The 576,716-nt window shown below is 45.4% G+C and overlaps 2 protein-coding genes across 3 annotated transcripts; both read left to right on the top strand.

The window, feature by feature from the left end:
• Positions 1-127,809: 127,809 nt before the first annotated feature.
• Positions 127,810-433,422, top strand: LOC309563189 (vomeronasal type-2 receptor 26-like; the record flags this gene model as incomplete). 2 transcript variants are annotated; one of them, XM_082267547.1, is made up of 3 exons in its annotated part: positions 371,600-371,657; positions 414,766-414,889; positions 432,530-433,422. In XM_082267547.1, exons 1-3 carry the CDS (start codon positions 371,613-371,615, stop codon positions 433,420-433,422), a joined length of 1,062 nt encoding a protein of 353 aa, XP_082123673.1. In that variant the 5' UTR covers positions 371,600-371,612. The 2 variants fall into 2 exon arrangements, with proteins under 2 accessions (XP_082123674.1, XP_082123673.1); XM_082267548.1 differs by lacking the exons at positions 371,600-371,657; positions 414,766-414,889 and adding an exon at positions 127,810-128,180.
• Positions 318,599-338,246, top strand: LOC309569179 (zinc finger protein with KRAB and SCAN domains 4-like; the record flags this gene model as incomplete). The annotated part of the gene is made up of 2 exons (XM_082274939.1): positions 318,599-319,238; positions 338,203-338,246. 2 exons carry the CDS (start codon positions 318,599-318,601, stop codon positions 338,244-338,246), a joined length of 684 nt encoding a protein of 227 aa, XP_082131065.1.
• Positions 433,423-576,716: the final 143,294 nt, after the last annotated feature.

The following is a 576,716-nucleotide window of genomic DNA, read 5'->3' as shown; positions in this document are numbered from 1 at the left end:
CCCCAGCATCAGAATACGTCTCGTGGAGGGGATTTCTTCATCCCCCTCTTGTGTGGATGGATGAATCTGTAAGTGTTTTTTTTCAATTCAGCCCACTGGCTAAACCAAAAAAAAAACCTATGCATGTGTGCCAGTTTAAGTGCCGAATCACACTATTGCAATGCCAGACATCGCATGTGATTTGCACCACATTGTGGTGCAGATCACATGCGATGTCTGTGCAATGTGATTTCAGCCATACAAACTTTTTGGCTGAAATTGCATCCTATTTGCACAAGAATGGAGCAGGGCCCTTTTTTTGGTTCGCACTGGAATCGGATTGCATGGGTGTTCACACCTATGCGATCCAATTCCTGCACCATTTCACAGTTTGAACTGCGATCTGCGAACCAATCTGAAAGTGTCATCATTACCTTTACATTGACACCCCCCAGAGATTTGCAGGTCTCAGTGTAAACCACTGTGCGATTCTGGTACAATGCGGGAACCGGCACTGAATAGCAGGGTTTCCCGCATCACACCAGTGTGAACCGGGACTAAGTGGTTTTACCCTAATCCTCTGCTCCTAGAATAAAAAAGTCCCATACACACAATGAGAATATTAAACCATTTTTTTTTTTTACATTCTAGTCTTAGGAATATACTGGGACTTTTCAGGCCCCATTGTAAGGGTTGATTTTTTGTTTTTTTCCTGAAGTTGGGATTTAAACGTTTATTATGAAAAAAATTCAGGGAATACATTTGGGTTAGACAGGTACATTAGTTGGTGGTTTAATGTATATATTGAGTGTTTGCATGTATGTATTCATGCATATATGAAATGCCTCATAGGGGTAAATTATTCAGTCCTGACCTTAGCACTCTATACATAGGTGTAATTATCAAGTGTGGTTATCAGGCATGGGTAAAATGATTGGTCATGCAGAACCCAGGGGGGGGGGGGGGCGCAGTTTTGCACGTTCGCCCTGGGCACTGGATGACCTTGTCCCAGCACTGATACCTGGACCCTATAAAGGTTGCACAGGCAGTCCAACTCCTCCAGGAAGGCACAATACCTGCCTTTGCCAGAAGGTTTGCTGTGTCTCCCAGAGCATGGAGGAGATTCCAGGAGACCGGCAGTTACTCTAGGAGAGCTGGACAGGACCGTAGAAGGTCCTTAACCCATCAGCAGGACCGGTATCTGCTCCTTTGTAAAGCACATATCCACTACTGCTCAAAAATAGAGGAATTCTGAAAAGCCCAAGCGCTTTTAGGAGATAACGAACCTAATAGTATGCTGCTACTTAAATAGATAACTGAAAAAAGGGGGGATCCTCTGCCAAAATAGCAAAAAATCCAGTAGCGCAATAATGGTGGCACCCTCCTGCCACTCTGCAGACACAGTGCTTATACCCTAATAGGTAGCAGCAGTGTGAAAATAGGATCACAGGATATAACCCTAATAATCCCTATAGAGAACATACCATATCACATATAACATATAACATAAATAACCTGTTAAAATGTTAAAACATTAAAATCCATATGACAAGCACAGAGTATCCATAAATTGTCCATATACTGTAGTAGGCAAAAAAGGATATTCCAAGAAAAGTTCTTAGTACTGTGTGTGATATTATGGGTCACCCATCTCCACCACCACCGTGTCCAGGGACAGCTGAAAGACACACTCACCAAATGCTGTGGTTTAATTACTCTCGTAATCAAGCAGGAAAGCAAGACTCTCAGGTAGACACTTGTCAAATCCCATAAACAATGGTGAATCAAATATTCCAGATATGTGGAGAGAAAAAACACAGCCCCACTAGTGCAATAACGTTTTAGATTGCATTTATTAATAATCACAAGTACACTGCACTCACTTGGTTTCAGATAAAAACAGGCTTGTCATGTCATAAGAATACAGGAGGTGGCATCCATCCAAAGCGCTGTCTCCAGGCTCCACGCCATGGAGAACCGACCTGCCGGATTTCCAAACACTCCTCAATCAGATTCTGCTGAGTGTCATCTGGTCACGCCCCGACGTACGTTTCGTCTCTTCCGACTTCGTCACTGGTGTGATATGGTATGTTCTCTATAGGGATTATTAGGGTTATATCCTGTGATCCTATTTTCACACTGCTGCTACCTTTTAGGGTATAAGCACTGTGTGTCTGTAGAGTGGCAGGAGGGTGCCACCATTATTGCGCTACTGGATTTTTTGCTATTTTGGCAGAGGATCCCCCCTTTTTTAAATCTGCTCCTTTGTGCAAGAAGGAATAACATGAGCACCACCAGAGACCTACAAAATGACCTCAAGCAGGCTGCCGGTGTGAATATCTCTAACCAAACAATCGGAAACATGAGGCTGGCCTAAGGGTCCGACGTCCTCTAGTGGGCTCTGTGCTCACTGCCCAGCACCATGATGCTCGATTGGCATTTGCCATTGAACACCAGAATTGGCAGGTCCACCGCTGGCTCCTTTAATTTTAATTTTAATATATATATATATATATATATATATATATATATATATATATATATATATATATATTTTTTTTTTTTGTTATTGTTGTGTATAGAGAAAGAAAAAGGCATCAGGATTGAATCTCCCCAGCTGTGAAACAGACAGCGATAGAAGCTTCATTCAAAGCCAAAATTAAACATCTTGCCTTTACATACACGTTAACTATTAAAATTTATCATTTTAGCCTTTTTATTGTCACATAAAAAAGGATGCAAAATTGAAAAAAAATCCTTTATTTTATCTGTAAAATCTTTGGACCAGAATCATAATTTTCATGCCATTATAAGCAGGGCAACTTTCAGAATACAATATATATATATTTTTATCTTTAGTACCATTGCTAACCAACAGTGATCACATTAGAAAATGTATATGGATAGTATAAAAAAATAAATTTTTCAAGACAATATCACCTTGTTTGTCTAGAAATAAAGAAAAAACAAGTTTTTCTTTATTACCTTAAGTATACTTAGGGTATACTTGAACAAAAGTTCTCTTGAGCATAAGATGTATATCATGTAGGTGTGGCAGCAAGAGTGGTTAAAAAAATGAATTAATAAAAGTAAATTGTAAAGGGTTTAAGTATCCCCCAAAAAACGGAATTTTTGTAAAATCTTACCATAAAATTCCTTCCTCCGACAGTCACCGCCACCTCTAAGTCATCACTATTGGGTATTGACTTCCGCTCCGCAGGAGTAGCTAGGCATAAGACTTAGTCAAAAGAACAAAGCATTTAGCATAGACACACCCATGGGGGCTGTCCCACTGGTCAATACCCCCCTGCAGTGATCCCTCCCAACTCAGTTTGGTAGAATAGCAGAAGGTGTACAAGAAAAAACCCCAAAAGAGGGGCGGGGGCGGCGACTGTCGGAGGACTCAGAGAAAGGAATTTTACGGTAAGATAAGATTTTACAAAAATTCAATTTTCTCTTACGTCCTCCGACAGTCGCCACTATTGGGATGTCCCAAAGCAGCGTAGACATGAGGGGTGGGATACGCAACCGCAGAAAAGGCAATGCAGTACCCACATCAGAGAAAGGAACCTTACACGCACAGTAAGAGAACCTCCTGGGCAATAGAAAAGGCTCAATAGGAACAACAACCCAGGAAAACAAATACCCAGGGGATAAACACCCCAACAGCCAGGGACCCACAAAAAACAAGGGTCCCCTATGGCACTGCCGCACTGAGAACTTTGCGGCCAAAGGAGGCATCAGCTGATGCCAGAACATCCACCTTATAGAATTTGGAAAAGGTGTGCACCAACGACCAAGTTGCAGCCTTGCACACCTGGGCCACCGAGACCTGATGCTGGTAAGCCCAGGACATACTCAATGATCTGGTAGAGTGTGCCTTAACAGGGAAGGGTTGAACCCGTTCCTTCAAAGCATAGGCCTGTTCAATGGTCTGTCTGATCCATTTGGCAATGGCGGCCATGCCCTTCCGAGGTCCCTCAGGAAGGACAAAGAGAGAATTCGATTTCCGAAAGGACTCAGTGGACGACAGGTATACCCTAATCGCCCTGACAACATCCAAGGAATGCAATGCAACCTCCTTAGGATGCTTGGGCTTTGCACAGAGCGAAGGCAAAACAATGTCCTCATTAAGGTGAAAATCAGAGACCACCTTAGGGAGAAAAGACGAATGAGGACGCAAGACCAACTTATCCTTGTGAACCACCAAATAAGGAGAGCGGCAAGACAACGCCGCCAATTCTGACACTCTGCGAGCCGAAGTGATCGCCACTAGAAAGGCAACCTTTTTAGACAGCAGAGGTAACAATATCTCCCGGATGTTTTCAAAGGGAGAACACCGTAACACGGACAGAACCAAGTTCAAGTCCCATGGAGGCAAGGGCTTCCTCCGGGGAGGAGACAAATGTCGCACACCTTGAACAAAGGTGCGAATTAAGGAATGAGACGCCACAGGGCGTTGAAAAAGAACAGCCAGTGCAGAAACCTGGCCCTTAATCGTGGCCAGCGCCAAGCGCTGGTCCACGCCAGTCTGAAGGAAAGCCAACACTCTCGACACCGAGTATGAGCGAGGGGAGAACCCCCTGGACTCACACCAGGCGAAATAAGCTTTCCAGGTACGGTAATAGATTTTACCAGATGAGGCTTTCCTAGCCTTGATAATAGTAGGAATGACCTCTGAGGAGAGACCCCTGTCTCCCAGGACCTGGCTTTCAACAGCCAGGCCGTTAAAGCAAGCGACTGTAAAGCAGGATGGAAGATCGGTCCCTGAGACAGCAGATCTTCCCGCATTGGCAGCCGCCAAGGAGGCTCGTCCACCAGGTGAACAACGTCGGCGTACCAGGACTGGCGTGGCCAGTCCGGCGCCACTAGAATCACCAATTTCGGTTCCAAGGCTAGCCTGCGAAGGAACCTGGACAACAACTGAATCGGAGGAAAGGCATACACCAGACGATACTGATGCCAAGGGGCCACCAACGCATCCGAGGCGTCCGCCCACGGATCGCGCGTTCTTGCCACGAATCTTTCCATCTTGTGATTTAGCCGAGACGCGAACAGATCCACGTCCGGGGATCCCCACTTTGCACACTGCATTTGGAAGACCTCTGGGTGTAGGGACCATTCCCCCTGGTCCAGGGTCTGGCAGCTTAGATAGTCGGCCTGCCAATTCTCCACACCCGGAATATGAACTGCTGAAATTGCCGGGACATGAGTCTCGGCCCAAGACAGGATGTTGGTCACCTCCCGGGCCGCCCGGGCACTCCTGGTGCCCCCCTGGTGGTTGATGTAAGCCACCGCAGTAGCATTGTCTGTCTGTACCCGAACAGAATGGCCCCAAAGTCGATCCGACCACTGGAAGAGAGAGAGTTTGGAGAGTTTGATCGCTCTCAATTCCAATATGTTGATCAGAAGGGAGGATTCCTCCCCCGACCAAGCGCCCTGGGCAGACAGGTTGCCCAGGACTCCACCCCAGCCCGACAGGCTGGCATCCGTGGTAATCACCGTCCACAGCAACGGACGGAACGATTTTCCTTCTGACACAGCCGGGGACTGAAGCCACCACACAAGATCCATTCTGGTCCGGCGACTCAATGAGACACTCAGATCCAAGGACTGAGGTAGTCTGTCCCACCTGGCCAGGATCTCCACTTGAAGAGCCCGTGTGTGAAACTGAGCAAAGGGTATCGCCTCGAAAGCCGATACCATCAACCCTAGGGACCGCATGCAGGTCCTGAGTGACGAGGATGGCTTGTCCCTGAGGGACCTGATCTCATCCTGTAAGGTCCGGAGCTTGTCCTCCGGCAAGAACACCTTTGCTTGAGCAGAGTCCAGAACCATTCCCAGATAGGGAAGACGAACCGAAGGAGACAAGGTCCACTTCTGTACGTTGACGCTCCTGGAGCGTCTGTACCGTAGTGGACAGATCGCGCAGCAGGTCCTGGCTGGCAATCGATCTTAAGAGGAGATCGTCCAGATAACCCAAGACCGCAATGCCCTGAGCTTTTAGCAGGCCCAGAACAGGCGCCAACACTTTGGTAAAGACCCTTGGAGCCGAAGCGAGACCGAAAGGTAACGCCACAAACTGATAGTGGTCCTCCGCTATTGCAAACCGAAGGTACCTCTGGTGACCCTCGAAAATGGGGATATGTAGGTACGCATCCTTCAGGTCTATAGAGGCCAGGAATTCCCCTGGACTCAGGGAGGCCACCACCGAGCGGAGGGATTCCATACGGAACTTTCGAACGCGCACAAAGTGGTTCAGCGCTTTCAGGTCCAGAATAGGATGCACCTTGCCCTCCTTTCTGGGCACAGTGAAAAGATTGGAATAAAACCCCCGAAACCTGTCCCGATGAGGCACCGGGACAATCACCCCCTGGGCAAGGAGGTCCTGCACTGCTTGACGCAGGTCCTGCAGACGCCCTGGGGTCAAATGAAGATTTGAGGGAAAGAATCTTTCCGCTGGCCGGGAAAGGAATTCAATCTTGTACCCTGATCGAATGATTTCCTGAACCCATCTGTCCAGAATTCGGAGCAGCCAAGGTTGGAGGAAACCATGCAAACGTCCCCCCACCCCTGAAATGGGTGAGGGCGCCCCTTCAGGCAGAGGCGGATTGACCCACCGCACCGGCATTGCCGGACTTCTGCTTGCCCGCCCAGGGCTTCTTCTGGCTACCTTGGCCCTTGAAGGGCTTGCCCTTGGTTTGATTCCTAAAGGCACGAAAGGACCCATGATTGGGTCGAGAGGCGGCACCCCGCTTGCCACAAAAGGACTTGTTCTTCGGGTTCTGGGGCAGCATGGTGCTCTTGCCCCCCGTGACGCCTTTTACCAAGGTATCCAATGCCTCGCCAAAAAGGCGAGAACCAGCATAGGGAAAATCAGCAACTGTTTTCCGTGATGTCTGGTCAGCCGACCAGCTCTTCAGCCAGATCAGTCGACGGTTAAGCACCGCAACACTAGATAGGCGTGCTACCAAAGGGGCCTCATTTAAGGCCGCATCGCACAAATACATGACTCCTTGGTGAATTTGGTCCACCATAGCCAGCGTGGCAGGCGGGGCAGAATCAGACACGAGGTTGCGTCTAAGCACCTTAGTCCAATCAGCCACCGCCTGAGCCACCAGAACGGACGCAAAAACAGGTTTGAGCAAGGAACCCGCCACCGTGTAAGAATGGCGGGCTAGAGACTCCAACCTTCTGTCCGTGGGATCCCAAAAAACTGGGGTCTCCTCAGTAGGAATCAAGGTTGCCTTGTTTAACATGGCCACAGTGTGATCCACCTGTGGAGGCACACACCATCACAATTCCGTAGCCGGCGCAAATGGATAAAGCAATTTAAACCGACTAGGTACTGTGAATGGACGTTTTAAAGTGCGCAACAGTTCATTCACAGTGTAACTCAGCGGGGCAGGGAAAAACCTGCACCGACTTGCGGGTCCTGTGTGTACCAAAAGAGGACACAATGCCCGGAGGACTGGGCTCATCCTCCAAGTGAAGTGTTTCTTTCACAGAAGAAATCAACTCATCCATGGTCGCGCATTCTTCAGGCGACCCCGGGGGAGAATCATCAACCCCCTCCACCTCCGCCTCCCCCTCAGACCCAAGCGGGTCCAGGGATGAGCGAGACCCTGAAAAGGGCACGCCCGCTGCAGCAGCCACATCACCATCTGAATCAGAGGAGATAGATAATCTGGGCCTTTTCCTAGCAGCACGTTCAGCCATCAGCACCTCCATCTTGGACACAAAAGACGCCACTATGGCAGCCAAATCAGGTATAACAGGGGCCACGGCAGGACTGGGGTCCCCCACCAGGGCTGGAGGGAATTTGCTGTCCTGAGATTCCATTGCCCAAGTTAGAAAACAACAGTGCAATAAAAGGTACTGGCCCTTTAAAAACGCAGCGGAGTGCGCAGCCCACCGCTATATGTACAGTGACCAAAGACCCCCAAAAGGAGAAGAAACTGAGCCAGGAAGGACAAAACAGAGTTATGGAAGAGACAGTCTGCAGAGCCCCCACAGAGTGTTACCACATTGATCGCTGCTTCAGAGGAAAATCAAGTGAGGTCATCAGAGGCTGAACAATGAGCTGCAAGACCCAGGGAATATGGCTGCCCATAGAACTGAATGGGAGGCTTCGGGAAGATGGCCGCTGAACATGTACTCGGAAAATCGTTTTGCCACACATAAGATGGCGCCAGATGGCGCCAAAACAGCATGCAGAGAAGCCCATAGTGAAGCCAGACATGCTTGCCCATACTAAAAATGGCGGACCGCGCGGTTTTCACCCGCTGCGGCCGCCGCACACGCAGTCTACATCCCTAAAAACACCGAAGTGTCACAGGGGAAGGGGCCCCCAAAAACACACAGCACCGCAGCGCATGTACAAAGGACCCCCACAGGGATCCCATCAGGGAGCCCCACACAGGCACAGACATGGGGAACACACAGCAACACAAGACTGCCACCCCAGACAGAAGTATTTACCTGTACCATATGGCGTGGGGTGCCTCTACGAACGGAAAGCCACTGTCCTCATCTGACAGGGAATGCCGTTAGCCAAGGACAGGACACTACAGCACCGCAGATGTGTCCAGTGAGGTAGCCACCTCACAGGCTGCATCCCTGCTGCGAGCATGGATGGGTCGTTCATAATGCCAGGACAAAGACATTGGCCGAACACTCGATGGCGGGCTGGGGATCGCTCTGACCCTCTTCCCTGGAGAGCCAGGGCGGCCAGTCCGATTCCCAGCTCCGCAGAATCCATCTTCATCCGAAGATCTGACTAAACTAAGCTGACAAAATAAACAGCTAGTAAATCAAAGAAAAAAACTGACAGTTTTAAAAATAAAATCAAAAGAAAAAATTAGAAGGCTGAGACTGAAAGCCCCAGCACAGGGAGCCTGACAACTCCTGACGCTAGGCAGAGACAAACTGAGTTGGGAGGGATCACTGCAGGGGGGTATTGACCAGTGGGACAGCCCCCATGGGTGTGTCTATGCTAAATGCTTTGTTCTTTTGACTAAGTCCTATGCCTAGCTACTCCTGCGGAGCGGAAGTCAATACCCAATAGTGATGACTTAGAGGTGGCGGCGACTGTCGGAGGAGGTAAGAGAAAATTGTACTGCTTATTGATTTATGGAAAATGAGAATTCATGTTGCTTTTAACAAGGCAACTCACTTTTCCTCCAATAAAGTTCATAAATTGTCAAGCCGTCTTCCAGTTTCCTTCCACTGTCCTTCCTCGTCAGAAAAATCTAAAGGGGTATCCTTATCTTCTGAATTCTCTGCTGGCAACAAGATCCTGGACAAAGCTGGTAGTATACTTATTGGAAGGGTACAGTTTTTGACACATACTGTAAGTGACATTTGTCAGCATGTAAGTTGTAAAAGGCTAGCGCTGAGGATTAAAATTATTAGAAGAATAAAATAGGGTGAGCTGCTGCTCGGTATAAGGAAGGGATGTGCCTTAAAAAGTGTAAAATATAAAACTACCTGCGCTGCTCCCCGAACCAAATAAGTATATATATATATATATATGTATAAATAAATATTGTGCTTAAGGTGCTAGTGCTTAACTCAATATGCGTAATACCTATATCAAAATTACCAATCCATATGTATAACAAACGTGAATAAATAAATATGACACAATAAATGTGAACGGTTGTCTTCTTCTTGTGCTCAAAAGATTAAAAACAGTGACAGTCTTTGTGCATAAACATAAGTCCAAAGTGCTGCGTGCTCATATATAAAAAGTGCTGGTGCTCTTTGTACACGAGTAGGTGCTCCCCTCTTGGTCCCCTACTCACCAGAAGCCAAATAATAAAGCGCTTTCAAAATATCCTTTGAAGATAAATGCCTTATTGGACCACCAATTCAACAGCTTTGAAGGTATACTGTAGATCACAACATCCAGGTGATGCTCAAAAAAGAAAGAGATGCTGGCATCGTGAAGTATGTAAAAACTTTATTCGATGCACACAATACAGGTTACACTTACAATTTAGCAGAGGTTCACACGCCTGAAAACCATCCCACGGGTCGCCACTCAGAAGGCTGTCCTCACTCCCCGTGTCTCCGTAATCCGGAAGCTGGATGCAGTCAGGCGTAGTATATATTCGGACGAATAGCTTGACGCGTTTCGCTCCTCGCACAGAGCGTTATCAAAAGCGAATTCGTCTTGAATGCATACTATATTTATATGGTACACTAATTCCATAATTGCAGACACCTAGAGGAACCGGAAGTAGAATGTCGCCATCTTGGAACTCCCATTATGACATACTTCCTGTTCATTACCATCTAACTATATCCTTAACTTTCTCTATAATGACCACAGATATGTTCCTCCTTAATCTGATCTAAACCCCCTTCTTTGTATTAAAATCCTGATTGGATATTATATACTCCTTAAGTTCGAGTTTTAATGTATTATGAATTTCATGGCGAGACAGGAAGTAAGGAGACCACCATCTTGGGACTCCTATTATGACTCACTTCCTGTACAACGCCATCTTGCTATACCCTTCTTCTTACATACATAAGCTGCGGATATGTACTGTGTGTTATGCGCCTTCCTCACACTCCTCATAAATCAATGCCACGTTATTAGGGTGCTTTTATATTGTGGGCTGGACTATTATATGTAAAATGTCGGTAATGTCATTGCGGCGAAACCGGAAGTAAGGAAGCCGCCATCTTGGGACACCTTACCTACCTCACTTCCTGTCCAGCGCCATCTTTCTATACCCCTCTTCTTACATACATAAGCTGTGGACATGTACTGTGTGTTATGCACCTTCCTCACACTCCTCATAAATCAATGCCACGTTATTAGGGTGCTTTTATATTGTGGGCTGGACTGTTATGTGTAAATTGTCGGTAATGTCATAACGGCGAAACCGGAAGTATGGAAGCCGCCATCTTGGGACACCTCACATACCTCACTTCCTGTCCAGCTCCATCTTTATATACCCTTCTCTTTATATGTACTGGCTGCAGTAAATAAATTGTCAAGCCGTCTTCCAGTTTCCTTCCACTGTCCTTCCTCGTCAGAAAAATCTAAAGGGGTATCCTTATCTTCTGAATTCTCTGCTGGCAACAAGATCCTGGACAAATCTGGTAGTATACTTATTGGAAGGGTACAGTTTTTGACACATACTGTAAGTGACATTGGTCAGCATGTACTTTGCAGGCTTTACAGGCTGGCTTTCCTGGACATACATTGACGAGAGGGATATTCATTGTGCTTCTACATCCTGGTACCTGGGAATCTTGGGCGTTGAGATTTATGATTTGCCCTGCTAAGACTGTACGAGTTGCAGATATATACACCTAGATATGATCCTCAACAGTTACCATACTCCCATATCTTTATGTGGAATATAGACTTTGTGACTCTGGGAGGGTATTGTAGAGCTTGAGCAGGTGCCCTGCTATCTCGATACCTATAACTTCCAGCACGACGGAGGTCGTTAGGTCTCTTGTTGTCTCCAAAGTTGTGGATATAATCTTAGTATGATACAACTGCCCCTGTCATATAGGGTCCCAACGCCTGCCCAGGGATATTCGCTTTAACCTACCTTTGACCTCATTGGGTTAGTAAAAGAATGTCAGTCCTTCTGGTCTCTTGGGCCCTGAGGAAGCCTGCGAAACGCGTCATCTTACCGGGGACCGTCAGACTGCGTCCATACAGAAACCACAGTCACCAACGTCGTATTCATGTATCGGTTCTCCTACATGGAGTAATTCTTTATCATTGTTTTTATTTTCATGTATATGTAAGATTTTACTACTTTGAACCAATAAAGATGTCTTTTTTATGATAATTGTGCTTTATTTGTTACTACCCCTTACATTTTGGCCTTTATAAAGTCCCGCTCTTTCTTTACCTGTATTTTTCATTATGCACTGGGATGACGGCCAGCCAATCACGGTATTTTTTATCTTTCTATAACAGCCTCTGCTTACTTCACATTGTAAAACCAATTTATTTACTAATTGTTAAACTGCGAGAGCTTTGACTTCTTATTACTCACATACATCATACACAGTGATTCTCACTCTCACTTCTTTAGACTGGTGTTACTACAGTATATCTATGGATATGCCATGTAAATGCTGCAACAAATTGTACCTCATTGTTTTTGTTCATTTTTCTACTCTGTAATAACAAAATATAATATTTATGGTTAAAAAAATGAATCAAGAAGGCACCCTGATTTTAAGTAAAGACATTATCCCCTCTTTAGACCCACTCCAGCATACATCCAGAGGCGCCTCTCAAAAATCCTGCTCCAAAACCTGCAGAGACCAAAAGCCCCCCAAAATCTGAGCCTAATAACACATGGAAAATGCTCCATCCAAATGACAGAGACTTCAAATACTCTTCCCCAGTGCATCAATCCTGATCTTGTATTCGACTTTTGTATATCCAACAATCCAACCTCCTCTCTCCCTTCAGCATTCCATAAGGATTATCTATCTGACAATTCCTCTACCTCATGTACCACAAGATTTAGTGACCCCACACAACTCCTTCTCAATCCCTAATTACTGACCCCCTACTATATCAACTCTTTGTTTCTAATGATTAGGAAGAACTAGGCTTCTGATTCTGTTGGAAACTCAGAAGTAAGTTTCACATGTATTCACTTGATTTCCAAATGTAAAAAAATGCCAATGTAGCCCAAATAAATGCCTTACTGGCTACAGGCAATACCTGGACCCTATAGAGGTTGCACAGGCAGTCCAACTCCCCCAGGATGGCACATCAATATGTGCCATTGCCAGAATGTTTGCTGTGTCTCCCAGCACAATCTCAAGAGCACAGAAGAGATTCCAGGAGACAGGCAGTTACTCTAGGAGAGCTGGACAGGGCCGTACAAGGTCCTTAACCCATCAGCAGGACCGGTATCTGCTCCTTTGTGTAAGGAGGAACAGGATGAGCACTGCCAGAGCCCTATAAAGTGCTTTGCACAGATGACAGCAGGTTCACCCTGAGCACATGTGACAGATGTGAAAGGATCTGGAGAAGCCGTGGAGAATGTTATGCTGCCTGTAACATTGTTTAGCATGACCGGTTTGGTAGTGGGTCAGTGATGGTCTGGTAAGGCATATCCATGGAGGGTTACACAGACTCCTATAGGCTAGACAATGGCACCCTGACTGCCATTAGGTATTGAGATGAAATCCTCTGACCCATTGCCATACCCAACACTGGTGTAGTGGGTCATGGGTTCCTCCTGGTGCACGACATTGCTCAGCCTCATGTGGCGAGAGTATGCAGACAGTTCCTGAGGATGAAGTAGCTGATACCATTGAATGGCCCCGACATTCATCTGACCTTAATCCCATAGAACACCTCAGGGACATTATGTTTTGGCCCATCCGATGCCACCAGGTTGCACCTCAATCTGTTTAGCAGCTCAGTGATGGCCTGGTCCAGATATGGGAGGAAATACCCAAGGACACCATCTGAATTCTCATTAGAAGCATGCCCTGACATTGTCAGGCATGCATACAAGCACATGGGGGCAATGCAAACTACTGAGGACCATTTTGAGTTGCTGCAATGAAATTTAGCAAAATGGACTAGCCTGCTGTATCATTTTTTCACTTTGATTTTCGGGGTGTTCTTTAATTCAGCCCTATATAGGGTGATACGTTTCATTTCTATCAAACAATGTGCCTTTCATTCCTAACACATTACCCAGTCCATATCATTATAGATATCCAGCATGATCATTTTCCTCATTGAGATCTGATGTGTTTTCAAAGTGTTCCTTAATTTTTTTGAGCAGTGCTTATATACTATACAGTATATATATATATATACACAGTATCTCACAAAAGTGAGTACACCTCTCCCACTTTTGTAAATATTTTATTCTATCTTTTCATGTGACAATACTGAAGAAATGACACTTTGCTACAATGTAAAGTAGTGAGTGTACAGCTTGTATAACAGTGTAAATTTGTTGTCCCCTCAAAATAACTCAACACACAGCCATTAATGTCTAAACTGCTGGCAACGAAAGTAAGTACACTCCTACGTGAAAATGTCCAAATTGAGCCCAATTAGCCATTTTCCTGTCCCGGTGTAATGTGACTCGTTAGTGTTACAAGGTCTCAGGTGTGAATGGGGAGCAGGAGTGTTTAAATTTGGTGTTATTGCTCTCACTCTCTCATACTGGTCACTGGAAGTTCAACATGGCACCTCATGGCAAAGAACTCTCTGAGGATCAGAAAAAAATAATTGTTGCTCTACATAAGGATGGCCTAGACCAGGGGTGTCAAACTCAATTTAATTGCGGGCCGCATTAGCAATATGGTTGCCTTCAAAGGGCCGCTTGTATCTGGGTCACGATACATACAGAGTGCAAGGTTCAGGAGTGTGTTACTTACAGAGTGCAGAGTTCAGGGGTGCGCTATGTACAGAATGCAGAGTTCAGGGGTGCGCTACGTAGACAGTGAAGGGTTCAGGGGATGTGCTACGTACAGAGTGCAGAGTTTAGGAGTGCGCTACAAACAGAGTGCAGACTTCAGGGGTGCGCTATGTACAGAGTGCAGAGTTTAGGAGTGTGCTACGTGTAGAGTTCAGGGGTGCGCTATGTACAAAATGCAGAGTTTAGGGGTGCCCTATGTCACACAAATTATGAATTTGGAATAAATATCTAACACACATGTACAATTCACTGCACAGAAGGCCAGTCACATTATTTTTTTTTATTTATTTTTTTCTTTGAATTCATGTGAAGTAATGTGTGTTGATCTGTATTATGTATTGCACCTTATGGGGGTAAAAGAAATAAAAGCAGCAATAGCTGGATGTTCAACACCAATAGCAATCTAGGGCTGTAATGTACACATTGACCATCACTGTACAATCCTATCAATTATTTATATAATGCAATTTATAAAAAATATGTATAACTAAATATTATTTTTTTTTTTACTAAATTTTCTATTTATTTAACATTTTTTTCATACAGAACACAACCAAGAAAAGAGAATAAAGAAAAAAAAAAAAAGAAAAAGAAAAAAAAAACATATACATAAATAAATATTGCACTTGAAAATACACTTTCATATCTTATTTATACTATAGTAAGAACCCAGTAGGAACATATATTCATAAATTCAATACATTTTTCTCTCTTGGGTATAAATAGAGGTATCCGGTATGTAGTTTAATAGAAAAAAAAAAAACCTCCAGGGTTCCCCAGAGCTCTAATCTATTCATGGTCCTGCTGATTATTGTACGATTGAAGAAAGGAAAAAAAAAAGAAGAAAGTTAGGTTAGAAAGAGAGATAATATTGTAAATATTATTATTAGTAACTGGCTTTACTATTCTGCTGCAATGTGTGAGAGATTGTCATCATATGTAGGGTTGAGCGGACACCTAGATGTCCGTGTTCGACGGGTTCGGCCGAACTTTAAAAAAAAGTCCGGGTCCGTGTCCCGGACTTTTACCAAACTTTTCCCGGACACCGAACCCCATTGAAGTCAATGGGGACCCGAACTTTCAGGCACTAAAATGGCTCTAAAACACCAAAGGAAAGGGCTAGAGTGCAGCAAATGGCAGCAAAACGTAATTAAGAGCATGGCAAGTGCTCTGCAAACAAATGTGGATAGGGAAATAACTTAAAACAACAAAAAAAACAGAAAAATAAAACAATGTTCTTCTTCATCTCTGAAGGACGAGGCCCATATGGAGTAGGAGGGAGGTTGAGGTGGTGGTGGATGTGGCGGTGACATAGGCGTGCGCACAGGGTGTGCCGGGTGTGCCTGGGCACACCCTAATCACCTAGGGCACATAGCATTGCCAGTGAGGAGATGGGAAAGATCTCCCTCGGACCTGCTCTGCTCTATTTCTCTTTGCCAGCAGGGAGAGTAATGTATCGGGGCCATGTACCTGTAGGCAAACACATGCATGTGTATTTCAACTTTGGGGTGCACACCTTAATGCAATAGGCTGCGCACACCTATGGGCGGTGTAGGTGGAAGCGGCGGTGGAGGAGGACCAGGGCCGGATTAAGAGCATCATGGGCTTGGTGCTGAGGATTTTGAAGGGCCTTAAGGGCCGTGCCTTGGCATGCACCCAGAGGAGGAAGGGTGCAGCCATGCATGCCTAATTCAACATGGGATGCTGTCTCTGAAGCCCATAAACACATCCATGCATCGGCAACTGTCCCTCCTTGTCCGGCCTTCGCGCTGTGTGGGGAGGTTCTGGGGGTGCTGCCTGGGGAAGCGAGCATAGAAGCCAGACTTCTGTGTTTACAAGTGACAGAAGAGCGGTAACAGTGAATATGGCCCACCCGGGGCCTATATAAAAGGTAGGGGCCTGGAGCTGCAGCTCCAATAGCCCCTACGTTAATCTGGCCCTGAGGAGGAGGACGAGGTAGCCAACACTGCTTCTTTTCACAAATTTTAAATGAGGGTACACCCCAAAAGAGTGAGAAAGAGCAAAAATGGAACAATGGGTGGGTAAGGTCGGTATCCATTGCTATTCTGCATAAGGTACGGAAAAGTCCCGTGGGATCCATGCCTGGTTCATTTTAATGAACGTGAGCTTGTCCACATTGTCTCTGGACAGGCGGCTGCGCTTGTCTGTTATAACGCCCCCAGCCGTGCTAAATACCCCTTTCAGATAATACACTGGCTGCAGGGCACGCCAGCACCTCCAAGGCGTAAAGGGCAAGCTCAGGCCATGTGCCCAATTTGGAGACCCAGAAGTTGAAGGGGGCAGACCCGTCATTCACTACATGTAGGCGTGTGCACACATACTGCTCCACCATGTTGGTAAAATGCTGCCTCCTGCTAAGACGTTCCATCTGAGCTGCTGGTGCTGCTGTTTGTTGTGGCGTGCTGACAAAGCTTTTCCACATTTCGGCCATGCTAACCCTGCCTTCTGAGGTGCTGGCGGTGCCCTGGTTGCGTTGGCGACCTCCTCCTCCTCCTCCTCTGCCTTGTGCTTCCACTGTGGCCCCGCTGTCAGATGGGAATGCCAGCAGCATGGCGTCTACCAGCGTGCGCTTGTACTCGCGCATCTTGCGATCGCGCTCCAGTGAGTGAATTAAGGACGGTACGTTGTCCTTGTAACGGGGATCCAGCAGTGTGGCCACCCAGTAATCAGCACAAGTTAGAATGTGGGCAACTCGGCGGTCGTTGTGGAGACACTGCAGCATGTAATCGCTCATGTGTGCCAGGCTGCCCAGAGGCAACAAAAGGCTGTCCTCTGTGGGAGGTGTATCGTCCGTGTCCTCTGTATCCCCCCAGCCATGCACCAGTGATGGCCATGAGCTGGCCTGGGTGCCACCCTGCTGTGAACATGGTTCCATATCCTCCTCCAGCTCCTCCTCATCCTCCAGAACTGTGCCCCTGCTGGACAATTGTGTCCCTGGCGTTTGTGTGTGCAGGAACCCACCCTCGGAGCCCCTTGCGAATGACTGCCCTGAAAGCCTTGAAAATGTTACCTCTTCATCCTCCTCCTCCTCCTCATCCTGTGCCACATCCTCTTCCATCATCGCCCAAATTGTTTTTTCAAGGAGGCATAGAAGTGGGATAGTTAAGCTGAGAATGGCGTCATCGCCACTGGCCATGTTGGTGGAGTACTCAAAACAGCGCAACAAGGCACACAGGTCTCGCATGGAGGCCCAGTTATTGGTGGTGAAGTGGTGCTGTTCCGCAGAGCGACTCACGCGTGCGTGCTGCAGCTGAAACTCCACTATGGCCTGCTGCTGCTCGCACAGTCTTTCCAGCATGTGCAAGGTGGAGTTCCACCTTGTGGGCACGTCACATATGAGGCGGTGAGCGGGAAGGCCGCAGTTACGCTGCAGCGCTGCCAGGCGAGCAGCAGCAGGGTGAGAACGCCGAAAGTGCGCACAAACGGCCCGCACTTTCTGCAGCAGCTCTGACATATCGGGGTAGTTTTTAAGGAACCTCTGCACCACCAAATTCAGCACATGCACCAGGCAAGGGATGTGCGTCAAACCGGCTAGGCCCAGAGCTGCTATGAGATTTCGCCCGTTATCGCACACCACCAGGCCGGGCTTGAGGCTCGCTAGCAGCAACCACTCATTTGTCTGCTGTTCCATGCTCCTCCACAACTCCTGCGCGGTGTGTGGTTTGTCCCCCAAACAGGCAAGTTGTAAAACTGCCTGCTGTCGTTTACCCCTGGCCGTGCTGAAGTTGGTGGTGAAGGTGTTACGCTGTCCGGATGAGGAGGCGGTAGACGATGAGGAAGCGGAGTAGGAGGAGTTAGGAACAGGAGGCAAACTGAAGCGCCCTGCAATCCTCGGTGGTGGAAGGACATGCGCCAAATTGCTATCCGCCTCAGGCCCATCCGCCACTGCATTTACCCAGTGTGCCGTTAGGGAGATATAACGCCCCTGACCGTGCTTACTGGTCCACGTATCGGTAGTTAGGTGGACCTTGGCACAGATGGCGTTGCGCAGTGCACACCTGATTTTTTCCCCCTCTTGGTTGTGCAGGGAAGGGATGGCTTGCCTGGAAAAGTAGTGGCGGCTGGGCACGACGTACTGTGGGACAGCCACCGACATAAGGTTTTTAAAACTGTGCGTCTCCACCAGACGGAATGACAGCATTTCAAAGGCCAATAATTTTGAAATGCTGGCATTCAGGGCCAGGGATCGCGGGTGGGTAGGGGGGTACTTCCTCTTCCTCTCAAGTGTTTGGGAGATGGAAAGCTGAACGCTTCCACAGGACATTGTGGAGATGGTTGTTGGTGACCCAGGTGGTGGTGTTGCTGACAGATCGTCTGTTTGCAGGGTGGCAGGTGCCGGTATCACTACAGATGTGGCTGGAGCGGCCGAGACTGCAGCAGAAGAGGAAGCAGGATGAGCCAGAGACGTTTCTTGGTTTTGAAGGTGTGTACTCCACTGCAGCTCGTGCTTTGCACTTAGATGCCTGATCATGCAGGTTGTGCTAAGGTTGAGAAGGTTTATGCCTCGCTTCAAGCTCTGATTGCACAGGGTGCAAACCACTCGTGTCCTGTCATCAGCACATTTTCTAAAGAACTTCCACGCTAGAGAACTCCTTTGAGCTGACTTTGGTGCGCTCGTTCCCTTGCTGCGTTGGGCAGTAGCGGGCGTAGTGTCTAGGGCACGGCCGCTCCGCTTCTGCACCCTGCTCCCTCTTCTGCTGTGCTGGTGGCTCTGTGCGACCACCGCCTCTTCCTCCAAACTACTCAGGTCACCTGCATGACGTTCATTCCATGTGGGGTCGAGAACCTCATCGTCCTCCACATCATCTTCCACCCAGTCTTCACCCCTGCCCTCCTTGTCGGTCTCCACAATGCTGAACGCCGCAGCAGTTGGCACCTGCGTTTCGTCATCATCGGAGACGTGCTGCGATGGTCCTTGCATGTACTCATCTTGAGAAATAAGTGGTTGGGCATCGCTGCACTCAATCTCTTCCACTTCTGGGGCAGGGCTAGGTGGATGGCCCTGGGAAACCCTGCTGACAGAGTCCTCAAAAAGAAGAAGAGACTGCTGTATGGCTTGGGGCTCAGACTGCTTGTCTGATTTGCAAGGGGGTGAGGTGAAAGACGGTTGGACATCGGCTGCAGGTGCCAACTGTGACCTTTCTGCAGTAGACTGGGTGGGAGACAATGTGAAGGAACTGGAGGCACTGTCAGCAGCAAACCAATCTACTATCGCCTCCACTTGTTCTGGCCTCATCACTTCTAGAGGCGTATGATGCCCTACCAAATACTGATGCAGGTTCTGTCGCCTACTCACACTTGAGGAAGGTGTTTCACTTGTGCGTGTAGCTGGCACAGATCGACCACGTCCTCTCCTTGCAACAGGAGCTCTACCAGCAGCACCACGACCCAGGCCACGGCCCTTATTTGACGGTCTCCTCATATTTCTATAATTTAAGATCTTGCCCTATAAAGGTTTTTATTGTATAGCGGAATAGGAAATATGATCCAAAAAAGTGTATGTATCTCACACGTACACAACCACACTAGGCCCCAATTACTATTGTTTCTACCCCTAAAAGGATGGATGAGGAGTAGGAGGAGTATGGAACAGACAGCACCCTCAAATCTTCAGAAGTATGAGATGAACCTCAAAAACTTGGAAAGGTGGATCTCACACGTACCGACACAGACTATCCCGCAATTCAATTGATCCTCAAAGGTTTTTATTGAATAGCGGAATAGGAAATATGATCAAAAAAAGTGTATGTATCTTGCACGTACACAACCACACTAGGCCCCAATTACTATTGTTTGTACCCCTAAAAGGATGGATGAGGAGTAGGAGGAGTATAGAACAGGCAGCACCCTCAAATCTTCAGAAGTATGAGATGAACCCCAAAAACTTGGAAAGGTGGATCTCACACGTACCGACACAGACTATCCCGCAATTTAATTGTTCCCCGAAAGGTTTTTATTGAATAGCGGAATAGGAAATATGATCAAAAAAAGTGTATGTATCTCGCACGTACACCACCACACTAGGCCCCAATTACTATTGTTTGTACCCCTAAAAGGATGGATGAGGAGTAGGAGGAGTATGGAACAGGCAGCACCCTCAAATCTTCAGAAGTATGAGATGAACCCCAAAAACTTGGAAAGTTGGATCTCACACGTACCGACACAGACTATCCTGCAATTTAATTGTTCCCCGAAAGGTTTTTATTGAATAGCGGAATAGGAAATATGATCAAAAAAAGTGTATGTATCTCACACGTACACCACCACACTAGGCCCCAATTACTATTGTTTGTACCCCTAAAAGGATGGATGAGGAGTAGGAGGAGTAGGAGGAGTATGGAACAGGCAGCACCCTCAAATCTTCAGAAGTATGAGATGAACCCCAAAAACTTGGAAAGGTGGATCTCACACGTACCGACACAGACTATCACGCAATTTAATTGATCCCCAAAGGTTTTAATTGAATAGCGGAATAGAAAATATGATCAAAAAGAAAGTGTATGTATCTCACACGTACACCACCACACTAGGCCCCAATTACTATTGTTTGTACCCCTAAAAGGATGGAGGAGGAGTAGGAGGAGGAGTATGGAACAGGCAGCACCCTCAAATCTTCAGAAGTATGAGATGAACCCCAAAAACTTGGAAAGGTGGATCTCACACGTACCGACACAGACTATCACGCAATTTAATTGATCCCCAAAGGTTTTAATTGAATAGCGGAATAGAAAATATGATAAAAAAAAAGTGTATGTATCTCACACGTACACCACCACACTAGGCCCCAATTACTATTGTTTGTACCCCTAAAAGGATGGATGAGGAGTAGGAGGAGGAGTATGGAACAGGCAGCACCCTCAAATCTTCAGAAGTATGAGATGAACCCCAAAAACTTGGAAAGGTGGATCTCACACGTACCGACACAGACTATTCCGCAATTTAATTGATCCCCAAAGGTTTTAATTGAATAGCGGAATAGAAAATATGATCAAAAAGAAAGTGTATGTATCTCACACGTACACCACCACACTAGGCCCCAATTACTATTGTTTGTACCCCGAAAAGGATGGATGAGGAGTAGGAGGAGGAGTATGGAACAGGCAGCACCCTCAAATCTTCAGAAGTATGAGATGAACCCCAAAAACTTGGAAAGGTGGATCTCACACGTACCGACACAGACTATCACGCAATTTAATTGATCCCCATAGGTTTTAATTGAATAGCGGAATAGAAAATATGATCAAAAAGAAAGTGTATGTATCTCACATGTACACCACCACACTAGGCCCCAATTGCTATTCTTTGTACCCCTAAAAGGATGGATGAGGAGTAGGAGGAGGAGTATGGAACAGGCAGCACCCTCAAATCTTCAGAAGTATGAGATTGTGTTCACTGTACCCCACAAAGATTGTGTTAACTGCACCCCACAAAGATTGTGTTCACTGTACCCCACAAAGATTGTGTTCACTGCACCCTAAAAGGATTTTGTTCACTGCACCCCAAAAAGGATGTTGCTCACTGCACCCCAAAAAGGATTTTGTTCACTGCACCCCAAAAAGGATGTTGTTCACTGCACCCCAAAAATGATTTTGTTCACTGCACCCCAAAAAGATTGTGTTCACTGCACCCCACAAAGATTGTGTTCACTGCACCCCAGAATGGATTTTGTTCACTGCACCCCAAAAAGGATTTTGTTCACTGCACCCCACAAAGATTGTGTTCACTGCACCCTAAAAGGATTTTGTTCACTGCACCCCAAAAAGATTGTGTTCACTGTACCCCCCAAAGATTGTGTTCACTGCACCCCACAAAGATTCTGTTCACTGTAACCCACAAAGATTGTGTTCACTGCACCCTAAAAGGATGTTGTTCACTGCACCCCAAAAAGGATTTTGTTCACTGCACCCCAAAAAGGATATTGTTCACTGCACCCCAAAAATTATTTTGTTCACTGCACCCCAAAAAGATTGTGTTCACTGCACCCCACAAAGATTGTGTTCACTGCACCCCACAAAGGATTTTGTTCACTGCACCCCAAAAAGATTGTATTCACTGCACCCCAAAAAGGATTTTGTTCACTGCACCCCACAAAGATTGTGTTCACTGCACCCTAAAAGGATGTTGTTCACTGCACCCCAAAAAGGATGTTGTTCACTGCACCCCAAAAAGATTGTGTTCACTGCACCCCACAAAGATTGTGTTCACTGCACCCCACAAAGGATTTTGTTCACTGCACCCCAAAAAGATTGTGTTCACTGCACCCCAAAAATGATTTTGTTCACTGCACCCCACAAAGATTGTGTTCACTGCACCCTAAAATGTTTTTGTTCACTGCACCCCAAAAAGATTGTGTTCACTGTACCCCACAAAGATTGTGTTCACTGCACCCTAAAAGGATTTTGCTCACTGCACCCCAAAAAGATTGTGTTCACTGCACCCTAAAAGGATGTTGTTCACTGCACCCCACAAAGATTGTGTTCACTGCACCCCAAAAAGGATGTTGTTCACTGCACCCCAAAAAGATTGTGTTCACTGCACCCCACAAAGATTGTGTTCACTGCACCCCACAAAGGATTTTGTTCACTGCACCCCAAAAAGATTGTGTTCACTGCACCCCAAAAAGGATGTTGTTCACTGCACCCCAAAAAGGATTTTGTTCACTGCACCCCAAAAAGATTGTGTTCACTGCAGCCCAAAAAGATTGTGTTCACTGCAGCTCACACACAGAAAAATGGATGTGGATCACTGACACCTGCCTATCTCCTATCCCACACCACACAGCAATATCGATTGTAGTTTGTAGAACACACTTTCCCTAAAATTCAGCAGCAGCCTCTCCCTAACAGGATTGAGAAGAGATCGTAGATCGGGACTAAGTGTAGACCCCACACAGCAATATCGATTGTAGTTTGTAGAACACTCTGACCCTAAAATTCAGCAGCAGCCTCTCCCTAACAGGATTGAGAAGAGATCGTAGATCAGGATTGAGTGCAGACCCCACCCCACACAGCAATATCGATTGTAGTTTGTAGAAGACACTGACCCTATAATTCAGCAGACTCTATCCCTAAAATGCCTACAACTCGCCCTGCCTAAACACTACGACCTGTCCCTCAATTCTATCCGGACACCAATTCGTTTTCCCTGCCTGTCTTTCCCTAATCAGCAGCCAGCACGTATGTGTGCTCTGTCCCTGATCTAAGCAGCAGAATGAAGCCGCTGCGGCTGCCTGGAACTTATAAAGACTTGGTCACATGCTTCAGACGGCCAATCACAGCTACTGAGAAATTTGCAGGCATGGCTGGGATGGCTTAAGGCACACCAGTTAAACGATTGTTGATTGGCTGTTGAAAGCCCGCCATGAAAAGAGCGCCAAAGCATGCAAAACCCGGAAATAAAACGACCGAACACGGATTTTTTACCCGAACATACAGTAAAGTGTCCGTGTCCGTGTTCGGGTAACAAAAATCCAATTATTCGTTACGAACACAAATAATACAGTCCGTGTTCGCTCAACACTAATCATATGGTAACCAGAATCCAGAATATCACCTATCAGGGGAATCCAACACTACAGGAATATTAAAAGATATTTCTGTATGAGACACAAGAAATAGAACATTCTAAAAATGACTTCATTGATCAGGGGAAGAATAGTAAATTCACATTCCATCCCCTGAGAGATTGTACAGAAACTTTCTTCCAATAGAACAAACTCCGGCTGTTCCCTGAAGAAGATGTCTAATAATATTTTACTAAAGAATCGCTTTCCAGTATCAGCAATGCCGGGAAATAAAAGTTATAAAGTTTAGTAGTTTCTTTTGCTGGATATTTAGTATACATTATATTAAAAATTCAGTTGCAAGATTACAAAATAAAACAGTAGATAAAATACATAACATGCATAAGAATAATTAAAAAAAATTACAAATAATAAAATAAAAATAATAATAAGAAGAAGAAGAAAATAAAAAAAAAATAACTGGAGAAATGATATATCAGTAAGGATTCCGGAATTTACATGTGGTAAATATAAATAAAATAACATAAAATAAAACAAAACCACCCTAAATAAATATATTTCATATAAAGATAAGTTAGTAGCAATATAAGGGAAGACGCTTTGGCATAACAAAGCCTAAATGTTAGGTAAAAGTGTAGAAGGCAATGACATGTAAAATTACCCATAAAATTAAATAGAAATAAATACCATGAGAATAATAAAAAGATACAAGAGAAAAAAAAAGGAAACTAAAAATAGAAAATTTGGGGGTGAGAATGGGGGGAGTGAAAGGAGAAAATGAATAGGGACAATAGGGAAAGGGATGGGGAGGTTTCCCAGTCGTGAGTCTCAGCTAAGTTAACACAGAAAATGTTGACCCTTTCCCGCTGCATATATCCGGCCCTGCCAGAACTAGGCTTTTTTTTGTGGAGCGACATATGCACAACGCACTCCCAGCACAGATATCGGACTGTCACCAGTATTAACGATCCGGACTTGAGACTCCCAATTCCGGATCATCTGATCACTGTGATAGCCTCTGATTGGCTATCACAGGGATCAGTCACTGTGCAGCCCACTCCTGTGGTTTTTTTTCTCTCTGAATGGGGGAGAGATACATTGCAGAGAGAAAATAAGCAAACAAAAATTTGTGTAAAAAAAAAATGAAAAAAAAATAATAAGATAAAAATAAATTCAAAAATAGCTAGATTGAGGTTAGATCTAGGATACTGCCAGAGTTAGTGTTAGGGTCAAGTAAGGGTAAAAGGTCAATGGCAGGGTCAAATGTCAGGGTCAAAGGTTGTGGTCAGTAAACTTTGGGCAAGTTTTTTTTTTTAAACATGTATCAGTGTCATTGTGTTTTAGGTAAGATAAAAAAAAGCAAAATGAGCACTATTGTTTCTGTGCCTTACTACAGGTAAAAACAACAAATAATATACACATATGTGATATCACTGTGATTGCAAGGAGCAGGATAATTTATTTTGAGTTTTTTGGTGGTAGGTTATGGTAGTAGCAAGAACTTACAGCTATTTTTTTTTAGCTATTTTTTTTTAAATCTATTTTGGGACAGTTTTTACTTTATAATAAAAAATAAAAATAAAAATCAGGAGATATCTGTTAACATTTACCACCAACAGAAAGTCTAATTTGTCCTGAGAAAAATGTGGTGTAATCCACCCGGATACACAAAGTAGTTGTGATGATTAGAGATGTCCCGAACTGTTCGCCGGCGAACAGTTCCCGGCGAACTTTGCATGTTCGCCGCTGCGGGTGAACATATGCGATGTTCTGTCCCCTCCTATAAATCATCATTGAGGCAAACTTTTACCCTGAACATCACAGTCAGCAGACACATTTCCAGCCAATCAGCATACCTCCCTCCCACCTCCTATAAATAAGCAAGGGCAGCATCCATCTTAGATCATTTCTGTGTTACTGAGAGCAGGGAAAGTGCTGCTGCTGCTGCTGTTATAGCTAGGGACAGTTAGTCAGTGTTCCCGGTCTTGTTAGCCAGTGTTCTTGGTACACTCCTGCTGTAAGAACAGCACCCCAAAAAGCCCTTCCTAGGGCTGGTATTTGAGGTTTTTTTTGGATATATATATATATATATATATATATATATATATATATATTGTCCCCAAAAAGCCCTTTTGAGGGCTGGTATTTGTGTATTTTTTTTTTGTTCTGTGATATATATATATATATATCTATTGTCCCCAAAAGCCCTTTTGAGGGCTGGTATTTGAGTATTTATATATATATATATATATATATATATATATATATATATATATATATATATATATATATATATATATATATATATATATATATATATATATATATATATATATATATATATATATATTGTGCACTGCAGTTACCTGCCTGCTGTGTGTGAGAGGCCACAGACCTACCACAGACTGTACTGTGTGCACACCACACTCATTTCGGGTGGCACAGGCACAGTACCTTGCATTTTAAAAAATATTTTTTCTTTTCCTCTGTCATAATTGCAGTGAGTGCTGTGTCAGGTCCACAGAGTGCACTGTACCCACTGCAGTGCACTGCCCACCACTGATATATGTACATTGGAACAGCATCTTGTTGCAAATTGAAAAAAAATATATTTTTTATTATTGCAGTTGCCTGGGCAGCCAGTGACTGTCAGGTCCACAGAGTGTACTGTGCCCACTGCAGTGCCACTGCCCACCCACCACTGATTTATACGGTGGCAGGCATGACTTTTTTTGGATTAGTGTCTGGGGGGGTCTAAAAAGCGTACCTGTGAAGTTTCAGCTCTGTAGCATGTCCAGAACCAGAAAAAAAAGATCATATAGGTGTAAAAGGGGTTCCCACCATCCCTGCTCTACTGAAAAATGATCTTTTTTTCTGGTTCTGGACATGCTACAGAGCTGAAACTTCACAGGTACACTTTTTAGACCCCTAGACACTAAATCACACAAAAAAGTTCTTAAAAATTGTCATTTTTGATAGAGAGCCAATTATTGGAAAAATTAAAAAAAAAAAAAAAATAAAAACTTAAAAAAAAAAAAATTCTTTGGATTTATTGTCTGGGGGGTCTAAAAAGTGTACCTGTGAAGTTTCAGCTCTGTAGCATGTCCAGAACCAGAAAAAAAAGATCATATAGGTGTAAAAGGGGTTCCCACCATCCTTGCTCTACTGAAAAATTATCTTTTTTTCTGGTTCTGGACATGATACAGAGCTGAAACTTCACAGGTACACTTTTTAGACCCCCTAGACACTAAATCACACAAAAAAAGTTCTTAAAAAGTGTCATTTTTGATAGAGAGCCAATTATTGGAAAAATTAAAAAAAAAAAAATTAAAAAAAATAAAAATAAAAAATCTTTGGATTTATTGTCTGGGGGGTCTAAAAAGAGTATCTGTGAAGTTTCAGCTCTGTAGCATGTCCAGAACCAGAAAAAAAGATCATATAGGTGTAAAAGGGGTTCCCACCATCCCTGCTCTACTGAAAAATTATCTTTTTTTCTGGTTCTGGACATGCTACAGAGCTGAAACTTCACGGGTACACTTTTTAGACCCCCTAGACACTAAATCACAAAAAAAGTTTTTAAAAATTGTCATTTTTGATAGAGAGCTAATTATTGAAAAAAAAAAAAAAAAAAAAAAAACTTAATAAAAAAAAAAAATCTTTGGATTTATTGTCTGGGGGGTCTAAAAAGTGTACCTGTGAAGTTTCAGCTCTGTAGCATGTCCAGAACCAGAACAAAAATAGAATTAGGGTTAGGGTTAGGGCTAGGGTTAGGGTTAGGGTTAGGGTTAGGGCTAGGGTTAGGGTCAGGGCTAAGGTTAGGGTTATTTTTAGGGTTGAGCGGACACCTAGATGTCTGTGTTCGACGGGTTCGGCCGAACTTTAAAAAAAAGTCCGGGTCCGTGTCCCGGACTTTTACCAAACTTTTCCCGGACACCGAACCCCATTGAAGTCAATGGGGACCCGAACTTTCAGGCACTAAAATGGCTCTAAAACACCAAAGGAAAGGGCTAGAGTGCTGCAAATGGCAGCAAAACGTAATTAAGAGCATGGCAAGTGCTCTGCAAACACATGTGGATAGGGAAATAACTTAAAACAACAAAAAAAACCAGAAAAATAAAACAATATTCTTCTTCATCTCTGAAGGACGAGGCCCATATGGAGTAGGAGGGAGGTTGAGGTGGTGGTGGATGTGGCGGTGACATAGGCGTGCGCACAGGGTGTGCCGGGTGTGCCTGGGCACACCCTAATCACCTAGGGCACATAGCATTGCCAGTGAGGAGATGGGAAAGATCTCCCTCGGACCTGCTCTGCTCTATTTCTCTTTGCCAGCAGGGAGAGTAATGTATCGGGGCCATGTACCTGTAGGCAAACACATGCATGTGTATTTCAACTTTGGGGTGCACACCTTAATGCAATAGGCTGCGCACACCTATGGGCGGTGTAGGTGGAAGCGGCGGTGGAGGAGGACCAGGGCCGGATTAAGAGCATCATGGGCTTGGTGCTGAGGATTTTGAAGGGCCTTAAGGGCCGTGCCTTGGCATGCACCCAGAGGAGGAAGGGTGCAGCCATGCATGCCTAATTCAACATGGGATGCTGTCTCTGAAGCCCATAAACACATCCATGCATCGGCGACTGTCCCTCCTTGTCCGGCCTTCGCGCTGTGTGGGGAGGTTCTGAGGGTGCTGTCTGGGGAAGCGAGCATAGAAGCCAGACGTCTGTGTTTACAAGTGACAGAAGAGCGGTAACAGTGAATATGGCCAACCCGGGGCCTATATAAAAGGTAGGGGCCTGGAGCTGCAGCTCCAATAGCCCCTACGTTAATCTGGCCCCGAGGAGGAGGACGAGGTAGCCAACACTGCTTCTTTTCACAAATTTTAAATGAGGGTACACCCCAAAAGAGTGAGAAAGAGCAAAAATGGAACAATGGATGGGTAAGGTCGGTATCCATTGCTATTCTGCATAAGGTACGGAAAAGTCCCGTGGGATCCATGCCTGGTTCATTTTAATGAACGTGAGCTTGTCCACATTGTCTCTGGACAGGCGGCTGCGCTTGTCTGTTATAACGCCCCCAGCCGTGCTAAATACCCGTTCAGATAATACACTGGCTGCAGGGCACGCCAGCACCTCCAAGGCGTAAAGGGCAAGCTCAGGCCATGTGCCCAATTTGGAGACCCAGAAGTTGAAGGGGGCAGACCCGTCATTCACTACATGTAGGCGTGTGCACACATACTGCTCCACCATGTTGGTAAAATGCTGCCTCCTGCTAAGACGTTCCATCTGAGCTGCTGGTGCTGCTGTTTGTTGTGGCGTGCTGACAAAGCTTTTCCACATTTCGGCCATGCTAACCCTGCCTTCTGAGGTGCTGGCGGTGCCCTGGTTGCGTTGGCGACCTCCTCCTCCTCCTCCTCCTCTGCCTTGTGCTTCCACTGTGGCCCCGCTGTCAGATGGGAATGCCAGCAGCATGGCGTCTACCAGCGTGCACTTGTACTCGCGCATCTTGCGATCGCGCTCCAGTGAGTGAATTAAGGACGGTACGTTGTCCTTGTAACGGGGATCCAGCAGCGTGGCCACCCAGTAATCAGCACAAGTTAGAATGTGGGCAACTCGGCGGTCGTTGTGGAGACACTGCAGCATGTAATCGCTCATGTGTGCCAGGCTGCCCAGAGGCAACGAAAGGCTGTCCTCTGTGGGAGGTGTATCGCCCGTGTCCTCTGTATCACCCCAGCCACGCACCAGTGATGGCCATGAGCTGGCCTGGGTGCCACCCTGCTGTGAACATGGTTCCATCTCCTCCTCCAGCTCCTCCTCCTCATCCTCCAGAACTGTGCCCCTGCTGGACAATTGTGTCCCTGGTGTTTGTGTGTGCAGGAACCCACCCTCGGAGCCCCATGCGAATGACTGCCCTGAAAGTGTTGGAAATGTTACCTCTTCATCCTCCTCCTCCTCCTCCTCCTCCAGTGCCACATCCTCTGCCATCATCGCCCGAATTGTTTTTTCAAGGAGGCATAGAAGTGGGATAGTTAAGCTGAGAACGGCGTCATCGCCATTGGCCATGTTGGTGGAGTACTCAAAACAGCGCAACAAGGCACACAGGTCTCGCATGGAGGCCCAGTTATTGGTGGTGAAGTGGTGCTGTTCCGCAGAGCGACTCATGCGTGCGTGCTGCAGCTGAAACTCCACTATGGCCTGCTGCTGCTCGCACAGTCTTTCCAGCATGTGCAAGGTGGAGTTCCATCTTGTGGGCACGTCACATATGAGGCGGTGAGCGGGAAAGCCGAAGTTACGCTGCAGCGCTGCCAGGCGAGCAGCAGCAGGGTGAGAACGCCGAAAGTGCGCACAGACGGCCCGCACTTTCTGCAGCAGCTCTGACATATCGGGGTCGTTTTTAAGGAACCTCTGCATCACCAAATTCAGCACATGCGCCAGGCAAGGGATGTGCGTCAAACCGGCTAGGCCCAGAGCTGCTATGAGATTTCGCCCATTATCGCACACCACCAGGCCGGGCTTGAGGCTCGCTGGCAGCAACCACTCATTTTTCTGCTGTTCCATGCTCCTCCACAACTCCTGCGCGGTGTGTGGTTTGTCCCCCAAACAGGCAAGTTGTAAAACTGCCTGCTGTCGTTTACCCCTGGCCGTGCTGGTGGTGAAGGTGTTACGCTGTCCGGATGAGGAGGCGGTAGAGGATGAGGAAGCGGAGTAGGAGGAGTTAGGAACAGGAGGCAAACTGAAGCGCCCTGCAATCCTCGGTGGTGGAAGGACATGCGCCAAATTGCTATCCGCCTCAGGCCCATCCGCCACTGCATTTACCCAGTGTGCCGTTAGATATAACGCCCCTGACCGTGCTTACTGGTCCACGTATCGGTAGTTAGGTGGACCTTGGCACAGATGGCGTTGCGCAGTGCACACCTGATTTTTTCCCCCTCTTGGTTGTGCAGGGAAGGGATGGCTTGCCTGGAAAAGTAGTGGCGGCTGGGCACGATGTACTGTGGGACAGCCACCGACATAAGGTTTTTAAAACTGTGCGTCTCCACCAGACGGAATGACAGCATTTCAAAGGCCAATAATTTTGAAATGCTGGCATTCAGGGCCAGGGATCGCGGGTGGGTAGGGGGGTACTTCCTCTTCCTCTCAAGTGTTTGGGAGATGGAAAGCTGAACGCTTCCACAGGACATTGTGGAGATGGTTGTTGGTGACCCAGGTGGTGGTGTTGCTGACAGATCGTCTGTTTGCAGGGTGGCAGGTGCCGGTATCACTACAGATGTGGCTGGAGCGGCCGAGACTGCAGCAGAAGAGGAAGCAGGATGAGCCAGAGACGTTTCTTGGTTTTGAAGGTGTGTACTCCACTGCAGCTCGTGCTTTGCACTTAGATGCCTGATCATGCAGGTTGTGCTAAGGTTGAGAAGGTTTATGCCTCGCTTCAAGCTCTGATTGCACAGGGTGCAAACCACTCGTGTCCTGTCATCAGCACATTTTCTAAAGAACTTCCACGCTAGAGAACTCCTTTGAGCTGACTTTGGTGCGCTCGTTCCCTTGCTGCGTTGGGCAGTAGCGGGCGTAGTGTCTAGGGCACGGCCGCTCCGCTTCTGCACCCTGCTCCCTCTTCTGCTGTGCTGGTGGCTCTGTGCGACCACCGCCTCTTCCTCCAAACTACTCAGGTCACCTGCATGACGTTCATTCCATGTGGGGTCGAGAACCTCATCGTCCTCCACATCATCTTCCACCCAGTCTTCACCCCTGCCCTCCTTGTCGGTCTCCACAATGCTGAACGCCGCAGCAGTTGGCACCTGCGTTTCGTCATCATCGGAGACGTGCTGCGATGGTCCTTGCATGTACTCATCTTGAGAAATAAGTGGTTGGGCATCGCTGCACTCAATCTCTTCCACTTCTGGGGCAGGGCTAGGTGGATGGCCCTGGGAAACCCTGCTGACAGAGTCCTCAAAAAGAAGAAGAGACTGCTGTATGGCTTGGGGCTCAGACTGCTTGTCTGATTTGCAAGGGGGTGAGGTGAAAGACGGTTGGACATCGGCTGCAGGTGCCAACTGTGACCTTTCTGCAGTAGACTGGGTGGGAGACAATGTGAAGGAACTGGAGGCACTGTCAGCAGCAAACCAATCTACTATCGCCTCCACTTGTTCTGGCCTCATCACTTCTAGAGGCGTATGATGCCCTACCAAATACTGATGCAGGTTCTGTCGCCTACTCACACTTGAGGAAGGTGTTTCACTTGTGCGTGTAGCTGGCACAGATCGACCACGTCCTCTCCTTGCAACAGGAGCTCTACCAGCAGCACCACGACCCAGGCCACGGCCCTTATTTGACGGTCTCCTCATATTTCTATAATTTAAGATCTTGCCCTATAAAGGTTTTTATTGTATAGCGGAATAGGAAATATGATCCAAAAAAGTGTATGTATCTCACACGTACACAACCACACTAGGCCCCAATTACTATTGTTTCTACCCCTAAAAGGATGGATGAGGAGTAGGAGGAGTATGGAACAGACAGCACCCTCAAATCTTCAGAAGTATGAGATGAACCTCAAAAACTTGGAAAGGTGGATCTCACACGTACCGACACAGACTATCCCGCAATTCAATTGATCCTCAAAGGTTTTTATTGAATAGCGGAATAGGAAATATGATCAAAAAAAGTGTATGTATCTTGCACGTACACAACCACACTAGGCCCCAATTACTATTGTTTGTACCCCTAAAAGGATGGATGAGGAGTAGGAGGAGTATAGAACAGGCAGCACCCTCAAATCTTCAGAAGTATGAGATGAACCCCAAAAACTTGGAAAGGTGGATCTCACACGTACCGACACAGACTATCCCGCAATTTAATTGTTCCCCGAAAGGTTTTTATTGAATAGCGGAATAGGAAATATGATCAAAAAAAGTGTATGTATCTCGCACGTACACCACCACACTAGGCCCCAATTACTATTGTTTGTACCCCTAAAAGGATGGATGAGGAGTAGGAGGAGTATGGAACAGGCAGCACCCTCAAATCTTCAGAAGTATGAGATGAACCCCAAAAACTTGGAAAGTTGGATCTCACACGTACCGACACAGACTATCCTGCAATTTAATTGTTCCCCGAAAGGTTTTTATTGAATAGCGGAATAGGAAATATGATCAAAAAAAGTGTATGTATCTCACACGTACACCACCACACTAGGCCCCAATTACTATTGTTTGTACCCCTAAAAGGATGGATGAGGAGTAGGAGGAGTAGGAGGAGTATGGAACAGGCAGCACCCTCAAATCTTCAGAAGTATGAGATGAACCCCAAAAACTTGGAAAGGTGGATCTCACACGTACCGACACAGACTATCACGCAATTTAATTGATCCCCAAAGGTTTTAATTGAATAGCGGAATAGAAAATATGATCAAAAAGAAAGTGTATGTATCTCACACGTACACCACCACACTAGGCCCCAATTACTATTGTTTGTACCCCTAAAAGGATGGAGGAGGAGTAGGAGGAGGAGTATGGAACAGGCAGCACCCTCAAATCTTCAGAAGTATGAGATGAACCCCAAAAACTTGGAAAGGTGGATCTCACACGTACCGACACAGACTATCACGCAATTTAATTGATCCCCAAAGGTTTTAATTGAATAGCGGAATAGAAAATATGATAAAAAAAAAGTGTATGTATCTCACACGTACACCACCACACTAGGCCCCAATTACTATTGTTTGTACCCCTAAAAGGATGGATGAGGAGTAGGAGGAGGAGTATGGAACAGGCAGCACCCTCAAATCTTCAGAAGTATGAGATGAACCCCAAAAACTTGGAAAGGTGGATCTCACACGTACCGACACAGACTATTCCGCAATTTAATTGATCCCCAAAGGTTTTAATTGAATAGCGGAATAGAAAATATGATCAAAAAGAAAGTGTATGTATCTCACACGTACACCACCACACTAGGCCCCAATTACTATTGTTTGTACCCCGAAAAGGATGGATGAGGAGTAGGAGGAGGAGTATGGAACAGGCAGCACCCTCAAATCTTCAGAAGTATGAGATGAACCCCAAAAACTTGGAAAGGTGGATCTCACACGTACCGACACAGACTATCACGCAATTTAATTGATCCCCATAGGTTTTAATTGAATAGCGGAATAGAAAATATGATCAAAAAGAAAGTGTATGTATCTCACATGTACACCACCACACTAGGCCCCAATTGCTATTCTTTGTACCCCTAAAAGGATGGATGAGGAGTAGGAGGAGGAGTATGGAACAGGCAGCACCCTCAAATCTTCAGAAGTATGAGATTGTGTTCACTGTACCCCACAAAGATTGTGTTAACTGCACCCCACAAAGATTGTGTTCACTGTACCCCACAAAGATTGTGTTCACTGCACCCTAAAAGGATTTTGTTCACTGCACCCCAAAAAGGATGTTGCTCACTGCACCCCAAAAAGGATTTTGTTCACTGCACCCCAAAAAGGATGTTGTTCACTGCACCCCAAAAATGATTTTGTTCACTGCACCCCAAAAAGATTGTGTTCACTGCACCCCACAAAGATTGTGTTCACTGCACCCCAGAATGGATTTTGTTCACTGCACCCCAAAAAGGATTTTGTTCACTGCACCCCACAAAGATTGTGTTCACTGCACCCTAAAAGGATTTTGTTCACTGCACCCCAAAAAGATTGTGTTCACTGTACCCCCCAAAGATTGTGTTCACTGCACCCCACAAAGATTCTGTTCACTGTAACCCACAAAGATTGTGTTCACTGCACCCTAAAAGGATGTTGTTCACTGCACCCCAAAAAGGATTTTGTTCACTGCACCCCAAAAAGGATATTGTTCACTGCACCCCAAAAATTATTTTGTTCACTGCACCCCAAAAAGATTGTGTTCACTGCACCCCACAAAGATTGTGTTCACTGCACCCCACAAAGGATTTTGTTCACTGCACCCCAAAAAGATTGTATTCACTGCACCCCAAAAAGGATTTTGTTCACTGCACCCCACAAAGATTGTGTTCACTGCACCCTAAAAGGATGTTGTTCACTGCACCCCAAAAAGGATGTTGTTCACTGCACCCCAAAAAGATTGTGTTCACTGCACCCCACAAAGATTGTGTTCACTGCACCCCACAAAGGATTTTGTTCACTGCACCCCAAAAAGATTGTGTTCACTGCACCCCAAAAATGATTTTGTTCACTGCACCCCACAAAGATTGTGTTCACTGCACCCTAAAATGTTTTTGTTCACTGCACCCCAAAAAGATTGTGTTCACTGTACCCCACAAAGATTGTGTTCACTGCACCCTAAAAGGATTTTGCTCACTGCACCCCAAAAAGATTGTGTTCACTGCACCCTAAAAGGATGTTGTTCACTGCACCCCACAAAGATTGTGTTCACTGCACCCCAAAAAGGATGTTGTTCACTGCACCCCAAAAAGATTGTGTTCACTGCACCCCACAAAGATTGTGTTCACTGCACCCCACAAAGGATTTTGTTCACTGCACCCCAAAAAGATTGTGTTCACTGCACCCCAAAAAGGATGTTGTTCACTGCACCCCAAAAAGGATTTTGTTCACTGCACCCCAAAAAGATTGTGTTCACTGCAGCCCAAAAAGATTGTGTTCACTGCAGCTCACACACAGAAAAATGGATGTGGATCACTGACACCTGCCTATCTCCTATCCCACACCACACAGCAATATCGATTGTAGTTTGTAGAACACACTTTCCCTAAAATTCAGCAGCAGCCTCTCCCTAACAGGATTGAGAAGAGATCGTAGATCGGGACTAAGTGTAGACCCCACACAGCAATATCGATTGTAGTTTGTAGAACACTCTGACCCTAAAATTCAGCAGCAGCCTCTCCCTAACAGGATTGAGAAGAGATCGTAGATCAGGATTGAGTGCAGACCCCACCCCACACAGCAATATCGATTGTAGTTTGTAGAAGACACTGACCCTATAATTCAGCAGACTCTATCCCTAAAATGCCTACAACTCGCCCTGCCTAAACACTACGACCTGTCCCTCAATTCTATCCGGACACCAATTCGTTTTCCCTGCCTGTCTTTCCCTAATCAGCAGCCAGCACGTATGTGTGCTCTGTCCCTGATCTAAGCAGCAGAATGAAGCCGCTGCGGCTGCCTGGAACTTATAAAGACTTGGTCACATGCTTCAGACGGCCAATCACAGCTACTGAGAAATTTGCAGGCATGGCTGGGATGGCTTAAGGCACACCAGTTAAACGATTGTTGATTGGCTGTTGAAAGCCCGCCATGAAAAGAGCGCCAAAGCATGCAAAACCCGGAAATAAAACGACCGAACACGGATTTTTTACCCGAACATACAGTAAAGTGTCCGTGTCCGTGTTCGGGTAACAAAAATCCAATTATTCGTTACGAACACAAATAATACAGTCCGTGTTCGCTCAACACTAATCATATGGTAACCAGAATCCAGAATATCACCTATCAGGGGAATCCAACACTACAGGAATATTAAAAGATATTTCTGTATGAGACACAAGAAATAGAACATTCTAAAAATGACTTCATTGATCAGGGGAAGAATAGTAAATTCACATTCCATCCCCTGAGAGATTGTACAGAAACTTTCTTCCAATAGAACAAACTCCGGCTGTTCCCTGAAGAAGATGTCTAATAATATTTTACTAAAGAATCGCTTTCCAGTATCAGCAATGCCGGGAAATAAAAGTTATAAAGTTTAGTAGTTTCTTTTGCTGGATATTTAGTATACATTATATTAAAAATTCAGTTGCAAGATTACAAAATAAAACAGTAGATAAAATACATAACATGCATAAGAATAATTAAAAAAAATTACAAATAATAAAATAAAAATAATAATAAGAAGAAGAAGAAAATAAAAAAAAAATAACTGGAGAAATGATATATCAGTAAGGATTCCGGAATTTACATGTGGTAAATATAAATAAAATAACATAAAATAAAACAAAACCACCCTAAATAAATATATTTCATATAAAGATAAGTTAGTAGCAATATAAGGGAAGACGCTTTGGCATAACAAAGCCTAAATGTTAGGTAAAAGTGTAGAAGGCAATGACATGTAAAATTACCCATAAAATTAAATAGAAATAAATACCATGAGAATAATAAAAAGATACAAGAGAAAAAAAAAGGAAACTAAAAATAGAAAATTTGGGGGTGAGAATGGGGGGAGTGAAAGGAGAAAATGAATAGGGACAATAGGGAAAGGGATGGGGAGGTTTCCCAGTCGTGAGTCTCAGCTAAGTTAACACAGAAAATGTTGACCCTTTCCCGCTGCATATATCCGGCCCTGCCAGAACTAGGCTTTTTTTTGTGGAGCGACATATGCACAACGCACTCCCAGCACAGATATCGGACTGTCACCAGTATTAACGATCCGGACTTGAGACTCCCAATTCCGGATCATCTGATCACTGTGATAGCCTCTGATTGGCTATCACAGGGATCAGTCACTGTGCAGCCCACTCCTGTGGTTTTTTTTTCTCTCTGAATGGGGGAGAGATACATTGCAGAGAGAAAATAAGCAAACAAAAATTTGTGTAAAAAAAAAATGAAAAAAAAATAATAAGATAAAAATAAATTCAAAAATAGCTAGATTGAGGTTAGATCTAGGATACTGCCAGAGTTAGTGTTAGGGTCAAGTAAGGGTAAAAGGTCAATGGCAGGGTCAAATGTCAGGGTCAAAGGTTGTGGTCAGTAAACTTTGGGCAAGTTTTTTTTTTTAAACATGTATCAGTGTCATTGTGTTTTAGGTAAGATAAAAAAAAGCAAAATGAGCACTATTGTTTCTGTGCCTTACTACAGGTAAAAACAACAAATAATATACACATATGTGATATCACTGTGATTGCAAGGAGCAGGATAATTTATTTTGAGTTTTTTGGTGGTAGGTTATGGTAGTAGCAAGAACTTACAGCTATTTTTTTTTAGCTATTTTTTTTTAAATCTATTTTGGGACAGTTTTTACTTTATAATAAAAAATAAAAATAAAAATCAGGAGATATCTGTTAACATTTACCACCAACAGAAAGTCTAATTTGTCCTGAGAAAAATGTGGTGTAATCCACCCGGATACACAAAGTAGTTGTGATGATTAGAGATGTCCCGAACTGTTCGCCGGCGAACAGTTCCCGGCGAACTTTGCATGTTCGCCGCTGCGGGTGAACATATGCGATGTTCGGTCCCCTCCTATAAATCATCATTGAGGCAAACTTTTACCCTGAACATCACAGTCAGCAGACACATTTCCAGCCAATCAGCATACCTCCCTCCCACCTCCTATAAATAAGCAAGGGCAGCATCCATCTTAGATCATTTCTGTGTTACTGAGAGCAGGGAAAGTGCTGCTGCTGCTGCTGTTATAGCTAGGGACAGTTAGTCAGTGTTCCCGGTCTTGTTAGCCAGTGTTCTTGGTACACTCCTGCTGTAAGAACAGCACCCCAAAAAGCCCTTCCTAGGGCTGGTATTTGAGGTTTTTTTTGGATATATATATATATATATATATATATATATATATATATATTGTCCCCAAAAAGCCCTTTTGAGGGCTGGTATTTGTGTATTTTTTTTTTGTTCTGTGATATATATATATATATATCTATTGTCCCCAAAAGCCCTTTTGAGGGCTGGTATTTGAGTATTTATATATATATATATATATATATATATATATATATATATATATATATATATATATATATATATATATATATATATATATATATATATATATATATATATATATATATATATTGTGCACTGCAGTTACCTGCCTGCTGTGTGTGAGAGGCCACAGACCTACCACAGACTGTACTGTGTGCACACCACACTCATTTCGGGTGGCACAGGCACAGTACCTTGCATTTTAAAAAATATTTTTTCTTTTCCTCTGTCATAATTGCAGTGAGTGCTGTGTCAGGTCCACAGAGTGCACTGTACCCACTGCAGTGCACTGCCCACCACTGATATATGTACATTGGAACAGCATCTTGTTGCAAATTGAAAAAAAATATATTTTTTATTATTGCAGTTGCCTGGGCAGCCAGTGACTGTCAGGTCCACAGAGTGTACTGTGCCCACTGCAGTGCCACTGCCCACCCACCACTGATTTATACGGTGGCAGGCATGACTTTTTTTGGATTAGTGTCTGGGGGGGTCTAAAAAGCGTACCTGTGAAGTTTCAGCTCTGTAGCATGTCCAGAACCAGAAAAAAAAGATCATATAGGTGTAAAAGGGGTTCCCACCATCCCTGCTCTACTGAAAAATGATCTTTTTTTCTGGTTCTGGACATGCTACAGAGCTGAAACTTCACAGGTACACTTTTTAGACCCCTAGACACTAAATCACACAAAAAAGTTCTTAAAAATTGTCATTTTTGATAGAGAGCCAATTATTGGAAAAATTAAAAAAAAAAAAAAAATAAAAACTTAAAAAAAAAAAAATTCTTTGGATTTATTGTCTGTGGGGTCTAAAAAGTGTACCTGTGAAGTTTCAGCTCTGTAGCATGTCCAGAACCAGAAAAAAAAGATCATATAGGTGTAAAAGGGGTTCCCACCATCCTTGCTCTACTGAAAAATTATCTTTTTTTCTGGTTCTGGACATGATACAGAGCTGAAACTTCACAGGTACACTTTTTAGACCCCCTAGACACTAAATCACACAAAAAAAGTTCTTAAAAAGTGTCATTTTTGATAGAGAGCCAATTATTGGAAAAATTAAAAAAAAAAAAATTAAAAAAAATAAAAATAAAAAATCTTTGGATTTATTGTCTGGGGGGTCTAAAAAGAGTATCTGTGAAGTTTCAGCTCTGTAGCATGTCCAGAACCAGAAAAAAAGATCATATAGGTGTAAAAGGGGTTCCCACCATCCCTGCTCTACTGAAAAATTATCTTTTTTTCTGGTTCTGGACATGCTACAGAGCTGAAACTTCACGGGTACACTTTTTAGACCCCCTAGACACTAAATCACAAAAAAAGTTTTTAAAAATTGTCATTTTTGATAGAGAGCTAATTATTGAAAAAAAAAAAAAAAAAAAAAAAACTTAATAAAAAAAAAAAATCTTTGGATTTATTGTCTGGGGGGTCTAAAAAGTGTACCTGTGAAGTTTCAGCTCTGTAGCATGTCCAGAACCAGAACAAAAATAGAATTAGGGTTAGGGTTAGGGCTAGGGTTAGGGTTAGGGTTAGGGTTAGGGCTAGGGTTAGGGTCAGGGCTAAGGTTAGGGTTATTTTTAGGGTTGAGCGGACACCTAGATGTCTGTGTTCGACGGGTTCGGCCGAACTTTAAAAAAAAGTCCGGGTCCGTGTCCCGGACTTTTACCAAACTTTTCCCGGACACCGAACCCCATTGAAGTCAATGGGGACCCGAACTTTCAGGCACTAAAATGGCTCTAAAACACCAAAGGAAAGGGCTAGAGTGCTGCAAATGGCAGCAAAACGTAATTAAGAGCATGGCAAGTGCTCTGCAAACACATGTGGATAGGGAAATAACTTAAAACAACAAAAAAAACCAGAAAAATAAAACAATATTCTTCTTCATCTCTGAAGGACGAGGCCCATATGGAGTAGGAGGGAGGTTGAGGTGGTGGTGGATGTGGCGGTGACATAGGCGTGCGCACAGGGTGTGCCGGGTGTGCCTGGGCACACCCTAATCACCTAGGGCACATAGCATTGCCAGTGAGGAGATGGGAAAGATCTCCCTCGGACCTGCTCTGCTCTATTTCTCTTTGCCAGCAGGGAGAGTAATGTATCGGGGCCATGTACCTGTAGGCAAACACATGCATGTGTATTTCAACTTTGGGGTGCACACCTTAATGCAATAGGCTGCGCACACCTATGGGCGGTGTAGGTGGAAGCGGCGGTGGAGGAGGACCAGGGCCGGATTAAGAGCATCATGGGCTTGGTGCTGAGGATTTTGAAGGGCCTTAAGGGCCGTGCCTTGGCATGCACCCAGAGGAGGAAGGGTGCAGCCATGCATGCCTAATTCAACATGGGATGCTGTCTCTGAAGCCCATAAACACATCCATGCATCGGCGACTGTCCCTCCTTGTCCGGCCTTCGCGCTGTGTGGGGAGGTTCTGAGGGTGCTGTCTGGGGAAGCGAGCATAGAAGCCAGACGTCTGTGTTTACAAGTGACAGAAGAGCGGTAACAGTGAATATGGCCAACCCGGGGCCTATATAAAAGGTAGGGGCCTGGAGCTGCAGCTCCAATAGCCCCTACGTTAATCTGGCCCCGAGGAGGAGGACGAGGTAGCCAACACTGCTTCTTTTCACAAATTTTAAATGAGGGTACACCCCAAAAGAGTGAGAAAGAGCAAAAATGGAACAATGGATGGGTAAGGTCGGTATCCATTGCTATTCTGCATAAGGTACGGAAAAGTCCCGTGGGATCCATGCCTGGTTCATTTTAATGAACGTGAGCTTGTCCACATTGTCTCTGGACAGGCGGCTGCGCTTGTCTGTTATAACGCCCCCAGCCGTGCTAAATACCCGTTCAGATAATACACTGGCTGCAGGGCACGCCAGCACCTCCAAGGCGTAAAGGGCAAGCTCAGGCCATGTGCCCAATTTGGAGACCCAGAAGTTGAAGGGGGCAGACCCGTCATTCACTACATGTAGGCGTGTGCACACATACTGCTCCACCATGTTGGTAAAATGCTGCCTCCTGCTAAGACGTTCCATCTGAGCTGCTGGTGCTGCTGTTTGTTGTGGCGTGCTGACAAAGCTTTTCCACATTTCGGCCATGCTAACCCTGCCTTCTGAGGTGCTGGCGGTGCCCTGGTTGCGTTGGCGACCTCCTCCTCCTCCTCTGCCTTGTGCTTCCACTGTGGCCCCGCTGTCAGATGGGAATGCCAGCAGCATGGCGTCTACCAGCGTGCACTTGTACTCGCGCATCTTGCGATCGCGCTCCAGTGAGTGAATTAAGGACGGTACGTTGTCCTTGTAACGGGGATCCAGCAGCGTGGCCACCCAGTAATCAGCACAAGTTAGAATGTGGGCAACTCGGCGGTCGTTGTGGAGACACTGCAGCATGTAATCGCTCATGTGTGCCAGGCTGCCCAGAGGCAACGAAAGGCTGTCCTCTGTGGGAGGTGTATCGCCCGTGTCCTCTGTATCACCCCAGCCACGCACCAGTGATGGCCATGAGCTGGCCTGGGTGCCACCCTGCTGTGAACATGGTTCCATCTCCTCCTCCAGCTCCTCCTCCTCATCCTCCAGAACTGTGCCCCTGCTGGACAATTGTGTCCCTGGTGTTTGTGTGTGCAGGAACCCACCCTCGGAGCCCCATGCGAATGACTGCCCTGAAAGTGTTGGAAATGTTACCTCTTCATCCTCCTCCTCCTCCTCCTCCTCCAGTGCCACATCCTCTGCCATCATCGCCCGAATTGTTTTTTCAAGGAGGCATAGAAGTGGGATAGTTAAGCTGAGAACGGCGTCATCGCCATTGGCCATGTTGGTGGAGTACTCAAAACAGCGCAACAAGGCACACAGGTCTCGCATGGAGGCCCAGTTATTGGTGGTGAAGTGGTGCTGTTCCGCAGAGCGACTCATGCGTGCGTGCTGCAGCTGAAACTCCACTATGGCCTGCTGCTGCTCGCACAGTCTTTCCAGCATGTGCAAGGTGGAGTTCCATCTTGTGGGCACGTCACATATGAGGCGGTGAGCGGGAAAGCCGAAGTTACGCTGCAGCGCTGCCAGGCGAGCAGCAGCAGGGTGAGAACGCCGAAAGTGCGCACAGACGGCCCGCACTTTCTGCAGCAGCTCTGACATATCGGGGTCGTTTTTAAGGAACCTCTGCATCACCAAATTCAGCACATGCGCCAGGCAAGGGATGTGCGTCAAACCGGCTAGGCCCAGAGCTGCTATGAGATTTCGCCCATTATCGCACACCACCAGGCCGGGCTTGAGGCTCGCTGGCAGCAACCACTCATTTTTCTGCTGTTCCATGCTCCTCCACAACTCCTGCGCGGTGTGTGGTTTGTCCCCCAAACAGGCAAGTTGTAAAACTGCCTGCTGTCGTTTACCCCTGGCCGTGCTGGTGGTGAAGGTGTTACGCTGTCCGGATGAGGAGGCGGTAGAGGATGAGGAAGCGGAGTAGGAGGAGTTAGGAACAGGAGGCAAACTGAAGCGCCCTGCAATCCTCGGTGGTGGAAGGACATGCGCCAAATTGCTATCCGCCTCAGGCCCATCCGCCACTGCATTTACCCAGTGTGCCGTTAGATATAACGCCCCTGACCGTGCTTACTGGTCCACGTATCGGTAGTTAGGTGGACCTTGGCACAGATGGCGTTGCGCAGTGCACACCTGATTTTTTCCCCCTCTTGGTTGTGCAGGGAAGGGATGGCTTGCCTGGAAAAGTAGTGGCGGCTGGGCACGACGTACTGTGGGACAGCCACCGACATAAGGTTTTTAAAACTGTGCGTCTCCACCAGACGGAATGACAGCATTTCAAAGGCCAATAATTTTGAAATGTTGGCATTCAGGGCCAGGGATCGCGGGTGGGTAGGGGGGTACTTCCTCTTCCTCTCAAGTGTTTGGGAGATGGAAAGCTGAACGCTTCCACTGGACATTGTGGAGATGGTTATTGGTGACCCAGGTGGTGGTGTTGCTGACAGATCGTCTGTTTGCGGGGTGGCAGGTGCCGGTATCACTACAGATGTGGCTGGAGCGGCCGAGACTGCAGCAGAAGAGGAAGCAGGATGAGCCAGAGACGTTTCTTGGTTTTGAAGGTGTGTACTCCACTGCAGCTCGTGCTTTGCACTTAGATGCCTGATCATGCAGGTTGTGCTCAGGTTGAGAAAGTTTATGCCTCGCTTCAAGCTCTGATTGCACAGGGTGAAAACCACTCGTGTCCTGTCATCAGCACATTTTCTAAAGAACTTCCACGCTAGAGAACTCCTTTGAGCTGACTTTGGTGCGCTCGTTCCCTTGCTGCATTGGGCAGTAGCGGGCGTAGTGTCTAGGGCATGGCCGCTCCGCTTCTGCACCCTGCTCCCTCTTCTGCTGTGCTGGTGGCTCTGTGCGACCACCGCCTCTTCCTCCAAACTACTCAGGTCACCTGCATGACGTTCATTCCATGTGGGGTCGAGGACCTCATTGTCCTCCACATCATCTTCCACCCAGTCTTCACCCCTGCCCTCCTTGTCGGTCTCCACAATGCTGAACGCCGCAGCAGTTGGCACCTGCGTTTCGTCATCATCGGAGACGTGCTGCGATGGTCCTTGCATGTTCTCATCTTGAGAAATAAGTGGTTGGGCATCGCTGCACTCAATCTCTTCCACTTCTGGGGCAGGGCTAGGTGGATGGCCCTGGGAAACCCTGCTGACAGAGTCATCAAAAAGAAGAAGAGACTGCTGTATGGCTTGGGGCTCAGACTGCTTGCCTGATTTGCAAGGGGGTGAGGTGAAAGACGGTTGGACATCGGCTGCAGGTGCCAACTGTGACCTTTCTGCAGTAGACTGGGTGGGAGACAATGTGAAGGAACTGGAGGCACTGTCAGCAGCAAACCAATCTACTATCGCCTCCACTTGTTCTGGCCTCATCACTTCTAGAGGCGTATGATGCCCTACCAAATACTGATGCAGGTTCTGTCGCCTACTCAAACTTGAGGAAGGTGTTTCACTTGTGCGTGTAGCTGGCACAGATCGACCACGTCCTCTCCTTGCAACAGGAGCTCTACCAGCAGCACCACGACCCAGGCCACGGCCCTTATTTGACGGTCTCCTCATATTTCTGTAATTTAAGATCTTGCCCTAGAAAGGTTTTTATTGAATAGCGGAATAGGAAATATGATCCAAAAAAGTGTATGTATCTCACACGTACACAACCACACTAGGCCCCAATTACTATTGTTTCTACCCCTAAAAGGATGGATGAGGAGTAGGAGGAGTATGGAACAGGCAGCACCCTCAAATCTTCAGAAGTATGAGATGAACCTCAAAAACTTGGAAAGGTGAATCTCACACGTACCGACACAGACTATCACGCAATTCAATTGATCCTCAAAGGTTTTTATTGAATAGCGGAATAGGAAATATGATCAAAAAAAGTGTATGTATCTCGCACGTACACCACCACACTAGGCCCCAATTACTATTGTTTGTACCCCTAAAAGGATGGATGAGGAGTAGGAGGAGTATGGAACAGGCAGCACCCTCAAATCTTCAGAAGTATGAGATGAACCCCAAAAACTTGGAAAGGTGGATCTCACACGTACCGACACAGACTATCCCGCAATTTAATTGTTCCCTGAAAGGTTTTTATTGAATAGCGGAATAGGAAATATGATCAAAAAAAGTGTATGTATCTCGCACGTACACCACCACACTAGGCCCCAATTACTATTGTTTGTACCCCTAAAAGGATGGATGAGGAGTAGGAAGAGTAGGAGGAATATGGAACCGGCAGCACCCTCAAATCTTCAGAAGTATGAGATGAACCTCAAAAACTTGGAAAGGTGGATCTCACACGTAACGACACAGACTATCACGCAATTTAATTGTTTATACCCAAAGGTTTTAATTAAATAGCGGAATAGAAAATATGATAAAAAAAAAGTGTATGTATCTCACACGTACACCACCACACTAGGCCCCAATTACTATTGTTTGTACCCCTAAAAGGATGGATGAGGAGTAGGAGGAGGAGTATGGAACAGGCAGCACCCTCAAATCTTCAGAAGTATGAGATGAACCCCAAAAACTTGGAAAGGTGGATCTCACACGTACCGACACAGACTATCACGCAATTTAATTGATCCCCAAAGGTTTTAATTGAATAGCGGAATAGAAAATATGATAAAAAAAAAGTGTATGTATCTCACACGTACACCACCACACTAGGCCCCAATTACTATTGTTTGTACCCCTAAAAGGATGGATGAGGAGTAGGAGGAGGAGTATGGAACAGGTAGCACCCTCAAATCTTCAGAAGTATGAGATGAACCCCAAAAACTTGGAAAGGTGGATCTCACACGTACCGACACAGACTATCACGCAATTTAATTGATCCCCAAAGGTTTTAATTGAATAGCGGAATAGAAAATATGATAAAAAAAAGTGTATGTATCTCACACGTACACCACCACACTAGGCCCCAATTACTATTGTTTGTACCCCTAAAAGGATGGATGAGGAGTAGGAGGAGGAGTATGGAACAGGCAGCACCCTCAAATCTTCAGAAGTATGAATATTGTGTTCACTGTACCCCACAAAGATTGTGTTCACTGCACCCCACAAAGATTGTGTTCACTGTACCCCACAAAGATTGTGTTCACTGCACCCTAAAAGGATTTTGTTCACTGCACCCCAAAAAGGATGTTGTTCACTGCACCCCGAAAAGGATTTTGTTCACTGCACCCCAAAAAGGATGTTGTTCACTGCACCCCAAAAAGGATTTTGTTCACTGAACCCCAAAAAGATTGTGTTCACTGCACCCCACAAAGATTGTGTTCACAGCACCCCACAAAGGATTTTGTTCACTGCACCCCAAAAAAATGTTGTTCACTGCACCCCAAAAAGATTTTGTTCACTGCACCCCACAAAGATTGTGTTCACTGCACCCTAAAAGGATTTTGTTCACTGCACCCCAAAAAGATTGTGTTCACTGTACCCCCCAAAGATTGTGTTCACTACACCCAACAAAGATTCTGTTCACTGTACCCCACAAAGATTGTGTTCACTGCACCCTAAAAGGATGTTGTTCACTGCACCCCACAAAGATTGTGTTCACTGCACCCTAAAAGGATGTTGTTCACTGCACCCCAAAAAGGATGTTGTTCACTGCACCCCGAAAAGGATTTTGTTCACTGCACCCCAAAAAGGATGTTGTTCACTGCACCCCAAAAAGGATGTTGTTCACTGAACCCCAAAAAGATTGTGTTCACTGCACCCCACAAAGATTGTGTTCACAGCACCCCACAAAGGATTTTGTTCACTGCACCCCAAAAAAATTTTGTTCACTGCACCCCAAAAAGGATTTTGTTCACTGCACCCCACAAAGATTGTGTTCACTGCACCCTAAAAGGATTTTGTTCACTGCACCCCAAAAAGATTGTGTTCACTGTACCCCCCAAAGATTGTGTTCACTACACCCCACAAAGATTCTGTTCACTGTACCCCACAAAGATTGTGTTCACTGCACCCTAAAAGGATGTTGTTCACTGCACCCCAAAAAGGATGTTGTTCACTGCACCCCAAAAAGATTGTGTTCACTGCACCCCACAAAGATTGTGTTCACTGCACCCCACAAAGGATTTTGTTCACTGCACCCCAAAAAGATTGTGTTCACTGCACCCCACAAAGATTGTGTTCACAAGACCCTAAAAGGATGTTGTTCACTGCACCCCAAAAAGGATGTTGTTCACTGCACCCCACAAAGATTGTGTTCACTGCACCCCACAAAGGATTTTGTTCACTGCACCCCAAAAAGATTGTGTTCACTGCACCCCAAAAAGGATTTTGTTCACTGCACCCCACAAAGATTGTGTTCACTGCACCCTAAAAGGATTTCGTTCACTGCACCCCAAAAAGATTGTGTTCACTGTACCCCCCAAAGATTGTGTTCACTGCACCCCAACATATGTGACCAGTAGACAATATTTCATTTAATTTCCTCATGCCAGGCCACAAATATCCACCAGACCGCCATCCACCCACAGCAATTCCTGGTCCTTGGCTTCGCTACATACAGCGACATAAAAGGCAATTCATGTCCATTAAATTGCAAATTTTTGGGGCCTTTCAGGGCCGACAATTATTTTTTCTGTGAATGCCTAATGTACCTTCAGTCACCAAATGCTACATTCTTACCTGTCAGGTAAACCCACGTGGGCTAATTTTTGGGGCCTATGCAGGACGACACTTACTTCTGTATACTGTGAATGCCTAATGAACCTCTAGCCATCGCATACACTACGTTCTTTGCTGTCAGTTAAACCCATGTGGGCAAATTTTTCGGGCCTATACAGGCCGACACTTACTTCTGTATACTGTGAATGCCTAATGTACCTCTAGCCATCAAATACACTACGTTCTTTGCTGTCAGTTAAACCCTTGTGGGCTAATTTTTGAGGCCTATACAGGCCGACACTTACTTCTGTATCCTGTGAATGCCTAATGTACCTCTAGCCATCAAATACTACGTTCTTTGCTGTCAGTTAAACCCATGTGGGCAAATTTTTCGGGCCTATACAGGCCGACACTTACTTCTGTATACTGTGAATGCCTAATGTACCTCTAACCATCATATACACTACAATCTTTGCTGTCAGTTAAACCAATGTGGGCAATTTTTTGAGGCCTATACAGGCCGACACTTACTTCTGTATCCTGTGAATGCCTAATGTACCTCCAGCCATCAAATACTACGTTCTTTGCTGTCAGTTAAACTCATGTGAGCTAATTTTTTGGGCCTATACAGGCCAACACTTACTTCTGAATACTGGGAATGCCTAATGTACCTCCAGCCATCAAATACTACATTCTTTGCTATCAGTTAAACCCATGTGGGCTAATTTTTGGGGCCTATACAGGCCAACACTTACTTCTGTATACTTTGAATGCCGAATGTACCTCCAGCCATTAAATACTACGTTCTTTGCTGTCAGTTAAACCCATGTGAGCTAATTTTTGGGGCCTGTACAAGCCGACACTTACTTCTGTATACTGTAAATACCTAATGTACCTCTAGCTATCAAATACACTAGGTTCTTTGCTGTCAGTTAAACCCATGTGGGCTAGTTTTTGGGGCCTATACAGGCCAACACTTACTTCTGTATCCTGTGAATGCCTAATTTACCTCCAGCCATCAAATACAACATTCTTTGCTGTCAGTTAAACCCATGTGAGCTAATTTTTTGAGCCTATACAGGCCAACACTTACTTCTGAATACTGTGAATGCCTAATGTACCTCCAGCCATCAAATACTACATTCTTTGCTGTCAGTTAAACCCATGTGGGCTAATTTTTGGGGCCTATATAGGCCGACACTTACTTTTGTATCCTGTGAATGCCTAATGTACCTTCAGCTATCAAATTCTACGTTCTTTGCTGTCAGTTAAACTAATGTGAGCAAATTTTGGGGCCTATACATGCCGACACTTACTTCTGTATACTGTGAATGCCTAATGTACCTCTAGCCATCAAATACACTACGTTCTTTGCTGTCAGTTAAACCCACGTGGGCAAATTTTTGGGGCCTATACAGGCCGACACTTACTTCTGTATATTGTGTGAATGCCTAATGTACCTCTAGCCATCAAATACTACATTCTTTGCTGTCAGTTAAACCCATGTGAGCTAATGTTTGGGGCCAATACAGGCCGACACTTACTTCTGTATCCTGTGAATGCCTAATGTACCTCCAGCCATCAAATACTATGTTCTTTGCTATCAGTTAAACCCATGTGGGCTAATTTTTGGGGCCTATACAGGCCAACACTTACTTCTGTATACTTTAAATGCCGAATGTACCTCCAGCCATTAAATACTACGTTATTTGCTGTCAGTTAAACCCATGTGAGCTAATTTTTGGGGCCTGTACAAGCCGACACTTACTTCTGTATACTGTGAATACCTAATGTACCTCTAGCCATCAAATACACTAGGTTCTTTGCTGTCAGTTAAACCCATGTGGGCTAGTTTTTGGGGCCTATACAGGCCAACACTTACTTCTGTATCCTGTGAATGCCTAATTTACCTCCAGCCATCAAATACAACATTCTTTGCTGTCAGTTAAACCCATGTGAGCTAATTTTTTGAGCCTATACAGGCCGACACTTACTTCTGTATATTGTGTGAATGCCTAATGTACATCTAGCCATCAAATACTACATTCTTTGCTGTCAGTTAAACCCATGTGAGCTAATGTTTGGGGCCTATACAGGACGACACTTACTTCTGTATACTGTGAATGCCTAATGTACCTCCAGCCATCAAATACTACGTTCTTTGCTGTCAGTTAAACCCAAGTCAGCTAATTTTTGGGGCCTATACAGGCCGACATTTACTTCTGTATACTGTGAATGCCTTATGTACATCTAGCCATCAAATACACTACGTTCTTTGCTATCAGTTAAACCCATGTGGGCTAATTTTTGGGGCTTATACAGGCCGACACTTACTTCTGTATCCTGTGAATGCCTAATTTACCTCAAGCCATGAAATACACTACGTTCTTTGGTGTCAGTTAAACCCATGTGGGCTAGTTTTTGGAGCCTATACAGGCCGACCCTTACCTCGGTATGATGTGAATGCCTAATGTACCTCAGGCCATCAAATACTACGTTCTTTGCTGTCAGTTAAACCCATGTGAGCTAATTTTTGGGGCCTATAAAGGCTACACTTATTCTGTATACTGTTAAAATGCTTAATGTACCTCTAGCCATCAAATACTACGTTCTTTGCTGTCAGTTAAACCCATGTGGGCTAAATTTGGGGCCTGTACAGGCCGACTCTTACTTGTGTATACTGTGAATGCCTAATGTACCTCTAGCCATCAAATACACTACGTTCTTTGCTGTCATTTAAACCCATGTGGGCTAACTTTTGGGGCCTATACATGCCAAAACTTACTTCTGTATCCTGTGAATGCCTTATGTACCTACAGCTATCAAATACTACGTTCTTTGCTGTCAGTTAAATCCATGTGGGGTCATTTTTGGTGCCTATACAGGCTGATACTTAATTCTGTATACTGTGAATGCCTAATGTATCTCTTGCCTTCAAATACACTATGTTCTTTGTTGTTAGTTAAAGCCATGTGAGCTAATGTTTGGGGACTATACAGGCCGACACTTACTTCTGTATCCTGTGAATGCCTAATGTACCCCCAACCATCAAATACTACATTCTTTGCTGTCAGTTAAACCTATGTGAGCTAATTTTTGGGGCCTATACAGGCCAACGCTTACTTTTTTATACTGTGAATGCCTAATGTACCTCTAGCCATCAAATACACTACGTTTTTTGCTATCAGTTAAACCCATGTGGGCTAATTTTTGGGGCCTATACAGGCCGACACTTACTTCTGTATACTGTGAATGCCTAATGTACCTCTAGCCATCAAATACACTACGTTCTTTACTGTCAGTTAAAACCCATGTGGGCTAATTTTTGGAGCCTATACAGGCCCGACACTTACATCTGTATCCTGTGAATGCCTAATGTACCTCCAGCCATCAAAAAGTACGTTCTTTGCTGTCAGTTAAACCCATGTGAGCTAATTTTTGGGGCCTATACAGGCTGACACTTACTTCTGTATCCTATGAATTCCTAATGTACCTCCAGCCATCAAATACTACCTTCTTTGCTGTCAGTTAAACCCATGTGGGCTAAATTTTGGGGCCTAAACAGGCCGACTCTTACTTCTATATACTGTGAATGCCTAAGGTGCCTCTAGCCATCAAATACACTACGTTCTTTGCTGTCATTTAAACTCATGTGGGCTAATTTTTGGTGCCTATACAGGCCGACACTTACTTCTGTATCCTGTGAATGCCTAATGTTCCATCTAGCCATCAAATACTACGTTCTTTGCTGTCAGTTAAACCCATGTGAGCTAATGTTAGGGGCCTATACAGGCCAACACTTACTTCTGTATCCTGTGAATGCCTAATGTACCTCCAGCCATCAAATACTACATTCTTTGCTGTCAGTTAAACCCATGTGGGCTAATTTTTGGGGCCTATATAGGCCGACACTTACTTTTGTATCCTGTGAATGCCTAATGTACTTTCAGCTATCAAATTCTACGTTCTTTGCTTTCAGTTAAACCAATGTGAGCAAATTTTGGGGCCTATACATGCCGACACTTACTTCTGTATACTGTGAATGCCTAATGTACCTCTAGCCATCAAATACACTACGTTCTTTGCTGTCAGTTAAACCCACGTGGGCAAATTTTTGGGGCCTATATGTAAGGTTCTGGCACTCTCAGTGCCTCCTATCACATTATTTCCGGGTGCTTTCCATCTACCTAGATAGATTAAGCACATATAGGTGTGTTTCCCTTTAAGACTGATGCTGTCATCACTCAGCGCCGGACTGGATGCCTATTTAGATTGCCGGCTCTCACTCACATGTGTTCGTTCACACACCTTTGCACCTTGATGCTAACTTGGCTTGAAGCTCTCATGCTTGCAAGCCTACCTCGCTGACGGAACCACGCTGCGCTGATCCCTGTATCCCGCTACTGGATCATCCGCTCTTCCTGAACCTCCCCTCGGCTACATTGCTATTAGTGATAAGTACCCCACAGGGGAGACCTCTATAAACTTTATACTAAAGCTTACACTATCTAGCTCTGCATAGTAAGGACTGTTATCACATCTGCATATCTAGATTGCTAGCTCTTGAGCCTACTGCCACCTATTCCTGCACTGGGTTGATCTCTCTTGTATGTCCACCTGCTTCTCTGTCATCTGCTACCATACATGATTGCTAAACCTATCTGCATCCATCTGCTACTATCTTACCTTCAAGTGTCTGTCATCTACCATCTCCACCCAACCTGTCTCTTCAGTCTATCATCACTGTGTTACTATATACATAAGTCACTCTAGGAAACCTCTTATTGAGTGTGTGTATTTATTTCCTGAATTGAGATCATCCACACATGATGAGTCATTGAGGGTTGGGAATGGTATCTCAGCGTTTCTCTTACATGACTACTGAAGTGGAATATTTCTGCAGCTGAAAATCCACACCATACATAAAACGCAGGAGCGTTACAGATTGAACGAACCTACAAATGGATTCAGCAGAAATAACCACTCAGGTGACACAATTAAAACAGCAAGTAACTGCGTTAATACACGCACTTGCTGAATTAAAAGAAGACAATCAGGCTCTGTCGCAGCAGGTAATTAGACTGACACAACTTACCTCTGCTCAGTCTCCTGAACCCAAAATAAATCCTCCTATGGTATTTACAGGCGATCAAAAAAAATTCGCGAATTTAAAAATGCATGTGAGTTACTTTTCTTGTTAAAACCCCGTACCTACCTTACTGATCATATTAAGGTTTGTACTATTATTTCTTACCTAACAGGTGATCCTCGGGCCTGGGCAGACTCTCTTTTTGAGAAAAACGACCAGCTTCTCAGCTCCTATGCCTTGTTTCTAGCAGAACTTACTAGCCTATATGATGATCCCAATAGGCAGAGTACTGCCGATTTTCAATTAAGATCCTTGAACCAAGGTGGGAGACCTGTGGAAGACTTTGTCGCAGAATTCAAGAGATGGACCCTTGATTCAGAATGGAATGATGCATCTCTGAAAACCCAATTTAGGCTTGGCCTATCAGAGGCCGTAAAAGACGAGCTGGCCCGAGCGGATCTGCCAAAAACCCTGGATGCATTGATACAACTCAGTATCACCATAGATAGAAGACTACGAGAAAGGAAGTCTGAAAAAATGGGAATGCCATTATCCAGTTCTTCTCAGATTTCGGCCGATGACCCCACTCCTAAACCTGCTCCAGGTAACCACAGACCTCGGCTACCTAAGGAAAATAGGAAACCAAATAGATATGGTGATCCTGCCTGGTCATGGTCCAAGCCTGCCTTAAACAGTCAGCCTTGTCACTCTGACACATCCCATTTGAACCCTGATCCTACAGAGATGGATGAGGAGCCTATGGAGATTGGTGCCGTACATACTAAGTTGTCCTTACAAGAAAAAAGAGATCACAGGAGAGTCTGTGGCCTTTGTTTTTATTGTGGTGAAGGGGGACATTTCATTACATTCTGCCCAACCAGACCCCATAGGCCTAAAGCTCTCCCAATGGAGGCCAGGCGAATCCGAACGGTCTTCCCTGAAAAACAGCCTGGAAATTACCAAGGCTATTGCCAGCCCTGTCCCTGTTCTATATCAGAAAAGGACACCCAGAAATTGGCAGATGTTGGTATAGATACTCCTATTTTTGCAAGCACATTTTTAGCTTCCAATGAAAACATTGAGATTCTTGCACCTGACTGCGTACGCGCTTCGAATGGCACGGTGGTATGTAGGAAGGATCTGAGGATGTTTGAAGAAGCATTGGTTGCTAGGACTAGTAGGATTACTTCGGATGGTTATGCGTCCGATTCTAGTGAGGGGTTCATGTAGCAGACACCCTAACAACAAGTGATCCGATTCTCATATCGGCAACAATTGATCCGATTCTCACATCGGTTACCAACCTGATCCGATTCTCATATCGGCAACAAGTGATCCGATTCTCACATCGGTTACCAACCTGATCCGATTTTCATATCGGCAACAAGTGATCCGATTCTCAGATCGGTTACCAACCTGATCCGATTCTCATATCGGCAACAAGTGATCCGATTCTCACATCTGTTACCAACCTGATCCGATTCTCACATCGGTTACCAACCTGATCCGATTTTCAGATCGGCAACAAGTGATCCGATTCTCAGATCGGTTACCAACCTGATCCGATTCTCATATCGGCAACAAGTGATCCGACTCTCACATCGGTTACCAACCTGATCCGATTTTCATATCGGCAACAAGTGATCCGATTCTCAGATCGGTTACCAACCTGATCCGATTCTCGTATCGGCAGCCAGTCTTATCCGATTCTCGTATCGGCAACCAGTCTTATCCGATTCTCGTATCGGCAACCAGTGTTATCCGATTCTCGTATCGGCAACCAGTATTTTCCGATTCTTATATCGACAACCAGCCTTAGAGGCCTTCCGGAGCCGGCCTTACGGGGGGGGGGTACTGTAAGGTTCTGGCACTCTCAGTGCCTCCTATCACATTATTTCCGGGTGCTTTCCATCTACCTAGATAGATGAAGCACATATAGGTGTGTTTCCCTTTAAGACTGATGCTGTCATCACTCAGCGCCGGACTGAATGCCTATTTAGATCGCCGGCTGTCAGTTAAACCCATGTTGGCTAATTTTTGGGGCCTATACAGGCCAACACTTACTTCTGTATACTTTGAATGCCGAATGTACCTCCAGCCATTAAATACTACATTCTTTGCTGTCAGTTAAACCCATGTGAGCTCATTTTTGGGGCCTGTACAAGCCGACACTTACTTCTGTATACTGTGAATACCTAATGTACCTCTAGCCATCAAATACACTAGGTTCTTTGCTGTCAGTTAAACCGATGTGGGCTAGTTTTTGGGGCCTATACAGGCCAACACTTACTTCTGTATCCTGTGAATGCCTAATGTACCTCCAGCCATCAAATACAACATTCTTTGCTGTCAGTTAAACCCATGTGAGCTAATTTTTTGAGCCTATACAGGCCGACACTTACTTCTGTATATTGTGTGAATGCCTAATGTACATCTAGCCATCAAATACTACATTCTTTGCTGTCAGTTAAACCCATGTGAGCTAATGTTTGGGGCCTATACAGGACGACACTTACTTCTGTATCCTGTGAATGCCTAATGTACCTCCAGCCATCAAATACTACGTTCTTTGCTGTCAGTTAAACCCAAGTCAGCTAATTTTTGGGGCCTATACAGGCCGACATTTACTTCTGTATACTGTAAATGCCTTATGTACATCTAGCTATCAAATACACTACGTTCTTTGCTATCAGTAAAACCCATGTGGGCTAATTTTTGGGGCTTATACAGGCCGACACTTACTTCTGTATCCTGTGAATGCCTAATTTACCTCAAGCCATCAAATACACTACGTTCTTTGGTGTCAGTTAAACCCATGTGGGCTAGTTTTTGGAGCCTATACAGGCCGACCCTTACCTCGGTATGATGTGAATGCCTAATGTACCTCCAGCCATCGAATACTATGTTCTTTGCTGTCAGTTAAACCCATGTGAGCTAATTTTTGGGGCCTATAAAGGCTACACTTATTCTGTATACTGTTAAAATGCTTAATGTACCTCTAGCCATCAAATACTACGTTCTTTGCTGTCAGTTAAACCCATGTGGGCTAAATTTGGGGCCTGTACAGGCCGACTCTTACTTGTGTATACTGTGAATGCCTAATGTACCTCTAGCCATCAAATACACTACGTTCTTTGCTGTCATTTAAACCCATGTGGGCTAACTTTTGGGGCCTATACATGCCAAAACTTACTTCTGTATCCTGTGAATGCCTTATGTACCTACAGCTATCAAATACTACGTTCTTTGCTGTCAGTTAAACTCATGTGGGCTCATTTTTGGTGCCTATACAGGCTGATACTTAATTCTGTATACTGTGAATGCCTAATGTATCTCTTGCCATCAAATACACTACGTTCTTTGTTGTTAGTTAAAGCCATGTGAGCTAATGTTTGGGGACTATACAGGCCAACACTTACTTCTTTATCCTGTGAATGCCTAATGTACCCCCAACCATCAAATACTACATTCTTTGCTGTCAGTTAAACCCATGTGAGCTAATTTTTGGGGCCTATACAGGCCAACGCTTACTTTTGTATACTGTGAATGCCTAATGTACCTCTAGCCATCAAATACACTACGTTTTTTGCTATCAGTTAAACCCATGTGGGCTAATTTTTGGGGCCTATACAGGCCGACTCTTACTTCTGTATACTGTGAATGCCTAATGTACCTCTAGCCATCAAATACACTATGTTCTTTACTGTCAGTTAAACCCATGTGGGCTAATTTTTGGAGCCTATACAGGCCGACACTTACTTCTGTATCCTGTGAATGCCTAATGTACCTCCAGCCATCAAAAACTACGTTCTTTGCTGTCAGTTAAACCCATGTGAGCTAATTTTTGGGGCCTTTACAGGCTGACACTTACTTCTGTATCCTATGAATGCCTAATGTACCTCCAGCCATCAAATACTATGTTCTTTGCTGTCAGTTAAACCCATGTGGGCTAATTTTTGCGCCCTATACAGGCCGACACTTAGTTCTGTATACTGTGTAAATGCCTAATGTACCTCTAGCCATCAAATACTACCTTCTTTGCTGTCAGTTAAACCCATGTGGGCTAAATTTTGGGGCCTAAACAGGCCGACACTTACTTCTATATACTGTGAATGCCTAAGGTGCCTCTAGCCATCAAATACACTACGTTCTTTGCTGTCATTTAAACTCATGTGGGCTAATTTTTGGTGCCTATACAGGCCGACACTTACTTCTGTATCCTGTGAATGCCTAATGTTCCATCTAGCCATCAAATACTACGTTCTTTGCTGTCAGTTAAACCCATGTGAGCTAATGTTAGGGGCCTATACAGGCCAACACTTACTTTTGTATCCTGTGAATGCCTAATGTACCTCCAGCCATCAAATACTACGTTTTCTGCTCTCAATTAAACCCATGTCAGCTAATTTTTGGGGCCTATACAGGCCGACACTTACTTCTGTATTCTGTGAATACCTAATGTACCTCTAGCCATCAAATACACTAGGTTCTTTGCTGTCAGTTAAACCCATGTGGGTTAATTTTTGGGGCCTATAAAGGCCGACACTTACTTCTGTATCCTGTAAATGCCTGATGTATCTCCAGCCATCAAATACTACGTTCTTTGCTGTTAAACCCATGTGAACCTTCTTTTTGGAGCCTATACAGGCCGACACGTACTTCTATATACTGTGTGAATGCCTAATGTACCTCTAGCCATCAAATACTATGTTCTTTGCTGTCTGTTAAACCCATGTGAGCAAATTTTTTGGGCCTATACAGGCCGACACTTTCTTCTGTATCCTGTGAATGCCTAATGTACCTCTAGCCATCAAATACTACGTTCTTTGTTGTCAGTTAAACCCATGTGGGCTAATTTTTGAGGACTATATAGGTCGACACTTACTTCTGTATCCTGTGAATGCCTAATGTACCTCCAGCCATTAAATACTACATTCTTTTCCGTCAGTTAAACTCATGTGAGCTAATTTTTGGGGCCTATACAGGCCGACACCTACTTCTGTATACTGTGAATGCCTAATGTACCTCTAGCCATCAAATACACTACATTCTTTGCTGTCTGTTAAACCCATGTGGGCTAATTTTTGGGGCCTATAAAAGCCGACACTTGCTTCTGTATTCTGTCTGTATTCTGTGAATGCCTAATGTACCTCCAGCCATCAAATACTACATTCTTTGTTGTCAGTTAAACCCATGTGGGCTAATTTTTGGGGCCTATACAGGCAGACACTTACTTCTGTATACTGTGTGAATGCCTTATATATCTCTAACCATCAAATACTACATTCTTTGCTGTCAGTTTAACCCATGTGAGCTAATGTTTTGGGCCTATACAGGCCGACACTTACTACTGTATCCTGTGAATGCCTAATGTACCTCCAGCCCTCAAATATTACTTTCTTTGCTGTCAGTTAATCCCATGTGGGCTAATTTTTGGGGCTTGTACAGGCCGACACTCACTTCTGTATACTGTAAATGAATAATGTACCTCTAGCCATCAAATACACTTTGTTCTTTGCTGTCAGTTAAACCCATGTTGGCTATTTTTTGGGGCCTATACAGGCCAACACTTACTTCTGTATCCTGTGAATGCCTAATCTTCCATCTAGCCATCAAATACTACGTTCTTTGCTGTCTGTTAAACCCATGTGAGCTAATTTTTTGGGCCTATACAGGCCGACACTTACTTCTGTATCCTGCGAATGTCTAATGTACCTCCAGCCATCAAATACTACGTTCTTTGCTGTCAGTTAAACCCATTTGAGCTATATTTTGGGGCCTATACAGGCCAAAACTTACTTCTGTATCCTGTGAATGCCTAATGTACCTCCAGCCATCAAATACTATATTCTTTGCTGTCAGTTAAACCCATGTGAGCTGATTTTTGGGGCCTATACAGGCCGACACTTACTTCTGTATACTGTGTGAATGCCTAATGTACCTCTAGCCATCAAATACTACGTTCTTTCTTGTCAGTTAAACCCATGTGGGCTAATTTTTGAGGCCTATACAGGCCGACACTTACTTCTGTATACTGTGAATGCCTAATGTACCTCCAGCCATCAAATACTACATTCTTTGCTGTCAGTTAAACCCATGTGGGCTGCGCCTGTGGTCACGTCCCAATGCATTTCTAATAGTTTTCCACTCACGAAGGGAACCAGACAGGGGTGTCCCCTTTCCCCCCTTCTATTTAACCTGGCCCTGGAACCCCTCTCTCGTTGCCTTCTCCAAGACCCCTCCTTCCATGGGGTGAAAATTGGACATGAAGAGGTCCGCTCGGCCCTCGTTGCTGATGATATACTACTTTTCACTGCAGACCCTGCCGCGGATATGTCTTTAATTAAGGACATATTTGACACTTTTCGTAAATGCTCTGGCCTCCATATCAACTACTCAAAAAGCATAATTCTGTCCCTTTATCATTTCAGAACACCACAATGGACCTCCACCTCCCCTTTCAGAGTGGCATCCTCCTCCATCACATACTTAGGCATTAAAATTTGCAAAACACCCTCAACATTATACCGCTTAAATTTCCCTCCCTTATTAGCCTCCATTACCAAATAACTTGAACATTGGACGCACCTCCCCCTCTCTCTATTGGGTAGGTGTCACCCATATAAAATGGTAGCTTTCCCTAAACTGCTTTATCCCCTCCAGACGATCCCACTACTCCTCAAACACTCTGACATCACCTCCCTACACAAAGCCTTAACACGCTTTCTATGGAATAACAAGAGGGCACGTATATCCCTGTCAAAACTTTTCATGCCAAAACGTGAAGGCGGGGCAAATCTTCCTGATACTCGATTATATAACTTGGCAAGCCTCCTCAGAGTGGGCATAGATTGGTTGAAGGGCACCTCTAAGTACTCTAACTATGATCTAGAATCCCAAATGGTTGGCCCGTGTGGACTTCCCTCCCTCCTTCATAGCAAAACAAGCTCTGTTCCCCCTCATCTTAAACATAATTCGCTACTGAGAGATACTCAATTGGCTTGGAGAGAAATTCATAGGAAACTGGGCCTCTCCCCGTACTTTTCTAAATACTTGCCCATTGCGGGGCACCCAGCTTTTTCTCCCCCGGGCAGCGAGGGGGTCTTCTCCACATGGGCCAATCAGGGTTTACGTTTCTTTGCACAATTATTTGATCAGTCTTCAGGCTCCCCATATACCTTCCCAAGCCTACAATCCCGATATGGTCTGCCAGCGGGCCACTTCCTCTTTGTCCACCAAACCACAGCTTTCGCTCTCTCGCTAGCAAGACTTAAGGTGGAGAGAACTCGCCCGTCTTTACTGGATCGATTACTGCTCACGAACAATCTTAAACTAGCCCATATCTACAAGCCTCTTCAATTGAACATCAGCCTTCCTCGGCATGAGAGGTCCAAATCTCCCTGGGACAAAAAACTCCCATTGAATGACTCTAGATCCTATATCCTGAAGGGATATGCTGCCATCTGCAAACATATTACCAATGAATTTTGGAGAGAACAGCAACTGAAAATTCTGCATAGGGCATACTCTCCTTTTTCCACCATTACTTCGGAAGCGCCCCTGCGTTGCTGCCCCTGGTGCCATAAACATAAGCCTTCCTTGTTCCACAGGCTGTGGGATTGTCCTCCAATATCTGGATTTTGGTCCTCTGTAGCATCTTATATCTATGATGTAGTGGGATATCGGCCCCCCGTAGACCCTTACTCCCTTCTTTTTGGCCTCCTACTAGAGTCGCCTGTGACATCCACGCAACGGATGATAGCACCCCATATGAAATTGATACAACGCCATCAGGCATGGATCTTAACCTGTTTAATGATTGCTAAAAGGGTTATCCTCAGAGCCTGGATACATGCCGCTCCCCCAACGATCCAAGATGTCAAATCGGAACTCGAGACACTCTATAACAGAGAACTATTGGATGTATCTCTTTTTCACCTCCCTCCTAAGCGCTTCCAGGCAAAATGGGAATCATACCTCAAGATTCGATCCATCAGGGGGTTGCTTCCCGGATCCCCTTCTATACCAAGTATCACGCAATTACTCGGGACCTGACCCCATGCACTCCTTTCCCCCCTGGATTGAGCTAATGCCAACACCTGATTCTCCTCTAAGAAGCCTACGTTTGCTCAAGAAACTTTTACAGTGGACTCTGCATCTTTATTCCAGGAAATAGCCCTGTACTAACTACCTATAAATGTGTAGATCTTTTCACAAGACTCCCTTGGCTCCTCTAGATGGGAGGGGAGCCAAAGGTCCTTCAAGTTTACTGTATGATTTACAGTAGTATTCTCTGTGTACACCAATGTCCCTTCTACCCTCCTTTGCTCCCCCCCTCCCCCCCCTTTTCCGTTCTACCAGGCATGTTAATTGCTTCCGGTTTTACCCTCTTGTACCTAGAGGCCAGGTTAACTCTGTTATTTTGTTTTGGAAAATTCAATAAAATATTTTTGAAAAAAAGAAAAAAAAAACATGTGGGCTAATTTTTGGGGACTATACAGGCAGACACTTACTTCTGTATACTGAGTGAATGCCTAATGTACCTCTAGCCATCAAATACTACATTCTTTGCTGTCAGTTAAACCCATGTGAGCTAATGTTTGGGGCCTATACAGGCCGACACTTACTTCTCTAACCTGTGAATGCCTAATGTACCTCCAGCACTCAAATATTACTTTCTTTGCTGTCAGTTAAACCCATGTGAGCTAATTTTTGGGCCCCATACAGGCCGACACTTCTGTATACTGTATAAATGCCTAATGTACCTCTAGCCATCAAATACTAAATTCTTTTCTGTCAGTTAAACCAATGTGGGCTAATTTTTGAGGCCAGTACAGGCCAACTCTTACTTCTGTATACTGTGAATGCCTAATGTACCTCTACCCATCAAATACACTACATTCTTTGCTGTCATTTAAACCCATGTGGGCTAATTTTTGGGGCCTATACAGGCCAAAACTTACTTCTGTATCCTGTGAATGCCTAATGTACCTCCAGCCATTAAATACTATGTTCTTTGCTGTCAGTTAAACCCATGTGGGCTAATTTCTGGGGCTTGTACAGGCCCACACTCATTTCTGTATACTGTGAATGAATAATGTACCTCTAGCCATCAAATACACTATGTTCTTTGCTGTCAGTTAAACCCATGTGAGCTAATTTGTGGGGCCCATACTGGCCATCACTTACTTCTGTTTCCTGTGAATGCCTAATGTACCTTCAGCCACCGAATACTATGTTCTTTGCTGTCAGTTAAACCCATGTGGGCTAATTTTTGGGGACTATACAGGCCGACACTTACTTCTGTATCCTGTGAATGCCTAATGTTCCATCTAGCCATCAAATACTACCTTCTTTGCTGTCAGTTAAACCCATGTGAGCTAATGTTTGGGGCCTATACAGGCCGACACTTACTTCTGTATCCTTTGAATGCCTAATGTACCTCCAGCCATCAAATACAACGTTCTTTGCTGTCAGTTAAACCCATGTCAGCTAATTTTACAGGCCGACACTTACTTCTGTATACTGTGAATGCCAATTGTACCTCTAGCCATCAACTACACTACGTTCTTTACTGTCAGTTAAACCCATGTTGACTAATTTTTGGAGCCTATACAGGCCGACACTTACTTCTGTATAATGTGAATGCCTAATTTACCTCTAGCCATCAAATACTAAGTTTTTTGCTGTCAGTTAAACCCATGTGAGCTAATTTTTGGGGCCTATACAAGCCGACACTTACTTCTGTATACTATGAATGCCTAATTTACCTCTAGCCATCAAATACACTAGGTTCTTTGCTGTCAGTTAAATCCATGTGGAATAATTTTTGGGGCCTATACAGGCCTACACTTACTTCTGTATCCTGTGAATGCCTAATGTACCTCCAGCCATCAAATGCTACGTTCTTTGCTGTCATTTAAACCCACGTGAGCTAATTTTTGGGGCCTATACAGGCCGACACTTACTTCTGTATACTGTGTAAATGCCTAATGTACCTCTAGCCATCAAATACTACGTTCTTTGCTGTCAGTTAAGCCAATGTGGGCTAATTTTTGGGGCCTGTACAGGCCGACTCTTACTTCTCTATACTGTGAATGCTGAATGTACCTCTAGCCATCAAATACACTACATTCTTTGCTGTCATTTAAACCCATGTGGGCTAATTTTTGGGGCCTATTCAGGCCTACACTTACTTTTGTATCCTATGAATGCCTAATGTACCTCCAGCCATCAAATACAATGTTCTTTGCTGTCAGTTAAAGCCATGTGAGCTAATGTTTTGAGCCTTTACGGGCCGACACTTACTTCTGTATACTATGTGAATGCCTAATGTACCTCTAGTCATCAAATACTACGTTCTTTGCCGTCAGTTAAACCCATGTGAGCTAACGTTTGGGGCCTATAAAGGCCGACACTTACTTCTGCATCCTCTGAATGCCTAATGTACCTCCAGCCATCAAATACTACATTCTTTGCTGTCAGTTAAACCCATGTGAGCTAATTTTTGGGGCCCATACAGGCCGATACTTCTGTATACTGTATAAATGCCTAATGTACCTCTAGCCATCAAATACTACATTCTTTTCTGTCAGTTAAACCAATGTGGGCTAATTTTTGAGGCCTGTACAGGCCAACTCTTACTTCTGTATACTGTGAATGCCTAATGTACCTCTACCCATCAAATACACTACATTTTTTGATGTCATTTAAACCCATTTGTGCTAATTTTTGGGGCCTATACAGGCCAAAACTTACTTCTGTATCCTGTGAATGCCTAATGTACCTCTAGCCATCAAATACTACGTTCTTTGCTGTCAGTTAAACCCATGTGAGCTAATTTTTGGGGCCTATACAGGCCCACACTTACTTATGTATACTGTGTAAATGCCTAATGTACCTCTAGCCATCAAATACTACCTTCTTTGCTGACAGTTAAACCCATGTGGGCTAAATTTTGGGGCCTATACAGGCCGACACTTACTTATGTATACTGTGTGAATGCCTAATGTACCTCTAGCCAATAAATACTATGTTCTTTGCTGTCAGTTAAACCCATGTGGGCTAATTTCTGGGGCTTGTACAGGCCGACACTCACTTCTGTATACTGTGAATGAATAATGTACCTCTAGCCATCAAATACACTATGTTCTTTGCTGTCAGTTAAACCCATGTGAGCTAATTTGTGGGGCCCATACTGGCCATCACTTACTTCTTTTTCCTGTGAATGCCTAATGTACCTTTAGCCACCGAATACTATCTTCTTTGCTGTCAGTTAAAACCATGTAAGGCTAATTTTTGGGGACTATACAGGCCGACACTTACTTCTGTATCCTGTGAATGCCTAATGTTCCATCTAGCCATCAAATACTACCTTCTTTGCTGTCAGTTAAACCCATGTGAGCTATATATTGGGGCCTATACAGGCCGACACTTACTTCTGTATCCTTTGAATGCCTAATGTACCTCCAGCCATCAAATACAACGTTCTTTGCTGTCAGTTAAACCCATGTCAGCTAATTTTTGGGGCCTATACAGGCCGACACTTACTTTTGTATACTGTGTGAATGCCTAATGTACCTCTAGCCATCAAATACTACGTTCTTTGTTGTCAGTTAATCCCAAGTGAGCAAACTTTTTTGGCCTATACAGGCCGACACTTACTTCTGTATCCTGTAAATGCCTAATGTACCTCCATCCATCAAATACTATGTTCTTTCTGTCAGTTAAATCCATGTGGGCTAATTTTTGCAGCCTATACAGGCCGACACCTACTTCTGCATACTGTGTAAATGCCTAATGTACCTCTAGCCATCAAATACTACCTTCTTTGCTGACAGTTAAACCCATGTGGGCTAAATTATGGGGCCTATACAGGCCGACACTTATTTCTGTATACTGTGTGAATGCCTAATGTATCTCTAGCCATCAAATACTACGTTCTTTGCTGTCTGTTAAACCCATGTGAGCTAATTTTTGGGGCCCATACAGGCCGACACTTACTTCTATATACTGCGAATGCCTAATGTATCTCTAGCCATCAAATACACTACGTTCTTTGCTATCAGTTAAACCCATGTGGGCTAATTTTTTGGGCCTATAGAGGCCGACACTTACTTCTGTATCCTGCGAATGCCTAATGTACCTCCAGCCATGAAACACTACGTTCTTTGCTGTCAGTTAAACCCATGTGAGCTATATTTTGGTTCCTATACAGGCTGAAACTTACTTCTGTATCCTGTGAATGCCTAATGTACCTCCAGCCATTAAATACTTTGTTTTTTGCTATCAGTTAAACTCATGTGAGCTATTCTTTTGGGGCCTATAAAGGCCGACACTTACTTCTGTATACTGTGAATGCCTAATGTACCTCTAGTCATCAAATACTGCATTCTATGCTGTCAGTTAAACCCATGTGAGCTAATGTTTGTGGCCTATAAAGGCCAACACTTACTTCTGCATCCTGTGAATGCGTATTGTACCTCCAGTCATCAAATACTACATTCTTTGCTGTAAATTAAAAACATGTGAGCTAATTTTTGGGGCCCATACAGGCCGACACTTACTTTTATATACTTTGAATGCCTAATGTACCTCTAGCCATCAAATACTACGTTCTTTGTTGTCAGTTAATCCCAAGTGAGCAAACTTTTTTGGCCAATACAGGCCGACACTTACTTCTGTATCCTGTAAATGCCTAATGTACCTCCATCCATCAAATACTATGTTCTTTCTGTCAGTTAAACCCATGTGGGCTAATTTTTGCAGCCTATACAGGCCGACACCTACTTCTGTATAATGTGTAAATGCCTAATGTACCTCTAGCCATCAAATACTACCTTCTTTGCTGACAGTTAAACCCATGTGGGCTAAATTTTGGGGCCTATACAGGCCGACACTTACTTATGTATACTGTGTGAATGCCTAATGTACCTCTAGCCAATAAATACTATGTTCTTTGCTGTCAGTTAAACCCATGTGGGCTAATTTCTGGGGCTTGTACAGGCCGACACTCACTTCTGTATACTGTGAATGAATAATGTACCTCTAGCCATCAAATACACTATGTTCTTTGCTGTCAGTTAAACCCATGTGAGCTAATTTGTGGGGCCCATACTGGCCATCACTTACTTCTGTTTCCTGTGAATGCCTAATGTACCTTCAGCCACCGAATACTATCTTCTTTGCTGTCAGTTAAAACCATGTGGGCTAATTTTTGGGGACTATACAGGCCGACACTTACTTCTGTATCCTGTGAATGCCTAATGTTCCATCTAGCCATCAAATACTACCTTCTTTGCTGTCAGTTAAACCCATGTGAGCTATATTTTGGGGCCTATACAGGCCGACACTTACTTCTGTATCCTTTGAATGCCTAATGTACCTCCAGCCATCAAATACAACGTTCTTTGCTGTCAGTTAAACCCATGTCAGCTAATTTTTGGGGCCTATACAGGCCGACACTTACTTTTGTATACTGTGTGAATGCCTAATGTACCTCTAGCCATCAAATACTACGTTCTTTGTTGTCAGTTAATCCCAAGTGAGCAAACTTTTTTGGCCTATACAGGCCGACACTTACTTCTGTATCCTGTAAATGCCTAATGTACCTCCATCCATCAAATACTATGTTCTTTCTGTCAGTTAAACCCATGTGGGCTAATTTTTGCAGCCTATACAGGCCGACACCTACTTCTGCATACTGTGTAAATGCCTAATGTACCTCTAGCCATCAAATACTACCTTCTTTGCTGACAGTTAAACCCATGTGGGCTAAATTTTGGGGCCTATACAGGCCGACACTTATTTCTGTATACTGTGTGAATGCCTAATGTATCTCTAGCCATCAAATACTACGTTCTTTGCTGTCTGTTAAACCCATGTGAGCTAATTTTTGGGGCCCATACAGGCCGACACTTACTTCTATATACTGCGAATGCCTAATGTATCTCTAGCCATCAAATACACTACGTTCTTTGCTATCAGTTAAACCCATGTGGGCTAATTTTTTGGGCCTATAGAGGCCGACACTTACTTCTGTATCCTGCGAATGCCTAATGTACCTCCAGCCATGAAACACTACGTTCTTTGCTGTCAGTTAAACCCATGTGAGCTATATTTTGGTTCCTATACAGGCTGAAACTTACTTCTGTATCCTGTGAATGCCTAATGTACCTCCAGCCATTAAATACTTTGTTTTTTGCTATCAGTTAAACTCATGTGAGCTATTCTTTTGGGGCCTATAAAGGCCGACACTTACTTCTGTATACTGTGAATGCCTAATGTACCTCTAGTCATCAAATACTGCATTCTATGCTGTCAGTTAAACCCATGTGAGCTAATGTTTGTGGCCTATAAAGGCCAACACTTACTTCTGCATCCTGTGAATGCGTATTGTACCTCCAGTCATCAAATACTACATTCTTTGCTGTAAATTAAAAACATGTGAGCTAATTTTTGGGGCCCATACAGGCCGACACTTACTTTTATATACTTTGAATGCCTAATGTACCTCTAGCCATCAAATACTACGTTCTTTGTTGTCAGTTAATCCCAAGTGAGCAAACTTTTTTGGCCAATACAGGCCGACACTTACTTCTGTATCCTGTAAATGCCTAATGTACCTCCATCCATCAAATACTATGTTCTTTCTGTCAGTTAAACCCATGTGGGCTAATTTTTGCAGCCTATACAGGCCGACACCTACTTCTGTATAATGTGTAAATGCCTAATGTACCTCTAGCCATCAAATACTACCTTCTTTGCTGACAGTTAAACCCATGTGGGCTAAATTTTGGGGCCTATACAGGCCGACACTTACTTATGTATACTGTGTGAATGCCTAATGTACCTCTAGCCAATAAATACTATGTTCTTTGCTGTCAGTTAAACCCATGTGGGCTAATTTCTGGGGCTTGTACAGGCCGACACTCACTTCTGTATACTGTGAATGAATAATGTACCTCTAGCCATCAAATACACTATGTTCTTTGCTGTCAGTTAAACCCATGTGAGCTAATTTGTGGGGCCCATACTGGCCATCACTTACTTCTGTTTCCTGTGAATGCCTAATGTACCTTCAGCCACCGAATACTATCTTCTTTGCTGTCAGTTAAAACCATGTGGGCTAATTTTTGGGGACTATACAGGCCGACACTTACTTCTGTATCCTGTGAATGCCTAATGTTCCATCTAGCCATCAAATACTACCTTCTTTGCTGTCAGTTAAACCCATGTGAGCTATATTTTGGGGCCTATACAGGCCGACACTTACTTCTGTATCCTTTGAATGCCTAATGTACCTCCAGCCATCAAATACAACGTTCTTTGCTGTCAGTTAAACCCATGTCAGCTAATTTTTGGGGCCTATACAGGCCGACACTTACTTTTGTATACTGTGTGAATGCCTAATGTACCTCTAGCCATCAAATACTACGTTCTTTGTTGTCAGTTAATCCCAAGTGAGCAAACTTTTTTGGCCTATACAGGCCGACACTTACTTCTGTATCCTGTAAATGCCTAATGTACCTCCATCCATCAAATACTATGTTCTTTCTGTCAGTTAAACCCATGTGGGCTAATTTTTGGGGCCCATACAGGCCGACACTTACTTCTATATACTGCGAATGCCTAATGTATCTCTAGCCATCAAATACACTACGTTCTTTGCTATCAGTTAAACCCATGTGGGCTAATTTTTTGGGCCTATAGAGGCCGACACTTACTTCTGTATCCTGCGAATGCCTAATGTACCTCCAGCCATGAAACACTACGTTCATTGCTGTCAGTTAAACCCATGTGAGCTATATTTTGGTTCCTATACAGGCTGAAACTTACTTCTGTATCCTGTGAATGCCTAATGTACCTCCAGCCATTAAATACTTTGTTTTTTGCTATCAGTTAAACTCATGTGAGCTATTCTTTTGGGGCCTATACAGGCCGACACTTACTTCTGTATACTGTGAATGCCTAATGTACCTCTAGTCATCAAATACTGCATTCTATGCTGTCAGTTAAACCCATGTGAGCTAATGTTTGTGGCCTATAAAGGCCAACACTTACTTCTGCATCCTGTGAATGCGTATTGTACCTCCAGTCATCAAATACTACATTCTTTGCTGTAAATTAAACCCATGTGAGCTATTTTTTGGGGCCCATACAGGCCGACACTTACTTTTATATACTTTGAATGCCTAATGTACCTCTAGCCATCAAATACACTACGTTCTTTGCTGTCAGTTAAACCCATGTGAGCTAATTTTTTGGGCCCATACAGGCCGATACTTCTGTATACTGTATAAATGCCTAATGTACCTCTAGCCATCAAATACTACATTCTTTTCTGTCAGTTAAACCAATGTGGGCTAATTTTTGAGGCCTGTACAGGCCAACTCTTACTTCTGTATACTGTGAATGCCTAATGTACCTCTACCCATCAAATACACTACATTTTTTGATGTCATTTAAACCCATTTGTGCTAATTTTTGGGGCCTATACAGGCCAAAACTTACTTCTGTATCCTGTGAATGCCTAATGTACCTCCAGCCATCAAATACTACGTTCTTTGCTGTCAGTTAAACCCATGTGAGCTAATTTTTGGGGCCTATACAGGCCCACACTTACTTATGTATACTGTGTGAATGCCTAATGTACCTCTAGCCAATAAATACTATGTTCTTTGCTGTCAGTTAAACCCATGTGGGCTAATTTCTGGGGCTTGTACAGGCCGACACTCACTTCTGTATACTGTGAATGAATAATGTACCTCTAGCGGGGGCGTGGCCGCCGCGTAACAGCATGGACGTCTGAGCACAGAGCTCCGCCAGACCAGGGAGAGAATCTACTACCATCGGCACCCTAACACCTCGCAAATCGCCCTGCTCCTGCCTGTGTGATTGCTGGACTCGCCCTGCCTTCGATACCGATGGCTAGGAAGAAGAAGGATACCTGCCAGCCACGGCAGCTCCAGCACTTCTTTATGGCCCAGGACAAGCAACGCAGCCAAGATGGCGGCGGCGGCGGATCTCCGGCCTCATCCAGCGGGACGTCTCACTCCTCGCCTAGCCCTCCACACACCTCGGCACAGAAGGCGGGACAACCTAGGTCCCCGGTGGCCTCCACCCCGATGTCCAGGAGTCCTGTAAAGAGCAAGCCCAGACTATCGGGAGACATGTCGGCCGTGGAGGTAAGCCAGGGGGACCTTTCATCCACCAACACTACCCGGGAATTGTCCCCTAACATAGACACCTTCCCTGCCAGCGAGAAGCCGGTCTCTGAGGTCAGACTCAGAGACATGATGATGTCCCTGCGGGCTTCCATGCACGCGGATATGATGGAATGTGTCGCTGCATTTAAGGTGGAGGCGCAGGCCCTGGGAGGACGCATGGACAGGGTTGAATCCAAGATGGGGGAGTTTGCAGCCTCACACAATGAACTGATCGATGCCCACTATACCCATGAGGATGAGATTGACAAGCTCAAATCAAAATTGGCTGACATAGAGGATAGGTCGAGAAGGAACAATGTAAAGATCAGGGGGGTCCCAGAGTCGGTGCACCCCGGTGCCCTGGACCAATATGCACGAGACCTTATTTTAGCGGTCCTCCCGAACACACCACAGTCTGAACTTGTCATTGACAGGATTCATCGCCTCCCTAAGCCTTCTCACCTACCGGAGGAGATCCCCCGAGATGTTATTATGAGGATTCATTTTTATCATGTAAAGGACAGCCTCATGTCAGCATTCCGAAAGAGGGATCCTATACCGGAGGCATACTCCAGACTCCAGCTCTTTGCTGACTTGTCACAATACACCCTGCAACAAAGGAGGGTTTTACACCCACTGACAAAAATCCTCAGGAATCATTCCATTATCTATAGGTGGGGGTTCCCTGTGAAGCTTACGGTCACGTACAACAACAAGCCCCACATTATTACCACCATGCAAGCTGGCCTGGACTTGCTTCAGTCTTGGGGTCTCCTCCCGGACAAAGACAACACCCCTCCAAGGCCATCCGGGCGCATCTCCCCACTACCTGAGGACTGGCAAACGGTCACCCATAAGAAAAAGGGGAAGAAGCAGCCCAAAGGGTCGCCACCTCAAGCTTTTCCACAAAGACCCTCTCCCTGAGCCTGGCCGTAGTGCCCACCCAAACCTCCCCCCATGACTATGTGCAGTAAACCTGCTCACGAGTTTGTTCTCAATTTTTTATGCATATTACGAGCATTTCACCTTTGCTCCTATGTTTTGTTGTTTCTCTTTTTTTTTCTACTCCTTTTTGGTCAGCAGATTAAACCCATGGACTATGGACACCTCGCATGGACACATGTTGCGGACGGCCCCTGCCTTCTTTGCTCACTGTGGCTCCACGGTTGGTTATTTCTGTGCTCCCTACGAAGTCGTACTGGATCAGGTAATATCACCACCGCCTACACGCTTAAATGATGGCTATCACAATCACCTCCTTCAATGTACACGGCCTCAACCATCCTGCCAAGCGAGCTTCTATGTGGCGTGAGGCTCTACAGTTGAAAAGTGATCTCCTATGTGTACAAGAGACTCATTTTATGCAGTCCTCAGCCCCAACGCTGTCACACAGAAGTTTCCCTCATATCTACACAGCATCGGACAGTTGTAAACGCAAGGGAGTTCTGATAGCAGTGAGAGACTCTGTAGCCTTTTCCCTACACAGGGTTGTTCCAGATCCGCTGGGAAGATATCTTATACTGCAGTGTGAACTGAACAATATCCCCTATACGATCTTGAATGCATATGCCCCCAACACGCGTCAGATACGCTTCTGGCGAAAGATGTTCAGACTATTGGACAAGCACAAGTATGGTTCCTTGGTAGTATGTGGGGACTTTAACTCAACGGCGGACCCCGCGTTGGACATCTCCTCCTCACCCAAGCGATCGCCTCCGGCTTTACAATCTATATTTCATGAGGTGGAGATGTTTGATGTGTGGAGATGCCACCACCCGGGGGAGAGGGATTATTCATTCCACTCCTTGAGACATAATACCTATTCCCGCATTGATATGATACTGGTTGACAAGCGTCTGTTACAATTGACACAAACCTCGAGCATTCATAACATCACGTGGTCCGACCATGCCCCAGTATCCATTTCTGTGCGGGAAGATCGTACCCCGGGTCCAGCGTATCTCTGGAGAGCGAATGCACAGGTGCTAGACTCTCCTCAATTTGCCTCTCAGATAGAGCGCCATCTTGAGGAATACTTTTTGCATAATGAGGGTTCGGTTTCTGACCCCACGGTGATCTGGTGTGCCCACAAGGCCTTTATTCGGGGGATACTTATTAAACTGTGTGCAAGGCTTAAGAGGCAGAGGACACGGCAGCTAGACCACCTCATGGCAGAGATCAAGCGCTTAGAACCCCTAAATAAGAACACCCCTCATCCTCGCTTTGCCCAACAATTACTCAAACTTAGATTGGATCTGAGAAACCTACTGGTTGAGAGCCAAGACAAATATTTTAGAGCCCTAAAACTCTCCCACTACTCGGCAGGTAACAAGGCCGGGAAGGTATTGGCGAATAAACTTAAGGCTAAACGCGTCAAAAACAGAATTGCATACCTCCTGGATCCCGCCACAAACTCAAAAATCATGAACCCGCAGGAAATAGCTGACGCATTCGCTAAATATTATGGATCCTTATATAACCTTAAAGATGACCCTTCCACCCCTCAACCAACCGATCAACTTATTTCTGATTTTTTGGCGTCCATAAACTTGCCGACACTTGACCCTTCCGCCCTGCAAGCTCTGAACACCCCAATCACGACAGCTGAGGTGGAACGGGCCATACGCACCCTTCCCTCCGGTAAATCCCCGGGCCCTGATGGACTCCCCAACTTATATTATAAGAAGTATGCAAAGACGCTTAGTCCTCACTTAGCCTTGATGTTTGCGGCTGCTGTGGCCTCTGCCTCCATGCCAGGGGAGTTACTCCAAGCATATGTTGTTACATTACCTAAACCTGGCAAGGAGCCTACTTCTCCCCTAATTTTAGACCGATATCCTTATTGAACACGGATATCAAGCTGTATGCTAAGGTGTTGGCCCTTAGACTTCACCCTATATTGCCGAATCTCATCAACCCGGACCAATCCGGGTTTGTTCAGGGACGACAGACGTCGGATGCCACAAGAAGGGTCATAGGGCTTATAGACAGGGCAGGGTCCGGTCGGGTGCCTTCTCTGCTGCTCTCTTTGGATGCGGAGAAATCATTTGACCGGGTCCATTGGACATACATGACCAGGGTGTTGCAGCGGTTTGGCTTCCAGGGACCTATCTTGAGTGCGATTTTAGCGCTCTATTCCAACCCTTCCGCGAAGGTGTACACCTCTAATATGCTCTCAAAAGCTTTCCCAATCACCAACGGAACGAGGCAGGGCTGCCCACTCTCCCCCTCAATTTTTAACCTTCTTATCGAACCTCTGGCGGAGGCCGTTAGATCCTCTCCTCACATCAAGGGCCTTGTGACCCCTTTGCGCTCCCATGTAATAAACCTGTTCGCAGATGATGTTATAATCTTCATGACGGACCCAGAAAAATCCCTAGCGGCTACACATTCCCTGCTGCAGCGGTTTAGCCTGGTTTCCTACTATAAGGCTAATTTTGCGAAGTCCTTGATCCTTCCCCTGGGCTTACCTCAACAACTGAGTCGTAAGTTACAATCTCTGTACCCCTATACATGGAAACGAGATTGCATACCTTATCTGGGGATCTTACTGACCCCAACGGTGGATAAATTGGCTGCTACGAATTTCCCCCCTTTGGTAACTAAAATTACGCAGGAGTGCCAGAGAATCCTGAAAACTGAACTCACCTGGTCGGGCCGCCTTGCCTCGTTCAAAATGATTATTCTACCTCAGATCCTCTACATATTTAGGTCCTTAGTAATTCCTGTCCCCCGTCAAATTCTCGCATCGCTTCAGACAGCACTGAAGGGGTTGGTATGGAAGGGGAAGAGACCAAGAAGTGCCCACTCCCTTCTCTCTAAACACTGGACCGCAGGCGGAATGGGCATGACGGATGTCGGTGACTATCTCCTCGCCTCGCACTTGGCTCAATTAAAGCACTGGGTGGCCCCAGGGTGCCAAACGGTGTGGAGTTCTTTGGAGGAGGACATCTGCTCTCCCCTTCCCCTGCGGACGGTGCTCCTGGCAGATGTGTGGCGCCCATTGCCGCTAGAGAAGTTGCCCATCTCTGTCAGGGCCTCGCTGTTGGCTTGGCGGGCGTTCGCGACTTGTGCACTACCGTCATCCCAAAAAGCGAGGGTCCCTATCCCTACGGGAGTATTGGAAATAGTTATCCCTTACTCCTCCTTCAGAGTTTGGACTAGTAGGGGCATTACGAATTTGGACCATATTCTGATAGGAGACAACATCAAATCCTTTCAAACCCTACAGGCGGAATACGCGCTCCCCTCCTCTGAGCATTACAGGTATCTACAGCTCGCCCATTTCCTCCGCTCCTTGACATCCCCTCATATCCACTTGCCCCTAAGGGGCTGGACGTTCCTGCGGGGTAACCTCCGCTCGATTAAAGGAACCTCCCTTTTCTACAACCTTTTTCACAACAAGTTGGATTACTGCAAAATTGTCCCACTTACAAAATGGTAGGGGGATCTGGGGGACTCATTTACTGATGAGCAGTGGAAAGCAGCCTTCCGTTCGGTTAGGCAAGCCTCATCTTGCACAAACCACTGGGAACTGTCCCAAAAGATCACCCTGCGGTGGTACCTCACCCCATACCGCCTTTCTAAGTTCGTACCAAACTATTCACCCCAGTGCTGGAGGGGGTGTGGCGACGTAGCCCACCTTGTTCATGTGTTTTGGTCTTGCAAGCACCTGACCAGTTTCTGGAACAAGCTATTCTCCATAATCTCAGAGATTACTGGGGTGATAACCCGCCCATCTCCAGCAATGGCGATATTGAATATAGGGGTTGAGAGGTTCCCTATAGAAAGTAGCTCCATAGTTACCCACATACTACTGGCCGCCCGCGGCCTGGTGACTAGACGATGGAAATCAGATATTGTACCCAACCCCTCAGAGGTCATTGCCATGGTCAAAACTAATTCTGTATATGAGGGCATTCTCGCACGCAAAGCTGGTCGCAGCGCCAGATTTGACCGTGAATGGTCCTTGTGGTCCTCTTGGATCTTGACTAAGGGTTATTAATCTTGCTTTGCTGATAATTTGATTTTGGATTACTCTGCTGACCGGTTATTCTTGTTTTTGTTTTTTTTTTTTTTCTCTGTTATGTTTAATGGCTATCCCCTAATTTCACCAGTTCCCTACTTTTTGCTGGATATGGCTGATGTATACAATGTTATGATGATTTGCAGACAACTCACAAACTAGTCTCCCCTCCCCCCCTTTTTTCCCCTGTTTTCCGAACCTGTGGTCTCCTCAACCCTTCCCCCCTCTTCCTTCCCCTCCTCCTCCCCCCTCCCTCCCCCCCCTTTTTCTTTTCTCCCTTTCTTTTCTCTTTCTTCCCCTCTTATTATGTTTTTTCCCATCCCTTCCTTCCTTGTCTCCCCTCGTCGCTCCCCTTCCCTACCCTTTCCCTTCTCCCCCCCCTCCCTCCTTTCTTCATTACTCCTTCCTCCCCTGCCCCCTCCTCCTTCTTTCCCCTCCTTCCCCCCCTCTCCTCTCCCTTCCTTCCTTTTTCACTCCCTCCAACCTTCCCTCCCGGCCCCCTTCCCCCTCTCCCCTCCTCCCCCTACCTCCTTCCCCCTTCCTCCAATTCTTCTATCCCCCCATTCCTCTCCCCTCTTTTCCTATACCCCCCCCCCACATCTTTCCCCCCTCACTTTCCTCCCCCCTTTTCTCTTCCCCCTCCTTCCTATGTATCTCCGGACTTCTCTCCCTGCTCTTCCTTCCTCCCCATTTCTCTCATTCCTCTCTTCTCCCATTTCTTCCCCCCCCCCACCTCCCTCCTCCCTCTCTACCTATTGATGCCCTCATCCAAATCTTTATGTGCATCCATGCTGGCAGACGAATACTGCATTAGATGACACATTACGTCCCGAAAGGTCTGCCCAAGACTCTTAATGGTATAATTGTATGACAATTCTAAATTCTAACTGCTGTACATATCCGTGTTGCAATTTGTATACCCTTTCTTTGTTATGCTATGTCATAAAATGTACTGTTCCTTTTAAACCTAATAAAAACTTCTTTAATGGAAAAAAAAAAATAATGTACCTCTAGCCATCAAATACACTATGTTCTTTGCTGTCAGTTAAACCCATGTGAGCTAATTTGTGGGGCCCATACTGGCCATCACTTACTTCTGTTTCCTGTGAATGCCTAATGTACCTTCAGCCACCGAATACTATCTTCTTTGCTGTCAGTTAAAACCATGTGGGCTAATTTTTGGGGACTATACAGGCCGACACTTACTTCTGTATCCTGTAAATGCCTAATGTTCCATCTAGCCATCAAATACTACCTTCTTTGCTGTCAGTTAAACCCATGTGAGCTATATTTTGGGGCCTATACAGGCCGACACTTACTTCTGTATCCTTTGAATGCCTAATGTACCTCCAGCCATCAAATACAACGTTCTTTGCTGTCAGTTAAACCCATGTCAGCTAATTTTTGGGGCCTATACAGGCCAACACTTACTTTTGTATACTGTGTGAATGCCTAATGTACCTCTAGCCATCAAATACTACGTTCTTTGTTGTCAGTTAATCCCAAGTGAGCAAACTTTTTTGGCCAATACAGGCCGACGCTTACTTCTGTATCCTGTAAATGCCTAATGTACCTCCTTCCATCAAATACTATGTTCTTTCTGTCAGTTAAACCCATGTGGGCTAATTTTTGCAGCCTATACAGGCCGACACCTACTTCTGTATACTGTGTAAATGCCTAATGTACCTCTAGCCATCAAATACTACCTTCTTTGCTGACAGTTAAACCCATGTGGGCTAAATTTTGGGGCCTATACAGGCCGACACTTACTTATGTATACTGTGTGAATGCCTAATGTACCTCTAGCCAATAAATACTATGTTCTTTGCTGTCAGTAAAACCCATGTGGGCTAATTTCTGGGGCTTGTACAGGCCGACACTCACTTCTGTATACTGTGAATGAATAATGTACCTCTAGCCATCAAATACACTATGTTCTTTGCTGTCAGTTAAACCCATGTGAGCTAATTTGTGGGGCCCATACTGGCCATCACTTACTTCTGTTTCCTGTGAATGCCTAATGTACCTTCAGCCACCGAATACTATGTTCTTTGCTGTCAGTTAAACCCATGTGGGCTAATTTTTGGGGACTATAAAGGCCGACACTTACTTCTGTATCCTGTGAATGCCTAATGTTCCATCTAGCCATCAAATACTACCTTCTTTGCTGTCAGTTAAACCCATGTGAGCTAATGTTTGGGGCCTATACAGGCCGACACTTACTTCTGTATCCTTTGAATGCCTAATGTACCTCCAGCCATCAAATACAACGTTCTTTGCTGTCAGTTAAACCCATGTCAGCTAATTTTTGGGGCCTATACAGGCCAACACTTACTTTTGTATACTGTGTGAATGCCTAATGTACCTCTAGCCATCAAATACTACGTTCTTTGTTGTCAGTTAATCCCAAGTGAGCAAACTTTTTTGACCTATACAGGCCGACACCTACTTCTGTATCCTGTAAATGCCTAATGTACCTTCATCCATCAAATACTATGTTCTTTCTGTCAGTTAAACCCATGTGGGCTAATTTTTGCAGCCTATACAGGCCGACACCTACTTCTGCATACTGTGTAAATGCCTAATGTACCTCTAGCCATCAAATACTACCTTCTTTGTGACAGTTAAACCCATGTGGGCTAAATTTTGGGGCCTATACAGGCCGACACTTACTTATGTATACTGTGTGAATGCCTAATGTACCTCTAGCCAATAAATACTATGTTCTTTGCTGTCAGTAAAACCCATGTGGGCTAATTTCTGGGGCTTGTACAGGCCGACACTCACTTCTGTATACTGTGAATGAATAATGTACCTCTAGCCATCAAATACACTATGTTCTTTGCTGTCAGTTAAACCCATGTGAGCTAATTTGTGGGGCCCATACTGGCCATCACTTACTTCTGTTTCCTGTGAATGCCTAATGTACCTTCAGCCACCGAATACTATGTTCTTTGCTGTCAGTTAAACCCATGTGGGCTAATTTTTGGGGACTATACAGGCCGACACTTACTTCTGTATCCTGTGAATGCCTAATGTTCCATTTAGCCATCAAATACTACCTTCTTTGCTGTCAGTTAAACCCATGTGAGCTAATGTTTGGGGCCTATACAGGCCGACACTTACTTCTGTATCCTTTGAATGCCTAATGTACCTCCAGCCATCAAATACAACGTTCTTTGCTGTCAGTTAAACCCATGTCAGCTAATTTTACAGGCCGACACTTACTTCTGTATACTGTGAATGCCAATTGTACCTCTAGCCATCAACTACACTACGTTCTTTACTGTCAGGTAAACCCATGTTGACTAATTTTTGGAGCCTATACAGGCCGACACTTACTTCTGTATAATGTGAATGCCTAATTTACCTCTAGCCATCAAATACTAAGTTTTTTGCTGTCAGTTAAACCCATGTGAGCTAATTTTTGGAGCCTATACAAGCCGACACTTACTTCTGTATACTATGAATGCCTAATTTACCTCTAGCCATCAAATACACTAGGTTCTTTGCTGTCAGTTAAATCCATGTGGAATAATTTTTGGGGCCTATACAGGCCTACACTTACTTCTGTATCCTGTGAATGCCTAATGTACCTCCAGCCATCAAATGCTACGTTCTTTGCTGTCATTTAAACCCACGTGAGCTAATTTTTGGGGCCTATACAAGCCGACACTTACTACTGTATACTGTGTAAATGCCTAATGTACCTCTAGCCATCAAATACTACGTTCTTTGCTGTCAGTTAAGCCAATGTGGGCTAATTTTTGGGGCCTGTACAGGCCGACTCTTACTTCTCTATACTGTGAATGCTGAATGTACCTCTAGCCATCAAATACACTACATTCTTTGCTGTCATTTAAACCCATGTGGGCTAATTTTTGGGGCCTATTCAGGCCTACACTTACTTTTGTATCCTGTGAATGCCTAATGTACCTCCAGCCATCAAATACAATGTTCTTTGCTGTCAGTTAAAGCCATGTGAGCTAATTTTTTGAGCCTTTACGGGCCGACACTTACTTCTGTATACTATGTGAATGCCTAATGTACCTCTAGTCATCAAATACTACATTCTTTGCTGTAAATTAAACCCATGTGAGCTAATTTTTGGGGCCCATACAGGCCGACACTTACTTTTATATACTTTGAATGCCTAATGTACCTCTAGCCATCAAATACACTACGTTCTTTGCTGTCAGTTAAACCCATGTGAGCTAATTTTTGGGGCCCATACAGGCCGATACTTCTGTATACTGTATAAATGCCTAATGTACCTCTAGCCATCAAATACTACATTCTTTTCTATCAGTTAAACCAATGTGGGCTAATTTTTGAGGCCTGTACAGGCCAACTCTTACTTCTGTATACTGTGAATGCCTAATGTACCTCTAACCTTCAAATACACTACATTTTTTGATGTCATTTAAACCCATTTGTGCTAATTTTTGGGGCCTATACAGGCCAAAACTTACTTCTGTATCCTGTGAATGCCTAATGTACCTCCAGCCATCAAATACTACGTTCTTTGCTGTCAGTTAAACCCATGTGAGCTAATTTTTGGGGCCTATACAGGCCCACACTTACTTATGTATACTGTGTGAATGCCTAATGTACCTCTAGCCAATAAATACTATGTTCTTTGCTGTCAGTTAAACCCATGTGGGCTAATTTCTGGGGCTTGTACAGGCCGACACTCACTTCTGTATACTGTGAATGAATAATGTACCTCTAGCCATCAAATACACTATGTTCTTTGCTGTCAGTTAAACCCATGTGAGCTAATTTGTGGGGCCCATACTGGCCATCACTTACTTCTGTTTCCTGTGAATGCCTAATGTACCTTCAGCCACCGAATACTATCTTCTTTGCTGTCAGTTAAAACCATGTGGGCTAATTTTTGGGGACTATACAGGCCGACACTTACTTCTGTATCCTGTGAATGCCTAATGTTCCATCTAGCCATCAAATACTACCTTCTTTGCTGTCAGTTAAACCCATGTGAGCTATATTTTGGGGCCTATACAGGCCGACACTTACTTCTGTATCCTTTGAATGCCTAATGTAACTCCAGCCATCAAATACAACGTTCTTTGCTGTCAGTTAAACCCATGTCAGCTAATTTTTGGGGCCTATACAGGCCGACACTTACTTTTGTATACTGTGTGAATGCCTAATGTACCTCTAGCCATCAAATACTACGTTCTTTGTTGTCAGTTAATCCCAAGTGAGCAAACTTTTTTGGCCAATACAGGCCGACACTTACTTCTGTATCCTGTAAATGTCTAATGTACCTCCATCCATCAAATACTATGTTCTTTCTGTCAGTTAAACCCATGTGGGCTAATTTTTGCAGCCTATACAGGCCGACACCTACTTCTGTATACTGTGTAAATGCCTAATGTACCTCTAGCCATCAAATACTACCTTCTTTGCTGACAGTTAAACCCATGTGGGCTAAATTTTGGGGCCTATACAAGCCGACACTTACTTCTGTATACTATGAATGCCTAATTTACCTCTAGCCATCAAATACACTAGGTTCTTTGCTGTCAGTTAAATCCATGTGGAATAATTTTTGGGGCCTATACAGGCCTACACTTACTTCTGTATCCTGTGAATGCCTAATGTATCTCCAGCCATCAAATGCTACGTTCTTTGCTGTCATTTAAACCCACGTGAGCTAATTTTTGGGGCCTATACAGGCGGACACTTACTTCTTTATACTGTGTAAATGCCTAATGTACCTCTAGCCATCAAATACTACGTTCTTTGCTGTCAGTTAAGCCAATGTGGGCTAATTTTTGGGGCCTGTACAGGCCGACTCTTACTTCTCTATACTGTGAATGCTGAATGTACCTCTAGCCATCAAATACACTACATTCTTTGCTGTCATTTAAACCCATGTGGGCTAATTTTTGGGGCCTATTCAGGCCTACACTTACTTTTGTATCCTGTGAATGCCTAATGTACCTCCAGCCATCAAATACAATGTTCTTTGCTGTCAGTTAAAGCCATGTGAGCTAATTTTTTGAGCCTTTACGGGCCAACACTTACTTCTGTATACTATGTGAATGCCTAATGTACCTCTAGTCATCAAATACTACGTTCTTTGCCGTCAGTTAAACCCATGTGAGCTAACGTTTGGGGCCTATAAAGGCCAACACTTACTTCTGCATCCTCTGAATGCCTAATGTACCTCCAGCCATCAAATACTATGTTCTTTGCTGTCAGTTAAACCCATGTGAGCTAATTTTTGGGGCCTATACAGGCCCACACTTACTTATGTATACTGTGTGAATGCCTAATGTACCTCTAGCCAATAAATGCTATGTTCTTTGCTGTCAGTTAAACCCATGTGGGCTAATTTCTGGGGCTTGTACAGGCCGACACTCACTTCTGTATACTGTGAATGAATAATGTACCTCTAGCAATCAAATACACTATGTTCTTTGCTGTCAGTTAAACCCATGTGAGCTAATTTGTGGGGACCATACTGGCCATCACTTACTTCTGTTTCCTGTGAATGCCTAATGTACCTTCAGCCACCGAATACTATGTTCTTTGCTGTCAGTTAAACCCATGTGGGCTAATTTTTGGGGACTATACAGGCCGACACTTACTTCTGTATCCTGTGAATGCCTAATGTTCCATCTAGCCATCAAATACTACCTTCTTTGCTGTCAGTTAAACCCATGTGAGCTAATGTTTGGGGCCTATACAGGCCGACACTTACTTCTGTATCCTTTGAATGCCTAATGTACCTCCAGCCATCAAATACAACGTTCTTTGCTGTCAGTTAAACCCATGTCAGCTAATTTTACAGGCCGACACTTACTTCTGTATACTGTGAATGCCAATTGTACCTCTAGCCATCAACTACACTACGTTCTTTACTGTCAGTTAAACCCATGTTGACTAATTTTTGGAGCCTATACAGGCCGACACTTACTTCTGTATAAAGTGAATGCCTAATTTACCTCTAGCCATCAAATACTAAGTTTTTTGCTGTCAGTTAAACCCATGTGAGCTAATTTTTGGGGCCTATACAAGCCGACACTTACTTCTGTATACTATGAATGCCTAATTTACCTCTAGCCATCAAATACACTAGGTTCTTTGCTGTCAGTTAAATCCATGTGGAATAATTTTTGGGGCCTATACAGGCCTACACTTACTTCTGTATCCTGTGAATGCCTAATGTATCTCCAGCCATCAAATGCTACGTTCTTTGCTGTCATTTAAACCCACGTGAGCTAATTTTTGGGGCCTATACAGGCGGACACTTACTTCTTTATACTGTGTAAATGCCTAATGTACCTCTAGCCATCAAATACTACGTTCTTTGCTGTCAGTTAAGCCAATGTGGGCTAATTTTTGGGGCCTGTACAGGCCGACTCTTACTTCTCTATACTGTGAATGCTGAATGTACCTCTAGCCATCAAATACACTACATTCTTTGCTGTCATTTAAACCCATGTGGGCTAATTTTTGGGGCCTATTCAGGCCTACACTTACTTTTGTATCCTGTGAATGCCTAATGTACCTCCAGCCATCAAATACAATGTTCTTTGCTGTCAGTTAAAGCCATGTGAGCTAATTTTTTGAGCCTTTACGGGCCAACACTTACTTCTGTATACTATGTGAATGCCTAATGTACCTCTAGTCATCAAATACTACATTCTTTGCCGTCAGTTAAACCCATGTGAGCTAACGTTTGGGGCCTATAAAGGCCAACACTTACTTCTGCATCCTCTGAATGCCTAATGTACCTCCAGCCATCAAATACTACGTTCTTTGCTGTCAGTTAAACCCATGTGAGCTAATTTTTGGGGCCTATACAGGCCCACACTTACTTATGTATACTGTGTGAATGCCTAATGTACCTCTAGCCAATAAATGCTATGTTCTTTGCTGTCAGTTAAACCCATGTGGGCTAATTTCTGGGGCTTGTACAGGCCGACACTCACTTCTGTATACTGTGAATGAATAATGTACCTCTAGCCATCAAATACACTATGTTCTTTGCTGTCAGTTAAACCCATGTGAGCTAATTTGTGGGGCCCATACTGGCCATCACTTACTTCTGTTTCCTGTGAATGCCTAATGGACCTTCAGCCACTGAATACTATCTTTTAACGTTTGGGGCCTATAAAGGCCAACACTTACTTCTGCATCCTCTGAATGCCTAATGTACCTCCAGCCATCAAATACTACGTTCTTTGCTGTCAGTTAAAACCATGTGGGCTAATTTTTGGGGACTATACAGGCCGACACTTACTTCTGTATCCTGTGAATGCCTAATGTTCCATCTAGCCATCAAATACTACCTTCTTTGCTGTCAGTTAAACCCATGTGAGCTATATTTTGGGGCCTATACAGGCCGACACTTACTTCTGTATCCTTTGAATGCCTAATGTACCTCCAGCCATCAAATACAACGTTCTTTGCTGTCAGTTAAACCCATGTCAGCTAATTTTTGGGGCCTATACAGGCCGACACTTACTTTGTATACTGTGTGAATGCCTAATGTACCTCTAGCCATCAAATACTACGTTCTTTGTTGTCAGTTAATCCCAAGTGAGCAAACTTTTTTGGCCAATACAGGCCGACACTTACTTCTGTATCCTGTAAATGCCTAATGTACCTCCATCCATCAAATACTATGTTCTTTCTGTCAGTTAAACCCATGTGGGCTAATTTTTGCAGCCTATACAGGCCAACACCTACTTCTGTATACTGTGTAAATGCCTAATGTACCTCTAGCCATCAAATACTACCTTCTTTGCTGACAGTTAAACCCATGTGGGCTAAATTTTGGGGCCTATACAGGCCGACACTTACTTATGTATACTGTGTGAATGCCTAATGTACCTCTAGCCAATAAATACTATGTTCTTTGCTGTCAGTTAAACCCATGTGGGCTAATTTCTGGGGCTTGTACAGGCCGACACTCACTTCTGTATACTGTGAATGAATAATGTACCTCTAGCCATCAAATACACTATGTTCTTTGCTGTCAGTTAAACCCATGTGAGCTAATTTGTGGGGCCCATACTGGCCATCACTTACTTCTGTTTCCTGTGAATGCCTAATGTACCTTCAGCCACCGAATACTATCTTCTTTGCTGTCAGTTAAAACCATGTGGGCTAATTTTTGGGGACTATACAGGCCGACACTTACTTCTGTATCCTGTGAATGCCTAATGTTCCATCTAGCCATCAAATACTACCTTCTTTGCTGTCAGTTAAACCCATGTGAGCTATATTTTGGGGCCTATACAGGCCGACACTTACTTCTGTATCCTGCGAATGCCTAATGTACCTCCAGCCATCGAATACTACGTTCTTTGCTGTCAGTTAACCCATGTTAGCTATATTTTGGTTCCTATACAGGCCGAAACTTACTTCTGTATCCTGTGAATGCCTAATGTACCTCCAGCCATTAAATACTATGTTCTTTGCTATCAGTTAAACTCATGTGAGCTAATCTTTTGGGGCCTATACAGGCTGACACTTACTTCTGTATACTGTGAATGCCTAATGTACCTCTAGTCATCAAATACTGCATTCTATGCTGTCAGTTAAACCCATGTGAGCTAATGTTTGTGGCCTATAAAGGCCAACACTTACTTCTGCATCCTGGGAATGCGTATTGTACCTCCAGTTATCAAATACTACATTCTTTGCTGTAAATTAAACCCATGTGAGCTAATTTTTGGGGCCCATACAGGCCGACACTTACTTTTTTTTTTTTTTTTTTTTTTTTTTTTTTTTTTTTTTTTCAAAATATTTTATTGGTTCATAAAAGATAAAGTACAAATGTACAACCAGTTCAAGTTGGCAAAAGAAACATGACAGAAATGTACAAAATTTTCAAAATGGTACAAGCATGTAAACAGCCGAAGACGGCAAATGTAACAGTATAAAATAGCCTACAATAAACAACATTGATAACCGTGGAGATCCGGGACAACTCTACCCTGTGAGGCGTGTGAAGACAATCAGGGGTCGGAAGTGGAAAGAGAGGGGGGGCAAGAGTAGAAGCCAAAGAATTAGACACTATAGAGGAGGTGAGGCAGCAGGAGGACAAGCGGTCAGGTCGAGCTGGTCCATGTCGAGACCCATATCCTGGGTGATCCAAACCCAGGGACGGGAGACAGGGGAGTCGTCGGGGAGAAGCGGCTGCGGAGCAACTAAGTCATGTAATGAAGGGGGGGAGCCAGTTGTCCGGGCCCGCCCAGAGACAACGAAGCAGCCCGTGGAGGGCGGGGAGGGGAAGGAAGACAGGGGGGTGAGGCAAAGGGAAAAGTAACAGGGAAGGAGGGGGGGGGAGAGAGGGAGAGAGAGAGAAAAAAAAAAAAAAAAAAAAAAAAAAAAAAATTTTATCTCAATGGGAGACAAAAGGGAACGTGAAAGAGAACAGAAAGAGCGGTGTGTCCAAGGGGGTCAATGAGGACAGTACCGTAGGGTCGTCACTGACAGAGACGGGAGAATTCGGGCGTGGAAATATAATGGGTCCAGCAAGCCCACTTTTTGTGGTGTTTGGAGGGAGTATCCCTGGAAATGGCAATCAACTCCTCCATCTCCGCGACCCTTGAGAGGCGCTGGAACCACTGCTTGACGGTAGGTACGTGCGTGGACTTCCACAGAGCCGGGATGCACTGCCTGGCGGCATTCACCATAAGGATCGCCAAAGATTTAGAATAAGTCCTGCTGGAAGTAGAAGAGTGGTGCAAAAGGTATTGAGCAGGAGTGAAGGCTAAGTCCGCTGTGGTAACTTGCGTAATAATTCTATGGACTTCTTCCCAGAAGGCGGTAAGACGAGGGCAGGTCCAGAAAACGTGAAGGAGCGTACCAGGTTCCGCGTTACATCTCCAGCAGAGCCGTGACGTTGAAGGGAAGAGCCTGTGTAATCTCGTGGGGGTGTAATACCAGCGGCTAACTAGCTTGTAGCCGCTTTCCTGCGTGGTAACATTAAGGGAACATTTGTGGTTATTCGTATGGATAAGGTCCCAGTCTTCTGGGGAGAGAGCGACCGCCAATTCCGCTTCCCAATCCTCGCATCGTTTAAGCTTCCCCGGATCGGGTTCGTCAAGCAGAAAAGAATGGATAGTTGAAAGGAGTCTGCGGATCGGGCCTTCCTGTTGGCACAAGTGGTCGAACGGGGTCAAGGCAGACAAGGAGGGGCACTTGCGAGAGAGTGACAGGAGGTATTGCTTGAGGAGAAAGTGTGGCCAAGGAGGTAAAGGGGGCAAGCCAGACTTTTCAGCAATGGAGGGTATATCGAGGGGGGCGTCATTGTCCCAAAGATGGTGGGCCCTCAACTGGTCTTGGGCCCAGTTTGTGGTCAGGTAAGTACGGTGCATGCCAGGAGGGAAATCCGGGTTCAAGCGGACAGGGGTCATAGGGCCTGGAACCATGGAGATGGAGCGAGACGTGCAAACCGAACGGAAAACTTTGAGGGAGGGACCAATGAGGGGGTGGAGCTTTAGAGCGGGGGGGACGTGGGCATCCAGGAGCCACGGCGAGGAGTGGAGATCCAGAGAAGTAAAGCCCCTCTCAATGGAAACCCAATCCTTATGAGGCCCATGAATGTTCCAGTCCGCAATTCTAGTAAGGTGGCTAGCGGCGTAGTAGTTGTACAAGTCAGGAAGGCCAATACCACCTTTAGACTTCGGTCTCGTGAGGGTCTGATAAGCAATGCGGGGCTGTTTGTCCCCCCACAAGAAGGAGGTGCAGATACGACGGTAATGTTTAAAGAAGGAAGGGGGGAGCAGTATGGGGACCGTTTGGAGGACATAGAGGAGGCGGGGTAGAGCATTCATTTTTAGGACAGCTGCCCTGCCGAACCAGGACAGCTGAAGCTTGGACCAGGATCGGAGGTCTTTCGATATCCGTGCGAAAAGCGGGGGGAAGTTGCGAACGAACAAGAGTTGGAGGTTAGAAGGGATTGCAATGCCCAGGTAAGTGATCGAGTCCGGTTTCCACGTGAAGCGGAAATTCGCCCGACAGCGCTCCACGTCCGAGTGGGGTAGAGTGACATTTAGCGCGAAGGATTTGGAGAAATTAATCCGAAAGTTGGAAAGGGAAGCGTACTCATCGAACACTTTGAGGAGAGCAGGTAGGGTCGTGATGGGATCAGAGAGGAACAACAGAAGATCATCCGCATACGCGGCAAGTTTGTACGTCCTGTCAGCGAAATTAATCCCGTGTATCGTGTCACAGTGTCTAATCCTGTGGAGAAGGGGCTCCAGAGTCATGATGAAAATCAAGGGGGACAACGGGCATCCCTGTCTGGTACCGTTGGAAATCTGGAAGGCACCCGACAGGGTGTCATTAACGCGGACCCGCGCCTCCGGTTTAGCGTACATGGCCATAACGTAGCCAAGGAACCGGGGACCCAATCCCCAGGCAGAGAGCGTTGCCGCAAGAAAATCCCACGAGACCCTGTCGAATGCCTTCTCAGCGTCCAGGGAGAGCAGGAACCCCTTCTGGTTAGTGGTGGAGAGGACGTGGTGCAGATTAAGCGCTTTGATGGTATTATCCCGCGCTTCGCGGCCCGGGACAAAACCAACCTGGTCCTCGTGAATCCCCTTAGGTAGAAGTGGGAGCAGTCTATTAGCCAGAATCTTTGCGAACAGCTTGACATCCACGTTGATAAGGGAGATCGGCCTGTAGCTGGCCGGGGAGGTCGGGTCCTTCCCTTCCTTCGGGATCACCACAACGTGGGCCTCAAGCATCCGCGGGGACAGGGGGTTTTCTGCGGAGACAGAATTAAAGGCGGATAAGAACGGGGCAGCAAGGACGTCAGGGAAGGATTTGTAGTATGCAACAGAAAGGCCATCAGGGCCAGGGCTCTTATTGGGTTGCATCTGTTTAAGCGCAAAATCCCATTCCTGTTTGGAGATGGGGAGATCCAGCGCAGTACGGAAATCGGGAGAAGCTTGTTGGGGCAGGTTGGACGCAAGAAAGTCCGTGATGGCTTGAGATCTGGTAGGGTTGGAGGGGGGGTGGGAGCGTGTTGGGTCTAGGTTGTAAAGTTTACAGTAGAAGGCCTCAAATTCTGCCGCAATGTCTCGGTTGTTAGCTACCAGGGAACCAGAGGGTGAGCGGAGGGAGTGAACCGTGGACTTCGCCTTCTTTTGGCGAAGGGCCGTGGCAAGGAGCCGACCGCTTTTATTGGCCTGTTCATAAAAAACCTTTTGGGACAGGAGGAAGCTACGTCTGATTTTCCGATCTAGCTCCTCCGCGAGTTTTTCACGAGCGGAGGTAAGGGCCGTTAAAGTGTCTTGAGCAAGGGAGCGTTTATGGGCCAGTTCCAAGGTACGAATGCGCGAGATCAGTTCAGAGACAAAAGCCTCCCTTTCTTTTCTTAGAGCCGCTGATAGCGCGATAAATTTACCCCGGACAACGCATTTGTGGGCTTCCCATTGAATGAGGGTCGACGTGTCAGGCGTCGCGTTGACAGAGAAATATTCCTGTAAAGATTCGCGGATGGCGGCCGATCTAGCTTTGTCCGTTAGCAAGGAGGAATCAAGGCTCCAAACCCGATCTCTGGATAGAGACAGCGGGAAGGATAGGGTGAGAGAAATAGGGTGATGATCCGAAAGTATCGATGGCTCTATGGAGGCATCAGTAAGAGATGTGAGAGCAGATTGCGAGAGGAACAGGTAGTCGATCCTGGAGTATTTGGCGTGGAGTGGGGAGAAGTAAGTGTAATCCCTGTCACTGGCATGGAGTGTCCGCCAGGAGTCGTGAAGCCTGTGGTCTCGAAGACATATCTTAATCTGTTTTAGGGCTTTGTAAGGTAAGCACGAGGAACCTGAGGAGGTGTCAAGCAGTGGTTCCAGGGGAACATTGAAGTCGCCCCCAAAGATCAAAGTGCCCCGTTGGAAAGGCGCCAATTCACCAAATACTGATCTGAAAAACGAGACCTGGGATTGGTTGGGGCTATAGACGTTCGCGAGGGTGATCTGGATATGTTTAAGGGTACCTTGAAGCAGCAAATAACGTCCTTGGGCGTCCGCCAGGGAGTCGGAAACGGAGAAAGGGGTTGATTTTGCAATGAGTATAGAGACTCCTTTAGACTTCGAAGTCTCAGACGTAGCATGGAAAGCTTGAGTAAAATGTTTGTTCGTGCATTTAGGAAGAGCGTCCGAACGGAAGTGCGTCTCTTGCAAGAACACTATGTCCGCTTTAAGTCTGTGCATGTGCATGAGCAATTTCGAGCGTTTCTGAGGTGTGTTCAAACCCCGGGCGTTTAAGGAGACAACCTTAAGGCGGAGACCAACAGGCTGGGGTGCTGTTGCGGTCATTGCAGTGCACCCTATAAGGGAGGGGGAAAGAAAAAAAAAAAAAAAAAAAAAAAAAAAAGGTCAAGAGTTAGAGAAGGGGAGGGTGGAAATGGAAGGGTAGGAGCCGGGAGGGGAGTTAGAGTACCGTGAGAACCGACAGACCAGCTGGGGAGCTCAGAGGGGGTGGGGGGGTGTGGAAGTCGGAGGGTGTCGGGCGACCGTTAAGAAACGTCGACCGTTGGCGGGCGCGGGAGGAGACAACCAACACGGTGGCCAGAACTCTGGGGACCTGCAGGGGTCATTAGTAGTAGGTGAATGAGCCCGGTGAATAAAGAAACAACATGGAGCATACTCAGGGAGTAGGGAGCTAGTACAATCTGATGCGGAGCGGTGATGTGGCGTCAGGGAAGCAGAGCCATTGGGTGAGCCGTAGGGGAGGAACGGGGATTACCATAAGTGTCAAAATGAGGGTGGTAACGACGAAGTGATGGGAGTCGAGAGGGAGACAGGGAGGATCTGAAGGATGACGGGCAAGTCTGCAGTAAGGGAGTCGTGTAACAGTGGGCAAACCAAGGGGCGGTCAAAGTGTAGGTGATCCATGTCGTGGTCAGGTAAGAGTAAAGGAGGGAAGACCAGAGGGGTACCAGAAAGGAAGAGAAGAGAGGGGTAAGCATGACCACCCATGAGGCGTCAGTTCACTCAGCAAGGGCAGGTAACAGTCAGAGGGCGGGGAAAGGCGAGGTAGCACAGAAGAACAAATGGATAAAAAAGAAAACTTGCTGGAACAGTTGAACAATAACAAGGAGGGAATAGAGCAGTGATGCCATCAAAATCCACAACTGTTGGCATGCAGCCTAACTTAGTCAATTCGCGTCCCGGAATATATTGACTCAACAAAGCAGTATGCAACATTTACCCCGTCGGTGACCCCAGCAGCCCGCTGCCAGCCAGCACCCCCGCACTCCATTAAGGATGTGATCCAGCTAAAGGAGCGCAGGTATGTAGCTATCCTGGGGGGCGGGCCGACAGCAGGACCGGGCGTCCCCGACTGTGATGCATATGCAACGGCACAAGGGGCGTAGGCATCCATGACATACCCCACCCCCCCCCCCCCAGGGGTGCGAATGGCAGCCCGGGGGGGGAAGCAAGGCAAAACAGGAATGTCCCGCAGGCAACCAAGCGATACGGGCAATGGCCCTGGCAATGGAAGGGGGGCGGAACCGAAGTGTCAGCACAGGGGCACCGCCTCCGTACACATAGCAGGGCACCACTCATCTAGATCGGGCATTGCGCCCTTCTACAAAGACAACATCCGTGTGCAAGCTAGGAGGAGAAGGGAAAGGTAAGAGAGGGGAGGAGGAGTAGGCAAGGAGATGAGGATGAGGGGGGGGGACATGGAAGGGGAGGGAGGGGGAAGGAGAGGGGAAGGGGAGGGGAGGGGAAGAAGGAGGGGGGGGGAAGAAGAAGGGGAAAAAGAAGGGGAGGGGAGGGGAAGAAGGAAGGGAGAGGAAGAAGGAAAGGAGGGGAGGAAGGAGAGGAGGGGAAGAGGGAGGGGAGGGGAAGAGGGGAGGGGAAGAGGGAGGGGAGGGGAGGAGGGGAGGGGAAGAGGGAGGGGAGGGGAAGAGGGAGGGGAGGGGAGGGGAGGGGAAGAGGGAGGGGAGGGGAGGGGAAGAGGGAGGGGAGGGGAGGGGAAGAGTGGGAGGAAGGAGGGGAGAGGGGGGGAAGGATGGGGGAGCGGGAGGGAGGAAAGTGAGAGGGAACAACAGAGTGCAGTGCAAGCATTGACTACGAACCCAGCATTCTTCTCAGCCTAAATGAGAGTAAAATCACTAATAGCAGGCTCAGTTCAAGCAGGAGGAGAAATGCAGAGAGCACATCCGCTATGATCCATAAACCTTACACGTCCCCCAGCACATGCTTGAGCAATACCATGAAAAATAAAAAATGGTCCATGTCCGTGTGAAGAAGGGGGTTCCCGGGGTGTACGTGCAGGTGTAGAGAGGGGGGGGAGACCGGGGGCAGGGGGGGGGATCCAGAGCAAGGGGAGAGGGGAGTCCAAGGCACACAGCTGTAGGGTTCCCGGGGAGGCCGGAGGTCAGCGTAAGCGAGAAGGAAGTTCAGCAGCCGACTCTCCCGGGGGGCAGGCAGGGAGTTCTCGCCGCTCGGAGAGAGCATTAGTAAGGAAGAGGAGACTCACAGTCACCGGAGGTGGAATCCAAGGTCAGAATTGCCAGTGGGACCGTTCACAGAAGACCGAAGTGGAGGAATAGCCGGCAGATCGGTGGGACCGGAAGTCCGGGGACAGCGAGCATCTCGTGAGGGCAAGTAAGGCATCACTTCAAGGCATCAGAGGATGGGGTCAGCTCCAGCAGAGGAACGGGATCCAGGAGAACAGTTCCGTGCTACCAGAGAAAAGGCGGTGAGTGGGGAAGTCTATGGAGCGTGGCGCGCTCTCCGGTGGACGGGTGAGGCCGTCGGGCTCCCATTGCGGGGCGCATCCCTGCCATTGCCTGGCGGTGAGGAGGGCGGGTGGGAGCGGCGGCGGCCCACGCCAAAATTGTCGGCCATCTGGATCCCATCCATGGAGGTCGCTCGGTGCATCGGGGAGATGCGGAACTCGCTGTACCAGTCGGGGACGTTGACAGGAGGGATGCCCAGGGTGGCACAGAAGTGGTCGAGGTCCTCTGGTACACGCAATAGGGCCGTACGGCCCTGTGAGGAGGCCGACAGACCGAAGGGGAACTTCCATCGATAAATGATCGCCCTGGACCTGAGTTCCTCCAGCAGAGGGCGAAGCTCTCGGCGTCTCTGCAGCGTTATGGCAGAGAGATCCTGGAACAACTTGATGTCGGCACCCTGGAACGTGAGGTGCTGTCTCATCCTGGCATTCCTCAAGACATCCTCCTTTAGCTGGAAATTGGCCAGGCAGCACACCACATCCCTTGGAGGATCATTCTCCCTGCCACGGGGTCGTAGGGCCCGATGGATGCGTTCGAACACCACGGGTGCTTCAGGGGGCCTGCCGAGGAGATCATTACATATGGAAGTGACTGCATGAGGTAAGTTCTGGTGTTCAATGCTCTCAGGTACTCCCCTCACTCGGAGGTTCCTTCGGCGGCCCCGATTGTCAAGGTCCTCCACATGCCGGTTGAGATCACGGAGGAGGACAGCATGCGATTCTGTCACCTGGTGGACATGCCCAAGGGAAGTGTCATGGCGGGCGGTGACCAACTCGACCTCCTCAACCCTCGCTGACATAGCTTGGAAGTCCCTGCGGAGGTCCGCTATTGCCGCCGCCATGGCCGCCTTAATGTCAGCGGCTACAAGCTGCAAATCCGCCATGGAAAGGGTCGGCGGGGTCACTGGAGCTCTCTGGGGATCATGCGAGGGCGAAGGCAGAGAGGCTCCCAGCTCTACGGCTTGCCTGTTCGGCGAGCGGGAACGTGAGCGGGCGGTTTGAGAGGATGAGGAAGACAGGGAGGGCCGCTGTGTTCGGAAAATGTCTGGGATATTGCGGCTGAGTGGTAGCTCTAAATCTCCCGGGGTTCCCGCTCGGGTGGCAGAAGCACTTCTGGCTTTACTTCCCATGATTCAGGCTAAGGTAGGAGCAAGGAAAGGGCTCAGGATGAGGTAAAATCAGACCCCTCAGTGCAGGAGCTCAGAGTTAAGCGGCCATATTGGATCGGGTCCAAGCCACGCCCCCCCGACACTTACTTCTATATACTTTGAATGCCTAATGTACCTCTAGCCATCAAATACACTACGTTCTTTGCTATCAGTTAAACTCATGTGAGCTAATTTTTTGGGGCCTATACAGGCCGACACTTACTTCTGTATACTGTGTGAATGCCTAATGTACCTCTAGCCATCAAATACTACGTTCTTTGCTGTCTGTTAAACCCATGTGAGCTAATTTTTTTTGGGCCTATAGAGGCCGACACTTACTTCTGTATCCTGCGAATGCCCAATGTACCTCCAGCCATCAAATACTACGTTCTTTGCTGTCAGTTAAACCCATGTTAGCTATATTTTGGTTCCTATATAGGCCGAAACTTACTTCTGTATCCTGTGAATGCCTAATGTACCTCCAGCCATCAAATACTATGTTCTTTGCTGTCAGTTAAACCCATGTGAGCTGATTTTTGGGGCTTATACAGGCCGACACTTACTTTTGTATAATGTGTGAATACCTAATGTACCTCTAGCCATCAAATACTACATTTTTTGCTGTCAGTTAAACCCATGTGGGCTAATTTTGGAGGCCTATACAGGCTGACACTTACTTCTATATCCTGTGAATGCCTAATGTACCTCCAGCCATTAAATACTACGTTCTTTGCTATCAGTTAAACTCATGTGAGCTAATCTTTTGGGGCCTATACAGGCCGACACTTACTTCTGTATACTGTGAATGCCTAATGTACCTCTAGTCATCAAATACTATGTTCTTTGCTGTCAGTTAAACCCATGTGAGCTAATGTTTGTGGCCTATAAAGGCCAACACTTACTTCTGCATCCTGTGAATGCGTATTGTACCTCCAGCCATCAAATACTACATTATTTGCTGTAAATTAAACTCATGTGAGCTAATTTTTTGGGGCCAATACAGGCCGACACTTACTTCTGTATACTGTGTGAATGCCTAATGTACCTCTAGCCATCAACTACACTAAGTTCTTTACTGTCAGTTAAACCCATGTGAGCTAATGTTTGGGGCCTATACAGGCCGACACTTACTTCTCTATCCTGTGAATGCCAAATGTACGTCCAGCCCTCAAATATTACTTTCTTTTGCTGTCAGTTAAACCCATGTGAGCTAATTTTTGGCGCCTATATTGGCCATCACTTACTTCTGTTTCCTGTGAATGCCTAATGTACCTTCAGCCAGCGAATACTATGTTCTTTGCTGTCAGTTAAACCCATGTGAGCTAATGTTTGGGGCCTTTACAGGCCGACACTTACTTCTGTATACTGTGTGAATGCCTAATGTACCTCTAGCCATCAAATACTACGTTCTTTGCTGTCAGTTAAACCCATGTGGGCTAATTTTTGAGGCCTATACAGGCTGACACTTACTTCTGTATCCTGTGAATGCCTAATGTACCTCCAGACATCAAATACTACATTCCTTGCTGTCAGTTAAACCCATGTGGGCTAATTTTTGGGGCCTGTACTGGCCAACACTTACTTCTCTATCCTGTGAATGCCTAATAAACCTCCAGCCCTCAAATATTACTTTCTTTTGCTGTCAGTTAAACCCATGTGAGCTAATTTTTGGGGGCCTATACTGGTCATCACTTACTTCTGTTTCCTGTGAATGCCTAATGTACCTTCAGCCAGCGAATACTACGTTCTTTGCTGTCAGTTAAACCCATGTGAGCTAATGTTTGGAGCCTATACAGGACGACACTTACTTCTGTATACTGTGAATGCCTAATGTACCTCCAGCCATCAAATACAACGTTCTTTGCTGTCAGTTAAACCCATGTCAGCTAATTTTTGGGGCCTATAAAGGCCGACACTTACTTCTGTATACTGTGAATGCCTAATGTACCTCTAGCCATCAACTACACTAAGTTCTTTACTGTCAGTTAAACCCATGTGAGCTAATGTTTGGGGCCTATACAGGCAGACACTTACTTCTGTATCCAGTGAATGCTTAATGTACCTCCAGCCATCAAATACTACATTCTTTGCTGTCAGTTAAACCTATGTGGGCTAATTTTTGGGGCCTATATAGGCAGACACTTACTTCTGTATCCAGTGAATGCTTAATGTACCTCCAGCCATCAAATACTACATTCTTTGCTGTTAGTTAAACCCATGTAAACTAATTTTTTGGGTCTATATAGGCCGACACTTACTTCTGTATACTGTTAATGCCTAATGTACATCTATCCATCAAATACTACGTTCTTTGCTGTCAGTTAAACCCATGTAAGCTAATGTTTGGGGCCTATACAGGCCGACATTTACTTCTGTAACCTTTGAATGCCTAATGAACCTCCAGCCGTCAAATACAAATTTTTTACTGTCAGTTAAACCCATGTGAGCTAATTGTTGGGGCCTATACAGGCCCACACTTGCTTATGTATACTGTGTGAATGCCTAATGTACCTCTAGCCATCAAATACTACGTTCTTTACTGTCAGTTAAACCCATGTTGGCTAATTTTTGGAGCCTAAACAGGCCGACACTTACTTCTGTATACTGTGAATGCCTAAATTTACCTCTAGCCATCAAATACACTACGTTCTTTACTGTCAGTTAAACCCATGTTGGCTAATTTTTGGAGCCTATACAGGCCGACACTTACTTCTGTATACTGTGAATGCCTAATTTACCTCTAGCCATCAAATACACTACGTTCTTTGCTGTCAGTTAAACCCATGTGGGCTAATTTTTGAGGCCTATACAGGCCGACATTTACTTCTGTATCCTGTGAATGCCTAATATACCTCCAGCCATCAAATTCTAAGTTCTTTGCTGTCAGTTAAACCCATATGAGCTAATTTTTGGGGCCTATACAGGCCGACACTTCTGTATACTGTGAATGCCTAATATACCTCTTTCCATCAAATACACTACATTCTTTGCATTCAGTTAAACCCATGTGGGCTAATTTTTGGGGCCTATATAGGCCGACACTTCTGTATAATGTTAATACGTAATGTACCTCTAGCCATCAAATACTACGTTCTTTGCTGTAAGTTAAACCCATTTGAGCTAATGTTTGGGGCCTATACAGGCAGACAATTACTTCTGTGTCCTGTGAATGCCTAATGTATCCCCAACCATCAAATACTACATTCTTTGCTGTCAGTTAAATCCATGTAAGCTAATTTTTGGGGCCTATACAGGCCAACACTTACTTCTCTATACTGTGAATGCCTAATGTACCTCCAGCCATTAAATACTACGTTCTTTGTTGTCAGTTAAACCCATGTGAGCTAATTTTTTTGGCCAATACAGGCCGACGCTTACTTCTGTATACTGTGAATGCCTAATGTACCTGCAGCCATGAAATACCATGTTCTTTGCTGTCAGTTAAACCCATGTGAGCTAATTTTTGGGCCTATACTGGCCGACACTTACTTCTGTATACTGTGTGAATGCCTAATGTACTTCTAGTCATCAAATACTACATTCTTTGCTGTCAATTAAACCCATGTGGGCTAATTTTTGGGGCATGTACAGGCCGACACTTACTTCTGTATACTGTGAATGCCTAATGTACCTCTAGCCATCAAATACACTACGTTCTTTACTGTCAGTTAAACCCATGTGGGCAAATTTTTGGAGCCTATATAGGCCGACACTTACTTCTGCATACTGTGAATGCCTAATTTACCTCTAGCCATCAAATACACTACGTTCTTTGCTGTCAGTTAAACCTATGTGGGCTAATTTTTGGGGCCTATACAGGCCAACACTTACTTCTGTATCCTGTGAATGCCTAATGTACCTCCAGCCATCAAATACTACATTCTTTGCTGTCACTTAAACCCATGTGAGCTAATGCTTGGGGCCTACACAGGCCGATACTTACTTCTGTATACTGTGTGAATGCCTAATGTATCTCTAGCCATCAAATACTACATTCTTTGCTGTCAGTTACACCATGTGGGCTAATTTTTGGGCCCATAGAGGCCGACACTTACTTCTGTATCATGTGAATGCCTAATGTCCCTCCAGCCATCAAATACTACGTTCTTAGCTGTCAGGTAAACCCATGTGGGCTAATTTGTGGGGCCAATACTGGCCATCACTTACTTCTGTTTCCTGTGAATGCCTAATGAACCTTCAGCCACCGAATAATACGTTCTTTGCTGTCAGTTAAACCTATGTGGGCTATATTTTGGGGCCTATACCGGCCGACACTTACTACTGTATCCTGTGAATGCCTAATGTACCTCCAGCCATCAAATACAATGTTCTTTGCTGTCAGTTAAAGCCATGTGAGCTAATTTTTTGAGCCTATACGGGCCGATACTTACTTCTTTATACTATCTGAATGCCTAATGTACCTCTAGTCATCAAATACTACGTTCTTTGTTGTCAGTTAAACCCATGTGAGCTAATGCTTGGTGCCTATACAGGCCGACACTTACTTCTGTATACTGTGTGAATGTGTTAGGATTGAGTTCCCCTGCTGGTGACACTGTGTTGCCCTGGACTGAATGCTGCACTTCCATTGTCCACCAGCAGGTGTCTCCCAGAAGCAAGCAGGCTTCTATGATCACCCAAACTGTGTTCAGCTGCCAGGTGGCTATTTAAGGCTGATCCTCCCTTTCCCAGGCGTGTCACTATTTTGAATGCCTCCTTGCTGCCTGAACCAGTTGTCTGTGATCCTGATCTATCCTGTACCCCTTGCTCCTGCTCTCTTGTATCCAGTCATCCAGTCTAGTTTGCCCTCTTCCTTGCTACCCTGCTCCCCTTGTCCTGTATAGTGTATATATTGTAGATAGTTGGTTCTTTAGTTATTGTGTCTTTGGGATTGGTTTTTGTTTACTGGTATTTGCTTTGTTCACTGTTGCTGTGTGTGTTTGTTTGTGTGGTTCACTATAATAAATTTTACTTTAAGGCTATCTATATTGTTTTGGTGTGTAGCTACATGTGTCTGGTCTCCCTAGTTGCTGCTGAACCCTTACATAATAGTGACGCCCAATACGACCAGATCAGCTACACTTTGGAGCTGGAAGCCAGTTGCTTTTGACTTCATTTTCCTGTTGTCAAGATGCTTAGCGTGCAGGTTATTAGTCGTGTGCATGCAGCAGAAGATAAAGATTTTTGTCGTTCATTGTTGCAGGCGCTGAGTCTCACTGAGGAGGAACTGTTGGAAAACATTCTGACAGCGCATGCCTTAGCTGTTGAGGGCAGATACTCCCATAGACAAGTTCAGCCTTTAATTCAGGTCTGTTCTGAACTAGTATTTCAGTCGATCTCTCAGGGCCATGATGTTTTCACTCCTCCATTTACTATGTTCCAGGCTGGATTTTTGGGATGGTTGCTGAAATATTGTGCAGGTTCTTTCTTCCATCAGTATTCAGCCTATTCACACCAGGTGTTGTTAGATTGCATTGCTGCTGTTCAGTCTTTAATGGAGCAAAGGCAACTAGGGAAAGACAAACTGACTTTAGTTTACCCTCTGCTACAAGCTTGGTCAGAGATCCTATCCCCTGTTCTAGATGAGTCACATAAAGTTATATCTGCTGAAATAAATCAAGAATCTATTCCTCTGTTACCCTTAGCAACCACAGCTGCTACTGAGTGTTCTTTACCACCTGTAGATCAGTACCCTGCCACCAGTAACCAGTCTTCCTCAGTATGTAATCCATTGGAGGCTCCCCCTGCAATACTGTTAACCATAGCAACATCTCAGGCCTCTTCCTGTACTTCTGCTGCTCTTCACTCTATTCTTCCCAGTACTGTTACTACATTTCCATCAGCAGTACACTCTGGTCAGCATAATGCAAATGCTCACAGTACTCCAGTATGTAAGCCTAAAGATGAACAGAACTTTTTTCCTGCTCTTTCAACTCTGCCACCCTCCATGCTGCTGACTACTGATGAGATCCAGCCATCCTCCATGCTGTTGACTGCTGATGAGATCCAGCCGTCCACCATGCTGCTGACTGCTGATGAGATCCAGCCGTCCTCCATGCTGCTGACTGCTGATGAGATCCAGCCGTCCTCCATGCTGCCACCTGCTGATGAGATCCAGTCCTCCTCCATGCTGCCACCTGCTGATGAGATCCAGTCCTCCTCCATGCTGCCATCTGCTGATGAGATCCAGCCATCCTCCATGCTGCTGACTGCTGATGAGATCCAGCCGTCCTCCATGCTGCCACCTGCTGATGAGATCCAGTCCTCTTCCATGCTGCCACCTGCTGATGAGATCCAGTCCTCCTCCATGCTGCCATCTGCTGATGAGATCCAGCCATCCTCCATGCTGTTGACTGCTGATGAGATCCAGCCGTCCTCCATGCTGCTGACTGCTGATGAGATCCAGCCGTCCTCCATGCTGCCACCTGCTGACGAGATCCAGTCCTCCTCCATGCTGCCACCTGCTGATGAGATCCAGTCCTCCTCCATGCTGCCATCTGCTGATGAGATCCAGCCGTCCTCCATGCTGCTGACTGCTGATGAGATCCAGCCGTCCTCCATGCTGCCGTCTGCTGATGAGATCCAGCCATCCTCCATGCTGTTGACTGCTGATGAGATCCAGCCGTCCTCCATGCTGCTGACTGCTGATGAGATCCAGCCGTCCTCCATGCTGCTGACTGCTGATGAGATCCAGCCGTCCTCCATGCTGCCACCTGCTGATGAGATCCAGCCGTCCTCCATGCTGCCACCTGCTGATGAGATCCAGTCCTCCTCCATGCTGCCGCCTGCTGATGAGATCCAGTCCTCCTCCATGCTGCCGCCTGCTGATGAGATCCAGTCCTCCTCCATGCTGCCGCCTGCTGATGAGATCCAGTCCTCCTCCATGCTGCCGCCTGCTGATGAGATCCAGTCCTCCTCCATGCTGCCGCCTGCTGATGAGATCCAGTCCTCCTCCATGCTGCCGCCTGCTGATGAGATCCAGTCCTCCTCCATGCTGCCGCCTGCTGATGAGATCCAGTCCTCCTCCATGCTGCCGCCTGCTGATGAGATCCAGTCCTCCTCCATGCTGCCGCCTGCTGATGAGATCCAGTCCTCCTCCATGCTGCCGCCTGCTGATGAGATCCAGTCCTCCTCCATGCTGCCGCCTGCTGATGAGATCCAGTCCTCCTCAATGCTGCCGCCTGCTGATGAGATCCAGTCCTCCTCAATGCTGCCGCCTGCTGATGAGATCCAGTCCTCCTCAATGCTGCCGCCTGCTGATGAGATCCAGACCTCCTCAATGCTGCCGCCTGCTGATGAGATCCAGACCTCCTCAATGCTGCCGCCTGCTGATGAGATCCAGACCTCCTCAATGATGCCGCCTGCTGATGGGATCCAGACCTCCTCCATGCTGCCGCCTGCTGATGGGATCCAGACCTCCTCCATGCTGCCGCCTGCTGATGGGATCCAGACCTCCTCCATGCTGCCGCCTGCTGATGGGATCCAGACCTCCTCCATGCTGCCGCCTGCTGATGGGATCCAGACCTCCTCCATGCTGCCGCCTGCTGATGGGATCCAGACCTCCTCCATGCTGCCGCCTGCTGGTGAGATCCAGACCTCCTCCATGCTGCCGCCTTCTGACGAGATCCAGCCATCCTCCATGCTGCTGACTGCTGATGGTGTCCACACCTCCATGCTGCCGCCTGCTGGTGAGATCCAGTGCTCCTCCATGCTGCCGCCTGCTGACGAGATACAGCCATCCTCCATGCTGCAGCCTGCCGATGGTGTCCAGACCTCCTCCATGCTGCCGCCTGCCGATAGGGACCTGCCGTTTGTTGCCAAACCTGCCACGGGTGACTTGCCGGCCGCTGTCCCGCCGGACTCTGCTGATACCGGGGCCGCTGTCCCGCCGGACTCTGCTGATACCGGGGCCGCTGTCCCGCCGGACTCTGCTGATACCGGGGCCGCTGTCCCGCCGGACTCTGCTGATACCGGGGCCGCTGCCCAGCCGGACTCTGTCAATTCACCCCTTGCTGTTAAACTGGACTCTGTTGACCGGGTTAAGCTCCCACTTGCTAATATGTCTGAGGCTCCTGAACTTCCAGCGTTATGTGGCCCAAATGGGTTTTCTGTGTGGGTTAAGATCCCTACTGTTGCTCGTTCTGTGTTCTTTTCGCAGCCAGCTGATCCTGTTATGCTAAGGCCAGGATGTCCAGATATCCACTCTGAACATGAGAACTGCATCTGCTGTTACGGCCCCAGTAGTAGAGGTCCTATGGGAAAAGGCAGTGTTCCATATGAACTTTGTCCTGACCCAGGGGTCCTCTCTGCAATCCCTGGTGCATCTGGGGACCCGAGTGGGGTAACCTATGCCCTGGGTAGACCTGAGTGGCAGGTAAAATACAGAGCAGTCTCTAACAGTGTGAGAAGAGGTCCAGTTGTGATGGGACACCCTTGTGTCAGGGTACCTGCATGGACCAGGGACTTGGGCATTAGGCATTCGGGTAGCTTTCAGTGTCTCAACATTGGGACACAGGCTGCTTATAAGAATGGTAAGCCTTCGGTGTTGCGACTTCTTAGGGATCTGACCAGCAGGAAACCCAGCCGGTTTTGGGACCCCGGCGGTGTGGTTCTCAGCCAGCCTTCAGACCTTGGCAGTGGGGTACCCAGTCAGCTTGCAGACCCCAGTGGTGGAGCCTTATGGAGCGTCCGGAGGCCGCTCCTTAAGGGGGGGAATATGTTAGGATTGAGTTCCCCTGCTGGTGACACTGTGTTGCCCTGGACTGAATGCTGCACTTCCATTGTCCACCAGCAGGTGTCTCCCAGAAGCAAGCAGGCTTCTATGATCACCCAAACTGTGTTCAGCTGCCAGGTGGCTATTTAAGGCTGATCCTCCCTTTCCCAGGCGCGTCACTATTTTGAATGCCTCCTTGCTGCCTGAACCAGTTGTCTGTGATCCTGATCTATCCTGTACCCCTTGCTCCTGCTCTCTTGTATCCAGTCATCCAGTCTAGTTTGCCCTCTTCCTTGCTACCCTGCTCCCCTTGTCCTGTATAGTGTATATATTGTAGATAGTTGGTTCTTTAGTTATTGTGTCTTTGGGATTGGTTTTTGTTTACTGGTATTTGCTTTGTTCACTGTTGCTGTGTGTGTTTGTTTGTGTGGTTCACTATAATAAATTTTACATTAAGGCTATCTATATTGTTTTGGTGTGTAGCTACATATGTCTGGTCTCCCTAGTTGCTGCTGAACCCTTACAGAATGCCTAATGTACCTCTAGCCATCAAACACTACATTCTCTGCTGTCAGTTAAACCCATGTGAGCTAATTTTTGGGGCCTATACAGGCCGACACTTACTTCTGTATACTGTGAATGCCTAATGTACCTCTAGCCATCAAATACTACGTTCTTTGCTGTCAGTTAAACCCATGTGGGCTAATTTTTGAAGCCTATACAGGCTGACACTTACTTCTGTATCCTGTGAATGCCTAATGTACCTCCAGCCATCAAATACTACATTCTTTGCTGTCAGTTAAACCCATGTGGGCTAATTTTTGGGGCCTATACAGGCAGACACTTACTTCTGTATACTGTGTGAATGCCTAATGTACCTCTAGCTATCAAATACTACGTTCTTTGCTGTCAGTTAAACCCATGTGAGCTAATGTTTGGGGTCTATACAGGCCGACACTTACTTCTCTATCCTGTGAATGCCTGATGTACCTCCAGCCCTCAAATATTACTTTCTTTTGCTGTCAGTTAAACCCATGTGAGCTAATTTTTGGGGCCTATACTGGCCATCACTTACTTCTGTTTCCAGTGAATGCCTAATGTACCTTCAGCCAGCGAATACTACGTTCTTTGCTGTCAGTTAAACCCATGTGAGCTAATTTTTGGGGCCTATACAGGCCGACACTTACTTCTATATCCTGTGAACGCCTAATGTACCCCCAACCATCAAATACTACATTCTTTGCTGTCAGTTAAACCCATGTGAGCTAATTTTTGGGGCCTATACAGGCCGAAAATTACTTCTGTATCCTGTGAATGCCTAATGTATCTCCAGCCATCAAATACTACGTTCTTTGCTGTCAGTTAAACCCATGTGAGCTAATTTTTGGGGCCTATACAGGCCGACACTTACTTCTATATCCTGTGAACGCCTAATGTACCCCCAACCACCAAATACTACGTTCTTTGCTGTCAGTTAAACCCATGTGGGCTAATTTTTGAAGCCTATACAGGCTGACACTTCTGTATCCTGTGAATGCCTAATGTACCTCCAGCCATCAAATACTACATTCTTTGCTGTCAGTTAAACCCATGTGGGCTAATTTTTGGGGCCTATACAGGCAGACACTTACTTCTGTATACTGTGTGAATGCCTAATGTACAACTAGCTATCAAATACTACGTTCTTTGCTGTCAGTTAAACCCATGTGAGCTAATGTTTGGGGTCTATACAGGCCGACACTTACTTCTCTATCCTGTGAATGCCTGATGTACCTCCAGCCCTCAAATATTACTTTCTTTTGCTGTCAGTTAAACCCATGTGAGCTAATTTTTGGGGCCTATACTGGCCATCACTTACTTCTGTTTCCAGTGAATGCCTAATGTACCTTCAGCCAGCGAATACTACGTTCTTTGCTGTCAGTTAAACCCATGTGAGCTAATTTTTGGGGCCTATACAGGCCGACACTTACTTCTATATCCTGTGAACGCCTAATGTACCCCCAACCATCAAATACTACGTTCTTTGCTGTCAGTTAAACCCATGTGGGCTAATTTTTGAAGCCTATACAGGCTGACACTTACTTCTGTATCCTGTGAATGCCTAATGTACCTCCAGCCATCAAATACTACATTCTTTGCTGTCAGTTAAACCCATGTGGGCTAATTTTTGGGGCCTATACAGGCAGACACTTACTTCTGTATCCTGTGAATGCCTAATGTACCTCTAGCTATCAAATACTACGTTCTTTGCTGTCAGTTAAACCCATGTGAGCTAATGTTTGGGGCCTATACAGGCCGACACTTACTTCTCTATCCTGTGAATGCCTGATGTACCTCCAGCCCTCAAAAATTACTTTCTTTTGCTGTCAGTTAAACCCATGTGAGCTAATTTTTGGGGCCTATACTGGCCATCACTTACTTCTGTTTCCTGTGAATGCCTAATGTACCTTCAGCCAGCGAATACTACATTCTTTGCTGTCAGTTAAACCCATGTGAGCTAATGTTTGGAGCCTATACAGGACGACACTTACTTCTGTATACTGTGAATGCCTAATGTACCTCCAGCCATCAAATACAACGTTCTTTACTGTCAGTTAAACCCATGTGAGCTAATGTTTGGGGCCTATACAGGCAGACACTTACTTCTGTATCCAGTGAATGCTTAATGTACCTCCAGCCATCAAATACTACATTCTTTGCTGTTAGTTAAACCCATGTAAACTAATTTTTTGGGTCTATATAGGCCGACACTTACTTCTGTATACTGTTAATGCCAATGTACATCTATCCATCAAATACTACGTTCTTTGCTGTCAGTTAAACCCATGTGAGCTAATGTTTGGGGCCTATATAGGCCGACATTTACTTCTGTAACCTTTGAATGCCTAATGAACCTCCAGCCGTCAAATACAAATTTTTTACTGTCAGTTAAACCCATGTGAGCTAATTGTTGGGGCCTATACAGGCCCACACTTGCTTATGTATACTGTGTGAATGCCTAATGTACCTCTAGCCATCAAATACACTACGTTCTTTACTGTCAGTTAAACCCATGTTGGCTAATTTTTGGAGCCTATACAGGCCGACACTTACTTCTGTATACTGTGAATGCCTAATTTACCTCTAGCCATCAAATACACTACGTTCTTTGCTGTCAGTTAAACCCATGTGGGCTAATTTTTGGGGCCTATACAGACCGACACTTACTTCTTTTTACAGTGAATTCCTAATATACCTCTAGCCATAAATACACTACATTCTGTGCTGTTAGTTAAACCCATGTGGGCTAATTTTTGAGGCCTATATAGGCCGACATTTACTTCTGTATCCTGTGAATGCCTAATATACCTCCAGCCATCAAATTCTAAGTTCTTTGCTGTCAGTTAAACCCATATGAGCTAATTTTTGGGGCCAATACAGGCCGACACTTCTGTATACTGTGAATGCCTAATATACCTCTTTCCATCAAATACACTACATTCTTTGCATTCAGTTAAACCCATGTGGGCTAATTTTTGGGGCCTATATAGGCCGACACTTCTGTATAATGTTAATATGTAATGTACCTCTAGCCATCAAATACTACGTTCTTTGCTGTAAGTTAAACCCATTTGAGCTAATGTTTGGGGCCTATACAGGCAGACAATTACTTCTGTGTCCTGTGAATGCCTAATGTATCCCCAACCATCAAATACTACATTCTTTGCTGTCAGTTAAATCCATGTAAGCTAATTTTTGGGGCCTATACAGGCCAACACTTACTTCTCTATACTGTGAATGCCTAATGTACCTGCAGCCATGAAATACCATGTTCTTTGCTGTCAGTTAAACCCATGTGAGCTAATTTTTGGGCCTATACAGGCCGACACTTACTTCTGTATACTGTGTGAATGCCTAATGTACCTCTAGCCATCAAACACTACATTCTCTGCTGTCAGTTAAACCCATGTGAGCTAATTTTTGGGGCCTATACAGGCCGACACTTACTTCTATATCCTGTGAACGCCTAATGTACCCCCAACCATCAAATACTACATTCTTTGCTGTCAGTTAAACCCATGTGAGCTAATTTTTGGGGCCTATACAGGCCGACACTTACTTCTGTATACTGTGAATGCCTAATGTACCTCTAGCCATCAAATACTACGTTCTTTGCTGTCAGTTAAACCCATGTGGGCTAATTTTTGAAGCCTATACAGGCTGACACTTACTTCTGTATCCTGTGAATGCCTAATGTACCTCCAGCCATCAAATACTACATTCTTTGCTGTCAGTTAAACCCATGTGGGCTAATTTTTGGGGCCTATACAGGCAGACACTTACTTCTGTATACTGTGTGAATGCCTAATGTACCTCTAGCTATCAAATACTACGTTCTTTGCTGTCAGTTAAACCCATGTGAGCTAATGTTTGGGGTCTATACAGGCCGACACTTACTTCTCTATCCTGTGAATGCCTGATGTACCTCCAGCCCTCAAATATTACTTTCTTTTGCTGTCAGTTAAACCCATGTGAGCTAATTTTTGGGGCCTATACTGGCCATCACTTACTTCTGTTTCCAGTGAATGCCTAATGTACCTTCAGCCAGCGAATACTACGTTCTTTGCTGTCAGTTAAACCCATGTGAGCTAATTTTTGGGGCCTATACAGGCCGACACTTACTTCTATATCCTGTGAACGCCTAATGTACCCCCAACCATCAAATACTACATTCTTTGCTGTCAGTTAAACCCATGTGAGCTAATTTTTGGGGCCTATACAGGCCGAAAATTACTTCTGTATCCTGTGAATGCCTAATGTACCTCCAGCCATCAAATACTACGTTCTTTGCTGTCAGTTAAACCCATGTGAGCTAATTTTTGGGGCCTATACAGGCAGACACTTACTTCTGTATCCTGTGAATGCCTAATATACCTCCAGCCATCAAATTCTAAGTTCTTTGCTGTCAGTTAAACCCATATGAGCTAATTTTTGGGGCCTATACAGGCCGACACTTCTGTATACTGTGAATGCCTAATATACCTCTTTCCATCAAATACACTACATTCTTTGCATTCAGTTAAACCCATGTGGGCTAATTTTTGGGGCCTATATAGGCCGACACTTCTGTATAATGTTAATATGTAATGTACCTCTAGCCATCAAATACTACGTTCTTTGCTGTAAGTTAAACCCATTTGAGCTAATGTTTGGGGCCTATACAGGCAGACAATTACTTCTGTGTCCTGTGAATGCCTAATGTATCCCCAACCATCAAATACTACATTCTTTGCTGTCAGTTAAATCCATGTAAGCTAATTTTTGGGGCCTATACAGGCCAATACTTACTTCTCTATACTGTGAATGCCTAATGTACCTGCAGCCATGAAATACCATGTTCTTTGCTGTCAGTTAAACCCATGTGAGCTAATTTTTGGGCCTATACTGGCCGACACTTGCTTTTGTATACTGTGTGAATGCCTAATGTACTTCTAGTCATCAAATACTACATTCTTTGCTGTCAATTAAAAACATGTGGGCTAATTTTTGGGGCATGTACAGGCCGACACTTACTTCTGTATACTGTGAATACCTAATGTACCTCTAGCCATCAAATACACTACGTTCTTTACTGTCAGTTAAACCCATGTGGGCTAATTTTTGGAGCCTATATAGGCTGACACTTACTTCTGTATACTGTGAATGCCTAATTTACCTCTAGCCATCAAATACACTACATTCTTTGCTGTCACTTAAACCCATGTGAGCTAATGCTTGGGGCCTACACAGGCCGATACTTACTTCTGTATACTGTGTGAATGCCTAATGTATCTCTAGCCATCAAATACTACATTCTTTGCTGTCAGTTACACCATGTGGGCTAATTTTTGGGCCCATAGAGGCCGACACTTACTTCTGTATCATGTGAATGCCTAATGTCCCTCCAGCCATCAAATACTACGTTCTTAGCTGTCAGGTAAACCCATGTGGGCTAATTTGTGGGGCCAATACTGGCCATCACTTACTTCTGTTTCCTGTGAATGCCTAATGAACCTTCAGCCACCGAATAATACGTTCTTTGCTGTCAGTTAAACCTATGTGGGCTATATTTTGGGGCCTATACCGGCCGACACTTACTACTGTTGTCATGGTCTTACCTTCTTGCTGTTCTCCTTCGTTTGACATGTGCTGGCGGCCATCTTGGTTTCTGGGTTTCTTGTAGCCTCCCACCCTGCGGCTCCTCCTTCCCACTGGGAGGAGCTGGATACCTAGCTCATATATATAGGAGGTCTGTGGCTTCAGTTCCCTGCTTGGTCCTCCTGTGTTCACATGCTACTAAGACTGCTGCTACTTCTGGTTCCTGTTCCTGGCTTCGTCTGACTACCCTGCTGGTTCCTGTTCCTGGCTTCGTCTGACTACCCTGCTGGTTCCTGATCCTGGCTTCGTCTGACTACCCTGCTGGTTCCTGATCCTGGCTTCGTCTGACTACCCTGCTGGTTCCTGCCCCTGGCTTCGCAAAGACTCTGCATCGGTTTCGCCATCCGTTTGGACTTTTGCTTTATAGCTTGTTTTTCAATAAAGCTTTCTTATTTTCACTTATCTGTTGTTGTACGACTGGTTCATGGTTCCGTGACAACTGTATCCTGTGAATGCCTAATGTACCTCCAGCCATCAAATACAAAGTTCTTTGCTGTCAGTTAAAGCCATGTGAGCTAATTTTTTTGAGCCTATACGGGCCGATACTTACTTCTGTATACTATGTGAATGCCTAATGTACCTCTAGTCATCAAATACTACATTCTCTGCTGTCAGTTAAACCCATGTGAGCTAATTTTTGGGATCTATACAGGCCGACACTTACTTCTGTATACTGTGAATGCCTAATGTACCTCTAGCCATCAAATACTACGTTCTTTGCTGTCAGTTAAACCCATGTGGGCAAATTTTTGAAGCCTATACAGGCTGACACTTACTTCTGTATCCTGTGAATGCCTAATGTACCTCCAGCCATCAAATACTACATTCTTTGCTGTCCGTTAAACCCATGTGGGCTAATTTTTGGGGCCTATACAGGCAGACACTTACTTCTGTTTCCTGTGAATGCCTAATGCACCTTCAGCCAGCGAATACTACGTTCTTTGCTGTCAGTTAAACCCATGTGAGCTAATTTTTGGGGCCTATACAGGCCGACACTTACTTCTATATCCTGTGAACGCCTAATGTACCCCCAACCATCAAATACTACATTCTTTGCTGTCAGTTAAACCCATGTGAGCTAATTTTTGGGGCCTATAGAGGCCGAAAATTACTTCTGTATCCTGTGAATGCCTAATGTACCTCCAGCCATCAAATACTACGTTCTTTGCTGTCAGTTAAACCCATGTGAGCTAATTTTTGGGGCCTATACAGGCCGACACTTACTTCTATATCCTGTGAACGCCTAATGTACCCCCAACCATCAAATACTACGTTCTTTGCTGTCAGTTAAACCCATGTCAGCTAATTTTTGGGGCCTATACAGGCCGACACTTACTTCTGTATACTGTGAATGCCTAATGTACCTCTAGCCATCAACTACACTAAGTTCTTTACTGTCAGTTAAACCCATGTGAGCTAATGTTTGGGGCCTATACAGGCCGACACTTACTTCTCTATCCTGTGAATGCCTAATGTACCTCCAGCCCTCAAATATTACTTTCTTTTGCAGTCAGTTAAACCCATGTGAGCTAATTTTTGGGGCCTATACTGGCCATCACTTACTTCTGTTTCCTGTGAATGCCTAATGTACCTTCAGCCAGCGAATACTACGTTCTTTGCTGTCAGTTAAACCCATGTGAGCTAATGTTTGGGTTCTATACAGGACGACACTTACTTCTGTATCCTGTGAATGCCTAATGTACTTCCAGCCATCAAATACAACGTTCTTTGCTGTCAGTTAAAGCCATGAGAGCTATTTTTTTGAGCCTATACGGGCCGACACTTACTTCTGTATACTGTGTAAAAGCCTAATGTACCTCCAGTCATCAAATACTACGTTCTTTGTTGTCAGTTAAACCCATGTGATCTAATGCTTGGGGCCTATACAGGCCGACACTTACTTCTGTATACTGTGTAAATGCCTAATGTACCTCTAGCCATCAAATACTACATTCTCTGCTGTCAGTTAAACCCATGAGAGCTAATTTTTGGGGCCTATACAGGCCGGCACTTACTTCTGTATCCTGTGAATGCCTAATGTACCTCCAGCCATCAAATACTACGTTCTTTGCTGTCAGTTAAACCCATGTGAGCTAATTTTTGGGGCCTATACAGGCCGACACTTACTTCTATATCCTGTGAACGCCTAATGTACCCCCAACCATCAAATACTACATTCTTTGCTGTCAGTTAAACCCATGTGTGCTAATTTTTGAGGCCTATACAGGCCGACAATTACTTCTGTATACTATGAATGCCTAATGTACCTCTAGCCATCAAATACTTTATGTTCTTTACTGTCAGTTAAACCCATGTGGGCTAATTTTTGGAGCCTATACAGGCTGACACTTACTTCTGTATACTGTGAATGCTTAATTTACATCTAGCCATCAAATACACTACGTTCTTTGCTGTCAGTTAAACCCATGTGGGCTAGTTTTTGGGGCCTATACAGGCCAACACTTACCTCTGTATCCTGTGAATGCCTAATGTACCTCCAGCCATCAAATACTACGTTCTTTGCTGTCAGTTAAACCCATGTGAGCTAATTTTTGGGGCCTGTACAAGCCGACACTTACTTCTGTATACTGTGAATCCTAATGTACCTCCTGCCATCAAATACACTAGGTTCTTTGCCGTCAGTTAAACCAATGTGGGCTAATTTTTGGGGCCTATACAGGCCGACACTTACTTCTGTATCCTACGAATGCCTAATGTACCTCCAGCCATCAAATACTACGTTCTTTGCTGTCAGTTAAACCCATATGAGCTAATTTTTGGAGCCTATACAGGCTGACACTTACTTCTGTATAGTGTGTGAATGCCTAATGTACCTCTAGCCATCAAATACTACGTTCTTTGCTGTCAGTTTAACCTATGTGGGCTAATTTTTGGGGCCTGTACAGGCCGACTCTTACTTCTGTATTCTGTGAATTCCTAATGTACCTCTAGCCATTAAATACTATGTTCTTTGCTGTCAGTTAAAGCCATGTGAGCTAATTTTTGAGCCTATGCGGGCTGACACTTACTTCTGTGTTCTGTAAATGCCTAATGTATCCACAACCATCAAATACTACATTCTTTGCTGTTAGTTATACCCATGTAAGCTAATTTTTGGGGCCTATACAGGCCAGAACTTACTTCTGTATACTGTGAATGCCTAATGTACCTCTAGCCATCAAATACACTACATTATTTGCTATCAGTTAAACCCATTTGGGCAAATTTTTGGGGCCTATATAGGCCGGCACTTACTTCTGTATACTGTGAATGCCTAATGTACCTCTAGTCATCAAATACTATGTTCTTTACTGTCAGTTAAACCCATGTGAGCTAATTTTTGGGGCCTGTACAGGCCGACTCTTACTTCTGTATACTGTGAATTCCTAATGTACCTCTAGCCATTAAATACCATGTTCTTTGCTGTCAGTTAAACCCATGTGGGCTAATTTTTGGGGCAATTACAGGCCGACACTTACTTCTGTATACTGTGAATGCCTAATGTACCTCCAGCCATCAAATACAACGCTCTTTGCTGTCAGTTAAAGCCATGTGAGCTAATTTTTGAGCCTATACGGGCTGACACTTACTTCTGTATACTGTGTGAATGCCTTATGTACCTCTAGCCGTCAAATACTACGATCTTTGCTGTCAGTTAAACCCATGTGATCTAATTTTTGGGGCCTATACAGGCCAGAACTTCTGTGTCCTGTAAATGCCTAATGTATCCACAACCATCAAATACTACATTCTTTGCTGTCAGTTATACCCATGTAAGCTAATTTTTGGGGCCTATACAGGCCAGAACTTCTGTATACTGTGAATGCCTAATGTACCTCTAGCCATCAAATACACTACGTCCTTTGCTATCAGTTAAACCCATGTGGGCTAATTTTTGGGGCCTATACAGGCCAACACTTACTTCTGTATACTGTGAATGCCTAATGTACCTCTAGCCATCAAATACACTACGTTATTTACTGTTAGTTAAACCCATGTGGGCTAATTTTTGGAGCCTATACAGGCCAACACTTACTTCTGTATCCTGTGAATGCCTAATGTACCTCCAGCCATCAAATACTATGTTCTTTGCTGTCAGTTAAACCCATGTGAGCTAATTTTTGGGGCCTGTACCAGCCGACACTTACTTCTGTATAATGTGAATACCTAATGTACCTCTAGCCATCAAATACACTAGGTTCTTTGCTGTCAGTTAAACCTATGTGGGCTAATTTTTGGGGCCTATACAGGCCAACACTTACTTCTGTATCCTGTGAATGCCTAATGTACCTCCAGCCATCAAATACTACGTTCTCTGCTGTCAGTTAAACCCATGTGAGCTAATTTTTGGGGCCTATACAGGCCAACACTTACTTCTGTATCCTGTTAATGCCTAATGTACCTCCAGCCATCAAATTCTATGTTCCTGGCTGTCAGGTATATCCATGTGGGCTAATTTGTGGGGCCTATACTGGCCGAAACTTACTTCTCTATCCTGTGAATGCCTAATGTACCTTCAACCATCAAATACTACGTTCTTTGCTGTCCGTTAAACCCATGTGAGCTAATTTTTGGAGCCTATACAGGCCGACACTTACTTCTGTATACTGTGTGATTGCCTAATGTACCTCTAGCCATCAAATACTATGTTCTTTTCTGTCAGTTAAACCCATGTGAGCTAATTTTTGGGGCCTATTGAGGCCGACACTTACTTCTGTATCCTTTGAATGCCTAATGTACCTCCAGCCATCAAATAATACGTTCTTTGCTGTCAGTTAAACCCATGTGAGCTAATTTTTGGTGCCTATACAGGTCGACACTTACTTCTGTATACTGTGAATGCCTAAATGTACCTCTAGCCATCAAATACACTGCGTTCTTTGCTGTCAGTTAAACCCATGTGGGCTAATTTTTGGGGACTATACAGTCCAACACTTACTTCTGTATCCTGTGAATGCCTAATGTACCTCCAGCCATCAAATACTGTGTTCTCAGCTGTCAGGTAAACCCATGTGGGCTAATTTGTGGGGCCTATACTGGCCGACACTTACTTCTGTATACTTTGTGAATGCCTAATGTACCTTCAGCCACCGAATATTACGTTCTTAGCTGTCAGGTAAACGCATGTTGGCCAATTTTTGGGGCCTGGAATGGCTGACACTTACTTCTTTATCCTGTGAATGCCTAATTTTTCCCTATATGTATTTGACATGTATTTACCGGCTGCTGTCAGTTCTGGCTGATTTTTGAAAAAATATTTTTTGCTGTAAAAAAAAAAAATTAAAAAAAATTGGGCAACGTTTCCAATTGCAATACTTCTTTTATGACATTGTTCATGTGCTGGGACTATTTGTGCAAAGCTAGTAAGTCTTTTTTGGCAATTATGACCTAAAGGTTTTTAAAGTTAGCCTCTCATTAAAGTCAATGGGTCTCGCCGCAAACTTGCGGTTTGTGGACTTTTGAGAAAATTTGCGGCTGACGTTAACGAACCACCCCGACCTGACCAATTGCCCCCGCCTCCCCCATGCCACATATTGAAGTGGGGTGTTATCTGAGTAAACTTTTTCAAGTGTATTTGTGTCATGCAACAATATTGCCTAGTTTGCTGAGTGAAGTCTGGTACACACAGCGCCAACCTCACTGGCCAATTTTTTGAACTGGTGTGCTACACCAATGCCACACATTGAAGTGGGTGTTATTTAACAGTATAATTTTCTAAGAGTGTATTTTAGTCCTGCAAAAATTTGGCTTCTCGCTGTGTAAACAGTGCTACACACAGTGACAACAGTTACTGGTCAATTATTTGTAGAACTGGTGTAATAAACCTGTGCCCCCCCCCCCCCAATGTTACATATTGAAGTGGGGTGTTATCTGAGTAAACTTTTCAAGTGTATTTGTGTCATGCAACAATATTGCCTAGTTTGCTGAGTGAAGTCTGGTACACACAGCGCCTAACTCACTGGCCAATTTTTTGAACTGGTGTGCTACCCCAATGCTCGCCCCCAATGCCACATATTAAAGTGGGGTGTTATCTGAGTAAACTTTTTCAAGTGTATTTGTGTCATGCAACAATATTGCCTAGTTTGCTGAGTGAAGTCTAGTACACACAGCGCCTAACTCACTGGCCAATTTTTTGAACTGGTGTTCTACACCAATGCTCCCCCCCAATGCCACATATTGAAGTGGGTGTTATTTAACAGTATAAATTTCTAAGAGTGTATTTTAGTCCTGCAAAAAATTGGCCTCTCGCTGTCTAAACAGTGCTACACACAGTGGCAACAGTCACTGGCCAATTATTTGTAGAACTGGTGTAATAAACCTGTGCCCCCCCCCCCCCCCTACTCATGCCACATATTGAATTGAGCTGTTATTTAACAGTATACTTTTCTAAGATTGTATTTTAGTCCTGCAAAAAATTGGCCTCTTTTGCTGTGTTCACTCTGCTACACACATTGACAACAGTTACTGGTCAATTATTTGTAGAACTGGCGGACTGACGGACCAGCAAATAGGGAGGAGAGGCAGGCAGAACTTGCATTGCAGAAGAGGTAGAAAGCAGACTTCAAATGTATCAGGAGCGAGCCATCAAGCATGTACAGTCACATCTGGCACTCCCAGGATACCGGCACATGGCTCCGCAGTGTGGGCTTTTATGAATGTGCCGTTGCTGACACCAGTGTTGCCATCTGCAGGCTTTGCAGTCAACGCATACGTCGCGGTAAGCTCAATACTCACCTAGGGCCAACCGCCTTAAGAAGGCACCTGAAATCCTATCACCAAGCCCAGTGGGAGCAAAACGGTCAGAACCCACAAAGCCACACTCCATTCTCTCACCGTCCAGCCTCTTCTCCTTCTCCTCCCCGTTCTCCTGTCCCCTCACAGTAGTCCAACACCTTCCATGATGCTGTCGTCACGTTTTTCTGGAAAAAGGCAGGCTTCTGTGGCTCAAATGTTGGAGCGTAAAAGAAAGGTGTCAGTTCAACCCATATGAGCTCATGTTTGCGGCCTAAACAGCCTGCCACCAACTTGTGAATACTGTGAAGCCTACTGTACCCCTAGCCATCATATACTACGTTCTTTGCTGTTAGTTCAACCCATGTGAGCTCATATTTGCGGCCTATAGAGGCCGCCACCTACTTGTGTATACTGTAAACGCCTACTGTACCTCTAGCCATCATATACTACGTTCTTTGCTGTCAGTTCAACCCATGTGAGCACATGTTTGCAGCCTAAACAGCCCGGCACCAACTTGTGGATAATGTTAATGCCTACTGTACCTCTAGCCATCATATACTACGTTCTTTGCTGTGAGTTCAACCCACGTGAGCGAATTTTTGCGGCCTATAGAGGCCGCCACCTACTTGTGTATACTGTAAACGCCTACTGTACCTCTAGCCATCATATACTACGTTCTTTGCTGTCAGTTCAACCCATGTGAGCACATGTTTGCAGCCTAAACAGCCCGGCACCAACTTGTGGATAATGTTAATGCCTACTGTACCTCTAGCCATCATATACTACATTCTTTACTGTCAGTTCAACCCATGTGAGCTCATGTTTGCGGCCTAAACAGCACGCCACCTACTTGTGTATACTGTGAACACCTACTGTACCTCTAGCCATCATATATTATGTTCTTTGCTTTCAGTTCAACCCATGTGAGCTCATGTTTGCGGAATAAACAACCCGCCACCAACTTGTGTATACTGTGAATGCCTACTGTACCTCTAGCCATCATATACTACGTTCTTTGCTGTCAGTTCAACCCATGTGAGCTCATGTTTGCGGCCTAAACAGCCCGCCACCAACTTGTGTATACTGTGAACGCCTACTGTACCTCTAGTAATCATACACTACGTTCTTTGCTGTCAGTTCAACCCATGTGAGCTCATGTTTGCGGCCTAGACAGCCCGCCACCAACTTGTGTATACAGTGAATGCATACTGTACCTCTAGTAATCATATACTACGTTCTTTGCTGTCAGTTCAACCCATGTGAGCTCATGTTTGCGGCCTAGACAGCCCGCCACCAACTTGTGGATACTGTGAATGCCTACTGTACCTCTAGCCATCCTATACTGCATTCTTTGCTGTCAGTTCAACCCATGTGAGCTCATGTTTGCGGAATAAACAACCCGCCACCAACTTGTGGATACTGTGAACGCCTACTGTACCTCTAGCCTTCCTATACTGCGTTCTTTGCTGTCAGTTCAACCCATGTGAGCTCATGTTTGCGGCCTAAACAGCCCGCCACCAACTTGTGGATACTGTGAGCGCCTACTGTACCTCTAGCCATCATATACTACATTCTTTGCTGTCAGTTCAACCCATGCGTGCTCATGTTTGCGGCCTAAACAGCCCGCCACCGACTTGTGTATACTGTGAATGCCTACTGTACCTCTAGCCATCATATACTACGTTCTTTGCTGTCAGTTCAACCCATGTGAGCTCATGTTTGCGGCCTAGACAGCCCGCCACCAACTTGTGTATACAGTGAATGCATACTGTACCTCTAGTAATCAAATACTACGTTCTTTGCTGTCAGTTCAACCCATGTGAGCTCATGTTTTCGGCCTAAACAGCCCGCCACCAACTTGTGGATACTGTGAACGCCTACTGTACCTCTAGCCATCATATACTATGTTCTTTACTGTCAGTTCAACCCATGTGAGCTCATGTTTGTGGCCTAAACAGCCCGCCACCAACTTGTGTATACAGTGAACGCCTACTGTACCTCTAGCAATCATATACTACATTCTTTGCTGTCAGTTCAAACCATGTGAGCTAATTTTTGGAGCCTATCTGAGTATACTTTTACAAGTGTATTGGTGTCCTGCAACAATATTGCCTCTTTTGCTGAGTGAAGTCTGATACACACAGTGCCAAACTCACTGGCCAATTTTTTGAACAACTGGTGTGATAAACCAGTGCCCCCCCAATAGCACATTTTGAAGTGGGGTGTTATTTAACAGTATACTTTTCTAAGATTGTATTTTAGTCCTGCAACATATTGCCTCTGATTCTGAGTGAAGTCTGATACACACAGTGCCAAACTCACTGGCCAGTTTTTTGAACAACTGATGTGATAAACCAGTGGCCCCCCAATACCACTTATTGAAGTGGGGTGTTATCTGAGTATACTTTCATAAGTGTATTTGTGTCCTGCAACAATATTGCCTCTTTTGCTGAGTGAAGTCTGACACACACAGTGCCAAAATCACTGGCCATTTTTTTTAAACAACTGGTGTGATAGACCAGTGGCCCCCCAATAGCACATATTGAAGCGGGGTGTTATTTAACAGTATACTTTTCTAAGATTGTATTTTAGTCCTGCAAAAATTTGGCCAATTTTGCTGTGTTAACTGTGCTGCACACATTGACAACAGATACTGGCCAATTATTTGTAGAACTGGTGTGATAAACCTTGTGGCCCCCCAATACCACAGATTGAAGTGGGGTGTTATCTACACAGACACATGGTCTAGCAAACATGGGCAGGGAAGGTATATCACTTTTACTGCCCACTGGGTGAACCTTCTGACGGCCGTTAAGCATGCAACCCGTGGCACCCGTGTAGATTTAGTTGTACCGCCACGGATTGCAAGCAGGCCTGACTCTTCTCCTCCTCCTCCTCCATCCTCCCTCTCCTCCTCGGCTGACTCCTCCTCTTCCGCTGCTACCGTCTCTTCTCCTGCACCGCCCAAGATACCCAGAACCTATTTCACATGCCAGGTGAGACGTTGCTGTGCTGTGTTGTGCCTTGAAGCCAAGAGCAACAGTGGTCTTGCACTCCTTTCAGCTTTGCGTTCACAGGCAGATCAGTGGCTGACACTGCTGAATTTGTCAGTTAGTAAAGTGGTGTGCGACAACGGTGCCAATCTGCTGAGCTCGCTGAAACAGGGCAAAATAACACACGTGCCATGCATGGCACACGTCCTGAACTTGGTGGTGCAGCGATTCATTGCCTAATGCCCTGGGGTCCAGGACGTCTTGCGGCATGCCAGGAAAATCTCGGGCCATTTCCGAAGATCTTACACAGCCATGGCTCGCCTTGCTGAAATTCAGCGACGACACATCCTGCCCCTCAGGCGTCTTATTTGTGACTGCCTGACGCGATGGAACTCAACGTTGCATATGCTAGATAGGCTGCTCCAGCAGAAATGTGCAGTTAATGAATACATGTTCGTACTCGGCGGCAGGACATGTTCTGGGGAGCTTGGGTTTTTTTCACCTCGCCAGTGGCTGTTCATGCGGGACGCATGCAGACTTCTGGGGCCATTCGATGAGATCACCAAACTGTTCAGTCACGGCCAGGGTGCCCTAAGTGACATCATACCTTGTGCCTTCTTTCTGGAGCATGCATTGCATTGTGTCATTGATCAAGCCATCGAGGAGCAGGAGCACGAAGATCAGGAAGTCGCAATGGTGGATGAATTCCCAGGGGGTGCTACTCCATCTGAGACAAATCAACATCAGGAGTCTGAAGAGGAGTCAGAGGAGGAGGATGGTGCTGGGGGGATGATGAGGAGCAAGAAGAGCATGCTTTAAACCTTTCTGGGATCCCTGGTGTTATCCGTGGATGGGGGAGGGGGAGGAGAATGAGGACGACATTATCCCGGATGATGAGCTGGAAGCAGGCCGCTATACCGCTTCCAGTTTAGTGGGAATGGGGGCCTACATGCTGCAGTGTTTTAAAGGGGACCCCCATATAAAACACATAAAGGCCAAGGACCAGTACTGGGTGGCAACGTACTTAGACCCCCGGTACAAACACAAAATGGTGGAAATGTTACCACAATCACAGAGGGCGGTCATAATGCAGCACTTCCAGGCTTTGCTGAGGGAAATGCTGCATTCTGCTTTTCCGTGCGCTGGCAGAGGAATGTCCAGTCACAGAGAGACAGTTGCGGGTAGCAATCCAACAGCGCCTGCAAGAAGAGGGCGGTTGGAAGATGTCTTGGTCACTTCAGATATGAGATCCTTCCTTCAGCCGAACCATTGACATCTGTACTCCGGATCCAGCATGAGGTAACGCCTAGACGTCAGGTGTCCGACTACATCGGGTTAACGCTGATCCTGAGGGTTGAGATTACAGGTCGACAACCACACCCTCTCCCCGACCTGGTATGAAGGAGCAGATAAACATCTCCGGTCTGCCTGGAGCTTCTGACGCTGTGCAGAGACCCACAAAAACTCTTGAATCTGCACCCAAGAGGAACGGAAAGTATGAAGATGATCCTCCACAGCCAGAATGTCCTGTGGCGAGAATGACTCGGGCAACACAGTGGGTTGGAACCTATTATTGGCCATGAATAGAGCCATTCCAGAAGACAAGTTGATGGCAGATTTCCTGGTAAACTCCGCCCAGGGTAACAGATCAATCCAATTGTCCTTATGGTCAGAGTTATAGCAGTGGAGAAATTGCTCCAGAGCTTGGTTGGAACGCTCAGCGGCACCATTGGACTGCGGATGGTAGGCCATGGAAAAGGAGAGCCGAATACCCAACTGGGAGCAAAAGGTGTGCCAGAACCTTGAGACAAACTGGTTCCCATGGTCCGAGACAATCTCCTTAGAAAACCCATGTAAACAGAAGGCCTCTCTGGCAAACACCAAGGCAAGCTCATAAGTGGTAGGCAGCCTCCTAAATAAAACACAGTGGCACATTTTGGAGAACCAGTCGACAACCATGAGGATAACTGTGTAACCTTGAGATGCAGGAAGCTCCACAATTAAATCCATGGCCAGGTGAGACCAGGGACACTCCCCATTGGGAATAGGATGCAGTAGGCCCAAGGGAAGGTGCCAAAAGATTTGCTCTGGGCACAGACCGAACAATAAGCCCCATACCCAGCAACATCAGTGCGGAGAGATGGCAACCAGAACAGACGGGAACTAGCACAGGACATCTGGTTCTTATCAGGATCACTGTCATTCTTGGAATTGTGGTACGTGTGCAACAGTCTGATGCGCAACCCCTCAAGTAAAAAAAATTTGCCAGCAGGTCTCTCTGTGGGAGCATCAGGTTGGACAGCCAAGATCTGTTCTCCAAGAGGAGAGGTTAAGTTGGTGGGGATTGCAGCCAGGATATGATCTGAAGGTGTGACCTGTGTTGGTATGGAATCCTCCCTGGACAACTCAGAATACTGGTGAGACAAGGCATCAGCCTTAACATTCTTGGACCCGGGCAAATAGGAGACTACATAGTTAAAATTAGACAAGAATAAGGCCCATCTGGCCTGACAGGGTGTGGGCGTCTTGGCATCTGAGAGATGTCCGATTCTTATGATCGGTGAGAATGAGAATAGGAATTACAGAACCTTCGAGCAAGTGTCTCCACTCTTTGAGAGCCAGGATACTGGCCAAGAGCTCTCTGTCTCCAATCTTATAATTTCATTCAGCTGGAGAAAACTTCTTGGAGTAGAACCCACAAGGAAGTAAGGGTCCATTAGGTGTCCGACGCTAAGACAGGAGGATACCTACTCCCGTTTCAGGGGCATCCACCTCTAGGACAAAGGGCAAACCAGGATTGGGATGAGACAGAACAGGGGCTGAAGCAAAAGCAGACTTCAGGGCCCTGAAAGCTTGGATGGCAGCAGGCGTCCAGTTGTGGGAATTGCTGCCCCTCTTGGTCAGATCTGAGATAGGTTTGGCCAAAGAGGAAAAGTTCCTGATACATTTCAGATAGTAGTTGGCAAACCCAAGGAAACGTGGAATGGAGACCACTGGGGCAAGGCCATTTTAAAACAGCCAAAAGCTTCTGTGGGTCCATGGAGAACCCTTCAGCAGAAATGATGTAGCCCAAGAAGGCAACCTGAGACAGGTGGAATTCACATGTATCAAGCTTACAGAAAAGCCCATTCTCACATAACAGTTGCAGCACCCGTCTGACATGCAGGTAGTGTGATTCAATGGAGTCTGAATAAATCAAGATGTAGTCCAAATAGACTACCACACATTGCTGCAACATATCATGAAATACAACATTGTCGAACTCCTGGAAGACAGTGGGCGCAGTGCACAAGTAAAAGGGCATAACCAGAGATTTGTAATGACCAGTTCTACTATTAAATGCGGTCTTCCACTTGTCACCCTCCTTGATCCTTACGAGGTTATACGCGGCCCTTAGGTCAAGTTTGCTAAAGACCATTGCTCCCTTACAGCGATCTAAAAATTCAGTAATAAACGGAATTGGGTATGCATTCTTGACCGCGATGCAATTGAGGCCCCTATAATCAATACAAGGTCTCAACTCACTCCCCTTTTTCTTTACAAAGAAAAAAACGTCACCCACTGGAGAAGTGGACTTGAAAATGTGACCCCGGGCAAGCGAATCTGCAATGTACTTCTCTATGGTCTTAATCTCCACAGCCAAGATAGGATAAACCCTGCCACAAGGTAGAATGGCACCAGGTTGCAAGTTTATAGCACAATCGTATGAGCATTGAAGAGGAAGAGCACCAGCGCACACCTTGTCAAATACATCTTGATACTCACGATATTCAGTAGGCAACACTGAATCAGAGAAGGTACAAACTACCTTAACAGGCCTATGGATACAAACAGCGCCACACTGTGGAGACCAAGAGAGGATCTGGACTGATTGCCAATCAAAGGTCGGATTGTGTTTCTGAACCCAAGGATACCATAAAACAACAAAGTAGTGTAGGGACGAAATAACCTGCAAACAGGTAGACTCCCTGTGAACAGCCCCTATCGCCATATCAACTGGGACAGTGTCGTGGGTGACCGGTTCCAGTTGTAAGGGTCTGCCATCAATCACCCTGATAACTAGTGGAGAAACACAAGGCTGCAAGGTAATGAAATTCGCAGCAGCAAACATACTGTCAATAAAATAACCGCCAGCACCGGAGTCTACCAATTCCAAAGCAATACGGTGATACCACCTCTCTCCTGCGATTTGAATCCAAGCTCCCCGACCACACTTCCCACGGGACTCACGTATGGCGTCTCGGATGGCTAGAGTCTTGCTGCCCAAAAAGGACTGGGGTAGCCCAACAGTACTACAGATAAAAAGAAACAAAAAAAAGGGCGCACCGACCTAGCACATTATCCTCAATAGTAGGCTTTATTAGAACAACATGTAAAATGGCTACTCACAAACAAAAGTAGAAAATAGTCATATCAAGCTCAATCCCTCCAATGTTAGGAATAGTCCATGCATTAGTCCATAATCCTGTTAAGATGACGGCTGATGCGTTTCAAGGCTCTGAGGAAGAGGCTGAGCCTCGAAACGCGTCAGACATCATATTAACAGGATTATGGACTAATGCATGGACTATTCCTAACATTGGAGGGATTGAGCTTGATATGACTATTTTCTACCTTTGTTTGTGAGTAGCCATTTTACATGTTGTACTAATAAAGCCTACTATTGAGGATAATGCGCTAGGTCGTGCGCCCTTTTTTTGTTTCCTTTTAACCGGAGTCTACCAATGCCTGAGTAACCACCAAACCCACTGCCCAAGAGAGGACAATCTGTAATTAGCAATTTATCTTTATGGGAAACTGAGGACGAGGAAATTCCACCTAAGATCTGCCCCCGTCAGGGCCTTAGGTGCGAGCATTTTCTCAGACGGGTAGGACAAGATTTCAGGAAGTGCCCATCAAGCCCGCAATACAGGCATACACTCAGAAAGGCGAGCGAACCCCAGCTGCATGGGTCCACCCATCCCCAGGATGTGTGGGAGGTGAGGGAGGAATGGGTGGGAAACAAAATGTAGGAGTCAATCTCGTAGGAAGCCTCCGCTGGTGCTCCCTAAACAATGGTCTCCCCCTGAGCTAGAGCCTCATTATTCCAGCCCACCTCTGCTGCCAGGGTACCAAATTCAATGACATACTCGGCAACGGTTTGTATACCCTGTTGAATGGACAGGAGATGCTTTGCAGCAGAGGCAGAGTGAGCAGGCACATCGAAATATCCTACGAAAGGATGCAACAAAACTCAGGTGATCGAGTATAACAGGATTATCATTCTCCCATAAGGGATTTACCCAGGCCAAGGCTTTGTCCGAGAGCAACAAGATTAGGGAGCGCACCTTGGAATTATCAGAAGGAAATGCCTGTGGAACCATCTCATAATAAATGTCATTATTATCGCACCAAGGAGCAGATATTATCTGCGGCTAGGGAAAAAGATGTACTGAACTTCCAGGGTCACACTTATCAAATATTTGCAGACCTCTCCCCACTCACCACTTACAGAGGTAGAGCTCTGAAATCCCCAGCTTCAAATTCTGCAGCAACACCAAATCTCCTACCAATGCGGCTTCTCCTTCTCCATTCGTTTCACTTTTAGAAGTATCAAACATGTGTGCCATACAGCAGAATACCTGCAATCTACTCTTCATGACTTGCAGTTGACAGAACCATCGTTAGCCACTGACAACACACGTCACAGATCATCCTCAAGTTCCCCACAGAATTACTCTATGAAGACCAGGAAGAAAGGCACGCAAAGCCCAAACAAACGTGGCTGCTTCATTTCTCTTACTCCTGATCCAGCAGACTAAATGGATTAAAGTTATTTTTGGCTAGACCTTTGGTTACGCCTTTCTGATGATGCTCCTTTCGGCCTGAACTTCCTGTGTAGATGTTCTGAATTGTTTAGTAACTGATTGTTTGCTGGCTCTTTTCTCCATTTTTTTTCTCTGCCAGTTATCCCGAATGGGTTACTTGTCGATTTTTGGTTGTCACCAATTGCTAGGACCGGCTATGATTTTTTCAGGTTCTCATTTTCAGAATTGTGCTTCTTTCTAGGGATGCTCATGTATCTCAAGTTAATATCTCCCTAGTTGTGTGATATACCATCCTTTATGGATGTTTATTAATAATATATTGTGGGCATGCCCTCAGACCCCCGCTGGCTGGTCGAGTCCCCTTAGGGGTTCTGGATGCGGTCTATCAGGGGTCTGCAGGCATAGTTCAGGCTCTTGTGCCCTCCTAGTTTATAATTAGTGTTGTGTCTCATGGTTTGGTTGTCTGTTCCTTCCTGGGTTGTCCCATGTGCTCTCACCGGTTACCCTCAAGAGTCTGCATTTTTATGAGACTCCTGACTTTGGCCTCCTGTCACTTGGTGGGGGACCTTTGTTCTCCCACTAATGGACACTTCTTCTGTAGAATTTTACATATGTCTCTGCTTCATAGTATGTTTTCATTGTCACTCTATGTTCTCTTCTCTTTTCTGCTCCTCCCTTTTTTCTCTCTTACTCATCTTCTTTTACTTTCAACTTTCTTTTACTTATGGATTTGAGAATAGGACTTCCGCTTCCTGGATATTACATAATGTGTAATGCTACATTGTCTGAAAATACATTATGGCTCCGCTGACTATTTTATCACTGAATGTTCAGGGATTAAATAACTCTCATAAACACACTAAAGCTTTCAGTGCATTTACATCCATGAAGTCCCACATTCTGTGCCTTCAAGACACCCACTTCTCGATCCTCTCCCACATTTTTCAGCCCAAAATTCCCACAAGTTTACACTGTCTCAGCAATCACAAAACAACGTGGGGTTCTTATAGCCTTCCGTCGCAATACGCCTTTTTCAGTTCTTAAGGAGATAAAGGATCCTGATGGTCATTACCTGATTCTCACTGGACATCTTTTAGATACAGCTGTCACCATTTTCTCTTACTATGCTCCCAATAAAAACCCTGTACCCTTTTTGTCACACCTTTTGCAAGTAATAGACTCCCATAAAATAGGTGCATTGTTGTTGGCTGGTGACTCGAACCAAGTCGTTTCACCTTTTCTGTATAAAGCCCAAGCTGGCCCCTCACTTCTGGCCAATTTACTTTCTCAACACGGCCTTGCTGATTCATGGAGATAACCTAATCCAACTAAAAAGAGATTTATTCATTTTTCTCACCCTCATAATTCTCGCATATAGATCACATTTTCCTATCTATTGGTATGCTTCCTGAACTTCTTTCCTCTACAATTATTCCCATTCCCTGGTCTGATCATAATGCAGTTTGCACCACCCTAGCTTCAACCATCCCTAATTCTTATGACCCCACTTGGTATTTAAACAACATATTGCTCAAAAACCCGACTCACTTCTCCAAGATAGCAAATGCTCTATCCGACTACTTGATTAATAATGCCATACCTGAAACCTCACCCTTAACTCTCTGGGAAGCGCATAAGCCGGTACTCAGAGGTATACAGTATGTATGCGACAGATGTCACCTCAGATAAGTGATAAACTGGAATCTAATTTTAACAAATGTTATTTTGCATTTCAACTCGATCCCACGACTGCCCGGAAACTTGAACTAGATAACGCCAGATTAGAATTTGATTTATTCCTTAACCACTTACCGCAAAGTGACGTAGGACTACGTCGGTAAATTTTGTAGTGTTATACCGGGATGATGCCTCTAGCTAGAGGCACCATGCTGGTACCATGGTTTACAGCCGATGGTCTGCTTTCCGTCAGTAACAAACGATGCGGCTCGGGAGCCGCTCAATCGTTACCCGGGTGAGCGGAAGGGGACATCCCTCCCCCCTCCCGCTGCCTTCCGTGACTTTGTTCGGGCCTCCCGTCCCACCACGAAATCAGCTTTCGCCCTTCGAACGGATTTGCTATAAAGAACCTCAGGCTAAAGGCCTAATTTCTTAATTATATTTGCAATTACTTAATAAACTTAAGGAAGGTCCCCCTGAATATTTGGTGAAATGGGAATATGATTTGGGTCATTCTTTGTATAGCACAGAATGGTCGGACATATGGGCTAATACTAAATCCTCTTCCACCAACATTGTTGCGATGGAAGCATCTTATAAAGTACTCATGCGCTGGTATTTGGTCCTATCTAGAATAGCTAAATTTATACCTCAACTTTCAGCACTTTGCTTTCATGTTGTTCGGAAATTGGTACTCATTTACATACTTGGTGGCAATGCCCGATTGTCACCACTTTATGGGGAAAAGTCTTCGGGTTGGCCTCAGTGTTGTTTGATGTACCATTGCTACCCGACCCGGTGATTGCGCTTTTGAATGCTAAACCGGATATTCTCACGCGCATACAGTTCAAACTCTTAATCCAACTCTTTAGAGCTGTGAAGCAGACAGTAGCCATAGCATGGAAATCATAATAGATAACAAATTCAGCGCAACTGTATAAAATAATATAATAGAAAGCTGCTATGCACTAAAGGATCAATAAACCAAAAGTCCCAATAACAAATATATAACAAAAAGTGCAGCGCTATCAAATAGCATTATGAAGAAGTTATCGAGGAGAGCAGTCCACAGGTGAAAATTATGGTGAAGCATGCACAAGATATAAACATTCAGTGCTCTTCAATGTGCTGGTAATCCTCCACCCAGTCTCATTAGCCTCTCACCTCACACTTAGCCCCTGTGTCACCAGACGGGCTAGTAAGACAAACTTTCTCCAAGGATATCACCAATATATATCAGATCAGTATTCCTCTTCATCAGAAGATAAGGCTCACAGGTAACAGATCACAGGTCCATAAAGCGGGTCACAGGTCCATAGGAAAACAAAGGTCCGGACATAGTGCATTACCGCAATAAATTACTTTATTGAACATAGCATAAAATCATAAAAATTACCTTGTAAAGCACTATACAAGTGCATGTGATGAGCAGATTGTATTACACACAGCGGTCTCGACCGCAATGGATGGCGGGTGACGTCACCGGCCCCTCCCCCTTCGCACGCGTTACGTACCACTGCGTGCGAAGGAGGAAGTCCCGTGCAGTGGGACGTAATGCGTGCGAAGGGGAGGGGCCGGTGACGTCACCCGCCATCCATTGCGGTCGAGACCGCTGTGTGTAATACAATCTGCTCATCAAAGAAATTCTCAAGAAATGCTCTTGCTCTTTCTGCTCTTTTTCCTCCTTTTTTCTTATTTCTCTTTGCTGTTGTTTCTCCTGACCTTTTTTCTTTCCTCATGTTTCCCCTCTTTCTTCTTCATATTTTCTTCATCATTTACTCGTTTTATCTACCATTATTTCTGATACAACAATGCAGTTTCTAATATATTTGGGTCCAATTTTCTTTAAGCATTTACATGGCAGTTTTCAGTCAGATCACATTATACTATTTTTTTCCGTATGTTGAACAAAATTCTTTTGCTCTTTAAAATGTGTAATACCTTTGATGTTTTTTCTGTTTGTGGAATTATCCTTTTGCCTGTTCTCCTTAAAGGTCACAGTTTGAACCCATTAGGGGTGACCTAGAGGGTAAACATGGTCGTATTATTTATATTGATGCAATCCCACTGGAATCCATTTCCTCACTAGTTACCATACTTCTTATGTTTTGTAGTTTTTTTTTGGGTTACTCTTTAAGCCCTGTGTTTTATTCATTCTATACCGACTCAGTTTTACGCATTTATGTTGTATTTATTGTATGTTCGTAATGATAATAATAATATTAAAACATTTTGAATGAGAAAAAAAAAACACAAGACTTTTCAATCTGCTGGAATATTTAGTAGAGTCCCACCATTTTAGGACCAATTTCAGAGTAGGGTCATCAATAGGAGAGTGAAGTTTTGGAGGGAACCAGATTAGGTAATAGATTGATATAGGAGAGCAGTTCAAAATGTTGAGATGAGTCCAAATTGGTGAATCAGAAGTAGCATGAAGAACTGCTTTTTAAGCAGCCCTGTTGTATTTAGAAATTAGGGGAACAATAATTGATTGGATATTCACTTTCCATCCTGTGATGTAAAAATATCATATTAACAAACAAAATATTTTTACAGAAGAATATCTTGAAAATGAATAAATATAATTCTGAACTACTGAAAGCATACTCAGTGTGGAGTAAAGAATAAACCAACTTTATTAGATCAGTTATATTTTCAAATATAGAGTTTATATTTTCAGACTGATGTTATTATTATTCTGTTCTTTGTTCTGTAGTGTAAATCGGTGTCAGTCAATGTGTATAAAGCTCCGGTGATTGTGTCTCCTCCTGAGCAGAGCTGCCGGTGACTCAGAGGATCTGCTGTGTGACATGAAATGGGCTCCGGTGTTCTGTGTCTGTTTCCTGCTGATACTCGTCCTTCCCATCACATCCTATGGAGTAATATTGACCTGGAGAACACCACATCGTTGTAGACTTAATATGGTAATGCCATTGTTTGAGTATGAATATTACAAGGAGGGAGATGTCATTATTGGAGGATTGGTCTCTGCTCACTTGAACAGCATATTTGATGCAACTTTAAATAAGAGAATTATTGGTTGGCCTAATTCACCTGTAAGCTTTTCCATGTGTGACTTGTAAGTATCGTTTTCTCATCTTTGCTCCCTCTGTATGACTCAACAAGGAGAAATATAATTCAATTTCACTGTAATATTTTATGAAAATGTACAAAAGTTTCAACTGATGTGTTATATATTTTCTCATCGTTAAATTACAGTCTGTGTTTCACCATTATCCAATGAATACATGGGGCTTTCATAATATTTTGTCTTCAGGCCGTGCTGGGATTTCTGATAATAGTCATGTCCTTATAGACAGTACCTGCAAACTGAAAATCCATATGGTTCTGTTTCTGCCAGGAGAGAGGGAGGAATATGTGATGTAATGTAATAGTTTGTGTGTGTGATCTCCTACTATTCAGGGCTGTTCACAATAAAGGCTATTCACAGCATAGTAATAGGTCAGCCTGTTGAAAACTTAGGGGTACTGTACTGTATATGTATAAAGCAGTCAATATTACATTCATCAAATATTAACTACAGATGAATATTCACTGCAGCAAAATGTGTTTTAAATGACAGTGACTGATTCACCAACAGGGAAAGCTTGTGAAAGTCATATATGTACTGCTTTATAAATATGGCTCTTAGGGGTTCCCACATGCTTACTATTCACTGGCACTAGGGGTTCAGTTCATGTCTAGGTTTGGACCAAACTTTTGCCTGGTTGGCCAACTGTTCTACTTAAGCCAAGCATCATAAATAGAAGTTGTATTTCTACAGCTTTTACAGGTGTAGATAAACTTAGAATATCATCAAAAAGCTAATTTATTTCAGTAATTCAATTCAAAAAGTGAAACATATATGTTTTTTTATACAGAAGATGCGTTACACACAGGGTGATGTATATCAAGCATCTCTTTACTTAAATTTTTATGATTATGGCTTACAGATAGTGAAAACCCAAAATTCACTATCTCAGAGAATTAGAATATTATATAAGACCAATAAAAAAAATAAAAAAAGATTTTTAATACAGAAATGTTGGCTTACTGGAAAGTATAAAATAGGAAAAAAAATCAGCGCTAGGTCAAGCAAAAAGAACGAAAAGGTAAGCAGCCACTTAACCAACTATGATACCAGCTGTAAATGATCAATAAAAATACGAAGTAGTGCTAAATCCTATAAGTGCAATAATGAATAATCATATGGTAAATAATGTGGCATGAAAACAACTTAATATGCAGTGAATAAATTATCAAATTAGCAAAATATATCAATGAAAAAAATCAATCGTATGAAAATGATATAATGAAATAGATGCAAAGTCCAGTGTTAGGTAAACATAAAAAAGTCCTTTCAATGAATAAGTCATTTTCAATACTAAACAAGAGTGTCCAAAAGTGCAAAAATGTATAAGTAATGTTAAAAGTACCTAAATAAAAAGTACCTTCAATGAGTTGTAAACAGGCACAAACAAATAACTGGAATGCAAATGTAGCAAGTTTTCCAGTCCTATGGCCTGATGTGGGTCTGCCATCAGTACCAGTATTCCCTCCAGCCCATGTGAGCTGTGACCCTGGGTGTGTAGACTGAAGCAGCCACAACTCCGGCATCTTTGTTTGTGGTTTTTATTGAATTTAAGGGGATGGGAGAAGGGAATGAGTGGGATACTCCTTTAGGCTCCAACTAATTACACTTGGGACTTTGCTTCTGAAAAATGCCCGTTGGCGCTTCTTTGATGCCAGTTGGCACCAGCCAATGCTCACTAACATTGAGAACACTCTGTACAACAGAGGAAGTGCTGAATCCTTGACTTGTAGTCCAGAAGATCCAAGACTTAGAACTGTATAACTTCTGAGACTGTTGTACTGCAAAAGTCACTGAATACTTTCCCCCGCCTTGCCTGGCTGGAGGTAGTATGATGTAGGATTCTGTATGGCTGTAACTTTAACTGACACACTCTGTACAATTCAGGGCCCAACTGCAGGTGCCCCCTTTGACCTTGAACTCTTCAGGGTCCATTAACTATGTACCCCCTCTAACTTCAGGGTCCTCAACCTAGGTACCCCCTTTGCAGCTAGCTGACACTGGATCCCAGAACCTCTTCTGGAGTGGTCCCCTCTAACTTCAGGCAGACCCCCAGGGGCAATCCTCAGTACTCACGACCTGTGTAGGCTTTCCTGGGACTGGACCCCTCTCGCTCTCCGCAGGCTATCGGCACACCGGATCCCCTCAGCTCAACTCAGCACTCTCTGGATACTCAGGCGACACCCCAAGATATCCACTTCCTCAGACAGGAGAAGAGACAGCCGCACTCTCCTTCCTTGGACTCTGCTCCCACCAAAGACACCATGCCACGCACTTCCCCCAAACGTATACACACTCCCAGAATCCTTTGCAGCATAATCTGCCTTCTCGGGTAGTTACAAGCTGGGATGTGTCCCCTGATTGGGCTTCCCACACTGCCCTATGAGAAGCCTCTCACAAGAGCCAGTGGGGACATTTCTCCCCTCAGTAGGCACATCTGGAAGCCCTGACACCCTAACTGAATAAATCACAGCCCTGCTGTTAGGCAGACAAGGCCCACTATACATTTGCCTAGCACCTACCTCTAGGGTGCTACACAAAAATGACTGCATGAATGCGGCATGGCATGGAGGTGATCAGCCTGTGGCACTGCTGAGGTGTTATGGAAGCCCAGGTTGCTTTGATAGTGGCCTTCAGCTCGTCTGCATTGTTGGGTCTGGTGTCTCTCATCTTCCTCTTGACAATACCCTGCAGATTCTCTATGGGGTTTAAGTCAGGCGAGTTTGCTGGTGAATCAAGCATAGTGATACTGTGATCATTAAACCAGGTATTGGTACTATTGGCAGTGTGGGTAGGTGTCAAGTCCTGCTGGAAAATAAAATCAGCATCTCCATAAATCTGGTCAATAGAGGGAAGCATGAAGTGCTCTGGTAGAGAGCTGTGCTGGCTTTAGACTTTGGACCAAAGTCAGCACAGTCCTCTAGCAGGAAATTCTAGAGCACTTCATGCTTCCCTTTGCTGACCAGCTTTATGGAGATGCTGGTTTTATTTTCCAGCAGGACTTGGCATGATGATGGTGATCATGGTATCACTGTGCTTTATTGGCCAGAAAACTAGCCTGACCTAAACCTTTTGATATATTGTCTAAAGGTAGTTGAGAGACACTTGACCCAACAATGCAGATAAGCTGAATATATAAACAAAGGCGAATAAAAAGCTAAAGTTACACCTCAGTATTGGGTTTAAGGGAGAATAAGGATATTCCAAGTAGACTAAAGCCAAAAATGAACCGACACATCTCAAAAATAATGGAAAGAGAGAGTGTGATCCGCCAGACCGGTTGCAGCATATAATTAAAGAGGATTAGATCCACAAGAGTTTTGTCAAAGAGGAAAAAAATGGTATATCTAATTGATACAAAAATCTTTGTTTAGAAATATAAATGCATAAAATTTCACCTCCACTATGACCAATATTAAAAATTACAATGTTGTCACCACAGACAGATGCTTCCATCCACACACATACACCTATAGGTAGATGAATAGGTGATGAACAGGGCAATTTGGTGTTTGGAGATAGGAAATATTCCCCCAATTCACAAAAGCAGATCTGTTAGGGAAATCAATGGAAGGCCTATCCAAAAGAACAGAAGTCAAACACCCTTAATAGTGAAAATAGGTGAGTGTTGGGAGTGGGGACCTGCTCTGATCCCTTAGATCAGGGATCTCCAAACTACAGCCTTCCAGCTGTTGCAGAACTACACATCCCATGAGGCATTGTAAAACTCTGACATTTGCAGACATGTTGGGAATTGTAATTCCTGAACAACTGGAAGGCCATAGTTTGGAGACCTCTACCTTAGATGATTGATAAAGGTGAGTCAGACCCTCGGTCAAATAGTACAAAGTTTGGTGCTGCATAAAATGTTTGAGTCTTCCACTCAATACATAGCAGCACACGGAAAAGACCGGAGCAGTAGGAGGTGGATAACTGCGGATCCGGATGGTGCACAGGCATGGAGGTATTGGTAATGCTGTTTGGGGGTGGGATGCAGGTAAATGTGCAAGGCAATGCTGTTTGAAACAGTTTCACCACTCCCCAGCAGTGTAGATAAATACACCAAATTAGTCCAGGATCAGCCTCAGATGCACCTCGATTGCCGCGTCCACACACCTTCAAGTACTCCGGATTGGTTAAGGGTGAAAAGCTGGTCTATAGACTCCTGTCTATGTCAGGGCATCACAGACATGATAAAATAAACTGATGCATTTCACTCATCACACAAGCTTCTTCAGAGATGAGCTGAAGGCCGCTATCAAAGCAACCTGGGCTTCCATAACACAGGCTGATCTCCTCCATGCCACGTCGCATTGACGCAGTAATTCATGAAAAAGGAGCCCTAACCAAGTATTAAGTGCACACTGTACTGTACATGGACATACTTTCCAGTAAGCCAACATTTCTGTATTAATTTTTTTTTTGGTCCTATGTAATATTCAAATTTTCGGAGATACTGAATTTTTAGTTTTTACTTGCTGTAAGCCATAATCATCAAAATTAAAAGAAAGAAATGCTTGAAATATATCAATCTGTGTGTAATGCATCTATATAAAATATATGAGTTTCACTTTTTGAATTAGATTACTGAAATAAATAAACTTTTTAATGATATTCTAATTTTATGAGATGCATCTGTATATATGAGAGCTTCAAGCTGTCAATGGTTCCTAAGGAAGCAGAAGGTGCTGGCCCTTGCCACTTCCCTAAGAAGGGTTGATATTACCAGAACATTGTCTTACTTGCCCATGCCATGACCATATTTGTTGAAAGATGTAACCACTATCCTCGCTAATTCTCTCATACAGCTGATGAAAGCTCAGGGACTTGTTATTTAGTGAGGAGTAGCATCAGGATTCATTTTCTGTGCCAGGTCTGTCGGGTTTTCCTTTTTAATGAGTCAGCAGGAATCATGATTGATGATGAATTTACAGCAGGGAATATTTTTGGGGACTTTTTAGTAAAGAACTTGTAAAATGTTTGGATGTCTTTATTTCTTTTGTAAATGACTGGGGGAACTATGCACCCATACTCATTCAGATGGGGGGTAGCATCTTGGGGCCCTTTATTAATAAAAGTGGCTTCAGATTCTGATAATACCCCAGTCCACAAACCCCTAAAACCTCCGGGCCAGGGTTGTGGGGAAGAGACACTTCTCATTAACATCAGGACAATATGCTTTGCTGGGGAGGGGGATCTTGGTATGGTAAGTATGGTATAGTTCAGGAGGGGGGTTCACCCCATTGCTGGCCAACCAGGCTGCATACTCAGTTTAGGGGTATGCTATGACTTTTTGGGGGGGGGGGGGGGCCCAATGCATTTTTTTCTGCATCAGACTCCAAAAACTTTTTTTTCTCATTATTGCTGTAGGATGTATGATGCATTTACAAAGAAAACATGATACATAAAATACATTAAATAAATTGTGGGCAAATTACATTTAATTTCCAGCTTTTAAAAAAAAAAAAAAAAAAAAAACAGCATACAGATCTGTGTGTGTGTGTGTGTGTGTTTTTAAACAAGCCGGAAATGCAATTTACCAGCAAATTTAGACCCCGTTCACACTGGGGCAACCTGTCAGGTGACCTGGTCGCCTGACAGGTCGCCGTAGGTCGCCTGCCATAGAGAAGCTGTGGACCCGTTCTAATAGGAGCGACACAAGTCGCTCCGACTTAGAAAAAGGGTCCGGAGCTTCTTTGGGGCGACCTGGAGCGACCTGCATTGACTTCAGTGATATGAAGTCCGTGCCAGCCGCTCCGAGGTCGCGGTGCGAGCTGCGCACCGCGACCTGTGAGGTCGCCCCGGCAAGTAGCGTCGCCCCAGTGTGAACGGGTCTAACACCTTTTATTTTGTAAATATCAGTGTGTCAATTCTTCCAAGAAAGTGTAGTGCAATCGGAGACCAAAGAGGAGATTGCCACCACCAACACCCACCCAACACATAGTGAAGTCCATCAAACTCAGTAAAGTGCCACTTGGCCCATCTCCTGTAGACGTCATTGGTGACAAAACGCAACGTCATCACGTATGAAGAGCCGAGAACGAGCGGTGTTTGGAAGCCGACAGCTTGCTGGAACAACTTACCATCTGTGCCTGATTTTACTCTTTATAAGGTAAATGTAGCCATCTATTTTTTTTAATAAACACTTTACTGAGTTTGATGGACTTCCCTATGGGAGCTTTTTTATTTATTTGTTTTTGAGTCCATATGGGATCCATTGCCTGTTGATATGTCTTCCACCTGTGGTTATTATCTTTTTTCACCTGCTTGCTTGAGCACGTTAGACCATTATAATTTATGGTCCTGCTGATCTGGTAAGAGGCGTGTGTTGGAGGGTGTTGGTGATGACAATCTCCTCTATGGTCTCCAATGGCACTGCACTTTCTTGGAAGAATTGATGCACTATTATTTCGATGATTTTATTCACACTATATTGATTTTATGCACTATTTATATTGCACTATTTTATATAAATTCTATTCATGTGTTATACAGTATCCCCATAAAAGTGAGTACACCCCTCACATTTTTGTAAAAATTTTATTATATCTTTTCATGTGACAACACTGAAGAAATGTCACTTTGCTACAATGTAAAGTAGTGAGTGCACAGCTTGTATAACAGTGTAAATGTGCTGTCCCCTCAAAATAACTCAACACACAGACGTTAATGCCTAAACCGCTGGAAACAAAAGTGAGTATACTCCTAAGTTAAAATGTCCATATTGGGCCCAAAGTGACAATATTTTGTGTGGCCACCAATATTTCCCAGCACTGCTTTAACCCTCTTGGGCATGGAGTTCAGCAGAGCTTCACAGGATGCCACTGGAGTCCTCTTCCACTCCTCCATGATGACATCACTGAGCTGATGGATGTTAGTAACCTTTTGCTCCTCCACCTTCCGTTTGAGGATGCCCTACAGATGCTCAGTAGGGTTTAGGTCTGGAGACATGCTTGGCCCGTCCATCACCTTTACTCTCAGCTTCTTTAGCAAGGCAGTGATCATCTCAGAGGTGTTTTTGGGGTCGTTATCATACTGCCCTGTGGACCAGTCCCCAAAGGGAGGGGATCATGCTCTACTTCAATATGTCACAGTGCATGTTGGAATTCATGGTTATCGCAATGAACTGTAGCTCCCCAGTGCCAGCAGCACTCATGCAGCCCAAGACCATGACACTCCCACCACCATGCTTGACTGTAGGCAAGACACACTTGTCTTTGTACTCCTCACCTGGTTGCCACCCCACAAGCTTGACTCCATCTGAACCAAATAAATTTATCTTGGTCTCATCAGACCACAGGACATGGTTACTTTAATCCATGTCTTTGGTCTGCTTGTCTTCAGCAAACTGTTTGCGGGCTTTGTTTCACATTATCTTTAGAAGAAGCTTCTTTCTGGGACGACATCCATGCAGACCAATTTGATGCAGTGTGTGGTGTATTTTATGAGCACTGACTGGCTGACCCCCCACCCCTTCATCCTCTGCAGCAATGCTGGCAGCACTCATACATCTATTTCCCAAAGACAACCACTGAATGTGACACTGAGCACGTGCCCTCAATTTCTTTAGTCGACCATGGTGAGGCCTGTTCTGAGTGGAACCTGTCCTGTTAAACCACTACATGGTCCTGGCCACAATGCTGCAGCTCAGTTTCAGGGCCTTGGCAATCTTCTTATAGACTAGTCCATCTTTATGTAGAGCAACAATTCTTTTTTCAGATCCTCAGAGAGTTCTTTGCCATGAGGTGCCATGTTAAACTTCCGAGGACCAGTATGAGAAATTGAGAGCGATAACACCAAATATTATACACCTACTCCCCATTCACACTTGAGACCTTGTAACACTAACGAGTCACACCGGGGAGTGAAAATTAGTAATTGGGCCCAATTTGGACATTTTCACTTAGGGGTGTACTCACTTTCGTTGCCAGCGGTTTAGACATTAATGGCTGTGTGTTAAGTTATTTTGAGGGGACAGCAAATTTACACTGTTATACAAGCTGTACACTCACTACTTTACATGATGTGAGGGGTGTACTCACTTTTGTGAGATACTGTATATGTATTGTTTTTATGTCACTTTAGTGCTGCTTTACTTTGTATTTATTTCTGTTTGACTGGTATCACAGTTTTTAAAGTGGCTGCAGCTGTTGCAGGACTACATGTCCCATGAGGCATTGTAAACTCTGACATTCACAGACATGACCAGGTATGATGGGAATTGTAGTTCCTGAACAACTGGAGGGCCATAGTTTGAAGACCCCTGACCTAGAGGATAGTTATGCAGTTGCATGTGATATTAGATACCGTTGGAAGTCCACATAGAGAAGTAAGCCTCTCTGTGTATACAGTCCCTGGGAATGTCAATGCCATACATCATGCACATAGTGGTAACATATCATGATTAATTTCATCCAATGCACAATGATTTTTACACATAGCGATGTTGATCTATCACATTTATTTCACGACAATGCTGTCAGCATCACTGGTTGCTAGGAGGCTTCTGGCTGTGGAGACATACGTAGAAGTTTGTAAAAGTTGTGCCATTAAGAACTACCTGAATCTGTTGCATGTTTCAGTAATGACAACAGGGATTTGAGAATCTGGTGCAGGCCATTTTAATGGACCATACCACCAGAAAAGGTTTTTTTGTAATTGAAACTTTATGAATAAATGTTGGTTCCTGTAAAAGTCCTTCATTCTTTTGTTTCAGCTGTATCCATATACAAGGATGTTGGTGCTCCCCCCCCCTTTGTGGGGTATTTATTTAGAGTTCCTGTATAATGTATTTGTATATGTATATTTTTATACTCTCTCTGACTGCTGTGCAGCTCTCTGCTCTTTTAAAATTTATCTGAAGTTTGCTAAATCAAAACTAGTGTGGATAAAGGGGTTCATCAGTGCTTCCTTTATTAACTTGCTGTTTACTAATTGGTAGGATGGGTCAGGTGGAACTAGCAGATCACTGCATTAAGGCTCGGTTCACACTTGTGCGATGCGGGAAGGCTGCGAATATGCAGCCTGTTCCCACATCGTATCCGCACATCTGGCAGTTCACACTGCCATATATACGATACGCAGGGGGTGTCAATTAAATGTTAACGACACCCCCAGACCCCCAGTTTGATCGCATATCGCAGTGCGATCTGACAGTTCGCACAGAATCGGATCACACAAGTGTGAACCGCTGTGCAATCCGATTCTGAGGTGGCTCAAAAAATGCCTCCTGTGCGTCTTTGGTGTGGATGCAGTGCGAATTCAGCCATATAAAGTGTATGGCTAATTCGTATCCGCACAAGAGATCGCATGTAATGAAGGGGCAGTGCGCTCCGAATTACATGCGATCTCGCAAGCCGCAATAATGTGAACCAGCACTAACACTCGCTCAGCAGTGATTGACTTTTTTTGAGACATCATGGCTATCTAAGTTATAACACAGTTTTTCCTAAAGCAGATGTTGGCAGTTTTCAGTCCAGATTAGGGAAGGGCCTGTTCGGTTTGCGTCAGAACTTTCAAAACATTGTGAGTTCGGAACCAAAAACGGAACCCCTTTGAGGTCTATGGGACCCAAACTGGAAAAAATGCCCATTTTGAAGGCTTATATGCAAGTAATTGGCATGCAATGGTTATGGGGGTCCGGGTACTGCCCTAGGGGACATGTATCAAAGAAAAAAAATTGTAAAAAAAACATCATTTTTAAATGCGCAGTAATCTACTGATGCTTAAACTGAAAGCATAAAAATGAGAAATATTAATAAAAATGAAAAATTCCTTTCAATATAGTGACGGGGGGGGGGGGGGCTTAGTCTGCCTATAAAGTAGCACATCAGTACCATGTAAAAAGCTGCTGCAGAAATAATGACATTTATAAAGAAAAAAAAACAAAACATTTTCCCTTCAAGCCTTCTTTATTTTAAATTACAATTTGGGGAGCCAGTCTGTATGGTGAGGCCACAATGTAGTGCACTGGGAACAAGATTAGAGATTTTTTAGATAAATTCTGGTGTCTATTTCGCAGACTTTGGATAGAAGTAAAGGGTGCTGAAAAATGTGTCGTTGGGTGTTGGTGGTGCCTTCACACCGTAACCCTATAGAGGTACTCTTGATTAAAGCAAGAATTGGCCTTACTGTCAAAAATTGAAATGATATGCACCTGTCAAACAGGTGTGTAAAAATTGGTCTTTGAGTGTTAATTGTGCCCATGAATAGTGATGGAAGAACATCGGCCGGGGCGGTTCGCGAACGCCAGCCGCAAATTTTCTCAAAAGTCCGCGAACCGCGAGTTCGCGGCGGGCCCCATTGATTTTAATGGGAGGTGAACTTTAAAAACCTTTAGGTCATATTTGCAGCCACAAAAGACGTACTAGCTGTGCACAAATAGTCCCAGCACATGGACAATGTCATAACAGAAGTATTGCAATTGAAAAAGTTGCCCTAAATTTTTTTTTTTTACAGCAAAAAATATATATTTTGTTTTCATAAATCAGCCAGAACTGACAGCAGCCGGTAAATACATGTCTAATACATATTGGGTCCATTCACACATCTGTAAAATGGGTCCGCATCCATTCCACAATTTGGCGGAACCTTTACACACCCATTGTTTTTCATTTCCAGTCTGAAAAATTTGGCATTCACAGGATAAAGAAGTAAGTGTCGGCCATTCCAGGCCCCAAAAATTAGCCCACATGCGTTTACCTGACAGCTAAGAATGTAGTATTCTGTGGCTGAAGGTACATTAGGCAGTCACAGGATACAGAATTAAGTGTCGCCCATTCCAGGCCCCAAAAATTAGCCCACATGGGTTTATCTGATGGCTAAGTACGTAGTATTCTGTGGCTGAAGGTACATTAGACATTCACACAGTATACAGAAGTAAGTGTCGGCCTGTATAGGCTGCAAAAATTAGCTCACATGGTTTGAACTGACAGCAAAAAACTTAGTATTTGGTGGCTGGAGGTACATTAGGCATTCACAGAAAAAAGGCCCTAAAAATTTGCCATTCAATGGACATGAAATGCCTTTTATGCCGCTGTATGTAGCGAAGCCAAGGACCAGGAATTGTTGTGGGTGGAGGAATTTTGATGAAACCTGGTCTACTGGTCACATGTGTTGAATTCCTCAGAGATCCATGCCTAATTCATTTTTATAAATGTAAGGTAGTCTACACTGTCATGAGCAAATTGTGCAAGCTCTGGCCAGAGGTCAAGCCTGCCCACCCAGTAGTCCAGGGGTTCATCACTCCTCAGAGCATCCACATCGGCCGTTAACCCAATGTAGTCGGACACCTGTCGGTCTAGGCGTTCCCTCATGCTGGATCGGGAGTACAGCTGTCGATGTTCGGCTGAAAGAAGGATCTCATATCTGAAGTGACCAAGACATCTTCCAACCGCCCTCTTTTTGCAGGCGCTGTTGGATTGCTACCCGCAACTGTCTCTCTGTGACTGGAAATTCCTCTGCCAGCACACGGAAAAGCAGAATGCAGCATTTCCCGAAGCAAGGCCTGGAAGTGCTGCATTCTGACCGCCCTCTGTGATTGTGGTAACATTTCTGCCATTTTGTGTTTGTACCAGGGGTCTAAGTACGTTGCCACCCAGTACCGGTACTTGGCCTTTATGCATTTTATGCGGTGGTCCCCCTTAAAACACTGCAGCATGTAGGCCCCCATTCCCACTAAACTGGAAGCGGTATAGTGGCCTGCTTCCAGTTCATCATCCAGGATAATGTCATCCTCGTTCTCCTTCCCCCATCCACGGATAACACCAGGGATCCCAGAAAGGTTTAAAGCATGCTCTTCTTGCTCCTCCTCATCCCCCACAGCACCATCCTCCTCCTCTGACTCTTCTTCAGACTCCTGCTGTTGATTTGTCTCAGATGGAGTAGCACCCACTGGTAATTCATCCAACATTGCGACTTCCTGATCTTCCTTCTCCTCGACGGCTTGATCAATAACACAACGAAATGCACGCTCCAGAAAGAAGGCATAAGGTATGATGTCACTTATGGAGCCCTGGCCGTGACTGACCAGTTTGGTGATCTCATCGAATGGCCACAGAAGTCTGCATGCATCCCGCATGAGCAGCCACTGGCGAGGTGAAAAAAAAACCCAAGCTCCCCAGAACCTGTCCTGCCGCCGAGTTCGAACAGGTAGTCCTTTACTGCACGTTTCTGCTGGAGCAGCCTATCGACTGTCTGACGCAATGCAAAATTGAGTTCCATTGCGTCAGACAGTCACAAATAAGACGCCTGAGGGGCAGATTGTGTCACCGCTGAATCTCAGCAAGGTGAGCCATGGCTGTGTAAAATCTTCGGAAATGGCCCGAGATTTTCCTGGCCTGCCGCAAGACGTCCTGGACCCCAGGGTATTTGGCAACGAATCGCTGCACCACCAAGTTCAGGACATGTGCCATGCATGGCACGTGTGTTATTTTGCCCTGTTTCAGTGCACTCAGCAGATTGGCACCCATTGTGGCACACAACTTTACGAACTGACAAATTCAGCGGTGTCAGCCACTGATCTGCCTGTGAATGCAAAGATGAAAGGAGTGCAGGACCAGTGTGGCTCTTGGCTTCCAGGCACAACAGACACAGCATAGCATGGCAACGTCTCACCTGGCATGTGGAATAGGTTCTGGGGATCTTGGGCAGCGCAGGAGAAGAGACTGTAGCAGAGGAAGAGGAGGAGTCAGCTGAGGAGGAGAGGGAGGATGGAGGAGGAGGAGAAGAAGAGGCAAGCCTGCATGCAATCTGTGGCGGTACAACTAAATCTACACGGGTGCCACGGGTGCTATACCTTCCCTGCCCGTGTTTGCTAAACCATGTGTCTGTGTAGATAACACCCCGCTTCAATCTGTGGTATTGGTGGTCCACAGGTTTATCACACCAGTCCTACAAATAATTGGCCAATATCTGTTGTCAATGTGTGTAGCACAGTTAACACAACAAAAGAGGCCAAATTTTTGCAGGACTAAAATACAATCTTAGAAAAGTATACTGTTAAATAAAATTCCGCTTCAATATGTGCTATTGGGGGGCCACTGGTCTATCACACCAGTTGTTCAAAAAATTGGCCAGTGAGTTTGGCACTGTTTGTATCAGAGTTAACACAGCAAAAGAGGCAATATTGTTGCAGGACACAAATTCACTTGTAAAAGTATACTCAGATTACACCCCACGTCAATATGTGGTATTGGGGTCCACTGGTTTATCACACCAGTTGTTAAAAAAATTGGCCTGTGAGTTTGGCACTGTGTGTACCAGACCTAACTCAGCAGAGGAGGCAATATTGTTACAGGACACAAATACACTTATGAAAGTATACTCAGATAACACCCCACTTCAATATGTGGTATTGGGGGGCCACTGGTTTATCACACCAGTTGTTCAAAAAATTGGCCAGTGAGTTTGGCACTGTGTGTATCAGACTTCACTCAGCAAAAGAGGCAATATTGTTGCAGGACACAAATCCACTTATGAAAGTATACTCAGATTAGACCCCACGTCAATATGTGGTATTGGGGGGCCACTGGTTTATCACACTAGTTGTTCAAAAACTTGACCAGTGAGTTTGGCACTTTGTGTATCAGACTTCACTCAGCAAAAGAGGCAATATTGTTGCTGGACACAAATACACTAGTAAAAGTATACTCAGGCTCCAAAAAATTAACTCACATGGTTTGAACTGACAGCAAAGAACGTAGTATATGATTGCTTGAGGTGCAGTCGGTGTTCACAGTATACACAAGTAGGTGGTGGCCTGTATAGGCCGCAAAAATTAGGTCACATGGATTGAACTGGCAGCAAAGAACGTAGTATATGATAGCTAGAGGTACAGTAGGCGTTCACAGTATACACAAGTTGGTGGCGGGCTGTTTAGGCCGCAAACATGAGCTCACATGGGTTGAACTGAGAGCAAAGAACGTACTATATTATTTCTAGAGGTACAGTAGGCATTCACAGTATACACAAGATGGTGGCGGGCTGTATAGGCCGCAAACAGGAGCTCACATGGGTTGAACTAACAGTAAAAAACGTAGTATATTATTGCTAGAGGTACAGTAGGCATTCACATTATACAGAAGTTGGTGGCAGGCTGTATAGGCCGCAAAAATGAGCTCACATGGGTTAAACTGACAGCAAAGAACGTAGTATATGATGGCTAGAGATACAGTAGGCGTTCACAGTATACACAAGTAGGTGGCGGCCTCTATAGGCCACAAAAATGAGCTCACATGGGTTGAACTGACAGCAAAGAACGTAGTATAAGATGGCTAGAGGTACAGTAGGCATTCACAGTATACACAAGTTGGTGGCGGGCTGTTTAGGCCACAAACATGAGCTCACATGGGTTGAACTGACAGCAAAGAACGTAGTATATGATGGCTAGAGGTACAGTAGGCGTTTACAGTATACACAAGTAGGTGGCGGCCTCTATAGGCCGCAAAAATGAGCTCACATGGGTTGAACTGACAGCAATGAACGTAGTATATGATGGCTAGAGGTACAGTAGGCGTTCAAAGTATACACAAGTTGGTGGCGGGCTGTTTAGGCTGCAAACATGAGCTCACATGGGTTGAACTGACCGCAAAGAATGTAGTATATGATTGCTAGAGGTACCGTAGGCGTTCACAGTATACACAAGTTGGTGGCGGGCTGTTTAGGCTACAAAAATTAGCTCACATGGGTTGTACTGACACCTTTTTTACGCTCCAATATTTGAGCCAAAGAAGCCTGCCTTTTTCCAGAACAACGTGACGACGGCATCAATGAAGGTGGAGTGTTGGACAATTGTGAGGAGACAGGGGGAGGAGAAGGAGAAGAGTCTGGACAGTGAGAGCATGGAGTGTGGCTTTGTGGGTTCTGACAGTGTTGCTCCCACTGGGCTTGGTGATGGGATTTCAGGTACCTTCTTAAGGCTGTTGTCCTTTGGTGAGTGTTGGACTTACCGCGACTTATGCGTTGACTGCAAAGGCTGCAGATGGTAACACTGGTGTCAGCAATAGACGCATTAATAAAAGTCCACACTGCGGAGCCATGTGACGGTGTCCTGGGAGTGTCAGATGTGACTATACATGGTTGATGGCTCGCTCCTGATACATTTGCAGTAACTGTTGTCACTGTGTGTAGCAGAGCCCTTTACATGACTTTTGTGGACATTAACAGAGCAATTTCTGTGTGACTGCAGCCAATCTCTAACTGCCCCTACAGCAACCACAGGATACCTGGCCCTATAGTAAAGAGACTGTAATAGACCCTAAAATGACATCAGAGCATTTTAAATGACTTTGGCGGACATTGACAAAGTGATTTGTGTGTGACTGCAGCCGATCTCTATCTGCCCCTACAGCAACCACAGGATACCTGCCCCCAAGCTCTAAAGATAAAAGACCTGTACCGAAATACCAGCCCTCAAAAGGACTTTTGTGGACATTGACAGAGCGATTTGTGACTGCAGCCAATCTCTAACTGCCCCTACAGCAACCACAGGATACCTGCCCTATAGTAAAGAGACTGTAATAGACCCTAAAACGACATTGGAGTATTTTAAATGACTTTTGTGGACATTGGCAAAGCGATTTCTGTGTGACTGCAGCCGATCTCTAACTGCCCCTACAGCAACCACAGGATACCTGGCCCTATAGTAAAGAGACTGTAATAGACCCTAAAACGACATTGGAGTATTTTAAATGACTCTGGTGGACATTGACAAAGCGATTTGTGTGTGACTGCAGCCGATCTCTAACTGCCCCTACAGCAACCACAGGATACCTGCCCCAAAGCTCTAAAGATACTAGACCTATTCCAAAATACCATCCCTCAAAAGGACTTTTGTGGACATTGACAGAGCGATTTTTGACTGCAGCCGATCTCTAACTGCCCCTAAAGCAACCACTGGATAACTGTCCCTATAGTAAAGAGACTGTAATAGACCCTAAAACGACATTGGAGCATTTTAAATGACTTTTGTGGACAATGACAAAGCGATTTCTGTGTGACTGCAGTCGATCTCTAACTGCCCCTACAGCAACCACATGATACCTGGCCCTATAGTAAAGAGACTGTAATAGACCCTAAAACGACATTTGAGCATTTTAAATGACTTTTGTGGACATTGACAAAGCGATTTCTGTGTGACTGCAGCTGATCTCTAACTGCCCCTACAGCAACCACAGGATACCTAGCCCTATAGTAAAGAGATTTTAATAGACCCTAAAACGACATTGGAGTATTTTAAATGACTTTGGTGGACATTGACAAAGCGATTTGTGTGTGACTGCAGCCAATCTCTAACTGCCCCTACAGCAACCACAGGATACCTGCCCCTAAGCTCTAAAGATCCTAGACCTATACTGAAATACCAGCCCTCAAAATGACTTTGTGGACATTGACAGAGCGATTTGTGACTGCAGCCGATCTCTAACTGCCCCTAAAGCAACCACTGGATACCTGTCCCTAACCTAAAAAGAGACTGTAGAAGGCCTATACCAAAATGCCAGCCCTGAAAAGGGCTTTTGTGGATCTTCACAGCGCTATATGTGTCTAGCAAACTCTCCTTAATGAGCACAGCAGACCTCTCCCTACACTGGCAGAAAGCGGAATGTAAAATGGCTGCCAGATCGGGTCTATTTATAGGGTAGGGGGACTGTCCATGTGCTGGAATGTTTCAATTGGCTGTCCCGTTCCACCTGATGACTGTGTCACGGATCAAAGTTCTCCCCAATGTAAACAGATATGGCCGCCACGAACGACGCCATGTTGTGTCCGAAAATTTGACGGGTAGCGAACAAGCAAAATTTGCAGCGAACCGCAAGGCCATCTCTACCCATGAAGCCTACACCAAAACATTTCTACCAGATGAAAGCAACACCCACAAAGATATACCTAGAAGTCTTACAGAGATTCCACATCCCTAAAAACACTAAATTGGCGACATCGACATCAGGGGCTTCATAGTTACTGCTAATCCAGGACTAATTAATTTTCACAAATGTCAGCTGGTCCACAGACGCGCTCTATTATAAGCAACAAAACCTCTGGCAGCACTGAATGTCAATTAGGAAGCACGCTGGATGCAGGGTAGCCCAGCATCTCAATTGCATGCTGGGCAAGTTCTGGCCAGTGAACTGGAAAGCTCTCCATATCTGTTTTTGGCCCTAGATATCCATGTGAATTAAACATATTGTCCCTGACCATGCTTGCTGGACCACATGTCAGCAGTAACATGGACCTTGTGACTGACTGCCTTGCCCAATGATGCCACAACATTGTCTTCCACGTGATGGTACAGAGCTGGAATGACCTTACATGAAAAGAAATAGGAACTAGGAACCTGCCATTGTGGTACAGCACATTCTGCAAATTCACAGAAGGAGGCAGAATCCACTAGATTGAAAGGCAGGAGTTATGAAGCAAGCCGCTTTGACAAGCTTTAAATTGGGTGGCAGTGACTGTATTTTTTTCCCGCTGCAGCAGATGGGGCCGAGAAATTTGCAGCTTGCCACTTGCCACGTCACCTGTCACCAGATGCAGATTGTCATTTGCCATGTCACCTGCCACCAGATGCAGATTGTCACTTACCACCATCACCTGCCACCATCACCTGCCACCAGATGTAGCTTGTCACTTGCCTTGTCACCTGCCACTAGATGTAGCTTGTCACTTGCCAGGCCACCGGCCATCAGATGCAGCTTGTCACTTGTCACGTCACCTGCTACCAGATTCAGCTTGTCACTTGCCAATGTCGCCTGCCACCAGAGGCAGATTTTCACTAGCCACCATCACCTGCCACCAGATGCAGCTTGTCACTTGCAATGTCACCTGACACCGGATGCAGCTTGTCACTTGCCACCATTGCCTGCCACCAGATGCAGCTGGTCATTTGCCACGTCGCTCTCTCCAGATGCAGCTTGTCACTTGCCCCGTCACCTGCTACGAGACCAGATGCAGCTTGTCACTTGCCACGGCACCTGCCACCAGATGCACCGTGTCACTCGCCACTATCGCTTGCCACCAGAGAGAGGGCAGGGAGAGAAAGAGGGAGGGAGCAGAGAGAGGAGGGGGCAGGGAGAAAGAGGGGAGGCAGAGAGAGAGGGGGGCTGTCGGCTGCTTGTTTAAACTTCCTCACATCCCCTCCACAGATGCAGCACACTGGCAGGGAGAGATGGGCAGGAGAAGGGATGTGTGTGACAAGCTCAGGTGTGCATATCCCCTCCTTCTAGGACAGCTGCACTGAGTTGGCTGTCACCCGCTGCCCGCACAGTAACACCAGGGATGATCGGGAGGATGGAGCGGCAATGGCTGTCTGGGGACTTCTGTCCCCACCCACCACCTATCAGACACCTATCACAGAGCCAAAGGAAGTGCTCCAAAACCCTGTTGGCTCTGTGCTACTGGTGGCGGGTGGTGGGTGGGTCAGCAGAGAGAAGAAGTCTGCAGCTTCAGCAGCAGCAGAGAAGCCTGAAGTTCCCAGAGCCCTGAAGCTCCCAGCACATGTGCCTGTGCCTCTCTTCCGAATGCCACCCGTACCTCTCTTCCAACATTGCATCCGTACCTCTCTTCCAACATTGCACCCATGCCTCTCTTCCATATGCACACGCCCTATCCTCCGGCCCAGTCCGCCACTGATTTGCTGCCCCTATCAGAGTTCCACCTGGGTCCAATGGACCCACCAGGACCCATGGTACGACAGGGCCCTGAGTTAATCATCTCAGAGGAATGACCCACCACCCTCCCCTCTGTGGTTAACTAATTGAGGGAAGATGATTATTTACAAGATTGATGGAGAGGGTCAACGATCTGCAAGTACTTCAATAGAGGAAGACCCTTTTCCAAAGATTTGACCACCAATGACTAGGAATGGGCTAACAGTTTGGCCCGAGTTCATGCCGAACATTGGCTGTTCACCTGTTCGCTGAACACCCAAATTATCTGGGCGTTCAACCGTTTGCTCTTAGTCCCACCCCACACTATAAAAGTATTCTTTCAATAACGATCATTTGCAGTGTGATATTGGCATGGAGAAAGATAGAACAGGTCTTTGTTCAGTGCTACTAGAGAACTAGTGTGCTATTATGATTCTATTGTCAGTGTAGAGTATCAGTTTAGTGTGAATCTAGTGATAGTACAGTGTGAGTTTAGTGACCATTCATTTTTACTTAAGTGTCACTTTAGTGTGAATTCAGTGATAATTCAGTCAGTGTGAGTGTAATATGACCATTCATTTTTATATTAGTGTCAGATTATTTTGTCAGGGCAGGTTTACTGCAGTATACTTCAGTGCGTTAGTGCACGTTTAATGCAGTATATTTCTGTGCCTTACTGCACATTAACTGCAGTATATTGCTCTATAAAATCCATGCAAGCTGCTGTTGAGCAACTACCATATAGGTTAGTGATTGTAAAAACATGTCTTTGAAAAGTAATACATAAGGTACTTATCAAGCAAGTGTCATTTGTTTGTAAATCCTCCTATCTGGGTGGTGCCTTGGATTCCAGGGGTCATGGGAGCAGGAGCAGGTAGCTGGATGATAATGGAGCCTGACTGGTTTCGCCGGGTCTTCCGGCTGCTTCAGAGGCTGCTACAAACATTCAGCTGCACTTCCTGTATTTTTCATCAAAATGTGCCCAACAAGGCACTACTGAGCATGTGCAGTGATCTCATCACCCAGTGTCCATCATCTTGGTTAGAAACAATAGGGGAAATGGCAATTTTTTTTTTTTTGTTGATTTTTCACACTTACATGGTTTTATTAAAGCTTTGCTCTCTATTCAGCTGGACTTGCACTGAGGATTGGAACTGTGCTGAGCAATCGTGTCCATATACAATAATAAACATGGCTTAATATATGCTAACATGCTGGATGCCACTCTTTTGGATGGTCCTGACACTGTGAAAAATACAATTTGATATATCTATCGCACTCCCTGAATGGATGCTCCTGCGAAGAAAGGCTTAATGTTAAATTTGAATTACTTAAACATTGAACCTCCTCTAGACCAGGAAGCAGTGTATATACAATCAAGACTGCACAACTTATGCATGTGTGTGAAATCCAGGACTGTTTTCTCATCGAGTTTTTGTATGAACAATACAGATGGCACAATATAAGCTAAATGCTGTACCATTGGAAAGCTTCTGCATTATATAGGGTATGCCTTGATATATCATCTGCGTCTATTGAATGGATGTCCTTGTAAATATACTCGAATATTAGCTCTAATCTTCTATATATATATATATATATATATATATATATACAGTATATATATATATATATATGACCTCCTCTGGATTAGGAGCAACACATATTAAAACCAAGATTGCCTAATATGCATATCTGTGTGAGGGAGGTTAAGTGCCATATACCCCAATGGGGATGACTCTTATATCTTCAGGTCACAGTTTACCTCCTCTGGACCACAGTGGACAATACAACCTTTTGTTTTCAACTTCGCTGTCCAATTTCATGGTGTTTTGACTTTTGAGTTCAAACTAACTGGCCAATTCTACAGTAAAATTGTTCTTGGATGTCAAGCGTTCACATATGCTGGACTGACACATTTCTTCATGGTGTATAAACATCAGTTGGGTGGCCACCTGTTACTATGTACATATCTTATATATATATATATATATATATATATATATATATATCTAAGGGGTTAACATATTGTTACAATATAGCTCTGTATTGAGTCAAAGTCAGATTAGGATATGAATTTAAGTTAAGAGCAGGAGCAGGTTAGCTTGGTCATATTTTTAAACACGTCCTGTGTTACATTTTGTTTATGTGATCAATTTTAACTTTTATAAGAAAGGCTTAGTTTTGTATGTGAATGAACTTATTCACACATTTCTGTTCACGGCTCTCTCTCTCTCCCTCCCCCTCACCGCTTATTGGGACACTAGAATAGTTAGACCTAGAGGGTGTCTAATAGACTGGTTTACCAAAATAATTAATTGAGTGGGGCGGTTGGGGTTGAGCCCATATCCACCCTGTTGTTAGAGTATTTGTGGTATAATAATCAGTGAAGGGCTTCCCCATTGGAACATGGTCAAACCTAACTGTGTGATTTTGTCGTATACTGTATATTGGTTGCAGGGTGGTCGGTAAGTTGAGCAGGGAATTTCTCTGGTTTTGTTTTGTATGTGTTGCCCTTCCATGTGCTTTTTTCCTGCAAAGGCAAAAATTAGGTGAGGGTAGTGGCCATTTGTTTGTACTGTTAAAATACTGGGTAGGGAACACACTGGACACCCTTGTTGCCATAGTGCTATGTGCTGAGTGTCCAGTGCACTGCTGTGCCTTTAAGGAGGGATGGGCTCCCTCCAGGCTCACCTGCCCTCTGCCTATCTATTATAATGCATGTGCTTCCACTGTGGAGGCTCTCAAAATTTAGAGCTAGAACTACAGAAAATACTGGGGAGCCCTGACGGGGCTCTGTAGCTTATGCATGTTACATAGTTACATAGGTAGTCAGGTTAAAAAAAGACACAAGTCCATCTGGCTCAACCAATAATAAAAAATAAAAAAAAACAGTAATGAAAACCCAATCATAAAATCCCATATACACAATCCTATAACCACAGTTAATCCAGAGAAAGGCGAAAAAACCCCAGCAAAGCATGATCCAATTTCCTACAGCAGGGGAAAAAAATTCCTTCCTTATCCCCCGAGAGGCAACCAAATATTCCCTGGTTAAACTTTACCTATAAATATTAATACCCACTTATATTATGTACACCCAGGAAGGAATCCAGGTATTTTTTAAAGCAATCTAGTGAGCTAGCCAGAACCACCTCTGGAGGGAGTCTATTCCACATTTTCACAGCTCTTATGGTGAAGAAACCTTTCCATATTTGGAGACAAAATCTGTTTTCCTCTAGACGTAAAGAGTGCCCCCTTGTCCTCTGTGTTGTACTTAAAGTGAACAACTCAACACCAAGTTAACTATATGGACCCCTTATGTATTTATACATGTTGATCATATCCCCCCTTAATCTCCTCTTCTCAAGAGAGAATAAATTCAGTTCCTCTAATCTTTTCTCGTAGCTCCACTTTCTCCAGTTCCCCGATATCCTTTTTAAGAACTGGTGCCCAAAATTGAACTTCATATTCCAGATGAGGTCGTACTAATGATTTGTACAGGGGCACAATTATCTCTCTGTCTCTCTCTGTCTGTCTCTCTCTCTCTCTCTCTCTCTGGAGTCCATGCCTCTGTTAATACAATGTATTTGCAAATGTTTGCAGACTAAACTGTTGTTTTTAACACATACTGTTAGACAGGATAATTTGGTTGGTAGCAGGCTGGTCGGTAAGTTGAGCAGAGAATTTCTCTGGTTTTGTTTTGCATGTGTTTCCCCTTCCATGTTCTCCGTGCAGCAAAGGCCAGTTACAGATAAGGGCAGTGGCTATTTGTTTATACTATGGTGAAATAGGTTGTCAATAGGGATGGGCTCTGTGTTCGAGTGGAACATAAGTTTGACTCAAACATCAGCTGTTCGTGTGTTCGCTGAACACACAAACAAATGGGGTGCTCATTGGGAAGTTTGCCCACCGGTGAGTGCCCCAAAATGTACTGGACTGTTGCACTGCAGTGATTGCAGATGATTGGCCAAAGCATGCACCTGACCTGTATGCTTTGGCCAATCACAGCACAATGTCCTGTCAGAGCCCTGATTGGCCAAAGGAAGATGTCTTTAGTCAATCATGGCTCAGGGGCTAAGTCCACGCCCCACACTATATAAGGCTGCTGCTTACATGACAGCAGTGTATAGTGTGTGACAATAGAGATTAGGCAGGTAGTTAGTGGATAGTGTGTTCAGTCAGTTTAGTGCAGTCAGTGTAGTGTACAGGCATACTCCACTTTTAAAATGTATGGATATATTATAGTCCTGGGTCTCCTCTCAGTGCTCCCCAAGTTTTGTGTCCCTGTCACTTATAGTTCGGGAGCAGTTCCATGCCAAGCTGACCAATATTTCCCATAAACGCCAATGTTAAAGACGGCAAGCAGTGCCATGTGAAGCTAACCAATATTTCCTATAGATGCCTATGACCATTGAAAGCTGAAAATTTGTCTGGCAGGAAGGGGGTGAAAGTGCCCTGTATTTCTGTGGTTAAGGGGAACTCTATAACTGAACTTAAAAAACAACAACTTGGGGTCCCCCCCCCAAAATCCATACCAGGCCCTTTTCGGTCTGGTGATGATTTTAAGGGGAACTCCACGCCAAAATGTAAAAACAAAACTGCATTCAGTCCCCCCAAAATCCATACTAGACCCTTACCTGAGCATGCAGCCTGGCAGGCCAGAAAAGGGGGGCAAGCGAGTGCTTGCCCCCCTCTCCTGAACCATACCAGGCCGCTTACCCTCAGCATGGGTTGGGTGCTTTGGGGTGTCCCCCAAAGCACCTTGTCCCCATGTTGATTGGGACAAGGGCCTCTTCCCAACAACCCAGGGCTGGAATCCCCCCAAAATCCATACTAGACCCTTATCTGAGCATGCAGCCTGGCAGGCCAGAAAAGGGGGGGGGTATCCTGAACAATACCAGGCCACTTGCCCTCAACATGGGGAGTGTGCTTTGGGGTGCCATGTTGATGGGGACAAGGGCCTCTTCCCGACAACCCTGTGTTGTAGTCGTGGGGGTCTGCGGGTGGGGGGTTTATCTGAATCTGGAAGCCTCCTTTAACAAGGGGGCCCCAGATCCCAGCCCACCTCCCCATGTGAATGGGTTTCGGGTACATCGTACCCTACCATTCAACAAAAAAGTGTAAAAAAGTAAAAAACACAGAAAGTTTTTGACAAGTCCTTTATTAAAAAGAAAAAAATATACAGCGTATATAAATCCATGCTCAATTATGCCACTCGCTGGACACGAAAAATAGAAAAAAAGTTAAAAACGCTTTGCCTCTTCAGAGACTACCCTCCGTCTGCCCGATCATCTTTGACAGCTCTTTTATAGGCAAAGGGCGGAGCCAACCAGTTACGTCACCAGTTACGCCCCCCCCCACCCGCAGACTCCGACAACCATAGCCCAGTGTTGTCTGTAAGAGGCCCTTGTCCCCATCAACATGAGGACAAGGTGCTTTGGGGTGGGGTTCCCCTTAAAATCTATACCAGCCCCAAAGGGCCTGGTATGGACTGGTGGGGACCCTATGCAGTTTTTATATTTTTTTTTATTTTTTTTTATCTGTATTGCCGAGAAACGGCAATACATTACAGCCGCAAGTTTAAATTACATTTTTTCCTTTAGAAATTTCAGTGTTGCAGCTGGCTTCATACATTGTACAGGCACACTAAGAGGACACCCAGGCACGTTATTTAAAGGAATTTTTTAAATTTTTATTGTTTCACTGCTCTCTTTTTTTTTGCATTGATACATGTTCCCCAGGGCAGTACCCGGCTCCCCATACATGTTTTTTGGCAATACCTTGCATATAAGCCTTTAAAATGAGGACTTTAAATTTTTCTTTTTTTTTCACAAAAACGTGCTTTATTGAATAAAAAGTAATTTTAACACACGTTACAGTCAACAGTACAATAGTACAAAAATAGAATTAGCATATGTAACTGCTTATAAACAAACCAAATGACTTTGAAATCGAGTGATAAAATGTTTAGTCATGGTCAAACAATGAAATCTTATGAAGTTTGTATCACAGTAAAAGGCTTTTAAACTGATGGAAGTCTTGCATAATGAAAAAAAGAGGTGTGAACAAGTCAAGTGATTAGGAAATCCAAGTTTCGTTCACTAAATTGGTTCGGGGAGTAACCATGTATTAAGAAAATATGTGTGCAAATAATCAGGTACATCACATTAAAATATCTCCAGTCCGGCCGAAGCGAGAAGAACGATTCGGACGGAGGCTGGAGAAAAGAAAAAGAAGAAAGGAGGAAAGTAAGAAAGGAGGTAACATACACAGGGAAGGAAAAATGGGGGGGTGGGGGAGTGAGTGGAGAGGGAGGGGGTGTGGGGTAAAGGGGTAGCAGCATTCTTAAGAGACCCGCTCCCAAGAACGTTAGAAGGATCAAGAGTAATAATCTAGAAAAGTAAATTTAGGATAACAACGCAAGGTACTCTGGGGAGACAGTAAATATTGTCCATGGTGACCACATTTTTCGGAATTTGTCAATTCTGTCAGATTTCATTGCTGGTGTCCTTTCCATGTCATATATTTCATTCATTTTAGATAGCCAGTCACGGATTCGAGGTGGATTGGCTGAGTTCCAATTTAGTGGGATAAGGCTTTTTGCTGCGTTCAGCATGTGTCTAACTATTGATCGTTTGTAAGAGGAGTAGGGCAGAGGGTTAATGTGCAGAAGGTATGTTGGGATGTCAAAATCAAGATCGCGTCCAGAGATGTGCCTCACCAGGGAGGCGACCTCTCTCCAGAATCTCTCTATCTTGGGACATGTCCACCATACATGAGTGAAAGTACCCTGAGAGTTCCCACATCTCCAACACTTATCAGAGTTGTTGGGGAACCACTTTTTCAGTTTATCTGGGGTGTTGTACCATAGTGTCCTGATTTTATAGGCATTTTCCTGTAATTTAGTACTAAGAGAACATTTATGCGTAAAGACACATGATTTCTTCCATTGAGTATCTGAGATCGATATTCCCAGACTGTCCTCCCACCTCTTTTTGAAAGGGTCTGACGAGTCTATTGGGGCATCATTGATCCATTTGTACGCTAAAGAGGTCACTTTCCTCATGGGGGTGCGGAGCGAACAACAATATTCAAAATCTGTTGGTGCTCTAAGAAACATTTTTTTAATCTTGTTGTTTTATAAGAAACCATGTATCTGAACGTAGTTCCAGAACGATAGACTATGTTCTGGTGAGCATATTGTTTGCAAGTTTTGAAAATCAAGGATTTTGCCTTTCGAGAAGCAGTGTGCTGCTGTCAAGGGTACCATTTTGTCCCCCTGTTTAATTAGCAAGGATTTGTTCTGAATACCTGGTGGAAAGTCAGGATTATTGTATAAGGGTACAATTGGGCTCGGAGAGGAAGAGAGTCCAAATTTGGTCATTGATTTTTGGAAGATATGAAGCGTAGTGTGTATAAGGGGGTGTTGCTTGATCTCATACGGAAGAGTACGAGTGTCCGACCATAGTAAGTGCTCTGTGTCGCAGAGGGACCAACGTTTCTCAATGTTGACCCATTCTTTGGAGTCCGCATGGCAAAACCAGTCCACGATTCTCGTCAAATGAGTCGCAACGTAATAATTATAAAAGTTTGGGATCCCCATTCCACCACTTTCCCTGTTTCTTTGAAGATATGAGAATTTTATCCTTGGGTGTTTCCCAGCCCAGATGAAATTTCTTTGTAAAGATGCGAGGTAGCGAAAAAACGAGGATGGGACATGGATCGGCAGGGTGTGAAACAGATAAAGCAATCTGGGAAGAATTGTCATTTTCACAATGGCTGCCCTGCCGAACCAAGAAAATCTGCCCCTGTCCCATTTCTTAAGATCTGACAAAATCTTCTGAAGCAGAGGTGTAAAATTGGAGTGGAATAGTTCGTTAGTGTGTGCTGTTAAAGCAATCCCTAAGTATTTCAGAGATTTGTCTTCCCAGCGGTACGGGCAATTCTCTTTAGTCAGTTTAACCATCTGGGGGGAGAGGGTCAGATTAATTGCTTCCGACTTTGAGTTGTTTATTTTGAAGTTGGACAGCGCTCTGTAATCTTTGAAGTGCTGGTTCAGATTTGGTATGGATATATGCGGCTGAGAAACATAAAAAAGTAGATCGTCCGCGTATGCCGACACCTTGTACTCTTTTTGCTTCGTTCTGATTCCCTGTATAGATGGGTCCAGGTTAATAGACCTGAGCAGTGGCTCCAAAGACAGGATAAACAGCACCGGTGAGAGTGGGCATCCCTGTCTTGTGCCATTGCGGAGATCCAGGGGGTCTGAGAACACTCCATTTACTCTGACTCTTGCTTGGGGTGAGGAATAAAGGGCCTTAATCCAGGACATCATGTTGGAACCCAACCCTATATGGGCACAGGTTCCAAAAAGGTAGTCCCACGATACGCAGTCAAAGGCCTTCTCCGCGTCTGTGGACAGGAGAAGACCTTCAAATCCTAACTTCTTTGCACCATGAATTAGATTAATTGACTTAATAACGTTATCCCTGGCCTCTCTACCGGGCATGAAACCTACTTGGTCTGGTCCTATTATCTTTTCTAAGTGTGGCCTAATCCTGTCTGCCATAATTTTTTCTAAAATCTTTAAGTCTAAATTGAGCAAAGAAATAGGCCTATAGTTAGCGCAGAGAGTTGAGTCTTTATCGGGCTTTGGAATCACTGTGATATGTGCTGTTAGAAAGTCCCTTGAGGGAGAGTGGCCATCTTTAATTGAGTTTAGTGCTTTGGTGAGAATCGTAGAGAGGATATCGATAAATATTTTATAATATTGGGCAGTAAAGCCATCAGGGCCCGGGCTTTTTCCTGTCTTCATTGTCTTAATTGCAAGTTTTATTTCCTCAGTTGTTATCTCAGCGTCTAGACTATTTGTAATTTCTTGATTTAAGGTTGGAAGGCCACTTTTTAACAGATAGTCTTTGATAGCTTGGTGTCTAGTGGAGGTGCAATTCTCTGGTTTATTTTGGTTGGGTAAATTGTATAGTTTCTCATAGAAGTCCCTAAAGGAGTTGGCTATGTCTCTAGGTTCTTGGACTAGAAGGTTTTGTGGTGATTTAATCCCTGGGATAACATTAGAGACCTGAGCGTCTCTTAATGCTCTGGCTAGGATCTTTCCTGCTTTGTCACCGTGTTCATAGTATATGGATTTCTGCCAAAACAGAATTTGTTTGGTGTCAGCATCCAAGATAGATTGGCGTTCTTTCCTGGTATTCATTAGTTCTTCCCCCACTGAGCTAGCCAAGGATTGCTTGTGTTTGTTTTCTAAATCCCTGATTTTGGTCAAGAGCTTATCTTTAAAAGCTGTGCTTTCTCTTTTTTTCTTAGAACCTAAGCGGATCAATTCTCCCCTGACAACCGCCTTATGTGCCTCCCAGACTGTGAGTCGGGAGACCTCGTCAGTATCATTGTCAGAGAAGTAATTGTCTAACACGGTTTGAATGTGTTGTTGGTTAGGCTGGTCCAGAAGCAGGGATGGGTTCAATCTCCATGCCTTATCTGCTTTTCGAGTCGGTAGGAAATTCATATGTAGGGAGATTGGGGCGTGGTCCGAAATGGTAATGGATCCAATATCCGCTCCACCCACCTCGGACAGGTCCCTCTGCGACAGAAACACGTGATCAATCCTCGTATACCTGTCATGTGGGACGGAGTAAAAGGTGAAGTCTTTTTCAGCTGGGTGTAAAGTCCTCCAAGTATCAACAAGTGTGAGTGATTGGAGTGACATTTTGATCTTTTTTAGAATAGCATATGAAAGGCAGGAATGCCCTGTGGAAGTATCACACAAGGGGTTTAGGGGAACATTAAAGTCTCCCCCCAGGATTATGCAACCCTTCGCGAAACTCTTCAGTTCGGATATCATTGAGTTGCAAAATGTTAAGTGAGCTCGATTGGGGAAATATATATTCGCCAAAGTTATCTGTTTGTCACCTAGTTTACCGGCAATGAAGACAAACCTCCCTTCCGGATTTGCCAGTTGTTTCTCCAGAACAAAGGGTGTGTCCCTATGCAGCAGAATGGCCACACCCTTGGTCCTAGCCAAGCTGTTGGAAGCATAGAATGCCGTAGGAAAGAACTTATTTGTCAATGAGGGATGGGAGGGGTTTTTAAAATGGGTTTCTTGAAGAAAAACCACTTGTGGTTTGCATTTCTTAAGTTCCCTAAGGACCTTTCTCCTTTTTTCTGGAGTGTTCAAGCCATTAATATTGTGTATGATTAAAAAGGGGCACTTACCCAGATGTGCGTATGCCATGTTGTCCGTAAGAGAAGGTCTCCTCTGTCTGTACAGAAAAAAATAAAGAGGAAAAAGGGGTTGGGGGGGGGAGGAGGGGGTGACACACTAGGGAAAAAAGAGGGATGAAGAGATTAGTAGAACAGAAAATCCAAGAAGAAGAGAAAAGAAAGACTCACAGTATAGCGAGGTCAACCAGATCCAAACGAGCTGGCTGAAATCGCAAACAATGGATATTCAAATCACGTTATATCAGTGCAATCAATCAAAACATAAGATTATCCTTGCAGGGTAGAAGAAGGCGTCACATAGGAACGGTCGGTGGAAAGAGAAAACAAAAAAAAGAAAAAAAAAACTTATCTCAATCCTTAACCGAAAATCAACTCCTATTGCCTTGGGTCTCCACTTGAAAAGTGGGATACCTGTCATGAGTGATCATAGAAAGGTCACGTAATATCAGTACAAACAACAGGTTTTTAAACTAGTAGCTCAAAATGTCGGATAGTCCACAAACCCACCGGCACAAGGCCCGTGCGTCCGCGGACCAACCGACATGCTTGTATTTAAATATGTAAGCGGGCTCCTAATACCGCACAAATCAGTGTAAAGGGATAAAAAGGAGAAAAAAGAAAAAACAGGAAAAAAGTCCAGTAGAGTTATCCCTTATAATGGGGAAACCTATATTTGTAGTGTAGCCTGAAATTTAAAAAGGGGAAAAACAAAAGATATGAGTCTCCTTTGTGACCAGAACATAAAAATATGTATAGGTTTGGCAGTCATCTACAGTCATCAGGCAGGATCCTAGGCAAAAAGGAAAACTTATAAGAAAAAAAAAACTTATATCCGAAGCAGACACTCGTGGTTCTCATCCATTAAGTGTTCGTCTACAGTTATGCTCAGTGAGGATTATTATAAAGTATCCCGTGGTCCTCAGGTGATGACAGAGTACTTCCTGATGCATATAGTAGAAAGTGTCGTGATCACTACGTGGACCTTTAGGGCTTGTCGCCATCCAGTGGTCAAAGAGAAGAATAGCTAGGATGTGTATATAGTTCGGACCCTGTGTCTGTTTAGATTTGTGAACAGACTGTTCAGTGCACAGCCAAAGTCTTCTGGTATAGAAGGTTACAGTACACAATAAGGAGAGATCAGGGGATCAATGCCAGGCATTACCAACCATGGGAAAAATACAAGTGAGAACATGTTGACTTGTATTCAAGTGGCAAAAATGCCGGTCAGTTAAGGTCTGTCTCTGTTTCTAGGTGTTTTCGGCGTTTTGGGAGATGTTCCAAACAATGCATTTAGCTCCCTTTTCCTGTGTTGTTTCCCTTTCTTGGGATGTGGTGAGCGAGCATTAGGGGCATCCAAGCTCTCATGATTGGCATCTAGAGGAAGGGGGACCAAGAATTCTGCATACCAATCCGGTAGTATGACCTCCTCAATGTGCAGGTTTGCGCAGAAGTCTTGGATGTCTGCTGGGGTGCGCAAAAAGTATTGTTTGCCCCGAGCCCTGCCTGTAAGGCAAAGGGGAATTTCCACCTATATGTGATGTTCCTTGCTTTAAGTATTTCCAGGAGGGGTCTGAGGGCTCTCCTGTTATTTAGGGTGATGGGGGATAGGTCCTGGAAGAGCTGAATGGGGTTCCCATTAAAAGTAATCTGTTCATTTTGCCTGGCTTTGGCGAGTATATCTTTCTTAAGGGGGTGGCTGGCAAGGCAACAAATAATGTCCCTGGGTGGTGCATCCTCTGGAGGCTTCGGTCTCAAGGCCCTGTGCACCCTCTCAAATTCTATAGGTGACTCCTCCGGGCGATCTAGTAGGGTATTAAATACTGTTTGCAAAGAGCGCTTAATTCCTTCTCTCTCAATGGTTTCCGGGACCCCCCTCACCCTTATGTTATTGCGACGACCACGATTGTCAAGGTCTTCCACTTGTCTATTAATCGCTATTAAATGGGATGAATGAGACATGGCCACGTCTTCCAGCCTCTCTATGGCCCTGTCTCTGTGCCTCCCGGCTCTCTCCACAACCGATATCTGATCAGAGAGCCTAGTCATATCTGCTCTGAGATCCACAATTGCCGAGGCAAAAGAGTTTTTAATGTCTGCTGCGATTGCCATCATTGTTTTATATGTTAGAGGGGGATCAGAGACGTCTGGCTCACCTGCTGTGTCTTCAGTGTCCGCCAGCGAGTCTGTGTCGTACTCTCTCTCCTTCTCCCTGAGAGCAGACCGCGCCATCTTGGAAGCCTGTGAAGCCTGCTTGTTCGTTGAGTGAGCGCCAAAAAAGTCCGGAATGTTCCTAGTTGAGCTGCTAGGACTGGTCCTCGGTGCCTTAGTGCTGCTTCCCGACTTGTATGTTCTGCCCATGCTCTGGTATAAAGGAGCCCGCTAGTGCTGGGAGACCTGATCGGCGGAGGAGCTCGGTCTTCAGGCGTCCATTCTGTTTGCGCGCCAAGCCACGCCCCCCGACTTTAAATTTTTCATGTTCGTGTCCCATAGACTTTAATAGAGTTTGCATGTTCACTAGAATTTTTCCCATGTTTGAGATGTTCTGGTGCAAATCTAATTGGGGGTGTTTGGCCCATTACTAGTTGTCAACCATAAATGGACATACTTATTTGGGTAGTGCGGCATATACCAACAACTAGTAATCATAAACCCCAACTAGGCTAATTAGAATAAATCCCCACATAAACCAAGCATCTCTGGAAAAAATGGAAACAGGAAGTAATATATATATTTTTTTTTCCAAAAATTTATTGAAGAATCAAAATAAAGCATGTACAATAATAAACAACAATTGTTGCAATACATCATGCTTGAATAGAAAGAAAATTCAACTGTAAATATCAACTGAAAAAAAATTAAGCATTCTTAAATAGATTGATCAGTCTGAGAAGAGAAGAAACTTTACAAGGTATACAGATCAGTTTCAAAAGTGGTCTAAGAGCTTATTTGAATTATAGTAACTAGTACATAACATGAGTAACCATGTAGTAACCTGTCAATATCTGTAGCTTTAGATAGCATTAAAAACTCGGCCAGCGCAGGACCTTAATGGACGCATAGTCCCTCGCTCCGGCTCCAGGGTCCACCATCCAGCGACATCTCCCTAGCTACGGTCGGCATCCAACCTCCATCAACCCCTGTTACACTCTCGGGACTCTCCTGCACCAGGCGACATGACGGGGAAATGGACGAATGAAAAGGGGCCGAAGAAACTTACAGCCTTCTTCCCGCTGCCATCCCGGAGCGGCCGACAAAATGGCGCCGGCGGCTCGGGCCTTGCCACTCCGGAGAGGCAGCGGGTTCACTATTCGGACTTACGGGACGAGCAGCAGCCCGGTGATCTCCCACAGCCAGGTACTGTGTCCCCTTGCACTCCTGAACCCTCCAGCCCTACCTGCTCCAGCCCGGCCAAGTCTACGCTCAGGCTTGACACTCAGGCCCAGGCCTCACTTACAGGCCGCTCTGCCACCTCTCTGCTCCCTTTATCTCTGGGGACATCTCCCATAGCAGCTTTCCCCACAGTGGGAAAACCGATCCTGGACACTGCCCTAAAGGACATGATGTTTGCTCTGCATACATCTCTGCAATCTGACATTATGGCACTGGCAAATAGATTCACAGCAGAGGTTCGTTCCCTGGAAGATAGAGTGCACAATGTGGAAGCATCTATGACTGACATGGTGACAACAGTAAATGATTTAGTTGAAGCTCATGAGGAAAATTTATCGGAACGCCAGTGGGTAAAAGCTAAAATAGCAGATCTCGAGGATCGCTCCAGGAGAAACAATTAAAAGATCCGGGGTATTCCTGAATCAGTACCGCCAGCAGAGCTACACAAATTTGCCCTGGAAGTTTTCACCGCTCTCCTTCCTGAAGCGACCCCTTTGGATCTAACCATAGATCGCATTCACAGGGTTCCAAAACCTCCATTTCTGCCTCAACATATACCTCGTGACACCTTACTGCGGGTGCATTTTTATCACATCAAAGAATCTCTCTTGCACAAATCCAGGATGATGGGCCACCTCCCTGAACCATATGCCAATGTCCAACTTTTTGCGGACTTATCCAAACATACCTTAGATACGAGAAGGCAGCTGTCCACAATTACAAAGGCTCTTCGGAACCATAATCTTCCCCATAAATGGAAGCATCCCTCTAAAATAGTAGTGGATAGGAATGGCTCCTCATATGCCATCACTAACCTTGAGAGAGGCCTGTCACTGCTTCAATCCTGGGGCATTATCCCAGAAGCTGCACCTACGGCTGAAGCCAAGAAATCCCCAAGTCGCATCCCCCAGCAATGGCACACGGTGCCACAGGGCAATATGCAGGACACCTGATGACATATCTCCGCTTGTTCTCTGCCACTTTCCCCAGTTATCTCTCCCTCACTTTGGATGGCGGTCCACTAACTGGGCCACCTGGAGCCCCTCGGCCTGATTGGCTAAATAACTGTTTATCCCCCAATGGGAGAAGGCTATGTTGCCAATGATCTCCATTCTTTGTGTTTGATCAAGCAGTTTGGTCTTGTTTTTTTTTTTTTGTCCCTTTATTTTTTGCTGTTTTTGTCTTGTCTATCCCCTTCAAACAGGCATCTTCCCCTCTACCAGGATGAAAGTTCTTTAGCAGTTAACTCCATTTGCTTCTTCATCAAGATTCCTCGATGTGCATAGCAGCCTATGGAACACCTCTGCAGTTATCCGCTCCACATAGCATCGGAAACCCCTCGGTACCAACAATTCCCGTTTGACAACATCGGAACTGTGAGTAGCTACACCACACGCGGTCCTTTAGACTCCAATGACAGTTAAAGTCCTGTCACTGAACGCTAACGGCCTGAACCACCCGGCCAAACGGGCTTCGCTATGGCGAACAGCATCGAGGCATCATGCCCAGATAGTGTGCGTTCAGGAAACTAATTTCTTAGACTCCCATGCTCCTGCGTGCTCTCACAAAGACTATCCTACGGTCTATACAGCCTCCTGTTCCAGGAAGAGGAAGGGGGTAATGATAGCTATCCATAGATCTCAGGACTTCACCCTCAGTTCCTCCATTGCTTATCCCAATGGGCGCTACCTCATTTTGACTTGTTTCATAGATGGCATGACCCTAACCATAGCCTCAGTGTATGCCCCTAACATCCATCAGCTACAATTTCTGAAGCGCACGCTCAAAACTATCAGGAAGGCCCAAAAGGGTCCCCTGCTTTTCTTGCGGGGACTGCAATCTGCCACCAGACAGGACTCTGGACTCTTCTGCTAATTCTACCAGGCTCCAGCCATCCCTGCAAGGTTTTATCCATAAAAATTATCTGTAAGACGTATAGAGGTGCCACCACCCCTCTGAATGGGTGTATTCGCATCACTCTGCAGTTCACAATACATATGCTCGTATTGATGTTATTTTGAATGATAAGATAGCATGAAAAACTCTTTAACATGAAAGGGGTGTCCAACTTTTTAACTGACGGAATTGTCGGATATTAATTGGAGGGGAGAATGGTGATGTCACTTAGATGAGAAGAAAACAAATTCTTGCTCGAAAAGAGGGGGGAAGGGGGAACTGCGGCCAGCACAGATCTCCTGAGGGTGAAGGGGAGGGAGGAAGGGGGGAGAAAAAAAAAGAGAAAAAAAAAATACCCAGGGAGAGAGGAAGAGGGGAAGAAGGGAAGACTGAGGGTAATCCCCCTGTCCCCTTCTTGCTTCTCTATCTTTGTTAGAAATAAGAGGCTAAGGGTGGAGAAGATAATTATATAAAAAAGATACAATTTTCTGAACTGTTCAATTACGTTTCATAATGTTTAGGTATTCCCTAGATGAGCGAAATGTTATCCAATCATACCAAGTATTGATAAATTTGTCAGGATTGTCATGCGCAGTGGAAATCAGTTCTTCCATCTCAGCGATTTTGTCAATTTGTTTGAACCAGTCGAAGACAGAAGGGATAGTGGGTGTACCCCACATTCTAGGAATACACAGTTTGGCTGCATATATCATGATCATTGGAAGTGATTTATGGTATAATGGAGAAGAATCTAGTTGATGATGCAGTAAGAATTGTGCCGGATGGAAATTTAACGAATATGAGGATATTTGCGATATGTGAGAATAGGTCATGTTCCACAACTTAGAAATCTCAGAACATGACCACCAAATATTTAAGATGTCAGCATGGGATTGTTTACAGCACCAGCATTGATCCAAGGTGCCATTTTTGAATTTGCTAAGGAGATGTGGGGTACGGTACCATCTAGTCAATATTTTGAAGTTGTTTTCCTGAATGGATACATATATTTTTTGAGCCTTTGTGGACTCTATGGTAAATTTTCCTCCATTGTTCTTCAGAAATCTCAAGATTTAAATCATGTGCCCAGTCATCGCTCATATATCCAGTTAAGGTTGGACATGTTGCCCATAATAGGTTGTGTATTTTGCATAGTAGGTGTTGTTGAGGGCACTGTGTAAGACACAGTTGTTCAAACGGTGTTGGTAAGATAGGTTTGTATACTTTTTTGAGGATAGGTGTAATGTAATGATGTAGTTACCTGTAATCCCAAAATGTTAATGCAGGATTATTTAGGTGTTGTTTGAGTGCTTCAAAAGTTGGGAGCTTGTCAAGTATGAGTAAGTGGAGTTTATGAAGGCCTATTTTATTCTCATTAATATATAGCGTGGGTGTAGACATTCTGGGAGCAAAATCAGGGTTATGTAAAAGCGGGTAGAGTATGTCCGGGGTGGGTGTCAGTTAGAGTTTGGTATTCACATTGTGAAAGCAGCGTAGAGTCGGGCCAATTAGGGGGTGTTGCCTAAGTTCCGCTTTTTTATTCTAAACAAATTTTATTGGGAATTTTTCAAAACATACTTGACAAACAGTATATGGAAAGAAATATCCACATCAATAAAGAACATAGTCCATTGTAAAACATAGAGTTACAGTATATACTTCAAAACAAGAACCAACCTTTTGCGGGGGGGGGGGGGAGAGTAACGGGGGAAGGAATACCGTGGTGAGGAGGGTAGGGCAAGGAATAAACCAGGAATTACTCAGTTAAATTCACAGGTGTCGGGTGATATTTCACAATATTAGCTAGGTCTGGGGATAGACTGAGGAAACTTAGCTAGGTAGGAATCCCATTTCGATTGGAAACGCAGAGAGGGTCCAGAGAGAAATTGCATATCCAAAAGTTCTTTGGTGAGTAATTTTGTAAATTATTCCCACACTTCCTGTATTTTGGGAGGATGAGAGATTTTCCAATTCCTGAGTATGGTATGCCTAGCTATCATGAGGCATGTTGAGATCCAGGCTTTGTGGGGGTTCTGAAGTAATATCTGTTTGGGCTCCAATCCCAGGGAGGGACCGTCTAAGTTTCCAAAGACCAGGAGAAGTGGGTTGTTCATTGGGATCAAGTCTGACACAATAAACATTAATTGCTGTACCTCAAGCCAAAATTTGGAGATGACATGACCAAAGTCTGTGGGCTAGGGTTGGTCTTTGCATATGGCACAGGAACATAATTGAGCAGTAGGTGAGTCAGCAGAGGAGGAAAAAAGGTGAGTAGGCCCTATGTAAGATTTTGAGCTTGTGTTCCCTCCAAAATTAATTTACAATACATTTGCAGGTCGTATTGTAACCTTGGAGTACCCATTTATTTAGGTTTGGGAAATTAAAGTCTTTGTTCCATGGGGAGGGCGAGTCAAGTTTAGAATGGAGAGCTAAGAGCGGTTTGTACACATCCGATATTTTAAGTTTCTTAATTTGTATTATCGCGTCCAACACCGACTCCTGAGAGCATTTTGTCTTGTCTGGGCATAATTCCATAGCAAATGTTATAGCTTGCTGGAGGTGTAGAAAATGATTGAGTGGAATGTTATGATCATTGCAAATTTCCGAATGGGGGTGTGGCAGGCCAGAGACCGTATCAAAGAGTTGGGCAAAATGTGTAAACCCACCAACAGACCAGGAAGAGAAGGGTAAATAGTGTCTGGTTTGAGAAAACATGGGGTGACCCAAAATAGGGAGGTATTTTGAGGAATAGGGGGATAGTTTCAGTTTTTTGCTGACTTCCCTCCAGGTGATTATAGTGTCCCTCAGGAGAAGATTATTTTTAATTGTGGCCGGTAATGAAGACAGGGAACAGTGAAGAAGGGCTGCTAGGCTGAGAGGGGAAACCATTTGGGATTCAAGATCAACATTGGAAAACCTGGACACCCCTGAAACACAGTCCATACCCACCCTCAGGAGACATGATAAATTATATAATCTAATATCTGGAATGTTGGCTCTCCCCCGGTCTGGGCCTTTGGAGCTTTTTGAGTGAGATGCGTGGGCATTTATTTTGCCACAGTAAGGCTGAAAGTGCCTTGTAAAGAGTTTGGGGAATTTTTGTGCTTGAGCAGAAGCGGAATAGTCTGCATAGGATAGAGAAGTTTTGGATAGCTAACCATTTTGAAAAGGTGGCACCTGCCCAGAAGGGAGAGGGGTAATTCCGACCAAGACTCCAGTTGTTTCTTAATTGCTTCAATAACGGGAGGAAAATTTAGAGTGTAAATAGATGAGGGTAACCTGCCAATTTTAATGCCCAAAAATTTAAAGTGAGATTTAGCTATGGTAAATACAGGGTGGTCTAACCAATGAGGGGATCTGTAGAAGGAAAGAGGGAGAATTTTGCTCTTGGCAAAATTAATCTTAAGACCTGTGCAGGCTCGGAAGTTGCTGAAAATGCTGTGGGTTAGGGCAAGATTTGAGGAGGAATTGGAAGTGAAGATTAAGATGTCGTCTGCAAAGAAGGCTGTACAAATTTCCTGATTTCCCATAGGTATGCCATGGAGTAGGGGATGTGCGGTGAGGTAGCGGGACAAGGGTTCTATTGTAAGATTAAATAGCAGTGGGGAGAGGGGACAACCTTGCCTGGTCCCTTTATAAAAGGGGAAAGATTCCGATAAGTGTCCGCAGGTCACGGGGGAGAGGAGTACATTGACGAGATTAGGTGCAGAAAAGGGCCATGAAAACCAAATCTCTGAAGGACCAAGTGGAGCCAAGAGAAACTGACATTATCAAATGCCTTCTCTGCATCTAATGTAATAATGGCCATATCATTGAGGGGATCTATTTGTGCTCTATCTAGAACTGCCAAAACCTTCCGAGTATTTGAGGTGACCGAACAACCTTTGGTGAAGCCCGATTGTGATGGGTGGATGATGGTCAGCATAATATCGGCAAATCTACTGGCGATCAATTTTGAAAGAATTTTGGAATTGAGGTTCAATAGAGATATTGGGCGATAAGAGCTGGGTTCAGTAGGGTTTTTTACAGGTTTCAGTATAAGTTTTATGTGAGCTTGGAAACCTGTTGGTAAGTAACTCCCACCTTCCATAATATGGGTGTATACCCTGGTCAAGATGGATGCTACTGTATTTGCGGCCAATTTGTAGAAATCTGAAATATACCCATCTGGGCCCGGGGCTTTTCCTGAGGCTATAGTCAATTGGACTACATCTGTGGTAATGGGAGTGTTAAGTTTGGAAATCACAGAAGAGTCCAATGTGGGAATGTTAACCTTATCAAGGAAGGCCTTGGCAGCTTCCAGGTCAATAGGGTCGGGTCCGTATAAGGACGCAAAGAAATCTCTGATCACTGAGTTAATGTCTTTTGGGGAGGTAGTCTTTTCTTCGTTTGGTTTTTAATTTCTGTGATGTTGCGTATAAGAGTGTGGCTCTTTACACAAGTGGGCCAAGAGTTTCCTGGATTTATTGCCAAATTTGTGCAGGCGAAGGTCCAGGAGCGAACGATGGAAGCTCTCCCTGGCCTCCGCCCATAGATCAAAGTTTGATTTTGTCTCCTTCCAAGCCAAGCGATTAGACAGGGAGTTAGTATGGGAGAGGCAAACTTGAGCAAGACGCAAAGCCTTGCTAGCCTCTTGAAAGTGGGCATTGGTGGCTTTCTTGTGGGCAGAAGTGAAAGCTATGATCCTGCCTCGTATAACTGCTTTCCCTGTTTCCCAAAGAAGAAGCGGGTCATCAGAGTGGGCTTCATTGTCTTTTAGGAAATTGGTCCATGTGTCTTCTATAAATTTAAGAAGGTCATTATTTTCAGATAAATATGACGGAAAACGCCAAATAAGGGTTGAGGGGAGCATATTAGGATCCATGTTGATAATGGAAATTGGGGCATGGTCTGAGATTGCTATTTGGTAATTGAGGGGTCTGAGGTATATTTCAGTAGAAGGTGGTTACAGAAAAGGTAATCAATGCGGGACAAACTATCATGGGGGGGAGAAAAGAAGGTATATTCCCTGCCCAGCGGGTGCACCACCCTCCAGGTGTCAGTGAGGTGGATGGCGGATGTAAAGTCTGAAAGGTGGGTGGATGTAAGGTGAGGTTGGGGACGGGAGCGAGAATCTCTGGATTTGTTTTCCGTGGGATGCAAAATAGAGCTGAAGTGGGAGGTGGAAATAATGTGCTAATTTGGAGGCGAGTTCAATAAAATATGTTTTTGAGGGTGAGTTGGGGGCGTAGACATTCGCTACGGCTAGAGTGGATGATTGGACTTTAAGCGTTAGGATTGATAATCTGCCTAGAGTGTCTGATTCCTCCGAGATTAGTTCACAGGGTAAATTTTTGTTAATAAGTATGAGGACCCCTGCCTTTTGTTTTACCGAAGCTGAGCCAAATATCTGACCTACCCATAGCTTACGCATTCGGTGAAAGTCTGTGGACTCTAAGTGCGTCTCTTGAAGTAAAGCAATATCAGCCTTCAGTCTTTAAATGTCTAAGGATAGCCATCCTTTTGTTCGGGGATCTCAACCCCTTAACAATCCAGGAAATTATTTTCATATTATATGGGAGCAGAGGGGTGGGAAAAAATAGCAAAGGCATTGTATAGATTAAGTGAAGGTGTAAGGGATAGCAGCCTGTGTCTTGGAAAGTGGAAATGCCAAGTAGTATGCCACCAGAGGCGGAGGGTAATGGGCGGTATTCCCAATAGGAGGGGGAGGGGAACCTAAAACTAACATCCTAAAGCAAACAAAAATAACAGAAATAACACATACCAGTGTAGTCCTGGACTTCACTTTTTTCCGATGAGTGCCATCTTCCCCGGAGGAGCAGAGATGACCGTTCTTCCCCCTCTCGGGAGGGGAGGGGGGAAGGGTACTACCACAAAAGATAGACTGATTAGATGTAAAGTTCCTCAGGTTAGCAGACCAGGATGGGCATTCTGATGCGGCTCCGGTAAGGCTGTGTGGGCGTAATATTGAAAAAACAACAGGTAAGACATAAACCAAAGCAAGGGAAGCAAACATTGCAGCAATAAAAGAACCATAATGCATTAACCGTGAATGGTCAGGGGAGCGTGCTCGCTTCCTAGCACCTAGCCTAATGATCTGTGCCTAGTGGGGTGCCGGGTGGAGGGGTCTGTATCTGCATAGGGATCAGTCCCTCAGAATAATCAGCGTGAATGGTCATTTATGGGACTTATGCGCATAGCGGGCCCTCTTGGGTGAATCCTTTCTCGGGCTGCGCAAGTCCCTGGTGCTAGGGGATCGGGAAGGAGATGGTGAAGCCTGGGTCTCCATCGGGATCTGCATATACGCCTAAAGATAATTTGCAGCTTTATCCGGGTGTGCAAAGAATTTTGCTTCGCCTGCTGTTGTGGTGAAACGGAGAATCGCAGGATAGGCCAAAGAAAACGTTATCCCTTTTTGGAATAGCGCGGCACAGGTCGGTTGAAAAGCCTTTCGTCGTCCTGTGACCTCTTGCGAATAATCCAAAAACAGCAATAATTTATGGCCATCCAGTTGCAACAATTTTGCGTTATGGAATGACTTCAAAATAGTCACCCTGTCAGCATAGTTGAGGAAACGGGAAATCACAGGGCGCAGGGAGTGTCGGTCTTTTAGGGCTCTTTCTACAGTGCATGGAGCAGGGATCCCCAGGGCCTGCGGGATCCATGTGGAGCAAAAGTCCTCCAAGGAAGCATTAATCACCGATTCTGGAACTCCTATAATACGGAGATTGTTCCGGGGGGAACGATTCTCCAGATCCTCCAACTTTTCTACAATGTATTGCTGGGTGTGAGAGTGGCGCTGGTCATTGGCCATATTAGCCTGGATTTCATCCTCCACATTAGAGAGGTGGTGTTCCAGGTCAGAAATCTGTTTGGATTGCTCCCCTATCTCCTTGCAGAGTTGTGATATTCCTGTCAACAGCCGAGGTAATGGTAGGGGAGAGTAAGGCAGCCACAGCCTGGGCAATGCAGCTGTACCGCTCTTCCTCCTGGGGTGAGGCAGAAGGAGGGATTTGTGGTAATGCTGGCTCCACTGGTCCTGTAGGTAGGACATGTGCAGCGTCGGCCATGATGGCTGTCGGTGCGGCATGAGTGTCTGGCTCTGCGCAGGCATCTCCTGGTGGCTGAGTGCCATGAATCACATACCGGTCCATGCTGTGAGAGTGCCGGGAGAGATGCGGAGACAGAGCGATTGTTGTCCGCCGTCTGTGGGAGTTATAGGCAGGATTTACAGGCCAATTAGTCCGGAGCCGCCGCAGCCACGTCTACCTCATCAGGCGCCGGAACCGGAAGTCTAAGTTCCGCTTTAATGTTTGAAGTGCATGTCCAGTGGATACACTGAATATGAGTAGAGGAAAATGAATCCTCTAAATCTACCCAATCTTTGGAGTGTTGTTGAGTGTGCCATTCAACTATACATTGGAAATGGGAAGCTTGATAGTAATGTAGAATATCAGGGATGCCCAAACCTCCTTTAATTTTAGGTCTTGATAGAAGGGAGAATTTGATACGAGGTTGTTTATATTGCCAAATAAAATTCCTGAAGAGAGAGGAAGAATCCTGATGGGACCTGTATAGGCAATGTTTGAAGAATATATATAATTTGTGGTAAGATGTTCATCTTAATAATGGCCGCACGGCTAAACCAGGAAAAGTGTGCTATGTGCCATTTTTTAAGATCTTGTAGGATATTTTGTAGGATTGGTAAGTGATTTTTTTGAATATAAGTCTTGAAAGATAACTGGGATACCTAAATAGGTTATAGCCTCTTTTTTCCATATGTACGGAAAGGGTCTTTTGCAATGCTCAATCTGAGTCTTTGATAGGGAGATGTTTAGGGCTTCGGATTTTTTTTTATTAATCTTGAAGTTCGCAATGTATTGAAATAATTGTAATTATTTTTGTAGGTTTGGAATAGAAATTAGTTGGTTGGTCAGGAATAATAGAATATTGTCTGCGTAAGCAGCAATTTTATATTGTTTGGTCCCATTTTATACCCCGTTGATGTTGGGGTTTAGGTGTATGCTTGTTAGAAGAGGTTCCAAAGTGAGAATGAATAGGAGTGGGGAGAGTGGGCATCCCTGACCTGTGCCGTTTCGTATGGAGAAGGCGTCTGACAGAGTCCCATTGACCCAATCTTTTGCAGAGGGGTTTGCGTATAGGGACAGTATTAGATTGATTGATCTGGAACCCAGGCCTATGGAGTGTAGGACAGCTGCAAGGTAATCTCATGCAAGTATGTCAAATGCCTTCTTAGCATCTAATGAGAGCAAGAATCCAGCCTGTTTGGAGGTAGTAATTAGATGATGTAAGTTAATAGCTTTAACAGTATTGTCCCTAGCCTCCCTGCCTGGAACAAAACCAACTTGGTCAATATTAATGAGAGAAGGTATAAAGGTGATCAGGCGAGAGGCTAGGATTTTTGCAAAGATTTTTAAATCCACTTTTAGTAGAGATATGGGACGGTAATTGTTAGTTTGTGATGGGTCTTTTCCGGTTTGGGAATAACAGAAATGTGGGCCTCTAACAGGCTTGAGTGTTGTGAGTCACTTAAAGATAAGCTGTTAAATGTTTTAAGTAGAGTTGAGCGAACACCTGGATTAAGTTTGGCGGGTCCGGCCGAACTTATAAAAAAAGTCCGGGTTCGTGACCCCGGACTTAACCTGAACTTTACCCCGATCCCGAACCCCATTGAAGTCAATGGTGACCCAAACTTTTGAGCAAAAAACACATGGAAAGGGCTAGAGGGCTGCAAATGGCAGCAACATCTTCTTAAGAGCATGGCAAGTGCTCTGAAAACAAATGTGGATAGGGAAATAACTTAAAATAACATAAAAAACAGAAAAATAAAAAATATTGAATGATGATGTAGGAGGAGGACGAGGCCCATATGGAGTAGGAGGTTGAGGTGGCAGTGGATATGGCGGTGTAGGTGGAAGCGGTGGTGGCAGTGGAGGAGTAGGACGAGGCCCATATGGAGTAGGGGGTTGAGGTGGCGGTGGATTTGGCAGTGAAGGTGGAAGCGGCGGTGGAGGAGGACGAGGTAGCCAACACTGTTTTTTGTTTTTTATTTTATTTCTTTTTAAATTAAGGTACACCCCAAAATAGTTAGAAAGATCAAATACAACAATGGCTGGCTAAGGCCAGTATACATGTCTATTCTGCACAAGGTAGGGACAAGTCCTGTGGGATCCATGCCTGGTTCATTTTAATGAACGTGAGCTTGTCCACATTGGCTCTGGACAGGCGGCTGTGCTTGTCTGTGGTAACATCCCCCAGCCGTGCTAAATACACGTTCAGATAATACACTGGCTGCAGGGCAGGCCAGCACCTCCAAGGCATAAATGGCAAGCTCAGGCCATGTGCCCAATTTGGAGACCCAGAAGTTGAAGGGGGCAGACCCGTCATTCAGTACGTCTAGGCGCATGCACACATACTGCTCCACCATGTTAGTGGGTCAGGGTGCTGCTGGTGGAGCTCCTGTTGCAAGGAGAGGACGTGGTCGACCTGTGCCAGCTACACGCACAAGTGAAACACCTTTCTCAGCTGCAAGTAGGCGACAGAACCTTACAGCAGTATTTGGCAGGGCATCATGCGCCTCTACAAATGTTGAGGCCAGAACAAGTACAGGCGATAGTAGATTGGGTTTCTGGCAGTGCCTCCAGTTCCTTCACCTTGTCTCCCACCCAGTCTTCTTCTGAAAGGTCAGAGTTGGCACCTGCAGCCGATGTCCATCAATCTTTCACCTCACCGCCTTGCAAATCAGCCAAGCAGTCTGAGCCCCAAGTCATACAGCAGTCTCTTCTTCTTTTTGATGACTCTGTTAGCATGGTTTCCCAGGGCCATCCACCTAGCCCTGCCCCAGAAGTGGAAGAGATTGAGTGCACCGATGCCCAACCACTTATGTCTCAAGATGAGTACATGGGAGGACCATCGCAGCACATCTCGGATGATGACGAAACACAGGTGCCAACTGCTGTGGAATTCCAAATTGTGGCAACAAGGAGGGCAGGGGTGAAGACTGGATGGAAGATGATGTGGAGGACGATGAGGTCCTCGACCCCACATGGAATGAACATCATGCAGGTGACTTGAGTAGTTTGTAGGAAGAGGCGGTAGTCGCCCAGAGCCACCAGCACAACAGAAGAGGGAGCAGGGTGCAAAAGTGGAGAGGCCGTGCCCTAGACACTACGCCTGCTACTGCCCAACGCAGCAAGGGACCGAGCACACCAAAGCCAGCTCTAAGGAGTTGCCTAGCGTGGCAGTTCTTCAGACAATGTGCTGATGACAGGACACGAGTGGTTTGCACGCTGTGCAATCAGAGCCTGAAGCAAGGCATAAACCTTCTCAACCGGAGCACAACCTGCATGACCAGGCATCTAAGTGCAAAGCACGAGCTGCAGGGGAGTAGACACCTCAAAAACCAAGAAAGGTCTCTGGCTCCTCCTGCTTCCTCTTCTGCTGCTGCAGTCTCGGCCTCTTCATCCACCTCTGTAGTGAGACCAGCACCTGCCACCCCGCAAACAGAGGATCTGCCAGCAACACCACCACCTGGGTCACCAACAACCATCACCACAATGTTACGTAGAAGCGTTCAGCTTTCTATCTTCCAAACACTGGAGCGGAAGAGGAAGTACCCCCCCCCCCACCCACCTGCGATCCCTGGCCCTGAATGCCAGCATTTCAAAATTCCTGGCCTTTGAAATGCTGTCATTCCGGCTGGTGGAGACGCAGAGTTTTAAAAGCCTTATGGTGGTGGCTGTCCCACAGTATGTCGTTCCCAGCCACCACTACTTTTCCAGGCAAGCCATCCCTTCCCTGCACAACCAAGTGGGTGACAAAATCAGGTGTGCGCTGCGCAACGCCATCTGTGGGAAGGTCCACCTAACTACGGATACGTGGACCAGTAAGCACGGTCAGGGACGTTATATCTCCCTAACAGAACACTGAGTAAATGCAGTGGCGGCTGGGCCTGAGGCAGATAGCAGTTTGGCGCATGTCCTTCCACCGCCAAGGATTGCAGTGCGCTTCAGTTTGCCTCCTGCTCCTAACTCCTCCTACTCTACTTCCTCATCCTCTACTGCCTCCTCATCCAGTCAGCATAACACCTTCACCACCAACTTCAGCACAGCCAGGGGTAAACGACAGCAGGCAGTTTTAAAACTTGCCTGTTTGGGGGAAAAACCACACACCGCGAAGGAGTTTTGGAGGGGCATTGAACAGCAGATCGATGAGTGGTTGCTGCCAGTGAGCTTCAAGCCCGGCCTGGTAGTGTGCGATAATGGGCGAAATCTTGTAGCAGCTCTGGGCCTAGCCGGTTTGACACACATCCCTTGCCTGGCGCATGTGCTGAATTTGGTGGTGCAGAGGTTCCTTAGAAATTACCCGATATGTCAGAGCTGCTGCAGAAAGTGTGGGCCATCTGTGCGCACTTTCGGCATTCTCACCCTGCTTCTGCTCGCCTGTCAGCGCTGCAGCGTAACTTCAGCCTTCCCGCTCACTGCCTCATATGTGACGTGCCCATAAGGTGGAACTCCACCTTGCACATGCTGGCCAGACTGTGCGATCAGCAGCAGGCCATAGTGGAGTTTCAGCTGCAGCATGCACGCATGAGTTTCTCTGCGGAACAGCACCACTTCACCACCAATAACTGGGCTTCCATGCAAGACCTGTATTCCTTGTTGCGCTGTAACATATGCAGACTAGGCCACAATTGAATATTTTTTCCCTAAATGGTTGTTTATTGAATAGCGGAATAGAACAACAGTATCCAATGGGTGTATATCACTGTAACATATGCAGGCTAGGCCGGAATTAGCTTTTTATCCCCTAAATGGGTTTTTATTGCAAAGCGGAATACAATAGTATGCAAAGGGTGTATCTCACTGTACCATATGCAGACTAGGCCGCAATTAACTTTTTATCCCCTGAATGTTTATTTTATTGCAAAGTGGAATACAACAACAGTATGCAAAGGGTGTATCTCACTGTACCATATGCAGACTAGGCCGCAATTAACTTTTTATCCCCTAAATGTTTTTTTTATTGCAAAGTGGAATACAACAACAGTATGCAAAGGGTGTATCTCACTGTACCATATGCAGACTAGGCCGCAAATTATTTTTTCCCCTAAATGGGTTTTTATTACATAGTTACATATTAGGTGAGGTTGAATAAAAACAATAGTCCATCTAGTTCAACCTGTGTAGGTGTATGTGGCCGTAATCATCTCGCATACCCCTGAATGTTCTGATTCTTGAGATGTACGTCTAAGAGTCTTTTGAAAGCCACCATACTTCCCGCATAAACCACCTCTTGTGGTAGAGAATTCCACAATCTTGTAGCCCTAACAGTAAAGAACCCCCCACGTTGCCTGAGGTTAAAAGGCTTCTCCTCTAATTGCATTGTATGCCCTCTAGTCCTCATGCAATCCTTCCGACTGAATAGCTTTTTTCTATGCTGAGATCACCATTGAGATATTTATAAATTGCTATCATGTCCCCTCTCAGGCGTCTCTTCTCCAGGGAGAATAAATCAAGCGATTGCAGACGCTCTTCATAATTAAGGTCCTCCAATCCCCTAATTAGTTTAGTTGCCCTTCTCTGGACTTTCTCCAGCTCCAACACATCCCTCCTGAGGACCGGCTACCAGAACTGGACAGAATACTCCAGATGTGGTCGTACCAGAGTTTTATAAAGTGGAAGGATTATAGTTTTATCTCTGGAATACATCCCTTTCTTTATGCATGCTAATATTCTGCTGGCTTTGGCAGCTACCACTTGACATTGCATGATATTGCTTAGTCTATCCTCTACCAGGACTCCCAGATCTTTCTCCATTTTTGATTTCCCAAAAAATTCCCCCCCCCTAAAGTGTATTGTGCTTTTATGTTTTTAGTCCCCAAGTGCAAGACCTTACACTTCTCCACATTAAACCTCATTTGCCATGTCGTTGCCCACTCCGTTATTTTGTCCAGGTCATTCTGTAGGATATCTGCTTCATGCTGTGCAGTTATTGACCTGCCCAATTTTGTGTCATCTGCAAAAACTGATATAGAGCTACTGATCCCGTCCTCAATGCTGTTTATGAATAAATTGAACAAGGTTGGTCCCAGGACTGAGCCTTGGGGGACCCCACTTACCACCTCAGACCAGTCTGAGTATGCGCTATTTATTACCACCCTTTGGACAGGCCCTATTAGCCAGTTCCGTATCCAAGAGCAGACCTTGTGGTCGATGCCTGCAGACCTTATTTCATAAAGTAAGCGCTTGTGGGGAACTGTATCAAACGCCTTAGCAAAATCCAGGTACGCCACATCCACTGGTCTCCCCCTATCTAGCTCACAGCTCACCTCCTCGTAGAATGTTAAGAGATTGGTTTGACAAGAGCGACCATTTTTATACCCGTGCTGGTTACTGCTGATGATGTTGTTGTCTTGAGCAAACTCTACGATATAGTCCCTTATCATCCCCTCCAGAAGTTTACATACTATCGATGTCAGACTGACAGGCCTATAATTTCCTGGGACATGCCTCTGCCCTTTTTTGAATATCAGTATCAATTTAGCTTTCCTCCAATCCCCTGCTATATTTCCTGTCATAATACTGTCAGCAAAGATCAGGAACAGTGGTCTAGATATAGTCTTACTAAGTTCTTTGAGTACTATCGGATGTACGCCATCCGGGCCTGGTGATTTATTTGTGTTAATTTTATCCAGGCTTTCCCTAATTTCACCCTCTGTTAGCCATAGCGGCAAGTCCTGTGTATTACTACTAACCATATAGTCGTGGTCAGTGTACCCCTCCTTTTCCTAAGTAAAGACTGACGAGAAAAAGGCGTTTCTGCACGGTTGCCTTTTCAGTGTCTTCTGTAACCATCCTCCCATCATTGTTAATTATGTGTGCAATATGCTCTGCTCTAGTTTTTTTGCTGTTGATATATTTAAATAATTTCTTTGGGTTCTTTTTACTATCCTCTGCTATTTGTCTCTCAAAGCTGATTTTAGCCATTTTGATTTCGTATTTAATTTTCTTATTTGCCTCCTTGTATTGCTTGAAAGCCGATAATGTGCTCTCTGATTTATATTTCTTAAAGGCCATTTTTTCCCTTAACCACTTAAGCCCCGGAGGATTTGGCTGCTAAAGGACCAGGGGTTTTTTTGCGATTTTTTACTGCGTGACTTTAACGGACAATTGCGCGGTCGTGCGACGCTGTACCTAAACGAATTTGACGTCCTTTTTTTCCCACAAACAGAGCTTTCTTTTGGTGGTATTTGATCACCTGTGCGATTTTTTGATCACGCGCTATAAACAAAAAAAGAGCGTAAATTTTGCAAAAATAACAATATTTTTCACATTTTTTTATATGAAATTCCCCAAAAAAAAAAGTAAAAATCAAAATTTTTTAACATTTTTCGGCCAATTTGTTTTATGCTACCTATGTTTGGTAAAAAAAATCGCAAAAAGCGTATTTTGATTGGTTTGCGCAAAAGTTATCGCGTTTACTAACAAAGAGAAAGATTTTTGTCATTTTTGGTGTTTTTTTTTTTAACGCGTAATGGCGGCGATCTGCGATTTTTTTTTCGGTACTGCGACATTGCGGTGGACAGATCGGACCCTTGACTGACATTTTTGACACTTTTGGGGTTACCAGTGACATTACTGCAGTAATCAGTGCTATACATATGCACTGTTACTGCAAAAATGACACTGGCAGGGAAGGGGTTAACTTTATTGGACAGGGAGGGGTTAAGTGTGTCCTAGGGGCGTGCTTTCTACTGTGTAGGGACATTCCTATTGGTGTAAAAGCAAAGATCAACCGTTCTACATAGTAGAACGGTCAGATCTTTACTTTTACACAGGGAGAACTGACAGGCAGCTTGTTTACACAAGCTGCTCTGTCTTTCTCCCTTCACAGGAGCGATCGCAGTGTGACTGGCGGACATCGAGTCCGCCGGTCACACGCACTGACTTGCCTGTGAACGAGCCGCGGCGGGCGCGCGCCTCGGCGGGCGCGCGCCCGCCCGCGATAGGCTCGCAAGTCAGTGACAGGCGAGTGACGTACCGATACGTCACTCTGCCTGGCCGGGGCTGACCGCCACAGTATATAGTCGTGCGGCGGTCGGCAACCGGTTAATAAGTTTTTTAACATTACGGTTTAGCCAGCCAGGTTTGGCTTTGTCTCTTCTAAATGTATTTCCTATAGGAATGCAGTGCAAGATGCATTTGTTTATTATGTTCCTAAAGCAATCCCATTTTTTCTCCGTGGTCAGTGATCCCAGGGTTCGGTCCCAATTTACCCTTTCCATCATGGAGCACAATTTGGGAAAGTTTGCCCTTCTGAAGTTTAGGGTTCTTAAGTTCCCCACTTGCCTTGTTATATTGTTATTTACGCTAAATGTGATCATCCTGTGATCGCTTAAGCCCAGGTTGTCCTGGACCCCTACCTCCGAGATTAGGTCTGGGTCATTAGTGATCAATAGATCCAGGACTGCATTTTCCCTAGTAGGAGAATCCACCAACTGAGACATGTAGTTGTCCTGTAAGGTTTCCATGAATAGACGGGCCTTCTGTGAGTGTGTAGTCCCCTCTTCCCAGTCAATGTCGAGGATAATTGAAGTCCCCTAATACGATGACTGATCCCAGTTTTGCCACTTTTCCCAATAGTGATATAAATTCCAGCTCTTCCTCCTCCCTTTGGTTGGGTGACCTATAGCAAACCCCCACAATTACTTTTCTCTTTTCTTCTTTCCTGTGGAGTTCTACCCATATGGATTCTAACTCCATACTCATCCCTTCCGTAATATCACTCTTCTCTATCACCCTTGCATTATTCTTGACATAGAGACATACCCCTCTCCCTCTTTTTTCTACCCTGTCCTTCCGGTACACCAAATACCCTTGGATATTGGCCAGCTAGTCATGTGAGGGGTCGAACCAGGTTTACGTTATTCCCACAAGGTCTGTCATCCTCATGTACTAACATTTCCAACTCATCCATTTTATTAGCTAGGCTCCTGGCATTTGCATATACCCATCTCAGTTTTGTATAAGTTGATAGTGAATGGTGATTATTTTTATTCCTGCTCGGTTTGAGGTTTTCCTGCACAGACCCCCCCATTGACGTTATGGAACTACTGTCGCTGCTGACTTTAATACTGCCTTCTGTCCTTTGCTCCCTCCTGACTGACTCTACTTCTGAGCCCTCCCCCAGTCTTCTAGTTTAAAAGCCCCTCCAACTTGGTGGCCATCTTTCTCCCCAAAAGAGATGTACCATCCCCATTAAGGTGCAGCCCATCCTTACTGAAGAGCCGTGAGCCGACTGAGAAGTCAGCCCAGTTCTCCAGGAACCCAAACCCCTCCTTCCTACACCAATTTCTCAGCCATTTGTTAAGTTCCCTAATCTCCTTTTGCCTCTTCTGTGTGGCTCGAGGTACCGGCAGTATTTCAGAGAAAACCACCTAGGAAGTCCTATTCCTCAATCTATTCCCTTAGTCCCTGAAATCGTTCTTTAGGATCCTCCATCTTCCTCTTACTTGGTCATTAGTGCCCACATACACCATGACCGCTGGGTCATCCCCAGCCCCACCCAATAATCTGTCTACCCGATCCACGATGTGCCGAACTCGAGTGCCCGGTAAACAACATACTGTCCGGCTGCCGCGATCTTTTCAACAGATTGCCCTCTCTGTCCTCTTGATGATTGAGACCCCCACTACCACAACCTGTCTAACCTTTCCTGAATCTCGGCCCCCCTTCTTCCTGGAGCCGACCCTCCCCTGGCAGCTGGGGGAGGGCGCCTGCTCCAGCACTGCCACCCCTGAGCTGATATCCCCATTAACCTGCAACTTGGCAAATTTGTTAGGGTGTATCAACTCAGGACTGGCCACCCTGACACTCATCCCTCTACCCTTCCTAACGGTCACCCAACTGCCTACCTCTGATGCCTGCGTCTCCTCTACTCCTCCAACCTCTATGCTGGCCCCTGCCAGCGCCTGATGGGTAATGTCCAAACTACTTTCCAGGTTGTTGATGCTACACAGTGTTGCCACTATGTTTTCTAGATCCAAGATCTGGGCTTCCAGAGAAACAAGTCGCACACATCCTGCACAGCAGTATTCGCCCTCTATTGGTTCATCAAGGAATGCATACATGGAGCAAGAAGTTCACTGAGTGGCATCCTCAATCCTGCCGGACATTATTACCCTCTACTCTATGGGGATAATTAGTAACAACCTACTATTCCTTTTCTACTCTACCTCTATCTGGTACTAAACCTGGGGTACTCACCAGTCGCTAAGATACTCAACAGTCGCTAAGATACTCACTAGTCACTAAGATACTCACCAGTCACTAAGATACTTACCAGTCCTCCCGAGTACTCAGTCGTAGAGCACGGTCAGTCAGTTGCAGAGCTTGGTCGGTCGCAGAGCACGTCGGTCAAAGTCGCAAAGCAGTCAGTCACAGAGGACTATCAGTCGCAAAGTACAGTCAGTCAAGGGGCACAGACAGTCAAGGGGCACAGACAGTCAGTCGCAGAGCACAGTCAGACAGTCGCCGAGCACAGTCAGTCGCTGAGCACAGTCAGTCACTGAGTATTGTCAGTCAGTCGCAGAGCACAGTCAGACAGTTGCAGAGCACGGTCAGTCAGTCGCAGAGCACGGTCAGTCAGTCACAGTCAGTCACAGAGCACAGTCAGTCGCAGAGCACAGTCAGTCGCAGAGCACAGTCAATCAGTCGCAGAGCACAGTCAGTCAGTCGCAGGGCACAGTCAGTCAGTCGCAGAGCATGGTCAGTCAGTCACAGTCAGTCAGTCACAAAGCATGGTTAGTCAGTCGCAGAGCACAGTAGGTCGCAGAGCACGGTCAGTCAGTCACAGAGCATGGTCAGTCAGTCACAGAGCACCGTCAGTATTGATAAGCGGAATACAACATTATGCAATGGGTGTATCTCACTGTACCATATGCAGACCAAGCTTCAATTTATTTTTTTTCCCTTAAATGGGTTTTTATTGCAAAGCAGAATACAACAACAGTATGCAATGGGTGTATCACACTGTAACATATGAATGAAAATCTGAAAAATAATTTTCCCCTTAATTGGTGCTTGTTGAATAGCAGATTTGAAATGCAGTGTCTAAATGCTGTAAAACACAGTAAAATATGAAGGAAAAACGTTTTTTTTCTTTTTTTAAGCAGATTAAGCAGACACATATGCACTGAGCTTGCAGGAAATGTCCGCTACACACCGCACGCCTAACAGGTTGGATACTGTTGTTGTTCTATTCCGCTATTGAATAAAAAAAAAAAAAACATTTGAATGAAAAACTGAAAAATTATTTTTTTTCCCTAAATACTGAAAAATAATTATTTTCCCCTTACATTGGTGCTTTTTAAAGAGCAGGTTAGAAAAGCAGTGTCTGTCTAAACACTGTATGTCAAAGTAAAATATGAAGGAAAAAAGTTATTTTTTAAATGCAGATTAAGCAGACACATATGCACTGAGTTTGCCTTATATGTGCAGCACCGCACGCCGCCCACCTAACAGATTGATGAAAGTTTTTTTTCTCCTTTCTCCTCCTCACTGGGCTCAGGTCAGGGCATAAAGATCGTGCACTGCACCTCCACACAATACAACCAATGTAGATCGCTGTCTGATTAAAGAAGATTCTTCCTCTTCTTTCCCTCAAAGCAATCTCCAGCCTGACCTTACAATAATCTCCTATCTATCCCTCAGCAGCAGCTTCAGGAACCTCTCTTCAGTATAGTTTGAGCAGAGTGACGCGCGTCGCTATGTGATTCCAGCTTATATAGAGTCTGGGTCACATGCTGCACTGGCCAATCACAGCCATTCCATTAGTAGGCATGGCTGTGATGGATTCTAAGGGCACACTAGTTAAACGCTTCCTTGCACCTGTTGAAACCGCGTCATTAAAACCGTGCCAAAACATCAAATAACATTACCCAACAACAGACAGTAGCCGAACATACAGTGAAATGTTCGGGTCCGTATCCGGGTACCGAATACCCAAAAGTCCGGTATGATCCCGAACAATACAGTCCGGGTTCGCTCAACCCTAGTTTTGAGAAATGGTTCACTCAATTGTTCTGTAAAAGTTCTGTAGTAGGCTCGAGAAAAGCCATCAGGGCCTGGACTCTTCTAGCTTTCATCTATTTGAGAGCATTGAGGAACTCTTCCTGAGTCAAGGGGCCATCAATTAATGGGGCTTGTCAATTGGGAAGCTGTTTGAAGCCATTCTTTTTTAGAAAATCTGTAATAATTTCTGTCCTGGGTCTGAAATCTAACGGAGGGCGTTGTTTAGGTTGTAGATTGTATAGGCCTGCGTAGTAGTGTGTAAATATACGGCAATGTCTTTATTAGCATGCATTTTTTGTCCCTATGGGGAGTTTAATGAATGGATGGTATTATTAGCTCTTTTGGATGCGACAGCTCTGGCAAGGAATTTGCAAATTTATTTCTGAACTCATAGAAGAGTTTTTGAGATAATATGAATTGTTTCTTTACCTTACGACCTAATTCTTCTTTTAGCATTCTCCTGATTTGTTCAAGTTCAGTTAGGTGTTTTTGTGCATTAGAGAGTTTATGTATCTTTTCTAATGTTTTGGCTCGATTTAGTAGGTCAGTAAACTTTTTTTGGCTATGTTTTTTCCTAGTTATAGCTAGTTTAAGTAAAGTACCACATATTACACATTTGTGAGCTTCCCATTGGGAGGTGGGGCGTATATCAGGGGTATCATTCAGTTTGAAGAAATCTGTGATTTGTTTCTTTATAAGGCCCGCATTGGTGGGATTCATTAATAAGGAGGGATCAAGTCTCCAAATTGTATTATGTTGGGTGTGATGGAGAATGGACAAAGTCAAGGTGATGGCACTATGGTCGGAAATGCACATTGGTTCAATGCTGACGCCGGCAAGAAGGGATATGTCTTTTTGTGATATGTATAGATAATCTATTCTAGAATATCGATTATGTGGAGAGGAAAAGAGTGTGTAGTCTTTGGTGGTTGGGTGTAAAAGATGACAAGCGTTAGTGGCATGAAAAACCAAAGAGAACTCTCTGGATGTCAGCTTAGGGATATGTCCTGTTTTAAAATGTGTTTCTTGTAAGAACATCACATCTGCTTTTAGAGTGTGCATACTGTATATAATAGTAATTGAGATTTTTTTTCTTGGATGTTCAAACCCTTAGCATTTAAAGAGATTAACTTGATTTGAGTGTAGGCGTGTCCTAAGTGAGAACTCCTCATGATGTTGAATACACTTCACAAGCAAGATACACACGAAGAAGAGAAAAAAAAGGGGGGGAGGGGTAAGAAAGGAAAGGTAGGTAAATGGGAAACGTAAACCACCTGCAGCAAAAGACCCATTTTTTCTGCCTTAGGAAGGATATGTTGTTGGTAATCCTGTGCTGTGATGAGAGGTGGTAGGAACTAAGTGGAGAGCTGAGGTATAATTCAAGAAACAAAGTTTGTAGGACTATATCCAAGATCCAACACCCGTCCGCCTTTTAGGACATAAAATATAGTGTGTGGGTAGAGGGCTCAGAGAACATAAATGCCATTGCTTTAAAGGATAACAAAAAACATTGGGAAACTAGCAATGGTGGTAAATGTTTTTAGTAGAGGGTGGAGCGAGTTATATAAGTAAGGCTTATTCCATTGTAATGTGGATCTGCCTGCTTCTTATGACATTAGCTAATAATGATAAATCCAGCGTATATCATAAAGAAAGTAATCCTAATGAGCTGTGAGCCGGGTGGTAATACAGCAAGGTTAGTTAACATAAGAATGGTATAATCAAAAATATTTTCTGTCTCATCCAATATAGAGAGTCTTGCTGGTGATAACAAATATATGGGTAAATATGGGCCATGTGCTCAGGGCTAGAGCACATTATTTAGGTAATTTATGTAGAAGGTAGTAACCAACAAGTAACTATGGAACAACTAATTTTAAGAGAAACCCGTTAAATAACCAATGTATTAAGTATGCAATACAGGTGAGATAACGTTTTCACCTACACCATATAGTGGCATATCATGGGAGGTCAATTTGTGGTAATATATGTGGGTACCAATATAACTCTCTCTTTCCGTTTTGACAAGTTCCACACTCTGTTTTTATGAGGAGGTTATCTCAGGTATGCCATTATATTGTGGATAATGTATCTTAGTTATTATATAGTGGATTAATTGGTAAAAGCATATTTGACTTTTTCCACGTTTAGAAGAAAATCACAAAAACCTCATTTGGAGCAGAGCATAACCATGAGTTTTGAGAATTAAGGCAAAACGATTCATAAAGAGGTCAGGTAAAGAGAGAGAGGGAGAAAAACATGAGATGTTCATATAGAGGAGGGGACAGTAGAGATTAAGAAATTGTATAATGAACTCAATAAGCCCAAACAATCTGGTTATGAAAACCATACGATCAGATGATCTGGTAAGAAATTCGTAGATCTTGATGAAACAGTCTGGGTTCAGCTGATGGAATCGTCGAGGTGCATTTAATAGCCGGGAGTCCAACGCTGGTTGACATGCGGCTCAGGGATCATGTTGGCCCATTCTTTAAGTAGTAGGTTCCATATCCTAGAGAGAAAGTTAGTCAGATACGAAGTACCTATAAAAAAAAGTAGTTAGAGAACTTGTAGAAGCAACAATGTGATGACAGTAGATGGAATCTTCCTGCTAAACAAACTGGAGTGGGTGTGTGATGGTGCCTCAAACCAAGGTGTGGGACTTTCCGGGCAAGTGATAGATACACGGTTGTATAAATAAAGAAAATAAATAATTTATTGATCATTAAAAGGAAACATATATTCAAAGAGAATTATAACTGGCAGTTATAATGGTGCATATGTGTTGGGTTATAGACCCAAAGTGCGTAGAGATCTGTAAGTTCAGACAAGGATTTCCGTGACACTGGTGAAATAAGGTGACTTTTATTGGATGAAGAACTCAATTCTTGCTAACTTGCTTGGAATTGTGTTCACAGAGATGATCCAGTATTAATCCTACGCGTTTCGGCTAACAATGTAACCTTTTTCAAGGATATTCGTATCACCTGTTATTTTGCCTATTCTTATGAATTTCTCTGTGTCTGAAGAAGATTCGCAACAGGAACCAATGGGATGCAGCTGTGTATTGTAAGGTCGTCTATTCGATCCTTCATGTAATTTGTGAAGGTTGAGCGACGAAGAGGATATCCGGGTATTTCTAAGGTGGTTGACAATAGTGTGTACTGCAAAGTCACAGTCACCATGCAGCTCAAAGTTGTTTAGGTGGTCTTCCTTAGGATATATTGTTTGCAGGGTGCAAAAATGCAGTTGTCATCATAGTCCACTCAGGTTATTTGTATGAATTATTCCTCTATTATTATCCGTAGTGTTTTGCTGTATAATGGCTGTTGCATCCACTCAGTCTCCTCGCTTCCCTCAGTCTGAGGGCGATGTTACATCCAATAAAAGCCACCTTATTTCACCAGTGTCACGGAAATCCTTTTGTGGAAGGGTCACCAGAGGGTCTGCTTACCTCATGGAGAGGGCTGGAAGCCTGAGGCGGGGGCTGTGTGGTATCCTTGGTATGTTGGCAGAATATCTCCGGAATTTGCCTCCCTTGGTGAGCCTCTGCATCCCTTGGTGACCGGGAATGGGTGGCAGAGGAGGAGCGACCGGGTTTCCCCATGTTTCAGCATGGTTGGAGCCCTCGGATCTGATTATAAGGCAGTTGGGTGTCGGAGTGAGGCGTTCAAGCAGCCGTCTCCTTCAGCGTCCAGGAATAATATAACCAGAGCACAGGTAGTAAATGAGGCAGGCAACTATTGGTAATAAATCAACATGCCTTACTACCTACAGTTCATGTTGTACAGTACTCACTTGAGCTAGTATAGATGGACAGGCCGCATTACTAATAGTATTATCCAGCAGCCAAACCTGTCATTTAAATGTAAGAGACTCCATATTAAAAATCCAGAAAACATCAGATCAGAGTATTCTAAATAAACAAACAATGAGTATATGTTATGAGCCTGCACTTAAACCATGTAAATATAGGCTCCAATGGAAAACCAACCCACACCACATCTCCAGATTACATACTGCATATAGTACATGTACAAAGTAAGTAAACTACCAACCTGCCGATACAATGCCAGATGCCCGCCAAGCCATACACCCACCATAAAGGCCGGGTCCTAAAGTACAGCTGCCGCACACTGCAACCATCCATCGAGACATGACGTCACGCCCAATGATGACATCATCCCGCAATGTGCGCCCTGCCATCGGGTATGCGCACACAGGCGATAGGTGCAACAGTTTCTCTTCAAATGGGCTAGATCCTGGTTCACAATAACGCCCCACTGGTAAAGGACAGCCCGGGGGCAGACTATAAGGTGGGGAGAGCACATCAAAAGAGGCCAGATACATTGTGTCCAAAAGAACACATGCAGGACGCATGTGATCGCGCAGTGCCCAACCAGCCAGGACAGCCCCAGGAACCACTATAGAGAGCAAACTACATTACAATTGAACTATTTCAAAGCATATACAGAAAAATAAGAAATTTCAAATGACACAAAAATAAAAAAAGGGAAAGAAAAAGATACACATCATACACGGACACAGCAACCGGACTCAGCTGATGTAATTATTATATAGTATTTATATAGCACCGACAGTTTATGCAGCGCTTTACAACTTGAGGGTAGACAGTACAAATACAATACACTTTAATAGTAGGAATCAGAGGGCCCTGCTCGTTAGAGCTTACAATCTGAGAGGGACTGTCAAGGGATACAAGAGGTAATAACTGTGGGGGATGGGCTGATGGAGAAAATAAAAGTACTGTTGTTAGGTGGTTGCCAGATAGGTTTCTCTGAAGAGATGTGTTTTCAGGGATTGTCTGAAAGTAGACAAAGTAGGAGATAGTCGGACAGATGGAGGTAGAGCATTTCAGAGGATGGGGGAAGCTCGGGAGAAGTACTGGAGGCGAGCATGGGAAGTGGTTACAAGGGAGCTAGAGAGCAGGAGGTTCTGGGAGGAACAAAGAGAACGAGTTGGTTGGTATTTTGAGAACAGATTAGTGATGTAGCTGGGTGCCAAGTTATGGTTAATAACTTGAATTTAATTTGTTGGTTGAGTAGAAGCCAATGGAGGGATTGGCAAAGAGGGGTAGCAGACACAGAGCAGTTGGATGAGCCTGGCAGGAGGGTTCATGATGGACTGAAGGGGGGGATAGTCTTTTTAAAGGTAAGCCAATGAGAATGGAGTTGCAGTAATAGAGACAATAGATGACCAGGGAGTGGACCAGGGATGCTTTGTGGCATCATTGGTTAGGAAGGGACGTATCTTGGAGATGTTGCGGAGGTTGAGGCAGCAAGCTTTGGACAGTGACTAGATGTGTGGCTGAAAGCATAGTTCAGAATCCAGGATTATACCTAGGACCTTGGCTTGGGTGGACGGGTTGATAGTCGTGCCGTTGATGTTGACAGAGAATTTAGTGGAAGAGGACTGTGGGGGATGAAATATCATGAGCTTGGTTTTGGATAGGTTGAGTTTGAGGAAGTGATGTGACATCCAGGCTTATATGTCTGTTAGTAAGCTGGTGATGCGTGAGGAGACTGAAGGAGTGAGCTGAGGGGTGGAGAGATAGATTTGGGTTTCATCAGCGTAGAGATGATATTGAAAGCCATGGGAGGCAATCAGCTGACCCAGGGAGGAGGTGTAGATTGAGAAAAGGAGTGGTCCAAGGACAGAACCTTGGGGGACCCCGACAGAGAAAGGAAGAGGAGAGGAGGTAGTAGAGTTGTAAGTAGCACTGAAGGTGCGTTGGGATAGGTAGGATGAGAACCAGTGAAGAGTACGGTCACGGAGGCCAAAGGAGTGGAGTTTTTTGAGGAGGAGGGGGTGGTCTACTGTGTCAAAGGCAACAGAGAGGTCTAGGAGGAGTAGTACAGAATAGTGTCCATTGGTGTTAGCTGTTAGTAGGTCGTTTGTGAGTTTAAGGAGAGCAGTTTCAGTGCAATGTTGAGGGCAAAATCCGGACTGAAGGGGATCTAGAAGATTGTTCTTGGTTCTTGATTGTTCTTGTTCAAGGAGTTTGGAGGAGAAGGGGAGTAAGGAGATGGGGCATAGATTGTGAAGGTTGGTGGGTTCCAGTGAGGGCTGTTTAAGGATGGGAGTGACTACCGCGTGTTTAAGAGAATTAGGGAAGATGCCAGAAGAGAGGGAGAGGTTGAAGATGTGAGTTAGAGAGTGCAGAATAGAGTCAGAGGGTGAGCGTAACATGTGCGAGGGAGCAGGATCCAGGGGGCAGGTGGTTAGATGGGTGTTAGATAAAAGTACAGCAACCTCTTTAATACTAGAATACTAGTAGGGTGGAACGAGGTAAGTAATGATTGTACCTGTGGATATGGGTTGGTAAGTGGGGGAGGTTTCTGCACATTGGAAATGTCCTCACGAATTGTATCTATCTTATTTTTGAAGTGATTGGCGATCTCCTGGGCAGTGAGCGAGTTAGAGGGTGGAGTTGGTGGAGGACAGGGTAGAGAGTTAAAGGTAGAGAAGAGATGATGGGGACTAGAAGAGAATGTTTGGATGAGTGTGGTAAAATAGGTTTGCTTTGCCATGAGGAGGCAGGAATAATATTTTAGAAGGGCAGATTTATATTTGTTGAAGTCTTCCAGGGACTTAGTCTTATGCCACAGGTGCTCAAGAGCTCAGCTACGTTTTCTAAGATTTCCGGTGTCGTCTTTTTGCCAGGGTTGTAGCGGTCGGGGCCGAATTCTGCGTGTAGTGAGGGGAGCGAGATTGTCTAGGGAGGATGACAGTGAGCTGTTATAGATGGAAGTGGCTAGGTTGGGGCATGAAAAGGGTGATATTTTGTCATATAGATGGTCAGTAGCAGAGTAGAGCATAGAAGGATTGAGGTGGCGAAGGTTTCTACGGGTAACTGTTAGGCGGTTGGAGGGAGAGGAGATGGAAGACAGGGAGAGTGTGAAAGTACTGTAATAAGGTGGTGATCAGAGAGTGGGAGAGGTTTGTTGGAGAGGTTGCAGGGAGTGCATAGATAGAAGAAGACAAGATCAAGGGTGTTGCCAGTGGAGTGCGTAGGAGACTGTATCCATTACTTCAGGTCAAGAGATGAGGTTAGGCTGAGAAGTTTAGAAGCAGTAGTAGTATTGGCATTAACTGGGATGTTAAAGTCACCAAGAATGATTGTGGGGATTTCAGAACAGAGAAAGTAGGTTAGCCAGGCAAAAAGTCATCAAGGAATGTGGATACTGGTCCAAATGACAGCAATTTTTAAAGAAACAGGAGAAAATAAACAAATGCAATGCACCTCAAAAGAGGAGAATGTCAGAGAGGGAGGTGGGTGAAGTACCTGGTAGGTGCAGTATCTGGTCTAGGAGAGTGAGTCCAGAGGAGGCCGCCATGGGAAAGGGAAGCAGGAGAAGTAGTATCGGAATTATGAAACCAGGTTTCAGTGATGGCGAGTAGGTTAAAGGAATTTGTGATGAAGAGGTTGTGGAGGGAGGTGAGTTTGTTACAGATGGAGCTGGCAATCCAAAGGGCACAGGAGAAGGGGAGGCTGGTATTGGGAAGAAGAGTAATGGAGACTAGGTTCTGTGGGTTGCGACTGCTGGCAGAGGGTGTAGGGTGGTGGGAGAGTGGTGAAAAGCCAATTGGAGGCCCTGGGTTTGGGTATATGTCACCAGAGGCAAGGAGAAGGGTGAGGGAGATAATGTGGGAGTGCGATTTATATGAAGGGACATGCCCCAGAGTCCTGGACCTTTTCTCAGTGTGTGGATGTAAGATTAGCAAAAGTTGGTAGGAGCAATAATAGGGAGAGGACAGAAGATGGGGTGATGTATACAAGCTGTGGGGTGTAGAAGAGGGGTGAAGGTGAGTGAGTTTGAGAATAGAGGACACAACTGTCAGCAGGAGTGGTAGGGAGTGCATGTTACAGAGTGTGCAAAGAGCTGAATAGAGAGACAAGGTCATCTGCAGCCAGTTTGATGCTTGTTGGTGTTTGCTGTGTATGTTCGCCTTGTGTAATCGCTGAAGTACAGAGCTTGAAGTGCCTTTCACTTGTAGAAAAAAATCACTTAGAGAAAGAAGCCTTAAGGAAAGATCTCAGCAATGTGCTACCCCAGCAGTGTGCTTCCCATTAAGGGTGCACTAAATTTATACTTGTATAAGGGTGGGGGTGGAAATTGGTTAATTAATCATGAGTGGATATAAGAATGTCTAACAGAGTGGATCTTTCACTTCTAAAGTCAGACTGAAAAGGGGCAAGAATTACTATATAGTGTGAGGGATTAGCTCGGTGGTAGGCGTGGATGACCCCTTGGGGGGTGCGTTTTCCCAGAGAGGTAGCCGACAAGTGCTTGCAAACAAACAGTGTGGTTTATTAAATGGTGTTTTCTTCACCAGGCTGTATGCAGCAAAACATCCAAAATAAAATAAAACAGAAAATAAATCCTTGCCTCTGTGGGCGGCTACCTTCTCACAACTGGAACCTGCCTAAGTGTCTGTCTCCAACCTACCGTCGGGCAGACTTCCTTGTCCTACAGCGGACACTCAATAGTCCTTTTATAATAGCTTCACAGGGCAACACAGTCCTTTTGTTTCTTTCACATCAACAGTTCGTCTTCTCACCTTTGAGACGTATTCACCCTTGGTTACCGTCCCGGGCACACATCACTCCGGGGGGGGTCTTCTCCCAGGCCCACACATCCTGTCGGGAGGCACACGCTGACTGTCCTCCTGCTCCCAGCCCACATGGCTTCAGGATGCAGCTTCTGGAGGCAGCAAACAATAGGAATTTCTCTGAACAATTTATAGAGCCTTAACTCCCTCATTCTGAACAGGTGAAGGCCTTTCAACTTCCTGCTGGCTAGCTCTGTAGCCAACACCCTAAATTAATTAATGGACTTTCTAAATCAGGTAGAAATGTATCTCCTTCCTGTGACTACATTCCCAGATTTAGCTGACTTCCTGTTACATACCCCCCCCTCTTGTTTCAACCCTAGGGTTGGGACACAGATTTCCAGGCACGCATGTGTCAAGCACTGCTGACTCACTGATAAGCCTCCTATTATCCTCAAGCTTCCGGATGAAACTGTTTTGTCATCTTCATTGACGGATTTCTCATAAATGCCACACAGTTTGTCTCTCATCTCATATACACATTCTTCAACTGCATTTTTGGCATCATTTCGCTCCTTCTCGTTTCTGTCATCTTCATTGACAGCTTTCTCATAAATGTCAGACAGCTTGTCCCTCATAACCGTCTGTCCAATCCACCATGGAGGACCGTGATCCATAGGCAACTCAATTGGGCTAGTCTTAATGTCTTCAACATTCTTAAGACGCCTCTCTCTGCAATCCATAAATGTTTTCCACAAAACTTTGAGAACCTTTGCTTCACTAAGCTTTGTTCCAAGTAGGGACTCTTGACATCCCTCTGTGACTTGAGTTGCCTCTCCATACAGCTGTACACAATCATTGACTTTTTGTTGTAAAAGGGAATGATCTTCCTTCTTGAGCTTTGCTTGCTCTAAGATGCTGTGCAGAGGATTTTCCAATTGAGACAACAGGCTGTCACACATTTCTTCAAAGTGACCCCTGTTCCTTTTCCCAGAGATATCAATATCATTCAAACATTTCATATTCATAGGCAGATCTGAAGCATTTGCACTCATCAACTTCTTAAACTTTTCGCCCTCCTGAGCGAGTCGCAGTAAAGGCCTACTACTTGATTTGATATTCAGTTTATATTTCTTGCCAAACTCTTCACAGAAGTAGCCAACCAGAACATCATCAACTTTCCTTCCACCAACATAGGGGTCAAAGGCAACAACACAGTTGAACCCAGCGATCTGGGTGGTATCCATTATAGACCTCCTCTCTGCATCAGTGAAGAAGCATGGAACTGCAACACATTCTTTTACAGGTTTCTTCAATGCACTTTCTGCTGAACTATTTGACCGCTCAAGGTCACCTAGTTCTTTTTCTCTATCTGAATTCCACATGGAATGCATCTCAAGATCACGATCAAACTTCTGCCACCCGTCTTTCACCAGTTCCATTTTGGAAACACTCCCTGAAAGGCACTTATTCATTTGCTTCACGTTTTCACCGACAGCCTTAGTTTTCTCCACTAGGTTTTCAGCCTGAACTGAGAAATCACCACATTTCTTACTCAGCTCCTTTGTTTGCTGAAGTTCTAATGATACATTTTCCAATGCTTGAAGTTTTTGAAGGAACGGTTTATTCCAAAGGGGTGATTCAAGCCACATGTCGTCACATTTCTGAGGCTCACTCAGGACAGACCCCAAAACACTGATCCTTTTAAAAACTGCATCAGGCACACTATCCCCTCTTTGGGACAGATCCTCTGTTGCCTGGAATTCCTCTTCCAGTTCCTGCAACGGAATCTTCATCTCTTCTACTTGCTGTTCTAAGGCTCGCTTAGACTTTTCTAGCTCCTGAACGCTTTTCACAACATCATCCTTGGAGCTGACCAATTCTTCCATTTCTGTACGCAGCTGTTTAACACTTTCTAGTTCAGCCTTACACTCTAGAGCTTCCTCCAAAGAGCGAGCCAAGAACAGGGCTTTGCTCTCGTTATCACGCACCTCCGTTTCTGCACGTGCGCGTTCTTCTGCATATTTTGCAGACACAGTCTTCTCTTCACCAAGCATCTGATCAAACTTCTTTTTCACATCTTCAACACACTGTAATGAACCAACGCTTTCTTCCATGCGTTTTTTCATATCCGCTATCTGAGCTTGCAATGTTGCGACTTGCTCTGATAGGTTTTTCTTTGCTTCTGCCTCCTCTTTTAATTGTTCCAGGAAGCCATTTTTCTCATCTTCCATTTGTTTGAGCTTTGTGCTAAAACTCAGCCTTTGACACCTCTCTTCCTGTAAGAGTTCCTGCGTGTCTTGCAGCTGCGATTCCAAGATAGAAAAATCTTCCGCAATTTCTCTAGATTTGCTGTCTGCTTGAGAAAGCTGATTTGTAACATTGTCCAACTCAACCTGCAGTCGGTTTGCCTTCTCTGACAGCTTAGCACACAATCGGTCACCTTCTGACACCTTGACTTGCGATTCCAGAAGCTGTGCCTCTACTTTTTCCCTCTTATGTTCACAATCTTCTTTTCCCTGCATAAGAGCCTTCACCTCATTGGCTAGCATCTGGGAATAAGAATGTAATTCTGCCACACAGGCTTCTTTCTCCTTTAACTGCTGCTGGACACGTTGGGCTTCCCCTTTCCAACTTTCACAGTCCGCACGCCATTCATCTACCACATTGCTCAAAGTAGTGAGCTCATACACAGTACTCAGTAATTTAGCCTCTCTTTCACTTTTCTCTTTGTCGCTGAGAGACAATGTCGCTTTCAGAGCGACATTCTGTTCCTGCGACTCCTGCAGGTCTATTTTTGTAACTTCCAAACACTGAAGACTTTTTTCCAGCTGATTACGCAACTCCAACATATCAACCATACTTTGCTTCTGCAAAGTCTGAATTTCACTTTCCTTTTCCATGAGGATGGTATCTTTCTCCATTATAGTCTCTCTGCGTTTTTTCAACTCGACCAAAAGAAGAGCAGTGGATTCTTCCCACTGTGACACATGAGACTTGAGTAGTTCATTTGTTTCCTGCAAGTTTCTATGCTCCATTTTAAGCAATTCCAAGGCTTGTTCCTTTTCTTCCATTTTCCGTTGCAAGGCATCCAACTCAGCCCTGCACACATACTCGGTTTCCTCCAAACTGATGGCCTCCATTGGCTGCTGGCGTCTCTGTTTCCAGCCTGCCATGCTCTCTTGATGAGCCTTTTGTTGAGCTGCAAAGCTCCGCTGAAAATCCGCATTTGCCTGCTGTTGAGCTGCATTTGCTTGCTGTTGAGCTGCATTTGATATAATCAGATGTTTCAACATCTCCTCCATTTTGAGTTTACTTTTCATCTGAGCACACTGCGTCTCCATAGCGGTTTCATCAGTGTTGCTAGGGACAACAACCTTCCTCTTTAGCAGACTCTCTTTAGGTATGGATGGGGCTGGTTCAGACGGCAACATCCCCTCCATCCATAGAATCCGGTCTCTCATTTCATCTATCTTTGCATTTTTCAGGCGTTTGGACCGCCCCATCTTCAATAACTCCACAAACAAATTTTTCACAGTCCAGCAAACAATTTTCAGACCACTGTCTCTTCAACACATGTAGTTTTTCTCTCTCTTGCAGGATCTCTTTTCCTGCGCACACAGTTTGTGCAGTCACTTGCACCAGACACAACAAAGTTCATCAAAAAATTTTGAGACCCCTGTCTCTTTAAAACACTTTTTTTTTTTTTTTTCTGTCAGGATCTTCTCTCCTGCACACATAGATTGTGCAATCTCATGCACCAGACAAAGTTCATCAAACATTTGCACTTCCTTGCAGGGATCTTGCTGCTTCTGCCCACTGCATACCTCCACCATATGTGAGGGATTAGCTCGGTGGTAGGCGTGGATGACCCCTTGGGGGGTGCGTTTTCCCAGAGAGGTAGCCGACAAGTGCTTGCAAACAAACAGTGTGGTTTATTAAATGGTGTTTTCTTCACCAGGCTGTATGCAGCAAAACATCCAAAATAAAATAAAACAGAAAATAAATCCTTGCCTCTGTGGGCGGCTACCTTCTCACAACTGGAACCTGCCTAAGTGTCTGTCTCCAACCTACCGTCGGGCAGACTTCCTTGTCCTACAGCGGACACTCAATAGTCCTTTTATAATAGCTTCACAGGGCAACACAGTCCTTTTGTTTCTTTCACATCAACAGTTCGTCTTCTCACCTTTGAGACGTATTCACCCTTGGTTACCGTCCCGGGCACACATCACTCCGGGGGGGTCTTCTCCCAGGCCCACACATCCTGTCGGGAGGCACACGCTGACTGTCCTCCTGCTCCCAGCCCACATGGCTTCAGGATGCAGCTTCTGGAGGCAGCAAACAATAGGAATTTCTCTGAACAATTTATAGAGCCTTAACTCCCTCATTCTGAACAGGTGAAGGCCTTTCAACTTCCTGCTGGCTAGCTCTGTAGCCAACACCCTAAATTAATTAATGGACTTTCTAAATCAGGTAGAAATGTATCTCCTTCCTGTGACTACATTCCCAGATTTAGCTGACTTCCTGTTACAATAGGTAAGGCCTAATCGTAAAGCATTACTGGACACTTCAGAACAACATAAACATCATGGTAATGCACACAGGGCAACAGATGAAAGAGGCCACATACCAAAAGCACAAATACACAGACAGAGTAAACAGGTTCCAGTTGCAGTTAAGGTTGGAGTTGCAGATAAGAGTGGATGTCTTTTAGCAGCTTACACATACCAAATAGTATATATCAAAAGAAGGAAAGTGACAAGCCCAAAATGAACAAATGGTCTCTCTCACCCAGCGCTTATGGTACCTCAGTGCAGCTAAAATCAATAAATATAATAATATGAGAGCTGCTGCTATAATAACATACAATCATAAAATGATGCTTCAATTGTCCATATAAAATACATAAATATTAGATAGAACAATGTCCACATTAGCAGCACTTTAACAAAGAAGAACCTCCTCTTCCACTGGATTTTTGTAAAGGAAATGATAGCACAGTTTTCAATGATTCCAGGTAGTGCAAACGGAGGGTATAGTCTTTCAGTGATGTGATCCAGTGTTTTCAAATGGACTCCCATCACCACACCTCGTGAGACCTCTTCCTAAGGATAAACACTCACCAGAAATCAAAGGGTTCCGACCAAGCTGTCCAGATTGATCTGGCCTGTCTCCTCTGACATCCACAAACCAAGGCTCCCATCAAGTTAACAGGATCTCACATGCCCACTCCTCTCCTCTCCAGTAATATATTAAATGAAATACAGAAATCTCATAGCGTAATCCAGTTTATTTAAACACTCCAAAGCCACAAAACCCAATCAATCTGCTTACATCTAAATAAATCTATATAGATTCACCATATGGTCACTAACAGGGTGCCGATCTCACCGCCGCTTGATCACAACCGTCACTGACTCCATGCAGTCTGTTCATTCAAGATTGTGCGATCTACAAAGTCGAATGACGAAACACGTCAGGGCGTGACCACGCGGCTACCTAACAACAGATGGTTATGTGCCTCCCGGGATCCGCGCGAGCGATGAACAGACTACACGGAGTCAGTGGGGGCTGTGAGATCGGCACCCTGTTAGTGACCATATGGTGATGCTATATAGGATTTATTTGATGTAAGATTGGGATCGTTGAAAAATGTGTTATCATTTCCTTTCCAAACATCCAGTGGAAGAGGGGGATCTTCTTAGTTAAAGCGCTGCTAATGTGGACATTGTTATATCTAATATTTATATATTTTATATGGACAATTGAAGCATCGTTTTATAATGTTGGGTATAGGCCCAATGTGATAAAGGTAGAAAGGTGATTCAAAATGAATCCGTGACACATGTGATAATAGTGACAGTTCATATGGATTCTTGTCTCTGCGTGTCCCGAGTAAATCAGGAAAAGTATTACAGAGTTTCATCCATAGTATTCTGACGCGTTTCGGCTATATCAGCCTTTTTCAAAGGTTTCTGTCACCCAGCTGAAACAATATGAATAATAATAATATTAATATTTCCTTAGGAAATATATAATTATGGGTGTATCAAAGTACTAAAAAGTACATACTTATTTTTCCATCTTGTTTCTGCAAACCAAAGGGAAAAACTCTCTGCTTCCTCCAACCTGCGACAAGGAGCCGTAAGATGCCACAGTCTGGAAGGATATATTGAGTTATTGTAAATGGAGTGTATATATAATATAATAAGGGTAATTGTTACCGTTATTATTACTCACCTACCAAAAGTAAAAAAAGTTTGTATATGAGTCTTCACTCAAGGTTCCAGTGATGTCTCAGTTACTAGAATAATATGTAATATGTAGGTTATACATTATAGGGTATTTCCCAAATAATTGATTTTGTGTGTATGTGTATAGATATCCAAATTTAAAAACACTTACAAATGCAGAGTTTGAAATGAGGATAAGGGGGAGGTATCTCTTCCACCGTTTTACTTCAGGGATGAGCTATTGCCCCGTTCTGAAAATACCATGGTATGTGTCCATAGATTAATTAAGGCAACAATAGTTGTGGATACAAAGTATTTTATTTGTGACTTCAAAGGTTGCAAGATGAACACTTACATTTTGGGGGAGATGTGGGAAGAAAAAGTAGGATCCTTTCACGGCTTGCAGCTCCACGTCCGTCCTGTTCCCTCAGCAAGAGGGAAGTGAGGAGAGACGCCAGGCACAAGTTGGCACCCTCCAGTGACAGCCCCTGCCACCCTCCAGTGACAGGGGCTTTATTGAGATGGGAAGGAGGTTTCCCAAGATCTTTCCCCCTTCACCCGCAGGATACGGCGGGTGACTTCCCCGAGCTCGTTATCCCGTGTCGGCGGCCGTACTGTCATGATCGGTCCGTACTGCGCGCGCATCACCCAGGCGCATGCGCAGTACGAAGCATCCGAGCCATTGACGGAAAAAGCCGATCGAGCGCGGCACCTCAGGCGCATGCGCGAGCGGCTTTATAAGGCCGGAGAGCCGGCGTCTCTCCTCACTTCCCTCTTGCTGAGGGAACAGGACCGACGTGGAGCTGCAAGCCGTGAAAGGATCCTACTTTTTCTTCCTACATCTCCCCCAAAATGTAAGTGTTCATCTTGCAACCTTTGAAGTCACAAATAAAATACTTTGTATCCACAACTATTGTTGCCTTAATTAATCTATGGACACATACCATGGTATTTTCAGAACGGGGCAATAGCTCATCCCTGAAGTAAAACGGTGGAAGAGATACCTCCCCCTTATCCTCATTTCAAACTCTGCATTTGTAAGTGTTTTTAAATTTGGATATCTATACACATACACACAAAATCAATTATTTGGGAAATACCCTATAATGTATAACCTACATATTACATATTATTCTAGTAACTAGAGACATCACTGGAACCTTGAGTGAAGACTCATATACGAACACTTTTTACTTTTGGTAGGTGAGTAATAATAACGGTAACAATTACCCTTATTATATTATATATATACTCCATTTACAATAACTCAATATATCCTTCCAGACTGTGGCATCTTACGGCTCCTTGTCGCAGGTTGGAGGAAGCAGAGAGTTTTTCCCTTTGGTTTGCAGAAACAAGATGGAAAAATAAGTATGTACTTTTTAGTACTTTGATACACCCATAATTATATATTTCCTAAGGAAATATTAATATTATTATTATTCATATTGTTTCAGCTGGGTGACAGAAACCTTTGAAAAAGGCTGATATAGCCGAAACGCGTCAGGATACTATGGATGAAACTCTGTAATACTTTTCCTGATTTACTCGGGACACGCAGAGACAAGAATCCATATGAACTGTCACTATTATCACATGTGTCACGGATTCATTTTGAATTACCTTTCTACCTTTATCACATTGGGCCTATACCCAACACTTTGCTCACATATTGAGATACTAACTACATCATTACCCTTGTTTTGACAAGATTGTTCAATAAATTTGGAATTTTATATATATATCCTTTATATTATTCTATATTATTTTTCCACATTTACTTTATTATGCATACTACTTGCCCATAAAGTCCCATTTCCTTGGCGTGAGACACCAAAAAACCCCCCTGCTTCATTAGTTATAGGGACGGAGGCAAAAACCTACTATAACCACCCCCAAGATCAAAACCCCCACCCCCTCGTTTTATAATAGAAAATATCATTGTATATCACTACCATTCTATCACTTTTTTTTAGGGGAGATGGGGACAAGGGAGAATCTATTTACACAATTTAAATGAAGGGCTTAAAACTAAGAGTATCATTTAAGCCAGGGGGAGATTTAGCTTTCAGATTATATATCTACATTCACGTTGCAGGATACTATTATCCCAATCTCCACCTCTGGGGTTGGGCACAAATTTTCCAATGCTGCAAATTTAATGAGGCTTGTATCATTTGTATGTACCAAGCCAATGTGCCTGCCAGTGGGTGTAGATTGTGTGTTGTATTTTCCATAGTAAACATGATCCTTGATTCTGCACCAAAACTGGCATTTAGTTTTGCCCTCATAGAAAACACCACATTGGCAGAACATAATATATACAATTCCTGTCAAGGGATGAAACCTAGCGTCTGGTGATGTTTATGTGTTCCAGACTTCAGGCTGTAATTGACTGCAAAGGATTTGCAACCAAGTATTAAAAAGTGAAAGTTTGATTTATGATAGTTAATCCGTCCCATTACTTTTGGTCCCTTAACCGCTTGCCGACCGCCGCAAGTAGATATACTGCGGCAGTCAGCCCCTCACAGGCAAAGTGACGTATATATACGTCACTAGCCTGTGAGGCTCTGGGGAGCGAGCGCGCGCCGCCTGCGGCGCACTCCCGCTCCTGCACGGTCACGGACCCGATGTCCGCCGCTCACTCTGCGATCGTCTGGGGGGGAGGGAGAAAGGCAGGCAGGTTGTGTAAACAAGCTGCCTGTCATTCTCCCCTGTGTAGAAACACTGATCATACGGTTCTACTATGTAGGACCGTTGATCAGTGTTCCTACAGCTCAAGCCACAGCCAATCACAGTTAGAATCACGCCCCTAGGGACACACACAGCCCCTCCCTCTCAAATAAAGTTAACCCCTTCACTGCCAGTGTAATTTTACAGTAACAGTGCATATATATAGCACTGATTACTGTAGAAATGTCACTGGTAACCCCAAAAGTGTCAAAAATGTCAGTCAAGGGTCCGATCTGTCCGCGCCAATGCCGCAGTACCGCAAAAAAAATCGCAGATCGCCGCCATTACGCGTTTAAAAAAAAACAACAAAAATGACAAAAATCTTTCCCTTTGTTAGTAAACGCGATAACTTTTGCACAAACCAATCAAAATACGCTTTTTGCGATTTTTTTTTTACCAAACATATGTAGCATAAAACAAATTGGCCGAAAATGTTAAAAAATTTTGATTTTTACTTTTTTTTGGGGGGGAATTTCATATAAAAAAATGTGAAAAATATTGTTATTTTTGCAAAATTGACGCTCTTTTTTTGTTTATAGCCCGTGATCAAAAAATCGCACAGGTGATCAAATACCACCAAAAGAAAGCTCTGTTTGTGAGAAAAAAAGGACATCAAATTAGTTTAGGTACAGCGTCGCACGACCGTGCAATTGTCCGTTAAAGTCACGCAGTGTGGAATCGCAAAATACCCCCTGGTCTTTTAGCAGCCAAATCCTCCGGGGCTTAAGTGGTTAAAAAGTGGGAGGCACATATACAAACTGTTGTTATTCCTACACCGTTCACCTGATTTGGATGTAAATGCCCTCAAATTAAAGCTGAAAGTTTGCAGTTAAAGCACATCTTGTTTGTTTCATTTCAAATCAATTGTGGTGGTGTATAGAGCCAAAAAAAATAGAATTGTGTTGATGTCCCAATAGTTATGGACCTGACTGTACATCCTTATTGATGATACCACATTGGTAGGCCTCCAGGATAAGTCTAGAAAACTCTTCCTGGAACCCAACAGCCACACTATCTGGAATCTCCCTATACCATTCATTGTTGTGTAGGATATTAAAACACATTTCTTTGTATTGTTCCTTGTCCATGAGGACCACATTACCCCCCTTGTCTGAGAGTTTATCAATTAACCCCTCATTTGAACTAAGGATTTGTAATGCCATATGTTGTTCCTGAGACAAATTGACCAAGATAAACCAAAATAAAATGTGATGAGTATGTCACAGAATATGGGACCACTCTGAAATGAGGGGTAGATGTACTCCCTGTCTCACCAATTAGGTGTGGCTTTAGCCTATTCGTGCATATAATAAAAAAGGGAAGAGGGGGGGAAATACAGCTGTATAATACAGTCTGTATAAAAGAGGCTTATAATAGACCATGCAGCATATGTACAAAAAATGTTTATTAATTTACTTTCAATAGATATAAGAATATCATCTATGTATCCACACACCTTCCAAACATACAGAACCAGACTTAATACTTGACATACAATAAAAACAATCTGCTTTGGGTAACCATGTGTAAAAGCCCGTGTAAATGAATCAGCTCAGCAGAATGATATATCCTTAATTCAGTGACAGCCCACCAGGTGACGCCCAAAGTGAAAGTATATCAACGTCTAATGGATGGATATATTATACTGAATTAATTACTGAACCCCCAGAGTGAGGGATCCTCATGCAATAGCCATTGGTCAAATGTTCCATAGATCTCAGTTCTTTGTATCTTAAATATCAAAAATCCATGGGCAATATAAATATCCAGTAATTAGAGTACAGAGAGAGAATCCTTTAAAGTTCTCAGAACCTGAATCATGAAACTAGTTCAGTATATGCATAAACCATCAATGTCCATTAGATTTCATGATTAATCATTCAGGGTATAAATTAGGTAGAAACTGTAAGTCACTGAGCAAGTCACTTACATAGATGAAGCGGTAATGGAGGAATGCATAGATAGCACTGATGTGTATATGATGTAACACATACGCGATAGTGCAAGCAGAGAGGGAGGGAGCCAAGCACAGCAATTGGCACAGTGCAATCCTTTTAAACATATAAGAGCTTACTGCTTTACCTTCCCTTGTATTGCTTTATAGCTGTGTCCTCCTTCTTTGTTGTCTACCATGTGGTAATATAGAAACCACTGCTTCAAGAAGATGCAAATATATGCATAAGGCTTGCATAAGGCTTACTGTGTTCCTCAAGGCTCATTTCATACCATTCCTGCCATTTTGGATAACCAAATTTAGAGGCCGGCTGGCCCGTCTGTCTGTTTGTATGGGTTTTCACCTGTGTGTCGGCATTTTGACATGTTTCGTCCACCAATCAGCAGACTTCTTTAGAGTCACACATGCCCAAATATTGGGATTTGTTTGGCGAAGGGGGGGATCTGTGGGGATTTATTTTTTATAGTAGAAGTTGTACGGCATCCTGTGAATTGGGAAGAGATAGGTTGGAATTGAAGTTAACGATTTTGGAATCAGAGATGCCTGCCTGACTGGTTTCAGAGGAGTACTCATCATTTTCATCAAGGAGATCCATCAGATCTTTCAGGGCTTTATCATCCTTTTTCGTTCTTACTTTTATTATCGAAGAGGAATTTATATGCAAGCTTTCATGCAAAAAGATAAATAAATTTAATGGCACAAAAACGGTCTAACTCCTGGGTTGGGGAAAAACATAAGGCCTTATTGGATGCACCCTGACCCACCATATTAATGTGAGCATCTTTTGTATTAATAGGGAATTATTGTAATATACCATGTACTGTTCTCTGATAAATGTGATATTTTCTATACATACTGTTGCCCTACTACTATGTTCGTTCCTGGAGAAGCCCTAATTGGAGAAATATTGAAACATCGACCTGATGACAGGAAGTCTACAGTTTCTGTATCTGCATCTTCAAATTGCTGCTTATGCTGTTCTTATATTAGACTTCCGGTATTTGTAATAGGGCATTTATTTGAGATTCAGTTAGTTGCTTGGCTCATATGCAGAATTTTTTTATGCTGATGTTTTATTGTAACATGTTTTAATGTGTATAATAAAATGTATTACAAATTGTGTGGTTTCTCATATTGAGCCAATAAAATCCAGTTTTCTCTTTGGGTCGGGTTTGGGTCTATCTCACATGTACAATTCTTTTTGAACTCTCCAGATTAGTTTCAGCTGGTGGATAATAAGCTGTACTAATAGGGCATCCTTCTTTCACTCCTAGTGTCACAGTTAGGAATCAGGCTCAGAGGCCAGTAGCTATAGTAGTAGATAGATTCCCACAGTAACCATCAGGATAAGTATAAAGCCGCTCCCCCTGGAAGGTAAGGTTGGCTCCTTTGAGGTGCAGGGTCTTTTTACCAATCTGTCTTCACCAGAACTCCTGCTGGTCATGGTTCTCAGGATCGCCCCACTGGAGATGGATCTTGAAACAGATAGCATGTTGGTATAAAGCAGAAACATCGTTAGGAAAAACCCAAAGGTTGGTAAAATGTGGTTGTGGGTTAGGAGTAAGCAGAAACATAGTTGATGAACAAGCCAAAGGTCATAATGAGTTGTAGTGAAGACAGAGTAGTGGTAAAAATACAGACAGCAGCAGGAGCACAAGGAGCAAGATACTGGATGGAGCAGAGCACAATAATCTAACAAACAGGAAGTTCCTAGACATGTCTTAAATTGAAAGTTACAGTGTCCACAGGTAAGATGTGGTTGTGGGTTAGGATTAAGCAGAAACAGTTGATGAACAAGCCAAAGGTCATAATGAGTAGTACAGAGTAGTGGTGAAAATACAGACAGCAGCAGGAGCTCAAGCAGCAAGATACTTGATGAAGCAGAGCACAATATTCTGACACACAGGAAGTTCCTAGTTGTGGCTTAAATAGGAAGTTTATGGGAAGAGTAAGGAGTTCAAGGTTCAACAGAAACATGATACTGTGCTTCCCTGAAAATAAGACCTACCCTGAAAATAAGATCTATTGTGATTTTTGGGGAGGGCTGCAATATAAGCCCTACCCTGAAAATAAGTGTAAAGTGGTTGTAAAATCCTAGAATCCATTCTATTAATGTTTTATAAAATGTCCAATGTGTGTGTTTCTGTAATATAATTGTGCCAAATACCTTTGGTACAGTGGTGCTCGGCGCTCAGCTGACCTCCTGCTGCTCTCCTCCTCTTCTCCCAGCTATCAGCTGGGAATCTTGGACCTTCCCTCTGCAGTCCTAGGAGCGGGGAAGAGAGCTCCGGGGGGTCACAGAAGTGCCGAGCGACACTGTGACAAAGGTATTTTGCACAATTATATTACAGAAACACACACATTGGACATTATATAATACCAGTGATCAACCAATATCGTTTTTTTTTAATGCCGATACCGATATTTTGGTCATCAGATATCGGTATTGGCTGATATTTTCGGACATTAAAAACTTTACCGAGTTCATCTAGGAGGTCGTTTCTGGCCCATGTGAGTTCATGAAGGTCTTTGACTGCAAGGGATTGTTTGTGTGCTCTCTCCAGTTTATATACTGTATTTGTGCGTGTAGATAGTTTAGGCGTTTTTTCCTTTCCTTCCTTTTAGCTGAGGTTAGTGCAATCAGTTCACCTCTGATGACACATTTATGGGCTTCCCATTGTGTCAGCGGAGAAACATTTGGAGATGCGTTCTCATGAAAGTAAAGGTGAAGGTGTTTGCATATTTTAGAGACAGATTTGGGGTCTGTCAAAACAGAGGGATTAAGGTGCCAAGTTGAGGAGGGAGATATTATAGTCGGAATGGAAAGGGTTAAAGAAATAGGATTGTGATCTGAAATAAACATTACATCGATGGAAGCTTTGTGCAGAGAGGGAATATCTCTTTGGGTGAGAAAGAAGTAATCCAGTCTGGTATATCTGCGATGGGGAGTGGAAGTGCCAAGTGTCATGTAAAAGCAGTTCTCGTAAGCACATTTCAGGTATCACGTTCACCTCCAGGCCAGGCAGGGATGGATCCATCCTCATCCGCACCTGGGCAGGGCTCCCAGTGGTCGGGGTATGGGGCGGTGAGTTCTCAGTGTCAGAGGTAGCATTAGACATCTCAATGGACGTCCCTGGCTGTGAGGTAACATCCTCAGGGCGAGATGGCAGAAGGGGAGTCGATCCCTGTGAGGAGGCCGCGGTGCTGGCGCCCTCTTGGCTCTGCCGGTCCACGGGTTGAAACATATAGGCTGTCATTTTCTGGCACTGCCTCTCCTCCTTTTGTTTCGCTGACATGTCACGGGGGATCGGGGGAACCAGCGGTGTGTTACTGGGCTACTCACGGTCAGTAAAGTTGAGGGTATCGTCGCTTATGCTCGTTCTCTACCTCAGAGCCTTAGAGCAGAGCATCCATCTCTGTCTCTAGCCAGCCACGCCCCCTCTCCAGCGTGCTTTCTTAATGGACATTCAGTGCTGCTGGAGGTTTTGTGACGGACAAAAGAGTGCATCTGTCCACAGACTCTGTTGACCAGCTGAATTTCATCAAAATAAACCAGTCCTGGATCAACAAGAGCTATTAGGCCCCTGATGCTGATGTAACTGATTGAATTTGCTAGGGGTCTGCCATCCCTTGAAGACTGCATATGTTGCCTATCCTATTCCTCTACCTTGATTCTGCTAGCTTCCAACAATGCTTTTGGTTTAGGTCACTACTAGGGTTGAGCGAACCCAGGCTGTATTGGTCGGGATCGTACCGGACTTTTGGGTATTCAGTACCAGGACACGGACCCGAACATTTCACTGTATGTTCGGGATACTGTCCGTTGTTCGGTAATGTTATTTGATGTTTTGGCGCGGTTTTAATAGCGCGGTTTCAACAGGTGCAAGGCAGCCAATCAGCAAGCGTTTAACTAGTGTGCCCTTAGAAGCCTTCACAGCCATGCCTACTAATGGCATGGCTGTGATTGGCCAGTGCAGCATGTGACCCAGATTCTATATAAGCTGGAGTCACATAACGCCGCACGTCACGCCGCACGTCACTAGGGAGAGGTTCCTGCTGCTGCTGAGGGAGAGATAGGAGATTATTGTAGGGGCAGGCTGGAGATTGCTTTGCAGGAAAGAATAGGAAGAATCTTCTTTAATCAGACAGCGATCTACATTGATTTTATTGTGTGAGGGTGCAGTGCACAATCTTTTTGCCCTGACCTGAGCCCAGTGAGGAGGAGGAGGGAGAAAAAAAATGTTTATTAGTCTGCTTGGTGGGCAGCGTGCGGTGTGTAGCAGCCATGTAATGCAAGCTCAGTGCATATGTGTCTGCTTTATCTGGATTAAAAAAAAAAAAAAAAAACTTTTTTCCTTCATATTTTACTTTGAAATACAGTCTTTAGACAGACACTGCTTTTTCTAATCTGCTCTTTAAAAAGCACCAATGTAAGGGTAAAATAATTATTTTTCAGTTTTTAGGGAAAAAATTTTTTTCAGTTTTTCATTTAAATGTTTTTTTTTTTATTCAATAGCGGAATAGAACAACAACAGTATCCAACCTGTTAGGCGTGCGGTGTGTAGTGGCCATGTAATGCAAGCTCAGTTCATATGTGTCTGCTTAATCTGCATTTAAAAAAGAAAATAACTTTTTTCCTTCATATTTTACTGTGACTTACAGCGTTTAGACACTGTAGTTCAAATCTGCTATTCAACAAGCACCAATTAAGGGGACAATTATTTTTCAGTCTTTCATTCATACGTTACAGTGAGATACACCCATTGGATACTGTTGTTGTATTCCGCTTTGCAATGAAAACCCATTAAGGGGAAAAAAAATTCAGTGCAACCTACTCTGCTTATGTTACAGTGAGATACACCCTTTGCATACTGTTGTATTCCGCTTATCAATAAAAACCCATTTCGGGTAAGATCCAAAATTAGATAAATATGAGGAGAAGGTCAAATAAGGGACGTGGCCTGGGTCATGGTGCTGCTGGTGGAGCTCCTGTTGCAAGGAGAGGACGTAGTCGATCTGTGCCAGCTACACGCACAAGTGAAACACCTTTCTTAGCTGCGAGTAGGCGACAGAACCTGCAGCAGTATTTGGCAGGGCTTAATAAGCCTCTACAAATGTTGAGGCCAGAACAAGTACAGGCAATAGTAGATTGGGTTGCTGACAGTCCCTCCACTTCCTTCACATTGTCTCCCACCCAGTCTTCTGCTGAAAGGTCAGACTTGGCACCTGCAGAAGATGTCCATCAATCTTTCACCTCACCCCCTTGCAAATCAGCCAAGCAGACTGAGCCCCAAGTCATGCAGCAGTCTCTTCTTCTTTTTGATGACTCTGTTAGCATGGTTTCCCAGGGCCATCCACCTAGCCTTGCCCCAGAAGTGGAAGAGATTGAGTGCACTGATGCCCAACCACTTATGTCTCAAGATGAGCACATGGGAGGACAATCGCAGCACGTCACGGATGATGATGAAACACAGGTGCCAACTGCTGCGGAATTCCGAATTGTGGAGACTGACAAAGAGGGCAGGGGTGAAAACTGGGTGGAAGATGATGTGGAGGATGATGAGGTCCTCGACCCCACATGGAATGAACGTCATGCAGGTGACCTGAGTAGTTTGGAGGAAGAGGCGGTGGTCACACAGAGCCACCAGCACAGCAGAAGAGGGAGCAGGGTGCAAAAGCGGAGTGGCCGTGCCCTAGACACTATGCCTGCTACTGCTCAACGCAGAAAGGGACCGAGCACACCAAAGCCAGCTCAAAGGAGTTCCCTAGCGTGGAAGTTCTTCAGACAATGTGATGATGACAGGACACAAGTGGTTTGCACGCTGCGCAATCAGAGCCTGAAGTGAGGCATAAACCTTCTCAACCTGAGCACAACCTGCATGACAAGGCATCTAAGTGCAAAGCACAAGCTGCAGTGGAGTGCACACCTCAAATACAAATAAAGGTCTCTGGCTCCTCCTGCTTCCTCTTCTGCTGCTGCAGTCTCGGCCTCTTTATCCACCTCTGTAATGACAGTGGCACCTGCCACCCCGCAAACAGAGGATCCATCAGCTTTCTATCTCCCAAACACTGGAGCAGAAAAGGAAGTACCCCCCTACCCACCCGCGATCCCTGGCCCTGAATGCCAGCATTCCAAAATTCCTGGCCTTTGAAATGCTGTCATTCCCTTGGGTGGAGACACAGAGTTTTAAAAGCCTTATGGTGGTGGCTGTCCCACAGTATGTCGTGCCCAGCCGCCACTGCTTTTCCAGGAAGCCATCCCTTCCCTGCACAACCAAGTAGGTGACAATATCAGGTGTGCACTGCGCAACGCCATCTGTGGCAAGGTCAACCTAAATACGGATCCCAGTCAGGGATGTTATATCTCCCTAACAGCACACTGGGTAAATGCAGTGGCGGCTGGGCCTGAGGCGTATAGCAGATTGGCGCATGTCCTTCCACCACCGAGGATTGCAGGGCACTTCAGTTTGCCTCCTGTTCCTAACTCATCCTACTCTCTATGCTTCCTCATCCTCTACCGCCTCCTCTTCCGGTCAGCGTAACACCTTCACCACCAACTTCAGCACAGCCAGGGGTAAACGACAGCAGACAATTTTAAAACTTGCCTGTTTTGGGGGAAAAAAGACACACCGCGCAGGAGTTGTGGAGGGGCATTCAACAGCAGACCGATGAGTGGCTGGTGCCAGTGAGCCTCAAGCCCGGCCTGGTGTTGTGCGATAACAGGCGAAATCCCGTAGCAGCTCTGGGCCCAGCCGGTTTGACACACATCCCTTGCCTGGCACATGTGCTGAATTTGGTGGTGCAGAGGTTCCTTAGAAATTACCCTGATATGTCAGAGCTGCTGCAGAAAGTGCGGGCCATCTGTGCGCACTTTCGGTGTTCTCACCCTACTGCTGCTTGCCTGTCAGCGCTGCAGCATCACTTCGGCCTTCCCGCTCACCGCCTCATATGTGACGTGCCCACAAGGTGGAATTCCACCTTGCACATGCCAGCCAGACTGTGCGAGCAGCAACAGGCCAAAGTGGAGTTTCAGCTGCAGCACGAACGCGTGAGTCGCTCTGCGGAACAGCACCACTTCCCCACCAATAACTGGGCCACCATGCGAGACCTGTGTTGCACTGTTGCGAGTACTCCACCAACATGGCCAGTGCCGATGACGCCATTCTCAGCTTAACTATCCCACTTCTATGCCTTCTTGAAAAAACACTTTGGGTGATGATGGAAGAGGATGTGGCACAGAATGAGGAGGAGGAGGAGGATGATAAGGAGGTATCATTTCCAAGGCTTTCAGGGCAGTCATTCGCAAGTGGCTCCAATGGTGGGTACCTGCACCCACAAACGCTAGGGACACAATTTGAGGATGACGAGGATGAGGAGATGGAGGAGGAGATGGAACCATGTTCACAGCAGCGTGGCACCCAGGCCAGCTCATGGCCATCACTGGTGTGTGGCTGGGGGGATACGGAGGACATAGAGGATACACCTCCCACAGAGGGCCGCTTTTCGTTGCCTCAGGGCAGCCTGGCACACATGAGAGATTACATGCTGCAGTGCCTCTGCAACGACCGCCGAGTTTCCCACATTGTAACTTGTGCTGATTACTGGGTGGCCACCATGCTGGATCCCCGTTACAAGGACAACGTACCAACCTTAATTCCCTCACTGGAGCGTTATCGGAAGATGCACGAGTACAAGCGCACACTGGTAGACGCGCTGCTGGTGGCATACCCACCTGACAGCGGGGGCACAGTATAAGCACAAGGCCAAGGCAGAGGAGGAGGAAGAGGTCGCCAACGCAGCCAGGGCACCAACAGCACCTCAGAAGGCAGGGTTAGCATGGCCAAAATGTGGAAAATGTTTGTCAGCACGTCACAACAAGAGGCAGCAATACCAGCTGATATGGAACGTCTTAGCAGGAGGCAGCATTTCACTAACATGGTGGAGCAGTATGTGTGCACACGCCTAGACGTACTGAATGACGAGTCTGCCAACTTCAACTTCTGGGTCTCCAAGTTGGGCACATGGCCTGAGCTTGCCCTTTACGCCTTGGAGGTGCTGGCCTGCCCTACAGCCAGTGTATTATCTGCAGCCGCCTGTCCAGAGCCAATGTGGACAAGCTCACGTTCAATAAAATGAACCAGGCATGGATCCTTCAGGACTTGTCCGTACCTTGAAGAGAATAGACATGTATACTGGCCTTATCCAGCCATTTTTGGATTTGATCTTCCTTACTGTTTTGGGGTGTACCCTAATTAAAAAAAAAAATTAAATTAAAAACCAATACCAGTGTTTACTATAGTGATGGACGAACATCGGCGAGTTCGCGGCAGGCCCCATTGACTTTAATGGGAGGCAAACTTTAAAAACCTTTAGGTCACATTTGCAGCCACAAAAGACATACTAGCTGTGCACAAATAGCCCCAGCACATGGACAATGTCATAACAGAAGTATTGCAATTGAAAAAGTTGCCCTAAATTTACTTATTCTTTTTACAGCAAAAAATATATATATTTTTTCATAACTTAGCCAGAACTGACAGCAAAATACATTGTCTAATACAATGTCACACATCTGTAAAATGGGTCTGCATCCATTCCACAGTTTGGCGGAACATTTTAAGACCCATTGTTTTTCATTTCCAGTCTAAAAAATTAGACATTCACAGGATAAAGAAGTAAGTGTCGGCCATTCCAGGCCCCAAAAATTAGCCCACATGCGTTTACCCGACAGTTAAGAATGTAGTATTCTGTGGCTGAAGGTATATTAGGCATTCACAGGATACAGAAGTAAGTGTCGGCCAGTATTGGCCCCAAAAGTTAGCCCACATGGGTTTACCTGACAGCTAAGAATGTAGTACTCTGTGGCTGAAGGTACATTAGGCATTCACACAGTATACAGAAGTAAGTGTTGGCCTGTACAGGCTGCAAAAATTAGCTCACATGGGTTGAACTGATAGCAAAGAGAGTAGTATATGATGGCTAGAGGTACAGTAGGCGTTCACAGTATACACAAGTAGGTGGTGGCCTGTATAGGCCGCAAAAATTAGCTCACATGGGTTGAACTGGCAGCAAAGAACTTAGGTTTTGATGGCTAGAGATGCAGTAAGCGTTCACAGTATACAGAAGTAGGTGGCGGCCTGTATAGGCGGCAAAAATTAGCTCACATGGATTGAACTGACAGCAAAGAACGTAGTATATGATGGCTAGAGGTACAGAAGGCGTTCACAGTATACACAAGTAAGTGGTGATCTGTATAGGCTCCAAAAATGATCTCACATGGGTTGAACTGACAGCAAAGAACGTAGTATATGATGGCTTGAGGTACAGTAGGCGTTCACAGTATACACAAGTAAGTGGCGACCTGTAGAGGCTGCAAAAATTAACTCTGTGGGTTGAACTGACAGCAAAGAATGTAGTATATGATGGCTAGAGGTACAGTAGGCGTTCACAATATACACAAGTAAGTGGCGACCTGTATAGGGCGCAAAAATTAGCTCACATGGGTTGAACTGACAGCAAAGAACGTAGTATATGATGGCTAGAGGTACAGTAGGCGTTCACAGTATACACAAGTAAGTGGCGACCTGTATAGGCTGCAAAAATTAGCTTACATGGGTTGAACTGACAGCAAAGAACGTAGTATATGATGGCTATAGGTACAGTAGGCATTCACAGTATACAGAAGTGACGGCCTGTATATGCTCCACAAATTAGTTCACATGGGTTGAACTGACAGCAAAGAACGTAGTATATGATGGCTAGAGGTACAGTAGGCATTCATAGTATACACAAGTAGGTGGCGGCCTGTACAGGCCACAAAAATTAGCTCACATGGGTTGAACTAACTGCAAAGAATGTAGTATATGATGGCTAGAGGTACAGTAGGCATTCACAGTATACAGAAGTGGCGGCCTGTATAGGCTCCAAAAATTAGCTCACATGGGTTGAACTGACAGCAAAGAAAGTAGTATATGATGGCTAGAGGTACAGTAGGCATTCACAGTATACAGAAGTGGTGGCCTGTATAGGCTCCAAAAATTAGCTCACATGGGTTTAACTGACAGCAAAGAATGTAGTATATGATGGCTAGAGGTACAGTAGGCGTTCACAGTATACACAAGTAAGTGGCGACCTGTATAGGCCGCAAAAATTAGCTCACATGGGTTAAACTGACAGAAAAAAAGAACTTAGTATATGATGGCTTGAGGTAAAGTAGGCATTCACAGTACACAGAACGGTAAGTGTCGGCCTTTATAGGCTGCAAAAAATAGCCATTCATGAAATGCCTTTTATGCCGCTGTATTTAGCGAAGCCAAGGACCAGGAATTGTTGTGGGTGGATGGCGGTCTTTCGGATATTTGTGGTCGGCATGAGGTATTTCGATGAAACCTGGTCTACTGGTCACATGTGTTGAATTCCTCAGAGATCCATGCCTCATTCATTTTTATAAATGTGAGGTAGTCTTCACTGTTATGAGCTAGGCGAGTGCACTTATCGGTCACGATCCCCCCTGCTGTGCTGAACGTCCTTTCGGACAGGACACTGGACGGGGGCAAGCCAACAGTTGCATTGCAAATTGTGCAAGCTCTGGCCAGAGGTCAAGCCTGCCCACCCAGTAGTCCAGGGGTTCATCACTCCTCAGAGCGTCCACATCGGCCGTTAACCCGATGTAGTCGGACACCTGACGGACACCTTTTTTTACGCTCCAACATTTGAGCAACAGAAGCCTGCCTTTTTCCAGAAAAACGTGACAACGGCATCATGGAAGGTGGAGTGTTGGACAACTGTGAGGAGACAGGAGAAGGAGAAGAGGCTGGACGGTGAGAGCATGGAGTGTGGCTTTGTGGGTTCTGACAGTGTTGCTCCCACTGAGCTTGGTGATGGGATTTCAGTTGCCTTTTTAAGGCAGTTGTCCCTAGGTTAGTGTTGGGCTTACAGCGACTTATGCATTGACTGCAAAGGCTGCAGATGGCAACACTGGTGTCAGCAACGGACACATTAAAAAAGGCCCACACTGCGGAGCCATGTGCCAGCGTCCTTGGAGCGCCAGATGTGACTGTACATGGTTGATGGCTCGCTCCTGATACATTTGCAGTCTACTTTTTACCTCTTGTGCAATTCAACGTCTGCCTGCCTCTCCTCCCTATCTGCCGGTCCGTCAGTCCGCCAGTTCTACAAATAATTGGCCAGTAACTGTTGTCACTGTGTGTAGCACTGTTTACACAGCAAGAGGCCAAATTTTTGCAGGAGTTTGGCGCTGTGTGTACCAGACTTAACTCAGCAAAGGAGGAAATATTGTTGCATGACATAAATACACTTGAAAAAGTTTACTCAGATAACGCCCCACTTCAATATGTGTCATTGGGGGGGGGGGGGGCATTGGTGTAGCACACCAGTTCAAAAAATTGGCGAGTGAGTTTGGCGCTGTGTGTACCAGACTTCACTCAGCAAACGAGGAAATATTGTTGCATGACACAAATAAACATGTAAAAGTTTACTCAGATAATATCCCACTTCAATATGTGGCTTTGGGGCGGGGGGGGGGGGGCATTGGTGTAGCACACCAGTTCAAAAAATTGGCCAGTGAGTTTGGCACTGTGTGTGCCAGACTTCACTCAGCAAACGAGGCAATATTTTTGCATGACACAGATACACTTGAAAAAGTTTACTCAGATAACACCCCACTTCAATATGTGGCATGGGGGGGGGGGCATTGGTGTAGAACACCAGTTGAAAAAATTGGCCAGTGAGTTTGGCGCTGTGTGTACCAGACTTCACTCAGCAAACGAGGCATTATTTTTGCATGACACAAATACACTTGAAAAAGTTTACTCAGATAACACCCCACTTCAATATGTGGCATTGGGGGGGGGGGGGGGCACGGGTTTATTACACCAGTTCTACAAATAATTGGCCAGTAATTGTTGTCACTGTGTGTAGCACTGTTTACACAGTGAGAGGCCACATTTTTGCAGGACTAAAATACATTCTTAGAAAATTATATTGTTAAATAACACCCCACTTCAATATGTGGCATTGGGGGGGGGGGGGGCATTGGTGTAGCACACCAGTTCCAAAAATTGGCCAGTGAGTTTGGCGCTGTGTGTACCAGACTTCACTCAGCAAAGGAGGCAATATTGTTGCATGACACAAATACACTTGAAAAAGTTTACTCAGATAACACCCCACTTCAATATGTGGTATTGGGGGGGGGGGGCAATTGGTCTATCACACCAGTTATAATACATTATAAGTGATTTTGTCACTGTGTGTAGTGTTGCTGCAGAAACGCTCAGTCTCACCACCACACCTGTCACAATACTGCACAGTGCACAATAATACTACAAATCCACTATAATATTCTTTCTACAAAGTATATTATACTGTGGATTACCCCACCCCCCCCCCCTTTTTAGTGCACTGCACAGCAATACCAAAAAATTTGCAGCCCTTTAATTGAATTTTGTGGACATTGATAGAGCGATTTGTGTGTGACTGCAGCCGATCTCTAACTGCCCCTAAAGCAACCACTGAATACCTCTCCCAATAGTAAAGAGACTGTAATAGACCCTAAAATGACATTGGACCCCTTTAAATGACTTTTGTGGACATTGACAGAGCGATTTGTGTGTGACTGCAGCCGATCTCTAACTGCCCCTAAAGAAACCACAGGATACCTATCTCTAAGCTCAAAAGATACTAGTAGACCTATACCGAACAATACCCGCCCTGAAAAAGACTTTTGTGGATCTTCACAGCGCTATATGTGTCTAGCAAACTCTCCCTGATGAGTACAGCAGACCTCTCCCTACACTGGCAAAAAACAGAATGTGAAATGGCCGCCTGCTATAAGGTAGGGGGCATGTCCATGTGCTGGAATGTTTCAATTGGCTGTCCCGTTCCACCTGACGGCTGTGTCACGGGTCAAAGTTCTCCCCAATGTAAACAAATATGGCCGCCGCAAACAACGCCATGTGTCCGCAAATTTGGCGGGTAGCGAACAAGCAAAATTTGCCGCGAACCGACCGCCGGGCGAACCACAAGGCTATGTCTAGTTGGCTACCTCGTCCTACTCCTCCACTGCTGCCGCAGCTTCCACCTACACCGCCATATCCACCGACACCTCAACCTCCTACTCCATATGGGCCTCGTCCTCCTCCTACATCATTCAAGATTATTATTTTTGTTTTCTGTTTTTTATGTTATTTTAAGTTATTTCCATATCCACCTTTGTTTGCAGAGCACTTGCCATGCTCTTAAGATGATTTTGCTGCCATTTGCAGCCCTCTAGCTCTTTCCATGTGTTTTTTAGAGCCATTTTAGTGCTCAAAAGTTCGGGTCATCATTGACTTCAATGAGGTTTGGGATCGGGGTAAAGTTTGGGTTAAGTCCGGGTCACCAACCTGGACTTTTTTTTCAAGTTCGGCCAGACCCGCTGAACCCGGACATCCAGGTGTTCGATCAACTCTAGTCACTACCAACCCCCAAAGTCTAATTTTTATGCACTTGTATGACAGGTACATACAATTTAAATGTTGTTTGTCATTTTTAACAGCAGGCCCTGTCCCTGTGCCCTGTTAAATGTGAGGGGTTACAGTGTTCAGGCACCACCAACACCAAAGGCCCAATATTTTTGCACCTATTTAGCGAAGACAAGGAACAGGAATTGTTGTGGGTGGATGGAGGTCTATCGGATATTTGTGGCCTGTCATGAGGAATTTCAATGAAACATGGTCTACTGGTCACATGTGTTGAATTCCTCAGAGATCCATGCCTCATTCATTTTTATAAATGTGAGGTAGTCTACACTGTCATGAGCTAGCCGAGTGCGCTTATCGGTCACGATCCCCCCTGCTGCACTGAACGTCCTTTCGGACAGGACACCGGATGGGGGCAAGATAACAGTTCCATTTCAAATTGTGCAAGCTCTGGCCAGAGGTCAAGCCTGCCCACCCAGTAGTCCAGGGGTTCATCACTCCTCAGAGCGTCCGCATCAGCCGTTAAGCCGATGTAGTCGGACACCTGTCGGTCTAGGCGTTCCCTGATGCTGGATCTGGAGTAAAGCTGTCGATGGGTCAGCTGAAAGAAGGATCTCATATCTGAAGTGACCAAGACATCTTCAAACCGCCCTCTTCTTGCAGGCGCTGTTGGATTTCTACCCGCAACTGTCTCTCTGTGACTGGAAATTCCTCTGCCAGTGCACGCAAAAGTAGAATGCAGCATTTCTCGCAGCAAGGCCTGGAAGTGCTGCATTCTGACCGCCCTCTGTGATGGTGGTAACATTTCTGACATTTTTTGTTTGTACCGGGGATCTAAGTACGTTGCCACCCAGTACTGGTCCTTGGCTTTTATGCTTTTTATACGGGGGTCCCCCTTAAAACACTGGAGCATGAAGGCCCCCATTCGCACTAAACTGGAAGCGGTGTAGTGGCCTGGCTCCAGCTCATCATCCAGGATAATGTCGTCCTCGTTCTCCTCCCCCCATCCACGGATAACACCAGGGATCCCAGAAAGGTTTAAAGCATGCTCTTCTTGCTCCTCCTCCTGCCTGCCGCAAGATGTCCTGGACCCCAGGGTATTTGGCAACGAATCGCTACACGACCAAGTGGCACCGTTGTCGTACGCCACTTTACCAACTGTTAAATTGAGCGGTGTCAGCCACTGATCTGCCTGTGAACGCAAAGCTGAAAGGAGTGCAGGACCAGTGTGGCTCTTGGCTTCCATGCACAACAGATGCAGAACAGCATGGCAACATCTCACCTGGCATGTGGAATAGGTTCTGGGGATCTTGGTGGCGCAGCGGAAGATATGGTAGCAGCGGAAAAGAAGGAGTCAGCCATGGAGGATGGAGGAGGAGGAGAAGAAGAGGCAGGCCTGCATGCAATCCATGGCGGTACAACCAAATCTACACGTGTGCCACGGGTTACATGCTTGACAGCCGTCAGAAGGTTCACCCAGTGGGCAGTAAAAGTGATATACCTTCCCTGCCCGTGCATGCTAGACCATGTGTCTGTGTTCAGATGTATCTTGGCACCAACACTGTGCGCCAGAGATACAGTGGGTACGGAAAGTATTCAGACCCCCTTAAATTTTTCACTCTTTGTTATATTGCAGCCATTTGCTAAAATCATTTAGGTTCATTCTTCTTCCTCATCAATGTACACATAGCACCCCATACTGACAGAAAAACACAGAATTGTTGATATTGTTGCAGATTTATTAAAAAAGAAAAACTGAAATATCACATGGTCCTAAGTATTCAGACCCTTTGCTCATTATTTAGTAGAAGCCCCCTTTTGATCTAATACAGCCAGGAGTCTTTTTGGGAAAGATGCAACAAGTCTTTCACACCTGTATTTGGGGATCCTCTGCCATTCCTCCTTGCAGATCCTCTCCAGTTCTGTCAGGTTGGATGGTAAATGTTGGTGGACAGCCATTTTTAGGTCTCTCCAGAGATGCTCAATTGGGTTTAAGTCAGGGCTCTGGCTGGGCCATTCAAGAACAGTCACGGAGTTGTTGTGAAGCCACTCCTTCGTTATTTTAGCTGTGTGCTTAGGGTCATTGTCTTGTTGGAAGGTAAACCTTCGGCCCAGTCTGAGGTCCAGAGCACTCTGGAGAAGGTTTTTGTCCAGGATATCCCTGTACTTGGCCGCATTCATCTTTCCCTTGATTTCAACCAGTCGTCCTGTCCCTGCAGCTGAAAAACACCCCCACAGCATGATGCTGCCACCACCATGCTTCACTGTTGGGACTGTATTGGACAGGTGATGAGCAGTGCCTGGTTTTCTCCACACATACCACTTAGAATTAAGGCCAAAAAGTTATATTTTGGTCTCATCAGACCAGAGAATCTTATTTCTCACCATCTTGGAGTCCTTCAGGTGTTTTTTTAGCAAACTCCATGCGGGCTCTCATGTGTCTTACACTGAGGAGAGGCTGCCGTCGGGCCACTCTGCCATAAAGCCCCGACTGGTGGAGGGCTGCAGTGATGGTTGACTTTCTACAACTTTCTCCCATCTCCTGACTGCATCTATGGAGCTCAGCCACAGTGATCTTTGGGTTCTTCTTTACCTCTCTCACCAAGGCTCTTCTCCCCCGATAGCTCAGTTTGGCCGGACGGCCAGCTCTAGGAAGGGTTCTGGTCGTCCCAAACGTCTTCCATTTGAGGATTATGGAGGCCACTGTGCTCTTAGGAACCTTAAGTGCAGCAGAAATCTTTTTGTAACCTTGGCCAGATCTGTGCCTTGCCACAATTCTCTCTGAGCTCTTCAGGCAGTTCCTTTGACCTCATGATTCTCATTTGCTCTGACATGCATTGTGATCTGGAAGGTCTTATATAGACAGGTGTGTGGCTTTCCTAATCAAGTCCAATCAGTATAATCAAACACAGCTGGACTCAAATGAAGGTGTAGAACCATCTCAAGGATGATCAGAAGAAATGGAAAGCACCTGAGTTAAATATATGAGTGTCACAGCAAAGGGTCTGAATACTTAGGACCATGTGATATTTCAGTTTTTCTTTTTTAATAAATCTGCAACAATGTCAACAATTCTGTGTTTTTCTGTCAGTATGGGGTGCTATGTGTACATTCATGAGGAAGAAGAATGAACTTAAATGATTTTAGCAAATGGCTGCAATATAACAAAGAGTGAAAAATTTAAGGGGGTCTGAATACTTTCCGTACCCACTGTATATTCACTTGCCACTGAACATGGCCATACAGCTCTGGAATGCCCTTCTGCGAGAAATATTTCCTGCCTGGGACCTTCCATTGTGGTGTTCCAATGGCCACAAATTTATGAAAGGCCTCCGAGTCCACCAGTTGATATGGCAGTAGTTGGCGGGCTATCAGTTCCGACAAGCCAGCATTCAAACGTTGGGCAAGAGGGTTATCCGGCGTCATCATTTTTTTCCGCTCCAACATTTGGGCCACGGAAGCCTGCTTTTTTCCAGAACAAGGTGACGACGGCATCATGGAAGGTGGAGAGGAGGACAATTGTGAGGAGAAAGGAGAAGGAGAAGAGGCTGGACGGTAAGAGCCTGGAGTGTGGCTTTGTGGGTTCTGACGGTGTTGCTCCCACTGGGCTTGGTGATGGGAGTTCAAGTGCCTTCTTAAGGAGGTCATCCCTAGGTGAGTGTTGGGCTTACCGCCACTTATGCGTAGACTGCAAAGGCCGCAGATGGCAACACTGTTGTCCGCAGCGGACACATGAAAAAAGCCCACACAGCGGAGCCATGTTACGGCGTCCTGGGAGCATCAGATGTGACTGTACATGGTTGATAGCTCGCTCCTGATAATTTTGCAGTCTGCTTTGTACCTCTTGTGTAATGCAAGTTCTGCCTGCCTCTCCTCCTTATCTGCTGGTCTGTCTCTCCCTCTGAATTGCCCTCCTCTTCCTCTCTTGTGACCACCCACGTGACGTCCATAGACACATCATCATCCACGTCACCTTCCCCACCAATAACATTCAAGATCTCGGAGTAAGTAGCAACAGCGGGGACCAACCTCCATGGGCTGATCTGGGTACTGTCGTCAGACTGCTGAGTGGCGGCTGTTGCTACCTCCTCTTCCTGATCCGATGCCAACAATGGCTGCGCATCGCAAATGTCTTGTGATGGATTGGAAAATAATTCCAGTGACTCAAGCGGAGGGTATATGGTGGTGGTGTTTGTGGTGGTGTCTTTGGGGGTGCACACAGAAGAGAGTGAAGAGGGTGCTGATAGAGAGGATGAGGAGGGTGCAGAAGAGGAAGGCTGAGTGAGACACTTAACCAAGTCTGGTGTGTCCTTTGACATAATCGAATGCCCCTTCTGAAACTTCACACTTTGGCTCCGGCCCACTGCTCCTGCCCTACCCCTACCACCCCTGCGTAAGGGCCTGCCTCTTCCTCTGCCTGTCATTTTTTAAATTTCCCTGTGACAAAAGTCTCTAGAGAATTGCAGTATATCTGGAAAAAGGTATATAACACCCTGCTTCAATCTGTGGTATTGGGGGGCCACAGGTTTATCACCCCAGTTCTACAAATAATGCCAGTAACTGTTGTTACTGTGTGTAGCACAGTTAACACAGCAAAAGAGGCCAAATTTTTGCAGGACTAAAATACACTCTTAGAAAAGTATACTGTTAAATAACACCCCACTTCAATATGTGGTATTGGGGGGCCACTGGTCTATCACACCAGTTGTTCAAAAAATTGGCCGGTGAGATTGGCACTGTGTGTATCAGAGTTAACGCTGCAAAAGAGGCAATATTGTTGCAGGACACAAATACACTTATGAAAGTATACTCAGATAACACCCTACTTCAATATGTGGTATTGGGGGGCCACTGGTCTATCACACCAGTTATAATACATTAAAAGTGCTTTTGTCACTGTTTGTAGTATTGCTGCAGCAAAGCTCAGTCACCACACCAGTCATAATGCTGCACAGTGCACAATACAAATCCACTATAATATGCTTTCTATGTTACAAAGTATATTATACATGGATTACACCCCTATATAGTGCACTGCACACCTATACCAAGTAGCAGCCCTTAAAATGACTTTTGTGGACCTTAACAGAGCGATTTGTGTCACTGACGATCGGTCCCTGATGCACACAGCATACCTGTCCCTACACTGAAAAGAGACTGTAGACCTATACCAAATACCAGCCCTGAAAAGGACTTTTGTGGATCTTAACAGAGCTATTTGTGTCACTGGCAATCTGTCCCTGATCTACTCGCCAACCTCCCCCTACGCTGACAAAAAGCAGAATGTGAAATGGCCGCCAGCTCTGGTCTATTTATAAGGTAGGGGGCATGTCCATGTGCTGAAATGTTTCAATTGGCTGTCCCGTTCCACCTGACGGCTGTGTCATGGGTCAAAGTTCTCCCCAATGTAAACTAATATGGCCGCCGCAAACAACGCCATGTGTTTTCAAAATTGGCAGGCTTCGAACAAGCAAAATTTGCTGCGAACTGACCGCCGGGCGAACCGTAAGGCCATCCCTAATCAGAAGTATGTCATGTACAGAGTGTAGTGATCAGGATTACGTCGTGTTCAGAGTGCAATAATCAGGAATATGTCGTGTGCAGTGTTCAATTAGGAACATTTCAAGTGCAGACAAGTGTACAGAGTGCTGTGGTCAGAGGCGGGTAACATGCATATCAAATTACATAAATAATATATCTCTACAATTTGGACCCCAATCATACACACCAATCTTCGCCGGAAAGGGCTGACCGAATCAAAGCCTTCTTGCACAAATATTCCCCCTCACCCCTCCCACCTGAAGTCTTGATGGCTCTGGATGCCCCCATCTCCTTGACTGAAGTCCAGCTGGCTCTCAAACAACTTAAGCCAGGAAAATGCCCGGGCCCCGACGGCCTGACCGTGGGCTACTATAAAACCTTTGTAGATACCATACTGCCCCCTTTGCTAAAAGCATTCAATTCTTTCTCTGACTCTCCTGCCCTGAACCATGAATACCTCGAGGCCCACATTACAGTTATCCCTAAGCCTGGTAAGGATCCCTCTCTAGTCCCTAATTACAGACCAATCTCCCTCCTTAACGTTGACATTAAATGATATGCCAAGGTACTGGCGAATCGGCTCCTACCCCATATAACTGATATTATCTCGCTCGATCAGGTGGGCTTTGTCCCTGGCCGTGGGAGCAGGGACAACACCCTCAAGGCCATCAATATCTATCATTGGCTCACCTCCTGCCACACACCCGGGTTCTTCCTCTGGCTCGACGCGGAAAAGGCATTCAACAGAGTTGCCTGAGACTACATGACTGCAGCATTGGAGTCGCTGGGCATCTCTGGTCGTATGTTAAACTTTATTTTGGCCCTCTACTCTGCACCTTCTGCAAGGGTGCGGGTGTAACGCTCTGGGATTTGTTTCAATGGGACTGGATTTACAGCTGCAGAATTCCACTCAGTAGTCTTGTAGAGATATGTTAAATCACCTGATCCAACTCTCTTGACTCATCATAGTGGTTTGGCCTGACTCAATATGCACATACACAAACACTCAGATAGATGTTGCAGGAGTGATAGTAGATGTTAACAAGCACTCAGGTAGAAATGTTGCAGGAGTGACAGTAGATGTTAATAAGCACTCAGATAGTAATGTTGCAGGAGTGATAGTAGATGATGATGATAGGCAGTAATCACAAGCGCTAGAAATTAGTACATATAACAGGATAGATAGTAGTAAGCAGGATGTACAAGTGGTTACAAGCTAGTTCAGTAAAGCAAGTTGTGATAAGCAGTAGGCACAAGAGCTAGCAGTCTAGGATAGTAATGCAGATGTTTAAATGTTAGGGAGCATTTATCCTAGAGCTAGCAATAGTTCTTATAGTGCAGGTATTTTAGATAGGAAGCGTTGATGATAAGAGGGGGTCCCCTGCGGGGTACTTATCAATAGCCTGTAGATAGGAAGTGTAGGATAAGGTAGCGAGGCTCCGGTCATCCAGGTATAGGATAGGTAGCTGGTAGAACGGCAGCGTCAGGTTGGAGGTCTATCACGAGCGGTTGCACGAACAACCTGTGAGTGCAGACCGTGAGTTGAAATAGCCGCTCAATGCGGCTCCCGCTGATGACATCAGCGCTAGGAAAGCAATACACATCCATATGCGTTCCACCTACCTGAGTGGTGGAACGCAACCCGGAAGTAAAGTGGTTAGAAGGCCCTGAGAATACCAGGGATCTTACAGTACCCCCCCCCCGTAAGGCCGGCTCCAGAAGGCCTATAAAACTGGTTTCTCAGGGTATTTAGTGTGGAATATTTGTACAAGTCTAGATGCATGAACATCAGAAGCATCTAACCAGGTGTCATCTTGGGGTCCGTAATTTTTCCATCTGATGAGATATTGGAGTTTCCCTCTATGGATTCGAGAATCCAAAATCTCCCGTATCTCAAATTCTTCTCCCCCTTCTACTTGTACTGGAGGTGGAGGTGAGATGATAGGTCTAATCCCCTGGTTAGGTATATGTGGTTTTAGTAAGGACACGTGAAATCCTGGGTGTATCTTGAAATCCGTCGGTAGTGTAAGTCGAACTGCAGATGTTCCAATGATTTTCTCGATTGGAAAAGGTCCCAAAAACAGAGGTCCAAGTTTTTTACTGGGGATTTTCAATCTCAGATTTTTTGTGGATAACCACACGAGATCTCCAACGGTGTATTAAGGGGATGGTCTTCTGCGAAGATCGTAGTACCGTTTCTGTTGGCTGTGGGCATGAGAGATGGTGGTGTTGAGTAGATCCAACGAGTTTTTTATTTGAGTGAGGTAATCAGTAGCTACCGGATTACTAGACGGTAAGATACGTGGAGGGAGAAGTGTGGGATGAAACCCATAGTTTAGGAAGAACGGACTTTGCTTAGTAGTACTGTGGTTTGAATTATTGTAAGCAAATTCCGATAGAGGAAGGAGATCCACCCAATCATCCTGTAGATAGAATGTATAACAGCGTAAGTATTGTTCAATACATTGGTTGACTCGTTCCGTTTGTCCATTAGTCTGTGGGTGGTAAGGGGGAAGTAAGTTTCCGCTCAATCCGTAATATACGACATAGAGCTTGCCAAAACTTAGAAATAAATTGTTAACCCCGGTCAGATAGAAGGGTTTTTGGAATTCCATGTAGCTTGAAAACATGTTTAACTAGGAGTTCCGCTGTTTATTTAGATGATGGTAATCTGCGAATGGGGATAAAATGCGCCATCTTGGTCAGATGGTCCACTGAAACCAAGATGGTAGTAAATCCCTTGGAAGGTGGTAATTCCACTATAAAGTCTAGGGACACAACTTCCCATGGGACTTTGGGTATAGGTAGACTGCAAAGTAGCCCGAATGGCTTTGTAGTCTCAATTTTGGACCTAGCACAGGTGTCACATGAGGAAACGAACTTCTGTACAGACGTCTTCATACTAGGCCACCAAAATTGCCTGGTGAGCAAATTTAATGTTTTGGTCATACCCATATGTCCTGCCATAGGTACATCATGTGTCAGTTCCAAGATCTTAGTACGCACATTAGGAGGTATGTAGAGTTTACCATCGAAGTATAGGAAGCCCTCTGCATCTGAATCCAGATGTGGTGGTGGCGAATCCAATCCGAGACCATGCAGAATCTCTTCCTTTAAGGAACGAACAACGCCGACAATACGATCTTGTGGTATTATAGGAAGTGAAGGGATTTCTGCACAGTTATCTTCGGTTAACCGTGATAACGCATCAGCCTTCTTGTTTTTATCTGCAGGTTTGTAGGTCACTAGGAAGTTAAATCTTAGGAAGAATAGTGACCAACGCACTTGCCGATGGGAAAGAGTTTTGTTGGTTTGGAGGTATTGGAGGTTTTTGTGATCCGTATATATGATTATTGGCAACCGGGTACCTTCAAGTAAATGTCGCCAATTTTCAAGTGCCAATTTTATGGCAAGTAACTCCTTTTCACCCACTGGGTAGTTCCCCTCTGGGGCAGTCAGAGTTTTGGATAAGAAAGCAACTGGGTGGAGAGGAGACGTATTTGTTGGTCGTTGGGAGAGAATTGCTCCTACAGCCATATTTGATGCATCCACCTCTAGGATGTATTGTAAAGATGGGTCTGGATGGCGTAATATGGGAGCAGAAGTGAAGCTTGATTTCAACAAGCGGAAAGCTTGATTTGCTTCTTCAGACCATTTGTACGTCTTTTTCACACTTGTGAGTTGAGTTAGCGGTCTTACTATAGTAGAGAAATTATTTATGAATTTCCTGTAAAAGTTCGAGAACCCAAGAAATCGTTGTAACGCCTTACGTGTTGCTGGTATGGGCCAATCCTGGATACACGATATCTTACTTTTATCCATCTTGATGCCATTCTTTGATATGATGTATCCCAGGAATAGCACTTCCTCCATATGGAATAAACATTTCTTCAGTTTTACATATAAGTTGTGTGAGAGTAATCTGGACAACACAAGTCTTACATGTCTTACATGTTCAGACAAGGATGGATTGTGAGTAGATGAGTATATCATCCAAATATACCACAACACAAACATCAAGTAGGTCACTGAAGATATAATTTATGAACCGCTGGAATGCTGCGGGAGCATTGCATAATCCAAAGGGCATCACTAGATATTCAAATAATCCATATCTAGTTCTGAATGCCGTCTTCCACTCATCCCCATTACGTATGCGGATGAGGTTGTATGCACCCTTTAAATCCAACTTTGAAAAGTAAGTGGCTCCACGCACTTGTTCAATGAGTTCCGGAATGAGAGGTAAAGGATAGCGATCCTTTATCGTAATGTTGTTTAATTGTCTATAGTCAATGATGGGCCTGAGACTCTGATCCTTGTTGCGGACAAAGAAAAGTCCTGCAGCTGTGGAAGAAGTAGAGGGTCTAATAAACCCCTTCGCTAAATTCTCATCCAAATATTGTTTGAGATGAGAAAGTTCATCCTGAGATAAAGGATAAACATGTCCGAAAGGTAGTTTACTATTAGGGAGTAGATCAATGGAACAATCATAATCCCTATGGGGAGGCAACATTTGAGCATTTTTCTCAAGGAAAACTTCCGCCAGATCCTGATAGCATGGTGGCGGTGTGATTTCATCTGACACCATGGAAAGGATATTTTTGTAAGAATGAATCTTGCACGTGGTCTCACAGTAGTGAGAAGGGAAAGTCAGGGTTCGTGTCTTCCAGTCAATATTCGGTTGATGCAGGTGTAACCAGGGAAGTCCCAGTATTATAGGGAAATGTGGTGAAGGTAACACATCAAAAATGTTCGTCTCAACATGAGACTCGTTAGCAGTAACTAGAAGTGCTTGAGTTTGTTTAGTGATTGGACCAGAAGATAATGGAATACCATTAATTAAACTAACAGAGACAGGTATTGATTTTGAAATAATAGGTATTTTATTTAAAGCAACAAAACTAGTGTCAATGTAGTTTCCACAAGATCCTGTGTCGATCATAGCCTTGGTAGTGATTCTATTTTGGTCCCACTGTAAAATCAATTGAATGAAAAGATAGGGGTTAGAAAAAGAAGTCGTTAATCCCCCCAATAATGTATGTGAAAACTCACCCTCTTTTTTGCGGACAAGGGGACAGACGCTTATTGGATGATCAGCGGATGCACAATACATGCAAAGGTTTAGAGATCTTCTCCTGGCTCGTTCAACAGATGACAATGGAGAACGTATGATTCCTACCTCCGTAGGAGTAGGATCAGGAGACGAAAAGCGAGAAGGATTGGGTGATGGTACTCCCATTTTCTCAGCCTTCCTTTCTCGTAAACGTCTATCAATGTTGATGCTGAGCTGTATCAAAGCATGCAAAGTGCCAGGTAAATCCACCCGGGCGAGCTCGTCTTTAACGGCTTCGGATAGAACAAGCCTGAACTGAGTTCGCAGAGATGCATCATTTCACCCTGAATCAAGGGTCCATCTCTTGAACTCTGCTACAAAGTCTTCAACAGGTCTCCTTCCCTGTTTTAAAGCTCTCAATTGGCTGTCGGCAGTATTTTGCCGGTTTGGGTCTTCATATAGACGAGAGAGTTCTGCTAGAAACGCAGGGTAAGAATTGAGAATAGGATCATCTTTCTCAAAGAAGGAGTCTGCCAAGGCCCGTGGATCACCTGACATATAAGAGATAGTAGTACAGACTTTAATACGGTCTGTATTGTAAGTACGAGGTTTTAAACTAAAAAGTAATTGACATGCGTTTGTAAACTCACGACATTTTTTCCGATCACCAGTAAACACTTGTGGAGGATTTATCTTCGGCTCATGGGGTTGAGCAGCAGTAAGCTGTGATACACGGGCTACCTGCTGTTTTAAGGTGTGATTTTCCTTTTGTACTTCCGTGAGTGTATGAACTAAGGCTTCTACTTTTTGTGTAAGGTGCATCACATGAGTGGCCATTTCTGCTGAATCCATTTTGTTGGGTTCGTGCAATCTGTAACGCTCTGGGATTTGTTTCAATGGGACTGGATTTACAGCTGCAGAATTCCACTCAGTAGTCTTGTAGAGATATGTTAAATCACCTGATCCAACTCTCTTGACTCATCATAGTGGTTTGGCCTGACTCAATATGCACATACACAAACACTCAGATAGATGTTGCAGGAGTGATAGTAGATGTTAGCAAGCACTCAGGTAGAAATGTTGCAGGAGTGACAGTAGATGTTAATAAGCACTCAGATAGTAATGTTGCAGGAGTGATAGTAGATGATGATGATAGGCAGTAATCACAAGCGCTAGCAATTAGTACATATAACAGGATAGATAGTAGTAAGCAGGATGTACAAGTGGTTACAAGCTAGTTCAGTAAAGCAAGTTGTGATAAGCAGTAGGCACAAGAGCTAGCAGTCTAGGATAGTAATGCAGATGTTTAAATGTTAGGGAGCATGTATCCTAGAGCTAGCAATAGTTCTTATAGTGCAGGTATTTTAGATAGGAAGCGTTGATGATAAGAGGGGGTCCCCTGCGGGGTACTTATCAATAACCTGTAGATAGGAAGTGTAGGATAAGGTAGCGAGGCTCCGGTCATCCAGGTATAGGATAGGTAGCTGGTAGAACGGCAGCGTCAGGTTGGAGGTCTATCACGAGCGGTTGCACGAACAACCTGTGAGTGCAGACCGTGAGTTGAAATAGCCGCTCAACGCGGCGCCCGCTGATGACATCAGCGCTAGGAAAGCAATACACATCCATATGCGTTCCACCTACCTGAGTGGTGGAACGCAACCCGGAAGTAAAGTGGTTAGAAGGCCCTGAGAATACCAGGGATCTTACAGCGGGTTAATGAGGGTCTGTCGGATGCCTTCTCCGTGTCGAACGGAACCCGACAGGGTTGTCCCCTATCCCCTCTAATCTATATTATTACTCTTGAACCCCTGCTTCACCGTCTTAACTCTAACCCTGATGTTAGTGGTGTAACTATAGCCCACAAAACATACAAACTAGCAGCTTACGCTGATGATATTTTGCTTTTCTTGACTAACCCCGCCGTTTCCCTGCCCAATCTCCTCCGAGACCTAGACGCTTTTCGACTTATATCCAACCTGAAAATCAACTACACTAAGTCTGAAGCCCTTAACATATCCCTCCCGACGCACGTTATGACGTTTTGCCAAGATAACTTTCCCTTTCCATGGGAACCCTCCCCCATCACATACCTGGGCATACAAATCCCCTCCTTTCTTACAGAATTATACACGCAAAATTTCCTGCCACTTTTACAGACCGTTAAGTCTGACCTGTTAAAGTGGGAATTGGGCCCCTTCTCATGGTTTGGTAGACTGGCAGTTATAAAGAGGAATATCCTTCCCAGATTACTTTATGTGTTACAGGCTGTCCCTCTCAGGATTCCCCCAGTGTTTTTCCGTTCCTATCAACTAATATGTACCACCTTCAACTGGCGCTCAAAACGTCCCCGATTGTCCTGGGATGTTCTAACTGCCCCGAAGGAGACAGGTGGTTTGGGTCTTCCAAACATGCAGAAATAGTATTGGTCCTGTCATTTGTCGAGGGTTGTAGACTGGCATAAACATTGCCTCCTCAAGGATTGGGTTACTTTGGAAGAGTCAATTTCCTCTCTCCCCATCCACCACCTTCCATGGATCTCTCCTTCTTCATTATCGGCCACATGACACAAGCATCCTTAATCAACCCCACGCTCATCGTCTTTCGGCATTTATGCAAAAAAACTACACTTAGCCTCTATTCCAGGCCCCTTGGTTCCTCTGGCTCAGAACCCAGATTTCCCACCTGGCCTCACTTACCCTGTCTCAGCTGGACCCTTGACTAACGCACCAAGGCCTAGCACTTCTTTCACAGGGGCAATTTACTATCTTACGCGGAACTCGCCCGGAGATACCCGGAACTTAAAATTCAGTTTTTCAACTATCTGCAAATGAGAGACTTCCTACTCTGCGCCCCTGATGTCTCGTGCTGGCATAGGGCTCATACCCCCTTTGAAACCCTTTGCAACACACCTGGCCCCCAACGCCATCTTATCTCCTTTCTATACTCCCTACTTTCGCTGGAACGACCCCCTCGAATCACTAAACTACGTAGTCAATGAGAGGGGGACTTATCCCTTACCTTGTCTGAAGATGATTGGGATTGCATCTACTCCCATATTCATAAAGGTTCCAGGAATGTTTTAGTCCAAGAGAATGGCTTTAAAATCTTTGCAAAATGGTATATGACCCCCGACGTTCTCCATAGAATCTCTGCCAAACTTTCTCCCCTATGCTGGCGTTGCCGCCTCCAGACCGGATCCCTTCTGCATATCTGGTGGGACTGTCCACTGATCCAGCCTTTTTGGAAGGAGATACACGCCCTTATCATTCGCATTACTACCTTCACCCCTGATTTCACCCCAGCCCAATACCTTCTTCACCACACCTCCCTTTCCCAATGGATCTACAGAAAATCCTTGATGTTCCATTTAATCTCCGCCGCCAAAATTTGTATCCCCTGCCGCTGGTTTTCCCCCTCCCCTCCCTCTGTAGCAGAGTGGCTGCGGAGGGTGGGAAGGATTTTGCGGATGGAGGACCTAACCCATCAGGCTCTCGATACCCCCTCCAAGTTCTACAACACTTGGGCCCTGTGGATCGACTTTTCCTTCTTGGATGATTACCGCCGCCTACTGACCAGTTAGATTTAATACATGGTAACAGATTACCTCTGTTGTCTAGCCTACGTCAACTGGCGTACTGTTATCTCCCCTCTGCTCCCGGATCGTCACCCCTTTTTTTTTTCTCCTTCTTTCTCCCTCATTCTCCATCCTTTTCCTTCTCCTCCTATTTTCCTCTCTTCCTCGCCTTTCTGTCCCCCCCCCCCTGTCGTAGGATGTCCCTCGCGTCTGTTTCTTTGTGCTGTTTGTCCTTACCCTCCTTCCTATCTCACACTTTTCCTATGTCCCTTCATCCAATGGGGTGTGGATTGCTAACACTACCGGATGGCCACTCCGTGGAATCGGACACAGCTAGTTCCCCTTGGGGGTGTCCATTCCAGGGGTTGCCCATCTAGATATATTTCTGTGCCCTCCCCACTGCCCCTTTCACAAGCTTACAGGTAGTTGGGACAGAGTCTTTGTCACGTTTCTCTCTATATCCCACTTAAGATTGCTTCAGCTTCGTGTGGAAGCCCTCTTATACATACCACTTACTCTTTTTGGCTAATATAGCTTGGGCACACGCCCGTGTTACTTTTGTACACCATTGTACTGTACCTTTGATTTGATATGGTTTAAAAAAAATTAGAGGCTCATACAATGAAAGTATAAAAAAATTTACAAAATGTTATTGGTATATAATCCATAAAATCAAAACACAAAAACACACAACATACATAACACAGCAGATGTACATAGAAATAGATCACTCAAATTAAAATTCTGTTTGGTAGGCCAATCAGGCTATACTAGAAACAGCGCCCTTGACATGTTTCGCAATTGCTTCTTCAGGGGCATGCAACTTTGAATTAGATGTAGGGTTGAGCGAACCCGGACTGTATTGTTCGGGTTCGTACTTGACTTTTGGGTATTCGGTAACCGGACCGGAACCTGAAGATTTCACTGTATGTTCCGAAGACTTCACTGCATGTTCGGGAACTGTCCGTTGTTCAGTAGCGTTATTTGATGTTTTGGCGCGGTTTTAATGGCGCGGTTTTAATGGCACGGTTTCAACAGGTGCAAGGCAGCCAATCAGCAAGCGTTTAACTAGTGTGCCCGAGAAGCCATCATAGCCATGCCTACTAATGGCATGGCTGTGATTGGCCAGTGCAGCATGTGACCCAGAGTCTATATAAGCTGGAGTCACACAGCGCCGCACGTCACTCTGCTATAACTATACTAGGGAGAGGTTCCTGATACTTCTGCTGAGGGAGAGATAGGAGATTACTGTAGGGTCAGGCTGGAGATTGCTTTGAAGGAAAGCATAAGAATAATCTTCTTTAATCAAACAGCGATCTACATTGATTGTATTGTGTGGGGGTGCAGTGCACAATCTTTATGCCCTGACGTGAGCCCAGTGAGGAGGAGAAAGGAGAAAAAAAAACTTTTATCAGTCTGTTAGGTGGGCGGCGTGTGGTGCTGCACATTTAATGCAAGCTCAGTGCATATGTGTCTGCTTAATCTGCATTTAAAAAAGAAAAAAAAAATGTCCTTCATATTATAACTTTGACATACAGTCTTTAGACAGACACTGCTTTTCTAACCTGCTCTTCAAAAAGCACCAATGTAAGGGGAAAATAATTATTTTTCAGTAATTAGGGGGAAAAAAATAATTTTTCAGTTTTTCATTCAAATGTTTTTTTTTTTATTCCATAGCGGAATAGAACAACAACGGTATCCAACCTGTTAGGCGTGCGGTGTGTTGGTTGCTGCCAGTGAGCCTCAAGCCCGGCCTGGTGGTGTGCGATAATGGGCAAAATCTCATAGCAGCTCTCAGCCTACCCGATTTGACACACATCCCTTGCCTGGCGCATGTGCTGAATTTGGTGGTACAGAGGTTCCTTAGAAATTGCCCTGATATGTCAGAGCTGCTGCAGAAAGTTTGGGCCGTCTGTGCACACTTTCGGCATTCTCACCCTGCTGCTGCTTGCCTGTCAGCGCTGCAGCGTAACTTCGGCCTTCCCGCTCACCGCCTCATATGTGACATGCCCACAAGGTGGAACTCCACCTTGCACATGCTGGCCAGACTGTGCGAGCAGCAGCATCCCATAGTGGAGTTTCAGCTGCAGCACGCAGTGTGAGTCACTCTGTGGAACAGCACCACTTCACCACCAATAACTGGACCACCGTGCGAGACCTGTGTGCCTTGTTGCACTGTGTCAGAGACTCAATACCCTGCGCAGGCGCTGTTAGGAACGCTTCCTGAGCACACTGATGTGCTGTCATGAGTCTGCAACCTAAAGGGTTAACCCAGAGCAGACTAATTGCAATAATTGGCAAACAGGTTGCCTTATTTAAACAGCCCAGCAGCACTGCACTTTGCTGTGGTGTCTTCAGCTCTCCTGTATCCTGTCCCTGTTATATCTGCTGTTCCTGTTTACCTGACCCGGCTTGTCTTTGGATTCTGATTACCTGCTGCCTGCCCTGACCTTGGCTTGTCCTGACTATCCTCCTGTCTCGTCCTGATCTGTTTACCTGCTAGCGGCTATTGGTCCTGGACCTGTTCCTGGCTCTCCCAGGGAATCCGGGGGGGGCGTGACCTGGTGTTAGCAAGCAGCCAAATCCATCCCCTCCATCTGGGGCCCTGGTAAAAACCGGCTTACACTTAGACTCCATGCCTCTGGTGAACCTGTGCCACGCCAGTTACCCGGTAAGCCACTCCTCTTATGTCAGGCTCTGCCATGTTACCCTGTGACAGTACAACACAACCATGACTGAGCCAGCTAGAGGAGCCTCTCCTATGGATGACATCTGCCAGCACCTTGCGGCCCTTACCCAAGCCGTTAAGTCCCTGCAAGAGGGCTATACCCAGCTGGAGGGGCGTGTTCAGTCCCTAACCCCCTCCACGGACCCTACAGTTTCTGCTGCTTCCATGGCTCCCTCCGGGAATCCCTCCGGTCCGACGGTGGTGATGCTGCCTCCTGAGCCAAGGGTCCCTTCGCCGGAAAGGTTTTCTGGGGATCGGAGCAAGCTTAGAGCCTTCCGCAAATGCCTGCGATCTGTACTTCTCCCTGCAACCCCGAACCTTCTCCTTGGAAGCAACCAAAGTGGGGTTCATCATATCCCTGCTTCAAGGTGAACCTCAGTCCTGGGCTCACCGCCTGCTTGAAGAGCGCAGTGACCAGCTGGACTCCATGACGGCTTTCTTTAATGCAATGGCGCAGTTATATGAAGACCTGCAGTGCACTGCTACCGCAGAAACCGCGCTCTCTTCACTTCAACAGGGCCGTAGAGCCGTAGAGGATTACGTCACTGACTTCAGGCGTTGGAGTACGGACACTCACTGGAACGACGCAGCCTTGCGACATCAGTTCCGCCTGGGTCTTTCAGAAAACTTGGAAGATGAACTGGCCCGAGTGGGTATACCCGAGACCTTGGAGGCATTTATCACCCTGGCCATACAGATAGACCGCCGGCTCCGTAAGCGTAGAGCAGAGAGGTCCACGCAGCAGATCCGCCCAGTCTGGATGTTGCCACGGGTTCCTAATCCCGTCCACACCTTCTCCTCCGGTGCCCGTTCCAGCAACACTGCTCCGGTTACTTCCGAATCGGATACATCAGAGCCGATGCAACTTGGGCTTATGCGTCCTTCCTTATCAACAGAAGAACGCTCACGACGACGTCAGAACAACCTGTGTCTGTACTGCGGAGAGGCCGGACACTTTGTACGCTCATGCCCAGCAAAGATGCGTAAATGTCTTTCTATGTCCCCCTTAAGTTATCCAGTTTCTGTCAACAATACCACTCACCTGGCTCTCTCTATCTCATTCCAGCTCCCAGAAGGCCCGATCCCGGTCACCGCTATTATTGATTCCGGGGCATGCAGCTGCTTCATTGACCTTACCTTTGCTGCCCATCAACGCATCCCACTTCGACCCAAGTCGCAGGGACTCTCCATCTTCCTAGCGGATGGGTCCCACATCAAGTGTGGGCCAGTTACCCAAGAAACCCCTCCATTGCCTGTGGCCACTCTCGAAGGGCACAAGGAGTTGTTGTGCCTGGATGCCATCTCTTCTCCCTTGTTTCCCATTATTCTGGGGTTACCCTGGTTGCAGGCGCACAACCCACAGATTAATTGGACTTCTGGAGACGTCAATTTCCAGTCCCCTTACTGCCAGAATCATTGCCTGCCAGTACGCCATAGTGCTCCTAGCACCCTACTCTGTATGGACGCTGATAAGGAGATACGTTCCTCTGTCCCAGTATCTTATCACGAATACTTGGATGTCTTCAGTAAACAGGGGGCTGAGACCTTACCCCCCCACCGCCCCTATGATTGTCCAATTTAATTGCTTCCGGGGGCCGAGATCCCTTTCGGACATATCTTTTCTTTATCGGAATGAGAATTGGGTACCCTTAAAGACTATGTGACGGAGAATCTAGAGAAGGGATTCATCCGACCCTCTACTTCTCCGGCAGGAGCTGGGATCTTTTTTGTGGAGAAGAAAGATCATTCACTTCGGCCATGTGTGGACTACCGTGAGTTAAATAAAATTACGGTAAAAACCGGTACCCCCTACCCTTAATTCCTGAACTCTTCCAGAGACTAAGAACCGCCTCTGTATTCACCAAACTGGACCTACGGGGAGCCTACAATTTGGTCCGTATTAGGGAGGGGGTGAATGGAAGACAGCATTCCGCACCCGATTCGGGCATTATGAATATTTGGTGATGCCTTTCGGGCTCTGCAATGCCCCGGCCACCTTCTAGCACTTCGTCAACGACATCTTCAGAGACTATCTGGACATCTTTGTAATTGTTTACCTGGACGATATCTTGGTCTTCTCTTCCTCCCTGGCCCAGCACCAAGAACACGTTAAAAATGTACTCCACCGACTCCGGCTACACAGACTCTACGCAAAACCCGAGAAATGCGAATTTGAACATCAGAGTATCCAATTTCTCGGGTTAATAATCTCCTCTGAAGGGGTCAAAATGGACCCTCAGAAGGTCTCCGCCATCCTGGATTGGCACGCACCGGTGGATAAAAAGGGGATTCAGCGTTTCATAGGATTCGCATATTTCTACAGGAAATTTATCAAGGGATTCTCTTCCATCATCGCCCCTATTACCCTGCTCACCAAACAAGGTAACCGCTTCCACTGGTCTCCCAAGGCGCAAGTCGCATTTACAGCCCTGAAGGAGCTGTTTACTTCTGCTCCTATCCTCAGCCACCCGGATCCCGCCCTGCCTTACATCCTCGAAGTTGATGCCTCGGAAATCGCAGTAGGAGCAGTCATCTCCCAGCGTCAAGGTCTCAAGGACCTGATTCATCCGGTAGCTTTCTTCTCCCGTAAGCTTTCTCCTGCAGAGAGGAACTATGATGTAGGGGATCGGGAGCTCCTTGCCATCAAGACCGCCCTGGAGGAGTGGAGGTATCTATTGGAAGGGGCGGCACATCCCATACTCATCTTCACGGATCATAAGAACCTGGAGTATTTGAGGACGGCCAAACGCCTGAGACCTCGCCAAGCAAGGTGGGCACTTTTTTTTTCCAGATTTACGTTCCATATAACGTACCGACCGCGTTCCAAGAATACGAAACCCGATGCTCTCTCTCGATTTGTACAACAGTTCTAAAGAAATCATTGTACCTGACACCATCCTAACCCAAGGTAACTTTCTGCTATTGCAGTCTGACCTTCTTACCGCTCTGAGACAAGCCACAGTAAATGCTCCCCATCCTGCTGGAACTATACTGGTACCCAGAAATGGACTGCTATGGAGAGGGGATCAAATTTTTGTTCCAGAAAGTGCTTGTGTGTCCATCCTAGGACTGTGTCATGACCACCCGATCGCTGGTCATTTCGGGATCCATAAGACCCTGGATCTTGTGCAGCGCACGTTCTGGTGGCCCGACTTGGAGAAGTGTTGTAAACAATATGTTTCCTCCTGTACTGTCTGCACACGAAGCAAGGCAACCCAAAATAAGGCATGGGGCCTGCACAGACCACTACCAGCCCCTGACAGACCATGGAAGATGATAGCCATGGATTTCATCGTGGAACTTCCTCCATCAGACGGTTATTCTGCAATCTTTGTGGTAGTAGACCATCTGTCGAAAATGGCTCACTTCATACCACTAAGAGGTACACCCTCCGTGCTTGAGATGGCGTAGGTCTTCATCAGAGAAATTGTAAGACTTCACGGGGTCCCAATGAACATTGTGTCGGATAGAGGTGTCCAAATTACTTCTCACTTCTGGAGAGCTTTATGTGATTCACTGAAAATCAAGCTGTCAATGTCCTCTGCATACCATCCCCAGACTAACGGGCAGACTGAGAGGACCAACCAGACCCTCGAGCAATATATCCGATGCTTCACCACCTTTGTTCAAGATGACTGGGTCTCACTACTACCATCAGCAGAGTTCGCATACAATAACGCCAAACACTCGGCTACAGGTCAGTCCCCATTCTATGCTAACTACGGGTTTCACCCATCTTTCTTGCCCTGCTTTATTCCTGAACCTACAGTGCCAGCAGTCCGGGATATCTTGGAGTTCCTTAAGGAGAACAACAAAATCTTACAGGATGCCATGACCAAGGCTCAAACCTCCAATAAAGAGTTCTTTGACAAAAGAAGGAGAGGTGAGTTGGTTCTCCAGCCTGGCAACCTGGTATGGTTAGCCACCACCAATCTCCGATTGACATGCCCTTCCAAAAAACTGGCACCCAAGTTTTTTGGCCCGTTCCCTGTGAGGAGAAAATTAAGTGAGGTATCTTATGAATTGATGCTTTCCGATTCCTTCAAGATCCATCCAGTCTTCCACATTTCACTCTTGAAACCAGCAGTACCTGATTCCTTTCCTGGTAGAAGTTCGGAACCACCTGCTCCTGTCACCATCAACGGGGATGAAGAATTTGAGGTGGAGGCCATCCTAGACTGCAGAAGGCGGAGGAACCAGCTACAATACCTGGTTAAGTGGAGGGGCTACGGCCCGAAGAAAATTCCTGGGAACCGGTACAGAATTTCCATGCCCAGGACTTAATCCGGAATTTCTTTCCGCAACCATCCCCACAAAAGGAACCTTTTGGGCACCTGGAGGTTGCCCTTAAGAGGGTGGCAATGTCAGAGACTCAATACCATGCGCAGGCGCTGTTAGGAACGCTTCCTGAGCACACTGATGTGCTGTCATGAGTCTGCAACCTAAAGGGTTAAGCCAGAGCAGACTAATTGCAATAATTGGCAAACAGACTGCCTTATTTAAACAGCCCAGCAGCACTGCACTTTGCTGTGTTGTCTTCAGCTCTCCTGTATCCTGTGCCTGTTATATCTGCTGTTCCTGTTTACCTGACCCGGCTTGTCTTTGGATTCTGATTACCTGCTGCCCGCCCTGACCTTGGCTTGTCCTGACTATCCTCCTGTCTCGTCCTGATCTGTTTACCTGCTACCGGCTATTGGTCCTGGACCTGTTCCTGGCTCTCCCAGGGAATACGGGGGGCCGTGACCTGGTGTTAGCAAGCAGCCAAATCCATCCCCACCATCTGGGGCCCTAGTGAAAACCGGCTTACACTTAGACTCCGCGCCTCTGGTAAACCTGTTCCACGCCAGTTACCCGGTAAGCCATTCCTCTTATGTCAGGCTCTGCCACGTTACCCCGTGACACGCTGTTTCGAGTACTCCACCAACATGGCCAGTGCCGATGACGCCGTTCTCAGCTTAACTATCCTACTTCTATGCCTTCTTGAAAAAACACTTTGGGCGATGATGGAAGAGGATGTGGCACAGGATGAGGAGGAGGAGGAGGAGGATGAAGAGGTATAATTTCCAAGGCTTTCAGGGCAGTCATTCGCAAGTGGCTCCGAGGGTGGGTTCCTGCACCCACAAACGCCAGGGACACAATTGTCCAGCAGGGGCACAGATCTGGAGGATGAGGAGGAGGAGATGGAGGAGGATATGGAACCATGTTCACAGCAGGGTGGCACCCAGGCCGGCTCATGACCATCACTGGTGCATGGCTGGGGGGATACAGAGGACACAGAGGATACACCTCCCACAGAGGACAGCTTTTCATTGCCTCTGGGCAGCCTGGCACACATGTGCGATTACATGCTGCAGTGTATCCGCAATGACCGCCGAGTTTCCCACACAGTAACTTGTGCTGATTACTGGGTGGCCACCCTGCTGGATCCCCGTTACAAGGACAACGTACCAACCTTAATTCCCTTACTGGAGCGTGATCGGAAGATGCGCGAGTACAAGCGAACGCTGGTAGACGCACTGCTGGTGGCATTCCCACCTGACAGCGGGGGCACAGTGGAAGCACAAGGCAAAGGCAGGGGAGGAGGAGGAAGAGGTCGTCAACGCAGCCAGGGCACCGCCAGCACCTCAGAAGGCAGGGTTAGCATGGCCGAAATGTGGAAAAGCTTTGTCAGCTCGCCACAACAAGCAGCAGCACCAGCAGCTGATATGGAACGTCTTAGCAGGAGGCAGCATTTCACTAACATGGTGGAGCAGTATGTGTGCACACGCCTAGACGTACTGAATGACGGGTCTCCCCCCTTCAACTTCTGGGTCTCTAAGTTGGGCACATTGCCTGAGTTTGCCCTTTACGCTTTGGAAGTGCTGGCCTGCCCTGCAGCCTGTGTATTATCTGAACGGGTATTTAGCACGGCTGGGGGCGTTATCACAGACCATCGCAGCCGCCTGTCCAGAGCCAATGTGGACAAGCTCACGTTCATTAAAATGAACCAGGCATGGATCCCACAGGACTTGTCCGTACCTTGTGCCGAATAGACATGTATAACGGCCTCCCCCCAACCATTGTTGGATTTGATCTTTCTTACTCTTTTGGGGTGTACCCGAATTTAAAAATTTTTTTTATTAAAAACCAAAACCAGTGTTGGATACCTCGTCCTCCTCCTCCACTGCCGCCGCTTCCACATACACCGCCATATGCACCACCATATCCACTGCCACCTCAACCTCCTACTTCATATGGGCCTCATCCTCCTCCCCCTACATCATTCAAGATGATTATTTTTTATTTTTCTGTTTTTATGTTGTTTCCCTATCTACATTTGTTTACAGAGCACTTGCCATGCTCTTAAGATGAGTTTGCTGCCATTTACAGCCATCTAGCCCTTTCCATGTTTGTTTTAGAGGCATTTTAGTGCTCAAAAGTTCGGGTCTCCATTGACTTCAATGGGGTTCGGGATCGGTTGACGAACCCGGACATTTTTTTTCAAGTTTGAATTTTCTACATTGGGATATAAACATATTATCCATGTACATATTTATATCCTGCAAGGTGGATCACATGTACCAGTAACGTACTCACCAACACCAAGCCAACACCAATAGCCAAGAAGGATAGACTAGAGAGCATGCACCATATATTATATCCCCCCTGATGAGTGCGGGAGTTGGTGTACTTATGTAGGTAAAAGAAAAGTGAAGTTCTAGTGAATATACCATGAGACAGATGAAAAACATGTGGATATACATAGACCCACTTCCAGCAAATAAAATAATTTAATATATAACTGAAGGTAATATTATACTACTCATCAGAAATCTACCTACTACTGAAATATTACTAAAAAAAGAGATTGTATGCTAACCAGGGGGCGAGCTATACGAGGTACATATGCTTGAAAAGTTGCATGCTGTTTCAAAAAAGCACACCAAACAGGACTGTATTTCTAAAAAATGAAAAAGTAAGAATTGTATAAAAGGCTTATACTTAGTATAGATTCCAAGATGTTAATTTTGAAATAAGAGAGGGAGTGGGTTTGGGATATAAGGTATTGTAAACGTTTGTTCAAATGATGGAAACACTTGAAATCCTACCTAGTGACCAACCAACTTTGAAGCAGTTATACGGTCCACTGTCTATTACATATTAAAAGATTTTATGTAATATACCTTATGGTCCTAAGATCTATTCATAACTAAATGCCAAGGTGGCCATAGTGCTGTTAATAGAAAGGCCTATAGAAATCTGCAATATAAAGAAAGAAATTCACAATAAATGACTATGGTAAGTAAGATAAGTAAACAGTCCATTGTTGGGCAAAACGTTTGCAGAGACATACCACATGCTGAGGATAGCTGTCATGCCTCCCTGGAGCCTGCAGCCACAATGCCAGCTTTGGCGTTTTATGTGCAACCGATCCAGCCCGGCGCGTCATTACTGGCGTGGAAATGACGACATGCCATGGTTTTGAATCTTACAAGGGAAAAAGAAAAAAAGTTGTCCGCTAATCTCAATAAATTGAGACCTATCATACATGGCCCCTGAAATTAGGGAATTATTTTAACGAAAAGGCTTATAAGTAAGAACCTCATTAATGCCTGGGGGTATGATGGTATTAAGATGCTCTATCCAATAAGTTTCTCTTTGTAAAATCCGCTTATCCCAGTCCCCTCCGCGGGGATATGGGGGTACCACTTCTAGCACAAAGAAGGATATACAGAGTTATCAAATGTATGGTGAATCCCGATATGTCGGATAACAGTAGTTAGAATTTTGCTCCCTTCTGAGTAGTACAGATGGACACCTATTCATGGATTTAACTGCTGTATCGTTTTACCCACATAAAATACCTTACATGTGCATTTCATCAAATACAATACCCCTTGTGTAGGGCAATCCGCGTAATGTTCATAAGGGGCCCCGTGGTTTGTCTTTGTTCCTTGAGGAAGGATTCAACAGTCGGGATGCCCTACTCATGCGGGATTCTCAAGTAAAGGGCATCAATGTTAATGGCTACAAGCAGGGCATCCGGAGGAACTTGAATCCCCTCAAGGTGCTTCAAAAGATCAGTAGTATCTTGTATGTAGGACGAAAGCCCTAGTACACGAGGCATCAAAAAGGAGTCAATGTATATACTCGCGTTTTCGTCCAGTGAACCAATGCCCGAAACTATGGGCCTACCCGGGGGACTCGTTAGACTTTTATGCACCTTAGGCATCGTGTAAAAAGTAGGCATTCTTGGGTGCTTGGTATTCAGGAAATCCAAAGTGTCTTTATTAATGAGTCCTTCTATAAATGCCTCCACGACTAATGAGCAAAATTCATTGGCAAATCCCTGTATCTCTATCATCTGTATAGGGCGATACCACTGAGTATTGCACAGGACATCAAGACACATACGTTCATACTGAGTTGAAGTCATAATCACAATGTTACCACCCTTATCTGAGGGTTTGATAACCATGGTTTTGTTTGACTGTAATTGTTGTAATGCTATATATTGCTCTGAAGTCATATTGCTTGTGAAGGAGGACCAAGTAGTAGTTTTGATGTCCTGAGAAACACGCTGCACAAATGTCCAAACCTGCGGATTTGTAGTTAGATCAGGAAATCTTTGAAATTTCAGTTTAAATTGTTGTCTTGGAGTATTGGTCTCATCAAGTTCAGAGGGATATGTCAACATGACCCCAGAATCAATAATAGACACGTCTTCTGTATTTCCCTCATCATATAGAAGGATGAGGTCGCTATGGGCTCTACACTATGCTATTGTGAGGTGTTTGGTTTTTTCAGCTAGATCTTTTTCAACCCTTGTCTGTTTTCTTTCCTCATCGAACATATACTTCAACGTTAAATTTTGCGCAAAAAGGTGGAGATCCTTAATAGTTTCCTTAGTATTTATAGAGTTGGAAGGGCAGAATCCCACACCAAACTGAAGGACCTGCGTTTGTGCTGGAGTTAATCTCATATCTGTGAGGTTGTTTATGTTTAGTTTGTTGGGGTTGCTATTTGTCCCAGGTTGGTCGTTTGATGTAGAAAAGGGTTTAGACTGCCCTGTCTTGTTGTTTTGGGTATTGGTGTTAATTGTGTGTCTAAAAAACCATCTTCTGCTTGTGCAGACGATTGATTAGGTAAGTTAGGAACAGTGGTAGTTCCTTTGGCTAGAATTTTTTGTAAAATGGGTGTTAAGTTAGTGGACTGTGATAATGGTTTCTCCTGTTGTGCTTGTGAGTCTGATCGTTTTTTGTGAATAGGGTGAGTAGGTGAAGGGTCGGTACCATTTTGGCCACGTTTCTGTAAATTTGGACATGTACTCTGCGGTGCTAGTGACCTAGGTCGTGCTGTTTGTGTAATGGAGCTAGACAATGATGAGTCTGACTCCATAGTGTCTTCTACTGTGTCATGTGTTGTGTGCGTGTATCACGTTTTCATGTTCGTGCAAAATGTGTTTTCTCCGACCAGCGAAAGGCATACCCATCACTGAATGCCTGTTTGTCCCTATTAAATTTAGATTATTTTTTAGAAATGATTTCTTTGTTGAGAATTTCTAGTCGAAAATTTCTAGTCGAAAATTTCTAGTCGATTTTTTATTTCCTGCCAACTAGTGGGAAACGAGGGCAACTCAAATACATGTTTATACTGGACATTACATTTTTCAATTTCCATGTCCAGTAAAGACATGTCCTTCATATAATGTGTTAAGAGTAGGTTCATAAGTTCCCTACTACAATTATTGAGTACAGCCTCCCTTTCCTTCCTAAAAGATGGGTCTCTCAGGGTGGAGAAGGTGTGCATCCTCAATAATTGTGGATTAATGTTGTCATTGACATATTTATGAAAAAATTCTAAATGCCAGTATAGATGGAACTTACGCTTTAAAAGTCCCTGCACCTTGCCCAAATATACCTGAAGGTCCTCCTCAAAGCCATCATCAGTGCTTTGAGTGGCCAGTTTAACTATCATGCCTGTGCAGCCATAATCAGTACCCTTATAAGCCAGTGTACCTGTCTCATCTGTGCAGACATCATCAGTGCCCTGATTGGCCAGTATACCTGTCTCACCTGTAGAGCCATCATCAATGCCCTGATCAGTCAGTGTACCTGCCTCACCTGTGCAGACATCATCAGTGCCCTAATCAGCCAGTGTACCTGTCACACCTGTGCAGACCTCATCAGTGCCCTGATTAGTCAGTGTACCTGTCACACCTGTGCAGACCTCATCAGTGCCCTGATCAGCCAGTGTACCTGTCACACCTGTGCAGACATCATCAGTGCCCTAATCAGCCAGTGTACCTGGCACACCTGTGCAACTGTCATAAGTGCTATGATTAGCCAGTGTACCTGCCTCACCTGTGCAGCCATCATCAGTGCAGCCCTAATTTAGCCACACCAATGCAGCCATACACTGTATCCCTGATTGCAGCCACACCTGTCCCAGTGTCACCAGAGCCAGCATGCATCATGGTAAAAAAAATGTACACCAGCAAAGAGGCCTTCCAGATTATGACAATGACAGATGAGAGCAGTCACTGTCAGATTTGGATTCAGAGTATGAACCCATGGAGGGCAGTTGGTCAATAACCGAATCAGAGGAGGAAAGGATGCCTATAAGAAAGATTAGGCTTTCTGAAGAGCAGGCAACCACCAGCATTGTTGTACATCACTATGGTGAAGTGGCGACCACCAGCAATGCAGTACACCTGGATGAAAGGCCCAGTACCAGTAGTTGGGTGTCACATCATCCACCAAGAATCATAGCCCAGACAAGTCTCCCAGAGTCACTTACAAACCCATTATGGCTTCCTTATAATCTAGCTTTAGCTAGTATCCCAATATTTTACTGCACAGACAGGCATTTATGCCAACACCAAAATTTTACACTAATTTAATTATTTTCTTTATTTTCACCAATGATTTATTCCCGTTAATTTTGGACCAGAGCAATCTTTTTGCCCAGCAATACAACACGAATAATCCAAATTCATATTATGCCTATGCATTTAAATTGAGAAATGTCACAGTGGATACATTCAAAATATTTTTGGTCCTCACACTTAACATGGGACTTATAAAAAAAAGGAAGCACACGTTTACTCGTCCACAAACCTCATTCATTACATGCCTCTGTAATAATCTGTTATGTCAAGGACACGCTATGACATGATCATGTGCTTTCTCCTTTTTTAGCGAGAATACACCGTGCTGTCCGAGAAATCTCCCTGGATATGATAAACTTTACAAAACTTGCCCTCTTATTATTGTTTTTTTGCTCAGTTGTATACTACTGAGAAGCATATTTGCATTGGTGAGTCCTTCATAAATTTTACCAGCAGACTGGGAATCAAACAATATGTCCTCAGTAAACGGGCCAGATATGGGGTGAAGCTATACAAACTTGATGAGAGAGCCACAGGGTATATGTATGCCTTCTGTGTTTATGAGATCGGCCCTTTACCCAGATCTGTGATAAGATGTGTCCAAGGGATATATCAATTACAGATCATGGTGCTGCATGCCCCCAGGGGACCGCATGAGTACAAAGAGAAAAAAGACAGACATCATATGATGTTCACCCAGAATAAGAAAGCTCTTGCCCGGCTGTATTATTACAATAGGCAAAATGGATAGTTCTTACATACTGATTTAAAGGTCTTCACCAAAGTCTTAGTGAACCGAATATCTGCAGGCCTACCTAATTTGATACACGCGGATCAGGTGGACTTTGTCCCTTGCTTTGGGCCATACCCTAGCATCTAACTGACACATCATTATTAGATTTCCAAACCAGGACATCTATACATTAGTGGTTCTATCAATTTTATTTTTCCATATCATTTCTATTCCTTTCTCTTTCCTTTGTTTTCTGTGAAATGCTTTTTGTGTTAGTTTTGTGGGATGTGGCCAAACTGTAATCTCATAAGTAACCATTTTGTGTTGTGTGAAAACCTCTCAATATCCTGCAGTGTTGACATTGAAGAGTACAAAAGCATTTTGCTGATGAAATTAGTTGTTAATGAAATTAACAAGAACCCCGATCTTCTGCCGAATGTTACCCTGGGCTATCATATATTTAGTACTTGTAATGATCCAATGAAAACTTTGGGTTATGCCATGAAGATATTGTCTGGAGAAAAGGAAGCCCCCAACTATTACTGCAAGGGACGTGGAGAAGTGGCTGGTTTTATTGGTGACAGTAATTTCCATTCAAGTCATGTGGTGGCTCAGTTACTTAGTCTGCATCGGTATACGCAGGTAAGTGATCACTTCAATTTATTGTATGTATGTAATATGGTGTGTCCAATAGATGGCTCAGTACAGTCTAGGTGTTTTTTTTTTAGCCTTACTTTTCTAGTATGACTGCAAATCAGAATTAACAGAACTTTGAATATTTCAGTTACAAAGAACAAGTGGTGCCATTTGTTGAAATCTTATTTAATTACGGTAGTTGCTTTTAAACTGGTCAGCAATGTATGTATCTGCACATCTGCCAACATCACTGTATTGGACAGTACATGCCGGATCTGTGCAGGAAATCATTTTATTTTTTATTCCAAAGAATTCTATTGATTTTTAAGGACTACCAACAAAAACAAATATGAAGACAATTACACATTCAACATAGGTTAGTCCGGAGAGGACCAATCAAATAGGCGCAAAGTATTTGACAACTGTTTAGAAGAAAATGTACAAAGAACTTAATCTATTTCTTCTCATACTTGTCAAAAATAATGTGTCACAATAAATCAGTATCAAATATGCAGAGTGAGAAACCGAAACAAAGCAGTCATTGAGTATACCAAAACCTAGCCTAAATCTGAGAACACGGGGGGTGGTGGATGATATTAAAGGAAAAAATCCCGTAGGGAAAGGGATAGAATTTGGGGAAAAAGATAGATAGAAATAGGAAGGAAGGTGTGGGACATGATATGAAAAGAAACAAAGGACTGGTATAAGAGGGTGGCATCCCATCCTTCTCTAACTGCATACATAGGGATTATGGACCTTTTGTTATTCATTATTTTTTGGAAAATTCAGTGGAATCCACAAAGTTCAGCTAGCACACCCATATTTTTCAGAATTTCAAAGGGGTCTCCCTAGCCCGATGGACAAGATCCTTCATTTCAGCAACTTTTGAATTATTGAAAATTTTGATGACAATGCAGAACATACATTTAAACACTGCAAATAAAGTGTCTAAGTTACAATAGTGTAGTAAATCTGAAGAGAGAAATTAGTGCCCAGGTGAGGGAAATCTCACAACAGTCTCACATGAGCACCTTTAAAATGTATATGCTAAGAAACAGTGGGGAAAGGGGTGGGAGGAGGGTGCTAGTAGGAAAAGTCTGTTATAAGAGAGAAAATGGTGGTGTAGGGAGTTGAAAATTACAACCAAAAGAGACAGGAGGTGCTCTCCATACTTCCTGCTGTCCGGATATAACAAGTAAACAGAGAAGGGGGTAGTTATAGCAATGCAATGAAAGTGAAATTTGAAGGGTAATGTGTGTCAAAAATATTAGGGTAGGGGACAAGCTCTGGAATCTAGGAGCCAAGGATGCCTATTATGTAGGAATCTGGATGTAGCTAACTGGGCTTTAGCAAATAAGTATAAAGTATAAAAGAAGAGGGCATTGAGTATAGCAATAATTTTAGAGATGGAGGGGGCTAACAGGTTTTTCCAGAGCCTAGCGATGGATAGGCGGACTTCTAAAAAGTTATGAGTTAAAAAGCTGTGAAAGTGGGGTGGCCACTGTTCAATTCCAATGCCAAGTAGAGCAAGTTTGGGATCCGGAGAACAGGATATACTGTATGTGTGACCGTGGTAATAAAATGAAAAACTTGTTTCCAAAATGTAGCAAGGAACAAACATTGCCACCATATATGTATGAGTGCCCTGAAGTCCACAGTTGCGCCAGGAGGAGGAAAGACCCTGAAATCATGTAAGTGTGGTCCCACAAACAGGTTTGGAAGAGAGGTGATGCCATTGTTGATCCAAGAGTGCAAGTTCAAATCTGAATATGCAAGTTCCAGTTAGAGGAGATGGAGACTCTGCAGTAGGATAGGGGGATAATCCATTTAGTGGAGAGGAAAGAGTTCCAGGCTCGCTGTGAGAGAACTGAGAAAAGGCTTGCATTGAATTGGGGAAATCAGCAAAGTCTCCAAGACTCATTTGGGGTTAGACCTAAGGACTTGTGTCTCAATCTGAAGCTAGGTGTTAGAGCTTGAGGGCTTCCACCATTGCTTGGCTTGGGCCAAAATGTTGGCTTTATAGTATTTGGCAATATTTGGTGCTCCCATGCCAGACAGTTTGTTGGGAGTGGCATCCTGAAGACGTGGTTTCTTTTTGTTCCAGATTAAATTGTTGAAGAAAGCTTGTATCTGGTGCAGTTGTGCAGGAACAACTGGTAGTGGTAATGTCCGAAAGAAATATAATACATGTTGCAAGAGGAACATTTTAGATAGAGCAATGCGGTCGCCCAGGAGGCCTGGGAGGTTCAGAAAGAAGTAGAGATGGTGTCATGTACCTGGTAGGTGAGCCTAACGTGTAGAGGAGGGCCTCTCGTACAACTCCGGCTCGTGGGCCTCTGATAGTGAGACAGCGGCCACAGAAGCACGGTGACATAGGAGTGCCTGTAATCAGTCCAGTAGTAGCGTGGCCGCAGTGAGCGGGCTGGTATGAGACTGCTGGAAGCGAGCTTGCTGGGCTGGAGTTGTAGCAGGCCGGATGAGCAGGGTGCAGGGTCAAACAAGCCGGGCAGGTAATGGTCGGGCAGGAAGGACATAGACGATAGGCAGCAGAGTAATCGGGTCACAAGCCGGGTCAGTATCAGGAGAGCAGCAATGCAGGATCAAAAGGCATAAGCGAAATCCAGAAGACAAGCCAGGGCCAGGGAAGGAAGCAGACAAGCACAGGTTAGAGGAAGAAAACAGGCGCCACACTAAGTGCAGTATGTCTGGATAAAACGTTTAATAGACCAAATAGAAAGGTACTCACAAACGATTGTATAAAAACAGCATAACAGTGGTAGGGGGAATGGTAATCCCAGTGTCCAAATTCAGGATGGCACAAGCGGTCTAAAAGCATAGGGCAGTAGCGAGTGGAGGATCGATACTTCCCATCTACTGGGGACACAGCGCTGGCCGCTCTGACGTCACGTTGTCGGAGCATGCGCTCCTTCCTCAGGCCGATAATGCGCCATTTTGCTCAAGGGCTTAAGTAGACAGGGAGGCAGAGCTAGCTGGGTCCTAAAAAGTGCCAATAATTCTTACTCAAGAGGAACCCGCTGTGACACTGAACTGGGACAGTGTGCATTATGAAGAGAAACCAAAGCAGTAGTCAAGATATATAGTGAACAAGAAATCTATTTCAACTAGTTCTCAACCAAATTTTAAAAAGAAACATTTTTTGGAATAAATGGAAATAGGAATTAATATAAAAAAAATAAAATAAAAATAAAAATAAAAATAAGGAAAATAATAATGATAATAATAATAATTATATTTAGAAAAAATAGGGAAAAAAAAATAATAAAATAATAAAAATAAAAATAAAATAAAATAAAATAATAAAATAAAAATAAAAATAAAATAATAATGAAATAAAATAATAAAAATAAAAACAGAAATAACATGAATAGATGTATAAATGCTAGCATTAAATTATAAATCAAAAAAGTTTAAAAATGCACATTGTATATGTATACATCCACATATTGTTACACATAGGGATATATTATCATAATTAGTGTTGAGCGAACACGGACTGTATTATTCGTGTTCGTACCGAATAATTGGATTTTTTGTACCCGAACACGGACACGGACACTTTACTGTATGTTCGGGTAAAAATCCGTGTTCGGTCGTTTTATTTCCGGGTTTTGCATGCTTTGGCGCTCTTTTCATGGCGGGCTTTCAACAGCCAATCAACAATCGTTTAACTGGTGTGCCTTAAGCCATCCCAGCCATGCCTGCAAATGTCTCAGTAGCTGTGATTGGCCGTCTGAAGCATGTGACCAAGTCTTTATAAGTTCGAGGCAGCCGCAGCGGCGTCATTATGCTGCTTAGATTCAGGGACAGAGCACACATCAACGTGCTGGCTGCTGATTAGGGAAAGATAGGCAGGAAAAAACCATTTGTGTCCGGATAGAATTGAGGGACAGGTCGGAGTGTTTAGGCAGGGCGAGTTGTAGGCATTTTAGGGATAGAGTCTGCTGAATTATAGGGTCAGTGTCTTCTACAAACTACAATCGATATTGCTGTGTGGGGGGTGGGGTGAATCTGCACTCAATCCTGATCTACGATCTCTTCTCAATCCTGTTAGGGACAGAGTCTGCTGAATTTTAGGGAAACTGTGTTCTACAAACTACAATCGATATTGCTGTGTGGTGTGGGATTGGAGATAGGCAGGTGTCAGTGATCCACATCCATTTTTCTGTGTGTGAGCTGCAGTGAACACAATCTTTTTGGGCTGCAGTGAACACAATCTTTTTGGGCTGCAGTGAACACAATCTTTTTGGGCTGCAGTGAACACAATCTTTTTGGGCTGCAGTGAACAAAATCTTTTTGGGGTGCAGTGAACACAATCCTTTTTGGTGTGCAGTGAACACAATCTTTGTGGGGTGCAGTGAACAAAATCCTTTGTGGGGTGCAGTGAACACAATCTTTTTGGGGTGCAGTGAACAACATCCTTTTTGGGGTGCAGTGAACACAATCTTTTTGGGGTGCAGTGAACAAAATCCTTTGTGGGGTGCAGTGAACACAATCTTTTTGGGGTGGAGTGAACAACATCCTTTTTGGGGTGCAGTGAACAAAATCCTTTTTGGGGTGCAGTGAACAAAATCATTTTTGGGGTGCAGTGAACACAATCTTTTTGGGGTGCAGTGAACACAATCTTTGTGGGGTGCAGTGAACACAATCTTTTTGGGGTGGAGTGAACAACATCCTTTTTGGGGTGCAGTGAACAACATCCTTTTTGGGGTGCAGTGAACACAATCTTTTTGGGGTGCAGTGAACACAATCTTTGTGGGGTACAGTGAACAGAATCTTTGTGGGGTGCAGTGAACACAATCTTTGGGGGGTACAGTGAACACAATCTTTGTGAGGTGCAGTGAACACAATCTTTGTGGGGTGCAGTGAACACAATCATTGTGGGGTGCAGTGAACTCAATCTTTGTGGGGTACAGTGAACACAATCTCATACTTCTGAAGGTTTGAGGGTGCTGCCTGTTCCATACTCCCCCTACTCCTCATCTAGCCTTTTAGGGGTACAAACAATAGTAATTGGGGCCTAGTGTGGTTGTGTACGTGTGATATACATACACTTTTTTGGGATCATATTTTCTATTCCGCTATTTAATCAAAAACCTTTGGGGATCAGTTAAATTGGGGGATAGTCTGTGTTGGTACGTGTGAGAGAGATCCACCTTTCCAAGTTGTTGGGGTTCATCTCATACTTCTGAAGGTTTGAGGGTGCTGCCTGTTCCATACTCCCCCTACTCCTAGCCTTTTAGGGGTACAAACAATAGTAATTGGGGCCTAGTGTGGTTGTGTACGTGTGATATACATACACTTTTTTGGGATCATATTTTCTATTCCGCTATTTAATCAAAAACCTTTGGGGATCAGTTAAATTGGGGGATAGTCTGTGTTGGTACGTGTGAGAGAGATCCACCTTTCCAAGTTGTTGGGGTTCATCTCATACTTCTGAAGGTTTGAGGGTGCTGCCTGTTCCATACTCCCCCTACTCCTAGCCTTTTAGGGGTACAAACAATAGTAATTGGGGCCTAGTGTGGTTGTGTACGTGTGATATACATACACTTTTTTGGGATCATATTTTCTATTCCGCTATTTAATCAAAAACCTTTGGGGATCAGTTAAATTGGGGGATAGTCTGTGTTGGTACGTGTGAGAGAGATCCACCTTTCCAAGTTGTTGGGGTTCATCTCATACTTCTGAAGGTTTGAGGGTGCTGCCTGTTCCATACTCCCCCTACTCCTAGCCTTTTAGGGGTACAAACAATAGTAATTGGGGCCTAGTGTGGTTGTGTACGTGTGATATACATACACTTTTTTGGGATCATATTTTCTATTCCGCTATTTAATCAAAAACCTTTGGGGATCAGTTAAATTGGGGGATAGTCTGTGTTGGTACGTGTGAGAGAGATCCACCTTTCCAAGTTGTTGGGGTTCATCTCATACTTCTGAAGGTTTGAGGGTGCTGCCTGTTCCATACTCCCCCCTACTCCTAGCCTTTTAGGGGTACAAACAATAGTAATTGGGGCCTAGTGTGGTTGTGTACGTGTGATATACATACACTTTTTTGGGATCATATTTTCTATTCCGCTATTTAATCAAAAACCTTTGGGGATCAGTTAAATTGGGGGATAGTCTGTGTTGGTACGTGTGAGAGAGATCCACCTTTCCAAGTTGTTGGGGTTCATCTCATACTTCTGAAGGTTTGAGGGTGCTGCCTGTTCCATACTCCCCCTACTCCTAGCCTTTTAGGGGTACAAACAATAGTAATTGGGGCCTAGTGTGGTTGTGTACGTGTGATATACATACACTTTTTTGGGATCATATTTTCTATTCCGCTATTTAATCAAAAACCTTTGGGGATCAGTTAAATTGGGGGATAGTCTGTGTTGGTACGTGTGAGAGAGATCCACCTTTCCAAGTTGTTGGGGTTCATCTCATACTTCTGAAGGTTTGAGGGTGCTGCCTGTTCCATACTCCCCCTACTCCTAGCCTTTTAGGGGTACAAACAATAGTAATTGGGGCCTAGTGTGGTTGTGTACGTGTGATATACATACACTTTTTTGGGATCATATTTTCTATTCTGCTATTTAATCAAAAACCTTTGGGGATCAGTTAAATTGGGGGATAGTCTGTGTTGGTACGTGTGAGAGAGATCCACCTTTCCAAGTTGTTGGGGTTCATCTCATACTTCTGAAGGTTTGAGGGTGCTGCCTGTTCCATACTCCCCCTACTCCTAGCCTTTTAGGGGTACAAACAATAGTAATTGGGGCCTAGTGTGGTTGTGTACGTGTGATATACATACACTTTTTTGGGATCATATTTTCTATTCCGCTATTTAATCAAAAACCTTTGGGGATCAGTTAAATTGGGGGATAGTCTGTGTTGGTACGTGTGAGAGAGATCCACCTTTCCAAGTTGTTGGGGTTCATCTCATACTTCTGAAGGTTTGAGGGTGCTGCCTGTTCCATACTCCCCCTACTCCTAGCCTTTTAGGGGTACAAACAATAGTAATTGGGGCCTAGTGTGGTTGTGTACGTGTGATATACATACACTTTTTTGGGATCATATTTTCTATTCCGCTATTTAATCAAAAACCTTTGGGGATCAGTTAAATTGGGGGATAGTCTGTGTTGGTACGTGTGAGAGAGATCCACCTTTCCAAGTTGTTGGGGTTCATCTCATACTTCTGAAGGTTTGAGGGTGCTGCCTGTTCCATACTCCCCCTACTCCTAGCCTTTTAGGGGTACAAACAATAGTAATTGGGGCCTAGTGTGGTTGTGTACGTGTGATATACATACACTTTTTTGGGATCATATTTTCTATTCCGCTATTTAATCAAAAACCTTTGGGGATCAGTTAAATTGGGGGATAGTCTGTGTTGGTACGTGTGAGAGAGATCCACCTTTCCAAGTTGTTGGGGTTCATCTCATACTTCTGAAGGTTTGAGGGTGCTGCCTGTTCCATACTCCCCCTACTCCTAGCCTTTTAGGGGTACAAACAATAGTAATTGGGGCCTAGTGTGGTTGTGTACGTGTGATATACATACACTTTTTTGGGATCATATTTTCTATTCCGCTATTTAATCAAAAACCTTTGGGGATCAGTTAAATTGGGGGATAGTCTGTGTTGGTACGTGTGAGAGAGATCCACCTTTCCAAGTTGTTGGGGTTCATCTCATACTTCTGAAGGTTTGAGGGTGCTGCCTGTTCCATACTCCCCCTACTCCTAGCCTTTTAGGGGTACAAACAATAGTAATTGGGGCCTAGTGTGGTTGTGTACGTGTGATATACATACACTTTTTTTGGATCATATTTTCTATTCCGCTATTTAATCAAAAACCTTTGGGGATCAGTTAAATTGGGGGATAGTCTGTGTTGGTACGTGTGAGAGAGATCCACCTTTCCAAGTTGTTGGGGTTCATCTCATACTTCTGAAGGTTTGAGGGTGCTGCCTGTTCCATACTCCCCCTACTCCTCATCTAGCCTTTTAGGGGTACAAACAATAGTAATTGGGGCCCAGTGTGGTTGTGTACGTGTGATATACATACACTTTTTTGGGATCATATTTTCTATTCCGCTATTTAATCAAAAACCTTTGGGGATCAGTTAAATTGGGGGATAGTCTGTGTCGGTACGTGTGAGAGAGATCCACCTTTCCAAGTTGTTGGGGTTCATCTCATACTTCTGAAGGTTTGAGGGTGCTGCCTGTTCCATACCCCCCCTACTCCTCATCTAGCCTTTTAGGGGTACAAACAATAGTAATTGGGGCCTAGTGTGGTTGTGTACGTGCGAGATACATACACTTTTTTTGATCATATTTCCTATTCCGCTATTCAATAAAAACCTTTGAGGATCAATTGAATTGCGGGATAGTCTGTGTCGGTACGTGTGAGAGAGATCCACCTTTCCAAGTTGTTGGGGTTCATCTCATACTTCTGAAGGTTTGAGGGTGCTGCCTGTTCCATACTCCCCCTACTCCTCATCTAGCCTTTTAGGGGTACAAACAATAGTAATTGGGGCCTAGTGTGGTTGTGTACGTGTGATATACATACACTTTTTTTGGATCATATTTTCTATTCCGCTATTTAATCAAAAACCTTTGGGGATCAGTTAAATTGGGGGATAGTCTGTGTTGGTACGTGTGAGAGAGATCCACCTTTCCAAGTTGTTGGGGTTCATCTCATACTTCTGAAGGTTTGAGGGTGCTGCCTGTTCCATACTCCCCCTACTCCTCATCTAGCCTTTTAGGGGTACAAACAATAGTAATTGGGGCCCAGTGTGGTTGTGTACGTGTGATATACATACACTTTTTTGGGATCATATTTTCTATTCCGCTATTTAATCAAAAACCTTTGGGGATCAGTTAAATTGGGGGATAGTCTGTGTCGGTACGTGTGAGAGAGATCCACCTTTCCAAGTTGTTGGGGTTCATCTCATACTTCTGAAGGTTTGAGGGTGCTGCCTGTTCCATACCCCCCCTACTCCTCATCTAGCCTTTTAGGGGTACAAACAATAGTAATTGGGGCCTAGTGTGGTTGTGTACGTGCGAGATACATACACTTTTTTTGATCATATTTCCTATTCCGCTATTCAATAAAAACCTTTGAGGATCAATTGAATTGCGGGATAGTCTGTGTCGGTACGTGTGAGAGAGATCCACCTTTCCAAGTTGTTGGGGTTCATCTCATACTTCTGAAGGTTTGAGGGTGCTGCCTGTTCCATACTCCCCCTACTCCTCATCTAGCCTTTTAGGGGTACAAACAATAGTAATTGGGGCCCAGTGTGGTTGTGTACGTGTGATATACATACACTTTTTTTGGATCATATTTTCTATTCCGCTATTTAATCAAAAACCTTTGGGGATCAGTTAAATTGGGGGATAGTCTGTGTCGGTACGTGTGAGAGAGATCCACCTTTCCAAGTTGTTGGGGTTCATCTCATACTTCTGAAGGTTTGAGGGTGCTGCCTGTTCCATACCCCCCCTACTCCTCATCTAGCCTTTTAGGGGTACAAACAATAGTAATTGGGGCCTAGTGTGGTTGTGTACGTGCGAGATACATACACTTTTTTTGATCATATTTCCTATTCCGCTATTCAATAAAAACCTTTGAGGATCAATTGAATTGCGGGATAGTCTGTGTCGGTACGTGTGAGAGAGATCCACCTTTCCAAGTTGTTGGGGTTCATCTCATACTTCTGAAGGTTTGAGGGTGCTGCCTGTTCCATACTCCCCCTACTCCTCATCTAGCCTTTTAGGGGTACAAACAATAGTAATTGGGGCCCAGTGTGGTTGTGTACGTGTGATATACATACACTTTTTTGGGATCATATTTTCTATTCCGCTATTTAATCAAAAACCTTTGGGGATCAGGTAATTGGGGGATAGTCTGTGTCGGTACGTGTGAGAGAGATCCACCTTTCCAAGTTGTTGGGGTTCATCTCATACTTCTGAAGGTTTGAGGGTGCTGCCTGTTCCATACCCCCCCCTACTCCTCATCTAGCCTTTTAGGGGTACAAACAATAGTAATTGGGGCCTAGTGTGGTTGTGTACGTGTGATATACATACACTTTTTTTGGATCATATTTTCTATTCCGCTATTTAATCAAAAACCTTTGAGGATCAATTGAATTGCGGGATAGTCTGTGTCGGTACGTGTGAGAGAGATCCACCTTTCCAAGTTGTTGGGGTTCATCTCATACTTCTGAAGGTTTGAGGGTGCTGCCTGTTCCATACTCCCCCTACTCCTCATCTAGCCTTTTAGGGGTACAAACAATAGTAATTGGGGCCCAGTGTGGTTGTGTACGTGTGATATACATACACTTTTTTGGGATCATATTTTCTATTCCGCTATTTAATCAAAAACCTTTGGGGATCAGTTAAATTGGGGGATAGTCTGTGTTGGTACGTGTGAGAGAGATCCACCTTTCCAAGTTGTTGGGGTTCATCTCATACTTCTGAAGGTTTGAGGGTGCTGCCTGTTCCATACTCCCCCTACTCCTCATCTAGCCTTTTAGGGGTACAAACAATAGTAATTGGGGCCCAGTGTGGTTGTGTACGTGTGATATACATACACTTTTTTGGGATCATATTTTCTATTCCGCTATTTAATCAAAAACCTTTGGGGATCAGTTAAATTGGGGGATAGTCTGTGTCGGTACGTGTGAGAGAGATCCACCTTTCCAAGTTGTTGGGGTTCATCTCATACTTCTGAAGGTTTGAGGGTGCTGCCTGTTCCATACCCCCCCTACTCCTCATCTAGCCTTTTAGGGGTACAAACAATAGTAATTGGGGCCTAGTGTGGTTGTGTACGTGTGATATACATACACTTTTTTTGGATCATATTTTCTATTCCGCTATTTAATCAAAAACCTTTGGGGATCAGTTAAATTGGGGGATAGTCTGTGTCGGTACGTGTGAGAGAGATCCACCTTTCCAAGTTGTTGGGGTTCATCTCATACTTCTGAAGGTTTGAGGGTGCTGCCTGTTCCATACCCCCCCTACTCCTCATCTAGCCTTTTAGGGGTACAAACAATAGTAATTGGGGCCTAGTGTGGTTGTGTACGTGCGAGATACATACACTTTTTTTGATCATATTTCCTATTCCGCTATTCAATAAAAACCTTTGAGGATCAATTGAATTGCGGGATAGTCTGTGTCGGTACGTGTGAGAGAGATCCACCTTTCCAAGTTGTTGGGGTTCATCTCATACTTCTGAAGGTTTGAGGGTGCTGCCTGTTCCATACTCCCCCTACTCCTCATCTAGCCTTTTAGGGGTACAAACAATAGTAATTGGGGCCCAGTGTGGTTGTGTACGTGTGATATACATACACTTTTTTTGGATCATATTTTCTATTCCGCTATTTAATTTAACTGGGCCTCCATGCGAGACCTGTGTGCCTTGTTGCGCTGTTTTGAGTACTCCACCAACATGGCCAGTGGCAATGACGCCGTTCTCAGCTTAACTATCCCACTTCTATGCCTCCTTGAAAAAACAATTCGGGCGATGATGGAAGAGGATGTGGCACAGGATGAGGAGGAGGAGGAGGATGAAGAGGTAACATTTCCAAGGCTTTCAGGGCAGTCATTCGCAAGGGGCTCCGAGGGTGGGTTCCTGCACACGCAAACGCCAGGGACGCAATTGTCCAGCAGGGGCACAGTTCTGGAGGATGAGGAGGATGAGGAGGAGGAGGAGCTGGAGGAGGAGATGGAACCATGTTCACAGCAGGGTGGCACCCAGGCCAGCTCATGGCCATCACTGGTGCGTGGCTGGGGGGATACAGAGGACACGGACGATACACCTCCCACAGAGGACAGCCTTTCGTTGCCTCTGGGCAGCCTGGCACACATGAGCGATTACATGCTGCAGTGTCTCCACAACGACCGCCGAGTTGCCCACATTCTAACTTGTGCTGATTACTGGGTGGCCACGCTGCTGGATCCCCGTTACAAGGACAACGTACCGTCCTTAATTCACTCACTGGAGCGCGATCGCAAGATGCGCGAGTACAAGCGCACGCTGGTAGACGCCATGCTGCTGGCATTCCCATCTGACAGCGGGGCCACAGTGGAAGCACAAGGCAGAGGAGGAGGAGGAGGAGGTCGCCAACGCAACCAGGGCACCGCCAGCACCTCAGAAGGCAGGGTTAGCATGGCCGAAATGTGGAAAAGCTTTGTCAGCACGCCACAACAAACAGCAGCACCAGCAGCTCAGATGGAACGTCTTAGCAGGAGGCAGCATTTTACCAACATGGTGGAGCAGTATGTGTGCACACGCCTACATGTAGTGAATGACGGGTCTGCCCCCTTCAACTTCTGGGTCTCCAAATTGGGCACATGGCTTGAGCTTGCCCTTTACGCCTTGGAGGTGCTGGCGTGCCCTGCAGCCAGTGTATTATCTGAACGGGTATTTAGCACGGCTGGGGGCGTTATAACAGACAAGCGCAGCCGCCTGTCCAGAGACAATGTGGACAAGCTCACGTTCATTAAAATGAACCAGGCATGGATCCCACGGGACTTTTCCGTACCTTATGCAGAATAGCAATGGATACCGACCTTACCCACCCATTGTTCCATTTTTGCTCTTTCTCACTCTTTTGGGGTGTACCCTCATTTAAAATTTTTGAAAAGAAGCAGTGTTGGCTACCTCGTCCTCCTCCTCAGGGCCAGATTAATGTAGGGGCTATTGGAGCTGCAGCTCCAGGCCCCTACCTTTTATATAGGCCCCGGGTTGGCCATATTCACTGTTACCGCTCTTCTGTCACTTGTAAACACAGAAGTCTGGCTTCTATGCTCGCTTCCCCAGGCAGCACCCTCAGAACCTCCCCACACAGCGTGAAGGCCGGACAAGGAGGGACAGTTGGCGATGCATGGATGTGTTTATGGGCTTCAGAGACAGCATCCCATGTTGAATTAGGCATGCATGGCTGCACCCTTCCTCCTCTGGGTGCATGGCAAGGCACGGCCCTTAAGGCCCTTCAAAATCCTCAGCACCAAGCCCATGATGCTGTTAATCCGGCCCTGGTCCTCCTCCACCGCCGCTTCCACCTACACCGCCCATAGGTGTGCGCAGCCTATTGCATTAAGGTGTGCACCCCAAAGTTGAAATACACATGCATGTGTTTGCCAGCAGGGAGAGTAATGTATCGGGGCCATGTACCTGTAGGCAAGGAGAAATAGAGCAGAGCAGGTCCCAGGGAGATCTTTCCCATCTCCTCACTGGCAATGCTATGTGCCCTAGGTGATTAGGGTGTGCCCAGGCACACCCAGCACACCCTGTGCGCACGCCTATGTCACCGCCACATCCACCACCACCTCAACCTCCCTCCTACTCCATATGGGCCTCGTCCTTCAGAGATGAAGAAGAACATTGTTTTATTTTTCTGTTTTTTTTTTGTTGTTTTAAGTTATTTCCCTATCCACATTTGTTTGCAGAGCACTTGCCATGCTCTTAATTACGTTTTGCTGCCATTTGCAGCACTCTAGCCCTTTCCTTTGGTGTTTTAGAGCCATTTTAGTGCCTTAAAGTTCGGGTCCCCATTGACTTCAATGGGGTTCGGTGTCCGGGAAAAGTTCGGTAAAAGTCCGGGACACGGACCCGGACTTTTTTTTAAAGTTCGGCCGAACCCGTCGAACACGGACATCTAGGTGTTCGCTCAACCCTAATCATAATACAATGATATAATGTAATGGTAAAACCATAAATATATGTATAAATATCATTATTCTTTTTTAAAAATATCATTATTCTTTTTAAAAAATCCACCACATAAAAGACCACCGTTGAAAAGAAGATAAAATTATCTAAAAAACCATTAGCCAAGGGGGGGGCGTGGCCGCCGCGTAACAGTATGGACGTCTGAGCACAGAGCTCCGCCAGACCAGGGAGAGAATCTACTACCATCGGCGCCCTAACACCTCGCAAATCGACCTGCTCCTGCCTGTGTGATTGCTGGACTCGCCCTGCCTTCGATACCGATGGCTAGGAAGAAGAAGGATACCTGCCAGCCACGGCAGCTCCAGCACTTCTTTATGGCCCAGGACAAGCAGCGCAGCCAAGATGGCGGCGGCGGATCTCCGGCCTCATCCAGTGGGACGTCTCACTCCTCGTCTAGCCCTCCACACACCTCGGCACAGAAGGCTGGACAACCTAGGTCCCCGGCGGCCTCCACCCCGATGTCCAGGAGTCCTGTAAAGAGTAAGCCCAGACTATCGGGAGACATGTCGGCCGTGGAGGTAAGCCAGGGGGACCTTTCATCCACCAACACTACCCGGGAATTGTCCCCTAACATAGACACCTTCCCTGCAAGCGAGAAGCCGGTCTCTGAGATCAGACTCAGGGACATGATGATGTCCCTGCGGGCTTCCATGCACGTGGATATGATGGAGTGTGTCGCTGCATTTAAGGTGGAGGCGCAGGCCCTGGGAGGACGCATGGACAGGGTTGAATCCAAAATGGGGGAGCTTGCAGCTTCACACAATGAACTGATCGATGCCCACTATACCCATGAGGATGAGATTGACAAACTCAAATCAAAATTGGCTGACATAGAGGATAGGTCGAGAAGGAAAACTGTAAAGATCAGGGGGGGTCCCAGAGTCGGTGCACCCCGGTGCCCTGGACCAATATGCACGAGACCTTATTTTAGCGGTCCTCCCGAACACTCCACAGTCTGAACTTGTCATTGACAGGATTCATCGCCTCCCTAAGCCTTCTCACCTACCGGAGGAGATCCCCCGAGATGTTATTATGAGGATACATTTTTATCATGTAAAGGACAGCCTCATGTCAGCATTCCGAAAGAGGGATCCTATACCGGAAGCATATTTCAGACTCCAGCTTTTTGCTGACTTGTCACAATATACCCTGCAACAAAGGAGGGTTTTACACCCACTGACAAAAATCCTCAGGAATCATTCCATTATCTATAGGTGGGGGTTCCCCGTGAAGCTTACGGTCACGTACAACAACAAGCCCCACATTATCACCACCATGCGAGCTGGCCTGGACTTGCTTCAGTCCTGGGGTCTCCTCCCGGACCAAGACAACACCCCTCCAAGGCCATCCGGGCGCATCTCCCCATTACCCGAGGACTGGCAAACGGTCACCCATAAGAAAAAGGGGAAGAAGCAGCCCAAAGGGTCGCCACCTCAAGCTTTTCCGCAGAGACCCTCTCCCTGAGCCTGGCCGTAGTGCCCACCCTAACCTCCCCCCATGACTATGTGCAGTAAACCTGCTCACGAGTGTGCTCTCAATTTTTTACGCATGTTACGAGCATTTCACCTTTGCTCCTATGTTTTGTTGTTTCTCTTTTTTTTTTCTACTCCCTTTTGGTCAGCAGATTAAAACCATGGACTACGGACACCTCGCATGGACACATGTTGCAGACGGCCCCTGCCTTCTTCGCTCACTGTGGCTCCACGGATGGTTTTCTCTGCGCCCCCTACGAAGTCGTACTGGATCAGGTAACATCACCATCGCCTACACACTTAAATGATGGCTATCACAATCACCTCCTTCAATGTACACGGCCTCAACCATCCTGCCAAACGAGCTTCTATGTGGCGTGAGGCTCTACAGTTGAAAAGTGATCTCCTATGTGTACAAGAGACTCACTTTATGCAGTCCTCAGCCCCAACGCTGTCACACAGAAGTTTCCCTCATATTTACACAGCATCGGACAGTTGTAAACGCAAGGGAGTTCTGATAGCAGTGAGAGACTCTGTAGCCTTTTCCCTACACAAGGTTGTTCCGGATCCGCTGGGAAGATATCTTATACTGCAGTGCGAACTGAACAATATCCCCTATACGATCTTGAATGCATATGCCCCCCAACACACGTCAGATACGCTTCTGGCGAAGGATGTTCAGACTATTGGACAAGTACAAGTATGGTTCCTTGGTAGTATGTGGGGACTTTAACTCAACGGCAGACCCCGCGTTGGACATCTCCTCCTCACCCAAGCGATCGCCTCCAGCTTTACAATCTATATTTCATGAGGTGGAGATGTTTGATGTGTGGAGATGCCACCACATGGGGGAGAGAGATTATTCATTCCACTCCTTGAGACATAATACCTACTCCCGCATTGATATGATACTGGTTGACAAGCGTCTGTTACAACTGGCGCAAACCTCGAGCATTCATAATATCACGTGGTCCGACCATGCCCCAGTATCCATATCTGTGCGGGAAGATCGCACCCCGGGCCCAGCGTATCTCTGGAGAGCGAATGCACAGGTGCTGGATTCTCCTCAATTTGCCTCTCAGATAGGGCGACATCTTGAGGAATACTTTTTGCATAATGAGGGTTCGGTTTCTGACCGCACGGTGATCTGGTGTGCCCACAAGGCCTTTATTCGGGGGATACTTATTAAACTGTGTGCAAGGCTTAAGAGGCAGAGGACACGGCAGCTAGACCACCCCATGGCAGAGATCAGGCGCTTAGAACCCCTAAATAAGAACACCCCCCATCCTCACTTGGCCCAACAATTACTCAAACTTAGATCGGATCTGAGAAACCTACTGGTTGAGAACCAAGACAAATATTTTAGAGCCCTTAAGCTCTCCCACTACTCGGCAGGTAACAAGGCCGGGAAGGTATTGGCGAATAAACTTAAGGCTAAACGCGTCAAAAACAGAATTGCCTACCTCCTGGATCCCGCCACAAACTCAAAAATCATGAACCCGCAGGAAATAGCTGACGCATTCGCTAAATATTATGGATCCTTATATAACCTTAAAGATGACCCTTCCACCCCTCAACCAACCAATCAACTTATTTCTGATTTTTTGGCGTCCATAGACTTGCCGACACTTGACCCTTCCACTCTGCAAGCTCTGAACAACCCAATCACGACAGCTGAGGTGGAACGGGCAATACGCACCCTTCCCTCCGGTAAATCCCCGGGCCCTGATGGACTCCCCAACTTATACTATAAGAAGTTTTCAAAGACGCTTAGCCCTCACTTAGCCTTGATGTTTGCGGCTGCTGTGGCCTCTGCCTCCATGCCAGGGGAGTTACTCCAAGCATATGTTGTTACATTACCTAAACCTGGCAAGGAACCTACTTCTCCCCCCAATTTTAGACCGATATCCTTGTTGAACACGGATATCAAGCTGTATGCTAAGGTGTTGGCCCTTAGACTTCACCTTATATTGCCAAATCTCATCAACCCGGACCAATCCGGGTTTGTTCAGGGACTACAGACGTCGGATGCCACAAGAAGGGTCATAGGGCTTATAGACAGGGCAGGGTCCTGTCGGGTGCCGTCTCTGCTGCTCTCTTTGGATGCGGAGAAGGCATTCGACCGGGTCCATTGGACATATATGACCAGGGTGTTGCAGCGGTTTGGCTTCCAGGGACCTATCTTGAGTGCGATTTTAGCGCTCTACTCTAACCCTTCCGCAAAGGTGTACACCTCTAATATGCTCTCAAAAGCTTTCCCAATCACCAACGGAACGAGGCAGGGCTGCCCACTCTCCCCCTCAATTTTTAACCTCCTTATCGAACCTCTGGCGGAGGCCGTTAGATCCTCTCCTCACATCAAAGGCCTTGTGACCCCTTTGCGCTCCCATGTAATAAACTTTTGGTCGCAGATGATGTTATAATCTTCATGACGGACCCAGAAAAATCCCTAGCGGCTACACATTCACTGCTGCAGCGGTTTAGCCTGGTTTCCTACTATAAGGCTAATTTCGCGAAGTCCTTGATCCTTCCCCTGGGCTTACCTCAACAACTGAGTCGTAAATTACAAACTCTGTACCCCTATACATGGAAACGAGACTGTATACCTTATCTGGGGATCTTACTGACCCCAACGGTGGATAAATTGGCTACTACGAATTTCCCCCCTTTGGTAACTAAAATTACGCAGGAGTGCCAGAGAATCCTGAAAACTGAACTCACCTGGTCGGGCCGCCTTGCCTCGTTCAAAATGCTTATTCTACCCCAGATCCTCTACATATTTAGATCCTTAGTAATTCCTGTCCCCCGTCAAATTCTCGCATCGCTTCAGGCAGCACTAAAGGGGTTGGTATGGAAGGGGAAGAGGCCAAGAAGTGCCCACTCCCTTCTCTCTAAACACTGGACCGCAGGCGGAATGGGCATGACGGATGTCAGTGACTATCTCCTCGCCTCACATTTGGCTCAATTAAAGCACTGGGTGGCCCCAGGGTGCCATACAGTGTGGAGTTCTTTGGAGGGGGACATCTGCTCTCCCCTTCCCCTGCGGACGGTGCTCCTGGCAGATGTATGGCGCCCATTGCCACTAGAGAAGTTACCCATCTCAGTCAGGGCCTCGCTGTTGGCCTGGCGGGCGTTCACGACTGCGCTACCGTCATCCCAAAAAACGAGGGTCCCTATCCCTACGGGAGTATTGGAAATAGTTATCCCTCACTCCTCCTTCAGAGTTTGGACTAGTAGGGGCATTACGAATATGGATCATATTCTGATAGGAGACAACATCAAATCCTTTCAAACCCTACAGGCGGAATATGCGCTCCCCTCCTCTGAGCATTACAGGTATCTACAGCTCGCCCATTTCCTCCGCTCCTTAACATCCCCTCATATCCACTTGCCCCTAAAAGGCTGGACGTTCCTGCTGGGTAATCTCCGCTCGATTAAAGGAACCTCCCTTTTCTACAACCTTTTTCACAACAAGTTGGATTACTGCAAAATTGTCCCACTTACAAAATGGGAGGGGGATCTGGGGGACTCATTTACTGATGAGCAGCGGAAAGCAGCCTTCCGTTCGGTTAGACAAGCCTCATCTTGCACTAACCACTGGGAACTGTCCCAGAAGATCATCCTGCGATGGTACCTCACCCCATATCGCCTTTCTAAGTTCGTACCAAACTATTCACCCCAGTGCTGGAGGGGGTGCGGCGACGTAGCCCACCTTGTTCATGTGTTTTGGTCTTGCAAACACCTGACCAGTTTCTGGAACAAGATATTCTCCATAATCTCAGAGATTACTGGGGTGATAACCCGCCCATCTCCAGCGCTGGCGATATTGAATATAGGGGTTGAGAGGTTCCCTGTAGAAAGTAGCTCCATAGTTACCCACATACTACTGGCCGCCCGCGGTCTGGTGACTAGACGATGGAAATCAGATATTGTACCCAACTCCTCAGAGGTTATTGCCATGGTCAAAACTAATTCTGTGTATGAGGGCATTCTCGCACGCAAAGCTGGTCGTAGCGCCAGATTTGACCGTGAGTGGTCCTTGTGGTCCTCTTGGATCTCGACTAAGGGTTATTAGTCTTACTTTGCTGATAATTTGATTTTGGATTACTCTGCTGACCGGTTATTCTTGTTTTTTGATTTTGTTTTTTTCCTGTTACGTTTAATTGTTATCCCCTAATTTCACCAGTTCCCTACTTTTTGCTGGATATGGCTGTTGAACACGATGTTATGATGATTTGCAGACAACTCACACACTAGCTTCCCCTCCTCCCCTGTTTTCCGAACCTGTGATCTCCACAACCCTCCCCCCCCTCTTCCTTCCCCTCCTCCTCCCCCCTCCCTCCCCCCCCCTTTTTCCCTCTCCTTTCTCTTTCTTCCCCTCTTATTACGTTTCCTCCCATCCCTTCCTTCATGTCTCCCCCCCTCGCTCCTCTTCCCCTATCCTCTCCCCCTCCCCCCCCTCCCTCCCTTCTTTCTTCATCATTCCTTCTTCCCCTGTCCCCTCCTCCTTCTTCCCTCCTTCCCCCTCTCTCCTCTTCCTTCCTTCCTATTTCTCTCCCTCCAACCCTTCCCTTCCTGCCCCTTCCCCTCCTCCCCTCCTCCCCTTACCTCCTTCCCCCATCCTCCAATTCTTCTATCCCCCATTCCTCTCCCCTCTCTTCCCCCCCCCTCATCTCTCCCCCCTCACTCCCCTCCCCCTTTCTCTTCCCCTCCTCCTTCCTATGTATCTCCGGCCTTCTTTCCCCGCTCTTCCTTCCTCCCCATTTCTCTCATTCCTCTCTTCTCCCACTTCTTCCCCCTTCACCTCCCTCCCCCCTCTCTCCCTATTGATGCCCTCATCCAAATATTTATGTGCACCCATTCTGGCGGACGCATACTGCACTAGGTGTCACATTACATCCCGAAAGGTCTGCCCAAGACTCTTAATGGTATAATTGTATGACAATTCTAACTGCTGTACATATCCGTGTTGCAATTTGTATACCCTTTCTTTGTTATGCTATGTCATAAAATGTACTGTTCCTTTTAAACCTAATAAAAATTCTTTAATGGTGAAAAAAAAAAAAAAAAAAAACCATCAGCCAATATAACCATCCACTAATGTATCCTATTAAGTTATTCTGGCTTCATACATAATTATTATAAAAGGGTATAAACAAGGTAGTGGGGCATTACTCTCAGATGTCCAATCCAGAATTATTGGATGGGGTCAAATGAGAGTGTTGGTCTCAATTTCTTCGTTCAAACCACCCGGCACTAAGGTATCCAAAGTGTATATCCAATAGGCCTCCCTTTGGCATAATCTCTTAAAGCGTTCTGCAGGCGCCAAAGTAGCAGGTATTATGTGGTGGATTTTTTAAAAAGAATAATGATATTTTTTAAAAAGAATAATGATATTTATACATATATTTATGGTTTTACCAGTACATTATATCATTGTATTATGATAATATATCCCTATGTGTAACAATATGTGGATGTATACATATACAATGTGCATTTTTAAACTTTTTTGATTTATTTAATGCTAGCATTTATACATCTATTCATGTTATTTCTGTTTTTATTTTTATTATTTTATTTCATTATCATTATTATTTTATTTTTATTTTTATTTTATTATTTTATTTTATTTTATTATTTTATTTTTTTTTCCTATTTTTTCTAAATATAATTATTATTATTATCATTATTATTTTCCTTATTTTTATTTTTATTTTTTTTTTATATTAATTCCTATTTCCATTTATTCCAAAACATGTTTCTTTTTAAAATTTGGTTGAGAACTAGTTGAAATAGATTTCTTGTTCACTATATATCTTGACTACTGCTTTGGTTTCTCTTCATAATGCACACTGTCCCAGTTCAGTGTCACAGCGGGTTCCTCTTGAGTAAGAATTATTGGCACTCTTTAGGACCCAGCTGGCTCTGCCTCCCTGTCTACTTAAGCCCTTAAGCAAAATGGCGCATTATCGGCCTGAGGAAGGAGCGCATGCTCCGACAACGCGTCGCCGCGCCAGTACGCATCCCAGAAGTGACGTCAGAGCGGCCAGCGCTGTGTCCCCAGTAGATGGGAAGTATCGATCCTCCACTCGCTACTGCCCTATGCTTTGAGACCGCTTGTGCCATCCTGAATTCGGACACTGGGATTACCATTCCCCCTACCACTGTTATGCTGTTTTTATACAATCGTTTGTGAGTACCTTTCTATTTGGTCTATTAAACGTTTTATCCAGACATACTGCACTTAGTGTGGCGCCTGTTTTCTTCCTGCAGCTCGTCACAAGTTCCTTCTACTTGTTTGCAGAGCAGCCTGCGGAGTGTGGTACATGGAGACGTATGTACATGGACTTTTTATATGGACTTTTCCAATTCCAATTTAATACCTTTAGGCTACTGTGTTTATTTAAGTAGCATATGTTTGTATTGGAGCTTGCGGAAGTTTTTGGACACTCATTTCCCCAGTTGTGCGCCAGGTTCACCCCCTCTTTTTCAAGCACAGGTTAGAGACAACAAGCCGGATCAAGATCAGAGGTCACAGGAAGTCAGGAACAGTACACAGGAAGCTGCAGACCAAACAGCAATGAATCCATGCAGAGAGTCAGTTTAAATAGCCAGCTTGGCGCCATCTAATGGCGGGAAGTTCTAACTACCTTATGGACTTCTCTGACAGATGGATTTAAGCTTTGTTATTAGAGAGTCAAAATGATAACAAAGGATGTGGGTGCTAGGGGACATGAGCTGAACACCTAGATAAGTTAGAGTGGCTGATGGGGCCCAAGAGAACTAGGACATCTGAGAGCTACTAATTCTAGAGACTGGGTCTAGAGAAATGCCATGTGAGACTTGGTATGTTGACTCTGTATAGTGAGACAGAGCTAAAGTTTGTTAAAACATCCTGAATAGTCGGGAGAGAGAGGAGTGGGTCTTTGACATCTTTCTTAATACATTTAAACCAATCAGCTATGGTTGTACGGGTCTGTTCTTTTTTTTTTTTTTTCCAAATCTTTTTTATTTGGTTTTAAACAGAAATAACAATAACACAGTTGAATGAACTATAGAAACAGAGGAAAACACATCATAATTAATGATGAGTTTACAAAAACAGTATGCATAAAGGAAATGTCAACTCAACTGAAGACAATCAGGCTGGACTTAAACAAAGTCAAATATGTGTGATATATGGGAATATCAAGTAAAAAGGAAGAAAGATCCAGAGCACGGGTAAATAGTACAGACAGTATAAGTATGCAAGCGCCAACTACGCCCCTCGGGACATCCCATCGGGATCTCTTTACGTCCCAAGGGGGGAGCCGGCCTCCCCAAGTCACCGCCCCCAGGCAACCCAGGGGCACACCACTAAGACTTCTCATCCATAAAAAGTTCCCAAATGTGCCATCTAGCTTTAAATTTATTGGGGTTGGACAGATAAGGACTAAGGAGTTTTTCATATTGGTAGGATTCTCTCACTATTTGAATTACCTCTCTCTGAGATGGGGGACATCACCAGACGCTGGGTTTTATCCCTGGTGATGCTCTACCAGGCCTCTACTGCAACTGTCTTCAGTTCCTGGTTGTTCTTGGGACATTTTCCCTTCAGTTTTGTCTTCAGCAAGTGAAATGCATGCTCAATCGGATTCAGGTCAGGTGATTGACTTGGCCATTGCATAATATTCCACTTCTTTCCCTTAAAAAACTCTTTGGTTGCTTCCGCAGTATGCTTCGGGTCATTGTCCATCTGCACTGTGAAGCGCCGTCCAATGAGTTCTGAAGCATTTGGCTGAATATAAGCAGATAATATTGCCCGAAACACTTCAGAATTCATCCTGCTGCTTTTGTCAGCAGTCACATCATCAATAAATACAAGAGAACCAGTTCCAATAGCAACCATACATGCCCACACCATGACACTACCACCACCATGCTTCACTTATGAGGTGGTATGCTTTGGATCATGAGCAGTTCCTTTCCTTCTCCATACTCTTCTCTTCCCATCACTCTGGTACAAGTTGATCTTGGTCTCATCTGTCCATAGGATGTTGTTCCAGAACTGTGAAGGCTCTTTAGATGTTGTTTGGCAAACTCTAATCTGGCCTTCCTGTTTTGGAGGCTCACGAATGGTTTACATCTTGTGGTGAACCCTCTGTATTCACTCTGGTGAAGTCTTCTCTTTATTGTTGACTTTGACACACATACACCTACCTCCTGGAGAGTGTTCTTGATCTGGCCAACTGTTGTGAAGGGTGTTTTCTTCACTAGGGAAAGAATTCTTCGGTCATCCACCCCATTTGTTTTGCGTGGTCTTCCAGGTCTTTTGGTGTTGCTGAGCTCACCGGCACGTTCTTTCTTTTTAAGGATGTTCCAAACAGTTGATTTGGCCACACCTAATGTTTTTGCTATCTCTCTGATGGGTTTGTTTTGTTTTTTTTCAGCCTAATGATGGCTTGCTTCACTGATAGTGACAGCTCTTTGGATCTCATATTGAGAGTTGAGAGCAAAAGATTCCAAATGCAAATAGCACACTTGAAATTAACTCTGGACCTTTTATCTGCTCCTTGTAAATGGAATAATGAGGGAATAACACACCTGGCCATGGAACAGCTGAGCAGCCAATTGTCCCATTACTTTTGGTCCCTTAAAAGTGGGAGGCACATATACAAACTGCTGTAATTCCCACACCTTTCACCTGATTTGGAAGTAAATACCCTCAAATTAAAGCTGAAAGTCTAAAGCACATCTTGTTTGTTTCATTTCAAATCTATTGTGGTGGTGTATAGAGCCAAAAAGATTAGAATTGTGTTGATGTCCCAATAGTTATGTACCTGACTGTATTTGAGGTAAAGGTTGGGGTAAAGGGTACACTTGGTTTCATGAGTATAGCTATGCCAGCTTTCTTAATACAATATCACGCGCATAAACTCAATATTAAAATAGGGTGCCTTTAGCCAATCATGGTTCGGGGGCTTAGTCCACGCCCCACACTATATAAGGCTGCTGCTTACACGGCAGCCATTGTAGTGTGTTAGAGGACGAGATAGGACTGAGATTAGGTATGTAGTTAGTGGATTGTGCATTTTATATTTTAATAGATCAGCCAGTGTAGTATATACTGTATATATATTTATCAGTTATTGCAGTATATATATCAGATAGTTCAGTATATACAGTATATTTAATAGTTATTGCAGTGTATATGTCAACAGTGCAGTATAGTGCAGGGCAGATTGTTAGGGTACACAGTGTACTGCAGTCAGTTTTGTGCTGTGCTGTGATTTTAGTGGGGCCACTGAAGTGTATTGTACTGTATACAACACGTCTGTGTCACCCCACTGATACCCTTTTTTATTTAATTGAGATATATATATATATATATATATATATATATATATATATATATATATATATATATATATATATATATATATATTTTTTTTTTCTTTTTCTTTTACAGCATCAGGTTCTGTTGCTGCAATATTAGTTATCCCCCTTCTTTGTCGCAGGTTTTTTTTTTTTTTTTTTTTGCACAGCAGCACTAATAATATTAAGGGCATAATTGCTGCCCCCCTTGTGCATCTCAGACGCTATTCCTTCTGCTCCAGGCTATAGAGGTATGGCGCTCAACAAAACAAATCACAATGAAATTATAAATGAAACCACAAAACGTGCTGTTTGGTGAAGTGCTCAAAATAAAAATACCAATTTAAATCAAGGGATATAATTAAGGGGTCATATATTTCTGGTAAGCAGGTAATATTACTTGCACTGGGTGAACGTGTGGAGGTGGAGGCTTTAAGGAATACATTCCTATCAAGTCTGTGATTTTCCTTTAGCTGCTGTCACTTGGACTTTATTTATGATTTTCAGCACTAGAGACTTGATTTAAATTGGTATTTTTAGGCCATAAACTCTCACACATGTGGTATCCCCACACTAAGGTGAAGTAGTAGAATGTGCTGTGGGGTGTAATGCCATGTATACCAATAAGATGTGTGAGAAATGAATCGGCCTCCATCCGCTGACTATTGAAAGTCTGAGAGCACCATTTCTCCCTCGGGAGCCTCCTCTAATCACCAGGGTCCGATATCATCCCTTATTTTTCAGTTTGGAGCCCGTTTGGCGGAGCGACATACCTGAGGCCTAGTACCCGAGTGAAGCCACGGTCTTTCCTGCCGCGGACCGCGATCGCGTCCACGGAGGCCCGGTAGGAGATCCACCAACGCTCTGAGACCCCCTGCACAGGCCGGTCCAAGAATTTCCGAGCTGGGGGCTGTAGATCCGAAGTTCGGACATCGGGGCCTACACCTGCACCGAAGCCGCGGTCTTTCCTATCGGCCGCAGCGGCCCGCCGTCCCGCACATCGGCCGCTCTCTGGGCCCCCACGGTCCCTCTGCCTCCCAACAACAGCCATCCTCCGCCTGACCGAGTCCCCCAGGGTCCATCCTCTGGGGTCAAACGCTCAGCTGCAAGAGGACATCCGAGATTGCGGCCTAGACATCCCAGAAGCCGCGGCCTTTCCTAGAGCTGTGCCCCATACGCCAGGCACCGGGTAAGCACTTGCCTCTGCTTTCTCCATCACCTAGATCTGCAACCCTGCAACCCAGTAGCTGCTTCTGAACTGTGCCCCCCGCAATCTTCCCTGTCTGCAGTAGCAGCCATTAGCCGATTACCCACCTTATCTTTGATCAGCTCTCACTATACAGGCTTCACTGGGGACTAGACTTTCGAATGGCAATGACCGGCCGTGATTAGAACGAGCTTTGGCGGCACCCTGATGAACTAACCCCCTGGCAATTCAATGCCTTCTAACACACCCTCCTTACGCTCCATGACAGGCAAAAGGTCCGGGAAGGGATCCTCATCCAAACTGCCCGGTTCCGGGACCATAAAACGCTTTTTATCTGCAGGAGGCTCGAGCACTCGCACACGAGGGAGCAGAGCTGAGGCCTCGGTGTCGGGCGCGGTGTCATCCATCCGTTCCGCTTCACCACGGGAGCGCTCTCCAACTTCATCCTATTTTTCTGATCCACTTGAAGAAATGCACTCCCCGGCGGCTTCCGACATGTCCTCCCTTCTACATGGTCTGAAGCAAGAAATAGGGGGCATGTTCCGCAATTTGGAGAAGTCGCTTAAAAAGGAAATAACCGCTGTCCGCGCTGATATGTCCCACATACTTGGCAGAGTGGAGGACACGGAGCGGAGGCAAGATTCTCAAGAGGACTCCATTAGAGAATTACAGGACAAGGTCACGCAATTGGCGGTTGCCCACCGAGCTGCCCTATACAAAATGGAGGATCTGGAAAACCGCAACCGGCGGAATAATGTGCGTATCCGTGGCCTCCCCGAAGCTACCAGGGATGACGACCTTGAAGCATCGGTAAGGGGCATATTTAATTCCATCCTGGGGAGGGCACCTACTGATCCTTTACGTTTTGATCGCACACATAGAGCACTCAGACCTCGTAACCTATCCTCTGACCTGCCTCGGGATGTCATCTGTCGTCTACACTATTTTGAAGACAAAAATGCTATCATGACTAAGTTACGAGGCACTCAAGTTGTTGACTTTCACGGGGCTTCTCTTAACATCTTTCCTGACCTCTCCAAGGAGACCTTGGAACGACGCCGCGCACTTAAGCCGCTCCTGGAACAACTTAGGGCCAATGGCTTTACTTATCGCTGGGGTTTCCCCGCATGTCTAATCGCCACCAAGGATGGTCACTCTGCTACCCTCCGCTTCCCGGAAGATCTACCAGCCTTCCTCCAAGATGTTGGACTCCCACCCTTGGACCTCCCTGGGTGGCATGATTGCATCCCCATTTTCACTTTCAAACCAGGTACCTCTTGGGGTAAAACGCCTTCCAAGAAAATGCGCACCTCTGCTCCATCTTCTGCTCGCAAATCAGGGATGACACCTATCTGAGGTATCCCCCTTCTCCCTGCCTGCTGATGTGATACTCTTTCTCAGGCTTGTTCATATTCTCTCAGGTGTATTAGTTTGTTGTTCTTATCATGCCTGCTCACTGTTTTATATACTAATGTTGGGTTTATTATGATCTCCTCTGCCAGGGGGAGGTTATTTCATTTCATGGTTACTTGATATTCTGTTTTACACATTGTCGTTTACATTTTGGCTTATTGGGGTGCCGCCGCCGGCTCCCTTCTGAGCGTCTCTGCGGGATGTTGTTGCGTCCGGTCGATACGCTCCCCTCTCTCCTTTTGGGGGTGGGGGTTCCCGGATCTGGGGCTCTGGCGCGCAGGACATGTTCTTGTGCTCGGCGTCCTATCTCTGGGATCACCCATCCCCCCAGGGACCACTGCAGTTTACTGCGTGCCGATACATGGTGTCCCATTGGATGTTGTCTCTGTATTGATGTTATGTATTCTCCTCTTTTCTTGCTGTTTCTTCTTCCCTTCTTTTCCTCTGTCCTTTCCTCTCTCCACCCCCCTCTCTCCTTGCTTTAGGCCCGGGTTTTCAATGCTTGTGGGAGGGGTGTTTGTGAATACCTAATGGCGACCATAAAAGTCTTGTCCTATAATGTTAGAGGATTGAACACGGCATATAAACGCCATCAAGTGTTCCGGGAGCTGCAACGTGAATCTTGTTCTATTGCGTTCCTTCAGGAAACTTATCTCACCCATTCTACTAATGTCAAATTGTTCTCCCCACAGTACCCGACCTGGTACTATGCACTTTCACCCTCTAACAAGGCTAAAGGTGTCGCTATCGGGTTTCGCAAAGACACTCCTTTCCAACTTGATGCTATGCTTGCCGATAATAATGGTCGTTATCTGTTCTTAAAGGGTTCAATAGGAAACACCCGCTGTACTCTGGCTAACATTTATGCACCGAATCAGGCCCAGTCCACTTTTCTACATACAACACTTTCTGAGCTGGCGAGGTTTGCTGAAGGTCTCCTGGTTCTTGCTGGTGACATCAACATGGTCCTGGACCCAGTTCTTGACACCTCGAAGGGCCGTTCGAATGTCCCGTTTAAACAGATCGCAAGGCTTAAAAGATTGTTACATTCCCTTCAACTAGTCGACGTCTGGCGAATCCTACATCCTAAAGATGCTGATTTTTCACACTTTTCCAAAACCCATGGTTGTTATTCTAGGATCGACAACATTTTTCTGAGCCACTTTCACTTACCCCTTTTGCGATCCGCCTCCATTGGCTGTGCCTCCATTTCAGATCATGCTCCTGTGATGACCACCCTGCTCCTTCCCTCCCTCCCACCCCGCTCCACTAATTGGAAGCTGAATGACTCGCTTCTCTCGAACCCAGCAGATGCAGCGCTCTTATCTTCTGCACTTAGCCAATATTTTTTTGAAAATACCACTGAGCACGCATCTCCCTCCTTGGTGTGGGAAGCCCACAAGGCTACTATAAGGGGCAAACTGTTGGAGCTGGGGGCGAGGAGGAAGCGGGAGCAGGGCCAATTGATCGCTGAGCAAATTGCCCTGGTGGCAGATCTGGAAAAGTCACACAAACTATCATTGCATGTCTCTCACCTTCAGGCCTTAACAGAGGCTAGGGAATCCCTACGATCCTTACTTGACAAGGCTACCAAGCGCAAATTTCACTTTTTAGCCCATAAACGTTACGAGTGGGGTGATAAACCCGGTAGAATGCTTGCCAGGTCTCTTAGAGCCCAAAAATCAGCAGCTTTCATTCAGAAGGTGAAGCTTCCTTCTGGCCTTATGGTCCATTCCTCTCCTGATATTGCCAAAGCCTTTAGAGATTTTTATGGCGAGCTTTACCATGTAGAAGGTGATCTCTGTCACCTCCCTTTAACTGAAAAGCGCAAACGTATTTGGGCTTACCTCAAAAAGGCTAATCTACCAACCCTTTCCAAACGCTCCCTGCGGAAATTGGAAAACGATTTTTCTGTTGAAGAGTTCCAATTGGCACTAAAAACCACCCAAGTCGGTAAGGCGCCTGGCCCTGATGGCTTCACAGTTGCATATTTCAAAAAATTTGCTGATGTCCTACTCCCTCACTTGACCTCATATGCCAACTCCATTTCTAAATCTTCGGGTTTTCGTCCAGAATCACTAGCTGCTCATATTTCAGTCCTACCTAAGCCTGGCAAAGACCCCACAGACTGTGGCAGTTATCGCCCTATATCCCTCCTAAATGTGGATCTTAAATTGTACTCTAAGGTGTTAGCTAATAGACTACTGCCCTTGATCCCCTCCTGGGTCTCAGCTGATCAGACTGGTTTTATCCCAGGTAGAGAGGCGAGGGACAACTCTCTTCGTGCTCTCTCTCTAATCCACTTTGTCCGCACTAGGTCCCAGCCTACCCTGTTCCTTTCTACTGACGCTGAAAAAGCGTTTGACAGGGTGGACTGGGACTATTTGTTGACTACCCTCCATTTTTTTGGCCTTGGCCCCAAAGCTATACAACGTATTGCAGCTTTATATTCCCAACCAACGGCTCAGGTACGGGTTAACGGCCTCCTTAGTACTCCCTTCCCCCTTCATAATGGCACGCGACAGGGGTGCCCTTTATCGCCCCTTTTGTTTGCCATTTCCCTCGAGCCCTTTCTATCCACTATTAGGCACTCCAACGATATACATGGTGTCACTGTGAACCGTCAGACGCATAAATACGCAGCTTATGCGGATGACATTCTTTTTTTCATTCAACAACCTCGTATCTCTTTACCTGTACTCTTACGAGCTTTCGCAGACTTCCGCCACCTCTCAAACTTCAAGATCAACATGTCTAAATCCGAAATATTAAACATTAATATCCCCCATGCTGAAGTTTCCGCCCTGTCCCCACATTTCCCGTTTCAATGGTGCCCAGACAAATTGAAATACCTAGGTATTTATCTAACCCCCCGCTTGGATAATTTGTTCCGCCATAACTATATTCCCCTATTGAATATGATCAAATCAGATCTTCGACAGTGGTCCTCTTTACACCATTCCTGGTTGGGCAAGACCAACATAGTTAAGATGAACATCTTGCCTCGTATTCTATTTTTTTTTCAAATGTTACCGCTGGGTGTTCCTATTGGGCTTTTTACTATTTTGCAGTCTTTGCTTTCCAGGTATATTTGGCAGGGCAGGCGCCCCAGGATTGCCAAGACGACGCTTTTCCTTCCAAAGCGTTGTGGGGGACTTGCTCTCCCTAGTATCAGGGACTATTTCCGGGCGGTCTCACTAACTCGTGTGGCTGACTGGAAGTACTCCATTGGTTCTAAATTGTGGGTACAGCTGGAATACGATCTATGTGACAGAGACTTGTCTGCAGTACCATGGATTCCAAAATCCGCCAGGGCCCTCTCCCCGAACACCTCTCCCCTGACCCTATCAACCTTGTCTGTCTGGGATTCCATGCATACAAAGTTTTCCTGGAACTACAACTCTCCTTTAATGCCTCTGCTGAATCACAACCACTTCATGCCTGGCAAGCTGGATGCTGGATTTAAAAATTGGTCTCCTAAGACTCCCCTCCTGTTGTCCCACGTAACTCACTCCAATACTGTGAAGCCACTTAGCCACATCTTGGGCTCCAGCCCCGCAACGGATATGGACCATTGGAGACACAGACAGTTATCCAGGTTCATAGCTGCTCTTCCACGTCCGCTGCGTGACTCCAAGGATTTGAACCCAATTGAGGCAATATTGTCCCCTCGGGACCCCCCCTTCACTCCACCTCGCAGTTTTACAAGGCACTTATCTCATTGCAAAGCCAACCTTACCCGGATTTCTTACACAAGTGGGAACTAGATATTGGATCTCAAATTTCCGATAGCCGGAAGGACAAAATTCTTGCATTGGCTCACGTTTCCTCTCTCTCCACCAAGGTGGCGGAATCCAACTACAAGTTATTGTCCCGTTGGTACTATACCCCGCGGAAAATGCACATTATTTCTCCGGCCATCTCCCCGTTATGTTGGAGGGGATGCGGAGATATTGCATCGCACGCACACATCTGGTGGCACTGTTCAATAATACAACCATTCTGGATGGAAGTCCTTCGGCTTATACATGTGATCACGGAAGTTACCATCCCATCAGATCCTTGGGTTGTCCTGCTGCATGGAACTAACATACCGCTCTCTAAGTACAAAAGATCAATGATCCCTCATATGCTTAATGCAGCCAAAGCCCTGATCCCCGCCCTCTGGGGCTCACCGACCATCCCCACGATACGTCACTGGCTACGGAAAATTGATATGACATATCAATTAGAGGAACTTACTTTCATAGCCCGTGACAAACTTGACCGCTTTCACTCTACATGGCAACCTTGGTCCTCTTTTAAAAGCACTTCTTCCTATGTGGCCCTACTCACTGAAGACACCCCCCTTGGTTTATTACCTTCTAATGTAATCCTATCTGATTAAAAGTTTTTATTAATTGGTACATAAGTCACCCGTGGCCTATTCTCCCACCCTCTCCTACCCCCTTTTTCCTCCCTGCTGCCCTCTTCTCCTCTTTCTCTTTCTCTTCTACTTTTTACTATCCCTTCACTTTCTTATAGGCTCTCTCTGACATTGGTTTTATGATGCAAGATGTTCTGCTATCAGTATGTTTTCTCAGCCTTTTCATGACTGGGCGTGCTTGACGCGCTCTTAGATGTTTATGTATTCATTGATATTGTTTCATGGCTACTTGCCGTATTTAATGTCGGACTGTGTGGTCTATGTTCTGTTTTTCTTTGTCTTCTTGAAACATTTTTTTCAATAAACAGAAATTAAACAAAAAAAATTGGTATTTTTATTTTGAGCACTTCACCAAACAGTACGTTTTGTGCTTTCATTTATAATTTCATTGTGATTTGTTTTGTTGAGCGCCATACCTCTATATATTTTTTGCATTTATCCACGTGTACCACGTTTATGTTGCAGCTCACAAGGTTGAAAGTAATTTCACAAATTCACGGTCATTTCACAAATTCAAGAAATAACATTTCATTTATTTGTACATATTTATCACATCCATTCGCGCAGGTTAAGTTGGTGGTCTACACCAACCCCCCTCTTTCTCATTTGTGACATGCCCACCAGATGGAACTCAACATTGGCAATGCTTCAGCGGCAGCAGACAAAGCAGAAGGCCATCAATAAGTACCTGTGTGTGAGTATGGCACAAGGACAGGCTCAGGGGAGCTTGGTTTCTTTTTGCCATGCCAGTGGCTTTTGATAAAGGATGCATGCACTGCCCTGTCACCATATGAGGAGACCACAAGGATGGTGAGCCATGACAATGCATGCATCAGTGACACTGTCCCTCTAGTCTTCCTGCTGGAGCACATGCTTCATGGAATCATGGACAGGGCTTTTGAGGCAGAACAGCAGGAGGAAAAGGAGGACTTCCCTTGTTCATAAGGCCACCTTTATGCAGATATCATTCCTGCAGGGCCATAAAACACACAGGGGTATGAGGAAGAGGAGAAAGAGGATTTGTGGCAGCATAGATGTAGAGGATAACATACAGCAGTCTTCAAGGGATGGTTTTCATTCCTCAGAAACCCCAGGAGTTATACATGGCTGAGGAGAGGTTGCTCCTGACAACGCCTCCCTTAGTGACCAAAAGGACTCAGAATCGCATGCCTCCTCAAACTTATGCTGCATGGGCTCCCTGATTCTGCAAAGCCTGCGAAAGGGCCAGAGGATTTGTTGTATCAAGGAGAAGGATTACTATTGGTTCGAAACCCTTCTTGAAAGGCTAAATTGGCAGAGCTCATCCTGCCTTCACAGAGGGAGCAAAGGATGAAACATCTTGAGGACGCTTGAAGAAAAATTTGTGTAACACCTTTCCAGTCACTGGTAGGTTAATGTTCACTGGACGTGTTTCTGAGGCATTGCTCAGCCAAAAGAGGAGCGGTGGAGAAGGTGGCCGGCTGACCGATGCCTTTAAACAATTCTTCAATCCTCAGCACCCAGGGCTGTTAGGTTAAAGCAACCACCGGCAGCGTCTTCATCATATGTTGCAAGGTTATCTAGGGGCAAGAGCAGACGTGGAGACCTTTCCAACTGAGCATCCACTGGGTCTTGAGGATGGGTCACTGGCCAGAACTTGCTCAATATGCAATTGAGCTACTGGCCTGTTCTGCTCCCAGCATGCTTTCCAAATGGACATTCAGTGCTGCTGGAGGTTTTGTGACAGATAAAAGAGTGCGCCTGTCCACAGACCCTGTTGACCAGCAGACATTTATCAAAATGATTCAGTCCTGGATCAACAGCAGCTATCAAGCCCCTGATGCTGATGTAAGTGACTGAATTTGCTAGGGGTCTGGCATCCCTTGAAGACTGCATATGCTGCCTATCCTATTCCTGAATCTTGATTATGCTAGCTTCCAACAATGTTTTTGGTTTAGGGCACCACCAACACCCAAGACCCAATTGTTCTGCACCTGTATGACAAGTACGTGCAATTTAAATTTTGCAAGGAATGTTTAACAGCAGGGCCCCTTCCTGCGCCCTGCAAGAGTAACTATGAGATGTTGCGTTGTTCAGGCACCACCAACACCCATGGCCCAATTTTTCTGCACCTGTATGACAAGTACATGCAATTTAAATGTTGTATGGAATTTTTAACAGGAGGAGCCCTTCCTGTGCCCAGTAAGAGTAACTGAGAGAGGTTGCGTTGTTCAGGCACCAACACACAAGGCCCAATTTTTCTGCAGCTGTATGACAAGCGATTTAAAACTTGTATAGAATCTTTAACAGCAGGGCTCGTTCCTGTGCCTTGCACCTGCGCATTTTTTTTCTTTATAAAATTTGCATACCAGATCCAAATCCATACCAGACCTGAAGGTACTAGGGGGACCCTACGCCATTTTTTCATGTTTTTTTTCATCTTTATTGCCGGGAGGCGGGAGCCAGAAATACATTACGGCCACGAGCAAGTTTAAATTACAATTTTTTTCCTTTATAAATGTCAGTATTCCGCAGCAGGCTCCATACATCGTACAAATGTGCCACTTTACTGGCACATTAAGGGGGGCCCCCAGGCACGATATTTAAAGGAATTTTTCATTTTTATTTTTTCACTTTACTGCTTTTTTTCTCTGACAAATTTCTTCAATAAAAATGTATTAAACAAAAAAAAAAAAGCATCATCAGAATCACTGGTCCTTTAAAAACGATTGTTTAAAAAAAAAAAATATGCATTGGTACATGTCCCTCGGGGCAGTTACCGGACCCCCCATACAATTTTTTTGGCAATAACTTGCATTTAAGCCTTTAAAATGAGGACTTTTGATTTTTCATGTTCGGGTCTCATAGACTTCAATGGAGTTTGAATGTTCTAACAAACTTTTCCCCCGTTTTGAAGGCTTATATGCAAGCAATTTGCCATACAATGGTTATGGGGGTCCGGGTACTGCCCTGGGGCATGGTCAGTGTTTACTGAGCTTATGATTTTATTACTAAAATAAACTTTTATTGCACAAGATCTATGATCTTCATCCCTTCCACTTTTGTTTTATAGTCTACATGCATTCCTTGTGCCATATCTGTATAAACTGAGGAGGATTATATAAACATTGCATTGGAACGGTAGAAGAAAATATTGGAAAAGTTGTATGTTCTATATAAACAAATTAAAGCAGAACTCCAGGCTCCCCTGAAAAAATGTAAAAGTCAGTAGCTACAAATACTGTAGCTGCTGACTTTTAATAGAAGGACACTTACCTGTCCTGGGACCCAGCGATGTCCTCACTCGAGCCGATTCTTCAATGAGCTTTGGGTGCTGGCGCAAGCATTTTCAGTAAGGGATACTGGAAGTGAAGTCTTGCGGCTTCACAGCTGGTTTCCTACTGAGCATACGCTAGTTCGCTGTGCTTTGTGAATGGGTTGTAGTCTTCTGGGACCTGTAAAGTGCCCCAAAAGGCTATAGGTGTTAGGAGGGGACCACATTTACAGCTCAGATCACTATGCCCCCCCCCAAAAAGTGCCAAATGTGGCAATGGAGGGTGGGAGGTGGAGGACAAGCAGAACTTTCACTTTTGGGTGGAGTTCCGCTTTAAATACAGTATACTGTATATCGGGTGGTCTCATTGTTTTACAGCAGCCCTAGGGTGAGAAACTGTTGTAGATAAATGAAAGTGTTTGTTACCCCAACATTTTATATTCCTGATATGGGTCTGTGGTATCATGTACTTCTGTTAAAAAGTATCATGTTATCTTTGTATAACTTATTTTGTGTTAAATGCCCGGTGATCCTTCCAGTTCCCCTGCTTTGCTATTGCAAGCTGACCACACTAGGGATGAGAGCACATTCAGCCCTGTGTAATCAGTTTTATGGCTGTGCTGGGAGAACAGACTGCCTGTCCTCTATGGGCAATGATTTGTGCTGATGTGCCCCCCTGCACAGCACTTTACAGGGAATATCAGCGCACTGCTGTCTTTCTACCTCTTGCTGACACATCCCCCGCAGCCTCCATCCCCAGCTCACTAAGCCACTTATGCAGCAGAGAACAGAGGTCAGGTGATCACTTATAGAGATCATTAAATGCCTTTTTATTTTTATAAGTCATATAAATATAAATTCTGACAAGTACTTTTTTTCATTAGAAGAGAAAAAAAATATGATAAAGAGACCTTTGTCCATCATTTATATATTAAATTTCTCATATTTTCATTGTCTGAATAATATCATCCTAATAAAATATTTCCCAATGTATCATCCAGGTCAGTTATCGAGTCACTGACCCTCGTCTGAGTGATGGAAAATTGTATCCAACTTTATTCCGAGTGACACCAGATGACCGGATCCGTTATACAGCTATTATAAAATGTTTGCAGCATTTTGAGTGGAACTTGGTTGGAATAATAACATCGCAGGATGGCAGCGGGAATGAGGAGTCCCAAGAACTGAGTAAGATATTGAGCCAACATGGAATCTGCGTAGATTTTATCATTCCACTCACTCTAGATAACATACATAATAATATAGGATTTAGGATTATTCGTAAATCAAAAGCTAAGGTTATCATAGCGTGTGAAACTTTCACATCAAACTTTTATTACTTTTCTGACCACATGGCCTCTACTTTAGAAAATATTACATTTATTTTCGCACCTTCATGGAGTAAGCTAAGTAGTAGAAAATATGAGGACTTAACAGCAATTAACTGCAGCTTCATATTTCTGTGGGCACAAAAAATCTACGTACAATTTGATAATTATGATCATGGTGTCAGCTTTTCCCGCTGCTTAATTGACCCAATAATGGAAGATCTTTGGATTTATTTGTTTCACTGCCTTTCCCCACACTCACGCAAAAATGACGTTTTTCAGTCATCCTATAACATTACTGCAAAACCTTGCACAGGTGTAAAATATTGGAAGGCATTTGATGGTTTTACAAGTCTGCCTTTCTATGCATACAGGGCTGTGTATGTTCTGGCCCATGCTCTACATGGAATGTACATGAAGAAAAATAAATCTGAACACAATAGATTCCAGCACAGAGTAAGTTGGATAATAAGTGTTTATATTACTATGATCCTATCCTATATTATATAATAATTATATGAATGGATGGCTATCTCTTCCCTCCCTCTCATTTCCTGGGCAATCACTAAAAATCTTTGATTTTTCTATACAGGCTTTATATATAGATTAATAAATGTTTTTTGTTTTGTTTTTAATTGGGAAAGGATTAATAGTATTTTACTAATTTCTTTGTTTATGCCATGTTAAGAGACACATTCAAATAGTTCATATCCATACTTTATATATTTTATTTGTGTTGTATATATTTATATGCAGGTATATTCTAAAGTATCTACAAAGTATTTATATCTTATAAATATTTATGTATGCTTATGATCTCTGCATTTCAGTGTAAAAGATTGAGGTGTTTATTAGGGATGATCGAATGGTTTCGGGTCGACCATCGGTTCGACCCAAACATTGACTGTTCGAAGTTCGGCCTAATTTCGAACTTTTTGCTGAAAAAGTTCAGAATTCGGCAACCAGAACCGACCAAAATGCAATGGGACAGGAACTGGGCTTTAAAAGCCTGTGATTGGACCAGAACCATCAGGAAAAGCCAATTGAGGGGGCAGGAGGATGCTAGGAATGTGATTGGAGTGACTAGGGGGTCCAGAGGCCAATCAGTAGTGAATAAGCCCCCCAGAATATAAGATAGCCCCGCCAAATCTCTAGCATTGTAATACGGGGATGTGGAAGTGAGTGGAAGCAGTTCTGTTACTCCTGCTTCAAAAGTGTAATTTAGCAATTATTAGTGTGAGGAAAGGGATATCTAGTGTAGTTAGGGTACTATTTTCCACTATAGTTAGATTTAATAATCTAGTTTCTGTAGGGAAAGTGTTAAGTGTCAGGGGACTGTAGTGTAGTGTAGGGTTAACTGACTCTGACTGCTATGGCAGGGTGACCAAACCCTTCCATTTCAGGGTGACTGCCATAGAAAAAAGATTGGTTCTATTAGAATTGCAGTAGAGCAGGATAGTGGCTTCGCTCCTTTCACACCCGGCCGTTTTGTTGCAGGCGTTTTATTGGGCTTTTTTGTGGACGTGTTTGGAGGCAGGCATGACATCTGAACTTCTGTGTAGGGGTATATATGCACACACACATGTATGTATATATACACATACACATATATAGGTGTGAAAGTAGCAGAACCCTATGGCTGCGCTAATGAAATTATTAACAGCCATAGGACTTCGCTCCTTTCACACCTATATGTGTGTATGTGTATATATGCATATACGTGTGTGTGTATACATACCCCTATACACAAGTTCAGATGTTATGCCTGCCTCCAAAGACGCCCAAAAAATGCCCAAAAAAAACGTCTGCAACAACACACCTGGGCGTTTTTGTAGCAGGCATTTTTTTGGACATTTTTTGGGCGTCTTTGGAGGCAGGCATAACATCTGAACTTGTGTATAGGGGTATATATATACACACACACTTATATGTATTTATACACATACACATATATAGGTGTGAAAGGAGCAAAGTCCTATGGCTGTTAATTATTTCATTAGCGCAGGCATAGGGTTCTGCTACTTTCACACCTGTTCTGGACATGCTACAGAGCTGAAACTTCACAGGTACACTTTTTAGACACCCCCCCCCCCCCAGACACTAAATTCAAAGAAATCTCTTTTTTTTCAATAATTTTTTCAATAATTGTCTCTCTATCAAAAATTACAATTTTTAAGAACTTTTCTTTTGTGTGATTAATAGTCCCTGGGGCATGACCCAGAACCCTAGGCACTTTTTAGGGGTATTTATTGGGTTTTAGGGCTTCAAAATGGTGTTTTTTGATTACCGAAGTTCGGGTCCCATTGATTTCAATGGGATTCTGAAATCCGGGCCGAACTTTCGGGAAGATCGGGTGTTCTGGTCGAACCGAACTTTTCAAAAGTTCGATCATCCCTAGTGTTTATCCAGATTTTGTGCATCTTGATTATGTGCTGTATATAAGGATCCTTCTCCCTGCCATCCCTGACTCTAGGACTAAGCTTATAAGGATAAATCATAGTAGAGAGGACGGTCTTCAAGTGAGGATGACAGTTTGTCTTTGGTTGCTCCAATAAAGGTTTAATGATAAAGTGATGCCACGATTGGTCACCATATATATGTTCTTTGAGGCAGTGCAATTTGGGATATAGGAACACAGCTGCCATTATTGCAGAAATCCAGAAAATGGTAACACCCGCATAACTTTGCCCATCACCCTGTGCTCTACAGTGAAAACATAGCTGTGGATGTCAACAAAATGCAATTTTATGGAAGAAAACATCAATGTTTTCACTACAGAACCTCACCTCCCTTCCTGGCATCTCACCTTCACTCTGGACAATTCACCTTCCTACAGGTCTACTTCCTCAATGCACGGATCCAAAAAACTTGAGGGGAGGAAAAAAAAAATGGGGGGAACAAAGACCCCATGTAAAGTGGAGCAGCCACCCCATGTAACCCATGGAGGGACCACTGATATAAAACTCCTCAATTTGAAGTCCACAGACATACTGTACTAATAAAAGGCAAAGATATGCTGGAAGTGTACCATTGTATCCAACAAGTGGAGCCTCAGAGTTTATCTATATGCTCAGCCGACTCTGGGCACCTTAAATTCAGATGTGGTACCCTCTCAAGCCCTTTTATCCTAATTTAAAACTTCATCAGAGACTGGGAACACTAAACTATTTTTCCCCCTAAATAACACCTGGGGGGTGTAAATTCAATAAAGCTGCTGTGCCACTTCACTGGCCTTAATCTTTCTTGTTAATGTATTGTGCCAAATTCATTAAGTATTTGTGATACTTTAGGTTCTGACAGCGACTGGTGCACCAAATTCAGATCGTTTTAAAATGCGCCACTTTTACATTTTGTCACATTCAATGCTGTAAAGTGTAAAAGTGGAGCTAATTAAGACCAACTCTCTTTTGGAGCACAAAGAAAAAAAACTGGATCAGACAGCAAAAGCACTGAAAACTTCCAAAATGATTACTAACATACAGGACAATAAAAACAAAGACGGGGAGTGTGTCCAAGGTGGGGTACTGACCGGACGTTCATCTTGGAGCTCTGCTGGAGGAATCCTTTTCAGCACTTTTCTGGGCTATTGGGTGCTCCTAGACTGTGGAGGCCTTACAAATCATCTGGGTGTAGAAAAGGGGATAAGAAACTTTTGTTTTCCCCCAGGAATTCCCACTACACCTAGCCCTGAGCCTAGTGCGGGCAGAGGCCCATCGCCACGTGAAAAAAAGACGTCACAAACTGATCCGACTGAGGAGCCTGCAGGGTTCGTGCCAGGGGTCCCTGAGCTGATGGCTGCTAAACCCTCTTGTCAGGCAGCGCTCACTAATAAAATTGAGGCTGTACACAGCTGAGGTAGGAATGGGACATGTGGAGGACACTACTGCAGATCATACGGTGGTGATTCGCACCCTGCAAACTAAAGTAAAGGAGCTGGAATATCAGGACAAGGATGCTGAAAATAGATGTTGGCTCAACAACATCCACACTATCGGCCTAGCAGAGGAAGCGGAAGGAAAGAACTCCACTATTTTCTTAGAGAAGCTGTTAAAGACCCTCCTGCCTGCGGCCCAGCTGTCCCCCCACTTTACTGTGGAAACAGCCCATCACATGCCTCCACAGCTGGAGCTGCAGGGCCCCTCCTTGCACCTTCATCTTGTGGCTTCTCAACTTCCGTGATTGGGACAAAATACTACAGGCTGCTAGAATGGCGGGTGAGCTCCTACGATCCTTTGACTCCATTAAAGCTGTTCTTCACACGAAGTGGATCAAATACAGTGTCCTCTTCCCAGCCAATCTTAGGGTGTTGGATTTAGAAACAATAAGGTTCTTCCCCTCTCCGAAGGATGCTGCTTCATGGCTGGAGTCTCTTCCCCCACTGGGATGAATCTTTGTCCTCATCATCGGATACTTACCCTTAAAGTATTTGTAAAGTCTCATTTTTTTTAATAACAAACATGTTATACTTACCTGATCAATGCAGTTGGTTTTGCACAGAGTGGCCTAAATGCTTCTCTTCCCCAGTCCCTCTTCTGTGCTTTCTCCCCCCCCCTCCTGTTTATTGCCCCCACAGCAAGCAGTTTGCTGTGGAGGCACCCGGGCCGACAGCCGACAGATCCCTGTGTCCATTCAGACATGAAGGCATGACCCAGCCCTGCCCCCTCTGTCTTCTGATTGGCTAACTAACTTTGATTGACAGCATCGGGAGCCAATCGCAATGTGCTGCTGTCTCAGACACTGAGGAGGGGAGTCCCAGGCAGCTGAGACACTCCTGCAACATCGCTGGATAAAGATGGGCTCAGGTAAGTATCAGAGGGGCTGTTGCACACAGAAGGTTTTTTTTATCCTATTGCATAGAATGCATTAGGACAAAAAACCTTTTGCCTTTACAATCCCTTTACATCTGTGGCCTTTACTGCCCTATCTACTGTACTTACATCGTTTACTGTGAACTCCCATTTGGTACAGTAACAACGGGCCAATCCGACCCCCACCCGGGGGTCATCATTCTGGAGACACAGTTAATTTCACCCTCGTTTTCTCTGCTTTTGGAAGCCCGCAAGTTGTACCAGGTTATTAAGAGTAGTGCCCCTGGATGAGTCCAGGGGTTTAACCAGAACATAAATTCTGCTTATGTTCCAGCATCTCCTTTGGGTTTACTACCCTTTCCTACAGTTGTAGGACCCCAGGGATGTAGTCTATGATGGGTCAGTGGACACTACACATCTGACTGCACACCTCCCGGTTACTTGTTGCCTAAGGGCAGGTTGTTGGGACTTAAGTGGTCTCAAGCTATTTGGGTCCTGCAAGGTGGGGGGAATAGGATGTCAGCCATTGCTGACAACAGTTGGACTTTTTTCACTCTTTTTTTGTTTTTGGGTTTTTTTTTTCAGTTTATATTTTTGATGAATGTTCCCTTCTGGCATGGTATGCCCCTTTTTAATGCTCTGGGGGTATGGTAGTCCCTGGAGAACTGAAGCATGCATCACCTTTCTCTTTTATTCATTAACTTATTTACTTTCGCTACCATGGCTAAGATCTCCGTAGTATCCTAGAATGTACAAGGTCTAAACTCCGTGGTAAAGAGATCCTTAGTTTTCACTTATCTAATGAAATTTTCTTCCCAGATCTGCATATTGCAGGAGACCCATCTCCTAGGCTCTTGCTCTAGGGGGGGTCAGCATCTTGGTGCACAGATCGATTCCATTTCAGATTCTGGATATCAGGACGGACCCAGGGGGGCACTATATTGTGTTACGTGCTATGATAGCCAATTTTAAATTTGTCTTAGCGGGGCTATATTTACCGCCTCATGCAGATGTCTCTATACTTTCCACCATTATGCAGTTAGTAATCAATTACGATGTTGAGGATGTGTTGTTAGTGGGGGATTTTACCCTGACCCCTTGCTCAGACCTGGGCAGACTCCACTCTACCTCACGTTGGTCTCCTGGCTTAGCTAACTGAGCGAACACATTCTCTCTCTGACATAAAGCGGCATTTCCATCCTACAGTCAAAGAGTTCATGTGTCACTCTGCCTTTTTTCAAACTCTATTGTGCATTGATTTTGCCTATGCCAGTCAGTCCATGCTTTAGAGATTATCTGCGGTTAATGTTTTGCCCAGGGGAATTTCTGATCACACCCCTCTACTGGTGACATTGTCCTTGACCCCTCCTGGGGAGAGGTTGTGAAGGCTTTCCAGATACTGGATAGAGGATCCTAACATCCAAGAGGCCATTCAGGGAGGGGGGGGGGGTCTGCCAGTATTGGCTGACTAATGCGGAATCCACTACCCACACAGTGAGCTGGGATGCATTTAAGGCTTGGGCCCGGAGGGAGCATGTTTCCGTCATTGTGGCGGTACACAGGGATTCTGCGTGGCCCCTGGAGAGGTTGGAAGAGGAGTCTAGACTAAAAGAAGCTGTCTATGTTGATAAACCTGACCAGAGTAATTATGGGGCTACGCAATTTGCACTGTAGGAGGTTTCCCTACTATGTGTTGGGATGACCCAGAAGTCCCTTCTTATTAAGCTCAACGGGTCTTTGAATATGGTAACAAGAACAGCAGACTGCTGGCATGGATATCTAAGGGCCCGTTTGCTACCACACATATTAGTAGTATTAGGGACTCTGTTGGGGAATTACTGAGCTTGCCAAGTGCCCCTAATGACAGATTCCTGCAATATTACTAACATCTGTATTTATCCCAGGTGGATTATACTCTTTCTGAATTGTCTTCCTACCTTGACTGTGTTCATTTCCCTACCCTTGAATTAGAGGTCAGCTCCAGACTAGACCTACACATTACTTTAGAGGAGGTCCAACTGGCTACGGGCCAGCTCCAATCTCATAAGAATCCTGGAGCAGATGGTCTACCGACTGAAATCTATTTGCAACATCTAGACTTGCTTGCCCCTAGACTTACGTCTCTCCTTGAACAGTTATTTAGGTTGGGCTGATTTCCTAAATCTATGACTGGGGCATTGGTACTCAAACTAGGGAAAAATTCTGAGAAATGCACCTCGTATAGGCCGATCTCCTTGCTTATTGTGGACACTAAGATTTTGGCAAAAATGTTAGCTAATCGCCTATCCACGGTCTTAGAGGAGCTGATCCATGTTGACTAAATAATTTTTTTTGCCTGGGAAGGGCACTGACATCAACCTCTGACGCCTCTTCCTGAATCTCTCTATTGACCATGCTAACAGCGGACGTAGAATCATAGCTTCACTTGATGCCAAAAAGGCATTTGATTCGGTGAAGTGGGGGGTCTTATGGGTTGTGTTGCATAATTTCGGATTTGGGCCTTAATTTCTCCTGTGGGTTATAATGCTGTACCATGCTCCCAGAGCTCATGTTCTGACTAATGATAGACTGTCCACGTCCCTTCTGCCACAGGTAAGTACCTGACAAGGGTGTCCCTTGTCCCCCTCTCTCTTTGCTGTTCTTATTTGGGGATCTTTCCTAGTTGAAGGAATGCAGACTGGCTCACTAGAAGAGAAAATTTCGCTTTATGCCAATGACGCCCTCCTGTATCTACATGATGCCTCCTCATCCCTGCAGGCTGCCTTCGACCTCTCTAATGAGTTTGGATGGTTCTCTGGGATATGTATTAATTGGTCCAAATCGACAATTCTCCCTTTGACCCCCAGGCCTGGACAGATGTGGCGGCTACCCCCTTGGTCTGGGTTGATCAATTTGGGTATACAGGTACAGCGGGATATTATGAGTTTCTCTTAAACTGGTTCCACTGCTTTCTCAGCTTCAGTCCAAATTCAATTCTTGGGCTTCCTTACCATTGAATCTCATGGGACGTATTAACCCCCTTAAAATGATCATCCTCGGAGGGGGCGTGGCGACCATGCACTAAGATGGTCGCGATCTGAGCGAGCTCCGCTCTGAGCCCAGGGACTAACGCAGATCCACAGCCACCCGCCGCAGCTACGCGACACCACCTGCCATCCCCGCGCGTAGGAACCCTACCAGAACCTCCCGAGATGCGCAGGAACCGCCCGGACACCGTCCCGGTGAAGAAATTGCCAGCTTACTTCCCGGCGGTACCTCACACCGGTCTTCCACAAAATGGCGGCGAGAGACCGCCTTCTCCCTCGCATCCCTCACCTCTGGCGTCCAGCAGCCAGCAACCGCCAGATTTGGACTCAATGGAAGCTACTGCTGCTGGGACACAAAGCTCTCCTTCCACATCCTTAGACTCGGGTGCCAGCACTCCCTCCACAAGGAGCCCGCTCAAATCAAAGCCATGCAGGGACACTGACGCCCGCAGAGAAGCGATGGAAGCTGGACTTTATCCCCAGTCTCAGGTACCTCTTCCTGTTTATAGCCCACAAAATGACCCCATTGCACAATTCCCTACTACCGGCCAGCTAATCTCTGACGTTACCATGAAAGATATGATGCTTTCACTGAAAGCCTCACTACATGCAGACCTCTTTACTGCTGCCCACCAGTGCAAAGCTGAAGTACAAGAGCTGGTACATGTCACTGAGACAAAATTATCGGAGGTAGCTGTTTCTTATAATGTGCTTGTGGACTCCCATAACTCCCACAAAGATGACCTCCTCATGACCAAAAACAAACTGGCTGACCTGGAGGACAGGTCACGCCACAATAACATCAAGATTAGAGGCGTCCCTTAGACTGTTACACCGCAGCAACTTCCCCATTATGTTCACTCGCTGTTTAAAGAGTTGGTTCCCTCTTTCACATCTGCCGACTTGACAGTGGACAGAGTCCACCAGGTTCCTAAACCCTCTTTCCTACCACAGGAAGTCCAGAGGGACATAATCCTCAGAGTGCACTTTTACCAGGCCAAGGAGCGCATATTGGAGGCCTTCTGACGCAAAGATAATCTTCCACCCCACGCTCAGTCTTTACAGCTTTTACCGGACTATTCCAAACACACCTTGCAGCAGAGGAGGGATATGTCTACAATCACTAAAGCCCTCAGAAACCACAACGTGGTTTACAAGTGGAAATATCCGGCCAAACTTAGTGTGACTTATAATGATTCATCGCATCTGATCATGACGGTGGACCATGGAATTAAACTCCTGCAAGAGTGGGGTATCGTACCCCATGACCCTTCTCATCCACCCCTTTCTGACGACCGTGACCCTGCAGCGGATCTCCGGCATCTCACGCCCGACTGGCAATTAGTTCGCTCTAGGCGGAACAACAACAAAAAGAATGAATCGTTATTAATGGGTGTCTCTTCATCTTCACATCTTTACACTTCTCCCTGGGCTCACCTTCAGGTACCTACCACCACTGCCCCCAGCTTGATCAGGCAGCATGCGCTGCAAAGACTCTCACAGGTCCACATTTTTTACCCTTTCCCTTTTATTTTGTTTTTCTCATTACTACCATGCCCTGTTCTTGGCATGTCTTCAAGACTCGTCTTCACACCTAACTACTACTGACAGTCATCACAGCAAACTTGATGTCTTGACATTCTTGCATCTGCACACACTCTGGCCAGGACTGCTAACCCTCGACAGACGCTCTAGGGTCATTCCCTTCCACAGTCTTTAGTTCCCTTTACTGGATATTGTCATTGTCTTCCAATATTGGACGCTACCTGCACTATTTGAACCCCCATGTCTATCTCGGTAATGTCACTTAATGTGTGGGGTCTCAACCACCCCGCAAAGAGACGCTCCCTTTGGAAGGAAGCCTTGCAACGCTTGGTGGATGTTGTAGTGGCACAGGAGACTCATTTTCACAGCGACAAAACACCACCTTGCACCCACAGTGACTTTCCCCTCATTTTCCTAGCGTCCAAGGTGGAAAAGAAAGGGGGAGTCCTCCTTGCTTTCAGCGGTAAATTGTCTTTTGAACTGGTTGACTCAATTCTGGACCCTAACGGTCGGTATATTGTGCTGGTTTGCAAATTGAATAATGCTCTCTTTACAGTGGTTAATGCTTATGCTCCCAACTCGCACCAATCGAGATTTCTGACCCGTCTCTTTAAACTGATCTCGAGGGTGCGACAAGGTTCTGTGATTGTTTGTGGGGATCTAAATACAGTCCTTGACACCACGTTGGACTCATCTGCCCCTGGCAGGCAGGGTCCCACTCCACTTCGTGGGCTCCTGCAAGCCGAGGGACTATATGACACGTGGAGATGTCAACACGCTGATGAACGCACTTACACCTTTTACTCAGCCAGACATAATTCTTACTCTCGGCTGGACTATATCTTGGTGGACAGACTGTCTCTCCAGAAAGTCACAAAATCTGACATCCACAACATATTATGGTCGGATCATGCAACCATTACACTCTCTTTGGCGACAGGCCCGACTGCGGGTCATATGCGACGCCTCAGACTTAATTACTATGCCAACCACAACAAGGCCGGTAGGTTCTTAGCACGGAGGCTTAAAATCCGAAGGACAAAATCCACTATTTCCCACCTCTTTCACCACACTTCAAAAACTAATATAGAGCACCCCCAAATTTTAGCAGACACCTTTGACCCTACTACCCCCCCAACCCACAGAGCCAACAATTAATAACTTCTTACACTCCCTCAAGTTGCCCCACTTGTCGAAAGCTCAATTGTCATTCCTCAATGGAGAATTCACGGACACCGAAATTCAATCTATCATTCGATCCCTCCCGTCCGACAAGTCACCAGGCCCGGTTGGGCTGACAAACGAATATTACAAAGTGTTTGTGCCCACTATCCTACCCCATCTAAAATCCCTCTTTACTACGGCCGTTACAACGGGTGAATTTCCTCAGGAAATGCTCACTGCCCATATTGTCATGCTACCCAAACCTGGTAAACCCCCGGATTCCCCCCCTTTCGCCCGATATTCCTCCTAAATACTGACATCAAAATCTACCCCAAACTCCTAGCTAAACGATTGTATGAAGTAATCCCCAGTCTAATTAAACCCGACCAAACAGGATTCACCAAAGGGAGGCAAGCCCCGGATGCCACCAGGCGCATCCTCAATATTCTTCATCATGGCCGTGTTAACAAATCTCAGACCCTTTTGCTCTATCGACGCCGAAAAGACGTTCGATAGAATCCATTGGGGATATATGAAAGCCACCTTGAATAAATTTGGGTTTCGTGGCCCCGAAGTCTCCACTATCCTGGCCCTTTACTCTAAACGCTCTGCGACACATTTGGTTTCCTTTCCAGGGAATTCCCGATTAGGAATGGCACAAGGCAGGGATGCCCCTTGTCTCCAGCCATTTTCAACTTAATGATGGAACCCCTCGCAGAGGCTATACGTTCAAACCCCCTCATCTCTGGAGTAACTGTCAACCGTGTTCCTAATATTTAACAACCCCCTGATATCCCTCCCTATTAATTAATGACACCCTTACTCACTTTAGTTCCTTGTCCTATTACAAGGTGAACTTCTACAAATCCCTGATCCTGGACTTAGGAGTCAACACTCATACCAAACATCACTTGCAGCAGCAGTTCCCCTACGCATGGGCCGAACAATCTATTCCTTACCTGGGAATCCAGATTGTCGCAGACACAGCTAAAATTGTGGATGTAAACTTCAGACCCCTAATTGCCAAAATTCGCCAAAACTTGTCTCGTATGGCCAAGATAGAACAATCCTGGTTGGGAAAATACACAAGAAAGTGGGTGGAGTATGCTGGCCAGTTATGGAGGACTACTACATAACTTCGCTACTTTCTTAGGCTAAAAAGTGATTCCTCAACTCCCCGGAGGCGGTCTGGGTAGGGCTGGAGACCACCCTGTCTCAGTCTCCATCTCTACACATACTGCTTCTGGCGGATACATGGCGACAACTCACTATCCACTCGCTCCCTCCCACAACGCAGGCTACAATCCTGGCTTGGCGGAAATTGCTTGCATCCACCAAGCCACAACCTACATCAACACCCTTATGTATCCCACTCCAAACCCTAGAAGTATTAATACCCTACCTAAAGACTACCACATGGAGAGACCAAGGAATTTTATGGGTGGATGAGCTACTCTCATCTGGTCTTGTTAAGCCATGGTCTGAACTCTCAGATAAATACCAGCTACCAAAGTCCTTGTCCTATTCCTACCTACAAATTCAGCGGTTTCTTCTAAAATTCCCACAGCCAATTATCCGCATGGACGACCATCTACATACCTTCTTTATCACCCCAGATGGTCCAGTGAAGAACGTCTCCCTACTTTATAATGCACTAGGTAACAAAATGTTGTTCTCCAAAACCTCACCTATGCTTAAATGGGAGAAGGATCTCATTGCTCAGTTCTCGCCCCTGATGTGGTCTAAATCATTTCAAGCGGTGACCGCTGCAACACATTGCATGAACCACTGGGACCTTGCCCAAAAAATTGTAGCTAGGTGGTACAAAACCCCGGTCATACTGTTGAAATTTTTACCGTCCTACTCGCCCCTGTTCTGGAGGGGGTGTGGCCAACCTGCCAATATTTATCACGTATTTTGGTCCTGTGTGGGTATCTCTAGCTATTGGAAACAAATATTTGCTACTATGGACACTATCTCGGGTATTCTCAAATCCCCAGAACCAGCATTGGCCATCCTCCACCTGGGTATCCACGAATATCCAAAAGATTACCGCACAATCCTGATCCATATCCTGCTAGCCGCAAAACTCATCATAGCCAGACATTGGAAAAGCAGCATAGCCCCTAATCAATCAGAAGTATTGGCCCAAGTCCATCTTAACTATCAGTACGAACGTCTATTAGCGTTAAGGGTTAAAGACTCTATAGCCGCTTTTCAATCACAATGGGCAGCCTGGTCATCCTGGAACCCCAATCAAACATTGTCATGCTAACTTTGATGCTGTTGATGTTACTGTTTTTCTATGCAAGTTTATCTTTCACTGCATTTCTACATGTGTGCTAATGTCGTGATGACACGAGTTCTTTGTCACTGTTCAAACTGTGTTTTGAGTGTGAAATGTCCATAATTCACACTGCCTTCGTTATTTTCTTTGTTATGTCTAAACTTCAATAAAAACTATTTTGAAAAAAACAAAAATGATCATCCTCCCCAATTTTTTTTTCTCCAGAACTGCCCTACCTGATACCCAATTCCTTTTTCAGTGAGTGTTGGGTCCTTTATCAGGGGAGGTTCTCTTCCGTAACTGGCAAAGTCGACTCAATTCCTCCCTGTACGGTGAGGGGGTTTGGCGTTACTGGACTACCGGACATATTACTAGGCGGCTGCCCTTGTAACCTTCCCCTGCTGGTTTGTACTCTCTCGGGCCAATGTAGCAGTGTGTCTAGAAGCTGCTGCTTTGGGCTCACTTCAAGAGCTGGGAAATCTGGTGTACAGAGGCCCGAAAGCATTACTCTGACCTCCCGCACCCCACTAGGATGACACTCAGGGTATGTGTTGCGGCTAGGCGTAGATTTCCTCAGCCTTATAGGTGGTCGCTGTTCTGCCAACTTAGCGGGAATCCCAACCTCCCGCATTCCCACTCTCTCCCTGACCCTCAGCTTTTGGGCCATTTATGAGGTAAAAACCCTGTGGGACATGCTTTCGGCAGGGAGACTACTTCCCTTCCCTGACTTAAGGGCCAAATTTAAACTCACGGGGTGTATGCTCTTCACTACCTCCAACTAAGCCATGCAACCAATCTCAGTTCCCTGCCCTTCCAAGCCTTGCCATGGAACCTATTAAGGAACCCCATGTTAGCTCTCCTAAAATGGTAAGGTTACGGAACTTATGGAAGGCTGACTTACCTGATCTCGATAGGGAGAATTGGGAGGACTGTTTTGAGGAGAGCATCCCACTGTTGATCTCTTCCTGGGACAAACACATCCAGACAAAGTTCTTACACAGTGTTTACTATACCCCCCAGAGGCTACATAAAATATATCCTCAAAGGGCACAGAACTGCACATGATGTGTGGATGATATAGGCACATATCTCCATATGTTTTGGAGCTGTCCGCGGGCCCAATTTTGGGGCGCAGTAGTTGAACTTATAAATGTCCGCCTCCTGCTGTCTCTCCCGATCTCACCAGAGCTGATATAACTAGGGATCCAGGATGATGAGCAGAGGCATAGAAGCACTAAATTACTAATTATGTACTGGTTTTATTAAGCCAAGAGAGAAATTATTCTTAAATTGATCTTCAACCCCCCCGCCCCCCCCTGTAGTTTCATGGGGAAAATGTATCAATGCTGCTCTTCCTCTCTATAAGTTAACCCATATTAACAGAAACTGCCCTAAACAATTTGCTAAAAAGAAGTGCCCCCCCCCCCTAATCATTTTGGTTGCCTGTTGAAGGCTGTGATGTCTATTCCATATGTTTTGGATGTGTTCTAGACTGAACATTGCTATTTTTTTAAGCTTTCTCTGTGCTGTATGTATTCAAGTCTGTTGACGAAGCTCTGCTACTTCTGTCATTGTCAATGTGCACTATGCTTATTTTATTATTTCCATTTTGTTGATATTATACTATGTCTTGGGTTCAATAAAGGAACATTCTGTTTGTTAAAAACAAAGATGGGAAATTGGGACATATTACAGAAAAAATAGCCAAACAATTCCAACGTTATTACTCTAACTTATAGATCCTACTGATTGTGCCAACTACAGTCAAATTTCTTTATTCACCACTTCTGGACCGGAAGGATTTACCCCCTTAATGACCAGGCCATTTTTTTGCGATACAGCACTGAGTTAATTGAACGGACAAGTGCCCGGTCATTCATGCTGTTCCTAAATACAATAAATGTCCTTTTTTCCCCACAAATAGAGCTTTCTTCTGGTGGTAATTGCTGACCTATTCTAAAACAAGTTGCACTATTAATGAACAATGGAGATGTAAAGTCCATAAAAGTCCAACAATAAGTATAAGCTCAGTTTCCGGACCAGACTCCTTAAGGATGTATGCTTACCAAATAAGGTAAAATAAAATGCAGGTTCTTTATAGTGAATCTTGTCACCTTGATGGAAGATCAGGACCAGTGTGCTCGTGATAACTCAGTGGTCGTTGAATCATGAAATTAAATAAAAAACGCAATAGCGTAACACCCAACACAAACGATTTATAGTGACTGAAACACCATAGTGATCATTCAGTGATTGGCATATAAAAATGGTGAATATAACCTCCACCAATGTGAATGTTCACAAATGAATAATAATTAAAAAATATAAAGAAAAAGTTCCATGCAAAAGGACACGTGAAATATACCCCTTACTAATGTGAAATAAGGGCTATCGCTTATAACAGTAAAGTGTATCCTTCACCAGCTGGAATCGCCTCTTACCATGCAGATAAAGGTTAATGCCAAAGTGAATGGAAATATTCGTGTAAGTATTGTGTGCTGAACCTCCACCAGCTGAAATCGCCTCTTACCATGTGAAATAGATGAACAAGCCAACGTGTACCAAATCAATCCAGTGTACCACTTAAGAGCCAGTGCCTGCTTACACCAGTAGGGGTCACCTCTTACCACATTAAGTTGTTAAACAAGCCTGTAGATAAATCAGACATCCTGGATACAGACACTTGACCTGCAGTGTATTCTTAGCCCGGATAACTCCAGAGATAATCAGGGTATTCACCACCATAAAGAGAGAAAGACTCCCATAGCGTAAAACCACTTTTAAATTTATTAAAATAATGCGAATAAAACTTACAGTAAACCAGGAAAAGGAGAGCCTAGATAGTAGCCGCCGGCCGGACGACTCCGCTCGTCCGCACTCCCTGGTCGCAATCAGATGACGTCAGTACGCCGTGACCTAATGACGTTTCGTCACAGATGACATTTTCAAAGGTGCGGACGGCGTACTGACGCCATCTATTAATGCGAGAAGGATGGGCTGGGTACCCGGAAGTAGGTGAGGACCGCTCCGCCATCTTAAAAGAGATAACCGGAGCTAAAGTAATCACACACCAACATTAGGGCTTGAATTGCCAGCATAGTATGTGCAGGCCAGACAGGACAGAAACTATAGGAAACTGCCACGCTGACTACATATTAATTATGCACATGAATATAAACACAAAAAATTGCAAATATATAACAATAGTCATCGGCACATACATGGATCAACAATAGCACCATCTAGTGGATAAAGACACAAAGGACTATCCTATAATCCAATGTGCACAATACTAGCAAGGCAACATCAATATTAGCAAGAAAGCAGCAGCTAAAGGCCATTATTAGATGGAATAAATTAATTTAAGTATCAGACTTCCCGCCTTCTATAAAAACTTTAAATGGCAATTGGTTAATCCCAAATAACTGAATAGTTAGGGGATAGAGACCAGGCAAAATAATGGTATGGAACCCGCTAATTGGTATTCCCCATATGCCAATCTGCCATAGTTGATGTTGTCTTAACATAAAATCAATTAAAAATACAATATTAAAAAGAAAAAATTAAAAATTATATATTGGCACTAGATTAAGCACATACGTTTTAGCTCGATGAATCCAGGTCATCTCTAATTTAGAGATGCCTCTAACAAGGGGTTCACCCCTCCAATGGGGTACAAATTTATCTATACCTAAAAATAGTGTATTTTTGGGATTTTTGTCATGAACCTTTTATGGGCTTTACATCTCCATTGTTCATTAATAGCGCGACTTGTTTTAGAACTGTTTATTGGGGTGTGGTCACACTAGAAGTTGCAGCTGTACACACATTTGTTTCCATTAGCGTGGTTACTATCTCTTATTTTCTATTCTTGCATTTTGACCTTTAACTGCTGCTTTTGGTTATATCCATTCAAATGGATATTTTTGAATATCGAGCCTCCAGGTCTCTAAACATAGATGGAGTTTTTGAGGTTCTCTCTACCGAGGAAACTGATATGAGTGGGCTCTTTATGAGGCTGAAGAACTTACTCATATCGGAGATCCATACACAATGGGACATAGCTTTTTTGGATACATATATCAAAAAGACAAAGGTCCCTAGGAGCCTCAGGTGGGAAGTTTGTCCTCAACTTGGGGAAGTTGAGTTGGAGGACTGGTATGAATACTTCAACAAGGCAGGGGTAAACTTCTTACGTTTCTTATCAGGGAGGAAGAGTGCCAAACTTTCCAGACTCGATGATGAGGTGAAAATAGTCAAAGAGAAATTGGCACCCTATAAGGAAAGTGAAGAGTATAAATCTTCCTCAGCTGATCTCTTAAAAAACCTTGAAAAGGAAGAGAAGGATCAAAAAATCAAGAAGCATAAGAAGTTTAATAGAGACCTCCAGGATTACCATTCCAGTAGTGTTTTTGAATGGTAAAAGCGACTAATGGCTGAATAAAATCCGGAGGAAGAGGTTATGGAGGTCTCTACTGCTCAAACCAATAGAGCTACATTAGCCCCTTTACAAACAATAAATAATACTAACAAGTCACAAAAGATGGGACCTCATCAGAGTAATCAACGTCCTTCATTCAAATCCCCTTTTAGGGGACAGAACCGTAAAAAAGGCAAACAACCTCACAACCAACATAAGCCTAATAGTTCATATAATAATCAAGGTCATAACACCAATTGGCAACAAGGTAGTAGAGATCAACTCAATGCTCCGAACTATCATCAGGGGGAGTATACTCAAACATCAGGTTATCCCAATACCCCGCAGTGGAGAAGGGGACCTTATAATTACCCGGAGCCATCTTACCATTACAGGGATCAAGGCCCAGATTATGGTCACCAATGCCCAATATATGGCAGGTATGACCATAGTCCCTCTAGACCAGGCACACCTGATCCACCTACAGGACCAATTAGAGGCCAATTAGAGATACCAGACAAGACAATTATCAATATAATGTCCCATTGGAAAACAGATTCTATCCTTTAAAAGATAATGAGGGCCCTAATAACACTCAACCCCCCCCCCCCCCTAGCCAAAGTGTTTCCCAACGCTCTAGGGAGATAGTATCTGAAAATACTACATCTCAGAATTCTACCAATCAGAGTTACCCAGGTTGGGGTTTTCCCAGGGCCACACAAGGAACCAAACGCCCCGCCGAACCTCAAGGGGAAACAGAGGAGGCAGGCGTATCAAATCTAAAAAAAAGTAAAAACTTAGCTGGGGCAGGTGTGTTCAATTTAAGTAAGATAGCATTATCAGAACCTGAGAGACTTATACTAGACAAAGGTCTGAAGTATGCTCCCCCCAAACGTTTGGACAAGTTCCAAACCTATATGGACATCCATAAGTTTGTAAGAAAACTAAACATCAAGAGATATATATTAAGTAACCCCATTAAGGAAAATTGCATTGTTAGCTCAGAGATTCAACACTCTGGGCTTTCTAATGCTTCTTTATTTAATCCACCAGGATCCCTAGCCCCATCATTGAAGGTATTTAGGGACGTGTTGCTTAGAGATCTGGATAAGATCAAACCACACAAAACCTCCTTGTCTGCTGACCTACAAAAGGGATTAGATTCCCTATGTGACAATAAAGATCTGGTCATTAGGCCAGCAGACAAGGGGGGTGGGATCGTTGTACTTGACCGCAGCGACTATAACCGGGAAATGCAACGCATTCTTGGGGATAATCAGACCTATGTTCCTCTTTCCAAGGACCCTAAATTTTCCTACAAAAAGACTCTGGAGGGTATAGTTGAAAGAGGATTTAATCAGAATATAATAAATAAAAAAGAAAAGGCGTTTTTGATTCCTAAGTGCCCTCGCACTCCGGTTATTTATTATTTACCTAAACTGCACAAGAGTCTGACTTCCCCCCCAGGTCGTCCCATTGTCAGTGGCATTGACTCTGTGACGTCCCGGGTGGGGAAGTACATTGACTCTTATTTACAGCCATTGGTGCAGACCACACCTTCATATATCAACAATACAAGACATGTCATTGGCCTTTTAACTGGTGTGATCCCCACCGACCATCTCTGGATGGTCACGGCCGATGTCTCCTCGCTCTATACCGTTATCCCCCATAATGTGGGATTGAATGCAGTAAATATGTTTCTCAATAGGGATTCAGACCTACCGGCAGTACAGATATCCTTCATTATGGAGCTATTGGAGTTCGCTACCCACCATAATTATTTTTGGTATAGTTCCACACAAGCTCATTTCCGGGAACCACATCACAGCGGAAGGGCCGCCTCCTCCCATGTCATCAGCGGAAACTTGCGCTCCACACTGAACTATCAGCTAGCCGGAAGTTAAAAAATCCACGTCATGCAGATTCCTAGACATCGGGGACCATGTAGGGACACAGCAGATAACCAAATATCTAAAATAGAACCCCAATGTACAGTTTGCACTTCACATTGTATGGTCCCAAGAAATACCTAAATTACAAATGTAGGAAAAACTGAAAAAAACCTTCAAATAATTTAAACAAAGCTAGAATGGAGCAGACTTATAAAACGCTTTCCAAGTGCAAATAGCGCAATATAATGAACATGCACATTTAATAAATATATAATGAACATCACCAAACATTTGCATTATTCAACCTAAAAATGACGATTCGATGAGAATCAGTTTAGACCAATGCATAATAAAAAGGTGAATAACAAATGAGTTGCCTCAATAATTCAATCAAAATGGATGAATAAAAATAAAAATAAATAAATACGAAAAATGAAAACTAAAAAACAAAAAATGAGATAAAACCTCAAACTTGTTCACATGTAACACCTAATTTGCCAAAATCCAGAGATACAGGTACTGTATGAAGTGGGACATCAACATACATAACAGCAGATAAATCAGCTGTTACTGATAAAACAGTTGACGTCCCAATCCACGTTCAGTCCATGCGGCGTGTAACACTTCAGGTCAAAAATCCAGCGTGTCTCTTTCTTGGAGATCTCACGCCTCACATTGCTCCCCCTCCAATGGGCAGTATATCTATCAATGCCTGTAATGGATGTACCAGTGGCCTTCTTACCGTGGCACTCTAAATGGTGTCGAGATCCCACTCTGGTGTTGGACTTCTCGGTTCGCCGGGTGTTCGCCCCGACAAACACCCTGCAATGCACTGAGCACTTAACAGTGCATTTTGTGCCCTGATTGGGCAAAGCCTTGTGTAAGCTGGTTGCTCAGGTGTAGGGTTGGGAGGCCGGCCGTGGCGCCCTTAACAACTGATAAGTCATCAGCTGTCAAAGAGCTTCCCCCTCTGACAGCTGAAATTTAAAAAAAAAAATGTGGCTTTAAAAAAAAAAACAAACAACACCAAAATAAAATAAAACGGCCAAAATAAAAAAAAAAACAAAATCCATACCAGACCCTTATCAGAGCATGCAGCCCGGCAGGTCAGGAAAGGGGAGGGGACAGGAGACACTAGTTACCACACGTCACTAAAATATTAGTTCCCTTATTTTTAACAGCCTGCCATTTCCCTGTTTCTAATATCTGTACTGATTATTTGCCTGCTGCCTTGACTGGCCATGCCTCTGCCTTCCACCTGAACTGACCATGGCCTGTTTATTGAGAATGCTTCTGCCTGCTGTCTGGGTTGTTTATCAACCACGTTTCTGCCTTTCACCTGCACTGACCTCGGCCTGTTAATCAACTACGTTTTTTGCCTGCCGCTTGGACTGATTTTTTGCCCTGCTACTGTAGTAGTGGTATTCAATATAACACAGGGGTCTCACATATGTGAGGGGCTTCAGAGTAGTGTTCCAAGTAGAGAAAACCTGTTTCTAGTTTTCTCTGATGTGACAGAACCTACCCACAGTGTGCGTGTGTGCTTCCGTCAGTATACCGCTTCCTCCAGTCTTGACTATAGATATCAGATATTATAGCCACCCTACATACAAAACTAGCCAACAAAAAGCTGGTATGAGATCTGGAACCATTTACTGAACAAACTCACACAGAATTTTTACCCCACCAGGTCAGGTGAGCCTGATTACATTATTGTATGCAGATGAAATTGTATATAGAAATATAATTAACATATCTAATGAACAACCAACACTAACAGTATTCTACTTCCCCACTAGCAGCAAATAATAGCTGAAAGTGATTTAATTACTATGCTAATTATCTCAGCACTTAAACCAGCCTAGGTGTCAGGACCCGGACTTGAACCTGGGACTTCCATGGTGTCTGGCAATGACTCTATACTCGCTGAGCTACCTGCTGTGAATCTTCCTGTTATAGGCCATGTCTTTGCACTTCCTGGTTGCCAGAATATTGTGCCTTCAACAGCCGATATCTCGCTTGTCTCTCCTGCTGCCATCTGTATCTTTGCTACCATCCGTTATAGACACTTGGCTTGTTTCTCGACTACTCTTCTGCTTGATCCCAACCTGCAACTACTGGTTACCGACCTTTGGCTACTCCTTGACTACGCTTCAGCTTAATCCCTATCTGCTACTGGACTCTGACTTGCTCACCTCCTGGTGGGGCGATCTTGAGGACTGCGACCTGATGCTAACACGCAGCAAAATCCATCTCCACCTTCAGGAGCGCTGGTGAAGACCGGTTAGTACTTAGACTCCGCACCTCAGGTGAGCTTGCGTTATCTGCCTGGGTGACCTGCCAGTGATCTTATTCTGCTGGTTCCTGTGTGACCTGCGACTGCTATAGCTACTGGTCTTCGAGCCTGACCCCGGATCACGACAGAATATTCTGGCCCAAAACATGGAGGCCGCTATAGCAAGCATCGTGACTCCTCTAATGCCTCGTACACACCCACCCATTGTTGGCCGACCGATCGGCCGTCTTTTGTCCAGTGTTGTTGTGTTGGTTGAAATGTGCTCTAGAATTTTGTCGGCCCACAACAACCAACTGCAGAAGTGATGTCATGTTCTGGTTTACTTTTCGTGTGTTTTTTCTTCTCTGAGCATGCCCAGTCTTGCTCAGCACATTTTTGTCTGCCGAAATCTGTACTGACTGAAGAACAACGGCCAACAAAAATTTTATAGCATGCACACCAGATTTTGTTCGGCCGAAAAGTCACAGTCGGTTGTCGGAAGCATCATACTAACAAGCCGACAATCGGCCGATCGGACATTGGCCGAAAATTCACGGCCAACAATTGGTGCGTGTGTATGAGGCTTTAGGCAACAAATTGCTGAGCTGCAAGAATTTGGTGTTACCTGCCAAGAAAAAGTTAATAAACTAGAAAGTCTATTGGAAAGACAACAGAAGGAGATTCATGCTCTGCAGAGGTATACTACTGGACCGAGGAGATACTATCACACATATGCCTCAGCCTTTACCATCCAAGTTTAATGGAGACCGCCATCATTACAGAGGTTTCCTAAATCAGTGTCGTTTATATTTCCAAACACACCCTGCTGCATTTCCTTCTGAGAAGAGGAAGGTAACCTTGATTCTCGAACTTCTGACTGGAGAAGCTCTAGCTTGGGCCTCCCCATATATTGAACAGGACAGTGCCATTTTAAATAATCTGCAGACCTTTTTGACCGCAATGAATCAGGTTTTTGATGATCCCAACCGCTGTGCTACTGCTGAAGCATAGCTGCATAGTCTGAGGCAGGGAAAACGTCGCTGAGTACACAGCAGAATTCAGATGTTGGGTTGCAGATACTACTTGGAACCCTGCTGCGCAAAAGAGTCAGTTCCGCCGAGGGCTTTCTGAACAGGTAAAGGATGAGCTCGCTAGAGTTGAGACTCCTGATGATCTTGATGCCTTCATCCAATTATGTATCAGAATTGATCAGAGACTTACAGAAAGGAGGAAGGAGAGGCTGGGAATGTTTGCAAGTAAGAGTGGCATGCGTTTCTCTGCTACTCCATTTGTTCAGCAGGATTTTAAAGTTGCTCCTAATTCTAACACTCCTGAGCCAATGCAGGTAGATGCATTTAGAGATCCATTTCCATTCAGGAGAAAGAAAGAAGACGTTCTGAGAACCTATGTCTTTACTGTGGAGATTCTGGTCATTATGCAATTAACTGCCCTAACAAGGTTAGAAGAACAATTGCATTGGTTGATGTGATCACGCCTGAACAAATAAACTACATTAGCCAGTCCATCTCCCCATTAGTCCAGGAAGAAAATAAAGTAAATTCTTCACTACCTCATTTTGTCCTCCCTATTAAACTTATCTTTGAGGGCATTGAGATTCCTTGCTCTGCTATGCTGGACTCTGGTGCAGGGGGGAACTTTATGGACATAGACTTTGCCAAGATCATTAAGATTCAGACAAGAAATAAATTAGCCCCAGTCGATATGGAGACAGCGGATGGTTCACCCTTAACTTCAGGACCTGTTACCCATGAAACAGTCCCTTTGGTTCTCCAATTTGAGGCTGACCACCGTGAGACCATCAGTTTTCAGCTAATTACGTCACCTAAATTTCCTGTGATCTTGGGCAACCCTTGGTTTTCCACCCATAATCCCTCAATCAATTGGGAAGCACGCGTTATAAATTTTACATCCCCCCCATTGTGAGGATGTAATGTTCTGGTACCTTTGGTACCCTAATTCCACTTTCCTTAGTGTATGCGCCCCACCATTCTCTTTTGGTAAGGTGCGCATACACCTTTAAGACCGATGCTGTCATCATTGAGCGCCGCAGGAGTGGCTATTTTAACCGCCGGCGGTCTCACTAGCATTGTTCGTTCAACGCCGCATAACCTGCCTTGAAGCTCACATGCTTGCAAGCATACCTCGCTGTCGCAAACATAAAAGGACTGGCGCAACCGGACTGAAAAGTAACCTCAATGGGCTCCTAATAATCAAAGGAAAACTAAACGGACCTGAAAGATGTTATAAAAGAGTCCATGGAGTCCATACATGAAACCGGTCTGTGCTCTCCTGAAGGCAGCTTAATCTCAAGTGTAGAAGAAAAACTTGCAGGATGCTGGAAGAAAAAGAAAAGCGCCACTCTGAGTGCAGTAAACTCGGTACTTTATTAGCCATATACCATCATGGGTACTCACAAGATAAAAAATGTAAAAGCATGATGAATTCCTCAGATGATCGGTAGGTCCAAGGCCTCAGCGAGGGGGGGCTGTTATGCTCCAGACAAATCCGTGACTGACTGCAAGAGTCAGCGATATGCGGACCTAGGAGTCACCAGCAGCGCCTTCGGCGGCGGACTTCCGGGTTGGGCGTGGAACGTGGGGCGTGATGACGTAAGCGACGCGTTGTCGGAGCATGCGCTCCTTCCTCAGGCCTCTGAGGCCGCCGCCGAAGGCGCTGCTGGTGTCTCCTAGGTCCGCATATCGCTGACTCTTGCAGTCAGTCACGGATTTGTCTGGAGCATAACAGCCCCCCCTCGCTGAGGCCTTGGACCTACCGATCATCTGAGGAATTCATCATGCTTTTACATTTTTTATCTTGTGAGTACCCATGATGGTATATGGCTAATAAAGTACCGAGTTTACTGCACTCAGAGTGGCGCTTTTCTTTTTCTTCCAGCATACCTCGCTGTCGGAACCTCGCTGCTGATCCCTGTATCCCGCTACCGGATCACCCGCTCATACCGAACCTCTCCACTACTACTTGCTACTAGTGATAAGTACCCCACAGGGGAATCCTCCATAAACCTTCATACTAAAGCTTACACTATCTAGCTCTGCATACTAAGGACTGTTACTATCATCTGCACTATCTAGATTGCTAGCTCTTGAGCCTACTAACATCTGTTCTTGCACTGGGTTAGTCTCTCCTGTATGTCATCTGCTATCCTACCATCTACTACCATACATGATTGCTAACCTATCTGCATCCTACCTGTTACCATCTCATTCTCAAGAACATTCCTCTCAGGTGTCTGTCATCTATTGTCTCTACTCAAACCTGTCTCTTCAGCCTATCACCACTATACTACTATATACATAGATCACTCCAGGAACATCTTATTGAGTGTGTATATTTGTATGCTGAATTAGAGACTATCCACAGTGATGAGTCTTGGGAGTTGGGATAGGTATATCAGCGTTTCTCTACATGACTACTGAGTGGAGTATTTCTGCAGCTGCAAATCCACATTGTTCAGAAAACGCAGGAGCGTTACAGAGGAATACTGTAGAGAGCCTTGTCTAACTAGTTCTCCACAGATTAAGGAAACGCACTTGGATGTGGTTACAGCACAGTCATATCCCAAACTGCCTCCACAATACCATGAGTTTCAGGATGTCTGTGATAAGAAGAATGACGACCAGTTACCTCCTCATCGCCCATATGATTGCCCCATTGAGCTACTCCCAGGTGCAGAAATACCTTTCTGCTGCCTATTCAATTTATCAGAACCTGAATTAAAGGTGCTCAGGGAGTGGCTTGATGAGAATTTAGAGAAGGGGTTTATTAGACACTCAACATCCCCTGCTGGATGTAACGCTCATGCGTTTTTTGTTAGTGAATGGATTTGCAGCTGCAGAATTGTTACACTCAGTAGTCGTAGAGATTCTGTTGAACAACATATCCAACTCTCAGGACTTCATCACTGTGCACAGCCTGTTATGCAATATACATACACTCAATATGATGTTCCTGGAGTTAGAATATATGATAGTATAGAGGTGAGAGACAGGCGATAGTATGGTGAGCACTCAGTAATAGTATTCAGGAGAGTGGTAGGTGATGGTAGTATGCAGATAGGTTCTAGCAATCATGTATAGTACAGATGGTAGGGGACAGCAGATGAAGTATACAAGATAGAGTAACCTAGTGCAATGATAGTTGATGGTAGTCCCAAGAGCTAACAATCTATGCAGATGATAGGAATTGCTTAGATAGAGATAGTCCTTGTAATATGCAGTAGTTAATAGTGAAAGTATAGGTTAGTAAGGAATCCCCTGCGGGGTACTTATCACTAGATAGTTAATAGTAGCAAGGTCCAGTAGTAAGGAGTGATCCGGTAGCGAGATACGGGATCGGTAGCGAGGTTCTGGTTCAGTTCAGGCAAAGGGTATAGCTAGAAGCTCCGGCAGCACAAGACAAGGTAAGGTGAACATGCGGTTTGAACGAGCAATGAGTGAGAGCAAACCGGCGATTGAAATAGCCGCTCATAGCGGTGCTCGGTGATGATGTCATTGCCCTTAAAGGTGTATGCGTTCCATTTGTATAGCAAGATGGGACGCAATATTAGGAGAGAAATGGAAATAAGGGTACCATAGGTACCAGAACATTACAGTACCCCCCCCCCTTAAGGCCGGCTCCGGAAGGCCTCTAGAACTGTTTTTTCCGGGTATTTTGAGTGGAAATGGCGAATCAGTCTAGGGGCATGTATATCGGAGATATCCAGCCAGGTGTCGTCTTGGGGCCCATAGTTCTTCCATCGTACTAGATATTGGAGTCTTCTTCTATGGATACGAGAATCCAGAATCTCCTTTATCTCAAATTCTTCTCCACCTTCAACTTGTACAGGAGGTGGAGGTGGGATGGTAGGCCTTATTCCTTGGTTAGGAACATGGGGCTTTAGTAACGATACATGGAAGATGGGATGTATCTTGAGGTCTGTTGGTAATGTGAGTTGTACTGCAGCTTTTCCAATAAGCTTCTTTATTGGGAAAGGTCCCAGGAATAACGGTCCAAGTTTTTTACTAGGGATCTTTAATCTCAGATTTTTTGTAGAAAGCCAGACAAGATCCCCAATGGCATATTGGGGAGAGGGTTTCCTACGAAGGTCGTAGTACCTCTTTTGTTGGCTATGAGCATGTGAGATGGTGGTGTTGAGTAAACCCAGGGAATCCTTTATTTGGGTAAGATAATCAGAGGCCACTGGATTACTTGATGGCAAGATACGTGGTGGAAGAAGTGTGGGATGAAACCCATAGTTTAAGTAGAATGGACTTTGTTTAGTAGTGCTGTGGGTCGCGTTGTTATAGGCGAATTCCGCCAGCGGGAGGAGGTCCACCCAATCGTCCTGTAGATATGAAGTATAGCAACGTAGATATTGCTCAATGCACTGGTTAACTCTCTCTGTCTGTCCGTTGGTCTGAGGGTGGTAAGGAGAAGTACGTTTTCGCTCTATTCGTAGTATCTGACATAGAGCTTGCCAAAACTTTGAGATGAATTGTGAACCACGGTCAGACAGAAGTGTTTTTGGAATACCATGTAACTTAAAGACATGTTTCACAAGTAATTCTGCTGTTTGTTTGGATGAAGGTAGTTTTCGGATAGGAGTGAAATGTGCCATCTTGGTCAGATGGTCCACTGACACTAAAATGGTGTTGAATCCTTTGGAAGGTGGTAGTTCCACTATAAAGTCTAAGGAGACCACTTCCCATGGAACCTGGGGTATTGGTAAACTACAAAGTAGACCCGATGGTTTCGTAGTGTCAATTTTGGACCTTGCACAGATGTCACAAGATGAAACGAACTTTTTTACGGTCGCCTTCATGTCAGGCCACCAAAACTGCCTAGTAAGTAGATTGAATGTTTTAGTCATACCCATATGTCCTGCCATAGGTACATCATGCGACAGTTCCAAGATCTTGGTTCGCATAGTAGGGGGTAGGTATAATTTATCGTTGTAGTAGAGGAAGCCTTCTGCATCAGCATTCAGTTGTGGTGGAGGTGAATCCAGTCCTATGCTGTGCAAAATCTCTTCCTTCAGGGAACGGACAACACCGATAATACATTCATTGGGTATTATAGGAACTGAGGGAACCTCGGCGTAGCCATCCTCGGTTAATCGTGAAAGCGCATCCGCTTTTTTATTTTTGGCTGCAGGCGTGTAGGTCACTAGAAAATTAAATCTCACTTCCGGTTCCGGCGCCGAATGAGGTAGGAGCGCTCTCCCTCGGCTCCCGCGGTCGGACCCGAAATCAGCATAAAAAATCGGCATTTTTGATCTATAAGAGTCCGCATCCGGCTCCCCCACCTCCGGGCAACCCTCAGGACCAGCTACATTGCCGCAATGGACAGATTTTTAGAAAAAAGCGGCCCGCGCGTTCCGCCGGGCCAGCCGCAAATCGAGGCCCCGGTCTCGGCCCTCCCCGCGGCGGAGGCCTCACAAATGGACATAGCGTCTCCGCCATCCCCAGAACTGCCATCCCTGGGGGACCCACAATCAGACCGCATTGCCCAGACTGTGGTGGCCCTTCTCTCCCCCACTATTTCTGCAGCAGTTCAGTCGGCTGTAGCAGCTGGTATGCAGGACATCAAAAAGCAGCTTGCTGCTCAATCGCATAGGCTGAATGAGGTGGAAACTCGGGTGGCCAGCATAGAGGAGGAGATATACAGCTCCCATAATTTCGAAATAACCCAGGACAAAACCAATCAGTTTCTGCTGCAAAAGGTGGAGGATTTGGAGAATAGAGCGCGTAGGAGTAACCTCCGCTTTATTGGAATACCGGAATCCGTGCCGCCATCATCCATCCCGGACCTTTGCTCCAAACGGATCCCGGAGGCGCTGGGTCTGCATGGCATCTGCGTGGTGGAAAGGGCCCACCGCATGGGGATTCACTCCTCTGACAGAACCACGCCGCGTCCGATCATAGCTAAATACTTAAATTACGCCGACAAATCCGCTATCCTCCAAAAATTCAGGCAATCCAAATCTCTTCAGATCGATGGTGTTAAAGTCCTGATTTTTGCTGATTACTCGGTGGAAGTGGCCAAGAAAAGGAAGGCTTTCCAGACTGTATGCTCAAAGCTGCACCAAGCTCAAATCAAATTCACACTGGCATACCCGGCGACACTTCGGCTACGCGCACCCTCTGGCGAACAATTGTCTTTCCAGGACCCCTCGGAGGCGGAAGCTTTCGCTCGCTCTCTCCAGGCGGGTGGGTCGGACACCTTTTCGTCTAAAACCCCTCCAACCCAACGCACCCTGGTCCCACGGAGCCCTCGCAAGGAATCCCCCAAGAGGCAAAAGTACTCGGACGTTGTTGGCGGCAGCCGTTTCCTCCCGAACCGCTGAGGAGTCCTGGACCCCTGCGTGTGTTTCTCTCCTCTTCTGAGGGCGTTGATTGAGATCACGTAAAGTATTACCCCCGTGCACAGTTATTCTCTCCTGTCATATGTCCCCCCAGGTCAATCATGGGGGCCGTGTGGTGATCCCACCCTCATCCTTATTGCTCTTACTGTTATATGCATACATATGATGTATTGATGTTTTTCAGACGGTTATTGTTATCGTGGGTTGAAATGTTTTGTCATGTCATCTTTGGCTTCACGTCTGGGTTTCCTAGATGCTGCACCGTGTCTGCTTTTGGCATTAAGTTACTCGCATACGGGCCATGTTTTTGGGGAGCCCAAACAACCACCCCCCCTCCCCCCCCCACCTTTGGGGGGCCGGGGATGAGGCGGTGCCAGTCCTGCTCGGGTCCGCACCTAGGGCTTCGCCGGTGGATACGGTCGCAGCATTCGGAAAAAAGTGAGGTCCATGCTTTATGCTTTTTTGTTTATCCATTTGTTTTTCCTTCTCCCACTACCCCTAACCCTTTCCTTTATACCTTTCCTCTCACCTTTACCTATGGCCCCGAGGACGGGGACGGTTCCTATCAAGTGTCACATGTCACCTTTTTGCCACTACTTCCCTACAGCTCTCATCTTCCTTTATGCTACCCTGCCGGACGCACTTGCCTACACGGGTACCCCCATGTCAGCTACACACCCCCTCCCCCCTGACCCTCCATGAGGATTCTGTCATGGAATGTCAGGGGTCTGAGGTCCCCGATCAAACGGATGAAGGTTTTGAGACATCTTAAAAGGCTCAAGACTGACATTTCCTTGTTGCAGGAGTCCCACCTCTCCTCCGATGACTTCCTCCGGATGCGGAAGTTGTGGGTTGGCACGGTGGTGGGTTCGGCCGCCCTAGGTCGCAAAGCAGGTGTTTTAATACTTATTCATAAACGGCTCTCCTGTGACATACTATCCGTTACCGCTGACTCTAAAGGACGCTATGTCTCCGCTCATTTAAAAATTAATGACAGGGAAATACTGCTAACGAACGTGTACGCTCCCAACGTCCCAGACCAATCCTTCTATAGAGACCTTTCCGCACATCTTCTCAAGTATCCCCAAGTTCCCCATCTCATAGGGGGGGACTTTAATGCTCTCATGGACCCACTCTTAGACAAGTCTTTGACAAAACATAGACGCAAGGGTTCGGCCCCTCTGACCCCGGGTCCCCTGGCGCAATTAATAGATTCCCTTCACCTTACGGACGTATGGCGCCTCCATAACCCTACCGACAGGGACTTCACATTCTACTCCCACCCGCACAAGGTATTTACCAGAATAGACTACTTTTTCTCCTCGACCAATGTTCTTCACAGAATTGAGGATCCAGACATCCATGACATTGTTATATCTGACCATGCTCCCATATCCCTGACGCTAGATCCACCTGATAAGCAGGCTGACACCAGGCTTTGGCGATTTCCGAGCTTTCTTCACACTGACAAAGGATTCCAGGCGTACTTGGCTAAGGCGTGGGAGGAATTTGCAGAGCTCAACGCTTCGCACGTCTCGCAGCCCAACCTGTTCTGGGAGACGGGCAAGGCTTACCTTCGTGGTAAAATTATATCCTATGCCTCGGCCTATAGGAAAAACGCCTCTGAAAGTTATCGACGGGCCAGCGAGAGGCTTCAGGTAGCTCAACGGATGCTACTGACCGCAGACTCCCCCGAACATCGGCAGGAGTGGACCTTAGCCAAGCAGGCCTTTGACTCGTGGGCAGACAACCTGGAAAACATTAAACGCGCTCGTTTCTCGGCCCTGATGCATAAATATGGGAACAAAGCAGGAAAGCTCTTGGCGAGACTTTGCGGGACTCCCTACAAACCCACACATATTGCTTCCCTCCGTAGCTCATCAGGCATTACTGTATCCACCCCCCCGGAGGTGAAGAAAACGATGAGGGACTTTTATGCCTCTCTGTATTCCCCAGACCCTTTTGACGACCGACAAGCCAGTTTCTTCCTAGACAATGTCACCCTTCCTAAAATTTCTCCATCACAAATAGAGACACTAAACGCTCCAGTGACCCTTCTAGAGATCCAAGACACGATAAAAAGCCTTGCCCCCAATAAAGCCCCAGGCCCTGACGGCCTCACCGGGGAATTCTATAAAAACGCCATGGACATAATCGGCCCCACACTTCTAGAGGTGTACTCAGCCTTATGGAATGGGGGTTCCTACCCTCCCACTGGCAACCAAGCCATAATAAAATTATTAGCGAAAAAAGGGAAGGATCCTCTGGAACCAGGATCCTACCGACCCATTTCCTTGCTAAACTTGGATGTTAAAATCCTGTCAAAAATACTGGCATCCCGACTGGCACTCATCATGCCGTCCTTGATACACCCAGCCCAGTCGGGGTTTACCAAGGGGAGGTCGGCTGCCTCTAATATCCGTAAGGTTCTCTTGGCTTTAGACCAGGCCGCGACTTCCTCGGGGGGGGGATCTGGCTATCGTCACCCTGGACGCGGAGAAGGCCTTTGACAACGTGAGTTTTGACTGGTTATCCAGGGTTCTAACTTCTTTTGGCTTCTCGGGGCCGTTCACTCACGTTGTCGGGGCCATGTATGCTTCTCCTGCGGCCAGGTTGTGGGTAGCGGGGTCCCTTACCGACGAGTTCCGCTTATTCAAGGGCACGAGACAGGGATGTCCCCTGTCTCCTCTCCTCTTTAATCTGGCCCTGGAACCATTGTCCAGGTTTCTTTTGGACAAGGCGCCTCTCCATGGTATCCTGATTGGTAGTCATGAATTACGAATATCCCTTTTCGCCGATGATGTGTTAATATTTACCAGGAATCCCTCCTCGGACATGCACACCATCATATCTATCTTTGATAACTTTAAACTATGTTCGGGCCTGCGGATAAATTACGCTAAAAGCGAAATCCTCCCCCTGGGCAACGCTCCCAAACCCGCATGGGTCTCCTCTTCTCCCTTCACTGTGGCGCAATCCCACATAACGTACTTGGGTATCAAAATAGGCAAAATCCCCTCTTCTGTCTATACTCTGAACTATCCCCCTCTTTTCCATAAGATCTCTCGTGAACTAGATAGTTGGATGGATCTGCCTCTCTCGCTCCTGGGAAGATGCCATCTGGTGAAAATGGTCAGTTTTGCGCGACTTTTATACCCACTACAAACGCTTCCTCTGTTATTAAAACATAAAGATATCAAGTCGCTGACCTCCAGTATTTCTAGATTTGTGTGGCAAGGCAAAAGGCCCCGCATCTCTTACAGCAAACTCTGTCTTCCCAGGAGCGAGGGGGGAGCTAGTCTTCCTAATATTAGATTATATAATTTGTCATGCTTACTCAGAATCTCTCTGGACTGGCTCTCGAGGTCTTCTCTCTACTCAAATTTTGTACTTGAATCGCAAATGTCTGCTCCCTTCTCGCTGGCAGCCCTCCTCCATGTTAAATGGAAGTCTATGCCCTCTCAACTGCAGCACAATGTTCTCCTGCGAGACACAGTGATCGCTTGGAGGGAGTCCAGGAAACTTCTGAGGCTCCCCCCCTCCATGTCCAAGCACTTGCCTATACAGGGCAACCCTGCATTTACTCCCGGACTGCATTCGGACTATTTTGCTCTATGGCGTCGAAAAGGCCTGTCAAACTTCTCTGATCTCTGTAACCACGCTACGGGTAAGCCCCGACCACTTCAAGATATTCTGGACGATTACCATCTCCCGGCTTCGCACGCTTTTCCTATCATGCAGTGCTTTAGTTTTCTTCGTTCATCGGGTGCCTCGATTACCAAAAGGTTCAGTGATCCCTTGCTGGACCCTCTGTTGTTATCCGGAACTTATAGCATCTCTAACATATACAAGCCCTTTCAGAAACTTACGTCCTCAAACCTCGCTGGGTCATCGGCGGCCAACTGGGCCAAGGACTTTCCTATGGAGAATTTGGTCACGAAGTTATTCCAAGGATACAAATGCACTATGCGTCTGACACCTAATGAAACGTGGAGGGAGACGCAGCTGAAAATACTGCACAGAGCCTATATTCCTTTCACGTCAAACGATCGGTCCCCCTCAGCGCGTCTATGCCCCCTTTGCAAAACTACCCGTCCATCACTATACCACAGATTTTGGACGTGCTCATTTATATCTACATTTTGGGACCAGGTGCTGGCGTTCATCCACCGTATCACGCTCCTTCAGCTCCCTAAAGACCCTCTGTTGCTTGTCTTTGGATACTAGGACAAACGTCTCCAAATATGGACTAGCCGTCCTCTACCTCACCCTCGGACATGGATCCTAACCTGTTTACTGATAGCCCGCAGGGTTATCCTTGCTAATTGGATTGCAAACGAGGGCCCTACTGTTTCACAAGTACATCGTGAGCTTCTAAGCCTTATGACTAAAGACCGGCTTAATATGGACTTCAACTCTTCATCCTCTTCTGTTCGTTTCTCCAGCAAATGGCAGGACTTCCTTGCCTCACTACCCACAAATGCCGTTTCTGCACTGACTGCAGACACTTTTGTATATGCTGATACTGGGTAGTGAAAATCAATACTGTAGGAAACGTGTCAAAATCTGAGTTGTATATCTCACAGGCATTCCTCCCCTCTCCATGTCCCCCCCCCCCACCTCCTTACCTCTAATCCTCCCCTGTTCCCCCCAGTTACAACTCCCCCCCCCATGGCACCAATCCCTCCTAGTTAATCAAGATCCATCCAACTAGGGTTCTAGTGTATTCTGTATTTCTGGATTCGACATGGTTACCCTTATTGTTCTTCCGGGTCAGATTTGAGCTCTTTCTTTTGCTCAGCTTTTGACCCCGAAAAAAATGTTAAAATGTGTTGTACAATGCTATACCTTTCTCTTTGTACCGTTCATTGACTTTAATAAAGTTTCTTTAAAAAAAAAAAAAAGAAAATTAAATCTCAGAAAGAATAACGACCATCGTACCTGCCGGTGGGAAAGAGTTCTATTAGTCTGAAGGTATTGAAGGTTTTTGTGATCAGTATATATAAGGATTGGCAATCGAGTACCCTCAAGTAGATGTCGCCAATTCTCTAATGCCAGTTTTATGGCTAGCAACTCTTTTTCACCCACTGGGTAATTCACCTCGGGGCTGCTTAATGACTTTGAGAAGAAAGCAACTGGGTGAAGTGGTGAAGTGTTTGTTGGTCGTTGTGAGAGAACTGCTCCTACTGCCATATTTGACGCATCTACCTCCAAGATGTATTGAAGGGATGGGTCTGGATGGCGTAGTATGGGAGCAGAAGTAAAGCTTGATTTCAACAAGCAGAAAGCTCCATTTGCTTCTTCTGACCATTTGAATGTTTTTTTTTGTACTTGTGAGTTGTGTGAGAGGTCTCACAATAGCAGAGAAGTTCTTGATGAACTTTCTATAGTAGTTAGAGAATCCGAGGAATCTTTGTAATGCTTTGCGAGTTGTTGGCACAGGGCAATCTAGAATACAGGATATTTTGCTCATGTCCATTTTGATTCCATTTTTGGATATAATGGGCCTGATTCATAGTACAGCGAATTGGCGTTTTGGCGGGTTTTTTGCGAACCGGCGAATTCGTACGTCAGAATTGGTATTCAGAGAACGGAAAATAGCGCCTAGTGTGAGATTCATTAAGATGCAACAAGGTCAGAGCGTGACTTAAAAACACGCCAGCTAAAAGCTCGACTAAAGTTTTGCCAAATTTTCCCCTGTACCCCCAAAAATCCCAAATCACTGTGGAAGGTGTGGAAGACAATTTGGAGATGACTTGCTTTTAAAAAATGTCAAAAACTGACTTAGAAAGAGAGATATCTGCGAAAGTGTAGAAAGGTTAACCACTTGCCGACCGCCGCACGACTATCTACGTCGGCGGTCAGCCCCTCACAGGCAAAGTGACGTAGGTCTACGTCACTAGCTTGTGAGGGTCTAGGGAGCGAGCGCGCGCCCCCGGAGGCGCGCTCCCGCTCCCGAGTGGTCACGGACCCCCCCGCGCGTGTGACCGGCGGACCCGATCGCCGCCGGCCACTCTGCGATCGGCGGGGGAGAGGGAGAAAGTCAGGCAGCTTGTGTAAACAAGCTGCCTGTCATTCTCCTCTCTGTATGAGAGCTGATCATCTGGATCTACTATGTAGATCCGTTGATCACTCTGCATACAGCTGAAGCCCCAGCCAATCACAGTTAGAATCACGCCCCTAGAGACACACACAGCCCCTCCCTCTCAAATAAAGTTAACCCCTTCACTACCAGTGTATTTTTACAGTAACAGTGCATATATATAGCACTGATTACTGTACAAATGTCACTGGTAACCCCAAAAGTGTCAAAAATGTCAGTCAAGGGTCCGATCTGTCTGCCGCAATGTCGCAGTACCGCAAAAAAAATCGCAGATCGCCGCCATTACGCGTTAAAAAAAAAAACAACAAAAATGACAAAAATCTTTCCCTTTGTTAGTAAACGCGATAACTTTTGCGCAAACCAATCAAAATACGCTTTTTGCGATTTTTTTTACCAAACATAGGTAGCATAAAACAAATTGGCCGAAAATTTTAAAAAATTTTGATTTTTACATTTTTTTTTGGGGGAATTTCATATTAAAAAAAGGGAAAAATATTGCTATTTTTGCAAAATTGACGCTCTTTTTTGTTTATAGCGCGTGATCAAAAAATCGCACAGGTGATCAAATACCACCAAAAGAAAGCTCTGTTTGTGGGAAAAAAAGGACGCCAAATTCGTTTAGGTACAGCATCGCACGACCGCGCAATTCTCCGTTAAAGTCACGCAGTGCCGAATCGCAAAATACCCCCTGGTCAGGAAGGGGTAAAATCTTCCGGGGCTTAAGTGGTTAAAAAGCTCCTCCAGCCCCGAGCTGCGAACGCGCGAATGTGCGCATGCTCAACGCCAAATAGGCTCAAAAAATTCCGCCAGCGCGATTTTGGGCAATTTTTTTTTTGAATACCGATTGACAATCCGCTGTCTCGGCCATAGAAAATGGAAAAAAACGGCGGAATTGGAAAAACATGCACACTTCCAACAAGGGATCCCTTAGTAAACACCATCACATTCCATACACCTTTCCTGCTAACTCAGAAATCATAACAGTGAAATCTACAGTGTTTATATAGAACCTCCACATTATCTGAAAAAACCCACAAAATATTACATTGGGGAATGGGTCGTCAGATAGAACAAAAATAGATGTAAAACATATTTCAAAGAAAGATTATTAGCATTTCACACATATCAAGGAAATGTCACAATTTTGACAATATTTTATGTGTTTCAAAAGAATGTTTTTCTAAATATATTGCAAATACTACCTTTTCTTCCATATGGGTATGGCCAAGTGTTACCATTTTACTACACATTTAACTGAAGGTATATATATATATATCCCTTATACTTGGCTAATTAGCAAAGTATGCCCAACAAACAAATAGAGCTTTAGCTCACAATATTGCTACATATTGACTGGCATCTTTTGTATTTTGTTCATGTCTTAAGATTAAAAGTTTGCTGATACACATGCCTTTTTCAAACATGAACTAAATTAATGATGTGAACATTTGGAGATATCCAAGTGTTGCCCATACAGAGGGCTCCTTTTGGATTCGAACTTACAAACCTACAGCAGGAAGGCAGACTCCCTAATCATTGTGCTATTTCTCAGTGAGCGTTGGGTGTTTTCCTCATGCCGTCAAAATGCTCACATGGGAACAGGGGCCATTGAACTGAATAGGATTGGATTTTTTGGCTGTTTTAGGAGTTGATCCTTGAGCTGTACAAATCCCCCTCAAACGCCCCCAAACGGGCTACGTTCACATGTAGGTGTTCGTGGTCTGTTTTTGGGGCTTTTTTAGGTGATTTCATATAACAATGCCTGCCCAAAAAATGCATGTCAAAACGCCTGGGAAAACGCCAGCAAAAACGCCCATAAGAAAGCCTGATATAATTGCCACGCCAAAATTAGGGATGTTCATGAGTGATGAGTCAGATTGTTGGCTTACATATCTGTTCAATCTTCACAATCTCACTTCCCAAATCCCAAAAGGTGTGTTTCAATTGTTTCCCTAAATATATATTTCTCTCTCTCTCGCTCTCTCATGTAATTTCTATATATATGTATGTATTCCTGTATCTAAACATTCTAAATAATGACTAGCAAACTTGAAGAGAGAATTTTATCAATTCACATATATACACACCTACATACATACATACATGTATTTGGGCTGTTTATGTCTCTCTCCTCCTCATTTCTATTTCCCTTTTTTTGGCAACTGAGCATGCTCCAAAACACACAGGACACACACAGTTAAATTTTTGCCTGGGAGTTAACATTATGGGTGTGTGTTTGCTTTGATTATATATAGCTCACTCAGACATCAGGAAAGATTTGACCTACGAAGAGGTCCAATATATGGTGTGTCACATGCTTTATGGTTAACATTTGGGGGCCTTTGTTATTTATGGAGGTGAGATTTGGCTGTGTTGTGTGTTGACTCTCTGTAAGTATTTATTGCTGTTAACATAATTGTGTATTGTTCTGTCAATCTGCACATGCATCTGTTGATTATGGGCTCTTTGTCGATGTATATGGTCTAAATGTTGTACAAAGGTTTTTTTGGTTTGAAAAATACAAATCTGTGGCTTCAATGGGATACTGTGGAGACTGTGCCAAAAATATGTCATGTGAAATGTTTGAGCTGCGTATTTGTGTAATAAACAGCATGTTTCAAATCTTTTTTTCAAATGTCTTCATGTGTCTAAATAAAGTTTTCTGGTGTCCACAAATGTATGTATTTGTATTTTTTGTTTTAAGTTAAATATGCTTAATGGTTGTGTATGGTGACTATTGTTCGCGAATTCGCTAATATACAAAACCGCGTTCTCACATTTATACATGCAACCGGAAACAAAACTTTTGGTGAGTGCACACGTTTCCGGAAATTGTCCAGGCCCTCTCGCAAGTGTGTGCATCATGGCTCCTGCACTCTTTACTGCCGAAATTGTGGCATTTGTGTGTAAGGTAAGGAGGGGGGGTGAATGTGCGAGATGGGGGATGGTGGCTGGGGGGCTGGGTGGGTCGCTTATCTAGCGGGTGTGCAATTAACTTTTGGTCTGCTGATCTGCGCATGCACTTTCTGCCTATTAGACGTGATCTAGAAGCTTCCTGTTATAGAAACTTCCTAGATGTGAACCTGTTCCCTACATATATATATATATATATATATATATATATATATATATATATAAATGTATTTTTGGGTGTATATATATATATGTATATAATATATGTATATAATTATATAATGTGTGTGTGTGTGTGTGTGTGTATATATATGTATATATGTATGTATTGTGACGGTATGCGAGGTGAGATAGTGGATAATCGCTATATTTCACCTCGCATACGTTCTGTGGTGAGAGACTGAACCGGAATCCGGCCCGGGTTTTTCCAGCCTCTGTGACAGGCTAGGTTCCGGTCCAGAGATTGTGAGTTACCTGAGTCCATGCTCAGGTGGACTTTAAATTAACAGGAAAAGAGCACAGAAATGCTCTGGCCTGCCTGAGACTCAGAAGGGAATCTGAGAGAGGAGCTGTGTGTGTACTTTCAAAAGAACAGGTTTGCTTTACTATGTGTTTTTGTGGGTGATGGGGACCAGCCCCACACTGTATAGTGAGGATAACCGTTGTTTAGTTTAGTGCTGGACGGCAAGGATTTATTTTATTGTTTTGTTGTTTTTTTTGTATCTTTGCAAACCTCTGCTGAAATAAAGCTGGCAATCCACCAGACTTTAAAGAAACTACCTGCGTGCTGGCCTTAAGTTCCTGTGAAAGGTGATCCCTGTGAGCTAATCTCCCACACGTGGTGGACTCAGCGGGCACTTTCTAAAGATGGAGGAAATGCTAAAGGCCCTGCTACAGGCCAATGCAGCTCAGCGAGAAACAAACCGCCAAATCGCAGAGGCCGCTAGAGCACAACAGGAGGCTACTGCAGCGCAACTGGCAGCACAACAGGAGGCTACTGCAGCACAACTGGGAGCACAACAGGCAGCCCAGCAGGAGATGAACCGGCAGTTTGCAGAGGCTCTGCTGGAGTTAAAGAAAGAAGTTGCATCTCCTGTGCCAGCTGAACAAAAATTGGTACGTGCCTCGTACCACCTGCAAAAGATGACACCGGCCGATGATGTGGAAGCATACCTGGCGACTTTTGAGAGAGTCGCTGTCCGTGAAGGTTGGCCAAACGAACAGTGGGCGGGTCTGTTAGCCCCATTTCTGACAGGAGAATCGCAAAAAGCGTATTTTGACCTGGACCCAGATAAGGCCCAGGACTATGAGACTCTGAAAGTGGAGATACTCGCGCGCTTGGGTGTCACCATGGCAGTCCGGGCCCAGCGAGTGCATCAGTGGACCTATTCCAGCAGCAAGCCACCCCGTTCTCAAATGTTTGACCTGGTCCACCTCACCAAAAAGTGGTTGCAACCAGAGACCTTGACGGGCCCCCAGATCGTGGAGCGTGTGGTAATGGACCAGTACCTGCGCGCACTCCCTGCTGCTCTGAGGAAGTGGGTCGGACAGGGGGACCCCAAAACTGCAACAGAATTGGTGGACCTAGTGGAGAGGTACAGTGCTACGGAGGACTTGGGGAACCCGTCTACGCCCCGTTTCAGTGTGTCTAGGGGTGCAAGATCGCCCAGCGGTTCTGGTAAGACTGTTCCAGGGTTAAAGTGCATGGGGAAACTAGATAAGACTGTTGTTACCGCTAATGAGACTGTTGGTCCTAGGCCTGGAGACTGGCCAAAGAAGCCAGGAAGGTCTTTGGGACCACTAAGAGGACTGGGGATAGAGCACATACAGTGTTTCCGCTGCCATGCATTTGGGCATATTGCTGAAAACTGTCCTATAAATGATGAACCTATGCAATGCGATTTTGCTTATAGGAAAAGACGCATATCTTTGTTTGCACAGGTCGCATATACTGCTTCATGTCAGAGTCGCATTGAAAAGCAAATGTGTGTTCTTGCAGTGGATGGAAAGCCGCTCACAGCCCTGCTAGACTCTGGAAGTGTAGTGACCCTAGTCAGAACTGATTGTGTAAATCCCACAAAATTACACCCCAGCACTATTGGGGTCATTTGCATCCATGGGGACACTCGGGACTACCAGACAGCAGTGGTTGAGGTTGATACCCCTTGGGGCTGTGTGACCCATTCAGTGGGGGTGGTGCCTTCGCTACTTCATGAAGCTTTAGTGGGGAGGGATTTCCCCCATTTTTGGAGGTTGTGGGAGAACAAGGAGAGGCTGGTGGAGAGAGCTCCCCCTGCTCCGGAAGCACAGGAACTCTCACCAGACCCTTTTTGCCAAAGGGAAGGAAACCCTGTTGGGGGAATCGAGGGAGCTGGAGATCCTCTTCCTTTCCCTGTCATGGCTGGGGAGCCGGAGGACCTGGAAGCTAGCTCCCAGCCAGAGGGTAATGAACAGGAGGACATTTCTGGACCTGACAATGAGAGTAGCCAGAATGTGGTACCCGACTTAGAAGTCAGGAGAGAGGATTTCTGTACCGAGCAATTACGAGATGTCACCCTCCTTAGAGCCAGAGAAAACGCTAAGATGGTGGATGGGGAACCAGTAGATCCTCACTGGGCGGTGTCTTTTCCCTACATGGCCATTAAAAACAATTTACTGTATCAGGTGATAAAACGGGGAGAGGATGAGGTTGAACAGCTGCTGGTTCCCAAACCCTTCCGCAGGTTGGTCCTAGACCTTGCCCATGGTCATGTAATGGGGGGACATCTTGGTATCGAAAAGACCAGGGAGAGAATCACCCAAAGATTTTTCTGGCCCGGGTTACATGCAGATGTCAGGGGGTACTGTGAATCATGCCCTGAATGCCAAATGTCGGCACCATCGCCCCATTTTCGCAGTCCCCTGGTCCCTCTACCAATCATCGAGGTTCCTTTTGAGAGGATCGGCATGGACCTGGTGGGGCCGGTAGTGAAGTCTGCCCGGGGTCACCAGCATATTCTGGTAATCCTAGACTATGCGACACGCTATCCTGAGGCCATACCCTTGCGTAATACTTCCGCTAAGGCTATCGCCAAGGAGTTAGTCCAGGTGTTTAGTCAAGTGGGAATCCCAAAAGAGATCTTAACCGATCAGGGCACCCCATTTATGTCCAGGGTTACCAAGGAACTGTGTAGATTATATAAAATCTCCCATCTCCGTACCTCTGTCTACCACCCCCAAACGGATGGTTTGGTCGAAAGATTTAATAAAACCTTGAAAAGTATGCTAAAAAAGGTGGTTGACAAAGATGGGAGGAATTGGGATTTTTTGCTCCCATATCTTATGTTTTCCATACGAGAGGTTCCGCAAGCATCCACAGGCTATTCTCCCTTTGAGCTCTTGTATGGTAGACATCCCAGGGGGCTGCTGGATGTTGCCAAAGAAACATGGGAAGGTGAGGCCACCCCATATAGAAGCGTCATAGAGCATATCTCCCTGATGCAAGATAGAATCGCTGCTGTCCTGCCACTGGTACGAGAACATATGGAGCGAGCGCAGGAGGCCCAGAGGAGGGTCTATGATCGGGGTGCCAGAGTCCGTACTTTCAGCCCCGGGGACAGAGTGTTGGTACTGGTTCCCACGGTTGAAAGTAAGTTTCTAGCCAAGTGGCAGGGTCCCTTTGAAATTATCGAGAGGATAGGAGAGGTCAACTATAAAGTCTACCAACCAGGGAAAAGGAAACCACAACAAATTTATCATGTGAATCTCTTAAAGCCCTGGAAGGACAGAGAGACTTTATTGGCTGCATCTCCGGCCCCAGCAGACCGGGTGCCGGTGACACCTGACGTCCCCATAACAGATTCCCTGTCGGTGGCACAACAAAATGATGTTAGGGGGTTTGTGTACAAAAATAGAGCCTTTTTCTCCCCCTTACCTGGCCTGACCAATGTGATCCAGCATGATATAGTGACAGAACCAGGGGTTCGCGTAAATTTAAAGCCATATAGAATCCCAGAGGCCAGGCGAGAGGCAGTCGCAAAGGAAATAAAAAATATGTTAGAGTTGGATGTAATAGAAGAGTCCCACAGTGAGTGGTCGAGTCCCATAGTATTGGTCCCAAAACCTGATGGCACTATCAGGTTTTGTAACGATTTTAGGAAACTCAACAGTGTATCCAAGTTCGATGCATACCCGATGCCTCGGGTCGACGAACTCGTGGACAGGTTGGGACAGGCCCGCTACATAACAACCCTAGATCTAACGAAAGGCTATTGGCAAATACCCCTAACTGAATCAGCCAAAGAGAAGACTGCCTTTTCCACTCCTGAGGGCTCGTTTCAATACAAGCGGATGCCTTTTGGTCTGCATGGGGCCCCTGCATCCTTCCAGAGAATTATGGACAAAACTTTGAGACCACATCGCTCATACGCAGCTGCTTATTTGGACGATGTGGTCATCCATAGCCTAAATTGGGACTCGCATCTGCCCCGAGTACAAGCAGTGGTAGATTCCCTTAGGGAAGCAGGTCTCACGGCCAACCCAAAAAAGTGTGCCATAGGCCTGGAGGAGGCCAAATACCTTGGGTATGTTATTGGTCGGGGACTGGTCAAGCCTCAGACCAATAAGATTGAGGCAATTCAAAAGTGGCCCCAACCGGTAAACAAAAAACAAGTTCGGGCCTTCCTAGGCATTACGGGGTATTACCGGCGGTTTATACCTAACTTTGCCACCATTGCCGCCCCTCTGACTGACCTAACGAAGGGTAGAGGGTCGGTCATGGTCAAATGGAATCCTGAAGCGGAGGAGGCGTTTCAGAGGTTAAAGCAGGCCCTTTGTGGACTGCCGGTGCTGGTGACTCCGGACTTCACAAAGGAGTTTGTGGTACAGACTGACGCCTCCGAGGTGGGCCTAGGTGCTGTACTATCCCAGATCAGAGGTGGTGAGGAGCACCCGGTTGTATACCTGAGCCGAAAGCTAAACAAGCATGAAAAAAACTATGCTATTGTTGAGAAGGAATGTCTTGCTGTTAAGTGGGCTTTGGACTCCCTGAAGTATTACTTGTTGGGGAGGTCGTTTAAGTTGGTCACTGACCATGCTCCCCTAAAGTGGATGTGTGACAACAGGGAGAAAAATGGCCGCGTGACAAGATGGTTCCTGGCTCTACAGCCGTTCAAATTTACAGTAGAGCATAGGCCGGGCAAGCTCCAAAACAATGCGGATGCCCTCTCCCGCATTCACTGTATGATTGGGTCTATTGCTCAATCGCCGGCGCTTGAGCAGAGGGGGAGGATATGTGACGGTATGCGAGGTGAGATAGTGGATAATCGCTATATTTCACCTCGCATACGTTCTGTGGTGAGAGACTGAACCGGAATCCGGCCCGGGTTTTTCCAGCCTCTGTGACAGGCTAGGTTCCGGTCCAGAGATTGTGAGTTACCTGAGTCCATGCTCAGGTGGACTTTAAATTAACAGGAAAAGAGCACAGAAATGCTCTGGCCTGCCTGAGACTCAGAAGGGAATCTGAGAGAGGAGCTGTGTGTGGACTTTCAAAAGAACAGGTTTGCTTTACTATGTGTTTTTGTGGGTGATGGGGACCAGCCCCACACTGTATAGTGAGGATAACCGTTGTTTAGTTTAGTGCTGGACGGCAAGGATTTATTTTATTGTTTTTTTTGTATCTTTGCAAACCTCTGCTGAAATAAAGCTGGCAATCCACCAGACTTTAAAGAAACTACCTGCGTGCTGGCCTTAAGTTCCTGTGAAAGGTGATCCCTGTGAGCTAATCTCCCACAGTATATATATATATATATATATATATATATATATATATATATATATATATATATATATATATATATATATATATATATACATACACACACACAAAAAATATATATTATAGACAATATATATATTATATATATATATATTAGAGACAATATATATACTATGTATATATTATATACAATATATATACATTATTGAATATATTATATACCATATATTAGTGTATATAATAGGGAACAGGTTCACATCTCTGAACTTTCTATATAGGTATAGATAGGCATACCCTGCTTTAATTAGACTCACTTTATATACAATCGTGAGTAAGGACACAGCTTGTTCAGCTTGCCATGACACTGCTCACAAACCATAAGTGACAGGGATAACAAACTTAGGGAGCAACGAGAGGGTACCCAGGACTACACCATATCCATTTTGTGGCTGGCCAGCTTGCCTAGGTAATCTATCATGTCATAGTCCTGGATCCCCTTAACATGCTCCCACATGGTTTGGGAGCAAGGCCATGTCAATGTGGCCAAAATTTACAATGGAGCTGGTGTATTTTCATGCATTGAGAAAAGAAAAAAGGGATTGCTTCACTTTAAGTACATTTTCGGTTTACATACATGCCCTGGTCCCATTGTGTACTTAAAGTGGGGTATGCCTGTATATAGATAGATTTGATTAGTTTCTACTTTTACACAAAATGAAACACAATTATCTGTGACAGATTGCTCTAACGCTTTGGAATCTGTCTAGATAAAGACAAATGTATTGCCCCTTTTCATATATGCAAGATTAGAAACATTATATTCCCTAAATACATAATGCCAAAAATTATTGCCTTACATACATCCATACACACTGCAAGCTCTGCACCGTTTGTCTTGTCGGAGACTCGCCATCATAAGCTGGATCTGCACACAGCAGCTAATTTGTTCACCTGAGATGGAATCAGTGATCACAAAAATATGGACTGGTCATGTCTTCAAAGGATTGCATTGGACAAATCACCTCTAAAGGAAACACATGAGTGTATAATCACTTGTCTTAATGGATCACATTCCCAGCACACGCATCTCACACTGCCATATGTGTTTCAATGGGGGTGTCCATTGCAAGTTAAATACGCCCCCAGATCCCATTGATTTGTTAATTTACAGATATAACTTGAATCTGATGGCACTGCTGTCCACCACTATGCCATCAAATTCTGCTGGGGAACTTTAAAAAGGATTATGTGTGATTGTGTGGATAATTCTGACACATTAAATTCACATCTCCCTCATCCCATGTGCTCCTCTTGCAGGAATAGTGAATCCAGGGTAATTCAGCACAGCATAATGAACAGACACACCCAATCAGACAGCTCATGTTAAAAGGGACCTGAAAAGCAATCTGCATGGCTTCCTTTTCCAAGCATTGGCTAGTTTAGTGAGCCTGGACTAATAACAGTCACTGTAATGCTACCCATACTGCTGTCCTTTTAACATGGTGACAAAAGTTGATACTTATGCTACATGTGTGTAAAGTTACTTTCACCCTGCTAAATGGACAGCAATAAGGTTGTAAATACAGTGACTGTAATTAACATGCCAAGGGCTATGAATTGTACATGTATTCTAGCTAAATATAGCAGCTTCATTAGGAAATATTTAATTTACATCTCTCTTATCTCCATCTCTGCTGCATGTTATTTTGGCAGAGGAATTCTATCCCATCAGCAGAGGAAGCACAAGGCTGTGCAGTGATGGACAGTGCACCCTGTGTACCCATTGGCTAAGGAGGCAGCAGGAAGTGGATCAGCCTGCCTCCTGTTACCTCCTCAGCCAATGAGTAGCTGAAAGGCTCTTAAGTCCCTTCCTCCTAACATCTCCTGAGTCCCAGGCCTTCCAGCTAGTTTAGTGTGCTTACTATGTATTTATCCTTCGGCGCTTCTCCTGCCTTATGTGTCCACTGGCTACTGTCTCCTGCACACTTCATGGATGGTGGGTCCGGGGCCCCTACAGGCACTCTGGCCCCCTACATGTGTATTGGCTGTCCCCCCCTGATGGCGGCCCTGGGTGTGTAATGAAAGGACAATTGTCAAAATGTCTAGATCATGTAGAGGAAATCACCAGTTGGGCCAACCTATGTCATGGAGGTAGATTTGGACATCGATGTATATGTATCACCAGAAATGGGATTCTTTGTTCTACAAAATCTCAAAGACGACCTAGCATGTTTTTGTAAGACTGTACATTTTTGGACATACTTGGACTCAAACATACATTGCTCTTTCCACAGCTCCTCCTCCTCTGGGGGTATGACAAGGTGAACATGCATCTTCACCAAAAGTACAAAATGATGTGTCGTCTCCGGATGAGGCTGCTGCGGAGATTTAACTTCCTGCCTTTAGTGGTGGATCTTCAGCGGGCCTGGAGTGATGCCAAAAGGCGCTCACCCAGGCTCCTGAAAAAGGCTGTGGAGCAAATCTCCGGTAAGTAAAAATATACATGACATGTGACCAGATAGGTTATAATTTTGTGGGTAGGTGGACATGTGTTTAGGTATGCAACAACACAAATACCAACAACCCCCCCCCCCCCTCCCCTCCCTCTCGCTCCTACCTTTCCTACCTCCATCAAGTGTCTCTTCACAACCTTTAATACTACTATGTACATGATTTTTTTAAATGTTTATTTTTTCTCTTCTGCTTCTAGCAAAAGCGGACGGGCGACACCCTTTTGTACTTTTGGTGAAGAAGGGGAGGAGGAGGACTGCCACATTAAACTATGCCTTCAGAGGCAGCGAGCCATTTGAGCTGCTACAAATTGTGGATCGTAAGTAGAAAAATGTACATTGTAGAAATGTCTAATCTCTAATCACATTTCACAGAGCCCCCTTTACATCGGAGTCTCCAGACTTACTACACTGTAAGAGGGAAGTGAGAAGTCTCTGATGTAAGGAGAGTTCAGGGAACCATTATTTGAGTGGGAAAGCTGGGGACTCTGGTGTAAAAGGGAACTCTGTGGTCACCAAAGCTCCCCCATACATCTGAGCTTACAGAGACCCCCTTACACTTCCCTTCCTCAGTCCACCACAGTCAAGGGCACAACAAGTCCCAACGCAGAAGACTACCTGCTTGGACTTGTACTGCTCTCTGTAGGGGACTAAGGAACTACTGCCTGCTATGCTAAGACTTGTAGTGCCCTCTGTTAAGGACTAAGAATTCCTCAGTCCTCCACATTCTAGGGCACTATAAGTCCCAGCATAGTGGGCTGTCATACCTCAGTCCCTCACAGCTCGGGGCAAAAACAACAGAGTTAAACATCTAAAGGACAACTCCAAACCAAACGAACAATAATGGACAGAGTCCATATGCTCTATAATGTCAAAGCCCCACTACCCCTCACCTTCCACCTTGGGTGCTGTCATTGTGTAGGGCAGAGGGCTCCATCTCCACCATGTTTGGCTTTCATGTCAGATATGCAGGACTTGCTCAGCTCCACACTCTTCCCTGGCAATTGACTCTGGCGTCATAGGGGGTCTTTCCTCCTCTAGAAAACACCCAGGGGCCCTCTCCTTGTCCTCCAGCCACCCAGGGCCTTCTTCTCCTCCTCCTCCACCAACCATTTTCGGACTCTTCCAAATTCCCTGGGGCTACTCACCCCTTTGCATAGTAGACACCACAAATCTATGAGCAGCCTGCAAAATATCAAGTCTGGGCCTGGTTACCTGTATGTTCCGGGTCCAGGGCGGAGCTCTCCTCCCAGAGCAACAACCGATGATAGCAGAGTGAGTTGACCAGGCAGTAACTTCCTACTGGTGCAGGTACACACCTACCGATTCTTCAACATCTTAGGATAACATGATCAGACGGCCAATCCCCAGTCAGAGAAGGAGGAGTAAGTGTCAGCGGACAACAGACACCTGGCAGACGCAGTGAAGGGACTGCAGCACACTGCTGCCAATTTTAGATCCGAGGATTGAAAGCAATCTTTGACTTGGGCGATTTCCCTGACTGCGCCCTTCGAAATGTTGGTGCTCCGCCACTGGCTGCAAGGCCCCTGTAGGTGCGAGGCCTTAGGCGACTGTTTAATTTACATGGTGCCCTCCTGTTTTAAAACATGCTCAATGCATCTCATTGGTGTAAGTGCACTTCTATGTTCTGAATTGTAGGGGCATTGAGTATGGTGCTAGCATGATGAGAGGTTACTGCCTATTTGTGTCCATAAATAATATATAATGTATTATTTTTGTTGTTTATTTTTTTGTTTATTTTTGTAGAAACCAGTGATGAGGAACTTGAGCCTCAGACTTCTCAGGCCCAGTGTAAGTAATGTGGATGTGCTGTTGTGTTGTGTATTAGGTCGAACTTGGAGGAATGATTGTTTGTTTTGTTTTCTTTTGTGGTTGATGTAACTTCAGCAAGAGAGGAGCCTCAGGCAGGGCCAAGTCGCCTGGATCCGGGCCAGGAAGACACTGTTGCCCAAGAAGAGGCCAATTGGTCAGACTCTGATGAGGACCTGGGCTCTCCTCAAATGGGAAGTAAGTATTCTACATGTGTTTGTGTGTTCAATGTTTCCTGGGAAATATAAGGGCTGTAATATATATATTTTGACATTGGGTTTTTGTAGCAGCTGACATTGAGGATGTTTGTTGTGGAGGACTGGGGAAGAGGGGCCGCTGCTTACCCAGTCCACTGTAACTACTACCTTCAATGTTTCCCGACTACTTTCTGTGTGCCTTTATCAAATAGCTTTTGTTCAAGGATTGTATCCATGTCTTTGTGTTTCTAGGAGATACGACACCATCCCCCCATGAAGGGACACCATCCCCCCATGAAGGGTCTCCCCCATCCTCCCCCACTCCAGGGGTGGAGGCAGATGATGTTAGTGGCTCCCCTGAACTAGTCTGTAAGTACCTAAAATTAGATTCTCACATGTATTGTGTGTGCTAGGATGATGTGTATCTAGGATAATCTAAGTTGGAGTCAAAGCAAGTGTAGTTTTGCTATATGTGACAGGAAGGTTGGTCATGAAACACTCTTGCTTAACCTTCATGTTTGAAAGGTGGTTTTGGGGAGCATTACAGGACATGTAATATTTTTTAAGTTTTCTCAAGCCACCCTATTCTAAATTGGTGTTAGTTTCTCTACATTGGAAATGGTGTGCTTTGTACTTGTAAATTTTTTGGGGACATTGTAATTTACTCATGTCCTGATTTAGTCAACACTGAAAATGTGTGTTTATCAATCTTTCATAAATACTCTTCCTCGGTAATGTACCACATTCCAGTTCACAATTTGTGTTCTTTTTGTGCAGTTTCTCCTGAGCCAGCATGCCCATCCTGTTCGGGGGGCCAAAAAAACCGTGATGATGGTAAGTTGTGTGCTTTTGCAGTAATGTGTTTACTTAGTAAGTGGAGAAATGCTAACTGTGTATGTCCCCGATCAGGCTTCAAGTTGTTCTAAAGGCAGCAGGTTCTTTATGTGAATGCATTCTATGCATTAGTATTCCAAGTGATAGGTGTGCATATTCCCCCTAAGACTTACTGGGACCATTTTCTGACTGTCTAAAATTTTGCACAAATACTTGTCTGGAACAGACTCCCCCTCCTCCTTAACTGAGGTGACAGCATGCCAATATTGCCTCCTGATGCTGTCACTCCTAATCATTGAGACCATTGGAAGGGAGGGGGGCAAGGCTGGCTCACAGCCTAGTGCCTGAACAGGCACAGGGTGCTTGGCTTCATCTCATGTGCCTCCATAGCAAGCTGCCTGCTGTGGGGTCAACCAACAGGAGGGAGGTGCCTAGAGGTGTGTACAGGGGCCATGTAAAAAGGAGGATTGTTATTTCTCTCATCCCCAAAAACCTAGAGAGTGTAAGTCTAGCCTGATTAGTTTTCCGCAGCCCTCCAAAAATGATATGTTTCCAACACTTAGAACAGGCAGGGCTGAGGCACAAAAAACATCAGAGAAACACAATCAGCACAAAAGCAGGGAGTACGTATCCTTAACGCTACAAGCTTCACCCAGAAGAATGACGCTTGCACTGTACAAATCTGCATCACCACCGTATCAATGTCTAAATAAAACTTTCAGGGAAGTGTGGAGGGGTAATGAGTGGGTGTTAGAGCGTTTTCATGACTGCGTAACCTACAGTTAGCGTGAGTCCATTTGTTGAGAAACTTTTTCTTCTCTCTTAACACAGCTGGGATGGCGGAAAGGAGATCAGGGGAGCAGACACATCTACTCCGCCCAGAACTGTCCCTCATAATTCCAAAGGGTGAGTCTCTACTATGTGTCAGGTTCAATCTATAGACAGTAAGAGGGAGAGAGAATGCTCCACAGATTCCAATGGTGATAGAGATAAATGTGTGCACATGTATCGTGTTGACCAATTGAACCCAAAACACCTTACATTCTTCAAAATGATTGCTTGTGTTTACATGCAGAAAAGCCTTTTACTTAGCTTTGGTGGAACTGCTACTAACATTCCAAGCCATCTTATGTAACCTTTTGAACTATTTGAGTTGAAAGTTTGAGTTCAAGGTTTACAACAGCAATTTTGCATATTTGCTTCAGAGTGTTCATAAAAGCCAACCAATAGACTCCTAAGCATATTTGTTGAGGCACATTAATTACAATCCTTGTTAGGATCATTTTGCATAAAACTAATTGTCATGTCTTTTTCTACCCAGGGCACACCCACCTCACCAGCGAGGTAATGCTGGAGTATTTAAACTGGTGTGGAGACCGAATCCTGTATTTGGAGCAGCTGTGTGGGGTGGATCCGGGCCCTAAGCAGCCATTTGTGCGAAATGTAACACCTTTGAGTCGTTGTTTTAAAAAAAAATGAAAAAAAAAATTTGTTAAACAAAAAAAAAATAAAATCTTTTCCAAAAAAATCCCTGTTTTGGGAAACCAAAAAAATAAAAAAATCTTTTCCAAAAAAATCCCTGTTTTGGGAAACAAAAAAAAAAATATTTTCTAAAAAATCCCTGTTTTGGGAAACCAAAAAAAATAAAAAAATCTTTTTCCAAAAAAATCCCTGTTTTGGGAAACCAAAAAAAAAATCTTTTCCAAAAAATCCCTGTTTTGGGAAACCAAAAAAATAAAAAAATCTTTTCCAAAAAATCCCTGTTTTGGGAAACCAAAAAAAAAAAAAAATCTTTTCCAAAAAATCCCTGTTTTGGGAAACCAAAAAAAAAAAAATCTTTTCCAAAAAATCCCTGTTTTGGGAAACCAAAAAAAAAAAAAATCTTTTCCAAAAAATCCCTGTTTTGGGAAACCAAAAAAAAAAAAAAATCTTTTCCAAAAAATCTCTGTTTTGGGAAACCAAAAAAATTAAATAATAATAATGTTTACAAAAAAAAACAAAAACATAAGTTTTGAAAAAAAAAAATAAAAAAAATTTTACATAAAAAGAAAAATACAAAAATGGTATATTGCACGTTGCAACACAAATGGTACATTTGAAATTTTGTTCTTTATATTATATATTTTAATAATATATTTTTTGGACGCTAAAGTTGGTAGACACCTACATGTGTTATTAAAAAGAGTTTATCTTTTATTACCAAAGTTTTATTTTTGGTGTACACATCGAATGTCTTTTGTGTTGTATTTGTTTTGTCGAGTGGTGTGGTCTGTAATTGTTAGCATGTTGGCTTTGGTTTATGTTATCCTTGAGACTTGTTTTGAAGCTACATTTGAAGGGAGACCTTTTCTTGGGTCATTATGTGAACATAGAGTTTTCCAAATTTCAATGAAATCATATGTTTGGAGATAGAGAAGCACGTGTGTATAAATGCCTACATTAACCAGGGCCATTACTTGGTCATCAACACTCATAAAAAACCAAAGATCAAACACAAACTAATCATTTTGCATAAAATTTAATTGCATGACCAAAAAAAACACTATAATAAATCATATTGTGCCACCCTTAAATTAAACAAAAAAATGCCCCCACACATTGGCCAATGTAACAATCATTAACAAAACTAACACAAATAAATAAAAAAAATATCAAATTAAGTTGGTGGTGGTGGTGGTGACTGAAGCAGCGTGGTGAACACTGGAAAGGTTCCTGCCATCAAATGGTGGGCTAATAGTCCCATCTGCTCTGGGGTTAGCCTTAGAGTTGTGGTATAGTGGCCCATTAGGATCAGATCTTGTGTATGAGGCTGCTGCTGATGCAGGGTGTTGAACCCTGGAAATGTCCCAGACTGAAGATCTTGTGCCAATAGTCCCATCTGCTCTGTGCTCAGCCTAAGAATTTGGGGAACGTGTGCCATTACCATGAAATTTGTTAGTTGCTGCCCGAGGCTATTTGATGCTGCTGGTGGTGCAAGGGTTGTGAAGATGTGTGGGGAGTGGTGGTTGATTGGTTGTTGTGGTCCACGGTGCGGGGGGAAACGACATGTCGCATTGGTGACAAAAAAGGAGGATGGCCTGGGGAGGAGTGAAGTGATAAAGGTGTGGAGTGAATGTAGTCAAATGGAAGGGGCATTGTGGAACCAGTGCGCAATGAGGTTGTGCAGGAGGATTGCTCATTGAGGGGTGTGGGAGTCCGAACGGAGTGTGAAGTGCTAGGAGTGGCTACAGGAGGAATTGTCCCATCCCCAGCTGCCTGACAAGTGGCCAACACTGGCATTACCCTCCCACTACCACAACCTGCAGTGGCAGGTGAGTGAGATGTTTGGGGGGGCTCTGCCAATGGGGAATCTTCAGATCCAAACAGGCATTGGCGTGTGGCCAGCACCTGAGTATCAACACTTTGCCGATCCCGTTGATGCTGGTCTGCTAAACTTACCAAGCTGTTACGCATATCCTGTTGAACCTGTACCATTGTTGCTACAGATTCCTGTATGAGCCCGAGCAGACGTACTACCTCAGTAGATTGCTGAGTACGCCTCCTTAACTCATTTTGGATCCGATACTCATCAAGCAGCCTCTCGGCTACATCCAGCATAGATGGACGAGGTTGGGTAGGTGACAATCCCTCTGCATCGAAGGCTACCTGAAAGCAGAAGAAATAGACCAAATCATTATCAAACATCATGACTAAATAGTTCAGATTAGTTTGACAACTTAACACCCCAAGCAGAACGTTGAAAAGTTTGATGAGCTTCTAATAAGTACTTGTTCATTGTAATATTATCCAAGCTAGCAACACTTCTGATAATGGGTACATATTATATTGGTAGGACTAATATGACAAAGGCAAAAAAAGTTTTGACATGAAGGTGTTCCCAATTAACCCTGGTGTGGTAGGTTGTTTATGCTTTTGGTAAATCTGTCACTACACCAATGACTTTCTACATCTACGTATGTTGTCTAAAATCTTGCCATCAATCGGCTACAGGACAACCCAACCAAACGATACACATGAATTTGGACCTGGAAAATCAAAGACTGGCCGGACTTTAAAGGTCCTGGATGTTTTTGGAACATTAGTGGCACACCAAATTATAACATAATTCCCTGATGTTCAAGATAGAACTCTTGTTGTGCTGGTGCATCGTCAGAATGTCATAGCACTAATTTAACACACACAATGTAAGCCACATCTAGCCCAAAATCATTACTACCATTGAAATGTTACTTGTGCACCTTGTTCCCTTATATCACATACCACAGCACTGGATGCAGAATCGTCGCCAGCTCCTGATCCAACTCCAGCTGCTACGTCAAGAGGGGCCTGATGTTCTTTGAAAAAATAAAAAAAAATAAAAACATGTTTAGTACATAACCTTAGGCAGTAATGATTATGGCCAGATTGCCTTCCTAGCTTCAGGAATGGAGGAAAGGAAAGGAAAGCATTGAGGCCAAACATTCAAAAGTGCTTTTCTGGGCTCATAGGACACTTGCTAAACCCTCCCAAAGGTTAAGAAGGCTTGGTCTGCCTACTAATGACGGCACCCATTAATGCTGTCAACGGTGTTTTGCAGGGTAAACATCTAAAAGGCAACACTCTTTCATAAGAAAAAACACGTGTGTTAATGGGGTTAATAAGATTCAAAAAAACATTATTTTGCTAGACATACCAACACCTTCCTCCAGGCCTTGCTGCACTGGGTGTGTTCCCTGCTGCGGATCTTCTGTAAAGGACATAGCAATATGAGCTATCTTGGAAAGAATAAAATATACATCTACATTGTTTGGCACAGTATGATATGGGACCTACCAGGAGGAGGGTCAGCACTGATGTCAACACCTGTGAGTCCGTCTGGGTCGCCAAGCTGCATGGGCTGTGGAGGGGCTGAGATCCGTGCTACAAATGAACAAATTGCAGGTTGGGGAAAACAAAAAAAGGACAATTGGAAGGGCAAGTATCAAATTCTATTCATGTCACACATAGGATAGTAGTTCATCTTTTCAAAACAACTCACACAATTGACATCCAAGATAATATCCTACCTCGGTGCAAAGCATCCGAATCTAAGTCCTCTCTGGGAAAGATGGTATCGGGTCCTATGATCTGCAAGAAAGGTAATTGATAATCCCAGAGAGAACTTCGTGCACGTTCATCCAGCCGACCTTGTCGGTCATAAAGACCCTCCGCAGCCCATGCAATTAGCTTCCTCCGAACGGACGCACAGATGTCGGTGACCTTCTTCCGCACACTGTCACGGTGGTGAGGTGCTTCACCCAGTGCATTTACAGCATCCCGGATTTCATCCCACAATCTGTGCTTCTCTGTTACCGAGTGAGCCGCGGCCCTGGTCCCATGTATCGCCTGATATCTGGCCATATAAGCGTGGACCAGGGCACAGCACTGATTGTGGGTGAAACGGGGAAGCCGGGATAATGTGGACAAGCTGACTCTGGTGGACGGACCCTCTCCAGGACTACTGTCAGAAGAGCCAACTTGTCCACTTGGTGTGTTACCACCTCCCCCGGCTTCCTCCTCCGGGATGGGGATGGTGGACTCCCTCATGGATACAGCTGGAGCCTCCCTCACACCAGAGCCAGACGATCTGCCCACCCTGCCCCCCCTGGCCACCCTGCCCCTTCTCCTCAGCCTTCCAGTGGGTGGGGCCATGGGAGCACGACGTGGGCAGAGAATCTGGCTGTCCAGCAGCAGCAAAGAGCCCCAAACTCCTAAATCTGAAATGACAAAAGAGAAAACAGAAAAAAACATGATTTGCAGATTGCTCTTCATATACAGTATAATTAGTGAACAGTTACAGAACACACTTGCCTAATGGCACAAACAGACTTGGTGGTGGTGGTGGTGGTAGTGGTCAAAGAGCAGAAGAGGCTGCAAAGAAATGGGAAAAAACACATAAGAATACGCATATGGGCACAAATCACACGAGGCCCTCCAAACACTTACCTAATGGCACAAACACGGTGGTGGTGGTGGTGGTAGTAGTGGCAAAAAAGCAGAAGAGGCTGCAAAGAAATGGGAAAAAACACATAAGAAAACGCATATGGGCACAAATCACACGAGGCCCTCCAAACACTTACCTAATGGCACAAACACTGTGGTGGTGATGGTGATGGTGGTGGTGGTATTTGCAAAAGAGCAGAAGAGGCTGCAAAGAAATGGGAAAAAACACATAAGAAAACGCATATGGGCACAAATCACACGAGGCCCTCCAAACACTTACCTAATGGCACAAACACGGTGGTGGTGGTGATGGTGATGGTGGTGGTGGTATTTGCAAAAGAGCAGAAGAGGCTGCAAAGAAATGGGAAAAAACACATAAGAAAACACATATGGGCACAAATCACACGAGGCCCTCCAAACACTTACCTAATGGCACAAACACGGTGGTGGTGGTGGTAATGGTGATGGTGGTGGTGGTATTTGCAAAAGAGCAGAAGAGGCTGCAAAGAAATGGGAAAAAACACATAAGAAAACGCATATGGGCACAAATCACACAAGGCCCTCCAAACACTTACCTAATGGCACAAACAGACTTGGTGGAGGGGGGGGTGGTATAATCCTTTATAGGCAAAAGGAGGCTGCAAACATTAAACATACATGAGAAATCGCATGACCTACATACGTGTACATAATAAATTACAGTTATCAGGAAAGCAAAAATGGTGTCTTTGGAAGCTGGGAAGGTAAGGGGGCAGGTTTAGATGCCAAATCTAGACTGCACACCTTTAACAAACATGAGAAAACACATGTCAAAACCACATGCACATGGGGCTAACTGCCAATGATTAAAAGACACTTGAGGGGTTCCCAAGCTATTGTGGGTTGGAGGGGATTCACCATAGACAACTTATGCACACCCAAGATAAGTACAAATTCTCTCCTTCAGTAAACAATAACGGTGAGCAAGAACACACAAACAGACAGATCTAGATATATATATATATATATATAGAGAGAGAGAGAATTTGTTTTTTTTTTTTTTTTGGGAGAGAGAGATACAATTGTCTTACCTCCAGATAATGTACGTTGTGGGTCACAGGGTCTTGCTAGCACATAAGAAACATCGATCTATAACATCCAGCAGCCATATTGGCCATGTGCTCCTTTTATAGCTGGCTCACAGGTGTGATAATTAGCGGCCGTTTCTATATATATATGCGCATTCGCGAATTTGCGCGTTCAAAATGGAGGACGATATCCCAGACGCATTAGATGGTGCAATGTTGGCATTCATCGGTGCCTTGTTTGAGGAGGCCCTAGCACAGGAGGCAGCAGAAGGTGGGGAAGCAGCAGCAGCAGCACCTCCAGCAGCACCACCTCCAGCAGCACCTCCAGTCCGTGTGCCCTTACCTCGCCAGCCACGCATTTTTGCTCCAAGGATCTATTTGGACAAGCTGCGGGATTCTGATGTCAGGAGGAAATTCCGGCTCGAGCGAGGAACTATTCTCCACCTCTACCAGCTCATAGCAGACAAAATTGACCCGGACACACAGCGCGGCCATGCGGTGCCCGGCATGGCCAGATTGCTGGCCACTTTGTATATTTTAGGGCGTGGCAGCTTCCAAGCCACTTCGGGAAGTATCATGGGCATTAGCCAGCCCACAGTTTCGAGGGTGTTCATGTTGGTCATTAATGCCATAGTCGATATAGTGCCCAATTTTATCCACTGGCCACAGAATGAAAATGAGTGGAATGAAGTCAAGTTGGGTTTCTACCTGCGGGCACACATGCCGCAAATACTAGGGGCAATCGATGGCACCCACATAGCCATTAGGCCACCAAGGAGCCACGAAGTGGAGTACCGCAACCGCAAGCAGTACCACTCCCTGAACGTCCAATTAGTTTGTGACGCCAAACATCGCATCATGAGTGTCAACACTGGTCACCCAGGGTCGTGCCATGATTCCAGTATGTTAAGAACCAGTACTCTGTACGAGGCGTTTGAAAGTGGCCAAATGCCCGAAGGGTGGCTTATTGGTAAAGTATTTTGTCTTAACAACATAAACTGTAAGATTACATAGACATAGGAATAAGCTACATTGGTGTACACCCTGATTTAAGCAAAGCCTACCTAAAATGGATGTGTTAGGAGTTGGCAGGCTGTTCACACACAACCAGATCAGCAGCTTAGCAGCTCACAAAAGAAAGATTTCCAAAGTTGTCTTTGAGTCAAATGAAGGTGGTTAACAAATGTGTAAATGGTGTCCTCTAGCCACCCAAACAAAACCTACAAATGATTCCAATGGTATTGCCATATCCCCAAAGTACTTTGCATAAGTGAGTCAATATTGGTTTCCTCACTCTAGTTGCAGATATATTCCAGAAGTAATACATAGGCTAATGTAATAGGAACAAAATAGGGGCCAAGTTGGAACTTGCAAGAGAAACCCACCACTTTGTGTGTCCTTTTTCCCATTTGTATTAGTGATTTAGGCAGTTAGACAGAGTTGAGATGTTTCATATGAGTTTTTGCAAACAGACGAGCAGGTTGTTTAGTAAAATGCCTAATTGTCTCCCATTTTGAGGAGTCATCTAAAGTCACATGATATGAAGAACTAATGTATATTTTTCTTATTTTTCAGGGGATGCTGGTTACTGACGTGGCTGATGGCTCCAATCAGGTACCCCCAGGGCCGAGCAGAAATGAATTACAACAGGGCCTTGCGGAGAAGCCGGAGTATCATTGAGTTGACCATAGGTCTTCTCAAATCCCGGTTTCTCTGCTTGGCCCGGCCTGGGGGTGAACTCCTGTACTCTCCTACAAAGGCTTCCAAGATCATCCTGGCATGCTGCGTGTTGCACAACATGTGCGTTGCCCGGGATGAATCTTGGGAGCTGACGGAGGAGAGGGAGCCAGAGGTCCGTCAGCCGGCGGCCCCCAGGCGGCGGAGCACCGCTGCAGGTATGGCCACCCGGAATACCCTGGTTGCTAGCCACTTTACATGTAAGTACTGTAACCGGTCAAGATAGGGCATGTGTATTAATTTGCTAGTTAGCAGAGGTGCCACTCACAGGGAGACAGAGGGTAATTATCATCTGCCAATGACACTTGCCATTGTAGATAAAGTGTAGTCAACATTGGTAAAATTGTGTTACTTGAGCAAAAACATGCACCTCTAACCATAAACATGTTGGTATTGTGAATAGTGGAAAGGGCTGAGAAGAGCTGGCAGGTGTTTATTTGTGTCTATGCCACCTGTGTAGTTATTGATAACATGAACGGCTGCTTAGTATCTTATGGTGTTCTAATTTTCCAGAACGTGAACATCTTGGAATCATGGCATGTACCATGAGAAGCCTGTGGTGATGGGCTGTCTGGCGTCACAGGTGTGTATTCAAATGTTTACATTAATGATTTCTGGTTTGTGTAAGTTGGCATAAAATGTGTTATTTCACTCGTGATGTCGAAATTAAATGAAGTTCAGAATGAAGCAAACAGGCATTAAGATGTGATTTTCATAATGAAATGTCTTATCCTTTGTTTTATTTTTCCAGGAGTGGTACTGCTTGTGGTTGTAGGTGGTAGAAAACCACCTTGATGGACTCCACTCATCTTCTTTTGTGGTCAGTGGATATTTGGTAAGGCACATGGCCAAAAGCAGCATCGATGACCAACATGAACACCCTGGAACTTCCAAAGTGGCTTGGAAGCTGACCAGCAACCTGGCCATGCCTGTCCCCTATGAGCTGGTAGAGGTGCAGAATGGATTCTGAACTCTGCATGAAGTTGGGGAAGACATCAGAATCCCGTAGCCATGGAGCAAAGATCGTGGGCTGGTGCTGTAAAGGCACACGGACTGGAGAGTGACAATATTATCTTGCTGCATCCCTCCTTATGCTGTCATTCTAGAATAAATAAAGACTTTAGAATTGAACATGTGTTTTTTGTTTTGTGTGGGTGCCTACAGACAAAAGGGCCATACACACTGTAAGATTTAGAGAAGACTTTATCCTTCAGATTTACATTTTCTATGTAGTGCAAGGGCCTGCCTGATTGCATACAAATTGAAAGTGTTGAGGTTTGACCTCATATTATATGGTTTGGTTAAGTCTACAGGAAAAAGTCTTGAAAAATTATTAGTGTATGGCCCATTAAGCTGCCAAGGCCGGAGTTTTGCACTTTGCATGCTGCTTGTACTGGTGATGTGAGGGGTTGTAATGTAGAGTAGGGATGTGACAGTGTTGTGTTGAGGTGTGAGGCAAATGTAGTGTTGGACTATGAGGGTCTGTGTTGTTGAAATATGGAGAGAGTCCAATATCAGACACCTATGTTTATTGGTCAAGAAATTGTGGTAAATATGTAAAGAATTGCATCTCGAGAAAACTAGGACCACACTCATAAAATCAAAATTGTGTTGGTTCCATTAATGTGCTTGAAATTTGGGTAGGACACCCCCCCCCCCCCCCCAAATTCAAGATAGTTTAAAAAAACTGTGAAAAAAATGAGAGTGAAAAGAGATCCCAAGTGTAGTGATTGTTGGAATTTGAACCCATGACGTTGTTAACTGCAGTGAAGTTGCAAAGCACTTAGCTATTGTGCAGAATAAAGATGTACGGTGGAAAAAAAGGAGTGTGTTAAGGCTAAAAAGCACATATAGCTAAATTACTAAACATTGTATGGAATCTGGGAAGAAGACCATGGTAAAATTGTGAGGTTTCATCTTGACCTGAAGTAGTGTAGGGGTTTGGTCACTTGCCTTTGCTACTTTCAATCATAAGATCGATTTGTCACACAGACAAGATCATAAAACCACTTAAAATGCTGTAAGTTTGCAAGCGCTTCTGAGTGTAACATTATTTAGCAATATATATGATGTAATCCGTTACATTTTTGAAATATAAACAAAAAAAGAAAATAAAAAAGTTAGGTGGAGATGGTAAGCCTCGAACCTACAGCAGAGGGAGATGAATTACAGACGTGATGTGTGCACTAATCCACTAGCCCACATCACTATGTGAAACTGCTATAAGCACGAAGACATAAGTTTGCGAATTGGCGAAGCCGCGATCGTAAGTGAATACCGCTGACGGCGGAATTCATTATTGCTGTTTCACTAGCCAATTCGCCGCAGCGCCAGTTAATTGATTTGAAAGCGGCGAAACTGAAACACGTCATAGATGTTTGAAGCTGCAGTTTCTTTAAATCCGGCCCAATGTATCCTAGGAATAGTACCTCCTCTTTATGAAATAAACATTTTTTTGATTTAACATATAAGTTATGTGCAAGTAGTCTTGACAACACGAGTCTTACATGTTTTATGTGCTCAGGTAAGGAATGAGAATAAATAAGTATATCGTCCAAATATACTACAACACAAACATCAAGCAAGTCTCTGAATATATCATTTATAAATCGTTGGAAGGCTGCGGGAGCATTACACAACCCAAATGGCATCACGAGGTACTCAAACAGTCCGTATCTGGTTCTGAATGCTGTCTTCCATTCATCCCCGTCACGGATTCAAATTAAATTGTATGCCCCTTTTAGGTCCAATTTCGAAAAGTAGGAAGCTCCGCGCACCTGTTCTATAAGTTCAGGAATAAGCGGTAAAGGATAACGATCCTTTATTGTAATGGTATTTAATTGTCTGAAATCAATAATAGGCCTGAGACTTGAATCCTTATTGCGGACAAAGAAGAGTCCTGCAGCAGTGGAGGATGTAGAAGGTCTGATGAATCCTTTCGCCAAATTTTCATCCAAGTATTCCTTGAGATGAAAGAGTTCCTCCTGTGAAAGAGGATAAACGTGACCGAAAGGCAATTTGCTGTTAGGGAGTAGATCGATACAACAATCATAGTCCCTATGGGGAGGCAACATTTGAGCGTTTTTCTCAAGGAAAACCTCCGCCAAATCGTCATAACATGGTGGTATAATCTCATCCGACACTACAGACAGGATCCTTCCATATGATGAGAGATTACACGTGGTTTCACAGTAGTGAGAAGAGAAGGTTAAAGTTCTTGTTTTCCAATCGATGATAGGTTGATGTATGTGTAACCAGGGAAGTCCCAAAATAATGGGAAAATGTGGTGAGGTCAGTACATCAAAAGTGGTGGTCTCCACATGAGATTTGTCAGCAGTGACAAGGAGTGCCTGTGTCTGATTGGTGATGGGACCAGAGGATAACGGAATACCGTTAATGAAACTAACAGAGACTGGTTTAAGTTTTGAAATAATAGGTATTTTATTTAAGGTAACAAAACAAGTATCAATGTAGTTTCCACAAGATCCTGTGTCAATCATAGCCTTGGTGGTGATCCTAGTTTGATCCCACTGTAATGTCAAATGAATAAAAAGATAAGGATTAGAAAAGGAAGTTGTTAGTCCCCCTAGAAAGACATTTGAACACTCACCCTCTTTTTTGCGGACAAGGGGACAGCCCTTTATCAAATGATCCGGGGATGCGCAGTACATGCAGAGATGTTCGGTTTTCCTCCTGGCACGTTCGGAAAAGGTCAAAGGTGGACGTATCATTCCTACTTCCATAGGAGTAGGGTCAACAGGCGACATCTGAGAAGGTCTGGACAATGGCAATCCCATCTTCTCAGCCTTTCTTTCTCGTAGTCGTCTGTCAATATTGACACTGGTCTGTATCAGGCCATCCAAGGTGTCAGGTAAATCCGCTCGGGCGAGCTCGTCTTTAACGGCTTCTGATAGGCCGAGTCTGAACTGCGTTCGCAAGGATGTGTCATTCCAGCCTGAATCAAGGGACCATCTTTTGAAATCTGCCACGAAGTCCTCAACAGGTCTCCTCCCTTGTTTTAAAGCCCTCAATTGGGTATCAGCAGTACTCTGCCTATTGGGGTCTTCATATAAACTAGCGAGTTGCGCTAGGAATCAAGGATAGGAGTTAAGAAGTGGGTCATCTTTCTCAAAGAGAGAGTCTGCCCAGGCCCGGGGGTCACCCGTCAAATAGGAAATAGCGGTACAGACTTTGATTTGGTCAGTGGGGTAGGTACGAGGTTTCAACAAGAAAAGCAATCTACATGCGTTTTTAAATTCACAAAATTTACTCCGATCACCAGTAAACACTAGAGGAGGGTTTATCTTAGGTTCACGGGGCTGAGCAGCAGAGAGCTGCGCAAGACGGCCAACCTGCTGTTTTAAAGCCTGATTTTCGTTTTTTACCTCTGTAAGAGCAAGTATCAATGCATCTACTTGTTATTTTAATTGCATTACTTGAGTGGACAATTCTGCTGAATCCATATTTTTTTTTAAGGCTCGTTCAATCTGTAACGCTCATGCGTTTTTTGTTAGTGAATGGATTTGCAGCTGCAGAATTGTTACACTCAGTAGTCGTGTAGAGATTCTGTTGAACAACATATCCAACTCTCAGGACTTCATCACTGTGCACAGCCTGTTATGCAATATACATACACTCAATATGATGTTCCTGGAGTTAGAATATATGATAGTATAGAGGTGAGAGACAGGCGATAGTATGGTGAGCACTCAGTAATAGTATTCAGGAGAGTGGTAGGTGATGGTAGTATGCAGATAGGTTCTAGCAATCATGTATAGTACAGATGGTAGGGGACAGCAGATGAAGTATACAAGATAGAGTAACCTAGTGCAATGATAGTTGATGGTAGTCCCAAGAGCTAACAATCTATGCAGATGATAGGAATAGCTTAGATAGAGATAGTCCTTGTAATATGCAGTAGTTGATAGTGAAAGTATAGGTTAGTAAGGAATCCCCTGCGGGGTACTTATCACTAGATAGTTAGTAGTAGTAAGGTCCAGTAGTAAGGAGTGATCCGGTAGCGAGATACGGGATCGGTAGCGAGGTTCCGGTTCAGTTCAGGCAAAGGGTATAGCTAGAAGCTCCGGCAGCACAAGACAAGGTAAGGTGAACATGCGGTTTGAACGAGCAATGAGTGAGAGCAAACCGGCGATTGAAATAGCAGCTCATAGCGGCGCTCGGCGATGATGTCATTGCCCTTAAAGGTGTATGCGTTCCATTTGTATAGCAAGATGGGACGCAATATTAGGAGAGAAATGGAAATAAGGGTACCATAGGTACCAGAACATTACACTGGAGCAGCCTTGTTCTTTGTTGAAAAGAAAGACTCTACCTTATGTCCATGCATTGATTACAGGCACATGAATAAAGTTACTATTAAAAACCGTTATCCTCTCCCGTTGATCTCTGAAATGTTGGAAAGACTTCATTCTGCCAAGATTTTCACAAAGTTTGACTTGCGGGGGGCTTATATCCTTGTTCGTATCCGCCAAGGAGATGAATGGAAAACCGCCTTTAGAACCAGATACGGACATTTTGAGTCCTTGGTTATGCCTTTTGGTCTTTGTAATGCCCCTGCAACCTTTCAACACTTCATCAACGATGTTTTTCGAGATCTGTTGGACCAATTTGTAGTTGCTTATTTGGATGACATCCTCATTTTTTCCAATAACCTAGAGGAGCATCGCAAGCATGTCTGCACTGTCCTTGAAAGATTAAGGCAGAATCGACTTTATATGAAATTGGAGAAATGTGAGTTTGAACAAACCCAGATCCAGTTTCTGGGGTATATTATTTCACCAGATGGAGTAAGCATGGATCCTGAGAAGATTAGAGCAGTAGTAGATTGGCCTGTCCCTGGAAACGTTAAGGAAATTCAAAGATTCATCGGGTTTGCCAATTTCTACAGGAAATTCATAAGAAATTTCTCTAAGGTGATAGCTCCAATTACACAGCTGAGAAAGAAAGGGGTGCCCTTTGTGTGGTCATCTAATGCTCAGGCTGCTTTTGCTAAGTTAAAGACTCTGTTCACTTCTGCACCAGTTTTGGTACATCCAAATCCTGAGCTACCTTTTGTAGTGGAAGTGGATGCTTCTGACTCTGCTGTGGGAGCTATCCTTTCTCAACAAAGCAGTGAAAAGATGCAGCTTCATCCTTGTGCTTAGCCGAGAGGAATTATGACATAGGGAATAAGGAGCTACTGGCAATTAAGGAAGCCTTTTCCGAATGGAGGCATTTGCTGGAAGGTACTAAGCATCCTGTGACTGTTCTCACTGATCACAGAAATCTAGAATTCATTTGTTCGGCCAAAAGATTGTCTTCTAGACAAGCACGTTGGTCGCTGTTCTTTTCTAGATTTAATTTTATTATCTCGTATAGACCTGGGCCAAGAAATGGTAAGTCTGATGCCTTTTTACGGATGTTGTCGGGGCCTTCCCAGGAGAACAATGCTGAATGCACAATCCTGCCTCAAAAGAACTTCCTAGGTGTCACAAGTTCAAAAGCATTTTTGAGTCTCCTCAAAGAAGGTTACGAGAATGACTCACTCCTCAATAATCCCCCTATGGACATCAATCTTGAGTTCAAGAATGGCTTTTGGATTAAAACGCATCGCCTCTATGTACCTGAGTCTGCTCGAGTTGAAGCCCTCCGGTCATGACTCAAAACTTGCTGGACATTTTGGAGTTTCTAAAACAGAGGAACTTTTATCACGTTCCTTTTGGTGGCCTGGGTACAAGAAAGATGTTAAAAGGTATGTAGCCTTGTGCCTGACCTGTGCACGCAATAAGAAACCCCGAGCTTCTCATTTGGGGTTGCGCCAACCACTCCCTATCCCATCAAGACCATGGGGGTCAATTTCTATGGACTTTGTGGTTGATTTACCCCCCATCAAAAGGAATTACCACTATCTTGGTGGTCGTTGACCGCCTCACCAAGATGGCCCACTTTATACCAGTTAAGGGGGTACCCTCTTCGGAACAAACTGCTGAGTTAATGGTTCGAGAAGTCTTCAGACTACATGGAATTCCTGATAACATTGTGTCAGAGCGAGGAGTACAGTTTACTTCAAAGTTTTGGGAAAACTTTTGTTTAGCTTTAGGAGTAGCAATCAACCTGTCTTCTGCTTTTCATCCTCAGTCTAATGGTCAGACTGAGAGGACCGATCAAACTTTAGAAAAGTACCTTCAATGTTTTGTTAGTTATCTTCAGGATGACTGGGTGGACTATCTTCCCACGGCAGAGTTTTCTTACAACAATTCTAAACATAGCTCAACCTCTCAAAGCCCGTTTTTCTTAAACAATGGTTATCATCCAGTTTTTATTCCTGATCTCCCTATCTCAACTCCAATTCCTGCTGTAGCCAACAGATTAACTATCAAAAAAAGGTGCACTCCTTAAAAGTATTAAAATAAAATTAAATTAATAAACTCCTCTAGAGTCCACTAGCGGCGCTGCAAGTATAAGTTCACCATATACTGTGTATATAAGTAGATAGACCAAAAAGTCCAACACCAAAAGTGTAAGGGTAATCCAGGAAATAACAGTCCAATCGACAACCAATTGTAGTATGTCTGAACTCCTGAGGGTAATAAGGATGAAGGACCTCCACCTCACCACGGTGTACACCCCGAAGGAAATGCACTTACCAGAAGTGGCTGAACCACAGGCTCATAGTGATAAGACCCTGCCAAGTCCTCCTCAACCCGAGTTTTCTCCAACTAGCAAGCAGGCTGGTATCACCACTCACAAGGTGTACATGTGAAAATAAAGCGTCATAGGCACATAGCGTAACCCCGTTTTCACTTTATTTAAAACTTCAACATCACACCAAACTCTTTAAGAATTACACTCACATGTTAAGACTTGATCAAAAGCATGATCAACATGGGTAATAGCTGTTACCGTGCAGTCGTTCTCCCAGCACCGATCATGTAACACCGCCGGGTACCGAGGCGGGGAACTTCCGGGTGCGGCGTCTGACGTGTACCGGTAACCATAGAAACCGCGTGCTCACGCCCTAATGCATTTCGTCACTGCGGACTTCTACCGACGCCCTCGAGTGTAATTCTTAAAGAGTTTGGTGTGATGTTGAAGTTGGAGAAAACTCGGGTTGAGGAGGACTTGGCAGGGTCTTATCACTATGAGCCTGTGGTTCAGCCACTTCTGGTAAGTGCATTTCCTTCGGGGTGTACACCGTGGTGAGGTGGAGGTCCTTCATCCTTATTACCCTCAGGAGTTCAGACATACTACAATTGGTTGTCGATTGGACTGTTATTTCCTGGATTACCCTTACACTTTTGGTGTTGGACTTTTTGGTCTATCTACTTATATACACAGTATATGGTGAACTTATACTTGCAGCGCCGCTAGTGGACTCTAGAGGAGTTTATTAATTTAATTTTATTTTAATACTTTTAAGGAGTGCACCTTTTTTTGATGTTATTATTTTTATAGTGGCAGCTATCCGATATATATTGTCCCTCATTGTAGTTGAGAGTGCATTTATGTACCTAGTGACAATATTTTTATCTTTTTCTGTTTGATTATTTTTGTGCGCTGGGTGAGCAGAATTTTATTCTTCTCCTAGTTCATAACAGATTAACTATGTTGCAAGAGATTCAGGAGAAATGAATTGAGACTTTGAAGGAGGCTCAGGAATGTTACAAGAAGGCTGCTGATAGACATCGCCGATCACTTCCTACCTTTCAAGTGGGTGACAAGGTTTGGTTATCAACCAAAAATTTGAAGGTCCATGTTCCATCTGCAAAGTTGGGACAAAAGTTTGTGGGACCTTTCCAGATTTCTGCTCAGGTCAACCCAGTCACTTTCCGTTTAAAACTTCCCGACAGTATGAGAATTCACCCAGTTTTTCACATATCACTGCTCAAGCCATTTAAGGAAAATCCCTTTCCTGGAAGAATTCTTCCGCCTCCTCCACCTGTTGAAGTACAGGGTGAAAAATAATTTTTAGTGGAGAGAATTCTTGATTCCAGGATCTTTAGGAATAAATTACAGTATCTGGTTCAATGGGAAGGATATGGACAGGAAGAAAATATTCATGCCCCTATTTTTAACAAGTGAGTTCCACCAGAGGTTTCCTCTTAAACCTGGTCCTAGGGCGTCCAGCGGACATCACGGGAGGAGGGGAGTACTGTTAGGACCCGGACTTGAACCTGGGACTTCCATGGTGTCTGGCAATGACTCTACTCGCTTAGCTACCTGGAATGCTGGACAGCTCCCTGGACAAATCCTTGAATGATCCTGCTGTGAATCTTTATTGCCTTGAACCTTGAACCCTTTGCTCCTCCCATGAACTTCCTGTTATAAGCCATGTCTTTGCACTTCCTGGTTGCCAGAATATTGTGCCTTCAACAGCCGATATCTCGCTTGTCTCTCCTGCTGCCGTCTGTATCTTTGCTACCATCCGTTATCGACACTTGGCTTGTTTCTTGACTACTCTTCTGCTTGATCCCAACCTGCAACTACTGGTTACCGACCTTTGGCTACTCCTTGACTACGCTTCAGCTTAATCCCTATCTGCTACTGGACTCTGACTTGCTCACCTTCTGGTGGGGCGATCTTGAGGACTGTGACCTGGTGCTAACACGCAGCAAAATCCATCTCCACCTTCAGGAGCGCTGGTGAAGACTGGTTAGTACTTAGACTCCGCACCTCAGGTGAGCCTGCGTTATCTGCCTGGGTGACCTGCCAGTGTTCCTATTCTGCTGGTTCCTGTGTGACCTGCGACTGCTATAGTTACTGGTTTTCGAGCCTGACCCCGGATCGTGACACTAGGTGACCAGACTTGCCAGCAACAAGGCAAAAACAAAGTACATTACACATTAACCACTTAAGCCCCGGAAGATTTTACCCCCTTCCTGACCAGGGCCTATTTTGCGATTCGACACTGCGTGACTTTAATGGACAATTGCGCGGTCGTGCGATGTTGTACCTAAACAAATTTGGCATCCTTTTTTTCCCACAAACAGAGCTTTCTTTTGGTGGTATTTGATCAGCTGTGCGATTTTTTTTTTTTTTTTTTTTTTTTTTTTTTTTTTTTTTTTTTGATCATGCGCTATAAACAAAAAATAGCGTAAATTTTGCAAAAATAACAATATTTTTCACATTTTTTTATATGAAATTCCCCAAAAATATGTAAAAATCAAAATTTTTTAAAATTTTAGGCCAATTTTTTTTTTACCATATGTTTGGTAAAAAAAAATCGCAAAAAGCATATTTTGATTGGTTTGCGCAAAAGTTATTGCGTTTACTAACAAAGGGAAATATTTTTGTCATTTTTGTTGTTTTTTTTTAACGCGTAATAGCGGCGATCTGAGATTTTTTTTTTTTTTTTTTGCGGGACTGCGACATTGGGGCAGACAGATCGGACCCTTGACTGACATTTTTGACCCCTTTGGGGGTACCAGTGACATTACTACAGTAATCAGTGCTATACATATGCACTGTTACTGTAAAAATGACACTGGCAGTGAAGGAGTTAACTGTATTGGAGAGGGAGGGGTTAAGTGTGTCCTAGGGGCGTGTTTCTAACTGTGATTGGCTGTATCTTGTTTTCTTTCAAAGATTTTTATTAAGAGATATCAATACAGGTAACAACTGCAAAACGAAACATTTTGCTTTTTGTAAAGGGGGTAACAAACTTTGTGCACCGCTTAACAAAGCATTACATGGTAAAATAACATCTTCAGTAAAACAAGGCAATACAGGTACCAAGGCTCCAAGGAAGAGGAGGCAACCGGCCTAGATAAAGAACCAAAACTTCAGGGGAGATTCGCCCAGTCCCGAGGCAACCCCAATGGGATCAGAAGCTGTTACCAAGGGAACTGGAAGAAGCCCCACTGCGCAAATTATTCAACAGGTAACCAAGGAGCCTAAGCAAAATAATACTGTCTTATAATGAGTGGAAAGCAGCTTGAGCAATTAATAAGACTACAAAAGCAAAGGGCATAACCCGAAAGCAGACTGCTTTCACCTAAATGGAGTGGAGAACATCAGTATTGGGTATACCCCTAACGAGCCCTGAACTGAAAGATAACTGAACCCAAAGGAAACCCCTAAAAGCAATCTGGATGAAGATGTATAAGAACTCATGTGAGCGGTGAGGAGAACAGGAAACAAGAGGAGAGAAAAGAAGCTAAAGAGAAGCCAAAGAAGAAGAAGGAGGGAAGAAAGGAAGAACAAAGGAGGCTACATATGCCCTGGAGGTCTCACGAAACAACAGAGAAGAGAGATGATTAAAAGATCAGGGAAGTATTCGTGTACTTCGCCCAAGGTTCCCATGTAATCTCAAACTTCTGGGAAGTATTCAAGAGACTACTAGCCAGTTTTTCTTGAGTCATGATCCAAGAAATCTTTCTTTTCAGCAGAGTGAATGAAACTGTGGAGGATTTCCTTGCTTTAGCAATAGTCATCTTAGCTCCCAGTAACATAAAGTGAATCAATCGCTTTTGGGATTTAGAAGCCTCGGCCGGTGCAAAGTTCAAAAGAGCTACATGAGGGGATTGTGCCACCAGAACTCCAGTGACTTTGCGGATTAGATGGAAAACCCTGTTCCAGAAACCCCTGATTTTTGGACATTCCCACCAAATGTGTAAAAATGAGCCTCTATGTGAACAGTCCCTGAAGCATAGTGGGGAGGAGGAAGGGAAACATTGGTGAAGCCTTTCTGGAACAAGGTACCATCTAGTAATAACTTTCAGACTGGCCTCAATTAATGTAACGTTCAGGACCCCTTTGTATGCCCTTGTCATGGTGGAATACCACTGCTCCGGATCCCATTCCTGTGATAGGTCCCTCTCCCAGGCCAGAGCGTATTCTGGTTTAGGGCCTTGTCCCGAGAGTGACTCATATATCACCGAGATACCCCCCCTCTGCTCCAAGGCTGATCCACACCACACTTCATAGTTTGTAGCAGTAGGAGGTATTGGTTTAGTTGTCCAAATAGAGTGTAGGAAGTGTGAAATCTGATGGAACCGGAAATGTTCCGATTTGGGCATCTTAAGTTTATTTGTGCAATGGGTAATTGAGAGAGGTCCAGAGGGAGTGAAAAAGTGTCCTATTCTATAAAGGCCTCTGTCTAGCCACCATTTGAAGTCTGAGATGTGTAAGCCCGGGGGAAAGTTACGGTTTTGGAACAGAAGGGAGAGGGGACGTACAGACGATGTAAGTTCAGGTCTACCTTTAAGTCTATCCCATAGTGCGAAGGAGTGTGAAAGAGTTGGGGCTAGAATAGTAGGTCTGTATTTTGGGAGACACCACAAAAGGAAATCAATAGTGTGAAGTGGGACTGCCTGACGTTCCATGGTCACCCAGTCCGGCTTCGCAGCTCGTGAGTAAATAACTGAAAGCTGGGCCAATTGGGCCGCTTGGTAATACCAGACGAGGTTGGGAAGGCCCAGCCCTCCATTTTTCCGGGATCGAAACAAGGTCCCCTTAGCTACTCTATGACCCTTTGATCCCCAAACGAAAGTCAGAATTTTAGATTGGAAACGGTTGATATGCTCCCTGACTAGGGGGATGGGCAGGGATCTAAAGTAATAGAGAATTCTCGGTAACAGCGTCATTTTCAATGCATGAATCCTGCCAAGCCAGGATATGGGAAGGTGAGACCAGGTACGTAAATCCTGACATAGTTTCTTATAAAGAGGTGGCTAATTAGCATCCTACAGCCTGTCTATGTGGTTTGTGAGAGAGATGCCCAGATAAGGGATGGCCCGGTCGTTCCAGATAAAGGGGAAGTGGGATTTGATACCCGATAACACGCGGTCCGGCACGTTGACATTTAAGGCGTGGGATTTGGAAAAGTTAATTTGAAGCCCCGAGATTGCACCAAAATATTGCAGTAGTTTATAAACGTTCGGTAGTGATATTAGCGGTGAGGTAACAAAGAGGAGTAAATCGTGGACCACATTGAACTCCGTGAACATCGGGGTGGGCTCTGATCGCCTGCGCCAAAGTTTCAATCGCAATAGCAAATAGAAGGGGCGACAGGGGGCAGCCCTGGCGTGTGCCTCTAGAGATAGGAAGAGGGTCAGAGTAGCAACCCTGAAACCTCACCCTAGCTTGGGGCGTGGAGTAGAGTGCTCCGAGGATATTCGTGAAGTGTGGGCCAAAACCCCATTTGTCAATGATAGAAAAGAGATAATTCCATGAAATAGAATCAAACGCTTGTTGTAGGTCTATGGATAAAAGAAGACCTTCCTGGTGGAGACCCCCATCCCAACCTGCGTGAAGCAGTGAAACCACATCAATGGCTCGGCGAATTTGGTCTGTACCTTGTCTGCCCGGAATGAAACCCACCTGATCTTTGTGTATATATTGCGAAATGAAGGAAGATAACCTGTTGGCCAAAATTTTGGTCATAATCTTCAGGTCATTGTTGATGAGGGAGATTGGACGGTAACTACCCACCTCACTGTCATCCTTCCCGGGTTTGGGAATCACAGAAATAAAAGCTGAGTTAAGTGTGGAATCCAAGTGTGGTGTATTACGAAGGTCGTTGAAGAAGCGAGCCATATAGGGTGAAAGAATAGAGGAAAAGGCCTTATAATAAGGGACAGAGAAGCCATCCGGACCCGGTGCGGAGCCCCCCTTTAAATTTTTAATGACCAGTTCAATCTCTTCAGTGGAGAAAGACGCCTCCATAATGGAGCTGTGATGGCCCTTTAGTTTCGGTAAAGGGGCAGAGTCCGGAAAAGCAGTGAGGTGGGCAAGGGGAGGGGAAGTGCGCGAACTGTAAAGAGTGCTGTAGTACTTATGAAATTCCGCCACAATTTTCCGGGGGTTACGGGAATTTGTACCATTGGAAAGGCGAACGGCAGGTGGGGTATGCAGACGTGGTCTAGGAGTTAAACCCAAGGCCAAAAGAGATCCCATTTTATCCCGTTGGGAGTAAAATCTAGTACCCTGCCATCTAATATGTTTGTCCGCCCTAGCTGTCAGAGCAAGATTAAGTGCAGTCCTGGCTGCGTCTATTTGGGTCGTCGAGACAGATTGTGGTCGTTGTTTATGTTGTTTTGAGAGATTGAGGAATTCCTGTTCTAGTCGGTCAATGTCAGCTTGTCTGGCCCGCTTAAGTTGGGCAGAGATTTGCATTATCTTACCCCGAATCGTGGCTTTATGGGCCGCCCAGAGAGTCGACGGGGAGATATCCCCTATATCATTCAGCAAAAAGTATTCTTTGATGTGCGCTTCAATTTCCTGAGTTTTTACTGGGTCACTCAAAAGAGATTCATTCAGTCTCCAATGATTGTGTGTGGCACGGGAGGTAGGCCTCTGAAGGAGAAGTGTCACCAAGGAATGGTCAGACCACGCCGTGTCCCTAATGTATGCTTTGCGTGCTAGAGGAACAAGAGAGGTTGGCAAGAGAATATGGTCTATTCTAGCAAAAGATTGATGTGGGTGTGAGAAGTGTGTGAAGTCCCTGTGTGAGGGGTTGAGTTCTCTCCAAACGTCCACTAGTCCATGACTATACAGCAATTTAGCAACTTTTAAGCTGCGTTTGGTAGGTCTCAGGAGTTGAAATCCAACCGGACGCTTTTTGTCCATGCCCATATCAAAGGCAATGTTGGAGTCCCCTCCCCAGATGACAGTGCCTTCAATAAGTGGGGACAGAGTGGAGAACATGGAGCTGAAGAATCTATCCTGGGCGATATTGGGAGCATAGTAAGAAACAAAGGAGTACATATGGTCATCTATGGAGCCCTTGACTAGGATATAGCGGCCTTCGGGGTCTTGGTGAATCAGAGATGGAGCAAATTTACAGTGGCGAGAGAACAGAATCGCCACCCCCTTCGTTTTCCCCACAGCATTTGCCAGAAAGAAAACCGGGAATTTAGCATGGAGAAATTTCGGGCAATATTGTTTAGGAAAGTGTGTTTCTTGGAGCAATACGACATCCAGTTTTTGTGAGTGGTAATATTGAAGGGCCTTCCTCCTCTTAACAGGGGAGTTCAGGCCCTGCGTGTTATGGGTGCCTATTTGGAGGAGTGGGTGAGGATCTGTAGTGTTAGCCATGGAGAGAGTTGGTGAGGAACCAGAGCGAATATAAGGCACTTACCCCAGTCTCGAGAGTAGTCAGAGTACGGAGCAGCACCTCCAGGACATGGATGACCTCAGGGAGTTCTAGGCAGCATGAAAGACCTCCAGGGCAACTGAAAGTATATAGAAAAGTGAGAAAAAAAGAAAAGGAAGAAGGAAGGAAGAGGTGGACAGAGAAGAAGATATCCATTCGAAGGGTGCGAGGCAAAGTCCCGCAACTCCCGAAGGGATCAAAAATTAAATCCCTCGCAAAATCGCGAGGCGATACCATTCAAGAAGACGGAAATGTACCTAGTCTTCGAGATAGGTAAGGCACTGGATCTCTGATCCGGCCGCAGCGCCTACATAATACAGAAAGTAAACAGTGTTGCACAGTGGATGCCAGCAGGCATAAAGGTAGGTAGAATGAATGCAAGACATGTATAAAAAAGTGCTCAGTAGCAAACCAAGGCATAAGATAAAGCCATGTAAATATTTGTGGGGAAAGCTGGATATAACCATGTAGGGGGCCAGCTGAAAAAAAAAAAAAACACCCCGGGGAGGGGGGGATTGGGGAAGAGGAATGGAAGGCAGGTGGGTGAGGGAGGGGAGAGGGATCTCAGAAAGTTCCAGGGAGAAGCAGTACAATTGGGTTTATGAAATAGGGATGGTGTTTAAGGCCAAAAAAAAAGACAATAACAACACGAAAGGAGGGGGGCGTGGTCTGACCTCGCATGGAGATGGCCGCCTGACTCCTGAGCTCCCGCCGCCACGGACACCAGCTACCATAATCTGGAGAGCCTACAGCGATTCCACACCCGACAGCTATGGGATCTACTTCCCGGGCCTCCTCCGCCACCCGCTCACGCTCGCCGAGGGACACCGGAGCTCGGCTGAGCCAAAGCATCCCCGAATTGTTCAGGACGCAGGGATCCAACATGGCGCCCACAGGCAACGTGGCGCCTCCTGCATCACAGACCCCACAGCCGCCCCGCTCCTATGCCGCAGCAGCCGCCTCGGGCACCGAAGCACCCGCTCTGCTCATCCCTCCTCCGCCCACACTGACAATGGCTGACCTCCGTGCAGTAGCAGCCGATATCAAGGACACGCTAGGTTCTGCAATCCAGGACATGAGAGAGGAGATGAGGAGTCTGACCGGCCGGGTGCAGGGGATAGAGACGGTCACTGCACAGCATGACAGGGTGCCCCGGTCTGTCACACGCGCTGTGGACTCTCAATCACTGCAGCTGAGGGATCTCCAAAGGCATATGGAAGATTTGGACAATGGGGGTAGGCGTCATAATTTGCGGGTACGTGGTCTCCCCGAATCTGTTGAACCCGACATGGTCGCTCCAGCAGTCACGGGTATCTTCAACTCCCTCCTTGACCACCCCTTGCAGTCCCCCATTGATATGGAGTGCATACATCGCGCGCTACGTCCGCGGGGTAGGGATGAGGACCCCCCTAGGGACGTGGTCTGCTGCCTGGTGGATTATAAACTGAAGGAAGAGATTCTCCGCAAAGCCAGAAACAGGGCCAATTTGGAACATGACGGTGCTGCTATTCACATCTATCAAGACCTCTCCAGCATTACTTTGCAGCATCGCAGGGATCTGCGCCCTTTACTGGAGGCCCTGAGGATGAAGGGGATCCCATACAAATGGAAATTCCCCTTCTGCCTGTCAGCTACTGTGCAGGGTCGCACGACACTCCTAAGGGTCCCGGAGGATCTCCCGCACTTCTGTGCCGCCATGGGTCTCCCACTGATCGACGTCCCTAACTGGTACGCCGCCTTCCGAGGAGGACCGCCGGTGGCTTCTGCACCAAGGGAAGAACCTATGGAGGCTCACGACTCACGATTCAGGCGTTCTCGTTCGCCCTCACCGCTTCGACCCCTGGCAGCCTTGCAGATGCCTTCGCTGATGGGGAGTCCCACGAAACCGCCTCAGCAAAGAAAACCCCGTAAGGGGAACTGATGAGATGGACGCCCTGGACCGTCTGGCGAGTATCACCCCTGTCTGCTCTGTTTGCTCCCTTGCCCTCTTCCTAAATGCCCGCTACTCATGGAGCCGGCTTCACACCCCCATTTGAACATAGATCCTGTGTTTGTTTGTTCAGCCACCCCCTGTTTTGGCTGCTTCTGACTTGTCCTCCCTCTGTCCTGATTGATCGATCACGCTGCTTTGTAGACGTGCTTCAGCCCCTCACTGACTCAGTACATCGGTCTAACCCGACCCCCACAGGTTCTAGCCACCCTTCCTTTGTGGTCGCTGACCGCAGCTGCCTACCCACCCATGTTTGCAACAGACCCGATGACCCACCCCCCATCTGGCTGCTCAGGGTTCAGCCGTCTTGATATAGGGACTTTACCCTTATGTATCCGCAAATGTTACAACCACAGTGTGCCTTAACTATTGATGCCCTTTGTTGCCCAGTAACCGCCCTGCCTTGTGAGGATTTCAGCCTTTAGTTCTGACAGCACGTCACTACTGCCTAGTGCTCTCGGGTCCCACGGGATGCCTGACTGTTGCGGTACTATTCCTGAGATGGGCCTTCCTGAACTGGGTGGGGGGGATGGGTGGGGGGGGGGGAAATAGAGTCATGGTTCTAGTTGGGTGGCCGGGTTTGTATTGCACGAGGGGATGTAGGTAAAGGTAACGTTGATGACAGTAGTAATATTGTTAAGCATAATGTTTATTGCATCTGAGGTTGCTATCGCCGCTGCTGCTGGCGTGAGTGGTCGCGTGGGCCCACTGGGGATGTGCGGGGGGGTCCTGTCTATTCTGGGCAGGCCCGGCCCGCCCCTGGGGGGCCGACGCGGCCTCACTGATATACCGTATGCTGAGAGGTTGGATACCATGATTTGTGCCTACACGCCTTCGTTTATTATTGAACTGTTATAGTTGTAAGTTGTGGGGCGCCCACCCTTCCCGATGACTGACGTTGTCGGGGACGGTGGTCTTGCCCTGCTCCAATTGTAGTCTCCTTATGTTGGGTGTGTCTTGTAAGCCCTCCCCCGGCCTTGCGCCTGGGGATGCCAGCCCCTACGATGGTCCAGGGTGTTACGTTACATCTCAACCTTTTTGTCCCCTACTGCAGTGGTTATGCTGTATTCCCCTGGCCTTGTGTGTTTTTTTTTTCTTTTTTGTTTACTCGATCTTCCTGAGACCCTTCCCCTTCTCTCCAAGTGCATATGCCCCTCAATCCATGTTTTTGTTTTTTGCTATCCCCATTGGCTCTCCTCAGGTTTTCACCCTTTTTTTTTCTGTCCGTCGGTGGGGCGCACAGTCGGTTAGTTCCTGTTTCTACCCTTCCGTTCTTTTTTTCTCTCACCCGAGTGTGGAAACAGGGTCCCACGTGTGCCCTCCAGGTTGGGTTTTATCCAACCCCCATAGTGTCTCACAGTTGATTGCATTATCTAGAAACGCACCCTACACTTGCACTAATACACTACCTTCCATATTTTTGAGTCCGTGCTAGGCAGGCAGGCGGGTCCTCCTGCCACCGGACTGCCCACAACCCTTCTCTCTTTTCCCGCCCCTTCCTTCACCCTCTCTCTGCCCACCCTCCCTCCCCTCCTTGACCGTTTCTCTGCCCCTATCTCTTTGTTCTTCTTTCTTTTCCTTATTTCTCTTTCCCTCTTCTTTTTCTCCTCACCCTCTCGGCTCCTCTCTCTTCACCCTCCCCCCCCCCTCTCGCCTACCGGTATGCCTACCCGCCCTGGGCGTCGTGTGGCGCGCTCCCCCGGAATGGACGCACCCGACTCACGCTTGAAAATTATTTCCCTCAACGTCAGGGGCCTGAACGTTCCAGAGCGTAGATCCAAGCTCTTGTTATATGCCAGACAGGCTAAAGCGGATGTGGTGTTTCTGCAGGAAACCCATTTCCGCTCGGATAGGATTCCGCGCCTGCAAGACCGTTTCTTCCCGACGGTCTACCATTCCACAACAGGTGTTTCTAAGTCAAGGGGAGTCTCTATCCTTATCTCTAAAAATTGCCCGTGGACTCTCCATGACGCAGTCTCAGATCAAGATGGGCGCTTTCTTTTTCTTAAGGGCTCTGTCCGGGGTCAAACTTTCACATTCGCGAACGTTTACGCCCCTAACAAACGCCTTGTACCTTTTTTCCGAGCAACGCTTCTTCGTCTGACTGAATTTCAGGCAGGTACTCTGGTAGTGGGGGGAGATTTTAATGTAGCCCTGTCCCCCCTCTTGGATGTTTCCTCGGGCTCCTCTTCACTACCGTACTCAGCTCTGCGAGCGATTAAAACTCTACTCAGAGACCTCTTGTTACACGACGCATGGAGAACACTGCACCCAGACACCAGGGACTTCACATATTTCTCGCACCCACATAATAAATATTCTAGAATTGACTATGTCTTTATCTCGCAGGCTGCTCTCTCTTCCTTACTCTCTGCGTCCATTGATCCTATGTTTCTGTCCGACCACCACCCCGTTGCTGTCTCCCTGTCCCTGCGGCCCGATCCAGATCGATCCCGCTCATGGCGTTTGGACAACTCCTTACTGTCCGATCCGGTGTATGTCGCCGAGCTGACTTCTGCCCTTCGAGAGTACTTCACGTGTAATACCACGCCAGATGTGACCTCCACCATGGTGTGGACGGCTCACAAGTGCACCATTAGGGGCGTATTTGTTGCCTTAGCCGCGAAACGCAATAAGGAACGCCGTGCTCGCATCGCTACCCTTAACAAGCGCATCCACTCCCTGGAACGCACGCACAAACTCACATTGGCCTCACATACCTTGACTGAACTGACCCAGACCCGTCAGGACCTCCTCTCGGAAATGGGCTTTATAACGCAACGCAAATTTGCATTGCAGCAACGATTGTTCTATGATTGCGGCAACAAATCGGGTAGACTCCTTGCCAGAGCACTTCAGGCACGACGGGCGGCGAGGACGATCCACTCGATTACGGACCCGCGTGGCGGGAAGGTCACTTCTACCGCTGATATTGCCCACCAATTCCTTACCTACTACCGTACATTGTACAATTTGGGCCCCCCTGATCCCGCTGCCCTCCCCCCCGATAGAGCCAGGACCATTAAAGAATTTCTGCAGAAATATTCCCCTCCCCCCCTTTCGCCAGACGCCCTGGTGGAACTTGATGCCCCTATTGTCTCCTCTGAGTTGCAGTTTGCACTCAAACAACTTAAGCCGGGGAAGTGCCCGGGTCCGGATGGCCTGACGGTGGGATATTACAGGACCTTCGGGGATATTCTTACATCCCCGATGCTGGCCGCCTTTAACTCCTTCTCTGATTCCCCTACTTTGCACACAGATTACTTAGAAGCCCACATCACTGTCATTCCTAAACCCGGTAAGGACCCTTCCTTGGTTTCCAACTATAGGCCAATATCCCTCCTCAACGTTGACATCAAATTATATGCCAAGGTGCTGGCGAATCGCCTTCTACCCCACATTCCCGGGGTTATCGCACTTGACCAGGTGGGTTTTGTCCCGGGCCATGAGGCCCGGGATAACACTCTCAAGGCCCTCAGCATCCACCATTGGCTGACATCCTCTGGTACGCCAGGGTTCTTTCTCTCGCTCGACGCGGAGAAGGCGTTCGACAGGGTTGCTTGGGACTACATGACCGCAGCATTGGAGTCTCTGGGCATCTCCGGCCGCATGTTGAATTTTATACAAGCCCTCTACTCGTCACCCACGGCTAGGGTGCGGGTCAACGGAGGCCTGTCGGACGCCTTCTCCGTGTCGAATGGGACCCGACAGGGGTGTCCCCTTTCCCCGTTGATATATATTATCACCCTTGAACCCCTTCTCCGCCGCATTAACTCCAATCCTGATATTAACGGTGTAAAGATAGCCCATAAAACCTATAAGGTGGCGGCGTTCGCCGACGACATTTTGTTGTTTTTGACCAACCCCGCTATCTCCCTACCCAACCTTCTTCGGGATCTTGACGCTTTTCACCTTATTTCCAATCTCAAAATAAATTACGCAAAATCAGAGGCCCTGAATATCTCCCTCCCGCCCTGCAAGGTACAATTCTGTAAGGACAATTTCCCCTTCCGCTGGGAACCCTGTGCTATCACATATCTGGGCATCCAGATCCCAGCAAATCTGACTGATTTGTATTCGCGCAATTACCTGCCGCTAGTGCAATCTATTAAAGTTGACCTCTCCAAGTGGGAGTCTGGCTCCTTCTCCTGGTTCGGCAGGGTCGCGGTGATTAAAATGAACGTCCTTCCCAGGCTCCTCTACACTATGCAGGCCGTCCCTTTAAAACTCCCCCCAGCATTCTTTCGATCGTATCGATCGGCATGCACGACCTTCATCTGGCGCTCGAAGCGCCCCAGACTGTCCTGGGACGTCCTGACTGCTCCGAAGGCAGTGGGAGGCCTGGGCTTGCCGCACCTTCAGAAGTACTACTGGTCCTGCCATCTGGCGAGGGTGGTGGACTGGCACAAACATTGTCATGTCAAAGATTGGGTTGCGTTGGAGGGGTCCTTCTCCCCCATCCCCATACAACACCTGCCTTGGATCTCACCCGCTTCCTTCCCAGCACCATGCTACAAACACCCGGCCATCAACCCCACGATCACGATTTTTCGCAAGTTATGTAAGACCTTGCACTTGGCCTCATCACCTGGCCCTATGGTACCCCTTATCCATAACCCGGACTTCCCTCCGGGCCTTTCCTTCCTTCCCCCGCAGGGCGCTGTCTCCGCCGCCCCGTGCAGGGCTGAACACTGCTTTTCTAGGGGGCAAGTTGCTCTCCCACTCAGAATGGGCGCAGAAATTTCCTGACTTCCGATTGCGTTTCTTCAACTACTTGCAGCTCAGAGACTTCCTACTCCGTACCCTCGACACCTCGTGCTGGTCTAGAACCCTCACTCCTTTTGAGACCCTTTGTGGATCGTCAGACCCACAACGGCACCTTATCTCCCTTCTGTACTCCATCCTCTCCATGCCACTACCCCCTCGCCTTGTCCGGTTACAAGCTCAATGGGAGGAGATTTCAGCCAAAACCTTGTCGGATGATGACTGGGATCATATTTTCGTTCACATCCACAAGGGTTCCAGGAACGTCCTCACGCAGGAGACTGGTTTTAAAATCTTCGCACACTGGTACAGAACGCCTGAGCTCTTACATAAAATTTCGGCCGATCTCCCCTCCCTTTGCTGGCGTTGTCAACTTCACACAGGTTCCCTCCTACATATCTGGTGGGACTGCCCTCGGATCCAGCCTTTCTGGAAGACTATACACGCCCTCATATCCCATATCACCACCTTTACTCCGGACCTCAGCCCGGCGCAATTCCTCTTGCATCACTCCTCCCTTCCACAACGAACGTATAGGAGGTCCCTGGTCTTTCATTTGATCTCCGCCGCCAACATGTGCGTCCCTCGCCTCTGGCTGTCTCCTTCCCCACCCACTGTGGCTGACTGGCTGCGGAGGGTGGGAAGGGTCTCCCGTATGGAAGATCTCACTTTTCAAGCCCTTGATACCCCCTCCAAATTTTACGACATCTGGGCCCCATGGATTGAGTTTGCTGCATCTGATGAATACCGCCGCCTAATGAACGCCTAGTCTGCTCCGCACTTACCACACCCTACTTATATCCCGGTTGTCCTTCGGGGGAGTGCGCCCGCGCTCCTCTCTTCCTTCCCTCCCCAGCTCCTGTTTCCCTCATACTCTTCGCTCTTACTTTACTATCTCCACCCTACTATCCTCTCTTTTTCTTCTAATGTTCCCTCCACATGTTGTCCCACGGCGCCTCTGGCGCACGCCAATACCTTTTCTCTTTCCTTAACCCCCCCTCCCCCCTCCCTCCTGTCACCAACCGCACCTCCTGTTAGCGAGGTCCGGTCAGTTCGCGTGTGTGGACGAAGCGCCTCTGGTTCTGGACACAGCGTGTTCCCCTCGGGGGTGTTCGTTCCGGGGGTGCTTCCCACAAGATTGTCACCTTTTTGCCTCCTGACCGCCTCGCTACACGTATCTCCAGCTAGAGGGGACAGATCCCTTTCCCTTCCTTATTACTACCCTACCCAGTGGATTCCCAACGCCCCGTATGATTGATCTTAACAGCACTACACACTGGCTTGGGCACCTGCGGCTGGGGTCTCTACCCGAGTCGCATCGGCCCTCTTAATCTGGTTCTACTGATTTCCGTGCTGTATATTCTACCTGGATGGGTCGATGCAGGCCTGTTTATATCTTAGTACTTATCACAGATGACATCTTATTGCTCCTAGGTATAGTCTAAGGTGCTTTTTGCTGTGTGCTGTTATTCTGTATTGGTTACTGCTAAATGTGATATAATGTCATCACTTGTTAATGTTCGTTTTTACTCTTCTCAATAAAAAACGTTTATTAAAAAAAAAACAACACGAAAGGAAAGTCACTTGACAAAGTCAATATGAGTGTAGGGCGACCTGAGCAGGCAGGGGGGGGGGGGGTAGAAAACAATCACCTCCCGCAACCAGAACACCTGCTCAGGACCAGGTACAGGTGTTCAAAATCAACCTGGAAAAAAAAAAAAAAAGTGTAGATAGGAGACATCATATGAAAAAATTGTTCATCCAGGGTGCTTGGAATCTTTAGATCTCTTGTGTTTAGGCTTCTGCCATAGAGGTGCCACAGGGCTGGAAGGAATTTGGCGTTTGGTGGAGCTTGCAGGCGGGTCCAGTGGAGGTGGAGAGGCAGGAGCTTGTGCAAGAAGATGGAGTTCCAGAAGAAGCTTTTCACCATCAGCAAAGTTGGAAAATGTATAGTATTTGTTCTTGAAGGAGAATTTCAAATTGAAAGGGAAAAGCCACCAGTATTTTATCTCCTTTTGAGTGAGAACAGTGAGCAGTGGTTTGAGAGATCTGCGCTTTTGAATAGTAAACGGTGACAGGTCAGCAAAGATTTGTATAGGATGATCTTGAAAGGAGAGCTGAGCAGTGGCTCTGGCCTTTTTCATCACCTCTTCTTTGACTGAAAAGTAGTGAGGTTTAACTACAATGTCCCTAGGGAGACCATCAGAGCGAGGAGGGCCTAGAGCTCTGTGTGCTCTATCAAGCTCCAGCTTGTGAGTGGGAATGTCAGGTAGCAGCATTTTCATGACAGCCTGGACAGTATCAACAGTCTCAGTGTAAGATTCTGGCAGACCTCTGATCCTGAAATTATATCTCCTTGTCCTGTTCTCTAAATCGTCTATTTTGGAAAGTGCTGAGTCCAATTGGGAGTGTAACTCCTGGATCCAATCAGTATTTTGATTGATCCGGGTCACTGAAACATCCACTTTGGATTCGATAGCCTCAATCCTGTTACCTAGATGTGCAAGATCAGCTTTGATGTCTGTGGTGATTCTGGCAGCTGTGATAGAGAGGCCCCTGTCTAACATTTCAGAGAATTTTTGCATCATGGAGTTAGGGTCAAAAGGCACTTCTGTGGAGTGAGATTGTGGAGGGTCTCTGGCCTGGAACAAGGCTGTACCTGACTCCATGGGGGACATTATCAGCTCATCCAGTGTCTGGCCGATGAGGGATTCTGTAGATGCAGGGGAAGCTTGGGAGTCCAGGATGGTAAAGGGGGGGGGTCCCCGGGGGCTGTGTGTGGAACTGAGATAGGGGGAGGGCTGAGGAGATCCGAACTGCAGATCAGATGGGTGGCCTGGCTGAGGTGCGGCCGCCATCTTGGATTTGTAGGCCCGAAAATGAAAGAGGCAGATTATGTTGAAAACTGCCTAAAGTGGGGCAATAACGGTACCTGGAGGGTCTGTAGGCTCTCCTCACACACCCCAGATGGTTTGCCGGCGTCCGGCAGTGCAAGGGGGAGGCAGGATGGCGCTTGATGCAGATTCTAGGTCAGAGAAGGAGAGCTCCTAATTTCCTGCCCTGCAGCCCCAATCCTGGCAATAGTGGTACCTGGAGGGTCTGTGGGGTCACCCCTATCACCCCAGATGGAGTGCTGGTGTCCAGGTGTAAGGGGTAAGCAGGATGGCGGGCGATGCAGTTTCTAGGCCCAAAACGGAGCGAGCCCGATTCCGATCCTCACACCCCCAATACGGGAAATAGTGGTACGTGGGGGTTCCTTGGGGTCTCCTCTATCTCCCCAGATAAGGTGCTGGTGTCCAGCTATGATGGGCAGGCAGGATGGCGTGCAATGCGGCCGGATCTTGGCAGAGCTTGTGGCTATGCAGCCATACCCGAAGCCCCGCCTCCCAGCACCTGGCTGTATCTTGTTTTTTAAGAACAGTGATCAACGGTCCTAAATAGTAGAACCGTTTGATCACCATTCTTACACAGGGGAGACTGACAGGCGGCTTTGTTTACACTAGCCGCCTATCTTTCTCCCGCTGTCACGGACGATTGCGAGTGCCCGGTGGACATCGGGTCCGCCGGGCACGCGTGCGCGCGGGGGGGGGGGTCAGTAAATGAGCGGGAGCGCGCATTCCGGCGGCGCGCGCTCGCTCCCAAAACCCTTACAGGCCCCTTTGTAAATAGTCGTGCGGCAGTCGGCAAGTGGTTAACCAAAGTATAAACACAGAACACCTTATTAAACAGACAATAACAGCAGACTGTCCAGATCCTACATTGAAGTACATGGAACAGATCAATGTGACCAGATCTTTCAAATTCCCATGTATAGTTCAGAATCAAACAAAGAAGGAATAGTCTTTAGGGGATGGTGATGGTCTACAACAGGGTATATGGTAAATGTCATACAATGTTTCATCATTCTAATACACTGGAATTAATGTATCATAGATTTCTTCAGGGGTATAGTGGATAAATATTACTGTCCCTTTTGAAGTAATCCAAACCATATTCTCAGCTTCCATTAAGTAGTTGTCCATCATTTTCTCAGTCGCCCTGTGTCCCTAATAGACACAGGGTGATTTACACATAAGAGGGACCTGGGGAGCTGAGACAGGGATTTCCCAACCTCTCTAAGCTAAACTGAATTCCATGGATTCCCCCAACCAAAGAGACTCCCGTCACATCTGGGTTTTTGTAATTCCCAGATCAAGCTCTGTTATTCCTTCAAATATATTTGGAGGGAAGAAGCCTCTAACTCTTTGCCCAGGTCCTACCTGACTGAGGCCCTAAGTCTGATGTTCCTGCCTGCTGCCTAGACTAATACTTTGGCTGTCCTGACCATAACTCTGCCTGCTGCCTGTACTGACCCAGGACTTTTTATGGACCATTTTCCTGCCTGCTGTCTGGACCAATTATTTTGGCTGACCATGTTCCTGTCTGCTGCCTGGATGTCATTCTATTGCCTGTACTGACCCTGGCCTGTGTAATGACCATATCCCTGCCTGCTGCCTGGATGATTCATTTGGCTGTTGCTGACCATATCTCTGCCTGTTTCCTGGACCAAAGCTCTCCTATGCAGAAAACCGCTCTACTAAAACCACAGGTCATCTTTTGTTTACCCTTTCTTCAGCTAGGCTGTGAAAAAATCTTACACATTCATTACTGCCATACTCAGGGGGAATAGCTGAATGTATTTTGGGGTGTAATTCTTGGTATGTACATGTTATGTCTTATAAATTGACAACTTTGTGTAAAAAAAAAAAAAAAAAGTGCTTCATTTTCTTTCCATTTTCTCCAAAAACTTGTGGAAAAAAAATCTGATCATATGCTTTTAGAGGGAAGGAGACATCTGGGGTCTAATAAACCCCAAATCTTTACATAAATAGTACCCTTTACTGCCTATTGCTGTCACTAGTAATGTTTACATTCCTTGTGACAGCAATGAAAATGACACATTTTTTTTTAAAGAAACTGTAAAAAAACGAAAGAAAAATAAATAAATATAAAATGTAAAGCACCTCCATCCCCTTATGCTCAAATGCAAAGGCGAATGCACAAATTGGTCTCATATACATACCACACATGTGAGGCATTGCCGTGATTGTCAGAGCGAGAGCAATAATTCTAGCACCAGACCTTCTCTGTAACTGTAAACTGGTAACCTAGTAAGGCTTGTACTTTAAATCATCGCCTATGGAGATTTTTAAATATGGTAGTTTGACACCATTCCATATGCATGCACAAAATTAAAGCATGTTGGTATATTGTATATGTGTGCATTAAAATTCATTAAAGTGGGGAGGGGGACATGGCCAGCATGCACACCGGATGGCAGCATAGGAGCCAAGCTCCGGAGCACATAGGGCTAGCAGCAGCCTCTCTACACCCACCCGATACAAGCAGGCACACAGCGGCCATATCCCGCAAATGGAAAGATGATCATCGCCCGAATAAGCTGACTGCATTCTTTCTCCAGCCTGCCCCTTGTAGGCTTGAAACCATACAGATTGGCTGGAGGATTAGACTGGGGCCGATGACAGCCACAGAACAGGCACTTCTTCCTCCCCACCAAGCCCACTGTGTTCCAGCCCATCAGATGAGACTGGATGAGAGCCTGCAGGATACTGAGGTGAGCATGCTGATAATGAAACATCACTAAACACTCCACGACGTTACTCCATTGCCTCCTTACTAGTGATGTCGCGAACCTAAAATTTGCTGTTCGCGAACGCGAGCCTCCGTGAATGTTCACGAACGGGCGAACCGGGCGAACCGCCTTAGACTTTAATGGGCAGGCGAATTTTAAAACCCACAGGGACTCTTTCTGGCCGCAATAGTGATGGAAAAGTTGTTTCAAGGGGACTAACACCTGGACTGTGGCATGCCGGAGGGGGATCCATGGCAAAACTCCCATGGGAAATTACGTAGTTGACACAAAGTCAGGTTTTAATCCATAAAGGGCATAAATCACCTAACATTCCTAAATTGTTTGGAATGACGTGCTTTAAAACATCCAGTGTGTGTATACGATCAGGTATGATGTTGTATCGATCAGGTAGTGTAAGGGTTACACCCGCTTCACAGTGACAGTCCGACCAAACTCTGACAGACCAAACTCCCCGTTTAACAGTCAGTCAGTCCATTTGCACAACCGCAAACTCCCCATTTTGCACAAGGTTGGATACCAAGCTAGCCATGTCCCGTTCCTTGTCCTCACTGACGTCATTGAAGGTCTCTTCCTCCACCCAGCCACGTACAACACCAAGGGTCCCCGAAAGGTGACAACCAGCCCCCTGGGACACTTGCTGTGGTTGGTCTTCCACCTCCTCAAAGCCACCTTCCTCCTCTGACTTCTCTTCTTCAGACTCCTCTCTCTGCGTTGCCACAGGTCCAGCAATCGACAACGACAAGGCTGCTTCTGGTGGTGATGGGGACCACAACTTTTCCTCTTCATGCTCATCGACGGCCTGATCCAGCACTCTTCGCAGGGCACGTTCCAGAAAAAACGCATATGGGATGAGGTCGGTGATGTTGCCTTGGGTTTGACTGACTAGGTTTGTCACCTCCGCAAAAGGACGCATGAGCCTACAGCCATTGTGCATGAGCATTCAGTAACATGGCCAAAAAATACCCAGCTCCGCAGAGGCTGTCCTCCTTTCTTTTTTTTTTTTAAATTAAAAAAATCTGTTCTCATCAGTTTAATCCCTGTTACGTTACGTTCCCTATCAGGGGCTGGTGTACGGAATAGATTTTAGGAACCGGGAGATGGAAAAAGATGGTTGGTCTGTTCTTACTTCCAATTTTGGGCACTGCACGTGCGCCGTGCAATGTACTGTGCCATCCTATATGAGTGGTGTGTTAAGTAGTACTATTCTTATCAGTTTAATCCCTGTTACGTCCCCTATCAGGGGACGTGTATCAAATAGATTTTAGACAACCACAAAAAGGTTGTCAATAGTTGACACACTCATGACATAAATTTTATTCCTCTATGCGTCAATCTTGTTGTAGTGATGACTGTGCTCATGCGCACGTTTGGGATTTTGCAGGCGATGGCGGTTTTTCAAAGCCTATGGTCGTGCTAAGGTATTTCAGTGACAATTAAGTGTCCCAGAAAACAATGATTCTGCAGTGTGGGCCCATTGTTGGCCTAGTAGGCTTTAATGATCACCCAAGATGATCATAAAGAAAATTAATGTTTTGCATGAAAAATTATCCAGCGGATCGCTTTTGGTCTGTTCACAATGAAGCAACGACCTTATCATCTGGGGTTTGCCAACATTGCCAACACACTCCTAGAGGTGATCGCTTCATTGTGATACGCAAGCCCCTTCACCACAACAAGGTAACGATCGCGAAGGGGAATTGACACATGTATTTGCCTTTTTTTTTTTTTTGCAGTCACAGTGCAGCACCAGAGGCCAGAAAAATTAGGCACGTACACATGCCTGAAAAAGTAGGTATTGTTGCAGCTGCTGCTGTAGCAGCGGCCGGAAAAATTTAGGTTTTCCAGGCAGAAAGTTCACTAAAATATTGCAGCTTGAACCGTAGTTGGTGGCGGAGAAGTCACGTAAGTCATCCGGCATGCAGAGATTAAATACAGCAGCATGTGGACCGTTTTTAGCCCAAGGCATCTCATCAGGCCTTTTTTAGTCAAATGCATCCCCCACTGTCAGTCCCTTCAGGATCCATGCCTCATTCATCTTAATAAAGGTGAGGTAATCTAGACTTTTTTGACCTAGGCGACTTCTCTTCTCAGAGACAATACCTCCTGCTGCGCTGAAGGTCCTTTCTGACAGGACATTTGAAGCGGGGCAGGCCAGAAGTTCTATCGCAAATTGGGATAGCTCAGGCCACAGGTCAAGCCTGCACACCCAGTAGTCAAGGGGTTCATCACTCCTCAGAGTGTCGATATCTGCACTTAAGGCAAGGTAGTCTGCTACCTGTCGGTCGAGTCATTCTCTTGAGGGTGGACCCTGAAGGGCTGTGGCGATGCGTAGGACTTAAAAAGCTCTGCATGTCCTCCATCAACAACACGTCTGTAAAGCATCCTGTCCTTGCCGGCGTGGTTGTGGTAGGAGGAGGATTACTTTAACCTCTTCCCCTGTTAGATTCCCGTTGTGCTGTGACATCACCCTTATACGCTGTGTAAAGCATACTTTTTAGCTTGTTTTGTAACTGCTGCATCCTTTGCGACTGCTGGTAATTCGGTAACATATCAAACACTTTCTGCTTATACCGGGGGTCTAGTAGCGTGGCCACCCAGTACAGGTCGTTCTCCTTCAGCCTTTTTATACGAGGGTCCCTTAACAGGCATGACAGCATGAAAGAACCCATTTGCACAAGGTTGGATGCCGAGCTACTCATGTCCAATTCCTCGTCCTCACTGATGTCATTGAAGGTGTGTTCTTCCCCCCAGCCACGTACAACACCACGGGTACCAGATAGGTGACAACGAGCACCCTGGGATGCCTGCTGTGGTTGGTGTTCCTCCTCCTCAAAGCCACATTCCTCCTCTGACTCCTCATCCTCAGACTCCCCTTCCAGCGTTGCCGCAGGTCTAGCAAGCGATGATAAGGCTGTTTCTGGTGGTGATGGTGACCACAACTCTTCCTCTTCACGCTCATCAACGGCCTGATCCAGCACTCTTCGCAGGGCATGCTCCAGGAAGAAAACATACGGGATGATGTCGCTGATGGTGCCTTCGGTGCGACTGACTAGGTTTGTCACCTCCTCAAAAGGATACATGAGCCTACAGGTATCGCGCATGAGCATCCAGTAACGTGGCAAAAAAATACCCAGCTCCGCAGAGGCAATCCTAGCACCCCAGTCATACAAATACTTGTTGACAGCTTTTTCTTGTTGGAGCAGGTGGTCGAACATTAGGAGTGTTGAATTCCAACGTGTCGGGCTGTCGCAAATCAAGCGCCTCACTGGCATGTTGTTTCGCCGCTGAATATCTGAAAAGTGCGCCATGGCCGTGTAGGAACGCCTGAAATGGCCACACACCTTCCTGGCCTGCTTGAGGACGTCCTGTAAGCCTGGGTACTTCTGCACAAAGCGTTGTACAATCAGATTCAACACATGTGCCATGCACAGCACATGTGTCAACTTGCCCAAATTCAATGCCGCCAACAATTTGCTTCCGTTGTCACACACCACTTTGCTGATCTCCAGTTGGTGCGGGGTCAGACACTGATCCACCTGTGCATTCAGGGCGGACTGTAGTGCTGGTCCGGTGTGACTCTGCTTTCAGGCAAGTCAACCCCAAGACAGCGCGACACTGTCGTATTCGGCATGTGGAATAGCCCCTGGGGAGCTGGGGGGGGGTGCAGTTGGTGTGGAGCAAGACGCAACAGCAGAAGAGGACTCAGCCGAGGAGGTTAGCAAAGAGGATGGAGTAGGAGGAGTAGTGGAGGTGGCAGCAGGCCTGCCTGCAAGTCATGGCAGTGTCACCAACTCCTCTGCAGAGCCACGCATTCCATGCTTGGCAGCCGCCAGCAGGTTTACCCAATGTGCAGTGTAAGTGATATACCTGCCCTGACCGTGCTTTGCAGACCAGCTATCAGTGGTCAGATGGACCCTTGCCCCAACACTGTGTGCCAGACATGACATGACTTCCTTTTCCACAATAGAGTACAGGTTGGGGATTGCCTTTTGTGAAAAAAAATTTTGGCCGGGTACCTTCCACTGCGGTGTCCCAATAGCGACACATTTTTTGAAGGCCTCAGACTCCACCAGCTTGTATGGTAAAAGCTGGCGGGCTAAGAGTTCTGACAAGCCAGCTGTCAGACGCCGGGCTAGGGGGTGACTCTGTGACATTGGCTTCTTACGCTCAAACATTTCCTTGACAGACACCTGACTGTGGGCAGATGAGCAGGAACTGCTGAAGGTGAGAGGCAGAGTGGCGGGTTGTTGATAGGGGGCAAGGAGGACAGCAGTGGTTGACGTGGCTGAAGATGCTGGACCAGGATGAGGATGGTGGCTTTGAGTTTGTGTGCTGCTTTTACTCATGTGTTGATCCCATAGGCGTTTGTGATGTGAGATCATGTGCCTTTGCAAAGCAGTTGTACCTAGGTGGGTGTTGGACTTCCCACGACTCAGTTTCTTTTGGCACAGGTTGCAAATGGCATCGCTGCTATCAGAGGCAGACACACAAAAAAAATGCCACACTGCTGAGCTTTGCAATGACTGCATTCTGGTGGTGGCAACAGCTTGCGTTGATTGGCGTTCTGTCTGGCTGACCCCGGGTGCCGATACATGCTGTCTGGAAGCCTTTGATTCTAACCTTCACCTAATGTTCTTTGGCTGCATATATAATCTGATGTAGTGAGAATGCCCCATCTGCACTCTCTCCTTTTAGCAGATTGTTGGAAAACTTTGAAGATAAGCAATTTTTTTCTACCTGTCCAATCTTCACTACTGGCATGGAGAGCTCTGATGGACCATCCAGGGGATCCTTCCAAATTCCAATGTATTTCCATGCCATTAACCGCATTGGTAATCCACATCCCATAATTGTCCATAATTTTCCATCAAAAAAAAGTCCTCCAAAGGTATTCAGTGGGTGGAAGACATTTTGGACAACAACAATACACTTAAACCCATCTCTGGTCCAAACAGTATTCCTGACATGGAGCTTTATACGTATATTAGAATTTAAAAATTCATACCTAACAATCCCCTACAACCTCTTCTTCTATCCCCTCAGGTATGGCAATACTACAGTGCCAAAGGGACTCCCCTTCTATATAATACCCCCCCAAAGTAAAACTACATTCTATAAATCCAACCCTCTTTTGCAATAGGAGGAGCACATACACTCCAGTGCAAATTCTACAGGCTTTTAAAGTAAGTATACACAGAGAATCTCTAGATGCGTTAACTCTCACAAAAATTATATCCCTTTGGTACCTGACCCCCTTTAGATTGCTTCAATATTATGCCTCTAGATCACGGTGGGGAACCTCCTCCACACATTTTGGTCACGTAAAAACATCACAAGTTTCTGGAATCAAGTATTCTGTCTCAACTCCTCATCCACTGGGATTTTCACATCACCATCCCCAGCTCTTGCCATTCTAAATCTAAGAATCAAAAACTTCCCATCTAGATATCATTCAATTGTTGCACATATTCTTCTAGCCTCTAAATCAGTCATTACCAGGCACTGAAAGAAAGATACAGATCCTAACCTATCCAAGGTAGGGGCCTCTGTTAAAATTACTTATACATATGAAAAAGCATTGTCTCTACAATCAGGCCTGAAAAAGTTTGATTATAACCATGGGTTTCATGGCTTACTTCTTAATGTTGTTTTTGACTGTGTATTGTAACTCTGACACTACATGTATTGGCTGTACCTTATACTGATGTAGTCTACTCACATGTTGTTTCTATGTTTTCTTTTTGTAAAATTCCAATAAAACTTACTGAAGTAAAAAATTTTATTTGGGTACAGTGTTGCACGACTGAAAATGCTTAAAATTGGCCTGGGCAGGAAGGGGGTAAAAATGTTCAATATTGAGGTGGGTAAAGAGGTCACATAGAGCATTTAACAAAAAAGGGAGACATTACGAAGAAATATATTAAAATGTACAATGATCACGGACAACTTCATAACCAAGAAAAAGTAGCATATCGGGGGAGATACTCCCTTACAGCAGTTGTTGTCCCTAAGTCTCATTTTTTTTTCCCACTAGTAGAATTGACAAGTTTGAAATTGTTCAGTAGAAAGTTAAAGGGTAAGTTCACCTTTTTAAAAAAAAAAAATAATAATAATAATAAATACACATTTTTTTTTGCCGGTAAAAAATATGCATTTATCATTATTTTTTCCTAGGAGCCTGGAAAGTACCGACAGCTACTAAGGCTGTCAGTAATTATAGTCTTCCCATTCACAGAATACTGTGAATGAATGACGCGGCTGGCCGGTTGGAGCCACCGCCACTTTTTTAAATTAGTGACAGCTAGCAGGGAGAGAAAACATCCCCCACTAGCTATCAAAATGGGGAATTCGGGGGAGCGGAGGCCGGAGCATTTGCAACATGTTACACCCTGAATATGGATGTAACATCTAACATCTTATAAAAGGTGAACTTATCCTTTAAATTGGTATGATGGTAATATGTATATTTCTGTCTTCCATGAAAAGCTGCACAAATATGTGAGAAATGTTTATTACATGGAACCATCCGGAGACAAGATCTACTTCAATGAGAGAAGAGAAGTTCCAACTGATCTTATTTTGGAAAGCTGGGTTTTTATTAACAGTACATATTATTTCACTTATCGAATTACCATTATAGGACCAGACTTTGTGCCTGAAATGCTTACCAATATGAGTAATCCCATCTTCTGGAAAAGAGGCAAAGTAAGACTTTACTAGATTGTTCTCTGTTTGTATTGTTTGCTGAAGAGGCTCATAATTAGAATGTCTAGGGATTGTTTAGTTTTATTTTATTATATACATACAGTACTTGCAAATATACAGCACCTCCTGTAAGTGAAAGGGGACACTCATGGAGTCATTCTCTAGAATGTTATAATATAATATATACATACACACACACAGCATATATACTATATATATATATATATATATATATATATATATATATATATATATATATATATAGATAGATAGATAGATACTGTATAGATATGGGCTTCGTGTTCGAGTCAAACCTAAGTTTGACTCAAACACAGCCCATTTGCCGAATGGCAAACAAATGGAGTTCCCGCATCCGTAATGCACTGTGCACTGGCAGTGCATTACATGATTGGCCAAAGCATGAACACTGCCCTCCATGCTTTGGCCAATCAAATCATCTGTGCCATGATTGGCCAAAGGCAGGTGCCTTTAGCCAATCATGGCTCAGGGGCATCTGTTAACCATGTGCCAGCCGCCCCAAGTACATATACTGCGGCGGTCAGCCCCGTGCAGGCAAAGTCACTCGCCCACAAGCTTATAGGGGGCGAGCGCGCGCCGTGGGAGGCACGCTACCACCCCCGCTCGTTCCCTGACATCCCCGCGCGAGTGACTAGCGGCTCCGATGTCCACTGGCCACTTACGATCTCCCGCTGTAGAGGGAGAAAGGCAGGCGGCTGTTGTAAACAAAGCCGCCTGTCATTCTCCCTGGTGTAACTGCAGAGACTATACAATCCTGCTATGTAGGATTGTATGTCTCTGCGGTTAAACATCACAAGCCACGCCACTTGAAAGTTAGAATCACGCCCCTAGGGACACACTTAACCTCTTTATCACTAATAAAGTTAACTCCTTCCATGCCAGTGTCATTTTTACAGTAACAGTGCATATTTTTAGCACTGATTACTGTAGTAATGTCACTGGTACCCCCAAAAGTGTCAAAAATGTTAGTCAGGGGTCCAAACTGTCCGCCGCAATGTCACAGTCCCACAAAAAAAATTGCAGATCGCGATTAAATAAAAAAAAAACAAATTGGCCTAAAATTTTAAACATTTTGATTAAAAAAAAAAAAAAAAAAAACAATAAAAATAACATAAATCTTTCCTGTAGTTAGTAAACGCAATACCTTTTGCGCAAACCAATCAAAATCCGCTTATTGCGATTTTTTTTTTTTTATCAAAATATGTAGCAGAAAACAAATAGGCCTAAAATTTTTAAAATTTAGATTTTTACATATTTTTTTTTGAGAATTTCATATAAAAATTTGAAAAATGTTATCTTTTCAAAATTGTCGCTCTTTTTTTCTTTATAGCGGAAAAAAGTTAAAATTGCACAGGTAATCAAATACCACCAAAAGAAAGCTCTGTTTGTGGGAAAAACAAAGACGTCAATTTAATTTGGGTACAGCATTGCACGACCGCGCAACTGTCCGTTAAAATCACACAGTGCCGAATCGCAAAATAGGCCCTGGTCTTTGAGCAGCCAAATACTCTGGGGCTTAAGTGGTTAAACTCACTACACACTCCCTGTAGGAATTCCACTTATAAATCATCCACGGGCCAAGGGATTCGAACCCACAACTTCTCAATTGCAAGCCTTGTATTCTACCAACTACGCCATCGTCAAGCTTGCTTAGGCTGGACACACTCTCCCTGCCTAACTTCTAGAGATAGAAGTTAATTAGGCAGGGAGAGTGTGCTCAGCTTAAGCAGGCTTGACAGTGGTGTAGGTGGGAAACGACAAGGTTTGCAATTGTGAGGTTGTGGGTTCTGTTCCCTTGCCCCCTGGGTGATTCATAAGTGGAATTCCTTCAGGGATAGTGTAGTATAGTTAATAATACATTGCTGGCAGGGAGAGAGATTATTGCTCTTTACAGTTTGTTGAGATCAGATAGTGCAGTGTATACCACAAAGTTTTATATATACATATATATAGGCACTTCAGGTTATATCAGTTTATGTCAGTATTGCTGAAAAAGACGACGTGCCCCCCCGCCCCCAGTCCATACCAGGCCCCTCGGGTCTGGTATGGATTTTAAGGTCGCACCAAAATGTAAAAAAAAATGACGTGGGGTTCCCCCTAAAATCCATACCAGACCCTTATCCAAGCACACAGCCTGGCTGGCAAGGAAGGGGTTGGGTGAGAGAGAGAGCCTCCCCCCCCTCAAACCATACCAGGCCACATGCCCTCAACATAGGGGGAAGGGTGGGTGCTTTGGGGAAGGGGGACTCAGGATACCTGAACCCTATAGAGGTTGCACAGACAGCCCAACTCCTCCATGATGCCACATCAATATGTGCCATTGCCAGAAGGTTTGCTATGTCTACCAGCACAGTCTCAAGAGCATGAAGGAGATTACAGGTGACAGGCAGTTACTCTAGGAGAACTGGACATGGTCAAAGAAGGTCCTTCCCAAACCCATCAGCAGGACCGGTATATGCTACTTTGTGCAAGAAGGAACACGATGAGTTCTGCCAGAACCCTACAAAATGATCTCCAGCAGGTCACTGGTGTTAATGTCTCTGACCAAACAATCAAAAACAGACTTCATGAGGGTGGCGTGAGGGCCTGACGTCCTCTAGTGGGCCCTGTGCTCACTGCAAGAACTGGCAGGTCCACCACTGGTGCCCTGTGCTTTTCACAGATGGGAGCAGGTTCACCCTGATCACATGTGACATATGTGAAAAGGTCTGGAAATTCTGTGGATAACGTTATGCTGCCTGTAACATCATTCAGCATTAGTGATGGGCGAACATCGAACGGGGCGGTTCGCAAACTCCATCTGCGAACTTTCTCAAATGTTCGCGGCGGACCCCATTCACTTTAATGGCAGGCAAACATTATAAACCTACAGGTCATATTTGCAGCCACAAAATACTTACTAGCTGTGCACACATAGTCCCACAACATGGACACTGACATACCTGAAGTATTGCTATTGGAAAAGTTGCCATAAAAAATATTTTTTTTTTTCCAGCCAAAAAATTATTCTTTTTTTTTTCTAAATCAGCCAGAACTGACAGCAGCCAGTAAATACATGTCAAATACATATAGGGTCCATTCACACGTCTGTAAAATGGGTCCACATCCATTCCACAATTTAGCGGAACGTTTACAGAACCATTGCTTTTTAATTCCAGTCTGAAAAATTAGGCATTCACAGGATAAAGAAGTAAGTGTCGGCCAGTACAGGCACCAAACATTAGCCAACAGGCGTTCACCTGACAGTAAAGAACTTTGTATTCTGTGGCTGGAGGTACATTAGGCATTTACAGGATACATAAGTAAGTTTCAGCCAGTACAGGCCCCAAAAATTAGCCAACAGGCATCCACCTGACAGCAAAGAACTTTGTATTCTGTGGCTGGAGGTTGCTGTGTGGATCAGGTACAGACTGTATAGTGACACAAGTCGCTAGCTAATAGGTCCACAAAAGTCTTCTGTCAGTGTAGGGAGAGGTTGCTCTGTGGAGCTGGGACAGACTGTAGCAATTAGGCATTCAACGGATGTTCTATTCTCACTTCACGTATGCCCCAGGTGTGTGCAGCTCAACATACAGCTAAACCTTTAATCCTGCAATAACCAGTCCTTTTGTAACTTAAGGCTTTATTCCAGAGATAGAATAGTGGAACCTCAGAGGCTGTCTGGCTGTGTCACAAGGTGTTCTAAAATGGAGATTTTCTCAGAGAGGGGTGGAACTAATCCAGCAATAGATAACAGGAAGTACCATAAAGTGCTGTTTAACAGTCTATGTCACAGTGGCATCTTGTGGCCAATATTGGTATTACAAGTTCCAATAGCATTAATTATTTCCTTATGCTGGAGGCATGACAACGGACATAAAAGGCCTTTTATGCCGCTGTATTTACCTAAGACAAGGACCATGCAATGTTATGGGTGGTGGCGGATATTTGTGGCCTGTCATGAGGAATTTGAATAAAACATGGTCTACTGGTCACATGTGTTGAATTCCTCTGAGATCCATGTGTTGAATTCCCCTGAGGTAGTCAACACTGTCGTGAGCTAGACGAGTGAGCTTATCGGTCACCATCCCCCCTGCTGCGCTGAACATCCTTTCAGACAGGACACTGGACGAGGGGCAAGCCAACAGTTCCATTGCAAATTGTGCAAGCTCTGGCCAGAGGTCAAGCCTGCCCACCCAGTAGTACAGGGGTTCATCACTTCTCAGATCGTCCACATTGGCCGTTAACCCGATGTAGTCTGACACCTTTGCGGTCAACGCATAAGTCAAGGTAAGAACAACACTCACCTAGGGACGATCCACTGGACGGATGGAAAATAGGGTTTCCATCCGTCCAGATTTGACGGATCGGATTGGATCTGGTGTCAGCGGACATGTCTCCGCTGACATCCGATGCCCCATAGACATGCATTGGGGGACCACAAAAAAAACCGGATCTGAACGGTCCGCCTGTGTGAAAGGGGCCTAAGAAGGCACCTGGACTACCATCATCAAGCCCAGTGGGAGCAACGCCGTCAGAACCCACAAAGCCACACTCCAGGCTTTCACCATCCAGCCTCTTCTCTTTCTCCTCTCTCCTCACAATTGTCCTCCACTCCACCTTCCATCATGCTGTCCTCACGTTTTTCTAGAAAAAGGCAGGCTTCCATGACCCAAATGTTCGAGGGTAAAAAAATGATGACGCCGGATAACCCTGTTGCCCAATGGTTGACTGCTAGCTTGTCAGAACTGATAGCTCGCCAACTACTGCCATATAAACTGATGGACTCGGAGGCCTTTCCTAAAATTTGTGGCCATTGGAACACCACTATGGAAGGTCCCAGGAAGGAAATATTTCTCGCAGAAGAGCATCCCAGAGCTATATGGCCATTTTCAGTGGCAAGTGAATGTATCTGTGGCACACAGTGTCGGTGCCAAGATACATCTGACCACAGACACGTGGTCTAGCAAACACAGACAGGGAAGGTATATAACTTTTACTGCCCACTGGGTGAACCTTCTGACGGCCGTCAAGCATGTAACCCGTGGCACCCATGTCGATTTATTTTTACCACCATGGATTGCATGCAGGCCTGCCTCTTCTCCTCCTCCTACTCCATACACCCTCTCCTCCTCGGCTGACTCCTCCTTTTCCGCTGCTACCATCTCTTCCGCTGCGCCACCAAAGATCCCCAGAACCTATTCGACATGCGAGGTGAGACGTTGCCATGCTGTGCTGCGTCAGTTGTGCCTGGAAGCCAAGAGCCACACTGGTCCTGCACTCCTTTCAGCTTTGCGTTCACAGGCAGATCAGTGGCTGACACCGCTCAATTTGACAGTTGGTAAAGTGGTGTGCGACAACGGTGCCAATCTGCTAAACGCGCTCTAACAGGGAAAAATTACACACGTGCCATGCATGGCACACATCCTGAACTTGGTCGTGCAGCGATTCGTTGTAAAATATCCTGGGCTCCAGGACATCTCGCGGCAGGCCAGGAAAATCTTGAGCCATTTCAGAAGATCTTACACAGCTATGGCTCGCCTTGCTGACATTCAGCGGTGACACAACCTGCCTGTCAGGCGCCGTATTTGTGACTGCCCGACGCGATGGAACTCAACGTTGCATATGCTTGATAGGCTGCTCCAGCAGAAACGTGCAGTTAACGACTACCTGTACGAACTCTGCAGCAGGACAGGTTCTGGGGAGCTTGGGTTTTTTCACTTCGCCAGTGGCTGCTCATGCGGGACGCATGCAGACTTCTGCGACCATTCAATTAAATCACCAAACTGGTGGTCAGTCATGGCCAGGGTGCCATCAGTGACATCGTACCTTACATCTTCTTTCTGGAGTGTGCATTGTGTCGTGTCATTGATCAAGCCGTTGAGGAGCAGGAGCAGGAAGATGAGGAAGTCGCAATGTTGGATAAATTCCCAGGGGGTGCTACTCCATCTGAGACAAGTCAAAAGCAGGAGTCTGAAGAGGAGACAGAGGAGGATGGTGCCGGGGCGGAGGAGGAGGACCAAGAAGATCATGCTTTTAACCTTTCTGGGATCCCTGGTGTTATCTGTGGATGGGGGGAGGATAACGAGGATGACATTATCCTGGATGATGAGCTGGAGCCAGGCCACTACACCGCTTCCAGTTTAGTGTGAATGGGGGCCTTCATGCTCCAGTGTTTTAAGGGGGACCCCCGTATAAAAATCATAAAGGGCAAGGACCAGTACTGGGTGGCAACCTACTTAGACCCCCGGTACAAACCAAAAATGGCGGAAATGTTACCACCATCACACAGGGTGGTCAGAATGCAGCACTTCCAGGCCTTTCTGCAAGAAATGCTGCATTCTGCTTTTGCGTGCACTGGCAGAGAAATTTCCAGTCACAGAGAGACAGTTGGGGTAGCAATCCAACAGAGCCTGCAAGAAGAAGGCAGTTTGAAGATGTCTTAGTCACTTCAGATATGAGATCCTTCTTTCAGCCGACCCATCGACAGCTGTACTCCGGATCCTGCATCAGGGAACGCCTAGACCAACAGGTGTCCAATTACATTGGGTTAACGGCTGATGTGGAAGCTCTGAGGAGTGATGAACCCCTGGTTTACTGGGTGGGCAGGCTTGACCTCTGGCCAGAGCTTGCACAATTTGCAATGGAATTGTTGGCTTGCCCCCTGTCCAGTCTCCTGTCTGAAAGGACGTTCAGCGCAGCAGGGGGGAACGTGACCAATAAGCGCACTCGCCTAGCCCAGGACAGTGTAAGCTACCTCACATTTATAAAAATGAATGAGGCATGGATCTCTGAGGAATTCAACACATGTGACCAGTAGACCGTGTTTCATTTAAATTCCTCATGACAGGCCACAAATATCCGCCAGACCACCATACACCCACAACAATTCCTGGTCCTTGTTTTGGCTAAATACAGCGGCATAAAAGGCATTTCATGTCCATTGAATGCCTAATTTTTGGGGCCTTTCATGGCCGACAATTATTTTTTCTGTCAATGCCTAATGTACCTCCAGCCTGAGAATACTACATTCTTAGCTGTCAGATAAACCCATGTGGGCTAATTTTTGGGGCCTATACTGGCCGACACTTACTTCTTTATCCTGTGAATGCCTAATTTTTCAGACTGGAATTGAAAATCAATGGGTCTGTAACCGTTCCGCCAAATTGTGGAATGGATGCGAACCCATTTTACAGATGTGTGAATTAACCCTATATGTATTTGACATGTATTTACCGGCTGCTGTCTTTTCTGTCTGATTTAGGGGAAAAAAAAATTTTGCTGTAAAAAAAAAATAAATAATAATTTTTTAGGGCAACTTTTCCAATTGCAATACTTCTGTTATGACATTGTCCATGTGGTGGGACTATTTGTGCACAGCTAGTAAGTCTTTTGTGGCTGAAAAAATGACCTGGAGGCTTTTAAGGTTAGCCTCCTATTAAAGTCAATGAGGACCGCTGCAATTCGTGGACATTTGAGACAATTTGCGGCTGACGTTTGCGAACCGCCCCGGCCGATGTTCGTCCATCACTAGTGATTGGTTGATTAACCACTGAGTTGAGAAAGGTGACTTGCTTCTCATTTGGGAAGTACAGGTTAGCCAGTGTAATTAGTCAGTTGACTAGATTCCCCTTCAAAAAGAGGAATCTGTCTTTGGGATCCGTGAGGACATCAGTTTACAGTGATAGGGGAGTGTTTGGAGACAAGTATGGATACTCCTTTGGTCTTTGCTAGACTATTAGTGGCATGATTAGCTATTAGAAAGTGAAGGTTAGTCAATAGTCAACTAAGGTATTTGATTGGTGTGGAAATTATTTTCCTGGATTAAGACAATATCTGCCTTCATTATCCTCGCTAGCAGTAAAAGTTGAGAACATTTCTCTGGTTTATTCAGTCCCTGTGTATTAATTGAGATTATTTTCAGGGTCCTCTGCCTGAGTATGCCCTCTTTGAAATGAAAGTTGGTCAAGCCGCATACTACGTCTCTTGGCGGGTCTGTGTCCTTACCCCTAGGTCACAGAGCTCGGTGAATCTGCTCCATTTCAATTGTGGTGGTTCTGGATCTGTCAAGGGGGGTCGTTAAATATGGCTGTGACCACTTGTTTTATCTGATCCTGTTCCATCGATTCAGGAACATCACAAACTCGAAGATTATTTCTACAGCCTTGATTGTCGAGGTCTTCCAGGTGTCTGTGCATGTCTCTCATTTGAAGGATCTGGGCATCCTGTGTTGTATAGAGCTGTTGAATGTGTGACTCCTGATGGGATGTGAGCATTTCTACATCTTTTACTCTCTCTGCAATGTTATGGAAAATCTTGTTTAAGGTTGTCAATGGCAGCTGAGAATGCAGAAGATAATATATGATGAGTTTTTTACTCTCTTAACCACCTCTGGACCGGAAGGTTTTCCCACTTAATGGTTGGGATTCAAACCGATGACCCTTGGTGCTGCCTTTATTGGTTTTCCATTTGCCTATTAATAAGAACAGGAAATTGTACATAAAATCTAGTTTAAAAAAGTATACGGAACGGCCCATGGTTTATTATTATATATATATATATATATATATATATATATATATATATATATATATATATATATATATATATATATATATATATATATATATATAGTGCATTCATAAAGTATTTAGACCCCCCCCCCACCTTCACTTTTTTCACTCATCTGGCACTACTAATTTGCCTAGGGTGGGCACCCAGGGCAATTGCCCAGCATCTAGGTGGATGGAGAAGAAGAGGGGACATAGCCAGGTGGGTGAGGAGAGGACGGAGCCAGGTGGACAGAAGAGAGGAGGGGAAGATGGAGCCAGGTGGACAGAGACGAGGGGGATGCTGCCAGGTGGAGGTGAGCACAGAGCAAGGTGGACAGAAGGGAGGGGAGGGGGGATGCAGCCAGGTGGGGGGGGAGTGGAGGATGGAACCAGGTTGATAGAGTAGAGGAGGGGAGGATTGAGCCAGGTGGAAAGAGGAGAGGGGGGTGCAGCCAAGTGGAGGGAAAGACGGAGCCAGGTGGATAGAGGAGAGAAAGGGAAAACTGAGCCAGGAAGACAGAGGAGAGAGAGGATGCAGGCAGGTGAAGGGACCGATGGAGCCAGGTAGATAGAGGAGGTGAGGGGAGGACTGAACCAGGTGGACAGAGGGGAGGGGGGTGCAGCCAGATAGAGGTGAGGATAGAGTCAGGTGGACAGATGAGAGCAGGGGATGCAGCTAGGTGGAGGGGAGGACAGAGCCAGGTGGATACAGGAGAGGGGGGATGCAGCCAAGTGGAGGGGAGGACAGAGTGGATGCAGCCAAGTGGAGGGGAGGACAGAGTGGATGCAGCCAGATGGAGGGGGCAGAGAGGATGCAGTCAGGTGGAGGGGTGGGTAGGGTAGATGCAGCCAAGTGGAGCGGTGGGACGGATGGATGCAGTCAGGTGGAGGGGTTGGTGGGGTGGAGGTATCCAGGTGAACGGGAGGACAGAGAGGATGTAGCCAGATGGAGGGGTGATCAGGGTGGATTCAGCCAGGTAGAGGGGTAGGCAGGGTGGATTCAGCCAGGTGAAGGGGTGGGCAGGGTGGATGCAGTCAGGTGGAGGGAAGGGCAGGGTGGATGCAGCCAGGTGGAGGGGTGGACAGGGTGAACGCAGCCAGGTGGAGGGGTGGGCAGAGTGGATGCAGCCAGGGGGAAGGGTTGTAGGGGTGGATGCAGTCAGGTGGAGGGGTGGACAGAGAGGATGCAGCTAGGTGGAGGGGTGGACAGAGAGGATGCAGCCAGATAGAGGGGAGGACAGTGAGGATGCAGTCATGTGGAGGGGGGCAGGGTGGATGAAGCTCCTCCCCCCTGTCTTGGCCTGCCTCACCCATCAGCTGATTGCTAGTCTCCGCCCCATGGGCCCGACGGCAGGCTGCAGAGTGGCCAAGAGGGCGCAGACCTAATAGGTGGTTGGCTGCAGAAAGGTTGGGCTAGCACACACGCTCAAGGGGCAGATTAGCTTTGGGCCCCATATGAACAAGTGGCTCGTCTGCCCTGGCCCTCCAAACAAATGCCCGGTATGCCTTATGGCCGGTCAAGGATTTTTTCCATTACCATAGCAAATTTAAGGGAGGGGAGAGGGAAAACCAGGGTCTCATAAGCTGCACTAATTTAAATAGCAAACCTAGGCCACAATTTGCCAAAAAAAAGAGCACAGGCTGGGGCATTACTGCAAGAATTAACACATTAACTACTTGACCTCCAGAAGGTTTTACCCTCTTCATGACCAGGCCATTTTTTGCATTATGGCACTGCATTATTTTAACTGACAATTGCGTGGTCGTGCGACATAGTACCCAAATAAAATTGATGTCCTTTTTTTCCCCACAAATAGAGCTTTCTTTTGGTGGTATTTGATCACCTTGGCAGTTTTTATTTTTTGCATTCTAAACAAAAAAATAGGGACAATTTTGAAAAAAAAAACAATATTTTTTACTTACTGCTATAAAACACATCCAATAAAAAAATTTAAAAATTGGGGGCGTGGCGACCGCCGAGCGTGATGGACGCCTGAGTGAGGAGCTCCAGCTCGTGTCCGGTTCTATCTCTATCTACGGCCCTTCACAGCGCTCCTACCTGCATACCACGCCTGGATCCTTTTAGGGGAACATCTGGGGTACATCGTAGCAATGACAAAGAAGAAAATGAATGCACCCACAGTCCATAAACTTTTGGAATTCTTCAGCCCGCAGACGCATGGTCTCCGCCAAAATGTCGGCTGGGCCGGAGCTTCACACCCGCTGCAGCGTCCTCTAGAGTCCGAGTCGCGGACTGATGACGTCACGGCGCCGACTCCCATGGCGCAGACACAGGGAATGACACCAACAAGGCCTGCACGCTCTGCTTGCCCATTCTCCCTCCACTCCCTCCATGCAGAGCCCAGAAAAATTGCACCCCAGGTGGGAGGAAAGGCCGCAGATCAACAGCATGACTTCTATGGAGGTGAGCAACAACAACCCAGCACCATGCACCACTTGGGCCTACTCCCCACCACCAGACCCATTTGCCAACATTGCTACCACAGGGCAACCAGTTTCTGACACAACTCTAAAAGACATGCTATCCATGCTGCACTCTTCCATGCAGGCCAATATTATGGCCTCCATATCCTACTGCGCCTGCACCGTATTTAAGCCAAACTAGCGGACCTGGAAGGCAGGTCAAGACGAAACAATCTAAAGATTTGCGGTATACCGGAATCGGTTCAACCGAATCAACTGCCAATATTTGTCAAAGACCTGTTCCGCAAAACTGTACCTGACCTTTCTAACGAGGATCTGACCATTGACCGCATACATAGGATCCCCAAGCCTACATTTCTCCCACAGGAAATTCCCAGAGATGTACTGTTAAGGGTGCATTTCTTCCAAGCCAAGGAAAAGATCCTGGACACATTCCGACGCTAAGACCGCCTCCCTGAACAACCGGCATCTCTCCAAATTTTACCTGATTACTCTCAGTATACCCTCCAACTCAGAAGAAACCTAAATACACCACAAAAGCCCTGCGAAATAACAAAATCATGTACAAATGGAAGTACCCTGCCAAATTGTGCGTGACCTACTTGGGTACTACATCCCAAATCACCACCATGGACCAAGGCATTCGCCTTCTCTGACAGTGGCACATCCTTCCTGACACCTCCGATCATCACCCTGGCCCCATTGATCTACAACCACAACGTCTACAGTCCGAATGGCAAGTTGTTTCCAGGCCTTCCAGATCCTCTCAACGCCACAAATAGGGACCGCTGTATGATCCTGAACCGGTCACACCTGCCCTCCCGCTGTTCATAGCACCCCACTATCGTGCTTGCAACCCCACCAACCACGCAGTTACAACTGCTCTTCTGGTCCACCAGACCATGTCTTTTTTACCGTTTTTTGCATTTTTTTCTTTTTTTTGTTTTCCTTTTTTCTCTTGTTTCTTACCTTTCTCTCTGAGCACAGAACTCTTATAAGAAAATTGGAACATTGAACCTTTATTCCTTCCGGACGTCCATGTATGACATGGCGATACAAGGATCAACAGCTCTATCAAGTTCAGACCGTTCTACTTCTTCCCTGGACTAATATGCCGGTAACCACTCTCACAACTCCAACCGTCGCACCCGTAGGTGCACACCAAGTACCGATATGCCTCACACGAGCCACCTCTCCATCACTACGAACTGATCCCGACCTAGCATTAATCCTTAGCTGCCGCATTGACTTCATCTCCCAATACACACCGTCGTGTCTTTGCAACTACTATCGTTAAATGTTAAGGGTCTAAACCACCCTGTCAAACGCTTTTCTATGTGGAAAGAGGCTACGTCTTATAGGGTGGACATTTTAGCAATTCAGGAGACTCACTTCAAACAAGGACACACTCTTTGATGCTCTCATCAGGAATACCCACATATTTTTCTAGCATCCGCTTCCGAAAAGAAGAGAGGAGTCCTCTTAGCTGTGCGCAACTCTGTGTCCTTCGCCTACTCTAGGGTGGCGCAGGACACAGAGGGCAGATACATCATTCTTAATTGTACCATTGATAATTGTTTATACACCATAGTCAATATTTATGCTCCCAATATGCACCAACTACGGTTCCTACATAAACTTTTTACTAAGGTCAATAAGCTGAAGGTGGGTAAATTGATTATGTGTGGGGATTTCAACTTAGTGGCTAATCACACCATGGACACTTCCTCTAGGCGCACAACCTCTGCACCCTCTCTGGCCGCCCTTATTCATTTAGAGGGATTCCATGATGTGTGGCACTACCAGCATGCAGAGGAGAGGGACTACTCTTACACCAGAATATGTTCCTGGTAGATGCCCAAACCCTCCCTCAAATTATTCACACTTTTATCTCCTCCATAACCTGCTCGGATCATGCTGCTATTCACATGTCTGTAGCTGTGAGTTTGACATCGCCATCTACCTATATATGGCGGTGTAATAACTCCACTCTTTCTGACTCCCTTAAATCTCTTCAATCCCAACTACAGGAATTTTTCTCCACCAACGATACGCCTGACATAAACCCTTTTACACTGTGGAATGCCCACAAAGCCTTCGCCAGGGGTATCCTCGTACAATTAACCTCCATATTAAAGAAAAGATTAAATAAAAAACTTACCGACCTCATTGACTAAATCAAATCCCTAGATGATATTAATAAACATGCTCCTTCCCCTGCCACAGTCTCTAAACTCTCCTCCCTACGTTCAAACCTCCGTAGACTCTTTGCCGATAAACATGACAAAATGTTGGCCCGCCTCCGCCTACAATACTACTCTGCTCACAATAAAGCGGGCAAATTCCTAGCGTCCAGGCTCAAGGCGCGGAGAGCTAAAACCAAATTCGAATACATGACCCACCCACATACTGGAATTAAATGGACTCACCCCCCAACAAATTGTGGATGCGTTTGCAGATTACTACAGTTCCTTATACAACCTCCGCTCGGACTCCAGTACTCCCCAACCAACAGATGCAGACATTCAAGCTTTCCTTCAAAAAATCAGTTTACCATCTCTAACAACTGAATCCCTCGCTAGCCTTAATAGCCCTTTCACACCCCAGGAACTAGCCAACGCAATTACTTGCAAAAGTTTTTTATTTTGTAAGACATATGTAGATTAATAACATACAATCTCAGGAAATATTGCATAAGAAAGGTATACAATGTGTCATATACAGAGCCCTCTCGGAAAGGGACTTTGTAATGATAACAATGGCAACAATGCAATACGAGATAGGCATGGTTACTAAAACAGTATTACTAAAACGTCTGAGGATCAGAACAGAATCCCAGCCCGCAAGCAAAGCACAGAAAAATATAACCGTGGACCTCCATGTAAGTTACAAATGCCCTCTGTAAACCAGGAAGGGGAACCCCCCCCCTGAATCTTATGAACTGGGGTTGCATATAATCACCCTCTGAAGATATAGGTCCTGAGAGAGGTAGATACCCTATAAGCCACAAGAAAGGAGGAAGTATGGAATATCCGAAAGGAAGAAAAGGAAAGGAAAAGAAGGAAAGAACACAAGAAGAGAAAGGGGATAGGAGAAAGGATGGAGATGCTGGAGTGGATGCAAGAAGGGATCGGGTGGAGAAAATACAAAACACAGACAATTAGGATGAGGGAGGTGAGATATACAGACGCCAGGGTTCCCATACTGCTTCAAATTCCGCTTGCTTGTCACGGAAGATGCTGACCATCTTCTCCTGGGTCATGATCCAAGAGATTTTGCGTTTGGTCGCCCCCATTGAGACCGAGGGGGACTTCCAAGCCCGAGCCAAGGTAAGCTTCCCCCCCAACAACATGAAATGCATGAGCTTCAAACTGGTTCTGGGCCCTTTTACACCAGAGCCAAGAAGCAGTGCTACTTCCGGGGTCCTGGGAGCCGGAAGCCCGGTAACTTTGCGGATCAGACTAAACAATTTATTCCAAAAACTACGGATACGCGGGCATTCCCACCAAATATGGAGCAAGGAACCCTGATGTCCTCGCGAAAGCAAAGAGGATCAGTCCCCGGGTACATTCTGGCTAGACGGGTGGGAACAAGGTACCAACGCGTAATAATCTTAACATTAGCTTCAACTAGAGATATATTCAAGATACCTTTAAAAGCCCTCCGGAAAATGGAGTTCCAGGTGTCCGGTTCCCACGACAGCTCCAGATCCCTTTCCCAGGAAAGGGCGTAACTGGGCTTGTCAGGTGAGTCGATCAAAGCCCTGTAAATCAACGAAATACCTCCCCTCTGGACTTGAGCTTGTGCACACCAGCATTCATATGAAGTGGCCCGGGGTTCAACATCTGAACCTGCGACCATAGATGATAGGAAATGTCTAATCTGGTGCAACCTAAATTTTTCTGAGGAAGGCATATCAAGCTTACTCGTACAGTGTGCGACTGACAAGGGGCCCTGAGGTGAGAGGAAGTGTCCTATCCTGAATAGTCCCTTGTTGGTCCACCATCGAAAAGCCCTTATGTTTAGTCCCGGAACAAAGTCCGGATTGTTAAAAATATGTGTCAGGGGTTTGTGAGCCGAGATAAGTGTAGGATATGTATATAGTCTATCGCACAGCGCTAATGAGTGAGAGAGGGAAGGTGCCAATACAGGAGGTCTCCTACTTGGAGGAGCCCAAACCAAGTAATCTATGGTGTGATTAGGGACCGATTGTCGTTCCATATCAACCCAATCCGGTCTGCCCCCCATAGCATATACCACCGAGAATTGTGCCAGTTGGGCTGCCTGGTAGTATCTCCAAAGCAGGGGGACCCCTAGGCCCCCCTGTAAGCGGCTTCTGAAGAGGACCCTCCGCGGGAGTCGGGGACCTCTGGTGCCCCAAATAAACTGAACCATCTTGGATTGAAGACTCTGCAATTTCCCTTTAGTTACCTGTATCGGGAGTGATCTAAAAAGGTACAATATCCTGGGGAGAAGGTTCATTTTAACAGAATGAACTCTTCCCAACCAGGAAATGTTCCCTCTGGCCCAAAGTTCCATATCGGTAGACAATTTAGCGAACAGAGGCGGGTAGTTGGCTTGGTACAAAGAGGAGATGGAGGCGGTCAAATTGACCCCCAGGTACGGGATAGAGGTGGTGGCCCAGGAGAACGGAAAATTTTCCCGGAGGGTCTGCAACATTGATTGCGGGAGACTGACGTTCAAGGCTATTGACTTAGAGAGATTTACCTGGAGGCCTGAGATTTTCCCAAACTCATCCAACAGTCTGAGAAGATTGGGACTAGTAATGAGCGGTCTCGAGAGGAAAAGAAGAAGGTCATCAGCGAACAATGCGCACTTGTGTTCTCTACCCCCGCACAAAATCCCTTTAATATCAGGATGGCTTCTGATTGCTATAGCCAGCGTTTCGATGGCCACCGCAAAAATGAGGGGGGACAGTGGACAGCCCTGTCTGGTCCCCCTGTGTATCGGAAACGCGTCCGAATAGTGGCCCTGCAGTTTCACGTGCGCAATAGGAGAAGAGTAGAGGGCTCTTAAGGTGTTTAGGAAAGAGGGGCCAAAACCCCACCTGCTCAAGACATCAAACACATATGGCCATTCAACCGTGTCAAAGGCCTTCTGGAGGTCCAAGGAAAGGAGGAAACCCTGTTGGGGTCTCCCTCCATCCCAGGGGGCCCCCAGAAGAGAAATGATGTCCACAGCCCTTCGGATCTGGTCAGGTCCCTGCCTCCCCGGCATGAACCCCACCTGATCTTTGTGAATATAGCGGCCTATAAAATCCGCCAACCTATTGGCCAATATTTTCGTCATAATTTTTAAATCGTTATTAATCAGTGAGATTGGTCTATAATTTTTAACGTCAGAAGTATCCTTGCCCGGCTTCGGGATAACCGAAATGTATGCGGTATTGGCCGAAGCCTCTAATTGCTGTCCCTGCCTAAGGGAATTAAAAAAACGCGCCAAATGCGGGGCAAGCACTGGACCAAACGCTTTATAATAACCCGAGGAAAACCCATCAGGCCCGGGGGCCGAACCTTTTTTCAAATGCTTAATTACCTCTAAGATTTCTAGCTCCGAGATGGGGGATTCCATGGATTTCATATGAGCCTCGGAAATACTAGGTAATGCCAGGCCATCCAGGAAGGCCGTCCTGCCCTGGATGGTCGCTCCCTCACTAGGAGTGTACAACTGAGAGTAGAATTTGTAAAAAGCGGTCATAATTTTTTGTGGGTTCTGAGTCATGGATCCATCCGAAGTCTTAATTTTGGGAAAAGCATAGGATCTGGGCCTGGGGGAAAGCTTAGCAGCTAGCCGGGGTCCTATTTTGTCGGTTTGGTAATAGAACTGTGCAGAGGACCAACGTAAACTTTTCTCTGCCCGGGTGGTAAGAGCCATGTTCAGGGCCAGACGACCCGCTTCCAAACACTGTCGCGACGCTAGAGTTGGTTTTTTCTTATGTGCCCTAGACACTTCCCGGAATTCCTTCTCCAGTTTAGCTATATCAATTTGATTTTCCCGCTTAAGTTTCGCCGCCAGCTGGATAAGCTTACCCCGCATGACAGCCTTATGAGCAGCCCACACGGTTTCTGGTGAGACCCCGCTTTGAGCGTTCAAATGAAAGTATTCAGTAATGTCTTTTTCCAGCATATTGCAGAGAGAGGGATTACTGAGCAAAGATTCGTTCAGACGCCACCTGCGCACCCCATCCCGTGATCTAGGGGACAGGAGGTCCAAGATGACCACGGAGTGATCCGAAAGAGGTGATTCCCTAATATTCGCTTTAATGGCCAGAGGGACCTCAGCCGATGACAAGAAAATGTGGTCAATCCTGGCAAATGTGCCATGAGGGGCAGAGAAATGTGTGTATTCCCTGGAGGAAGGGTTGAGTTCCCGCCATATGTCTATCAGACCCAGTGAGTTAAGTTGCTTAGCGATGGTGAGACCACGTTTGGGTGGCCCCAAGACCCTAGGGCGCCTAGGGCTGGACTTGTCCAACATCTTATCCAATGACGTGTTGGAGTCACCCCCAACTATCAAGGTACCCGTTAAATACGGTTCAAGCTTCGCCCACATTCTGGTGAAAAACCTAGCCTGTCCCTGATTGGGGGCATAGTAGGACACAAACGTGTAGGAAATCCCCTCCATTGTCCCTGACACCAGAATGTATCTCCCTTCCGGGTCTCTAACTTCTGATGTGGGGGAGAAGCCCAAGTGTTTAGAAAAGAAAATGCCAACCCCTTTTGTCTTATTAGCTGCGTTAGCCAGGAAGAACTGTGGAAATTTGGAGTGTATGAATTTAGGCAAATAAGTATCAGGGAAGTGGGTTTCCTGGAGCAGGAGCACTTCAAATTTTTGGGAGTGTGCATGTTGAAAATATTTCCGTCTCTTAACTGGGGAATTCATCCCCTGAACATTGTGCGATGCAATTTTTAGAGGAGCCAGAGATGGTTTACTAACCGCCATAAATCCAGAGAGGAGCTATAACGCCAATGAAGGACCCACCTGAAGTTCCGAGGAGTTCGGGAAGTCGGAGGAACCGGAGCACCATCACAGCAGTCCACCCACCGTCTGAAGAGGAGACAGAGTCCACTCCAGCATCTGAAGAGAAAGCAGACAGATAAGAGAGAGAAAGGCAAAGAAGAAGAGAAAGAGACGGGGAAGAGGAAGACCAACCCAGAGGCCCCTGAGGCATGTAAGCCAGGGGAGCCCCCTCCCCCCCTAGGTCCGGGCCAGGCCCGCCTAGGCCCAGACCATGAGACAAGCAAAAGTTACCTGTCCGCGAAAGTTGCAGACAGACGTCTGACGCCGCCCAGGGCATATTACACTGGACGGGGTCAGAGGGAGGCGCAAAGCTCGCGCCCCAGACCTACCCGGCCCCAACCCAAATGCTATGATAACGAACATAAACTTAAATACAACATTGTGGTGAGAACCAGGGCCAACCATCCGACCCAAACCCCCCACCCTCCAAACATGTATGTCATTCCGGATGATGAATCAAGGAGTGATGAATCCCTCTACTTCCTCTGGGAGGTGGTGGAAGGACCCGGGCAGAGGCTATACCAACCCAACGGGCGTCAGCCAACAAAACCATGCAACCCCTAGGTCGTCCACCAACCCCCCAAAGCAAAAATGTGACTCCCACCGCAAGGATGAGGTATGGGGGATATCGAGCAAGAAAAGAGCCGTACAGCAAGATTTCAATGTACGGCCAACCTGTAAAAAAAAAAAAAAATAGCAACAGATAGCAAGAATTTAACCAACTTAACACACCCGGCCTGATCCCAGGCCTGAAATTAACCGGGAACAGAGTTCAAAAAAGAGTCCAAGGAGTCCCCTATCTGAGAAAAAAAAAAATGAAAACATTTCTCAGAGAGAGGAGGTGGAAGAAAAATTTGGAACACAAAAAAAAGGGGCTGGAAAGCAGTTCAGGTGACATGCGAGTCCTTGGATCGCTTAGATTGCTTCTTCACCCACGCCTGGGCAATGGGGCTGGCTGGAGAAGGCCTTTTGGATGGGCCAGCTGGAGCCGGGGATGTAGAACGTGAAAGTTCCAGGGAGATGATGCCCAATTGTAGAAGGAGTTTTTCGCCTTCCTGAAAGCTAGAGAAACCAAGTGTCTTACTCTTGTAGGCGAAAGAAAGACGAAATGGGAACGACCACCAGTACTTGATTGCCTTTTGGGTTAAAGCATGTAGAAGCGGTTTAAGAGAACGCCTTTTCTGGATCGTCAGGGGCGATAAGTCCGCGAATATTTGGACCGGGTGTCCTTGAATTTCCAGACGATCAGAGGACCTGGCCAGTCGCATGACTTCTTCCTTCACTTTATAAAAGTGTGGCTTTACCACAATGTCCCTGGGGAGATTATCCTTCCGGGGTGCTTGAAGGGCCCTGTGTGCCCTGTCTAACTCCAGCCTATGTGCTGGGATGTTGGGAATCAGGGAGGCAATAAATCCTTGGACAGCGTCATGGACATCCTGAACTGCTTCAGGCAATCCTCTAATGCGAAAGTTGTAACGCCGTGAGCGATTTTCAAGGTCATCAATTTTGGAAATGGCGGTTTCCAGGCGATCTGTTAGGTCCTGAATGCGGTCAGTGTTTTGGTTCGTCCTGGAGACTGTTTGGTCCATCTTGGACTCCATGATTTCAATTCTGGAACCCAGGTTTTGTAGGTCTGCTTGAATGGTGTGTGTGATTTGGCTTGCTGTCTGCGCTAAGCCATCAGACAGCATCTTAGAGAAGGCCGACATCATAGCATGAAAGTCCAAAGAGTGAGCAGGGGGAGTAAGCTCAGAGAGGTTGGATACTGAGGGGCTGCACTGTAGGCCTCGGACTGGGGTGTGGAGTAAATCTCCTAAGGTGTGCCTGATGAGCGACTCTGTGGAGGTAGGGGATGGGACCGCGATGATGCTGGTACTCACTGCGCCTTCCGGGAGTGCATGGGGGGTTGGGAGACCCCCTCCGTCGCTGTCCTCCATCCCCTCTGTCCCGGGATCTTGATCCTCCGGCGCGGGCGGCGCCATCTTGTGTAGGCCTGGAGCCTCCGCTCCGAAGCCCGGGTTGCGGGAGAGATCCCTGCGGACCGTCCCCGAGGCCATAGAACTGATCCTTGGTGTGCCCCGAGTTGGATGGTGGGGTCCTGTGTCGGCTGCGCTGCTCAATGTGGCTGTATGGGGCCGGATGGTCTGGGGCGAGACGGAGCCTCGGAGCTAAGCGGCCATCTCCGCTGCTCCGCGCATGCGCACTGAGAAGATATCACTTAAATGTTTCATCGACTGTAATTCATTAATTTGGAATGCAATTTAGAGGCATAGATAAGTCTGTGAGGACGTTATGATCTCTCAGGGTGAAGCTTGTCAGAATTTCTGCTTGCTCAGAAATGATATTGAATGAGATCAGGAAGGCAAATTGTAAAGGTGGATTGAGGAGAGAGGGATCCGCTGTTTAGGATAGATTGTAGCTGAGGCAGAAAGCAGGATAGGCTGGGCTTGAGCAAGTGAAGGATGGCAAAAAGTGAAGAATTCAGTGCCTACCCAGTCCACCGTGATATATGGATCGTCCCTTTAGGAAAAGTCCTGGATGCAGTGTCTGCTAGGCCTCAAACCTGTCTGCCTCCCTGCAGCGTGTATTTCGGACCAAAAAGCAGGATGAAGGTTCCAGGGAGGATCAGATTAGCTGTGGGTACACCGACTCTCCACCCAGGTGATCCTGGGAGCCGGATGGCTGCAGATTGGGGAGTAAGGTAGGCGATGCTCCTCTCTTGCCGATCCTGCTCAAACCCCTTTTTTGTAATCAACCCCGCAAAATATAGGCATCGGCCGATACCTATGCTCCCATAGGGCAGCTGGGGTGAGTGATGGGGCTCAGGATGATGTCCGGCAGCAAGATTATGGTGGATTGCCTCTTAGGCCTAACTAGGCCGCGATTGTAAATCTGCTCCCGGTGGCTCGATTTTGAAAATAATTGGATGATCGTGTCCCCCAGGGTCCTGAGAGGCTGTATGGGGCAAAGATGCGCTGCTCAGGTCCGTATTTAGAGAAGATTGCCACGGATTAGCTATGCGATCGGCGGCGCTCCTCTCCAGTCCGCTTCCAGCCTACTCTGCAAATTTTTACTGATCAGGTCCCCTGGGTGATAGGGTGGGCGGTATTGAGGGTAGATTGTCCTCTGGAGAGGGGATGGAGAGCGGATGCGGCCGGATACTGCTTTAGGAAAGGCCGAGGCTTTTCCTGCGAGTAGGCCGCGGCTGGATGGCTGTGTTCGGCGGCTTTTTCGCTGTAAATTTTAGGTTTATCTGGTCCCCAGGGGTTAGGGTAGTTGATGTGAGTGGCGGAATCTCCTCTAGAGAGGGGATAGAGAGAGGATTGCGGTGGATTATTGCAAGGAGCCGGCGGAGCTCTTCTCCTAGACGTTCGCCATGTTCCTCATCCGGCCACGCCCCCCCTAGCCAACGCAATTAAAAGCCTTCCTCTGAACAAGTCCCCAGGTCCAGACGGTATGACCAACGAATATTATCGCTCCCTTCACGACATAATCTCACCCCATCTGCTGAAAACGTTCTCTGCAGCAATATCCATGGGTAACCTCCCCCAAGAAATGCTCCAAGCAAACATCATTACCCTCCCAAGCCAGGTAAACCCCCTACAACACCAGCTAACTTTAGGCCGATTTCGCTCCTGAATAATGACGTAAAACTGTACGCTAAACTTATAGCTAACCGCCTAGCGCAGATCTTGCCATCTGTAAGATTCTGGTACCTCTAGTACCCTTATTTACTACTTTCTTTTCAATGCGTCCCACCTTTCCCTTTAGGTGGTACGCATATACCTTTAAGAACGATGAGGTCATTGCTGAGCGCCGCAGAGCGGCTATTTCAACCGCCGGCGGTCTCACTCACATCGTTCGTTCAACCTGCTTGGCTGTCCACATGCTTGCTAGTGTGTCTTGCTGTCGGAACCTCCAGTTGCTTTCCTTTGCCTTGAACAGACCGGAACCTCGCTCCTGATCCATGTATCTCGCTACCGGATCACTCCTCATTACCGGACCCCGCTACTAACATTACTAGTGATAAGTACCCCACAGGGGAACCCTCCATAAACCTACTTACACTATATCTATTGCTCACTAAAGACTGTCGCTCTCTATGCAATACTAAACCTATCATCTGCACTGTTATTTAGATTGCTAGCTCTTGAGCCTACTAACATCTATCCTTGCACTGGGTTAGTCTCTCCTGTATGTCATCTGCTATCCTACCACCTACTACCATACATGATTGCTAACCTATCTGCATCCTACCTGTTACCATCTATACTCTCCTGAACATTTCTCTCAAGTGCTTGCCATCTACTGTCACTGTTCATACCTGTCCCTTCAGCACATCACCACTATACTGCTATATACATCTATCACTCCAGGAACATCTTATTGAGTGTGTATATTTGTATGCTGAATCAGGCAGGCCACAGTGATGAGTCTTGGGAGTTGGAATTGGTATTTCAACACATCTCTACATGACTGCTGAGTGGAGATTTCTGCAGCTGCAAATCCATCTTGTTACAAAAACGCAGGAGCGTTACACCATCGCTGTTAAGGGGAGACCAGATGGGGTACGTACGGGGAAGTCAGGCTCCTGACGCTGTCAGAAGGGTAATCAATTTGATTCATCATGCCGAGAGTACAAAAACGCCTTCTCTGCTTCTTTCCATTGATGCAGAGAAGGCGTTTGATCATATCCACTGGGGCTACATGGAAGCAGTTCTCCAAACATTCGGGTTTTCAGGCCCAATACTGTCAGCCATGTTGGCATTGTACTCCTCCCCCTCGGCTCAAGTCCTGTCGGTTGGCATGTTGTCCAAACCATTTGCTATAACGAATGGTACACGTCAGGGATGCCCGTTGTCACCCCTCATTTTTAATTTGCTGATAGAGCCTCTGGCGGAGTTGCTTCGCACAAGTCTTTTGGTTTCGGTGTTCAAATTTGGAAAGTCTGACCACATCATCACGCTATTCGCTGATGATGTTATAGTTAGCCTGACAAACCCCATTGTGTCCCTCCCAGAAGCACACCAGATACTCCAACTCCTACTATAAAGTTAATTTTAGCAAGTCTAAGATACTCAATATGAATATACACGTGTCTTCACGCACGCATCTCCAATCGTAACTGCCCTACACCTGGGCTGCACAATCCCTGCAATATCTTGGAATTCAGTTGACATTCCCCACCGCAAGCCTACTGTCCTCTAACTTAAAACCCCTGATATCCTCCATTGCTGCAGACTTTACAAAACTTAAACCTTCCGAACTCTTGTGGATGGGTAGGATAGCGGCCTTTAAGATGATATGCCTGCCGAAAATACTATATATTTTTCGTACTCTCCCTATACACATTACTAAGAACTATACAACCTCCCTCTCCAAAATCCTCCGTACTTTTGTATGGCAAAAGAAGAGAGCACGTTGTGCTTACTCACACATAAGACATAAACGAGTGGGAGGCTTAGGTTTCCCTGACATAGAAGATTACTACCATGCATCCAGACTTGCACCCGTCCAACACTGGTTTTCTCCCACACAATCTCTCCCCTGGGCTCCCGATAGAAGCCCCGATATCATGTACGCCTAAGCTCAGCCTGCTGCTATTAGCAGACCTATGGAGACCTTTAAATCTACACACTCATCCTATTACCACCCAAGCGTCCCTGAGATCCTGGAGATTTCTTACTACCCATCTCGCCATGCACCAACCTTCAGTGACACTTCCTATGCCACTATCTATCCTGAATGTCCTCTTACCATACACAAACACGACCCAATTTGCCTCTGTGGGCATTACCACAATATCGCAGTTCTATCAAAACGGCTCCCTCAAATCTTTTACAGACCTACAACAAGAATTCACGCTATCTTCGAAGGCCATTTACCCTATAATAATATATCCAGCTTTTTGACTAAATGCCCTCCACCTGTAAAGCATATCCCCACCTCACTGTGGAAGTTACTCACCGATGTCTCAACTCCGATTAAAGGGATATCTCTCTTCTACAATCTCCTTGGGCTAAAAACCTTGTTCCAGAAAACCTCACACATGGTCAAATGGGAGAGGGAGCTCCAACTATCCTTCTCCAAAACTCAATGGAAACTGGCGATTCGATCCTCCCAAAGCACCACCCGATGTGTGAATCATTGGGAGCAATCACAAAAACTTCTGACTCGGTGGTACCTCATACCGCCTCTCCAAAATCTATTCTACTCATAGCCCATTGTGCTGGCGTGATTGTGAACAACCGGGCACAATGGCACAAAGTTTCTGGAGAAAGGTATTTGAGATCCTATCCAACCTTACTTGTATATTGACTAAACCGAACCCTGCCATGGCTCTTCTCACTCTGGGTCTGGAGACTATACCCCCAATATGAGAACAGTCTATTTTCATGTATAGGTATCAGCTAGAACGCTAATAGCGAAATACTGGAAGCAACCTGTAGTACCATCCCATCTAGAGGTGGTCTGGCTGGTCCACCTCCAACACTCCTTAGAATGTATGCATCCACCTTTCGTGGAGCTAAATCCCATAACGACTGGCTCATTTGGACTCAAAGTATATATTATAATGTGGGGGGAAGAAGTTGGAAACGGCGTTTCCTGGAGTATGTGCAAAATGCGAGTGGGATAGAGGAAAAAAGTGCTTAGTGCATGATATATAGTGCAGATATAAAAAAATGTGCAGATATTATACCTGTGAGAGATTCCAAATCACTGGCTGAATATAGACAATAGCAAACTTCAGCCACAAATCGAGTAAAAAATAGGTATAAATAAGTGTAAATATAAATGTATAAGTGGCACGGTGTGGTATAAATAAATAGTGTAGTAAAAATAATTCCTAATAGATAGATAGTGGAAATCGATAATTGATATGGTGGTCAGTAGTGGTAAAAGCAATGAAAATACTATTGCGTACCTTTTGTATGATATTCCTCCAATCTGACCACTAGAGGTCGCACTTACCCTGTAACCAAATAGTGTACATGGAAACCATATAGGGTTTCGGACCGATGGATCCCATCTGAGTGCAAAGGAGAAAAACGAACCTCTTAGTGTGGCATACAATGGGGAATTTTCAAAAGGCTCCTTTGCACTCAGATGGGATCCATCGGTCCGTAAGGACGGATTGGGGACAGGTCTGAGAGAGTTTTGTTCATACCCTATATGGTTTCCATGTACACTATTTGGTTACAGGGTAAGTGCGACCTCTAGTGGTCAGATTGGAGGAATATCATACAAAAGGTACGCAATAGTATTTTCATTGCTTTTACCACTACTGACCACCATATCAATTATCGATTTCCACTATCTATCTATTGGGAATTATTTTTATTACACTATTTATTTATACCATACCGTGCCACTTATACATTTATATTTACACTTATTTATACCTATTTTTTACTCGATTTTTGGCTGAAGTTTGCTATTGTCTTTATTCAGCCAGTGATTTGGAATCTCTCACAGGTATAATATCTGCACATTTTTTTATATCTGCACTATATATCATGCACTAAGCACTTTTTTCCTCTATCCCACTCGCATTTCGCACATACTCCAGGTAGCGCCGTTTCCAACTTCTTCCCCCCACATTATATCTCAGCCCCTAAGTCTCTTAGGGGCCGGTGGTGGCTGCAACCTAATTACCTCACAGGCCTGGTAGTTCTCATCCATAGCGCTGGTTCCCCCCCTCCCCTCCAAAGTATATATTATACCCCAATTATATAGAGTTCTGTATTCTCACTCCCTCTACTACATATGACCATTTACGTAAATTTCTACTTCCACTGTGGAATTATACATTTCTGAATTCCTACCTTTTACCCGTTCGAATTCTGTATTTGATACTTTGATACTCATAATACATTATGTACCATTTATTATCTGTACATTTCCAATCCTTCGTTTTGTTGTTATACTTTAAAATTCAATAAAAATTATTGACTTCGCTTGGGAAGTGACGTGCATAAGGTCAATCCCTTTGCGGATGACATTATCGTTATCTTGTCGAACCCGGCTAAGTCGCTCCCGGCAGTACATCACATATTGCAGTCATTTGGGGCCATCTCCTATCATAAGGTCAACACCTTTAAATCATTAGCGCTTAATTTAGGCATTGGTCCCCATGTAGTATCTAAATTAAAATCCTTGTACCCTTATCCCTGGACTGACGACAGTATCCCCTACCTGGAACTCCTAATCACCCCTAGCATCTCTAAACTAGTCCCCTCTAATCTTGATCTCCTTCTTAAGAAACTCCACCTCAACCTGATTAATCTTGCTAAAGTCGAACTGTCCTGGTGCGGCAGAATGGCAGCGTACAAAATGATGGTGCTAGCCCAGATACTTTATATGTTTCAGGCCCTGCCTGTTCCCTTCCCAAAAAGATATCTAGATAACCTGACCCGGGGACTGCGAGAGTTCATTTGGTGCGGTAAGTGGGCCAGGGTCTCCTCGTCAAACTTATCGCTCCCTAAAACTCAGGGGGGCGTTAGGCTGCCTGATCTCTACCGCTATTACTGGGCCACTAGGCTTGATCAGTTGAGGGCATGGTTCTCACCCAGTGGGGACTCAATCTGGTCGGCGATGGAACGCATTCTATCGCCGACCAAAGACCTCAGGTTACTCCTCCTGGGTGATCTCTGGATTCCCTGGTCCCTCCCGGACCTCCCCCCGACTCTCCGAGTATCCTTGATGGCCTGGCGTAGACTGGGGGATGCCCGGGGGAGGCGGGGTGGTGAATTTCCCCACCACTCTTCCTCTCTGCCCTTGGACCTCCTAGCGGCACACCTACCTACCCTTCAGGTCTCCATGTTGTGGAGATTGGGAATTTCGGATATTTCCCACTTCTTTGACGGGGATGATCTGCTGACCCCTGTGTCTCTGATGAGTAGATTTCAGGTTCCGCCTTCCCTCTTCCTCAGCATTATACGTATCCACAGCTTCCTTAAACAACACCACCTTTCTATAGGTTGGACTCCCCTCAGAGCGTGGTCCCATTATCACTCCCCCAAAAAAATCGAGAAGGGCATCTCATTATTCTACGACCTCCTAATGAACAAATCTGACTCGTCCAAATCTCAACCTATGATGAAATGGGAGAGAGATCTGGACCTTCACTTCACTCAGGAACAGTGGTCACACGCTCTCTCTTCTACTTATCGCTACTCCCATTGCACGGCACACTGGGAAATTACTTTAAAAATCTCCAACAGATGGTACTACACACCTGATAGGTTGGCTAAAATCTTTCCTACACTCCCTGATCTATGTTGGAGGAACTGTGGCCATCGAGGCACTCTTGCCCACATCCTCTGGGACTGCCCATCCCTGACTAGTTACTGGAACAAGGTGTTCAAATGCATCGCTGAATGTACAGGAATTTTCAAACCCCCACGGCTTAGACGAGTACCCGGTTTGCTACAGGCAAATGATCTTGCACATCCTCTTGGCGGCCAGGGTGCTGATTCTGCGCCGTTGGAGATCTCTTGTGATACCTAGCTTCACGGAGGTGGTTAAAACTGTAAACGATACTTATGTCATGGAAAAGTCCTTAGCACTCAACTCCTTATCTTATTCCAAATTCCAGGCTGCCTGGCTCCACTGGCAATATCACCGCTGATACAACCAATATTGGAGAGGTCGTGGGGCCGGGGGGGTGGGAGCTCCTGCGGCAATTATGTTCCCAATGGGGGCCGCGGGGGCACCACTTCCCCCTCGCCGTCACGCCCTTTTCTTTCTCTCCTTATTTCTCTTTGTTTAGCTGTAAGAGGGGTTACCATGTCGACAGCCTAAGGCTTTGGTACCCGGGCATTGCCCTCAGGCTACCACTACTTTGGCTATAAGGAGTTGTATGGCTTGTTCACTACTGAGGTATTGTTTGTTCATTTATAAATGTTTATAAAAGTTTATGAAGGTTACTAATGCTCACGTTGGTTATTTCAACATGGTCAGAACGTCCTTCCCCTCCCCCTCCCCCCCCCCTCTCCCTCTCCCTTCCTCCCCCCCCCCTCCCTCCCCTTCCCTCCCTCTCTCTATCTCTCTTGTACTTTTACTGTTATATGCAGACAATGTTTGGTGCATGATGTACACTGCTTTCTGTGTTTATCGTTTGCCACATGTGTACCTTCTCTGCTTTTTTCCATGTATGTTGCAAATCTCAATAAAAAATATTATTAAAAAAAAAAAAAAAAAAAAATATCGAAAGAAAAAAAATGTGAAAAATCAAATTTCTTCATCAATTTAGGCCAATATGTATTCTGCTACATATTTTTGGTAGAAAAAAACCCAATAAGCGTATATTGATTGGCTTGCTATGAGATATATTTATGTAATTTTTTCATTTATTATTTTTTTTTTTTTTGCTATTAAAGGCAGCAATCAGAGACTTATAGCGGGACTGCGAAATTGCGGCGGACAAATCGGACACCTTACTGACCCTTTTTGAAGCTTTTCTGGAGACCAGTGACACCAATACAGTGATCAGTGCTAAAAATATGCACTGTCATTCTACTAATGACACTGGTAGGAAAGGGGTTAACATCAGGGGAGATCAAAGGGTTACATGTGTGGCCAACATGTGTTACTGTGTGTGCTGTGTGAGGTGTTTTTACTAAACAGCACATTGCTGCTGTCAGAAGAGAGCCCTGTGTTTGTTTACCTACACAGGGCTCTCTTCGGGAATCCCCTGGAGCCGATCCTTGGGTGCACCCCCTGATTTGGTCATGCTGCAGCCAATCATAGCACAACCGGGATGGTGTGGGTGCGCAGGCGTGCTCCCTAGCCCGGCATGTGGATCGCATACTAGGTACGTGATCCAGCACAGGAGAGACACCATGCCGCCATATATGTACTGTATACGTTTGGCAAGCTGTTAAATCTTCGTATTTTTAATTAAAATAACATACATGCTATACTTACCTGCCCTGTGCAATGGTTTTGCAAAGAGCAGCCCCCGTCCTCTTCTTCTGGGGTCCCCCGCTTGTGCTCCTGTCCCCTAATCTTCGGTAGGTGCCCCCATGAAAATCTGCTTTTCATGGGGCACCCGTGTGGGCTCGCTCCCGAGCCACAATGTCTGTGTCCATTGACACAGAGTGTGCGGCTTGGCCCCACCACTGGCTCCCTTGGTACAGCATTTGATTGACAGCAGCGGGAGCCAATGGCTCCCGCTGCTATCAATCTGCCCAGGGAGCAGGGAGACAGCGACAAGAGCCAGATCGGGCTCAGGTAAGAATAAGGGGGAGCTGGGGGGGGGGGGGATTGTGCAACACAGACGGTTTTCCACCGTTACAGTGGATGTAAACCCTCACATATATCCAGTGAAGTGAATAGCCTCAGATGATACACAGATATGAAACAAAAAAGTTTTATTTGTATATCTGCTGTCTTACCTTTTCTACTCCCTTTGAAAAGTGAAGATCATGTAAAAAATCTTTCTTCATCTTTCAGTAGTACATAGGGGTAGGGAGACTGGACTTACACTGCGTGAGAGCTGATTGGAGGAAAGGGACACACCCCCTCCACATAGGCAGAGGAACAAAGGCACATGCAGGGCTGTATTCTGAATAGACAAGCTCCCTGTTTATCTGCCTCTAAGCTCCCTCCCCAACACACATTTTGAGCTCATGTTATCTCATGTGTTCTTGAACTTGTCAGAAATTCTGACAACAGAGGAACAAAGCACCAGAGAGAAACGACACTTAGAGCTTTGGAGAGAGTTAAGTAAACACTACAGATATATGTTCTTAGCTCAAATTTCATTGAATGCATTAAGGTGGGATACCTTTAGGCTTTAGAACCATTTTAAGATGATGCAGAGGATACAACAGGATAGTTTTATCAGGAATAAAAGGGCCCAATCATTGTATTCCTAACTTTTATTTTAACATCTTCACCCCTAAGGGTAAAACAAATCTACAGGTGCATCTCACAAAATTAGAATATCATCAAAATGTTAATTTATTTCAGTAATTCAATTCAAAAGGTTAAACTTGTATATTGTATATACAGAATCTCACAAAAGTCAGTACACCCCTCACATTTACAGTATATAAATATTTTATACTATCTTTTCGTGCGACAACACTGAAGAAATGGCACTTTACTACAATGTAAAGTAGTGAGTGTAAAGCTTGTATAAAAGTGTCAATTTGCTGTCCCCTCAAAATAACTCAACACACAGCCATTAATATCTAAACCATTGGCAACAAAAGTGAGTACACTCCTAAGTGCAAATGTCCAAATTGGGCCCAAAGTGTCAATATTTTGTGTGGCCACCATTATTTTCCAGCACTGCCTTAACCCTCTTGGGCATGGAGTTCACCAGAGCTTCACAGGTTGACACTGGAGTCCTCTAACTCTCCTCCATGATGACATCACGAAGCTGGTGGATGTTAGAGACCTTGCGCTCCTCCACCTTCCATTTGAGGATGCCCCACAGATGCTCAATAGGGTTCAAGTCTGGAAACATGCTTGGCCAGTCCATCACCTTTACCCTCAGCTTCTTTAGCAAGGCAATGGTCATCTTAGAGGTTTGTTTCAGTCATTACCATGTTGGACTACTGCCCTGCAGCCAGTCTCCAAAGGGAGGGGATCATGCTCAGGTTCAGTATGTCACAGTACATGTTGGCATTCATGATTCCCTCAATGAACTGTAGCTCCCCAGTGTCGGTAGAACTCATGCAGCCCTAGACCATAACACTCCCACCACCATGCTTGACTGTAGGCAAGACACAATTGTCTTTGTACTCCTCACTAGGGATGAGCTTCAAGTTCGAGTCAAATGTAAGTTTGACTCGAACATTGGCTGTTCACTCGTTCGTCGAATTACAAACAAATGTGCATCTTTGAGGAAAATTTGAGGCCAGCATCCATAATGCACTACACGCGCGGCACGTGCAATGCATTATGTGATTGACCAAAGCATGCACCCTAACCTCCATGCTTTGGCCAATCAAATCATCTCTGCCATGATTGAACAAAGATAGGCTGCCTTTACCCAATCATGGCTCAGGGGCTAAGTACACTCCCCACATTATATAAAGGCTGCTCGCACAGCAGCCGCATGTAGTGTGACTGTGCAGGCAAGATAGCAAGTGATTGAGACAGGGAGAGGAACGTGATTGAGGCAGGGAGAGGACAGGGATTTGCAGTTTATCGGACAGTGCAGTGTAGTCTAATTTGAGACATTGCTAGCAGTGAGTTAGGCAGGGACAGAGATTTGTGCTTTTTACAAGTTAAGAGATCAGATAGTGAAGTATATTCAGTAGTTCAGTATATACCATAGACCATATACAATATATTGATCTCTATCTCTCTTTATTTATATATATATATATATATATATATATATATATATATATATATATATATATATATATATATATATATATATATATATAGGACAATTGATTTGATATCAAGCCATTCAGTATTTATCGGTAAGTTCAGTATACCCTATATTGATCTCTATCTATATATTGGACATTTGATTAGATATCAGGTCATTCAGTATCTATGATTCAGTTCAGTATACCCTATATTAATCTCTCTCTCTCTATATATATATATATATATTAATAGGACAATTGATTAGCTAGCAGGCCATTGAGTATTTATCATTCAGTTCAGTATACCCTATATTGATCTCTATCTATATATAGGACAATTGATTAGATATCAGGCCATTCAGTATCTAGTGGTCAGTTCAGCATACCCTGTATTGATATCTATCTATATAGGACAATTGATTAGATATCAGGACATTGAGTATCTATCGGTCAGTTCAGTGTACCCTATATTGATCTCTATCTTAATATAGGACAATTGATTAGATAGCAGGCCATTCAGTATCTATCAGTCAGTTCAGTACATATCAGCAGTGTATATTATATATTGATCAATCAGTAATAAAACCCTCCCAAAATCCGCATCATTTCCGAAATGCCGACAAGGAGAGGCAGACGCTCACAGGCCACAAAAAGTGGGCAAGCAGCCTCTGTGTCCACAGTGAAAAGTGTTGGTCACAGTCAACATGGTGCATCATCTGCAGGTGGGGCGCGCCCATCCTTTTTTTCCCGGTGCTGTCCGGGTTATTTAGCCACAACATGTAGAAGAGTTGGTGGAGTGGATAAATAAGCCGTCCTCATCCTCCTCGTCCTCTGACACCCATTATCACACTAGTTTGCGTTCCACTGCAGCTGCCTAAGCAGCCCATTCCACAGGCTCCTTCTCCACAGCTACTCCTTCTGTCGCCCCACCATCATGCACGGGGGAGTCACTTGAACTATTCGTCATAGTGTCAGCGACATGCTGCTGGAGGATGCGCAGCAATTTGAAAGCTGTGATGTTGGTTCAAAGGTTGATGAAGGGAATAACGTAAGCCTAGAGAGAGAGGATGACAATGACGGACAAGAAACTAGCAGTCATGTTCCCACAGATGCAGCATACTGCAAAGTTTGCTCCAGTGAGGAGGAGGGAGGGGATGATGTTTTCTAAAATGCCTGCATTGAGAGGGATGATGGTATAGCAATGAGTGCCACAGATACTTGCACCCAATCTGCTAGCAGTTCACCACCGCTTGATTTGAGCAGCAGGACAATTTCACTACCCCAATTGCCAAATTGCTGAACCGTAGAAAGAAAAACTGTCCCAGCTATCCAAATGCTCAGAGTCTTAATGCTAGCTTGGCCAAATTGCTAGCATTACAGTTGCTGCCTTTTCATCTGGTAGACTCTGCTCCCTTTCACAAATTTGTGAAATGTGCTGCACCACAGTGGCAGGTACCAAAAAGGCATTTCTTTTCATGTTAGGCCATACCGGCTCCCTACCGTCATGTGGAAGGTAGTGTTTTGGCCACGTTGGACAGAGCAGTCAGCAGCAAGGTTCACATTACTGCTAACTCTTGGTCCAGCAGGCATGGACAGTGATGTTACATTTCCTTCACGGCACACTGGGTAACTCTGCTGGCAGCTGGGAAGGATGTAGGACAGGGTTCAGTGTTTCACCTTGTTTTGCCACCCAGCCTCCAAAAAGCTGGTGCTGGTTCTGCCACATCTGGCTACTCCACCACCTCCTCCTCTTCTTCTTCCTTCATGTCCTCTTCTGCTCAATTGTCCTCTGAAGCAGCAGTGCTCCCTAAGCGTTCAAGGGGCTACGCAAGCAGTCAGGCTAAAATATGCCATGCCGTGCTTCAATTGGTCTGTCTAGGGGATAGGAGTCACACCAGGGCCAGAGATTCTATCAGCTCTGCAGAGGCAGGCTCAGAGATGGTTGACACCATCCATGACAGCTTGAGCCAGGAATGGTTGCATGCGACAATGGCACCAACCTTCTATATGCCCTCCGACAGGGACACGACACATGTTCCATGCTTGGCACATGTCCTGAATCTGGGGGAGCAGCATTTCTTGACCAGATACCTGGGCTTCCAAGACCGGCTGAGGCAGGCTAGAAAAGTCTGTGGCCATTTCCAGCGTTCATACAATGCCAGTGCTTGCTTATCTGACATTCAATGGGAATTCAACCTGCCCACAAACCGCCTCATTTGTGACTAGTGATTTACCGAACTGTTCGCCGGCGCACAGATCCTGGCGAACTTAGCATGTTCGCGTTCGCCGCTGCGGGCGAACATATGCGATGTTCGGTCCGCCTCCTATACATCATCATTGAGGCAAACTTTGACCCTGAACCTCACAGTCAGCAGACACATTCCAGGCCAATCAGCATACCTCCCTCCCACACCCTCCCACCTCCTATAAATAAGCAAGAGCAGCATCCATCTTAGATCATTTCTGAAGCAGTGTGTTACTGAGAGCAGGGAAAGTGCTGCTGCTGCTGCTGCTGCTGCTGTTATAGCTAGGGACAGTTAGTCAGTGTTCCCGGTCTTGTTGTTAGCCAGTGTTCTTGGTACACCCCTGCTGTAAAGACAGCACCCCAAAAAGCCCTTCCTAGGGCTGGTATTTGAGGTTTTTTTTGGATATATATATATATATATATATATATCTATTGTCCCAAAAAACCCTTTTGAGGGCTGGTATTTGAGTATTTTTATATATATATATATATATATATATATATATATATATATATATATATCTATTGTGCACTGCAGTTACCTGTCCGCTGTGTGTGAGAGGCCACAGACCCACCACAGACTGTACTGTGTGCACACCACACTCATTTCGGGTGGCACAGGCACAGTACCTTGCATTTTAAAAAATATTTTTTTTTCCTCTGTCATAATTGCAGTGAGTGCTGTGTCAGGTCCACAGAGTGTACTGTACCCACTGCAGTGCACTGCCCACCACTGATATATACGGTGGCACAGCATCTTGTTGCAAATTGAAAAAAAAAAAAATATTTTTTATTATTGCAGTTGCCTGGGCTGCCAGTGACTGTCAGGTCCACAGAGTGTACTGTGCCCACTGCAGTGCCACTGCATGCCCACCCACCACTGATATATATATACGGTGGCACAGCAGCTTGCAAATTAAAAATATATATATATTTTTTATAATTGCAGTTGCCTGGGCTGCCGGTGACTGTCAGGTCCACAGAGTGTACTGTGCCCACTGCAGTGCCACTGCATGCCCACCCACCACTGATATATATACGGTGGCACAGCAGCTTGCAAATTAAAAATATATATATTTTTTTTATAATTGCAGTTGCCTGGGTGCCAGTGACTGTCAGGTCCACAGAGTATACTGTGCCCACTGCAGTGCCACTGCGTGCCCACCCACCACTGATATATACGGTGGCACAGCAGCTTGCAAATTAAAAATATATATATTTTTTTTTATAATTGCAGTTGCCTGGGTGCCAGTGACTGTCAGGTCCACAGAGTGTACTGTACCCACTGCCCAACACTCCTATAGGGTGGCACAGCACCTTGCACTCATATTACAACACATTAAAAAAAAAAATGACAGGCAGAGGCAGGCCACCCCGCAAGGGCCGTCGTGGTCGTGGTGCTGTGATTTCCTTTGGCCCTAGAATAATGCCCAGTGTTCAGAGGCCACAGACCCTGAACTCAAAAAATTCAGAGGACATAGTTGAATGGCTTACACAGGACACCCAATCGTCTACAGCTTCCGCTCGGAACCTTAATGCACCATCCTCCTCCAGCTCAGCTTCGGGCACCTCTCAAGTTACCTCTCGCCCGCCCGCCGGCACCGCCACCAACACTAGCACCACAGCCGCTTCACTTGATCTGTCAGAGGAGTTATTTACACATGAGTTGGAAGAAATAAGTAATGCGCAACCATTAGTGCCAGAGGATGTAGATAACGGGGATATGCCTCAGTCAGGCAGCATTATACACATGGACGTACATTGTGATGATGATGATGATGTTGTACCTGCTGCTGCTGCCTTTGCTGAGTTGTCAAGTGAAGCGGCTGATGATGATGATGTGTCCGTGGATGTCACCTGGGTGCCTGCTCGAAGAAGAGCAGAAGAAGAGGGGGAAAGTTCAGATGGGGAGACAGAGAGGAGAAGGAGACGACGAGTTGGAAGCAAGGGGAGGTCATCGCAAGGAGCTAGTGGCACAGTCAGACAGCATGTAGATTCGGCACCTGGGGTCAGCCAGACAGCACGCCATTCAACGCAAGCTGTTGCCACCACCAGAATGCCGTCATTACAAAGCTCAGCAGTGTGGCATTTTTTTTGTGTGTCTGCCTCTGATATCAGCGATGCCATTTGTAACCTGTGCCAAAAGAAACTGAGTCGTGGGAAGTCCAACACCCACCTAGGTACAACTGCTTTGCGAAGGCACATGATCTCACATCACAAACGCATATGGGATCAACACATGAGTAAAAGCAGCACACAAACTCAAAGCCACCATCCTCCTCCTGGTCCAGCATCTTCAGCCACGTCAACCACTGCTGTCCTCCTTGCCCCCTGTCAACAACCCGCCCCTCCGCCTCTCACCTTCAGCAGTTCCTGCTCGTCAACTGCCCACAGTCAGGTGTCTGTCAAGGAAATGTTTGAGCGTAAGAAGCCAATCTCACAGAGTCACCCCCTTGCCCGGCGTCTGACAGCTGGCTTGTCGGAACTCTTAGCCCGCCAGCTTTTACCATACAAGCTGGTGGAGTCTGAGGCCTTCAAAAAAATTTGTGGCTATTGGGACACCGCAGTGGAAGGTACCCGGCCGAAATTATTTTTCACAAAAGGCAATCCCCAACCTGTACTCTATTGTGGAAAAGGAAGTAATGTCATGTCTTGCACACAGTGTTGGGGCAAGGGTCCATCTGACCACTGATAGCTGGTCTGCAAAGCACGGTCAGGGCAGGTATATCACTTACACTGTGCATTGGGTAAACCTGCTGGCAGCTGCCAAGCATGGAATGCGTGGCTCTGCTGCAGAGGATTTGGTGACACCGCCACGACTTGCAGGCAGGCCTGCTGCCACCTCCTCTACTCCTCCTACTCCATCCTCTTTGCTAACCTCCTCGGCTGAGTCCTCTTCTGCTGTTGCGTCTTGCTCCACACCAACTGCACCCCCCCAGCTCCCCAGGGGCTATTCCACACGCCGGATACGACAGTGTCACGCTGTCTTGGGGTTGACTTGCCTGAAAGCAGAGAGTCACACCGGACCAGCACTACTGTCCGCCCTGAACGCACAGGTGGATCAGTGGCTGACCCCGCACCAACTGGAGATCGGCAAAGTGGTGTGTGACAACGGAAGCAATTTGTTGGCGGCATTGAATTTGGGCAAGTTGACACATGTGCCGTGCATGGCACATGTGTTGAATCTGATTGTATAACGCTTTGTGCAGAAGTACCCAGGCTTACAGGACGTCCTCAAGCAGGCCAGGAAGGTGTGTGGCCATTTCAGGCGTTCCTACACGGCCATGGCGCACTTTTCAGATATTCAGCGGCGAAACAACATGCCTGTGAGGCGCTTGATTTGCGACAGCCCGACACGTTGGAATTCAACACTGCTAATGTTCGACCGCCTGCTCCAACAAGAAAAAGCAGTCAACGAGTATTTGTATGACCGGGGTGCTAGGACAGCCTCTGCGGAGCTGGGTATTTTTTTGCCACGTTACTGGACGCTCATGCGCAATGCCTGTAGGCTCATGCGTCCTTTTGAGGAGGTGACAAAGCTAGTCAGTCGCACCGAAGGCACCATCAGCGACATCATCCCATATGTTTTCTTCCTGGAGCGTGCCCTGCGAAGAGTGCTGGATCAGGCCATAGATGAGCGTGAAGAGGAAGAGGTAGAGTTGTGGTCACCATCACCACCACCAGAAACAGCCTTACCATCGCTTGCTGGACTTGCGGCAACACTGGAAGAGGAGTCTAAAGAAGAGGAGTCAGAGGAGGAATGTGGCTTTGAGGAGGAGGAACACCAACCACAGCAGGCATCCCAGGGTGCTCGTTGTCACCTATCTGGTACCCGTGGTGTTGTACGTGGCTGGGGGGAAGAACACACCTTCAATGACATCAGTGAGGACGAGGAATTGGACATGAGTAGCTCGGCATCCAACCTTGTGCAAATGGGGTCTTTCATGCTGTCATGCCTGTTGAGGGACCCTCGTATAAAAAGGCTGAAGGAGAACGACCTGTACTGGGTGGCCACGCTACTAGACCCCCGGTATAAGCAGAAAGTCTCTGATCTGTTACCTAATTACCGGAAGTCGCAAAGGATGCAGCAGCTACAAAATAAGTTGAAAAGTATGCTTTACACAGCATATAAGGGTGATGTCACAGCACAACGGGAATCCAACAGGGGAAGAGGTGAAAGTAATCCTCCTCCTGCCACCACAACCACGCCGGAAAGGACAGGACACTTTACAGACGTCTTGTTGATGGAGGACATGCAGAGCTTTTTTACACATCGCCACAGCCCTTCGGGGTCCACCCTCAGAGAACAACTCGACCGACAGGTAGCAGACTACCTTGCCTTAACTGCAGATATCGTCACTCTGAGGAGCGATGAACCCCTTGACCACTGGGTGTGCAGGCTTGACCTGTGGCCTGAGCTATCCCAATTTGCCATTGAATTTCTGGCCTGCCCCGCTTCAAGTGTCCTGTCAGAAAGGACCTTCAGTGCAGCAGGAGGTATTGTCACTGAGAAGAGAAGTCGCCTAGGTCAAAAAAGTGTCGATTACCTCACCTTTATTAAGATGAATGAGGCATGGATCCCGAAGGGACTGACAGTGGTGGATGCATTTGACTAAAAAAGGCCTGATGAGATGCCTTGGGCTAAAAATGGTCCACACGCTGCTATATTTAATCTCTGCATGCCGGATGACTTACGTGATGTCTCCGCCACCAACTACGGTTCAAGACACAATGTTTTAGTGCACTTTCTGCACTTTCTGCCTTGAAAACCTCAATTTTTACGCAGCGGCTGAAACAATACCTTATTTTTCATGCATGTGTACATGTCTAATTTTTCTGGCCTCTGGTGCTATACTGTGGCTGCAAAAAAACAAAAAAAAAGGCACATACATGTGTCAATTCCCCTTCGTGATCGTTACCTTGTTGTAGTGAAGGGGCTTGCGTATCACAATGAAGCGATCTCCTCTAGGAGTGTGTTGGCACACCCCAGATGATAAGGTCGTTGCTTCATTGTGAACAGACCAAAAGCGATCCACGGGATAATTTTTCATAGAAAAAACATTTGTTTTCTTTAATTTAAAAAAAAGAGGACAGCCTCTGCGGAGCTGGGTATTTTTTGGCCGCGTTACTGAATGATCATGCACAATGGCTGTAGGCTCATGCATCCTTTTGCGGAGGTGACAAACCTGGTCAGTCAAACCCAAGGCAACATCATCGACCTCATCCCATATGCATTTTTTCTGGAGCGTGCCCTGCGAAGAGTATTGGATCAGGCCGTAGATGAGCATTAAGAGGAAGAGTTGTGGTCCCCATCACCACCAGAAGCAGCCTTGTCGTTGTCGATTGCTGGACCTGTGGCAACGCAGAGAGAGGAGTCTGAAGAAGAGAAGTCAGAGGAGGAAGGTGGCTTTGAGGAGGAGGAAGACCAACCACAGCAGGCGTCACAGGGGGCTTGTTGTCACCTTTCGGGGACCCTTGGTGTTGTACGTGGCTGGCTGGGTGGAGGAAGAGACCTTCAATGATGTCAGTGAGGACAAGGAACGGGACATGGCTAGCTTGGTATCCAATCTTGTGCAAATGGGGAGTTTGCGGTTGTGCAAATGGACTGACTGACTGACTGTTAAACGGGGAGTTTGGTCTGTCAGAGTTTGGTCTGTCACTGAAGCGGGCGTAACCCTTACACTACTTGATCGATACAACATCATACCTGATCGTATTCACACACTGGATGTTTTAAAGCATGTTATTCCAAACAATTTAGGAATGTTAGGTGATTTATGCCCTTTATGGATTAAAACCCGACTCTGCGTCAACTACGTAATTTCCCATGGGAGTTTTGCCATGGATCCCCCTCCGGCATGCCACAGTCCAGGTGTTAGACCCCTTGAAACAACTTTTCCATCACTATTGTGGCCAGAAAGAGTCCCTGTGGGTTTTAAAATTCGCCTGCCTATTGAACTCTATGGCGGTTCGCCCGGTTCGCCTGTTTGCGAACATTCGCCGATGTTCGCGTTTGCCGTTCGCAAACGGCAAATTTTAGGTTTGCGACATCACTATTTGTGACATGCCCACCAGGTGGAACTCAACATTGGCAATGCTGCAGTGGCTGCACATGAAGCAGAGGGCCATCAATGAGTACCTGTGTGAGTATGGCACAAGGACAGGCTCGGGAGCTTGGCTTTTTTTCGCAAAGCCATTGGCTTTTGATAAAGGATGCATGCACCATCCTGTCATCCTTTGAAGAGACCACAAGGATGGTGAGCTGGGACGATTCATGCATCAGTGACACTATCCATCTAGTCTACCTGCTGGAGCACACGCTTTGTGGAATCATGGAAGGAAACTTGAGGCAGAACAGTGGGACAGTGGGAGGAAGATGAGGACTTCCTTTCCTGACAAGGCCCCCCTTATGCAGATATCTATCCTGCAGGGCTACAAAACACACAGGAGGAAGAGGAAAAGGAGGAAGAGGATTGCGGCAGCATCAATGTAGAGGATAGCATACAGCAGTCTTCAAGGGATGGTTTTGATTCCCCAGAAACCCTAGGAGTTGTACGTGGTTGGGTAGAGGTTGCTCCTGACAATGTCATCCTTAGTGACCCAGAGGACTCAGAAGCTCATGCCTCCTCCAACTTACATTGCATGGGCTCCATGATTCTGCAAAGCCTGTGAAAGGACCCGAGGATTTGTGCTATCAAGGAGAGGGATAATTACTGGTTGGCAACCCTTCTTGATCGATGTTACAAGTGTAAAGTTGCAGAGCAGAGGATGAAACATCTTGAAGAGGCCTTGAAAAAAAAATTGTGTAACACCTTTCCAGACACTGGGAGGTTAACATTCTCTGGACGTTTTTCTGAGGCATCGTTAAGCTAAAAGAGGAGCAGTGGAGAAGGTGGCCGTCTGACCGATGCCTTTAAACAGTTCTTTAGTCCTCAGCAGCACCCACGGCTGTTAGGTTTAAGCAACCACCTGCAGCGTCTCAATCATATGGTGCATGGTTATCTAGGGGCAAAAGCATACTTGGAGTCCTTTCCAAGTAAGCATCCACTGGGTTACTGGGTCTTGAGGATGGACCACTGGCCAGAACGTGCTCAATATGCAATGGAGCTACTGGCCTGTCCTGCATCCAGCGTGCTTTCCAAACGGTCATTCAGTGCTGCTGGAGGTTTTGTGATGGACAAAAGAGTGCATCTGTACACAGACCCTGTTGACCAGCTGACTTCTGGATCAACAGCAACTATCAAGCCCCTGATGATGATGTAAATGATTGAATTTGCTAGGGGTCTGCCATCCTTTGATGACTGCATATGCTGCCTATCCGATTCCTCAACCTTAATTCTGCTAGCTTCCAACAATGTTTTTGGTTTAGGTCACCACCAACCCCCAAGGCCTAATTTTTCTGCACTTATATGACAGGTGTATACAATTTAAATTTTGCATGTAATTTTTAACAGCAGGCCCTGTCCCTGTGCCCTGCGCCCAGCAAGAGTAACGGTGAGGGGTTACTAGGTTCAGTCACCACCAACACCAAAGGCCCAATTTTTTGCACCTGTATGACAAGTAAATGCGATTTCAAATTTGTATGGAATTCTTACCAGCAGGTCCCATTCCTGCGCCCAGCAAGAGTAACTTTGAGGGGTTGGTTACATTGTTTTGGCACCACTAATATCAAAGGCCCAATTTTTGGCACCTGTATGACAAGTACATGCGATTTTAAACTTTTATGGAATTTTTACCAGCAGGTCCCCGTTCCTGCACCCAGCAAGAGTAATAACTGTGAGGTGTTAGTTATGGTGTTCAGGCACCACCATCAACAACGCCCCAATTCTTTGCACCTGGATGACAAATACATGACATTTCAAATTTGTATGGAATTCTTACCAGCAGGTCCCATTCCTGCACTTCCGAAGAGTAACTGTGAGGAGTTGGTTACGGTGATCAGGCACCACCGACACCAAAGTCCCAATTTTTGGCACCTGTATGATAAATACATGCAATTTCAAATTTATATGGAATTCTTACCAGCAGGTCCTGTCCCTGCACCCAGCAAGAGTAACTGTAGATGAGTTACACGCAAAGTTAAATATTTCAATCATTTCTTTCCTTTAATTTTGATGATTATGGCTTACAGCTAGTAAAAGCCCAAAATTCAGTTTCTCAGATAATTAGAATATTACAGAAAAGCAATAAAAAAATATATTTTTAATAGAGAAATGTTGGCTTACTGAAAAGTATGTCCATGTACAGTATATTATGCACTCAATACTTGGTCAGGGCTCCTTTTGCATGAATTACTGCATCAATGCGGCGTGGCATGGTGGGCGATCAGCCTGTGGCATTGCTGAGGTGTTATGGAAGCCCAGGTTGCTTTGATAGCAGCCTTCAGCTCATCTGCATTGTTGGGTCTGGTGTTTCTCATCTTCCTCTTTACAATACCCTACAGTTTCTCTATGGGGTTTAAGTTAGCATAAAGATACCACGATTATTAAACCAGGTAATGATACTGTTAGCAGTGTGGGCAGGTGCCAAGTCCTGCTGGAAAATTAAATCAGCATCTCCATGAAGCTGGTTAGCAGAGGGAAGCAGGAAGTGCTCTCGAATTTCCTGGTAGAGGGCTGCGTTGACTTTGGACTTGATATAATACAGTGGACCAACAGCAGCAGATGACATGGCTCCCCAAATCATCACTGACTGTGGAAAATTTTGAATTTCATTTGGAAATCAAGGTCCCAGAGTCTGGAGGAAGAGTGGAGAAGCACAGAATCCAAGTTGCATGAGGTTCAGTGCGAAGTTTCCACAGTCCGTGATGATTTGCGTAGCCATGTCATCTGGTAGTGGGGGGCACATATTTGGGTACAGTTGGTGTGAAGGGGTTAACTAGGAAAATAGGGATGATGTAAATGTGAGGCATATACCGTGAGGTGGTTTAGCTGCACTCTATGCTTGTATTTTGTTTTTCTTTCATTCTAACTTTGCAGCTGTGTGCTGTGAACAAAAGGCAGCTTCAAGTACAGATCAGATCAGAAACAAGTGAATGTTGTGCTTTGAGCCCCCTAAATTTAAAGCCCTATCATCAGAAAACAAAAATACAAAAATAACAAAAGAAATTCTGAAAACCCCAAAACACCACCCATGAAACCAAAATCATCTATTTTTAAAGGATAGCCTTGAAATAAAAGGGCAATTCAACCTAAAATAGAGGCCATCATACAATTGAGATGAATAAACACCCGAAATGAATGAAAGCCCCCAAAATATTGCACCTTGAATGGATTTCAAACCTGCATATTTCACCTTGAACTCATGGTAGAGGCAAACCAGAACCTCTTTCCCTATTTATAACATTTAGATTGTATAACCTCATGGGATATGATGGATCTTTACAAAATAATAATAATAATAATAATAATAATAATAATATTAATAATAATAATAATAATAATAATAATAATAGAAATATCTGATTTCAGATTCCGGTATCTCGATGCTCAGATTCCTGTTTACCTGGAAGCAGAAAAAAGTTTGGATCTTCAATTCATAAATGTTGCTATGAGTGTGTCTTGTGTTCAGAAGGAGAGATCTCCAACATTACCGGTAGATTTTGTATTTGTTAGTAAGTTATTGTTGGACCGGGCAGAAGTTACCTCTGTAGTTAAGTGTGTCAGGAAAAAATGTAGTACATCTCTTCCATGTGTGCACATTTCCCTATGCTTTATTCTTCTAAAGACCCTGAAAGTACAGAAAGATACCAGTTGATCCTGCCAGGAATATACTCAGCTCCTAAGTTCTGCTATGTTGCCATCCACCGTGAATTATGGCACCCCTAGAGTGGGGGCACATACACCACAGGCTTTTCAGAATCCCGGTCCCTGTCAAGACCAGTGCCGCCCCGTCCCTACCAGACGGCCGCAGAACTTAGACAGCTTTGGGAGAGCCCAGCCCACAACCAGGGATACATACCTTTTCCAAGGCCAGACTCAACCCAGAAGGGGGAAAAAAAAAACCCCCGCCGCCATCACCGTACCTTACCATATACCATATACAGTTCCTTACCATTCCTTACGTACTATACACATACTGAATGATGGGTCTGCCCCCTTCAACTTCTGGGTCTCCAAATTGGGCACATGGCCTGAGCTTGCCCTTTATGCCTTGGAGGTGCTGGCCTGCCCTGCAGCCAGTGTATTATCTGAACGTGTATTTAGCACGACTGGGGGCGTTATCACAGACAAGTGCAGCCGCCTGTCCAGAGCCAATGTGGACAAGCTCACGTTCGTTAAAATGAACCAGGCATGGATCCCACAGGACTTGTCCATACCTTGTGCAGAATAGACATGTATACCGGCCTTACCCAGCCATTGTTGTATTTTTGATCTTTCTCACTCTTTTGGGGTGTACCCTAATTTAAAAAGAAATAAAATTAAAAACAAAAACCAGTGTTGGCTACCTCGTCCTCCTCCACCGCAGCTTCCACCTACCCCGCCACATCCACCGCCACCTCGACCTCCTACTCCATATGGGCCTCGTCCTCCTAGATCAAGATGATTCTTTTTTATTTTTATGTTTATGTTATTTTAAGTTATTTCCCTATCCACATTTGTTTGCAGCACACTTGTGATGCTCTTAACAAGCTTTTGCTGTCATTTGCAGCCCTCTAGCCCTTCCCATGTTTTTTTTTTGAGCCATTTTAGTGCTCAAAAGTTCGGGTCACCATTGAATTCAATGGGGTTCGGGATCGGGGTCAAATTCGGGTTAAGTCCAGATCACGAACCCGGACTTTTTTTTCAAGTTCTGCCGGACCTGCCAAACCCGAACATCCAGGTGTTCGCTCAACTCTAGTAGTAAATTCACCCCATTACATGTATTAAATCCCCCGATTACATGTAGTAAATCCACCCAATTACATGCAGTAAATCCAATCTATGACATGCAATTAATTCCCCTATTACATGTAGTAAATCCACCCCATTACATGCAGTAAATACAATCCATTACATGTAGTAACCCCCCCCCCCCTATTACATGCAGTAAATCCACCATTACGTGTAGTAAATCCACCCCCATTACATGTAGCAAATCCCCCAATACATGTAGTAAATCTGCCATTATGTGTAGTAAATCCACCCCATTACATGTAGTAAATCCATCCCATTACATTTAGTAAATCCCACTGTTACTTGTAGTAAATTCCCCCATTACATGGATCAGAGAAAGACTACTATAGATCTAAATTCAACCTGATGAAGACACAATGTCCCAGTGTCGTCACGCGTAGGGGAGGGGCAAGGGTGGATGGAATGCTGCACTGACCGAGCCTGTGTCTGAGAGGCTGGCGGATGCTGCTGCTTTCGCTAGGCTGTTGGTCTCACCACACCACCACGAAACCCACCTGCTAATAGATGCCTGTGATAGATTGGTGCACTGTAGCACCTTCTAAATGTGAGTAGTTTGACACATCCATTTAATAAAATTTTAAAATATCTCAGCACTAGCTAGTTTCTTTTCCTTCTATATATATGATGCGATTGCTGTGTACCTGAAGTAGCAATTCCCTATGAAGGATCCCCATCTGGGGGGAATTAATAGATTCCATCCATGGAGATATTAAGCGCTCTTTGACTGAGCTTAAGTGCAAAGTCACACTTATCAAGGTGAGCGCCCAATCACAAGGGGGTGCACAGGTTTCTGGGAGAGATCTTCACTGTGTCACCTTTGGAGCACTTGTCACGTTACGTGGCTTTATATCTGTACATATTCAGCACTACTAGCACTTTTGAAGAATTTAATTTTAAGTGGCTATACCTTTTATATTGGGACTTTTTTTTGCACAAAACTGACTTTACACACGTGTGTCCACATTAATTATATTTATGTATATTTTTTAATATATATTTATTTATTTATTTATTTGTGATTATTCCACACAATGGCATTTATTTTTATCACAAATTTCTCCACTTCTATAATATTAATTTATTGAGTCACATTGATTGTCATTGCACTTGTGAGATAGTGGAGTGCTTGCAGCAATTAATCATATAGATAAAAACGGGGGTTGGTTTAACTTAAGAATTTTGCATAGTACCACTGGGATCCCCATAAATATGGCGGTCCTTCCCTTGGCTCTGAAACCATATGCATAAAAAGTGTACTGAGACAGACCAGTAGACAAGAAAGAGAGCCTTTGAGGGATGGACAGAATGAAACCACAGGGCGATGATGAACAAAATAAAGTGTATTTTATTCTGATTGAAGATTGATCAATGCAGGTTACAGTTGTGGTTCAGACAGGGAAGTGCAGAGGTATTGTAACGCTCTGGGGTTTGTTTTAGTGAACTGGATTTGCAGCTGCAGAATTTCCACTCAGTAGTCCTGTAGAGATGTGTTGAATCACCATATCCAACTCTCCAGACTCATCATTGTGCCTGCTTCAGTATACACATACACAAACACTCTAATAAGATGTTCCTGGAGTGATAGATCTGTATGCAATAGTGTGAGGTGTTATACTGAAGGGATAGGCTTGAGTAGTGATAGCAAATTAATGATAGGCACTCAGGTAGTAATGTTGCAGGAGTGATAGCAGATGGTGATAGATAGTATGCAGTAAGGTTAGCAATCATGTACAAGTAACAGATGGTAGGGGATAGCAGATGAAGTGTACAGGAGATGCTAAGTTAGTGCAAGGATATAGATGGTAGTAGGCTCAAGAGCTAGCAATCTAGGTAACGGTGCAGATGATAGATATAGCAGTGCATAGATCCTAGAGTTAGCAACAGTCTTTAGTATGCAAGGATAGATAGTGTAAGTTGATAGGAAGGAATCCCCTGCGGGGTACTTATCACTAGCTGGTTAGCGAGATGAGGGGTCCGGTGGTGAGGTAAGGATCAGGTAGCGAGATACAGGATCAGGTAGCGAGATACAGGTTCAATCCAGGTATTGGGATAATAGCTGGAGGATTCGGCAGCGTCAGACAAGGCTGTATAACAGGCGGTTTGCACGAACCTCTTGTGAGTGCACACCGGCGGTTGAAATAGCCGCTCAGAGCGGCGCCTAGTGATGACATCATCGGTGTTTAAAGAAACAGGCAACTATATGCGTTCCACCTACCTGAATGGTGGAACGCAATGCGGAAGTAAGAGGCTAGAAAGGTACCGAAGGTACCAGGATCTTACAGGTATGTGGTGCTTACCATGAGTATTATGTGGCTGGAGATACATTAGGCATTCACAGGATACAGAAGTAAGTGCCAGCCAGTATAGGCCCCAAAAATTAGCCCACATGGGTTTACCTGACAGCTAAGAACGTAGTATTTGGTGGCTGGAGGTACATCAGGCATTCACAGGATAAATAAGTAAGTGTCGGCCAGTATAGGCCCCAAAAATTAGCCCACATGGGTTTACCTGACAGCTAAGAACATTGTATTCTGTGGCTGAAGGTACACTAGGCATTCACAGGATAAATAAGTAAGTGTCGGCCAGGATAGGCCCCAAAAATTAGCCCACATGGCTCCTCTTCAGACTTCTGTTGTTGACTTGTCTCAGATGGAGTAGCACCCACTGGGAATTCATCCAACATTGCAACTTCCTCATCTTCCTGTTTCTGCTCCTCGACAGCTTGATCAATTACATGACGCAATGCACGCTCCAGAAAGAAGGCGTAAGGTACGATGTCACTGATGGCGCCCTGGCCGTGACTGACCGGTTTGGTGATCTCATCGAATGGCCGCAGAAGTCTGCATGGGTCGCGCATGAGCAGCCACTGGCGAGGTGAAAAAAACCCAAGCTCCCCAGAACCTGTTCTGCCGCAGAGCTCGTACAGGTAGTCGTTAACTGCACGTTTCTGCTGGAGCAGCCTATCAAGCATATGCAATGTTGAGTTCCATCACGCCGGACAGTCACAAATAAGATGCCTGACGGGCAGGTTGAGTCACCGCTGAATGTCAGCAAGGCAAGCCATGGTTGTGTAAGATCTTCTGAAATGGCCAGAGATTTTCCTGGTCTGCCGCAAGACGTCCTGGACCCCAGGGAATTTGGCAACGAATCACTGCGCGACCAAGTTCAGGAAGTGTGCCATGCATGGCACGTGTGTTATTTTGCCCCGTTTCAGCGCGCTCAGCAGATTGGCACCGTTGTCAAACACCACTTTACTAACTGTCAAATTGAGCGGTGTCAGCCACTGATCTGCCTGCGAACGCAAAGCTGAAAGGAGTACAGGACCAGTGTGGCTCTTGGCCTTCCGGCACAACAGACGCAGCACAGCATGGCAACGTCTCACCTGGCATGTGTAATAGGTTCTGGGGATCTTGGGCGGCGCAGCGGAAGAGCCGGTAGCAGCGGAAAAAGAGGAGTCAGCCGAGGAGGAGAGGGAGGATGGAGGAGGAGGAGAAGAGGCAGGCCGGCATGCAATCTGTGGCGGTACAACCAAATCTACACGGGTGCCATGGGTTACATGCTTGACGGCCGTCAGAAGGTTCATCCAGTGGGCAGTAAAAGTGATATACCTTACCTGCCCGTGTTTGCTAGACCATGTGTCTGTGGTCAGATGTATCTTGGCACCAACACTGTGTGCCAGAGATATATTCACTTGCTGATGAACATGGCCATACAGCTCGGGAATGCCCTTCTGAGAGAAATATTTCCTGCCTAGGACCTTCCATTGTGGTGTTCCAATGGCCACAAATTTACGAAAGGCCTCAGAGTCCACCAGTTGATATGGCAGTAGTTGGCGAGCTATCAGTTCCGACAAGCCAGCAGTCAAACGTTGGGCAAGAGGGTTATCCGGCATCGTAATTTTTTTCCGCTCCAACATTTGGGCCACAGAAGCCTGCCTTTTTCCAGAACAACGGGATAACGTCATGATGGAAGGTGGAGTGGAGGACAATTGTGAGGAGAGAGGAGAAGGAGAAGAGGCTGGACAATGAGAGCCTGGAGTGTGGCTTTGTGGGTTCTGACAGTGTTGCTCCCACAGGGCTCGTGATGGGAGTTCAGGTGCCTTCTTAAGGCGGTTGTCCCTAGGTGAGTATGGGGCTTACCGCGACTTATACGTTGACTGCAAAGGCTGCAGATGGCAACACTGTTGTCAGAAACGGTCACATTGAAAAAAGACCATACTGCGGAGCCATGTGCCGGCATCCTGGGAGCACCAGATGTGACTGTACATGGTTGATGGCTCGCTCTTGATACTTTTGCAGTCTGCTTTGTACCTCTTGTGCATTGCAAGTTCTGCCTGCCTCTCCTCCCTATCTGCCTGTTAGGAACCTGTCAGGAAGGCTCTGGCAGTGGATGAGTTAAGTCTCACAGGCTATTCCAGCTCCACCCCTCTCATCTAGGAAGAGCTCTATTTAAGCTGGATCAGCACACAGGTTCAGTGCTGTCTTGTCCTAAGCTCCTGCCGTTGTTCCTGAACCTGTGACCTTTTTGCTGCTGATTTCCTGTTGACCTTTTGGCTTGTTCCTGACTCCGCTTGTCTGCTGCCCGTCCTGACCCTGGCTTGTTTGACCATTCTCTCGGATCTCCCTTGTCTGTTTACCCGCCTTCGGACCTTGATCGGTTCACCCCTGGTGGGGCGACCCTGAGGACCGCGACCTGGTATCCACACGCAGCGAACTCCATCCTCACCACTAGAGGCTCTGGCGAAAACCGGTGGATACTTAGACTCCGCACCTCAGGCTAGCCTGTGTCACTTACCTTGGGGGTCCCGTCCAAGCTCCGCCCTCTAGCGGACATCGGGGCCTATCTCTGTCGCCAGGTTACCACCAGCACCCTAACACTGCCAGTCCGTCTCTCCCTCTGAACTCCCCTCCTCTTCCTCTCTTGCGGTCACTCACGTGACATCCATAGACACGTCATCATCCACATCACCTTCCCCACCACTAACATTCGAGATCTCGGAGTAGGTAGCAACAGCGGGGACCAACCTCCTTGGGCTGATCTGTGTACTGTCGTCAGACTGCTGAGTGGTGGCTGTTGCTACCTCCTCTTCCTGATCCGAGGCCAAGAGTGGCTGCACATCGCAAATGTCTTGCGATGGATCGGAAAATAATTCCAATGACTCAAATGGAGGGTATGTGGTGGTGGTGTTTGTGGTGGTGTCTTTGGGGGTGCACACAGCAGAGAGTGAAGAGGGTGCAGATAGAGAGGGTGAGGAGGGTGCAGAAGAGGACGGCTGAGTGAGCCACTGAACCAAGTCTGCTGCGTCCTTTGACATAATCGAACGCACCTTCTGAAACTTCACACTTTTGCTCTGGCCTACTGCTCCTGCCCTACCCCTACCACCCCTGCGTTAGTGTCTGCCTCATCCTCTGCCTGTCATGTTTTTATATTACCCTGTGACAAAAGTCTCTAGAGAATCGCAGTATATCTGGAAAAAGGTATACCTGTCCCTAAACTGAAAAACTGCACACCTATACCAAATAAATAGCAGCCCTTAACATAACGTTTGTGGACATTAACAGAGCAATTTGTGTCACTACCAATCTGTCCCTGATGAACACAGCATACCTGTCCCTAAACTGAAAAGAGACTGTAGTAGACCTATACCAAATACCAGCCCTTAAAAGGACTTTTGTGGATCTTAACAGAGTGATTTGTGTCACTGCCGATCTCGATCTGTCCCTGATGAACACAGCATATCTGTCCCTAAACTAAAAAGAGACTGTAGTAGACCTATACCAAATACCAGCCCTGAAATGGACTTTTGTGGATCTTAAAAGAGCTATTTGTATCTGGCAATCTGTCCCTGATGCGCACAGCCAACCTCTCCCTATGCTGACAAAAAGCAGAATGTGAAATGGCCCCCAGGTCTGGTCTATTTATAAGGTAGGGGGCATTTCCATGTGCTGAAATGTTTCAATTGGCTGTCCTGTTCCACCTGACGGCTGTGTTATGGACCAAAGTTCTCCCCAATGTAAACTAACATGGCCGCCGCAAACAAAGCCATGTGTTTGCAAAATTGGCGGGATAGCGAACAAGCAAAATTTGCCGCAAACTGACCGCCGGGCGAACCGCAAGTCCATCTCTAATGAACACAGCATACCTGTCCCTACACTGAAAAGAGACTGTAGACCTATACCAAATACCAGCCCTGAAAAAGACTTTTGTGGATCTTAACAGAGCTATTTGTGTCTGGCAATCTGTCCCTGATGCACTCGCCAACCTCTCCCTATGCTGACAAAAAGCAGACTGTGAAATGGCTGCCAGCTCTGGTCTATTTATAGGGTAGGGGGTATGTCCATGTGCTGAAATGTTTCAATTGGCTGTCTCGTTCCACCTGACGGCTGTGTCATGGGTCAAAGTTCTCCCCAATGTAAACGAATATGGCCGCCGCAAACAACGCCATGTGTTCGCAAAATTGGCGGGCTGCGAACAAGCAAAATTTGCCGCGAACAGCCAGGCCATCCCTATTCTTAATCTTCCCAAATTTTATGAAAACATATTACAACTCCAAATAAACCTCCATCCCTCTTACTAAATACCTTGGACTGTCTGCTTTCCAAAAATAGGTCATTTTGGGGGTATTTCTACTGTCCTGGCATTTTCAGGGCTCAAGAAATGAGTCAGGACATCAGGATTGATCAGTTTTCAGATATATACCATACTTGGTGGCCTCTATAACTTTAAAGCAAAAAAAAGGGAAACTATATAGAAGCGGGACTTTAAATATGTCTTTGAGAACACAACACACAGAATGTATAAAAATATTACACATTTTTATTAGTACTACATATTTAAAAAAAATACATTAAAAACATAAATACATATACCATACAGCACAGAGCATTATGGTAAGTTTGTAGAGAGCTTGAATCTCATGTATCTCTTCAATAGTGGAGTGGTCACCATGTTTTGTCAGGAGCCCTGGCTTCTTCAGGACCACATTATCAGATACAGTGTACAGCAATGACTGAAAATAGATGTTTATATCATAATGAGAAAAAAAACAAGCCAAAATAATCTACATCAAGAATTATTCAATATCATCATGTAACATTATATATCAACGTCTAATAGATTGGAAAACACAGGTGGGAGCAACAGTTATATTGAATCAATAACTAATATATAAAACATAAATCATATATGTAATTGTGATTGATAGCCACCATATACGACATCAACCAAAATCAAGGAACAAAGTTTAAAATGTCTCCAGTGAGGGTTATGCCTACTAGCCCATGGGACTTGCACAATTCTACATAAACCAAACAAAAGGAGTAATGAGCAATCTATAGAGACCATAGTAGATGAGAAGAAAGAGAGGAAGTAGAATGGCCCAATCTGAGAAGCTCAAAGTCTTACCAAATTAAGGCAAGGAAATGGACATATCCTATGATGTACTGTAAATAGGATATCACTTCTCACTGTAAAAACGTATTTGTATAAGAAAGACTCCAAGTATCCCAGGACCCAATGGTATACTTAAAGGGTCCCCATAGGCCTTCATTAGCCTTGAAGATCAAGACATAACATAATTCTTAAAATATATTCAGAGTATGTAGATGAATGCATCAAGAATACCAGTCCAATATTTGTTTCCCAATATGGCCTACCTCAGATGGAGAAACAAAGAGCACAAGCTTTCACTTCCAGGAATCAAGTTGGACTGATTACCAAAACCATAGGTAGGTTCATATATATTAAATTTAAAACCCGTGCTAAAATAATAATGTGTAAACCAGTGCTACCTGAAGCTGCTGCTCACTTAGGTAAAAACCAAGATGGAATAAAACATTATAAAAGACAGCGCTACCAGGAAAGTGATATAAGTAATAACTACAATCCTTCAATAAATAAATATATAAACAACCTAATTCATAAATATAAAGTGCACTTAGTGATAAAAAAAATATATATATCAATAAATACATATAAAGTGCAATGTATCCAAGATGCTTAAGTGCTGAGTGTGAAATAGTGCTAAATAAAGTGCAGTCCAAAATTATAAATTCACTGAAATGCCACATAAAGTGCTGGACAAAAAGTGCTTGAAGTGCTCCACGTAGTGACAAGTGCTCCAAACGACCCTTTTGGGGATCCACTCAAGCTCTATACAAATATTCAACAGCTTCATGCCCTGGAAGCTGCCAAATGGAGGTGGAAGAGGAAGGGGGGAGAGCCTGCAGCACCTTCCATTCATTCCCAGGCCGCCCGGTACATTCACCTTCATCTACATCATCGTCTACTGGTGTCAGGAGCCCATTTGGCCGCTTCCAGGGCATGAAGCTGTTGAATATTTGTATAGAGCTTCACTATGTCTGGCTCCTTCCCTTCAGTGGCGGCCCGTGCATAGGGGGCGCCAGGGCGCCGCCCCCCCCCCCCCCTAAAAAAAAGGAGAAAAAAAAAAAAAGAAAAAAAAAAAGGACAAAGAGAACAATAAAGTTCGGAAAAAAAAAAATTGGTTCGCCGGCCAATGTGGTGGCTAAAGGGGGGGTGGGGGTTACGACCCAGAAGAGGCGCCGATTGGCTGCCTTCTGGGGGCGTAACCTGGGCGCAGGAAACAGCGCTTGGCCACCCCCACCTTCGTGATATCCTGGCTGTGATTGGTCCAGTCTCCAGCCTGGACCAATCATCATCCAGGATATCGCCGACGTCGAATGGGGGCGGTGCCGGTGCGTGCGTCAGTCACTCACCGTCACCGCCGCTCAGAGAAGAGGAGAGGCCGCCCGCCGGTTCCCTCCGCCGAGACGAGGGAGAAGGACCCGCCGCAGAAGAGGAGGAAGAAGCTGAGCCGCGCCGCCGCCAGGTAAGTTTGAAGGGAGCACGCATGCTGCACTCTGCATTGATTGGGGTACACTGCTGGCACTCTGCAATAATTGGGGTACACTGCTGGCACTCTGCAATAATTGGGGGACAATGCTGGCGCTCTGCAATCATTGGGGGACAATGCTGGCGCTCTGCAATCATTGGGGGACAATGCTGGCACTCTGCAATCATTGGGGGACAATGCTGGCACTCTGCAATCATTGGGGGACAATGCTGTGGCACTCTGCAATCATTGGGGGACAATGCTGTGGCGCTCTGCAATCATTGGGGTACAATGCTGGCACTCTGCAATCATTGGGGTACAATGCTGGCGCTCTGCAATCATTGGGGGACAATGCTGGCGCTCTGCAATCATTGGGGGACAATGCTGGTGCTCTGCAATCATTGGGGGACAATGCTGGTGCTCTGCAATCATTGGGGGACAATGCTGGCGCTCTGCAATCATTGGGGGACAATGCTGTGGCGCTCTGCAATCATTGGGGGACAATGCTGGCGCTCTGCAATCATTGGGGTACAATGCTGTGGCGCTCTGCAATCATTGGGGGACAATGCTGTGGCGCTCTGCAATTATTGGGGGACAATGCTGTGGCACTCTGCAATTATTGGGGGACAATGCTGTGGCACTCTGCAATCATTGGGGGACAATGCTGTGGCACTCTGCAATCATTGGGGGACAATGCTGGCGCTCTGCAATCATTGGGGTACAATGCTGTGGGCGCTCTGCAATCATTGGGGTACAATGCTGTGGGCGCTCTGCAATCATTGGGGGACAATGCTGGCGCTCTGCAATCATTGGGGGACAATGCTGGCGCTCTGCAATCATTGGGGTACAATGCTGTGTGCGCTCTACAATCATTGGGGGACAATGCTGTGGCGCTCTGCAATCATTGGGGGACAATGCTGTGGCGCTCTGCAATCATTGGGGGACAATGCTGTGGCGCTCTGCAATCATTGGGGGACAATGCTGTGGCGCTCTGCAATTATTGGGGGACAATGCTGTGGCGCTCTGCAATCATTGGGGGACAATGCTGTGGCGCTCTGCAATCATTGGGGTACAATGCTGTGGCGCACTCTGCAATCATTGGGGACAATGCTGTGGCGCTCTGCAATTATTGGGGGACAATGCTGTGGCACTCTGCAATCATTGGGGGACAATGCTGTGGCACTCTGCAGTGATTGGGGTACAATGCTGTGGCGCTCTGCAATCATTGGGGTACAATGCTGTGGCACTCTGCAGTGATTGGGGTACAATGCTGTGGAGCTCTGCAATCATTAGGGGCAATGCTGTGGCGCACTCTGCAATCATTGGGGACAATGCTGTGGCGCTCTGCAGTGATTGGGGACAATGCTGTGGCGCTCTGCATTGAAAGGGGCTCGCACGCTGAACTCTGCATTGATGGGGGCACGGAACAGTTGCATTGAAGGGGGCACGCACGCTGAACTCTGCATTGTGTGGGCACAGCACAGTGTTTATTGCATTGAAGGGGGCACAGCACAGTGTTTATTGCATTGAAGGGGGCACAGTGTTTATTGCATTGAAGGGGGCACAGCACAGTTGCATTGAAGGGGGCATGCAGGCTGAACTCTGCATTGTGGGGGCTAAGCACAGTGTTCATTGCATTGAAGGGGGCACAGCACAGTGTTTATTGCATTGAAGGGGGCACAGCACATTGTTCATTGCATTGAAGGGGGCACAGCACAGTTGCATTGAAGGGGGCATGCACGCTGAACTCTGCATTGTGGGGGCACAGCACAGTGTTCATTGCATTGAAGGGGGCACAGCACAGAGTTCATTGCATTGAAGGGGGCACAGCACAATTGCATTGAAGGGGGCATGCACGCTGAACTCTGCATTGTTGGGGCACAGCACAGAGTTCATTGCATTGAAGGGGGCACAGCACAGTGTTTATTGCATTGAAGGGGGCACAGCACAGTGTTTATTTCATTGAAGGGGGCACAGCACAGTGTTTATTGCATTGAAGGGGGCATAGCACAGTGTTAATTGCATTGTGGGGGCACAGCACAGTGTTCATTGCATTGAAGGGGGCACAGCACAGTGTTCATTGCATTGAAGGGGGCACAGCACAGTGTTTATTGCATTGAAGGGGGCACAGAACAGTGTTTATTGCATTGAAGGGGGCACAGCACAGTGTTCATTGCATTGAAGGGGCACAGAACAGTGTTTATTGCATTGAAGGGGGCACAGCACAGTGTTTATTGCATTGAAGGGGGCACAGCACAGTGTTTATTGCATTGAAGGGGGCATAGCACAGTGTTCATTGCATTGAAGGGGGCACAGAACAGTGTTTATTGCATTGAAGGGGGCACAGCACAGTGTTCATTGCATTGAAGGGGGCACAGAACAGTGTTTATTGCATTGAAGGGGGCACAGCACAGTGTTTATTGCATTGAAGGGGGCATAGCACAGTGTTTATTGCATTGAAGGGGGCATAGCACAGTGTTCATTGCATTGAAGGGGGCACAGCACATTGTTCATTGCATTGAAGGGGGCACAGCACAGTGTTTATTGCATTGAAGGGGGCATAGCACAGTGTTCATTGCATTGAAGGGGGCACAGCACATTGTTCATTGCATTGAAGGGGGCACAGAACAGTGTTTATTGCATTGAAGGGGGCATAGCACAGTGTTCATTGCATTGAAGGGGGCACAGCACATTGTTCATTGCATTGAAGGGGGCACAGCACAGTTGCATTGAAGGGGGCACGCACGCTGAACTCTGCATTGAAAGGGGGCATGTACACTGGTCACTGCATTGAAAGGGGGCATATACCATCTCCTGTACCATGACCTGTGACATGCCTATACCATATCTGTGCCATGCCTATACCATCACCTGTGCCATGCCTGTACCATCACCTATGCCATGCCTGTACTATGACTTCAAAGTCACGCAATTTTTTACTGCGTTTTTTGACGCGAAGCAATACCTATTACATTTTTCTTTTTGCGCCCCCCCAAAAATTTTGAGCACCAGCCGCCACTGCTTCCCTTCCTTTCCGAGTGACTAACCAAGAGGGGGCTATCACTTAAGGTTGGAGGCTTGTTTGGCGGTGTGCTGATCCATCCATCCCCTGGGCTATTTTGGAGAATCACTGCTCTTTGAGGCTTGATTATTCCTAGTATCTGGTGAGTGGATCCCCAAAAGGGTCGTTTAGAGCACTTGTCACTGCGTGGAGCACTTCAAGCACTTTTTGTCCAGCACTTTATCTGGCATTTCAGTGAATTTATAATTTTGGACTGCACTTTATTTAGCACTATTTTACTTGAGCACTTAAGCATCTTCGATATATTGCACTTTATATGTATTTATTGATATATATATATATATATATACAGTATATACAGTATATATATATATATATATATATATATATATATATATATTTATTACTAAGTGCACTTTATATTTATGAATTAGATTGTTTATATATTTATTTATTTATTGAAGGATTGCACTTATTATTTATATCACTTTCCTGGAAGCGCTGTCTTTTATAGGTTCATATATATAGTCAGTGAGCGGGTCCAAGGGCCACCCCCCACCGAGTGCAAGACCCCGCATGTGCTGGAGTGATTTTTGTACACTTATTTGGTGAATGCGTAGGGGTACGATGTACCCGATACCCATTCACATAGGGGGGCCTGGATCTGGAGGCCCCCTTGTTAAAAGGGGCTTCCAGATTCTGATAAGCCCCCCTTCCGCAGCCCCCCCACAACTACAGCCCAGGGTTGTCGGGAAGAGGCTTGTCCCCATAAGCATGCACCCTCCCATGTTGAGGGCAAGCAGCCTGGTATGGTTCAGGAGGGTGGCGCTTGCTCTCCCCCTCATCTTGGCCTGCCAGACGGCATAAGTGTCTGGTATAGAACTTGGGGGTCCCCACACCATTTTTTTTTTATTTTGGCGTGGGGTTCCCCTTAAAATCTGTACCAGACCCGAAGGGCCTAGTATGGACTGGGGAGGACCCTACGCTGTTGTTTTTTTTTTTTTTTCTTTTTTTTTATCTGTATTGCCGGGAGCCGACAATACATTACAGCCATGAGCAAGTTTGAATGAAATTTTTTCCTTTAGGAATCTCAGTATTGCTGCAGCAGGCTACATACATTGTACAGATGTGCCACTTTACAGGCATAGCATTGGGACCCCCCAGACATGAAATTCAAAGGAATTTTTAATTTTTATTGTTTCACTTTAAGCATTATTAAAATCACTGCTTCTGTTAAAATGATCGTTTTAATTATTTTTTTTTGCATTGATACTTGTCCCCCGGGGCAGTACCCGGGTTCCCATACACTTTTTATGATAATAACTTGCATATAAGCCTTTAAAATTAGGACTTTTGATTTTTCATGTTCGTATCCTAAAGACTTTAATAGAGTTTGCATGTTCGCTAGAACTTTTTTCCCTGTACGGCGAACACACGGACACCCGATGTTCAAGTCAAACTTATGTCCAATTCGAATATCCAGCCCTTCCCTACTATAGAGTGTAACTCAATATTAGTAATAAGCGATCAAACGAGAGTGTAAAGTGAGTATTAGGTGCATTCTAAAACCTATCCCACACCCAGGCTTGAATTAGTCTGAATTTAGGAAAGGTGCAAAACAAATTGAATCGTTAAGACCTTGATGTTCGGTTGCTTTCTATCTAAAAATCGATTTAGTTTTGATTTGTAGTACCAACCGATTAACCACGTAACGCAAATTGCCATAGCTGTACATTGGCTGCATAAAGTGGATGTACCGGGGTGATAGCTTGCGGCATCATCCTGGTACAATTTCTTAGAGCCGGCGGTCGGCTTTCTGGCTGTAATGACCGATGTAGCTCGGGAGCTGCTCGATCGTTACCCCAGCGAGTGGGAGGGGACGCCCCCCTCCCGCCACCTTTCGCGGCTCTGCACGGGTCTCCCGTCCCACCGAGATACCCGAGCAACCAGCCGGCTCATCCGCCGGCTAGCTGAAGTCTTTTTTCAGCTACTTCTTTGATCAGGTCTCCAATGACGTAACCTGGAGGCGGCATCCATGACGTCACGTCCGGGTTACTCGGCTGCTAAAGGCGCCAAATTTAAAAAGTGAGTGTATTCAAAAATGCCATTTTGAATACATTGAAGTGCAGTGGAGATTTGAGACCCCCGATCCCTCCATAAGGAGTACCTGTCACATTGCTTGTGACACCAATAAAAGTGATCAGATTTTTTTTTTAAAAATACCTGTGCTAAAATTTAAAAAAATAAAATAAATAGGAAAAAAAAAATTAACCACCCCATCGCCGTGAGCTTGCGCACGAAAAAAAAATGTATACGGAAGTCACGCCCACAAATTAAATTGCTGTTCAAACCACACATGTGAGGTATTGCCGTGATTGCAAGAGTGAAAGCAATAATTTTAAAAAAAGAGATACTCTGTAATGCTAAACTGGTAACCGTTAAAACATTTTAAAGCGTCGCCTATGGAGATTTTTATTGACCGTAGTTTGTCACCATTTTGCGGGTATGCGCAATTTTAAACTGTAACATGTTGGGTATCTATTTTCTCAGCATGACATCATCTTTCACAATATCCCAAAAATTGGCTAACTTTACTGTTTATTTTAATTTTTTTAATGCAGTGAAGTGTAATTTTTTCAAAAAAATGGCGCTTGAAAGACCGCTGTGCAAATACAGCGTGACAAAAAATATTAATATGACCGCCATTTTATTCCCCAGAGTGTTTTCTAAATATATATATATATATATATATATATATATATATATATATATATATATATATATATATATATATGTAATGTTTGGGGGGTTCTAATTAATTTTCTAACCAAAAATACTGACTTTAACTTGTGAACAACATGTGTCAGAAAAGGGCTCGGTCCTTAAGTGGTTAAAGTCTCCACCCCTAGGTGGGGGATGTATTCTTGCTGATGCAGTAAATTGAAGAGTGTAAGCTCGATATTTGTGTATATATGCAAAGTGTCTTGTGATAGGGCTGTCTGGAATCCCTGTAGTGATGTCAGTCACATGGTCCTTTATACACTTCCAGAATTTTCCCAACATAATATGACCCACAACCGCAGGTAAGTAGGTAAACGATTCCTATGGTGTTGCAGTTAATGATGATCACTAGTATACTGTGACAGATGTTGATCATTGGTACACTGTGACTGATAATGATGATCATTAGTACACTGTGACTGATAATGATCACTAGTATACTGTGACAGATGTTGATCATTGGTACACTGTGACAGATGTTGATCATTGGTACACTGTGACAGATGTTGATGATCGCTAGTACACTGTGACAGATGCTGATCATTGGTACACTGTGACTGATATTGATGATCACTGGTACACTGTGACAGATGTTGATGATCGCTAGTACACTATGACAGATGTTGATCTCTGGTACACTGTGACCGATATTGATGATCACTGGTACACTGTGACAGATGTTGATCATTGGTACACCACTAGTATACTATGACAGATGTTGTTCACTGGTACACTGTGACAGATGTTGATCTCTGGTACACTGTGACCAATACTGATGATCACTGGTAAACTGTGACAGATGTTGATGATCACTAGTACACTATGACAGATGTTGATTTGACACTGGGTACAGATGTTAATCACTGGTACACTGACATGTGGATTATTGCTAGTAAACTGTGACATATGTTGATTGATCACGAGTACACTGCAACAGATGTGGATTGGACACTGTGACAGATGTGGATTGGACACTGTGACAGATGTGGATTGGGGACACTGTGACAGATGTGGATTGGACACTGTGACAGATGTGGATTGGGGACACTGTGACAGATGTGGATTGGACACTGTGACAGATGTGGATTGGGGACACTGTGACAGATGTGGATTGGACACTGTGACAGATGTGGATTGGGGACACTGTGACAGATGTGGATTGGACACTGAGACAGATGTGGATTGGGGACACTGGCTGGGTGATCAGTGTGTGAAAAACTGTTAAAATGCTTCAAAACTTACTGATCCCCAGCTGGCAACACAGACTGGCTCACTCTCTCCTCACTTGCGAGCTCTATGTGAGGAGAAAGAGAGCAGATTGAGTCACAGGCAGAATGGTTAAATTGTGTCCAATCACATCCATGTTGTAATCAGAAGCAACAATCACAGCCTATTTGCCGATCGGTGATGTGCTGTGTCCAAGAGACACAGACATAATGGGAATGCGCCAATAGGCCACTGAATTATATTCAGTATTTAGGTAATTTATTACATTATATATTTTTTTTATTATATTTGTATTATATTTGCAGTATATCATATTTATTATTTATTATATTCTCTTTTCCTCCCCCACAATGCACTGATAGAAATCCAATTGCTAGCAGTTAGGCAACACAAGACAATTTATTTTCTCAGAAGTTCTGACCCCGATGCTCATTGTGTTTGTATTGTTCTTCCTGCAGACAGTGAAAACTGCATGAAATGTCCTGATGAAGAATGGCCAAATGAGAAGAAGGATCGGTGTGTTCCAAAATTGGTGGAATTTCTCTCCTACACTGATGATCCCATTGTTGCAGTATTTTCAGCTGTCTCCATCCTCTGTTGTCTTCTGACTGGTTTAATATTGGGGATATTTATACATTACCAGGACACCCCCATTGTTAAAGCTAATAACCGGAACCTGAGCTATCTTCTCCTGGTCTCCATCATGCTGAGCTTCCTCTGTGTCTTCTTGTTCCTTGGCCATCCAGTAGATGTGACCTGCATGCTGCGTGTCACCTCTTTTGGTGTCATCTTCTCAGTTGCCGTCTCTTCTCTACTTTCCAAAAGTATCATGGTGTGTATTGCTTTTAAAGCCACCAAACCTGGGAGTCCCTGGAAGAAATGGATGGGAACCAAACTGCCCAATTTGATCATTTGTGTCTTCTTACTGGTCCAAGTCATAATCTGTGTCACTTGGTTGTCTATTTCTCCACCCTTCCAGGATCGGGACAATCACTCTTATCAGGGGAAGATCATCATTCAGTGTAATGAGGGTTCAGTTATCGGCTTCTACTCTGTCCTGGGCTATATGGGGCTTCTGGCAGCTGTGAGTTTCATTATTGCTTTTTTAGCCAGAACATTACCAGACAGTTTTAATGAGGCCAAGTACATCACCTTCAGCATGCTGGTGTTCTGCAGTGTCTGGATTGCCATGATCCCAGCCTATCTGAGCACCAGAGGGAAATACATGGTGGCTGTGGAGGTTTTTGCTATAATGGCATCAAGTATTGGACTTCTTGGCTGTATATTTTTCCCAAAATGTTACATAATTCTGTTCAGACCTGACCTGAATACAAAAACATGTATCCACTAATATGTATGGATCAACATTGGGTTACCAGTAGTTGTAGCATTATCTTTATTATTGTTAATTTTAGTATTTTGTTAGTGTATTGAGAATGAACATATATAAACATTTAATAACTAAAGTGGTTGTAAAGCCCATTCATGAAAGTTAAACTAAGCACGTATATAAATGCAGTGTTTACTTATCTCTCTCCAAAGCTCTAAGTGCCGTTTCTCTCTTGTGCTTTGTTCCTCTGTTATCAGCATGAGTCACTTCTGACAAGCTCTCCACCAACACATGAGATAACAGTAGCTGAAAATTTGTGTTGGGGAGGGAGCTTAGAGTAGGGAGCTTGTATATCCAGACTACAGCTCTGCATGTTCCTTTGTTCCTCTGGCTATGTTGAGAGGGGGTGTGTCCCTTTCCTCCAATCAGCTCTCCCACAGTGCAAGTCTATTCTTCACACCAACCCCTATGTTCTGCTGAAAAAGAAAGAAGGATCTGCCCTTTCCAAAGTCTGTAGAAAGCTAAAGACAGCAGATATACAGGTAAAACGTATGTTGTACAATTTGTTTCATCTCTGTGTATCTGAGACTATTCACTTCACTTGGTATATGTGAGGGTTTAAAACCACTTTAACTCCCTTGGATGCTGAGTGTATTTTTGCACTGGAAACCACTGGTTTCAGTCACTTGGGGTTTGTTGGAAACCTTGTCCCCTGCTGGGTGTAGTGGTTCCTCCAACCAACCTTTATGTCACTACAAAACAATGCATTCACTTAGTAATGAGAAGGGGACAAAGTATCCAAATCATCCTAAGGTGTCAGATACCAAAGACAGCCATCACTCTTCAAGAGAGGAAGGATTTCACTCACCACCTAGCAGACAGATTTTATAAACTTATTGTAATGTATATTTAGTGTCAGGGTCACTTTATTACATTATACAGTATGTAGATGTATCCAGCTTTATTAATAAATACATTTAGATTGGTGTATTCTAAATATTCTAAAATGATTTTAATATAAAGTTGACGAGGGCATGTTCTCAGTAAGTTCATATATTAAGTCATACATTGAGTTCCTTTTAAAGTACATTTTCTTTATAGGACCTAATAAAAAAAAAAAAAAATCCTTCTCCTTGTATATATTTCCTTGTAAACTGCTGTCACAAGGGAACATTTGGCTTCCCCATACAATGCTGCAGAGACAACACTCCTACCCCAACCCTTGCCAGATCCTGATAGGAAAACATCTAAAGCAAAAAACAGGTTCCAGGTGCTCATTGATCAATCAGAGGTTTTATTCTGAAGAAGACATTAAACATTAGAAATATGTTTGCTTAATTTGTTTTAAAATTAATGTTCCTACTCATAAGGGCCCCATAATTTGGTATTTCTGCCACCTCCCAGATCTTCTAGTCATACGTATCAAAGAAAAAGCAAAAAAGATTAAGAACTAACAATCCCCCAGATCCCTTCCTTTAAGTATTTAAATCATACACACTATAAACAACTAAAAATACTTAATGTGTATAATCAGTGCAAAAATAAATAAAACTTCTGTAGAAAATCAGTGTTCAAAATTATTACAAGTTAATACCAACTAACTTCGTGATCAACGCAGTACACACACCTAATCACAACTGCTCAAAAATATCAAAAACTCAGAGCAAAACAATTTATACATGCAAAATTATATAGATACTGTATTTGTGATTGCTGCCAGCACTTATGAAAAGGTGTCCAACTGTAACTTTAAATCAAGTGTAGCGCAATCAATGTGCATAGTCCCAATAAATATATAAAAAAATCACCGCCGTGCAATAATCAATCATTTTCTACAGTTCTATAATCCAGTGACTTCAGTGACCACCACCTGTGGCTGGAATGTTGCTCACCTCCAAGCAATGGCCCCACTACAGAGCCTCAATTGCCTGTAACTATGTCCCTCTGGATCTCACAGGGAGGGTTTTCCTCTGGATGTACCTGGACCCAAATAGACTCCTCCTCAGATATCCATCAATCATGTATAACTAGAAAATAAAGAGAAACCATAGTGCTCTCTATTTCAAGCAATTTATTGTACTAAAAATAGGGATATAAATACTCATAGAAATGTGAAAATAAAACACATCATCAGCTCTCCCAGCTGACACTTTAACATGGAAATCCTGAACAGAGGCTCCCTCCACCTGTATGCATTATGCTTCCAAATTAGCTTCCTCAGCAAGTGTGGAGCCTTCCATACTCTAAACAGTTTATATACCATCCTCAATTCTAATTGCTATCTGGGTGTGGACACCTGTGCAACCGATTAAGAAAGGTGGGGTTACCCGATAGTGATACAATGGGTGTCCTTGGTTCATAGTTCCTTTCCTTTTCATTTCCATGCAGACCTAGGACACTTCTGCCCTTATCTCTCAACCCAGAAGTGACATCTATATCCCTTAAGCCCATCTCCAATGGGCCAAACATGACGTCACCGGAAATTATTGTCCAGACCTTCGTTAAAATGGAACTGGCATATAACGAAAAAAAATGGAGGGCATCTTGTATACTTCCACCCTTCCCCAATGCTAATTAGATAATTGGATCCTTTTGCTGTCAAAAATTTAAATGATATGCACCTGTCAAACAGGTGTTGAAAAATTGGTCTTTGGGTGTCTGTGGCGCCTTCACACCATAACCCTATAGAGATAAGATTACTTGATAAAAGCAGAATTGGCCTTGTTGTCAAAATTTTTAATTATATTCACCTGTCAAACAGGTGCAGAAAAATTGGTCTTTGGGTGTTAATTGTGCCCATGAAACCTACAGCAAAAAAAATCTTCTAGATGAAATCTACACCCATACCACTAGAAGTCTTGCAGAGATTCCACATAAAAAAAACACTTAATCAGTGACATGGGCATCAGGGGTTTCATAGCTGTTGGTAATCCAGGACTGATTCATTTTCATAAATGTCAGACGGTCCACAGAGTCTGTGTACAGACGCGTTCTATTTTCAGTAACAAAACCTCCAGCAGCATTGAATGCCTGTTCGGAAATCATGCAGCCCAGCAGCTCAGTTGCATACTGGACAAGTTCTGGCCAGTGTTCTATTCTCATGACCCAGTAACCCAGTGGATCGTCAACTGGAAAGCTCTCAATCTCCGTTCTCACCCCAAGACAATCATCCACCATATGATGCAGATGCTGACGATGGGATGTGGAAGCTGAGAGCCCTGGGCAGCGAGGACTAAAAAAATTGTGAAATACATCACTTAGGAGGCCCCCTTATCCACCACTCCTCACTTGACCAACAGAAGCTTTAAAACTATGTTTTCCATGACACTGCAACCTACCATACTCAGGAAAAGCATTAGATAAACTTCTCTTTAAGGTGTCCACAAGAGATTTCATCTTCTGCACCCACTGTGGGGACGGAATGAGTTCTGAGACTTTCCCCTGTAACTGTGGTTAAGGAGGGTTGCCAACCAATAGTGATCCTTCTCCTAGACGCCACATATTCTTGGGTCCTTTCACAGGTTTTAAGCATAAGGGAGCCCATGCACCTCAAGTTTGCAGCGGCATGAGATGCAGACTCCTCTGGGTCACTGAGGACTACAGTATCTGAAACTGTCTCCTCCCAGCCACGTGATACTCCCAAGGGTTCTGGGGATTGAAAACCAGCTGTTGAGGGTTAAATTATGTCTTCCTTTGCATCAATGCCTCCAAAACTGACAGAATTCTCCTCCTCTTACTCCTCCTCCTCCTCCTTCTACTCTTGTGCATTCTGTGGTGTAGAAAGAATGGTGTCTGCATAAAGCGGGCCTTGAGAAGAAAGAAAGTCCTCCTCTTCCTCCCGCTGCTCTTCCTTGAGTGCCCTGTCCATAATGCCTTGCAGAATCTGCTCCAGCAGGAACACAACAGGGATTGTGTCACTGATGTATGCATTCTCTTGGCTCACATCCTTGTGGCCTCCTCAAATGGTGACAGTACAGTGCATGCATCCTTTATCAGCAGCCGTTGGCATGGGGAAAAAAAGCCGAGCTGGCCTGAGGCTCTCGTTGTCACATACTCATACAGCTACTCGTTGACAGCCCTTTGCCCTCATGTGCAGCCACTGCAGCATTGTCAAATTTGAGTTCCACCTGGTGGACATGTCACAAATCAGTCGGTTTACGGGCAGGTGCAATTACCGCTGAATTTCAGCCAACCAAGCACTGGCTGTGTATGACCGCCTGAAATGGCTACAGGCTCTCCTGGCCTGGTTTAGCGGATCTTCCAACCCTGGGTACCTATTTAGGAAACACTGCCCCACCAAATTGAGCACATGTGTCAAGCATGGCTTTCCCTATCTAAGGGCGGACAGAAGGTTTGTGCCATTATTGCACACCACCATTTCTGGCTCCAGCCTGCCCCTATACAGCTGCAAGAATCTTCTGTCCCCTAGACACACCAGCTGAAGCACTGCATGGCACCTTTTAGCTTGACTCATCGAAAATTCCATTGAATGCTTAGGGGGTACTTGTGGTTCATAGAATAATTCAGCAGATGAGGGCATGGAGGAGGAGGAGGAGGGGCTGGAGCTGATAAATCTTGCATCATCACCACTAGCTGTATGGAGATGTAGCAGCACAACAAGCTGCAGCACTGAGCCCTGTCCTGCATTCTTGCAAGCAAAGTTACCTAGTGTGCTGTGAATTAAACATATTGTCACTGACCATACTTAGGGGACCACATGTCAGTAGTAACGAGGACCTTGTGGCTGACTGCCTTGTCAAAAAATTCCACAACATTGCCTTCCACGTAATGGTACAGCGCTGGAATGGCCTTACGTGAAATTAAATTGCGACTAGGAGCCTGTTATTGTGGTACAGCACATTCTGCAAATTCACGGAAGGGGCAGAATCCACCAGATGGAAAGGCAGGAGTTATAAAGCAAACAGCTTTAACAAGCTTGAATTTAGTTGTTGGGAACATGGGTAGCAGTGACTGTATTTTTTTTTCTGCTGCAGCAGGTGCTGCTGCAGCAGGTGGGGCAGAGAAATGTACCTGCTATAGTCTACAGCTGGCAGATGTGCTGCAAGGACCTGGGACACCCTGTGCTATACTATTATCCCTGTAAGTAGAGGCTGCTGAGAAGTCATGAGGTATAACGGGGGTAGACTGAGGTGTGAAAGAAGGAGGAATAGAATTGCATCCCTTTTGTGTGACTTTCAGGTGCTCTCAACGAGCTGAATGGTAAAAGGTTAAATGCCTTGTCGAGCATGTGGTACACTATTGGCTGGTGTTTTTGCCACACTTGATGTGCTTGAGGCAAAGTTTGCAAATTGCAACAGTGTGATCGGCTACACATGTGCTAAAAAGACCCAGACAGCTGTGGGGAGTGGTCTGGGAGATAAAAGCTCCACAATCTTGTTAATTAGGGTGGCTGCTCTCTACTCTTCCATGATAGCTGCCTCGTTGGGGCAGTGCCTCACCTTCATGTTCCTCCTCTGCTCTATCTTGCACCCAAATGGCCTCATCATCATCCCCTCCATCCTCATTATTCCTGGAGGCAACTTGGAAATATAATGTGACTTGGGGAACATAACTGCCAATTTTTTGTAACAGTGTTCTCCCCTCTCTGTAGGCTTATGTTCCTACCTTCCTCAACCTCAGAACCAACATCTGAATCAAATAATGGCTCTGCATCATCAAGGAGCAAGTGGCTGACTGTTCCAATATCTATGAGAAACTTACTGAAGCTGTTATTACATGCTAGACATTGTTGTTTCAAAGTATATATTGTTGAAAAGAAAAGGGAAGGCACCCTTTGCCTCCAGCTGTAGAAGTAGGTTGTAAAATTTGAGAATAAGAGAAGATAAAGTGACTGGTCGGTCCAAAAGAAATGGGAATAGGCTTGTCTGGAGTAATCTCAAGGATCAGGGATCCTATAAGATTAACCCCAATAGGAGGTAAGTGGCCATGGCTGTATACAGAAGCTGTATACAGAAGCATGGCATAGTTCTGCATATTCCAAACCTCTTTCTAAATGGGAAAAATTTACTAAACAGGAGACTAACCAGGACTGTAACAAAACCTCCGACCCACACTGTACTTGTGGGCTTCCGGCAGTATACAGCTTCCTACAGTCATGAACATATATAGAGATCCCAGCCGCACTACATACAAAAACTAGCCTTAACTCAGCTTGTATGTGTCTGAAAACATCAACTGTTTTATTGAACAAGAAACAAACTTTTATACACTTGAGAATTATGTCAGTCACTACATGAACAATGGCCCGCATATTTACCCAAACATCACACAATGATTAGATAACGACGTACAGCTGACTCATGGCTAATCCCATCTAGACAAGGTTATCATTCACATGCTAATTAACTCAGCGTACTTAAACCAGACTGGGATGACAAGACTGCCCGGCAACAAAGCTAAAACAAAATACAAAATTACACATTAACCTAATTATAAAAACAGAACATCTTATCATTAGGGATAGCCTTGCGGTTCGGCCGGCGGTCGGTTCGCATCGAACTTTGCTCGTTCGCAGCCCACCGATTTTGCGAACATATGGCGTTGTTCGCGGGGGCCATATTAGTTTACATTGGGGAGAACTTTGACCCTTGACACAGCCATCAGGTGGAACGGGACAGCCAATTGAGACATTTCAGAACATGGATATGCCCCCTACCTTATAAATAGAAGTGATCTGGCGGCCATTTAACATTCTGTTTTTTGTCAGTGTAGGGAGAGGTTGGCTGTGTGCACCAGGGACACAAATTGATCTGTTAAGGTCCACAAAATTCCTTTTAAGGGCTGGTATTTGGTATAGGTGTACTGTCTCTTCTGTCAGTTTAGGGAGAGGTTTGAGGTGTGCACCAGGAATAGATCGTCAATAACACACATTGAAGTGGGGTGTTATCTGAGTATACTTTTATAAGTGTATTTGTGTCCTGCAAAAATATTGCATCTTTTGCTGCAATAACTCTGCTACACACAGTGCCAAACTTACTGGCCAATTTTTTGTATAACTGATAAACCAGTGGCCCCCCAATACCATAGATTGAAGCGGGGTGTTATATATCTTGTTTCACATATACTGCGCTTCTCTAGAGACTTTTGTCACAGGGTAATTTAAAAAATGACAGGCATAGGAAGAGCCAGGCCCTTATGCAGGGGTGGTAGGGGTAGGGCAGGAGCAGTAGGCCGGAGCAAAAGTGTGACGTTTTAGAAGGTGTGTTCCATTACGTCAAAGGATGCACCAGACTTGGTTGAGTGGCTGACTCAGCCTTCCTCTTCTGCACCCTCCTCATCCTCTCTATCTGCACCCTCTTCACTCTCTGCTGTGTGCACCCCCAAAGACACCAACACCACCACCACCACCATATACCCTCCGCTTGAGTCACTGGAACTATTTTCTGATCCATCACAAGACATTTGTGATGAGCAGCCATTCTTGGCATCGGATCAGGAAGAGGAGGTATCAACAGCCGCCACTCAGCAGTCTGATGACATTACCCAAATCAGTCCAAGGAGGTTGGTCCCCGCTGTTGCTGCCTACTCCGAGATCTCGATTGTTAGTGGTGGGGGAGGTGACATCGATGATGACGTGTCTATGGATGTCACATGGGTACCTACAAGAGAGGAAGAGGAGGGGAGTTCAGAGGGAGAGACGGACCACCAGATAGGGAGGAGAAGCAGGCGGAAGTTACATTGCACAGGAGGGACAAAGCAGACTGCTAATGTATCAGGAGCAAGCCATCAACCATGTACGGTCACATGTGGCGCTCCCAGGACGCCGACACATGGCTCCGCAGTGTGGGCCTTTTTTAATGTGTCCGCTGCTGACAACAGTGTTGCCATCTGCAGCCTTTGCAGTCAACGCATAAGTCGCAGTAAGCCCAACACTCAACTAGGGACAACCACCTTAAGAAGGCACCTGAACTCCCATTACCGAGCCCGGATAACCCTCTTGCCCAATGGTTGACTGCTGGCTTGTCGGAACTGATAGCCCGCCAACTACTATGGCCATGTTCAGCGGCAAGTGAATGTATCTCTGGCACACAGTGTCGGTGCCAAGATACATCTGACCACAGACACATGGTCTAGCAAACACGGGCAGGGAAGGTATATAACTTTTACTGCCCGCTGGGTGAACCTTCTGACGGCCGTCAAGCATGTAACCCGTGGCACCCGTGTAGATTTGGTTTTACCACCACGGAATGCATGCAGGCCTGCCTCTTCTTCTCCTCCTCCTACTCCATCCTCCCTCTCCTCCTCGGCTGACTCCTCCTTTTTCGCTGCTACCGTCTCTTCCACTGCGCTGCCCAAGATCCCCAGAACCTATTCCACATGCCAGGTGAGACGTTGCCATGCTGTGCTGCGTCTGTTGTGCCTGGAAGCCAAGAGCCACACTGTTCCTGCACTCCTTTCAGCTTTGTGTTCACTGGCAGATCAGTGGCTGACACCGCTCAATTTGACAGTTGGTAAAGTGGTGTGCGACAACGGTGCCAATCTGCTGAGCGCACTTAAACAGGTCGAAATTACACACGTGCCATGCATGGCACATGTCCTGAACTTGGTCATGCAACGGTCGTTCTGGTGTCCAGGACATCTTGCGGCAGGCCAGGAAAATCTCGGGCCATTTCAGAAGATCTTACCCAGCCATGGCTCGCCTTGCTGACATTCAGTGGTGACACGACCTGCCCGTCAGGCGTCTTATTTGTGACTGCCAGACGTGATGGAACTCAACGTTGTATATGCTTGATAGGCTGCTCCAGCAGAAATGTGCAGTTAACGGCTACCTGTACGAACTCTGTGGCAGGACAGGATCTGGGGAGCTTGGGTTTTTTTCACCTCGCCAGTGGCTGCTCATGCACGATGCATGCAGACTTCTGCGGCCATTTGATAAGATCACCAAAGTGGTCAGTCACGGCCAGGGCGCCATCGGTGACATCGTACCTTACGCCTTCTTTCTGGAGCGTGCATTGCATTGTGTCATTGATCAAGCCGTCGAGGAGCAGGAAGAAGAGGAATGTTGATTGAATTCCCAGGGGGTGCTACTCCATCTGAGACAACAACAGGAGTCTGAAGAGGAGTCAGAAGAGGATGGTGCTGGAGCGGATGAGGAGGAGCAAGAAGAGCATGCTTTAAACCTTTCTGGGATCCCTGGTGTTGTCTGTGGATGGGGGGAGGAGAGCAAGGACGACATTATCCTGGATGGTGAGCTGGAGCCAGGCCACTACACCGCATCCAGTTTAGTGTGAATGGGGGCCTTCATGCTCCAGTGTTTTAATGGGGACCCTTGTATAAAAAGCATAAAGGGCAAGGACCAGTACTGGGTGTTAACATACTTAGACCTCCGGTACAAACAAAAAATGGCGGGAAGTGTTACCAGCATCACAGAGGGGGGATTAGAATGCAGCACTTCCAGGCCTTGCTGTGAGAAATGCTGCATTTTGCTTTTGCGTGCGCTGGCAGAGGAATTTCTACTCACAGAGAAACAGTTGTGGGTAGCAATAAAACAGCGCCTGCAAGAAGAGGGTGGTTTGAAGATGTCTTGGTCACTTCAGATATGAGATCCTTCTTTCAGCCGACCCATCGACAGCTGCACTCCGGATCCAGCATCAAGGAATGCCTAGACCGACAGGTGTCCGACTACATCGGGTTAACGGCCAATGTGGACGCTCTGAGGAGTGATGAACCCCTGGACAACTGGGTGGGCAGGCTTGATCTCTGGCCAGAGCTTGCACAATTTGCAATGGAACTGTTGGCTTGCCCCCCATCCAGTGTCCTGTCCGAAAGGACGTTCAGCGCAGCAGGGATGATCGTGAATAGGGTTGAGCAAACCCGGCCTGTATTGTTTGTGTTCGTACCGGACTTTTGGGTATTCGGTACCCGGACCCGAACCCGGACGTTTCACTGTATGTTCGTGTACTGTCCATTGTTCGGTAACGTTATTTTAATGTTTTGGCGCAGTTTTAATGCCGCGCTTTCAACAGGTGCAAGGCAGCCAATCAGCAAGCGTTTAACTAATGTGCCCTAGAAGCCATTACAGCCATGTCTATTAATGGCATGGCTTTGATAGGCCAGTGCAGCATGTGACCCAGACTCTATATAAGCTAGAATCACACAGCACTGCGCGTCACTCTGCTAATACTACTGTAGGGAGAGGTTCCTGACTGCTGCTGCTGAGAGAGAGATAGGATTTTACAATAGGGTGAGGCTGGAGAGATTGCTTGTAGGGAAAGCATAGGAGGAACAATCTGCTTTATCATACAGCGATCTACATTGATTGGATTTTGTGGGGTGCAGTGAACAGTGTTTTTGCCAGGAGGGAGAGATAGCAGTTTACTGTAGGGCCAGGCTGGAGAGATTGCTTTTAGGGAAAGCATAGGATAGGAACAATCTGCTTTAATTAGACAGCGATCTACATTGATTGTATTGTGTGGGGGTGCAGTAGAATGATCTTTATGCCTTGACCTGAGCCAATTGAGGAGGAGAAGGGAGAAACAAAAAAATTGTATCAGTCTGTTAAGCGTGCAGTGATGCATATTTCATGCAACCTCAGTGAATATGTGTGTGCTTAATCTGCATTGAAAAAAGAAAAAAAACATTTTTTCCTTCATATTTAACTTTAAAGACTGTATGTCAAACAGACATTGCTTTTCTAAAGTGCTCTTCAAAAAAGCACAAATGTGAGGGGAAAATAATTATTTTACAGTATTTAGGGTAAAAAAATTATTTTTCAGTTTTTCATTCATACATTACAGTGAGATACACCCATTGCATACTGTTGTATTGCGCTGTGCAATAAAAAAAACGATTTAGGGGCAAAAAAGTTGATTGTGGCCCGGTCTGCAGATGTTACAGTGACATGCACCCATTGCATACTGTTGAATTGCGCCTTGCAATAAAAAAAACTATTTAGGGGACAAAAAAAGTGGTTTGCGGCCCTGTCTGCATATGTTACAGTGACATACACCCATTGCATACTGTTGCATTGGGCCGCGCAATAAAAAAAACAATTTAGGGGACAAAAGAGTTTATTGCTGCCCTGTCCGCATATGTTACAGTGACATACACCCACTAGATACTGTTGTATTGCGCCTTGCAATAAAAAAAAAAAAAACATTTAGGGGCAAAAAAAGTTGATTGCGGCCCTGTCTGCATATGTTACAGTGACATACACCCATTGCATACTGTTGAATTGTGCCTTGCAATAAACAAAAAACTATTTAGGGGACAAAAAAAGTTGATTGCGGCCCTGTCTGCATATGTTACAGTGACATACACCCATTGCATACTGTTGTATTGCGCCGTGCAATAAAAAAACATTTAGGGGCAACAAAAGTTGATTGCGGCCCTGTCTGCATATGTTACAGTGAGATACACCCATTGCGTACTGTTGAATTGCGCCTTGCAATAAAAAAAAAAACATTTAGGGGCAAAAAAAGTTGATTGCGGCCCTGTCTGCATATGTTACAGTGAGATACACCCATTGCATACTGTTGTATTGTGGCTTGCAATAAAAAAAAACTATTTAGGGGCAGAAAGATATTAAATTGCGGCTTAGTCTGTATATGTAGGTGTGAGATACACTCATTGGATACTGTTGTTCTAGTCCACTATTCAATAAACACCCATTTAGGGAAAAAATATTACATTGCGGCTTAGTCTGTATCTGTACGTGTGAGATACACCCGTTGTATAGTGTTGTTCTAGTCCGCTATTCAATAAACACCCATTTAGGGAAAAAATATTAAATTGCAGCCTAGTCTGTATCTGTACGTGTGAGATACACCCGTTGTATACTGTTGTTCTAGTCCGCTATTCAATAAACACCCATTTAGGGAAAAAATATTACATTGCGGCTTAGTCTGTATCTGTACGTGTGAGATACACCCGTTGTATAGTGTTGTTCTAGTCCGCTATTCAATAAACATCCATTTAGGGAAAAAATATTAAATTGCAGCCTAGTCTGTATCTGTACGTGTGAGATACACCCGTTGTATACTGTTGTTCTAGTCCGCTATTCAATAAATACCCATTTAGGGAAAACATTAAATTGCGGCCTAGTCTGTATCTTTATGTGTGAGATACACGCGTTGTATACTGTTGTTCTAGTCCGCAATTCAATAAACACCCATTTAGGGAAACAATATTAAATTGCGGCTTAGTCTGTATCTGTACGTGTGAGATACACCCGTTGTATACTGTTGTTCTATTCCGCTATGCAATAAACACCCATTTAGGGAAAAAATATTAAATTACGGCCTTGTCTGTATCTTTACGTGTGAGATACACCCGTTGTATACTGTTGTATTGCGCCTTGCAATAAAAACCCATTTCGGGGAACATCCAAAATTCAATAAATATGAGGAGAAGGTCAAATAAGGGACATGGCCTGGGTCGTGGTGTTGCTGGTGGAGCTCCTGTTGCAAAGAGAGGACGTGGTCGATCTGTGCCAGCTACATGCACAGGTGAAACACCTTCCTCAGCTGCGAGTAGGCGACAGAACCTGCAGCAGTATTTGGCAGGGCCTAATGTGCCTCTAGAAATGTTGAGGCCAGAACAAGTACAGGCGATAGTAGACAGGGTTGCTGACGGTGCCTGCAGTTCCTTCACATTGTCTCCCACTGAGTCTTCAGCTGAAAGGTCAGAGTTGGCACCTACAGCCGATGTCCATCAAACTGTCACCGCACCCCCTTGCAAATCAGCCAAGCAGTCTGAGCCCCAATTCATGCAGCAATCTCTTCTTCTTTTTGATGACTCTGTTAGCATGGTTTGCCACGGCCATCCATCTAGCCCTGCCCCAGAAGAGGAAGAGATTGAGTGCAACAATGCCCAACCACTTATGTTTCCATATGAGTACATGGGAGGACCATCGCAGCACGTCTCAGATGATGATGAAACACAGGTGTCAACTGCTGCGGAATTCCGAATTGTGGAGACCGACAAGGGTTGCAGGAGTGAAGACTGGGTGGAAGACGATGTGGAGGACGATGAGGTCCTCGACCCCACATGGAATAAACGTCATGCAGATGACCTGAGTAGTTTGGAGGAGGAGACGGTGGTCGCACAGAGCCACCAGCACAGCAGAAGAGGGAGCAGGGTGCAAAAGCAGAGCGGCTGTGCCTTAGACACTATGCCTGCTACTGCCCAACGCAGCAAGGGACCAAGCACACCAAAGCCAGCTCACAGGATTTCCCTAGCGTGGCAGTTCTTCAGACAATGTGATAATGACAGGACACGAGTGGTTTGCATGCTGTGCGATCAGAGCCTGAGGCGAGGCATAAACCTTCTCAACCTGAGCACAACCTGCATGACCAGGCATCTTAGTGCAAAGTACGAGCTGCAGTGGAGTAGACACCTCAAAATCCAAGAAAGGTCTCTGGCTCCTCCTGCAGTCTCGGCCTCTTCATCCACCTCTGTAGTGACAGTGGCACCTGCCACCCCGCAAACAGAGGATCCACCAGCAACACCAACACCTGGGTCACCAACAACCATCTCCACAATGTCCTGTGGAAGCGATCAGCTTTCTATCTCCCAAACACTGGAGCGGAAGAGAAAGTAACCCCCAACCCACCCGTGATCCCTGGCCCTGAATGCCAGCATTTCAAAATTCCTGGCCTTTGAAATGCTGTCATTCTGGCTGGTGGAGACTCAGAGTTTTAAGTGCCTTATGGCGGTGGCTGTCCCACAGTACATCGTGCCACTACTTTTCCAGGCAAGCCATCCCTTCCCTGCACAACCAAGTGGGTGACAAAATTAGGTGTGCACTGCGCAACGCCATCTGTGGCAAGGTCCACCTAACTACGGATACATGGACCAGTAAGCACGGTCAGGGACATTATATCTCCCTAACAGCACACTGGGTAAATGCAGTGGTGGCTGGGCCTGAGGCGGATAGCAGTTTGGCGCATGTCCTTCCGCCACCAAGGATTGCAGGGGGCTTCAGTTTGCCTCCTGTTCCTAACTCCTCCTACTCTGCTTCCTCATCCTCTACCACTTCCTCTTCCACTCAGTGTAACAACTTCACCACCAACTTTAGCACAGCCAGGGGTAAACGACAGAATGCAGTTTTAAAACTTGCCTGTTACTTCCGGTTCCGGCGCCGGATGCTGTAGCAGCGTCTTCCCTCGGCTCCCGCGGCGGGACTTAAAAATCGGCTTGTAAAAGCAGCCCCGCGCCTCCACGGACCCCGACACTGCTCTCCGCCCCCCCCGGCACCCCTATCATGGACAAATTTCTGGAGAAGCCCGGATCGCGAGCGCCGCCGGGCCCTCCGCAAATCGAGGCCGCGGTCTCGGCCTACCCGCCGGAAGTGGCGGAGGTCCCAGGTATGGACACATCAGCTCCCGCACCAGCCGCGGTGCCCACCCTGGGGGATCCACAATCTGACCGGATTGCTCAGACAGTAGTCGCCCTCCTCTCCCCCACAATCACCACTGCTGTACAGGCAGCAGTGGCTGCAGGGATGCCGGAATTAAAAAAACAGCTCTCGGACCATGCCCTTAGGCTGCAAGAGGTGGAACACAGGGTCTCTAACGTTGAGGAAGAGATTTACCAGTCCCACCACTTCGAGGAAAATCAAGATAAAACCAACCAACTTATAATGCAGAAGTTGGAGGACTTGGAGAACAGATCCAGAAGGAGTAATCTCCGTTTTATTGGGATCCCTGAGACCATGCCTCCCTCCGCCATCCCCGAGTTATGTGCCAAAAAAATTCCAGAAGCTCTGGGTATTCAGGGTGTGTGTGTAGTGGAGAGGGCACATCGCATGGGAATGCTGTCATCTGATCGCCCCACCCCGCGACCGATCATTGCAAAATACCTTAACTATGCCGATAAATCGGCGATTCTTCAGCGATTCCGACAGTCCAAATCCTTCCAGCTCGACGGGATGAAGATCCTCATCTTTGCTGATTACTCGGTGGAGGTGGCCAAAAAGCGCAAAGCTTTCCAGTCTGTCTGTTCAAAACTTCACCATGCGCAGATCAAATTTACTCTGGCATATCCTGCCACCCTTCGCCTGCGATCCCCATCCGGCGAACAACTGTCCTTCCAGGACCCCTCGGAAGCGGAATTATTTCTACGCTCCCAGCATTTGAATGATTCTGGTTCTTCTGCATATAAACCCTCCTCAGTCCCTCGCCCCTTCGATCAACGGAGCCCCCGCAAAGAATCTCCTAAGCGGCAGAGATACTCGGAGGTGGTGTCAGGTCATCGCTCGCTTCCGCCACGCTGATCTCTTCCGACAGTAAGATCTAGACTGTACCTGTTTTACACGTTTTTCAGGGATGATTCTGGGCGCTGACCCACTGCATTTTTTGCAGAAAGGACCACCGTGGGCAGCCTGAGATACATCCACTGAAATTGGTTTGCACGCCGCAATGCGGCCGATTTGTTGTTATTTGTATGTATTCCTGCAATTCCTCACCGTTAAAGTTCTTTCTTTTTCCTTATTTCGTTTAATTTTATTGTTATGATATATCTGGCCTTCTACTGTTTACGAATGCTGTTTATGTGCCCCCCCCCCGGGTGGACCCCGTGTGGGCTAATCCACTCCCGACGCCATCCTTCTGATCATGGCGCTGGGGGAGAGCAGTCGCATGGACCTGCCTTAGTCTGGCCAAGGGTTAGTCGCCCCCCCCACATTACAGCGTCCGGAAAAAAGTGAAGTCGCAAAATGAGCTCTATATGTTTTTCATGTTGTCTGCTATGCTTCTGCATACAATTCTGTTGTTTCTCCTTTTCTTCCCATACTGCCCCGGATCCACAGTTGGATCCTTCTACCCCCTCTCCATGTCACCTGTCAGTATTATCCAATCCGCCCGCGGTCACATTTGGACTGCAGACCCCTGCCTCGGCCCCTGTACCTTTGGTCACCTTCATAATACCGACTACACACCCCACTTTATTTAAACCTCCATGAAAGTAGTTTCCTGGAATGTTAGGGGTCTGAGATCCCCCATTAAGAGGATGAAGATCCTGAGACACCTTAAGCGGCTTGGGGCCGACATAGCCCTCATCCAAGAATCGCATCTACCGGCGGAAGATTTTTTTCGCATGCGAAAGCTGTGGGTGGGTGAGGTTCTTGGATCAGCGGCGAGGGGGCGTAGAGCCGGAGTGCTTATACTGATCCACAAGCGTCTCTCCTGCGACGTTTTGTCCCACAACACTGACGACCAGGGTAGATTTATTTCCACTCATATCAAACTAGGTAATAGAGAGCTTTTGCTGTCAAACATATATGCTCCCAACAGCCCTGACCAGCCTTTTTACCGGGACCTGTCCTCTTTTCTTCTCCGATCACCGATGGTCCCTCACTTGATCGGCGGCGACTTCAATACCACCATGGACCCTTTACTAAGTCGAACGGCAGGCACGGTGCCCCGCGTCGATCTACGCCGTCGGTCTCTCCCTTAGCTGCATTGGTAGAATCACTGGGCCTTTCGGATATTTGGCGTCTTTCTCACCCCTGTGATAGGGACTATACTTTTTACTCCCATCCACATAATGTTTTTACGCGCATCGATTACTTGTTTTGCTCTGACGCTATCACCCCGCGGTTGGAAGACCCTACAATCCACGACATTGTAATCTCCGACCATGCCCCTATATCGCTGACGCTTGACCCCCCGGATAGACAGAGTGAGTCCCCTCTCTGGAGATTCCCTGGCTATCTCAACAAAAACGCAGACTTTCGCTCCTACTTGACCCAAGCCTGGTCCAAATACTCTACAGACAACGCCCTCCACGTCTCTGACCCTAACCTTTTCTGGGAGGCCGGTAAGGCCTTCCTGAGAGGGAAAATAATTTCCTATGCCTCGGCATATAAAAAAATCGACTAACAAGCAATATCGTTTAGCTAGCGAACGCCTACGCTGTGCCCAACGGGATCTCCTCTCACTTGACTCACCAGCCCATAAGGAGGAATGGAAAAATGCCAAAAACGCCTTTGACCTGTGGGCAGACAAACTCGAGTGTCTCAAACACGCACACTTTTCGGCCACCCTGCACAAATTTGGCAACAAGGCAGGGAAGCTGCTCTCGAGACTCTGCGGTGCCCCCTATAAACCCACCCATATCACCTCTCTTAGAGACCACACGGGTACGGTTACCTCGACCCCTTCAGGGGTGAAAGGTATGATACATAAGTTCTACACCTCTCTATATTCCTCTGACACCTTTGATGCTGCCCAAGCCAAATTTTTCCTGGATAAGGTGACGCTCCCCGCAGTCTCCTCAGGCCACCTGGAAATGTTGAATGCTCCCATCTCTCTCTCGGAAATCCAGACCACCATTAAAAATTTAGCCCCCAATAAGGCTCCTGGTCCGGATGGCCTTACAGGTGATTTTTATAAAACCGCTTTGGATAGCGTGGCGCCCACTTTACTGGAGGTTTACTCTTCCATCTGGTCGGGCGGTTCCTATCCCCCTACCGGTAACCAGGCGGTGATTAAACTCCTGGCCAAGAAAGGCAAAGACCCCCTAGAACCTGGATCCTATAGACCAATATCCCTTCTGAACCTAGATGTTAAGATCTTGTCCAAGATTGTTGCATCAAGATTGGCCCAAATCATGCCCTCTTTGATACACCCAGCACAATCGGGCTTCACCAAGGGCAGATCAGCTGCCTCAAACCTCCGCAAAGTGCTGTTAGCCCTGGACCAGGCTAGAGTTCAGTCGTTGGAGGACCTGGCGATCATAACCCTGGACGCGGAGAAAGCCTTTGACAACGTCAACTTTGAATGGCTGTCGATGGCTCTTACAGCCTTTGGCTTCTCTGGTCCTTTCACACATGTTGTCAAGGCCATGTATGCTTCTCCAGCCTCCAGGCTCTGGGTGGCCGGGTCCCTCACCGAAGAATTCCGTCTATATAAGGGCACGAGACAAGGCTGCCCCCTTTCCCCGTTGCTCTTTAACTTAGCCCTGGAACCCCTCTCCAGATACCTCCTTGATGTGGCCCCACTCCATGGGATTAGAATCGGCTCCCGAGAACTCCGCATATCTCTTTTTGCGGACGATATACTTATTTTTACCCGTAACCCCGCCTCAGATATGCGCACCATTATCTCTATTTTTGATCGATTTAAAACCTGCTCGGGCCTTAGAATTAATTATACCAAAAGTGAAATTCTCCCTTTAGGCCCCCACCCTACTCCAGCATGGGCATCTTCCTCCCCTTTTACTTTGGCGTCCTCGCATATAACCTACTTGGGTATAAAAATCGGCAAACTTCCTTCTTCCATCTATACCCTGAATTATCCCCCACTTTTTAAGAAACTCTGCCAAGAACTTGATAGTTGGATGGATCTGCCTCTTTCGCTCTTGGGTCGGTGTCACCTGGTTAAGATGGTCAGTTTTGCCCGTCTTTTATATCCGATGCAAACAATTCCTCTGCTGATTAAACATAAGGACATTAAACAAATCAATAAAGCCATTTCCAAATTTCTTTGGAAGGGTAAACGACCACGTATCTCTTTTCATAAACTACACCTTCCCAGGAGCGAAGGGGGCATAAACCTGCCAGATGTTAGGCTTTATAATCTCTCTTGTTTGCTCAGAATAGCCTTGGATTGGGTCTCTAAAAAGTCACAATACTCTAATTATGCATTAGAATCACAGATGTCAACACCCTACTTACTATCAGCACTATTGCACACCAAGTGGAAATCTATGCCACCCCATCTTCAGCATAACATCTTGTTGAGAGACACAGTGATAGCGTGGAGAGAAACCAGGAAGCTACTCCACCTCCCCCTACATGTCTCCAAACATTTGCCAATATTGGGAAACCCGGACTTTTTACCAGGTCTGCACTCCAAAATTTTTACAGACTGGTCCCGAAGGGGTCTGGTGAACTTCTCCGACATGTGCGACCCCAATTTAGGAACACCATTGGCGACTAAAGTCATACTGGATCGCTTTCATCTGCCAGCGTCCCAGACTTTTTCTGTCCTCCAATGCTTCAGCTTTCTTCACCCCTCTCACAAGGAATCCCCCCGGAGGTTCCAGGACCCTCTTACGGACCCACTCCTGGCCACGGGAAAATACAGTATATCGGATATCTACAAACCGTTTCAACGACTGTCTTCTTACCGACACGCCTCCTCTTCAGCAACCAACTGGACTAAGGACTTTCCGATAAAGGACATGGTACATAAGATCTTTGAGGGCTACAGAAAGACTCTACGTCTGACACCCAATGAAGCCTGGAGGGAAACTCAGCTAAAAATCCTTCATAGAGCACACATCCCTTTCCTCTCCACCAAAGACAACCCACAAGGCAGTATATGCCCGTACTGCAAAGCTACTAGGCCCAGCCTCCATCATCGTTTTTGGGCATGTTCGTATATATCCGTCTTTTGGGACCAAGTGCTCTCTTTCATTAAAAGTATTACCCTCATCCAGCTCCCGAAAGACCCTCTCCTCCTCATATTTGGATACTGGGACAAACAACTTCAGATATGGACAGACCGTTCACCACCACACCCTCGTTTGTGGATCCTTACGTGTTTACTTGTGGCTCGTAGAGCTATCCTAGCTAATTGGATTTCTCCGGTGAGCCCCTCTCTATCGCAGATCTCTCAGGAATTACAGAATCTTCTCCTCAAGGACCGTCTCAATACGGATTTTAATCTTGAATCATCCTCTGATCGCTTTAATCTTAAATGGCAGGACTATCAGAAATCGCTGCCCAGGGATGTGACCTCTGACCCCGTCAATACAACTTTTCGGTACACGCTCCCTGGTCAGGATTAGTAGCAATGAGCAGGTTGGGTTTATTGTCTAAACTCCACCCTCCCCCCCCCCCCCATTGTCCTAGTCCTTGTTCCAGGTTTTGCCCCTCCTCCTCCTTCCACTAGTGGGTTACACTTTTTAGGGGTTTACTATGGTCCATCCAACTAGGATTCTAGTATGTTTGTATTGTTGTACCGACCCTATAATGCTGTTATGATTAATTTCTGCATACAACCTCCTGAGTTTTGAAAGAAAAAAAAAAAAAAAAACTTGCCTGTTTGGGTGAAAAACCACACACCGCGCAGGAGTTCTGGAGGGGCATTGAACTGCAGACCGATGAGTCGTTGGTGCCATTGAGCTTCAAGCACGGCCTGGTGGTGTGCGATAATGGGCAAAATCTCTTTTTTGGCGCATGTGCTGAATTTGGTGGTGCAGAGGTTCCTTAGAAATTACCCCGATATGTCAGAGCTGCTGCACAAAGTGCGGGCCGTCTGTGCGCACTTTCGGGCATTCTCACCCTGCTACTGCTCGCTTGTCAGCGCTGCAGCGTAACTTTGGCCTTCTCGCTCACCGCCTCATATGTGACGTGCCCACAAGGTGGAACTCCACCTTTCACACGCTGGCCGGACTGTGCGAGCAGCAGCAGGCCATAGTGGAGTTTCAGCTGCAGCACGCATGCGTGAGTCGCTCTGCGGAACACCACCACTTCACCAGCAATAACTGGGCAACCATGCAAGACCTGTTTGCCTTGTTGTGCTGTTTCGAGTACTCCACCAACATGGCCAGTGCCGATGACACCATTCTCAGCTTAGCTATCCCACTTCTATGCCTTCTTGAAAAAACACTTTGGGCGATGATGGAAGAGGATGTGGCACAGGATGAGGAGGATGAAGAGGTAACATTTCCAAGGCTTCCAGGGCAGTAATTTGCAAGTGGCTCCATGGGTGGGTTCCTGCACACACAAACGCCAGGGACACATTTGTCCAGCAGGGGCACAGTTCTGGAGGATGATGAGGATGAGGAGGAGGAGATGGAGGAGGATATGGAACCATGTTCACAGCAGGGTGGCACCCAGGCCAGCTCATGGCCATCACTGGTGCGTGGCTGGGGGGATACGGAGGACACAGAGGATACACCTCCCACAGAGGACAGCTTTTCGTTGCCTCTGGGCAGCCTGCCACACATGAGCGATTACATGCTGCAGTATCTCCGCAATGACCGCCGAGTTTCCCACATAGTAACTTATGCTGATTACTGGGTGGCCACCCTGCTGGATCCCTGTTACAAGGACAACGTACCATCCTTAATTCCCTCACTGGAGCATGATCGCAAAAGATGCGCGAGTACAAGCGCACACTGGTAGACGCGCTGCTGGTGGCATTCCCACCTGACAGTGGGGGCACAGTGGAAGCACAAGGCCAAGGCAGGGGAGGAGGAGGAAGAGGTCGCCAACGCTGCCAGGGCACCGCCAGCACCTCAGAAGGCAGGGTTAGCATGGCCGACATGTGGAAAAGCTTTGTCAGCATGCCACAACAAGCAGCAGCACCAGCAGCTGACATGGAACATCTTAGCAGGAGGCAGCATTTCACTAACATGGTGGAGCAGTATGTGTGCACACGCCTAGATGTACTGAATGACGGGTCTGCCCCTTCAATTTCTGGGTGTCCAAGTTGGGCACATGGCCTGAGCTTTCCCACAGGACTTGTCTGTACCTTGTGCAGAATAGACATGTATACCGGCCTTACCCAGCCATTGCTGGATTTGATCTTTCTTACTCTTTTGGGATGTACCCGAATTAAATTTTTTTTAAATTAAAAACCAAAACCAGCGTTGGCTACCTCGTCCTCCTCCTACACTGCCGCCGCCGCTTCCACCTACACCGCCATATCCCCCGCCATATCCTCCTCCACCTCAACCTCCTACTCCATATGGGCCTCGTCTTCCTCCTACATCATTCAAGATGATTATTTTTTACTTTTATGTTTTTTATGTTCTCTTAAATTATTTCCCTTTCCACATTTGTTTGCAGAGCACTTGCCATGCTCTTAAGATGATTTTGCTGCCCTTTGCAACCCTCTAGCCCTTTAGGCATTTTAGTGCTCAAAAGTTTGGGTCCCCATTGACTTCAATGGGGTTCGGGATCGGGACAAAGTTTGGGTTAAGTCCGGGTAACGAACCCGGACTTTTTTTTTAAGTTCGGTCGATCCCGACGATCCCGAACATCCAGGTGTTCGCTCAACTCTAATCGTGAATGATAAGCGGCCGACTCGCCTTGCTCATGACAGTGTTAACTACCTCACATTTCTAAAAATGAATGAGGCATGGATCTCTGAGGAATTCAACCCATGTGACCAGTAGACCATGTTTGATTACAATTCCTCATGACAGTCAACAAATACCTGCCAGACCGCCATCCACACACAACAATTCATGGTCCTTGTCTTCGGTAAATACAGCGGCATAAAAGGCGTTTCATGTCCATTGAATGCCTAATTTTTGGAGCCTTTCATGGCCGACAATTATTTTTTCTGTCAATGCCTAATGTATCTCCAGCCACAGAATACAATGTTCTTAGCTGTCAGGTAAACCCATGTGGGCTAATTTTTGGGGCCAATACTGGCCGACCCTTACTTCTGTATCCTGTGAATACCTAATGTACCTTCAGCCACAGAATACAACGTTCTTTGCTGTTAGGTAAACCCATGTGGGCTAATTTTTGGGGCCTATACTGGCCGGCACTTACTTCTGTATCCTGTGAATGCCTAATGTACCTCCTGCCACAGAATACAACGTTCTTAGCTGTCAGGTAAACCCATGTGGGCTAATTTTTGGGGCCAATACTGGCCGACCCTTACTTCTGTATACTGTGAATACCTAATGTACCTCCTGCCACAGAATACAACGTTCTTAGCTGTCAGGTAAACCCATGTGGGCTAATTTTTGGGGCCTATACTGGCCGATACTTAATTATTTATCTTGTGAATGCCTAATGTACCTTCTGCCACAGAATACAATGTTCTTAGCTGTCAGGTAAACCCATGTGGGCTAATTTTTGGGGCCTATACTTGCAGACACTTACTTCTGTATCCTGTGAATGCCTAATGAACCTTCAGCCACAGAATACAACGTTCTTAAATGTCAGGTAAACCCATTTTGAGCTAATTTTTGGGGCCTATACTGGGCGACACTTACTTATTTATCCTGCGAATGCCTAATGTACCACCAGCCACAGAATACAACGTTCTTAGCTGTCAGGTAAACCCATGTGGGATAATTTGTGGGGCCTATACTGGCTGACACTTACTTCTGTATCTTGTGCATGCCTAATGTACCTCCAGCCCCAGAATACAACGTTATTAGCTGTCAGGTAAACCCATGTGGGCTAATTTTTGGGGCCGATACTGGCCAACACTTACTTATTTATCCTGTGAATGCCTAATGTACCTTCAGCTACAGAATACAACATTCTTAGCTGTCAGGTAAACCCATGTGGGCTAATTTTTGGGGCCTATACTGGCCGACACTTACTTCTGTATCCTGTGAATGCCTAATGTACCTCCAGCCACAGAATACAACGTTCTTAGCTGTCAGGTAAACCCATGTGGGCTAATTTTTGGGGCCTATACCGACCAACACTTACTTATTTATCATTTGAATGCCTAATGTACCTTCAGCCACAGAATACAACGTTCTTAGGTGTCAGGTAAACCCATGTGGGCTAATTTTAGGGGCCTGGAATGGCCGACACTTACTTCTTTATCCTGTGAATGCCTAATTTTTCAGACTGAAATTGAAAATCAATGGGTCTGTAAACGTTACGCCAAATTGTGGAACGGATGCAGACCCATTTTACAGATGTGTGAATGGACCCTATATGTATTTGACATGAATTTACCGGCTGCCGTCAGTTCTGGCTGATTTAGGAAAAAAATATATAAATTTGTTTTGCTTTAAAAATATTTTTAGGGCAACTTTTTCAATTGCAATACTTCTGTTATGACAGTGTCCATGTGGTGGGACTGTTTGTGCACAGCTAGTAAGTATTTTTTGACTGCAAATATGACCTAAAGGTTTTTAAAGTTCGCCTCCCATTAAAGTCAATGGGGCCCGCCGCAAACTTGCGGTTCGCAGACATTTGAGAAAATTTGCGGCTAACGTTTGCAAACCTCCCGAGGCTGATGTTGGTCCATCACTACTTATCATATAGACAATGGCAAGAGACCCCAGTATCAGCATGTAGTCTCCTAAGTACATGGAATACACATTATTAGAAGTCTAAACACAGAGTAAATCAGCATAATTACGACATGTGGAAGACAGGTGATTGAGCTGATGATATTATCTGCTAGGAGTCTGACTGTGTGAAGCCTTATTGGCAATAGGCAGCTAGGCTTAGAGTCCCAGAATCTTCATATATTCTTTGAGATATATTGTTGACAAATATTACTGTCCCACTTGAAGCAATCCATTAAGTATCTGTCTCTCACTGACAGTTACGGTGGGTACCGTCACAAGGACCATTTGATATTCAACAGTGGGAACGGTTTTTTCAAAAATGATGGGCCACAGCAAGTTAGAGATGGAAGTTGGCAGCAAGCAGAGAAACGGCTCAGAGAGAAAATGTATGGCAGAAATGGAACTAACTAAAATGCCTAATCCAACTACAGCAACTATATTCTATACTTGTCCTGATGAGAGTATAATACCTGATGATGATTATCCTCCTCTTTATGGAGTATATTTAACCACTTTGACCCTAAAGGTAAAACTTGTGCCTAAGCACAAGTTTTCAATTTTGACATGTGTTAGTAAAACCGTACATATCATCAAGACTACTTTGTGAATTCAGATGCATTATACATTGTTTTTTTCAGGACAAATTGGGCTTTCATTTGGAGGTAAATGGTAATGGATATCTCTTGATTTTGTTTTTATTAGCAAAGGAAAACCGGCCCAAAATAGTAAAAAAATATTAAATGAAAATTAGCTATATATTTCTTGTTTATACCATAACCTACAAGAACAAATAACAACCCAAAATAAATTCTCCTGCTCCGGGTGATCACATTGATACCATATATGTGTATGTTATTTAATGTATGTACCCGTAGTACAGCCCAAGAACAGTAGTGCACATTTTTTTTTAATCCTACCTAAAACACAGTAACACTAACTGACACTGATACCAATTTAAAAAATGCTTAAAAAAAACCCCTGCTTAAAATATACTGACCATGACCTTTGACCCTCACCTTGATCTGTACCCTTACTTAACCCAAACACTAACCCTGGCACTGACCTAGATCAAACTTTGGTCTAGCTATTTTTTATTTATTTTTTATTTTCCTTTGCATTATTATTATTATTTATTTATTTATTCATTCATTTATTTTTACACAAAGTTTTTTTTTATTTCTGCAAGGAGAGAGACACAGGGATGGGCTTCACAGTGACTGGTCACTGTGATAGCCAAACAGAGGTTATCACAACAATTCAGGTGACCCAGAACTGGATGTTCCAGGTACTGACCATTAGTACGGGACCCCGGGCTCCCGCTAAGACCCCAGTCTCTGTGCTGTAAGCACACTCTGAAGCACACTCACAGCACCAAGACAGGTACACTTATATGCGGCCCCACAGGAAAAAAAGCCCAGTCCAGTGGGGCCGCATATATGCATACTGTTGGTGTGAAAAGGTTAATGAAAAGTCTGAGAGTATGAGAGTCCAAAGGAACCCAAACAGTCTATATCAATTGAAAAATATCAAACAATTTTATTATGAGGATTGAGGAATCAGGCTCAGTATAGAATCCAAGATGACGGCCGCAAATTCACCGCATGTGAAGGATGAACAGATTGCAGGCACATCTCCTCACAGGACCCTCTAATCCTTAGCCCCAATTCAGTACCTTTAACATGATATCCGCTTCACCTGCCTCCACTGAATCCCTGATCAGGCACACCATGGATGATTTAATTCTTTCTCCCATGGAAGATGGGCCCTCACACTACAAAATCAATAAGGCCCAGTCAGTTCACTCCACAGAGTTCTCCCCTGACACTGCGGTCATGTTTACTAAAATTCAGCATTATTTAACAGCAGCCTGTCGCAAACAGCAGCCAAGATTACAGGGGACATTAAAGCAGAGCTACATAACCTGGGCACTCGCATAGAGGTAGTTGAAACAAAATTGGACACCACCATCTCCAGAACCATCCAAAACACAGATCTATTACAGGACCTTCAGGATCAACATGATATGGCTTTATCTAAAATAGATGACCTCGAAAATAGGTCAAGGAGGAAGTAAGTTATCCCAAAACCAGGGAAAGACTCAGGAGATATAAGCAATTATAGATCCATCTCATTGATAAATAATGACCTGAAAATTCCAACCAAGATCCTGGCTGATAGGTTGGCTTCTTTTATAAGCTTATATGTCCATAAAGGCCAAGTAGGCTTTACCCATGGCAGACAAGGCCCAGATAAAATCAGGAGAGCAATAGATATTATATCGTTGTTGCGATCAAATTGGGATGGGGGCACCCCACAAGAAGGACTTCTTTTGTCCATAGACCTTCAGAAGGCATTCAATTCAGTTTCTTGGCCTTACCTCTTTACCATTTTACAGCACTGGGGGTTCGGCCAGAACTTCTCTAATGTCTTATGGCCATTCAACCTCCTGAGGCCAGGGTGCATTTACAGGGATACTACTTGGAGACTTTCTTAATCACTAAAGGTACAAGACAGGGATGTCCACTCCTGCCCCTGATTTTCGCAATAGCAAAATCTCCCTAGCCATAGCGATCAGAAACCATCCAGACATTCATGGAGTCAGATGTGGTCCCCACACACACAAATGTGCACTCTTTGCAGATGATCTGCTCCTTTTTATTACATCTTCTCGTATCTCACTTCCAAATGCCTGCTGACTGTTAGACGAGTTTGGTGATATTTCAGGGCTTTGCGTCAATATGTCTAAATCACAAGTACTTAAGATTAATGTCCAAGATTCCCTGGTTTCTAGAGTGAAGAAACACTTTCCCTTTTCTTGAAATATATCATCCATATCCTATCTGGGAGTACATCTACCTTCCAGGATAGACATGGTTAGGTAGAATTCACTCAGGTAAAATGACGCTATTGCCACAAATCCTCTAACTCTTTCGTTCTTTACCCCTACTTATCAACAAAGACCATTTGCAACGTTTCCAAGCAAAGATTGTAGCATTCATTTGGGGTTCGAAGGGACACACACTGGCAAAAGGAGTCCTTTTCCGAGCCCATAACAGGGGCGGCCTGGGACTGCCGAACCTACTCCTATACTATCAAGTCGCACAATTAGTCAGATTTCAGTTATCTACTCGAAGAATTTTTTTTTTTTTTTTTTACTCGAAGAATGCTAAACCTGATTGGGAGCTTATGGAATGACAAGCAGTTCCACAATTCACAGTGGATTATCTGATGTGGTGCAACTCTAAAACCCGTTCAGCAATCCTTGCTCCTACACTCTCTTACTCTTTGACCCTATGGGACGGTCTCAAGAACCACAAGAATTTGGTTTCTCCCATTCAAATCCAGCCCACGTCTAACATAACCCCCAATTCCCCCCAGGAATGAGCATTAGGGCCTTCCAATGGTGGTTGGACAAGGGGATGTACAGAATTGGACCCTTTTTTTTTATTTGAAAGGGTCGCTAGTAAACTTGGGATGCCAATTACTGAAAAATGTAGGCTTCAACAAATTTCGCACTTCTTGCATTCTATCTGGATTCCCAAATCCTTAATACCTAGCATTTCGCCATATGAGTGATGGTGTAGACAAAGCCAGGAGAAAAAGGGGAGAGGATGTCGGTGATCTACCAGTCACTATCTACAGATAACACTAGAACTAACTATATGTTCACTTGGGAAAAATATCTTTTGCAGGTTTGGGACCTAGAGGACTGACATAAAGCAGTTCACAGTGCTTACAGGGGAATGATCAACATATCTCTAATGGAAGCAGACCTAAAAGTATTGACTCTCTAGTATCTAGTTCCCTCCAGGCTAACAAAATTATACCCATCATCCTCCCCCCTCTGCTTCAGAGGGTGTTCCTACTTAGGAACAATGCTACATATATGGTGGGAATGCCCCAGAATACGAGGGTTCTGGTATAGGATCTTTGCTATCATAAGGCAGTTAACAGGGTTGGTCATCCCCAGCACCCCTCAATTAGCCCTTCTGAACTTCCCGGTGGAAAGGGCCCTATAAAATACTAAACACCTTATACGCTTTATTCTCTTAGGAGCTAAACTGACAATAGCATAAGTGTGGAAACAGCCCTTGGTCTCCAGCAGCAAAGCAAAGTGGAAAATGTCTTGGATCATTGCCCAGGAGAAGATGGCCAGCATCCTATAGGACACTGTCATGAAATTTGAAGCGACTTGGGGACCATGGGCTGAGTGCATGCAAATACAACTGACAACCCTGTAACCTCCCATTGTAACACGCCAATTACCAGGCTCTGGCATTACTGCTTATTCCCTAAACCTATCTGGCCCTTTCTTTCCTCCTTTCTTCTCTTTCTACTTCTCTTCTTCTCTTTCCTTTCTACGTATTTCCTCCACCTAAGGAGGTTTACAGGTTAAAGGTTTTGTTATCTCTTCTAGAAGGGAGGGTATTCAGATTGCTGTCTCCCGCCTTGTTGGGACTATAATAGAATCTCAGGTTTCTTAGGTCAAGGTGGTAAGCAGTTTGGTAATTTTACACACTTTTAAACCACAGGGATATAGCTTGAAAGGAGCATCCTCAGAGTGTGTATGCAATCGTTTGCACTAGATATTCATCAATCACTACAGCTCTAACCCCCACAGGTTAAACTGAGATTCCTTCACATCTGTTATATTTTATATCTACGTGGGTTTTAGTGAGGGCATGTTTGATGACTTAATTTAACACCGGGCAGGAGGATTCTCTATCTCACTTTAGACTTTATATATGTGGAGTTTCTACTTCATAAACTCCCAGGGACTTGCCGGAGTTACCTGATCTCTCTATTGATACACCAGGACTCCGGGAGCACTCACCAGCTCAACAAAACATAGCACCTCGGGGTATATGATATCCTTCTTTTGTACTCTTGTTGTTTTCCACAATTTGTAAACTTACTTAACTTACCTTGTTGATTACCTCTTGGTTGATTGTACCTCTACCTTACCTGTGTCAGTTTGTTACATAGTTCAGTTACTTTCTGGATTTATTTGAACTGTACTATACCTGTTAACTGAATTGAAACTTCAATAAAAATGATTGAAAGTAAAAAAAGTGATCCCCCCCCCCCATCCTCAGACTAGTAGGCAACAGACTATAGCAGGAGACCTACTTACAATAAGCATATGGCAGGTTACCCCAGTGGTTTGAGCGGATTACTTTAACATCTACAGTCATTTCTGGTTTGAGGCATAGAGGCCCCAAATATGGATATGGAACCTCCAGTTCCCGGAGTCTGTGTGTTTTGCGGAGACATGAACTTGAATCAGAAGAAAGACCACTCCATGAAACCCCCAGGCATACACCACCCAAAGGGTGGCATTCACCTAAATTCAAAGGCATTCAAAGGTGGCATTCACCTAAATGCCAGGGTCCACACTCAGTAGGTAAGAGGCTTGTTCCCAGTCCTCTCCAAAAGCCCCTGTCCCGACTAGGTCAGTCACATTTAGTATCAACATTCACCTCCTAAAGACAACACTATTGGTGGAGTTTGTGAGCCTCTTGCAAACCGAACCCAGACGGAACCTTTTTGCAATTGTACAAAAAATAACATAATTTGTGCAAGACAATATTCCCAAATGTAAGCATATTTAATATTAGAGAACACTGAAAAAAAATTATTTGTAAAAAGTAAAAAGCCATATGTGGAGCATGTTGAACTGCACATGCATGTATATTTTTGCTATACACTGTAAGCACTCTATGACAAAAAAATGTTCAGGTTTTCTGACATGTTATTTAGCTTAGTACATGCACAATCTACTACAGAGAAAGCCACTCACATACTTTTATGTATTTATTTATTTTTTAAGGATTTCATCTTAAGTAAAGTGTTGATCCATATTATGTACTGCATTTTATAGGGACAAAATATCCAAAAGTATCAAATATTGGATGTACAACACTAATAAAAATAAAAATTATAATAATAATAATACTTTTACAATTATTACATTTATTCATTTGTATCTTATTACTATTAGCCTAAACTAGGTGGGTGAATGAATAGTTAAAGTGAAGGAGAGATAGTAAGACTTGTATGATGACAGTTTGTATTGGAAAGCAGATGAAGATCGGTAAATTCAGCGTCTGTTTCCTGGGGGAATCCGGCAGAAACTTTCATCCAATAAAATAATTAAAGTTTTTCTTTGGTGACTTAGTTGTTCTTTTGTTCTATTCTGAACAGAGCGGTCCCACCACTGTAATCATGTGTGGGTCTTGTGGTGTCTCTAGTGAGCGCTCAGCTCAGGTGTCAGTAGTCCCGGGAGAACGGCACACAGAAGGTTTACAATGACTCTAAAAATGAAGAATAATGTCACCGGCTTTACTATTCTCTACAATGCTGGAAATATTGTCATCATATGGTTACCAGCATCCAGAATATCACCTATCATCAGAATAAAAACACAACACGGATATTAAAGATTTTACTTTAAAAGACACAAGAAATACAAAAGTCTAAATGTGTCTCTAAACTTTCATCCAATAGAATAAACTTTGACTGTTCCCTGAAGAAGATGTCTAATAATGTTTTAATAAAGAACTGATTTTCAGTATCAGCAATGCTGAGAAATAAAAGTTATGAAGTTTAGTAGTTTATTTTGCTAGATATTCAGTATATATTATAGTTAAAATTCAGATGCAAATATACAAAATAATGTAATTGTTAAAAGCATGTAAAATATTAAGAAATATATATGACAAATAAAGATAAAATGTACTGTTCAATAAATATCAATCATAATAATGATTACAATAAATGCTATAAATAAAGGACTTATGATTTGTGAAGAAGGTTATGTAATATATACGGATGTTTTGTTCACGAAATACATCTATAGGGCCAAATAATATACACTGCTCAAAAGAAGTAAAGGAACACGTTGAAAACACATCAGATCTCAATGGGGAAAAATATCATGCTGGATATCTATACTGATATGGACTGGGTACTGTGTTAGGAACTAACGGATGCCACATCATTTACTGGAAATGAACATGATCATCCTACAGAGGGCTGAATTCAAAGACCCCCGAAAATCAAAGTGAAAAAATAATGCAGCAGTCTAGTCCATTTTGCTGAAATTTCATTGCAGCAACTCAAAATGATCCTCAGTAGTGTGTATAGCCCCCACATGCTTGTATGCATGCCTGACAACATCAGGGCATGCTCCTAATGAGACGATGGATGGTGTCCTGGGGTATTTCCTCCCAGATCTGGACCAGGGCATCCCTGAGCTCCTGAACAGACTGAGACGCAACCTGGCATTGTCGGATGGACCAAAACATAATGTCCCATTGGATTTAGGTCAGGGGAGCGTGGGGGCTATTCAGTGGTATCAATTCCTTCATCCTCCAGGATCTAGCTGCATGCTCTCACCACATGAGGATGGGCATTGTCATGCACCAGGAGGAACCCAGGACCCACTGCACCAGCGTAGGGTCTGACAATGGGTCCAAGGATTGTATTCCGATACCTAATGGCAGTCAGGGTGCCATTGTCTAGCCTGTAGAGGTCTTTGCATCCCTCCATGGATATGCCTCCCCAGACCATCACTAACCCACCACCAAACCAGTCATGCTGAACGATGTTACAGGCAGCATAATGTTCTCCATGGCTTCTCCAGGCCCTTTCATGTCTGTCACATGTGCTCAGGATGAACCTGCTCTAATCTGTGAAATAATGGCTCCACGGTGCTGAAGCAGGGAGCACAGGGCCCACTAGAGGAAGTCAGGCCCTCAGGCCATCCTCATGAAGTATGTTTCTAATTGTTTGATCAGAGACATTCATACCAGTGGCCTGCTGGAGGTCATTATGTAGGGCTTTGGCAGTGCTCATCCTGTTCCTCCTTGTATAAAGGAGCAGATACCGGTACTGCTGATGGATTAAGGACCTTCTACAGCTCTGTCCAGCTCTCCTATAGTATATGTATAAGTAATATAAGTATATGCAGCCACCCCCACCGCTCCTCTCATTCTCCTTTCTGCTGCCCACCCTGTGCTTTTCACCTTCCTGTGCTCTCTGCCCCCCCCTCATACTCTCTGGTCCCCCTGTGCTCTCCACCTTCCCCTGTGCTCTCCAGCCCCCCTGTGCTTTGTCTCCACCTTGTGCTCTCTGACCCCCTGTGCTCTCTGCCTCCCCCTTGTGCTCTCCACCTCCCCTGTGCTCTTAGACATCCCCAGTTCTCTCCAGCCCCCCCAGTGCTCTCCCCCTTCAAGTGTTCTTGCCCTTCAAGTGCTCTCCGCCCCACCCCATGTTGTTTCTTCCCCCTGTGCTCTCCACCCCCCCAGTGCTCTCCAGACCCCCCATGTGCTCTCCAGATCTCCCATGCTCTCTGCCCCCCTGTGCTCCCCTCTTGTGTTCTCTGCTTCTCCCCTGTGCTCTCTGCCCCCCATATTTTCCACCTCCCCTTGTGCTCTCCACCCCCTATGTCTCTCTGCCCCCCCTGTGCTCTCCACCCCCCAGGGCTCTCCACCCCCCCTCGTGCTCTCTACTCCTCAGGGCTCTCTGGCCCCCCTCCTGTGCTCTCCACCTCACCCCTTGTTCTCTGCTCCCCCTGTGCTCTCCACTTTACCATGTTTTCTCTGGCTTCCTCTCTGTGCTCTTCACCCCCCAAGGTCTCTCCTGGCCCACCTCACTCTCTGCAGCTCTGCCGGGTTCTCTACTGCCCTCTTCCGGGGGATCTGTCAGGATAGAGAGTGGGGAAAGGTCCAGCTAACATGTCATGGGATGCTCAGTCCAAAATGCCCAGGCCTATTTTTTGTTTCAGTCTGGGCCTGGCCATGATCTCCTGTAAGGTGTTGTTATCCTATGTGCCATGATCCCATGTAAGTTGCTCTGATCCCATGTGCCTGATCCTGTGTAAGTTGATCTAACACCATTTGCCCTAATTCAATGTAAGGTTGTCTGTTGTGTAGCCCAAAATGTGCCCCGATACTATGTAATATGCCCTGCTGTGTGCCATATAATGTGTTCTGCTCCCATATAAAGTGCCCTGCTTCCATGTATTGTGTCCTACTCTCTCTCTCTCTCTCTCTCTCTCTCTCTCCCTCTCTCTCTCAATGGGGGAGGGGTATGTCTCTATGTCAAATATAATGTAAGGGTGGTAGAGAGGAGTGACATTATGGAAGGGATGAATATGGAGTTAGAATCCATGTGGGTAGAACTTCATAGGGAAGAAGTAAAGGGGAAAGTAATAGTGGGGGTGTGTTATAGGCTGCCAACCAAAGGGAGGAGGTTGAGCTGGAATTTCTATCACTGTTGGGTAACGCGCCAAAGCTGGGGCCAGCCATCATATTGGGGAACTTCAATTATCCCGACATTGACTGGGAAAAGGGGATTGCACACTCAATAAAGGCCCATCTCTTCATGAATATTTTACAGGACAACTACTTGTCTCAGATGGTGGATTCTCCTACTAGAAAGAATGCAGTGCTAGATCTAATTATTACCGATGACCCAGATCTAATCTCAGATGTAGGAGTCTGGGACAACTTGGGTTCTAGCGATCACAGGATGATCACATTTAACGTAAATCACAAGATAGCACGCAAGAGGGGAACATAAGAACCCTAAACTTCAGAAAGGCGAGCTTTCCCAAACTGTGCTCAATGATAGAGAAAATAAACTTGGCCCAAACCCTAGGAAACTGACCACGGAGGAAAAATGGGAATGCTTTAGGTTCATAGTAAACAAAAGCACAGTGCATTCCTATGGGAAACAAATTTAGAAGAGCCAAGGCCAAACCAGGGTGGCTAAACCGTAATGTAAAAAAACTTATTTGGGGAAAAAATGGCCTTTAAGAGACATAAATCGGAGGGGACTTTATCGGCTTTCCACCAATACAAGGAATCGAATAAGAAATGTAAATACAAAATAAAAAAGGCTAAAATTGACTTCGAGAGACATGTAGCTGAGGAAATTAAAGGGAAACCTAAGAAATTCTTTAAATATATCAATAGCAAAAAAGCGAGGTCAGAGTATGTTGCACACATAATTAACAACGATGGGAGGATGGTTACAGAGGATACAGAAAAGGCAACTTTGCTAAATGCTTTTTTCTCCTCAGTCTTTACACAGGAAAAGGAGGGGTATACTGATCATGACTGTATGGCTAGCAGTGCTTCACAGGACATGTCTCTATGGCTAACAAAGGGTGAAATCATGAAAAATCTTGATAACATTAACACAAATAATTCACCAGGACCGGGTGGTGTGCATCCCGGAGTACTCAAAGAACTCACTAAGGTTACATCTAGACCACTGTTCCTGATCTTTGCAGATAGTATTTTGACAGGAAATCTACCAGGTGACTGGAGGAAAGCTAACGTGATACCAATATTCAAAAAAGGGCAGAGGCATATCCCAGGCAATTATAGGTTGGTCAGCCTGACGTCAATAGTATGTAAACTACTGAAAGGGATGATAAGGGACTATATCCAAGAATTTGCTAAAGTCAACAGTATTATCAGCAGTAATAAGCATGAGTTTACAAAAGGACGTTCTTGTCAGACCAATCTGTTAACATTGAGGAGGTGAGCTGTGAGGTAGAAAGGGGGAGACCTGTGGATGTGGTGTATCTGGATTTTGCTAAGGCATTCAATGCAGTCCCCCACAAATGATTAATTTACAAAATAAGGTCTGCAGGCTTAGACCACAAGGTTTGCCCTTGGATAGAAAACTGGTTAAAGGGGCATGTCCAAAGGGTGGTAATAAATAACGCCTATTCAGACTGGTCTGGAGTGATAAGTGGGGTGCCCCAAGGCTCAGTCCTGGAACCAATTTTGTTCAATGTATACATAAATAGCATTGAGGATGGGATCACTAACTCAATCTCAGTTTTTGCAGATGACACAAAATTGAGCAGGGCAATACCTTCACATCATGATGCAGAAATCTTACAGAACATAAATAACAGAGTTGGCAACTACCAAAGCAGGCAGAATATTGGCATGCATAAGGAAGGGGATATATTCCAGAGATAAATCTATAATCCTACCACTTTATAAAACTCTTGTCCAGCCACACCTGGAGTATTCTGTCCAGTTCTAATTGCCAATCCTCAGAAAGGATGTGCTGGAACTGGAAAGAGTCCAAAGAAGGGCAACTAAGCTAATTAGGAGATTGGAGTACCTAAATTATGAGGAGCGTTTACAAGCGCTCAATTTATTCTCCCTAGAGAAGAGACGCCTGAGAGGGGACAAGATAGCAATTTACAAATATCTCAACTGGGATCTCAGCAAGGAGTGCAAGAGGACACAAGGCCATTCAATCAGATTAGAAGAGAATCAATTTAACCTCAGGCTACGCAAGGTTTTTTTTACAGTAAGGGCAATAAGATTGTGGAACTCACTTCCACAAATGCTAGTAACTGCAGGGAGTATGGCTACTTTTAAAAGACTCTTAGACATACATCTCCAAGATCAAAACATTCAGAGGTATGGAAAATGAATATGTCCACACACACCTACACAGGTTGAACTGGATGGACTATTGTCTTTATTCAACCTCAACTACTATGTAACTATGTAAAAATGTTTGCCAAGATAATAGCGACGAGACTAGTTGACATCATGTCTCATTTTATCCACCCAGATCAATCATGTTTTACCAAAAAACTGCCAAACCACTGACGCTACCCGAAGATTGATCAATGTCATACATTTAGCAGAAGAGAGGAAAACGCCTTCTCTGCTCTTGGCATTGGATGCAGAGAAGGCATTTGACAGGATACATTGGACATACCTGGACCATACGCTATCTGCTTTTGGATTTCAGGGGCCAATTCATTTGGCTATCATGGCATTATATACGTCACCTTCTGCCCAAGTACTCGCATCTGGAGTTCTCTCAAAGTCTTTCCCTATTACGAATGGTACACAGCAGGGATGCCTTCTATCTATGATATACATGGATTCAGTGTCAAACAAAGAACCCACACCATAAGTTTATTCACAGAATTTTTTAATGTTAACTGACATGGAAAAATCCCTGGCTTCAGTACACGAAACATTGGTCCTGTTCAATCAGGTATCCTACTACAAGGTTAATGACTCCAAGTCCCACATTCTGAATATTGGTATTCCCATAGATGTTAGAGAGAGTCTGATGTCTACTTTTCCCTATGCATGGCAACCAACGGGGATTAAATACTTGGGAATAACACTCACACCTAATACAAAGGACTTAATATCGGCTAACTACCTCCCCTTTTTTAGACACACTAAAGCTAAAACTGCAAAAAAAGACAGGGGTGGAATTGTCCTGGTCGGGCAGATTGGCATCATTCAAAATGATGCTATTTTCTCAGTTGCTCTATCTATTTAGGAACCTACCAATATCGGTTCCCAACACCTTTTTCATGAGAGCCCAAACCCTTTTAAATCTTCACCTTTTGAGAGGCAGAAGAGCAAGATGCACATTTAGCAACCCAATCCTCAATAAAAAGGCAGGGGGAGTGGGGCCACATACTCATAAAAGACTACTACAAAGCCTCAGTTCTCGCTCAAATGAGACCATGGCTCCAACCCACGAACACAACCTTATGGGCAGAACTGGAAAGCTCCCAAATACCAGGAGGCAGCCTTTACAACTACAAAGTACCTACTCATGAGCAGATTTAACCCGCGCCCACCCCCTTTAGTGTCCCCAACTATCAAAGCAGCAGTGACAACATGGCTTCAACTATTAAATCTCCCCCCAGGTGACACACCACAGTCCACTATCCCTCTCCCTATAACTAGCTTACCCAATGTCATACCAGACCTCAACATCTCCACATGGCCATCCACAGGCCTAACCAATGTACAGGACCTTCTGATTGGGCCTGCAATAAAACCTTCTAGATCCTTGCAAATAGAATATGATATTCCCTCCCAAGACCACTATAAATAATCACAGGTAAGTCATTTCCTACATACAGTAGCAATAAAGACACAAACCTAAACCTACCATAGTAAAGAGTTCAATTTTTCACTACCAATGTTAACAAAACTAGAGGTATCTCCTTATTCTATTACACATTAAATCACAAAGGAAACTTTTTTAATCCACCCCTACCTCCAATGGGAAAAAGAATACAACAAAACATATCAAAAAGCAGAATGGCAAAAAGCACTTTCAGCTACACTTGCAGCTACCAGAAGCTCAAATCTCTGGGAAATTATTCAAAATATAAATCTAAGGTGGTATTTAACACCCCAGCGTGTAGCTACATTTTCGCTGCATCTGCCCCCAACATGTTGAAGGGGCTGCGGGGAGGTAGGCACCTTGGTACACATGCTGTGGAGATGCCCCAGGCTCTCCGCACTGTAGTCTGGGGTGTCGGGATTAATCTCCCAGACTATAGGAACCTAAGCTATACTATCCCCGGGATTGGCACTGTGCTCCCTTGAAATCGATAAAATTCCCTGCCACTTAAGAACAGTTTGACTCATATTTTATTAGCTACCTGCCTATCAATACTCAGGCATTGGAAATCAACTAAATCCACCAATATAGACTAAATAATCCAAATCTTTCAAACACACGCCACATACGAACAAATGATTGCCTCATCACTAGGCAAATTCCCCAAAACTTATAGTCATTGGGAACCATGGACAAAGTGGTACACCAGAACGCACCAAACCCCCACCAGGGCCATCTCGTGAAAACTGAGACTTTTATGTCCCACTCACTCTCCCCAAACCCAGGGTGTTAACTCAAGGGAATTTATCTGAAGTGTTAACTAGCACTGGAGCTAGGGGTCCTGGGATTTACGATTCGGCTCCTGCCCCATGGCACAGTGTGTCCCCAAATAGGTGTCTGGGAGGCAGGCTGAGCCCTGACCGCAGAATTAGCATACAGTGTTCATGTGTACTCGAGTCTACATTCTATAATTGTTGATGGCTTACAATGTTAGACAGAGGAAACCTGTGTTTTGGTTTCCTCTCCTCCTGCCTGTTGTACTTTTTTCAGTGGAACTTGATAAATTCATTGCAAGAAGGGTTATACGGCACATCTAACCTTCAGCTGTGCCAGATGTTCGTTCAACATCCTTACTGTTCATATACATGTTTACACTGCTTTGATAGGATATTACATATTTTCTGTATTATTAATGGCTGTGCCCACAAATTTACAATTTACAAATTTACGAATTGATACTTTGTATACCTTTTGACATCTCAAAATTATTAAAAATGTATTGAAACTAAAAAAAGTGTCTTTCTTGCTGTGGTGCAAACCTGTATGCTATTTCCATCCCTAATATCCAAAAAAAAATATATGGATGCAGAGGATCCCCAAATCCAGGTGTGAAAGACTTGTTGCATCTTTCCCAAAAAGACTCCTGGCTGTATTAGATCAAAAGGGGGCTTCTACTAAAAACTGAGCAAAGGGTCTGAATACTTAGGACCATGTGATATTTCAGTTTTTCTTTTTTAATAAATCTGCAACAATGCCAACAATTCTGTGTTTTTCTGTCAGTATGGGGTGCTATGTGTACATTCATGAGGAAGAAGAATAAACTTAAATGATTTTAGCAAATGGCTGCAATATAACAAAGAGTGAAAAATTTAACGGGGTCTGAATACTTTCCGTACCCACTGTATATATTGTGACAGGAAGTCAGGTAAATCTGTGAATGTAGTCACAGACAGGACCTCCACTTCCACCTGGGTTAGACAAATCACCAATTACTATTTATTTATGGATGGTCTCCATATTTGATAGTCATTTCTTTTGCATGGTTGCGCTATTCTTTTTTAATATACATGTTGCTTGGTCCATAGCTGCACCGGCTTTAGATATACATGTTCAGGGTTTGCTCCCCCAATTTTTTGCTTGTTTATTATGTATTCGGTCTGACCAGACTTATGAGGTTGAGCATCCCATCCCCCACACACACCTGTACTCTATTGGTGTCCTCTATCAAGTAGATATAGGAGGAGTCCCCTGCAGTGCATTAGCACACCTTCCCAGCAAGGAGCGTTGTCTCAAAGGGTAAGAGAGGCTGGATTCACCCCTTTTTATGGATAGTGTAGGACCCACCGATAATGGGGTACTTTGACGCAGTGGTGGGCTTGAGCACGATATGGCCATATGGTGGGACTAAACCCCCATTTTTATTTATGGATGGTCTCCATATTTGATAGTCATTTCTTTTGCATGGTTGCACTATTATTTTTTAATATACATGTTGCTTGGTCCATAGCTGCACCGGCTTTAGATATACACGTTCAGGGTTTGCTCCCCCAATTTTTTGCTTGTTTTATATATATATATATATATATATATATATTGTGACAGGAAGTCAGGTAAATCTGTGAATGTAGTCACAGACAGGAGCTACACTTCCACCTGGGTTAGACAAATCACCAATTACTATAGGGTGTCGGCTGCAGAGGTAGCCAGAACTGTCTAAGGAAGTTGAAAGGCCTTCAGCTGTTCAGAATGAGGAAATGAAGGCCTCTATAATTTGTCCAAAGGAAGTCTAATGGATTGCTGCCTCCTGTCGCCGTGTGGGCTGGGAGAGGAGGACAGACAGACGTGTGCCTCCCGACGCCGTGTGGGCATGGGAGAAGGACTGCTGCCTCCTGTCGCCGTGTGGGCTGGGAGAGGAGGACAGACAGATGAGTGCCTCCCGACAAGCTGGTGAGCATGGGAGAAGACCCCCTGAAGTGATGTGCGCTAAGGAGGGTAAACAAGTGTGAAGACTACTCGAAGTAAGGTCTTGGATCGTCTCAAGGTGAGAAGAGAAACTATTTCTATGTGGAAAGAAATAAATGCACTGCTTGCTATGTGGAGAGACAAGCAACTGAACTGTGTTCAATGTGAAGTGTGTGAAGAGCAAAGGGACATGTTCCATATGAAGAGGAAAAGGGACATGTTAAATGAACTGTTTGCTGTGGTGGAGAGATAAAACATGGACTATTGAGAGTCTGCTGTATGACCAGCCAAGTCTGCCCAACAGTAGGTTGGGGACAGACTTCATTAGATAGGTTCCAGTGTGTGAGAAGGTAGCCGCCCACAGTGGCAAGGATTTATTTTGTTTTATTTTATTTTGGCTGTTTTGAGGCTTGCAATTGTGTGAAGTAAATTGCATGAATAAAACAGTGTTGTTTGCAACCACTGCTCGGCTATCTCTCTGTGAAAACGCACCCCCAAAGGGGTCATCCACACCCGCCACCGAGCTAATCCCTCACAATATATATATATATATATATACATATATAGGCACTTCAGTTTATATCAAGCAATTCAGTATCTATCGCTCAGTTCCGTTTGGAGCAGCAGGGCAGTATATACCATAAATTACTATATATGTAAAGAATGTAAGAAAATACTGTGAAGAATACTTAAAATGGTATAGTCCAGTATAGTTAGCACTTAATCGCATCCAGCAGCTCTCAATATATCAAACATATATTAAAGATCATATAGTCCTCAAAACTGAGTAAAGGAAAAACTGTCTTTAAACTTGATCAAATGTTCATAAAACTGCCAGACAGTTCATATATTAGTGATTCCCGGTGTTTTGATGTATGCAATCAGGTTCCAACCTTCACCGCACCAAACGTGACCCCCAAAGAGTGGACACTCACCAGAAATACTATAAAGATACGCCTGTAAGCATTGGTTGCTTGGACCCTTGACACCCTTGGATATCTCCGTCAATACCAGATGACCTCCACATGCGTACTCCAATCAATGGATCAGATTGTGTCATGGAAATAAAATGGGGGCACAATAGTGTGATACAGTTTCAACATTTATTGCACAAATCACTCCAAAGTAAATCCCCCAAATCCAATATGCTTACATAAAAACAATTCTTTCAAGCAATTAGTAGTAACCCATTGGTTATGGCCGGCTCACCACTGCTGTATGATAATATTCCAGCCTCCTCTAGGGTGAGATCCGGATCCCAGCCAAAACTCCTTGTGGTTACCAGGGAAACAGCATGCCTGTGTCATGACGCGTTTCGTCCGTTTAGACTTCAACTGAGGACCTCAGTTGAACCATACATTGGTATCTATATATCTATATCTATATCTATATATATATATATATATGGCACTTGAATATATATTAGGCCATTCAGTATCTATCGGTCAGTTCAGTGTAGACCATACATTGATATCTATCTATCTATATTTATATATTTGGATTTTGCGGGTACCATGATGCAAAAGATACTTCAATTATAACATCTGTTTACAATCTTTTTGATCAGGGCACAGTGTTAAGTTTAGTGTTCAAGCGTACATTCCTCAACATGTTTCACTGAATTATCCACTTCTTCAGGAGGATATTAATATACGCACACTCTAGGGATAATAACACATGAGTGAATATTGTCCACATAGGAACAAAATAATAATACAAATCACAACAATACAATAATATAGAAAATCAATTGTAAAACAGTTAGTGGGGAAGGGTTTGGGCTCATCTGGAGATGGTGCCAATCACCAACTCCCATAGCTGGTCAGCCATCAAACACTCTCATCGGCGGTTAGGGGGGACACTGATTGATAATAGCTGGTAATGGCTGTTAAGAGTCAGAGCTGTCTTATATTCCCAATACTAAAGACACTGGAAAAGAAAAGGACAGAGAAAAAAATGAGATCAAAGGAAAATAGAAAGAAAAAAGAGAGGAGAAAAAAGGGAACAAAAATAGATAAGAGGGTAGGAGGAGGGAGGGGAAGAAAAGCAAAGAAAGATAAAGGGGATGAAAGGAAAAAAGGGAAAGGTGGGAAAGAAAAGGGGGATAGCAGGGAAGAAGACAAAAAAAGGGGGGGGGGAGAAACGGAAGAGGGAGGAAAAGGGCAGGGGGAAGGGAAGGAGAGGGAGAAAGATAGGAAAGATGGGAGAGGGGGAGGGAAAAAGGGAGGGGAAGAGGAGGGGAAAAGGGGAAGGAAGGATGAAGAAAGAAGGGAAGTAGCGGGGGGGGGGGTAAAAGAAAAAAAAAGAAGATAATAGAGAGGAGGAGAAAAAGAAAATGAGTGAATAGGAAGGGTATAGCAAAAGAACAAAGCATAGGGAATGGCTCGTAAATAGAGTGGAGCAGACACCTGGATGTCCGTGTTCAGCAGGTTCGGCCAAACTTGAAAAAAAAGTCAGTGACCCGGACTTTTTCCGAACTTTACCCGGACGCCGAACCCCATTGAAGTCAATGGGACCCGAACTTTCAGGCACTAAAATGGCTCTAAAAAAACAATGGGAAGGGCTAGAGTGCTGCAAATGGCAGCAAAATGTAGTTAAGAGCACGGCAAGTGCTCTGCAAACAAATGTGTATAGGGAAATAACTTAAAACAACAAAACAAACAGAAAAATAAAACAATTTTCTTCATCTGTGAAGGACGAGGCCCATATGGAGAAGGAGGGAGGTTGAGGTGGCGGTGGATGTGGCGGTGTAGGTGGAAGCGGCGGTGGAGGGGGACAAGGTAGCCAACACTGCTTTTTTTTAGTCATTTTAAATTAGGGTACACCCCAAAAGAGTGAGAAAGATCAAAAATATAACAATGGCTGGGTAAGGTCGGTATCCATCTCTATTCTGCACAAGGTATGGAAAAGTCCTGTGGGGTCCATGCCTGGTTCATTTTAATGAGAGCTTGTCCACATTGTATCTGGACAGGCGGCTGCGCTTGTCTGTGATAACGCCCCCAGCCGTGCTAAATACACGTTCAGATAATACACTGGCTGCAGGGCACGCCAGCACCTCAAAGGCGTAAAGGGCAAGCTCAGGCCATGTGCCCAATTTGGAGACCCAGAAGTTGAAGGGGGCAGACCCGTCATTCACTACATGCAGGCGTCTGCACACATACTGCTCCACCATGTTGGTGAAATGCTGCCTCCTGCTAAGACGTTCCATATGAGCTGCTGGTGCTGCTGTTTGTTGTGGCGTGCTAACAAAGCTTTTCCACATTTCGGCCATGCTAACCCTGCCTTCTGAGGTGCTGGCGGTGCCCTGGCTGCGTTGGCGACCTCTTCCTCCTCCCCCTCCTCCTCCTCTGCCTTGGCCTTGTGCTTCCACTGTGGCCCCGCTGTCAGGTGGGAATGCCAGCAGCATCGCGTCTACCAGCGTGCGCTTGTACTCGCGCATCTTGCGATCACGCTCCAGTGAGTGAATTAAGGACGGTACGTTGTCCTTGTAATGGGGATCCAGCAGCGTGGCCACCCAGTAATCAGCACGAGTTAGAATGTGGGCAACTCGGCGGTCGTTGTGGAGACACTGCAGCATGTAATCGCTCATGTGTGCCAGGCTGCCCAGAGGCAATGAAAGGCTGTCCTCTGTGGGATGTGTATCGTCTGTGTCCTCTGTATCCCCCCAGCCACGCACCAGTGATGGCCATGAGCTGGCCTGGGTGCCACCCTGCTGTGAACATGGCTCCTCCATCTCCTCCTCCTCATCCTCCTCATCCTCCAGAACTGTGCCCCTGCTGGACAATTGTGTTCCTGGCATTTGTGGGTGCAGGAACCCACCCTTGGAGCCACTTGTGAATGACTGCCCTGAAAGCCTTGGAAATGATCCCTCTTCCTCCTCCTCCTCCTCCTCCTCCTGTGCCACATCCTCTTCCATCATCGCCCAAATCATTTTTTGAAGGAGGTATAGAAGTAGGATAGTTAAGCTGACAACGGCGTCATCGGCACTGGCTGGAGTACTCAAAACAGCGCAACAAGGCACACAGGTCTCGCATGGAGGCCCAGTTATTGGTGGTGAAGTGGTGCTGTTCCGCAGAGCGACTCACGCGGCCTGCTGCTGCTTGCACAGTCTTTCCAGCATGTGCAAGGTGGACTTCCACCTTGTGGGCACGTCACTTATGAGGCGGTGAGCGGGAAGGCCGAAGTTACGCTGCAGCGCTGACAGGCGAGCAGCAGCAGGGTGAGAACGCTGAAAGTGTGCACAGACGGCCCGCACTTTCTGCAGCAGCTCTGACATATCGGGGTAATTTTTAAGGAACCTCTGCACCACCAAATTCAAAACATGTGCCAGGCTAAGGATGTGCATCAAACCGGCTAGGCCCAGAGCTGCTATAAGATTTCGCCCGTTATCGCACACCACCAGGCCGGGCTTGAAGCACGCTGGCAGCAACCACTCATCGGTCTGCTGTTTCATGCTCCTCCACAACTCCTGCGTGGTGTGTGGTTTTTCCCCCAAACAGGCAAGTTTTAAAACTGCCTGCTGTCGTTTACCCCTGGCTGTGCTTAAGTTGGTGGTGAAGGTGTTACGCTGACCGGATGAGGAGGCGGTAGAGGATGAGGAAGCGGAGTAGGAGGAGTTAGGAACAGGAGGCAAACTGAAGCGCCCTGCAATCCTCGGTGTTGGAAGGACATGCGCCAAATTGCTATCCGCCTCAGGCCCAGCCGCCACTGCATTTACCCAGTGTGCCGTTAGGGAGATATAATGCCCCTGACCGTGCTTACTGGTCCACGTATCGGTAGTTAGGTGGACCTTGCCACAGATGGCGTTGCGCAGTGCACACCTGATTTTTTCCCCCACTTGGTTGTGCAGGGAAGGGATGGCTTGCCTGGAAAAGTAGTGGCGGCTGGGCACGACGAACTGTGGGACAGCCACCGACATAAGGTTTTTAAAACTGTGCGTCTCCACCAGACCGAATGACAGCATTTCAAAGGCCAAGAATTTTGAAATGCTGGCATTCAGGGCCAGGGATCGCGGGTGGGTAGGGGGGTACTTCCTCTTCCTTTTGAAGTGTTTGGGAGATGGAAAGCTGAACACTTCCACGGGACATTGTGGAGATGGTTGGTGACCCAGGTGGTGGTGTTGCTGACAGATCGTCTGTTTGCGGGGTGGCAGGTGCCGGTATCACTATAGAGGTGGATGAAGAGGCCGAGACTGCAGCAGAAGAGGAAGCAGGATGAGCCAGAGACGTTTCTTGGTTTTGAAGGTGTCTACTCCACTGCAGCTCATGCTTTGCACTTAGATGCCTGATCATGCAGGTTGTGCTCAGGTTGAGAAGGTTTATGCCTCGCTTCAGGCTCTGATTGCACAGCGTGCAAACCACTCGTGTCCTGTCATCAGCACATTGTCTGAAGAACTTCCACGCTAGAGAACTCCTTTGACCTGGCTTTGGTGCACTCGGTCCCTTGCTGCGTTGGGCAGTAGCAGGCATAGTGTCTAGGGCACGGCCGCTCCACTTCTGCACCCTGCTCCCTCTTCTGCTGTGCTGGTGGCTCTGTGCGACCACCGCCTCTTCCTCCAAACTACTCAGGTCACCTGCATGACCTTCATTCCATGTGGGGTCGAGGACCTCATCGTCCTCCACATCATCTTCCACCCAGTCTTCACCCCTGCCCTCCTTGTCGGTCTCCACAATTCTGAGTGCCGCAGCAGTTGGCACCTGCGTTTCGTCATCATCGGAGACGTGCTGCGATGGTCCTCATCTTGAGAAATAAGTGGTTGGGCATCGCTGCACTCAATCTCTTCCACTTCTGGGGCAGGGCTAGGTGGATGGCCCTGGGAAACCCTGCTGACAGAGTCATCAAAAAGAAGAAGAGACTGCTGTATGGCTTGGGGCTCAGACTGCTTGCCTGATTTGCAAGGGGGTGAGGTGAAAGACGGTTGGACATTGGCTGCAGGTGCCAAGTCTGAGCTTTCTGCAGTAGACTGGGTGGGAGACAATGTGAAGGAACTAGAGGCACTGTCAGCAACCCAATCTACTATCGCCTGTACTTGTTCTTGCCTCAACACTTGATGCCCTACCAAATACTGCTGCAGGTTCTGTCACCTACTCACACTTGAGGAAGGTGTTTCACTTGTGCATGTAGCTGGCACAGATCGACCACGTCCTCTCCTTGCAACAGGAGCTCTACCAGCAGCACCACGACCCAGGCCACGGCCCCTATTTGACGTTCTCCTCATATTTCTGTAATTTATGATCTTGCCCTAGAAAGGTGTTTATTAAATAGCGGAACAAAACAACAACAGTATCGTACGGGTGTATCTCACAGTCAAATATGCAAAGTATGCCACAATTTAATTTTTTTCACCCCAAAAGGGTGTATATTGAATAGCGGAATAGAAAAAAAGGATATAAAACGGTGTATCTCACACGTACAAACACTGACTAGGCCCCGATTACAATTTTTTGTACCCTAAAGGGAGGATGAGGAAGAGGAAGAAGAGTAGGAGGAGTTCGGACCAGGAGGCAAACTGAAGCGCCCTGCAATCCTCTGTGGTGGAAGGAGATGCGCCAAACAAATTTAAAAGGTGTATCTCACATGTACCAATACAGACTATGCCGTAATTTAATTTTTTCACCCAAAAAGGGTGTATATTGAATAGCGGAATAGAAAAAAAGTATATAAAACGGTGTATCTCACACGTACAAACACAGACTAGGCCCCAATTACAATTTTTTGTACCCTAAAGGGAGGATAAGGAACAGGAAGAAGAGTAGGAGGAGTTCGGAACAGGAGGCAAACTGAAGCACCCTGCAATCCTCGGCGGTGGAAGGAGATGCGCCAAACAAATTTAAAAGGTGTATCTCACACGTACCGATACAGACTATGCCGTAATTTAATTTTTTTCACCCCAAAAGGGTGTATATTGAATAGCGGAATAGAAAAAATTATATAAAACGGTGTATCTCACACGTACAAACACAGACTAGGCCCCAATTACAATTTTTTGTACCCTAAAGGCAGGATGAGGATGAGGAAGAGGAGTAGGAGGAGTTCGGAACAGGAGGCAAACTGAAGCGCCCTGCAATCCTCGGCGGTGGAAGGAGATGCGCCAAACAAATTTAAAAGGTGTATCTCACACTTACTGATACAGACTATGCCGCAATTTAATTTTTTCACCCCAAAAGGGTGTATATTGAATAACGGAATATAAAAAAGTATATAAAAAGTTGTATCTCACACGTACTGATACAGACTATGACGCAATTTATTTTTTTTTTACCCCAAAAGGGTGTATATTGAATAGCGGAATAGAAAAAAAATATAAAAAGGTGTATCTCACACGTACCGATACAGACTATGCCACAATTTAATTTTTTTTTACCCCAAAAGAGTGTATATTGAATAGCGGAATAGAAAAAAGGATATAAAACGGTGTATCTCACACGTACAAACACAGACTAGGCCCCGATTACAATTTTTTGTACCCTGAAGGGAGGATGAGGAACAGGAAGAGGAGTAGGAGGAGTTCAGAACAGGAGGCAAACTGAAGCGCCCTGCAATCCTCGGCGGTGGAAGGAGATGCGTCAAACAAATTTAAAAGGTGTATCTCACACGTACCGATACAGACTATGCCATAATTTAATTTTTTTCACCCCAAAAGGGTGTATATTGAATAGCAGAATAGAAAAAAGTAAATAAAAAGGAGTATCTCACATGTACCGATACAGACTATGCCGCAATTTAATTTTTTTTACCCCAAAAGGGTGTATGTTGAATAGCGGAATAGAAAAAAGTATATAAAACGGCGTATCTCACACGTACAAACACAGACTAGGGCCCGATAACAATTTTTTGTACCCTAAAGGCAGGATGAGGATGAGGAGTAGGAGGAGTTCGGAACAGGAGGCAAACTGAAGCGCCCTGCAATCCTCGGCGGTGAAAGAGGATATGCGCCAAACAAATTTAAAAGGCGTATCTCACACGTACCGATACAGACTATGCCGCAATTTGATTTTTTTCACCCCAAAAGGGTGTATATTGAATAGAGGAATAGAAAAAGTATATAAAAAGGTGTATCTCACACGTACCGATACAGACTATGCCGCAATTTAATTTTTTTCACCCCAAAAGGGTGTATATTGAATAGCGGAATAGAGAAAAGTATTTAAAATTGGTGATTTTTCAATAGCACATGTGAACACAGCAGTGTCTTATGTTTTATGTCACGGTCAGCAGCAGGCTATGAAGGGGAAAAAAAAATTCCCCTTTAAATTTGTAATTTTTAAATAGCAGATTATAACAGCACTCTGTAGTAAAATATAGCTGAAAGCTGCACACAACAGACTGATAAAAATATATTTTTTTCTCCCTCCTCCTCCTCCTCCTCAGTGGGCTCAAGTGAGGGCAAAAAGATTGTTCACCACCCCCCACACAGCAAAATCTACGTAGATCGCTAACAGACGATTGTTCTGTCCTGTGTCTCCTAATCTCTCCCTGCCTACTCTCTCCAGCCTGTCCCTAAAATGCTCAAATATATTTTCCCTGCCTACACTCTGACCTGTCCCTGCATTCTTTTCGGGCACAATGTTTTTTTTCCTTGTCTGTCCCTAATCAGCAGCAGCCAGCACCGTTGTGTGTGCTCTCTCCCTACACTAGAACAGACTGACGCACAGCGCGCTGTGTCTCTAGCTTATAAAGACCTGGGTCACATGCTTCAGGTGGCCAATCACAGCCATGCCTTTAGTAGGCATGGCTGTGATGGCTTCTATGGCACACCAGTTAAACGCTTGTTGATTGGCTGTTGAAAGCCCGCCATTAAAACCGTGCCATTACATACAAAACAGGAAATAAAATTACCGAACACGGATTTTAAACTCGAACATACAGTAAAGTTTTCGGGTCCGTGTCCGGGTAACAAAAATCCAATTATCCGGTACGGACCCGAATAATACAGTCCGTGTTCACTACTCGTAAATAAATATATGCATGATCCATACCATAAGATAGTTAAAGGTATCCTCCACTGAAGGGGTGAGGAGAGAGGCTGGGGAGTAAAAAAGTGAACTCTTCTTGTAAGCTAAGATATGTATGGGTTTCAAAGCCACATTCCAGTTGGAGATCCCAAGACCCTGTGGGTCAGAATGGGACAGATAAATAAGGCTGCATGTATTGTAACATAAGAGGTTCACCACAACTGGAACTCACCTAGCATTAGCCTCATCCTCGAATATCCGAACTGGAGTGATTCCCTGTGCAAAAATCAGCAGACGCCGCCAGTTATGGTGGAGCCTGCTTTATGTGTCCCCTATCGGGTGACCACCCATCATGCCGGCATTGGCGTGTGACGTCACTCGATCTGATCTCCCGTATGGTGCAGGTACAATGTCGCGCATGCGCAGATGGGATGTGGCTCACAGGGAGCTGCACACTGCGTCATTGCGAGGAAGCTACAGAGCGGAAGATAACCCCCACACAGAGGATCACATGCCCGCTGGAAGAGCTAGACCCGACTTGGCCGTGGGAGCCATATCACCCAGGAATACCAAACCCTGTACAAAAAAGATGCAACATTAGTAGAATAAGGATACAATTGCCCATAATAAACAAAACAAAAAATTAGGACAAAAATAATAATAGTAAATAACTACAGCATGTGCCAGTATATTAGGAACATACAACAATGACACTTTTTTTAAAAGACCACATGAAATATAAGAAGAGGTCCCTATAAAAAAAAAGGGAGAGAACGAAGGGGAGGGGGGAAGGGAGAAGAAGGAGGACGGGGACAAATGGAGGTAGGGAGGGGAAGAGAAAGGAAGGAGCAGACAATGATGTGATGGGGAGGAAAACATCAAATAGCATTAATGAAGTCACAAAAAAGGTTTATATGTTAGTACCTCATTGAGGCCTGGTGGGACTTTGGCATTTAATTTTTCTATCCATAGAGTCTCCCGTTGTAGAGGTCTTCTTGTCCCAATCCCCACCACGTGGGTCCTCGGGAATCACCTCCAATACAAAGAACTTTGCCACTTCAGATTTAAATCTGTGGCAAAGGCCTATGTGGTGGCCCATAGATGTAAGTTTTCCACTACTGGAATAGTATAAGTCAGGGATCCTCAAACCACAGCCCTCCAGCTGTTACGGAACTACACGTCCCATGAGGCATTGTAAAACTCTGACATTCACAGACATGGCTAGGCATGATGGGAATTGTAGTTCCTGAACAGCTGGAGGGCCGTAGTTTGAAGACTCATGGCGTAGCTTGCGTCTTGTCTTTCCCACATAAAAGGCATTACACTCACATATCATGAGATATATCACACCTTTGGTGCTATAATTAGCATAAGTGAGTGGTGACAACAGCTCGCCACCCGGGAATCTATAGGTGGCACCCTCCAACACCCATGGACATCACGGGCACTCACCGCATTGATAGGTGCCCCTGGCACCGGGCGGCGGGTTGCTCCCCTCGGTGTAGTGGCTATGAATTATTCTGTCCCGTAAGGAAGTAGCCCTCCGAAAGACCAACTCTGGGGTATCTCTAACATATTTTTTGATAATTTGACGGTCCGTGAGGAGATTCCAATGGTGGGAAATAACAGTACAGAGTTGTTGGTTTTGAGCATAGAATTTTGTCACAAGTTTTACAGTGTCTGAATGTTTGGGTTTAGAGGAATGGTATAGTAAAGAGGCTCTGTCCTTGGCGAGTGCCCTGTTGAATGCTTTTTTCAGATTGGTACACGTATATCCCCTTTGAAGAAGGCGATCACATAATAGGTTGGCCTGAGCATGAAAGTCTTCCTCCCTAGAGCAGTTCCTGTGCAAATGCAGGTATTGCACATAGGGGATACTGTGGACTAGAGATTTAGGGTGTCCACTCGTAGCATGCTACAAGGTGTTGCAGACAGAAGGTTTACGATAAAGATCAGTAATGATGTTGCCATCAAGTAATTTAGTGATCATGAGATCCAAGAAATAGATCTGATAAACGCTAAAGGAGAAAGTAAATTGTAGATTTAGATCATTGGTGTTTAGCAGTCGCATAAAGTCATGTAACATATTTTCAGGGCCTATCCAAGCCAGGAACAGATCGTCTATGTACCTATACCAAAAGGGGACAAAATCAAAACCAAAATCATACAAAAATGTTTTTAAATTAAAAATTTTTTGTTCAATAAAATATCAATTTTTTATTCAAATTAGCTTTTGTGAGGTGTTGTTGTGCCATCAAAGTCCATTTTTTCTTTTTCCCAATTCCAACATATTTCAATACATTTTGAGTGGGTATCATTAAGAATAGAAGTAAGCTTTTTGTGAATCATGGTTCCAATGATACTTTGTTACACTTCTCTAAAAATTGAGGATGGTTCCAAGCTTCCACAATAACCTGGCATGTAGCAAGAAATATAAAGGATAATAATTTCCATTCTTCTTTAGTAAAACCAAAAATTAGTCTGTAAAAAAGAGCATCCCATGGAGCACAGGGTAAGGTTTTTTAAAATAATATTAATCAAAGTAAAAATATAAATAAAAATGATATACATAATATACATATAATGTACATATAATGAGATACAGTACCACGAGTGTTGCAACCAGGGAAGCACAGAGGGGAAAAAGATAGCGTAAATTTGGCCAGTAAAGCAGGAGCCATATACCAGCAGAACAATATCTTATAGGCATTTTCCTGTGCTAAGAAATAAATGGAACAATGGTAAATTTGCCAACCAAATTTACTCAGAGATTTGTAGTGATTCTCCCAGCTCAAGTTCCCAATTTCTAAAGGACAAATCAAGGCAGAGTACAAAAGAGAAATCAAGCCACTGGAATGTGAGGCATTCATACATATATTTCCAAAGGGGGGGGAGGGGGTGAGGAGAGTAGTAAAAGTCTGGACATTGCTGAGAAGGGTGTGGATAAAATCCAATGTCTGGATTAATCAAGAGGATTTTGAGGCAGGAAGTAGCAGTGTTCTTGGAGGTACAAAATTGATTTCACTCCATCAAATCTTAGAGGTTTGTGTATACAGTATATTTTATGTCTTTGTTCAACCACTAGAGAAAAGCTGAGGGATCTCTGTGCACAGGAGGGAACAAAGAATTTTTAGGTATACCCGCTAGTGGATGTGGAGATATTAAAGGAGTTGTAAAGGCAGAAGGTTTTTCAGCTTGTAGTTGGTTTTCCAGGCATTGAGCCTGATGTGGATCTGCCATTGTTAAAAGTTACCTCTCCAGCCCACGTGAGCTGCGACCCTTGGTGTGAGAACTGAGACATGGAAAACTCCGGAATCTTGGATTTGTGGTTTTTATTGTATTTAGGGGATGGGAGAAGGGAATGAGCGGGATACTCCTTTAGGCTCAACTAAATACACTTGGGACTTTATCCAGGAAAAAATTCCATGCTTTGACGCCAGCCGACGCCTGCCAATGCTCACTGACTCTCAGAACACACTGTAGCTTGATAGAAGTGCTGGATCCTCGACTTTAAAGTCCAGAAGATGCAGAACTGTGGATATTAGAACTTACTGACACCGCTGCAATGCAAAGTCACTGACTACTCCCCCCCCCCAGCCTGGCACTGGCTTGAGGTAGTTTGTTGTAGGTTCCTGTGTGGCTGCAACTCTCAACGGACACTCTGTACAATTCAGGGCCCAAACCACAGACGCCCCCTTTCACCTTCAGGGTCCACTGACCCCCTCTGTAACTTCAGGGTCCTCAACCTAGGTACCCCCTTCTCAGCTAGCTGACACTGGATCCCAGAACCTCTTCTGAAGTGGCCCCCTCTGACTTTAGGCAGACCCCCAGGGGCAATCCTCAGTACAAATGACCTGTGTAGACTTTCCTGGGACTGGACCCCTCTCGCTCTCCGCAGGTTCTCAGCACACTGGATCCCCTTAGCTCAACTCCGCACTCTCTAGATTCTCAGGCGACACCCTGAGACATCCGATCCCTCAGACAGGAGGAGAGACAGCCGTTCTCTCCCTCCTGGGACTCTGCTCCTGCCAAAGACACCGTGTCACGCACTTCCCCCAAACTTATACCCACTCCCAGAATCCTTTGCAGTATAATCTGCCTTCTGGGGTAATTACAAGCCTGGATGTGTCCCCTGATTGGGCTCCCTCCACTGCCCTATGAGAAGCCTCTCACAGGAGCCAGTGGGGAGACTTCCCCCTCAGCAGGCACATCTGGAACCCATGACACTCTAACTAAACAAATCGGCAACATTTGCAGGAAGCGGACCGAGGCGGACGTGCATGAGAGGAGTTCTGCCGGTTACATGAGATAATCCAGTGCAATCCTGCAAATATATTACCTTTGGAGGATCATTGCTTCCCTAACAAGTCTATCTAAACTATTGGGGACCCGCTCAGCCAAAAATTGTGAAAAACGAGCCACCGAGCACAGATTTCCAGACACGGCCTAGTCAAGCCAGATGCCGGGGACTTTCCTACAGTGGTGCCCCATCTGCGATCGGGGATCCGGTAAGGCCACCTTCCTCTTATATACCCCCCAGACTGCACAAAAGCGTCTTCACAGGCCAGTCAGAAGTTGTCATCCACAGCCCATTTACTGTGCAGAGAACTTACAGCTTTAGTTTATCCTGCATACACCACCATATTGGCCGCATGTCAGACTTACTGTGTTAAACATACAGTGCAGCATCTGTCCTCACAAGCAGTTTTTCTTATCGCATTAAGCTTGGTGTATATCCCTACATATGAACTGTGACTATTTTATTTCATGCTACTTTACCCCAGATGCACACCATTTTTTCACTGTATAAAAAGTATTCAGGGTGTGCGGCCCTGACATCAATGGCAGCACACATCTAAGAAGGATAGCCCTGCCATCCATCTGCCTAATCCACTTCATTTAGAGGCAATTATCAGCGCTATAATGGGGAAAAGTGACAGGGCTTCATCCTCCACCCGCTCTCGCTCTCCTAGAGATCGGGATCAATGCTCTGGGGTCCAGGTTCCAGACATGTTTAAGAGGCAGGCAGGAGAGGCATCCCACACTGCAGCACAGGCTGCATCCACCAGCATGGAGGTGAGAGAAGCACTCATTCCCCAAGGGACAAAACCTGCAACTGTGGGTGTCCCCACACCCCCTTCTCCTGCTCTCAGTGTACCTTATGACTCCCCTGGTCACTCAACATCCTCACACTGTGTATCACTACAGGAACTCAAGATTATAGCTGATAACATAAAATCCACCCTTTCAGCAGCCATTGCAGATTGCATAACATTTCTGGAAGGCTGGAAGAAGTTGAAGAAATAACGGACAGACATGATACAGACATATTGAGTGCACAGAGAGACATATCGGACCATTCTACACAACTCAGAGACCTCCACAGACATTTGGAAGACCTTGAAAATAGATGTCTCAGGAACAACATTCGCATCAGGGGCCTCCCGGAATCCATTGAACCTGCTCAATTAACACAGACTGCCCTTATCATATTCAACGACCTATTTGGAAGACCTCCTGACATCCCAATAGAGATAGAACGTCTTCATAGAGCACTGCGACCCAAAGGGAGAGAATCTGATCCTTCCAGGGACATTATCCGCTGTCTAGCACAATTTAAACTAAAAAAATAAATTCTCCATAACGCTAGGATCAGGGGTCGCATACTATTCCAGGGCTCCGAAATTAAATTATGCCAGGCTCTCTCTCCGATTACATTACAAAACTGAAAGATTTACGTCCACTACTAAATCTCCTTAGGGATAGAGAAATCCCCTACAAGTGGGAGTTCCTGTTTTGCTTGTTTGCTGGTTCCAGAGGACGCTTCGCTTCACTCAGACACCCTGAGGAAACTGTGACTTCCTGCAACACACTGGGCATACCTCTGATTGAAATCCCCGGCTGGTCCCATGTGAACAGACAACACCCTGACTCACATGTTGAAGATATGGATACTGTACACCAGGATGACTCTGTCTTTCTCAGAAGACGCAGGCTATCACCTAATCCATCTTCCTCACCAATGAACAGGCACAACCCTGGCCAGGGTAGTGTCCCTTCCTCTCCTGCCCACAGGAGACCATGTAGAAACTGAACAGGTTACTGTATTTCTATCCATATAGCAACAGGCCCGGATTCTACAGATTGCAATCTAAACCATCTTTGATTCTCTTAGACATGTATTGCATGTGATCAATAATTACCCCTCGAGTACAATCAATACCGAATGCTCAAGAAGAGCAACAGGGAAAAAGGGAAGAGGAGGGAGGGAGGTGGAAAAAAGAAGAGAAGAAGGAAAATGACTTATATGACTGACTGTATTCTGTATATCTGTTGGCCCTCTTGAACATGTATACAGACTCTTATGTGCTCACCGTTTTCCCTTTTTTTTTTTTTTACTTAGTGAAGGAGAATTCCCCTCCCTGCTAATAATGTAATTGGGAGAGACAACGTACCAATACACTAACCTACAAACAGCCTTATATGTCTTATAATATGCTGAACTAGCGCTGACAAATACTCTCTCTTTATTCCCTCTCCAAGCTATACTTCCAACATTCTAAGTGCTCAGTACCTTTTGGAGAAAAGTAACGTGTGCAGAATTCCTTGCTAGATCTGTTTTATTAGTTAGTTGTTCATTTAGATCTCGACATGTCCCACGGTTTATCCTCACTGAAGAATATTGGGGCACATACTGCCTTCCATCATGGAGCTTTAGAAACCTACTTTTTTTTTGTTGTTGTTTGTTGCTCCAATTCCAAATATTACCACTAGGGATGATCGAACTTTTGAAAAGTTTGGTTCGAACAGAACACCCGAATTTCCCGAAAGTTCGGTTCGGATTCCTGAACCCCATTGAAATCAAAGGACCCGAACTTCGGGAATCAAAAAACACCATTTTGAAGCCCTAAAACCCAATGAATGCCCCTAAAAAGTGCCTAGGGTCCTGGGTCATGCCCCAGGGACTATGAATCAGGCAAAAAAAAGTTCTTAAAAATTTAAATTTTTGATAGAGAGCCAATTATTGAAAAAATAATTGAAAAAAAAATGAGATTGCTTTGGATTTAGTGTCTGGAGGTCTGAAAAGTGTACCTGTGAAGTTTCAGCTTTGTAGCATTTCCAGAACCAGAATTATAGCATGCCAAACCTTCAAACATGACTTTTTGGCTTAACCGCGCCTTTCTTTTGCTCCTAATCAACTGCACAGCCAATGTGTATGATGGGGACAGTGCACTGGGAACAAGTTTTTTTTTTTAAAAAGGTGCTGTCTCTTTAAATGTGGATATAATTAACGGGTGTATTTTCACAATGGGGCTATTATTACCAAATGTTTTCAAGAAGTCAAAAGATGTATGTAGATGCACTTTATTTCATGTAAAATGGTGTTTGGTGCACTTTAACTTGAATTCTCACAAGAAACAGACATATATGCACGGATACATTGAGGGTTAGGGTTCGGGGTAGGGGCCACAATGTAGTGCACAGTGAACAAGATTAGAGATGTTTTGGATGAATACTGTTGTCTCTTGACTTTGAATAGAAGTAAAGGATGCTTAAAAATTGGGCCTTTGGTGGTGCCGACGATGCCTTGACACCATAACCCTATGAAAGTGCTGGTCATGAAAGCAATGATTGCCTTTGTAAGTAAAAAAATTGCAATGATATGCATCTGTGAAACAGGTGCACAAAAATTGTTGTTTGGGTGTTGGCGGAGCCATACCACTGTAAGCCCAAAGAGCTGGTGTTGAAGTAGGTGAAAAAATTAAGAAGATGTGTACCTGTGGATCAGGTGAGCAAACATTGTGTTTTGGGTGTTGGCGGAGCCTCCCCATCGTAAGCCCAAAGAACTGGTTTTGAAGAAGGAGTAAAAATTATGAAGGTGTGCACCTGTGGAACAGGTGCGCAAACATGGTATTTTTTGTGTTGGTGAAGCCTCCCCACTGTAAGCCCAAAGAGCTGGTGTTGCAGAAGACCAAAAAATTATGAAGGTGTGCCCCTGTGGAACAGGTGTGCAAACATGGTATTTTTTGTTTGGCGGAGCCTCCCCATAAGCCAAAAGAGCTGGTGTTGCATAAGGCCAAAAAATTATGAAGGTGTGCACCTGTGGAACCAGGCTTAAACTGAGGCTCAGCTGCCACATTGTAATGATAGACTAGTCTACAAGGTCTGCATCAGGTGCATCAAAGCTTGATATCCATGATTCATTTTAATGAATGTCAAACGGTCGACTGAGTCGGTGGAGAATCTCGTTTGATGGTCTGTGACGAATCCTCCTTCTGCACTGAATGCCCGTTCTGATAGGACACTGGAAGCAGGGCAGGCCAACAACTCCAAGGCATACTGGGCCAGTTCTGGCCAGTGGTCTAATCTTAAGACCCAGTATGCCAGCGGATCGGATTCCTCACATGAAAAGCCCTCTGTGTCACTTTGTGCCCTGACATAATCGTCCACCATGTGATGCAGACGCTGTCGATGTGATGTGGCAGCTGAGAGGCCTGGGTGGTGAGGACTAAAAAACGACCGAAAGGCATCCGTCAACTGCACGCCTTCTCCAACGCTCCTCTCGTGAACTGCAGTAGAGTGCATGGTAGGTTGTCCCCGCCCCTGCACCCTACGGGAGTCAGGGAACGTGTTCACCAGAATCCTCTTGAGACTGTCCTCAAGGGATTTGATCCTGTGGACTCTCTGGGTGGATGGGAAAAGCTCAGAAACTTTTGACTTGTACCAGTGGTCAAGTAGGGTGGCCAACCAATAGTGGTCAGTCTCTTTAATGGCCTTGATTCTGGGGGTCCTTTCGCAGGCTCTGAAGCATGATGTTTGCCATGCGTCACAAATTTGCAAAGGCCTGAGAAGCTGACTCCTCCGGGTCACTCAAAACGACATGATCTTGAACGTGCTCCTCCTCCTCCCAGCCACATACTACTCCAAAGTGTCCAAAGGGTGTAAAACTAGGCCTTGCAGATTGCCTCATGTCTTCCTCCTCCTCCTCCTCCTCAAGCCTGCAAAAGTTCCAGAAGAATTGTCCTCCTCCTCCTCCTCTTCCACCCCTGGATCCTGCTTGGGCCTCTGGGAGCTAGGCATAATGGAGTCAGGATTCTCAGGATAAAGGGGGCCTTGAGAGGCAAGGAAGTCCTCCTCTTCCTCCTGCTGCTCTGCCTCCAGTGCCCTGTCCATAATGCCATGCAGAGTGTGCTCCAACAAAAACAGCACCGGTAGGGTGTCACTGATGCATGCGCTGTCCCGGCTGACCATCCTTGTGGCCTCCTAAAATGGTGAGAGGACAGCGCATGCATCCTTAATCAAAAGCCACTGCCATGGGCGAAAAAAAAGCCCAGGCACGCTGAGCCAGTGCTGGTGCTGTACTCGCAGAAATATTCATTGAGGGCCCTCTGCTGCGTGTACAGGCACTGCAGCATAGCCAAGGTGGAGTTCCAGCGGGTGGGCATGTCACAGACGAGGCGGTGTTCCGGCAGGTGAAACTCACGCTGCACTTCGGCCAAATGTGCAGTGGCACTGTACGACCGCCTGAAGTGACTGCACACCCTTCTTGCCATCCTTAGCACATCCTGCATTCCCAGGTACGAGTTCAAAAACCGCTGTACCACGAGATTCAGGACATGCGCCAGGCATGGCACATGGGTTAACTTTCCCTGACGAAGGGCGGCCAGGAGGTTTGACCCATTATCAGTAACCACCATCCCTGGCTGCAGCTGGCGTGGTGTCAACCACCTCTGGGCCTGTGCCTGCAGAGCCCCAAGAATCTGAGGGGCAGTGTGCTGCCTGTCCCCTAGACACACAAGCTGCAGCACTGAGTGACACCTTTTGGCCTGAGACATAGAATAGCCCTTTGAATGCTTACATGGTACCTCATCATATTCAAAGGACCATTTTGCAGAGGAGAGCATGGAGGAGGATGAGGAGGAGCAGGAGGGGGTAGAAGTGATCGATCTACCCGGATCAGCCACACCACCAGCTGTTTGCAGATGTGGGGGCAATACTGGCTGCAGCACCGAGCTCTGGCTACAATCCCTTCCACTGGCAAGCAGTGTCACCCAATGAGCAATGACATAATGTACCGTCCCTGCCCATGTTTGCTTGACCAAGTGTCAGCCGTCAGGTGTATCCTACGGCTAACTGACTTGGCCAGGGATGACACTACATTGCCTTCCACATGTTGGTATAGGGATGGCAGGGCCTTACGGGCAAAGTAATGCGACTTGGTACCTGCCACTGTGGAACTGCACATTTTGCAAAGTCGCGGAAGGGAGCAGACTCTACCAGGTTAAATGGAAATAGTTGCAGAGCCAGTAGTTTTGCCAAACTACTGTTTAGACGCTGGGCATGTGGGTGGCCGGGAGTATACTGTTTTTTTCGTTCCAGCATGTGTGGAATCGCAATTTGCCATCTAGATGTTACAGCTGGTGGTGTGCTGGAGGTAGATGCGACACAGCCTGCTATATCATCATCCCTGTCAGTGGAGGCTGCCAACAGGTGACGAGTGACTATAGCAGGGACAGACTGATGTGCAGGTGGAGCACGAGGAGGAGCAGGAGGAGGACTAGGAGGCCGACTGTCCGATCTTCGGCCCTTTTGCGGGTTCTTCAAATGATCCTGCCAACGGGCCAAGTGGTGGGTTGTCAAATGAAGTGAAAGTGGATAGTAATGCGCTTCAATAGTAAATCAACAATATTAATGTGTAAAACAATCAAATCATGTAGGTGCAAAAATAGTGCACAAAATTGGAGGACTTCAGAATCATGTGTAAACAAAATACAGTTCATCAATTAAAGTCCATAATCAAACATGTGCAAATAATATGTTCAATGGTGAGTCCACATTTAAATGGTGACTGTGTTCAAATCCCAACGTAGTGAATGGCCTCTTACCATGTGTTAGACAAAACAGAGCCTCCAAATAAACTTGACAATGTGATAATAAAATAATGCCCAGTGATAAAGATGGACTCTTACCAGAGATGATGGAGGTAAAAACTTCAAGCAAAGTAGGTAGATGATCCCGTGTTAGCAGGACTGAAGAGGTGGAGCACTCTCCTTGAGGATCCTCCAAATAACATCCACCCACAGCATCCAGAAAAAAACTTGGTGCGGCTCAAGAGGAAATGGCCCAAAGATGCATTCCCAAAAGAAAGAAAGGGACTAATATTGCATTATCCTTTAAAACCAAATTTAATAAAGGCAAATACACTTACAGCAATCCAAGTTAAAAAGATGCAACAAGCTGAAGAACGTCACGGGCGTCTGCAGAACGGTATCGTGACAAAATGACAGCGCGACCAGCTCCTTCCGACACGTTTCCACACAAGGGGTCGTCTACTGGGAGTGGGTTGTCAAATGCCTGGTTAGGCAGCTTGTACCCAAGTGGTTAACATTTTTGCCACGTTTTATTCCCTTATGACAAATCTTGCAGATCGCAACTGTTCCATCTGCATGAGATGTCTAAAAAAAGGCCTAGAAAGAAGAGGTTTGTATAGTGGCCCAGGAGACAGCAGGTGTGGCCTTAGATGGAGTGGGCTGTCTGCTCTCCCCTCTTGCTTGCTCTGCCTCCTCCTCAACCTCAGACCCAACATCAGACTCCATAAAGAACTGAGCATCAGGCGTGGCCCGGGAGACAACAGGTGCGGCCTTAGATGGAGTGGGCCATCTGCTCTTCCCTCTTGCTTGCTCTGCCTCCTCCTCAACCTCAGACCCAACATCAGACTCCATAAAGGACTGAGCATCAGGCAGGAGTAGATGGCCAACACTGTGGTCAAACAGCTCAGCTGACTCCTCTGCCATGTCTGAAGTTGGGTCTAAGGGAGGACTTGAGGTGGACATGGACTCATCTTTATTTGCTCTGCCAACTGCAGAAGACTGACCACTTTTCTCTGCCTGGGTCACTGTGGTTGCTGGGGATGACGATAATGAGTGTTTGGTAATATAGTCTACCACCTCCTGGACGTACTGTGGACGTATAGCTTGGCCATTGAGGGAGAACAATCGAGATGGTGGCCTGGCTGAGTACTGACCCCCACATCCACCCTTGCCTCTAGACACCCTAGAAGCTGTGCCACAGCTGGGCCACGTATGCCTTTCCTTGGTCTACCTGACATAGTTGTCACTGAGGCTTTGGCAACTCTGTGCGGTGAAATTCACCTGCAAAACGCACACTGCTATGCGACCCAAAGTTGTTGCTAAATACAGAAGATATGTGTGTGACGCAGAGTAGCAAAGCCTTTTGCACAGTGGACTTAACGCTTAAAACAAGAACAGGGGGCGCATGCACGACGGCTCCCTGCATGGACGTGTGAGCAAGGAGCTCCGTCCCGCACCGACACTGCACAGCCCGCGGTAAATGGCTCACACCACCGATCGCATCCGGACAGACCTCCTCACTCCCAGCCAGGCATCAGGCATCCGATTTATGTCGGGGGGCTCCGCCATGAGGGACCTTTCCAGCGCATTTAGTGCGGCATCACTCCGGCCCTCACCTTCCAAGATGGCCGCGCCCGCCACGCCAGCGGGACGAGGCGGCGGGGAGGAGGATTTTGGAGACATCTCCGACCACTTGGACACCCCTCAGCCTTTACTTCAGCCCCCACAAACTGTGAGTACTCAGCCACTACATGACTACTCCCCTTCCTCCACCGAATCCTTCATCGGCCGGACCCTGGAGGAGCTTCTTCTATCCCCTATGGGGGGCCCTGATCCTAGCCCAGGCCCGCACAGCGTTCCCCCTTTGGGGGCTGCCATTCCTTCTGACACACACAGCCTTCTATCAATTTTCTCTAAAATGTTTGCTAGAGGCCTCTCTCATACTGCAGCCCAGATCACAACTACCATACAAGGGGATCTGCAAAATTTGGGCTCTCGCATTGAAGCAATTGAGCTTAAAACCGACCATACTGTCGCACGGTTGAATCAAAATTCTGCTAGAATTCATGATCTCCAGGACCAATTAGAGACTGCTCTCAATAAGATTGATGACTTGGAGAACAGATCCAGACGTTATAATTTTAGGATCCGAGGCCTCCCGGAATCCATTACAGATGTGAAGGCTGCTGTTCACGAATTCATTTCGGGTATCATCCCGGGCATTCCCACCCACCGCCTGGAATTAGACAGGGAACACAGATCCCTCCTACCACCACGTAAAGATGGTCTCCCCAGGGACATTGTGGTGAAGCCACATTTTTACTCTGTCAAGGAGGAAGTCATGAAACATGCTCGTTCTGCTGACCAACTCACATTACTGGGACACACCATTCAGATTTTTGCGGACATTTCGCCTACCACAATTCAACGGAGACGTACCGTCAAGCCCCTCCTTACCGTTCTCTCCCAGAAAAGCGTAAAATATCGGTGGTCGTTCCCTTTTCGCCTGAGCTTTTCTCATCAACAGAGGACATTTGGTTTTTCCTCCCTGGAAGAGGGGGAGAAGCTATTACTGAGACTGGGCCTCATATCCCAGGATCCAGCATCTGCATCTTCTCAAAGAGCTTCTTCAGTCAAGCGACCTACCCCTGGAAGTCCTCTGGTCCCACTTTGGCAAAAGCAACAATCTAAGAAATCCAAGGAGTCCAGGCCTCCATGATGAGCTCCCATCCCCCCTCCTGGGGACCCTGGTTCACTTATTTCCCTTTCACCCGGTGTGGTGGAATCCTGGCACTCTGCTCTGGAACTGTTCTCATTTTTGAGTTTTTCTTTTCCTGTTTTTTTTTTCTTTTTTCGGCTGCTGACTTTTTTCCCTCACGCTGGGGGGGTATTTTTTTATGCGATTACCTTCCCATTCTTGGTGATCTTCAAGAACTATCTGCACTCTCCCGATCCCTATTTTGGAACACGGACGATTTTTTCTGATGGGAATGGGTTTTTCTTTTTTCCTTTTTCTTTTTTTTATCTTGGTTTTTCATATGGGGACTCTTACTCTGTCCGCGTATTTATCACAATGTTTGATGTTGAGTGTTGTTTTTTTCTTTAATGACAGTCTCTATACTGGCCCTTTGGCTTTCTCAGGGGCCCTGTGGGAACCTCCCTGCCCTGTCGTTTACAGGCAGGGAGACTCCCGTTATAGTTTTTTCCTGTTGTCAGGTACTGTCTTTATGGCTCCCATCCTGTTTTTGGGATGGGTCTCTCCATGTCTACCCTACCGACTGCCTTGGTGTTCAAGGGGGGGAACACGGCGGGCAAATGGGGAATTTCTCTCCTTTCCCGCCCGTGTCTTTCCCCGTTCTCTTTTAGTGGGTGTCGGTGCGGTCCACATGCGCCTCCACTTGCTCTGGTAGACCCCACGAGACGGCTGTCTCGTGCCCTCCCGGAGCACTTGTTGGTTCCCCCTCGGGGGTTCCGATGGTGTTTTCCTGGGCCCCCGCGGGTGACGTAGCATCCCGTGGCTGGTCCAGGAGTGGCATTTTGCCACCATGTTTGTTTTTTTTGTTTTTCTCGCAGCTTTATATGCTAAGGTACGGTGTTTCTACATTGTTCATTTTGGAATGCACTAACATTGCCGTCCCCTCTCCCTTCCCTGATGTCTCTGTCTCTTTCTTAGCTCTCCTTCTCTCCTCTCTATTCCTCTCTCCTGCTCTTCCCTCCACAGGTCTCTCGGCCTTTTTGGCCCTGGTTCACCTCCTGGCTCCCTCTCCCCTTTGAGGAAGATTGGATCCCGTATTGACGTCTCTCTCTCCCGGGAAGAATGGTTCCGCCTGACACTACAAATCCCACTCTCCGAATAGCCTCACACAATGTCCAGGGCCTCAACTCACCAACCAAATGCAGTAAGTTATTTCAATATTACCATTCCATGCACCTAGACATTATATTCCTCCAAGAGACACACTTCCCTGCTTCCTACAATCCCTCCTTTATCCACCAGAAATATCCCCTATTCTTTTTTGTCCAACTCAGAAACTAAGACCAAAGGGGTGGGGATCTTCTTCTCCAGATCTGTCAAATTTACCCCCAATAAGGTTATTAAGGACCCGGAAGGCAGATTCCTCCTCCTAACGGGGGAAATTAATGGATCCCCCTATACCCTGCTGACTTATTATGCCCCCAATCAGGGCCAGACTCGCTTCTTTACGGCTCTAGCTAAGCTATTATCGGACTAAATGGTCGGTACGCTCATCATGGGTGGGGACTCGAACCTGGCCTTTGATCAGCGTCTCGATAAGTCTAAACCTCTAGCCCCGTCATATAAGCCACCTTCGAAACACAGTCTTCGTGTAGTCAGGCTCACCTCTTCCCTGGGTCTGGTTGATGTTTGGCGAGAGCTGAACCCGTGAACGCGGGATTATACCCATTTTTCCGCCCCTCACCATACGTACGCCTGTATTGACCATATTTTTATCCCCACCATGGCTGTCCCTCTTGTCTTGAAAGCTGGTATAAGAGATACCCCACTTTCTGACCATGCAATAGTACATTTTTCCTTAACTCCCCGAGCCCCCTCTCAGGGCCCTTCAGTCTGGAGGCTTAACGAAGCCCTTCTTTCGAACCCGGCCCACTGCTCCCTGATAGCGGCGGACATCAAGGAATACTTCCTCCTTAATAATGTTGGGGACATTTCCTCACCCACACTGTGGGCGGCCCATAAAGCCGTGATTAGAGGGAAGATCATTCAATTAGCCTCTAAACTCAAAAGGGAAAGGCAAGCCGATGTAAGAAAATTGGAGAGCTCTTTCCTTTCTGCCCGCCACGATCACAAACGGCATCCCACCAGAGACACGCTAGCCAGCCTAGATGCTGCCCGCCTCGCCTTGAACCTAGCCCTCACGACGGCACCCGAGAAACACCTCCGCTGGACCAAGGCCAAATTCTCGCATAGGATCTCGTCTAGCTCTTAAACTTACACCCAAACCACGCTCTGTAATTTTTCCCAAAATTAGATTACCCTCTGGTTCTTTGTCTCAGAACCCGGTCTCGGTGATGGAGGCTCCTTTTATCATAAATTGTATGCAGGCGGAGACTCACCTCCATCCTCTGCAGACCAGAAATTTCTGGATGATGTTCCTCTTCCCAGAATATCCGCCCAACACAGAGCGGAGATGGAGGCTCCCATCACGGAGAGGGAAGTTCTAGATGTCATTAAAAAGCTCAAGCTAGGCTCGGCCCCGGGCCCCGATGGGTTCCCGGCGCTATACTACAAGACCTTTGCCGATTCGCTCTCCCCATACCTCACTAAATTTTTTAATTCCTTAAAATCTGGGACTCCATTGCCTAGTGAACTTAACTCTGCCCTTTTGGCAGTTATCCCAAAACCCTCCAAGGACGCTAGCGATGTTTCTAACTACCGTCCCATTTCATTGATTAACAATGACGTCAAAATCCTCACAAAACTCCTCACAGACCGATTATCCTCTTTCATAGTGTGTTACGTTCACAAGGACCAATCCGGATTCATACCAGGTAGACAGGGCACGGACCATGTCCGTAGAGCTGTTGATATCATTTCCCTTCTGGGGTCTGCATGGGATGGGGAGCCTAAACGTAAGGGCCTCCTCCTCTCACTAGATCTCCAGAAGGCCTTTGATTCAGTCTCCTGGACGTACATTTTTAATATGCTTGAGAGATGGGGGTTTGGCCCCCGCTTCACAGGTACCCTCCGGACATTGTACTCCTCCCCGTCTGCTCGGGTCCGTCTCCAAGGTTGCTACTCGGACTCATTCCCCATCGCTAGGGGCACCCGACAAGGGTGTCCCCTGTCACCACTGATCTTCGCCATTGCGATAGAGACCTTGGCTATTGCTATACGTCAAAATCCTGACATTCGGGGAGTCCCTAGTGGAGATATTGAGCATAAATGCGTGTTATTCGCGGACGATATGTTGTTGTTTATCACCAACCCCCTAATCACGATACCTAACCTTCTCTGCACCCTTCGGATGTTTGGCAACTTATCAGGCCTCAAGGTCAATATGACTAAATCCAGCGCCCTTAATGTATCCCTATCCCCCCCTGAACTCCCTACGTTACAATCCACCTTCCCCTTTAGCTGGAGCTCTGGCTCTATCCCCTATTTGGGCACTCAACTCACCACCTCCATTAGCTCTCTGTTTTCCGCTAATTATCCTCCCCTTATAAAAAAAAACTCAAAGCGGACCTTTCCTCTTGGTCTTCCCATAATCTCTCCTGGCTGGGCAGAATTAATGCCGTTAAAATGACACTACTCCCCCGCATCCTTTACCTCTTTCGCTCCCTCCCAATCCCTGTCCCTTGCACACATTTGCAAGACTTACAATCCGCCATTGTTCGCTTCGTCTGGGGTGCCAAGGGGCATCGCTTTGACAAATCAACTCTCTTTCGTTCCCGCCAACAAGGTGAAATTGCTCTTCCCCACCTGCGCCGCTACTATCTTGCTGCCCAACTGGCACAATTCTCCACTATCTATCGCAGGGGAAGGAAACCGGACTGGGTCCACCTGGAACGTCAGGCGGTACCCCAGTTCACACTTGACTTCCTGGCCTGGTGCCCCCCGAAAAATAGGCCCCCTATACTTGCTCCTACCCTTTCCCACTCCTTCTCCCTCCATGATCAACTCATTAAACACCCTGCCCTAGTGTCTAAACTTAAACCCCTCACTCATATCTTCAATAACCCCAATTTTCCCCCGGGCCAAAATATTAAAACATTCCACTGGTGGCTCAATAAAGGTTTGTTCCGTATAGGACATTTTTTTAACTCCATGGGTCCTCTCTCCTTCCCACATTGTGTCTCTACCCTCAAGATGCCACTTACGGAAAGATTTAGGCACTCCCAAATATCTAATTTCTTACACTCTATCTGGTACAACAAGCCGGAACCCCCGCAGGTCACAGGCTACGAACGTTGGTGTGCCGAGGCTCAGGATACACGAGGTGGGATCTCTCTAATTTACTCTGCTCCAGCTAGCGCTGAGGTGATGCCTAAGTATGCCCTCGATTGGGAGAGGGACCTGGAGATGGACTGGGATCTGGACCACTGGGGCTCCTGTCTTCTTCGCTCTTATAAAGGTATCATGAACGTGTCTCTTATAAAAGCTAACGTTAAACTGCTCACAAGATGGTACTTGGTCCCTACTCGTATTGCTACTATGTTCCCTGGTGCCAGTCCCCTCTGTTATTGGGGTTGCGGTGCTAGGGGGGACTATTTACACACCTGGTGGTCTTGTCCTAAGCTTAGACCCTTCTGGAATAAATTGTTCCAGATTATTCGCAAAGTGCTTGACCGTCCTATACAGCAATCGCCCCTTATCGCACTACTAAATGACCAGGTTCCCAAGCTTCCCAAACCGGCCCGCATGGTATTACAGTTCATCCTCATCGGTGACAAAATCACTATTGCCAGGGCCTGGAAAAAGCCTAGAGTTTCTCTCCGGGAATGCAAACTAAAAATCTCTTGGATCATGTCACAAGAGACGCTCTCTAGTGTGCTAAACGACACGGTCCCTAAATATGAAGCGGTTTGGGAACCCTGGGCCAAATATGTGCAAGTATCTTTATAAACCCTGTACGGGACTGTTTTGCTCTTTCCTCTCATTCCTTCTCCTGCCCCCACTCTATCCCTTTTTTCTCTTTTGTTTCTTTTTCCCTCTGTGTCTTCCCCCCCTTCTGTCCTCCCCCAGACTCCCTTTGACCATCCCAGAGATTTTCGGACTGGCCCCTCGGAGGGGGACCGGACTGGACCCGGATGTATCGCCACCCTTGGGGAGCACGGCGTCCTTTCCTGTTCCTCCTGCTGGGGGGTACTCCCATATCTCGCTTGAATAAGTGTACCCTAATATGGGTTTGGTCTTTCCCGTTTATTCAATTGGGCATTGTATTGTTGTTTCCCTAATTTAAGTCTCTACCTTTCATGACCATGCCCACTCACCTGTTATGGCTTTTTACATTGATGCGATTTCCGTTGAGGGACAACACCCTCTTATCCACTTACTCTTCCGGCCTATTACTCCATGTATCACCATACCTACTCTGTTGCATTTATTGTTGTTTATTTTCGTTGATTTCTGTACTTGAAAATTTTCCAATAAAAACTATTGATAGTAAAACAAGAACAGGCGTTAAGTTGTCACTGAGGCTTTGGCAACTCTTTGCGGTGAAATTCACCTGCAAAATGCACACTGCTATGCGACCCAAAGTTGTCGCTAAATACAGCAGATGTGTGTGTGACGCAGAGTAGCAAAGCCTTTTGCACAGTGGACTTAACGCTTACAACAAGAACAGGTGTAAAGTTGTCACTGAGGCTTTGGCAACTCTGTGCGGTGAAATTCACCTGCAAAACGCACACTGCTATGCGATCCAAAGTTGTCGCTAAATACAGCGGATGTGTGTTTTGCTGAAATATATTTTGCACAATATCTGACTAGCAAGCATGTATACCTGCTGTAGATATATCAGCAGTGCAACATGCTCACTAGACACTAGAACCCTGACACTTAAAAGTATCCCTACAGAAACTAGTTTATTGAATCTAACTATAGTGGTATATAGTACCCTAACTACACTACATATCCCTGTCCTCACACTAAAAAAACAGCTCCATACAGCAGAAGATAATTGAAAAAAATGACACTGGAGCTTTACAAGCAATGCAGCAAACATTTTAACAAAGCATGAGAAACAGAAATGCTTCCACTCTCTTCAAAAGCCTCTGTATTACAGTGCTAGAGGTTAGGCGGGGCTATGTTATATACTGGGGGGCATATTCACTCCTGATTGGCCTAGTCACTCCAATCACGTTCCTAGCAGACTCCTGCCCCCTTATTGGCTTTTACTGACGTTTCTGGGCCAATCACGGGCTTTTAAAGCCCACTTCCTGACCCATTGCATTTTGGGCGGTTCTGGTGGCCGAATTCCAAACTTTTACTGCAAAAAGTTCTGAATTCGGCCTAATTTCGAACACCCAATGTTCGGGTGTAACTGATGGTCGACCCGAACCGTTCGATCATCCCTAATTACCACTAGTTGCCGATACTTACCAATTTATACACAAGAGTTTAAACTAGGATGTATTACTACTGAATTCTGCTAATTCACTTGATTCTTTCCTATATACTCAGAGCTCAAGTGAAAATCCAGTCTGCTCCAGTATTCGTCTTGAGATGTGGGTATGTTTTGACAGTTTTGTGGTTCTTATTTTTCTTTATTGGGCCTATATATGTTCAACCAGTTTCTGCTGTGTTTTCTTAAAGGAAAGTTAGCCTCCCTTTTCTCACAAGTTCATTTTATTTGTCACCTGCTATGTTTAATTGATTGTGATGCTCTGATTTTTTTTCTCACTAATATAATATCTACTCTGCTTAGGCTTTATTGCTAAAACCAATCCCCATTGCTTCCTATCACTCATAAATCTACACAACCTCCTTTGCTTACCCACTTATTAAGTTGCTGCTCGTGCAGATGGATGGGGGCACCTTTGGTCCTCTACACGATTAGAACTCACCACCTTTAATCCACCCTCATTTCTACTGACTTCTTGCCACAACCCCGAACAGCTCCTTTTGTTGTGAGCTGATAACAACCAGCGACTCCCACCCCTATAGCAGTTAATAGCGGGACTTTTTTCTGCTGCTGGTTCTCATCTTCTATCCCCCATAAGGGAAATGCTTTTCTTTTCTTCTTACTCATCTTAATCTCTGTACCCCCCTTCCTCCTTACCTATTTTCCTCCCTTCCCTCACCCGTCCATTAACATAGCCAACGCTATGGATATTTCTACACCCAAACCTTCCTTCAAAAATCTTAAAATTGTTTCTCTCAATGTCAAAGGTTTGAACGTCCCTGAAAAAAGATCCAAACTTATCTTCTATCTTCACTTACTCAAAGTAAATATAGTGTTTATACAGGAAACACATTTCACATTTTCACTTTTCAAGAGGGGTGTAATATTTATGGAGGAGATTTGAACTTAGCTCTCAACCTTGTGGAGGACACGTCCACCGTATCCTACTCACTCCCATATAAAGCATTGAAGCAGGTCAGGACCCAATTACAGGATCTCACATTGCACGATTAATGACGTTTACTGAACCCTACAGTCAGAGACTATTCCTTTTTCTCATCCCCACATAGCAGATACTCCAGGTTAGATTATCTATTTATCACACAAAAGACATCCACCTACTTAAAAAAACCTCCATTGAGCCAATGTGCATATCGGACCATTGCGCAATTTCAGCCACACTAGCTATACCTCAGGCTCACAAACAGGACAAAATTTGGCGTTTAGACCAATCCATCATCATGCATCCTCAAAATGCAGAAATAGTAAAAAAGCAAATCTCAGATTACTTTATAACAAACGATACCCCTGATGTGGAGACATCCTCTGTATGGGAAGCCCACAAGTGTGTTGTCAGGGGCACTCTCCTAAAAATGGCTGCTCATAGGAAAAAATTGGCCCAAAGAAATCTATCTGAGCTCTTTTCGCAAGCCAAAAAGCTTGAAACATTCGCATAAACGCTCGCACGCATTAAAAAATCTTGAAGACCTTGAAAAGGTAAGAGACTAGATCAGAGAAGTGTTCAACACTAAGATCAAAAACTGTCCTACGAATTTAGTAATAAAAGCAGTAAGTATTGTGCTAGGGCATTGGCTGCCAAGAGAGCTCAGAACATTATCCACCTCGTAGTGGACTCTACAGGCAAAAAAAGACATTCAAACTCTGAAATAGCCCAAGTCTTCACACAATATTACACATCTCTTTACAATTTACCGCCCAAACATAAACTGCAATCAATTAGCAATTCCCGAACCGAAAATATTAAGGAGTATCTCCATCTCAACGGTTTTAAACCGCTTACTAAACAACAATCCGCCAATATTGATGTTCCATTATCTGCAGATGAATTTAATTTGGCTTTAAAACAAATGAAATCCGGAAAAAGCCCTGGACCAGACGGCTTTTCCTTGGCATACTACAGAACCTTTGCGGATGCCCTAACAACACCATTCTTGAAAACATTCAACAGTCTGGATAACTCTAATTCTAAGCACTCCAAACTTCTTGAGGCGCATATCTCTGTTATACCGAAAACCAGGAAAAGACCAAACGGAAGTACAAAATTATAGGCCAATTTCCCTACCTAACCACTTGCCGACTGCCGTACGACTATATACGGCGGCAGTCAGCCCCTCACAGGCAAAGTGACGTAGGGGTGCGTCACTAGCCTGTGAGGTTTTAGGGAGCGAGCACGCGCCGCTGGTGGCGCACTCCCACTCGCTCACGGACCCCACCCCCCCGCGCGTGTGAGCAGCGGACTCGATGTCCGCCGCTCACTCGCGATCGTTGGTTACACTAGGAGAAAGGCAGGGGGCTAATGTAAACACAGCCACCTGCCATTCTCCCCTGTGTAACAGCAGAGATCATACGGTCCTGCTATGTAGGACCGTAGATCTCTGCTGTTACATGAAAACCACATCCAATCACAGTTAAAAGCACGCCCCTAGGGAAACACTTAACCCCTCCTTCTCAAATAAAGTTAACCCCTTCCCTGCCAGTGTCATTTTTACAGTAACAGTGCATATGTATAGCACTGATTACTGTAGTAATGTCACTGGTACCCCCAAAAGTGTCAAAAATGTCAGTCAAGGGTCCGATCTGTCTGCCGCAATGTTGCAGCCCCGCAAAAAAAAATGCAGATCGCCGCCATTACTCGTTAAAAAAAAAAAAAAACAATAAAAATGACAAAAATCTTTCCCTTAGTTAGTAAACGCAATAACTTTTACGCAAAGCAATAAAAATACGCTTCTTGTGATTTTTTTTTACCAAACATATGTAGCATAAAACAAATTGACCTAGAATGTTAAAAAAATTTAATTTTTACTTTTTTTGGGGGGAATTTCATATAAAAAATTTGAAAAATTTTGTTTTTTTTTCAAAATTGTTGCTCTTTTTTTGTTTATAGCGCATGATCAAAAAATTGCACAGGTGATCAAATACCACCAAAAGAAAGCTCTGTTTGTGGGAAAAAAAAAGACGTCAATTTAATTTGGGTACAGCGTCGCATGACTGCACAATTGTCTGTTAAATTCACGCAGTGCCGAATCGCAAAATAGGCCCTGGTCAGGAAGGAGGTAAAATCTTCCGGGGCTTAAGTGGTTAATTTAGACGTTAAAATATTCGCAAAAATTTTAGCCAAGAGTCTTCTAACGTTTATCCCTTCCTTAGTTGATTTGGACCAAGTCGGTTTTGTGCCTGGCAGGGAAGCTTGGAATAACACGCTCAAAGCACTTAATATACACCACATCCTTTCCTCCACATCTCAAAAGGGCCTGTTGCTGTCACTTGATGCGGAGAAGGCATTCGACAGGTTAGCATGGGACTATTTGGAGGCTGTCCTCAAATATCTGGGTTCCAGATTAATGGCCTTTGTTCTGGCTTTATAGCATGACCCCTCGGCAAGGGCCCGCGTTAATGGCACCCTGTCGAATGCCTTCACCATCAGCAATGGGACCCATCAAGGTTGTCCCCTATCCCCACTTTTATTCATATTGACACTTGAACCCCTCCTTAAAAGTATTAGATTAAACCCTTACATTACCGGTGTCTATTCTGCCACTAACCATTATAAAATTGCAGCGTACGCAGACGATGTCTTGCTCTTTCTTTCCAACCCCCTAATCTCACTACCCAACCTACAAAAGGAACTGAAAATATTTCAGTATATTGCAAATTTTAAAATCAAAAGAACTAAATCAGAAGCTCTTAACATATGACTACCTAGCAAAATTGTCGAACAATGTAAACAAGCTTTCCCCTATAAAACCCGATTCCATCACTTACCTAGGCATCGAAATCCCCACTAATCTGAATGCTATATTTAAGAAAAATTACCTCCCCATATCTCAGACAATATATCAGGACCTCAAGAAATGGAATAAGGCCAATTTCTCCTGGTTCGGCCGAGCTGCAATTGTTAAGATGAACATCCTTCCACGTATTTTGTATCTCCTACAAACACTCCCGATTCACCTACCACTCCACTTATTTTTTTTTCTCTGAAGAAAGCTATTAGACTATTAATTTGGCACAATAAAGCGCCGTGCGTCAAATTCTCGTTACTCTCCAGACCCAAATCCAAAGGGGGCATGGAAAATTGTGGAAGATTGGGAAGGAAGGATTTTCCAGGCACATAGATTACTTAAAAGACAATTTTATTCAAATTCCATAACATATAACATTGGGGAAGGAAAACAAATGATCACAAGACAAAAACTTGAAAATATATATGAAATAAAATTGACTGGAACCAAAATTGGCTGAACAGTCAAATGAGTAACATACAGCAGTTCTACTCGGTATAGTCATGCATAATTACAAAGCTATTAGTCAGAAAATGCAACTATAGATACATGTTTATATACTCAGATAATGGTGACAAAGAGTAGTGGTTCAATTGCTCAACATGTTTCGCCTCATATAGAGGCTTCGTCTGGAGCCTACTTGTAATTAGAATGGATAATTCTGTATATTTGTTATGCAGGACAAACGTCACCGCAGAAACATGATAGTTAATAACGAAGGGACATTCATGGATAGGTACAGAGCTCGGTATCATTAAAGAGGGACTAGCCCAGGGGTGGTAAAGCCTGGGTGCCACCAAACACTACAACTATGGAAGCATATCTCCCTGTCTTCAGTGGAAAAAGCCAGCAAAGTATACTAGCAGGTAATGGTGTATCGGTAGCCTTGTCTCAGCTCTGTCCTATGTCTCCATGATGTCCGCTCTGGATGGGGAACCGCCGCCATGGATTGGATCATCTTCAAGCATTCACAAGAGTACAACCAACTCGTCAACAGAAATGACGAATAAATAACATTATGCTTGGTTTTCCTTTCACAGAATTATTCCACTCACTCAAGGTGACTCTCCCTTTCCCCCTTCCCTATGGCCTTCCCGTCCCTGCCACCCCCTCTCCATTATTTCCTTGCTCTATTCTCTCTCTCTCTCTTACCCATCTCTTCTTTCTCTTCTCCTTTCTCTTCTACTGTCCCTATGCTGGTCACAGGGACCTCTCCTTGACCCCCGCTCAGGCTACATCATATTCTGAAATATAATAAAGCTACCCCCAATACCATTGAATTACTCTTTGTTGTTTGATGAACTGAATATTATTGCATTTATCTGAACTTTATCTTACATGTTTGATAACACATACTTAATGTTATTACTTTAACCTTCTGGTATCTACGACATCATACTCATTGTATAATGTTTGTTAATTGTTTGTTAACCATTATTTTCTTCAATAAACATTTTGGAAAAAAATAAAATAAAATCATGGCCCTGCTATTAGGCAGGCAAGGCCCACTATACATTTACCTAGCACCTACCTGTAGGGTGCTACACCCACCCCACACCAAAATGAGTCGGATCCCTCTGACTTTGAGGCAGCCGCCTCCTATCAAAAATTCTGTCAAAAATCAGGAGTATCCCACAAACCTGGAAAGGGGGAAAAGGGAAAAACAAATTTACAAATAAGTTAGCGTGGAAAAATATATCTTTACACTCTGCTGTACATGTATGATACACAGTTTAAGGTACATGGTAACTGATGCAATCCCCACCAAATAAACTCACCTGGTGGAGAACAACAAAGAAAAATACAGTGCAAATATCCATACTGTCTAGCTCTAAGGTGGTCCCACCTGTATAGAGAAAAGGAAGCAAAGGTTAGTCAACTGCATACACATATGGAATGCAAGCCTAACTATCTGAATAGTTGAGTGGAAAGACCCTACTTCATTAAATGTAAGGGCGACCTTTCCACTACCTCCCTGACTACCTCTGCCAACCAGTGTCTTGACATGCCGGGGTCCTGCTTCAACTGGAAGATCTTGCCCCCTAACACTAGCTGTCTAAACAGAGTCCTCTGTGTTGAAGTTAAATGCAGCACCCTCTTATGTCCCTTTGAGCACTTCAGTGAGGAAACAGGGCAGGTCAAAGTCTCTCATGACCTACAGTTCTGCTGAGTCAGGGAAATATCACAGGGGTCCAGCAGGGCACCCCACACCAAAGTTCTTGGACACTTGAGCATTTGTAGCAACATCTTCATCTGTAGAGACTGTGGATGAAGTCCCACACAGTCATTTGTAATACACAAAAGGTCCTGGCCGGATGGCCCAAGGGACCTAGCACACAAAAATAGCTTTCCAGAAGACCCGGACCCGATGGTCCCAAAGGGTCTAACATCACAACACTTGACTTTCTGACTTTTTTAACTTCAAACAGGTGTAAACTTGAATTCAGAATTATGTCACTTAACCACTTGCCGACCGCCGCACGACTATCTACGTGGGCGGTCAGCCCCTCACAGGCAAAGTGACGTAGGCCTACGTCGCTCGCCTGTGAGGGTTTAGGGAGCGAGCGCGCGCCGCTGGAGGCGCGCTCCCGCTCCCGAGTGGTCACGGACCCCCCCGCGCGTGTGACCGGCGGACCCGATCGCCGCCGGCCACTCTGCGATCGGCGGGGGAGAGGGAGAAAGTCAGGCAGCTTGTGTAAACAAGCTGCCTGTCATTCTCCTCTCTGTATGAGAGATGATCACATGGATCTACTATGTAGATCCATTGATCACTCTGCATACAGTTGAAGCCACAGCCAATCACAGTTAGAATCACGCCCCTAGGGACACACACAGCCCCTCCCTCTCAAATAAAGTTAACCCCTTCACTACCAGTGTATTTTTACAGTAACAGTGCATATATATAGCACTGATTACTGTAGAAATGTCACTGGTAACCCCAAAAGTGTCAAAAATGTCAGTCAAGGGTCCGATCTGTCCGCCGCAATGTCGCAGTACCGCAAAAAAAATCGCAGATCGCCGCCATTACGCGTTAAAAAAAAAAACAACAAAAATGACAAAAATCTTTCCCTTTGTTAGTAAACGCAATAACTTTTGCGCAAACCAATCAAAATACGCTTTTTGCGATTTTTTTTACCAAACATAGGTAGCATAAAACAAATTGGCCGAAAATATTAAAAAATTTTGATTTTTACATTTTTTTTGGGGGGAATTTCATATAAAAAAAAGGGAAAAATATTGCTATTTTTGCAAAATTTACGCTCTTTTTTTGTTTATAGCGCGTGATCAAAAAATCGCACAGGTGATCAAATACCGCCAAAAGAAAGCTCTGTTTGTGGGAAAAAAAGGACGCCAAATTCGTTTAGGTACAGCGTCGCACGACCGCGCAATTGTCCGTTAAAGTCACGCAGTGCCGAATCGCAAAATACCCTCTGGTCGTTTAGCAGCCAAATCCTCCGGGGCTTAAGTGGTTAAACATTTCCTTGGTCAGTTGTGGTAGCCGGTCGGCCACACACATTTTCCTTGCTCACACACAGTTTGCTCCTGAAACTCCTCCTTTTAATGAAACTCTGACAATTCTCAGATGTAATACTCTGGATGGGGCACTTGAACATACTCCCCGTTCTCATTTTTGACGCAGACGGACCAAGCATGTCTTGAGTAGGGATGATCGAACGGTTCGGGTCGACCATTGGTTCGACCCGAACATTGGGTGTTTGAAATTTGGCCGAATTCCGAACTGTTTGCTGAAAAAGTTCGGAATTCGGCAACCAGAACCGACCAAAATGCAATGGGACAGGAAATGGTCTTTAAAAGCCCGTGATTGGACCAGAACCATCAGTAAAAGCCAATTGAGGGGGCAGGAGAATGCTAGGAATGTGATTAGAGTGACTAGGGGGTCCAGAGGCCATTCATTAGTGAATACGCCCCCCCAGTATATAAGACAGCCTAGCATTGTAATACAGGGATGTATGTACAGGAATGTGGAAGAGAGTGGAAGCAGTTCTGTTACTTCTGCTCTAAAAGTGTCATTTAGCAATTATTAGTGTGAGGAAAAGGATATCTAGTGTAGTTAGGATGCTATTTTCCACTTTAGTTAGATTAAAAAATCTAGTTTCTGTAGGGAAAGTGTTAAGTGCCAGGGTGACCGTAGTGTAGTTTAGGGTGAACTGACTCTGACTGCAATGCCAGGGTGACAAAACCCTTCCATGTCAGGGTGACCGCTATAGAGAAAAGATTGTTTCTCTTGGGTCACTTATAGAACAAGGATATGGCTTCTCGCCGGTCACCCTGTTTTTTGCTGTAGGCGTTTATAGGGCTTTTTTGAGGACATGTTTGGAATCAGGCATGACATCTGAACTTCTGTATAGGGGTATATTTACACCCACACGTATATAAGTGTGAAAGGAGCAGAACACTATGCTTGCGCTAATGAAATAATTAACAGGCATAGGGCTCCGCTCCTATAACACCTGTAGATGTGTATGTGTATAAATACATATAAGTGTGTGCGTATATATACCCCTATACAGAAGTTCAGATGTTTTGCCTGCCTCCAAAGACCTAAAAAAAAATGCCCAAAAAAAATGCCTGCGCCAAAAAAAAAAACGCTCAGGTGTGTTATTGCAGGCGGGTTTTTTTTGGTCATTTATTTGGGGTCTTTGGAGGCAGGCAAAACATCTGAACTTCTGTATAGGGGTATATATACACACACTTATATGTATTTATACACATACACATATATAGGTGTTATAGGAGCGGCGACATATGCCTGTCAATTATTTCATTAGCGCAAGCATAGTGTTCTGCTACTTTCACACCTATATATGTGTAGGTGTATATATACATACATGTGTGTGTATATATACCCCTATACAGAAGTTCAGATGTCATGCCTGCCTCCAAAGACCCCAAAAAATGCCCAAAAAAAATGCTTGCAATAACACACCTAGGCGTTTTTTTTGTTTTTTTTTTTTGGCGCAGGCGTTTTTTTGGGCATTTTTTGGGGGTCTTTGGAGGCAGGCAAAACATCTGAACTTTGGTATAGGGGTTTATATACACACACACTTATATGTATTTATACACATACACATACACATACAGTATATAGGTGTTATAGGAGCGGAGACATATGTCTGTTAATTATTTCATTAGCGCAAGCATAGTGTTCTGCTATTTTCACACCTATATGTGTGTATGTGTATAAATACATATAAGTGTGTGTGTATATATATACCCCTACACAGAATTTCAGATGTTTTGCCTGCCTCCAAAGACCCAAAAAAAAGCCTGCGCCAAAAAAAAAAAAAAAAACGCCCAGCCAGGTGTGTTATTGCAAGCGTTTTTTTTGGGCATTTTTTGTGGGTCTTTGGAGGCAGGTAAAACATCTGAAATTCTGTATAGGGGTATATACACACACACACTTATATGTATTTTACACATACACACATATAGGTGTGATAGCAGAGAAGCCATATGGGTGTTAATTATTTCATTAGCACAAGTATAGTGTTCTGCTACTTTCACGCCTATATATGTGTATGTGTATATATACATATAAGTGTGTGTGTATATATACCCCTACACAGAAGTTCTAAAGTTATGCCTGCCTCCAATAACCCCCAAAAAATGCCCAAAAAAACGCTTGCTACAAAACCAGCAAGGTGTGAAAATAGCGGAGCCATATCCCTGTTCTATATTAATTCTAATACAAACAACCTTTTTTTTTTTTTTTTCTGGTTCTGGATATGCTACAGAGCTGAAACTTAACAGATACACTTTTTAGACCCCCCCAGACACTAAATCCAAAGAAATCTCATTTTTTTTCAATAATTTTTTCAATAATTGGCTCTCTATCAAAAATGACAATTTTTAAGAACTTTTTTGTGTGATTAATAGTCCCTGGGGCATGACCCAGAACCCTAGGCACTTTTTAGGGGCATTTATTGGGTTTTAGGGCTTCAAAATGGTGTTTATTGATTACCGAAGTTCGGGTCCCATTTTCAATGGGATTCTGAAATCCGGGCCGAACTTTCGGGAAGTTTGGGTGTTCTGGTCGAACCGAACTTTTGAAAAGTTCGATCATCCCTAGTCTTGAGCCGTCTGGACGGCGGACCTCACCCTGTCTATGTAGATTGAGCGCCCTTAATACCACTGAGCTTTAACTTTGTTAAATTTGTCTTTTAGTTCCTGCTCTGGGGAGTCCCTGTAAGGCTTAGGGACAAATAGGTAGTCCCAGATAAGTTTATTGCACCAAAAGTCCCTGAACTTCTCCACCAATAGTATCACTTTCCTTGGTGCATAAGGGTAGTCATAGCCGTATTCCAATGCAACCTTTTTCTGCATCCACCACTGCATTCTGGATAACCGGGGGAGGGTCCTTCAATTACCTTTCCCTGGTGGAGAAAATGGGGTGCATATTCTCTGTATTATCTCTTTGTATGCTATATTCTGGTCCCTGGCCCTAGCAATGTTCCCTGGTGGGGTGAGGTCTGGGACCCTTGTAACATAGACGTTGCAGAACCCTCATTTCTGGGCCAGTTCCCCCCTTTCAATGGCTTCCATGGCCTCCTGGTCTAAGGGTACAGTCACTTCGGGACCTGGGGAGCTGCTCCCAGCCTCTAATCCCCATTTCCATTCGGTCTCATCAATTGATCCCCAATCATCCATACCTTCTTCAAAGGGCCCATACTTCATGTAAAAGGATGGGGAATCAACTTTAACAGGGCATCTCTCACCCTTACTGCTGGTGCTGGAAGATGACACCCGGGTGGCTTCTGTCTTGACAGTCTGTGGAACATTAATAGCTGTCGATCCCGTTATGGCCTCACTGTAGGTATCTCTGGCCACTCTCCTCTGGTTTGGGTGGACACGGATCCCCTCCATATGGAGCTCTGCAGCCAAACTCCCTTCCCGCAGACTGTAGGCCCACCGACTGCTGGCAGGGCCTCCAGCTGCATCATCAGCCTGAACATGCCTCTTCCTGCTCCACAGAGGAACTTTGACTCGTTCCCAGTTACCTCCTGAGTGAGGCCGGTCTCCCACATAACAGTAAGCTTCCTGGGAGGGCCCTCACCCTTCTCTGCCCTAAGCAGCATATCGCCACATTGCCCACATTGAACCCACGCCTGCACTTTTAAAGTAATGGTGGCACATTGGGGACATACCATTTCAAGGAACTCTCAACCTCCTCCGATGCATAACGTGAGTCCGATGTCCAGCACCATCTGGATACTGGTATCCCAGACTAGGGGGGGGACTGGACAGGTGGATCTGCTCCTGGCTTTGCTCCGCAGGGTTTTCGCCCATGGTGGCAGTAATAGCGGGAACACTCTTCGCTCCTCTCATGAACGACATGCCTCCTTCTCCTACACGTGTATCCCGCATGGCCGCACACGAAGGAGGGGATATTAATAGGGTCCTCTGGATCCCTCCTGATTGGCCAGATGTTCCCGCTATCTCCACCCTTTCACCATATTGGGCGGATACTCCTCCCACTGGGCAGGCCTGCACGTGGCGCGCTTTCCTGCCCGGTACTGTAACTCTTCCCCTGCCATGCTGCTTTGCTGCAAACCTTTGAGGAGTAACTGCAAAGCGGATTGTGTCACTTGCTAGACACACATCCGCCCATCTCAATTGCACTAGGGCCTGCACTGCACTTTTCCTGACTAAAGCCAGCTGTCCCTTCTTGCTCGGCAAAAGTAGCATCCTGCTACCAGTTGCACGGACGATACTCCTCTTCCTTGCCACACACGTGCAATCCTCATCTTCCATACTGGCTCCGGGACAAGCCCCACTGCCCTTCTTGGTATGGCTGACTACAATCCTCACAGTATGTGTGCAGCAACTATAAGGAATAAATGTCCCACTGTCAAATGCACAGTCAACATCCTTCCACATAGCGTGCACCACCACCAGGCCCCTGGAACCTCTCTTCCCATGCCCCCTGCCTCCATGTTCACTGTCCACACTAGGACCTCCGGCGTCCACTTCTCTGTCCTCCCTGGAACCCTTGATGCCATCTTCACTGCCCACCCTGTTGAGCAGTTGCAGCACTCATACACCCGGACACACTTGCCTCCTGCTCTTCATTTCCTGACAGCAGAATACATTTCATAATCCATATGAAAAGTCTTGGTCAGTTTACAATCTCTCTTGGAGCATTTGCATTGCCACAAGCATCCCTCTTTGTGGGCTTCCAGCCTCTACCCACTCTCCCTTCCTCCCACAGTTGCAGTCTCACACCCGGCCTGGCGCTTGAATAGCAATTCCGGGCACAAAATTTTTTGGAGTTTTCCTTTTGCCGTTGCCAAGGGCAACTGGCCCAGTAACTAATGGCAAAATCACGGTCGAGCCCCCAAATGTAGCAGTTTTTCCAGGCATTGAGCCTCATGTGGGTCTGCCATTGTTACTGGATACCTCTCCAGCCTATGTGAGCTGCGACCCTGGGTTTTGTGTTTTTTATTGTATTTAGGGGATGGGAGAAGGGAATAAGTGGGATACTCCTTTAGGCTCAACTAAAAACACTTGGGACTTTATCCAGGAAAAATGCCATGCCGTTGGCGCTGCTTTGATGCCAGCCGACGCCAGCCAACACTCACTGACTCTCAGAACAGAATGTAGCTTGATAGAAGTGCTGGATCCTCGACTTTAAGTCCAGAAGATCCAGGACTGTGGATATTAGAACTTACTGACACTGCTGCAATGCAAAGTCACTGACTATCCCCCCCCCAGCCTGGCACTGGCTTGAGGTAGTTTGTTGTAGGTTCCTGTATGGCTGCAACTCTCAACTGACACTCTGTACAATTCAGGGCCCAAACCGCAGGTGCCCCCTTTCACCTTGAACTCTTCGGGGTCCACTGACTATGTACCCCCTCTGTAACTTCAGGGTCCTCAACCCCCTTTCTCAGCTAGCTGACACTGGATCCCAGAACCTCTTCCAGAGTGGTCCCCTCTGACTTTAGGCAGACCCCCAGGGGCAATCCTCACTCAGTATTAACGACATGTGTAGACCTTGCTGGGACTGGACCCCTCTCGCTCTCCACAGGTTCTCGGAACACTGGATCCCCTCAGCTCAACTCAGCACTCTCTTGATTCTCAGGCGACACCATGAGACATCCGCTTCCTCTGACAGGAGGAGAGACAGCCTCCTGGGATTTTGCTCCGCCAAAGACACCGTGTCACGCACTTCCCACAAACTTATACCCACTCCTAGAATCCTTTGCAGTATAATCTGCCTTCTGGGGTAGTTACAAGCCTGGATGTGTCCCCTGATTGGGCTCCCTCCACTGCCCTATGAGAAGCCTCTCACAGGAGCCAGTGGGGAGACTTCCCCCTCAGCAGGCACATCTGCAACCCATGACACCCTAACTAAACAAATCATGGCCCTGCTATTAGGCAGACAAGGCCCACTATACATTTACCTAGAACCTACCTGTAGGGTGCTACACCCACCCCACACCAAAATGAGTCAGGTCCCTCTGATTTTGAGGCAGCCACCTCCTATCAAAAATTCTGCCAAAATCAGGAGTATCCCACAAACCTTGAAAGGGGGAAAGGGAAAAACGAATTTACAAATAAGTTAGCATGGAAAAATATATATTTACACTCTGCTGTACATGTATGATACACATTTTAAGGTACATGGTAACTGATGCACCCCCCTCCAAATAAAAACACCTGGTGGAGAACAACAAATAAAAATACATGTGTCCCCTGATTGGGCTTCCTCCACTGCCCTATGAGAAGCCTCTCACAGGAGCCAGTGGGGAGACTTCCCCTTCAGCAGGCACATCTGGAACCCATGACACCCTAACTAAACAAATCATGGCCCTGCTATTAGGCAGACAAGGCCCACTATACATTTACCTAGCACCTACCTGTAGGGTGCTACAATCCGAATGCATTCTATGCATTAAGATAAAAAGCCTTCTATGTTTAACAGCCTCTCTAGCACCCCCTAATGCTTACCTGTGTCCCATCTCTATCCAGCGATGTCCACGAGTCCCTCGGCCCTCTGGGACTCTCCCACCTAATTGGCTAAGACACAGCAGCGGTGCTATTGGCTCCCACTGCTGTCAATCAAAGTCAGTTAGCCAATCCGGAGATGGAAGGGACGGGGGTTGTACAGCAGCTCCAAGTCTGAATGGACAACCGGAGCTGCAGCTCGGCTTGGGTGTCCCCATAGTGCTGTGGGGACACTCAACAGGAGGAAGGGGCAAAGAGGGACCCAAGAAGAGGAGGATACGGGCTGCCCTGTGCAAAATCAACTGCAAAGAGGAGGTAAGTATAATATGTTTGTTATTTAAAAAACTTTACAATCACTTAAATCTGCTGGAATATTTAGTAGAGTCCCACCATTTTAGGAACAGTTGCACAGTGGGGTCATCAATAGGAGAGAAGTTTTGTAGGGAACCAGATTAGGTAATAGATTGATATAGGAGAGAAGTTCAAAATGTTGAGATGAGTCCGAATTGGTGACTCGGAAGTATCGTGAAGAACTGCTTTTTAAGCAGCCCTGTAGTATTTAGAAATTAGGGGTACATTAATTTATTCACCCCTATTGGATATTCACTTTCCATCCTATGATGTGAAAATATCATATTAATAAAACAAATATTTTTACAGGAGAATATCTTGAAAATGAATAAATATAATTCTGAACTACTGAAAGCATACTCAGTGTGGAATAAAGAATAAACCAACTTTATTAGATCAGTTATATTTTCAAATATAGAGTTACATTTTCAGACTGATGTTATTATTATTCCGTTCTTTGTTCTGTAGTGTAAATCGGTGTCAGTCGATGTGTATAAAGCTCCGGTGATTGTGTCTCCTCCTGAGCAGAGCTGCCGGTGACTGAGAAGATCTGCTGTGTGACATGAAATGTTCTCCGCTGTTCTTTATCTGTGCCCTGCTGATTCTCTTCCTTCCCATCACATCCCATGGAGTAATATTGACCTGGAAAACAACACATCGTTGTAGACTTAATATGGTAATGCCATTGTTTGAGTATGAATATTACAAGGAGGGAGATGTCATTATCGGAGGATTGGTCTCTGCTCACTTGAACAGCATATTAGATGCAACTTTTAATAATAGATTTTTTGGTTGGCCTGATTTGCCTGTAAGCTTTTCCATGTGTGGCCTGTAAGTATCTTTTTCTCATCTTTGCTCTCTCTGTTTGACTCAACAAAGAGAAACATAATTCAATTTCACTGTAATATTTTATGAAAATGTACAAATGTTTCAACTGATGTGTTATATATTTTCTCATCGTTAAATTACAGTCTGTGTTTCACCAATATACATTGAATACATGAGGCTTTCATAATATTTTGTCTTCAGGCCATGCTGGGATTTCTGATAAGTAGTCATGTCCTTATAGACAGTACCTGCAAACTGGAAATCCATATGGTTCTGTTTCTGCCAGGGATGGAGGGAAATGGGATGTAATGTAATAGTTTGTGTGTGTGATCTCCTACTATTCAGGGCTGTTCACAATAAAGGCTATTCACAGCATAGTAATAGGTCAGCCTGTTGAAAACTTAGGGGTACTGTACTGTATATGTATAAAGCAGTCAATATGACATTCATCAAATATTAACTACAGATGAATATTCACTGCAGCCAAATGTGTTTTAAATGACAGTGACTGATTCACCAACAGGAAAAGTTTGTGAAAGTCATATATGTACTGCTTTATAAATATGGCTCTTAGGGGTTCCCACATGTTTATTATTTGCTGGCACTAGGGGTTCAGTTCATGTCTAGGTTTGGACCAGACTTTTGCCTGGTTGGCCAATTGTTCTACTGAAGCCAAGCATCATAAATAGAAGTTGTATTTCTACAGCTTTTACAGGTGCATCTCATAAACTTAGAATATCATCAAAAAGTTTATTTATTTCAACAATTCAAATCAAAAAGTGAAACATATATGTTTTTTATACAGAGGATGTGTTACACACAGGGTGATATATTTCAAGCATCTCTTTACTTTAATTTTTATGATTATGGCTTACAGCTAGTGAAAACCTGAAATTCAGTATCTCAGAAATATAGAATATTATATAAGACCAATAAAAAAAAGGATTTTTTTAATACATAAATGTTGGCTTACTGGAGAGTATAAAACAGGAAAAAAAATCAGCCCTAGGTCAAGCTAAAAGAACAAAAATATAAGCAGCCACCTAACCAACTATGATACCAGCTGTAAATGATCAATAAAAACAGGACATGGTGCTAAATCCTAATAGTGCAATCATGAATAATCATATGTAAATTGGTAAATAATGTGGCAAGAAAACAACAACATGCAGTGAATAAATTATGAGCAAAATATATCAATGAAAAAAATCAATCGTATGAAAGTGATATAATGAAATAGATGCAAAGTCCAGTGTTAGGTTAACATAAAAAAAGTCCTTTCAATGAATAAGTCATTTTCAATGTCCATAAAGTGCAAAAACGTGTATAAGTAACGTTAAAAGTACCTAAATAAAAAGTACCTTCAATAAGTTGTAAACATGCAGAAACAAATAACTGGAAGGCAAAAATTACTGCATGAAGGTGATCAGCCTGTGGCACTGCTGAGGTGTTATGGAAGCCCAGGTTGCTTTGATAGCGGCCTTCAGCTCATCTGCATTGTTGGGTCTGGTGTCTCCCATCTTCCTCTTGACAATACCCTGCAGATTCTCTATGGGGTTTAGGTCAGGCGAGTTTGCTGGCCAATCAAGGACAGTGATACTATGATCATTAAAACAGGTATTGATACTTTTGGCAGTGTGGGTAGGTGCCAAGTCCTCTAGAACTTCCTGGTAGAGAGCTGTGCTGACTTTAGACTTTGGACCAAAGTCAGCACAGCCCTCTAGTAGGAAATTCTAGAGCACTTCATGCTTCCCTCTGCTGACTAGCTTTATGGAGATCCTGATTTTATTTTCCAGCAGGACTTGGCATGATGATGGTGATCATGGCATCACTGTGCTTTATTGGCCAGCAAACTAGCCTGACCTAAACCTTTTGACATATTGTCAAAAGGTAGTTGAAAGACACCTGACCCAACAATGCAGATCAGCTGAATATATAAACAAAGGCGAATAAAAAGCTAAAGCTACACCTCAGTATTGGGTTTAGGGGAGAATAAGGATATTTCAAGTAGACTTAAACCAAAAATAAACTGACACATCTAAAAAATAATGGAAGGAGAGAGTGTGGTCCGCCAGACCGGTTGCAGCATATAATTAAAGAGGATTAGATCCACAAGAGTTTTGTCAAAGAGGGAAAAAAACGGTATATCTAATTAATGCAAAAATCTTTATTTAGAAATATAAATGCATAAAATTTCACCTCCACTATGACCAATATTAAAAATTACAATGTTGTCACCACAGACAGATGCTTCCATCCACACACATACCTAAATAGGTGATGAACGGGGCAATTCAGTGTTTGGAGATGGGAAATATTCCCCCAGTTCACATAAGCAGATCTGTTAGGGAAATCAATGGAAGGCCTATCCGAAAGAACAGAAGTTGAACACCCTTAATAGTAAAAATAGGTGAATGGGGACCTGCTCTAATCCCTTAGATCAGGGATCTCCAAACTACGGCCTTCCAGCTGTTGCAGAGCTACATGTCCCATGAGGCATTGTAAAACTCTGACATTTGCAGACATGTCTAGGCATGATGGGAATTGTAATTCCTGAACAACTGGAAGGCCATAGTTTTGAGACCTCTACCTTAGATGATTGATGAAGGTGAGTCAGACCCTCGGTCAAATAGTACAAAGTTTGGTGCTGCATAAAATGTTTGAGTCTTCCACTCAATACATAGCAGCACACGGAAAGGACCGGAGCAGTTGGTGGTGGATAACTGCGGATCCGGATGGTGCACAGGCATGGCAAGGTATTGGTAATGCTGTTTGGGGGTGGGATGCAGGTAAATGTGCAAGGCAGTGCTGTTTGAATCAGTTTCACCACTCCTCAGCAGTGTAGATGAATACACCAAATTAATCCAGGATCAGCCTCAGATGCACCTCGATTGCCACGTCCACACACCTTCAAGTACTCCGGATTGGTTAAGGGTGAAAAGCCTGTCTATAGACTCCTGTCTATGTCAGGGCATCACAGACATGAGAACATAAACTGACGCATTTCACTCATCACACAAGCTTCTTCAGAGATGAGCTGAAGGCCGCTATTAAAGCAACCTGGGCTTCCATAACACCTCAGCAATGCCACAGGCTGATCAACTCCATGTCACGCCGCATTGACGCAGTATTTCATGAAAAAGGAGCCCTAACCAAGTATTAAGTGCATACTATACTGTACATGGACATACTTTCCAGTAAGCTAACATTTCTGTATTAAAACTTTTTTTTATTGGTCCTATGTAATATTCAAATTTTCGGAGATACTGAATTTTTAGTTTTTACTGGCTGTAAGCCATAATCATCAAAATGAAAAGAAAGAAATGCTTGAAATATATCACTCTGTGTGTAATGCATCTATATAAAATATATGAGTTTCACTTTTTAAATTAGATTACTGAAATAAATTAACTTTTTAATGATATTCTAATTTTATGAGATGCATCTGTATATATGAGAGCTTCAAGCTGTCAATGGTTCCTAAGGAAGCAGAAGGTGCTGGCCCTTGCCACTTCCCTAAGAAGGGTTGATATTACCAGAACATTGTCTTACTTGCCCATGCCATGACCATATTTGTTGAAAGATGTAACCACTATCCTCGCTAATTCTCTCATACAGCTGATGAAAGCTCAGGGACTTGTTATTTAGTGAGGAGTAGCATCAGGATTCATTTTCTGTGCCAGGTCTGTCGGGTTTTCCTTTTTAATGAGTCAGCAGGAATCATGATTGATGATGAATTTACAGCAGGGAATATGTTTGGGGATTTTTATCTTTTTAATAAAGAACTTGTAAAATGTTTGGATGTCTTTATGTCTTTTGTAAATGACTCGGGGAACTATGCACCCCACCCCATACTCATTCAGATGGGGGGTAGCATCTTGGGGCCCCTTATTAATAAAAGTGGCTTCAGATTCTGATAATACCCCAGTCCACAAACCCCTAAAACCTCCGGGCCAGGGTTGTGGGGAAGAGACACTTCTCATTAACATCAGGACAAAATGCTTTGCTGGGGAGGGGGATCTTGGTATGGTAGGTATGGTATAGTTCAGGAGGGGGGTTCACCCCATTGCTGGCCACCCAGGCTGCATACTTAGTTTCGGGGTATGCTATGAGTTTTTTGGGGGGACCCCAATGCATTTTTTTCTGCATTAGACTCAAAAAACATTTTTTTTCATTCTTGCTGTAGGATGTATGATGCATTTACAAAGAAAACATGATACATAAAATAAATTAAATACATTGTGGGCAAATGACATTTAATTTCCAGATTTTATTTCAAATAGATTTTTATTGGGTTTTTCAAAAACATGTATTAAGAAAACACGCTCTCGGACGCAGCCGCAGAGCCAGATTGAACAAAGGTTGAGAACAAAAGAATAAGCATGAGTAACACGATCAAACAAACATACAAGCGGTCATGAGATACAGCCATGTACCAAAGTAAGCAGGGCAACAGTAATTAACAGGTAAGTATGAACATTAGTACCACTAATACTGAAGGAAGGGGGGTTAAGGACTTGCGGGGGTCTGAAGGGTGCAAACAGATGTGGAGGAGTGAGGGGTAGAGGGGGAGAAGGGGGCTCTACTCAATGAGTAGGAGTGTAAGGAGGAGGAGGACTGAGGCTTGCTGGGTGAGAAGCCCTGAGGCGGAAGCGGCGGCGGAGGGGATCCAGTCCGCCACTGCCACCAGGGGCTCCAGGTGGTGTTAAAGGTTTTGAAGGAGGAGGTTCTTAATGCTAGTAGGCGTTCATAGTGTCCATTAAGGTGGATCTGAACGATCACCTCAGAAGGTTTGGAAGGTGATAAACTGCGCCAGTGACATGCAATAGCTAGCATGGAGGCTAACAATATGTGTGAGGTCAGTGTTCTTGCCTTGGATGGAATTGTATCAATACCCAATAGGAGAAGTGCCATGGCTGGGTCGGGGTCAACCGTCATACCTGTGATCTGGGAAACAATGGAGAAGATTTTCTTCCAGTAGCTAGTCAGCGATTTACAAGACCAGAAGATATGGAATATGGTCCCGTTCTGTCCACATCCTCTCCAACAAAGTGGAGACAGGGAGGGGTAGAACCTGGCCAGTAGTTGAGGGGTCCTATACCATCTTGTCAGGAGTTTCTGGAACGTTTCCCAGTGGTTTAGGCAGTGGGAAGAGGAGTAGGCACATTTGAAAGTCTGGGCCCATTGGGCAAGGGAGAATTCTTTACCCAGATCTACCTCCCAATTAGACATAAAGGGGGTCTTGTTGAGTTGGGTCTTATGATGGAGCAGGGAGTAAAAGAGGGAGATGCCTCTTGTGTGTGGCTTTGGTTGAGTGAGGTGGTTCCAAGCTTGGAAATCAAAAGTAATAGTCGGAGAGGGGTGTCTAAGTAAGAAGGAAGAGATATGGGAGTGAGAGAACCTGGCCTTGGCCGGGAGATTATACTTGGTGGAGAGGGAATCAAAGGTCATTAAACGTGTGCCAGTATAGAGTTGGTCAACCCAGAGAATGTCTCCTGACTTGAGATGATTGAGGGACAGGTGGGAAATCAGTATTTCCAGGGTTGGGAGAGGTATTCTAACCTTGGTGGCGTTTAAGTCCAGTTTTGAGTGGGAGATTAGTGACCTCCAGGCAAGGATGGAAGCTTTTGTGGGGGTGGGAGGTTGGAGAGGTTAGTCGGGATCCATGAGTCCGCCAACAGTAGGAGGGAAAGATCGGGGGTAAATGAGCAGGAGGCCTCCAGTGAAGCCCAGCAGGAGCGATTCGGGTCCGCAAACCAGCATGGGAGTTGGGCGAGTATGGAGGCTGTATAGTAGTCCTCGATATCCGGAAGGCCGAGGCCACCCGCTCTCCTATGGAGAGAGAGGTATTTAGCAGCACATCTGGCCCTTTTTCCCTGCCACAGGAAGCATCTCATGCATGTGGACAGTCTGTTAAGTTGGAGGGCGGAAAGGGGGATTGGAAGGGTCTGAAAAAGGTAGAGGATTTTGGGTAGCAGGAGCATTTTAAAGGTGGCAACCCTGCCCACCCACGAAATTTCGTGTTTGGCCAGGGACGCCAAATCTTTGTTTAGTTGGGTTAAGAGGTTCTCCAGGTTAAGGGAGGGCATTTTGGGGACAGTAGGTGCAAGGAAGATCCCTAAATAGGGTATACTCTAATCCGTCCAAACGTAGGGCAGGGAGGTCGATAGGTGTTTCTTGGCTGGGGCCCCAACTCCCAGGTCGAGTATAACTGATTTGGTGAAGTTCACCTTGTAAAAGGAGACAGCACTAAATTGTTGTAGGAGGTCATGGGCGAAGGGGAGGGATACTGTCGGGTTTGATAGGGAAAGTATTATGTCGTCCGCGAACAAGTTGATAGTATGGGCTTGTCGGTTCAATTTGAAACCAGTGATATGCGGGTGCGACCATACAGCCTCAGCTAGTGGTTCTATGGCTAAATTGAATATGGAGGGTGAGAGGGGACAACCTTGACGGGTCCCATTTGTAATGGGGAAAATTTTTGAGAGCATGCCGTTAGTCAAAACTTTAGCCGAGGGACAGGAATAAAGGGCCAGGATGGACGACATAATTGGGCCTTGGAATCCAAACCTGTGGAGCACTGCTTTGAGATATCCCCAGTGGACTCTGTCGAACGCCTTCTCCGCATCTATGGACAGAAGGAGAGAAGGCGTCCGACTGGCCCTGGCATGGTGGATGAGATTTAGCATACGACGTGTAGCGTCTGATGGTTGTCTGCCTTGCATAAAGCCAGACTGGTCCGGGGCAATCAAAGAGGGGAGGATGCGTTGAAGTCTGAACGCCAAAAGCTTGGCATAAATTTTGACATCGACGTTGAGGAGGGAAAAAGGGCGGTAGTTGGAGGGAGAGTCCGGGGACTTACCAGGTTTGGGGATAGTGACCACATGGGCCATCAGCATTTCTTTGGGGAAGGAGCCACTGACAGCTGCGGCATGGAATGTCGGTAGGAGGTGCGGGGACAAAATGGGGAGGAAGGATTTGAAGTATTCCGAGGAGAGACCGTCCGGACCCGGAGACTTGCCAAGGGGCAAGGAGCGAACCACAGTCGAGATCTCCTCGGCAGTGAAGGGTTGGTACAGGGATTCCAATTGTGTGGAGGACAGGGAGGGAAGATGTAACTTGGACAGAAAGGAATCTATAGTGGCGTCTGTGGGTTGGGGCGTGGAAGTGCAGGACCCTAGATTGTACAGGGAGGAGTAATAATCTGTGAATGCATCAGCAATTGCTTGAGGGTTGGACAGAGTAGCGTGGGTATGCGGGTGGGTGAGGGATGGGATCTTAGTCTTAGTTCTACGGGTCCCTAGGCGGTTCGCTAAGAGCTTGCCAGCTTTGTTGTTGTTGGCGTAGTAGTTGAGTTTGAGTGTGCGCATGTAGCGGTCGTGCTGGGAAGTCAAGAGTTCCTTAAGTGAGTGGCGAACATTGGCAAGTTTGTCGGCCAAGGCAGGGGAAGGGGAGGTTTGATTCTGGGTATCAAGGGCACAGATGTCTGCAAGGAGGGTATCAAGTTTGGAGCGGAAGGATTTGCGGAGTCTGGAGTTAAATTTTAAGAGGATGCCTCTCATAAAGGCCATGTGGGCGCACCAATTATTAAGGGGGCTCGTGTCCGAGGGTAAATTTAGGGAAAATAACTGTTGTAGGTGTTGGGAGACCTCACATTGAGTAGTGGGATCATGGAAGAAAGATGCATTACATCTCCACACTCTCGCCGGGAAGAGGGAGTTACCATCCTCAAGTGTGATGGAAATCGGGGCATGATCTGACCACACAATGTCTTGAATGGAAGAGTCCAAGACTCTTTGCAGTAGCCATTTGTCCACTAGGAAGTAATCCAAGCTGGAGTAGGAATTGTGACACGGGGAGTAATAAGTGTACGACCTATCTGTGGAATTTAGACAATGCCAGGCATCATACAAATCCTCAGCCTCAAGCAGGTCCACTAGGGCGGAGGGTCTCCTGCTATGAGAGGAGGAGGAGGTGTCGAGGTCTGGGTTGACAGGCGCATTCAAATCCCCACACAATAACAGGTTGCCATACTTGGAGAGGGAAACTTTCTTCAACAAATTATGCAAAAATTTATTTTGGCGTAGGTTAGGGGCATATGCAACTACCAAAGTAAGAGGTATGTTATTAATGACACATTTCAAAATAATATACCGACCGTTCTTATCAATGGTGGAGTCCGTAAGGGTGAACGTAACAGTGTCTCTTATCGCTATGAGAACTCCTCTCTTCTTCTCTGTGGCGGATGCTCGGAATATGTGGGGGAGGGCTGGATGGGAGCACTTCAGAAATGCCTGGATGTTGAAGTGCGTTTCTTGAACTGCAAGGACATCCGCGTGAAGGTCAAGAGCTTCCTGCCAGAGGGATCTTCTCTTCGCCGGATGGTTGAGACCCCGGGCATTTATCGAAACTATTTAACACCCATGGAAAAAAGGCACCAAGGGATTTAGCAGCTAAAGGTGAAAGGAAAACATCCACTTGTAGCAAGGAGTAGTTTGCAAAGCACAGGGGAGACAGTCTAAGAAGCATCTTTGGACAAGAAGGGTGGCAGTCTGGTAGTGATGAGATACGAGCAGAGCTACAGTCCAGGAAATAGGGACATATGGTAGAGCACAGTCAACAAAAAGGAAAGTGGTACAGGAACTGCGATGGGTGGGATACAGGTGTGGGAGCAAGGAGCAGCCATAATGACCTTGTATGGTAGAACCAAGAAAAACTAGAAACAACAAAAAAAAAAAGAGTAAAAAAGTGGCCCTGGTGAGGCCAGAGCAGCAATTACTGCGTGCAGCGGGGGGAAACGGGTACAAGTACCCGCAAAACACTCAGGAGTCAGGTCGATGGCGGGAGGAAGGAAGCATTCCTAGACCCCTTGTTTTGTTTGGACGGTTTCTTGTAGGAGACCATATGCCATTCCTGGCGAAGATATTCAGGAGATGGAGCAACAGAGTTGTCACGGGCAGGTTGGTCTTCAGGCAGAATGTTCCAGGTCCGTAGTAGGCGGATGCCTTCTTCTAGGGAGGAAACATAATGTCTCGAGCCTTCACGAGTTATTTCAAGCTTGGCCGGGTATTTCCAGCGGTAGACAAGCTGGTGGTTCCGCAAGGCCTTCGTGATGGAGGAGAGGTTGCGGCGTCTTTGCAAGGTAAATTGGGAGAGGTCCGGCAGAACTTGGAGATTAGCAGCCTGGGGGGGGGGTAGATCCGTACGTTTGCGGAAAGCTGAGAGGAGATGTTCTTATACTTGAAAAAAGTGGACACGTAGCAGCACATCTCTGGGAATCTCAGACGGTAGAAAGGAGGGCTTAGGTACTCTGTGGACCTGTCAATCGTAAGATCTGTATTGGAGAGTGATGGGAGTACAGCTAGGAAGAGGTCCTTAGCAAAATGGGGAAGTTGATGAGGCAGGATGGTCTCAGGGACTCCCCTAATTTTCAGGTTATTCCTGCGGGACATGTCCTCTAAGTCCGCGATTTTTGCTTGCATGGAGGAGATGATGTTGTGGTGAGAGGAATGGGAGTCCACTAAGGTGTTGAAGGAAGAGGTGAATTCCCCCATTTGATTCTCAACAAGGTTCACCCTTTCTCCTAGTTGGGAGATGTCTGCCTTGCATTCCCTGATACAGGATTGCATATCTAGCTGAATGGATGATCTCAGGGTCCGCAGCATGTCCAGCATGAGGGTCACTGAGAGAGGCTTGTCAGATGGAGTGAAGTTCCCAAAGAGATCTGGTGAGGGGGCCGCAATAGTGTCCATGGGGGATGAGTAGGCCTCATGGAGGGGATGGTCGAACCGCGGCCTAGATTTGGCCGGGCTCCTCGATGCAGGGGATGAGGCTCTGACATGGGGGAAGGAGAGGAGGGCATAGGACTTGCCTGGGGTTGCTTATGCCATTGCTCCTGATCCGGTCTGTCCATGGATGTCTATGTCTGCGGAGCCAGAGGCGGAGGGCCGGCCGCGGCGCCATCTTGGCAGCGATCACGCTGCATGGGGGAGAAGAATGTTGAAAGCTTCGGTATGTGCGGTGGATCGAGGCGGCGTCTCCGCATATCCAGAGTCCTGGTAAGTGGAGGGTGTCAGGCAGCAGCAGAGGGCGAGATTTGCAGGGGCTGGAGGCTTGATATGTGCCGATGTGGTCCTGAGTGGAGCGGAGCTCAGAGACTATGTGGCCATGCTAGACGGCAGTCGCCACGCCCCACCATTCTAATTTCCAGCTTTTAAAAAAAAAAAAGCATACAGATCTGTGTGTGTGTGTTTTTAAACAAGCCGGAAATGCAATTTCATTTACCAGCAAATTTAAACACCTTTTATTTTGTAAATATCAGTGTGTCAATTCTTCCAAGAAAGTGTAGTGCAATCGGAGACCAAAGAGATCGCCACCACCAACACCCACCCAACACATAGTGAAGTCCATCAAACTCAGTAAAGTGCCACTTGGCTCGTCTCCTGTAGACATCATTGGTGACAAAACGCAACGTCATCACGTATGAAGAGCCGAGAACGAGCAGTGTTTGGAAGCCGACAGCTTGCTGAAACAACTTACCATCTGTATAAAAACAGACAAAAAATTAGACAAGTGGCGCAAGCTATTTGCACTACATAAAACAATAGTCCATATAATAGCACATGAAAGCTATGATAAAGTCTTTAGGTCAAATCAGGAAACAGTCTGTGTACCCAGGGCCAGCCTATTAGGGAGCGGAAGCGATCTCCAGACATGGAACCAAAACAGAAGAGAAAACAGGCACCTCTGAGTTAAGACTGCAGTTTAATTTAGCAAACAAATAGTAAAAACTTACATCAAGGTAAGTATTAGTAGTCAGTCTGACTTTGAAAAAGGAGCACGCGCTGGTATCCCATCACAGTACGCATGCTCGGAAACGCGTCGTCATTACATCGGAAGATCCTGTGGACGAGTATCACGGTCACCTTGCGTCCCATCCTGTGGTCCAAGCTTCAGTCTCATAGCCGTGACACCCTCCATTTCCTGCTGGACGGGAAGAGATGAGATGACCTCAGACTCTCAGCAGTGACCCTAAGCCCCAAGCCTCCACATGGACACCGGAAGGACCCACCTTGACTACTAATACTTACCTTGATGTAAGTTTTTACTATTTGTTTGCTAAATTAAACTGCAGTCTTAACTCAGAGGCGCTTCGGTTTTAACTTACCATCTGTGCCTGATTTTAACCTTTATAAGGTAATTGTAGCCATCTATTTTTTTTTTTTTTTTTTAAATAAACACTTTACTGAGTTTGATGGACTTCCCTATGAGAGCTTTTTTATTTATTTGTTTTTGAGTCCATATGGGATCCATTGCCTGTTGATAAGTCTTCCAACTGTGATGATTATCTTTTTTCACCTGCTTGCTTGAGCGCAATAGACCATTATAACTTATGGTCCTGCTGATCCGGTAAGAGGCGTGTGTTGGAGGGTGTTGGTGATGGCGATCCCCTTTATGGTCTCCGAAGGCACTGCACTTTCTTGGAAGAATTGATGCACTATTATTTGGATGATTTTATTTCCACTATATAGATTTTTATGCACTATTTATATTGCACTATTTGATAATATTCATGTGTTATACAGTATCCCTATAAAAGTGAGTACACCCCTCACATTTTTGTAAATATTTTATTATATCTTTTCATGTGACATTACTGAAGAAATGACACTTTGCTAGTGAGTGCACAGCTTGTATAACAGTGTATATTTGCTGTCCCCTCAAAATAACTCAACACACAGCCTTTAATGCCTAAACCGCAGGCAACAAAAGTGAGTATACCCCTAAGTTAAAATGTCCATATTGGGCCCAAAGTGACAATATTTTGTGTGGCCACCAATATTTTCCAGCACTACCTTAACCATCTTGGGCATGCAGTTCACCAGAACTTCACAGGTTGTCACTGGAGTCCTCTTCCACTTCTCCATGACAACATCACAGAGCTGGTGGATCTTAGAAACCTTGCGCTCCTCCACCTTCCATTTGAAGATGCCCACAGATGCTCAATAGGGTTTAGGTCTAGAGACAGGCATGGCCCGTCCAACATCTTTACCCTCAGCTTCTTTAGCAAGGCAGTGGCCATCTTGGGGTCGTTATCATACTGCCCTGTGGCCCAGTCCCCAAAGGGAGGGGATCATGCTCTGCTTCAGTATGTCACAGTACATGTTGGCATTCATGGTTATCGCAATGAACTGTAGCTCCCCAGTACCGGCAGTACTCATGTAGCCCCAGACCAAGACACTCCCACCACCATGCTTGACTGTAAGCAAGACACACTTGTCTTTGTACTTCTCACCTGGTTGCCACCACACAAGCTTGAAACCATCTGAAACAAATAAGTTTATCTTGGTCTCATCAGACCACAGGACATGGTTACTTTAAGAAATGTCCTAAGTCTGCTTGTCTTTAGCAAACTGTTTGCGGGCTTTGTTGCGCATCATCTTTAGAAGAGGCTTCCTTCTGGGATGACAGCCATGCAGACTAATTTGATGCAGTGTGTTGTGTATTTTATGAGCATTGACTGGCTGACCCCCCACCCCTTCATCCTCTGCAGAAATGCTGGCAGCACTCATACGTATATTTCCCAAAGACAACCTCTGGATGTGACACTGAGCATGTGTACTCAACTTCTTTGGTTGACCATGGTGAGGTCTGTTCTGAGTGGAACCTGTCCTGTTAAACCGCTGCATGGTCTTGGCCACAAGGCTGCAGCTCAGTTTCAGGGCCTTGGCAATCTTCTTATAGCCTAGTCCATCTTTATGTAGAGCAACAATTCTTTTTTTCAGACCCTTAGAGAGTTCTTTGTCATGAGGAGCCATGTTAAACTTCCGAGGACCAGTATGAGAAAGTGAGAGCGATAACACCAAATATTATACACCTGCTCCGCATTCACACTTGAGAACTTGTAACACTAACGAGTAACATGACAGCGGGGAGGGAAAATGGCTAATTGGGCCCAATTTGTACATTTGAACTTAGGGGTGTACTCACTTTTGTTGCCAGTGGTTTAGACATTAATGGCTGTGTGTTGAGTTATTTTGAGGTGACAGCAAATTTACACTGTTATACAAGCTGTACACTCACTACTTTACATTGTAGCAAAGTGTAATTTCTTCAGTGTTGTCACATGAAAAGATATAATAAAACATTTACAAAAATGTGAGGGGTGTACTCACTTTTGTGAGATACTGTATATTTATTGTTTTTATGTCACTTTAGTGCTGCTTTACTTTGTATTTATTTCTGTTCCACTGGTATCAGTTTTTAAAGTGGCTGCTTTTGTATTTTCACTGAGTGCAGATTTTTTTTAGCACTCTCTGTACATCACAGAGATGTGCCTCTTCACTAACAGGGTATACCCACCAGGAATGCTATCATGCTATTTTATACACCCTCTTGTCTATTGGCAGAAATAGTACTGCAGTAGAAGAAGGTACATTTTACCTTAAAAAGTAAGGGAGATCTCCTATCCCAGTGTGCACTCTTCAAGGATATAACATTTCTCTAGGGCTCCCACCTATCACCAACTAAAATGAGCCCTCACTGGGTGTTCATCCTTATATTCCTCCATCACTAGAGTTGAACGAACACCTGGATGTCGGGGTTCGGCGGGTCCGGCCGAACTTGAAAAAAAAGTCCGGGTTTGTGACCCGGACTTAACCCAAACCCCATCGAAGTCAATGGAGACCCGAACTTTTGAGCACTAAAAGTGCTCTGCAAACAAATGTGGATAGGGAAATAACTTAAAATAACATAAAAAACATAAAAATAAAAAAATAATCATCTTGAATGATGTAGGAGGAGGACGAGGCCCATATGGAGTAGGAGGTTGAGGTGGCGGTGGATATGGCGGTGGATAATGCGGTGTAGGTGGAAGCAGCGGCGGCAGTGGAGGAGGAGTACGAGGTAGCAAACGCTGGTTTTGGTTTTTAATTAATTTTTTTTTAATTCGGGCACACCCCAAAAGAGTAAGAAAGATCAAATCCAACAATGGCTGGGTAAGGCCGGTATACATGTCTATTCTGTACAAGGTACGGACAAGTCCTGTGGGATCCATGCCTGGTTCATTTTAATGAACGTGAGCTTGTCCAAATTGGCTCTGGACAGGCGGCTACGCTTGCCTGTGATAACATCCCCAGCGGTGCTAAATACACGTTGAGATAATACACTGGCTGCAGGGCAGGCCAGCACCTCCAAGGCGTAAAGGGCAAGCTCAGGCCATGTGCCCAACTTGGAGACCCAGAATTTGAAGGGGGCAGACCCGTCATTCAGTACATCTAGGCATGTGCATACATAATGCTCCACCATGTTAGTGAAATGCTGCCTCCTGCTAAGACGTTCCATATCAGCTGGTGGTGCTGCTGCTCGTTGTGGCGTGCTGACAAAGCTTTTCCACATTTCGGCCATGCTAACCCTGCCTTCTGAGGTGCTGGCGGTGCCCGGGCTGCGTTGGTGACCTCTTCCTCCTCCTCCCTTGCCTTGGCCTTGTGCTTCCACTGTGCCCCCGCCAGGGTGGGAATGCCACCAGCAGCGCATCTACCAGCATGCGCTTGTACTTGCGCATTTTCCAATCATGCTCCAGTGAGGGAATTAAGGACGGTAGGTTGTCCTTGTAACAGGGATCCAGCAGGGTGGCCATCCAGTAATCAGCACAAGTTACTATGTGGGAAACTCTGCGGTTGTTGCGGAGACACTGCAGCATGTAATCGCTCATGTGTGCCAGGCTGCCCAGAGGCAACGAAAAGCTGTCCTCTGTGGGAGGTGTATCCACTGTGTCCTCTGTATCCCCCCAGCCTTGCACCAGTGATGGCCAAGAGCTGGCCTGGGTTCCTTATCCTCCTCCATCTCCTCCTCCTCATCCTCCTCATCCTCCAGAACTGTGCCCCTGCTGGACAATTGTGTCCCTGGCGTTTGTGTGTGCAGGAACCCACCCTCGGAGCCACTTGCGAATGACTGCCCTGAAAGCCTTGGAAATGATACCTCTTCATCCTCCACCTCCTCCTCATCCTGTGCCACATCCTCTTCCATCATAGCCCGAAGTGTTTTTTCAAGAAGGCATAGAAGTGGGATAGTTAAGCTGAGAACGGCGTCATCGGCACTGGCCAAGTTGGTGGAATACTCGAAACAGCGCAACAAAGCACACAGGTCTCGCATGGTGGCCCAGTTATTGGTGGTGAAGTGGTGCTGTTCCGCAGAGCGACTCACTCGTGCGTGCTGCAGCTGAAACTTCACTATGGCCTGCTGCTGCTCACACAGTCTTTCCAGCATGTGCAAGGTGGAGTTCCACGTCACAAATGAGGCGGGGAGCGGGAAGGCCGAAGTTACGCTACAGCCCTGACAGGCGAGCAGCAGCAGGGTGAGAACGCCAAAAGTGCGCACAGACGGCCTGCACTTTCTGCAGCAGCTCTAACATATCAGGGTAATTTCTAAGGAACCTCTGCACCACCAAATTCAGCACATGCACCAGGAAAGGGATGTGTGTCAAACCGGCTAGGCCCAGAGCTGCTACGAGATTTTGGCTGTTATCGCACACCACCAGGCCGGGCTTGAGGCTCACTGGCAGCAACCACTCATCGGTCTTCTGTTCAATGCCCCTCCACAACTCCTGCGCGGTGTGTGGTTTTTCCCCTAAACAGGCAAGTTTTAAAACTGCCTGCTGTCGTTTACCCCTGGCTGTGCTGAAGTTTGTGGTGAAGGTGTCGCTGACCGGAAGAGGAGGCGGTAGAGGATGAGGAAGCGGAGTAGGAGGAGTTAGAAACAGGAGGCAAACTGAAGTGCCCTGCAATCCTCAGTGATGAAAAGACATGCACCAAACTGCTATCTGCCTCAGGCCCAGCATTTACCCAGTGTGCTGTTGGGGAGATACAACGTCCCTGAATGTGCTTACTGTTCCACGTATCCGTAGTTAGGTGGATCTTGCCACAGATGGCTTTGCGCAGTGCACACCTGATTTTGTCAACCACTTGGTTGTGCAGGGAAGGGATGGCTTGCCTGGAAAAGTAGTGGCGGCTGGGCAGGACGTACTGTGGGACAGCCACCGCCATAAGACTTTTAAGACTCTGCATCTCCACCAGCCAGAATGACAGCATTTCAAAGGCCAGGAATTTTGAAATGCTGGCATTCAGGGGGGGCGTGGCGACCCCCGAAAGAAATGGCCGCTTAGATTGAAAGCGCCAGCGTGTGCCCGGAACATATCCACTCCTACGCCCATCTACAGCGCACTTACTGCCGCAAGATCCCCCTGCCATGACGCCTGAGTGCCCGGACGACTCCATGGCTTACCGTAGGAGGCTGGCGGACGTGGTCCAGGTCAAGAAATTGTCCGATTTCTTCCCCACAGTCTCCTCCGGTCTCCGCCAACATGGCGGCGGAGACAAGCAAACGGCCAATGCTGTCAGACCTCTAGCGGCGGCTCCGATAGGCGCTCATGCAGGAAACACCTCGGAGCCCGCGCTGCAGACACAGGCACACATGTCAGCGGTTCACAGCACACAACGATCCAGGGACTCTTCACCTCCTACACCCTCCATGCAGAGCCCTGCAAAATCCAAGCCTCGGTGGGACATAGCACAGCCAGCTGCCTCAACTGTGTCTATGGAGGTAAGCCAGGATCAGCATCCTCCCATATCGCATCAGCCTGCACCGGATCCTTTCTCATCCTTTCAGACTACGGGGAAACCTGTATCCGACACTATGATTAGAGACATGCTGAAAATGTTACACTCCTCTCTACAAGCTAAAATTGACAACTCCATCGCCTCCTGTCAGCGTGAAATCACTGGTCTAGGGGAAAGGGTGGACACTGTTGAAAACAAAATGTGCGAATTCACCACATCTTACAATGCTCTAGTCGATTCCCACGCAGTGTACCAAGAAGATATGCACCGTGTTCAGGCCATGCTTGGGGATCTTGAGGATAGATCACGCCGCAACAACCTTAAAATTAGGGGAATTCCTGAATCTATCACACCTAACCAGCTGCCACACTATGTTAAAGATCTCTTTCACAAAGTGGTGCCAGATTTATCATCTGCTGATTTAACGATCGACCGAATACATTGCATCCCCAAGCCATCTTTCTTGCCGCAGGAAGTCCCACGAGATGTGCTGATGCGGATCCACTTTTTCCAAGCTAAGGAAAGGATCCTGGAAGCTTTTTGGCTTAAAGAGCATCTCCCTGAACAGGCTGTGCCCCCTCCAAGTACTACCCGACTATTCCCAATATACTCTGCAACTCAGGCGCAACCTCAACACCATCACTAAAGCGCTGCAAAACAGTCAGATCATTTACAAGTGGAAATACCCCGCCAAACTCTACGTGACACATCAAGGTACCACTTCTTACATTACAAGCCTTAACGAAGGTCTACAGCTTCTCCGCCAGTGGGGCATCATACCGGATTCACCCAATGTACCGATGGACCGGGTACCCCCCTCTCCACACCATGTTCAGCCGGATTGGCAGGTGGTATCCAGGAGGTCTAAAACCTCCCAAAGTCACACTTGAGAGTCGCATCGGCTTATGTTCCTGGGTACACCTGGCTTTTCTCACTTTTATGAGTACACTCTATCGTACTCTTCTCCCCGCAAATCTTGCAGTTCCTGCTGCTCGTACGGTCCCCTCTGACCCTTTTTAAGTACTTTGTTTTTGTTCTCCCCTTGTTGCTGGTTCCATCCCTTTTTTTTCTCTACAGTGCCTTCTATTGAACATTGACTTCGCTCGGCTTACCCAAGACTGGTCCAACGTATCTACTGGTCATTAGTGATGTCGCGAACATAAAATTCGCTGTTCGCGAACGGCGAACGCGAACATCTGCGAATGTTCGCGAACCGGCGAACATTGCGAACCGCCATAGACTTTAATAGGCAGGCGAATTTTAAAACCCACAGGGACTCTTTCTGGCCACAATAGTAATGGAAAAGTTTTTTCAAGGGGACAAACACCTGGACTGTGGCATGCCGGAGAGGGATCACACCAAAAAAAGTTCTTAAAAATTGTAATTTTTTGATAGAGAGATAATTATTGGAAAAATTTTAAAAAAATAAAAATAAAAAATTTCTTTGGATTTAGCATCTGGGGGGTCTAAAAAGTGTACCTGTGAAGTTTCAGCTCTGTAGCATGTCCGGAACCAGAAAAAAATACGAATTAGGGTTAGGGCTAGGGTTAGGGTTAGGGCTAGGGTTAGGGTTAGGGTTATTTTTATGGCTAGGCTTAGAGGGTTAGGGTTATTTTTATGGCTAGGCTTAGAGGGTTAGGGTTAAGGTTAGAGGGTTAGGGTTATGGTTAGAGGGTTAGGGTTAGGTTTAGTGTTAGGGGCTAGGGTTAGGGTTACGGTGAGATACTTAGGGTTAGAGTTAGTAGCCCTACCCCTACCCCTCTAACTCTAACCCTAAGCACTAGAAATAACCCTAACCTTAGCCCTGACCCTAACCATAGCCCTAACCTTAGCCCTGACCCTAACCCTAGCCCTAACCCTAACCCTAACCCTAGCCCTAACCCTAACCCTAATTCTATTTTTTTTCTGGTTCTGGACATGCTACAGAGCTGAAACTTCACAGGTACACTTTTTAGACCCCCCAGACAATAAATCCAAAGAATTTTTTTTTTTTTTTACGTTTTTTTTTTTTTTCCAATAATTGGCTCTCTATCAAAAATGACAATTTTTAAGAACTTTTTTTTGTGAAGTTTCAGCTCTGTAGCATGTCCAGAACCAGAAAAAAAAGATAATTTTTCAGTAGAGCAGGGACACCTGGACTGTGGCATGCCGGAGGGGGATCCATGGCAAAACGCCCATGGAAAATTACGTAGTTGACGCAGAGTCGGGTTTTGATCCATAAAGGGCATAAATCACCTAACATTCCTAAATTGTTTGGAATAACGTGCTTTAAAACATCCAGTGTGTGAATACGATCAGGTATGATGTTTTATCGGTCAAGTAGTGTAAGGGTTACGCCCGCTTCACAGTGACAGACCAAACTCTGACAGACCAAACTCCCCGTTTAACAACAGTCAGTCAGTCCATTTGCACAACCGCAAACTCCCCATTTGCACAAGGTTGGATACCAAGCTAGCCATGTCCCGTTCCTTGTCCTCACTGACATCATTGAAGGTCTCTTCCTCCACCCAGCCACGTACAACACCAAGGGTCCCCGAAAGGTGACAACAAGCCCCCTGGGACGCCTGCTGTGGCTGGTATTCCACCTCCTCAAAGCCACCTTCCTCCTCTGACTTCTCTTCTTCAGACTCCTCTCTCTGCCTTGCCACAGGTCCAGCAATTGACAACGACAAGGCTGCTTCTGGTGGTGATGGGGACCACAACTCTTCCTCTTCATGCTCATCTACAGCCTGATCCAGTACTCTTCGCAGGGCACGCTCCAGAAAAAACCCATATGGGATGAGGTCGATGATGTTGCCTTGGGTTCGACTGACCACCAGGGTTGTCACCTCCGCAAAAGGACGCATGAGCCTACAGCCATTGTTCATGAGCATTCAGTAACGCGGCCAAAAAATACCCAGCTCCGCAGAAAGAATGAAAGAAAATTAATGTTTTTTCTATGAAAAATTATCCTGCGGATCGCTTTTGGTCTGTTCACAATGAAGCAACGACCTTATCATCTGGGGTGTGCCAACACACTCCTAGAGGTGATCGCTTCATTGTGATACGCAAGCCCCTTCACCACGACAAGGTAACGATCACGAAGGGGAATTGACACATGTATGTGCCTTTTTTTTTGTTTTTTTTGCAGCCACAGTGTAGCACCAGAGGCCAGAAAAATTAGGCATGTACACATGCATGAAAAAGTAGGTATTGTTGCAGCCGCTGCTGTAGCAGCGGCCTGAAAAATTGAGGTTTTTAAGGCAGAAAGTGCACTAAAACATTGCATGCTTGAACCGTAGTTGGTGGCGGAGACGTCACGTAAGTCATCCGGCATGCAGAGAATGATTAAAGACAGCAGCGTGTGGACCATTTTTAGGCCAAGGCATCTCAGTCATCACCAGGCCTTTTTTAGTCAAATGCATCCCCCACTGTCAGTCCCTTCAGGATCCATGCCTCATTCATCTTAATAAACGTGAGGTAATCAAGACTTTTTTGACCTAGGCGACTTCTCTTCTCAGTGACAATACCTCCTGCTGCGCTGAAGGTCCTTTCTGACAGCACACTTGAAGCAGGGCAGGCCAGAAGTTCAATGGCAAATTGGGATAGCTCAGGCCACAGGTCAAGCCTGCACACCCAGTAGTCAAGGGGTTCATCGCTCCTCAGAGTGTTGATATCTGCAGTTAAGGCAAGGTAGTCTGCTACCTGTCGGTCGAGTCGTTCTCTGAGGGTGGACCCCGAAGGGCTGTGGCGATGCGTAGGACTAAAAAAGCTCTGCATGTCCTCCATCAACAAGACGTCTGTAAAGCGTCCTGTCCTTGCCGGCATGGTTGTGGTGGAAGGAGGAGGATTACTTTCACCTCTTCCCCTGTTGGATTCCCGTTGTGCTGTGACATCACCCTTATATGCTGTGTAAAGCATACTTTTCAACTTATTTTGTAGCTGCTGCATCCTTTGCGACTGCCGGTAATTGGGTAACATATCAGAGACTTTCTGCTTATACCGGGGATCTAGTAGCGTGGCCACCCAGTACAGGTCGTTCTCCTTCAGCTTTTTTATACGAGGGTCCCTCAACAGGCATGACAGCATGAAAGACCCCATTTGCACAAGGTTGGATGCCGAGCTACTCATGTCCAATTCCTCGTCCTCACTGATGTCATTGAAGGTGTGTTATTCCCCCCAGCCACGTACAACACCACGGGTACCAGATAGGTGACAACGAGCACCCTGGGATGCCTGCTGTGGTTGGTGTTCCTCCTCCTCAAAGCCACATTCCTCCTCTGACTCCTCTTCCTCACACTCCTCTTCCAGTGTTGCCGCAGGTCCAGCAAGCGATGGTAAGGCTGTTTCTGGTGGTGGTGATGGTGACCACAACTCTTCCTCTTCCTCTTCACGCTCATCTACGGCCTGATCCAGCACTCTTCGCAGGGCACGCTCCAGGAAAAAAACATATGGGATGATGTCGCTGATGGTGCCTTCTGTGCGACTCACTAGGTTTGTCACCTCCTCAAAAGGACGCATGAGCCTACAGGCATTGCGCATGAGCGTCCAGTAACGTGGCAAAAAAATACCCAGCTCCGCAGAGGCTGTCCTAGCACCCCGGTCATACAAATACTCGTTGACCGCTTTTTCTTGTTGGAGCAGGCGGTCGAACATTAGCAGTGTTGAATTCCAACGTGTCGGGCTGTCGCAAATCAAGCGCCTCACTGGCATGTTGTTTCGCCGCTGAATATCTGCAAAGTGCGCCATGGCCGTGTAGGAACGCCTGAAATGGCCACACACCTTTCTGGCCTGTTTGAGGACGTCCTGTAAGCCTGGGTACTTCTGCACAAAACGTTGCACAATCAGATTCAACACATGTGCCATGCACGGCACATGTGTCAACTTGCCCAAATTCAATGCCACCAACAAATTGCTGCCGTTGTCACACACCACTTTGCCGATCTCCAGTTGGTGCGGGGTCAGCCACTGATCCACCTGTGCGTTCAGGGCGGACAGTAGTGCTGGTCCGGTGTGACTCTCTGCTTTCAGGCAAGTCAACCCCAAGACAGCGTGACACTGTCGTATCCGGCATGTGGAATAGCCCCTGGGGAGCTGGGGGGGTGCAGTTGGTGTGGAGCAAGACGCAACAGCAGAAGAGGACTCAGCCGAGGAGGTTAGCAAAGAGGATGGAGTAGGAGGAGTAGAGGAGGTGGTAGCAGGCCTGCCTGCAAGTCGTGGCGGTGTCACCAACTCCTCTGCAGCAGAGCCACGCATTCAATGCTTGGCAGCCGCCAGCAGGTTTACCCAATGCGCTGTGTAAGTTATATACCTGCCCTGACCGTGCTTTGCAGACCAGCTATCAGTGGTCAGATGGACCCTTGCCCCAACACTGTGTGCCAGACGTGACATGATTTCCTTTTCCACAGGTTGGGGATTGCCTTTTGTGAAAAATAATTTCGGCTGGGTACCTTCCACTGCGGTGTCCCAATAGCGACAAATTTTTTGAAGGCCTCAGACTCCACCAGCTTGTATGGTAAAAGCTGGCGGGCTAAGAGTTCCGACAAGCCAGCTGTCAGACGCCGGGCAAGGGGGTGACTCTGTGAGATTGGCTTCTTACGCTCAAACATTTCCTTGACAGACACCTGACTGTGGGCAGGTGAGCAGGAACTGCTGAAGGTGAGAGGCGGAGGGGCGGGTTGTTGATAGGGGGCATGGAGGACAGCAGTGGTTGACGTGGCTGAAGATGCTGGACCAGGAGGAGGATGGTGGCTTTCAGTTTGTGTGCTGCTTTTACTCATGTGTTGATCCCATAGGCGTTTGTGATGTGAGATCATGTGCCTTCGCAAAGCAGTTGTACCTAGGTGGGTGTTGGACTTCCCACGACTCAGTTTCTTTTGGCACAGGTTACAAATGGCATCGCTGATATCAGAGGCAGACACACAAAAAAAATGCCACACTGCTGAGCTTTGCAAGGACGGCATTCTGGTGGTGGAAACAGCTTGCGTTGATTGGCGTGCTGTCTGGCTGACCCCGGATGCCGAATCTACATGCTGTCTGACTGCGCCACTAGCTCCTTGCGATGACCTCCTCCCCCTGCTTCCAACGCGTCTCCTCCTCCTCTCTGTCTCCCCATCTGAACTTTCCCCCTCTTCTTCTGCTCTTCGAGCAGGCACCCAGGTGACATCCACAGACACATCGTCATCATCAGCCGCTTCACTTGACAACTCAGCAAAGGCAGCAGCAGCAGGTACAACACCATCATCATCATCATCACAATGTACGTCCATGTGTATAATGCTGCCTGACTGAGACATATCCCCCTTATCTACATCCTCTGGCACTAATAGTTGCACATCACTTATTTCTTCCAACTCATGTGAAAATAACTCCTCTGACGGATCAAGTGAAGCGGCTGTGGTGCTAGTGTTGGTGTTGGTGCCGGCGGGCTGGCAAGTGGTAAATTGAGAGGTGCCCGAAGCTGAGCTGGAGGAGGATGGTGCATTAAGGTTCCGAGCGGAAGCTGTAGACGATTGGGTGTCCTGTGTAAGCCAGTCAACTATGGCCTCAGAATTTTTTGAGTTCAGGGTCTGTGGTGGCCTCTGAACGCTGGGCATTATTCTAGGGCCTAAGGAAATCACAGCACCACGACCATGACGGCCCTTGCGGGGTGGCCTGCCTCTGCCTGTCATTTTTTTTTTAATGTGTTGTTACTGTTGTACTATGAGTGCAAGGTGCTGTGCCACCCCTATAGGAGTGTTGGGCAGTGGGTACAGTACACTCTGTGGACCTGACAGTCACTGGCAACCAGGCAACTGCAATTAAAAAATATATATATTTTTTTTTACTTTGCAAGCTGCTGTGCCACCTTATATATCAGTGGTGGGTGGGCAGTGGCACAGTACACTCTCTGTGGACCTGACAGCAGTCACTGGCACCCAGGCAACTGCAATTAAAAAATATATATATATTTTTTTACTTTGCAAGCTGCTGTGCCACCTTATATATCAGTGGTGGGTGGGCAGTGGCACAGTACACTCTCTGTGGACCTGACAGCAGTCACTGGCACCCAGGCAACTGTAATTAAAAAATATATATATTTTTTTTTACTTTGCAAGCTGCTGTGCCACCTTATATATCAGTGGTGGGTGGGCAGTGGCACAGTACACTCTCTGTGGACCTGACAGCAGTCACTGGCACCCAGGCAACTGCAATTAAAAAATATATATATATTTTTTTTACTTTGCAAGCTGCTGTGCCACCTTATATATCAGTGGTGGGTGGGCACACAGTGGCACTGCAGTGGGCACAGTACACTCTGTGGACCTGATAAGTCACTGGCAGCCCAGGCAACTGCAATAATAAAAAATATATATTTTTTTCAATTTATTGCAACAAGATGCTGTGCCACCGTATATATATCAGTGGTGGGCAGTGCACTGCAGTGGGTACAGTGCACTCTGTGGACCTGACACAGCACTCACTGCAATTATGACAGAGGAAAAAAAAAATATTTTTTAAAATGCCAGGTACTGTGCCTGTGCCACCCGAAATGAGTGTGGTGTGCACACAGTACAGTCTGTGGTAGGTCTGTGGCCTCTCACACACAGCGGGCAGGCAACTGCAGTCACAGTGTACAATATATATATATATATATAGAAAAAACTATATTACCTTACCAGCCCTTAAAAGGGCTTTTGGGGACACTATAAGAAGAAACAACTCAATTACCAGCCCTTAACCACTTAAGCCCCGGAGGATTTGGCTGCTAAACGACCAGAGGGTATTTTGCGATTCGGCACTGCGTGACTTTAACGGACAATTGCGCGGTCGTGCGACGCTGTACCTAAACGAATTTGGCGTCCTTTTTTTCCCACAAACAGAGCTTTCTTTTGGCGGTATTTGATCACCTGTGCGATTTTTTGATCACGCGCTATAAACAAAAAAAGAGCGTAAATTTTGCAAAAATAGCAATATTTTTCCCTTTTTTTTATATGAAATTCCCCCCAAAAAAAATGTAAAAATCAAAATTTTTTAATATTTTCGGCCAATTTGTTTTATGCTACCTATGTTTGGTAAAAAAAATCGCAAAAAGCGTATTTTGATTGGTTTGCGCAAAAGTTATTGCGTTTACTAACAAAGGGAAAGATTTTTGTCATTTTTGTTGTTTTTTTTTTAACGCGTAATGGCGGCGATCTGCGATTTTCTTTGCGGTACTGCGACATTGCGGCGGAAAGATCGGACCCTTGACTGACATTTTTGACACTTTTGGGGTTACCAGTGACATTTCTACAGTAATCAGTGCTATATATATGCACTGTTACTGTAAAAATACACTGGTAGTGAAGGGGTTAACTTTATTTGAGAGGGAGGGGCTGTGTGTGTCCCTAGGGGCGTGATTCTAACTGTGATTGGCTGTGGCTTCAACTGTATGCAGAGTGATCAATGGATCTACATAGTAGATCCATGTGATCAGCTCTCATACAGAGAGGAGAATGACAGGCAGCTTGTTTACACAAGCTGCCTGACTTTCTCCTTCTCCCCCGCCGATCGCAGAGTGGCCGGCGGCGATCGGGTCCGCCGGTCACACGCGCGGGGGGGTCCGTGACCACGCGGGAGCGGGAGCGCGCCTCCGGCGGCGCGCGCTCGCTCCCTAAACCCTCACAGGCGAGCGACGTAGACCTACGTCACTTTGCCTGTGAGGGGCTGACCGCCGCCGTAGATAGTCGTGCGGCGGTCGGCAAGTGGTTAAAAGGGCTTTTGGGGACGCTAGATATATATATATATATGTATATATAAAAAAAAAAAAAATTACACAAATACCAGCCCTTAGAAGGGCTTTTTGGGGTGCTGTCCTTACAGCAGTAGTGGACCAAGAACACTGCAAGACCAGGAACACTGACTAACTGTCCCTAGCTTAACAGCAGCAGCAGCAGCAGCAGCAGCTCTCCCTACTCTCACTACACACACTGCTTCAGAATGATCTAAGATGGATGCTGCCCTTGCCTATTTATAGGAGGTGGGAGGGTGTGGGAGGGAGGTATGCTGATTGGCTGGAAATGTGCATGCTGACTGTAAAGTTCAGGGTCAAAGTTTGCCTCAATGATGTATTATGGGGGGCGGACCGAACATCGCATATGTTCGCCCGCAGCGGCGAACGCGAACATGCGAAGTTCGCCGGGAACTGTTCGCTGGCGAACAGTTCTATACATCTCTACTGGTCATCTCTTCTCTACTGAGACTCCGATTCAGAAAAACGACTCAAGCTACACTTCGCTGAACTACCTTGCTGCGCGGTTCTCCTATACTGCATCCTTACCCATTTACAGGTACTGTTCTCTTATACGTTAGGGACTGACCCGGGATCAACATAGTACTTCCTATAACACACTTACAGATCGGAGTATAACGGTTTTTATACCCCATTTTTTACTATGCCTCTTCAACTGATGTCATTAAATGTAAAAGGACTGAACCATCCAGCTAAAAGATACTCCCTTTGGTCGGAGGCCACTCGTTCTAGGGCGGACATCGTAGCGGTTCAGGAGACCCACTTTCAGCTGAACCGCACCCCCCGTTGTTCCCATCCTAAATATCCTCATGTGTTTTTAGCATCTGCTTAAGTGAAAAAAAGAGGGGTCCTGCTGGCATTTGCAGACTCTGTCTCCCTCTCCACTTCAACCGTGGTGACGGACACAGACGGCAGATATGTTGTTGTGTGTCTTATTGACAATTGCCCATATACAATTGTAAATGTTTATGCACCGAATACGCACCAGCTGCGTTTCTTACGTAAATTGTGGTCTAAAATTAATAAGGTGAAAGTCGGGAAGTTGGTGGTATGCGGCGACTTCAACTTGGTGGTGGACCATGCCGTAGATTCCTCTTCCAGGGGGAAATCTAGATTGCCAAATCTTGCCAATCTACTTCATACTGAAGATATGCACGATGTGTGGCGCTATCACCACGTTGAGGAGCGCGACTACACTTATTTCTCCCCTAGGCACAAAACGTACACCAGAATAGACATGTTTTTGGTAGATAAACTGGTACTTCCTACTGTGACTGACACCTCCATATCCCCTATTACATGGTCTGACCACGCTGCCATACATATGACCATCACGACTGGCCCCACCCAACCCTCAACATATATCTGGCGATGTAATAATCACCTCCTTTCGGACCCTGTCTCCTTGGCTTCTCTCAAATCACAACTCAAAGAATTCTTTGACCACAATGATACTCCGGGAATTCAACCGGCCCTCCTGTGGACCACCCATAAAGCCTTTATTAGGGTTGTATTGATCCAACTAGGTTCTAGACTGAAAAAGAAATATCCAACCAAACTAGATTCCTTATTACATGACATCCAAACATTAGACGCACTACACAAACAAACACCTAACCATACCTATGCCTCTAAATTGACTTCCCTCAGACTTGATCTCCGCAGGCTCCTCTGGGAGCGTCACGACAAACTACTAGCAAGGTTAAGACTCCAATATTATACTTCCCACAATAAGGCAGGGAAATTCCTAGCCTCTAGGCTCAAGACCAAACAGACCAAAACCAAAATCACCTCAATTAAACACCCTCATACCGGTTCCAAACTACTCCATCCTCAAGCTATAGCAGATGCCTTCGCGGACTATTACAATTCTTTATACAATCTCAATAGCGACACGGATACCCCCCAACCAACAGATGACAATATCCAACAATTCCTGCAGGGCTTACATTTGCCATCCCTATCTCCTACATCTTTGTCCTCCCTAAATAGTCCAATTACTCCCCAGGAACTCTCTAGAACACTGACTCAGCTTCCTTTCAATAAGTCCCCTGGTTCGGACGGGCTGACTAATGAATATTACCGCTCCCTACCAGACTTGTTAACCCCTCACTTACTTAAGCTGTTCTCCACTACAATACAGACCCAACACTTTCCTCCTGAAATGTTACAAGCCCACATCACCACCCTTCCTAAACCGGGGAAACCTCCAGACACCCCCGCCAACTTTCGACCTATTTCCCTCCTAAACACTGATGTCAAGATTTTTGCAAAAATTCTCGCAAACAGAGTAGCTGCAATTCTCCCTGAACTAATTGGCCCAGACCAAATGGGGTTTGTCAAAGGTCGTCAAGCTCCGGACGCAACCAGACGAGTGATCAATTTCATACACCAAGCGGAGCGCGCTCGGACGCCTTCTCTGCTCCTATCAATTGACGCAGAGAAGGCGTTCGACCGCGTACATTGGGGCTACATGAAAGCAGTCCTATCCAAATTTGTACTCGTCTCCTTCTGCCAAAGTCCTCTTGTCTGGTTTGCTCTCTAAAACTTTCTCGATCACGAATGGCACTCGCCAGGGTTGCCCACTCTCCCCACTTATATTTAATCTCCTCATCGAACCCCTAGCTGCATCGATCCGTACGCACCCCCTTATCACAGGCTTCCGTTTTCGACATACACACCATTCCATTACCCTGTTTGCAGACGATGTAATCCTAAGTCTCACAAACCCCGTCACTTCCCTTCCCGCAGTACACCAACTACTTCAAACATTTAGTAAGATATCATATTATAAGGTCAACTTTAATAAATCCCTAATTTTGAATATGGGTGTTCACCACCTAACAACTAAACACCTAAAAGATACTTTGCCTTACACATGGACAACGAATACTATCCCTTATCTAGGTCTACATCTTAGGTATCCAACCTCAGCTTTAACCGCCTCCAACCTAACACCCCTGATAGCTTCTATCTCAGCGGATACACAGAGGCTTAACAAAACTGAGCTCTTTTGGGCGGGCAGAATTGCTGCCTTCAAGATGATCTGTCTCCCTAAAATCCTCTATGTGTTTCGAACCCTTCCATTATACATTCCCTCACACTTTATTAATACTCTCTCCAAGCTCTTACGAGCCTTCATCTGGCAAAAAAAACGAGCAAGATGTAACTACGCCCACTCTATTCGGCACAAATCTGTGGGGGGTTTAGGCCTTCCCGATCTAAAAGACTACTACTTAGCATCCCAAATGGCCCCTTTTCATCAGTGGTTTCCACACCCTCTTCCCTCTCCCTGGACCCTTCTTGAATCAACGCTATCCAAAACAGACGACCTTCATCTCTTACTTTTGGCTGACCTCTGGAGACCCCTAGACCTGCACACGCTTCCTATCACTACTCCGTCCTCACTAAAAGCCTGGAGAACATTGATGACTCAACCCTTCTCATCACTCCCCACCAAGATAATCAATCTTCCTTTGCAGACTCAAGCAATATTACTTCCATGTATTTCACTCTCCAAATTTACCTCGGCAGGCATACAATCGATTGACCAACTAATACACCAGGGCTCCCTGAAAAGTTTTTGTACGTTGCAAACTGAATTCAAACTCCCTCAAACCTCCATCTACACGTATAATAGCATAATTAGTTTTTGTCACCAAATTCTTGCCCCTCAAATACGCATTCCCATGTCAGTGTGGAAGTTTTTCACTTCACCCCACCCCACCGTCAAAGGTATCTCCCTCTTTTATAACCTTCTTCAACTCAAGCTTGAATTCCAAAAGTCCAAACATATGTTGGCTTGGGAATCTGAGTTCCAGGAATCCTTCACAGATACCTAATGGCAATCGGCAATTATGAGCACTTACAAATTTTCTAAATGTGTAACATATTGGGAACAATCCCAAAAGATCTTGACGAGATGGTACCTGACACCCTTCCGCCTCTCTAAAATTTACGAACAACATGATCCCTATTGTTGGCGTGGATGCGGCCACTTGAGTACCATCTTTCATGTATTTTGGTCCTGCAGGAGCTTGACAGGCTTTTGGAAAAAAGTCTTTGAGATCCTTTCAACTGTCACGGGTTTACTAATGCCTCCCACCCCGACCTTAGCACTCCTTTCCTTAGGTATTGAAGATATCTCTCCTGACCTGCGGACGGTATACTCCCATACCCTACTGGCAGCTAGAACAGTTATCGCCAGACATTGGAAACAGTCCGATCCCCCGTCACATCTGGAAGTAATTTGTTTGGTTAACTTGAACCTTTCTCACGAAAAAGCATACCACTACTCTATCTCTCAGAGTAAAAGGTTCTTTAATTATTGGAAACCGTGGAATACTATACCTCTCTTTTCTGACAGGTTTCTCAACACCTTTATTAAAATGGTTATTATTTTTGTAACTTCTTTGTAACTCATTGGTTCAACTCAGCAAGAGCCCTATGTTTTCGCTTTCCCTAACCCACATGTATGTTTATCTTGTACCTTTCTTAGTAACTGTACTCCTATATATTGCTATATGTACTCATATTTCTTGGCACCAGCAATTGTTTGTTGTTTATGGTTTATTTGCAAAATCTCAATAAAAATATTGAAACAGAAATGCTGGCATTCAGGGCCAGGGATCGCGGGTGGGTAGGGGGTACTTCCTCTTCCGATCCAGTGTTTGGGAGATAGAAAGCTGAACGCTTCCATTGGACATTGTGGAGGTGGTTGTTGGTGACCCAGGTAATGGTGTTGCTGGTGGATCCTCTGTTTGCGGGGTGGCCGGTGCCACTGTCACTATAGAGGTGGATGAAGAGGCCGAGACTGCAGCAGCAGAAGAGGAAGCAGGAGGAGCCAGAGACCTTTCTTGGTTTTTGAGGTGTGCACTCCACTGCAGCTCGTGCCTGGTAATGCAGGTAAAGAAGGTTTATGCCTCGCTTCAGGCTCTGATTGCACAGCGTGCAAACCACTCGGTTCCTGTCATCAGCACATTATGTGAAGAACTGCCACGCTAGGGAACTCCTTTGAGCTGGCTTTGGTGTGCTTGGTCCCTTGCTGCATTGGGCAGTAGCAGGCGTAGTGTCTAGGGCACGGCCGCTCCGCTTTTGCACCCTGCTCCCTCTTCTGCTGTGCTGGTGGCTCTGTGCGACCACCGCCTCTTCCTCCAAACTACTCAGGTCACCTGCATGACGTTCATTCCATGTGGGGTCGAGGACCTCATCGTCCTCCACATCATCTTCCACCCAGTCTTCACCCCTGCCCTCCTTGTCGGTCTCCACAATTCGGAATTCCGCAGCAGTTGGCACCTGTGTTTCGTCATCATCCGAGACGTGCTGCGATGGCCCTCCTATGTACTCATCTGGAGACATAAGTGGTTGGGCATCGGTACACTCAATCTCTTCCACTTCTGGGGCAGGGCTAGGTGGATGGCCCTGGGAAACCCTGCTGACAGAGTCATCAAAAAGAAGAAGACTGCTGCATGACTTGGGGCTCAGACTGCTTGGCTGATTTGCAAGGGGGTGAGGTGAAAGATTGATGGACATAGGCTGCAGGTGCCAACTCTGACCTTTCAGCAGAAAACTGGGTGGGAGACAACGTGAAGGAACTGGAAGCACTGTCAGCAACCCAATCTACTATCGCCTGTACTTGTTCTGGCCTCAACATTTGTAGAGGCTTATTAGGCTCTGCCAAATACTGCTGCAGGTTCTGTCGCCTACTCGCCTAGCTGAGAAAGGTGTTTCACCTGTGCATGTAGCTGGCACAGATCGACCACGTCCTGTCCTTGCAACAGGAGCTCCACCAGCAACACCACGACCCAGGCCACATCCCTTATTTGACCTTCTCCTCATATTTATTAAAATGGGTTTTAATTAGAGTTGAGCGGACACCTGGATGTCCGTGTTTGGCGGGTTCGGCCGAACTTTAAAAAAAAGTTCGGGTCCGTGTCCCGGACTTTTACCGAACTTTTCCCGGACACCGAATCCCATTGAAGTCAATGGGGACCCAAACTTTCAGGCACTAAAATGGCTCTAAAACACCAATGGAAAGGGCTAGAGTGCTGCAAATGGCAGCAAAATGTAGTTAAGAGCATGGCAAGTGCTCTGCAAACAAATGTGGATAGGGAAATAACTTAAAACAACAAAAAAAAACAGAAAAATAAAACAATGTTCTTCATCTCTGAAGGACGAGGCCCATATGGAGTAGGAGGGAGGTTGAGGTGGTGGTGGATGTGTCGGTGTCATAGGTGTGCGCACAGGGTGTGCCGGGTGTACCTGGGCACACCCTAATCACCTAGGGCACATAGCATTATCGCTCTGTTTGCCAGTGAGGAGATGGGAAAGATCTCCCTCGGACCTGCTCTACTCTATTTCACTTTGCCAGCAGGGAGAGTAATGTATCGGGGCCATGTACATGTAGGCAAACACATGCATGTGTATTTCAACTTTGGGGTGCACACCCTAATGCAATAGGCTGCGAACACCTATGGGCGGTGTAGGTGGAAGCGGCGGTGGAGGAGGACCAGGGCTGGATTAGGAGCATCATGGGCTTGGTGCTGAGGATTTTGAAGGGCCTTAAGGGCCGTGCCTTGGCATGCACCCAGAGGAGGAAGGGTGCAGCCATGCATGCCTAATTCCACATGGGATGCTGTCTCTGAAGCCCATAAACACATCCATGCATCGGCAACTGTCCCTCCTTGTCCGGCCTTCGTGCTGTGTGGGGAGGTTCTGAGGGAGCTGCCTGGGGAAGTGAGCATAGAAGCCAGACTTCTGTGTTTACAAGTGACAGAAGAGCAGTAACAGTGAATATGGCCAACCTGGGGCCTATATAAAGGTAGGGGCCTGGAGCTGCAGCTCCAATAGCCCCTATGTTAATCCGGCCCTGAGGAGGACGAGGTAGCCAACACAGCTTCTTTTCACACATTTTAAATGAGGGTACATCCCAAAAGAGTGAGAAAGAGCAAAAATAGAACAATGGCTGGGTAAGGCCGGTATCCATCGCTATTGTGCACAAGGTGCGGAAAAGTCCCGTGGGATCCATGCCTGGTTCATTTTAATGAACGTGAGCTTGTCCACATTGTCTCTGGACAGGCGGCTGCGCTTGTCTGTGATAACGCCCCCAGCCGTGCTAAATACCCGTTCAGATAATACACTGGCTGCAGGGCACGCCAGCACCTCCAAGGGCAAGCTCAGGCTTAGAGACCCAGAAGTTGAAGGGGGCAGACCCCTCATTCAGTATGTCTAGGCGTGTGCACACATACTGCTCCACCATGTTGGTGAAATGCTGCCTCCTGCTAAGACGTTCCATATGAGCTGCTGGTGCTGCTGTTTGTTGTGGCGTGCTGACAAAGCTTTTCCACATTTTGGCCATGCTAACCCTTCCCTTCTGAGGTGCTGGCGGTGCCCTGGTTGCGTTGGCGACCTCTTCCTCCTCCTCCTCCTCCTCCTCCTCTGCCTTGTGCTTCCACTGTGGCCCCGATGTCAGGTGGGAATGCCAGCAGCATGGCGTCTACCAGCGTGCGCTTGTACTCGCGCATCTTGCGATCGCGCTCCAGTGAGTGAATTAAGGATGGTACATTGTCCTTGTAACGGGGATCCAGCAGCGTGGCCACCCAGTAATCAGCACAAGTTAGAATGTGGGCAACTCGACGGTCGTTGTGGAGACACTGCAGCATGTAATCGCTCATGTGTGCCAGGCTGCCCAGAGGCAACGAAAGGCTGTCCTCTGTGGGAGGTGTATCGTCCGTGTCCTCTGTATCCCCCCAGCCACGCACCAGTGATGGCCATGAGCTGGCCTGGGTGCCACCCTGCTGTGAACATGCTTCCATCTCCTCCTCCAGCTCCTCCTCCTCATCCTCCTCATCCTCCAGATCTGTGCCCCTGCTGGACAATTGTGTCCCTGGCGTTTGTGTGTGCAGGAACCCATCCTCGGAGCCTCTTGCGAATGACTGCCCTGAAAGCCTTGGAAATGTTACCTCTTCATCCTCCTCCTCCTCCTCCTCCTCCTCATCCTGTGCCACATCCTCTTCCATCATCGCCCGAATTGTTTTTTCAAGGAGGCATAGAAGTGGGATAGTTAGGCTGAGAACGGCGTCATCGGCACTGGCCATGTTGGTGGAGTACTCAAAATAGCGCAACAAGGCACACAGGTCTCGCATGGAGGCCCAGTTATTGGTGGTGAAGTGGTGCTGTTCCGCAGAGCGACTCACGCGTGCGTGCTGCAGCTGAAACTCCACTATGGCCTGCTGCTGCTCGCACAGTCTTTGCAGCATGTGCAAGGTGGAGTTCCACCTTGTGGGCACGTCACATATGAGGTGGTGAGCGGGAAGGCCGAAGTTACGCTGCAGCGCTGACAGGCGAGCAGCAGCAGGGTGAGAACCCCGAAAGTGCGCACAGACGGCCCGCACTTTCTGCAGCAGCTCTGACATATCGGGGTAGTTTTTAAGGAACCACTGCACCACCAAATTCAGCACATGCGCCAGGCAAGGGATGTGCGTCAAACCGGCTAGGCCCAGAGCTGCTATGAGATTTCGCCCGTTATCGCACACCACCAGGCCGGGCTTGAGGCTCGCTGGCAGAAACCACTCATTTGTCTGCTGTTCCATGCTCCTCCACAACTCCTGCGCGGTGTGTGGTTTTAAAACTGCCTGCTGTCGTTTACCCCTGGCCGTGCTGAAGTTGGTGGTGAAGGTGTTACGCTGTCCGAATGAGGAGGCGGTAGAGGATAAGCAAGCGGAGTAGGAGGAGTTAGGAACAGGAGGCAAACTGAAGCGCCCTGCAATCCTCGGTGGTGGAAGGACATGCGCCAAATTGCTATCCGCCTCAGGCCCATCCGCCACTGCATTTACCCAGTGTGCCGTTAGGGAGATATAATGCCCCTGACCGTGCTTACTGGTCCACGTATCGGTAGTTAGGTGGACCTTGCCAGAGATGGCGTTGTGCAGTGCACACCTGATTTTTCCCCCCACTTGGTTGTGCAGGGAAGGGATGGCTTGCCTGGAAAAGTAGTGGCGGCTGGGCACGACGTACTGTGGGACAGCCACCGACATAAGGTTTTTAAAACTGTGCGTCTCCACCAGACGGAATGACAGCATTTCAAAGGCCAAGAATTTTGAAATGCTGGCATTCAGGGCCAGGGATCGTGGGTGGGTAGGGGGGTACTTCCTCTTCCTCTCAAGTGTTTGGGAGATGGAAAGCTGAACGCTTCCACGGGACATTGTGGAGATGGTTGGTGACCCAGGTGGTGGTGTTGCTGACAGATCGTCTGTTTGCGGGGTGGCAGGTGCCGGTATCACTACAGATGTGGCTGGAGTGGCCGAGACTGCAGCAGAAGAGGAAGCAGGATGAGCCAGAGACGTTTCTTGGTTTTGAAGGTGTCTACTCCACTGCAGCTCGTGCTTTGCACTTAGATGCCTGATCATGCAGGTTGTGCTCAGGTTGAGAAGGTTTATGCCTTGCTTCAGGCTCTGATTGCACAGGGTGCAAACCACTCGTGTCCTGTCATCAGCACATTTTCTAAAGAACTTCCACGCTAGAGAACTCCTTTGAGCTGACTTTGGTGTGCTCGTTCCCTTGCTGCATTGGGCAGTAGCGGGCGTAGTGTCTAGGGCACGGCCGCTCTGCTTCTGCATCCTGCTCCCTCTTCTGCTGTGCTGGTGGCTCTGTGCGACCACCGCCTCTTCCTCCAAACTACTCAGGTCACCTGCATGATGTTCATTCCATGTGGGGTCGAGGACCTCATCGTCCTCCACATCATCTTCCACCCAGTCTTCACCCCTGCCCTCCTTGTCGGTCTCCACAATGCTGAACGCCGCAGCAGTTGGCACCTGCGTTTCGTCATCATCGGAGACGTGCTGCGATGGTCCTTGCATGTACTCATCTTGAGAAATAAGTGGTTGGGCATCGCTGCACTCAATCTCTTCAACTTCTGGGGCAGGGCTAGGTGGATGGCCCTGGGAAACCCTGCTGACAGACTCCTCAAAAAGAAGAAGAGACTGCTGTATGGATTGGGGCTCAGACTGCTTGCCTGATTTCCAAGGGGGTGAGGTGAAAGACGGTTGGACATTGGCTGCAGGTGCCAACTCTGACCTTTCTGCAGTAGACTGGGTGGGAGACAATGTGAAGGAACTGGAGGCACTGTCAGCAACCCAATCTACTATCGCCTGTACTTCTTCAGGCCTCATCACGTCTAGAGGCGCATTATGCCCTACCAAATACTGATGCAGGTTCTGTCGCCTACTCACACTTGTGGAAGGTGTTTCACTTGTGCGTGTAGCTGGCACAGATCGACCACGTCCTCTCCTTGCAACAGGAGCTCTACCAGCAGCACCACGACCCAGGCCACGGCCCCTATTTGACGGTCTCCTCATATTTCTGTAATTTATGATCTTGCCCTAGAAAGGTGTTTATTGAATAGCGGAACAAAACAACAATAGTATCGCACGGGTGTATCTGACAGTCAAATATTCAAACTATGCCGCAATTTAATGTTTTTTACCCCAAAAGGGTGTATATTGAATAGCGGAATAGGAAAAAGGATAAAAAAAACTGTGTATCTCACACGCACAAACACAGACTAGGCCCCGATTAAAATTTTTTGTACCCTAAAGGGAGGATGAGGAAGAGGAGTAGGAGGAGTTGGGAACAGGAGGCAAACTGAAGCGCCCTGCAATCCTTGGCGGTGGAAGGAGATGCGCCAAACAAATTTAAAAGGTGTATCTCACACGTACCGATACAGACTATGCCGTAATTTAATTTTCTTACATTCCAAAAGGGTGTATATTGAATAGTGGAATAGGAAAAATGTTATAATACGGTGTATCTCACACGTACAAACACAGACTAGGCCCGGATTACAATTTTTTGTACCCTAAAGGCAGGATAAGGAAGAGGAGTAGGAGGAGTTGGGAACAGGAGGCAAACTGAAGCGCCCTGCAATCCTCGGCGGTAGAAGGAGATGCGCCAAACAATTTAAAAAGGTGTATCTCACATGTACCGATACAGACTATCCCGCAATTTAATTTTTTACACTCAAACAGGGTGTATATTGAATAGCGGAATAGAACAAATTTTACAAAACGGTGTATCTCACACGTACAAACACCAACTAGGCCCCGATTACAATTTTTTGTACCCTAAAGGCAGGATGAGGAAGAGGAGTAGGAGGAGTTGGGAACAGGAGGCAAACTGAAGCGCCCTGCAATCCTCGGCGGTAGAAGGAGATGCGCCAAACAAATTTAAAAAGGTATATCTCACATGTACCGATACAGACTATCCCGCAATTTAATTTTTTACACTCAAACAGGGTGTATATTGAATAGCGGAATAGGACAAATTTTACAAAACGGTGTATCTCACACGTACAAACACAATCTAGGCCCCAATTACAATTTTTTGTACCCTAAAGGCAGGATGAGGAGTAGGAGGAGTTCGGAACAGGCAGGAGGCAGACTGAAGCACCCTCAAATCCTCGGCAGTATGAGATGCGCCCCAAAAATTGGAAAGGTGTATCTCACACGTACCGACACAGACTATCCCGCAATTTAATTGTTTATACCCAAAGATTTTGATTAAATAGCGGAATAGAAAATATGATCAATAAAAGTGTATGTATCTCACACGTACAGAAGCACACTAGGCCCCAATTACTATTGTTTGTACCCCTAAAGGCAGGATGAGGAGTAGGAGGAGTTTGGAACAGGCAGCACCCTCAAATCTTCAGAAGTATGAGATGAACCCCAAAAACTTGGAAAGGTGGATCTCACACGTACCAACACAAACTATCCCGCAATTTAATTGATCCCCAAAGGTTTTTATTGAATAGCGGAATAGGAAATATGATCAAAAAAAGTGTATGTATCTCACACGTACAAAACCACACTAGGCCCCAATTACTATTGTTTGTACCCCTAAAGGCAGGATGAGAAGTAGGAGGAGTTTGGAACAGGCAGCACCCTCAAATCTTCAGAAGTATGAGATGAACCCCAAAAACTTGGAAAGGTGGATCTCACACATACCAACACAAACTATCCCGCAATTTAATTGATCCCCAAAGGTTTTTATTGAATAGCGGAATAGGAAATATGATCAAAAAAAGTGTATGTATCTCACACGTACAGAAGCACACTAGGCCCCAATTACTATTGTTTGTACCCCTAAAAGGCTGAATGAGGAGTAGGAGGAGTATGGAACAGGCAGCACCCTCAAATCTTCAGAAGTATGAGATGAACCCCAAAAACCCCAAATATCATTCAGCTCTGCTGCAGGCCACAATTTAATTTTTTTTTTTTTTAACCCAAGGCTGTATATTGAATAGTGGAATAGAAAAAAAGTACATGATTTCTGAAACCACTCAATATTAGCACATGTGAACTGAACACAGCAGTGTATGATCAGTCACTCAGCACAGCACAGCTGAAGGAAAAATGCTGCACGCAGTGCCTGATAGAAAAATACTTTTCTCCCTCCTCCTCAGTGGGCAAAAAAGATTGTGTTCACTGCACCCCAAAAAGATTGTGTTCACTGCACCCCAAAACGATTGTGTTCACTGCACCCCAAAAAGATTGTGTTCACTGCAGCCCACACACAGCAACATGGATGTGGACCACTGACACCTGCCTATCTCCTATCCCACCCCACACAGCAATTTCGATTGTAGTTTGTAGAACACACTGACCCTAAAAATCAGCAGACTCTCTCCCTAAAAGGATTGATAAGATCATAGATTGGTCACTGCAAACCCCCCCCCCCCCCCCCCACACAGCAATATCGATTGTAGTTTGTAGAACACACTGTCTGACCCTAAAAATCAGTAGACTCTGTCCCTAAAAGGATTGCTAAGATCGTACATCGGTCACTGCAAACCCCACCCCACACAGCAATATCGATTGTAGTTTGTAGAACGCACTGTCTGACCCTAAAAATCAGCAGACTCTGTCCCTAAAAGGATTGCTAAGATCGTAGATCGGTCACTGCAAACCCCACCCCACACAGCAATATCGATTGTAGTTTGTAGAACACACTGACCCTAAAAATCAGCAGACTCTCTCCCTAAAATGCCTACAACTGGCCCTGCCTAACACTCTCCGACCTGTCCCTCAATTCTATCCGGACACAAATGTTTTTTTTTTCCTGTCTGTCCCTAATCAGCAGCCAGCACGTTGATGTGTGCTCTCTCCCTGAACTAAACAGCAGAATGACGCCGCAGCGGCGCTGCCTCGAACTTATAAAGACTTGGTCACATGCTTCAGACGGCCAATCACAGCTACTGATACATTTATAGGCATGGCTGGGATGGCTTAGGCACACCAGTTAAACGCTTGTTGATTGGCTGTTGAAAGCCCGCCATGAAAAGAGCGCCAAAGCATGCAAAACCCGGAAATAAAACGACCGAACACGGATTTTTACCCGAATATACAGTAAAGTTTTCGGGTCCGTGTTCGGGTAACAAAAATCCAATTATTCGGTACGAACACGAATAATACAGTCCGTGTTCGCTCAACCCTAGTTTTAATTGATAAGTGGAATACAACTGTATGCAAAGGCTCTATGTCACTGTAACATATACAGACTAGGCCGCAATTCATTTTTTATCCCCTAAATGGGTTTTTATTGCAAAGCGGAATACAACAGTATGCAATGGGTGTATCTCACTGTAACATATGCAGACTAGGCCGCAATTAACTTTTTTCCCCTCTAAATGGGTTTTTATTGAAAAGCGGAATACAACAACAGTATGCAATGGGTGTATCTCACTGGAGCGTATGAATAAAAATCTGAACAATAATTGTCCCCTTAATTGGTGCTTGTTGAATAGCAAATTTGAAATGCAGTGTCTGTCTAAACGCTGTAAGTCACAGTAAAATATGAAAGAAAAAAAAGTTTTTTTACTTTTTTAAATGCAGATTAAGCAGACACATATACACTCAGCTTGCATGAAATGGCCGCTAAACACTGCACGCCTATCAGGTTGGATACTGTTGTTGTTCTATTCCGCTATTGAATAAAAAAAAAATACATTTGAATGAAAAACTGAAAAATATTTTTTTCCCTAAATACTGAAAAATAATTATTTTCCCCTTACATTGGTGCTTTTTGTAGAGCAGGTTAGAAAAGCAGTGTCTGTCTAAACACTGTATGTCAAAGTAAAATATGAAGGAAAAAGTTTTTTCCTTTTTTAAATGCAGATTAAGCAGACACATATGCACTGAGCTTGCATGAAATGTGCAGCACCGCACGCCGCCCACCTAACAGAATGATAAAAGTTTTTTTTTTTTTCTCCTCTCTCCTCCTCACTGGGCTTATGTCAGGGCACAAAAATCGTGCACTGCACCCCAACACAATACAATCAATGTAGATCGCTGTCTGATTAACCACTTGCCTACAGGGCACCTTTATCCCCTTCCTGCTCAGGCCAATTTTCAGCTTTCAGCGCTCTCACGATTTGAATGACAATTGCGCGGTCATGCTACACTGTACCCATATGAAATTTTTATCATTTTTTTCACACAAATAGAGATTTCTTTTGGTTGTATTTAATCACCTCTGGGGTTTTTATTTTTTACAAAAAAAAAGAAAAAAGACAGAAAATTTTGAAAAAATTTTTTTCTTATTTTCTGCGAGTAAATTTTGAAAATAAATACATTTTTCTCCTTCACTGATGTGCGCTGATGAGGCGGCACTGATGAGGTGGCACTTATGGGCACTGATGAGGTGGCACTTATGGGCACTGATGAGAAGGTACTAATATGCCGCACTGATGAGCACTGATAGTCGGCACTGATAGGCGGCACTGATGAGCACTGATAGGCGGCACTGCTGGGCACTGAGAGGTGGCACTGCTGGGCACTGAGAGGTGGCACTGCTGGGCACTGAGAGGCGGCACTGACGGGCGGCACTAATGGGCACTGATATGCGGCACTGATGGACACTGATGGGCGGCACAGATAAGCACTGATGGGCAGCACCATCAGTGCCCACACTCAGTGCCCATAGTGCTGCCAGTCAGTGCTCATCAGTGCCTAGATGAGCAGGCACTGATGGGCACTGACTGGCAGCACTATGGGCACTGATTGTGGGCACTGATGGGGGGCACTGATGGCGGGCACTGTGGGCACTGATGGTGGGCACTATAAAAAAAAAAGGTAAGGGGCCATAGTGTACCCCTAAGAACGGCTGCACAAAGGGATGCTCAGACCAACTTATTGTGAATAATCAAATAACTTTATTGAAGATCAATTGACACATTGTCTAAAAATACCCCAGCATTGGGGAACAGTGTACAGATATTTAGAAGGTGCAAAGGTTAATAACCAACAACACACAAGACATGTAAAAACAATGACTCACACTCACAAGGCCGGCCACACACTCACACCAGAAGATCTGACCTGCAGATACATGGGCGTGCCGCATACATTCCTAGGACGGAATTTGTGAATGTTGCTGGCCCATGGGTCTGCTGGTCGGCATGCCACAATTTGGTAATATTACCGGGTATAATAAGTAACCAATAAAGCTACACCAAAAGATACACAAGGACTATGAATATCAAACAATGTGCTCCTGACTCGTATGTGCCCAGTACAGCCAGGTGTTCACTGCCTTTTCTCTATCCCCTTTGATTCAATGGTTATTTGCTCACCGTTCTCCTATGGCCTCTGATGGAGGAGCTTCTGTTGGACCACTTCGGGTGTTGTTTGGATGAAGGCCCGATGTTCAGGTTCCGCTCCGGCATACCACAAGAAGGCAGCGTGTTCCGTATAAGGCAAAGTAACAAAGTCGTGGGCGGGAGCTGGAACGCATTGGTGGCTCTTCCGGGTGACGTGTGGCCGGCGTGTGACGTTTGGTGAGCAAATAACCATTGAATCAAAGGGCAGGGCCAGATTAATATAGGGGCTATTGGAGCTGCAGCTCCAGGCCCCTACCTTTATATAGGCCCCGGGTTGGCCATATTCACTGTTACCGCTCTTCTGTCACTTGTAAACACAGAAGTCTGGCTTCTATGCTCGCTTCCCCAGGCAGCTCCCTCAGAACCTCCCCACACAGCACGAAGGCCGGACAAGGAGGGACAGTTGCCGATGCATGGATGTGTTTATGGGCTTCAGAGACAGCATCCCATGTTGAATTAGGCATGCATGGCTGCACCCTTCCTCCTCTGGGTGCATGCCAAGGCACGGCCCTTAAGGCCCTTCAAAATCCTCAGCACCAAGCTCATGATGCTCTTAATCCGGCCCTGTCAAAGGGGATAGAGAAAAGGCAGTGAACACCTGGCTGTACTGGGCACATAACATACTTAATGCAATTAAGTGAACGGCCATAGCTTGGCCAACGGCAAATTTTACCCACAGTGAACACAGCCTTATTATGGTGTGAGCCCGCGCAGTTACCAAGCTATACTGCGTCTCTCCCCAGCTCCCGTACCCACATCCATAAGATAAGGAGAGACTCTCTGTTGTATGGTGACTAATGTCGGTCTGAAATTGCTATCCCAAATTCCAGAGGGCTTTCACCTAACCCCTCCAAGGACATCAGTCACTGTCCATTTTGCAGGACTGGCTTTATACACAGCGCATTCAACTTGGCACGCAGACATTTCTCTGGACACCCTCCTCCCTCACAGTGGAGTTTCACTGGAAACCAAGAGCTATTAAGCATTCCAGTTATTAATGAGTAGAAGTGTCATGGTTCAGTCTGTTTGAATAGTCGATTAGTACTCTCTGTCTACATGATTGTCTGCTATGCGGACTCCAGAAACACTTCCATTTTGGTCACAAAGTACTAGGTTGACGAGTCAGGAGCACATTGTTTGATATTCATAGTCCTTGTGTATCTTTTGGTGTAGCTTTATTGGTTACTTATTACACCCGGTAATATTACCAAATTGTGGCATGCTGACCAGCAGACCCATGGGCCAGCAACATTCACAAATTCCGTCCTAGGAATGTATGCGGCACGCCCATGTATCTGCAGGTCAGATCTTCTGGTGTGAGTGTGCGGCCGGCCTTGTGAGTGTGAGTCATTGTTTTTACATGTCTTGTGTGTTGTTGGTTATTAACCTTTGCACCTTCTAAATATCTGTACACTGTTCCCCAATTCTGGGGTATTTTTAGACAATGTGTCAATTGATGTTCAATAAAGTTATTTGATTATTCACAATAAGTTGGTCTGAGCATCCCTTTGTGCAGCCGTTCTTAGGGGTACACTATGGCCCCTTACCTTTTTCTTTTATAGTGTCACATTGGCTGCAGTGGCTCCCCACTTACTATCTGAGACTATTTGGACTTCCAATAGGTCTCTTGACGGTTTTGTGCCCAGTACACATAGGGTACATCAGTCTCTTACTTGGGTGTCTCCCCCCTTTTCTGTCCAAACTGATGGTGGGCACTTTGTGTATGTTTTTTACCTTGTGTAATCAGGGCACTGGGGATCAGTGCCCTGATTACATTATTCTGTGTCCCCGGCGGCTGATCGGCTCTCCTCCTTCCTCACACTGCAGTCTCCGTGTGAGGAAGGAGCGCTGGCGATGAGAGATGATCTCATATGTTTACATATGAGATCATCTCTCATCGCACGGCCCGATCACATGGTAAATGGCCGCTGTGATTGGCCATTCACCACGATCTGTGATTGGCTGTGTCCAAGGGACACGGCCAACACAGATTTTCCCCGATGTGCGCTCGCGGGAGCGCGCGGGGAGCCTGTGTCTGGGAGGCCGTTTAAAGACGGCCTCCCGAAAATGTGAGTCCGCGCTGCAGCCGTCTTTCGGCTATAGCGCGGACCGGAAGTAGCTAAGGACTTTTTTGGAACTTTATTTATTTATTCATTTTTAAATTATTTATGCACCATTGTATGGTACTGTATATTGATTTGCTTTCTATCACGCATATGCATTTGCACTTGATTTCACAGCACTGTATGATTCAGATTAGGATGAATTATTTAATTTATTAATTTACTATTCATGTATTTTTTTGCAATTATTGCACAGTTTTCACCCACCTACACAAGAAATTTGGCACCAGTCACTTTATATATTCTGATTTGCGCTGTGTGTTCTTTGTCATTTTTTAATTACTTTTGAACAGTAGCATTTTACATTGATAGTGCAGTATTAGTACACATTTCACACTAGTTAAACGCTTGCTGATTGGCTGCCTTGCACCTGTTGAAACCACGCCATTAACACCGTGCCCAAACATCAAATACCATTACCAAACAACGGACAGTACCCGAACATACAGTGAAATGTTCGGGTCCGTGTCCGGGTATTGAATACCCAAAAGTCTGGAACGAACCCGAACAATACAGTCCGGGTTTCCTCAACCCTATCCACCACCATTGCCATACTTGGAAAATCGTTGATCTGTGATGTCATTGTGATGCACGCACCAGCTGCACATGCCCAAAGAAGATAGGGGCAGAAACAGATCTGCCCATTGTCTCTCCTAAGATGGTCCACTCCCTGGAGATCAGCTTACACTTCTCGCCTATCTAGAGTGGAGTGCCAGGCGAGAAACGTTGTTACTGTGGGTGGGAAGTGCATGCACCTGAGCAATGTCCAGTGTGTCCTCCTATAAGATGTAAAAGGGCCATTCTCAGTATCTACCACCACCTAGAGCAGGGATATTCAAACTATGGCCCTCCAGCTTTTGCGGGACTAAACGTCCCATGAGGCATTGTAAACTTTGACATTAACCGACACGACCAGGTATGATGGGAATTGTAGTTCCTGAACAACTGGAGGGCCGTAGTTTGAAGGTAAGTAAAACCTTTTCCAGCATCCAGCGATCTTCTTAGCGCTACCCCGAGTGTGACTCGGGGTTACCGCTTTTTGCTCTAAAATCTTACCCCGAGTCACACTCGGGAATACCGCTAGGAAGGTTAAACATTTATCTAAAGTTTGCTAAATCAAATCTAGTGTAGATAAAGGGGTCCATCAGTGCTTCCTTTAATAACTTCCTGTTTACTAATTGATAGGAGGGGTCAGGTGGAACTAGCAGATCACTGCAGTAACACCCGCTCAACAGTGATTGACATTTTTCAGACATCATGGCTATCTAAGTTATTACACAGTTTTTCCTAAAGCAGATGTTGGCAGTTTTCAGTCCAGATTAGGGAAGGGCCAAATGACTCCCTGTTCAGTTTGCTTAAAAACTTTCGAACATTGCGAGTTTGGAACCAAAAACTGAACCCCTTTGAAGTCTTTGGGACCCAAACTGGAAAAAGTGCCCATTTTGAAGGCTTATATGCAAGTAATTTGGCATGCAATGGTTATGGGGGTCCGGGTACTGCCCTAGGGGACACGTTTCAATGAAAAAATAATTGTAAAAAAACATCATTTTTAAATGTGCAGTGATCTACTGATGCTTAAACTGAAAGCATAAAAATTAGAAATATTAATAAAAATAAAAAATTCCTTTCAATATAGTGACGGTGGGGGGGGGGGGCTTAGTCTGCCTATAAAGTAGCACATCTGTGCCATGTAAAAAGCTGCTGCAGCAATAATGACATTTATAAAGCAAAAAAAAAAAAATTCCCTGAAAGCTTTCTTTATTTTAAATACCAATTTGGGGAGCCAGTCTTTATGATGAGGCCACAATGTAGTGCACTGGGAACAAGATTAGAGATTTTTTAGGCAAATTCTGGTGTCTCTTTTGCAGACTTTGGATAGAAGTAAAAGGTGCTGAAAATGTGTCTTTGGGTGTTGGGGGTGCCATCACACCGTAATCCTATAGAGATACTCTTGATGAAAGCAAGAGTTGGCCTTACTATCAAAAATTTAAATGATATGCACCTGTCAAACAGGTGCGTAAAAATTGGTCTTTGAGTGTTAATTATGCTCATGAAGCCTACACCAAAACATTTCTAGAAGATGAAAGCAACACCCACAAAGATATACCTAGAAGTCTTACACGAGATTCCACATTCATAGCTGCTGCTAATCCAGGACTGATTCATTTTGACAAATGATGCTGGTCCACAGACACGCTCTATTATAAGCAACAAAACCTCCGGCAGCACTTAATGCCAATTTGGAAAGCACGCTGGATGCAGGGCAGCCCAGCATCTCAATTGCATACTGGGCAAGTTCTAGCCAGTGAACTGGAAAGCTCTCCATATCCGTTTTTGGCCCTCGATAACATGTGAACTAAACATATCGTCCCTGACCATGCTTGCTGGACCACATGTCAGCAGTAACATAGACCTTGTGACTGACTGACTGCCTTGCCCAATGATGCCACAATATTGTCTTCCACGTGATGGTACAGAGCTGGAATGACCTTACATGAAAAGAAATATGAACTAGGAACCTGCCATTGTGCTACAGTACATTCTGGAAATTCACAGAAGGAGGCAGAATCCACCAGATTGAAAGGCAGGAGTTATAAAGCAAGCAGCTTTGACAAGCTTTAATTTGGGTGGCAGTGACTGTATTTTTTTCCCGCTGCAGCAGATGGGGCAGAGAAATTTGCAGCTTGTCACTTGCCACGTCACCTGCCACCAGATGCAGATTGTCACTTGCCACCATCACCTGCCACCAGATGTAGCTTGTCACTTGCCACGTCACCTGCCACCAGAGGCAGATTGTCACTTGCCACAGTCACCTGCCACCAGATTTCGCTTGTCACTTGCCAGGCCACCGGCCATCAGCTGCAGCTTGTCACTTACCAGGTCACCTGCTACCAGATGCAGCATGTCACTTGCTACTGTTTCTTGCCACCCAGATGCAGCTTGTCACTTGCCAATGTCGCCTGCCACCAGATGCAGATTGTCACTAGCCACCATCACCTGCCACCAGATGCAGCTTGTCACTTGCAATGTCACCTGACACCAGATGCAGCTTGTCACTTGCCACCATTGCCTGCCACCAGATGCAGCTGGTCATTTGCCACATCGCTCCCTCCAGATGCAGCTTGTCACTTGCCCCGTCACCTGCTACCAGACCAGATGCAGCTTGTTACTTTCCACGGCACCTGCCACCAGATGCACCGCGCCACTATCGCTTGCCACCAGAGCGAGGGCAGGGAGAGAAAGAGGGAGGGAGCAGAGAGAGGAGGGGGCAGGGAGAAAGAGGGAAGGGGGAGAGAAAGGGGGGCAGTCGGCTGCTTGTTTAAACTTCCCGTCCTCACATCCCCTCCACAGATGCAGCACACTGGCAGGGAGAGATGGGCAGGAGAAGGGATGTGAGTGACAAGCTCAGGTATGCTGGAAAAACAGTGTGCATATCCCCTCCTTCTAGGACAGCTGCACTGAGTTGGCTGTCACCCGCTGCCTGCACAGTAACACCAGGGATGATCGGGAGGATGGAGTGGCAATGGCTGTTTGGGGACTTCTGTCCCCACTCACCACCTATCAGACACCTATCACAGAGTGAAAGGAAGTGCTCCAAAACCCTGTTGGCTCTGTGCTACAGGTGGCGGGTGGTGGGTGGGTCAGCAGAGAGAAGAAGTCTGCAGCTTCGGCAGCAGCAGAGAAGCCCGAAGTTCCCAGAGCCCTGACGCTCCAAGCACACGCGCCTGTGCCTCTCTTCCGCATGCCGCCCGTACCTCTCTTCCAACATTGCGTCCGTACCTCTCTTCCAACATTACACCCATGCCTCTCTTCTGCATGTCGCACACAATATCCTCCGGCCCAGTCCGCCACTGATTTGCTGGCCCTATCAGAGTTCCACTTTTTTTAATTCAACCATTTTATTGTTTTCCAATACATTACATATTATACATATATACATTTCATATACATCATATACAATCACATCCCCACCACCCCTCTCCCCATCGCTGAGTTTACAAACAAAAACGCACAAAAAAAAAACCCACCTCAGTGCTTACTATAATTCCAATAACCACACTCTTGTGAACCCTCAATATGCCCTTGCTTGTTTCATCATGATACAATATAGAATAAACATGTACATCCCCCATAAACCCCTAAAAGAATAATTGCATTCCATAGTGTACTCTGACCTTCGGCCCGTAAGCACGAAAGGACACGCGTGCTGACAGTAACAACACACATAAAAAAAAAGAAATGGGGGGGGGAAACTCCCCCTACCCCAGTGCCATGTGCCACTTATCCTGTGCCCTCAGTGTCTCCTACATAGTCTCCCACATGGTGCTGTGCAGCCTGTTAACCCCAGGCTAGTCCAAAAATCATACCATATCCAAAATGCCCTCATCCTTCAAAATCTTATTAAGAAGGAGAGGGGGAAGAGAAAAAAAAAAAAACAAGAAATGGGGATAATCCTCCCCTTTCTTCGTCTCCTTCCTATAAAGAAGGGGGGGGGGGGCGATCTACCCACACATACATACAAATACCCCGAAACCCCACGACACAATGCACAGATATCACATATAGCCCTCCTGATCGTCAAAACCTACCCTCAGCTACTTCCTCCACTGTCACACCATTGAAGAGAGAGCTTGAGGGGGCAACAAAAAAAAGGGGGGGGGGGAAATATAAAGAAATCCCCCAACCACCCCCCAACCCCCCCTCCCTAGAACCTCCCCCCCGTCTTCTCTCCTGATCCTCTCCCCTCTCCCCCAGCCCTCAGTCTCTTCCTAACTCATCACCTGTAAATATTCATCTGAACATTGGATCTCCCTGATCTTAGCATACCATAATCTTAATGTTGGTGATTGTGTAAGTCTCCACAAAGCGGGTATACAAGCTTTAACCTCGTTCAATAGATGTATCAGAATAGAATTTCTATACCTCTTAATTGAATTGCTCGTACAATGTAGTAAGCACAATGCCGGGTCTTCTCTCACCCTATTTAATGTCAACTTCTCAACTATTCGGGCCACCTCATTCCAGTAGTCCCCAATAGCGGGGCATGACCAGAATATATGAACCAAGGTTCCCCCCACTTCTCCACACCTCCAGCATTTATCCGGATGTTTTTGATCCATTTTATGGAGGATCCTTGGCACCCGATACCATCTGGTTAGGATTTTATAATTAACCTCTTGGTATCTACTGGCTAATGAAGCCTTGTGCGCGAGTTTTAGAATTTTATTTACTTGCTGTTGATTAAAGGAGACCGCTAGGTCCTGCTCCCATTTTTGCACAAAACTCGGAGGGTGTGAATCCTGCGTTCCCCCCAACATTGAATACAAATAAGAAAGTACATGCAAAATTCTCTCTTCACCCCTGCACAAGGCCTCAAATGGTGATAATGGGCGCGGTGTATATCCCAAATTTTGTAACTGCTTACAGTAGTGTCTAAGTTGAAACGCACTAAAAATATCTGGACTTTGGACTGTCTCTGATTTCAAAATGGGGGTCCAGGGGGCCAATGGTAATGGGGTGTTCATAATTTCCCTTTCCATCTGTACCCACTGTTTGTGAGAGTGATTACAGTGCCAATCATACACTCGCATGAGATGAGCTGCCCTGTAATACCTAAGCAAGTCAGGCAAACCCATCCCTCCTTTTGCCTTCGGGATGGTTAGGGTCTGAATCCCTATGCGAGGGGATTTTTTCGCCCAGATGAAGGATCGAAACAATACATTTACCTGTTCAAAAAATACCATTGGTATTGCTATTGGTACAGCTTGCAGAACATACAGCAATCGGGGCAACACATTCATTTTCAAAGCGCTGCAACGGCCAAACCATGACAGCGCCAATGTCTGCCATTTTCGTACATCGCCCCTAAGTATCCTCAAAAGTGGAGAAAAATTTTCCTCATACAAATCCACAGGATTTGGAGGTGATATGTATCCCTAAGTATACTATTGATTGATTATTCCACTGAAAAGGGAAAAGGTACAGCAGTTTTTTACATTTTCCTATGGGTATGGACACATTCAATGCTAACCATTTTGAGATATTTATTTTAAAAAATGACACCTCCCCGTACTCTTTGATAGCATTCAAAATTTGTGGGAGCGATTTTTCAGGCTCTGTCACAAAGAATAGCAGATCATCTGCATAAGCTGCCACCTTATGTTGTCCTTTCACCAGTTTAGATCCCACTATTTCCGGATTTTGGCTGATCTTACAGAGCAAGGGCTCCAGAGCTAGGATAAAAATCAGTGGCGAAAGTGGGCAACCCTGGCGAGTACCGTTTTTTATCTGGAAGAATTCAGAATTCCACCCATTGACCCTCACCGCCGCTGTGGGACTAGAATATAATGACATGACATATGTCAGCATTCTTCCTCCTAGGCCTATATGTGACAGGGTGGCCCTAATAAAATTCCAGGCCACCCTGTCAAAAGCCTTTTCAGCATCAATGGACAAGAGCATCATCGGCACTTTTTGTCGTCGCATGTTATAGACTAGGTCAATTGCCCGAGTGGTATTGTCCCTCGCCTCTCTTGTGGGGACGAATCCTACCTGATCGAAATGGATTAGGTTCGGAATATGTGGGAGAATCCTATTCGCAATCACCCTTGCAAATAGCTTGGTATCCAAGTTTAGCAAGGAGATTGGGCGGTAACTTCCACATAGCGTAGGGTCTTTCCCTTCTTTATGGATCAGGGTGATATATGCCCGCAGAGAATCTACCGGCATATCGCCCCCGTCTCCAATATAATTTAGATGTGCTAACAGAGGCATTTTTAGGATCTTGAAAAACTGTATAGTATATTAATGAAAAGCCATCCGGGCCTGGGGCTTTGTGAGGTTTTGTTTGATCTAGTGCCAGTTTTAACTCTTCCTCTGAAATCCTCTCCTCCATTACTTTCACCTGATCTGCGTCTAGAGAGGGCATTTTGATCGATCGCCTCATCGAAGCCAGCACCCAATCCTTTAGCTGGCTCAGAGGAGGCGATGTCATATAAACCTTAATAGTATCTATAGAATTCTTCTGTTATTTCTGCCGTTTCATGTTTCTTTTGTCCGCCTCTTGCTTGTATCTGCGATATTACCGTACGCTTCTGTGGACCCCTTAAGGCTCGAGCTAGCATCGCACCTGGCTTGTCTGCGTATTCATAAAAGTGCCTCCTTTGTGATACTAAGGATCTCATCACTTTCTCATATAGCAATCCGTTTAATTTTTCCCTTGCCTTAGTGAGAGGCAACAAATGTATTTTCGCCACTGACTTTTTATGTACTGAGCTCAGAGTCTCTATCTGAGACATCAACTCTGAGATCTCTCTTTCTTTTTCGCGTTTACGTATTGGAGCCCAACCTGATCAATACTCCCCTAATAATGCACTTATGGGCCTCCCAGATATTCGATGGCGATGTTTGTGTGCTCGTGTTTTCCTGAAAATATCTTACCAATTCTGTCTCTATCTCCATCTTTGTGTCCATTGCCTGCACTAAAGATTCATTCAGTCTCCATGTCGGTGGTCTCATTAGACCCGCATCAAAACTTATTGTAACATGTATAGGAGAGTGATCCGACATGGAAAAGGAACCAATCTGAGAAGACATCACTCTGGAGAGATCTGCCTGCGAAATCATAATCCGGTCTATCCTAGAGTACCTATTGTGTATTGCCGAATAGTATGTATAATCTTTCTCCTCGGGGTTCATGATTCTCCAGGGATCGATTAAATTAAGGAGAGAGAGTTCCCAGTTTAATTTTTTCAATCGAGCATATGGTAGATGTGAGGTACCCATTGAAGTGTCCAACAGAGGCTCAGGGGCATAATTATAGTCTCCTCCCATAATTAACGAACCCTCCTGAAACTCCAATATTATTGGTGTCAGCATCATTAAGAACGCCACCTGGTTATTGTTAGGGAAATATATATTTATCATCGTGACCATCTTATTCCCTATCTTACCTTTTACTATTAGGTATCTTCCCTCTGGATCTACTCGTGAGTCTACATAAGACCAGGCTACCTCTTTTGCTATTATCGTACTGACTCCTTTAGACATGGCTACCGGCGAAGGGGCATGATATGCCCAAGGAAAGTCCCTGTTATGTAGCCTCGGGATTTTTTCACCTTTAAAATACGTTTCTTGAAAGAAGGCGATCTGCGTTCGGTTGCGACGCATGTCCAGCAACACCCTCGATCTTTTTTCAGGGGTAGACAGCCCCCTGACGTTTGGTGACGTAATCTTAGTTCCTTGCATTCTCCTCCCCGCTAGTTTGGCCCTTGGATATATTATAATATCTTCGCTTAAAAAGAAGGCGGAGAGTCCGGGACCATCCCAGAGAGACTGACCGGCGGGGGGAAGAGAAGGAGAGAGGAGGAGAGAAAGAAAGGAGAGAGAGAAAAAACACTAAAAAACAGAAAAAAAACCACCCCCCAAATTTTAACCCCCCCTTCCCTCCCCTCCCTCCCCCAACTCCCTCCGCTCTCTCTTTCACCGGTGTGACAGTGTGTTTTGACTAAATCTGGTCAAAACTTGACCTTGCGTAACAAGACGTCTCCCTTCTTTATCTTTATGTGAAATGGGTGTCCCCAGTGGTAAGTTGCTCCAGCCTTCTGAATTTCTTTGAGTAATGGCTTAACCATAGCCCGCATTCTTGATGTATTATTGGATAGGTCTGGCAGGATCCTAATCTTCGATCCGTCATATTCAAAGGGGCCCCTCTCCCATGCTTTCCGCATGATTAGTTCCCTCTGGGCAAAAAAATGAATCCTGGCCAAGACGTCCCGTGGGGAGTCCGCACCCATGCTGCGAGGAGCCCTAACTTTGTGGGCTCTGTCTATTTCCATGTTCTCTGTATGGGGTCGTTCCAGTAGGTCGTTGAAAATTTCAGTTATCTTGCCCCTTAACTCTGGCCCTAGTACAGCTTCAGAGAGACCCCTAAGGCGAACATTATTACGTCGTTGCCTGTTTTCACCGTCATCCTGCGGTAATTGGAGCATAATTAGCTGTTTAGACAGTGCTTTATGGGAATCCTCAATGTACTCCACTCTTTCCTCTAGCTGGCTTTGTCCACTCTCCACCACCTCAATTCTACTATCCAAATGATTAATCTGCCCCTTCAATGAATTTATCTCAATAGTTAAAGAACTTACTATATTTGCTGCAATATCGGTCAAGTCCTGCTTAGTGGGCATCAAGGATAGGAGCTCTTTCCATCCCTCTGGCTGTGTTTGCAGAGCTTGAGGTGGGGAGGGGTATACCGCCTGCTGTTCAGTGCCTGGTGTAGATGTCTCCTCCAGCGAGCTTGCCGTCGGTTGCTCTTGAGTTTCCCTGCTATTGCTGGTACCTTTGGTGTCTTTTTTGGTCATGGCTGCAGCGCTTGCTCCCGATCTCATCGGCGCCATCCTGGAGTGTTCTTCCACTCCTTCCCTCCGCTGCCCTCGGAGGAAGTAAGTGGATATGTCCGCTCTCCGGCCCGACAGTCCTTGACTCTTTCGGCCCGGATAGATCGCCAGTATGCATGGGCCGTATGTGGTTACTGCACGGTAACAGTCGCTGCTCCCTCCTCTGCCACCGGAGGTATTGGCAACCATCCGTCCCAGCCTGACGCCGCTGAAGCCTCGTGGGGTGAGTGTGAGAGTACGCCAAAGCGTGCTGCTACTCTCGCGGGGTTTCCGGGTCGGTGGATGCTACTCACTCGCTGTTACATGCGGACGCCTTCACAGGGAGCACGGATCACCAGTGAGCCTCCTCACGGCGTCATCTTCCGGCCACACCCTGCATCAGAGTTCTACTTGGGTCCAATGGACCCACCAGGACCCATGGTAGGACAGGGCCCTGAGTTAATAATCTCAGAGGAATGACCCACCACCCTCCCCTCTGTGGTTAACTAATTGGGGGTAGATTGTTATTTACAAGATTGATGGAGAGGGTCAATGATCTGCCAGTACTTCAATAAAGGAAGACCCTTTTGCAAAGATTTGACCACAAATGACTAGGGATGGGCGAACAGTTCGGCCCGAGTTCATGCCGAACATTGGCCGTTCACCTTTACGCTCGACCACCCACCATTTGCTCTTAGTCCCACCCCACACTATAAAAGTATTTTTTCAATAACGTTCATTTGGAGTGTGATATTGGCATGGAGAAAGATAGAACAGGGCTCTGTTCAGTGCTACTAGAGAGCTAGTGTGCTATTCTGATTCTATTGTCAGTGTAGAGTATGGTATCAGTTTAGTGGGAATCTAGTGATAGTACAGTCTGAGTTTAGTGACCATTCATTTTTACTTTAGTGTCACTTTAGTGTGAATTCAGTGATAAGTCAGTCAGTGTGAGTGTAATATGACCATTCATTTTAACATTAGTGTCAGATTATTTTGTCAGGGCAGGTTTACTGCAGTATACTTCAGTGCGTTAGTGCACGTTTAATGCAGTATATTTCTGTGCCTTACTGCACATTAACTGCAGTATATTGCTCTATAAAATCCATGCAAGCTGCTGTTGAGCAACTACCATATAGGTTAGTGATTGTAAAAACAAGTCTTTGAAAAGTAATACATAAGGTACTTATCAAGCAAGTGTCATTTGTTTGTAAATCCTCCTATCTGGGTGGTGCCTTGGATTCCAGGGGTCATGGGAGCAGGAGCAGGTAGCTGGATGATAATGGAGCCTGACTGGTTTTGCCGGGTCTTCCGGCTGCTTCAGAGGCTGCTACAAACATTCAGCTGCACTTCCTGTATTTTTCATCAAAATGTGCCCAACAAGGTGACCGATGGTGGTGCTACTGAGCATGTGCAGTGATCTCATCACCCAGTGTCCATCATCTTGGTTAGAAACAATAGGGGAAATGGCAACTTTTTTTTTTTTGTTGTTTTTTCACGCTTACATGGTTTTATTAAAGCTTTGCTCTCTATTCAGCTGGACTTGCACTGAGGATTGAAACTGGGCTGAGCAATCGTGTCCATATACAATAATAAACACGGCTTAATATATGCTAACATGCTGGATGCCACTCTTTTGGATGGTCCTGACACTGTGAAAAATACAATTTGATATATCTATTGCACTCCCTGAATGGATGCTCCTGCGAGGAAAGGCTTAATGTTAAATTTGAATTACTTAAACATTGAACCTACTCTAGACCAGAAAGCAGCGTATATACAATCAAGACTGCACAACTTATGCATGTGTGTGAAATCCTGGACTGTTTTCTCATTGAGTTTTTGTATGAACAATACAGATGGCACAATATAAGCTAAATGCTGCACCATTGGAAGGCTTCTGCATTATATAGGGTATGCCTTGATATATCATCTGCGTCTATTGAATGGATGTCCTTGCAAATATACTCGAATATGAGCTCTAATCTTATATATATATATATATATATATATATATATATATATATATATATATATATATATATATATATATATATATATATACAGTATATATATATACGACCTCCTCTGGATTAGGAGCAACGCATATTAAAGCCAAGATTGCCTAATATGCATATCTGTGTGAGGGAGGTTAAGTGCCATATACCCCAATGGGGATGACTCTTATATCTTCAGGTCACAGTTTACCTCCTCTGGACCACAGTGGACAATACAACCTTTTGTTTTCAACTTCGCTGTCCAATTTCATGGTGTTTTGACTTTTGAGTTCAAACTAACTGGCCAATTCTACAGTAAAATTGTTCTTGGATGTCAAGCGTTCACATATGCTGGACTGACACATTTCTTCATGGTGTATAAACATCAGTTGGGTGGCCACCCGTTACTATGTACATATCTTATATATATATATATATATATATATATATATATATATATATATATATATCTAAGGGGTTAACATATTGTTACAATATAGCTCTGTATTGAGTCAAAGTCAGATTAGGATATGAATTTAAGTTAAGAGCAGGAGCAGGTTAGCTTGGTCATATTTTTAAACATGTCCTGTGTTACATTTTGTTTATGTGATCAATTTTAACTTTTATAAGAAAGGCTTAGTTTTGTATGTGAATGAACTTATTCACACATTTCTGTTCACGGCTCTCTCTCTCTCCCTCCCCCTCACCGCTTATTGGGACACTAGAATAGTTAGACCTAGAGGGTGTCTAATAGACTGGTTTACCAAAATAATTAATTGAGTGGGGTGGTTGGGGTTGAGCCCATATCCACCCTGTTGTTAGAGTATTTGTGGTATAATAATCAGTGAAGGGCTTCCCCATTAGAACATGGTCAAACCTTGTAGGACCTAACTGTGTGATTTTGTCGTATACTGTATATTGGTTGCAGGGTGGTCGGTAAGTTGAGCAGGGAATTTCTCTGGTTTTGTTTTGTATGTGTTGCCCTTCCATGTGCTTTTTTCCTGCAAAGGCAAAAATTAGGTGAGGGTAGTGGCCATTTGTTTGTACTGTTAAAATACTGGGTAGGGAACACACTGGACACCCTTGTTGCCATAGTGCTATGTGCTGAGTGTCCAGTGCACTGCTGTGCCTTTAACCACTTAAGCCCCGGAGGATTTGGCTGCTAAAGGACCAGGGGTTTTTTTGCGATTTTTTACTGCGTGACTTTAACGGACAATTGCGCGGTCGTGCGACGCTGTACCTAAACGAATTTGACGTCCTTTTTTTCCCACAAACAGAGCTTTCGTTTGGTGGTATTTGATCACCTGTGCGATTTTTTGATCACGCGCTATAAACAAAAAAAGAGCGTAAATTTTGCAAAAATAACAATATTTTTCACATTTTTTTATATGAAATTCCCCAAAAAAAAAGTAAAAATCAAAATTTTTTAACATTTTTCGGCCAATTTGTTTTATGCTACCTATGTTTGGTAAAAAAAAATCGCAAAAAGCGTATTTTGATTGGTTTGCGCAAAAGTTATCGCGTTTACTAACAAAGAGAAAGATTTTTGTCATTTTTGGTGTTTTTTTTTTTAACGCATAATGGCGGCGATCTGTGATTTTTTTTCGGTACTGCGACATTGCGGCGGACAGATCGGACCCTTGACTGACATTTTTGACACTTTTGGGGTTACCAGTGACATTACTGCAGTAATCAGTGCTATACATATGCACTGTTACTGCAAAAATGACACTGGCAGGGAAGGGGTTAACTTTATTGGACAGGGAGGGGTTAAGTGTGTCCTAGGGGCGTGCTTTCTACTGTGTAGGGACATTCCTATTGGTGTAAAAGCAAAGATCAACCGTTCTACATAGTAGAACGGTCAGATCTTCACTTTTACACAGGGAGAACTGACAGGCAGCTTGTTTACACAAGCTGCTCTGTCTTTCTCCCTTCACAGGAGCGATCGTAGTGTGGCCGGCGGACATCGAGTCCGCCGGTCACACGCACTGACTTGCCTGTGAACGAGCCGCGGCGGGCGCGCGCCTCGGCGGGCGCGCGCCCGCCCGCGATAGGCTCGCAAGTCAGTGACAGGCGAGTGACGTACCGATACGTCACTCTGCCTGGCCGGGGCTGACCGCCGCAGTATATAGTCGTGCGGCGGTCGGCAACCGGTTAAGGAGGGATGGGCTCCCTCCAGGCTCACCTGCCCTCTGCCTATCTGTTATAATGCATGTGCTTCCACTGTGGAGGCTCTCAAAATTTAGAGCTAGAACTACAGAAAATACTGGGGAGCCCTGACGGGGCTCTGTATCTTATGCATGTTACATAGTTACATAGTTAGTCAGGTTAAAAAAAGACACAAGTCCATCTGGCTCAACCAATAATATAAAAAAAAAAAAAACAGTATTGAAAACCCAATCATAAAATCCCATATACACAATCCTATAACCACAGTTAATCCAGAGAAAGGCGAAAAAACCCCAGCAAAGCATGATCCAATTTGCTACAGCAGGGGAAAAAAAATTCCTTCCTTATCCCCCGAGAGGCAACCAAATATTCCCTGGTTAAACTTTACCTATAAATATTAGTACCCACTTATATTATGTACACCCAGGAAGGAATCCAGGTATTTTTTAAAGCAATCTAGTGAGCTAGCCAGAACCACCTCTGGAGGGAGTCTATTCCACATTTTCACAGCTCTTATGGTGAAGAAACCTTTCCATATTTGGAGACAAAATCTGTTTTCCTCTAGACGTAAAGAGTGTCCCCTTGTCCTCTGTGTTGTACTTAAAGTGAACAACTCAACACCAAGTTAACTATATGGACCCCTTATGTATTTATACATGTTGATCATATCCCCCTTAATCTCCTCTTCTCAAGAGAGAATAAATTCAGTTCCTCTAATCTTTTCTCATAGCTCCACTTTCTCCAGTTCCCCGATATCCTTTTTAAGAACTGGTGCCCAAAACTGAACTTCATATTCCAGATGAGGTCTTACTAATGATTTGTACAGGGGCACAATTATCTCTCTGTCCTTCTCTGTCTCTCTCTCTCTTTTAATACAATGTATTTGCAAATGTTTGCAGACTAAACTGTTGTTTTTAACACATACTGTTAGACAGGATAATTTGGTTGGTAGCAGGCTGGTCGGTAAGTTGAGCAGAGAATTTCTCTGGTTTTGTTTTGCATGTGTTTCCCCTTCCATGTACTCCGTGCAGCAAAGGCCAGTTACAGATAAGGGCAGTGGCTATTTGTTTATACTATGGTGAAATAGGTTGTCAATGGGGATGGGCTCTGTGTTCGCTGAACACACAAACAAATGGGGTGCTCATTGGGAAGTTTGCCCGCCGGTGAGTGTCCCATAATGCACTGGACTGTTGCACTGCAGTGATTGCAGATGATTGGCCAAAGCATGCACCTGACCTGTAATGGGGGAAATTGCTTGGTGCCTCAGGCCAAGAAGTGGGGTGGGACTTTTTCGGGCAAGTGAGTTACATACAATTTATAAAAAGTAATCAGAAATATTTATTTATATACAATGTTAGGATACAATTATTTGTACTTATATCCAGTGCATAAGTGTTTGGGTTATAGACCCAAAGTGTGTTTAGAGGAAGGTAAAGTTTTGGAAAATTATCCGTGACATAGGTGAAAAAGGGGTGACTTTTGTTTTTGGACGTTGTTCTCTGTTTTTTCCAGGCTTGTTGCTTGGAAAAATCTGTTCACAGAGTTCCAACTATAGGTCCAAAGCGTGTTTATCCAACGCGTTTCGGCTACTGTGTAGCCTTTTTCAAGGATTATATGGTTATCACCAGTTCTGTGGAGATAGTGATAATATTATTTTTATCCTTTATATATATTTTTAGTATATTTATTGTTTATTTATTTGTATATACATACTTTCTCTGTCTATTCTTGCGAGCCTCTTTTGTGTCTGGATGAGTTCGCAGCAGGAACCACTATGGTGCAGCCTGAGGAATATATTTGTATACATTATGTATAATGTATTTGGTAAGTTTCTATAGGTTTGATTAATATATCTGGCAACTTACTATATGGTGGTCTTCCAATGTTCTTATGGTTTTTTAAGTGCAAGGGTTGGTATCCTATTCTTTGCTGAATAGATCTAAGGATACATATATATGATATCAATGATTGTGTCGGGTATAGGAGCAGGTTTTTTGGTTAGTTTCCAGGTTACTTACAATCAAATTAGCCTGTTTTCACCTTAGTATAGATGTTTGGGATGTTTTCTTTTGGTGTGGGGTGCTGTAAGATATTCCCAGATCTTTTGTAAGAATACTTGTGTATATATACACGTATTTGTATATGCATATATATAGGTATAAGTATATAGGCTTACTCTTATGTAGTAGATACGTGATCAATGGGTGAAAAGGCCTTTATCCTCCCGCACAATCATTGAAAGCATAGTAGTCATAAGTATTCAATTTTGGTAGACTTTCTGTTGTGACATAAAATACATAAGTCCAATAAGCTTGTAAGTGCAAGTTTATTTGTAGGTGACTTGTGATGTTTACAATGGATGTATCATACTTAAGGGACCGGAGAAGACAGAACAGCAGCACGAGGAACAAACCACCTAAAAACAGTAAGTTTCTTCAAAGGATGATACATCCATTGTAAACATAAACAATAAATATACTAAAAATATATATAAAGGATAAAAATAATATTATCACTATCTCCACAGAACTGGTGATAACCATATAATCCTTGAAAAAGGCTACACAGTAGCCGAAACGCGTTGGATAAACACGCTTTGGACCTATAGTTGGAACTCTGTGAACAGATTTTTCCAAGCAACAAGCCTGGAAAAAACAGAGAACAACGTCCAAAAACAAAAGTCACCCCTTTTTCACCTATGTCACGGATAATTTTCCAAAACTTTACCTTCCTCTAAACACACTTTGGGTCTATAACCCAAACACTTATGCACTGGATATAAGTACAAATAATTGTATCCTAACATTGTATATAAATAAATATTTCTGATTACTTTTTATAAATTGTATGTAACTCACTTGCCCGAAAAAGTCCCACCCCACTTCTTGGCCTGAGGCACCAAGCAATTTCCCCCATTTTAGATACATAGGGACGGAGGCAAAAAACTACTGCTCTGCTACAGGATCAAAACAAACCCCTTCCTGCACCTGACCTGTATGCTTTGGCCAATCACAGCACAATGTCCTGTCAGAGCCCTGATTGGCCAAAGGGATGTCTTTAGTCAATCATGGCTCAGGGGCTAAGTCCACGCCCCACACTATATAAGGCTGCTGCTTACATGA

This window comes from Pelophylax lessonae (genome assembly GCF_965119305.1).
Source record: "Pelophylax lessonae genome assembly, chromosome: 1".
In the NCBI taxonomy this organism is placed as follows: Eukaryota; Metazoa; Chordata; class Amphibia; order Anura; family Ranidae; genus Pelophylax; species Pelophylax lessonae.
This window is presented reverse-complemented; position numbering and strand designations above follow the sequence as displayed.